The following is a 526,009-nucleotide window of genomic DNA, read 5'->3' as shown; positions in this document are numbered from 1 at the left end:
CTCGCTGGCTGGCCCGGTGCGGGCGCCGGGCTCCCGCCGCAGGGGAGGACCACCAGCGCCGCCACCACCACTTTGGCCCGGGCCCGGGCCCCGGCCCCGCCCCGGCCTCCTGCCCCCTGCCCGGCCGGGCGATGAAGTGTCACTACGAGGCGCTGGGGGTGCGGCGCGACGCCAGCGAGGAGGAGCTCAAGAAGGCCTATCGGAAGCTGGCCCTGAAATGGCACCCGGGTAACTACTCCATAACCTCCGCGGCCCCTCTTCAAAGCCCGGCCTCGCCACCCTTTCCACCTGTCTCCCCGGAATAACTCCGGGAACCTGGCTGTGCCTCGACCTCCCTGCCCTGTAACTCCCCTCGCCCTGGAAACCACGCCCGGCCCCCGGTCCCCGGCCAGGTGGTCCCTGCGCAGCCCTCCCGATGAGCGTCCTCTCTCCGCCGCGGTGGACGCAGCCCTCCACCCCAAGGCTTCGCGCTAGCTCCGAGCACCCATCCCTTCCCAGACCCCCTACCCCGCCCCCTGCTTCCCGCATTGCCACTTGATGGGGAAAGACAGCATTCTAGCGACTTCACCTGCTCCTCCCACCCCTTCGCGCACACTACCGATTGGGGAGGAGTTGAGCTCTCAACCCAGTTCTTCCTCAGGCTTGTCCCTGGCTTGGGTCCCCTGCCGCTCCGGTTCTCTGGGTGTTTCCTCTGCTGCCCTTAACTTCATCACGGAATCCCAGCTACTTAGGTGTAATTTATGGCTCCTTCCTTATTGAGATTACGACAAAGGAGTTAGTAAAATGTCTTTTAAATAGCTGTGCCTTTTTTTTCTTTTAATAGACTGTTTGAGCAGACCCTGTACTTCGGATTGTCCGCAGATGAAGAGTTTTAATTGGGTGTCTTCTCCAGTGAAGTTTCTATGCTTACTTAGAGCGGTGCTTCCTTTGGATGTTTTCTTTGGTTGTGGCCCAGGCCTGTGTGACTTCTCTGATGGAACCTGATCTTCCAGACTGGAAAACTAAGACAGTAGTTGAGTCTCAGCTTTTTGAGGTTCATAAGAGGCTTTCGCATTAGAACTGATCAATATGCGCTTTGTAGGGTCTTGAGTACGTGCAAGTCACTACTCTGTTAGATTTTGAAATGCTAGGACAGAGAGCTCAGGGTCTTGCTGAGAAACCACGTTGTACAGATGTGAAAAGTTAAATACAAGTGCAAACAAAATAGTATACCATATGTAATTGGTAGTTGGATTAATAGAACAAGTAATAAATGCCCCAGGAGTTCAGGGGAAGGAATTTTCATGTGTGCTGAGAGGTATTGAGGCTTCCCCTTGACAGAGTAGCCAGCCTGGACTTTAGCTGGATTCTAGAGGAATGGCATTGGGAAGAGTGAACTTAACAATATGGGGTGAGCACTGTGATGGACAAGAGGTGGTTAGGGGATGGTTTAACTGAAGGCAGTGTTTATTGGAAGTCTGGAAATAGGGATTGGGAGAAGAGCTGGAGGAAAGGCCTGGGACCCAAAGTCAGAAGGTGATGTCTGCAGTTGATGGAACAAGAAGTAGAGGCCTGGGTTTGTTACTTACAAAGTTATAACGATTGCCAACAGAGGAACTAGGAAAATCTGATGTACCTTGGAAGGGAAGAGGTACAGGGAGCTAAAGGTTCATCTCAGCAGGAAGTCAGTAGCTATATTGAAAATTAATCCAAAAATAGTTAGAAGCATATTCTTAGAGTAAGAGGGGTTACCATTAGAAATCGAGTTAGGAATTAGAAGGAAGTTGGGAATTTGTTGACTCTGGGTGGAAAAGTGTGAGGAAGAGGATTAGTGCTTGTGACCAAATGAGTGCGTAATTTTGATGACAATACTAAAACGTCTTTGAGGAGTAGCTTTGAGATTAGATTGTAAAGGGCCTTGAAGGTTAGGCTAAGGACTGTGAAATTTGTTTTTTCCGTAGTGGAGAGTTGAGGCTGGCTTTATTATTGGGGGAAGATACTATGAAGGCAACTGACTGGTTTCAAAAGGGGCGGAGACAGAAGTCAGGTAGAGTTCACCAGGGAAGGTAAGCCAGGCTTGGGGTCAGTGGGAGGGGTAAGGCTGGATTGAAGAGGTGTTGCAAAGGAAAAATGAGCGGATTTGGTGATTAATTGGAAATCAGGGCAAGGAAGAAAGGAAGAACTATGCAAATGATACTAAAACATCAGTTAACTACTTTGAAACCAAACCTGTTAGGAACTAATTGTTAATATCTTCACCGAATGTCATTATAATTTGTAGCTTCCTAATTATCTTTTGGTTTGAAAATGCCTATACATTTAAGGGATAAATACTTTCCCAGGAGAGACATGGTTTTGATGGACTTTGCTGGCTCTGTAATTTGTTAAGTCTTTCATTAAACAAATGTTTAATTTCCCTCTGCGTGCAAGGTACTGTGTTGGATGTTTCTGAGGTTAGCATATGGGCTTTGCTTCAAAGAATAATACATACCTCAAATAGAAAGGCTGCCTGTTTCATTGTTAAAAAAAAAAAAAGGGAATGACCTTTCTTTCGTTGAGGAAATGAGCGTATTTTCAGTAGGGCCAACAGTACTGCCTAGTGCGATCACTCCTTGTGAAGGGCAGGCTTTCAATAATTCATCTGATGAATATTCCCTGAGCTCTTCCCTGTGTGAATGAGACAGAATTGGTCCCTCCTCTGCTGGCACGTACAGTCTTCGGGGAGACAGAGGGGAAAACAGGCAGTTTCAATCCGGTGAACTCGGGTATGAGGGCAAATACAAGGTGCTTATGAGCACATGCATCTAGCCTGGACTGCGTGTATGTGTGGGTGGGATAGATGTGTGTCCCTGAAGAAGTGATGTCTAGATCCAGACCTAAAGCAGGAACGCAGGGAATACATGTGGAGGGAGGCAGGAGAAAGCATGGTAGAGTCCAGGAAGGGGAAAGAGGTGAGCATGGCCAGATCAGCAGGGGCCGGGTCTTGAAGGTGTGGTAACCTGGATTAGGTAGGGTGGATTTCAACCTAAGGGCATTGAGAAGCCATTGAAAAGTTAGAAGCAGGGGAAATGATAGGTTTGTGTTTTTCGCAAATCTCTCTGGCTGTGGTGGGGAGAATGGATTGGAGCAGGTGAGACCGGAGGTAGGGAGCCCAGGAGGTCAAGGTACATTGAAGTCACCCAGAATGATGATAGGACCTGGGGATGGAAACTGAGCCAAGTGCCAGAATTCTCAGTTTGAGTAAAGAGGAGTAGCTGGGTGGTGAATAGACAGTGAGAAGGAGGAGAAGAAGGTGGGATTGCCAAATGGTCTGGAAGGATTGCTGGTTTGTCGTCGGGGGGTGAGTAAAGGATCAGTGACCAGGAGGATGCCAGCTCCAGCACCAGACCTGCCGGATGAGGGCTGTGGCTGGAGGGAACCATGTTCTCAGGGAGCCTGGCATCAGTGAAGGCGGGGCTTAAAAGATATCCATGAAATTTTGCAGAAGGCACTGGAAAAAGGTTTGGAGGGAGTGGAAAAGGGCGTGAGTGGATCAAGAGAAAAGCACAAAGAACAGTGTGAAAATGCCTTTTAAACTTTGATGACTGGATTTGCAATGTGAAAAGCTTGTGGCTTTTGCATTTGGCTAATAAATGTGGGCTTTCCATGTTTTTTATCATTGCTTATTTTAACTTATTGCACTCATGCTTCTAGATCTCAGTTCGACCTTATAGTCAACCAGTTCAGATATATTTAAGTGAAATAAAAAGCCGTATGACAGATTGAAAAAATTATTTAAGAAAGAAGCTTCAGTAAGAGAGTAGATCTTGGGGCCGGCCTGGTGGCGCAGTGGTTAAGTTTGCACGTTCTGCTTTGGCGGCCCGGGGTTTGCTGGTTCGGATCCCGGGTGCAGACATGGCACTGCTTGGCAAGCCATGCTGTGGTAGGCGTCCCACATATAAAGTAGAGGAAGATGGGCACGATGTTAGCTCAGGGCCAGTCTTCCTCAGCAAAAAGAGGAGGATTGGCAGTAGTTAGCTCAGGGCTAATCTTCCTCAAAAAACAAAAAAGAGAGTAGATCTTATTTTCAGATGATACGTTGATGTGTTTTATGTGTTTAAAATTTTTAACTTTCTCCAAACTTCCTTGGGGGAGGAAAGGAGGAGTGGGAAGAAACAGGACAACAGAGTGCAGTACTGATTAAAAGTTGAAGAAGAACCACCCACCTACCACCCCAAACCTCACCTTTTTTGTTTTATGTGTGAAGATTTATTTGCTGACATTTCCTGCCATTCCGCTTTAATTTGAACTCTGCTTTTTTATTTATCTGACAAAAATTTTATTAATGATTTGATGAAGGTGTGGAAATCGTGACTCTTTTTAGCTGGATTCTCACCTTGAAGATGTCATAGGATTGTGTTCAGCTGCATGTGACAAGAAGCTGGCTATGGTAGCTAAACTAAATAGTCATTTTTTTTTTTCCTGCATAACGACATCCAGAGGTGGCCCATCTTGGGAGCTCCAGCTGCTTGATGAAACCATCAAAGACCTGCTCCATCACCCTGACCGTAAGGCTTGAGTCCATACAGCAAGTGTTAGCAGTTAAGCCTCACAGATAGAAGTTTGTGGCCCTCTCATGTAGAGGTGCAGAGGTAGGAGGGAGCCCCGTATAACAGTTCTCCTCCACGAGGTCCTTGGATTTTCTGCTCACCGCCCTCAGATGGGCCCTCACTCATCGTCTGAGGTGGCAGCTGGGGATGCCAGGCAGCAGAATGGAGGAGGAAAGGATAAAGCAGGGACAGAGTGTATGCTAGCTGCCTTTTAAGGAAGATTCTTAAAGCTGTCCTAGACTTTTACAGATGTTATTGATCAGAGCTGAGTCATGTGGTCACACCTAAGCTTCAAGGAGACTGGGGAGTGGCGTCTTTATTCCGGGACCAGGTATTCACCATAAAATCAGGGTCCGCTTGTTGCTAGAAGGAGGGGACGAACTAGCAGTCTCTGCCTCAGTCCTCGTGCTCCTCCTTCAGGTGTTGTACTCTGGCCTTGGGCAGGCATGGGATGGGTTAGGAGCATAAGGTGAGCGCCACCAAAGCTCATCCGTTTCATCTGGAAAACAAAGTCTTTCCTGGGGAGCTTCATTTAGTAGACAGGCGTTTATATCTGTTTGGCTAAAACTGGGTCACCTGATATCCCCAACTTCAAGAGAGTCTGGGGAGGTGAAGTTTTTAGCTGAGTACATTACCACTGTGAAGAAAATCAGGGTTCTGTTAGGAAGAAGAGAACAGATACTGGGGAGGCAACTTGTAGTTTGTCGCTAAGTAATAATCAAAATCTAAATTACAGCAGGGCACTGAATGACCCATACTACCTAGAACTCGACTGCAACAGGGCCAGAACAAGATGAAATTTGGTGTTAGTTGGAAATAATAGAAAACCTGATGACAATGGCTTAAATGAATTAAGCCATTAAACCGTTTTTCCAGCAGCAGAAGGCGCGGAGGTAGGTGCCCGCTGGCATTGTGTCGGTGGTTCAGTGATGTTACTGTGAATCTCTTGGCTTTTCCTCCATGGTCTCAAGATAGCTGCTGAGGCTCCAGGCATCCTGTCCACATACAAGGCAAGAAGAAAGAGGAAAGAAAGAAAATATGCTAATAGACTTCTGCTTTCATCTCATTGGTCAGAACCATGTCACATGGCCATTGCTTGCAGCAAGTATTTTAGCTTATCCAGCGTCCATAATCAAGGATGCAAGAGAAAAGGGGGAGAAGTGTTGGCTAATCTAACCTTTAGTGTCTGCCGCAGAATGGATTAAGTGCTATGTTCAGTTAAAAAAAAATCCCATTATACGCTTATCCCTTGGCTTGCCAGTCATATGAAAAATACTTGAAACTTTGTCAGCTGTGAATTCAGAATGATGTAGTGTGATGATGTTGCTAAAAGCTAATGTAATTAGCTATAGTGGGTAAGAGTAGAGCGTTAAGAAAAGGAAGTAATGAATGGCTTCTTGATTATTGGTGCCTGTCTTTGACTGCATTTGAAGTAGAGGATTGTGATGTGCCATAAACACTGGGTGTCTTTAGTAGAGAGAAGAGGTGGACTAGGAGATGCCCCATTGGCTGTCTTCAGATGGGCTGCGCTGTGAAAGGCAATTTAGACTTGCACTATACTACTTCTCACATACAACTAGGCTACAGGGGTGGAGGTTTTTTTTACTTCTTTCAATTTCAAGGGACCATGATTCTAAAATAAGATTGAAAGCTTTTTATGTTAAAGCATCTTAGCAGAAAGAGCTATGGCAAATTGCTGTACTTGAGAAAGTATTGTCAGTGTTAGTTGTTGAGCTGAGACTGCCTGAAGGATTTTGGACCCATGTGATGGTACCTGAGAAGAGGAGGCAAGAGGTCCTCGAGGGCCTTGTGCTAAGGCTGCAAGACTATTTGTAGGGAATACATTTCTGTCATGTTTTCTGCTTAGAAGGCAAGTATTGAGTTGGAGCTTAAAGAACTTTGGTGTGCTCCATAGTAGATTCAAAATATTTTACTTTCCTGTTTTTTTTTGAGGAAGATTAGCTGTAAGTTAACATCTGCTGCCAATCCTCCTCTTTTTGCTGAGGAAGACTGGCCCTGAGCTAATATTCGTGCCCATCTTCCTCGACTTTATATGTGGGACGCCTGCCACAGCATGGCTTGACAAGTGGTGCCATGTCCACACCCGGGATCCAAACCAGCAAACCCTGGGCTGCCAAAGCAGAACATGTGAACTTAAATACTGTGCCACCAGGCTGGCCCCCAAATATTTTCCTTTCTGAGTGTATTAGTCATTTATTGCTGTGTAACAAGTTACCAAAAACTTAAGGCTTAACAAACACAGCAAACATATTCATTATATGGACTGACACAGTTTCTGAGGATCAGAATCTGAGAACAGCTTAGCTGGGAACAAAAAGCCAAAGCTTTTTGGCGTAAGGTTTCCCACGTTATTGTATCTGTTTGGGAAGACCCATTTTGAAGCTCACTCACATGGTATTGGCAGGCCTCAGTTTCTTGCTGGTTGTGGGCCGGAGGCCTCCATTCTTCACCGGTGGGCTTCTCCATAGGACACCTAAGTGTCTTCATGCTCTGGCAGCTGGCTAGTCCAAGAGTGATTGAGAGAGAGCATGCCAAGATGGAAACTGCCGTTGTTTATAATATAATGTAATCTCAGAAGTAACATACTGTGCCATCATGGTTTCTGCTGCTTGCAGGTGGTTACACAGACCTGGTAACCTGGGAGGGGCCTACACAAGGGTGTGAATGCCAGGAGATGGGGATCATCGGGGGCCATCTTATAAGCTGGCTACCACCCTGAGGCAGAGATGCTTTCTGAATTCCATGGCTAAGGAAACACAGCTAAAGGGAGAATAATTAGTACATAGTTTGATTAGTTTATATTTTTAAAACTTTATGAGATTTATTTTGGTATGTGTTGATAAGAAAGAAAAACTTAAAGGCAGTGTGAACAATAAACATGATCCATCACTAAATAATAGTCTTTCTATAACTGATTTTAGGTATTTATTTTGCTCCCTCTTAAATGTGTGCTATTCCGGACTTTCCATTTGTGGACATCAAGATTGAGTACTTATGATACCCTGAGGTTTCTAGAAAAAGATGGAGTTTCTACTCAAGTAGATACTTAGATTCTGATTATCATCTGTTTTGGATGTCTCTTTGCTTTTCCCTAGTTGTTTTTCTTTGGTTTGTACACTGCTCATCTATTTATGGCATTTGTGATGGAGAGGTCCCTTTTAGATTCTGTCTTCTACTTTTATGATGACTAAATTTCTGTGATTTTATTTCAACAGATAAAAATCTGGACAATGCCGCAGAAGCAGCTGAACAATTTAAACTAATTCAAGCGGCATATGATGTGTTGAGTGACCCTCAGGAAAGAGCGTGGTGAGCATCACACTATCCCTTCTATCCCAGTGTATTTTGTTGGGAACAATTGTCAATAGAGGGTTTTTTAAAAAAATTTTATTTATTTATGATTTTTTTTTTTGAGGAAGATTAGCCCTGAGCTAACTACTGTCAATCTTCCTCTTTTTGCTGAGGAAGACTGGCCCTGAGCTAACATCCATGCCTATCTTCCTCTACTATTTTTTTTTTTAAGATTTTATTTTTTTCCTTTTTCTCCCCAAAGCCCCCCGGTACACAGTTGTATATTCTAAGTTGTGGGTCCTCCCTCTAGTTGTGGCATGTTAGTTTTAACTTTAATACTTATAAAGCGACTTCTCATTAAATGGGGTCCCTTTGGTGTACGACAAATTTACTGATGTCAGACAAGGAAGAATGTTGACTTGTCCTTAAAGAACAAATATAATGTTTTAGTACAAGAATTGTAATATTTTCCAAAGAACTACTTTATGTGAAGAAATTGAGTTAAGCTTCTATATCTATGACAGATAGTTTTACTAATGATAGCCTAGTAATTGAATACCGTTTCCAAACAAAAATTTCTGTTTGAAGTTCTAAGTTTTCAGATTCTAGATGAACTTTTTGCTGCAGAGGAGTGGGTTTAAGTCCTGACATAACTGTGCAAGGTCCTGCTGTTGCAAGAGCAGCTGGGTAGTCAGTGCTGTTGCTCAAGTCTTCTGTGTGTTAAATGGTGTTCAGCCTGGCTGGCTGTTAAGAGAGAAAGACTGTAAAGGAAATTCTCGTCAAATTGTCTTTTATATGAAAGCCAGAGAATCCTAAATTCTCTCTCCTCCCAAGGAATTTGGAGATCTGGCCTTAGAGACACTTTTGCCTTCCTTTGAGAAGTTTGACATTCTTTCCTGACTTCCTTTTGCTCTAGACTCTTCTCTAGATCTTTGGTGTTTTTCCTGTCCCAAGGATTCCCTGTCATTTTGTTCAAAGCTCTTGCTGTTAACCCCCCTGTTAGCTGGAGGCAGTACTGTACAGTGGGTAGGAGCATGGTCCTACTGGTGCAGGAGACCTGGTTTTGAATTGTAGCTTGGCTGCCTTTTGGCTTTATGATTATGGCAACAGGTTATTTAATATCACTGAGCTTCAGTTTCCTGTTGTATCTTTGGGGATAATAACTAGCTTTATAGAGTTGTCATGAGGAGTAATTTCGTGTGTGGGAAGCTCCTAGGTTGTTTACATAAACATAGGAAGAGTCTTTCTCTGGTATATGTTGGTAAATGCCCAGATCACAAATGTATAATTAGTCTGTGGACCAGATCACGTCCTGTACTGTCCTACTTCCTGTGAAAATGCAGCCACCTTTCTGGGAGAGTCATGGAAATTCCGTGGCTTTAATAAGTCTCCTGTTCTTATGGGCTAGGACTGCATAATGCCTGTAATGTATTAGAAGTTGCAGTCATAGTTTTAATCGGCCGTTCTGCAAAAGATTATTTAAAGTCTTTTCACGTTGATATTTTTCTTAAAATGTTTTGATTGTGGATTTGACACATTAAAATGTAGAATAATAATATTTTGGCTCTTTCAGAGTAAGGAGTCCTTTTGAATTCTTATTTATTCAGCTTTAACTGATGATGCTAATTTCATTTTGTTCAGGTATGATAATCATAGAGAGGCTCTGCTTAAAGGTGGGCTTGATGGAGAATATCAGGACGACAGCTTAGACTTGCTTCACTATTTCACCGTTACCTGTTACTCTGGTTATGGAGATGATGAAAAGGTAAGATAAATCAGCTTACTCTTAATTCCTTATCAAGCGCAAGACTTTCAAACACAAGAAGAATTTTTTAAATTATTCTATAATAGAAAGTTGAAACAATGTTCATTTTGAAAACTGCGAAAGCATTGCCTTCATATTTAAACTGTCATCATATAAAAACCTCCAACTGAAACCTAAATGTCCTTGTAGGGCCAGAGCTTGGGCCTGGTTTAACTTTGAAGTTTTTCGTGTTGCATTTTAAAATCTTATTCCGTGATTAAACTACAAAAGTATTCAGAATTTTGTGTTTCCGTAACTGTGTTTTAGGGCTTTTATACAGTGTATCGTAATGTTTTTGAAATGATTGCAAAGGAAGAGCTGGAATCGGTGTTAGAAGAGGATGTTGAGGATTTCCCAACTTTTGGAGATTCCCAGAGTGACTATGATACGGTAAAAGCAGAACGTGTTCCCGTTTTATAATCAGCGTTGATCAGTGTGTCTTTTCCCCATTTCTGTATTTTAAAAAGATAGATTCTAGTTCTCAGTTCCATCCTATGACTCTCTTCCTCCCTGGTGGCCTCCCCGCTTTACTTTTCCCTATTTATTGACCGTGGTCCCATCCCATTAACTTCCTCATTAAATTTATTGTGAAGAGTGATTTATTCCGTAAAATCTTAAAAGGATTGTCTTTTCCATTGATTAATAGCAATGTTATATATAGATGAAAAAAGAAGGTTAGAAGACATTTTGCATCACTAATATTTGCCTTACTAAAAAAAATATATAAATAAAAAACTACCCTTTTACTTATTTTCTGTGTCACTAGGTAGTCCACCCTTTCTACGCTTATTGGCAGAGTTTCTGCACTCAAAAGAACTTCGCTTGGAAGGAGGAGTATGATACACGACAAGCTTCAAACCGCTGGGAGAAACGAGCCATGGAAAAAGAAAACAGAAAGATTCGAGACAAAGCGAGGAAAGAGAAGAACGAGCTTGTACGTCAGCTGGTAGCTTTCATTCGGAAAAGAGATAAAAGAGTGCAGGCTCATCGGAAACTTGTGGAAGAGCAGAACGCGGAGAAGGCGAGGAAGGCCGAAGAGATGAGGCGGCAGCAGAAGCTGAAGCAGGCGAAGTGCGTGGTGCCTGCCTCCTTTCTAAATACAGGGCTGGGGGTCCGAGGAAACCACTGGACCCCTGACGTGGTGCTTTCACATTGGGTTAAATCATCCTGGCTTCATCCCTTCTCTTTTTTAATCCTGGTGTTGGATGATGTTTTTTCATCTACTGCAAAATGTTTTTTCTTTTGAATTGGGTGTTTTCTTTCAGAGGCCCTTTATATTTGAGATCCTTTACAGACTCTTGTAGAATTTAATAACAACTAACGTTAATTGAATTCTTACTCTGTATAAGGCTCTGTTCTAAGTGCTTTTCTCACAACAGTTCTCTGAAGACAGTTCTGGTTTTTATCCTCTTTTTTTTGAGGAAACAAGGCAGCCTGGCCCAAAATCACATAGCTGGTGCATCATGGAGGTGGGAATCGGACTCCAGAAGTCAGTCCAGTGGCCTTGCTTTACCCACCTCGCAGTACTGCCTCTCTGTCAGTCTGCTCTTAGATATTTGGTTCATTTTAATGCCTTTAAATTTTGTTATTCTGAGTTAGTGTGAAAGCATTGTATCCAGAGCATTATAGCATTCTTTTAAAAAATTATTCACTTCTTAAAAATTCTTCCCACCTCACCCGTCGTCTTTTGAAAATTAGCACTTTATTTGACACTTTTGATTTAAAAACATCTAAAGACTTTTAATAAGAAGCTAAGAATTATGTTTCAAACCCATTCTCTAGGAGAGCAATTAAAATCAACCACGTAATAGATAACAGATTTAAGTGACTTTGCTCCCGTTCTGACTAAGCACAGGTTTGAAGTTTGTAAACACTGACAGCGTGGAGGAGGAGGCTAGATCTCTAGGGGATGGGTTTTAAGTCTAAAGAGTAAGTAAAACCAGTGTCGAGACGTGCTTCTCGGTGTCAGTGAGACTGTGCTGTTTGTGTCCAGACTGGCAGAGCAGTACAAAGAACAGAGCTGGATGACAGTGGCTGACTTGGAGAAGGAGCTCCGGGAGATGGAGGCACGTTATGAAAAGGAGTTTGGAGACGGATCAGATGAAGATGAGCTGGAGGAACACGAGCTCAAAGACGAGCAGGATGGTAACTTCCTCCATTCCTTAAGGAACTTTAGAAAATCGATGTTTTTATGCCCAGAGGTTGTGCACTCATGATGCTTACAGGTGCCACTGAAAGGGCTCAGTGTAAGACAACAGGAACGGGAGAGCAGAAGAAAACCAGAACACCTGAGTTCCTGCCGATTGTTGCCAGGGTTACCAGAGTTTTTCGTGTTTGTTTTTTTTTTGTTTTTTAAGTGAAGCTGGAAGTCTGGATTTTTATGTGACTTCCAATTTTTAAATGTGGCAGATAATTAAAATGAAAAACAATATTGTATAAGCCAAGCAAAGATTGTCTATTGAAGTAGTCTAATTCCAGTAATTTGATTAAGAAACTCTTTTCTGACCATATCTTAAACAATTTATGCTTCTGGCTGCATAAATATATTGACAAGTGGGCATGTTGACAAGTAGGACTGACTGGTTATTTAAAAAAACACAATTAAGCAGTAGGTCAAGTTTCAATAGCAACTCTTTCCAGAAAAGCTGATATTGTGAAGGAAGGAGTCCATGCGTTGTATATAAAGTCTTCCTCTCATTTCTGACTTTGTAGAGGGGCTCCCCTGGGTGTGCTGAAATGCGTCCTTTCACTGCCTGTCACTAGAGCACAGGCACGTGACGTGACTACGTTAGAAGGCAGATTAGGTGTTGTCGAGAATAGCGGTAGACCTGATTGTCCCCACTGTCTCTAACTATTCTCTGGGAAACCAAAGTGAATGATTTAAACATAGTTGAATCAGTTTTACCGTATCTACAGATGTGGGTTTTTCAAACTCATGGCCCAAATAATAAAATGACAGACTTTTGTTTATTCAAAATGATTAGGAAATGAAATGTTCTGTTAATGAATCAGAAGTAGTATGTGTGAAAGTGTTTTGAAAATTATAAAGAACTCTAAAAATGTGAGGGGGCATAATTATGTAGAGTTTTATAATTTATAAAATGCTTTCACTTACAAGATCTTGCTTGATCCTCACACAATACCCCTTAGAGTTTTGCTCATAGAATTTTCTCCATTTTACTGATGCGCACACTAAGACTCTGAGAAGCTATAAGATATGCCTGAGAACATGTGACCAGTTTTAGATCCAGATTTTGACTTCGAATCTGGCATTCTTGTGTACGATATATTGAAAGTGTACACACAATTGGAAAATAATACCATATACTAAATATTGGATGTGTTTTGATCATTTATGATTTCAATGAAAATGTCCTTCAGAATCATATTAACATCGCTTATTATAAAGAACAAAATGTAAAATATAGAAAAGATATCTTGGGATCTTTATTGATCCCATAGGAAATCCCAAATGGCAGTCCATTTACTTGTTCATTTTGTATAAAGATATAGAATGTGAGATTGTGCAAAGACTTTCAGTTGAGCTTTTTAGTTGCTTAGATTTTATGGACCATATTGATAGTGATTATTTTGTTGTAATACAGCTTCAAGCTTGTAAAAAAAAGTCCATAAAGACAATATTAAACTTTACATGTAAGATGCTATTTTATCACCTAATAATGATGAAATGGCATAAACTAAGTTTATTTAAGCCTTTAGGAATAGATTACAGTTATAAATGTGTTTGAACAAAGCTTGCTCAAGAGGTAAACTAAAACACCTTTGTTGAAAAAACTGCTTTGTGGTAGAACTATGAAAGTGATATTTGATTTTCTGAACTTGGTCACACTCAGGACTGAGAATATTTTGAATCTTCTTCTGGGTAGACTTATGAAAAGAACTTGAAGAGAAAGTGATTTATTTGGAAGCCTTCCCTTATAATTCAGGGCTGCTTTTAAAAGGACAACTCAGGGGCCAGTCCAGTGGCTCAGTGGTTAAGTTCACACGTTCGGCTTCGGCAGCCTGGGGTTCGCCGGTTAGGATCCCGGGTGCGGACGTGGCACTGCTTGGCAAGCCATGCTGTGGTAGGTGTCCCACGTATAAAGTAGAGGAAGATGGGCACAGATGTTAGCTCAGGGCCAGTCTTCCTCAGCAAAAAGAGGAGGATTGGCAGCAGATGTTAGCTCAGGGCTAATCTTCGTCCAAAAAAAGGACAGCTCAAATCCTCATAATGTTGTTTGTTTTTTAAAGGAAATACAAACATTTGAGTTTCTAACTTGTGGGCATAATGTTAGATCATTATTAAAGAGATTCAGTTTGTTAACATGTTTTAGGTTTGTGTTCTGGTCACACAGGATTCTCACTATGGGCTTCCCTGTCGTAGGTAAAGATAGTGATGAGGCCGAGGATGCTGAGCTGTATGATGGCCTTTACTGCCCAGCGTGTGACAAATCTTTCAAGACAGAAAAGGCGTAAGTTTAGTATCTTTGAACTCACTGTTTCTTCTGAGGCAGAGTGTAACACTTTGAAAGACCTAGAAAGAAAATGCTTGTAGCAGGTGATCACTGGCCCTCACATGTTGTCTTGGGGAATTGCTGTCCAGCCAGGGAGGAAGAAGGATCGGTACCAGCAGTTAAGTCTGTTGTGCTGATGATTGTTTGTGCCAGTATTCCCACATAACAGCTGATTTTTGAACCTGTGCACTGTCTCTAGGAAGAAATGTTGCTTCTTCTGGCAAAGAAGGCGTAGTCACACAGTCGGTGGCACACTCACCTCCTGCCATCACACTCTCGGGCAGGCTGTCCCTGCTAACCTAGGAACTGTGGGAATACCACCTGAAGTGTATTTGCTCAAGTGGAAGGACTTTATCTTATGGGAACAATGACGAAGAGAGAGGTATTAAAGAGGATACTGTTATAAAGAGGGGGAAAGAATATGGGAGAAAGTGAGAGGACTCAGCAAAGGAGAAAGAGGCACAACACCTGCAGGAAAGGAAGAGGCCCAAGGATGAAAGTGAGGCCGTGAGAGTCAGGTGGTGTTGCTATGTAGCCCCCGAGGGAAGAATAGTAGAGTAAGAGAGGCAGAACGGTTAGAAACAAGCAAGAAAACAGAAGCAACACTGGAGGAGATTGAAAAACTTATTTTTTATTTGGAAATGATGTCAAAGTTACAGACAAGTTGCAAGAATAGAATTTAGAGCACCCAACTCACCTGTGGCTCACATTTTGCTGTTTGTGTGTGCTCTGCGCATGTGCACACGCGCACACACACAGGTTTTTCCTAAGTTGAGAGTAAGTTACATACATGATGCCCCTTTACCTCTAAATACTTCAGTGTATATTCCTTAAGAACAAGGACGTCCTCTTCCGCGATCACAGTACAGCTGTCGACTTTAGGAAATTGATAACACTGATAGTACTTTTCTCTCATTTACTACTCATATTTCACTTGTGTCAGTTCATCCTTTGTTAATGTCCTGTAGAGCTTCTTTCCATTCTGGGGTCATGTATTTCATTTATTTATTTAGTCTCGTTTAATCTGAACCAGTCTATGCCATTGATATTCCAGAATACTGGCCCTTTCAAATATTTTTTTAATCGACTATCATTTTGGTTTGTCCATTTCCTCATGATTAGCTTCAAGTTATGCATTCCCCAGCTGGAATACTACATAACACGTTGTGTTGCTCTCAGAGTCTCATACCTGGAGGCACACAACGTCCATCTTCCGTCATGGGTGGTGATAATTTTGATCACCCAATCAAGGCATTGTCCAGTTTTTCCGCTGTAGAGTTAGTATTCTTTCCCTTGCAACAAATTTTACTTTATAGCATGTTTAATCTGTGGAGAGACACTTTAAAACTATGCAAATATTTTGCTTCTCATCATAATTTCCTTCTCAGATTTAGCATCCATTGATGATTTCAGCTTGTACCCATCTTCACTGTAGTGGTCCCCAAATGAGGCTTTTTGGGTGCCAGTGCTCCTTCTACATTATTTCCCATCATTTGGCCTTAGAGCCCTTCTTTCCCCCCACTGATCTGTCTATTGCAGTAGGACTTTATGAATTTCTTTCAGTATTTCATAATTCATAACTGCCCTTTTCACATTCAAATTTTTCCAGATGTGGTTAGTGAGAGTTCTTTCTAGCTAGCTCATATGCATTTTTGACATGTCCCATTTGTTTTTTGGGGTATTTACCTACTGACACAAGATGTTCCAGTTTCTCCAGGGAACCTTGATCTGAAGGAGAATTTTAGTGGGAAGGAAGCGTAGCAATGCAAACTAGAAAACCCAGGTCTGAGCAGCTGAGTGAAGGTGACAGGAACACAGTTGCCTACTTTGTTTATAAACTGTAGCTTTAGCATTGTCAGCCCTGTTTTGTGAAGTGTTACTTGGTTGCCTGTAGATGCACTGAAGTAGACACTGACGGTGCAGTTTTAGACAGAGGGGAAGACATGTGTCTGAACTCACATTTAGGTGGTGGCAGTGAGAAGGGAGATCCTTCCTGAGAAGGTGAAAGACAGCTGTTGAAAAAGCAAAAGGAAGTAAAACTACTCTGGTACTTCAAGCCCTCCCGTCATCATTTCTCAAATCCAAGGGGGTCTTTGTTCTAACATTGGACTGTTGTCCTGTAATTTCCCAGTGATCCCTTGAAGCCCACAGCATGACCTGGAACATGTAAGCACTTAGCAAATACTTGATGATTATGGGAAACCATGGAGGGGTCGGCCCCGTGGCCGAGTGGTTAAGTTCGTGTGCTCCACTTCAGTGGCCCAGGGTTTCGCCGGTTTGGATCCTGGGTGTGGACATGGCACCGCCCATCAGGCCATGCTGAGGCTGCGTCCCACATGCCACAACTAGAAGGACCCATAACTAAAATATACAACTATGCACTGGGGGGATTTGGGGAGAAAAAGCAGAAAAAAATAAAGAGGAAACTGGAGAAGGCTTGAATTTTAAGAATTAGAAAATAAAAATAATAGAGAATTTGCCCCACCAAAATAGAAGGAAAATATGTAGAGAAGAGGAGAGAGGGAGGAGAGCATGCTGGGATACAGGAAGAAAGAAGGTGGTCACGGGCTTCCAGCATACATAATGCCTAGGAGATCCTGACAGGGTTCGGTTTCTCTTTGTCGCATCACTAACATTTTGCTTACTTAATGGGGGAAAAAGTAAGTTTTAACTTGGTTGTGCTCATCCAGCAACATATTTGGGCACATACGAATTGATCCTGTCGCAGTTACTCACGTCAGATTGCTCTTTCAGCATGAGGAATCACGAAAAATCCAAGAAGCACCGGGAAATGGTGGCCTTGTTGAAACAACAGTTGGAGGAAGAGGAAGAAAATTTTTCAGGACCTCAAACTGATGAAAATTTGTTGAATGTCAATTCTGAGGAAGAAGTGGAGGATGCACCAAAACTAAAGTACTTGTAAAAATGTCACATCCTACCTAACACATTTACAGGTTGCATTTAAATGCTGTTTGATCGCAAAGAAGTTATTCTGTTATACTAATATTTTCTGCATTTCTTCTAGTTAAGGGAACTTTCTAATATTGAAATGGGTAAAGATATGATGTCAAATGTAATTTTTACAGAATATGTTATGACTATATTAAAAGCAGTTTTATACCTAGGCAATGGATATGCTAATTACTATCAATTGAACCACTGGTAGAATTTTCTAAAATGATGATGTAGTTTTCTTTTCCTTTTAATGTCTTCTCAAGTATTTTTAATGTTTTACTTTTTCTGTATCACTAGTGTTTCAGTATTTTTTATTTTCATTTAGTAAGTCTTCACAAAGCTAAGTAATTGACATTTTGATTTATATTTGTTCTTAGGCTTTCTAAAAAACAGAAGAAAAAGAAACAGAAACCAGCACAGGTATGTTGAAAAAGTTTCATTAACATTAAATGTCAACTATAAATTTGGAGTGCTTTATTCAGGATAGTCTGTATTAAGGAGAGGGACTTTGACTCTGCAACTGTATATGTAGTGTAAAATGGATTAAAGGGAGTTAAAAATATTTTCTTTTTTCAGCCCTTTCCCCCTGCTGTATATATGTAGCTAATTTACCTAATTGTGATTGTTGGTGTGTTTAAAAATTCTGCATGTGGAATTCTCCCAATACTAATTAGCCGAGTGACCATATTAAAAAAAATATCTGGCGGCCAGCCCCGTGGCTGAGCAATTGGGTTTGCGCGCTCTGCTTTGGCGGCCCAGGGTTTTGCTGGTTCTGATCCTGGGTGCAGACATGGCGCTGCTCATCACGCCATGCTGAGGTGGTGCCCCACATACCACAGCTAGAAGGACCCACAACTAAAAATATACAACTATGTACCTGGGGGCTTTGGAGAGAAAAAGGAAAAATAAAATCTTAAAAAAAAATCTGGACACATGTGATGGCAATTTTTAAGTCAATATAATTAAAATCAGAAAAATATGAAGATCTAGGGGTTGGTCATTGTATATCTAAGTTTGTTTTGCCAACAACATAAATGAAATTTTGCAAAACGAGCATTTGGTTAGAAACTTGTAATGATTGTGATTCTTGAAAAAAATGTTAATATTACTCAGAAATTTAAGTAGTTTAAATATTTCACACTTGGGGTCCAAATTCAGTCTCTGCCTTAAGAAATATTTTTAAATAAAAGAGTATTGTGTTGCTATATATGTGTAATACAATCCTGTGGATGTTTTTGAACCTATAGAAACAAATTGAGCTTGTCCATTTTACTAAGGATATTAGGTGGTTTTAAAGAGAATGGAATTGATTTCTGTGCCATTGTACTATAATCTAATTATATTAGCTTATATTAAGTGTTAGATATTATAATTCTTTTTAAAAACTGAAAATGTTTTTAAGAAAATTTAGATGTAAACTAATAATTTTTCGTAAAATCTTAGATTTGGCTTATTTATCCAAATGGTTATGATATACTTGATAATTTTTATCTATTTCATATTCTAAAAATGATACATGACACTTGAGTTAATCACTGTTAAAATTGTGACTTGGAACTTTTTGCTTCAATTGTGAAATCACATAGCAAATTTTATGTTCCTTTTATAAAATGACTCATACCGTCTTCCACCCAAAGACTCTGTAATCACTAGAACACTTTTCTCTCCTTTGTGTATGCCAGAACCACTAGAATAAGGGCAAAATGAAATGGAGAGGGACTTATACCCAACCCAAGCCTGTCTCACCTTGAGTCACGAAGGATAGGTCCTATGACTGCAATAATAAACACGTGTGTTCGTCATTTCTGACCAACGAAATGCTTCAGTTTACCACCCTGTTTTTCCCCCCAAAGCAATATTCCTTTATATTGCCTCTTGTGTATGATTTCTGATTATATCAAGGAGAAAGCCCCAGTTCAGACCTCATTTTGTGTATCACTTTTTCTGATATTTTCTGAGTTCTTTTTGAAGAGGAAGGTAGCATGGAGACATGTACTGGTCGGTTAAAGGGCAGGAAGCAGCAAACACCGAGAATGGTGAAGCTTCAGATTGGGAGAGGTTTCTGTACGGTCAAAAGAAAATTTGCATAAGCCAACAAAGATTGTAAAAGAAAACACAGAAAACTGAAATTGAATGTAAACAAGCAAATGACCCTGGCTGACAGAAAGTAAGAATTAATCCAAACAACCCTTGAACACAGTACTCCAAACACCCTCGACGGGACATACTCTAAAGACAAAATTAACTGCAAAAAGATAAATCTTGAACTTTACTCAGTAGATATTTTGGTGGTGTTGGTGTGGTATTTCTGAAACTATTTTGTGTGTATTGTAGGATAGAGCAAATGAGTAAATATATTAATCTTACTGGGAACCGGATTCTCTTATGGGAGAAGGGAAATACAGACACAGATCGAGGGAGCGAGAGGCAGAGCACTGTAGTGCTGGATCGCAATTGGAGATATCGCTGTGAGCTCATGATGTAAAAGATTGAATAAGTGCATCAGCAGTGTACACTGTGAGGGCCTAGATGCAGCGACAGCCAGTAGCAGCGAGCGTACCTGGTACACACGTTTGCTTTCTAAATCCTCTTCACCATGAAAGGAATCAGGGCCTGGTCCTCAGAGAAATGGCTGATTTCAGGGCTGGGATGGCCAAAGTATGAGGTGAGCCTGGATCATCTTATCCTGGAAACTAAGAAAGCGTTCAGAAATTGATGGGGATGTGTAAGAAGAACCCAGGAGCCAGCTTAGCACCTGCCAAATTTGTGAAAATTTGAGTCATCAAGAGGAATAACGTTGATAGATTTGTACATATTGATTTTAAGAAAAAAAAAATCATGTATCTTTATTGAGCCTAAAAAAAGAATTGGGGAAAGGAGACAGACAAGAAAGCTTCATTCCAGAAGAAAATGAATGAATACAAATGCAAGTGGCAGGAGTAATAAAAGTAGGAAAATCACTGTTCTGCATCCACCAATATAATAAATGGTCCATACAAGCATCATTGGTAGATGCCAGATCCATTGGTGGATAGTTATTATGGAATGGGATATTCGCACAGTCTCAAAGTAACATTCTGTACATTACTTAGTAGTTTAAAAAGGAAAAAGGTACTTTATAGTAGAAAAATCTGGCAGTACCACCTTAACCAAATGATCAGACCTTAATCAGTAAAAAATGGGACAGATGGTCGTTTTGCCTACTGATGTAATATACTGAGAAGGACACAGCATTATCTTTACACTATCCTTACTAGAAATGTATAACCTGAATGTAATCATGAAGAAACTGGCAGACAAAGCCAAAGTGTGGGACATTCTACAAAACAGTTATCAGATTGTCAATATCAGGAAAGATGAAAAAATGTATGGATGCTATTCTGGAATAAAGGAAATTAAACAGAGATGAGTACTAAATGCAATGTGATCGTTGATTATATCCACTATCAGGTTACACAAAAAGGACATTATTGGAATGTGAATGTGGATTGTGTAACAGATAATATCAGTGTAAACTCTTGAGTATGAGGAGGGTATTGTGGAGATGGAGGAGAGTGTTTTTGTTCTTAGGAGATACATGGTGAAGTGTCGTGATCTCTGGCTGCAGCTGACCTTCTTAGTTCAGGGGGGAAAGGCATGGGTGAGCAGAGAGAGAACAAGGGAGGGAAGGGGAGAAAGCAACTGTGGCACCATGTTACCCAAAACAAAAACAAAACCAAAACAGTTGCACATAGTGAAGATGTGTTTGCCAGGCTTCTTTTATAATGCCTGTTTGTTGCTGTAGTTTTTTCTTTTTTTCCTGACTATGAAAGTTACAGGTGCTCATTGCAGATCATTTGGAAAATATAGAAAAGTATAAATATCATCCCTAATTTTGCCTATGGATATTAATGTTGAATGAAATTGTAATGAGACGATGTGTATAATTTTATCTCTACTTTTTTTTTTTTGGCTGAGGAAGATTCGCTCTGAGCTAGCATCTGTGCCAATCTTCCTCTATTTTGTATGTGGGTCGCTGCCACAGCACGGATTATGAGTGGTGTAGGTCTGCCCCTGGGATCTGAACCTGTGAACCTGGGCTGCCGAACCTGAGCGTGCCAAACTTATTCGCTATGCCATGGGGCCAGCCCCTCTCTCTTCTATTTTTGATAATATGTCATATTTTTCTGCATAATTGAGTCAATATCTTTGGAAACATGATTTTTAAGAGCTTCATAATTTTCCTTCACTGACATTCAGTTGTTCACTTATTGAATATTTGGATTGTTTCTAATTTTTCCCAATTTAATATTTCTGTAATGAGCATTCATATTCTTAAATTATCATTTGCTTCTCCTTTTTATTTCCTGAAGGTATACTCCTACCAGAGTGTACAGGACATTATCATTGTTTATGATAACTATTTGGCAACATAAGAAGCCAGTGTTATGATTTATTTTGTAAAGGTCTACATGTTTTATTACCTAGAACTATGATGATAATTTCAATGAAAATGGAACTGGAGAAGGAGTAAAGGTTGATCCAGAAGATACCAACTTAAATCAAGACAGTGCCAAAGAATTAGAAGATAGCCCCCAAGAAAATGTCAGTGTCTCGGAGACTGTCGACCTGTGTGATGACCCAAAAAGTGAAGCTAAAAGGTGAGTCAGAGTTGCGTGTTGTTTCCAGTTACTTAATATTGGTAGTTAGGATATCTTTTTATATATCAAATAAAATCTCTTTTCCCCTGATTGATGACGTGAGTTAGATGTATCTGTGACTTAGAGAGAGATATATATATCTCTCCAGACATATATACATATGTGTACAGATGAAGTGTGCTGGAAAGATAATTCTAGAGGAATGTGCTCACAGACATTTCAGCAGCACAGCCAAACTCAGAAAGCAGTCACTTTGATCCAGTTTTTGTTTCTCTTACCCTGCCGAGTTTTTATTTTGTCCTGCATCAGTAATCTTTGATACTCACATGGAACAAGGCTACTGCTCAGGCCCTGCCCCACTCGCCTGGAGCATCACTGACCGATTTCTAAGCTCATGATGGGTATCGTGTGTGCAGCCCCACAGTGCGGGTCATGAGGATGTGCGTCCACAGCTTGGGGCCTTCTCTAAAGGAGCCTGGGCTCCCGGTGCTGCTCCAGGCCGTTGTCATTGGCTGAGGGAAGGTCTTGCTCAGGGAGATTGCATTCCTTTTCCTCTCCTTCCTCTCCTTGTCTGACCTTCTTGTCTCCCTCCTCTGTTGCTGTAGAGCAGAATAATTTCTTATTCCTTGAGGAAAGATCTGAGCAGTAATTAGCATCAGGTTCTTGAACATAGGACCGTGACAGAGAGTTCAAATGACAGAGTGGGAGCCTGAGTGAAAATGCTTAACACTGGAGCAGCGGTGAAGGGGCAGTGGACTGTCCTCAGGGTTAGGGAATTTGGGTGGCGTAAGTGAGGGAAAGATGTGATGGGAGCCTAGAGCAGGGCTGTAGCTGCAGGCAGAGGAAGACGAGGAGCTGCACAGCGCGGTGATGTGGGGGCTTAGAAGAACCTGGAGAGAGGGGTCCCGGGAGAGGAAAGTACACACTACTCTGATGCAAGGTGTTTGTTCCCATTTTACAAATGAGGACGCTGTCTCAGGTTAGTGACTTGCTGGAGGACAGAAGCTTGTACGTGGAGAAGCTGGCATTTAATCCCTGTCTGCCTGACCCTTGGAGATCAGTGCACCCAGATCAGCTAGCTCTGTGGGGCCTAAGTTTCCTGTAAGGTCCCTTGGGGGCTGTTGGGTGGGTATGAGGGTGGGCCAACAGGCTGGGCTCTAGGCCCCTGACCACCGCTTTCATCTACCGCTAAAATTTTCATTTGTTTTTCATATTACCTCTACATGGGAATTCATTTGGGGAGGGAAAAGGGTTTCATTATTAAAAGTCAGTTTTTGGCAACCATCGGGAAAATAAAACCACTCATTTTATTGATGTGAGTAAAGGATTCAGAGAATTCAAGTAACTTCTTCACTGCTGAGGAGCGGCAGGGCTGGGATAGACGCTGGCTCCGTGGGTGTCCTGATGCCCAGTGCCTTTCTGCAGGCCCCTCTGCTCCTTCTCTCCAGTGCACTGACACCGGCTGCCCAGGGAGAAGTTCTTCATTAAAAACGTGTGTGTGGGGGCTGGCCCGGTGGTGCAGTGGTTAAGTTCGCATGTTCCACTTCTCAGTGGCCTGGGGTTCGCCAGTTCGGATCCCGGGTGCGGACGTGGCACTGCTTGGCAAGCCATGCTGTGGTAGGCATCCCACATATAAAGCAGAAGAAGATGGACACAGATGTGAGCTCAGGGCCAGTCTTCCTCAGAAAAAAGAGGAGGATTGGCAGATGTTAGCTCAGGGCTAATCTTCCTTGGGAAAAAAAAAATTGTGTGTGTCTAAAGTACTTTTTAAAATAAAGATCTTAAATATTAGCTTCAGAGATGTAGCTACTGTCTTTCATAATATTAGAACTTGTTCTCTAGGAATATTATCCTAAGTTTCCTTGGATATATTTGTGGCATCTCTGTGATGATATTTTGTAAATTAGTAAATGTTAATCTGTTGCCTTCTCCGCCATCGTGTCCTTTTCTTGATGCTTTCAAAGCTGGCTGAAAACTGTGTAACGTGTTCCACTTCTAATCAGCATCTTTTAAATGCATAAGCCATTTAACTTACTACAGACTCTTCTTTTCTGCTTAAAGAATAGTGTACTCGTGATATGTTGGGCAGCGTTATCATAATTTATTCATTCTAATCCATCCTGTCTGTTCTGTAGCTACAGTTGCACTCAGATTTTACCCTAAGAATTTGGTTAGCGCAAATGAGGGCAAGTAGGAAATGAGTAAGGAAAATTAAAACTCATATGGAAGATTGAGTAGAGGAATGTTCAGGAGTTAAATAGGAAGAAGCTGACTACACTAGCTGGCAGTTTCTAGGTTAAAGGATACAGGGGGAAAACCCATCAGCTCAGCAGAAAGGACATATAATCTTTTTTTTTTAAGGGTTGGCACCTGAGCTAACATCAGTTGCCAATATTCTTCATTTTTTTTGCCTTCTTTGTCCTCTCCCCAAAGCCCCCAGTGCATAGTTATATATTCTAGTTGCAGGTCCTTCTGGTTGTGCTGTGTGGGATGCTGCCTCAGCATGGCTTAATAAAAGAAAATTTTTTTACGTTGAACAAATCTAATTTTATGTAAAATGCAGTACGATATCTTTACTTTTCTCATTTCCCTGTGGAACTGTTGAAATGTTTGTCGTAGACTGAGTCAGGTTTGAAGAAGTTGTGTTTTTGGGGAAACACAATGTCATAGATATTTGTGAATACCACTGGTTGGCTGTGAAGGTGGTTTGTTTCAGTAAATGGAGTATTACATGCTTTCCTTTTTGGCAAAAACATGCTGTATAAAAGTTCAGAGATATTTTGGGGGTCTTGTTTTAGCTTGTGTTTCAACTGCTTTAAGTAAATTCCTTAATTTTTGTGTCAAATTTGATATCTGATATGATCTGTCGAGTTGTTCACATTTGAGATGTGAAAATTAATTAACTTGGCCGTTAAAATTAGTGAATTAGCCTTTAAAGTGCATGCCACTCTTCTGAGTCTTCTTGGGAGCAAGATGACGATTAACAGAGGCGCATTATCATTGGATTATGCTGAATTCTTTTATTTATTTTCCAGTGTTCCTAAACCCAAAGGAAAGAAAGCCAAAGACACAAAAAAATCTGTCAAAGTACCTGCTGAACCACAGACAATGGTAGGTGGCAACCACGTTGACATCTCTTCAGCGGACCTTGCTGTTTAAGCGGTAGAATTTAGATTTTTAATTCTAATTCTGAAGATGTGAGTATGTATTTGGTGAGCTCTTCTGCACCTGCTCATAGGTGTGCGTCCATCAGTAGTCTTCCTTGACGAACAGAGAATTTATGTATGTGCTACTGTCATTATTTTTCCTTTAAACTAAAAATCACATTGGAAATACCAGACTGTGCCAGAACAGTTACTGTCCTGTTTTGCATTACTCTGAAATCTATAGCCTTGCTCTAGTCCCTGTAGTGCGTGCTGTTGACTGTCTCAGGACTCTTAAAGTTGATGGTGTTGGTTAATGGGACTTAACTTCGAAGAAAGGCTGCCTCTGTCGAGCCTGTCTTGGTAGCTGTCCATTTTGTTAAAAGATCTTATTTTGCAATTGTTCGATATCTGATCTCGACGTGAAAATATAAAATGCTGCTCTCAGATAATAACACTTGCTTTTATTTATGCTTTTTTCCCTTTTCAGAATGATGTTCTTATCAGCTGTACAACCTGCCATAGTGAATTTCCATCCCGGAATAAACTTTTTGACCATCTCAAGGCCACAGGTCATGCCAGAGCACCTTCATCATCTTCTTTAAACAGTGTAACTAGTAGTCGAAGCAAGAAAGAGAAACGTAAAAACAGATAGAAATTCTGCCAATGCCTATTCTTTTTGATTGTCTTTAGATTTTGAAACCAAAAACTGAACTGAAATCATCGAAAGAGTTAAAATTTCAGTGATCTGCAATTTATTGCATTGTGGAAGATTATTTTTTATCTTGTAAAAACATTTTTTTGTTTAATATATATTTTTTAAACATTTCATTAGTGATTGAATTCTACTTTTGCCATCTGAATTGACTTGAATGTCTCAAAACAGGTAAATATTGTAAAGTATGCATTCTTGATTTCTGTTGGTTCACATGGACAGAAATGTACAGGGAGAATTAAATTATTTTAACACATACAAGTGCCCCTTTCTGTTTTATTTTGTTAATTTCACATTATTTTTATTTGATTCAATTTTTTTGTATTTTGTTACGCTTAATGATCTGTCAAAGACTCAGATTGTTTTAAATTTGTCATAGATGTTTTTCTTCTTTTCTTTTTTGTGAGGAAGATTGGCCCGGAACTAACATCTGTTGCCAATCTTCCTCTTTTTGCTTTAGGAAGATTGTTGCTGAGCCAACATCTGTGCCCATCTTCCCCTATTTTATGTGGGATGCCACCATAGCATGGCTTGACAAGCAGTGCTAGATCTGCACCCAGGATCTGAACCTGCGAACCCTGGGCTGCCGCAGTGTAGTGCATGAACTTAACCACTACACCACCAGACTGGCCCCTGAATTTTTTCCACCTGATACCATGACACTGGTTCTGATTTTAAAATTATTTCTAAAGAACATATTGTTGATTACTGTATTTTTTTCCCCTCAATGACAAGGAGAGGTAGAAACTAATTGAACAGGTATGGGTGTGTTTCAAGAATAATATCTCTTTAAGGTATAACTATGTTGAATTAATGTGAGATTTTACTGGCAATTATCAACAAGATACATCTTTTGGTTTTTTGTTCTGATTTGAATTGTGGAAGTGGAAGCAAATTAATTTATATGGCGCTCCCTCCTTAGGCATGGTGACAGCTGTAAAGCGTGATGGATGAAGGTAGCAGATGGTTCAGAATTTATACTGACATTTTTTTTTTTTTGAGGAAGATTATCCCTAGCTAACATCTGCTGCCAATCCTCCTCTTTTTGCTTAGGAAGACTGGCCCTGAGCTAACATCTGTGCCCATCTTCCTCTACTTTTTATGTGGGACGCTTGCAACAGCATGGCTTTGCCAAGGGGTGTCATGTCTGCACCCAGGATGCCAACCGGTGAACCCCAGGCCACCAAAGCAGAAGGTGCTAACTTAACCGCTGCGCCACCGGCCGGCCCCTATACTGACTTTTTAATGAGGGATATTTTGCCTTGGGTTTCTTTTCTTCACTATTTTCAGAAATTTTTTGTTTTGTTTTTCCATCTTTCAATGGAGGAAAACTTTTTTTGAGGAAGATTGACCTTCAGCTAACATCCGTGCTCATCTTCCTCTACTGTATATGTGGGATGTCTGCCACAGCATGGCTTGACAAGTGGTGCATAGGTCTGCGCCTGGGATCCAAACCTGCAAACTCTGGGCCGCTGAAGTGGAGCATGTGAACGCAACCACTACACTACCGGGCCAGCCCCAAGAAAAACGCTTTTTTTTTTTTAAGATTTTATTTTATTTTTTTCTCCCAAAGCCCCCCGGTACATAGTTGTGTATTTTATTTTTAGTTGTGGGTCCTTCTAGTTGTGGCATGTGGGACGCCGCTTCAGTGTGGCTTGAGGAGCGGTGCCATGTCCGCGCCCAGGATCTGAACTGGTGAAACCCCGGGCCGCCAAGGCGCAGGGTGCAAACTTAACCACTTGGCCGTGGGGCCCGCCCCAGAAAGTTTTTCACGAAAGATTTCTGAATAGGGCTGATATTTATACCATCTATTTTGTAGCAAAGATGAATATTAAAAGAAATACGGAGGATCATTATAAGTGAGTGCGGTCAAGTATATGGGTCAGTGATGAGTGCAGTTTTTAGGACGGATTAAATAGGCAGTTCTTTTAATTGGTCTTGAAAGTGACTTTGAACTCACTATCTTGAAATACGTATTTTCTCTTCAGTGAAGTTATTTCTCTATCCTTATATCCTTGAATCTTCGAATGAAGGAATCTTGAGTTATCTATAAACTCTAAAACACAAGAGTCCCTGATAGCTAGGTCTTTTCTGAAAGCTGCATGGATGGTATTGGTGATGTGGGTCATTCTGTGTAATTTCCTGGAAATAGGCATTTATACCTTTGTTTTCAATTTTTTTCTTTTTCATTTAGAGATATGTATGTTTTCTTTACCTTCTTCCCTTTCTATTTCTGTCTCACTCTATTCTACTTCCTCCAAATTGTTTTTGCCCCTTTCTTGGTCTCTTCGGGGGAAGTACTGGCCAGTTTCCTATCTTCGGTCTCTTCCTCCCAGGCTTCATCTGATACCCCCCACCTTCCTCTAATTTGAAATAGATGAATTGGCCATAATTATGAATAGGAATATTAATGAACAGGAGGGCATATTAGTCATCTGTTACTCTACGGTAAAAAATCTGAAGTCATCTTGAAAGGCAGAGAATATCCTCCTGTCCACCGTCCCCACTGTGTGGGCATTTGCCTTGTTTCTGCTTCATGGGAGGGTCGATTGGGTTACTTCTGAGTGTCTCAGGACTCTTAAAACTGAGGGTGTCAGTTAATGGGACTCGACTTTGAAGAATGGTTGCCTTTGTTGAGCCTGTCTTCTTAGATGTCTATTTTGTTAAAAGATCTTTATTTTGCAATTGTTTGATATTATCATACAGGATTATTGTGATGGTAAAATAAAATAGTGTATATGAAACCGCTTTTTAAAAACAAAAGCTTTGTAAAAAAGGTTGAATTGAAATGAGTTAAATCTTTTTCAGTTAAAATATTTGCAGACTGCAGTGTACATGTTAAATTAAGTGTGTGTCAAGTTTTATAGGAATTTCCTTCCTAACTATGAAGAGGAAAACAGAAACATATAGTATGCCAAGGGTAGAATATTATTTTTGGTGAATCACAGACATTTGATTTCATTTGAGGCAAAACAGAATATTCTATAATATATGAGCACGTCTTTTACATTGATCTAATCATTAAAGGCCAGTGGTAACTCCCATCTCTATTGAAGTTAGTTCAGATATGGCAGATGCATAGCATGTGATTCTGGGAGGAGAGGGTCGGGGGAATCCCATTTTCTCTCCATAGTTCATTCAGTGATGCCAAAGCTGGAGTTCTCTGTAGAGCCCAGTGAGACGTTCCCTATTTCAAAATAGGAGCAGTATCCTTAGCGAAAGCACAACCCTGTAGGGAACTAGGATGGCATCAAAATGAAAGCTTCTAAGAACAGTAGGCACCATAAGTGAAAAGACAGGCCTCAGACTGGAGAAAATGTTTGTGATACATACAACTGACAAAGGGTTGGTATCCAGAATACATGAACAAACGAAAGAACCTCCTGAAATTCAAGGAGCAAAGGGCAGCCATGTTTTAATACAGCAGTTCGCAAACTTCTTGGTCTCAAGACACCTTTACACTTTTAAAAATTGAGAACTCTGCAAGGCCAGCCCCGTGGCCTAGTGGTTAAGTTTGGTGTGCTCCACTTCGGCAGCCCAGGTTCATATCCCAGGTGTGCACCTATACCACCTGTCAGTGGCCATGCTGTGATGGCAACCCACATATAAAATAGAGGAAGATTGGCACAGATGGGAGCTCAGGGCAAATCTTCCTCAGCAAAAAAAAAAAAAAAAGAAAAGAATTTTTGTGTGTATACATTATATCTGTTGGTATTTACTATATTAGAAATTAAGATAGGAATTTTAAAAGTGTTAATTTATTAAAAATAATATGTTAAATTATGGAAAATAACTTTTTCAAAACAAAAGTTTAATGAGAAGAGAGGCATTGTTTTACATTTTTGCAGCTCTCTGTATTAACTTAATAGAAGACAGCCAGATTCTCATAGCTGCTTATACAGTCAGCCTGTTGCTCTGTGTTTGGTTAAAGTATATGAAAACAATCAAGCCTCACACAGATAGGAAATTGGACAAGGAAGGACCATGGACCCTCCTGGCTCCCCCAGGGTCCTCAGACCATACTTAGAACTGCTGCATTAGAAAAATGGGTAAAATATATGAACAGAAAAAGCTTGACTAGTCAATATAAGAAGACGGTCATTGTCACTGATAATCAGGGAAATAGACTTTTAATTGTTTCATGCTTTCAGATTGGCAGAAGGCAAAAAGTCTCATGAGATCAGGTATTGGTGAGGATGGAGAGATAAGAACACATGCACTTCTTTTGGAGTAAAATTGATTCAATTTGATGCTGCCTGTGACAGTTGAGGATGTGTCCACCCTGTGACCCCACAACTCTAGGTATGACCCTGGAGGCTCACTGCTGGAAGCATCCAGAGAGCGGCAGCCTGGGCTTCACCTGGGAGCTCTGTCAGCAAGGCAGCTCTTGGTCCCACTGGCCCTGCTGAGTGAGAATCTGCAGTCAAGATTTCTTAGGCGATTCACATGCTCCTTAAAGATTTTATTTTTCCTTTTTCTCCCCAAAGCCCCCTGGGTACATAGTTGTATATTTTAGTTGTGGGTCCTTCTGGTTGTGGCATGTGGGATGCCGCCTCATCATGGCTTGATGAGCAGTGTCATGTCCACGCCCAGGAGCCAAAGCGGCGAAAGTTGGCCGCTGCAGTGGAGCCCATGAACTTAACCACTCGGCCACAGGGCTGGCCCTTCATCTGCTCCTTAAAGCTTGAGAAGCAATGCTCTAGAGAACCTGTGCACATGTATGCAAGGAGAGTTACATGCATGTGCACAGCTGAACTGTTTGTGTCTAGGAACAACTGGAAATACCCTAAAAGTCCATGAACAAGAAATGGCTATGTTGTGGCCTTTCTAAGATGGTAAACAACTGAACAGTTAAAATGAGTGACCTTGATCTGTAGTATCAGTGGATAGCCCTTGGAAAAAGTATTGAATGAAAATGAGCTGTGAGAAGATGAAATGTATGCCATTTATGCAGTTTCTCAAAATACCACTATTGTTATTTATAGAGAGGAAATATAGAGACGCTCATGGGAATTACATCATTCAGAAAAGTAATGGCTTCTGGAAAGGGAGGGAAAAGAATGGTGCTGGGGTGTGGCAGCAGAAGGGACCTCATCTGAGTCAATTTTTTTTTCTTTTTTCTTTTTTTGCTGAGGAAGATTTGCTCTGAGCTAACATCTGTGCACATCTTCCTCTATTTTGTAGGTGGGTCACTGCCACAGCCTGGCCACCAATGAATGGTGTAGGTCCACGCCTGGGAAGTGAACCCAGTCTGCCAACGTGGAGCATACCGAATTTAACCACCAGGGCATGGGGCTGGCCCATGAGTCAATTTTTTTAAAGCTCTGAAGGAAAATGTTAGCATCTATTAATTATGGATGGTGGGTAATTAGAGTTTGTTACTCTGGTTTTCATGAAATACTTCAAACATCCAGAAAAATACAAATTGATGGTCCACTTCTGAGCAGAAATACATCTGCATGACAGGGATATAAAGGGTTTAGCATCTACGTTTTCTTCTTGGCATATTCTGTAAGCACAGTGTGGCAGAGGCCATTACTTGTCTCTCAATATTCATCTTCCCTTCTTCCTTCGAATTCTGATTCTTCGTTGGGCACAAAGCAACCTAGAATATAAAGGTGACCTTCCCAGCCTCCTTTGCAGCTAGCTGTCAGTAAGTTCTGGGCAGTGATCTGAGCAACTTTTGGCATGTCCTTAAAGATGTGGGATGTCCTTATTCTTTCCTCCTGCTGGCTTAGACGAAGACGCAAGGGCTGGAGCTCTAGCCTCCGTCTGGGACCATGAATCCTCACAGTACAGAGCAAAAAAGAGCACAGGAGCTTTAGGCCTTAACACCTCAGAGGGACCCTGTGAGCCCCAGACTCCCTGCCTCTGCACTCAAGAGAAATGAACTCCTACACTGCCGAGGCCTCTGCTGTTCTGTGCTTTCTGTTGCAGGTAATTCAAATCCTGATTGATTCCCATGTCGGCAGGTATATGGTTACCTAAATGAGAGGTACAGCTGAGACACTGGCAAGGATGTGGGCTCTTTACTCTGGGAGGTATTAAGTCAAATTCCAGCACCAGCATTAACTGTATGATCTTGGACAAGTCCTTTACACTCTTCAAGCCTTTTACTTTTTTTACAGATAGGGGTGAGACCAACCTTGCACAATTTTAAAGATTAAAGCCTTTAAGTGTGAGCACCGTGTCTGGCACAGAGTAGGCCTTCAGTAAGTGTTAGCTTTTACTTATTTTCAATAATCTCTTCTGCTTATAATTTTCTTGCTGTATTTAACTGTTAACTTTGGGTTCTGAAATAATCCAAACAATGAAGTGGTAATTTGGAGAGAAATCTGTGATTATATTGATCATGTAGTGTATTAAAAAAGTACTACTGTATATGTTGAAATTCTTTTGGGCCCAAATGGAACAAAATTCTTACAGGCTAGAGCTAAAAATACGCTATTCCATGTGTTGTGGGACACCAACAGAAACTGTCTTGAAGATCAGTGATCCTAATTATGTTAGCAGCTCTGTGAATTTGTACAGATAATTACTTTGCCATTAAAACCAGTCAGGGCCCCAACATCACTGATGCCCTTTCAGATAATGAGGTGCCTTCTGAAAATAGAAAAGGCTCAGATTATCCTTTGCACTACAAATCATTTGAATGTCACTTAGAGAAAGTTTCTAACAATTTCCAAAAATGAAAAGGTCATAGTATCTCTTAGATAAAATGGTATAGAGTTTATATCTCTCTTCAGGTACTTTTCTTATTTTCAAATTTGATAAGAACTCATACTTTTATGAGTCCAAAGGTGACAGTAGTCTCAGCATCTGATGAAGCAGAATTTCCAGCAGTTCCGTCCAACAGTGGAATTCATCCCTTAGGAAGTGGTGTGCTCTCTGTGCCCGCGAGTGGACAGTCCGGGTTCTCCGTCAGAAATGCAGGGAAGGATGCCTGCCCCTGCCGGGGGAGTCCCTGAGGGACAGCAGGCTCCTGGGCTGGATTCTCCCTGCAGCTCCAGAGAAGCCCAACAGCTTGTCGCCAAGGCCGCCTCCTGGCAAACAAGCTCACGCCAGTCCCCCCGTCCCAGCCACGCGGGCTTACTTTGAAGCTCTGTTCTGTTGGCAACCTTGTGTTTAGGACACACCTGTTTGCACTCATTTCATTGTTCTGAATTCCTGCAATGATACTTTTGTTCTAATTTGCCAGATTGACCGATTGCGAAGTACTTTTTGAAGATCTTAGAAGTCAGGCTCTTGTGTTGCAGGCAAGACAGTCAGGGACAATTTGTCATATTTCTGTTTTGGAATTCAATCTTTTTTAGAAAGGAGCAACAGCTTTTCAAAAACTGATTTCATGTTGGTTTGAAAATCATGCACGTGTGTTTTAATAATGGAATTATAAGATGTTCTTTGCAAAACGTTCAGAATAATATAAAGAAGACAAACATAACCTGGAATCTCACACATATCAACATTTTATTTATTTTTTTGAAGACTGGCACCTGAGCTAACAACTGTCGCCAATCTTCTTCTTCTTGTCTTCTCCACAAAGCCCCCCAGTACCTAGTTGTATATCCTGGTTGTAGGTGTCTCTGGCTCTGCTGTGTGGGATGCCGCTGAAGCGTGCCCTGATGAGCGGTGCCATGTCCGCGCCCAGGATCCAGACCAGCGAAACCCTGAGCCGCCGAAGTGGAGTGTGCAAACTTAACCACTCGGCCACAGGGCCGGCCCCTCAACATTTTAATGTGTAATCCCAAGACTATTTCTAGGCAGAGATACTTTTTTAAAAAACTGAACTTGTTTTCCAGATACTGTTTCGAAACTTGCTTTGCCACTTAATATGCACATGTCCTATGTCAACTATTACGTATCAACATCATTTTAAAGGCTGCATGATACAGTTTTCTGATTTTCCACCATGACATTCCGATGGATATCCTTACACTTACCTTTATGCTGCTTGTATTTTGTTCTTCCCCCTTAGGATAAATTCCTAAAATGGGAAGTGTTGACTCAAAGGGATTACCCATGTAAATGTTAATCTGCATGCCAGAACGCCCTCCCAAAAAAGTGTATCTGCTTATGTTCTATTCACAGAGAGAATAACTTGTGCCAATATGGCAAGGCCAAACCATAAAATTGTCTACAACACATCATAAAGAAACATAAATTTAAACTGAAGTTTAAACTTGAAAGAATTGAAAATAGTTTTGAGTGACACCATTTTCTTCTGAACAACAGATAGGCTTGTCCTTATCTGCGAGTGACATCGAGATGCTCTCTTGACAGCAGCTGCAGTAGGCCTTTGGTCAAGGACAGGCTGGGTGACACATCCCGTCTGGCAACCTGTGACAGTCAGCCTGGGAGCCTCACACCATTTTCACATTATCCAAGATTGACCAAATATTTAGGCATTTAATGTAATTCCAGACTATTTTATTAACACAGATGATGAACTCTTTTAATCATTTCAAGCTGTGTTTATTTTTGGTCCTTCTTGGTAACTTCACTGAACAAAAAGCAACAAAGTCAGCGGCAGCCAACATTGTCAACATCTCTTGAGGGCCCGTGAGCAGTCCGTGTTAGATGGAGCCATTCCGCTTCTCCGGGAACTTCCCTGCCAAAGGAGCTGGAGATGCCCACTGCGGGGAGGGGAGGTGGGTAATCGGAGACAAAGTCCTCATTCACTGAACATCTTTTTAAAAAATTGGTACTGCGTGCATATGCCTTCTCTCCAAACTTGAAAGCGTAGCACCAAGGCAGATGGCAAATCCCCACTAGGAGTTCTGAGGAGAAATTCCCTTCTCCAGAGCGGGCAGGCCTGTCTGCAGCCGCTTGTTAGCTGAGATGTTTGTCCTACAATCTGGGTCACCCTGAGAGAAAGTTGTTCAGCCCGACAGAGACATCTTCTCTACTCTCCACCCTATGGTGATACCTTTAACTCAGGCCCCCTTGGCTTCCAGCGTCCAATACCCTCAGGTGGCTGGAGGTGGGCCCAGACAGGGCCCAGGATCCAGTCCCCACTCCATCATCCCAGCAGCCCCCACCTGGGTCCTTCCTGGTCCTGCAGCCCGAGGAGCCTGCCTCCTCACGTCCTGGATAACAATGAGTAAGTCATCAGAGCTGGTGACGGTCTGATGGTAGGTATGCAAGGAGCCTTTTGAGACACCTCAGAGCCCAAAGGCAGAGAAAAGTATTTCCTCCACTTCTACAAAGGTCGGAGTGGAGAGAGAAAGGGTCTAGAAGTTAGGTCCACGTGGGTTCAAATCCCAGCTCCTGAATTTACAAGTTTTGTTAAGCATGGCATATCACGTCAAAGCTTCCAGCCTGTTTCCTTTAAAGTAAAATGGAGACGATACTATCTATTTCATAGGTTAGCAGTTAAAAATCACATGAAATACACAAATAGCCTAGTGGAGCGCTTGGCACACAAATGCCTATTAAATCCTAGTTCCCATTCCATTCCAATTCCTTTTCCTTTCACGTGTTCTGAGGAACAAGGATTTAATTACCAATCAATCTTTACCCAGAAATCCCTGTACAGGGTGTTTTGTTCTCTGGATCTCAATTTCTTCACCATTTTATAAGGAGCCCGAAAGGTGACCTTCCTTGATTCCATGAGTTCTCTTGTCATGGGGCCACTGCAAGGGGCCGTTATGGCCACTTCCTGTCCCCGGAACCCCAAGTCAGCTTCCTCAGTGGCCCCCAGAGAAGGGAAATGGAAGGGGCTGAGCAGGACAGAAACGTGTAAAAACGGGGCCCTTCTGCTCCTATTGGAGACCTGGAAGTCTTTTTGCTTTGGACATGTCACCAACTCCCTGGGATCCTCGGTCAAGAACAGACATATTTAAAAGCCAAGAAGTGTCTATTTTGTTGTAACCCTCTTGTTAGGCTGCCTGTGTTGTCCTGTAATTCACTGGAATGTTCTCTATGCGATGGAGGACTGTGTACTTCTGAAAAGAGTTTGGGTTTTGCAAGTCAACGGACCTGGGTTTGAAGCCCAGCTCTGCTGCTCCCCAGCTGTTTTCCCTTAAGCAAATTAGTTAACCTCACTGAGAAAAGGAGTGTCACCATATTGTGTTAGTTTTCCATTGCTGCTGTAACCAATGCCCACAAACCTGGTGACTTGAAACAACACAAATTTATTCCTTACAGTTCTGGAGGTCGGAAGTCTGAGATGGGTCTCACCGGGGAAAAGTCAAGGTGTCAGGTGGCTGGGCTCGTTCCTTCTGGAAGCTCTGGGGGGAGTCCCTTTCCCTGCCTTTTCCAGTTTCTAGAGGCCGCCTGCATTCCTTGACTTGTGGCCCCCTACCATTTTCAGAGACAGCAATGGTTAGTTGTCACATCTCCTGTGACTTTGACCTCCTTCTGCTTAGAAAGATGCTTGTGATTATACTGGGCCCACCTGGATAATCCCGGATAACCTTCCCATCTACGACCCTCAATCACCTCTGCACAGTCCTCTTTGCCCTGTGAGGAAGCAGGCAGAGGTTTCAGGGATTAGAATGTAGACATCTTCGGGGCAGGAGGTGCATTAGGCTGCCCCCGACAGGCACCTAGTGCAAAGGGTTGTTGCCAGGACCAAGTGATAATGCCTGTAAAACACAAGTACTGGGCCTGGGGCACAGCTGCTCTGTTGATGAGTCTGGGGTTCAACTAGACTGTAAACTCCTTAAGGGCAGGGAGGGGCTCTGTCCTCCTTTTCTATCTTCTGCAACGTGCTGGAACCACAGGAGGTGCTCAAGAAATACTCCCTGAACTGAATTCCAAGCCGAATTCAGAGCACACACAGAGAAAGCAGACTGATTAGAGCTCTCTGGCCGCTCATTGTGTGCTGTTCTGTGGAAAATAAATGGGATTAGCAAATCCTTTGTTGGGTATTTTAAATGCTGAATCCTAGTGTGGTTCCACTTGCAGCTGCGCTGATGGGGCCGTTCCAGTAGGCTCTCCCACTTGGTACAGCCAAGTCCTGGCTGTGTTTACCCAACACGAAGTCATCTAATGAGAGAGCGCAGCTCTCCATCAACAGCAGACACACCCTCACTGGCTCTATACACACTTGATGAGAGGTGAACCCTTAAAACCTCCTGAATATTCAAACCGTGAGTTTTGCCCTCACCTAGTGTTCTCCATCAGGCTCTGGATTGAGCACAACTTCCTCCCTCAGTATCGACAGGGCCCTTCTCAAGTGAAATCGTGTAGCTTTGGGGTGAGGGAAGCATCCAGTTCATTTGTTTTTGAAAAGGAAATTTCAAATTCACCAGCTTCCTAATATTTTTTCAAACCCTCCCATACTTTATAGGAGACAGACTCAAAGCAGCATTATACTAGTGCAAGTTGTGGAGGTGACCCACTCATCTCCCCGTCCTGCTGAGTGTTAACTGTCCAGCCCCCCTGTCCCTGTACTCGTCTCGCCTTAGAGGAGAACGTGTGGTTATCGGATTGGTGGGCTTGGGAGAGGAACTGGGCATGCGTAGCTCGGCCTGTTTCCCGCCCCACCGCGCTTCTCCTTTCTTGGCTTGGCCTGTGCGCCTGTAGAGTGGGATTGCTCTGGTCTGATCCAGGCCCACAGTGAGTAAAGCAGTAAAGACTCTGCCCCTTCATGGGGTGGCCGGCAGGGGGAGGGTGGCGCGGCGGCGAGGCCCGTGGCGGTGCAGTGCTGCCGTGATTGGGTGGTCTCCGTCTCCCCCTGGGGTTTAGCGATGGGAAGCCATTGTTGCCACACACGTTGGGTAACACGGCTGGTATTTAGATGCCCGTCTGCTTTAGTCCATTGCCTCTCGATTGTTTTAGAACCCAGGCGGGAAGAAGAGTGCTAGATCGTGGGCCCCTGAAGGCTCAGCAGTCTGAGGCGTTTTGCAATTATAATTTGTAAAAGTGAAGCGCTTTTACCACAAGTAATAAAAAGTAACTTTGGTTACTGTAAGCAACAACAACTAGAACAAAGACTGCAACCAGAACAGCAGCTCACGGGCCCCGGGAGCAGGAAGTCATAGAAATTCGAATTACTTACTTTCAGAAAGGGTGCTCAGGCTCACTCAAGTAAGGGAAATCAAAATACGCAGGCAAGGGGCCGCCCATGGCCGAGTGGCTGAGTTCACGCTCCGCTTCGGCTGCCCAGGGTCCCCCACCCCACCCTGTTCGGATCTTTGGCGAGGACATGGCACCACTCACCAAGCCATGCTGAGGCGGCATCCCACATGCCACAACTAGGAGGACCCCCAACTAAATATACAACTATGGACTGGGGGGATTTGGGGAGAAAAAAAAACAGGGAAAAAAAGAAAGATTGGCGACAGTTGTTAGCTCAGGTGCCAATCTTAAAAAAAAATACGCAGGCAGGAAGATACCATTTTTCACTTATCAAGTTGCAAAATTCAAGATGTTTGAAAACATTCTGTTGAGAGGGTGCAGAAGAACAGGCAAGCCATAAAAATTACAAATGTATGTAATCTTTGACTCAAAAATGATCACTCTGGAAATGTATCTTGAAGATATATTCACACTGTGTAGAAAGGTTTTAATTGCAGCCATTTTTGTAAAAGCAAAATATTCTAAATAGCCTAAATATCCATTGAGCCAATAAATTACTGTACAAGCTGCAAAATGATCTGCAAGATATACTGTTAAGTTAAAAAAAAGCACAATGCCTGGGTGATCTATGGTGGCTGAAGGGTGTTAACAGCGGCTACCCTGATGAGGTGAGCCAGGCGATGGGAGAAGAGGTAGGGGCTGGAGAGTTTCTTTTCACCTTTTTGTACTTTTGGAATTTCATCCCAGCAGCACATGTTGTTTATTTCCTGAATTTTATCCTTGTGGTGGAGAAAATTTTAAAAATGGCCCCCTAAGAGTCCTTGCCCTAATCCCCAGAACCTGTGAATATGATGAGATATCACTTCTGTAGTTGTTATGTTATATGGCACAGTTCTCCTTAAAATAAGGAATTCTCTGGGTGGGTCAAATTCGATCACATAAGCCCATAGAAATGCAGAATTTTCTCCAGCTGGTGGCAGAAGAGGAAGTCAGAGAGATTTCAGTGTATGAGAAGGATTTGATGCCCGTTGCTGGTTTTGAAGGTGAAGGAGGCCATGTGCCACAGAATGTAGGTGGCCTTACACAGCTAAGAGGGGTTCTTGGCTGACAGCCAGCAAGGAAACAGGGACCTCAGTCCTACAGCCACAAGGAACTGAATTCCACCAAAAACCTGAATAAGCCTGGAAGTTGATTCTTCTCTATAGCCTCCAGATATGAGCCAAGGCCTTGTGTGACCCTAAGCAGAGAACCCAGCTGACCTACATGGAATTCTGACCAACAGAACCCTGAACAAATTAATGGACACTATTGAAAGCCACTAAGTTTGTGGAAATTTATTTGCAGCAATAGAAAACTAGTACCTTCTTTACTGCAAGTTATAGAAATTTTGTGGTAACAAAAAAGATGAAAGGCATCTCACTAATATTTATCTAATGTCTGCTATGCACCATGTGCTTCACACACAGTATCCTCTCTGTTCCTTTGAGGAAGGTACTGTTAGCCTCCTTGAGTAGAGGAGGAAACAGAGGCTCAGAGAGGTCAGGTAACTTGTTCAAGGTCATACAACTAGAAAGTGGCAGAACTGGGCTTTGAACCCAGGGCTGTGTGGTCCCAAACCCCAAGTTCTTTACCATCGCACTGCCTCCCTGGGAAGATGCCAAACCAGGGCTTCCACCCAGGTGATGAGAAAGGCTTGGGATGTTGGACTCAGGATCCAAAAGTGCTTGCAGATGAGTTCTAGAAAAAAATAAGAGCAGGTAATCGAAACATAGATGACTTGCATTAAAAATATACCTAGAATAAAACAGAATGGGGAAAACATGACTTAACCATAAGACATGGAAATGAAGTGGGGATTAGAGTTGATAACAATATGACTGTGAGTCTGAGTGCAAGGAATGTCTGTTGCCCTTAGGATGTGTTAATAGCCAGACAGGGTCCAGAACAGGGGAGGTGGGGTTCCTCCACTGTGTGTTCGGTTCTGGGTGCTGCTCTTAAAGGAGGGCACATTGGACAGGAGCCTTGAAAGTGGTAATGTCAGTAATATTTGAAACATTCAGGAACTCCGAATCCAGAGTATAATGGAAATTAATTAAAGATACTTAGCAATATTTAGCTGGAGAAATGGCATTCCAAGGGAGCCAAACAAGGAGTCCATTGTTTTGTTCACTGCATGCCACCCATCTGAAACCTCTCCTTCTCCTCTCTGCTTTTCCAAATCCTACCCTTCCTTCGAGTCATCCTTTAAGTGTAGGCACACCCCTAGAATTTATGGGATCTGGAGGAGGAGAACACGTGGAGACCCACATACCATATGTTGAAATGTTTCAAAGTTATAAATCAAGCTAACAAACTATTAAGTTAAATATGCTTTCTCCTCCTAGCTTGGCAATTGTAAATTTATAAGGACCCAAATGATTTTGAGTTCTCAGATTCCTTACATTTCCTACCAGAAAGTGGTGGCATGGGAAGACCTGACCCCTGATCTCTCACCCCCCCTCTCTTCTCACTCTCACCTCCATCCTGCTTTGTGTGTGTCTGTGTAGATATCCCAGCTCTCAGGTCCAAGCTCCATCTAAACCTTTGCAACCAGCTGCCCCAGGAGTGGACCCCCAAGGAGGAACCCCATGTAGACCCTGCAAATGCGTGTGGAACCATTTGGGCAGGGGATTCTGGAATTCTGGGGTCCTGGGTGTCTAGATTATGATCTTAGACCTCACGGCCTTGTTGATTCCTTGATCTCTAGGGAGGGGTATGGCCAAAGGAAGGCCAGAATGGGACCCCTCTAAGGCTGAGGGTCGAGGGCAGGGGCCCCTGTTAACTGAGGTTTAGAGCAATATTGTTTAAGTAACTCCTTTCCCACGCAGCTTTCCGAATACCTCCTCAGTCGGAGTCAGTTTTTCTTCCTCTGAAATCTTCCTCCATTTGACACTTACTGTATCCTGCCTCAAGAGCAAAACAGTGGAACTTCTGGAAGGATACACTCTATTCGTTACTACTGAGGAGCGGTGAAACCACTCTGCACTGGAGGGCAAGAGGCAAGCAGAAATACTTAGGGAAGGCCTGGGTCTGCTTTGACCCCATGATCCATTTTCAAATGGAAACTTCGGCTTCTTAGGACCAGGTCTTATTTTTCTAAAAATTTAATTAACCTCAAGTTTAATTCTTTGTCATCCTACCAGTATCAGCACAGCCAACCTCAGTAGAGAATGTAGTAATGCCCTCCCCCAAAGTTATCACCCTTTTTGGGGGCCCCTAATAATGTCATTATACCTTTTAAAATTAGTATATTTTGGAATTTTTGGAATTGATTCATTACTTCTGTGGAAGCTTTAACATCTAAAGCTTGATTTATTTATTTATTTATTTTTTTGGAGGAAGATTAGCCCTCAGCTAACTACTGCCAGTCCTCCTCTTTTTGCTGAGGAAGCCTGGCTCTGAGCTAACATCCGTGCCATCTTCCTCTAGTTTATATGTGGGACGCCTACCACAGCATGGCTGCCAAGCAGTGCCATGTCCGCACCCGGGATCCGAACCAGCGAACCCCGGGCCGCCGAGAAGCTGAACGTGCGAACTTAACCGCTGCGCCACCGGGCCGGCCCCAGTTTACTTATTTTTAATGCATAGTAACCTTATTAAGCTAATTTCCCCTTCATCTTAATAATTTATTAGTTGTGCCTGGGACTTCGTGCCATAAGCGCTTGACCACAGAATGAAAAACAATGTAACCTGAGAGCAGATTGGCTGGCAGAATGCCGAGCAACCGTAACCAGGACAGATTTCCTGAGGCTTGCTCTGAGCCAAGCCTATGCCTGGTCTGGAGCATTCAAAAAAAGCCTCAGACATTTATCGATGCCTTCAAGGAAAGAAAGTCTTCCACATCCCCAGGTCTGTGAGACTCGCTTTCCAATTTCCCGCATCATTAGCACCACTCTGGCATCCTTCAGCCCTTAGGAACGTGTCTGTTTGCCGGGAGATCTTAGACCTCAGACCTGAACAAGTCTGCGATGCCCAAAGCCTCAGGACTCATCACTTCAAGAACTCACTTACTTCAGCTCTGTTTCCAGGAAGGACTTTATCAAAGCCCTCTTGCTGTGTCCTGCTGCTGCTTTAACATTTCAGAGAGTAGCAAAATGCTAGAGCTGGTATGGACCTTTGCGTTTATCTAGTTCAACCTGCTCATTTTACAAATGAGAGAAGTTGCTTCAGGAAAAGATTCTCCCCTGCTTTGGTGATGGCGCTCCGTGGACAGTGAATCGGGCACCACTGCTGGGACTGACATTTATTTATACACGTATTGGTGCGTTTACTTGTTCCAGGAATGATTTGAGACCAAACGTCTGATATTAAGAAACCCACGCATGAAGAAAAGACATGAGTTCTCTGTGCTACAGTGAACATTTTTTTTCACCTAGAAATGGAGAAGTGAGGCCTATTTGCTGTAAAGTGACTAAATCACTCTGTCGTTCCACGTATTTATGTAGTCTGAATCTCTCTGTTAATCCTTCACTCTATCCTTGCTGGAAGAAATATGCCCTACACATGAATATATTCTTTTCAAAAATTTTAAAAATTGTTGAAATATTTACCATTTGAATCATTTTTAAGTGTACAATTCAGTGGCATTAAGCACATTCACAAAGTTGCACAGTCGCCACTATCCATTTTCAGAACTTTTTCATCATCCCAAACAGACACTCCATACCTATTAAATAGTAATTACCCATTCTCTTCCCTTCCCAGTTCTTGGTAACCTCTCTTATACTTTCTGTCTCTCTGAATTTAGCTTACTCTAGGTACCTCACAGAAGTGGAACCATACAATATTTGTCCTTTTGTGGCTGGCTTATTTCACTTAGAATAATGTTTTCAAGGTTCATCCATGGTGTAGCATGAGTCAGAATTTCCTTCCTTTTTAAGACTGAATGCTGTTCCATTTTATGTATATACCACATTTTGTTTATCCATTTATCCAATGATAGCATTTGAGTTGTTTCCACTTTTAGCTATTCTGAATTATGCTGCTATGAACATGGTTGTACAAATACCTGTTTGAATTCCTGCTTTTAATTCTTTTTGATATATATCCATAAGTGAAATTGCTGGATCATATGTTTAACTTTTTGGGTAACTGCCATACTGTTTTCCATAGCGGAAAACATTCCCACCAGCAATGCACAAGGGTGCCAATTTCTACATATCCTCACCAACACTTATATTCTCGTGGGTTTTTTTCTTTTTAATAATAGCCACCCTAATGGTTTATAAGTTGCTTCTCATTGCGGTTTTGCCTTTGCCTTTCCCTAATGACTAGTGATGCTGAGCATTTTTTCATGTGCTTATTGGCCATTTGTATATCATCTCTGGAGAAATGTCTATTCAAGTCCTTTGCCCTTTTTTGAATTGGGTTGTGTTGTTGTTGAGTTGTAGGAGTTCTTTATATATTCTGGATATTTAGTCCTTATCAGCTATATGATTTGCAAATATATTATCCCATTCTGTGGGCTGTCATTTCACTCTCCTGATAATACCCTTTCATGCACAAGAGTTTTTAATTTTGAATAGGCCCAATTTGTCTATTTTTTCTTTTGTTGCCATATCCAAGAAATCATTGCCAAACTCCAATGTCATGAAGATTTTTATGTATGTTTTCTTCTGAGAGTTTTATAGTTTTTAGCTCTTATATTTAAATCTTTAATCCATTTTGGGTTAATTTCTGTATATGTTTTAAGGGAAGGTTCCAATTTCATTCTTTTGCATGTAGTTATCCAGTTTGCCCAACACAACTTGTTGAAAAGATTATCCTTTCTCCATTGAATGGTCTCGGAACCCGTGTCAAAAATTAATTGACCATATACATGAGGATTTATTTCTTGGCTCTCTATTCTATTCTATTGGTCTATATTTCTGTTCTTATGCTAGTACCACACTGTTTTGATTACTGTAGCTTTGTAGTAAGTTTTGAAATCAGAAAATGTAATTCCTCCAACTTTGTTCTTCTTTTCCAGATATATTCTTTTAAATTTGTGCAACCAAACAGCATGGATTTCTGAAAGATATTTTCAAGAGTGGCAAAATCTGAATCTTTTAAAGTTTAATACAGAAACCTATTTTCTTCCCTTTCTTTGCTACACTGAAAGGATTGAATGAAAATGCATCTTGCTTCCTTGTACCAAAACCCACTGCCTTGTTCCACAATCGTCTGGAAGGATTAGAAGGGTAAGGGAGGAGTTGATTCTGGGGGTTAGGATCGTGCTTGAAGAAGTATGAGAAGAGATAGACAGGTAGAGGAAGGCAATGCTCCTGGGAAGGGAAGGAGCTCCCTGCTAAAAAGAGGAAGGAAGGTGGGATGTTGCTAAAAAAAAAAGAAAGCAGGCAGGTTACTGGAGATGGCTCCCAGGGACTAGGAGTTGACTCCAGGGATATTACCAAGAATAAAGAGGGCTCTCCTGCCTGGGTTGATGGAACTGACACAGGACCATCCAAGGAGCATGGATCAGTCCCCTGTGCCAGGTCCTAGTGGGTAGCAGTGCTAAATGGAATTAGCTGGAGACCAGTTCAGCTGGAACAGTGGTTTTTAATGACACCTCTGCTAAAGTTCACTTACTATTTTGACGTTCCTCACCCCCAGTACCATCACAGGAAGAAAAAAAATCCTAAAAATATTGTATTTCTGGCACAGTTTCCACTCTCTCCTCCTACCTCCTTGCTTTTTAAAAAATTTGCTTCAACTGGCAGTCAATGATGCCTGCAAGTTGGGGCTTTTAGTTAGAGCAGAGAGAGAGTTAGATAACAGGAACAACCACTGTTTAATTCTTGCATGGGTGAGGATGAGGTGTTGACTGTCAACCTGGGCAAGGTGACAAGGAAGGGAACAGAGCAATGAGCAGAATGAAGAAGGTCCAAAGTGTGTCAAGGGCTAGCGATGAAACTCCCAATCAGCCATGACAGCCAGGGCTGGGGCCGGCACAAGAGGCAAGAAAGCTGTAATCAGCGGTTACAGGGGCTGCACAAGGGGATGGCAGGGAGGCAAGACTCAGAAGTTTGGTTAAGACTGGCTTGGGTGGGTGGGGACATTGCTTGCACCAGGCACTTACAGCAAGAAGGGAGTTGGCTCAGTCAATGTCTCCTGAGCCCAGGAAAGCATATGTGCTCCAGGGTGGAGGAAGAGAGTGCATGGGGTACCCAGGGGAAAATGTTCCAGGAGTTGCTGACAATGTGAGTCTGTAAGCCGGGGGGATGTTGCACTGGAGATGTGTTTGGGAATCCTCAGCATCTAGATAGTAAAGCCACCAAGGGTAATGGGTAAAATCACCCAGATAAAGTATACAAAGAGGAAAAAAAAGGAGGTGCAGTAAAAATCCCTGGAGTACCCAGCATTGAGGAGCAAACTCAACAAAAACCAATGTATGAGAATGCAAAAGACTCAAGAGGTAGTAAGAGAATGGAAGACTGTGGAGCCATAAAACCAAACAGAGAGGGAGAGAATTTTTAGAGGAAGAAGATGACCAATAGTTGCAGCTGCCACAGAGATGCCAAGTAAGGTGAGAGCTGAAGCTTTTCTGTTGAATTTGGCAGGTAGGGTGTTGTGTTAGTCAGGGTTTCCAGAGAAACAGAACCAATAGGACCTATGTATTATCTATATATTATCTATACATATATAATGTAGATAGATATCTATATATCTAGAAAGAGATTTATTATAAGGATTGGCTCAAATGATTACAGAGGCTGAGAAGTCCCACAATCTATTGTCTGTAAGCTGGAGACCCAGAAAAGCCAATTGTGTGGTGTGAAGGCCTGAGAGCCAGAGTCGTCGATGGTGTAGATTCAGTCTGGGACTGAAGACCTGAGAATCACGAATGCTGAGGGCAGGAGGAGATGGATGTCCTAGCTCAAGTGGTCAGGCAGAGATGGCGAATCCAATCTTCCTCTACTTTTCTGTTCTACTTAAGTCTTCAAGAAACTGTATGATGCCCACTCACATTGGGGAGGGCCATCTGCTTTACTCAATCCACCTAACCAAATGCTCATCCTTTCCAGAAACACCCTCACAGATATACCCAGAAACAATGTTTAATAAGATATCTGGGCGTCCCACGGCCCAGTCAGGTTGCCACATAAAATTAACCATCACAGAGGTTATTGGTCACTTTTGTGAGAGTAGGTGCATGGGAGCCTACAGTTTTTTTCCCAGTAGCATCGCTTTTAGGAAGAGGATATATGTTTGAAGGAAGTTTTTTTTTTTTTTTTTTTTTTTAAATGAGAGAGACAAGTATGGCAACAGGCTGAGGGGAAAAAAGGAAGAAGAATGTAGAAGCTGAAAATCCAGCAGAGAATGAACAATTTATGCAGCAAGATCTTGGAGAATATGCTGGGGGGAAAGGTGAAGATTCATGTGAAATAATGACCTGACTGTGAATGTGGATATGGGTTCTCTGAAGGATGAGGAAGTGGTAACAGGTGACACCTGGGGGCTTGGGGGGACTGCAGGTGAGAGAAGATGGTGTGCAGAAGCCCTGAGGTAGATGGGGAGACTAGCCTGACCAGAGAGCAGAAAGCCAGGGAAAGGCACAGGGGCACCAGGCTCGGGGGAAGCAAGGGACAGACAAGTAGGAAGGCATTAGAGCGTATTCAGCAGGAGAGTGATAAGGATCAAAATTTTTGCTGGATGGTTTCAATGTTTTTCTGATAAATTAAATGCCAAGTCACTTACTGAAAGTGAGAAGGGCAGAGGTGTGAACTGGGGCCCTGAAGAAAGTGCAAAGAATTGCAAGACCCCCTTGGAGAATGAATAAAAATCGTCTGGAAACCCTTTCGATTCCTCCTGTGTTATTATGTCCTTCTCGCATTTCATCCAAGGTGGTTTCCTTTTTTTCTAAAATAATCTCTGGTACTTTATTACCAAAATTCTATTTTGGTATTTCTAAATACGTATTTCTAAATACATATTTCTTTACATATCATATATGTTTCTAAATATATATATAATAGGTGTCCATGAATACACACACACATATAAAAACCCATATCAACTGGCTGTTGCTTATTTCAGATGGGCTCATTGCTGCCTTAAACTGTTGGTGACATTGTAGCATCTATGGCTAAAATGCACACAGCACCACTAGGAGTTAGTGTTTGCCTTTCTGTGAGGAGCACTGCTTTAGGTCTTAAGTACATGAGGATGGAGAAGACAAGGTCACCCCGCCAGCAGTGCAGAGTCTGCTTAGGGAGATAAGATACACACACAAGAATAAACACTAGTCCAAGATGGTGAGAGCCAAGTGCCAACTAAGGAAGTTCTGGGTCCAAAGGAAAGCAATGCTAAGGAAAGAGTTAATTTTAACTGAGCAGCCGCCAGTATATTTTCTTATTTAAATCCTCACAAGGGTTCTATAGGGTTATATTATCTTCTTTTTGGACCCAAAGAAGCTTCAGCTCTGAGAGGTTAACTTGCCCAAAACCAGTCCAGTGGAGAGCTTGTGCAGGCTCCCTTCATTGTGTCTTGTCGTCCCATTGAATTAAAAGTTTCTGTTTTCATTAGTTGCTGTTTGCAATGACCCTCCTTAACCAGTTCTTGATTAAATTGTATTAAGTTGTGTTCTTGATGTCTGTCCTCCATCATGGATTACGAGCACAACACCTTCAGTTCTACCAAACACTCCCTACATCTGCCACCAAGCTGACCCAGGGGTAACGACTTGATCTTAACTACACCTAAAGGGGTTGGTATAATTAAGCTTTCATTTCTGTGTCTTCACTCTTACTAAGTTAGGTGGTCCTCTTGTCCATGTTCAGATACTTTGTGGTGTCGTATTCTACTATTCCCGTTTTTAATGGGGCAAAACGTGCCATTTTTACTCTCTGTACCTCACTTGCAAGTGAGGTTTCAGCTTTTGTTAAGCCAGAGCAAGCTGCTGATGCAGGGTCCGGCAGCCTGCAACCTGCTTCAAACAACGACTGTGATGCTCTAGCATTAACTCTGATGATGAAGTGCAAAGATTGTGATGTTTTCTGGGATTCTTTTGTTGTTCTTTGTAAGAAAAGTGAGATTTAAGTAGGATTTAAAGATGGAAGAATTAAGTCCTTCCATAGTGTAGAAATACCTTTTGAGGTTAGCTCAAATTACTGGCAAATTAAAAACTACACTGATATAAAAGATGGAGCTTTATAACACAAATAAGAGCCATAGTTTATTACTGTATCACCAATTTATGTATTTTACATCTCTTTATATTTATTATTATTAATGGTATAACCAAAGCTTGATGTGAGTTTTTTTAAATTACTCCCTTCTGAGTAGATTGGAATTTCAAGGGCTTTTAAACAGTTGCCAAGATTTTAATGTTATATTCTAATCACATGATTAACTGTCAATATGTTCCTTGTGTGGAAAAAAGTTTACTTGAGCTAAGTGTTCATTATCTTCCCTTCAGAGAGTTTTAACAAGAAAGGAAATAAAAGAGAGCTTGGCAAGAATGTGGCCTCCTTGCCTTATGTAAGCTGGCTTACATCCCACCTCCTGTGGGTAGAGCAGAAAATGGAATGGAATGGTCCTGCCCACGGCTCCAAATGGAAAGACGAGGACTCCATCATGATTAGAAACTTGTGAAAGAAGTGAATGACCATCAACACTCTAAGGCCACAGTTATTGCCCTTTCTGCTCCATGCCTCTGATGGCTTACCCATCTTCAATCCCCAGCTGCTCTTCGAGGACGAGGAGTGGTTTATCCTGATCAACAGGCACTGGGATAGAACCGTGCAAGCCTCATACTCAAGAAATGAGGCCCAGGACCTGGCTACCTTCGGGAATCCTGTTGCTGGCCTTTATTCTTCATGTCCCTAGAGGTGGGAGACTAACAGAGTGTACTGTTAGGTAAACGCAAGATCCTGGAGGACCCAAGAAGCCATAGAAATATGTTCTATAGATTTATCTGAACAACTAAATCCTTCAGCCCCCTTCCTCCAGGAGAAGAGGTCCTGGCACTGGCAGGAACATTGGCCTGAGCATGAAAATATTTTTGTTTTTGTTTTATTTTAAATTTGTGTTGTATTGTTTCCTCTTACTATTTTTCTAAATTCCTAAATGGTTATCATAAACTTTACTTACATTGTTCTTCCCTTTTCCTTTATCTTAAAATAAAAGGAATATTGAAAGCAGGAAGGCTTTGAAGAATAACTAGGAAGTAAGTGTCAGTTTTCTTGTCCCATCCTCCTCACCTCATAATTTCCACTGAGAAAGAAGAGAGGAAGGAAACTCCAGGGAGAGTGAATTATAGGAGCAAAGAAACACTGTGCATGACATGGAAAGAGCAGCCGAGAAAACAGGTGGTTTGGGACAAACTGTGAAGGCTCTTGAAGGCCATAATAGCTGGAGTTTGGACTTTGTTCCATGGGCAGTGGGAACCCTCAAAGGCTTCAAGAGATGAGAAATGTGATCATATTTATCCTCTACTTAAGTGACTTTGGTATCAGTGTAAAGAATGGATTGGGAGGGAGTCCAGAATATCGGTTAGGAGGCAGTTTAGTTTAGGAGAGATGATGATGGCTCAAATTAAGGCAGTCTTGGTATAAAGGGATCATATTGGAAAAATTATGTTGGAGACAGTATTCATGAGACTTAGTTATTTGAAGGACAAAAAAGATAACTTCAAGGAAAATAATGCCCTAAATTGTGAGTCTAAGACAAAAGGGGTACCATTAATCAAGAAGGGATTCATCGGAAGAGAGAGATTTAGTGTGTTTTATGTTAGATATGTTGAATTTGAAGTGTCCTTGTGACATCCAAATGAAGCCACAGACAGCTAGAATTCTGGGGTTGAGGCTCAGAAAAAAGGTTGAGACTGAGATGAGTATTTGGAAGTCATCAACATAGTCAAGATAGGTGACATTTCCACAGTGGATGAGGTTACCCATAGGCAGAGAGCAGAGCATGGAAGAAGAGGTGGTCCGGGACAGAACCTTGTAGTTGAGGAGCTGCCAGGAAAGAGACTGAGAAGGAGCAATCTGAGATAGAAGAACCACAGTGCAGAAGCCAAGGAAATCTTTTTTTTTTGTTTAAAGATTTTATTTTTTTTCCTTTTTCTCCCCAAAGCCCCCCGGTACATAGTTTTATATTCTTCATTGTGGGTCCTTCTAGTTGTGGCATGTGGGACGCTGCCTCAGCGTGGTTTGATGAGCAGTGCCATGTCCGCGCCCAGGATTCGAATGAACGAAACACTGGGCCGCCTGCAGTGGAGCGCGCGAACTTAACCACTCGGCCACGGGGCCAACCCTGAAGCCAAAGAAATCTTATTCAAGAAGGAGCAGTTGTTTAGAAAGAACAAAGGAAACACTAAGTTTGGGTCATAAGGAAACCACTGGTGGCCTTTGGAGCAGGCAGTTTCCAAGGAATGAGAGGCAGGAATGAGATCCTAGTGGTTGAGGCATGGAGGAGAGGCAGGGAGGATAATTGGAGCACAAAAACTGCTTGTGGGAGATTTTGTAGTGAAGGGAAGAAGAGCAATGTTGCTTGAAGGGAAGTAGTTTCTATTTGCATAGTTCATTAGTTCGCAAAGCACATTTACATCCATTACCTCACTTGGTTCCCATCTCATGAGGTAGCAAGGGCAAGTATTGATATGCTTGGGAACAAAATGAGGTTAAAAAGAGGTTAAAAGTCTTCTCCAAGGCGTCTGTAGCAAATAAGTAGAAGGTCTGAGTTTGGAATTCAGGTCAGTTGACTCTTAATCCAATAATCTTTCCACTGTGCCCAAACAGAGCCTTTCTAAAGTGTTTGCTCTCTTTGGGTATTGGATACTGGATGGCATTCAGCTCCTTGTTAAGGGGGTTTGATCTTATCTGGGAGACACTGGGGAGCAACTGGAAGGCTTGTGTAAGGGAATGCCTGTGTAGGTCAACGCTTGAGGGAGACAAATCTGGCAGTGAGGTATAGGCTGTGTTAGTGGAACAGACACCTCAGGGGGTAGATCATTAAGACATGGCTTCAAAGTGGAACACAGTTAAAATAAACATCAAATTGCATGCTGGGAAAGTTATTTCCCTTTCAGTTCTGTGGGTCCTGTTCTGTTTGTGTTAAGAAGAGGATCTCAGTTTGCTAGTCTCTTCTAACACCCCTCAGAGACTCTCTTATCTTCTTGAACAAAGAGAGAACAGCCTCAGGCTGAGATCATTTGCCTAGTGTCTTGCTAGAACTGAATTACATTGCTTTGTATTCACCCTATTTTTATGATTATTTTCCAGTTAGGACAAGTAGTAACGATTTCTCATTTGTTATAACTATAGAAAGGTTATTATCAAATACAGTGGTCCCTCAGGGTCCACGGAGGATTGGTTCCAGGACCCCCTGAAGATATAAAAATCCATGGATGTTTAAGTCCCTCATAGAAAAAGGTGTGATATTTGCATATAACCTATGCACATCCTCCTGGATACTTTAAATCACCTTTAGATTACTTATCCTACCTAATACAATGTAAATGCTATGTAAATAGCTGTTATATTGTTTAGCAAATAAAGAAAAAGAAGTCTGTACATGTTCAGTACAGATGTAATCCTCATAGGCCTTTGATCTGAGGGCTGACTGTATATCTAAACAAAAAAAGTAAAATTAAGGAAAAATATTAAGTCAATCCTAAGACAGGTGGTATACACATATGAGAAAAAAACACTACGAACGTGTATTTTAATGACTAACATTTGGGAAATTTTGGTCTTGAAGACTGTTGCAATAGGAGTAACGAGGGTATAGTCCAGGGCAGGATGAGGGCAATGGGAATGGAGGAGGCTCTGATAGACATTTTAAGGGAGTTAAAGGAGAGCAGCACAGTTATCTACCTGGGGTACTTTCTACAGCATTTCTCAGGATGCTTATGACTTCAATAATAGAAAACCTCAACCAAAAAGGCTTGTGCAATACAGCAGATTTCTTATCTCATCTAACCAGGAGCCTCAAAGTAAGGTGGCTCCCAGATTGCTTAAGTCAGTGGCTCATCGACATCACTAAGGACTCAGCTTCCTTCCACCTTCCAACCTTAGCAAAAAAGCTTTGTCCTCATGGCTCCAAAATGGCTGACATAGTTCCAGCAGTCTCATCATAACATTTGATGCTTCTGTGTAAGAAGTAGACATCTCTTCCAAAGATGGGGATGAAGAGTGAAGAATAGAGAAATCTTTCCCTGAAGGCACCTCCACCAAAAGATTTTCCTTCAAGATTAATTGTCCAAAAATATGTCACATATCATGCATAAACCAATCACTGCAAAGGGGAATCAAATTACCATAACTTACCTAGACTAATTGGTATTTATTCTCTGGGCTAGGGACAGAGGCCCCTTCCTGAAGGATGGACTTCTCGAGAGAATAGAGGCTCTGTTAAGAAATATGGCTGGTAGGCAGTCAACCATGTCTTTGACACCTTAGACTAGTGGTTCTGGAATTCCTCAAATTAACCCTTGAACATAAGTGGGAAGTTCTTGAGGCTTGTGGTTTTTTATTTTTAAAAATTTCATTTGGCTTTTCTTTCCATGTGTTGGATTAAGGCAGAACGAAATACTTCCACTGCAAAATCAACTTCTGGTTTAGTGATGCACATTGGGGGTGCAATGCGGAATGTCTGAGGAGACAAAGGGAAATAGAGCAGTGGATCATCATAGAGTCAAATCTGACTTTGAGGAAATGCATTAAAGTGAGAATCCCAAATCTTGTTTTTACGACATTTCTTACATTTTTTCCCCGTGGGTTGGTCTCCTCCCTTCTCCCCAGTGCTGTACCCAAGCCATTCGTCCTCCAGTCCTTGTAAAACTTCTGGTGCCATCTGGCTCTGCTTCTTTTCCTTTTCGTCATCTGCTCACCTCCTGGTCCTTCTATCACCTTCACTGAGGTCTTAGGTACTTATCTACACTCCATTTCTGCTATTACCCAGGGTGACCTCCATGTTCGTGTGTACAACCCAACAAACTCGCTTCTCAGTTTCCTGTGACAACTCCCAGAACCTTCATCTCTGTTCCTCTGCATCCATTCACACCCAAGGCCAGCGCCATGAGCCTCCTCCTCAACCGGAATAACTCAATTTCTGATTCGCATTCCATCTGCCTTTTTCATGAAAGTGTCAGTCTCCTCATTCCTCCATTATCTTCAGGTCTTTCGCCTGACTCAGATGTCCTCCTTCCTTTCCTACCCAGCTTGGAGCACACGGTGGATGGTCTGAACTGCTCTCTCACCTGCCCCCGTATGTTGCTTGCACTTCTACCCTTCTGCTGCTGCACCCACATGGCAAGGTCCCAGCCCTGATCAAAGCTCTAATTGAACTGTTTTGCCTCAACACAGATAGCTGAGAAGTATTAGAGAAGATCACACGCTGGGCAGTCTGACACCACTAGATATGCAGGGTCTCTAATTTCTGCTGGTCCCCCCAATTTTTCTTGTCCTCTGTCAGCTTCCTTTCCCATTCTAAACCTTTATCATTCTTCTCAGTATCCTTGCTCAACTCCCACGCCTCTGTCTATTTCATAGACAATCTTGCCTCATGCTTTTCAGAAGCTGTCAGGCAAGATCTTTCTATAAACTTGTTTGCTCCCACATCCATTCTTACAGCCCTGCCTGAAGGTTCAGAGAACAAGCTGTCTCTCCCGTTCAACTTGAAATTTTCCACCTGTGCCCTCGGTCCTTGATCCTGCCATCACCTTCACTCCCAGAAACATCCCCATGTTCTCTTGCATCTTCAACTTCCCCTCAGCCTATAAACTAACAGGCTTTGAGCTCTTGTAATCCGAATTCAAACCATACCAAATAAAATTGTGTTGACTCCCTGGATCCCTTCTAGCTACTGTACAAGTGCTGTCCTTTCCTTTTATCCAAATTTACTAAAAAGACTGGTTGATGCTTCTTGGCCATTATTTTTCACTCTGCCCTCCTTGTTCACATCTCAGCCCACTGCAAGCTGGTTTCTGCCCCTATAAACATTCTGACACCACTCTAGTTCATGTTGCCAGTGATCTGCTAAGTGCAGAATCCAATGAGCATCCTTCCTGACCTTCTCTGCTGCATCTGGCACTTGGGTCCCTTCCTCTTCCCGGACCTCTCCAATCTCTTTCTTCCATGACTCCGCACTCTCCTAGCTCTTCTCACGTGTCTCCACCCTTTTTTTTTTGGTCTGTGCCTAGGCACTTTTTCTTCCACTTGCCCTTTATATGTTGATGCTACCTGGGTTTCTATCTTCATCTCACTGCACTTTTCATCTAGACACACTTCCCAGGAGAATTCCTCATCTTTCCAATTATATGCTGATGACTCCCAAATCCCAAATCATGATCTTCACCTCAGTTCTTTCCTCTGAGCTACAGACTTTTCTAAAGAAACGGATGTCCATAAATACCTCAAATGGAGCCTGTTGAAAGCTGAGCTCATCCTCGCACTCCCTAAACCAAGGTAGATGTGAGGGATTCATCCTTGCCTCTTCCTTGTTCTTCACATCCAAGTCCTGTGCATTTCCAATTCCAGAATTGTCCTCTGAATGTCTCCTCTCTCCCTACTACTACGGCTCAAGTTCAAACAGCATCATGAGCCGCCACCTTGACTCCCTGACTCCAGTCTCGTCCCCTCAGGTTTATCCTCCTCAGAGGATGGATTCAGAAATCAGACTGCCTGAGTCTGGGTCTTGGTTCTGCCACTTACTGGCTGTGTGATTTGGGCAATTTACTTAACCGCTCTGTCTTTTTTTCTTCATCTGTAAAATAAGGATAATAGTAGTACTTATTTATTTATTTATTGGAGGAAGATTAGCCCTCAGCTAACTACTGCCAGTCCTCCTCTCTTTGCTGAGGAAGCCTGGCTCCGAGCCAACATCCGTGCCCATCTTCCCCTAGTTTATAGGTGGGACGCCTACCACAGCATGGCTGCCAAGCAGTGCCATGTCCGCACCCGGGATCCGAACCAGCGAACCCCAGGCCGCCGAGAAGCGGAACATGCGAACTTAACCGCTGCGCCACCGGGCCGGCCCCTAGTAGTACTTATTTTATGGGCTTACTGAGAGCATTAAATGAGTTCATATAGACAAGTTGTTTAGAACAGTGCCTGACAAGTAGTGAGGTGTTTTTTATTCTTACCCCCCACTGCCTCAAGGCTTATGCTCCAGCCACAGCAGTGTGCATGCAGCTCTTTGCACTCTGCCACAGTTGTACATGTGCTTTGAGTGTTTATCTCATTGTTTAAGGCTCAGCTTAGTCAGAAAGGCTGGCCTAGGGGTCTTTTTCCTCCTTTACTACCCCTTTTTATAGCTATCTATGAGCGTGCTACATCGTAATGTAATTTGCTGTTTTTGTGTCTTTCTCTCTCGCCAGCACCACGACAGGAGGGACCAGATCTTCTGTATCATTGTAGCTTTAGCACCCAGCATAGCAACTCCTGCTTAACATTTAAATGTTTGCTAGATAACGAAATAATAACTAAGCCAGTGAATAATTAATTCTTTTATGTCTTCATAAGTTGTGCATCTTAGGATTTTTAATCATGAAATTACTCCTTCTGATTTGTACAGAAAAATACTTAGGACCAGGACTAGAAAAAACTCCCCGAGCATGTCCAGCAAAAGTGCTCATCCTGGTTTTGTTTGAGGGGGTTTGGTTTGGGCTGGGAGTGCTTTGAACCGGTTTGTTTACCGGCAGAGGAGAAGTCGAGGGGAAGCTGCAGATACAAGAGAACACAGACATGTTTCCTTGAGCCAGGTGGAGGGAGCGTTGAGCTCAAGAGCACACATGGAGACCTGGGTCTGAACAGGAGACACACCCCATTCTCTGAACCTTCAGGAAACGAGGTAAGGAATGGATGTGGGGACAGATGATTTCTATAGAGATCTTGCCTAATAGCTTCAATTTTCTCTGAGAGGTACGAGGCAAGAGCGTTCACCGAGACAGAGTGACAGGCAGGAATGGAGCAGGGAAGCTGGGATGAATGACTAAGGACTAGGACGTTTAAAATGGGAAAGAAAGATGACAAAGGATAAGAACAATATTAGGCGAGGAGCACAAGTTACCCAAATCTTAAATCTCTGCCCCAGAGCCAGCCGCTGGGAAGGGTCCTGCTGCTGTGAGGGATTTAGGGTAGATCGCTTTGCTGACAGCAGCAGCAGCCCATGCCCACCGGGCAGGCCCACCCGGGGTCCTGACTGTGCAGCCGGACCCGGCTTTTCCAGGAAGGGGGCAGGGAGAGCTTGGTCTCTGCAGCTCCCAGCCTGAGGGGCTGGCTGGCCGATTTTGAGTTCCACATTAGAGACCCGACCAGGGTGGTCCCCCACCTCTCCTGCAGGGTCACCTGCGCCTGCCAACACTGTTAGGTTCCTCCTGGCCATAGCAGCCACCAAGGTTTAGCAAGTATAGGGTTCCCAAAGTCAGAGCCCAAGGCTGAGTCAAGAACGCCTAGGGTTGCTCTTACAGGGGTTAGAACGAATTCATACATAAGACATGCTATCCATTGCATGACTGTTATGATTCTATTATGACCTATACTGTAAATCCTCTGGTTTGTCTGTGCATCTCATTCCTGCCCTGTCACAGTGTCCTCTGTATCTGTTCTGCACGGAACCGCTATAACCAAACCATTTCACACAGCGCCTCCTGGTGGTCGGAAGGCCTCACTGCCCCTTTCTTTTGAAAATACCTGAGCACCTGTGCCTAGAGATGAGACTGGGTCCCCTAGAATAGTCGTGAAGAAAAGTGACCAGTATTGGGACATCACAGAGAGGCCTATCTAAAGTGATAGGTAAAGACCAGCCTTTCTCTTACCTGAGAAAAAACGCCGGATTTGCCAACTAGAAGCCCCATGTGTTTGCAGTCCTCGTGAATTTGACTGACTTCTTCCGGGGGAAGAGGCTGGCGGCTCATCTGTAAATATGTTTAAAAAATATTTTCTGTTTGGTGTTTGAATTGTTAAAGACGTTATTCCCAAGAGAAAAAGAAAGAAACTCAAGCAGTCAATGCTCTTCTCTCCCTCCCCATCTCTCTCTCCTCCTGTAATTGAATAAAGCTGTTAATTGCTGTACTGGATTTTTTGGGAGCTATTAAATATATATATATATATATATATATTTTATCTCAGCGCATCCTAAATTTCCAAAGATACAATGAAGTCGAATGAATCTTGGCTCTGCTAATGGCGACTCTGGGAGCGTGGTTCTTTAACAGCCGAATTTGCAGTCTGCTTTATTTACGTGGAAATTCTGCTCAGCTCTTCACTTTGTTTTGCCCATGTAAAGAGCTCATTTCAAAGTCCAGGAAATGGCTCAGAACCAGTCCAGCCTTTCCCTGGGCCACAGCATGGACTGGGCAGCTGGGGTGGGGCTGTTTGTCCTTATCTTCCCCGCTTGTGGATTTGTTGTTTTTCTCCCAAAGCTTAATCCTTCAGCTTTAGGAAAGGTAAGCATTTTGAGAGCCAAGGGGCTGTTTCAGGTCACTAGGCATCTGAAGTTGGTTCCTCCCTGTGGATGCAGATGTGCCAGTACCCCTTTGGTGACCCTGGGCTGGGGACTGGTGCCCTTTCTGTGTGTCTCCTGTCTTCCGAGTCCGTGACTTACAAACGCCCCCCTCGAACTTAGTCATTTCAGGTCTGTGTGTCTGCATTACCTGGAAAGCTTTTCAAACTCCCGCTGTTTGGGCCTCACGCTGGGCCTCTAGAATTAGAATATTTGGGGCAGGCCTAGGCATCTGTATTTGTAAAGTGCTCCTGGGTGCCTGGGCTGAGGACTCTGCTGCAGTGCTCCTATCTTGAGTGCTGAGTGCTGTGCCGCCGCTGGTATCTCATTTTTCTGTAGCACTGCCGTTGTGATCATCAGCACTGGGTCTGGCTCTCTGGTTTCAGATGCATCTGGCCTGGTCCTGGCTCGTGAGCGAGCCCCTGCGACCATGGTGCAGTAGAGGAGGGCTCCCTCTGGTGCTCCCAGCTTCATTCTTCTCCTGTGGGCTTCCTACCCACCCGCCCTCTAGGCTTTACTATCCATTCCCTTCCCCCACAATCCCTGATCCAACTCACTCCCCGAATCTGTTATTCCTGGTTAAGTGGCAGTGTCGGAGCACAGAATAAGACTGGACCTCCCGGAGACGTTTGCAGTTTTTGTCTGTCCTAAAGCTTTAGGATAAGGAAATAACATTCAGACTTTTAGACTCCTTGATAACGGAGGACGTGAGATGGGGGAAAAGACCAGGTCTTCTCAGCTATCCTAAAATGTCATCACGCACTCCTGCTTGCCCCTGAAGTTCTCCGCTACTAGACAGGGGAGACAAACACTACAAAATAGTTTAGGACTAAACTGGGAGAACTGGAAAGAGGTTCGATATGGTTTAGGGGGTGAGAGGTGAGAGGGGGCCCGGCACCCTCTGGAAAGGTTTCATGATGGGAAGTTGGGTTGGTGGGGCCTTGGTGGATATTAAAGATCTGGGAGGTAGAGTTTTTTTGGTTTCATCCTGGTCTGGGCCAATGCCTTCCCTGCTCCCTTGCCCGTTTTATCACCCCCTGGCCTCAGCTGCTATGACTAATCAAACGTCTTGTATGCATTCCACAGAGAAAAGCAGAGTGGGAAGCTCTCACAAGGCACAGCCACAGGACAGCCTGCCCAGGCCCTGTGCTCAGGCCTACGCCCCAAATGCCTGATAACCAACTGGGCATGTTAGTGACTGACCTCTCATTGGGTGTATAATGTAGCTTCACATTTATCTTTTTTGCTTTTTGGGTTTTTTTTTGCCCTTTTAGGGGGTAAATCTGCATTTAAATAATTATAAAAGTAATCCATGGTTATTGGGGAAAAAAAAACCCTTAAAGCAATATGAAAGTGCATTAAGTAAAAATGGCAAGTTTCCCCTCCCCCAACCCTACTCCTAGGGCCACTGCCTGCTGGTAATTTGATGTGAACCATTTTTTCTATGCACACAAATACATCTATATGCATATTTTTAAAAAGTCATACTTTATAATGTTTTTCAATTTGCTTTTAACAATTTCCAATATCCCTTGGACATTTTTCCATGTCAGTGTATTTGGACCCAGTCTTCTTAAAGGTTACCTAGTATTTAATTGTTTGTTGGTAATGTGTTCAATTTCCTGTTGTTGGGCATTTGTGTTGTTTGCAATTTGTCATGATTATAAACAATGCTGCAAACATCCCTGCTTATATATATCTTTACACACTTCTGTGAGCATTTCTTTAGGACACATTTTTAGAAGTGGAATTGCTTGGTCAAAAGAAATTTAGGATTTTGACAGAGACAGACAAATTGCTGTTCAAAGGGCTGTTCCAACTTACATCCTCTCAGTGTATGGGAGTTTCGATTTGGGGTTATGCTGGACAGTTTTGAGCTGTTATAATTACATGAATGTGGTCTGAGGTGTTGCAGGGGCCTGAAATCCATCAACAAGCCCTTATAAAGCACCTACCATCTGTATGTTTCCTGGCCTCAAAAATGTACAACTTATTTAGGAAAATAAGGTATTTACATGTGAAAACTGAGTCAACAAATACCTGGTTTGAAAGATCTTTTGAGAAGAACTCTTAGCTAGTGAGTGCTAGAGAGACTCTCTGATGGCTGGAGCCCCGGGATGGGGGGAGGAACAAAGGCCTTAAGAGGTGGAGACGTGATAAAGATTTGGATCTCAGGAAAGGCTAGGATTTCCTTAGGTAGGTAGAGATAGAGAGGAGAGTGCTGTATTCTATGCTTGGAGAAAAGTTTGAGGGACATTTGGGTTAGGAAAGTGAATGGCATTGAGGGGACAATGATTAGAAGTAGGGAACGCAGGAGCCAGGAATTAAACCTGGGTAGTCTGCCTCCAGAGCCCAAGCTTACAACTACCAAATGGCAGAGGGAAGAGAAAAAGAGCTCATCATATAGATAACTACTATACAGGCTGTTTTGCTTTTTCCGTAGTACAGTTTGCACATCTTGCCATGTCACATATATATCTATGCCATTGTAGAATGAATGTACCAGAATTTAGCTTGTTCTGTATCTAAGGCCATCTGGGAGGCTTCTGATGTTTCATCCTGACAGATCCAGTTCTGACAAGCGTCATTGCTCATGTGTCCTTGAGCATGCACAAGTTGAGTTTGGAATAGTGGGAAAGGGATGGAACTCTTCCTCTTTCGTGGGGCTTTCTTCTGTGGAGTCTAGCCTTCTAGGAGTCTGGCTATCTTTGAGGGAGCACCTGGGCTGGAGACTAGCATGGACTCTTCTGAACCTGAGAACAACCCTTGACTGGTCCACAAGTGGAGATAAGTATGTTATGGCTTGTGAGCCAGAGGCCATGTTTCATATTACTCTTATTTTCTTGCTGTCTTCCCTTCGTTTTAAGATCTGGTTGAAGCATTCCAGCTTGTACTACCTCTGCTGTGCAGTATTAATGGAAGTGTCTGGTCTGAATGTTGAAAGAACTGAGCATCAACACTCCTAAGCAAGCATGGTGTAGTAAGATCAAGTAGCAAGAAGTCACCCAAGGGAGAGCTGGATCCCCATGGACAAGAGTTAGGGCCAAGGATTAGTCTGACTGTTCCTCCTTGAGCCAAGATTCTCCTGCTGTTGCTCTCCTCAGAGGATCTAGGCTTTGCTTTTTTGCAGGAAAGAGACAATTTCCTATTGACATGAACTATAGGGGCAACAGTAGAAACAAAGGGAAGGATGTGAGACACAGCAAAGAAAGAATCCACAGGCCTTGACACAAGAAATAAGGGGAGAGAAGGAGGCACAGATTATTTTGTGGAATTGAGGCTGTGTAATTCAGAGAATAGTGAAGTGGATAATAGTGGAGAAACACAAACAGTGAATTTGGGAGGAATAACTGGTTTGGAGGAAAATGCTACTTTCAGTTTTCATACTGTGTCTGGGGTCAGAGTGGGGAATGTCATCAGAAAGTCACATTCCTCCCTGGTTCCTTGAGAGATTGAAATCCATTCACAAACAAACAAGCAAATACAGAACCCTATAGATCTTTATCATCCTCACCCTAAACCATCACCACAACCTTCTCCTGGCTCTTTCTGCTCAAACAGTTTTGTCCCTTCCCCATATTTCTAACTATTCAGTCATCACCAGTGCTCTTTGCCTAGTCTGGCAAGAATAATATCAATTCCTTTTCCAAATGCCCTCTCTCACCCGTCCAGAACTCTTGATGACCCGCTAACATTTTGTTTATCCTCAACACTCCCTGCTCGTCTCTAACGGGCTTTGCTGAGTCTTGCTGTCCTCTGTGCTCTCTCCCTGAGAAAGAATGAAGCACCTGCAGCTGAGGCGTCTCCCTTTACCTCTCGCTGCCCCCAAGAAGCCAGAGAGAGAGCAGCAGATCAGAACCTACCTTATCCTTCACCATTTCTATTCCTATCATGAGGCCTTTGCCTCGGACGTCCCCAACGATTTCAAATTCATCTCGCAGCTTAGCTAACTCCAGTAACATGTAAGTGCCAACTTCTTGACTGTTTTCCTGTAGATTTTCTTCTTTAATCACCTGTTGAGAGAAAGCCACAAATGACCTTGCATTAAAAAAAAGCTCTAAAATTTACTGAGAAAGGTACATTTAAGGAGAGGTAAATGTATATGACTCTCTTTACAGGAACTTGACCAGACAAATGGAACCCAAAGTCTAGTATGGCCATACCACATACTACAGAAACATTTACTTCAAGGAGAAAAAAAGTCTTGATAGGGGGGAGACATCCCCCATAACTTCCTCATCTTCAGAAGTGGTAAGAATTTGGGAAAGAATAAAAGACACATCTCAATGCAATTTGTAAGACAGATTCCATAATCCTAAGGATCATTGTTGCCAGGCATCTCTGAGAACTGGGATACAGTGGTGAATAAGACAAATGCTCTGAGGAGAGAAATGTCACAGATGCTCGCTCTACTGGGAGCTTGTCGATCTTTGTCCAGCAGCCCTCAGCTGGACACAGGATGTTATTGTCCAAGGGCCCCACTGCAGCGCCCTGGCCTCCGGAGCTGGGTGGAGCCCTGTGTGGGCTCAGAGCCAGGGCACTGAAGGTATAAAAGGATTTTCACTTCCTTCCACTCACAGCAGAGACCTGTGCTTCTTGACAAGATACATGCAATATACTACATTTATCTTTAGCTGATAATAATTGCATGACTCTGGGAAAACCTTGATGTTTTTAAATCCTATTTGTTCACCTAAATCTTCTGTGTCTTCTAAATTAGTTGAAGTGAAACAGCACTTAAAAAAAAAGTAGGCAGTGTCTACGAAATGAAACGACATGTTCCTATTCATGCTTTTTCATTTCACGATTTAATCATGTTTGAAGATGCTTTTTAATTAGCAAGGCAGCTTTGACTGACTTTTTATTTAAAAATGCTTTGAAATTTAATTTTTTGAATAAGTGAATCATACGTCTACTTCAAAAATCAGAAAGTATATGAGTATATGGTAGAATGACCCTCACTGATCCCTGTCCCCCAGCCACCAAGTTTCCTTCCCCACAAACAACCGCTGTTCTTAACTTTTTGGACATTCTTCCAGAAATGCATTGTACTTATTTAAGCAAACGCCATTATGCATATTAGCAAGGGCCTTTAAAAAATCTTTTTCAACACATGAGACCCCAGACAAAATCACTGGGGTGGGGTTGAACAACAGCTGAATTGCCTGGTTGTAATCACAGAGAACTCAAGTTCTCGTTAGTCTTTTAATTTATGACAGCACCTCAAAGGGAAGGAAGAATATACAAGACGGGGCCAAAATTAAATGGAAGTCAAGGATAACCGTTGGTAGCTATCCATAAAATACCACTCAAATAATGAATTTCAGTGATACCAGCTGGCTAGGGGGAATTCTTTTATTTCCTGTGCATCTGAGGTTTATTATATACAATTTTGTATCCAATACTTCAAGTACCCAAAATAGATCTTAGAAAAAGGGGGAGGGGCAGAATAATAAAATCTAACTTAAATTCATAGACAAGCGATCACCTCTTCACATTAGTAATATCATGTGATAGAGTTCTGCCAATGTGTGTGTGGTTTTGAAGTCGCCATTTTGTGAAATGAGTGATGCTAACGTGGCTGCTGGAACACACCTCAAGCACCGCTGATCCAATGGCACAGGCCAAGGGGTTCCCTCCGAAGGTGCTGAAGCAAAACCTGCGTTTAGCTAAAGACTTGGCAATCTCTAGGGGGAGAAAGTAAAAAGTGAGCAAAGAGTGACACATTCCTATCTATAATCTCTCAACACATTATTTGGATTATATTTACTTTCATGGTGTGTGTATGTATGTCTAACATATTTCATGGCATCGTATCCAGTTCTTTCTTTACTCACCAGACAGTGGATGTTGTGGACGGAATTATGTCCCTCCCACCAATTCATATGTGGAAGCCCAGTGTGACTATATTTGGAGATAGGGTCTTTAGGGAGGTAATTAAGTTAAATGAAGTCCTAAAGAGGAGGCCCTAATCCAATAGGACTGATGTCCTCATAAGAAGAAGAAGAGACACCAGCACTCTCTCTCCAAGGAACAGGACATGTGAGGACATAGCCTGAAGGTGACCATCTGTAAGAGAGCTGTCACCAGAAACTAGCTCTGCTGGCACCCTGATCTTGGACTCCCAGCCTCCAGAACTCTGAGAAATAAACGTCTGTTGTTTAAGCCCCCACCCTGTGGGATCTTGTTATGGCGGCCCTCGCTGACTAACGCAATGGATAAGGAAAAATTGCTTATTTTACTCAACGAGAACTTTGACACCAAAATCTTCAATGTGTTGTGTGAATTGAAAAGTACCTTAAAACTTCATTTATGGGAATTTACATAGACCTTTCATTAGTAAAACCTTTTTTCTGTATTCCACTCTTGGGACTAAGAAAGAAATACCAAAGAAAAAAATCTCACATCAAAGAATTAGTAAGATAATTTGCGGATTGTTTCAGGGTGAGTATATATTTGGTTCATTGTACTTTACCTTCTATGTCCACATTTTAGTACCTTAATTCATTCAATAAAACCACTGAGCTATCACAAGGCACTTAATTATCCTTTAGTACGTCTGAAATGGGCTTACTATTAGTGGGAAAAACAAATGAGATAATTTTAAGATTTTCAACAATAAGTGGTTCATAAGAATCTTTTTCTGGGGCCGGCCCAGTGGCGCAGTGGTTAAGTGCACACTTTCCGCTTCAGCAGCCCAGGGTTTGCCAGTTCAGATCCCAGGTGCGGACATGGCACCGCTTGACAAGCCATGCTGTGGCAGGTGTCCCACATATAAAGTAGAGGAAGATGGGCATGGATGTGAGCTCAAAGGCAGTCTTCCTCAGCAGAAAGAGGAGGATTGGCAGCAGATGTTAGCTCAGGGCCAGCCTTCCTCAGCAAAAATAGGAGGATTGGCAGCAGTTAGCTCAGGGCTAATCTTCCTCAAAAAAAAAAACATTTTCTGTAAAACTTCACTAAAATGGAAAATACAGTTAACTCTAATGTTCTGGCTAAGTGAGATTGTAGGATGTTTGGCTGTTTTGTTGATGAGACATCAACAGTGGACCTTGATTTCATAGCTTATTGGTTTGGCCAGACCAAGTAACAAGCTTTTCCATAATATGATTCCCTTAGAAATTTCAGGATTGGTTTCCGGTTGGCTAACAAGGATCTCTTGTGTTGGTTTTGTTTTTGTGGGACATTTTCCACTATCTTGTCAGTGTGGTAGAACCCTACATTTCATTGTGGGAGTGGGAGAATTAGTCTTCCATTCAGCAAGAGCAGAAAGGGCTGGCTTTCTTCCATCTGTTCCTCAATCTGGCAGATGGACTGTGTCTCTTTTTCATTGCTTGGGAAATGCATGCCTAGTTCCCCTCACTGTCTCCAACCCACACAAGTTCCAATATACGTTTCCTACCATCGCTGAGGCAGGAGGCCCAGAAGCAAACACGAACTCGTAGGTCCTACCTGGGGTTGTCACAACTGCTCCCATGGGAAAGCCATTCCCAATCCCTTTAGCCAGAGTGACAATGTCCGGCACAACGTCGTGGGTTTGGAAGCCCCAGTAGTGAGAGCCCAGCCTTCCAAATCCTGTTTGCACCTGGTGGAAACAGATACAAAGCCACTGGAAACCTTAAAGAAATGCTGGTTTTTCTGACTCTCTGATCGCTTCCCTTTCCTCCTCTCTCTTCTCCCACTCCTCCTCCTCCTCAACATAATCATCACTAGCCGTCATCATCACCATCCTCATACTGTTGTGGACAAAGCACTTAATCTGTGCCTGAGCGTTTAGGCACCTAAAGCTGTTTACCTAGCTTTGTGTGATTCTGGATATGTTTTTTAAGTCCGAACCTGTGTTAACTCTAAGTAGAAATACTTACAGCGATACATCACAGGGCTGCTGTGAAGGTAGTATAAATAATGCATGATTAGCAATCCTTAATAAGGATCTGCCATGTATCAGGCAGCAGAGGAGGTGAGCGGAGAAGCTACATCCGCCCCAGGCTGGACGAAGCAGGTACATAGAGTAAGTGGATTGGGCAGGGCGCCTGCCAACTGGCCCAGACAGGCCGGTCATCCTCTTCCCTGTGATCTCCTTTTCCTCCTGAGAATGATATCATGGGGAGGACCCAGCTGAGCCAGTTAACTCAGGATTGAACTAAGTTGCCCTTAGTTGTTTTTTGCATGCTGTTCCCTTTTTCTAGAAGGCCCTCTCCTTACTTCTTCACCTCACGAACTCCTCTTGTCCTTCAAAGCACAGCTTCATAATCATTTGGTCCAGGAAGGTTTTCCTGAGTCCCAGTATGGCTCCCAGTCTGGGCCCCTGAGCATGCTGCCATCAGAACCTCTCACCCTGGACTCTTATCACCAGTGGACGTGCTGATGACAGAGACTGTATCCTATACCTCTTTATCTACAGTACCTAGCAGAGTGCCCGATAAAAGTAGATACTTAGTGTTCATAGAACGAATGGAGAAGCAGCAGAAGTGCCTAACTGAATAAAGCCGCACAGCCAAACATTTCCATGCAAATTTCTGCCAAAGGCTTTCTGGGAAAGGTTCCTTGATCTCTTTCTGGCTCTCAGTCTCTTGGTCTGTCTGTGTCTGTCTCTCTACACACACCCACAGTGCAGGTTGGGGATAGAGGTGTGGACACTTGAAGTGGATTCTGAAATGCACTTGAAAGAGGAAGCTTTCTTCTCAACCTTCCTTCTCATTTTCCCTGCTCTCTCTAGGTGCTGTTGCAAAGTCAGATTTCAGGGTTAGATTTAGATGCTGGCAAACAATGTAGGAGAAGGGCTTAGTTATGGGAAAAGACAGACCCGGGCTCGAGTCCTGGGTCTCCTACTTCCTAGTTATGGGCCTCTGGGAAAACTGATGAATTTTCCCAAATAAGATAATTTAGGAAGCTCATGGAAAATCCATCCATTTTATCTTTCTGCCTGTCTTCATTTTTCACTCCACCTATCTAAGTACCATAAATAAATGGTGAAAAATCAGAATGCTCGGATAACGCATGAAATTGTATAGGACTGTAAACCATGTTTGGTCACCTAGGAAGTATCAGTTTCATAGAATCTTTCAGTAGAACAGAGATGATTCATTCTAAGGTTCATAAACTCAAATGTTTTCACGAGTGAGGAGCATATACTAGTGAGAGAAGCAGGCTGGGTCTACGACAATGGGCAGGGATGGGGACTCTGGGGGTCATGCCTTGCCTAAAAACAGTCAATTCCAAATCTAAATCTAGTTCACGTCAGACCAGCAAAGACTGGCTGCCCAACTGGCCCCAGAGGTGGCCAATTTTCTATCTTCGATTCCAAATTCCTCATTTTAAAGAGGAGAAAACCAAGGCTAGCTAATTAAGATGATGTGTGAGATCACATGGTGGCAGCACTGGCCCTGCATTCAGGTTTTCCACCCTTGCCCCCTGTTTTCCTCCATCCTTTGCCTTTCTACCCCACCATGCTGTCATCGAGAGGCAGCTGGGCCCAGTGATTGGTTTGTCTTGGAGCCTGGGTTTGGGTTCTGGCTCCGTCCCCACTAACTGCATTAACTTGACAGGTGACTTACCCATCTTGGACTTAAATTTCCTTATCTATAAAATGAGAATAATAACAATGGGATACACCTTATAGAACTGTTATGAGTATTAACTGAGTTAATACATGCAAGCATTACGAACAGTGCCTGATAATGTAGTAAGCACTCAGAAAGTTCTAGCTATTGTTATCTTTAGCTAGTCATTAAGACAGTCTTTCTTAAGGTCACCCCGTGTTACATAGTTTCCAATTATGTTCTTGTAAGTGATAAAACCACATATCTCAGAAAATTCTGAAATTCATATTTTCTTTGAATTCAGTCTCCCTTCCTCTAATTAGTCCAACTGTGGCAGCTTCACTATGTAATGATTTTGAAGGTTAAAGCTTATTCTCGTCACTGATGTATCTAACTGTAAACTGACCGAATTTACGTTTCTTCTTCCTTTTTAATAGCAGGTAGACTTTGCTTAGGACTTTGATTAGTTCACGTTCCCTAAACTTGTGTTGGCGGGTGGGGGAAGGGAGGATGGACATGGCAGGAGGAGCTGGCCCATGCCTCCCTGTGTAGTACAGCTGGAGGTCTGGTCCACTTGGGGATAACAGAGACCTGGCTGTGCATGAAGAAATTGCAAAAGACTGCTGCCAAGGGGGCAGCCCCAAGTCCACTCTAGGTTTAGCTGAGGAAAACTGTTCAGGCAGATGGCAGGACTGAAACAGATGTGAAACATACTCACAAGTTCTCCACCTGCTCTTGGTGGGTCTGATCACTTATTAGTAGAATCATGATGGGCCACCCAGGGATCAGCCGGGAGCGCTTCTGTGGCCCTGGCGGGCATCCTCTGGTCTTTTGTTCCACATGTTATTCTCAGTAAGCAAAAGACTGCTTTCTTTGATACTCTCTAATATGATGTGCAATTATAAGTAAAATGATCCCTTTACAAAAGACACAGGCCAGCGCCTCACAGAGCCAATGACTTTTATTCCCTTCAAAGTGTCCCATTGGAGGCACTGCACTGTGTTTATTCCAACAACACTGCCTTAACTCAAGCTATTTTAGAATTTTTTTGGAACCAGTTTTTGGGTATCTATATGGTGGCCCTCTTCTAACTTAGAGTCGGGATGTGTTTTCTTTTTAAATATCATTTCCAAACAAGTTTTTTTTATTAAGGTAAGATGAATGCTGTCAGTCTGGTTAATACTATTTTGGCAAAAATTGAGATGAAAACTTTGTTATGGGATTAAGTTTCCCATGTGATTTTTAAGCTGCCCCTGATGCAATCCCCAGATAGAAATTTTAAAAGTGTTTTGAGCGATGGCAGCATCATCTATGCCCGTTAGCAACTTATTTGGTAGACTTTAATTTGGATGTTTAAGTTCTGGTATACTTGTTAAATGAACCAACTAATCCATTAAAAAACCAATGAGCTAACCAGCAAAAGCTTCATTGACTTATACCCCTATCTTGGAGTTCCCACACTAGCTGCTTTCTGCCTGGACATCAGAGGAGAGTTAAAAGTTTTCTCCCTTGCCTTGCCTGTCCCTGCTGCACTACAACGCACCTCTCCCAGGGTCACTCACTTCATCCGAGATGCACACGCCTCCCCGCTCTCGCACCAGCTTGAAGGCTTCCTTTAGAAACCCCTTCGGGTACTGAACAATTCCACTCACCCCCTGAAAAGCACCAAACCAAGAAGACCTATAATAACAGCCCTGTGAAACTGCTACAAAAAATTATCCTCGTTAGCATTAGTAATACTAGCAATTTTTAAAATGGTCTCTAGAACTGTTTCAATTATGGGTGAAAAGAAGGGTGTTACTCTGATGCCATACCTTTTGGGATAAAGGAAGCAAATGCTTATTCTTTTCTGAGATTAGAAAAAAGTACGTTAAGGGGACTTGGTAGCCAGTCCTGGTGGTTAAGATTTGGTGCTCTCATCACCATGGCCCGGGTTTGTTTCCCGGTTAGGGAACCACACCACCCATCTGTCAGCTGTCACACTGTGGTGGCTGCATGTTGCTGTGATGCTGAAAGCTATGCCATGGGTATTTTCAAATACCAGCAGGGTCACTCATAGTGGACAGGTTTTAGTGGAGCTTCTAGACTAAGACAGACTAGGAAGGAGGCCCAACCACCCACTTCCAAAAAAAATTGGCCATGAAAACCTTGTGAATAGCACTGGAGCATTGTGTGATATTATGCCGGAAGGTGAGAGGATGGTGCAAAAAGACCGGGCAGGGTTCTGCTCTGCTGTATGTAGGGTCACTATGAGACAACACTCACAACAAAAGAGGACTTGATAAGATTGAAGAAAGTCTCCCCATGACAGTGTGGGTATTAAGCAACTAAAAATTGCTGGGATTTCCTTTTCTTTAGAATTTTAGGAATTCAGTAGTTTCATCTCTCTAGCTGTTCAGTCTGGGGATGCAGGAGATAGTTTTTTAAAATTCAATTCAAAGTCAGGGGCCCTTTTTTTCCAAGGGGATCAAGGCAATGAATTGAATTTGGAGACAGACACAGCAATGGTCACTTAAATAATTTGGAATTCTCTAGAAGGTGTGAGTTAAAACTCTCTGATAATTTAAAACTGAGCTCAGTTAGTGTCTAAGGTTAATATACCCACTTGAATTGGCTCTACAAAAAATCCAGCAATTGATTTGGCCACAGCAGTGCTCAGAGTATCTTTGAACTGTTCGATGTACTGGTCTTTCGCTTGGCAGCAGTCTGCAAGAAACGAACAAACAATTTGAAGACGTGAGAATAGCATCCAGAAGAACAAGGAAAAACACAGAAAAAAGAAAACAGGATGAGTAAATTGACTAGAGTCCCTCAGAACACAGTAGACCAGGATATGAAGGTACGATTTCTGGAGGGGGAACGTTCTCTCAGAACGACTGTGCTTCGGGTCCAGCATTGAGAGTAGGATAGCCATGGAGTCATAAAGAAACCACTTTAGTCTTTTCTGTCTGGGGAAGGAATGACTGAACTGTCACTGAGTCTGGTATAGATAGCTATTTCACCTAGGGATACCCATCCTCTCTACTGGGTAGATTTAATTCAAATATAACTTGGGTGTGGATGTAATCTATTTGAAAATAACTCTATTTACCTTGTATTGCCACTTAATCTGATGTACAATTTTAAAGCCACGAAGTGTCTGAGTCTTTAGAGTTAGTAAATACCTTTACAGAATAATTAGAATTCAGTCTAAAGAGGAATGTGCTAGAGCTAGATAACTTTCATCCATTGCAGCCAGGGAGAGGAAGGCTTCTCCTCTGGTCCTAGATCGACTGCCTCCAGACGTGACTGAACCTTCAGAATTCTTATCTGCACCTGTATTTTGGTTCTAAATAGCACCACACAGTCTCTGAACTTAAACCCATATCCATGGATGGCAGAAGGGATGCAGAAGGAGACGTGGATGTGATGGAAGCCCCCAGCCCCAGCAACAGTGAAAGCAGTCTGGGAAGCCACCTGTCATCCTAACACTTTCTTAGAGGCGTGGAGGCAGCCTTGTTTCCTGAAGGCCAGAGATAAGGAATAGAAACCTTCAGTCATCGCCATCAACACTGAAGCATAAATATATTGTATACTTTGGCTCTTCATCAAAAAGTGGGAAAAACACAACCTGGCCCCAAATATACGTTTGAGCTAAACGCGATATTTGGGAAAGCTTACTTGACAGTGGTACCTGATATCTTTGGTTAGTTGGAATTGGGGGTTGAGTGTATGTGGAAGGAAGTAATGAAAAGGATATCAAACCTAGAAAGCACATGTTGTTTGATGGGCAGGATATAGTGGACAAATACATCTATTCCTCTAGAGATTGAAATTTCCTATTTTTATTAAGAGATGAAGAGAAAACAGCCTAGAATGACCCTGAAGGATGGAATAGATATATGTTCAAAAGATATAATTTGGAAATTTAGGATGCCCATTTGTAGCTAGAGAAATCAAGTGGTAAAGCAAAACCAATCCCAATGGCTTAAATTTGGGCAAAACCAAACCAAGAGAAAGTTTTGCTTGAACCTGATTTTTCATGATTTTTTTTTCATTTTTAATCTTTCATGATTTTTTTCCCCTACTGCCCACAAGTTCAGTGATGAGAGAGCTCATTGACCCTAATCAGCTTTTTAATTCACTTGGCGTTTACTTCATTGGCTCATTGCTCTAACTCCAGGTCAGGTTGGCTCTGAGGAGAGACTTGGTGCTTGGTGTTACCATGACAACATCAAACCGGAAGAGAGTGGATGCTCTGCTGTATACTATCCAAGGAACAGAGTAGATATGGAGGCATTTTAATTTTAGCTGGTGAGATAGAAAGAGTTAAGCAGAGTGAGGAACCAAGAAAGAACCATTTTTAAGGAAAAGGAAATGTCTTGCAAAAGGAAGAAAAGAACGACATGATCAGTACCAGGTTTGGGACATTGTGGGGGCAGTGGATAGTGAGAGGTGAATTTCTTCACAGGTTACACCTGAAATTCATGGCCTGGAATGAACGCTTGGAAAGAAAAATTCCTGAGGAGGAGGTGGAGGAAGATAATGAAATCTACCATAGAAACATCTCTATTAGGCTCACAAAATGGAGCCCTCTTCTGCTTATGCAGGAAGTGATGACATAATTTGGGGGTGAAAAATCTTCTACAAATGTTGGCACCTGTCTGTGCTCAGTGAATGAACCCTAAGAGGAACTGAGAACTGGAGCACCTATCTGTTGCCAATCTTCTTGCTTGAGGAAGATTCACCCTGAGCTAACATCTGTGGCAATCTTCCTCCATTTTGTTTGTGGGTCCCTGCCCACATACAGCATGACTACTGACAGGCGGTATAGGTCCGTGCCTGGGAACTGAACCTGGGCTGCTAAAGTGGAATACACTGAACTTAACCACTAGGCCGTGGGGTCGGCCCCTGAATATACTGTTTTACCACAAAGACCAAACACTTCTTAGGCCCTAAAAATGCTAGAGGAGGCTGAAGTCCCTTTTTGTCTTCCAGGTCAATTTAAAAATATGGTATCTCTCTTGTCTCTTAAAGATATGAGTTAAGAAAAGAGCTGACTTCATCTATGCCAAGGACAACAGTTTAGAGAAGTAGAAATGGATGTCTGTCACTATCATTTAGCCTCCAGATGCCACTAGAGAGGTGACCACGGGGTTCTAGTATTTTCAAGTTGGCCTAAGGCAGAGGAGAAGGCCTCAAAGAGGGAGGAGGCGAGAGGATGCAGAGAGAGACGGACGCTGAGGAGGGATGGAAGGAATGGCCATCTCATGAGTGCTTCTGCCTACTAGGTTCCACGCTGGTGGTTTGCAGTCAGATTGAGGTCTGTGAGGTGCATCTAACTGATTCTAGTTCTTGATGCAACAAAGATAAGATGTACAGGTATGGCTGTGTTTGCCACTGCTATTGTCTGCCTTCCTCTACAAAAAGCTCTCTTCCCTTCATCTCGTGAAGCCCTGTGATAAGGGGGCACGAGGCTATTGTTCTCTGCATTTTATGAATGAGAAAACTGAGGTAGAAGATGAAGCTTTTGCTCATAGCTGAATCATGGTAGAGCCGAGAGTCGAATCCAGGTTTCCTGACTTCATGTGTCTCCTCAATCCTGGCCAGCAGAACAAGAGTTCTTTCTAAGCCTGGGTTCATCCCACCGGCACATTAATATGAACAAGGAAGGTCACTGTTTGGGAGCACTTGCTTTGGAGTCAGAAGACTTGGGGTCAAGTCTTAGCTCTCCTGCCTTCTAGGGGTGGACCTTGTTTTTTTTCATCTTTAAAATGGAGAGTTTGAATTACAACTTTAAACTTCCTTAGAGTTTTAAGTTCTGTAAGCAGGACATCTTGTTCCAAGGCTCATTCTTTCATCCTCCTACCTCATTTTGCCATTATCCCATCTGAATTTTAAGATGACTGTGAATTTCCTTCCTTTCAGAGCTGATTTTTAAGATTTCCATTTTCATTCTTCCTCTCAACCCCGTGACTCATACTATTCCATTAAAGCTCTTGCGGCCAGAGCATTTAGTTCTTTTCATCAGAACTACTTAGGAGCAGTTATTGAAAAGGTCCTGCACTGTGATGACAAGGATGAGAGGGACTTGCTGATTAGCAAAGAACAGATGCTTTTTCCACGCCTCCTCTCCCTCCAGAACCGGTAAAGAATGCAAATAAAAATGGGATTGATAACTCGATGCTTTCCGTGTGAGACTGCCTTTAAAACTTTTGCAAGAGATATCAGCAGCCTTCAGGACTGGCCTTCTGTTTTGACAGATGCTCTCATTTTGGTTGGCATTCTGAGTCCCTGGGGGAGCTTCTTGACTGAAGTTTTGAGATTTCGAGGAGTATTCTTTTCCTTCCCCGCTTCTTCCACTGAGATTGGTAAATAATCCCACCAAACTCGTTTTATTTTAAAATTGATAGCAGAGCTGTTGCTAATAGAGCTCCTTTAATTAAGTACCAGGTGATGGGCTGTTTTCAGCTTAGTTCTGAGAGCATGAGATGCTTTTCCTCACAGCCAGAAGGACGCTCTGATAGTACAGCGGTAGCAGGCCTGAGAAATGTTGATTCAGTGAGGGGTTACTTTCTAGTTTTGTTTCCTTTGGACTTTTCCTTTCCTGTTTTTTCAAATCTGCTCACTGAGGAATGGTTCAGCCTTTCTCCGTGTTCCTTACCCGTCCTGACCTTCCACCATGTTCCTCCCTCCCTGCCCAGCTGGACCTGGTGCACAGCTGCATTTCCTAATGGTTTGCACTGGAGAATCTCGACAGTGGCTTCCTCCCCAAGGGCCGCGGAAAACATCTGGGCACATTGTCTACAAAGGACAAAAGAAGGAGTTTGGCAAAACTTGAACACGAGATAGTCCGTTTGGGGGAGGATATGGTACCAATCAAGGGAAGGGGGCTTCTTAATTTGATATTGAGTCCTCCCTTACTCCTCCCCGACTTAGGATGAAAACCTAATATTCTTCTTTGAAGAGATAATTTTTTTCTTAGAAATCAGTTATGTGGGCACACTACAAAGGAAACTGATTTCAATGTCAGCCTGGAAACAACTTGCTCAAGAGTTTGGTGGGTAAGGGAATCTGAAAGAATAAGAATAATTAGGTATCTTATTCTGATGCTGAAAAGGTGGGTACAAAGATGAGTCTAGAAATTTTATGCATTCAAGACTCTGAGAACTAATTTCACTGTATTTATTTGCAGTTTGCTTGATTTTATTTAAAAGCACAACAAATAAAAAAACCCTATCATTCATTATTACTCAGACTCCGAAGGCCTTTCTAAGAAACATTTCCCCAAATGGTCTTCAATTCAATTAAGTCAAATTGAGCCTCTGATTAATTATAGGCTTTATATTAGTATCTAATCATAATACCTGGAAAATCTGATCAATTATTCCACATACGCAGAAGCCTTTAGAGAAATAAGACAAAACCCTCAAAACTCACTGATTCACAGCCTGCTGCACCGGGGAGTTCCATCTTGAAGTACCCTACATTTGTCAAGCCAAGTATGTAAGGGCTGCCTCCATGGTAGGCTCCTCTGCAGGGAAAAAACAGTAGGGGGATAGGATTCAGTTAATTTTTCTTTGGTCACCGGCCTGTGGAATAGTGAGTAGGACAAAAGAGAAACTCCTTGAAGTGTATGGAGATGAAATAGAACACCGTTAATATTCAACTCCAGTGATTTCTAAGAAATCTAAGCCTATGTCAGGTGAATTTACTTATTTATCTTTTATACTGGAATCATAGATTTGAAATTATAAAAGGAATTTTGGAGACCATCTGACCAAGAACTCTGACCTTAGCACCTGCCCTATCCTGTTACTCTAAAGTAGTGAGACTTATCTTTTAGCAACATGCTGGAAATCATCTATTCAATGTTCAGAGCAGTGGCCTTCAAAGTAACCACCTTGAGAAGCCAAATATTTGTTCTTGTGATGCAGCTGTTTCTCAGCATCTTTGGGGACTCCTCTCTAAGAGCCTCATAAGCTACCTTATTGGGCATATAAGAAACACGTTTTGTTTCTTTTTGAACCAGAAAGGGTTATGTTTAGTAATAAATCATTCTAACCACCAGTTGTGGCTTCAAATGAGTTTTGATAATTTCCCAAGTCAAAATCACTGTTAAAAGATGATTTAGGATATTAAGACTGCAAATGGATGGTCATATATCTTGAAAGAAGAGACACAAACACTTGTTGACCTCTAGTAGCACCATGACTGCTTTGAATAGATCAGTACTTATCTGGACATACACATTCTGCCATATTTATTCAGGTGAAACGTCAATCACAATTCTTTCTTGCCATATTTTCTTGAGAGCAAATGCTTGCTCATGCCTGTAGTCCCTGCATGTGCGTTTTATAAGGCTGTGTAGTATTGGATGTGCTGTGGTCAACAGATCTTGTGGAAATCAAATCTTCTTTTGAATTTAGACATAAATTATGGCCAGACAGGTGAAAGAATGAGACTATTTCTTCATTCCATCAACTTTTACTCTATGTCACTCCTGTCTTTTATATAAACCTTATTGTAAGAGTCTGTTTAAATGTGTTATATAAAATTACCCAAGGAGGCAACTGTAAGCAAAATTCTTAGTTTTCTCTTATTTTTAATGCTAATATAGCCATCAAATGTTTATAATTAATCTATTAAATTATCGATTCTCAAAAGTTACCTAAAGGAGCAAAAATCTACTGGGTTAGATATACATCCTCTGAACCTCAAAAGAATAAAAGATGAAAAACTGGTGCAGCTGGCACTATGAAATAAGTATATGGCTCTTTATCATAAGCAGAGATTAAAATGGGCCCAGTGCGACACGGTAAAGTCATGATCTTCTATGGGTGTCGACCAGTCATTCACCGCTTCGCATATGTTGTAGTCAATACCATGTAGTCAATATGATGTCTTCAAAGATAAAAGCTGTCATGTGACCTTCTCTTTAATTCCGTAGGAGGATCTATGACATAACTAGGACTCCAAGCTGTTTGTTACCCTAGTCAGGGAGCTCCTACCTTGGATCAGGATAATTTGGATGATGTTGTCCAGTCATAAAATTCATTTGACTGATCCTGCCCTGAAACCTAAAATTAGAAAAATACTCCTGGGAAAGTCCCTGTCCCCCTCCATGCTATATTTTAAATAAGCATTTAGTATTGAGGTGAGTCAATGTTATTAAAGAGGACTATTCCAAGGTGTGATTACCTGAAAGAAATGATGTCTATGTTAGTTGAGTGTGCTCTGGCCATCAGCATGGCTAGGTCGTTGGCTTCTGAGCCACTGTTCGTAAAGAAAATGACCTGGAGGGAAAAGGAAGACACGTGGCCTCATACTTTATTTCCTTTTTTACCCAATTAATTCAAAATTGGTAAAGACTGCATTTTCCAGCCTCTGATTATTAGGGAGAGCCTCCTTCAGATCAGGAGTCCCATCGTTTAACATTAATTCTGCAGCTCTTCATTGAGCAGCTGCTAAGTGCTAGAGATACAAAGATGCCTAATGGATTGTCCCAGTTGTGAAACATTCTGGACTTTCATTGGCTTTACCTGATGCTCTGCAAAATGAGAAGATGGGGAGACTTGCTGAGGAGGGCACAGTGGTTAGTGGCTGAGTGGATTCAATGACTGGGTCTCTTGGCTCCTTAACTTAAACCACCCCACCTGATTCTGGAGGCTTGGGACAATGTGGGCTCCCTGATCCTGCAGCCCCAGAGGATATCCCAGCCTGTCTGTTCAGTGTGTGTATGTTGAAAAAACAAGCAAGCAAACAAAAAATGAAGCTCATCGTGGCCAAAAGAAAGGGGAGAACTAAAAGGTACTGGTTCCTCCAGGCTCGGGGACTGGGAGGCATGTGCTGTGTCCTCGCTGACTTCCTCGCTTCTGCTCTTCCAAGAACATGCCTGGGGTGACCTTAAGGTGCAGCTCTCCTAACTTTATTCATCTCTTCTAGATAATAAAGTAGTAATAATAGCTAATACCAGGTACCTAGCACTGTTCTAGGTGCTACATGTGTATTAACTCATTGAATCCTGAAATGCAAACCTTGGCCAACATTTTAACATCTCAATTCAGTTAAAAAATTCAGTAATTTCAGGTGCAAAAAATAACTCATTTAGCAAAAATATCTAAGTGCATCTTAGACCAAAGGAGCTTAGTGGTATATTAATTTTATAAAACAATGGCTTCACTCTTTGTGAAAGAAGAAGTATGGATGACTTTGCAGAGGGGCTATGGAGCAAAGAGACGAAAACCCCTTGAGGAACATAGAGGAGTGTCAGGAGCGCTGGCGCTCCTGCTAAGTGATTTCTGCAGAGATGTGGTAGTGAGGAGAGCGACCCAAGAGAGGCAGAGACTTGGAGCTGATGAAGTGAACATTGTCTGCTTTCACCAGCAATTCGTAAATTCCATTTTTCTCCTTGATTGCTTTCAGATGTGGCTATTAGCTCACTAATTTCAAATGTTCACTACACATGCCAAATTCCCTGCCTACATTCCCGCTTCCTATGGCAACTCCCCTGGGATGGCGAGTCTCTTTGAGCTGGGAGCATCGTACCTTCAGAGGCTCAGGAAGAAGCGCGGAAAGCTTCTCTGCGTATTCATGGATCGGAAGGTTGAAGAAGATGGGACTTGTATGCCACAGACGGCCAAGCTGCTTTTGTGCCACTGCGTTTACCTTCCTAGATAAACAGGAGAGCAGAGTGACCCACACTGCCAGTGGGCATGTCCCTCCCAACACACGCGCTGGACATTGAACTCGAATACACGGCTGTTTCTCAAAGAGTTTCAAGAGGCTGATTTCATCCACACACAAGAAAGAGCTTCTCTAACCACCGGAGGACTCTGGCAGTGGGATGTGTCGCCTCCAAAGGGAATGAATTTCTCACGAAGAGAAGTGTTCAAAAGAAGACTAAATAATTGTCTGTTAGAGATTTCAGAAAAGAAATTACTGGTTTAGAAGCGAGTTTGAACTTAGAATCTCTTTTAACTAGATTTTCTCATTAACTACCCTTTAAACAGACTGGAAAATAGAGATGACTTGATGGAAGTCTGAGTGTCTTCTCATTTTATTCTTCTAAAGAATTACAGATCCATCAAGTACCGGTATACAGATGAACAGTTTTTCCTTCAAAGGAGATTCCAATAACTGGGTCTTACTAGCGGTCGGTGTTCATGAACATTTTGTAACTATGAAACCACATTCTGTGAAGTATTAGAAGCTTCATGAGGGATAGTGGAAGCTAAGAGTAGATAGAAATGTGGAACCTGACTTGGAATGCCCTGAAAAGACAGGCCCAAGTGTTTGAACTTGACCTAAAAGACAGCAATTGCTAAAGTTTGTTACACACTGGTTCTGTTTGTCGTTAATAACTGTCACACCAAAAAAATCAGTTCACTGGTTAAATGGTTTTGAGAAATAGCAGATCAAACAGATTTCTTTACTGTAGGACTTGTCAGTACCTTTAAGAGGTTAACATGCAATGTTTCTCCCCAGGAGGGAGATATAGCTTAAAGTGTTTCCCAACCTTATTTTCTTATGGGAGCCTTAACCAATGAACCTCTCCTGTGATCAGTGTTCCATGGAACTTACTTTAGAAAATTGTGGAGTATCAATAAACCCAAACAGAAGAGACCCTTGACAAGAACATTGTTTAGCAAAGTAAATCTGAGAGCCATACGGAAGGGTAGAATGGAGCAGAGAAGACTGGTAACAGTGAGGCCAGCTAGAAGGGGAGGGTAGCCTTCCAGGTGTGGGAGGAGAAGCAGCTCCTAGGAGACTGGCGTTGGTGGGAATTAGTGACAGGGGCTGGAAGAGGAGGCATTTCAGTGGAGGGAAAGCTAGATCTTGGTATCAGGTTGGTTATAGGGAAGGAAAGGCAGGGAAGAGTCAAAGATGGCTGCAACACTCTTGCCTGTAACGGTGGGGAAATCCCAGGATTGGTTGAGAAACACAGCCAGTTGTTTAGCTATCCAGCTCCTAGAAGAGGACTTTCGCAGAGTAGGTGGCTCATAACGGCTCCCTGAATAAATGGATACGTGAGCAGAAACAGAATTTGGAAAGCATGATAGATTTGGTCTTGGTAATGCTGAATTTCAGCTGGTGGTGGAATATCACAGGGTGGTGGGGGATGTTCTGGAGGCTGTGGGAAATATGGGGCATTTTAATGCACACTCAGGGTTTATTAGAGTTATTATCACAGCTTGGTGAGGGGCCAAGGCTGAAAAAACAGAGTTGGGTAAGGCTTCTGAAAATGTAACAACTAATGACCAGAGGTGGGGACATGGGGTGGGACCGATTTGGAGGGGGGGATTAATAGAGGTGAAGGGAGTAGAGAGAGAGAGCAGAGGGTTAAGGAAAGAGCCTGAGACACCCAGGGTTAGCGGGTCAGAGGGGCAAGTTGAGGGGCCAGAGGGAGGTCAGGAGAAGCACAAAGGTCATGAAAGCCAGTGAGAGCGGTTCGTTAACAGGGACAACGTTGAATATTATTGGGAGGATGCAACGAAAATGCTTAAAATTTTTCTCGACTTCATTTTTCTTTACTTCTTTCATGTGTGTTTCTCCTACGTTTTAAATTTCACGTGAAGTTTATTTGCGTGCTCCTTGGGACCTCGCATGGGACTGGTGCCTCCTGAGGACAGAAACGGGAAGAAGGCTGTGGCGGCAGAGAGTGAAGGCTGGACCCCGAGGGAAAACTTACTCCTCACCACCTGACAGCTGCTTGCAGAAAAGACCTTTTGCCCCTATGTTGACAGAAGGGCCCAAACCTATTCGATTTATTTAGGCTTGCTGCTTTATTTCTGTCCCACTTAATGTGAATTTTATTGACCAGATTATTAAAGGCAAGCTAGAATAGACAGTAAAATGAGATGGCTGCACAGAAAGCAAAAGGACCACAGCAGGACCTGCCGAGGCTATTTGTGTGTGTGGATTGGTGATCAAGGTCACAGAGAATCTCAAGATTAATGGAGCCGTACACTTCCAATGTAAATTTCTGGCTATGGTTACATCTTTGTCTTATCATTCTTTCTTTCCTCATCCGTCGTTCAGAGTTGATGAAGACCCTCAGGGCAGAAGTGATTTCTCATCTCTCATCATCCTGCACTCAAACGCCTGCCCCCGTGATCTCTGAGAACCGCCTGCCTTTCTCTTCCTTCTGCCTTTTCCCAGTGCTTTCCCTCTCTTTGGAAAGCTGTTCCTGGTGGGGAGAAACACACACACAGCAACACTCCAATCACGTGGTTCATGCCACATTGCGTGTGCAATGAGAATGACTAAACCTTGTATTGTCAAGCGGAGAAAAAGTGCAATGTTAAGATTTTTTTGTTACCCAGGAAATAGTAGAGAGCATGCCAGCCATAAACTGGGGTATGCCTAAAGAGAGAGAGCTTTTAACCAGGGGTCTGAATCACTAACATGATCATTGACCTGTTTCCCACATATTCTTCTGGAGTGAAAACCCCAGAATTTTAAGGATACTTACGGGTGGCAGTGACCAACACCGACAGTGACAATCCCAGAAAAGAAGTCCAGGTATCTGTTTCCCTCATGATCAAATAGCCACTCCATGTGACCCTGATGGAGCAACAAAGGCTCTGCAAAATACGCCGTCCGCGGGGGATAGAGATGTCGATTGTTGATCTCCAGAACACGCTGATAGGCAAGGGACTGTAGATAGGCAAGATTTAAGTATTTAAAGTCTTCCTTTTCCCCATCTCCACTTTTTTTTTTTGAGGAAGGTTAGCCCTGAGCTAACTACTGCCAATCCTCCTGTTTTTTTGCTGAGGAAGCCTGGCCCTGAGCTAACATCCATGCCCATCTTCCTCCACTTTATATGTGGGACACCTACCACAGCATGGTGTGCCAAGCGGTGCCATGTCTGCACCTGGGATCCGAATGGGTGAACCCTGGGCCGCCGACAAGCGGAATGTGCGAACTTAACCGCTGTGCCACCAGGCCAGCCCCTCCACGTTTCTTACAAGATCGACAGCAAGTAGGTATTGCTGTGCCCCGCCTCCCTACTGACTGACCATAGGGCTGCTGCCTGTGCTCACAGTGGGAGTGTTTGTCCAATGTCCTCCTTGTGGGACACCAAGGCCCTTTCTCTCAAGTAGGGGAAGTTATTAATGTGGGCCTTCAATCTCTTTCTAGATCAAGTATAAAGAAATGGGCTGAAATTTTCTCTCTCTCAATGAAAAGCCTTGGCTTTGAGTTGATTTTAGCTGTGGAAAAAAAAAAAGACTTTGGAAGTAAATGTCTGAAGTAATGTCTTTTTTTCTTTTTTAGAATAAAAAAATGAAGTGCTGGTGATGTTCATGTCTTTAATTATCAAACCTCTCTCCTATACTTCCCTTCTTTGTAGGTCCTTCCTGACTATCTATTGATTTCGTAATTTCTAACCTATGTGTATTATGTAGAATAAAGGAGTTGGAGAGAGAGAAAGGAAGAGAGAGAGAGAGGGAGAGAACACAATCTACTGGCCTGAGAGCAAAATGATAACTTTTTATATATATATATTTTTAAAGATTTTTTTTTTCCTTTTTCTCCCCAAAGCCCGCCGGTACATAGTTGTATATTCTTAGTGGTGAGTCCTTCTAGTTGTGGCGTGTGGGATGCCGCCTGATGGCTTGGTGAGCGATGCCATGTCTGTGCCCAGGATTCGAACCAGTGAAACCCTGGGCTGCTGCAGCAGAGTACGCGAACTTAACCACTCGGCCATGGGGCTGGCCCTCAACTTTATAGTTTTTGATGAAAGACTCAGGAAGGTCAGATCATGCATTGCCATATGAGACAGTCAAAAGCAGAACTGTTTTTTTTTTTTTTTTTTTTTTGGTGAGGAAGATTGTCACTGAACTAACATCTGTACCAATCTTCCTCTATTTCCTATGTGGGATGCCACCACTGCATGGCTTGACAAGCAGTGTGTAGGTCCACACCCAGGATCCAAACCTGTGAAACCAGGGCCGCCAAAGTGGAGTGTGTGAACTCAACCACTATGCCACTGGGCTGGCCCCAGAATAACATTTTTAAAAGCAGATGTGTGCCATCCCACTTGTGATATATGTGTTTGTGTGTGTGTATATATCTATATTTATATCACTGTGATACATATATGGTGATGGATAGTCTCCTTCTTGTACTCTCTCTCTCTCTGTCTCTGTCTCGTCTCTGCCTCTGCCTCTGTATCTTTCACACATAAACACACAATTCATACAATAGTGTTGAATGGAGTAAGAGGGTTCAGATGGTCCCAATGACTTAAGTGATAAAATATCTGGGATGGGATGGCTCAATGGCAGGCAGGGCCAGGTGGGTCCTTCCTGAGGAAACAATTTAGCCCTTTCAAGAAGAACCACCTCTTTTGAGTTTTCCTGAAGTTCTGATTCTTACCTGGTATTTTTCAGGGATGAAGTCACACGGAGGCATTCTGGGTTTTGTGTGAACACCAAGCTTGGTTACAGATGTCCAGAAAGCTCCTATGAAAAATGAAGTGAGTTAGAATCCTCAGCTAACCCTCACACAGGCACATTTGTATGAATCACCTATAGTTAACCTGAATCAAGGTCCTTAGGCAATTTTATTTCTTAGTTAAAAAAAAATCATTTAAATCAGCCTTTGGTTTGGATTTAAAAGCTGAAGTATCTCAATAATAAATTTTCTGGAGGAAAAAAAGATAGTTCCTGTTGAATCTAGTCAAGAAAGGCATGGAGGATGTTGGGGGAAGTCATTGTTTCTCACACCAAAGTCTCTTACAAGCTTGGGAAGCTCCTCCCCCATGCCTCGTGTCAACAACAATTCTCTTTTCCGTTGTCCAAACCTCTGCTGGTGCAGTGTGTTGCTGGAATACATCCTCTTTGTTTATAGAGGTGCTTTCTGGTTTTGAGCTGTCTAGAGCTTGAGTCCCATTGCCTATCCCAGGTCCTGGTACTGGGTTGGCTCTCAGTGAACAAGGAATGAATAGCTGTTGACTATTCTTACAGGGAATGAGGAGAGATGGGTACTAGGCAATGTACGGTGTTAACAAATACATGTAAATCGATCTGCAAGACGAAACCTTCCTCCAAAACACGGCAACACAAAGACCCTGGCAACACAAGACCATGATAAAGCAAAGATTAGCTGAGCCAGAGGGATCATTATTTGGAGTTAGAAGGGACCTAAGATTTTTTTGTGTGTGTATGTGTGTTAAAATGCTCATTTTATAGATGGGGAAACCAGCCTAAAGTGGTAAATTAATTTGTGCAAGGTTACCAAGCTAGTTAGCTGCAGAACAAGACGAAAAGTCCGAGCTTCTGACTCCCAGCCTAGTCTTTCACATATTCATTGGCCACCTTCGTCCTCCCCTTCCAGCACCGATTTTGACCTTTTCATAGCAGTGGGATTAATAATGGAACCAAAGAATATCAGAGCTGGAAGAGACGTCTAGACACCTTATAAGTACTCTCAGAAAAGAATGCTGCTGATTTTGAAGATTCAAGGTCAGTGTCATGCTAATTTTACAAGTGGAGAGAGCTGAGGAAATGATGTCTCCTGTTCAGCACGAGGGTTTGAATCCCTGGATGAAATGCTGGTGTTTTGTGTGGCTATGAAGTCAGAGTCCTGAGAAACACAATGAAAAATTATGTTTTTAAATGAAGCTGGAAAGTAACAGCTCTGAATATGTTTTCTTTCAAAGAGATCTCTTTCACTTTTCTGCTCTAAATAATCACTAATGTCATTAATATGCTCTTACTTTAAAAGCAAGTGAGTTTTGGCTATCTATGCATAGAAATGACAAAAAAATGATAGCTTAAGTTTTCTGAGAATTTCACCTTTTGAAAGGCTTTTCATTGTGTCTCTCTACATTAGTTACTCTTCTGAGATGGGAAAAAAATTCTGAGTGTTTCTAAGAATTCAAATTCCCTTTATTCCTTCAGTCTCATTTTCACATCTGCAAAATTGGAGTTGCCCGTTGAGGAGGCTGTAAGGTCTCTTGACTTCAAGGTTATAGGAATTACGAAAGTAGGCTGGAGGGGGAAGAGAGTTGGAGAGAAAGATTTGATAAAGAAAAGCCTGAATTTTAAACAGTTGAGGCAGGTTTACTCATTCATTCATTCATTCATTCATTCATCAAACTGATATGAATATGATGGTGCAATGAGGGCCCCAAATGAGAGACAAAAAGTCTTGTCCTCAGGAAGGAAGAAAAGAATAAAGATGGATAGCAAGCAAGCAAGTAGGAAAAATACTTAGTCAATAAGTGAAAAATAAATCTAGATAACTTTTCAAAGTCTATTTCCTTTCCTAGCTCCTCTCTGACTAAACAACCCAAACTCAAAAAATAATAGTAATAATAATAATTTATGGACAAAAAGAAACAGAAGTGCCATGGTTTTCATTATTTACCAGAAAAAAATTAAAATCTAAATGTCTAAATTGCTTGCATTCTTTATTCAAAATAGCTTGTGTTTTGAGGACAACATAAGAGTTGGGGGTTAATAGAGCTTCTCTTGGGTTCTTGGGAATTGTGTGTGCACACATGCCTGTTTGTGTGTGCATGCACGGGGGCTATATGTGTATGGGAGGAAGATAGAGCCAAGAGGGGTGGGGGAAGGGGTAACTGGAATCTGAACTAATAGAACTGAATCCCGGGAATATTTCTAAAAGGGCATTTTTTTCTTTCTTTTTATCATTTCAACTGGTCTGGTGTTGCCTTTTTAGGCCTGATGCCAAACACAGATGACAGCTAATGATTTTCATCCAATTCACCAATTTCCACTTCAATTCACCTGGACAGCTCAAGACATTTAAAGATGGCATTCAGTTTGGAGAACACCACCCCCTTGTATAACAAATGCCAGGTGGGTAATGGAGTTTGATTTTCCAGCTGCCTAATTCTCATAGAGTTTTATAGCAGACCAGTCACCTTAACTTTGTTTTCTTCCCCCAAAATTATAATATCAAAAAGTGAAAAACTGTTGGGAAAGGTAAGTGAGAAAAATCAATTTTTGTGGGCGTTTAAAAATTCTGGGGGAAATTCTCTGTAACGTTCAAGATTTTTCTAATGTCCATAACTAGGTTTTGGCACAGAGAAGGTATTTATCAAGGGCTTCTTTACTCTTTCAAGTTAAAAAAAAGGTTATAAAATATTTGAAAATACGTAATGAACTCAGTCGATAGAATATTAAGGTGATTTATTAAAATGCTAATTGCATCTTATTTCTGCATAGTATTTTAGTTAGCTTAAAAAGACTTGTCACTTTGAGTATCTCTTTTGATACTTCAGATACCCAATGAGTTAGGAAAGGAAGATTTTATCATTTATCTTAGAGCCAAGTCAATGAGGATTAAATGTGGGGCATTTGGAATTTTGAGGGCCTCCCATAGGGTCAAGGGCTTGAGATGCTGCCTCCCATGGAGGCCTGTTGAGACTAAGTTGCGCTCTGGATAAATGAGAGGCAGTGGTTGGTTGGGGAGAAATTTTTTCTCATCTGCTCCTCATTGAGCTGGAGCTACCAGCTCTCGGACCCGAGAGAAGATCCTTCTCCCTTCCTAAACTGTGCCATGGTCTACTGGAAGTTATGAAGGATGCTCGTCATTGCTGTTCAGTATCATCCAATACCCTTACCATGATCAATAGCACCCTAGTCTCTCTGTGGGGAACCACCTCTGCAAAATCGTGTGCTCTCAGTGACAGGATAACAATACCAGGTGCCTGCCTTCCAAAGGGGAAATCAAGGGATGGGTGAATGAGATGTCCTCTCTTTAGGCCTGGAAGTCTTGAGCCAATGACCTGGATGGAGAGAATGGCTGGACGCTCTCATCAGACCCATGACACGCTTATAAGGCTGTTCCTGCTGTGAGTTACTGCTATTCCTGCTGGACCTTCCTTGGCTTCTCTTCCTGCCTACTCCTGCCCACCTCCTTTCTCTCTTGTTGATTCTTTTGGCCCCTTCCCTTCCTCCATAATCTTCCAATAAATACTCTTTTGCTTAAGTAAAGCGGGGCCAGTTGCTGTGGTTCACAAACAAGAGCTCTGCCTAATTCTGGGGCTGGTGAATCCTTCTTCCCTTTTAGGAGCAGGCCTTCCCTGAGGCCACCCCTCCTGGCCCTTTGCAGGGTTATATCAGTTCTTCAGTCTCCAGTGAGGACTGCTAGTGGTGCAGGCCGGAGACCATCCATTAGGGCTAATTTTGATGTTTTTCTGAGGAAAGGCGTTGCTCGAGTCTTGGGAAGTTTCTCAGCTGGAAATGAGCATTATTTACCATCCATTTGCCATCCTTGTGGGAGCAAAAGCAGATGACTGGAAAACGGTACCTTTGAGCATATACCCCACCTCCCAGGAAATGTTACACCTTTAACAATTGTTAGCTAATTAGTAAGAAGGAAGGCACTGTTGAGATATTTTCTCCAATCTTTTATACCAAAAACAAATTGCTTCTATAACTTTGAGTATATATTTAGCCCTAAAGGGATTGAGTATGTCAAACAGAGGCAAGACTGAATCCTTTATGCACACATATATCATCCAGTATATATGTAGGTGATATACAAGGATTGAGACGTATTTATTTTTGTATATCTGATAACACTTAACACCTAGTGATCTCCCTATCTAACTAACACAGACTCTGCTGCCCCCTCCTTTCATTTTATTTTTCTATCTCCTCACCCTGGTTTGGTTTTATTCATGGCATGGATCTCTACTGAATGTTTTTTACATATTTACTTGTTTATTTGTTCATGCCTGGTCTTCCCCACTGGGATACATAAGGGCAGTGGTTTTGTTTTGCTCCCCGTGGCTCTGTCTATGGTCCAGGTGCATAGTAGCTGCTCAAATACTTCTGATTGAATGTATATTTTGCACACAATGGGTTCTTAAGAAGGGTGTGTTCAATGAGGGTGTGTTTGGATGAACAAGCACAAGCAGGCATATATCTAGGTACAGTAGGTGAGAAAGTAGAAATAAAGCCCCAAAGGCTTTTGAAAGGCTAGATCAAGAGTATGACACTCGTGTCTACGTGGCATGGGTTTGCAAGATTACTTCTCCTCTGTAGCCCTTGGCGGAGTTACGTTAAGGAGTCCCCAGTGAGTTGATCAAGATCTCTAGGCACCAAGCCTCACCTACCATTTCTAGGACACCTGCTACCATCTGCCCAGCTCCACGACCCTCAGGGGTTAGGGTGGGAAAGCAGAAGCGGGTGGCAGAGAGGGTATTTTCTCTTGTTCTGTCAACAACTAGTACTTTCAGTATAGTGTCTTCCGTACTGAGCCTAAGACCATGGGTATAATTCTAGCTCCTTCTCAGAACCTGTTGGTTTAAGTGGCGTCTGGCAAAAGACCCATCACTGAAGGAAAAGAGAAATCGAACAGGATTGGAAGAAGAGTGGGTAAGAGAGGGCCTGGCGGAATCACTCTGACTTCGAAGTGAGACACACCTGGCTTTGAATCCCAAGTTGTTGCTTCTGTGTTTCTGCCTTTGACCAAATTTCTTAATTATTCTTTATTCTTCTGTCTCCTCATCTGTGAAATGGAGTAACAGTACTCACTAACAAGTTCAGTTGAAGAGGAAAGGAGATAATCTTTTAAAGCATCAGGCATGTATTAAGTTTCAAAGAATTTCAATTGTCAGGGGGATAAAAAGCAAATAGGATAGGAAGGAAGGAGAGAAGAAAAAGAAAGATGAAGAGGAAGTGAAGACAAAATTAATCATAATGGGCAATGGAAAAGGGTTTCCTATACCTGATTAGGGCCTGTGGGGCACAGGGTTTCACTATGGCACATAAATGTCAGATGGCTGCTTATTCTCATGTTTGCATGAGGAAAATTGGTGAGGAGGTGAGTTCTAGTGAAACAAGATACATGTGAAAATCACAGGCACCTCAAATATAATATGTGAAGCCACCATTGGCTGACTACCCTGGGTCTCCTTGCATTTTCTTTTCCTGCTGTAGAGAGAGGAGAATCTGAGTGGAAGAAGAGGGCTCAGGGTCTAGTCCTGGCTTCTTGGGTGTCTCTGGGTAAATGACTGCACTTCTCTGAGTCTCAGTTTCCTTGTTGGTAATTGAAGGGATGGTACCCCCTCCTTGGGTCATGGTGTAAATTTGTAAGGATGCTGCATGTCTTTTAAGGTAGTCGTCCTTGAGCATCTCTATATTGAAGTTAATACTTTATTTTTTGAATTGCTCCTCTTTTATTTATTTTTTATATTACAGCTAAGATATCATACAGTTTTTTTTAAATTGTATATAGTCAGGTTTTATTATCTATGAATTTCATTGCAGGACAAAAGGGTGCATTAGGAAATATTGGACATGAGAAGAGGGCATTGGATTTGACAGAGTGAGAACCTGTGTTGGATGACGGGTCTCTAAGACCCATCTAGGTCAAACATTCCAGAATTCCAGGCAACAGGCTCCAGAGCTCAGCCCTTCCCCTCTTGCTGACCCTCTGCTGACCCACATCCCCCTGGTTTCCACTCACGGCTCAAGGAAGGGCGCATCTTGGGGATCCTGGGTGAGGAGGTCTCCAGGCGCAAAGCTCTCCGCAAATGTCTGCAGGCCAGAGTCATCTCTGCAAGGCAGGAAGCAACCCCTGGGGGAGCAGGTCAGAGGAAGGGCTCCAACTGATCACCAAAAGGCTGGACTTTGAGATTAGAATAGAAGGGGAGGAGCTCTAGAGGGGAGTCTTGGAGTGATTACTGCCACCATTTCTACCAAGCCCAGAGCTTCCAGGGCTGGCAATAGTGCCTAAGGGGAGTAAAAGACACAGGGAGGGGGGAAGGAAGGAGGAGAGAGGGAGAGGGAAAAGAGAAAGAAGGTGGTCAGGCAAAACAAAGATCTTCTGGACTAGTTTTATTAGTTTTGTGTTCATCAGGGTCTCATCAGGGTGAGATTCTCTCTGCAGGAGGGAGGTGATGGGTGTGGGGGAGGGTCAAGACATAGTTGAAGGGCAGAGGTTGAGAAACGAGGGGTGTGAGTGAGAGAGAGAGAGAGAGAGGATATGCGTGGAGTGAATGGATAAAGAAATTGGTACTGGTATTGGGGGTCTCAGAGGAAGAGAAGAGGAACTAATGGGGAAGCGGGTACTCCACACTGAAGGAGAAGGGGCGTCAAATAGCTAGAGAAGGCTCTGGATAACAGTGCATCCCTTTAGGTGTCCGAATAGGGCAAGAAGTTGAGAGCTGAGGAGTTAGGGTGCTTTATTTTTATTACACTTTAATTTCCTGAATTCTCATTTGTCACTCCTGCCTCCTTCCACCGCTAATCACCAATGGGTAACTCTTTGGTGTGTTTAATATGTATCTTTTTGTTGGTATGTATTCTTGTAAAATATATATTGTTTGGGGTGAATGTATTTTTAATTTATGTAAATATATGTCCTTTTTTTTGGGTTAGAGTCATGTTTTTAACATCCATCCAGGTTGCTATGAGTACTGCAGAGTGGGAGTCAATGTACCTTTGCATGGTAGTACCTAAGGGGGACAGTGACAAAGGCATTTGGAGCTGCAGAGTAAGGGGGTGGGGACGGGTGAACAGCATACAAGGTGACCTTCTTGTATCACCATGCAGGGAGGACAATTGGTTTGGTCACATCCTCTACCAACATCTGGGAAACAACCTTTTACCCCAAATGCCCACAGGAGGCAAGAGCACCAGGTAAGCACAGAGAGCGTTTTAAATTTGATGTCAATTGTCCCCTTTTTTGTTGGATCCCTGCTCACAGCCCTTTCTGCTTTACGGACTGTAGGCAACAGTCATGTGATGTGGCTGGTCAGTTGCTATGGGAATGACCCATGTCAACAAGGACAGTGGCAACATAGCCTCTCCCTGGGGTGCCCAATTTCTCACGCTGTTGAACAAAGTGAGAAAACGTTGAGTTCCTGAAATCTGGCATATGTTCTTCAACTCCACAGGGCGGTGATCAATTTTGGCGTTGTGAATACTACAGGCTGCAAGCTCCCTTGACTTGAGATTGTTCTTGGGCTATCAGTTTAGAGATCATTATGGTGAGAGGCACCCAACAACATCAGGGGCTGCCTGGAGTGGGGAAGCAAAACACTGCATTTTGAATAACTTCAAAGTGAGAAGCTGTGTCTCCGTTATTTTAAAGCAAAAACATTTATTCTGATTAGCATCATACAATACATGCTTTTTGTTAAAACAAACAAACTCAAGCCTAGAAAAGCATAAGGAAGAAAAAAAATCACAACAAATCTGACCATTATATTTTAGTAAAAGCTCTTTCATAAATCTTTTTTTACATGTATATTTGTGTCTGTACATGCCATTAAAAAATACCTATAGTCAATAATATAGCTTGGCACGCAAAAACATAGCTTTTTGTATTAAAAAACCCCACATAGATCCGAGTCATCTTTCCTAATTCTTTCATAATATTCCATTTTGTATTTTACTTAATTCTGGAAAGTTTCTGACCATTACTTCAAATATTTCTTCTTCTCTGTTTTTTCTCCTCCTTCTAGTATTTTGATTACCCATATATTACACCTCTTAAGATTACAGCTCTTAGAGGCTGTGTTATGTGTTTTTCCCCATGCTTTTTTCTCGTTGCATTTTAGTTTGGGAAGTTTCTACTACCTATCCTCAAGCTCACTGATTCTTTCCTCAGCTGTGTCCAGTCTAATGATGTGTCCGTCAAAGACATTCTTTTTTTAAAAATTAATTTATTGAAGTAACATTGGTTTATGACATTGTGTAAATTTCCGGGGAATGTCATTATATTTTGGCTTCTGTATAGACTACATCGGGTTCACCACCAAGAGTCTAGTTTCCATCCATCACTATACACACGTGCCCCTTTACCCCTTTCAGACTCCCCCCACCTGCTTCACGTCTGGTAACCACCAATCTGCTCTCCTTATCTACGTGTTTGTTTGTTTATCTTCCACATATAAGTGAAATCATACAGTATTTGTCATTCCATATCTGACTTATTTCACTTTGCATAATACCCTCAAGGTCCATCCATGTTGTCACAAATGACATGATTTTGTCTTTTTTATGGCTGAGTAGTTTTCCACTGTATATACTATATATATATTATATCATCTTTATCCATTCATCTGTTGATGGGCACTTGGGTTTCTTCAAAATTAAAAATAAAAATACCATATGATCCAGCTATTCTACTTCTGGGTGTTTATCTGCAGAACATGAAAACATTAATTCAAAAAGATATATGTACTCCTACATTCATTGCAGCATTATTCACGATAGCTAAAGACATTCTTCATTTCTATTATAGTGCTTTTGATTTCTAGCATTTCCTTTGGATTCTTTCTTAGAGTTTCCATTTCTCTGCTTACAATACCAGTTTGGTATTTTTCCATTAGAGTCCTTAACATTAATCATAGTTATTTTAAATTGTCTGGTGATTCCAATATCTGAGTTCATGTCTGATGCTGGCTTTGTTTCTTCAGATTGTGTTTTTTTCCTATCATTTTAGCATGCCTTGCAACCTTTTGGTGACAACTGGCCACGATGCCTTGGGTAATAGGATCTGAGGTAGTTAAGCCTTTGGGGTGAGGTTTTCTGTTAATCTGGTTAGGAGGTGGGATGTGTTTAATGTTTGCTGTAGGTGTAGGTGCTGGAGGATTCATATTCAAATCCCTCTAGTGTCCTTGTTTTAGTGTCCCCCATTGTCTTAGGGCTTCCCTAAGAAATTCTCCTTAAATAGAGTCAGGGTCTGGCAGCTCTTTCAGCTGTAATTCTATTTATTTTACTAGAGCTCTAAAATCTTATGATTAGATCTCAGTCTTTTAGTGGGCCTCTGTCTTTGGACTGTCGTCTTCACAAGTGTTTCTCCAGTAGCGTAACAAAAAAATTCCCATCCTCTCCTCCCTTCTTTGGCTTCAGTTTTTCCAATCTATTTCCTTGAAGCCCTTCTCCCTATTGACTATGTTCTTTTTTTGTTTCCCCTTAGATGAGACTGGAAGGATAGAGGGGGCTGGGATGGGGGGAACGTCCTTCCCACAGCTGATGTAGGACTCTGGCAAAGTCATCTTCCCTGGAGAACAGATCTTTGTTAAAAGTGAAGGCTCTAAGCATGTTTCACAATGATTACTTTTCCCCTTTGCCTTCCCCAGCCATAACAATGAAGGGATCTTCACTTTGAAAACCTGGTGATATTTGTGTAGGTAGGGCCTCTCAGGGTTTAGGGTCCTCCTAAGACTGTGGCAACCAGGGAGTTTCTCATTCTCACACTAGTCCCCACTCAACCTCCAGCAGTTTGTCAAAATTACGGCTTAAGTGTTCTTACCAGTTACGGCTTCGGTGGCTTCTGGAAGTTAAGCAGGTCTCTGCTGTGACTCTAGGGTTTGTCTATGTTTCTAGATTTTAGAGTAACAATTCACTCTGTGACCTCACTTCTCTGATGGATTCAAGAAAAATCATTGGCTTTCAGTTTGTCCAGCTTCCTCTTATTGTAAGAATGGGAATGATAACTTCCAAGCTTTTTGCGTGTTGGAGATGAAGCTGGTAGTCTCCATATATTTTATTTACCAAGTCCGTGTTGATGGACAGCTATATTTTCTCCAACATCCTAGGACATAGAAGTTTGTGCACTACATTAATTATATTTTTCTTTGGATAAACTCTTTGAAGAAAGATTTCTAAGTCAAAATGTATGTATGTTTTAAATGCACTCCAGTAAGATGTTATCGATTTATGAGTCAACTAACATTGCATAAAATTGTTTTCCAAGATGTTGGGTCTTTTGATCTTTTTGGAATTACCATGATATCCACTCAGTCTGAAAACTGACTGAAGAGGACATTTAGATTCCCTCCAGATCTTCATCCTCAAGCTAGGAGTCACTTGAACTATCACTCCAAGATCTTACCCTAGGTTCACAGATATCATCCTTATTAAACAGATTTTATCTCTCAATCATAAGGGACTTTACGAGACTTCTGCTCTGTGTCTTTTTCTTCTCTCTCCATCAAGCAGGTCAGGTATAATTTTCTCCATTTTACATAAGACCAGAGAAGATGAGGACATACCCCAGATTACAGGACTGGTAAATAAGAGGGTAAGATGTCAGTCTCTTGCTATCTCTATTTCCTAGATAATGAATTACTTTGAAGGTACAGAATGTATTTCATCAGATAGAAAAATATTGGAGTTTCTCCTTGAAAAAGATAACTGGCAAATGAGGAAACCTGGGAAGACTGTTGTCATGTTAATAATTGTAAGGGGAGGGTCTTTTTGTAGACACATTTGTTAATGATTTATCAGTTAAGTCCTGAGTGTAACTGGACTTAGCTCTTTGCCCTTAGTCCTTCTGCCAACGACAGAGCAGAGTCCCATCAGAGTTACTGAGGGAAAATAACAGCTTTTCCAAAGGAATCCTTTTCCTTTCCTAACTCATTGAGAAGTTGTGGAATTGAAGGAAAGGGAAAAAATGTGGAAGGATTTCAGATAAAACCTAATTTACATAAACCTCATATTACAGGTATTCCATTCACAGCGAGTGGACTATGAAGGATGATGTGTGCAGGGTGGTCAGACTGAGATGCAGGGGTGGCAGGAGTGTTAGAAGAGAATAACTGTGTGGAGATGTGGCTCAGATACTAGAACCCTTAGGGTTTCATGCAGTACTGATTTTCTTGAAAAAGGGTGCAAAGTCCTTTCATTTATTTATTAGCACTAACTCTTTTTGAATAAGGCTCATCTGGAATTATTGGACATAATTTTTTTTTCTTGAAGATTTTATTTTTCCTTTTTCTCCCAAAGCCCCCCAGCACACAGTTGTGTATTTTTAGTTGTGGGTCTTTCTAGTTGTGGCATGTGGGATGCCGCCTCAGCATGGCTTGACGAGTGGTGCCATGTCCGCACCCAGGATTTGAGCTGGCGAAACCCTGGGCTGCCGAAGCAGAGCGAGGGAACTTAACCACTTGGTCATGGGGTCAGCCCTTTTTTTAAAAAATTTTTTTGGACATAATATTTTTAAAAAGTCAGTCTGGTGAGACCTGGGGACACACGGGTTACCACAGCCTTCTCACTAGACTATAATCTCCAGTAGGGCAGAGAGCACGTCCATGATGCTTCTGTATCCTAGCCCCGTGCCTGGTACATAATGTGCATCAAGCGTGGTTCAATAATGGATATGGTCAAATGACTGACAGATAGCTTCACTGAGGAAGACTTGTGTTTAAAAGGAAAGTCCAAATCAATCTCTTTTTGGTAGAATATATGGCAGAAATATTTTTTTGCTTTGGCCCTTCTCTCAGCAGTTGGACTTTTCCTATTATTCCTTCCCTTGAACTTCCCAACCAAAGCACACTGTTTCTTCCAATGACAGCAGCATGTGATTCATCAGACTCTGGCTCACTGTGACCTGGGTTGTTCCTGTCTGGGAGAAGAGCTGCCCCTAAACTTGAGCCCTCAGATATAGTAAATTACCTGACTAGGACCTTTATTTATATCCTGTTACTATAATGCTTATTACAGAGTTGGTTGATTTAAATTGCAAATTGCAAGTAGATTCAGATGGAAAAAACAGAAGAAAGGGAGCACTAGATGAGAAAAAGGAGAAGGATTTATCACCTAAAGGAAAAAATTCTCCAATAGAATGAGAAAATGAAATCTAGCTATGTGCTGTTTATGAGAGGCATACTTAAAACACGATGATGTAAAACAATGGAAAGTAAAGGAATGGAAAGAGACTTACCAGAGAATTACTACCAGAAAGAAAGCTAGTGTAGCAATATTAGTGTCAGAAAAAAAAAAGTTTTAAGACAAAGAAAACTATTAAGGATAAAGGGGATCATATTTAATAAAGAAAGGGATAATTCATTAGGAAGATTAAGTATTTAAATTTATGTACACCTAATAATATACCCTCAAAATATACAAAGCAAAAATTGACAGAATTACAAGGAGAAAGAGAAATTTCCATAATCCCAGAAGATTTTAACTTACTTACAAGTCACCTCAGAAAAATGTTTTAAGCAGCAAAATAGATGAATCTCATAAATGCAAAAATCTTAAATAAAATTTTAGCAAATTGAATATAGCAAAGTTTGCAAAACTACATCATGACCAAGTAGAATTTATCCCAAGAATGTGAGGGTAATTTAACATTAGAGTTTTTTCTCTAAATTAATTATCTGTAATAATTTATATGTTAACTGAATAACAGAGAAAAGCCACATTACCATATCAAAAGATGTAGAAAAAAATAATGAGAGTGTTTTACACCAATTCAAGACAAAAAAAATTACTAGCAAACTAGAAATAGAAAGGAATTTCCTTAACATAACTGATGGTATCTGCAAAAACCTACAGGAAACACTATATTTAATGGTGAACTTTTAGTGGAATTCTCCTTAAAGTAAGGAACAAGAAAGAATGTCCACTATTCTGTTTATATTCAATATTGTACTGGAAATCCAACCCCAAGAAATAGATCAAGAAAAAGAAATAGAGGTATAAGTACTGGAAAAGAAGAAACAAAGTTGTTACTTTCTGATAATATAATTATAAAAATGGAAAACCCAAGAAAACTTACAAATTACAAGAACTAATAATTAGAGTTCATTAAAATTTCAGGATACGGGATCGATATGAAAAAATCAGTGGTTTCTGCATAAGGGCGACAGCCACTTAGAATAAGATAATTTTTTAAAAGATGCCATTTACAATAGCAACAAAAATTATACAGTGTCTAGGAATGAATCTAAGGAAACACATGCAGATATTTATGAACGATAGCATAAAGCTTTATTAAAGACTAAAGTAAATGAAGTGATATACCATGTTGAATATTAGGACGACACAATATTGTAAAGATGTAACTTCTCCAGAATTAATACATAAATTCAATTAACAATAATATAATTCCCAGCACAACTTTTTAGGAAACTTGATAGGCTTATCTCAAAATTTGTGTGATGAATAAATGGCCAACAAGAGTCAGAATAATTTTGAAGAAGGTATGGAGGTATAGGAATTAATTTGCCAGATACAAGACTGCATAAAGCTTGGGTAATAATACAGTGGAAGATGGGGACAGGGATTCATGAATAGGCCAAGGAACTGTAAGGGAAGTCCAGACTCAGGACTCAGGCGGATGTAGAGACTGAGAAGATGACGAAGATGCACAGTAGATCGGCAGGTAAAGGAAGAGGTACTCAGATACAGAATGGATTCAGTAGGACAGGGAAACAAGAAAACAGCAACAATGCATCATTTTATGCTCATCAAATCGTCAAAAATTAAAATATCTGACAATACCAGGTAATGATTAAGGAGAGAATGGAAACCCCTATACTGCTGATTGGATAAAGCTGCTTTGGAGAAAAATTTATCAATGTTGAGGAAATGTTAAGATGTATGTTCCATACGACTCAACAATTCCACCTCTAGACAGATGCATATCCTGCAGAAAGTCTTGCAAATACTCAAAGTGAGACTTGCATGAGAATGTTTGCTGCAGAATCATTTACAATAGTGGTAATGGAAAGTTGATCAATAGAGACATTAATAAATAATCGTATTTTTGTATGTACCTGCATACAGTAGATAGAATCAATTAACTGGAGCTATTTGGATCTCAAAAACTCAATGCTGAATGAAAAAAATCAAGGTGCATAATAATATATTCCATTATCTATGTAAAATTCTTAAACAACCAAAATAATTATGTATGTTGTTTATGGATACATATATATGATGTAAATGCATTTTTTAAACGACCAGTAAGGATATATAACAACTGCAGGATTTTGGCTACCATAACAGGAGAGGGAGATAGAGAATTTTGTTATTGAGACATATAAATTACTGCATCTGTGATGTTTCATTTATTTAAAAAAAAGGCATGGAACAGATATGGTAAAATGTTAATATTTGTGAAATTTCGTTATTGGTAAATTGATCTTTGTTATGTCATCCTCTGTAATTTTCAAGTGCATATGAAATATTTTATGCAACAAATAAAATATCATAAATGGAAGATTAAATCACAGCTGGAATTTTAAGTGAAGACGTAAGATAATTCTAGTGAGCAAGAAGCAAAAAAAATGTGAATCCCTGGCACTGAGGTTTGTGGCTTAAGTTTCATTTGGGAAAGTTGATCTTATATTGCGGATTTGGAAACTCCTTTTGATTGTTCTTAGTTGTTCTCAGCAGGCCGAAGAAACTTCTGGGGGCTTCCAAGCATGTTTGTATTTTAAGGTTTGGGTCTGGCAAATGGATGAAGACTGGGGGACGTGAGAGCAGTGGAGAGAGAAGATGTAGAATTTAGCTGGGTTGAAAGCAAGATGTCAGTTTTGATTTAGAATTAGTAGGAAAATAAAATCAGAGAAGGTGTGGAAAGACAGGCACAAAAATGTGTGCCTGAAAAAAATATGCCTTGAATTAGTATTCTAAGACAAATATTTTGCCGTGTGTCTGCGTATTTTATTTCCAGAGAGGCTTAATTCTAAGCCATCTTTTAAAAAATGTCTTGAAATTCATTCAAGCAAAGAGAAAACTTCTCAAACTTACATTATTCATAAAATATGTTTCATATATCTGTATATATAAAGATCCTCCAAAAATCATTGCTCAGGAAGTAATTTGTTGATTCCATTTAAACTAAACATTGCTACCACTGCAAAAGCGGTTGCTCTGAAAAAGGATTGAAAAACACATCATGAGTTTCCATAGTTCAGTAACAATATCCATGTTGATCACGTGAAGTAAAACTACCGGCAAATGTCATTTAAGCTCATCTTGCAATTTTTAATAACTTATGGGGTGAATGTGTGTCACCTTGAAAGTGTGCCTGTGACATTTACAAATTCTTTCAAACACATTCCTAAACACAGTGATAAAAATTCCTGAGCTCCCTTTTCTTATACCAGTGTTTGCCAACCAACATCCATATGGTGTTTGGTTTGACTGATGTCCTCTAGCATTTTCTTAAAAATATTGCATTCAAAAAAATATCTGTGCTTCCAGTCAGCTTGTAAGCATAAGTTTTAATGTGAACCTGATCATAGCAAGAGCAAAATGATTAACAGGGCCTTAACCTGGGCAGCAGGCGTGGAGGGGCAGGGTGGGTGGAGGAGCGTGTAGATAGAAGAATTCCAGTTTAGAATATATTTTACAATATTGAGAACAGGTTCAGTTTCACCTGCTGGGTTTGGAGAGATTCTCAGAGGTAAATCCAACAAGTAAGGTCCCTGTTGAGGACTTTTTAATGACTATTTTCCATACTCCTCCCCAGTCCCACCCTACCTCCCACCCCCAAGATTTCAAGGTTTCTACTGAACAGAAGTCATATCTCCCAGTCTCTAAAAACAGGGGGGATTTAGAATGTATAAAGCTTGGTTAGTAAGTTGTAGGAAGTCTGGTGGCATTGAGGTTTCAGATGAGATCCTGGCAAGTTGTGGCAGTATATAGTTTGTTTTCTTTTAGGAGAGAGAACATGCAATACTTTTGGAAAATTAGGTACATATTACTTTTCCAGCTCATCATTAATTATATGAATGCTGTGCCTGGTGACGGACACTTTAAATTTTGCAGCTTAAAAGTAAAAAATGTGTCCAAGAATTAAAGGCAGATGACACCAATATAAGCATGTGCTAATCCGTGTTTCTTTGACCGAAGCCAAGTTTTAGAGTGTGCTACTCCCCTGAGAAATTTCTCGTTCTGCTGTAAGGCATGATGTTAGAGAGTTAGGAGGCAGGGAAGAATTTGTAAAGCAAACTCTCACAGCATTTCATAATTCTGTAACAGAAGCATGAAAGGTAGGTGAAGATTTCTAGATCTAAACCCATTAAAAGTAAGAGGTTATTCATTTACACTTAATCCAACGGATTTTGTCAGAAAAGATGTTGTTAGTAATATGGATGAATCATATCGTTTGAAAGGATTCCGCCTGCTTTTTTTTTAAACGGTTTGGTTTTTCCTTTATTTCACAATATTTAAACGAACTTCTCTAATTTGATCCCCATGTACCTGGGTCCATCTCGCTTTATTTTTCACAGCTTCTCAAGTGAAAGGAACCGGATAAAGGAGGGAAATTATATTTTGCAATCATATGGAGTGGTGAAGATAAAGGAAGAAAATTGTTTTGATCTAACATAAACAGTTTTAGGATTATAGATCCTTTAGCAGCAAAAAGTCTTCAAGAAAATTGCTTCAACCACACACATATTACTCTTCTCATTTCCACGTCAAATAAAAAAAAAAAGAGGAAGGGTAGGCAAGGGAAAAACACATTTATTGAGCCAGGCACTGAGCTGGATATTTTCAATAACATGAATAGAAATATAGTGACCATATTTTACTAGGATGTATAAGATTTTGTTTGGCAAGCATTGTTTTTGGCGTGCAGTAAAAATGAAGATGTTATAATGCAGTTAGCATAATTTCCCATACTACTGACAAAGATTGAACTGTCCATGTTGTCTCCTCAAAATGGAAAGAGACAAATGAATAAATCCATGAAAACCAGAAAGCACAATGTGCAATAACCAAAGATTTACAGAATTAAGAACGCGAGATAAATCAGATGACTATAGTCTTCTATAATTCTTTAAGGCTTAAAAAGAAAAAAAAATAGGCATTACAATAAGTATACATAAAAATGAAATTTAAAATTGAAATAAGATTATTTCTGATATATGGCTGATTTTTCCCATATCACAATATATTTGATGGCTAAAATCAAATAAGGAAAAGATTTATTTCTAGGGGGCTAGGGAAATCAAATTGTGAGAGATATCATTATCATGGCTTTGGACAACCACCTTGAGGTGACTTATTGTTAGGAAAAAATCTGCACTCTATGATTTTGTTGGCTTTGCATCTGATGACGTACTATGTATTATTTCTGGTCCTTATTTGTCATTCAGTTTTTATAAAATGTAAAAATGGTTATTGAGAAAACCTAGCATAAACCTGCAAAGTGGTGAATTAGAAGGTGGGTTCTTATATAAAAAAGCCAGTCAAGGGGCCAGCACAGTGTCTTAGTGGTTGGGTCCGCATGCTCCGCTTTGGTGGCCTGGGGTTTGCAGGCCCGGATCCTGGTGCGGACCTAAACACTGCTCATCAAGCCATGCTGTGGTGGCTTCCCACACGTACAAAATAGAGGAAGATGGGCACAGATATTAGCTCAGGGCCAATCTTCCTCACACACACACACACACACAAAGCCATTCAACAATTTATTGTAACAATCACTTCTAATTTCCTACTTAATGTTGAAGAATTTTGCTTGGCATTTTCTAGGGAAAGAGAAAAATCAGAGGTAGTGGTAGCTTTGAAAATATGAAACCTCATGTTATTACATCATCTTCAATTCAATATGGCTTAACAGGAGACAGAGATCACCCAACAGGCTGGTTCTAGATTGCTTTGGTTTCCCCATGAGACCCTTAAATTGTTTAAAATGAATGATCAAGCGCAAAAGCAAGCCTTATTGAAGCAAATAACACTCTGGAAGTTTCAGAGGTCACATGAAGTGAAGCTGAAGGGTTGACATTTACACAAATTTGGATTGTACTTTAAACACTTCACACCCCAGATCAGCTGTACAATGGCATATTATACTACTTCTAGACAAACGATTAAGAAAAAATTAGTACATTCACGCTTTACAGAAGTACATGATTACATATTTTTTCAGTTTTGTTTTACATAGACACTATCATATTGAAACTACATATGGATAGATTGTAAGTCATTAAATACTTATTTTCATTCATATTACATGACGAGAATTATATATTTCAATGTATCACACAGTTTTGAACTACATAAAGTGATATAAAATAACATAACGGTTACGTAAAGTCCAGAGTGTCACATGGCAAATACGTCAAATACACCAGTGAAAGAATGAGACATGACATCTTTCGTTTCTAAACAATAAGCAGCTTTGAAGGAAGGACATTAGGACAAGAAGGGGAGGTAGTTTCTTTTGAAAATTCAAAATCACTTTATTGGGAATTTTATAAGACAAATCATTTTTTCAGAAATATCTTTGCCATATAGTTTTTCAATCTCAGGTAACATAATGAAAAGATTTTCTTTTGCCCAGGATTTGTGAAATTTGCATAGAAAAACTCAGATTGTATTTTGAAGTTTATCCAAGTGAAGCATAATTTGACCTTAACTATTAAAGGTTATTTTTGATATTACTATTTCAGTAGCCAAAGTTTTTAGAGTTAATTGCGTTTTTCTTTTTAATCAGCAGCAGGTAAAAAGTCAACTAATAGACTAAGATTATCTAGGGGTCTCTCTAGTCGTTGACCACAACCACATAAAACAGGATATGTTTTTCCATTTTACCCGTCTCAATGCTTCCTGACTTGCAATCAGAGCATAATCAAGGAATTGCTGTGGATAAAGCGGTGCAGGCACGTGATGCTGTAATTCACGTACGTCTCTTAGCCATAAACTGAATGCATAATAAATTCACCATGTCTGATGAAATTTTGGTTTAGCGGGCTACTCTCGGCATTTTGTGGAATCCTGAGATGCCCAAACCTCTGGAAACGTCCTATTTTCTATCTTTTTCCTTTCCTTGAAATAGACACCATGATGGTCTCAGACCAAAAATCACCTTCCTGAAAAACACAAGTTTAGGGAGCGAACTTTGATTTGATTTGTAGATGATGTATCTGCTAATCCTGGAATAAGTGCAGGCCGTAATTATAAATAGAACTTCTGGTTAGATCATAAGTTCTCAAGCAATCACTGTGTATTTTTACATTTCTGCTTCAGACCTCCAGGACCAAGTCATCTACATAGCCTGGATTTATTAATGACTTTTGAATTAATTAAGTAATTAATGAATTGAGCTAGAATCTCTAAGCATGCAAATCTCTAAATAAGGTAACTTGTGACATTCAACCTGGGCCTTGATATCTGTGTGACAGATTTAACATTTGACTCAGTCCTTTGCCGGGTCAAAGTCATTGTTTATGAATAATTTAGTTTCTTGCAGATCCTATGGTTGCTACTGCACATAATTAACTCTTAAGAAAAATATAGGCAGTGGAGTGAGAGGGTAAAAAGCCCACAAGTATGGACAGCTAAGAAGAAGGGGAGAGGCAAGGATGTTAAATCAAATCAATCTGACTTGGAGGAATGGATCTCTGTTTTTCTCTTAAGCCTTGTCACAGCCACACTGGTCACTTCTTCCAGTTACAGGCATGTCAGCAATGCTCTCCTGACTGCACCTAGGCCTTTGACCTGAAACCCTGGATGCCACCTAGATCATGAGAATCAAAGATAGTTAGAGCTGGAAGCGGCCATTTTAGGGCAACCCACTTATTTAACAGGTGAGGAGACTGGTGGCTAGAATTTAAAGGACATGCAGAGGGCCACACGACCTGTTTAGTGGCAGCAATGTGGCCCAGACCTGGAAACTGAGTGCCCAGACCACTACCCTAGCAATGACACTATTGTGCTTGAGCTGAAAAGGTAGAAAAGGAAATTTGTTCCCCCTGAAGTTCGCATGAAGCTTTCATCAATGGCAAATCTACGTTAGCAACACTGGGGACGATAATTCAGTCATTGACATTTTCCTGTGTGTGTGCAAAGTTCCCTTGTGCATGCAATGTCCTTTTCAGGCCCAGGCATTCAATTCAAAGACATTCAAAAGTGTGTTGGTATGTTTTTAACTTGAGAGGCTTGAAGGGCGGGGTGGTAGTCTTATCCCCAAATCCTAGCCAGAACCGATTTCTTATCAGACAAAGTGAGTACACTCTCCACGTCAGCTCTGTGGTAATTCAATTAAGCAAGACATTCAAAAGTCCGCTGAACTGTTGCTAGCTGCATCTTAGACCATTTTGTCACTCCCTTTCTGGCTTCTATATTCATTTACATAAAAAAGGTGAAATTTACCTTCCAATTGATACAGTTTTCCTGCAAAAAAAGAAAACTTAAAAAAAAATAAAAGTAAAGAAAGGCACTTTGTATGATGTGCACAAATCTGTTTCTTTCCTGTCTACTCGAAGGAGATAGGGAAGTTACTACAGGCAGGGCCTAGTTTTTCTGCAAGTGATGGGCAGCAGTGTGCGACTTCAAGAAACTGCTGGCCGGATTTCCTCCACAGCCAAACTGCTCCCTGGAGCTCAGGTGCCTTGGTTTTTCATTAACTCACGGGATTGTCTGATTCGGTTGGGTCCCAACAGGACAAGGAGTTGAATTCCTTGATCTTCTACAGGTGGTAAGGGATTGACCCCCTTTGGACCAAACCAGTGAAAGCAAGTTTTTGGTACATAACCACCGACCAGGATTGGTCTTAGGCACTTGGGAGAATGGAAAGTCTGTTAAATAACGTGGCTGGTAATGACTTGTGCTCATCTTGGGGTGCCTTATACCCATTTGTTAAAACTGACTAGAGAACATTTTGCAGTTTGGGTCGTAAGCTTCCATAAATCACCCATTGGCCACCACCAGTTTCCATGTGCTTTGTAGCTTGAATATTTAGCTGTTTGTTTATAAAAATATGACTTTTTATAACTCAGAGCATAAGGATCATAAAAACCAACTGTGTAATGGTGGTTCATAATCCACGATGAGAGAAAAAACCAAAGCAGAATCAATAGCCAGATATAAAAAAAAAGAGTTTTGGAGTTGTTGGACTCAGCAAGGAATGAGCATGGCTTGACTCAGTAAAAGATCATTTTTTCTAAAAATTAGAGGCTCATTCAATATGTCTTTTAAAAAAAATCTCATGCATCTTCTTCTCTCTACATACCTATTTGCATATAATCTTAGACTATGATTCCTTACCTACATAATGTATAAAATGCATGTGCAGTATGTTAAAACCAACTGGAACTCATGATTTAAAAGTGTAATAAAATGAGCACATCACTGAAGAGTACTTGTATTTCTATGATGAAGGGCAATTATTTGATAGCTTAATTAAGATACAAGGCATTGGTTCAAATTATCTTGGCTGGAAAATACTCAATAGTCATAGAATCAAGCACTTGGAGTTTAAAAGGACATTAGATATTATTTGGTCCAAAATTTCCTTTAGGGGAAACTGAGGCCCAGAGAAGGGAATTGATCTAAGAAAACACGGTTAGGACTGGAACCCAGGTCTCTTGATCCCCAGTCTGCATCCTTCCATTTGACTAGCGCTCTTCTTGATAGGAAATATGGTAGACCATAAAAAAACCCCTTAATCTAGATAAAGCGTGCTAATTGACCATAGATTTATAGTCTTGACTTGACTTAATGAGTGGCTAATGGGTGATTTTTAGGGATTTAGTTCAAACTAAGTCTTTAGCCAAAACGTTTTTTATATATGCTTAATTATATCTCAAAAGCAGATTTTATAGGTTTGCAAACTATCAGAGTGATTGATATACATCTTGGAGAAGAATAGAGTATTTGGGGAAAGGTTTACTCTGTATGAGCTTTGAACAGAGGTTTTCGTCACTGCCTCTTAGAGTGGAATATATTCCCTGGCCCTCTTGAAAGTTGTGTGTCTGTTTGCAGGTCATTCTCTACCATTACGTGAATCTTAAACCACTAATAGATTTTCTAAAAATTATGCCTTCTCCTTACAAACAGGGCTGTTTAGTGAAGTCAAACAGACTTGACCTGTACTTTCCAAGAGAGGATTGTTTTCATGCACTAAAATAACCTTTAGTGGAAATGGTTATCTAGGGCAGTGCTTCTCAAACTTCAGTGTGTACATGAGTCATCTGAGGATTTCAGTGAAATGTGGGTTCTGATTCTTTGGGTCCGGGGCAAGGGGGTCGAGACTGCATTTCCCAGCAGTGCCCAGGTGATGCTGATGTAGATTGTCCTCAGACCATATTTTGGTACCAAGGATCTAGGGAATTGAATGAATTTGGACAACTTTCCCAAATGTTCCCCTCCTTCCTAAGATGTTTATATATTGGGAGAACAGAGCCTCAGATCAGTTACTTTTGGAATTCTGAAAGTGTTCACTTTCAAACATCAGGCCACCTCTGAGTCCAGTTTCTATCAATGTTGGTTTGTTGGGGTGGAATAGTTAACTCACAGAGATGAGCTCAAGTTCTCCATGGGAATGGACGTAGAGAACGGATTCGGCATTAGGCAAAATCAAAAACAGAGGGAGGCAGTTCAATGAGTCACGGATGCTTTCTTTAAAATGTAGATCCAGGTTTTTGCGTGTGCTCAGGAGCCTACCTTTGCAACCAACTTGGAGAATCTTGCTCTCATACCCTGGCCTTTGTAGCGGTTCCCAACACTCCACAGACATCTGGTTTCTTAGAACTTTTATTTGGACACTTCTGACATGAGTGCTGTCTCTGCTTCTGCCAAGATTTTGCCAATGGATCTACTCCAGACAGAAACTAATTTCTGGCTTTGCTTAAAATTTCTTTGCTGCTCAAGATTGCTCAGAAAAACAAGACAAAACAAAAACTCTGTCTCTGAAACAGCATGTTAGGTGTTGTCACTCTCTGTTTTCATCGTTGCTTTATGAAGATTCACCCAGAGAAGAGCAGAAGCCCCAGAGTAGCCCAAAGCTCATAGGAGAAGAAATTTCTGATCTGTGGAGAGCCCTAAAACTCTAGGTTGGTGGTTGTTGCTTAAAGCAACCTGGAGATAAAAAGAATCAGATAAACTATACTACACTGTGTTAGAAATTGAATAGTGTCATCCGCTTCCTATTCCCCCATGGGCTTTGGGTTGGTATGGCATTTTACTCCACAAACAGGGACTGCATATACTACTATTTACTGTAAATATTCATTATAACCTCACAGCATAAAATCCCGGGGACCCGCTGAATACATAAACAGCTGTACTGGGAAGATAGAAAATAGTCTTTTATTTTACCTAAGTGATAGAAAAATAGTCTTCAAAAATACATTGTTAAACTTATGGGTTTATAGTAAAGTGGAATTTGTATGTACAGTAAGGCAGTATTCCATTAGCATCCTGCTGTGATTATCTTTTAAATTAAAGTTAGTCTTTTGGGATTTCTTTTCCACTAAGAGAAGACTAGGGTGTATAATAAATTATCTATCATGTTGAAATAAATCAGAAAAGCATTTTAGAAGGATTTACCACATGAATCTTATTTGCCTCTCACGTAAGAAAATTTTACTTTCCGAAACTATATTCTCAAGATTCTTTAGAATGAAATACAATTTAGGGGAGAAAATCCGTGTTTAACAAGTTCAAACTATTTTCAGAAAAAATTGGAGGCATCATTGTCATTTGCATGTCAGCAATGCATCACTAAGGTATTAAGAACTGATGTAAACAATTTGTTGGGTGTTCTAGAATGTATTCTTTCTTTAACTGTGTTGTTATTGGTTCATTCTAATAAAATGAAGAGGAGTACAAAGCTTAAGAAATTGGTTTTCAAAAGAGGTTTCCATGATATTTTTCTCATATCTATCATCTTCCTGTGGTAAACAATTTTGACTATTTCATTTCCTTCTGTTGCGTACCAAACCATGAAAGCCTTTTCCAGAGGATATACCTATTGGCACTGTCCCTCAAGAATACTAGGCAATGTGCTTTTATTTCATTGAATACACCATTTTATAACTAATAGCAAGGACTAAATCTACAAATCACAGTGAGGAAACAAAATGATTTGTTCTGGAATCAGCTGTTGGAGAAAGAGGCAACTGGTTGAAAATGGAGCATGAAAAGGAGCGAATTGTGAGTTTTAGTAGTGTCATTCTAACCAGCTTCTTGCGCATTCTCTAGCAGATTGCCTTTCATGTACTCTGTAGTGTTACCTGAAGAAAAATCACATTTTAACCAATCCTTTTCTTAATCAAGCTGTCACTGAAAGGAGTGCATAAAACCTGCGGGATCCAAGTAATCCAACCCGCCCAGCTGGAGTCTGCAGTTGCCTGGTGGTGCTGTGAAGGAGGCGAGGTCTTTCTGAGCTTGATTCTGTGGAAGGGATGGTGGAGCCTCCTTGGCTTGTTCTTCGAACAAAGCCAGGTTTGGAGCTCGCGGATCCTGCGTTAACACCAGGATGTTGTTATCCGTCACCTGGGACACCTTAGCGTACTCCTTACTGGTTTCAGGAATGCTGGGCTTCTCTGTCTGGTCGCTGTTCTCTTTCTGTTTCAGGAGCAGTGACAGTGCTCCATCTTTGTTGACTTTGTGAATCTCCACGTAATCCAAGGCTTTAACAGAGAGAAACGGAGTTTTCTCCTGGGGCGGCAGCCATGCTGTGTCTTGGTCAGTCTTGGAAGGAAAGCTTTCCACCTCTCTCTGCTCGGCTGCCTTTCCCTCCGCTCCAGTCTCAATGGTTTTTGAGGATTTGAAAGCATGTTTGTCTGTTTTGTCCAACAAAGTGGCTGATGCACCTGCTGCACCAGTGGCCAGCTGACATATGTCAGCAATGTTGTGGTAAGAAGATCTGAAATTGTGCTGGTTGGGGGGCTGTGGCAAAGGCCATGTTGAAGATTTGGATCCGTCGATGTGGAAATAGGGGATTTTGCCTTCCAAGCTTGTGCTCTGGGGGTCCCAGGTATGGGTGACATTTTTTGGGGGATTCTCTGGCTTCTCAATGCCCTCAGGGGTCTGGAATGTGGAGGGATTTGCCCGGGGTTCCTCACACTTTTCCGACAAAAGGGAAGGGCTGTCGCAGCTGCCCCGGCCAGAGTCACTGTCAGGATCCAGGTGGGTGGGCTTCATACCCTGACCCGGGTGTTCTTTTGAATGGGCTGGCATCAGCTGCTGGTCCTCACTGTCATCTACTTCTAAGAACTCCACCAGCAAGTCCTCACAGTCAGAAGTGGGAGGGAATTCTTGGCACCCCAGGGCACTCAGTAGTTCTTCAGACTTGCCTTTCTGTTAAAACGTAGACACAAGGAGAGATGGCTGTTAGTTTCATAGCATTCCAAATCAGCATCACGGCCAAGCCCGAGTTCGTGACTACGGGCCAGCAGGAAGTGGTAACAGCCTTGCAGAGTTTCCCAAACTTTAGACGTTTGTGTACCAGGCCATCAATAAGCATCTCCTGCACTACTATTCATCTAATATTTTTCTTTAAGTCAATTCACCATTTAACTTAGTTTCTCTAGCAATAATGAGTTCAACGGGCAAGTAGTATAGCACATGTAATAAACATAGAACTATTCAACAACAAAACTTTGTGAAACATCTAGAACCACAGTGCTCATGCATGCATGTGCCACTTTGGGACTCACTGGCTCTGCGATGTGGCTGCTGGCTTCCCAACCTCCTCCACCACCTTCTAGGGTCTGGTGGTGGTAGCTCGATTCTTGTCTCTTCCTTCTCCTCTCCCTCCTCCTCTTCCTGCTTCTCCCTTCGCTTCCCCTTCCTTTTCCTCCTATGCTACTTTTTCCTCTCCTTCAACTCGACTTCCTCTTCTTCCTCCCCCTCTCTCCCTGAAATTCCATGTTGTCTCCCTCTCCTCCTACTCCTCTTCCTCCTCCTCCTCCTCTCCATTTTCCCCCCACTCCCCCTCCTCTTCCTCCTGCCTTCTCTTATTCTCCACTCTTCTTCCTGATCCTCTGACTTGGGTCAGCTACCAGTGCCTAAATCTTGACTCTATCACTTATTAAAGGGTATTGACTTTGGGCAAGTTGCTCTATGATCCTCAGTTTCTCTATTTGTGAAACGGGAATAATAGGACCCATCCAGGAGAGTTCTTTTGAAGATTAGAGGTTATGTGATTAAGAATACAAAAAAAAATTTTTTGACACAGAGCAGTTATTTTAACATTAAGGCTCTGTGGCTACAAGGTTGGATTTCGAGCTGGAGAGTAGTTAATTTACTTAGTCGAGTTGTTCATGCTGGTTCTTTAAAGATCAGTGCTAGAGACTGGATGGTGAGCTAAGAGCACTGGACCAGGAGCCCAAATTCTGGGGCTGTACTCCCTGCACTGATATTTGCAATCAAAGTGAACACAGTCAAGCTAAGTTCTGTGGGGCTCACTTTTCACATTCTTGAGCTGTTGGCCTCACAGTGGCTGGGTTAATGTGCAGGTCACTGTTTTTATATACATCAGTGGTAAGCTTAAGGTCAAATTGAAATTATCTATTTCAACCTGGAGAGAAATTTAAAATATTCTAACCCCTCCTTTCATTCAAAACACTTAAATTTAATTCCCTCTTGAATCAGACTAAGTGGGCCCTGGCAAACACCAGCCTTACTGTACTCATCCAGTCTCAGCTGAGTGCTCAAAATGAGAAACAATTGCAATAGAATGTTCTGTTACTATGGCCTTCTGTAAGGAATATTCAAGTAGAAACTTTTACCAAAGTATGATAGAGGAAGTAGTGGTGGGTCCGTGTTTTGTATTATTCAAATATTTTCCCTCTTTCTAAATTGATTATTTGCACAAAATGTTTATCTCTATGATTGTGAACAGATTTGGTAAATCTAGTAAGTATTATTATGTGTTTTCATGTTTTCTTGGCTTTCTCTCCTTACCCTCTGACATCTGGTCCCTGATGGTAAGTACCTTCATGCCTCCCAATCTTTCTGTAAACACACATGCTAAACAGGAGGGACAGCTGCACAAGGATGACTGAGCCGGCCAGGCTGAATCGTTGGGGATTGTGTGCACATGTGTAAAATTAATTATTACAAAGCAGTGAGTCATACTACATTCTCCACCTCTGGCACTTACCTCCAGCAGATGAGTATCAAATCCTTTTATTTTTGGACCAGGAACTGGGGGAAGGATGCAGGATACCATGCTATAAAATAATTTGTGAGATAGAATAAATGGCTCATCTTCTCACTTTGTAATTTTTGAAAGATTAGTATTATCTCCACTAGCTACTACATGGACTATGGGTAGATATGACTTAGAATTCTGGGCATACGTGACACTAACAATCAATGATGACAACAATTAATAATTATAGAGGCCTACATCAAAATGAGCCCTGGCTAATCGAGGAGGCTAATTCTGAAATGAGTGGATTATTTGAACTATTTGCTTCCCTTGCTTTTTGGCTGCTCTTGATAGATTTTTACTATTTCATAACTGTGAGCCTCAGTTGGATGAAAAGAGCACCAGCTTCAGATGAATCCATTCTGCTACTTTTGCCAGCACTATAAAAGATTTTTTATGGGTCAACACATGGCAGCTGATGGCTAAAATGAGGTGCTTGAATTATCTGAATGTTTCCATCATCTTTGTAGTGTCTTTTTTTACCCTTATTCCTGAGAACCATGATTGGGAGGAGGGTTGATAGACAGTGAAGTACCTATAGCCCTTCAAAGCCACTGCCCAGACCATAATCAGACAGAAGACAGCAGAAAGAACGGCCACAAAGATCCACACGGTGCTATCTTTCATGGTGAAATCTAAAAAGCAAACAGCCAGAAAGCTTTAATCACATACACCATCATTAAAAAGAAACATAACTAATGAACGAAACTTTTGAACAAGAGTTTTTCCCCCTACCTACACCTCCTTTGATTTGAACAGTAATCCAAAAAGAGTAGCATGAATGACAGGTTTAATTTTTTCCAATATTATTAAATTTGAATATGTTGCATGTATTTTACAAATTTCAAAATCTAAAAGTTTCAAAATCCTTTTACATATTATTTTATTTAATCCTTAAAAAGGAAGTCCAAGACCACGTGGTCAGTTGCAGTAATAATAAAAACTAACATTTATTAAGTTCTTACTAAAAGCCATCAATGGTGTTAAGCTTTTACATACGTTGCCTTGTATGTAAGGATGAGGAAATTGAAGCTCAAAGAGTGATTTACCCATGGGCACGGAACTATAAAATTGTAGTATGGGATTTGAACCCAGGTCTTCTGCCTCTAGACTCTGCTTTTATTTAGTAAGAGCCAGGGCTGGACTAGATACATGTATAAGTCTTATGGCCCACAGTTCAGGGCTCTTTCCAGTATGCCAGTCCAGTAAAAGCCCTGATACTTTGGACAGGCAGGGTGTCAGAAGAGCTAGGCATCACCGTGTGGTTCTGGGCAAGACCCCTAACTTCACTGAGCTTCAGGGTCTTCACTTTTAATTTCTAATGGTAATTGTATTCTCTTTCAATATCTGAGAGGGTTGGGAGGACCAAACAAAGTAAAGACTTTGTAAACCGTCAAGTACTTTAGAAACGCAAGATGAATCATTCTCTTTTAAGCTGCCATGTTTAATGGCACTTAGTTAGAACTGAGCGCCTCTTATGTACTGTGCCTTGACTAAGAGACCAACACGTAATTGACATCAGAGACTGAAAATCAGTTTGTGTCTTTGAGATGGGATACCACCTTACAAATTCTGGGAGAACGAGATGATGACCTTGACTAAATGATAAGAAGGGGTAGATGGGGAGGGCAGAATCACCAACCCTACAACCCTTTGAGACATGCCAAGCCCACGTCTGCAGCCTTATCCTAGGAACTGGTCCCCACTGACAGTGACCCAGGAAGCAATGCTATGCTTCCAAATGTCTTTGTGTTGGGTGGAGCGATGATAAACCCACCTCTACTCATTCTTCTGGCTAAGGGCCAAAATAGTTTCTCTGTTAGTAGTACTACATGCAGATTTACTGAATTCATTCTGTTTTAAAAATATTTAGGAATATAAGCAAAAGGTAGCTGAGACACTCACCATTAGGTATCTGGATGGAGCTCTCTGGGCTCCACTCACTCCAGAATCCATGATCTGGCTTACAGCGAACTTGGACAAGGTATTTCTGTCCTGGATATAAGCTGAGAATCTTAAACTGAGTCTGCTGCCCAGCAAAATGAATCTAAGGAGGAACAAGGAAGACAGAAGTAATTCTAATTTGTATTATAAAGAAAGAGACTTTTCCCTTAGATCATAAATTATGGGAGAAGTGAGGCTAGACAATCAGACTTAGTAGATATCATTCCACCCTCTCAGCCCATCCGCTCCTCCTTATAAACATTGCTCACATAAGAATTAACCAATTTCCTATCTATCCATTTGGAACTCTGTTTCAGAAAGACAAATATTCTGTTTCCCACCTCTCACTTTTAAAATTCTATTTCATAGAGGGAAACTAGTTAATAAAATTGGAAAATGGCTATTCTGTAAACCCTAATGCAGTAATTGATAAAAGGATTATTCATTGGTATAAAGCCCCTAGGTGGAAGAGAACTGGGCATTCATGTATGTTGAAACAACAGTGCACAAATGAAACATGGTTTTATAATCAAGGGATCAGGTTGTGATCTCCATAATTCAGGGGTCAGTTTTAGCATCATGTATGGTAGGTCAACCAGATGGTTTGTGTCTCCTGATATGATGCAATATGAAGGATATATCACCTCTGAAGTATTCTTGCCAAAAATTGTTCAGCCTGAATTTAACCTAGTCTTTATATCCAATGCCTGGTTATAGGAAATAAAAGGGCAGAGAAACTAGCTAAATGACCTCACAAAGAACTAATCAGACAAATACAGAAGGTGGGACATTCTATGGGACAAGCGGCGTAGTCTCTTGAGTATGTTGAGACCAAAGGAATATAACTACTAGCCACAATGTGTGGTCCTGGAGTGGATTCTCCTTTGGACAAATTAGCTGTTAAAGATATCTTTTGAAGCAATTGTGGGAATGAAAGTATAAACTGTCTATTAAATGATACTAAGGAATTTTAATTAATTTTCTATGTGTGATCATATTATTTTGGCTGTGTTTGGAAGTGTTCTCTTTTTAAAAGAGACCTGTACTAAAGTACTTAAGAGTAGAATATCATAATGCCTATAATTTACTGTATTATTTCTTTACATTCAAGTATTTCAAAGCAAATAAAAATGCCATTGACTGTGGCCTGGTTACACTGAGATTTTTTCCTCCCACTTACTACCGGTTAAGTATTCTCATAGTGTCTAGATCTAAGACACTTTGAGGGAGGTGGGTTGGAAATCCGGTGAGAGAGGCTGTTCAGTCCAAGGAACTAACCAGCCCTTGGAGAGCTGTGAAGATGAGCCCGCATCAATCCCAAGAGAGGGGAGAATTCCCTTCCACATCTGGGTGGGCCACATCAGCATCAGGAGGGCAACATGGTGACCCAATAATTAGGAGGAATGACTTGTTCTTCATTGTGAGGGCTTCATCTTTGCCAAGGGACATGGTTCTTTACAAAAGCTTCTAGTTGACTCACCTCCCACTCAGCTGATTTCTCAGGTTTTAATCGAATTTCATACTGGAGTGTGAGCCAACCGGATCTTACATCAACCAGGGTGGGTGGAAACCATCTCATCCACAGATAGGGTTTTTTGTCTTCTGGCTGTTTTAATTCCAAAGTCAGATTCACAGGAGGGTCTGGTTCAACTGCAGATGTGAAAGAAACTCCATATTTAGTAAAAGTGGTCTTTGAACACAGAACTGGATGACTCAGAGGCAGCTCTCTCTACCAGTTCACTCCCCCATGGTTATAGGACACTTTGCACTTGATTATTTGCATTTGATCTGGTTGATCAATTGAGTCTGGATTAGGCTGAAGCAAGTGAGATGCCTAGGGTGCAAAATTTAAGGAGGTACAAATGGCCAACAAGCACATGAAAGGTGCTCAATGCCCTTAGTCACTTGGGAAATGCAAATCAAAACCACAGTGAGATACCATTTCACACCAGCTAGGATGGCTAGAATTCAAAAAAGGAAAAATAAAGAATGTTGGTGAGAATGCTAGAGAAATTGGAACCCTCATACATTGCTGGTGGGAATCTAAAATGGTGCAGGTGCTATGGACAAAAGTTTGGAAGTTATTCAAAAAGTTAAACCATGAATTACCATGTCACACATCAATTTCATTCCTAGGTGTATACCCTCCGAAACTGAAAGGAAGTGTTCAAACAGAGACACATGAATATTCATGGCAAGACTATTCATAATAGTCAATAGGTGATAACAACCCAAATATCCATTGACTGACGAACAGATAAACAATATCCGTATAATGAAAGATTATTCAGCCATAAAGAGGAAGGAGTACATGCTACATGTACATGATACATGCTACAACATGGATGAATCTTGAGAACATTATGCTAAGTGAAAGAAGCCAGACACGAAAGACCACATACTATATGATTTCATATATATGAAATATCCAGAATGGGCAAATCTATGGAGACAGAAAACAGATTAGGGGCTGCTTTGGGGCTGGGGTAAGGGGGAGAATTCTGAGGAACTGCTTAATGGGTATGAAGTTTCCATTTGGAGTGATAAAAGTGTTCTGGAACTAGATAGTGGTGATGGTTGCATAACATTGTGAATGAACTCATACCACTGAATCGCACAACTTTAAAACAGCTAAAATGGTGAATTTTATGCTATGTGTATTTTACCATAATAAAAAAATATTCAGGAGACACTTGCTCTCAGGTTCCTTCAAGCATAGGTCTGTGAGTACCTCCTTAAGAATGAGATGTCTAGGGTGCTGGCTTGCCTTACTCCAGTAAGTCAGTCTTATTTACTTACTCTCTGACTGGAGTAATTACCTGACTGGAGCAGTGATATTGTCTCTCTTCATTTATTACCTCCTAAAATCAGGCTCCACACCAGGTGGGACACAAGTAAGTGTAACTACAGTGAACTTGGCATTATTATCTATGGCTGCCTAAAAACGAACTTTGGAAAATTTGCCACTAATCCTAATGCTTATATGTTACCAAGTAAATACCTATGAAAGATTATTTTACATGTACTTACTAAACAAACATCAGTTATTTAATATAAGTTTTAAGTTAAACATAATACTGAGGAATGCCTCTGATCAAAAAAGATTTGTACAAAACGGCGAGTAAAACATTTGGGATGAATCCGTTAAAGTAAAGTTTCTCAACCTCAGCATTACTTGTATTTTGGGCCAAATAATTCTTTGTCATGGGAGCTGTCTTATGCATTGTAGGATGCTCAGTGGCATCTTAGGCCTCTACCCATTAAATGCCAGTTATACCCCTACCCTCCTCCCTGGGTTGTGATAATCAAAAGTGTCTCCTGCAGGGGCTGGCTGGCCTCAGGGCCTAGTGGTTAAAGTTCTGTGCGCTCTGCTTCTGCGGCCCTGGTTCGTGGGTTTGGAGCCTGGGCGCGGACCTGCTCCACTCATCAGCCATGCTGTGGAGGCATCCCACATACAAAGTAGAGGAAGATTGGCACAGATGTTAGCTCAGGGCAGATCTTCCTTGCAAAAAAAAAAAAAGTCTCTCCTACCATTGCCAAAGGTCCTGTGGGAGGCAACAGGGCCCCCAGCTGAGAATCACTGCTTTCAAGTGTCTTCAGTATAGCTCAGTATTGCTCAATGGCAACAATGCTGGAATCTATTTCTGAGAGATTATCTGCCAATGTTGTCATTCTGTACTGGAGGTTATCACTGGTTGAGAGTCAAGTGGATAGAAAGTGTATTGCAGTTCACATCGATTTTTAAATGAACTTCCATGGCCTGTCACCAACACTGTATGCTGCAGGGTTATATGTGCGTTCCACAAACGCTTCCTTTATTATTTTGAAAATATGGTCCAACACATTCTTTCACCAGAGACTTTACTTCCAGAGTCAACGTGAGTGTGATCACTCATTGATTTCACTTTTTAAACCCACCTGGTCTTCAGGGCGCCCATGTTTTGTGAGTCACATTCATTATACAGTTGCTCATTTCAGAAACTTCTCTTGCATTCACTGTATTGCCCTCAAATACTAAATACTTTAACATTTGAGGGCAAGGCAACTCAAGAAAGAGCCCATGAAAAAGGAATTGTTTGGCATTTAGCATCTTAAAGGCTTCATATCTTAAGTAAATTTATATGACTGGAGTTTATTCTGACTTGTCAGTGGGGTTACCTTTTTGATTTTCTTAAACTAAGATCCAATTCAGTTTCCACCCTCATGCTCATTGCACTGAATTGCTGGTGGGAGAAAATATCCAATTGGGTACCAGGTGGTGTTGGAAGCTTTTCTAGTTTTTAAGGATCAACTACTGATAACATGCCAATGAGATGATATACAAGTGAATACTTGATGGTCCTAGCCTGATTTTCCTTGTTGGGTGGTGTAGGTAAATCAGGAAGATGTGGGTGACTTTGAAGCTAATTAGCTACACCCTAGATTATTATACAAGATGAGGCCTGAACCCAGTCTCTTGTCGTAAGATTCTCTTTGTCATCCCAACTAAGCCATACAGGCCACTAAAATTATGCCTGACTGCCCTCCAGGTCAATGTTGAACAGGAAAAGCAAGGAAGAGCTCTCAGGCTGACTTTGTTCTACTTTGCTAATGACTTCTCCAAACATTGTATTTGTGGTCTTGGCCTTTAGCCTGCTGCTCAAGCAGCAGTATTTACTCCCCAAATTCTTTATTTTTAAATAATAGCTTCAGTTGCTAAGAAGGCTATGTATTCTGAGAATTGAATTTGGGGCAAAGCAGTTGGAACAATTCCTGTGGGTGTAGAAGCAGTTGAACTCCTTCTAAGAGTTGCTACTCCATGGAGCAGCTGTCTTCCACGGGGAGAGAGAAGAAATCCCAGCTTGCCAAGGGAGAAGGGACATTGGTTGCAGGGGGAGGGCTAGAGGGAAGGATTGATAAGGAAAGTATAAATAGAACATTCTTTCTGGGTGCAAGAGGATGAGAAGAAGGATCAAGGGAAAGCACAGAAACACAAGGACCCCAAGTGCCAGTCCTACTGTCATGAATGACTTCATAAAAATTGGTGTAACATACTCACTTGACAAGGATATCGTGAATTTTCTCATCTTTCTCTTTGGGGATCCATCCAAAAGCCAAGCAGACTCAACTGAGTTTGACTACTGGTAAATCCATAACGGAGTAACAAACTCCTCACCTACCGACCTTCCCCTTACCTATATATGTCACGTCCACGTAACGTGGATCCGAGGAACAGCTTCCCATCTGGTTCGTGGCGTTTATCGTGATGATGTATATTGTCCATATGGAGGTGTGCTTCTTGTTAAAGTAACAGGAGTTAGGGCCACCGGTTTTGTAGTCTGGACATTCATGGGTGAGTGTCTCTCTGCAACGGGTAATATATTATGTAACAACAAGTAAGAAAGTAGTAAAAAGAGTCTAGTTTTTTTTTTTTTTTTTAATAGATCTATATGGTTGGCTATGGAGGATTCCAAATGCAGAAAACCAGAGCTGAAGAACAGCGCCCCAAGATTCTGTACCATGTCGGCCCCAAGCTGCCGATGGCAGCTGGGAGGGAGAAAGAGAAGAGAGTGCTGGAGAAAGGGCTGGAAGAGTCACTTTAGGGCCTCAGAGACTCTGCCTCTCATCGGCCCTTCCCATCTATAGGTTTCTGTGGGCTTTGTGATATATGCCCCCTGCCAAGAAACACTTGAGCTTCCAATGGTCAAGGCACCACCATACCCAGGGAACTGTCACTGGGTCATCTCAGAAAACGGGACTTTCTCCTGCACACGTACACTGGGAGACCATGTACAATACAGCATTTATTACACAAATGTTTTGAATTGTATTTCATTGAAAAAAAGATTAAAGGGGATAAAAACTGGTGTTAGCATATTTCAGATTGCACTGAGTCAGCAACAGAATGAAGTGATTGTGACAGGAGATATTTCAGGCCCAAGTGCCTCATTAGGCTGCTGACATTTAGGCTGAGGGGGCTCAACGCCAGACACACCACACTGGTGCAGAGGCTTGTTCCATTTTGGTTACCCGTTTGAGTTCCTGAAATCTGTTTATATAACGCCCCTTTAGGTGCCAGAAGGGATGACAACTTTGTGTACAACAAAGGGCATTCATTGGGAACTGGGCCAGCTGTTGCTACCAGAAAATATTTTCATCACTGGGGAAGGAGACAGCTCTCCTGGGATTCCCAGGCCTCATTGTGAATATAACAAAGTCCTCGCCCAGAGATGACCTCGTTTAGTCTGTACTGCAACTGTACCTCCAAATATGCCCTCTGGGAGGTCATGGACCCTGGATCAGCAATTTGTTTTCCTAATAGGGCTCTTTATTTTCTTGGACATGAAACAAGTTTGAAAAGCTAATGTACCATGGTGTCAAGAATTACATGATAGTCCTCTTATGTGCAAGGGTAATGATTACTAAAAAAAAATTATAAATGACAGAAGGTTTAGAGATGAGTATCTAAAATTAACTGGCACTTAAGAAACCCTTATATGCGACCTTGGACTGCAACTGAAGCTTGCGACAGGCTGTGGGAACATTGCTATATTGTATTGCTGCCGTGGCCGGTGAGCTTACGCGCCCTGAGAGAGTGCCTCGAGGACATTAACAGGAAAATGTGAGCATGGTGTTCGAGTCCCTTTCCCCAGTGGTATGAACCTTAGTAGTGTTAATCCGGGGAAGTGTGGTAATTCTAACTTGGAACCAGGGTTCTTTTGGCCTGAAGAGTGAGAACACTCTTGTGAAGCTTGAGAGGAAAGAAGAGAACTTTTTACCCTTCCTTGTGGTAAGTCAGCGTGTAACTGGTAGGAAGTCCTCCATCGGCCCCGGGCTTCCACCAGCAGGTGAATGTTTCCTTTTCCGGAGAACGACATTTAATGATCTCAGGTTTTCCAGGAGGTGACTGTCCTAGAAAAAAGCCAGAAGCTGCTGGAGTCAATATTAAGGTGCATTCCACCATTTGACCATTCTGCTGGTGACAGAAGCAGGTTGGTGAGACCAGGCCAGCAACTAGGTCTCAGGGTGAGCAGGCTGAAGGTGAGGTGCTCAGAAATGCCAGTGTCAGCATCAGCCCCACTCCTCTGTGGGCTGCCCTGATAATGGAGGACTCAGAGAGAGAGCTTTGTGGTGTTGTGTGTGTGCGTGTGTGTGTGTGTGCTTGTGTAATGTGAGATGGAGATCCCAGCAACCTAGGATCAGTGACTAATTGTAAAATTTCAACAGAGTGAGCATCAAGAGTGAGATGGATACTATGGATTGAAGAATATGTGTCCCCTCTGTCATCCCACAGAATCTATAAAGCTGACATCCTCCCACAGCATAAGGGTGACCATAAAACGAATTCTCCCCTGGGTATAAGTGTCATCCTGAGGATGCTTTGCTAATACAATGCTCTCTGGCCCTTCTCCACTCTGCTCGCTAATCTCCATCTTTCTGCCATTCCCACACAGTGAACTCAATCTCTGATCTTTTGTTCTTTCATTGTATCACTGATGCTCCTCTCTCAGTTGCTTCCTGCCCCTCACCCCTTCTCTCGCCTTTTCTTCCATTTTCTTTTCCCTTTTCCTTGATTCCATTCAGCTTTGACCTGTGATCCAGTCTTACCGCTACCTCCCCATTCTCCCACCCACATCTCTGAACCTTGGTTTTCAGTTTCTTTTCTTTTATATCTTCCCCTCTCTCCTTGGGCCTCTAATGTGGTGAGGTGGCAGAGGGCTTCCTTGTAATTTTATGGCTCTTTTTGGGGTGAGAGGCATGGTAAGAGGCGAGGGAGTGGGTAGCTTCTCTCCTGCTTATGAGCTACCATTATTATCTAAGAGCTGTATCCAATCCCAGCTGGAAGCTAGAAGGTCTGAGTGGGGTACATGTGGAAAATACAACATCAAGGGGATCAAATTTATTAGTTGTCCAATCCCCAAAGCTTTTGAAGAGCTGGCCCCCTCTTCTCTCCCTTCTCTGTCAGCTCCAAAGAGGGAAAGAGTGGCCCTGGGAGTTTGCCCTGATGCTGCTGAGCTGGGGAGCCCCAACACCCCCATCCACTTAACTCCAGTTGATCATTCATTTGGCTGAACTGGATGCCCGAGCGCTTAGTTCAGGATGTCAGGAGCAGAGAGGAGAGCTTCCAGGTGTCGGTCTCAGCAACTTAGGGGGTTGACTCTGTTTTCTCCCACACTTGTCTCTTGACCCCTCATGCTCGCCCCTAGGCCAGAACTTCCAGCTGAGCACCAGATCAGAAAGAGCAAGTTTGGAGGAGAACATGGATGGGAAGGGGGGCATCAGGCAAAACCAGCCAGAAAAACATCATTTAATGGAATGGTATGATGTGATTCACGTGCTGGGGCCAAGGACACCAGGCTGATAGTGTCAGCTGGAGCCGAGCTACCCTCCTGCTCCCAGCCCCCTGAAATTAAAGAATTATAGACAACCTTAAAGCTCCATGCCGGCCGGCCTGGGGCTAGCTCTGCTAAGATTTGGAACATTACTTGTCCTCTAGGGAAAATTTCTTCAGGATAATTTCACAGATCGAAGCAATTTTTTTGTTTGTTTTTGTTTTTTGTTGTGGCTGGGGAGGACTGCATGAAGCAGAAAGAAAAGTTTGTCCAAAAAACCCTCCAACCCCTATGGCTCAATAATAAGCACACTCAGAAGCCAATTAAGGTGATTGCTGATGATTCCAGTACTTAACGTTTCCCTGTGGATTATCCTGATCTCTGCTTTCCTTTCTGTCTCTCTGAAAGCTCATCTCTTTCACATTTCACTGGTTATTAGTAGTACATCTAGGAATGTCAGGAGAGGAGGGTAAAGCTGGGAAATTACAATTAGTCAACTGTTTCCTTGGCCCACTTGAGAGGAGACAGTTAAAATTAATGGACTGTCTCTAGCTCATACAATGCACACAAACAGAGGGACAATCACATAGGCACCATACACATAGGCATACACACGTGTCCACATAGAGCCCACATGACATGTACACACACACACAGAACCATACACAGATGCATACGTATAGAAGTACACATTAGTACCCACCCTCTAGTTTAGTTGTGAACCTCACTTCCTCTATGAACATAGATAACAGAATGGGCTGTACCAGTTTCCTACCATGTAACAGCAAGCCCTTATTTCTCTTTAAGGTTTTGCAAAGATTTTTCACAGACATCATTTATTGTGGTGAAGGAAACATCGCTATCCTCACTTTGAAAATGTGGAAACTCAGAGAGATTAGATAAGTGGCTCAAGGTTACACAGGTAGCAACCAACCGAACCTGGACTGAAACTCTGGTCCTGTCATTTGTAGAGCTGTTCCACAGCACTCCCAGAATGAGGATGGAAGTCAGAGCACAGTGACAAGATTTTGCATTCATTGTCTTAATTCTTTTGCATTAATTTTAATGTTAAAAAATGCAAATAATTTAAAAGCAGCAAACGACATGGACATTTTCATGTCTCATAACTGCATTGCAAGAGGACTGTGATGGACTCTCCACCCTCTTGAAAAACACCCCAGAAAATTAAAGACAGCAGGACGGTCTCTTACTTACCATTCAGAAGATTGATGTTGAGAAAAAGCAGCAAAATGAAAACAACTGTGGATGCCACATTTTCCTTCATGTTGGCTTCCTTCTCTTTCTACAGGAAAGTTATCAGAGATTCACTGAAAAAGAAGGCATCAGGCAACTTTTTTGAAATGACTATCCAGTCAGGTACATGCACCACTTTATTCTGGGTGTTTGCAACTGATTCTTGCTCCTTGCTTAATGTGAATGACAAAACAGGGGGAAAGGAATGTAGGAAAATGTAACATGGTTGGATGGCTTGGCTCAGAAGCATCGATGCGCACATGCTGGGAAAAATTCCACCACCAGAGGTCATCAGATGACAACGTTCGAGGGCAGCCTTGCAGCAGTGGTCTCCTTTGCACGCACCCCAAAGAAGAATTGTTTTCTTTCCACCTTGCAGTCAACAAACAATATATCACCCATTTTCTGTGACATAGATTGTATGTCCTACAAGAGAACTGTTCTCGGGGGCCTTTCATCCACCAGCCGCAAATAAGCCAGGCTGAAAAGTTAGTACACTCAGTGTGACTCCAATCTGGCCTCTTTGATGCTACTAAGTTAGGGGGGCTTCCTCTGGAGGTTCAGGCTGAGAAGTTTCTGGAAGCCTTCTGGGCTATGGAGATGGCCGTGAACCACACAGTGAACTCTAGTGAACCTCTTTGTGGTTTGTTCCTTCCCTTTAGAAAGGCCCCATAAACAAGAAATGACAAACTCCAGTAATAATTCAAGTCCCTTGGGTTTGGAATGTTAAGTACATTTTGAACCTGCTGGGGTTTAGAGTTTTGAGCAATTTATTATTAACATTATTTTCACCCTTGGAATCACTTTCAAAGCCTCTAAATATCCTTCTAAGAAAGAAGGATTTTAAAAGACATTTGAAAAAGGCTCATTAGTCTTGTTGGACTCCAAACTCTCAGAAAACAATAGATTTGATGAACTAAGTGAAAATTCTTGGAAACACATGCTTACATTTCCCTTTAAATTTTATGTTTTTTTTTTTTTTTTTTTTTAAATCAAGGGAAGGACATCAGGGAGCAAGGCTGCCCATCTTGGGATGTTTGAAATGATGAGTGTTGTTTGATGACACCCAAAAAGACCAACCTTTGCCTATTCCTCCTGGCCAGAGGGCAGTTCTCCATCTGCCATCTGGACACCATCTAATGGACAATTTCTTGAAGGCTTTCTCTACTTGCTCCTATTCCCTCTGAGACAGACTAGAAACTTTAATGACAATGGAGGTTGGGACTCACAGTTGCCATCAAGGACTCTCTTATAATGAGGCTCCTGCTTCAGTAATGTCTCCTGTGAGGAAGCCAGGATGTTGCTATTTGGGGATCTTCCAGTTGCTCTTCCAGGATTCCTTCTAAACGCCCACCCCTCCCCATCCCCAGGTCACACGTTCTAAACCACTTGCTCCATATAACCCCTTGGGCCATCTACTTTAAATCAAATTGTTAAAGGCTCCTAGTGGGTTTAAAGTCATATCCAGCATGATTTTACTATGGGCCAGGCACTGCGTTCAGTATCCCGATCATTGAAATTTCATTCAGCCCCCACAACAGCCCCGTGAGAAGCACAAGCTGTTACCATTCCCTTTTAACAGAGGAGGATGTTGGAGTACAGAGAGATTTAGTAAATTGTCAGCCACGCCATTGGGAGAAAGAAATGTGGCAAACCTTAGAGCATCTGAGAAATCATCCTGATATGTGAGCATTCTGTGATGGATGGGTCAATTATTCCTCCTTCCATGGGGGAGACAGTGGTGACAACAGCAAGTGACCCGAAGTGAGCAGCATGCCAAGCCTTGAGCAGGCATGCAGTCAGAAGAGCCAGGAGTCAGGGCCCAAGGAGGTCACCTCCACCACTCGCCCCATTTATGCCGAGGATCTCAAAGGCTTTGCTCTCACTAACCCAGCTTCCTTAGATACATATAACTCTGGAAGAGGTCTTTGTCCTGAGCGTCTGGTAATGTCATCCTGGCTGGGGGATGGAAATTCCACCCACTGGCTGAAGAAGTTCTATAACATCCTTTTAATGAGACTTCTCTGCTCTTTTGGACATTGCATCAAAATGCTTGAGATCAGCGTGCTATAAATCACACCTTTGGGGCGAGGTCAGATGCTATCCAGACATCTCTTCCAAATCAGGGCTTCACATGTTTTGCAGAAGAAACGTCTGGATGGAGCAGGCTGGGGGCAGGCAGGAGCTGATTTTGTCATCACTATACTTCCTGGTGTGCCGGTCCAGGCTTCAAGAAACTCTTCTAAACAAAGTTTTCTTATAAAAACTCTTTCAGGAAGTATTTTATGGACTAAAAAAAAAACGCATTTCCTCTGGGATTGCCTAAGAGATCCTGGAATTTGGTTGCTAGCTCCCATGCACTTTCTGATGCCTTGAAATGCCTGCACCAGGGAATTGGAGAGACTCATGGTGGGGTCGGTGCTGAGTTTAATAATGATTTCCCAGCTCATCCCGTATCTTACTGCCCAGCAGGGCAAATGCAGTGAGGTAAGTAAGCCTTCACAATTACAACTGCTCACTCCTAAGGGAGCTATGCTGAACGTTAACCCTGATCACACCTTATGGTTCTTCCCGCACTAGGCACACCTCCCACTGTCCACTGACCTTTTTTTTATGGCTGGTGGACATTAGGCTGGAGATAAATTTGGTATTTGTCTCTCTGAGTCCACTTCCCCATTGCCAGCAGGATCTTGATTACGGGCCCCCCTTATCCACCCAAGTTGGGACTGGAACACCCAAAGAAGGTCCACAGCCTACTTTTATTGATGGTTCTAGTGGCAAATGGCTCCAAATATTTGGAGTCCAATTAGGAAAAAATCAGCCCCACACCTCTGCCTGAGGACAATTATCTTGGCTTCACTCCTCACTAGCTCCCTGGGTGTGACTGTGGTTTAAAAATGCAAGACATGGAACTGAAGAGCAGGGTTGTAGCGAGTCAGCAGCCCCCATGCTTTGCCCAGGACGAGCTGCCTTGGCTTCCTGGCTTCTGAATCCTCAAAGACTCTCCTATCTTTGTGCTCCCTCCATTATTGTATTCAAATATACCTTCCCACCATGTTATCTCCCACTGTGGTATGACCTCCACAAAAACCCTCTTCCTCCTCATTTGCTCTGCATCAATGCTGATCCTGTTCAGATTCTCTCTTTCCAGAAGCTTCCCTTTATCACCTTCTTCCATTAAGCCAAGTCTCTTCTACACAGGCCAACAGTTGAGAAAGATGTCTGGCAATTTATGCCCTGGCAGCTTGCTTTTCTGAGAAACAAGAGCCACTCTCCCCAGATGGGAAATCAGGGCCACATTCTCATGGCATGGGCCAATCACACTATCCACAGAGAAAGAGCATGCCATAGGAGAGGAGTCAGTGTGGCCTCCTGAGAGTTAAAAATAACAGATCTGAACTCCCAACACACCACTCCCCACCGTCTACCCACTGGTAGTCTGTATCTGCATATTTTGGCCCACCCAACTCCTGAGCCAATTCTGAATGCTGACAATCTCAGTTCTACCATTTTGTGGGATTTACTCCCAAGACCTGGTATCAGAGGATCCTCGAAGTGAGTTCCATCCACCCATCCTACCTCCTCTGTCACTGTTGCTCCAATGTTCCACCGAGATTTTTGACTCAGTTCCCCTGACTCTAGAAATGGACCTAGCACCTACCTAGCTCTTGCAAGCCCAATTCCCAAAGGACAAGAAGGCCCAATCTAAGATTTTGGTTTCTTTATAGACTGTCACACAAATGACATGCACAAATCATAGGTATTCTGCTCAATGAATCATCACAAAGTGAATATGCCCATGTTACAACCAGGTCAAGAAATAGAACACTAATAGCACCCGAGAAATATCCCTAGTGTTCTTCCCAATCTCTACCTACCCCTTCCTAGTGGGAACCACTCTTCTGACTTCTAACACTACAGATTAGTTTTGCCTACTTTTAGACTTTACAGAAACAGAATCATACAATATGCATTTTTTGAGTGTGCGTCCAACTTTGTTCATTCCACGTTGTTGTGTGATTCATCCTTGTTACATGTTGTTGTACAAAATTCATTTTCAATTCACCTCACTCATCTTCATTCATATTACATTGCACGAAGGACCATAATTTATTTATTAATTCTACTCGATGGACATTTGAGTTATTTCCAGTTTTTGGCAAACTTTGGATTTTGCTAAGACTGATCAAGACTCAGATGGGAGGGAAGCCCTGCACACTTCACAGCCACTTTGCGCTCCTCCCCAGCTTCATTTCTCTACCCTAAATGGATAGGACCTTGCCTGCCATATCTCCTGACTATGAATGCAAATTAAATTTCAAATGCTTTTCTTGTCCTAAACACGCAAAAACTCTCATTTCTTGCAAGCAAATTTTAAATAAAGTCACCCATTGTTTTATTTTTTTTTTAAATTTTTTTATTTTATTTATTTATTTATTTATTTATTTAATTTTTTTTTATTTATTTTTTTATTAATGTTATGATAGATTACAACCTTGTGAGATTTCAGTTGTACATTTTTGTTAGTCATGTTGTGGGTACACCACTTCCCCCTCCGTACCCTCCCCCCACCCCCCCTTTTCCCTGGTAACCACCGATCAGATCTCCTTCTCAATATACTAATTTCCACCTATGAGTGGAGTCATATAGAGTTCGTCTTTCTCTGACTGACTTATTTCGCTTAACATAATGCCCTCGAGGTCCATCCACGTTGTTGTGAATGGGCCAATTTCGTCTTTTTTTTTGGCTGAGTAGTATTCCATTGTGTATATATACCACATCTTCCTTATCCAATCATCAGTTTCTGGGCATGTAGGCTGGTTCCACGTCTTGGCTATTGTAAATAATGCTGCGATGAACATAGGGGTGCAACGGACTCTTGAGATATCTGATATCAGGTTCTTAGGATAGATACCCAGTAATGGGATGGCTGGGTCATAGGGTATTTCTATTTTTAACTTTTTGAGAAATCTCCATACTGTTTTCCATAGTGGCTGTACCAGTTTGCATTCCCACCAACAGTGTATGAGGGTTCCTCTTTCTCCACAACCTCTCCAACATTTGTCGTTCTTGGTTTTGGATGTTTTTGCCAATCTAACGGGGGTAAGGTGATATCTTAGTGTAGTTTTGATTTGCATTTCCCTGATGATTAGCGATGATGAACATCTTTTCATGTGTCTATTGGCCATATTCATATCTTCTTTTGAGAAATGTCTGTTCATGTCCTCTGCCCATTTTTTGATCGGGTTGTTTGTTTTTTTGTTGTTAAGCAGTGTGAGTTCTTTGTATATTATGGAGATTAACCCTTTGTCGGATAAGTGGCTTGTAAATATTTTTTCCCAATTAGTGAGCTGTTTTTTTGTTTCAATTCTGTTTTCCCTTGCCTTGAAGAAGCTCTTTAGTCTGATGAAGTCCCATTTGTTTATTCTTTCTATTGTTTCCCTCAACTGAGGAGTTAGTGTCCGAAAAGATTCTTTTGAAACTGATGTCAAAGAGTGTACTGCCTATATTCTCTTCCAAAAGACTTATTGTCTCAGGCCTAATCTTTAGGTCTTTGATCCATTTTGAGTTTATTTTGGTGTGTGGTGAAAAAGAATGGTCAATTTTCAATCTTTTGCATGTGGCTGTCCAGTTTTCCCAGCACCATTTGTTGAAGAGACTTTCTTTTCTCCATTGTAGGCCCTCTGCTCCTTTGTCGAAGATTAGCTGTCCATAGATGTGTGGTTTTATCTCTGGGCTTTCAATTCTGTTCCATTGATCTGTGGACCTGTTTTTGTACCAGTACCATGCTGTTTTGATCACTGTAGCTTTGTAGTATGTTTTGAAATCGGGGATTGTGATTCCGCCGGCTTTGTTTTTCTTGCTCAGGATTGCTTTAGCAATTCGCGGTCTTTTGTTCCCCCATATGAATTTTAGGATTGTTTGTTCAATTTCTGTGAAGAATGTTCTTGGGATTCTGATTGGGATAGCATTGAATCTGTATATTGCTTTAGGTAGTATGGACATTTTAACTATGTTTATTCTTCCAATCCATGTGCAAGGAATGTTTTTCCATCTCTTTATGTCATCGCCTATTTCTTTCAAGAAAGTCTTGTAGTTTTCATTGTATAGATCCTTCACTTCCTTGGTTAAGTTTATCCCAAGGTATTTTATTCTTTTCGTTGCGATTGTGAATGGGATAGAGTTCTTGAGTTCTTTTTCTGTTAGTTTATTGTTAGTGTGTAGAAATGCTACTGATTTATACACGTTAATTTTATACCCTGCTACTTTGCTGTAGTTGTTGATTATTTCTAATAGTTTTTCTGTGGATTCTTTGGGGTTTTCTATGTATAGGATCATGTCGTCTGCAAACAACGAGAGTTTTACTTCTTCGTTACCTATTTGGATTCCTTTTATTTCTTTTTCCTGCCGAATTGCTCTGGCCAGCACCTCCAGTACTATGTTGAATAGGAGTGGTGAAAGTGGGCACCCTTGTCTTGTTCCTGTCCTCAGAGGGATGGCTTTCAGCTTTTGTCCATTGAGTATGATGTTGGCTGTGGGTCTATCATATATGGCCTTTATTATGTTGAGGTACTTTCCTTCTATACCCATTTTACTGAGGGTTTTTATCATAAATGGGTGTTGGATCTTGTCGAATGCTTTCTCTGCGTCTATTGAGATGATCATGTGGTTTTTGTTTTTCATTTTGTTGATGTAGTGTATCACGTTGATTGACTTGCGGATGTTGAACCATCCCTGTGTCCCTGGTATAAATCCCACTTGATCATGGTGTATAATCTTTTTGATGTATTGCTGTAATCAGTTTGCCAAAATTTTGTTGAGGATTTTTGCATCTATGTTCATCAGTGATATCGGCCTGTAGTTCTCCTTCTTTGTGTTGTCCTTGTCAGGTTTGGGGATCAGAGTGATGTTGGCTTCATAGAATGTGTTAGGGAGTTCTCCATCTTTCTCAATTTTCTGGAACAGTTTGAGGAGAATAGGTATTAAGTCTTCTTTGAATGTTTGGTAGAATTCTCCAGAGAAGCCGTCTGGTCCTGGACTCTTGTTTTTGGGGAGGTTTGTGATTACCGTTTCTATTTCCTTACTTGTGATTGGTCTATTCAGATTCTCCATTTCTTCCTGATTCAGTTTGGGGAGATTGTAGGAGTCTAGGAATTTGTCCATTTCTTCCAGGTTGTTCAATTTGTTGGCATATAGTTTTTCATAGTATTCTCTTATGATCTCTTGTATTTCATTGGTATCTGTTGTGATTTCTCCTCTGTCATTCCTGATTTTATTAATTTGCAATTTCTCTCTTCTTTTCTTGGTGAGTCTGGCTAGAGGTTTGTCAATTTTGTTAATTCTTTCGAAGAACCAACTCTTTGTTTCATTGATCCTTTCTATTGTCTTTTTTGTTTCAATATTGTTTATTTCTGCTCTTATTTTTATTATTTCCCTCCTTCTACTGACCCTGGGCTTTGTTTGTTCTTCTTTTTCTAGTTCTGTTAGGTGTCGTTTGAGGTTGCTTACGTGAGCTTTTTCTTGTTTAGTGAGGTGAGCCTGTATTGCAATGAATTTCCCTCTTAGGACTGCTTTTGCTGCATCCCAAATGATTTGGTATGTTGTGTTCTCATTTTCATTTGTCTCCAGATAATATTTGATTTCTTCTTTAATTTCTTCAATGACCCATTGTTTGTTGAGAAGCGTATTGTTTAGTCTCCACATTTTTGCACCTTTCTCTGCTTTTTTCTTGTAGTTGATTTCTAGTTTAATAGCGTTATGATCAGAAAAGATGCTTGATATTATTTCAACTCTCTTGTATTTATTGATGTTTGCTTTGGTTCCCAAAATATGGTCAATCCTTGAGAATGTTCCATGTGCACTTGCGAAGAATGTGTAACCTGCTGTTTTTGGATGAAGTGTTCTATATATATCTATTAAGTCCATCTGGTCTAATTTTTCATTTAATTCTATTATTTCCTTGTTGATTTTCTGTCTGGATGTTCTGTCCATTGGTGTTAATGGTGTGTTGAGGTCCCCTACTATTATTGTATTGTTGTTGATGTCTTCTTTTAGTTCTATTAAGAGTTGCTTTACAAATTTTGGTGCTCCTGTGTTGGGTGCATATATATTTATAAGTGTTATGTCTTCTTGGTGGAGAGTCCCTTTTATCATTATATACTGTCCATCTTTATCTTTCTTTATCTGTTTTGCTTTGAAATCTACCTTGTCTGATATTAGTATAGCGACACCTGCTTTCTTTTGTTCATTATTAGCTTGGAGTATTGTTCTCCATCCCTTGACTCTGAGTCTGTGTTTGTCTTTGGGGCTGAGGTGTGTTTCCTGGAGGCAGCATATTGTTGGATCTTGTTCTTTGATCCATCCTGCCACTCTGTGTCTTTTGATTGGGGAGTTCAATCCATTTACATTTAGAGTGATTATTGAGACGTGGGGGCCTACCACTCCCATTTTGTGTCTTGTTTTCCGGTTTTCTTCAGTTTCCTTTGTTTCTCGTCCCATGGTTTAATCTGTTCTGATGTAGATCTGCTACTCTCTGTTGTTGTCCTTCTACTTATCTCCTCTGCTCTTGGTTTTGTAGCCCCTTTCCTTTTTTGGATTTTTCAGGAATGAGGGTTTTCCTGAAGAGGAGGTTTTGTGGCAATGAACTCCCTTAATTTTTGTTTATCTGGGAAAGTTTTTATTTCTCCATCGTATTTGAAGGATATTTTCGCTGGGTAGAGAATTCTCGGCTGTAGATTTTTGTCCTTCAGATTTTTGAATATATCATTCCACTCTCTTCTAGCCTGTAAAGTTTCTGCTGAGAAATCTGCTGATAGCCTGATGGGGGTTCCTTTGTAGGTTAGTTTCTTTTGCCTGGCTGTCCTTAATATTTTCTCCTTGTCGTTGACTTTTGCTAGCTTCACTACTATATGCCGTCGAGTTGGTCTTCTTGCATTGATAAAGTTTGGAGATCTATTGGCTTCTGTCACCTGAAGATCCATCTCCCTCACCAGATTTGGGAAGTTCTCAGCCATTATTTCTTTGAATAGGTTTTCTGCCCCTTTCTCCTTCTCTTCTCCCTCTGGTATACCTATAATCCTTACGTTGCATCTCCTAATTGTGTCTGATAATTCTCGGAGAGTTTCTTCATTTCTTTTAAGTCTTGCTTCTCTCTCCTCCTCTGCCTGCAACAATTCTATATTGCCATCTTCCAAATTGCTAATTCTTTCCTCCATATTATCGGCCCTACTGTTCAGAGCATCTAGATTTTTCTTAATCTCCTCTATTGTGTTTTTCATTTCCAATATTTCTGTTTGGTTCTTCTTTATCGTATCAAACTCTTTTGTGACATAGCTCCTGAACTCGTTGAGTTGTCGGTCAGAATTCTCTCTTAACTCATTGAGAATCTTAATGATGGCTGTTTTGAAGTCATCATCATTTAGGTTATATATCTCATTTTCTTTGGGATTGTTTTCTGTGTATTTGTTACTTTCTTTCTGTTCTGGAGATTTAATGTATTTTTTCATATTGCTTGATGTTGTTGATTTGTGCCTCTGCATGGAGATAGAGTTTAGTTGCTCCTTTCACTTGTTTCAGCTGCTGCGGTGGGGGGAGCAGCTGTTTATACTTCACCAACCAGGAACCCTGTCCGTAGTTGCTAACTGGGCCTGGGCCCCACTTCGTAGCCACAGTGGCCCTTTGGATTCCCTCCTCTGCCGTGGGGGCCGTCACAGGGGGGCTTCAGGCTGCAGGTGCCTACTGTTGCAGCCCGCCTAGATGTGCTCTCTCCTTGGGGTCTGCAACGGTGTTATGGGTTTTTCCAGCGGCCAGGGGTGGGATCACTTATATTTGTCGCTCCGTTGCTGTCGGCACCCACCAAATCTCACTTGTCCTCTATGGGTCGCAGGAGAGCTATTGGCATCTTCTACAGTCTGTGGTTAGTACACCTAGCTATGCTGCTTTTGCCCTGGGGTCTTCCAGCCTTGTGGCTGGCGGCTGGGTGCCTTCTACTGGTGCTGTGCAGAGGCTTTCCCTAAGGCTGCTGTGAGCCTGTAGGGTTTCCCCCTAGGCTACTAAGCTGGGTCTCTGGAACTGTCTCCAGCCCCAGTCCTCTCCGAGATCTCCGGCAATCCCTAGCCTCACGGGGCGGGCAACGGCAGCTAGGGGGTTGCCCCGCCCTCTGGGATTCTCTCCGGGCCTCTCCCGGAGCCGTGAATGCTCAGCGTGGCCCCTCTGCTAACGGCAGACAGAGAGTTTTGTCTGCTGCCCGGGCGGAGCTCCGGCGCTTCCCCTCCGGGTTGCAGAACCGGCCTTTGAAAGTTCCCCCAGCCCCGGTCCTCTCCGAGATCTCCAGCAATCCCTAGTCCCACGGGGCGGGCAACAGCAGCTGGGAGACCTCTGTGCCCTCCGTGTCTCTCTCTGGGACCCTCCGGGCGCCCCGAGCACCAGGCTGGGTCTCCCCGCCAATGGCGGGGAGAGACTCTCCCCGCGGGCTCAGGTGTGCAACTCCAAAGTTTCCCTCTGCGTTTAGGAGTAATTGCGGGGGGTTTAGGTAGGGTTCTGGTCACCTGTTTCCACTGTCGCTCCTGTGTTGTGTTCTCGCTCCTGCCCTAGATGTGTGTGGATCCTCTGGGGGCGTCCGTTGGAAGAAAGCCGCTTGCGGGTACTAGGCTGCCCGTCGGGGTCGGAGAGTTTTCACCTATTTCCACATCCTCCCGGAGGAAAGTCCATCCGCCTTCCGATGTATAGTCGCGTGGGTGTCTCAGACGTCCTGAGATGCTGTCTGGATATCCTTTGTCAAGCGATAAGTGTCCAAATAATTGTAGACTCGAAGGGCGAGAGACAAAGAGGACTACTCACGGCGCCATCTTGGATCTTCTGGACCAGTCACCCATTGTTTTAAATGTTAGGAACTCTGTTAGGTGCTTCCTTTGGGGTCTGCCAGGCTGAGGTGCTCTACTTGCTGGCTCTCCTTACCCGCTGCTCCACCTGGGTTAGATGGCCTGAGGTTAAAATAACAGGGAGAGAACCTCACATGTATTCTTTGATTTCCAGGAGTCTGGTTTGTCTTTCCAATGTAGAATGCCAACATTTAGTTCAGGAAACAGAGGACACAATCTGCTCAGGGTGGGGAGAGCAGCAGGAAGGATTAGATATTTCACACCAGGCTCAAGATTAAGGCCATTAAACAAGTCAGTGGTCAATGATGGACAAGTGAATCAATGAAGGCTTAAAGGTGAAAAGCAGAACAAGACTCTAAGGTATGGGATGCAACTCTGCACACAGAAGAACTGGGCCTATGCTAGTATTATCAAACACTTGACTTGGAGCCAGCTTAGTTTTCTGTCTTGACAGGGGAATCTTAAGAGGTTTTAAGGAAACATGGCAGCTGCTCTTTAACGCAGACAATGAAAGTTGAGGACGTAGTGCTAAGAGAGCCCTGGCCTGAGGGTGGGGAGATGAAGGTTCTGGTCTTCCTGTGCTGCATGCAAACACATGCCCACAGCAATGACAGCCCAGACAACATACTTACACATTTGTCTGTCAACTTTCCCAGCAGGACCCTTGTTCACGTGACAATCCATTATTATTTTTTATCACTGCCATTATCAAATTTACATTTTATTGCTTCTCAAACAGGTTTCCATCTTAGTCCCTGTTTTGAGATAACTTTTGATGGAAAACATCTGGAACTTTCTGCAAGGGAATTACTTCTATATAAAATGTCCATCACATCAGAGCCCAGTAGTTTAGTCAGAACATCATGGCTGTGTGAAAGTTATTAGAAATAGTTTACAGGCTGATATAAAATGATATAAAATGGTTCCACTGAGGGGGGAACTTCTTGAAGACTCTGTGCTCTGTGAAGACTCCTCCAAGAGGAGGGAGTGTGCTGTGCATGATGATGGCCATGTGCTAGAAGAGGTTGACACTTAGCAGAGACAGCTTTTGTCCAGATTGGAGCTGACTCAGGATTGGTCCCTCATATGGGGACTTCAGTGGGAAAACCTCCTGGTTCCCAACCTAACTGGAGTAAATTGTCACACTGTGATGTATGCCCCTTTGCACTGGAGTCACTTTAATAAAACAGAATGCTGAACGCATCCCCTTGATTGGAGGTGTCACTTCTAAATCCGATTACACCAACTCCACTCACTCCCACAGCCTCCCAGCAGCATCTTTGAGCTAAGGGAGGCTTGTTTTCCCTCAGCCTTCTTGGCTTGAAGGTAAGAGGCAAGAATAGGAACTGGGTGAGTTTCAACTCTCCCTGGCCAGGCCACTCTTCAGACAGATGGTGGCAAATACCCGTTGGCCTGATTTTCAGAGGATCTAGTCCCTCATAAGATCATAAACCAGTTAATACCATTTAAAAATACCCATAAATGGTACATCATGTTTTACAGTTTACAAAGCTGCTCCACAGACATCAGCAGTTTTCAATTCCACATTCACATTAGAACCATGCAGGGAACTTCTTAAAAGTACCAATTCCTATGCCTTGTCCTTAGAGATTCTGATTTATGGCTTCAGGTTTGAACCCACTGGCACACAGGCATTTTAAAAAATCCCCCCAGATAAGTCCAATGGGAAGCCAGGTTTGGGAACCACTGACTGGCATGATGTCACCTAATAGAGACAATGCCTCTGCTAGGAGGCTTCATTTGACAGAAAGGGAAACTGAGGCTCAGAGAAGTAAACAGCTCTGTCCACCATCACACAGTGCAGGCAGCACAGCAGAAATTGGAATCCAGTCTTTAGATTCTAAGTTCTGCCTCAAATTAGCAACAATTTCAGAGATACAATGAGCAAACTTTGATTTACATGGCGATCTGTAGTTTATAAAGCACTTTCACAGCTTGTTTCACATTGTTTCTTACAATAATCCTGTGCAGTGGGCAGGTAAACCATTACTGTTATAGTAATAATAATTATTACAATTATTTCTACAACTTTATCGTTGCTTTCATTTCAAAGATGAGGAAACTGAAGCTCAAAGGGGCAAGTGGTTTTAAACCAACAACCTCACCTAGGAGCCTCCAGGGAGCTCAGAACTGTGTGATGATCAGATTAGCAAACCCTGGGATAGGACACACTACATGCCAGGCGCTGCTCTGTTAACTCACTTCACCCTCCCAATGAGCCTGAGATGTAGGGACTATTCATATGCCCATTTTACAGATGAGGACCCTGGGACCCCGAGGGGCTCTGTGAGTTGTCTAAGGTCACATGGCACGTAAGCAGTGTATGGAGGGAAAGGAACTCAGCAGTTGGGCTCCTTGTTGTTAACTGCCAAGTGTTCTGCTTTTTTGAAGGCTTCAAAGGAACAATGGACCTTACCCCGTAGGAGCTCCAGATGCACAAAACCCAACTCAACAGTTGGGATCTGTGTTGTTAACCACCACACTTTGTGCTTTTGATGGCTATGAAAGAGCAATGGCCTTTACCTTCCAGGAGCTCCAGATGCACAAAGCCAACCTGGCCATGGCTGGAGTGAAAGGTCAGAGGACCTTGGGGACCTGGGTTCTGAGACCTCTAAGGCAGCCCTCTGCCTGATAAAGGCCTCCCCCAGCACGCTTCCCTACCCAAAGATGGTTCTGATGCGGGGTGCTCTGGGGATCCAGGGAAGGTCCTTTGATCACAATGAATATTCCTGGGGCACTGTTTCTAGAGTCAGTTCTAGGCACCACCGCCCATCCCAGATATAATGGATCAAAAGTTTTGGAGGGTGGGGCCTAGGAAGGGATATTTAAAAAAATTTTTTTTAAAGTTTTATTGAGCTATAATTGACATATAACATTGTATCAGTTTAAGGTATGCATCACGTTGATTTGATACATTTCTGAATTGCAATATGATTATCACTGTAGCGTTGGCTAACGCCTTTATCACATTACATAATTATCTTTTTTTTTGATGGGAACAATTAAGATCTAGTCTCTTAGCAACACTGAAGTTTATAAATCAGTTTGGTTGTCTATAATCACTATGCTGTGCATTAGATCTCCAGGACTTGTTTATCAACTAGTTGCAAGTTTGTACTGGAAAGGGCTCTATGAACAAGGACTTAGGTGATTCTTGTGCAAGCTGAAGTTTGAAAGCCCAGCTCTAGCGGGAAGGAGCAGGGAAGGAAGACACTGTGCACGTGGTAGAATTGGCTTCTCCTTCACCGTCTGGGCCTAGAAAGGGCATTTTCCTAAGATGAAAGACCTGGGCTGGGCATTTCTTGTGAGGAGGGCTCAGTATGGCAGGAGCTGTGAGGTCAAGAGACCTCTCATCAGGGCTGCACTGGAGCGGGCTCATATTGGAAGCAATTGTTCAATTTTCAGGAATGTTGTAAGCCACTTGGCTTCTTGTTGGTGGCTTGAAATCAGTCATAGTGGGAGTATTTATACCACGGGAATTGGCAAATGCAGCACATCCGGATTTCTTTCTTCTTTTCTTTTTCTCAGAGAGCAGTTGTCAAACATTTACCAGCACACCCCTAAGTCCACCTCTCTGGGCTTGATGTTCCCACATGTAAGAGGAGGATGTGGGGGTAGTTGAAACTTTCTGGCCGGCTTAATGCAGGCTTGCAGGTAGCTCTCCTTGACCAGGGGAGACCCTGTGAGCCCAGACTCCTTTCCTCCCTCTTTTTTTGTCTCATGGAGATGGTCTTCTTTATTCCACTTCTGCACCCCTTTCCTGTGCTGACTTAACCTGGCCCTCCCAGGGGGCCTGGTCAGGCCCACCAATTGCTGCCTCTGCATGTTGGTGCTGCAGGGTATTATTTTGCTCCTTTCTGACAACTGCATCAGAGGTCAGTGGGGCCCCCAATGGCTTAACTAATCAGCTTTCTAATATCGTACACAAAACCAAAATAAAAAGAAGCAAACAAAAAAAACCTAACCATAACCTAAAGAAATGAAAAAACTCTGTCCACCTTGACTCTCGTAAGTACGCCTCCTACTGTAGCCTAGGGCTTCTGTGATAGAACATTTTCAGTGTGCATCTTACACAACCTGGAGAGTGCCCTGACCTGCCTGGCTTCCTCGTCCACAGGTTTCCATGGCTTCCTCGCCCACAGGTTTCCATGACTGGGGCCACTCGAGCCCTACCTGTAGGCTCTGGGACGAATGTCTGTCCAGTGAGAGAAGACCAGGGAAGCTTTGCATTGAGTTCTGCCCTGTTCCCTGGTATGTGATCCTGCCCTGTCAACTGTCAAGACCCTAGTTCTGCCACAACCAGGCCCATCAGACCCTGGATGTCTGCCCAGTGCCCAGATCAGCAGCTGACTCCTTGGGTTGGCTTGCATCCCCACATCTGCTGGCTCCTGTACTCCTATGGCATGGCTGGATCATCCTTCTGAATTCCTGGCAGATTCTTTCTGAATCCTTTGATACCGCCTCCTTGCAGCTCAGCTTGTCGCCTAGCCCTCTTCCGTCCAGGGCCATCCCTCTCATTCTCCACTCTCCTGCTCTTCTTGGGACGAATGACTGGTTTCCAGGTTGTAGCTCCTTCTGATCTGATCCTTCTCATTCTCAGAGAACGGGAAAGCAGACCCTCTCTTCCCCTCTCTGCATTCTCAATATCAACCACATTTAATCTCTGCACACCAACCAAAGTTTCACACTTTCTCATTTACTCATTGCTCCGTAATTCTACTAGCTCTCCCTGTTTTCACATCTGGCTTACTTCCCTGCTGAGCAAATACGCTCAGCCACCTCTTATGCACATGTGCATGCAGACATATCATAATAACAGCCCAAATCAACCCCTTTCTTCCCACCCCGCACCCCAGAACAATGTGAACAACTGCCACCACCTGACCCCTGCATACTCATCAGAAATCATTCCTCAGACATTTAAAGAGAAGATCATGGTTGTGCCCCCTTCCATCTTGAAGGAAACTCATTGTGGCATTGGAAGTGGCAGCAGCCAAGTGAGAGAGGAAGAGGGGCAGGACTCAGTCAGAGGATCAGCTTGAATCACACTAGGGGAGAGGGTGGCCTGGGCTGGATATAAGTAATGAATAATAAGTAGTCTTTTTTTTTTTGATGTCACATTGGGATAGCTAAATAGGCTTGGGTGCTCATTCATTCATTTGTTCATTCATTCATCAAATATTTATCTCCCTCATCTCTTTCAGGCCCTTGCTCAAATGTCACCTTATCAGCAAGGCCTTCGTTGACCATTGTCTTCAAATTGCAATCCATCTCCACCACTGCTCCACATTCCTCATCCCCTCGTCCCGCTTTATTGTTCTCCTCAGATTTGCCGTCATCTGACCTACGGTATTTTTTCCTAGTTATTTCTTGATGGTGTGTCTCCCTCCAGCAGATTGTAAGTTCCATGAGGGAAGAGATCACGCAGGATGGTGCCTAGGATAGTGGCCTATACCCCAATGATCTCAGAATGTTCAGTTGTACGTATGTTCTGAAAAAAATACTTGTGTCTTACTGAAATAATGTCTGCCCCTTCTAGAGGGTACTGGTTTCCTTGTTCTCCTAAAATCAGAGCTGGAATCCTCTCATTTCTCTTCCCCTCATAGTATTTAAGAATAGGGATTTTGGAGCCAGCTTATCTGAGATGGAACCCTGTTTCCACTACTGACTAGATGTGTGATCACGGGTAACTTACTTAACTTTTCTGCCCTTAGTTTCCTCATCTGTAAAATGGGACTAATGCTAGGACCAACCTCTTAGAGCTGTAATGAGGATTAAAGAGTTGGTATTTGTAATGAGCTTAAAACAGTGACCAGTCCTAGTAAAGACTATGTAAATGTTTGCTACGATCTCTCCATTCCCTCATTGCTGACTGCTTCTCCCTCCTAACTTTCTCCAAGCCAAAAACTTTCCACAGCAGAAGGACTAAGATCTACATTTAGACCTTCCATGGAGGCAATGGGGGAGTGAGCAGACTGGATTAGAGTCCCCAACTATTTGCTTCCTCCCAGCCATAGGATTACATATCCTATCAATTGTCATGGACATACTCATGCATCCTGTGGGAGGAGTACACATCCCATCTCAGTGACTTTGGACTTGATCCTGTGAAAAGCTCTAGTCAACAGAGTGGCGGCGATTGTTTTTGCCGTGTTCAAACCGAAGACTTAAATACCGTTACATGGTTTGGCTTAGGGCTTCTTGCTTTGTTCTCCACATGCCCTCAGAATGTCCTAGAAAATGGCTACTCTCTCAGTTTGGGTCACAGAATGAGTAGGCAGGTAGAATTCAGAGGAGCCCAGGTAAGTCTAGCCAATTCTAGCAGAGCCACACCAACCTGCAGCTGATCCACTGTCCTTATGTAAAGGAGCAAAGAGGAAATGTTGCTGTAAGTCAGTGAGAAAGCATCGTTTGTTACCACTGCAAAATTGATGAATACAGGGCAAGAGGAGTAGGAGGAGAACATATGTTTTGCAAGACAGTTCAAACAAGATTATTTTTTCACAGCGGGATCTCTGTGTGTGTTATATATGCGTGTATGAACGTGCTGTTCATCCAAGCACAAAACAACTTTACTTTGCCATAAAAATAATCACTATTTTATTGGTGACAGCCTTGTCTATTATGTATATTTCAATTTCTAAAAACTTGGGCTTGGGAAGTGAGATGTGAAGTTAAAATTAAAATAAAAGATTGAATTATTTTATTGCCTCTCTGGCTCTCTGTTTATTTGTCTCAGGAGGAAATGAACAGCAGGAGTTTGAGAATTATGGCATTTTGGATATTTAAGGAGCCAAAAGACTTGAAAGGCTCTGATCCAACCTCTCACTTTTACATTTGGGGCAACTGAGGCCTGGATAGATGAAGTGCCATGGCCAAGTGCCTAATGGGAAAATCTTTAGAGCATTGAAAGCGGGTTGTGTGCACATCTGAGAAAGTTGACACATCTAAGAAGAAATTCTCAAGAATGTGTCAAAAGCATTTTTCCTCTCTTTAATTCCTGCTTTTTCCTACAGCCTTGGTTAGAACCCTGGGAGACCATTCACAGGAGTAGTAAAGGCTTCTGGTTTCCATCAGAATTTGGCTCTTCTTTTCTTTCTGGGCACACAGTTGAAGTGTAGCTCATTGACTCCTCTGCAGTTAGGTATGGTCAGGTGATTGAGCTGTGGCCTCTGAAAGTGAGCAGAAATGATATACTTCTAGTCTAATCTTGGTCTTTAAAACTTTTCACACATTCTCATTCTCTCTCTCTCTCTTTATGGTCCATTATTAGCAAGAGGAAGATGAAGTTGAGGACTTCAAGGTACTAAGGGCTTAATACAGCCAATAGATGGAAGGAGCCTGCATCCCCTGCTGATGCCACTGGACTGTGACATGGGTGAGAAATGAACCTTCGGTTGTGAAGCTTCTGAGATATAGAGAGGTTGGGCGTTATAATGGCTAGCCTTACTTGGCATGACCAATCCAGGGATAATCCAGAGACAATCAGTACAGCTTAGTTTGGATGGTAACTTTTATATTTAGCCAAATAGAAGAACTGTGAATAAGAAGGAAATCTCTGACGTCTGGCCTACTGCCACTGTTTCATCTCAAATGACATCATCAAGTCTCAGAGAAACCTGTGTCTTGCTTCCTCTACATTTTCAGCCCTTACACACTGTCACATTTATATATGTCCACAGGTGTTCAACAACACTTGTTGGATGACTGACTGACTGAATATTTTTATAAGGCCACATGTAATATATTATTCTGATTCACAGATCATTCAAAGAGCACTTGACCTTGAGTTCTGCGACACATTCTTCTCATTAATCAATAGGCCCTCCATATTATTGAGGGATATGTTCTGAAACCTTATACATTCCTCCAAAAAGACTATTTATGTGCATTAATTTGAACTTGAGGACACATGGGTGACAAAGCCGACTGAGATGTGGTTGCTGGATAAGTGAGCTTTGAATAATGATGCATTTCTGTATCCTAAAGTAAGACAACTCCACTTAAAAAAATATGATATAAAATGCTTAACATCTTAAAAGGCGAGTGCTATTGTCAGTTATAAAAGGATCCTTTTATATATTTCTTAATAAGTCCACCCTCCCATTAGTGTACATCAACAAACTGTAGGCCTAACTACCAATTGGTTGCTAGGCTTTCTGTGCCAACGTATTTGCAACAGAATTTAAAATAGAGTGGGTGTATGCAAATGGCTGCACATCTGGCTACCATGACATTGGCCTGGCAGAACCCAGTAGATCATTCTTGACTCACTTTACAATAATAACATCACCTCTTTGCATAACATAGAATCGATGGTGTGTCTTCCAGACAGCCTTCTCTGAAATGACCAAGGGAAGAAAAAGATTAGGAAGTCAATATCCAAAAGGGTAGTCAATTTCTCCTTATATTTGTAAACACTCTTCTTGGAAGATTATCCATAATGATTTCATCCTTGGTCTGGTAGACATCCTATTGTCATATTCCCACGCTTCTCAATTCAGCTTCAGAGACAGAAATTAATTTTAATATTTCCACAACAATATAATTTGGAAGCAAAGTTTGGTGCTTTGCTGATACCAACAGTTCTGTTGATTGCCAAGTTATTTACAAGTCAAAATAGAAATGGCTTGGGATGATTTTCCTGGGTGTGTCTAAACTAAGCAAGGGGACTGAGCTACACCTGGACTTCTGCAATGCATTTCTAAATGTCCTTGATTGCCTAAAAGACCCCATTATAATCCCTGCCTTTTCTTAAAAGCTCTGTGCATATGCCAGGCAGATGGAGCCCACATGGGCCCAGTGGGTCAATATGGGAAGAGCAGTAGATAACATTTACTTTAATATCCTGTGCAGTTCCGAAGAGAGGTTTCCTGCCTAAGGGAAGTCTTCTGAGCACACAGTAGCACTTATAAGCTTACAGAATGTAGGATTAGTAAATCAGATGTGAGAGCTTCCAACAGGCAGCCTTGGTTCTCCACCTTCCACTCTCCACCCATCTGGAGGCCACATTTAGCCCTATATCACTTCATCAGTGAACAAGAGCAAGGATTTTGTGGGTAGACAGGTACCACATTTCACAGCAGACACTTGGCTAAATTCCTTATTAGGCATCTCTGTCTTCCCTCCAAAGTTTTTCTCCCTGTCAGTTACCTTATCTTGCCCTTTATCTTCCTTCTACATCTCTCTAAAATCCCCTCCATAGTCGCAAGCAATCCTGCTCTCTGCCTCAGCTTGCATGTCTCACTGAGGAAGCATGCCAGGCCGATTCCTCGAGAAATTATAACCATCGAGTGTTCCTCAAAGTATGCTCCATGGGAGTCTTAGTCGTCGCACCAGTTGGCTTGTTAAAGTCTTTGCCCATAGAAATGGTTCCCTTTCTATACAGGAATATAGCTGCAAGAAAAATGTGATTTCTCCCTACTGCTTCAGTAGCAATAAGGATTGGCGTACGGCCACCGAAGCAAGAGCCCAGCTGCCTTCTCATCCTCAGTTTCAGCTTTCGTTCCTTTAGGCAGGGTCTTCCTTGGGTCTCCCAACAGTGGGGGATGCCCTGTCTACAGAGTACCCAGGACCTGACCCTATTATAGAATGGATAATGAATCCTGATTTATCTTTTTTTCTCCCCACTCCCACTCAGGTTAGTAGCTCATTGATGTAAAGAACTGTATTGATATTTTCCCTCTACATTCCTCATCCTTAATGCAAAACTCAGTACACAGCAGGTGCTCAATAAGTGGTTTCGAATAAATGAAATTTATTGGATGTCAGTTGCATTTAGAGGGCAGTTGGTAAGGATTTTATTCTCTGAAGGGCTGCTAATCATTGGAATACGTAGTTGAGGGAGGTAAAGCCTTGTCTTTCTTGGGTGGTTTAAAAATGGATAATAATGGCAATGTGTGTTTTAATAAGACTTTCAGTTTTTGAAGTATTTTCATACAAAATATTTTATTATATTCTTTTTCCAACCCTGTGAGATTTCAGGATGGTATCACTCAGTTTTCAAAAACTTTTGGCTGTTCAACGGTAGAGGTGGAACTGGCACCTTGCCTTTTTGAGTGTAAATTGGGGCAAACTTTCTGGTAATATATAGTAAAAGCCTTAAGAATGTAGATACAATGTGAATCGGAAAATACACTTCTAGAAATTTATCCCAAATGAACAGAGGTGTGCAAAAACTATTCCACACAGAAAGAATCCCCCTAGTGCTGTTTATAAAAAGAGAATATTGCAAAAAATCGAAATATCAAATTGTAAAGGCTTATTTAACTGGATCCAGGTTTAGGCATACAAAAAATATTCTTTAATCTTTAAAATAATGTGATAAAAATTTTAATGATATGGAAAGATGTGAAAAGGAAAAAGAAAACTGGGTACAGAAAGTAGCTGTATTTGACCTCAGTTCTAATATATGAATCTCCACATGTGCACAGAAGAAAGACTGGAGAGAGATATATACGCCAATATATTAGCAGTGGTTATCCCTGAAGGACGATTCTAAAATAACAAATGATTACTTTTGCAATAAAATAAAATACCTAAATAAAATAAAAAGTTATTACTTTTGTAATTGAGGGGCAAATGTCCCCACAAAAATTTTGACACCACAAAACAATCTCCTGATGAAAACCTGGCACTTGGGACCAGCTCTGTGGCCGAGTGGTTAAGTTCTCACGCTTTGCTGCGGCGGCCCAGGGTTTGGATCCTCGGCGTGGACATGGCACTGCTCGTCAGGCCACGTTGAGGCGGTGTCCCACATCCCACAACTAGAAGGACCTGCAACTAAGATATACAACTGTGTACAGTGGGGCTTTGGGGAGATAAAGCAGAAAAAAAAAAAAAAAAAAATGGCCAACAGTTAGCCCCGGTGCCAATCCTTAAAAAAAAAAAAAAAGGAAGATTGGCAACAGTTGTTAGGCCAGGTGCCAATCTTTAAAAAAAAAAAAAAGAAAAGAAAACCTGGCACTTAATGGTGTAAATATGTGGAAAAGGTCCCCACTGGGGTGGAATATAGAAATGTGTTAGTCAGTGTACATGGCAGAGCATGCGCCAGATTTGACCTGATCAAGGAGACAGGGGGCTTCCCTGGGGAGGCTGCCTCAGGGACGAGGAGTAGAAAGCCCCTCTTCTTTCTCTGTGCACAGTCCTTTCATATAACTGAGTATGGCAGACACTGCTGGTTGATTCTCCAGCAACCATTTCCCTGTTTGTTTTTGCTCACAGAGCCCAGTTCTGTCAGCTGTCCGCTGTCCAGTCCCAGGGGATGAGGAGCTTTCAGTCTAAGGTAATGGGTGGTAATCTCATTTCCCGTCTGTCTGTGACTGGTTTAGGAGTGGCTATCCCACCCAGTTCTGGCCACCGAGACTTAGCAGAAGTCTTCTGAGATCTGCTGGGAAAGATTTTTTTCCCTGTTAAAAAGAGAGATGGGGGGCCAGCCCCATGGCGGAGTGGTTAAGTTCGCGAGCTCTGCTTTGGCGGCCCAGCGTTTCGCCGGTTCGAATCCTGGGCACCGACATGGCACCAATCGTCAAGCCATGCTAAGGCAGCATCCTGCATGCCACAACTAGAAGGACCCACAACTAAAAATACACAACTATGTACCTGAGGGGCTTAGGGAGAAAAAAGGAAAAATAAAATAAAAAAATTTAAAAAAGAGAGATGGAGAAGAAGCTTTCCCCAAATGGAAAGAGTCTGCGACTGGGGCGATATTGTGAACTGCTAAACCAAACCTGGAACTTCGGGACTTCTTCGGTGAGTATCACGTGACCACTCTTTAAATGACTTTTAGCCAGGCATCTGGCCTTAGGGAGATTTCACCAAAGTCTGGCATGGACAGCTCAGTGGTCTAATTGATGAAATGGGAGTTTTCAACTCTAGTGGATTAGAGGTACAGAAATGTAGACATTAACAAGTATCAGGATGTTGCTGTAAACGGAAAGAACAAAGTGGTATGTTGCTAAGGGGTATTGCTTTCTTGGGAACATTTAAAGTAATCATTTCATTTTTGTCACTATCCTCACTGTTGCTTTTTCTATTTGAGTATCCTTTTGATTTTTTCTTTCCAGTTCTCTGGACAATGGCTGATTTGGTATTAGAGCTCACTAGACGTGAAAGTCCAGTAGTCACTCTGCAGATCTGTTCATGTATGTGCATGCTATGTCAAAGGAAAATATGGAATCTGATCTGCTATTTAGCCATGTATGTAAATGGCTCCCATATAGTGAGAGATTCTTTCAAATTTGAGAATGTCATAAATATTTAGCTACAAACTCTTGAAAGGCCTATAAATGGATTAATCTGATCCAGTGTTCTGGATCCTTTTCTAGCAAGCAAAAGCCACTGGCATGTTCCAGGGTCTCCCACTGCAGATTCAGAGTTTTGGGAGCCAGGAAAGCAGTATCTTCCTGTATCTTGTGCACAGGAAAATGGATTCAGCAAGTCTGGCGCACAGCTGCCACAAGCACCATTTCCTCTTCACCCTTTTCTGCATATCAGCATTTGTCTAGGAGGGGTCTTCTGGGAAAAGTCACATCAATGCCCTTGTTCTCTAGCCATGAATCCACTTTGTCCTCTCTTTTGACAGCTCACATGGGTCATTTGGTAATGAAGAGTCCACGAGACTGTCAGGAGCTTCATCACTGGCTTGGGGTTGAATGTGAACTGAAGTCGCACTATCATCAGAGGGTAGGTCGCACCCTTTGGGGTTGACACACTTAGGGATGTGGACAGGTACAAAGTAACCCTCATCCCCTGAGAGAGGGAATGCGAGCTGCAGATAGGAGGGTGGCTTTAGTGCTGGTTCTGCCATTTACCAGTCAAATTGACTTTGTCAGTCTCTTCCTCTTTCTGGTTTTGAATTTCCTCTAATAGAAAGTGTTGAGAGAGCCACATCTGGCCTGTTTTCCACAGCCAATTATTGTGAGGATGAGATGAATTAATATTGTGAAAATGCTCCATGTGACTGTATCACTTTTATCAGTAAGGAAGAACAATTGCTCCTCGGACCCCCCACGTCCCTCAGATTCTCTGAAGGCAGGTCTAACTCCAGAAGGAGAAGGTGCTCCTTTCCCCTGAATGTCTTTTGATTTGGGAGCTCCCAGCTCTAAGTGGACTTGGATACTGATGGGCTGCCTTATGCTGCCAGGGCGCTTCACAAGGAGCTCACAGATCCTAGGGGCCATACAATGGAGGAAATGGGTCCCAGAGCCAACCCCAGACGCTCCTTTACTTGCTGGTGTCCACATAAAGAGCTTTATGGTGGGGTTGATGCAAGTTTGCTCAGGGCTGGGCCCAAGGCAAAGCATACAAAGTTTGCTTTTGGTCCCCCTTCACTTTCCCTTTGGAATTCTGCTCCTTTTCCTACTCTTCTCCATCCCTCCCTACAGAGCTAGTGGTTTTAGGCTCCCTCTGTTTTCCAGAACTCCCAATTGCCAGTACCACCCACAGCCTAGAAGAGGGCTCCCAAGAGAACTTCCTATGATGATAGAAATGTTCTGCATCTGTGTCCAATATGGTAGCTACTAGTCACATGGGGCTATGAACAGTTGAAATGTGGCCAATATTGTGCCCAATATGGTAGCTACTAGTCACATGGGGCTATGAACATTTGAAATGTGGCCAGTGTGACTGAAGAACTGAATTTTTAATATTAAGTTCAACAAATTTATATTAAAATTGTCACATGTGGCCTGAGGCTAGTGCATTGGACAGTGCAGGTCTGGAGCTCAATACCTTGATCATTTCAGTCTCTCCACTGCAATCACAATTAATGTGTTCTGTGTCCCAATTCCAGAGCCCTCTTCTTAGAGGAGTGCAAACAAGCTAATCTAATAACAAATCCCTATCTATAAATTAAGGTCTTAGCTCTCTTAGATAAGTGCATAGGTTTTGAGCAATTCCATGCTTTATCCAAAGCAGAGGCTCAAATGGTAGGAATTTGGTCTCTGGCAGGCAAGCATGGTGGGTGAAAACATTATGGGCATAGAATTTTAGACTCACTTCAAAGCACACTCTATGGAGGAACAAATCCTCTCCAGTGCCCTGAGCTTTTTCTAAGTTCCTCCTAGCCTCTTGGAATCTAGAGAGAACTAAGGTCAGAGCTGGGCATATGGGAGCCTGGGAAAGGGCTGGAGGTGGGAGGGTTGGAATGGGCAGAGCTGACAGGATGCCAAGCTCTTGCAAAAGAACCTGGCATGCCAGCCAGAGTGGCGTTCTGTTCCACCCTGCGGAGGAGGTGCTAGGGAGAGATGGTTAGGAAGTGATCACTACCATTGGGACAGGATTAAAAGTAAACAGTTAACTCAAAGAGACCAAAAACCAGATTATAGGCCACAAAATGGACAGTGGCACTTTTGGCAGAGTCTCCGACAGGAATTGCAATTCTCCCCTTAAGTCTAATCTCCTCTAATTTTGTCGCGATCTTTTTCTTCTGAATTCTTTTATGAACCTTGCTTTCTGTATGTTCTTTTCATCTTGAAACTGAGCTGAGTTTCTGTTTCTCTTGGACAACCACATAATTGCTCTCAAGTTCTTCCCTATGTTTTCACAGGTACCCACTGGCATCGGAAGCAGCCTTTCAAACCAAACACTAGGTTGGGCAAAGGGTGGAGGATAACTGGGGAGGCGGTGGCTGCAGGGAAAGGAGATAAACCTGGGCAATAAGAGGCATGCTTGAGCAGGAAGAGCATATACCAACCTTAGTTAGCGCTCTGGGATTTACTCTTGAGGCCTTGGTTCGCCAAGTGGTACCTTAGGTAAACCTGCTACCACCACCTCATCTGCTCTACACTCTTTGAGGAATGGAGAAAAGGGATTTCTAGTTAAGTCATTGCCCAGAGTGCAGTCCTATTTGTTTAAAACACATCACATGTTATGAAGTAAATTGGAGACTAAGTCTCACATCTTTCATGGGATAATGTGGTCTATAAACAAGTACGTACACAAATAAGAATAGCAGCCAAATGCCCCTGGTGCTTTCCAGCACAGTTCAGACTACATGAACTCTGGATCTCTTTGACCTCATGAAGGGAAGGACTACTTGCAGCATTCACCCTTACCCTGTTCTCCTTGGTTTGCCTTCCATTCAAACACATCTTAGGAGGCTTTTTGCATCAAGAGGTGGAAGCCCAGAAAAGAGAAAGAAACTCAGAGAAGCTGGTCATCTGGCTGAGTTGATTCACCAGTCGCAATGTTACCAAATACTCCTGGGCAGGGCTGTTACGCCACAGGGTCTTCTTATGCCAAAGCATTTTGGCAGCTTACAGTATCCCTTCTGCATTTCCTGCAAATGTTTACTCTGATCACATACATTTCAGTCCCTTTGCATGAAAACAAAAGTTCTTGCTGGGCTGAGGTAACTTAGAGGGGTGGTTCTCCGTGGGGGTGATTCGGCCCCCACCCAGGGGACAATTGGCAATGTCTGGAAACATTTTACTATCACTACTAGGGGGCAATTTTGTCTTCCCTGGAACCTTAAGCTATGTCTGAAGACACTGTTGGTTGTCATAAGTTGGGTGGGGTGTGTCCCACTGGCGTTTAGTGGGTAGAGACTGGGGATGCTGCTAAGATCTCAGGGATGCACAGAGCAGCCTCCACGACAGAGAATGATCCGGCCCAGAATGTCCACAGTGCTGAAGTTGAGAACCTCTGGCCCAGAGGGAAAGCTCGGGCTTGGTTCTTGACACTGAAGTGGTGTATGGCCCTCAAAGGGCTATCATTTTTCAATGTTGAAAGACTGGTAAATACCCTGGGATGGCCTCAGGAAATCTTAGGATAATTTTGGTTAGAATTTTCTTCTACCAGTGATCTAGTCAGTTTCATATCTTCATGAGTCCTTAATTTCCTCTCAAAGAGAGAGTTCATCCTAAGGGTTACACATGTCAAGTTGGTCTCAGTGCGTGTAGATCCCATTTTACTGTAGCATAGGTAGAGGCAAGCCATAAGGCTTGGTTTCTCCATCTGTAAAATGGAGTGTAGCCCTTCCTATGATCTATTTGTCAGCTGGCATCCTAGGGAGATAGAATAGGGGCATGGTCTTTGAGTTGGCATGAAGGGAGTAAATGTGAGTTAAGCACTTTTGTCCAACTCCAATTCCAAAATAGAAATAGGACATTCTAGGTGGGGAGAGTCAACCAACAGCTTGTGAGATCCAAGCCCGCAGATTGTGCCTGGGGGTCAGGGGCCCATGGAGCCATGAAGTGATTTTCCTTGATGATGGTAGACAGGGAAGATCCAGAGCCTGTCATATATGAGTCTTTTCATAAACTCTGTCAATGGGCTGCGAGGGAGGGCACACGCAGCAGTGACAACATTAGGGGGCTGCAGGGGGCACAGAGAGCTATGGCAAGAATTTACGTAGAGCTGCTTGGAGAAATAAAAGCAAATACAATGTTTATTTTTCTGATTTTAAAAGTAACACAGTCATTGTTGAAATTCTCTCAAGTGTAGAAAAATATAAGGAGAAAATGAAAATCTCCCATAATTGCACTACTAGAAAATAGCAGCTATTAAGAGTTTTTGTATTTTCTTTGAAAAACACAGAGAAGGGTTTTCTGAGCAGGGCAGGCTGGGAAGATTGAAAAGTTTTTGAGCACAGCAGAATGAGACAATGCAGACATTGACTGGTTTGGAATTATTCCGTCTGTGAGCCAGGTAGGTGAGTCCCTGCCCCTTGCCTGGATGAAATGGACAGTAGGACAGTTGGGCAGTGTGACAGAGGGACACGTGGTCAAGTTCCCCTTACCTTTAGGGTTCGTGTGGAAAGCATCCTAGTGTTCGCCTCCATGAGTAGAAGAGTTCTTTAGCTGAAAGAGGAAATGACCCATTTTAGCTCAAAGATAATAAAACAGGAGATGCCATTTCTGATGCACGCGGCAGCACTGGCATGGCTGACATCACTGCACTTCGGGGACCAGCATAAGACAGCTGTAGTTTTTTGGAATTAATTTTCTAGCAAGTTTATTATGAAGTAATTTCAAATTTATAGAAAAGTTTCAAAAATAGTAAAAAAAAAAATTACAAAGAGCTTTCACCCAGATACCCTAATTGTTAATATTTTATCTCATGTGGTTTATCATTCTCTTTCTTTCCTGTAACCAAAAATTTTCTTATCTGAATCATTTGAGAGTAAGTGGCAGTCATGATGCCCCTTCACCTTAAAATTTCAGTGTGTTTCCTTAAGAACGAGCCCATTCTCTTATAGTGTAGCGATTAAAATCTGAAAATTAATGTTGATACATTACCATCATATAATCTACAGATCTTACTCAAATGTTGTCAGTCATCCTAACTGGCATTAGATTTTCTGAAATTTGGTGCTGGAGACTTTGAATAAAATTTAATGACAAATGCTGTCATAGCCATGGCTGAATTTGACCACTCCAACTCGAAGCTCGAGTTCGATTGTTTCTCATGGGTTCACATGAGCACTGGCAGAAGAATGCTTTTCAAAGTGTGAATAACTTTCCGGGAGGATGAGGTTGTTCCGTGGGCTGTTGGGTATGGGTTTACATCAATTGGGCTGTGCCCAGCAGGAATTGCGGTTCCAGTCTTGCTCCTTCCAATATATCTGACACCAGGTTTTGTATAAGATATTTTAAACTCTGGGGACTGACTGACTTGGGTCTGTGAGGCATGAGGTGACAATTTCTAATAGTATGGATCTGAGTTAGAACAAAAGTGATTTCAGGACTTGAAGACAAAATAGGCTCATATAGGTCTGCAGTTACTTTTTAAAATTTGCTTTAATGTGTGGACAACAATTCCGAATTTAGTGCCCAATTTGGTCTTGCACATTCCATGCGAAAACAAACAATCTAGAGTAGCAGACCAAACAATGCTTTCAAATAATTTCTATGTCTTCAAAATCCAAAATCCTAGGAATTATCCCTTGAAGAATTGAGCGCTGAATATTCTCCATTCTGACTCAACTGATGGAGGAGGAAGTGACAAGAAAGCTGTGGATAGCTACCAGTGGCTTCATGCCATTGAGAATTTCTCTCTCCCACACCCCACTTTCTCAACATTACCACTACTGGCATAATGAATGGAGAGCCCAGACATCTTTGCAATAAAAGCTGATGATGTGATAAGGGTCATTTGAGCCTTAAAAAGGCCAGCCCCAAGACAGTCAGAAATGAGGTGTCTAGTGAATCCAGAGCTTGTAACTCCAATGTCTAGGGCTGCTTTCTCAGAAGTCCCCACTTTTTTTCCATACAGTGCAGGGATGCTGAATTTTTCATTTTGAAAACTCTGAACGTTTTAGAAGGCATTTTAGATTCTGGGAATCATTTCAGGACTTAAAGCCCTCTCTTTGATAATGTCCCAGCTCTGTTTAGAACAACCCTAGTTCTGCTCTGTTATATCGCAAATAAAATCCACTGTTTTTACACTTTTGCAGGAAACCCAGAGGGGTCAGCAGAGGCTAGAAAAGGGGGTGGAGAGGGTGGCACACAGGAGCAGTGCTGCATGGTGGGTGGAAAGCCTGGTACAATGAACAGCAGTAGTGAGGGCTCTGGGGCAGGGGGACCTAAAGGAGATCATAGTCCTTTCTCTCATTTCTTCAGTTCAACAAACATTTATTGAGTGCCAGGACTTCTTCATTCCTTCATCTGTTTATTCAGTCAGCATTTACAAAATGCCTGGCGCACCATTTAGCCCTTGTCATTCTCTGCCCCAACTCCCACACCTACTCTTGACCTTGCTCTGTGCCCTGTGGGCTGACTTCTGTGGCTCTGTTGCCCTCCAGCTTCAGGATGGGTTCCATGATGGCAGCCAGAGGATAGGAGAAGAGGACGTCAGCGTATCTATTTCCCTCCTTCCTTGCCTTCCTGTTGACTTGGTTCTAGCAGTGACTGTGTCTCCACTATACGGCTCCAGCTGGGCAGCCCCTCTTCCATGGCTCCAGCTATCACTGGGCCCCAGCAAAATCCCTCCCTCTCCATTCCCCTTTATGCAGAGAGGGGAGTGACACATTCCCTTGTCCGTTCTCTTAACCCTGCCCACAAGTATGGAAATTGTCTCTTCATTATATTCTCTTAAAAATCCCAGCTGAGTATGTGATCTTTGTCCTGTCTGACCCTGACTGATACGGCCCTCAAATATATGCTGAATTGTTTTCTGATTGCTGTGGACAGGCTGGAAAGATGTAAAGTTCTGTATATAGTTTCCAACACTAGGCTACACCAATGCAAGGTGAGGAGACATAACTTAACAGAAGCTCCTGGGGAAAAAAATCTCAGAGATTTAGTCCTTTATATACTCCAGTATTGTGTGTCAGTCAAAGACTGACCTGATTTCTGGCCACATAATTGGAAGTATGGTGGCCAGAACAAGGGAGGTGATAGTGCTACTTCATTGGGTTTCCATTAGCTCCCACTTAGAGTTCTAGGCTCAGCTCTGGGCTTCCTATTTTAAGAGGAGACAGATTAGTTGTCTTTTAAGTGTTTGAAGATCTGTCATATAGAGCAGAGGTCAAAAAACTTTTGCTTCAAGGGCTAGATAGTAAATATTTTCAGCTTTGTGGGCCATAAATTCTGTGTTGTAACTACGCTGCTATTGTGCAAAAGCAGCCATAGACAATATGTAAATAAATAGGTTTGGCTGTGTTCCAATAAAACTTTATTTACAAAAATAAATGGTGAGCAGGAAATGGCCTGCAGGTCCTACTTTGCTGACCTCTGTTATAAAGGGAAAAGATAGATTTATTCTGGGTGTGTCCAGAAGGCAGAAGTTGGATCAATGTGTAAAAATCATAGGGAGGTAGACTTGTGCTCATTTTAGGAAAGATCTTTCTAAAGGTGATTACTCTTCCCAAAAGAAAGAGTTGCTTATGAGGCAGTGGGTTTCTTGTCATTGTAAGAATTCAAAGGAGAGGCTGAGTGTTGTAGAATATTATTCTGCAGAGCACAAAGAGTAAATCAGATGATGTGGGAGGTAAAGATGACTCATATTAATGTATACTCAGCATAATACTGCACACATAGACAGTCTTCTAGATTTATGTTCCTAGGAGGAAGGGACTATATCATATCTATCTTTGCACCCTGCCATTCTTGAAAGCCTAGTGTAGTGCTTTAAACACGGTGGGTATGACCAATACATATTTCATCAACTTGGCTCCTCAAGTAAAATCTTGCTGACAGATTAATTAGACTAATATGTCTTTAGTACACTCATCACTACTAGGCATGTTAAATTAGTTCAATTACCTCTAATAAGCTTCAACATTTGAGGATTTTCACTGCAAAGAATAGACATAATCAACGTTTATCAAGTTCTGAAAATATGCCAGGTACTGTGCTCAGAACTTTACATGCATTATTTTGTTTAATTCTCCCCTAAAACATATGAGGTAGGTATTATTATCACCCACATTTTATTGATGAAGAGATTGAAATTCAAACTCAGAGAACTCTCATAGCTGGGAAGTGGCATCACCAAAATTTGAATTGGAATCTCTTTGATGCCAAATGCTGTGGTCCGACCACAACTCTATCCTGCTTCTCAAGCATTTATTCATTTGTTTCTTCAGTATTCAACAAACACTAATTGGTTGCCTGCTATTGGCCAAGCACTATTTTAGGTGCTGAGGATAGAGCTGTGAATATAAACAGATCAAGCCCATGCTCTGGAGGAACTTAACATTCAGGGTTGGATATAGTGGGGGTAGATATACCCTTAACAAATGGGAAGATATTAAATGGTAATCCATCACAAGACACAGAAATTAAAAAGATAGCCAATATTTCTTGTCCACACCAGAACTTCGGGTATAATCCTAATTGATGAATTTACCCAAGCTCTTTCTTGTTTACTTACTAACATTAGCCCAAGTTTAGTCTTTAGTCTTGAAAAATTGTCAGATATGCCCAGAGATTCAGAAGGAAGCTCTGAGCATTCTGGCAACGGATACAGATCACCATGGTGATTTGAGGATACCTGTGTGAAGCCCTTGAAGGGAAAATAACCCAATAAAGGACTCAGGAATCACTTTTCATGGTCAGGTTGAATCTGAGCTCATCTTACTGGGAGACCAGGGGCAGCAGATGGAAAGGGGTGGAAAGAGCCAGTTCAGTTAACACAATAATAAAGAAGAAAAAATAACTCTTGGCAACACTCCATTTTTTCCCTTTCCTGAAAAATAGAACCGTGAAGAGCCTAAGTTCTATTGCCCAGCCCCAAATATCAAAAAATCAATATTTATAACAAATGCTACAATATGGAGAGTTTCTGACCCCCTACAAGGCAGAGGCAAACTTACCAACTTGGGTCAAGGGAAGGGGTCTTGTTTAGCAAGAGTAGAGCTACCGGGATGCCTGGGAGTGGAGGAAACCAAAGGGAAATTCCAAAACCTTGACTGAGATTGAGATGGAGATTGACAGAGGGAGCAAGACAGTTAAGGGTCAAACAAGGTAAAGCCAAATAAATTGTCAGATCCAATAGGCAAGTGCTGACTGGGAAGAGGAGACAGAGCCCAAAGGTCAGGGGCTGAGTAAACACAAGCCCGGAGGAGGAAGTGAAAGAATCCAGGACTTTGTTTGTGTCCTTTTGGGTGCCAGGTACCAGGAGTGGGGGTGGGTGGCTTAGTAAAAGGCACAAGGTAGGAACTGACAAATAGTAGTAATACTTTTGCAATTTCAGAATTCCTTTTGTTAGTAGATTGCAAAGTCCTTTCCAGATGCGTGAGTGCTTGCAGCATCAGCTGGGTCTTATTTAGAAAAATGGCTAGAAAACAGAGATAATTAGTTAACATTTGTTGACTGCCAGGTACTGTTTTTAAGCACTTTAATGCATTGTCTCACTTAATCTTCACAAATACATTTTGAGAATAAAGCTTCTTAATAGAGAGCTAATTAAAAAATGATTAAAAACACAAGTGACATTTGTAGGGACCCTATAAAATGTCATCATTGAAAAAAAGTACTAGTCATTCATGCATTCTTTTACTCAACATATTTCTTCAACAAATAATTATTGAGCATCTAATATGCATTGGGTACGCCTTAGGGTCTGTGCATGGATGATTTTATTGATTTTGTTGTTTAACAGAGAGGCAGTAGAGGAAGAAATGGATTGCGCATTGGAAAATCTGGGTTCCATTTCTAGCTCTGCCTCTAAGTGGTCCTGTGGCCCTTGGACATGTCACATCTCTTCTCTGTTTAATGTCTTGTAGTATAAAACAAGGAGCTAGGACTACACGATGCTTGAGGTCTTCTAGACTTTACAGTAGATTTCAATTTATAAAGAATATTCACTTATATTCTAGCATTATACTCTTCCTCCCCCACCAGGTGAATAATAATATTTATCATCATGAGGCTTTAGAGAAATTTGTCAGGGCTTGAACCAAGTTCCTCTGCTCTTTCAATTGGAATCCTCTACATTCCGTGTATGAGTTCATGCTTAGTTTACAGAAGAATTATAAGAGAGCTGAGTGATAATGTCAGAGGAAAAGGAAGAGATAGAGGAGATATAGAAGAGTAGGAAGGAAGATGTGCCAACTCTTAGGGGTTTTGTGTGTTGTCTCTGAGACCATTCAGGGCTGCTATGGTCACTAAGAAAATGTATCCAAAGGCACAAGATGAGAGATCCTCTAACTGATGGAAATTACATGGAGGCAGATTTGGGTTCAATAAAAGGATAGTGAAGTGCCTTGCTGTACATTCCATTTGCCCATTACTGAGCAGAACTACAACAAATGGGTTATGTAATAAGCCAGAAAGCCTGGACTCAAGAGGAAGAATAACTTTTCAATGATTATTATGCCCCAAGGATGAAATGGACCACTCTGGTAGGAGACATGCTCCTCATCACTGTGGATGCCTAAGCAGAGACTATATGAAATCCTAGGGGGATTAGCAAATTGGATCAGGCTGGAAGACCAGTAAGGGGAGTTTCAACTCTAAAATGCCATGATTCTCGGAGACCAGAGGCTTAAAATTTAAGCTGTAGTCTATAATCCCTATTTCAGGGTTTAGATATCTGCTGGGAAAATTCTTTCCAAGAAGTTCCTTATGAGGATCCTTGGCAGAATACTCACCCTGACCTCCTGGTCTTGGCATTTCTGACCTCTCATTCTTGACAAATATCCAGGATGGGAACCTCTCTGGAGGCCAGAGTTGAAACCAAAGTTAGACCAACACATGGAAACTCTAGTCCTACTAGTCCACAGATTAACAGGGCTACCGTTGCAGTTGTCCACTGCTTTTATTTTCCAAGGTGTTTTCCACCTGCTAGCTTTATCAGAAGCATCGAGGTCAATTGATATTCTCTGAGGGTAATAACTTTAATAAGTGAAGGTATATGGTATACAGAGAAACACTGTGACAGGTTAGTTTTATTATTGTTATAACCTGCCCAAGGTCACAGTACAGCAGAGCCATATCTAAAGCAGGTTACTTCAAATCTTGGGAATGAGTATAAAATGAATAAAGAGGACTACTGATAATTTTAAAAGAACCAGAGTCCAGGTATTCTTGATTGACTGACAGAGAAGGGTAGAGTTTAGAGCTGGATCTTACAAGGACAACAGCACCAAATCAGGTTCGCTCAAAAGCAGAGGGATTGTTCCAGTCCAGGGAATAGCCATGGCATGAATGGGAGTCTGCACAAATTGGCCAACAGTCATCTTGACTGGGGTGAACATGGGTTGGACATGGGGATGAAGTGGCCACCAGCGGTGGACCTGAATGAAATGGCTTTCTGTTTATTTTAGCTCAGAGACCACAAGTGGAAATCCACCTTCCCAGAGAAGCTCAGAGCATTGAAAGCTAGGGTTACACTCTGAATTAAAAGGATAATACAAAACAACCTCCAAGTGATGAAAAGATTGTCCAGAATGCTCAAGGAATTGATTTAAAAAAATAATCCCCAATTGATTGCAATATTAAGAACATTCTTAAAATGTTACTTTGTCTTGATCTCTAAATCCTCATGAAGGGTTTATGAAAAGATTCTTTATATGTTTAAAGCCACTAATATTGTAAGTGGGGAAAGAACACACTCTTTTAATTAAAATAGCAGATTGTTAAGATTGTGGTAATCTAAATGGAGAATAGCATTTTACCTACGAATATAAGAGAACAAATATTTCCTGGTTTTAGTAGCCAAGGTTTAGGATTATTTAGGATTAGTAGCCAAAATTGTTCCTATTTCACGCTGTATAATCAGGCAGACTATTTAGAGGGAAATGTTAGGAGGAAAATCTGTTTTAGTTTTCCTCTCCCTTCAGCCAGTTGGGGACCATCTAAATGCTATTTGTCTCTGGATCTTGAACTGTTTTCTCCCTCGCTCTTTGGGCAACACAGCTAATGACCCTCATGCAGCAGCAAATAATTAGCATGTGTCAACTTTGACACTTCTGTTTTTAAGTCCAGTTGCTTGACTATCAGATGTTGCTTTTTTTAGGGGTAGTTGAATGATAAACTATGCTTCTGTTTACTTTTTTGTTAAGACTAATTTAAAAGTGCTGTTGGTGGGTGAGTAGTGATGGTAATGGGAATACCTTAAACGATTAAGTTCAGAACTGGAGTATCAACATGGGCACCACAGACTAATTCCCTAGCCAATGGGAATGAGTCAACATACCATTTTTAGCCTGAGAGTGCCATGTGCAGTTTCTTTTAGTCTCCACAAACCATTGGGTCTGGCTCCCCAGAGCTGGGAGGACATAGCATCTAGCCAGATGATTTGCTTTACTTTGAGTTTTTTAAAGCTTTCTATTTGTTCCAACAGCTTCATCCCAGGCTCTTATTTCTGTGTCCTTCTTGTGAGTTTCGGTGATGTAATAGAGGCCCAACTGCATTAATCATTCATTTTTATTAAAACAAATTTGTGTGTGTTATTATGGCCATATCCCAGTATACAACATATTGGCTAGCCTGATTCGTTGCATATATGCACCACAGTCCAATGGATGTGCGTATTTTGAACCAGACCAAAAGCAGTATAAACATGACTTGTGCCACTTCCTAGCCATGTGACCTTGAGGATTACATATAAATTCCTTGAATCTCACTTTCTTCATCTGTACAGTGGGAACACCTTTAGCTACCTTTTTGGATTGTTGTGAGGATCAGTATCCAGTATGCACAGTATCCAGGAAATAGCAAGTAATTAATACATGCTAATAATATTAACATTTAACACTAATTGCACATTTGTTATGTGCCAGGAATTATGGGAACCCTCAAAGCATATCTAGGAAATAAGGACCATTAGTATCTTCACTTTGATGATGAGAACAATAAAGAGACAGATCAAGTACTTGTCCAACATCCCAAAGATAGGAAATGGCCATCCCAGGAGTCCAGAGCCCTCAGTCTGGCCACTGCTCCCCATATAAGAAGAATGGGCACCAAGGGTTTGCCAAGTTGAGTGAGACGTGCTTGAGCAGGGATCCCAGGGCAATGTCTAAGACCTGCGAAACCTTCGTTTCTCCCTATCCCTCCTCTTTTCCATGCCTCCTCATTTGTACCTGAGCCGGAAGCAGGCAAAGACAGAAACTGACACAACAAACAGGACAGGAAGCAGACCTCTAGCAGACCAGCTGTGGAGCTTGGCCTCAAACTCAGCTGTGAACTTGGCTGAACACAAAGGCAAGTGCTATATTCCATGTGCATGTCATTACAAAGAGTCATACATTCTAAACTTGTTTTGTTAGAGGGGAGGAGTGAACACTGTTAAACACAGATCCATGGTGCTAAGATAACTGAAAAACACAAATATAAATATCATGACCTTATTACGCTATTATCATTAGGTCATCCTGCAAACATCCATTCTCCACAAACTTAAATAGAAATTATTTTTGCACCAATACTAAATTCCCTTAAATCCAACATATGAAGATCACTAACTGTTTTATTAACTCATACTTACAGCTAAAAAGGTATTCAACTCCGATTACAGAGATCATGGCAATTTGCTCTTTGAATTAAAATACTAGTGTGTTCTATATCAACTGATGAATGGATAAACAAAATGTGGTATATCCTTATAACAGAACCTTGTTTGGCAATAAAAGAGAATGAAGTGCTAATATATGTTACAACATGGACAAACCTCGAAAACATTATCCTAAGTGGAGGGAACCAGTCACCAAAGAGCACATATAGAATGATTTCATTTACACGAATTGTCCAGAAAAGGCAAATCAACAGAGACAGAAAATAGATCAGTGGTTTCCAGGGGCTAGGGGCCGGGGAGCAGGGGGACTGGGGAGCGACTGCTAAGGTGCGCTACGTTCCTTCTTGGCGTGATGATATGTTTTAAAATTAGATTATGATGATGGTTGCACAACTCTGTAAATGTACTAAAAACCACTGAGTGGTATACTTCGACAGGTAAACTTTATGGTATGTAAATTATATCACAGTAAAGCTGTTTAAAAGAAATACTAGCGTGTTATTTCCTCTGCTTACTTGGGAAAATGACAATAGATATTCTTTCACGTTCAGCAGCCCTCATTACCAGCAACACTCTTTTTGAATAAAGTGATGAAAGCGTTTATCCCCCCTCTTCCCTGCCCCCAGCCCCCAAGAGCCTTGATAATTAATCTTGTCCTCACTTTTAACCTGTCCCTCAAGTATTTGACTCCTGGAAAGTCTGAGTTCCAGAGATAATCGGCAATCCATTTATTAAGTACAACTCTCAGGAAACCAAATCTGATTCCACGTCTGGCCCCTTCCCTGAATTCTCTTTCTTTCTCTTCTAAAACCTTGCTGCCGAGGACCCACCGTTCCAAATTACAGCTGATTCAGAACAGGGCCTCTGTGGCTCCAGATTGCAAAGGGAACAGGACTTGTTAATAAATACAGAACGTGATGGACAGAAATGTAGGCAGCTTTTATTTCAATAAGGTTGCACTACAGCAGGAGTTAGACTGGAGCCGGAATGCCAACTGCAAGAACTCTGAAAAACTAGGATTGACATTTAGGCGTCAAGAGAAAAAAGTTCTCTCCTTAGTATCTTTGATTTGCTTCATTTACTGTACAAGCAACTAAGTCAACGGCAAAATCGTATCCTTTGTCAGAAATCCTAATCCGGTTTCTAAATATTGAGAGAGTCCTGTTCTCCACTCAGCTTTCCTGCATGCTTGAATGCGCTGCCAGGAGATAAGCCATCATGGACTTGTGCAAGTCTAGCAGAACCCTTACTCTACATTCCGCGTCTCTGGGCCAAGAGGGGTAGCGAGGATTTACACAAATGTCAAGGGATCAAGCATGGCAAATGTGGAGTTGGGGGTCAGCTGGTTTTAAGATAGGAGGAGGCCCTGAAATCTGCAAATATTCCAGTATCTTGGCTAACTCTACTCCCTCTATTATTCAGAGATCATTATATCGTATAATGTAATTTTACTCACTATTAATTTTTTTCCCTTTGACACCTATTTCCCCTTCTCTTTTCTTCCTCTTCCCTTCACCTTCTATCCTCTGTCAGTGACAGAGTATTTGAACTCCTTTCCACTTTCCCTTTCCCAACCCTAGAAGGCAGGGAAAGTGCCAAGCAGTGGGGTGAGATGGGCTATGGGGCTTGGGTTCTGCAAACCTACTTTCACTGTCCCCCCACTCCCCAGAGGACCTGATCCTCAACACACTTGAGACAGAAGAGAGTTTGTGGCCCCAGAAAATCCACCTAGAATCCAAGAAGCCCGGTGACTTACCCTGGGCATGCCACAAGCCAGGCAAAGTTTGGATGCTTGCTTCAGAATGCAGAGGGCGAAAGCACAGAGCTTGCTAGATTTACCAGGGGTGCCCGGTAGGGTTAACCGGCTCCCAACATCCTCAGTGACCAGTCTGTGCAGCTCTGATGAGCACCAACCTGTTTGCCGGTTACCCCTCAGCAAACTAACTCTTCAGGCAGCTTAATGTTTGTCTTGTGATATGCATGGCCCTTATGGCCCCTCCCCCATTGCAAAAACCAATAATTGGATAACTTGCTTGCGATGGTGGTTGGTTGGATTTGTTTGGTTTAGCTTGATTTGGTTTCAGATCACCTGCAACATCAAAATGGCTAGATTCAGAGCAAATGTGGTTTCTTGGCAGAGCAGAGAATGAGGCTGGCAGAGGGGCAAGAACTGAGAGGGGGAAGAGCCAACAGAGTCAGGGCCAGCCCTGGGGGATGTCAGGAATCCTGAGCAGCCCTTTCCACTGCAAGCTTGAGGCTGCTCTGCCATCACTGCCTTGGCAGCATCTAATCACTTGGGTTCTGTGGAGCATGTCACACAGGATGGGACATGTGTTTCTGAAGGGGCTGGCACTAGGCACAGAGCTTGGGCTGTTCTCTCAATCCTTGGCAAAAATCACTTTCCAGACAGAAGTGGATTTTTAGCTCTAACACTGTGTAAAGTCAGGAGCTTAGCCACAACAGAGGACACAACTGGAAACCTTCTCACCATGTCAGATGGTTTGTATTTGAGTGGGCTTATACAAACACTTTTACTGTGACCAATTCATACATTTTTATGAAGCAATTTAAAATTTGATAGCATTTTTTAATCAGTGAAAATAGTTGGAATGTAAAGGGTTTGGTCAGCCTGACTAATGTGGACACAGCACATGTCCTAGTCTGGTGCAGTGTCCATGCCCCTTCCAGTGGGAAAGTTGCTAATGTTCTGTAAGAGGCCAGTGATGGTGCTCTGAGTTCACTGCTGTGAGGTCTTGTTAATTTTTATTTAAAGGACAGCTCCAACCACTAGAGGGAGATTTAAAAATGATTAAGGAGACTTGGATACTGGTTGTTGTTAAGTGCCATCAAGTCGATTCCAACTCCTAGCGACCCTGTGTACAGCAGAGTGGAACCCTGCCCGATCTTTTTGTATCATTCCCTCACCTTCTGGCACTCTATCAGACAATGCTCTCCTCCTGTTCACAGGGTTTTCGTGGCCAATGTTTTCAGGAGTGGGCAGCCAAGTCCTTCTTCCTAGTCTGTCAGTCTGGAAGCTCTACTGAAACCTGTCCACCATGGGTGACTCTGCTGGCATTGAAACATCATTCATATAGATTTCAGCATCACAGTAACTCACAGCCACCACAGTATGACAACCAATAGACGGGTGGCATGTTTCCCTGACCAGGAAATGAACCCCGGCTGTGGTGGTGGGAGTGCCGAATCTGAACCACTAGACCACCAAAGCTGGCTACTAGATGGTATACTGGATTGAGTACTGGACAGATGCAAAAATTCCACAGGACAAATGGTGCCAAAAGCATATTTATACTTGTGATACTCCCCAGCAGGAGTGGAAGGAGGTATGGAAGAGAGGTAGTCACCCTTCAATCCTCATTCTGGCTTTGATGTTGCCATTAGTATGTGTCCCCAGCAAAGTCACTAAAACCTATCAGGGCTTTCATTATCTTCAGGGGAAATTGCTTTCATCTGCCAACCTATCTGTATAATATGGAAGAAGGAAAAGGTAAATTAATTCAACCTCCACATCCCAGATCTTCAGGAAAAGATTTTTGTGCCCTCTAAAGCATCTAGACTCTTGGCCTTGTGTCCAGAACACTCAGACCATCAACATCTGCAGGTTCCTGACTCCTTTTCTAGAACATAGAGTCCATATTGAGAAAGGCTGCCAGCCCAAAAGGCACCTTGTGAGATCCGGATATATTATTTTATTTTATTATTATTATTATTTTTTGAGGAAGATTAGCCTGAGCTAACATCTGCCACCAATCCTCCTCTTTTTGCTGAGGAAGACTGGCCCTGAGCTAACTTCCATGTCCATCTCCCTCTACTTTATACAGGGGACACCTGCTGCAGCATGGCTTGACAAGCAGTGCATATGTCCACAAATGGGAATCTGAACCAGCGACACCTGGCTGCCGAAGCGGAACACACAAACTTAACTGCTGTGCCACTGGGCTGGCCCCTATTTTATTATTTTTTAAAAAGCAAACTCCAGACATCATGCTATTTTGTCCCTACCTATTTCAGTCTGATATGTAGCAATTATGACCATATTCTTACATAACTATAGTGTTATTTTCATATCTAATGGAATTATTAATAATTCTTTGGTGTCATCTAATGAATCTCATTATATTTTTGTCATTGAAAATAGAAAACAAATTGGTGAATTAGTGTGTAAATTCTTGAGCTGGAAGGAACCTCAGATAATCAGCTTCTATTAATACCTACTCAGGACAGAAAGCCACAGGTCCTGTTTTTTGTTTTTGTTTGTTTGGTTTTGCTAAGGAAGATTCCCCTGAGCTGATATCCATCGCCAATCTTCTTTTCACATGTGAGCCACCACCACAGCAGGGCCACTAATGATGTAGGTCCACACCTGGGAGCTGAACGTGGGCTGCCGCAGTGGAGTGCACGGAACGTCATCACTAGGCCTCTGGGGCTGGCCACTGGCCCTGTTTTTCAATATTATAGTGCAGTAGTGCGTAATGAGGGACTTTGGCAATCACTCAGCTCAACTTCTCACTTGACAGATGGGGCCACTGAGGCCCTGAAAAGTCATGTAATATGCATGATCATGCGGCAAGTTAGAGGCCAAGGTAGGATTGTGACCCATCCCTCTGATCCCCATTCCACAGCAGACTGTCTTTTGAGGAATGGAGATGCCACAGGCTTCCTTAGTAGTCAAATCTATTATTTAATTCCCAAGTTATTGTCTCTGGCTCACTAAATTCCCAATTAACTGTGCTTTAAGCTTGTTTCCTCTGTGGAAATAGAGACCCACTAGCCTAAATTTTCTTTCTACTAATCTGTCATGCTTTCAGAGACCATTAAGTTGTGTGTTAGGTTTTTCCTATGACATTGGGCTGCCCTAAGTCCAATCCTTTCCTTACAGGGTTTGCTTTCTCTCCTTAAAGGCTGTATACTAGCAGATGAGGAGCGATGAGCTAGCAAAGGACACAGTCACTAGGAGCACAGAAAAGGTCACACATTCTCTTTTTTGCCTGGTGGTTGTGAGAATATGCCATCACAATAGAATGCACTTAGAAACAGGCCCTATTGTCTTTCCAATTGTTTATTAAAAAACAAATAACAAAACTCTTCACATATGAAGAGGAAAACAAACCAGGAAGCTGAGACAGTGTTAGAATGGGGTGAGCTCTTGAAATGTTCACTGAGATGGGGAGGTGTTGCTTGAGGGGTTCTGATGGCTACTTTTTCCTTAGATTATCACACAAAGGTCTGGCACAGGGGAGCCCTCATTGTTCTCCAATGACTCTGGAGAACAGGTGGTGAATAAATTAGAAAATCCCCAGGCTCCAAAATCAGGTCTGAATAAATTAAAATACCAAGTTACAAACTTCAAGATTAAACTAACAACCAAAAATCAGTTGGTAAATCAATTGTTTGGACTACAGGATGCCAAAAATGCCAGTCCCACCACTGTTTTGACTGAAGTAAGCAACAACACAGCTGGTCGCCTCCTGGCAATAAATTAGAACACAGGTTCAATTTACTTCAATTAACTGAATAAGAAAAGTGCTTTCTGTCACAATCTACTTTTTTGGTAAAATGTTAAGTGGCAAGCTAGCAAGTCAATATGGGGGCTTTATTAAAACAACCTCTAAGGCAGTGGTTCCCCAAATCTTCTGCACATTATAATCACCAGGAAACTTTAACATGTATTGATTCCTGGCTCCCCTGCCACCAAACACACTGATTTAATGGTGTGGGGTGCCACCACCTGAACATCAGGATGCTAATGTGTGACAAAGTTTGAGAATCATTGTTCTAAGGTACTTCTTGGGGATGCCATAATGCATCCCAGTTACCCAAGCCATCTGTAAAAGATTGAGTCAAGGACCATTTTTTTTCTGTGAATATACTGACCCAAAGAAGAATAATCCATTTAAGACTACATGAATAAAAATATAATTTAAAGTGATTTAGAGTTTTGTGCTCTTTTTTCTTAGAGAGTTCTATTCTGTTTCTTTTAAAATTAGGAATTAGGAAACAAACTTCTTTACTACTCAGTCAGAAAAACAAAATAATTCTGTGCTCGTGAAACCATCTATGGGAAAAGTGAAGGGAAAGAGAGAGGGACAGAGAGAGAAGGAATGCACATAGAGGACGAGTGGCCCAAAGGACAAGACAAATCCCTCAGAGCTGTTTCCTGTCTTGTCCACGGCTTCCTCAGCGCATCCAACATTTCCGGCTGTCTTGTCCTACAAGCCTCTTGACCGAGTTTTTATGTGGATTGGCTTCTGGTGAGAAAGAAAGGCCTCTGGTAAGTCAGCAACAGGGAGACACAATGGCCTCAACGTTGCTGATCTGTTTGATTTTATTGATCCATTTCTGCTTCTGCCTCTGCGCTTATTCTGTCTTCATTATGTTGACCACTTGAGCCCTGACCCTTCTTCCTTGTGCCCAGACCTACGTTTCTCACTCGCCTCCATGAACCCTCCTCACCAGCTTCTGGACCTCTGCTTGTCCTTGCCGCCCTCTGCATTCTATTTAAAATTGACCCCATGCCCTTCCTGCTTTTCCAGACGACCTTGTAGCTTCTCTAGCCGGAATCCAACCTCTGGATTATCTCACCATCTTTGTTAGACATAGTGACTGTGGTGCGTGGCCCAACCAGTGCTCATTCTGAAGGAGCCTGCCTTGACATCTATATTTTGTCCCGAGCGCCATTGCTCCTCACTGGCCTTTTTCATCTTGCTGTGGATCTGCCCAGGATCCCAAGCAGCTATTGTATGTGATTGTCAGGGGCCCATGAAGGAATCCCATGTGACAAGCTCTGTCCAAAGATGGGAAAGCCATGATACTCAGACTCCTTGTCTTGGGAATTTGAACTGGGAAATGTAACAAGAAAAAGAAAGCAGCAGTAAGAGCAGAAGCTGAGAAGTTATGGAGTAGAAAGGCAGCAGCCTGGACATGATTCCAGGGTAAGTTGAAAGCACTAGCCAACTGAAGTGGCGAATGAATAGAACTCTGAGGTAGAGAAATAACACATAGAATTTGCATAGAAAAACCTCTTGAGAGTTTGATGAAATCCATACACTGCCCCTTTCCCAAACCTTACCATACACACACACACAGACACACACACAGACACACACACACACACGAGATAAATAAATAAATAAATAAATATACACACGCACACAATGACAATGTTTTGCAAGCATTTTCGGGAATTTATGGCCTCCTTGAGGCCCATCCACGGACCTCCTTAGGGTTCACAGAGGCCAGTCTAAGAGCTTGTAGAGTACGAGGTAAAGAAGTTAGTCAGTTGTGGGAAGAGAGGCAAGTCGATCAGGAGGAAGATCTCTAGGGCAGGGCTTCTCAACCTCAACACTACTGACATTTGGGACTGGATAGTTTTTGTTGTGGGCTGTCCTGTGCATTGTAGGATGTTTAGCAGCATCCATGGACTCCACTCCCTAGATGCCAGTACTAACTCTCCAGTCATGACAGTAAAAAAGGTTTCCAAATATTACCAAATGCCCTGGGAGGCAATATTGCCCCTGGTTGAGAACTACTGCTCCAGAAGTTGACTGATTCATGGGGAAGGTGGCAGCAGGGTGAAGACCTATCCACGCCAGCTGCTGAGGTCCATGGAACTGACCTTGGATCTGGTTTCCAGTGTTTGAGAGACCCAGTTCTTATTAGACTCCTGTCTCTGCTGCTGACTGGCCTACCCCATACCTCACCTGCTCCCCTGTAGGGGGTCAGTCCATGTGAGTCTATTCTTTACAGTGGTTCTCAAACTTCAGTGTGTATCAGAATCACCTGAAAGGTAAACACAGATGGCTAAACTCCACTCCCAGAGTTTCTGATTCATAGGTTTGGGTGAGACCAGAGATTTTACATTTCTAATACATTCTCAGCTGATGCTGATGCTGCTGGTCTGAGGTCCACACTTTGAGAACTACTGCCTCACAGGAAAAAAAAAAGCACCTACCTAAAACTCTTCGTTAGGCTCCTATAGTAGAGGCAGATGGGTAGGAGACAGACAGAAGAGAAAAGCTGACATCACATCAATGACTGTGGATCAGTGACGTCTAGTACCCTGTGACGTCTGACACAGGATACTTCAACCAAGTTATTGAGGATGTGAATTGAATGCGAGGCATATGTAACACTCTACGGCCATGTGTCGCCTAATGACGGGAATATGTTCTGAGAAATGTGTCCTTAGGCCATTTCATTGTCGTGCGAACATCACAGAGTGTACTTACACAAGCCTAGATGGTATCGCCTGCTACATACCTAGGCAACATGGTACTAATCTTACGCGACCACTGCATGTATGCGACCCATCGTTGACTGAAACATCATTATGTGGCGCATGACTATTTTTTAATCCTTACAGTGACTTAAAGATAATAGCTTTCACTGTCCTCATTCTACTCAAAGAAAATGAAGCTTGGAGGTTAGTGATTGGTCTCAAGACTACACAAGTTTTAAGGTTATCATTTGATCCCACATCTGTTTAAATAAAAAGTCTGAACTTTCTCCACTTTTCAAAACTTTTTAAAAACAGCATAGCTTTCTTTTTTTTATGGAAAAATCTATGTGAGATCTCAAAATATAAAACAGATAAGAGTAGTTGAAAGGGGACAAGAAAGAACATGCGACAGTCTCATACATTTGGCCTCCTGTTTAAACCTTGTGTCCCCTCTGGGGGGCACCATCACAGAGGTCTAGGGCTCCTAGAAATCCAGTAAGAAAACCATCGTCTCCCACGATTCTGTCTTCCTATTGGTTCATGTGTTTTAAAACAATCTCCTTCAACAAGGATACAGTTATCTGATTCATTTCCACATTTGAATGTGTACCGTGAAAGGCCATTCTCTGACTTCAAAGAAACCTAGCATCATTAAATAACTAGGCAAGACAAGATATGAGATGTGGAGACAATTACCGTAATGTGTCAGCTCGTTTAATGGAAAGACGCATTCCTTTTCAGCAGGAGCCAACCAGTAGGAAACATTTGAAATATTAAAGTGCTAAAATAGCAAAATGTTTAATCCAATTTTATAGACTAAAACAGCCATTTACACTTGCACGCACACATATTTAAAGAGAATAAAGTTTGAAAAAATATTTAAAATTTTAATGATTTAATCTGGAGTGGGCTAGGACTAAAACCTCTGGTTTGAGGCTTGGAAGTATTTGAAACTGTTCTGATGAAAATGGTAAGGGCAGCGTAGTTAAAAGCTGGAGACTAGAGAAGTGTCTTTTAAAAGATCTCACAGTAGTTTCAGTTTTGCAAGATGAAAAAAGTTCTGGAGATTGGTTGCACAACGATGTGAAAGTACTTAACGCTACTGAACTGCGCACTTAAAAATGCTTAAGATGGTAAATTTTGCTACGTATATTCTATCACAATTTTAAAAAGAGAAGTTATCACGGTAATGTGCCATTCTTGTTGAGTAGATGGGCAGCCAGGAAGCTGCTTAGTGATCTGTTTGCTGTTTTGGTGAAGGAGGAGTGAAAGGAGGATTGGAAATTTTTGGAAAACAGGACATGCTTTAAAACGGATGTATATTTTGGTTTTGTTAGTTATTTGCAAGACATAAGTCAACGAGATTCAAAAATTGTAGTTGAGAAAACCATTCTGTGTAGGGAATCAAAAGGGAGAATGTCTATACACTTATTATTTCCTATTTTCAAAGATTTAAACCTCATTCTGGTTAAGATATAATATGACACCAGTCAGGAACAATTGTACAGTTCAGAGTAAGTGCCTGGATCATTCAGAAATTCTTAAAAGTACAGTTACTGTTGGAGATTATTTCAATGCAGCTGAGAAGCTATCAATTGTTTTATTTGCTACTATTATTTTATTTACTGCCAAGAAAAAAAAATCTTCCAATTAAATTATAATATGCCCCAGATTTAAAGATGTATCCCAATTTCGAAGACAATAAAATGTGTAAAAATAAAAATGTTCGTCTTAGAATTGAAGGTGTACGTTACAAAGAAGATAACTCATCATACTTTATTAATAAAGAGTTAGCCAGGTGGGAACATAAAAATAGAGATTTCCCTAGAGGACCACAGATGTAAGTACATACCTCAAATTTTAAAGGAGCCAAAGCAAGAGGTTAAAGATGAAGTAATGAAACACAGCATCCATGATAGTCTAACCTTTATTATGCCATAGAATGAATAATTTGCATTTGAGAGGTGTTTTAATGGAAATGATGATTCGAAGATAGGTCTTGCCAAACCCAATTTGGAAATTGGATATTACATATATCTTTTTTTTCTTGGTAGCCCATTAATTTTCCAAATAATTTTGGATGTCCTTGCACTGCATTCCAAGAAACACATGAAATGGAGAATAAACTGGAGAATTAGAGCAAATGAAAAAATGCAGTAGAAACTGAAACATCCTTTAAAAATGAGTAAAGCAGAAAAAATAAAAGCACTTGAAAAAATTTAACTGGTGAAAATTAAACCATGAACATAAAACATACAACTTCTTTTTAAAAGAATAAGGATTGATACATGAATTTTTTGAGTTAATGTCAAATTTATAAGAAAATTAAATTAAGTAAAATGCTCCATCCCAGTCTTTGAGCATTATGGTTACTCAAGATTTGAGTTTATTACAGGCTGGAAGAACCAGACGCAACTCTTTAAGTAACCGATTTTATTTGATTCTTTATATTAACAGGGTTGGGAAGGGGCTCCTTATTAGTTCTATTCAACCTAGGAAATGAAGAAAAAGTTTTCTGAACCTCTATTATGCCTGAAGCTTTTCATTTCAGAAAGACTTCTTTTTACTTTTCTAAATCTATGACAATCCTTTGAACAGTTGTAAGAAATCGAACAACCTTCAAAGTCCATATCCATCTGCTACTGTTACCATCAATTGTACTGTGGCATTTAGGATTGTACAGTCACCTTTCTTAGGAGTCACTCATGTCCAAGGAAACAGAATAGGTAATAACTTGAACACTTCTTTGCCTGGTTATCTCGTCCTTGGATTATAATATGAATAATTCAACTCCTTTCAACAAATGTGAACACTTACTGTACGTAAATGTCACTTTCTGGGGAAATGGGAAGAATATATGCAAAAGATAGCCCTGTCCTTGATGGACTTAGGCCTCATTATTTGGGAGGAGGAGGGATGACAACTATATGCAATGACTATACCGTCCTGCATAATAAAATAACGACATCGGACCGCATACACAATAGTGGTCCCGTAAGATTAGTACCATACAGCCTAGGTGTGTAGCAGGCTATACCATCTAAGTTTGTGTAAGTACTCTCTATGATGTTCACAGAAGGACAAAATCACCTAACAATGCACATCTCAGATTGGAGCCCTGTTGTTAAGCGATGCGTATCTGTAATGCCAAGCAGAAAAACGTGAGGGCTGCCATTCAGCTGGTATGTACAGCTACAGGGTGCTGAGCAGCATCTGTTCTGATTGGTGAGTGGCTATGCTAGACCTGTTTTTAAATATTTTGCATATTACATCTAACTAACCTTCAGCAAATGATGCAAGTTGCCTAGCCAACATCTCTTCTCCCTTTCTTCCTTACCCAAACAATCCTCATTTTGTTTAGCGCATCAGTGTACCCAACTGAAGGAAAGAGTATTTCCCAGCCTCCCCTACACCTAGGGTGGCCATGGGACACAGTTCTGCTCAATGAGATTTCAGCAAATGCCACTAAGAATTTCTGGGAAAGCTCTTTCAAAGAAAGTCAATTCAGCTAGCCCCTGACTTTTGCCCTTTTTGATATATCCCTTCTTCTTGCTGGGAGCCCAGACTCAAAGCTGGAGATGGAACAGCTGACTTGGGATCCTGGATGTCTGAGAAAAAGAAAAGCCCTACTTTGCTTTCGTTCCTCGTCAGTCAGATTTGGTGTGACACACAGTGTAATACAATTTTAACAGATATACCATCTTAAGGTTCAAAACTGGGAAATTCCACATGAAGCCATGGAAATTAGGAAACCATTATAAAAAGGATAGGATTTAAAAAGGTAGAATTTTAGAGGTGGAAGGAACCACAAAAATCATTTTGTTCAATATCCTTATGAAGACGAACAGACTGAGGCTGAGCAAAGTTCAGTAATTTTTCCAAAATCCCCCAGCTGGTTAACAGCAAAGTGAGGCTGGATCGATTCTCTTGCTATCTTGAAACACAATAGCATCCATGAAAGGTTACAGAATGTGTCTTAATTGGAATGGATGGATATCATTTTCAGATGTGTACAGAAATGTATACTGAGAAAAGGCTAATAATTCAACAAAATGTTAGTGATGAAACCAGGTGTCATCCTTGACTCCTTAATTTCCAATCCTCTCCCTCCCCATACTCCAAGTCCAATAAAGTTTACCTTCTAAATCTGTCCTTTAGGGAGCCTTCCTTGACCTTGCTCTCCACCCCCACTTAGTGCCATGGCTCTGGATTACTCTATCATCCTGCACTTTATTCACAATAACACTCACTATGCTGTATGTTCATTTTCTCTTTACTGGTTCCTATCCCCACCATTCCATGAGGACAGGGATCATGTCCACCTCATATCATTATATCATTTCTTGAAAGCTTTCTTTATATTCTGAATGCTGAGCAAGGAAGAATTGTAAAATCTGGCTCCAAAGCAAGTTGTGAATTCTTTGGAGCAAGATGTTTGTTTACTCGTGCAAATTAGGAGTAGATAGGCAGTTTTAAGCAATGGGGTCTGTTATGGTGGTGGCGTTGCAGAATGTTAAAATCATCAAGGCAGTTTAGGATAGTGTTTATGATCAGGCCGTCTGGTTTTGAATCTTGACACCACCACTTGCTTGCCATATGACATCAAATGAGTTACTTAACCTCTCTGTGTCTCAGTTTCCTTATCTGTAAGCTGGAGGGATAATAGATAATAGCCCATTGCATAGGGCTGTTGTGAGCATTAAGTGTAATGCAACTCATGTAAAGTGCTTAAAAGAGTGCCTGGGACAACTTCACTCAATAACATTGGCTATCCTCACTAAGTGCTTTTTCTTTCTTTTTTGGTGAGGAAGATTGTCTCTGAGCTAACATGTGTGCCAGTCTTCCTCTATTTTGTACGTGGGATGCTGCCGCAGCATAGCTTGATGAGTGGTATGTAGGTCCACACCCGGGATCCAAACCTGCGAACCATGAGCCACCAAAGCAGAGTGTGAGAATTTAACCACTACACCACTGGGCTGGCCCCAGTAAGTGCATTTTAACAGAGTTTCCATAAACCCTTGGTTTGAACTCACAGGGCTAAAGACAACAGAATAAGAAAGACAACGAATGTAGTGATTATTGGTGATTTAGATCAGAGGTTGGTAAACTTTTTCTGTAAAGAGCCAGATAGTAAATATTTTCAGCTTTGCAGGGCATAGCGTCTTTGATGCAACAATGAAGCTCTGCTGTTGTAGTCTGAAAACAGCCACAGACAATAAGTAAAAGAGCAGGCATGACTGTGTTCCGAAATACTCTATTTACAAAAACAGAACTAAAATTTTATTTATAAAAACACATGGTCAGCAGGAATTGTCATCTCCTGGTTTGGATAATTGTATAGTGCTTTTGTCTACGCAGAGCTATCTTTTGGAAACAATAGGTAAATATTCTGTTTTCTGCCTGAAATTGTTTTCCTGCTTTATTTGCGTAATTGGCTCCACTCCATCGTCTTATGTAAAGTGTCCTTTTACACACACACACACACACACACACACACACACGCGCATCCACATCGCTTATTTTCTTCATAGCACATATCACAAGTTCTAATATCTGGTATATTTTTTTTGTCTCTTTATTGGTTTTCCTTGTCCTCTCATCTGAATGTAAACTCAAGGAGGGTAGAACCCTTAATTCCCAATGCCTGTGACAACAGCTGACTGATCCACAGTGGTAAGTCAATAAATATTTGTTAAATGAATTAATGAAACAATTACTGACCACAAAGGACAAAACATTCTGACAGTTTAAATACACATAAATTAAGTGCTGCTCTCAGTAAAACACATTTCTCAGTAAAACACATTCACTTATTTCTAAGAAAACTGATCTATGTGTCTGCTTACAATATGCCAAGTCTATAAATGGGGCCTTCCTCCCCAAATCCATGGGCCCAATCATGCTCTTTTCCCAGCTTATCAGTTTACTCACGGCTGATGATCGAAGTCATGTGTTCTGGAGAGCTTTTGAGTTCTCTCATTCACTATTAATCCATTTCTATTTAAGGCATCCATCTCATGTTCTCTTTTGTCTTTGTATGATGCCACAGATTTTGGAAAAGTTTGAAAAAGTAAAAATAAAAACAGACCCCTGAATCAGATGCTTCCATCTTTCTCATTGTTCTATGTTTAAGATTCAGCATAGTGCCAGGCACACAGTAGGTGCTTAATACATATTTGTAAATCAACAAATGAATGAGTCTTCATTGAGTTATTCTAGAACATTCTCCACTACCAGTCTGAACAGAAGGGGCTATACTGTCTAAAAACACTGGTCAAAACAGAGAAGTATGTGCTATATGTGTTGTGTGGGCATCAAAAAGTGAGAATAGGAGGAAAAATGAAATTTTGAGGTAATTTTGCCTTTGATTTTTGCAGCATTTACAAAAGACGGAGTTCCAGGAATAAAAAAAAGAGCCGTGGGAACACTATGTTTCTCAAATTACCATATGCATATTATTTACCAGCATGATGAGGCAAGGAATGAATATATTAGGAGAAGAGTGCTTATCCGCTCTATACTCGCGAGAAAATATCAGCCCTGTCAAATTACCCAGGAGCAAATATGATGGGCTGTGGAAACCTAGTTCTCATATTCACCTGATCTGGCAGGTACAGAAAATTGATTTCATAAATGTTAAGCTGGTAACAGAGTGCAGCCTCTCTCTGACTACACGGAAACACCTACCTGTTTTTTTCTGACACCTGTTGCTGGAGCATCCAGTTGGCCTGAAGGTGATTTCATGAAAAAAACAAAGGCAAGAAGAGAAATGCTGTTCTTCAGCGTCTGCTCTTCTGTTTGATAGAATCACCACAAGAAAAAGTGGACAACACCTAATTTATGTCAACCGCACACTAAATGACTGCCTTCCTTTGTGGTTAAGGGCAGCAGTCCCCACTCTACAAAGCTCTTAGAACCTTAAGGTTGGATGAATCTTCAGAAGTTGCCTATTCCCACAAAATTCACCCTGTAAGAGCCCCTTTGTGGTACAGCACATATTAGAGGGTAATTTGGACTCTGCTTGAGCATTTTCATTGCTTCCTCTATGCATCTACTCCACTTTGTACACACTATTATTGTTCCATTGTTGCAACTCAAAAAAAAAAAAAAATGGTGTTTGCCTTGCCCAATATGAGCATCTTGAAGATAGGAGTCTTACTTCACCTGTGTATCTCCAAAACATTGCTGAGTGCCTGGCTCATGGCCGGCTCACAACAAATGTTGTGGACTGAATGAAACAATACCTAAAAGCTTAATACTTCAAAACAAAATTCATTTGTCTTTGCTTAGAAACTTCACTTTACAAAACTGTGTAAAAAATATAAGAAATAGCCTACATTTCTTATTATCAATGACCAATGCAAAAGGAGTTGAGATAGGAAAATAAACAGTTAAGCCCCCACTAGAGCCTACTCATTTTCCAAAAAACATTTATTTTATTGTGTAAGAACACTTAACATGAGATCTACCCTCTTAAAATTTTTTTAAGTGTACGTTGTTGTTGACGATAGGTACAACACGGTACAGCATATCTCCAGAACTTACTAATCTTGCCTAACTGAAACTTTATGCCCATTGATTAGTACCTCCTCCCCCCAGATCCTGGCAACCATCATTCCACTTTCTTTTTTTTTTAAAGATTTTATTTTTCCTTTTTCTCCCCAAAGCCACCTGGTACATAGTTGTATATATGTTTTTTGGTTGTGGGTCCTTCTAATTGTGGCATGTGGGATGCCGCCTCAGCATGGCCTGATGAGCGGTGCCATGTCTGCGCCCAGGATCCGAACCGGCGAAACCCTGGGCCACAGAAGAGGAGTGCGTGAACTTAACCACTTGGCACAGGGTTGGCCCCCATTCCACTTTTTCATTCTATGAATTTGACTATTTTAGATGCCTCTTATAAGTGGAATCATGCAGTATTTGTCTTTCTGTGACTAGCTTATTTCATTTAGCATAATGTCCTCAAGGTTTATCAAGGTTGTCACATATTGAAAGATTGCTTTCTTTTTAAGGGCTGAATAGTATTCCATTATCTGTAGATACTACAGTTCTTCATTATTTCATCTGCTGATGGACATTTAGGTTGTCTGTACATCTTGGCTACTGTGAACAGTGCTTCAGTAAACATGGAAGTGCTAATACCTCTTCAAGATTTTGATTTACATTCTTTTGGATATATACCCAGAAGTGGGATTGCTAGATCATATGGTAGTTCTATTTTTAACTTTTTGAGGACCCTCCATACTGCTTTCCCTAGTAACTGCACCACTTTGCATTCCCACCAACAGTGTGCAATGGTCCCAACTTTTCCACATTCTTGACAACACTTGTTGTCTTTTTTTTCCTTTTTCTTTTTTTTGATAATAGCCATGCTGACAGGTCTGAGGTGATACCTCACTGTGGTTTTGATTTACATTTCCCTGTTGACCTGTAATGTTGAGCATTTTTCACATACCTTTTGGTAGCTTGTATGTCTTCTTTGGAGAAATGTCTAGTCAAATCCTTAGTCCAATTTTTAATCAGGTTATCATTATTATTATTATTATTATTTTTGGCTGTTGAGTTGTAGGAGTTCATTCCAAATTTTGGATATTAATCCCTTATCAGATATATGATTTGCAAATATTTTCTCCCATTCCATATGTTGCTCTTTCATACTGCTTTTTCCTTTGTTGTGCAGAAGTGTTTAGATTGATGTAGTCCCACTTGTTTATTTTTGTTGCCTGTGCTTTTGGTGTCATATCCAAACAATTACTGACAAGACCAACAACGTGAAGTTTTCCCCCTATGTGTTCTTCTAGGAGTTTTACAGTTTCAGGTCTTACATTTAAGTCTTTAATAAATTTTGAGTTGAGTTTCGTGTATGCTGTAAGGATGAGGGTCCAGTTTCATTTTTCTGCATGTGGACATTCAATTTTCCCAGGACCATTTGTTGAAGAGACTATCTCTTCCCCATTGTGTATCCTTGGAAACTTTGTTGAAGATCGGTTGACCATATATGCATGGATTTGTTCCTGGACTCTCTATTCAGTCCCTCTGCTCTATGTCTGTCTTTATGCCAGTACCATATTGTTTTGATTACTGTAGCTTTGTAATATATTTTGAGATCAGGAAGTGTGATGCCTTCAGCTTTGTTCTTCTTTCTCAAGATTGGTTTGGCTATTCACAGTCTTTTGTGGTTCTATACAAATTATAGAACTGTTTTTTATACTTCTCTAAAAAATGCCATTGGAATTCTGGTATGGATTGTGTTGAATCTGTAGATTGCTCTGGTAGTGTGGACATTTTAACACTATTAAATCTTTCAATCCATGAACATGGGCTATCTTTCCATTTGTTTTTGTGTTCTCTAATTTCTTTCATCAAGGTTTTGTAGTTTTCAGTGTACAAGTGCTTTATCTCCGTGGTTAAGTTTACCCCATACGTATTTTCTTCTTTTTGACGTGCTCTTGTAAATGAGATTGTTTTCCTAAATTCCTTTTCAGATAGTTTTTCGTTTGTTGTATAGAAATGCAACTGATTTTTGTATATTGATTTCGTATCCTGCAACTGTAGTGAATTCATATATTAGTTCTAACAATATTTTCATGGAGTTTTTAGGGTTTTCTATATGTAAAATCACGTCATCTGCAAACAGGGACAATTTTACTTCTTCCTTCCAAATTTAGATTCCTTTTCATTACTTTTTCTTGCCTGAATGCTCTGCCTAGGACTTCTAGTACTATATTGAATAGAAATGGTGAGAGTGGGCATCCTTGCCTTTTTCCTGATCTTAGAGGAAAAGCTTTCAGGTTTTCACGTTTGAGTACGATGTTAGCTGTGGGCTTGTCATAATGGTTTTTGTTATGTTGAGGTCCTTTCCTTCTGTTCTGCTTGTTGAGAGTTTTTATCAGGGGAGAATGTTGAATTTTGTCAAACATTTTTTCTGCATCTACTGAGACAATCAAGCAATTTTTATCCTTTATTTTGTTAAAGTGGCATATCACATTAATTGATTTGCATATATTGAACTATCCTTGCGTCTCAGTGATATATCCCACTTGTTTGTGGGATATGATCCTTTAAATGTGCTATTGGATTTAGTTTGCTAATATTTTGTTGAGGATTTTTACATCTATATTCATCAGGGATATTGGCTTGTAGCATTCGTTTCTTGTGGTGTCTGGTATTAGGGCAATGCTGGCCTCATACATGAGTTTGAAAGCATTCTTTTTTTTCAGTTTTTTAGAAGAGTGTGAGAAGAATTGGTATTAATTCTTCTTTAAATGTTTGGTAGAATTCACCAGTGAGGCCATCGGGCCCTGCAATTTTTGTTGTTGGGTGGTTTTGATTATTGATTCAATCTCCATGCTAGTTGTATGTGTATTCAGACTTTCTATTTCTTCACGATTTCGTCTTCGCAGGTTGTGTTTCTAGGAATTTATCAGTTTCTTCTAGATTATCCAGTAGTTTAGTGTATAACTGCTCATACTAGTCTCTTATGAGCCTTCATATTTCTGTAGTATCAGTCGTAATGCTCCTCTCTCATTTCCTATTTTATTTGTTTAAGTCTTCTCTCTTTTTTTTCTTAATTAGTCTGGGTATTGGTTTGTCAGTTTTGTTTATATTTCCAAAACCAACCCTTAGTTTCACTGATTTTTTTCCTATTGTTTTTCTATTTTCTATTTCCTGTATTTCTGCTCTAATATTTATTATTTCCTTCCTTCTTCTAAGTTTGGGCTTAATTTGTCCTCCTTTTTTCCGATCCTTAAAGTGTAAATGAGGTTGTTCATTTGAGATTTCTTTTTTTTTAATGCAGGCATTTATTGCAAAAAACTTCCCTCTTACAGCATACTTGTTATTTATGTGGACTTTCATGTTCCCAAATCAGATAATGTCCCTGTAACTCACATGGAATGAAAATCTTGTAATACTAGGTTAGCTTTTAACTGCTCTTAGCCTTTCTTTGGCTACAGTAATATAATAAATCTGAGCTTTCTTTTGGTTCTACCTTATTAGTTTAAGGTTTGTTTATTTCTGACTCATCAACTTAAGAGAAAAAAAGCATTAGTGAGCATCGGCCTCATAGTGCTCATAGTGTTTTTGAGTATAGTTATTTTCTTCCTAACATACATCTTCTTGCAATGTGCACATGGTTTTATTACACTAGAGATTAAGTTTCTCCCACGAAGGCCTTTACATTCCTAAAGTCATTTCAATTTCGAGAGCAAGTTTGGTCATATTCAATGCCTCGTGCAGTTGACTCCTCATTAAGGGAGCTAGAGAGCCCAGATAGCATACGGGATAGTTTTGTAGCCAAGGCTGTTGGTGAGTTCTAAATCACTTTGGAATCTGGTTGACTTTTTGGATGGTTGAGGGAAACATTCATCAGTGAAATAAAACAACTAAAAGCAGAAGGAAACAGTAGCTACTTCCTCACTCACTTTTCCCAACTCTAATTAGTCCTAAGTACCACACATGTTGACTAAACATTTCCTAATAAAAATAATCATGAGGAGAAGCCTGGAGGAGGAAGAATCATGAACAAACCAGCATGCTCAGTGAGAGTTAGAAGGGCTGGGTTTCATACTGAAATATTTTTCAAAATACAGGCAATGCAGATGGTATTTTAATGTTGTTGAGTGGTGAAAGATTTTCCTCCAAATTAATTAGGTTGCTTAAGCTACTAGTTGCTTTGAGCATGGCTGCTCACACAGAGTGCATAAAATTTCCGTAAGCTATTGTGTGAACTCATTGACCGAGAATCTTCACAAATCCTTCACCACCATCTGCAAATCTAAGTTGATGGTATTCTTCCAAAGCCAGACTTGCCCAGTCACTGACAGAGGTGGTTCTATCAACCAACCAATTAGTCAGTATAGGCATTCTATATGACACATTTAGTACCAAATATTTAGAAGGGACTACACTAGCTGCTGGGTGGAGGACATAATAGGGATCGTATACAGATGTAATAAATGTGATGTTTGCCTTCAAGGTGCCTACAGTGTAGTGGGAAACAGACAAGTAAGCAAATTAATTGCAATACAGGCTTGTCAGCTTTCGAGTATAGCTATTTTCTTCCTAACACACATCTCCTTGCAATGTGCACATTGTTTTATTAAATCAGAGACTACGTTCCTCCCAGAAAGGCCTTTACATTCCTAAGAAGAGACACACTTTAACAGAGCTCTTTCTTAAACACCATTGCATTCAGTTTATGGCTGGTGACCTATTTCCTAATTGAAGGTTGGGGAACACCTCAACGTCTCCCCCATGTGTGTGACATCATTATAACTCCTGAGAATACGAAATCTGGCGCACTTGCCCTGGGTGGGGCACCACACATGCTGTCAATGGTTTAGAAATGTGGCAATTTTATTCCTCTCTCTGCAGGAGAGGATGGAGGCCTCAGAATAGGCTTGGAGTGATGAAAGACAGCCCCAGTGATTCTCTGAGAGTAGTGCTTCTGCCAGAGCAACTGTTTAATTAACCAGGGCAATCAAGTCAGCTTTTTTAGCAAATGCAAGTTATGCACTTATTCAATCCCCCTAAACCTTTCTGAAGCAAGACGTCTTTCATTCTTTTGGAAAAGAGTTGAAGATGAAGATAAGAGGGAAGTAGAGACATCCAATTGGCCTGGGAACAGAAAAGAACCTCCAACCACCTCACCACACACACACACACACACACACACACACACACACACACACACACACCCTACTCCAGTCCCTAAACTTCTGGGGTGGGAATGGATGTTGGGGAGTAGAGTAGGATGCTAAAGTGAGCTCTGGCCCCTCCTTCCAACACTACTCCATCTGCCAAGCCATTAAAAGTCAGTCCCTTCTTTCTCATCATAGGTCCCTGATTCTTGGTATAGTTTTTGTCTCGCAATTTCTTATATCAACCCAGCTAGAAAGTAAAGCAAAGATTTAATGCAATCATAGGGGCTGGACAGCCACAGATGGGAAAATGATTGGTCAGGTTTGTGACTCTGCCTGCTCCCAGGAGACCCACTCTTCTGCTGCCAGTTGCCGTCTCTCTCAGCTTTTGCTGAGATTTACTGCTTGCTTCAGTAGCACTGCTTCCACCTGTGCCCACGCGACATCATTACTTCATTTCTTCCCTCATTTCTGGAAGCATAAGATGCTTTCTCAGGTTCACAGGAATCTGCTATCATTCCCATTTCAGGAATTATGAAAGCACAGTTCTAAAAAGCAGATTTCTTTCCCGTGCTGAAATGAAATACAGAGACAGTTCAACCATTTTTCACTCAAAGTAGGTGCTGACAATCAGAGAATTTTATGTCTTGGAGACAGAGTTAAAGAGGGGACTGAATGATAATGGGACTCATGATAGCTAGAAGCTGTGATTGTACGATGCGCTCAGGGTTAGTTGAGAAAAACGCTTTTGCAAAAATCAGGACCAAAAATAAAGGATGAATTCCAAATCAGGAGAGGCAAACTTAAAACAACCAAAATTTAAAAGAATCAGAATATGGAAGAAATTCTAATCACTATTTTTTTTTTTTAAAGATTGGCACCTGGGCTAACAACTGTTGCCAATCTTATTTTTTTTTTTTCTGCTTTATCTCCCCAAACCCCCCATGTACACGGTTGTATATCTTATTTGCATGTCCTTCTAGTTGTGGGATATGGGACGCTGCCTCAACGTGGCCTGACGAGCGGTGCCATGTCCGCACCCAGGATCTGAACCCTGGGTCGCAGCAGCGGAGTGCACGAACTTAACCACTCGGCCACGGAGCCGACCCCTCAAATCAGTATTGACTTCCTGAAGAGCAATCTTGGTTTATACTTGGACAAATATATTTTAATGCTCAAAAAAGAACAGACAATGAAATGTGGCAAAAAGGAAAAAAACCAAAAAACAAGGTTTTGTCAAATACATATGGCACTTCTCATGAAACCAACTGGATAAAAAGATTATCACAGATGGGACATGTCAATGAATTTTCCATGGTAGAATTGGAAGAAAATTGCTTTTTAAAGCTTTATGAGAATGATATGTAAAATATACTTGTGTTTTTACTTTATGTTTCCCTTACAATACAGATAGGGAAACAACAGAGAATTAATCATAGGTTTAATTTTTCCACTCATTTTTAAAGGAATAAACTTGGAAAGGTGTTTTTGCTAAATTAGCTAAATATGCAGCACTAACTTAAGGTGGATAATTTTACAACTCTCAAATGTTTCAAACTTGCATAAATTTTAATCTTTAGGAGGTTTGGGTTTTTCATTTCTAAGAGAAGAATTTACCAGATAGGGTTGTTGTGAGAATTAAATAAGATCCTGTAGGTGAGCACAGAGCACACAGTACATGCCCAATAAATAGTAATTCCTTCCCTTTTCTCAGAGAAAGAGGAGATCTTAGAAGCCATTTAGTTCAAACCTTGATTTTAAAAGAGACAATTTTTTAAATTAACATTTTACAGGAATTTGATATTGCCAATGAGGGAATTCCTAGTTTCAAATTTAAAAGTGTCATTATTTGTACTTAAGCATAGAAAAGAAATAAATTGCAGGTAGCATGTATGTTTGGGGATTTTAGAAGTATATCTACAGGGGCTGGCCCAGTAGTGGTTAAGTTCATGTGCTCTGCTTTGGCGGCCTGGGGTTTGCAGGTTCAGATCCTGGGCGTGGATCTAGCACTGCTTGGCAAGCCACTCTGTGACAGCATCCCACATAAAGTAGAAGAAGATTAGCACAGGTGTTAGCTCAGCAACAATCTTCCTTAAGTAAAAAAGAGGAGGATTGGCAACAGATTTTAGCTCAGGGCCAATCTTCCTCACACACATACACACATACAAAAAGTATATATCCATGTAGGCTTTTAAAGATGCAAGATATGTACATAAAAATATACATGCATCCAGAGCTTCTTTAATTTCTTATGACTGGTGAGCCTTCAAAAGTTTTAGAAGAATGCAAGAAGGTGACCTTGAAAAGTTCAGCTTCCGACCACAAAAAGAGTGCTTTGGATGCCAAAGGACCAAATAAGTGAAGCTGGTGCCCTTTATCTACAACGATACATCTAAAATTCTTGGAATTCAAAATGCTGAGCTTCTTAGTAACTTTCTTTTTAGCATAATCATCATTCAGTTTAGTTTACATCTGCCTGACCTTGAAAGACCTCAGATTTCATTAAAAGATAAAGTTATCATCAGAATGCCTATTGTCAGTTTTGCTTATGGTTTTGATAACATCTGTTTGTTCCTTTTGGCTTAGCCACATGTGGTATGCCAGATCGAGGGGGTAAGTGGTTGACCTGGTTTGAAAGACCTAAGGAAGCCCTACAGTTTTAGCAAATTAAAACCTATGTCAACAATCTTATAAATAGCCAGTTTTCACCCAGCTCACACATATGAAACTGGAATAGACTAGAGACAACTAAGTTTCTTATACAATTTCTGACAAGGGTTCTTGTCATGGTGGGTGAACATCAAAAGTTAGGGGTCTCTGCTGAAGAGCATTAGCAATCCTGATTTATGGTTTTTTCAGCCACACATTTATTTAAACACATCTTGAAGATATTTTTGTGCGTGTGTGTGTGAGAAAGATTGTCGCTGAGCTAACATCTGTGCCAATATTCTCCTATTTTATGTGGGATGCCACCACAGCATGGCTTGATAAGTGGTGCTAGGTCAGCACTGGGGATCCAAACCTGCGAATACCGGGCCACCGAAGTGGAGGACATGAACTTAACCGCTATGCTACCAGGCTAGCCCCTAAGATATTTTTTTATTTTTAGTGTGTACCTCCAATGATTTCCATTGTTTATATTTCCTATTATTTACCTTTAACTAAGAACTCCCCCAAGTGCTCAGTAATTTAGAAAATTTCAGAGGGAAATTCCATAGTATGATTTAGTGCATGGATAAACCAAGAGTAAGAGTGATTTTTTACATACCCAAACTTACTCAGGAAGGTAACTTCCCAGCCAAAACCACAATATCCTGTTTCAGTCTATCATGGAGTTAATTTCTTCCTCTTCATTCTCTCTCACCAGGGAGTGAGGATTGTTCTATGGTTTTCCGTTAGAAACACAACTTTCTAATTGAAAACCAAAAAACAAACTGGCCCCAAACAGAGCTCCTGCTGGTTTTTGTTTCTTTCATTCTTGAAATATGTCTATGAACTCTGCTTTTGGAAAATAGGAGCTTTCTGGCCAGACTTAGCCACTGTTTGCAGGCTTGATGTCTAAATTTCCTTTAAAACAATAACAAAGGGAACCATGCTGTCAGACTAATGATGCATAATAACTCTAAACTGGATTAAAGCCATTTAATCTATCATACAGTTGATTGCCATGGCAGTGTCCGATTAATAATCACCATCTGCATTTTCTGGAAATACAGTTACATTTTCAGTAGTCTATCATGAAATTAAGGCCTTCAAAGTGGAAGAGAGATGATGAATATTGAAAGAAAAAGTGTATGAAAATGATAAAATCAAATGACTATGGGAGGTAAGGATAGAAAAAAGTCTTATTTCATGAGCCTTGGAGGGAATACGAGGGTGCAGAATCTGAGAGCGACGTCTTCTCCCCCAACAGGAGCTGGTGACAAAGCAATTGAAGTTTCAGTTGGTTTTTTGGAGTAAAATTACATGCCTTTTGGGGGCAGCTGAATTGCTTCCAGGAACTAGCTATGATGTATTGTATGTAATAGGCATCTAAAACATATTTGTTAGATGGATGAAAGAATGAATGAACTGATTTGGCAAAGTACAAAAGTCAGCACTGAAGGGAATTACAGGGTTTCACCATGAAGCCAATATCTCTGAGGCTGTGATAAACATTATTGCTATTTGACAACATTTCTAGCTCTCTTTTCTTTTGGGGCACTCAGGAAGGCCACATTTGCTTGTTCCACTGAATTTAGGCATAACTATGTGAGCGATGAAATGTGAGAAGTGACTTATGCCCCTCGCAGCTGGTGGTATCTGACAGTTGGTGTGTGATCTTCCACGCTGCTCTTCCCTTGCAGCAATGGTTGTGGAATCGTGAGTTGATATGGAGAAGCTGAAAGACGGAAGCAGCAGCTTGTATTTCTAAGCCAACAGGAGGACATCTGCTCTGCAGAATTGCCTGGATTCACAGCAGACTTTGTTTTAACAAGGAATAAACCTTTGTTGTTGAAAGCCAATGCATGGCAGATGGTATATTCCAAAGATGATCAAGATGGCCCATAATATCTCCCATCCAACATGGTCTTCTTCAGTGTGAATTTGCCACTCCCTCATCAAGAGGTGGACTCTATTTCCACTCCCCTTTGACCTGGGTGGCAAAAGTAATGCTGAGTAACTGCCAAGACTAGGTCAGAAAAAGTTAAGAAGCTTCTTTGGGAGCATCCACTCTTTTGGAACACTTGCTCTCTGCATGCTCCCTCTCAGAATCCAGCCACCATAGAGACCAAGTCTCACAGAGAATTCACATGTAGGTGCTCTTGTCAAGAGTCCCAGCTAACCTGAGTCATCTCAGCCAGGCACCAAACATGTGAGTGAAGAAGCTTCCAGATGATTTCGGCCCCCAAGCCATTTGAGTGTTCCCAACTGAGACCCCAGACATTACACGGCAGATACAAGAAATCACCACTGTGTTGTATCTAATTTCCTGACCAACGGGATTTATGAGCATAACAATATGATTATTTTACATCACTAAGTTGGGGAGGTTTGTTATCAAGCAACTGGTAATTGGAATATATTGATGAAATTTGTTTTTACCATACCATAATTAAGCCCATCCTAATACAAAGGTGTTCTTTTGGACAGTCAGAAACAGTAAATAACAAAGTAAGGTGAAAATAGTATTTTCAGGTTTTTGATAGTAGTGCCTTGTATGGTACCACCATAATGGGGAAGTTATTACAGGCTTAATCTGTGTGACCCATTCTCCTTAACTATAAACCACATTCCTAGTACCTCATTCATATATGCAAGGTTTAATAAACTGAATTTACTATTGCACAGCAATTTTTATTGTTTCATCCAGGCAAGATTTATTTTGCAAATAACTGTATCCTTCTGTGCCTCAAGGAAACAAATGGTACATTAAAAAATATTTACGTGATATTTACATGATAACATGCTACGAAGAAAACGGGGAAGCTCAAATTGTGGGATGATTGGTTGATGTTTCAGAAATAGCCTGCATTGAAGCCATTACTATGTTAGATGTAAGTTTCAGACGTTGCCATGTAAATTGGGAGACTTCTCAGTAAATGTTGCTCCTCCCCTTCAAATTATTAGTACAAAAAATTTTAACAAAACCACTAGAACAACTTAGGAGTTCACATCACATTATATTTAGAATCCTGGATGCTAGGAATGGAAAAGCGTAGAAGACAATTGCCAACATTGCACACAACAGTAATACTGATTAATTAGCTTAATTTTAAAGTTCTACAGCCCTAGGGACAAATGGATACCACGAATCCACATTAGTGCAAATATTGTCTGAGTAAGGTCTCCCAGCTTCTTAATTAAACTCTGTGGGCCAATTTTCATTATTCATAACGCGTTGGGAGATATGTATCCCAGAGTAAATATAAAATGGTATATTGTTAGTTTGCAGAGAAGGCAAAATAAATATTCCAACAAAGGAGCAAGGAACCAACTATATACTGAAGACAATGATACATATGATGATTCCATGTCATTCATATCTCACTCACAGCGACAAGACAGGCAGACTGGAGAGAAGTACATAAGGGCCCCCACACTAGGGTGATGTGCACGCTTGCTAAGAGCCCCACAATTTAACAAAGGCAAGCTGGGGTACGCAAAAGGTCATGGCACTTGCTGTTGGCAAGACCTGGAGTTAAATTGCACTCCTCTGTTAACTTGCTGTTTGACCTTCAGCAAACAACTTTTCTGTCTCAGTTTCCTTATCTTTAACATGGGGATAATAACATCCAACGTGCAGGGTTATTTTGAGGAGGGGAAATTGTGTATAAAATGCCTGGTATATTGTGAGCACTTCCTAAAGTGTGCTTGTCATTATCATATTTTAATAAGAAAGGTAATAGTAGCAATGTTTCCAACACGAAGCTATACACATTAACTTGGATTACAAACTCTAGCCATCAGTTTGCTTCTTGGTAATTTGCTGAGAGAGCTGCAATCTGGATCTAAGCAAAGGCTTTGGATTGTCCTCTTGTTTTGCCCTTTTTTTTTTTTTTAAGATTGGCACCTTAGCTAACATCTGTTGCCAATTATCTTTTTTTCCTTCTTCTCACCGAAGCCCTCTAGTACATAGTTGTATATTCTAGTTGTAGGTCCTTCTGGTTGTGCTGTGTGAGACGCCACCTCAGCATGGCCTGATGAGCAGTGCCATGTCCACACCCAGGATATGAACCAGGGAAACCCTGGGCCGCTGAAGCAGAGTGCGTGAACTTAACCACTCGGCCGCAGGGCCAGCTCCCTTGTTTTGCCCTTTCATTTTGCTCCTGAGGCCTATTTGGGACTTCTTCTCATATCAAAAGATATGTAATGACTAGTCTCAAATCTGCCTGTTTAGGTTTGTGGGCCAGAGATTTAGACCATCATGTCTGAAGCCTTATTCCACACAAAAGCTGTAAGCAAAATTGATCAGTAAGCTGGAATTCCCTTCTGGGCTTTCATCAATGACACTAAAATGATTGTTATTATATAACAGGCAAACAAAGGAAGTGATGTGCAAGCCAGTTATTCGCATACACAGGCAGTGTTGCATTCTAAGAAATTCTTTGATTTGCTCAGGGGGGTTGCTGCTTTTATGATTATCTTTTTTCTTCCCATTCCTTCCTCATCTCTCTGCCTGCTGCCTACATCTTTTTACCCTGTTACACACACTTATACACACACAAGAAAAACTGTTATTAGTTCCGCAAGGCTATGGGAAGCCAGCTGCCTTGTCCCCATGCAGTCCTTGGACCCAAAGATAATGGTTGCCCATTTGGTTAAGTCTGAAACAGTATCCAAATTCAGGCTGCTTCACTTACAACAAAGCCTGTTGATGATGAGGTTCCCTGCCTCCAGAGAGAGCCCTGCTGACAGATTTCAAAATTAATCACTCAGAGTTGATGGTTCCTTTAATTGGTTTTGATAATAATTTTCTCAGATCCCAGAGGATTTGTTGACACCTTTGGATAACTGAAGTTCACCAAAATTGGATTCTAAAGTTTAGGATTAATTAAAATATATGTGAATATATTTCCTATAACCAAATGGAAGGAATGGTTTCCCGGTAGAAGACTCATGGAATAACAGATCTCTTAAGCTGGGAGACCTCTTGGAAGTAAAGGGGTCTAACTTCTTGGCTTACATTTGAGGAAGCAAAGATTCTGAGAGCCAGCAGTGGAAGCTCAAATAACCTAAGGTGTAGAAACTCTTGGAGGCTATGAAAATCATGTCTCAACCATTTTAGTGCTAAATACTTCATGACACATTTTTAACTTTAGAGGTATTTCATCTCACACTGTCCTTCCCATATTTTACTTATTTATTTATGTGTTTATTTATTCTTTGCCATCATCACAAAGGATTCAAGGTTATGCTCTTCAAATACGAAGAAAATATTGCTGACTCCCAGCAGGAGTGCTTGTTTTTTGAACTGTTTTCTCAATAACAGTGATGGATTTACACTCTCTTGCCTGATTCATGTTGCAATAAATTCCACTCATTTGTGAAGCTGAGGTAAGAAGTGTGGCCAAGAAACAGAGTGAGGCTAATTTGTGAACACACACAAAAAGAACACCTCATTAATTTCAGAATATAACCAATTGAGCTAACTGGTTTCACCTCTTTGCTCACATAAACCACAGCTAAAAAAAACATCATCAACTGTTCATAGCAAGGAAGAACAATGAACAAGAGTATAAACTATAATACAGGCAAGACCAAATATTTGTTTAACTAAACTTCTGTTTAAATGGAGGCCATTAGTAGTTAATGACACCTGGGATTTGGATGCTGTTTCAGAGTTGATGAAATGGGCAACCATCATCCGAATTTTTAAGATGTGGGAATTGAGGCTTAAAAGGATTAAAGGACTTGCTGGAGATCCCAAATAAGGGCTACTTCCAGGACTTGAAGCCAGGACCAAGGGCTCAATCCACTGTACCATAGTAATTTTACGTGCTGACCTTTGGATTAAAGGCACAAAATGAAGTTCAAACAAAAGAGAATTCACGATTTTGCAAACCTCTTTCCAGCTGTGAATATTAGTGTACCCAAAAATACACACGTGCACACAGTTTTACACGTTGCTTACGTAGGCAGAACAGTACAAGTTCATCTCTCTTCTTATTTGGAAACTTTTGTTTTTACTGTGCTGCAAATCATCCAGATGCTTGTTTTTTTAATGTCAACAGTAATATAGTTTATATTTATGTACTGAAAAGCAAAGTAAATAAAAATATTGACTTCATCTCTCCAGCTGTTCAAGCTAAAAAGCCTTGAGTCATCCTTTACTCGTCTTCCTCTCTCTTACTTCGCATCCAATCCATTGGCAAATTCTGTTGACTCTACTTTTAAAGGAGATTTAAAAATGCAACCTCCTCTCAGTTTCTTCACAGCCACCACCTTGGTCTAAGCAGGTCACCATTTGCCTGGGTGATTGCATTAGTCCCCTGACTGGTCTCTTTATCCTTCTCCTTGCCTTATGCAGTCTATTTCCAACACCAGGCAGTATGATTCTTTTAAAAACTAAGTTAGATGCTATCACTTCTCTATTTAAAACCTGCCAGTGGCTTCCCATCTTACTCAAAGTGAAAGTCAAAGTTACTATAATCACCTACAAGACTCTTCAGAATCTGACCTCCAGGCATCTCTGAAATCACCTCCTACTGTTCACCAGCCCCCTCACTGCTCCACTCCAGCTACTCTGCTCTCCTTGATGCTCCTGGAACATATCAAGCACGTTTCAACTTCAGGGCTTTTGCACTTGCCATTCCTGATTTCTCCAACATGCTTTCCTCAAATATCCTCCATGGATTGCTCTCTCAACTCCTTTGGGTCTTTGCTCAAAATTACCATGTCAGTAGGTTCTTCACCAGTTCTGCCCTCTGACACAGGCAAGAAGGGCATCTGTCCCGGATCTCCCCCTTTAGAGGGCCCTGCTCTCATCATCCCTTTCCAATGGGGCAAGGAGTGTGCAGGGCTAAGGAGAGGTGCCTGCTTAGAGCCCACTCTCCTCTTCCCACTTCTAGAGAACATTTTGAGTACCCAGAGTTCCCTGCCCCAATGGCCCTGAGCCCATTTCTAAGACAGTTCTTCCACTGGGCCACTCCTAGCCTTGAGAGGAGGGCCAAGAAGCAGCTGTTTATGGAGTGCCTGGATGGAACCTGTACTTATGGGTTGGATGTCCACATGCACGTGTTTGAGAGCTCACATGGTATAGGATCTCGCTGGAGGTGCGAACAGAATAAGTGGCAGTGGAGAGGGACACTGGTTGGGGTCAGAACCTTTCACATTCTAGTGCAGAAGTCTGAAGGATGTGAGAATTCCAAATATGAGCATGGCCTTCCAAGACGTAACTGGCATATTGTCAAGGTCGGACCATGGTCCATATTTGATTTCACAGTTTATCAAATATTTAGCCACAGAGCATGCAGTCCTTCGTTTGTACTTTTCCCCCAAGCCCTGCAAATATAAGAAGCATGTCTAGTCTTCTGTGACCCTTCTATTTGTAATTGCATCCATTCCCATGGACACTCCATATCACTCCTCCTTTCTTTTTATTTATTTTATTAGCACTTATCACCCTGTGACATAATATTTGTTTAGTTTACCTCCTACACAGAGAACATAAGCTCCATTGAGGGCAGGAGTTATTTTCTGTTTTGTTCATTGCTGTTTCCCTTGCACTAAGAATAGCCCCTAGCACATAGCAGACACTCAATAAACATTTGTTGAATGAACGAATGGCCAGTGGTTATCTTCTAATGCGTACCTACTATTTTACATGTGTTATGCCATTTAACTTCTAACTAATCATATTAGTCTACTATAATAAACACTATTATTATTTCCATGTTACAGTGTAGTCTCAGACAGTTGAAATAACTTCCCTGAGGTCACACAGCCTCCAAGTATGAGAGCTAGAATTTGTTCATAGATCTCTCCACCTCCAAAACCCATGGTATCTCTGCCTTATTGCTTTTGGATCGGCAAAGATCCAAATATTAGATTTAGAAGATTTATGATGCAAGCATTTCTATTTCATTTGCCTGGTTGGCTGACTCTCTCCTTAAACTCACAAGAGCCATGAATTGACTAGAGACTTTAAAGATGGTAAAAATTTTCTTTCAGCAATTGGAATTTATTTATTTTATTTCGCCTGGATAGGTAGAGATGGCAATAAAGTGTATACTAGTTGGGGAAGTTCTTATAAACGTGGTGCTTGGACTGAAAATATTTGGAAGGAGAATAAATATTTTCTACTAGTCAGATGTGTTCAAGACAGGCTACCTACACAGTGATTCAAGGTGGGGATGGGGCAATTTTCAGTGGTTCATAAAGTAACCTGCACTTTGGAACAGAGGCAGAAAATGGGGGAAAAACAGGACTTTACTGGCTGACTGCTGCCCAATCTTAGGTTTATTCATAACTGTTTCCTTTTGGTTAGGACCATGAACACTTCATTCTTAGGGGGCCATGTGGACTGCGGGCTGAGCTATCACGGAACTACAGATGCCTAGCTGAGGTTGCTTCTCACCAAAGCTTCCTCAGGTCTGGTGACTGCCTTCTTTCTCCCAGGATGTCTCATTACATCCCCAGTCTAGCTTCCAATTCAAAGCCAATGAGGTTCCAAGAAATAGTCCTGAAAATGTCCTGTCTGAGGGTCCTGTCCCTGGATACATCAACACCAGGCTGCCCCTCTCCTGTAGACTGTCCTTCAAAGCTTTCCTATTGAATCACAACCCTTTGAGCTAAACTTTGGAAATCATAAATCTTCTCCAGATTCCAAGGAGACCTTATTTTATCTCAGAAGCTGTCGAGTCCTTCCATGCCAGATTTGTTTGTTATACTATATAGCAATACCAATCTTCCCTATCATTTTTTTAAACTTTGCCTTCCTGCTTGAGTTCCATGAATAACATTCGTTCATTCTACACATATGTACTGAGAGCCTGCTGTGTGCTCCAGCTGGAATGAAAACCTGAAATAAAATGTAGTCACCACCTTCACAGTCTTTCCAGACAGACATAACGTGGAAAAAAATAAAATAGTTATCCAGGAATAGTGTTATATTGATTGAGCTTTTTGGTGTAAAAGAAATGATATCTAAGGTGCTTAGACTCAGCTTTCCTCAAAATGTCAAAAACATTGAATCCTTCATCCGTCTGTGAATGGAACTTTATGTAGCTGGGCTGAGGGCAATATCTTGGGTCTGAAATATGCACTTCTTACCAGGTCTTGTGGTAGAACTCACTGGCAGTCCAAATTTGTATCAGGACAATATCTTCTTGACTGTCTATGCAAGGCATGGATCTTTTGGGGGCCTCACGGATGCTTCAGGGGGGCTGCGGTGCAGACACCACCATATCCAGCCTGACTAACCACTTCCTGGGTGATGAGATGTCTCATCCAAGAGAAGACTTGCCCTCTCCCTTAACAGAACAGAGCTTGCTGGCTCTTAGGGGCTGTTTATGCCGCATCCGATGTAAGCCCATAAATCAGGAAGGTGGGCACAGGATCACAGCACGTTCACTCTGGACAGGACTGAGGGCCCTCATTCATCCAGACACCTCATTTTACTGTGTCTGAGGTTCCAAAACCCTCAGGCTTCTATTTTGAGTACACACACACAGCCTCATCTCTTGAAAGCCACTGGAAAGCCTGAAGAAGATGAGGGAAGAACCAAAGGAATGACATCTTGATGATTTTATTCCCTTTTTCCCTAGAGATAGTAATTTCCCTTCTTAAAAAGTCATCTGTCTTCGTATTTTAACATTACTCTGGATGAGTTTTGGTAGTCTTTAAAGTGTACCTTGAAAAATACTTTTTTGTGTGTGTTCTACCTAATACCTCCTTCTCAGCTGAGGAATCTACTGATTAATTTTCCAGTAAAACATTAAATAAAAATTCATTACTTTGTTATTATGTTCTTGCTATGCTATTAAGGTCTCTCTGTGAGCCAGATATTTGCTAGCTTCATACTTTGGGTATTCAGAGAACCTGTGGGTTGTGCTGAAAGTGATGGCCCTTTTGTCTGAATTAGGGCTGACTTCTGTAAAGCAGTGATATTAGTACTGGCATCAAAGTCTTTGCACTGTCTAAATCGTCACAACAGCAGAGGAAGATGAACTCTCTTATCTCTGTTGTCTTTGAGCCACGGGACAGTGGATCTCCAAGACCTAGAGCAATTATCACGGTCTAATGCAATCATTGCATGCAGGCTGCTTATGTGCTGCCCTCCTGAACTAAACCATGAGAGTATTGAGAGCAAGCTAGAGTCTTTTTCATTTGTATTACTTCAGCTCATAACCCAGAGAAAGGAAGGAAAACAGAAGCCCAGGGAATTAAGAAAGATAAAGCAATGCGTAGAGATAATTGATGACTCACTAGGTGGCTTCTGAGTGGCTACTGTTTATGAAAACCACATTGTTACTAAACACAAATGAATAATTTACTAGCGTAGTGCACAGCTTTTAGTTTGTGTCTGCCCCACGTTCTTTCATTTTCAGAACTTCCTTTGCTCACTCCATGTGATTCTAGTGAGAGGAAACAGGTGAACATCAGGCCCCTGCTAGCCAGTCAGAGCATTCTATCCCTCTGAACTCACTGATAAGTCCAAGGGTGGGCACGACTCAAGCAGATCCATTTACAGAGTCCATTTACAGAGTTACATTTGGGGTCCTTTTACAGAGACAGAAATAGATGCTGGGAGAGAAGCTCTCTCCTTTTGAGATTGTGAGCTGGGAGGACCCTATGAACCTGGAAAGGCTAGAGCACATCTTTCCTTCTACATGGAGAAAACTTGACGGAGCACAAAGCCAGCACAGGCTAAAGCAGAGATAAGAGAAAGGGAAGGAGAGATGATGTTGCTCGAATCCTGGATGCAATTATGTCTGAAGATCAACCAATAGTTTGCTCAGACTTTTGAGCTAATGGTATTTATTTTTTAATGTATTTATTTTTGTTTGGATCAGTTTGAGTTGGGTTCCATCACTTGCAACCAAAAAGTCTTTATAACTATAAATATTATAGTTGGCAACATTATACCAATATAAGTGATTCTAGTGAGGTATCATGTTTGACAACAATGCAAGAACAATATGAGTTGGTGGCCCTTGGGGCCTTGTACTCCCTATAGGGGTCTGGATTCTAATTCTAATGGTCACCTATAGCCCTTCATTCTGTGGTGGTTCCACCAAAATTCATGAGTGGGACAACTAATTGTTTTAGCATCCTTCAGCCTTCTCTTGGCTTCCAGAAAAACTTCATGGCCCACTCTTTTCTTCTGAGGATACTCCGGTCAAGAAAGAAAAAAGAATAAAAAGCCTTTTTCCCTTATCTCAGACCTATTGCCTTCATCCAAGTCAGAAAAACTATAGACATTTTTTATTACTGTCTCAATCTCTTTACTTGTGATCTGTCTATTCAGATTCTCTATTTCTTTTTGATTCAGTTTTGGGAGGTTGTATGATTCTAAAAATGTAACCATTTCTTCCAGGTTATCCAATTTGTTGGCTTACAGTTTTTCATAGTATTCTTTTATAATCCTTTTTATTTCTGTGGTATCCATTGTAATTTCTCCTCTTTCATCTCTGATTTTATTTATTTGAGTCTTCTCTCTTTTTTCCTTAGTGAGTCTGGCTGAGGGTTTGTCAATTTTGTTTGATGGGAATGCAAACTGATGCAGCCACCATGGAAAACAGTATGGAACAGTATCCACAATAGCCAAGACGTGGAAACAAGCCAAATGCCCATCAATGGACGAGTGGGTAAAAAATAGGCAGAATATATATACAATGGAATATGACTCAGCCATTAAAAAAACCCAAAATCATGCCATTTGCGACAACATGGATGGAACTTGAGGGTATTATGCTAAGCAAAATAAGCCAGACAGAGAAATACAAACACTGTATGATTTCACCCAGATGTGGAAGATAAACAAACACATGAAAAAGAGAACAGATTAGTGGTTGCCAGAGAAGAATAGGGGTGGGAGGAGGGCAAAAGGGGTAAAGGGGCACATATGTATGGTGATGGACAAAAACTAGACTATTGGGGGTGAACACAGAGCAGTCCCTACAGAAACTGATGTAGAATAATGTACACCTGAAATTTACGCAATGTTATAAGCCATTATGACCTCAATACAATAATTTAAAAAAAAAGAAAAGAAAAACCACAGGCTGCATCTGCTTATTCTCAACCCAGAAAAAAACTAGAAAGTTTTCCCAGAGGGCCGTCCACCCAACTGATAGAAATAAACAGTGTCAGCAGGAGAGAAGGTCCTTGAATTTCAAGGGAATGCTTGGCTGTTATGTTAAGTTAGCAAACCAACGAGATCTGTCCAAGGAATGGGTCACTAGAACTCCACTGACCCCAGGAATGTGGCAAATTCCTTGAGGCAGTTGTTTACACACAAACCCAAGTATTTCCTTTCACCACGAATGTGTAGTTAAGGATCTTAGCAAGGAGTTTTGGGCATTTTCTGTATTTTCCACTAAGGCCATGTTAACAAGCACATTCATACTCTCTTTTTGCCCTCTGTTATTAAGTGCAATCCAAGACATCAACGCTCACCAACAACAGAACTGGCATTTGTAGTTGGGTCTCTGTTTGTCAGAAGGAATTCTTCCCTTTGATCCTTTTCTAAGTGAACTTGTGACTTTAGTCATACCTAGGATGACTTTTATTAAATAAAGCACTTCAGAGATAAAATGTAAAAGTGACCTAATTTCATAGTCTAAGACGACAGCCCCTCTACTGAGGAAAAGCGAGATTTGAGGTTCTGGGGTATGGAATGGAGCCGGAGAGGATGGACATTACCCAGGACACAGAATCAATTCCCTCAGGGGCTAAGATATGTGACTCTACAATAGGGGTAGGCAAATGCAGCCCACCATGAGCTAGGAATGGTTTTCACATTTTTAAATAATTGAAAAAAATCCAAAACGGAATACTATTTTGTGACATTCGAAAACTATGTGAAATTCATATTTCAGTATTCATTCAACAAGTTTTATTGGAACACAGCCATGCCTATTCTCTTACATACAGTCTGTGGCTGCTGTTACATGACAATGACAGAGTTGGGAAGTTGTGGCAGAGACCACATGGCCTACAAAGCCAAATATATTTACTATCTGTCCCATGACAAAAATAGTTTGCTTATGCCTACTCTACAAAGATCTTTCTTCCAAGGCTGTGACTTATATTGCTATCGCTCGCCAGCCATCAGAGGGGCATAATGATACAATGAAGGAGCACCTTGCGTTCTCATCCTGGCTTCATGCCCCACTACCTGTTTAGATCTAGAAAGTGATTTAACTCCTTATGGCCCTGTTTCTTTCCTCTTGTCCCTTATTATAGAGCTGATTCCAGCTCTAAAATGATTTGATCTCACAAAGGCTTGATGCTGGTTCAAAAGCATGGGCCAGATGGTTTGGATGGCCCTTCATCATGACCACAGCTTAATGATGGGGAAGGGATCCTGCAGGATCATCGTTCCACAAAAGAATACAGTACTACACCCTTAAGAGGCATTCTGATCCCCAAAATCACAACTCTATCTACAGGACTTTATTTTCAAAATAGTGGGAATATTTACAGAAGCAAAGTGAAGTAGAAAATCCAAGAAACTGGCTGAATGGTATCCAGCTTGCCAAATGTTTTGTCCTGAAAATATCTGATTATGGTGTAAGTCATAGAAGATGCCTTAACCCTGTCTAATAGGTGAGGCTCCTCGCTTCATCAGGCAAGCTTCTTTTTGTTTTCTGATGGGGGTTGTGCTGACTTGGGATCATCTGGATTAATGCCTCGACTGTCCTCTTGACTTGGCTAATGAAGATCTGGCCAGAGCCAACACACTTGGCAGCCCATATCCATGATGGAAAATCAAACTTGCACAGAGGATAATTTTGCAAGTGATAGAATCTTTTCCTTGTGATCCTTAGAACGCTGTTGACTCTATTCCTGTTCTAAAAGTCTCGTGAGAAAGGGAAAGCTTAAAGTTTGCCAGGTGATACTTTTTATTTTATTTTATTGCAGTAATATTGGGTTATAACATTATATAGCTTTCAGATGTACATCATAATATAGTTCGAATTCTGTGTAGATTGCATCATGTTCACCACCCAAAAACTAATTATAGTCCATCCCCTCACATGTGAACCTAATCACCCCTTTTGTCCTCCCCTGTCTCCCTTCCCCTCTGGTAACCACCAATCCAATCTCCATTGCTATGTGTTTGTTTGTCGTTGTTTTTATCTTCTACTTATGAGTGAGATCATATGGTATTTGACTTTCTCCCTCTGACTTATTTCACTTAGCAAAGGTGATACTTTCTAAAGCCAATTTTTTAAGGCCTTAAAAACCTTGAGCTGCTGTGGTTAGCACCTTATCATATTCTTCTGTGGATGCCATACGCAGTAACAATAAACGGCTGTCACTTACCCAATGAGTGTTGTGCATAACGAAAAGTTCTGGGCATTTAATTCTAACATTTGTCACAAAAACTGCCAATCTTTTATCCTCCCCAGTAACAACAGGCTTGCTAATGATTGTAGTGGAAAAAGTTCTGGTTACTACTTAAGTGTGGCACAAAATAAAGTATATCTATCTTAGCATCACTATTTTGTAAGCTTTAATTTCATTTTACCTTTCTGATAGATCACAAAAGATCTTAAATTCAAGATTAGCTCCAAAAACAAACCACAAAGCTGGAATAGCCCAAATTCATTTTACCCAACCTTGTCTTTAACCAAAGGAGGTTGTTGACCTTTAGGGTGCATTTTTCATATTTTTCATCATGTTTTGAAGAAGTGCATACAAGGATTTTTCCCTTCAAAATAAGTAGGAATACAAAAGTAGCATAAAAATGAATTTCACTGGATTCCTACCTTATGAAACGTTGCAAGAATCCTAAGTATATAATTACACACCCAACCCTTTGAGGAGATTGTTGCTCAGGACTGCAGTCTCAGAATACGCTTCTCGAATCAAAGAGGGTCAGAGTTGAGGAGGATCTCAGAGATGAGCTTGTCCAGTAGCTTCATATTCCAGATGAAGAAAGGGAGCCCAGGAAGGGGAGTGACCTTCCCAGGGTGAGCAGCACACCAGTTGTAGGACTGGATTCAGACTCTCCCTCTCCATACGCCAGGTCTCTGCTTCCACCAGGCAGTTTCCTCTACCCAATCTCCATTTTGACAGTTTGTAACGGAAATGATTAACTATGCTTAGGAATTATTGCCATGTGAATGGGAAGAGAGTGCATTGATATATTCCAGTGGGCACCCGGAGTGAACATGCCAATATACCATATATGTTCCTATATGCCTATATGCCATATACCAGTGGGTCTTGTTGGATCAGACTTTCCTCTGCAATTTGGAGTCTTCTGGTCTTATTGGCAATCCCCAACAAGCAAAGCCCTGAGCCTTCTGGCAAGCCTGCCAGAATGGTGTGGGATTTGTTTTACCTGAACACTGGGACCCAGTGTATCATGATGAACACCACTTCCTGAGGAGGAGCCAGGATTTGAGATGATGATGAAGTGAACTGTGCTTTGAGGCTACATAAAAGAAGGGATTATATGAAGATGAACATGCCCTGAAGGAGTGCGGGTTGTGCTTCCTTTTGGTTTTGTTCAAGGTTGGCACTGTCAGAGTCAAATTTGTAAGGCAAAGGCCAGAGACACGGTAAATGCTACCTGGGGATGTATTTGACTACATGAAGCATATGTATTCCTAAAATCTTACACGTAAATCGAACCACAGATTTCTATTATAATATGAAAGAATGTTTATAATAATTTACTAATGCTCTTCAACTGCCAAAGTTTCCTAACTTTTTAAACTTCTAGTTTCTCCGGCTCTAGCGTTCCTGAGAAGTTCATTCATGCCTGCATCAACTATTTACTGATTGCTTACTATATGGAAGCATTGTACTAGGGACATTGTGATGAATGGACAGACTTGGTCGTTGCTCAAATGCAACCCAGGTAAATGTAGACGCGCTGTGTTTCCACTTGTTAAGAAGCTCTGGCAATTCATATGCTGCAAATATCTGGCTGGAAGCTCTGTTTATTGAAACTGAGGTTTGAGATGAAGCTAGATATATTTTGAGCCATTTTTATCTGGAGCTAGGACATTTTTGCCTTGGAATAACTCTTCAAAATGGACATGAATTACTGTCCAATCTCCTTGGCTGCCTCCCTTATTGGGTTTACTAAGGACATGATTAGTACTCAAAGAACATATAAACCACAGAATGGAAACTTACACAGCCAGTTAACTGATACGTGGGGCCTACGGTCTAGTGTGGGACACAGACAAAAAACAAATAAACCTACTGATGAAACAACAATGATAGACAATGGTAAGTTCCAAGGAGAAAGTAAATGTGGTATTGTGGCACCCAATGAAGCCAAGGACAGTTTACTAATGGGAGGCCAGGGAAGGGCTGTGTGAGTTTGAACTATGTAAGCTGATACATCAGAATGGAAAAGAGTCAACTGCTTGAGAGCTAGAAAAAAAGCATTCTAGGCAGAGGAAACAGCAAGTGTAAAACGCCCTGAACTGGAAAAGTGCTTGCACTCAAAGTACATTGAGAAGCCACAAAGGTTTTAATTAATAATATAGTTTCTTTCCTGTTTTTTTTTTTTTTTTTTTTTACAGATCATTTTGGCAACTGTGTGTAAGATGGAGTGGAGAGAGAGGGTAGAAAGAATGACGGAAGCAGTGGGACCAGGCTCCTGGAGGAAACTACTGGAGGACCAAGTCCAGCTCAGAGAGAGGATGCCGTGATGATAGCAGGAGCAGCAGAACTGGTGAGGAGAGGTGGGATTTGAGATATTTAGGGATGAAGATGATAAGACTTGCTGATGGAATAGATAGGGGGTGGGAAAGACAGTGATCAAGGATGATTCCGAAATTTCTGGTTTGAGTCTCTGGATTGAGGGTGGTTCACGTACTAGGGAAATAGAAATAAGGAGTCTACTTTGTACGTTATGTTTGAAATGTTTGTTAATTGGTGACCTGTCAAACTTTCATAAACCCCACATTTCCTGACTTAGTCAGTGTGAGGACTTAGAGACTCAAAGAGACTTTAGTCACAGTCTTTTAATGGGGCAAAAACTATTCTGGGATGACTTTCTCCATGCGTTCCTCTCTTCCTCCAACCACCACCTTGCCCCCGCCCAAATCACTGCAGCATCCTATTAGGGGGAAAAAAGTAACAAAATCTCAAAAGGGGTAAAATCACCAACCCATGTGCCTTCATAAGATTGGCCCTCTGATTAATCTGTACGAAACTTTGGTGGGAAATGGCTAAGACAAATTAAGACAGTGCTGCTTCATGAGTATTTCAGCAGAACTGAATCCTGCTGGTGAACACGGAATGGAGTCACGTTCTGGGAGAGGAGAAACCTGGAACTTGTTAATGGTCAGTCTCCTTGGCCAAGCTCCACCAGGACAACATTTCCAATATGACCATTTGCTTGATGGTAATGATTTCTATCCACACATTTCTTAAACACAGCTTCAATACATGTAGGTCCATGGTAGGAAATGATACCGATTAGCATTCACGTGTTGTAAATAATAATCCAGAGTTCTGATTGTTCAAATGGAACAAGATATGCTTGGGACACTTTAAGATGGAGCCCTCCACAATCATTTCTTCTGTATTTGTCTTGGAATAGTTCTTCACAATGAATATGAATTACTGTCCAAGGCTTCATGGTCATGTCTCATGGTGGATAATTCTAGATAGTCTGGCATGTGCTACAGTTTTCTTGAGTCTTTTCAATTTTGGAATCATTTTCCAGCCCCATTCAGCTCTGTTTTGGACAGCATGGTCTGTATATTCATAAAAGACACTCGGGGAAAATAATTCATGATAATAATGGGGGAATATTTTGCTTTCTCAACAGCATAGTCTTGATTTTTCTCAACTTTCTTCCTCTCCCACACTCTCTTAGATTTGGTAGTCCACAGAGTTAACCAGGGGATTTAATCAACTTGGATGGGCGAGTCTTTGGGTTGATTTAGCTAAGATCCTGGGATATGTTATTGCAGATGTTCAGAGCATTAGCAGTTAAAGTTCTCCCTTCAATCTTGAAGAGAAGTACGAGACAAAGCTCTGATACTTTGTGTGTACAGGCATAAGAAATGAGGGTAGACTTATTCCTGTATAAAGATTCTCACAAGAGGCCTTCAAGGAATATAACTTGCAAGGCACAAATATAACGGCGATATTATACAACTCTTACAATCCCTGCAATAAGAGTAGAAACCTCTTTATTAATTGCCTGTGTTTGTTTTCTCCTGTGGATTGTGTTGTTTTTGTTATATTGTTTTTGAGTAGTAATCATTGTTATCTCAGTATCATCTGGCAGTTTGTGGCTAAGCTTGGCTCCTATCATACTCCATTAAGCATATGATAAGAAATACTGGTTTCTGTCTTTTGTGTATGCTAGAGAATCTTGTGAATCCATATAACCTGACTTCAAGAATGTCTTTATGATGGCAAATGCAAGGTTACAAAATCATTTTCCCTAAGAAGAGAAGTTCTACTTCACCTCTAGCTGAGATGGAGTAGCTTATTTCACACTAAAATGCTGCTAAGAACAACTACAAATATATATATATATATATATATATACTATTTGTGGTATTCTATATCCATATCTCTATGCATACCTATAGATAATCACCGATTCTTTAAAGGTATTGCAGTCAATCAGAGGGACCCAAGATCCCAGAGAGAAGGGAAGTACACTGAGGTGATTCTCATATTGGCCTCTGTGAGACATTTGGCAATTTTTGGAGTGAGAATAGATGTGAAATAAAATAAAATGCACTGGGATCTGAGGCAGTCTTACTGGGTTGGGGCTGCCAAGGTGACTGAGTCTTGAAAGGCAATAATCTAGGAGTGAGGGAACCACAGAGAAGTGAACCCAAACTAAAACTGCGAAAATACATAGCCAGAAGCTCTGAACTAAAAGAAATACTAATAGGAGTTCTATAGCCAGAAAGAACACAATCACAGGTGGAAGCATGTACTGTTGGAAGGAAGAAAGGTAAGTATAAAGGGCAAATATTGGGTAAATCTAAATAAATATTGACTGTTTAAAACAATAACATCAACAATAATAACGTCATGGTTTTAACAATATATATCGAATCAAAATGCATACCAATAACACACTGTGTTGAAGGAGTCATAAATGGCATTAAGTTGTTGTAAGCTACTTGGATTATCTAGGAAGGAATAAAAATACTAACAAAGTAGACTGTAATAAGTGAAAGATGCATGCTATAATCTTTGGGTAGCCGCTAAAAGAATTAAAACAGAGGCCTAATTAACAAGGTAAGAAAAAGAACAAATGGAATAATAAGAAGAAATTGTTGATAAAAATTTTTAAAAAGGCAAGAAGAGATTAAAAAAGGAACAAAGAGTAGATGGGACAAAAGAAAACAAATATAAAGATAGCAGAGTTACATAAACTCAGTAATAACACTAAATGTAAATGAATTAAATACTTTAATTATAAGATAATAAGGACACGGAAAGGTTGAAAATGAAAGTATGGAAAAAGATAGACCATCAAAACACTTGTCAGAAGAAAGTTGGTGTAGCTATAACTAACATCAGGCAAAGTAGAATTTAATGCAAGAAGTATTATTAGATATAAAGAGTGACATTTCATAATGGTAAAAGGCTCCATTCAGCAGGGAAATAAAAATCTATACATAGCTCCAAAATGTATAAGGCAAAAACTTCCAGAACTTAAAGGAGAAATGGACAAATACATAATAATAGGAGAGAGCATATCATTTTCATACCAGATTAAAAACGCAAATAAAAATTAGTAAAGATATAGATGGTTTGTATAACATGATTAAAAAGCTTGACTTCATTGACATGTATAGAACAGTATAGCCAACAATGTAGAATGCTTGTTCTTTTCAGGTGCGCTTGAAATATCCAGTGAGATAGACTGTGTGCGAGGCCGTAAAACAAATTTCAGGAAATCTCAAAGGGTTGAAATCATACAGAGGATGCTTTCTGACCACAGTAGAATTAAATTAGGAATCAATATCAGAGAGGTAACTAGAAAATCCCCAAATGTCTGTAAATTAAGCAATACATGTACATTTGATAAACCCATAGGGGCCGGCCTGGTGGCACAGTGGTTAAGTTTGCACATTCTGCTTTGGTGTCCCAGGGTTCGCTGTTTCAGATCCTGGGTGCAGACCTACGCATCACTTGTCAAGCCATGCTGTGGCAGGTGTTCCACATATAAAGTAGAAGAAGATGTGCATAGATGTTAGCTCAGGGCCTATCTTCCTCAGGAAAAAGAGGAGGATTGACGTGGATGTTAGCTCAGGGCTAATCTTTCTCAAAAAACCAAAAACAAACAAACAAAAAAACCGTAGGTCTACGAAGAAATCACAATGGATATTAGAAATATTTGAACTGAATTATAATGAAAATATCTCATCCCAAGGGAAGCAATGAAAAGGCTAAGCAATGGTTGTCCTTTGTGAAAGAAAAATATGGAGCAATTAAGTATCCCTGAGAGTATGAAGATCTTGTTTGATTTGTGGGGTGGCTACATCATGGATTGTACATACTGCAGATTTGATGAAATGATGCTACAAGGTCCAATTTTACGTTTCCCTTTATTCACTTAATAAATATTGTTGATATAGGGCTTTAATATAAGCCCACAAGTTCATCCTCTGTTCACATCCTGATTAGACTGTCAGTGAACCAGGATCCTACACCTCAAATCCTGGAAAGCAGGATCTTCACAAAGCTCTGGATGATTGCAGGGCAGAATAAATTCTCTTTCTAAAGTGCTTGACTGAGAACCGTTCACTGAGTGATGATTAAGAAACCAGTTCTAGCGAGTGGTGGTAAATCAATAATTGATTAGCGGTCTCCTAATTAGGCTGATTCTTTTTGCAGTGACTGTAGCTAGTCAGTTTCTTATTAGTTTGAGTAATGCTAAGTTTTGTACAGACTTTCCTTTCAGCCAAAACAACAAGGAATTGAATGATCCAAGACAGGACATGAATGCTTGTCAAAGTAGATTGATAGTGTATCAGAGTCTCTACCTGACCATTTACCTCTATTATCCATAATCTAAGTGTGTGTAGCTTGTGGGGAGGTCTTATTTTATTAGATATTCAAGGCCTTCTTTATTAATTTATCAGTAAGGCAAAAACATAGTTCATGCTTATGAGTATCTTAGTGTGGTAGTTGGGTCAAGATAAAAATATTAATTCCTGGGGCCGGCCCAGTGGTGCAGCGGTTAAGTTCGCACGTTCCACTTCTTGGTGGCCTGGGGTTCGCTGGTTCGGATCCCAGGTGCGGACATGGCACCGCTTGGCACGCCATGCTGTGGTAGGTGTCCCACATATAAAGTAGAGGAAGATGGGCATGGATGTTAGCTCAGGGCCAGTCTTCCTCAGGAAAAAGAGGAAGATTGGTAGGTGTTACCTCAGGGCTAATCTTCCTTGGGAAAAAAAATTAATTTCTGCACACCAGCTTTTGGTTGCTTAGAATGGTCCAGGAAATCTCAAGAAAATGCCTTTGGAGCAGTGAGTGTTCTAATGATGTAAACTAATAGTGAAGACATGAATTCATGATAGTGTGAAACGGATCGCTTCGAAGAGCTTGACCACCAAGGGCCCATGTTTCACATCCCCCCACGGCACTGATAGTCTATCTTATCTGACCATTGCAATCTTGGAGGGCTATATGTCACTGCAACAACTTTAGCACTGATCCTTATGAGGAAATATTGTAGAAGAACTCTAACCGATTATTGATTTACCACCACCTACTAGAATTAGCTTCCACCTTGTTTCTTACCCAAGACTTTCTGAATTATCACACAACTCTTAGACACCACTGAATATTCACTGAATGACCAAAATCATCAGATGGTATGGAATTCTCTCCACTTCTATACGTCACGATCTCTTGAGGTGGCCGTTTTGCTTGCATAGTCTGCATTTACCATTCTTAAACGGAAACAACTGAGGCACTTCTCTGAATTCATCTCTAGCATGAGTTTCCTGTGTGCTGCCTACCATTTTGGTACTAGGCTTGGTTTCTGTGATGGGGCGAGTATTCTTCTGGATGCTGCCACCTAATTTCCTACGGCGTGGTGTTACAGAATCTCACTAAGGAAAGCTGTTTCATGGAGGTTCCATTGAGAACATGTAATCGTGATCCCATAATTCATCATTTAAGAAATCACCCAAATTGAAATGGCAGGATAGATGCGAGCGTGCTGCAATGTAAGTAGCAGAGTGTATGCTGTGGATTTTGATTGAAAAATTTGAATCTGAGGAGAATAACTGATCATGCTGGTGAGACTATACTTGAAGCATTATTCATCAAATGCATCGAGTGAAGGGGTCCACCAGGAGGCCTGGGCTTATGCAGGTGGACAGTCAGGAGCAGATGACGGTCAAGAACAAAGGACTCATATATTCAATAAGTTATGTCAATATTGAAAGCAAACTAATTCTTTTTCCCCAACCACAGCAATCAGGTTAGCATGAGGAGCTGAGGAGCTGAGGTGGCTTTGAGGAGCGAGCCCCTAAAATATCTAAACCCATAGGGAGGTGACAGCACCAACCTTACAGCTTCAGAAAGTGTGTGCGTGCCCCTCCAGACTCAAGGCAGGCTCTTTACCTTGGAGGCGACTTAAATGCTCAAAGCAGGACACAGTGCACGTTCAGTCTCTACTACAAGGACGGCAATCATGACTGGGCTGGCAATCGTGAGAGGGCTGAGAGCTCGGAGACCTGCTGTGCTGAATGTCTTCCCGCTGCCGCTCCCCACTGCACTCCCCCGACCCCCTTGCTTCCTGCTCTGAACTATATGGATTGCATCCATGGCTCTCTTGCCTTCTGACTTCCAGGATGAATTTGGCCCACAGATAGACTTGGTAAGAGACTGGAGGGAGGGAAAGAGGGCTGTTGGGGCTTTTATCCCCCTGCTGCCTTACTGTGAGGTCTCCTTGGGCTGACTGAAGGTCACTGCCTCTCTGAAGGTGGCCTTATCTACACAACTCGCCTTCTGGAGTTGAGGTAACTGTTCCCACCCTTGCCCCTTCAGCGTAGGGTGCTCCTGCAGTTGCTAGTCCTGAAACTGAATTCTCCTGTGGTTTTGAATCCTCTACTCACACCTTTTAAAGAGTTTCATTACCAAGTCCTTCTCAAATTGCCCTGTTCCCTGGAGGGCCCCTGTGCTGTGGAGACACTCCATCCTCCTCAGCTCCTGAAGCAGCGGGAGGTCTCTCTCTGCACACACACGGGATGGATCCTGCTACCTTGGATGAGCAGTGGAGACTTATTGTCTGTTTTTACTGCCAGATGCACTTTCTCTTCTAGGGTGATAGATTGGGCTTGATTTGCTCAGAAGAAAGTGTTAATATTTTTATTTAAGCAGAAATGAGTTCTGGCTCAGGAAATGGTTCTGTGAAAAATGTAATAAATTGATTTTTGCTCTAACCTTGTGGATCAGAAAAAAGTTTCTGATATTTATGCTGTGGGGTTTGGAATTTCTTTTGAATCTTTTTTGGTTTGTGGTTTGGTTTGTTGTTGCGATTGTTCTTAAGGTGGTCTCCAGAAAATGGAGCCTTGAAAAAACTTGTCTGGTTGGCGAAACTTGTCTTATCTCCCATTCACCCCCAAAATTGTCAACCCTTTTGGCCTTATTCTAACTTTCTCTAACTCCTCTGTTCCCACTCCTCCCATCCTTTCTGTGGTTTAATTTATCAAGGTCCTCTTCTCCAGGGACGTCCACGTAGATGTTGGCTGCTAAAATTCAACACCTTTCGGAGGGAAGGGTTTCATTTTTATGAAACAATCTAGAAATCCTTCCCTGGGATGGTGGAATGGCAGGCAGAGAAAACGGAGTTATTACTTGAGACTTAGAATCCATTCATCATCTGTTTTCTGTCTTCCTCAGCCCTGATCTTGTGCCCCAGGGAAAGTCATTCCCATGAAGGAGAAGCAGCCAAAGTAGGTTGGTTGGACCCTACACAGCTCAGTTCTAAAGGATTTGGCAGAATAGTTTAGGACTTTAAGTGGCAAGACTGGCCTGAAGTCTGTGGCCCTTTATTTAAGGGGAAAAAATTGGAAAACAAAATGCAGAGCCTTGCGTTCCTCAAAGGCCTCTGGCAATAGCCATCTTCCAGTTCAGAAGTTAAATTCTTCCCAGTTTCTCTTTTATTTTTAGCAACTGAAACTTTTCTGCCTCTTTCCCCTTCAAAAAAGACACACCACATTCAATGGAAAGAAACTCCAACCGATGCTTCAGCAAACAAATTGTGAAAGAAATAATGAAGAAAGAAGTTATTGCTAATATGCATTCCTTTAAAGGGTAGGTTTGTGTCATTGTTCTTTATTTTCTATGTCAACACATGCTTCTCCAGTTTATCAATTTTCTCTGCTGAAAATTTTATTTGAAAACCCGTAATTATCTTGTTCATTCCTGTTGATGAATAACTTTTTCCCACATTTTTCTCTTACAAACACTGCTGCTGTGAACATTCTCTTGCCCAATGCCAGGCACAAGTGCAGAGATGTCGCCATTTTGCCCCCTCCACTATCACTCCTTTTTTCTGCCTAGTTTTCTAGTGAATCTCTCTTCTCCACCCCACAACCAAGCCACTCTGCTGGGACTCCATGTCTTGGCTCCTATTGTATGGCCAGATCTTTGTTTCCATGAGCTGTTTTGGGACCTGCCATCTTGACTTCATGCTTGGAACTCCTCCAGGATGGGACTCTAGTCTCCACCCTCCAGCTTCAGACTAGAAATTATGGCTAAGAGCCCCAGCCTGTAGGACTAGTTCCTTCCTGGCTCCTGCCTGACTAGACTTCAAGCTCAGAGACGCAAGGTGGGGTCTGACTTAGTCAATGATCCATGCTCAGCTCTGGTTCAGGGCCTGGCACATCGTGTAATATTAACAGTGATTTTATAGTTATTTTGTGACTTTGAAAATGAATTTTCATTACTTTTAGGTGTCAACTGCCTTGTTGACATATCCTGATTAAAAATAGATAGAGAAATGATGGTTAGACAGATAGATGACAGACAGACAGACAGATAGATAGATAGATAGATAGATAGATAGATAGATAGATAGATGATGAATAGATCGATCTGTGATGGGTCCAGTACCTAGTGACTTATGTAGAGGGTACATGTGGATGCCTCAACCTGAGGAAGGATCTTTTAAGCAAGGAGAAAAGGCCTTTTGTATGCTTTGCCTTCAGAGTTTCTAAGAATAAGTCTTCTAAGCATTAGCATTTCCGAGGCTGTGCCATGCTAACTTTTTCTGCAAGTGAGGCCTCCCTTACTCCTTGTCATTTTTCTCCCAATGTGAAGACAAGTCTCCTCAAGTAGGATATTATTTGTAAGACTTCAAAAACTGCCCCTAATTTCTCTGTCTGTTCAGAGTACATTTTCCCAAGCAACTCCTTCCACACTCACTTTCTTCTTATTATTCAACTATTGTATCATCATTGCACAGAAAGTAAGAGAATACTGAGAAGCAAAAGGAAGAAAAGTATTTAAATCACCTTGAAATCCCACTAAAAGGGACAACTATTGTTAAGATCTGTTGGATATTCTCTGAGAATTTTTCTCACCTGAATATATATTTATGGATAATGTATTATAATATATAAGGTATAATATTATATATGTACACACATATATTACAAACACACACACACACTGTGTGTGCTTTTATCATCTAATTCTCTCCCAGTCTTCTTTGACTCATCCATCTCTTTGCTTATAACTTTTCTCAGTTACAATTTTTTTTTCATACCTTTCCCTGAACTCAATGACTGATTTCACTATACCAATCTGCTTCAAAAAAACCCTCATCATTTGTCCATCAATGGACTTTTGGGCTGGTTCCTCCTTTTGGCTATTGTGAATAGTGCTGCTATGAACATTCATGTACAAGTATTTGTCTGAGTATCTGTTTTCAGTATTTGGGGATTTATATTTCGTATGAGAATCCTGGGTCATATGATACTGTTACGTTTAACTTTTCCAGGAGCTGCCAAACTGTTTTCCGAAGTGGCTGCACCATTTTATGTCCATCAGCAGAGTATGAGGGTTCTAAATTCTTCACATCTTCACCAACACAAGCTATTGCCAGTCATTTCAATTATAGCCATTCTAGTGGGTATAAAGTAGCATCTCACTGTGACTTTGATTTGTATTTCTCTATTGAATAATGATGTCAAGCATCTCTTCAAGTGCTTATTGGCCATTTGGATATCTTTTTTGGAGAAAGGCCTATTCAGATCTTTGCCTATTTTTTAATTGAGTTGTCTTTTTACTATTCCAAGTTTAACGTTTTTGAAACCAGATTTTTGCCTCTCAGTCGCAAACTAAGCCTTTAGGAAAGTTGATATTAAGAAGCACTCAGATCTTCTTTGACTTCTCATTTGCCCTTAGAAGCCGAATATGTTTGGCTCTTATGTGTCATAAACACCTCATATCAAGAGTCAACCATCTGTGCCATTAGCTCTAGTTTGCATGATTCATTGTGCCTGAAGATAGTTTTATGGCCTATGAAGGAACTATCTTGCGACCAGAATACACATTGTTAAAATCCAGCTGTATGTATAAATGCAAAATGTTCACCGTATGTTCCATAGGAAACATCATAGGGACGGGGTGGTTTAGTCACTGATGTTAGTTATTAAAATGTCTGACTTTACATAAATGTAGTGGAGCAGATGAATTCTAGCCAAGCTTGCTCTATGATCAGTTTAGCATGACTAAGTCCCATTATACCATTGAACTGTATTATGAGATGTAAGTGTAGTTTGCTAGGAAAGATTTTTGTTTACGAATATGTTAAAACCACATTTCAACAACTCGCCAAAGCTTCTTAGCATTATCATATGTAAAGAAACAAAGGATATTTACGAAAAAATTACAAAGCACCGTTGATAATGTTAATATACCAATTAAGTAAAAATTAAACAATAAAAGTGAAAATATAATCCATCCCTGGAAATTCTGACTGTGTGGAAATATATCTCATTTTCTAAGTTTTGAGATATTAGTTCTTAAAGTGTGTGCCACCTTGCTAAGGTTTTCATCAGTGATGAACCGTCTCCTGACAAGGATGTCATAGGAACTTCTGAGACCTTTCTGACTCTTTCACCTTCCCTAATTTGAATTCTTTTGCTGGTTTTCACTGATCTCAGGACAAAAGTCTGAAGGCTCTTCATACCTAAGGAATTGTATTCCTCACAGCACACCAATCCTGACCATTTCCGATCCCAGCCGGCCCCCTTCCACCTCACATCATCCAGGCTGCTCTCAAAATCTCTCCTCTCCACAGGAATGGTGTTTCTTCACCTTTGTACCCATAGTGCCCACACAGTACCAAGCCCGTGGTGAGGCGCCTGCAAACGTTTGCTGAGAAAATGAAAGGATATATTTGCTATGCTAATCATTGCTTCATGTCTTGGCTCATCTGTTCATCCTGTCATTAAACATCCCTGTCTGTTAAGATTTTGCCCATGCTTCAATCTTTACTTTCTCTGTGTGGTTTCATCCATGCTATAATCTTTAATTGATTGCTAGTCATAGGCCAAGTGAATAAGATAGCTGTGATGGTAGCTAAGATATAGGCCCTGCCCTCATGAAGCTTCCAGTCCAGTGTGGTGGGACAGTAACAAGCAAGGGAGCAGGTAAATAACTATCATTGCAAGTGCTCAGGGAGTGCCTGTGTTATCCTGGGTGAGTCACACAGCGATTTCATACAGAACTCCTCTATGCTCCTCATTTTGACATTTATTGCATATTGTTTGGTACAGTGATTTAATTTTTAATGAAGGTATGTATCTCCTACCTCCTCAATTCAAGATTGAAAGTGTTTTTGAAAGTAGTGGCATATAATGGGTATTTAAAAATATATCATTGGTTAGTATGTCCTTGGGCAAAAGTATTGAGCAGCACATTCAGTTAAGTCCTAAAATGTCCAATTCTTGAGGTTCCATAGGAATGAAAATTTGTTCTAACACATTTACTGAGATATATAGTTGAACGTCCAACAACCAGCTAACCTCTGCCAACAATTTTTACATTGGAATTCCACTGGTAATTCTATTTATTTAACCAAAAGTGATCTCATTAAGGGCTAAAATTTACCAAAGCCACTCTTAATAAACCTGGCATGGTTGTACCTTAATTAGTCAGGCATTAGAGTCTAGCTATTAGTTAGTCTAATAGAATGGGAAGCCATAACTTCCAGCTGGTGAAGTAACAGTGAGAGAAGAAGGAAGAAGGATTTGGCATCCTTAATTTCAGTAAGGTTGTGTGGGAGAGGTGCTGTGCACTTATATTAATTTTGAATTATTTAATGTATCTATTAAGTTCAGATACATTTCTAGGCAGATGCTTATTAAGTGAGAGATGCCACTCAGCCTGTGTTAGTCTTCTAAAAGAGTCCTTCTCCTTCTCTTAATAAGTTTAATAACACCAATTTGCAGTATCTAATTCTCATAACATCAGAACTCATTTACAGATTAAGTGCAATTCTTTGTGAAGTAAGGAATAAAATGGAAGCTAAAATAATCCAACCCATTAAATTTCTTTTTGATGATTAAAGGGAATAGATCCTAAAGGCTTCTTAAGCAGAAAGGCTCTTAGGAGGGAAAGAGACCCATGGCAACTACCCAGGTTCTGTGTGTGCTAATAGAATGTAGAAGTTGTTTGTGTCATTCTCTTCCTTTGTCCACACACATTTAATGTTTCTCCAGGTTCTTTCTGGAGATCGTCCATGGAAGCTGATAGCTGTTTTAAGGTCTTCAAATGTTGTTGAGTAGAATTGACAAGCTATCATATGTGGGAAAGAGCAGACTTTGAGGATGTTGCACTATATCAGACCCAAGTTCTACCATCATCCACTGAATTTTTTTGGTGGCATATTTTCTACCTGGGAGAATGAACCTAACATGCTGGTCCATGATCTCATGCCAAAGGGTTTTGTGGGCATTCTTTAAAGATTAATATATAGAATCTTCCAGACAAATGAAAATGTGAAGAAAATTTTGCTGAGTTGAACCATCATCTATATATGAACTGGTTCAATAAAGAATGACTCATAACTGACCTAGAGAAACTGAAGCACTGATTCTGCCTCAGTCTAAGTCCCATAGTTAGTTGGCCAAATAGTGCCTCTTCGAGTTAAGTGCCACTGCTGCCAGAAATATTTTTCCCTCTGTAAATTAAGTTATGTAATGTTCTATATAGTGGATAGATTTCCATGCTGGTAGGTTTTACTGCTAGCGTCATAAACAATAAAAGAAAAAGGAATAATAAAGAATAAGTCAATCAGGAGAAACAACTTCCATCTCACACTTGACTCTAGCTTGTGTTTCATCTTCCCTCAAAATTCGAGGATAGGCACGAACATACCAGTTGGAGGAGTCCTAGGAGATGGGCATATGTGAATGATGAGCGCATATTATCCATGTCGTGAATCGTACCCCAGAGCACACTAATGAAGCCTAATAGTTCTGAGCATTTTTAAAATAATGCCGGTGTTATAGACAATCCAAGGAGAAAGAAACCAATTTAAATGCTGGTTTTTGGTACCATCCGGTTTCCAAAGAGACCATCCAGAGTTATCTGCAGTGTCATTGTATTTATCGCAAGCATGAAAAATAAGCTCATCCTGTCATACGCAATTGATCACTTGGTGTTAAGATAGAGTTGCCTTATTTCATATGGAAACAAATTGATCCTCCCAGAACTGGAGAACATTTTGCTCAACAGCAAGAGACCTCTGCCATTTCCCCAGCTATCTATTTCATTGGGACAAATGAACAGGCAGAATTTCAAGAGCTGCGTAATATGTCCTGAGAGGGACATTTGGGATCTTTCTCCTCTTTCTTTCATTAGCTGCCCACTTAGTAAAGTCATTAAAGTCATTAGAGCCTGAGAAACTCTAAGGACCAAATGAGGGATGAATGGCTCCTGGACCCCCAAGTCGTCTCAGTGCAAATTATCAGGCAATTATCAAGATGAAAAACTAAGCCCTTTTGCATCTTTTCCTCCTCTTTTCCTTTGGTCGTACATGTGCTTTTATAGTTAGAAAAAAATTTAGAGGAGATAGAATTAGGTTGTCAACCAGATGTTATTGAATTGTCAGCACTGAGGCAGATGAGAAATCTGGATGAAGCTTTGATTTTTACTTCTCTTGGGGAAGAGGCCAGGACACTGCCACAGGAAACAGTGCAGATCCCCGGGGCCCAGCGCCTCTTCCATTCTCCTTGCGTTTCACTACCCCCAAATCACTGGACTCTATTTTTTCTACTGCTTGATGGGATTCAGCTGTCATTCACTCTGTTTACAGGATTTATCACTCTTGAATTGGCCCCTAAAAATGTTCCTTATTACAAAAAAAAAGCAGCCCTATTTAATTTTTCCATTTCATTATATCACAAATCAAAAGAAACATACAAGCTTTTTATTGCAAGCTGATGCCATACTGTTTAATTCTCTCATGGACATAAGAAATAATAATGATTTCTCCTCCTAGAACAATTATCACTAACACCATGTGCCAGGCATAGTTGTAATGTTTTAGGTGCATTAACTGATGTCAGGCTCACAACAAGAGTGGGAAGTGGGTGTTACCATTTCCATCTTACAGCAGCAAAAGTGAAGGCATAACTAAGTTAGGTAACCCGTCCAAGTTCATGGAGCTTGATGAGGGCAGAGCCAGGATTTGATCCCCTGGGGGCTCTGCCGCCACAGCCATGCTCTTACCCACGCCATGAACTGCCTTTTGTGATTTAATGGTCTCCCAGAAAGTATTTTTCTTTCTAAAGATTGGCACCTGAGCTAACAACTGTTGCCAATCTTCTTCTTTTCTTTTTTCTCCCCAAATCCCCCCAGTACATGGTTGTATATTTTAATTGTGGGTCTTTCTAGTTGCAGCACCAGAAAGTATTTTTAAATTACCCTGCAAACTTCTTAGCTTTCCTGTTTCTCAGGGTTTCCAAGCACGAAATATTTAATGTGGGAAATTATAGTTTGTGTAGTACGGAGACCATAAAGCCACCTTTATTGCTCACCTAAAAAAAAAAGTCATAAAACCATATTCTTTATAGTTAGTAACAACCTGAGTAATCTAGTCCAATCTCCCACCCAAGGGAAGGCATTCCCTTCAACCTGCCCTCCTGGTGTCCCTTTCTCAGCCACCGAATGAACACATGGAGTGTCAAGAAACCAACCTGCACAGTGCCTGTGCACTGCAGACTGCTCGGAGTGCTAGAAAAACCTGGCTGTCCTTCAGTCTCCTCCCACTGGTCCTAGTTTTATCATTTGGAACAAAGCAGAATACTCCTCTACCTCTTCCACATGACAGTCCTTTAAAGAGTAGGCAGACATCACATTCCTCTGGGGCTTTCTCTTCCACAGGAAGCAAAAGTAATTCCTCCCCACGTTTCTCTGGTCTCATCAGTGTTTTTCTCTGTCCTCCTCCCCGCCACCCCCCCGGACACATTGTGAGTTGCCCATGCGCTTTGTCAAAAGTACATTATAAAACTGGGTACAGGACTCTCCCATGAGTCCTGGCTTTAAGCCTCAGGTTCTTCAATAAAGCTGGCAGGCCCACAGCGTGCCGTCCACGGCCAGAAAGTGTGGTCTGATCCCAGGTCCTGAGTCTTTCTCCCAAGGATCCCATCACATTGGCTTCATTTAATTTAATCGAGGCCAAGGGTCTCCAGGACACAAAAAATGGGGTCTCTTAGGCTCCATGTGTTTTTGTCTTCATTTCACACACAGAGAAAGGCCACAGAGCTCAAGTGAAATCCTGGTCCTGCATTGGTTTGTCTGTGGTCAGCTGTAGATAAACATGTGGCCATGTGATCGTTTTGATTTAGACAGAAAGCCTAGAACTGAGTGAAGTGTTGAAACCTCAGGTTTATAGACATAAGTCTCTCAGAAAAACAACAAACAGGCATGGTATTTGAAGGACCCCACAATCTTCTTTTGCCAAGTCACTCATTCAGGGTATAAGAGTTTTCAAAATATTTTTCCCACCTGAAAGAAGGCAACCCAAGAAGACTTCAATTTATTCTTACAGGAAAAATCTCACTGGAGTAGATTAGACTAGAAGTCAAGTGACCATCTCTACTTATGGCCTGAATTCTCAGGCATTCCATCTGAGGCAACCACAGAAGGTTGGCTTTTTCTTGTGTCCTTCCTGTATGACCTCACTCTTTTAGATTCCTGGGAAGATGTAAAAGAATTCCTGAAGATGGTTGGCTGATTAAAAGGTTATCCCTCAGAAGAGTATTTGCTTTTAAGTGAGGCACACTTAAACTTTCAAGACGAAAAAAAAAAAAAGAACCTGGTGGACTAGAATGAATAGACATGGGCATGGGGGCCATTGCACCACATAGACACTCACCTATTGTGTCTACCTATAAGGTCAACCCTGCCCGCACCTGACCTCTTTTCCTTCCTCGCAGGGCCTGGTTCTACTTAGCCAAAGCAGGGCCTCACTGAGGCTATGGGTGAAATGGGAGTTCTAAGCACTTTGTAGGTATTTATTCAATCTTCCAGATAACACAAGTACCCATGAGGCACCTAGGAGGTAAGTCATCTGACTGCTAATTTTCAGTTTAGCAGAGTGCCACATGTATAGTAAATGCTCAGCAAATGTAGGTGTCATTATTAGTTTAGATTAGGTGATATTTTGGCATGATTTAGGCCAAGGTCCACCATTGTGTTATATCATTAAAGGAAAGTTTTGTTTTGCATAAAAACCTTCAGAGAACTGTTTGAAGGACTCTAGAGAAACAACTGTTATAGGACCTTATGAAGCACCCTTGGCTCTCAGATCTCTTTGGGAAGCAAGCAAACTGACTTAGGAGTCGTTAGTTTTGCTCTCTAGACTGGGCCTTCCTTTAACTTCAGACGCCCCCCTCACACTGAGAAGGGACAAAATGAATTCCCACGTCCGTTCCGATCTAAATTCCAGGATGTGTTAATTTCATGGTGGTACATGTAGCCAGTAAATTGAATCTTCTAAGAGCTTGCCATCATTTAGAGCTATTTTGCACAATGAATGAAGTTCTCTTTAAATACTCCCCAAGTCAGGTCCGACTACCCCAGTTCCTTCTAAGGTGATGTGATTTTATTCTCCCCAAAACCTGTCTGGTTGAGAGGTCAAACAGGAAACTCCACTTTCCTAGAAAAATCTTCCAAGTGAGTTCTCTGAGGTTTCTTGACTTGGGTCTCTTCTAACTGAAACTACAGGCCCAATGTTTGTCTCTCTGTCCTGGGCCCTGAGGAGGAATCCAACGGGGCGAAGTCCTCATGGAAACGTACTTCCAGAAAATACATGAGCCTTAGAGCAAGAGCTAGTCCTGGCTCACTGTGAATTTGTTTAGTTGTTAATAATTAACCTTGGAGCTCCTAGCAGGGGCAGCCACACTGGCGGAAGGCAAAAATTCTATCACACATACTCACTGCTGAGAACTAGAGGTGGAGGCTCATCGTGGAGTGAGGGCAGTTGTCTCCAATTTGACGTGGTGTCTTTGGGCCTCTAAGACTAGCCTGTTGATCCTTGTGGTGAGAGGCTGGGTCGGGGAGGAGAGGACTCAGGATTGTATTTTGCTGCATCTCTTTTTGCTCAGAATCTCTTTCTGTTCAGGGATTGGGACGAAAGTTTTCCCAACCACATTAGTGCATTATATTTCTACTGGGCACGGTAGTGTGACAAGCACAAACAACCTTACCTCAGGTGTCTCCCCCAGTGTGACATAGACCTGATGGTCATTAAGACTTGCTGTATTGCTGGCTGGTGCAGCCCAACGTCTAGATTGGAACTTAATCTAGAATCACTCTGGAGAGATCTTAGAGATCTTAGAGGCTGTCTCTTCTTCACCCAGAGGAGGCATTGACGTCTCAGTTGAGGTCCCAGTTTATCCTGAGGAAGCGGCTCTTCCTTAAGACCCTGAGAGGTGTTGGCACTACTCAGGACACGCCAGGTCCTTTAAGTCAGGGATGAAGGAGAGAGGGAGAGGGCAGGAGAGCCAGTAAAAAACCTCACTGTGGAGCAAAGAGGCAGCTGCCACCCCACCTACCCTAGGGCACCTGGCTAACTCATTTTGCTCCTCCCTTGATTAAACAGTTTATTTCTAACGTCAGATATCTAGAGTTGTCTTACTTAAAAACTCATTTATCTATTGAAAACTAGTTCACACTGGGAAGACGAATACCACTTTTCTGCAGCTGTTTAGAGTGAGTGTTCTTGCTTGCCTGCTCCCACCCCTGTGATGAGCCCATCTGCTCTCAATAATTAGACACTTGTTCCTGCTGAGGTTGTGCCAGCTTAAAATGGGGCACCCAAGGTGGTGTGTGGCTGAGGATAACGAGTTAGCTGGTGTGCAGGAAGAGCACCAAACTAGCAATCAAAGTCCTGGTTCTTCTACTCAGTAGCTGGGGACCTTGGGCAAGCCAGTTTCCTTATCTGTAAAACGGGTATAATAATAACTACTTCAGAAGGTTGTTACGAGGGGTGGATGTAAGCTCTCTGGCACTATAAACAGATGAGGGATCATTACTGTTAATGGAATAGGTCCCAGGTGGCAGTCTGGACACCTGAGTCCTAGGTACCTGTCCCCTTATTAACACATGACTGTGAACAACTCACTTAACTCCTCAGCTTTTGGTTTATCCGCCAAATGGACTGGACTGGATTCCTAAGATCCCTTTCAGCGTGAAGAGTCCATGATGCCAAGTGCCTCAAATAATAGATGAGAAAACTGAGCCCAGAAAGGTTAAACTACTTGTCCGAGGTCACACAGCTTTGGGAGAGCAGAATCAGAGCAGATATCCTGTCTCCCAGTCTATGGTTTTCCTACTGAAGCACAGAAGCCTTCCTGTTTACCTGGTGAAGGCAGACACAGGACTTCAAGGGGCATGAGAGAGAGTGACCTTGCCTTGGCCTTGGAGGTCAGGAAGTCAGTGTTTCTGGGATGAGGGTTATAGGAGGTCAGTCACTGGCAAAGCCCACCCCCTCAAAGCCTCTCTGTGGGCGACATCCTTTCTGGTACCTTCCTCAGTTGAAACTATATATCCCCAATCATTTTTCCCTTGGCAGCTCAGCTTAATTTTGGCTTACTGTGTTAGCTACCTCCTCTCCCAGGCACATGCTTTTTCCTTAATCCCCTGCCACTGCAGTCATCTGGGGCAGCCACCAAGAGCTGTCGGGGGCTCACTAAGAAGAACCTTGCTGTGCCCAGAAAGCTCTACAAGAGGCCACCGGGTCCCCCAGTGCAGCTCTTGCTGACTTCAGCAGCTCGCCTCCTGAGGTTTCCTCTTTACCTGGAATTCAGTTTGGGCCACCTGATTTGTTTAACCATCCTCACAAAAGATCAACACACCTTATTTATTTTTTAAAGGGCTGATTCTGAAGTGAACTGAGGTGAGCAAACACTTCTATTCACGTCAGCTGCTCCCCCAGCAGCCTGGGGTCAGTGCATCCAGGACACAATTCAGCTGACTTCATCTCCAAGGCCCAGCGTGGGGCCCCCACCTTCCCAGGTGAGCGAGCTACCCACAGGGAGAAGCTGGCTTTTGTGGGCTCATCAGGAAGACAGGGCCTTCACTGGTTCCTCTCTCATAGAAATGACAGTGGTTTTGTTCCCTCTGGGGCTACTTGCATTGTGCGGTATACACGGCCTGGACAATGGGGAAGAAAAATCGCAGCCCTCATTGGGTTGACCTCTTCTCATCTTGCACCTTTTAGCTAGGTGTGTTATTCAAAATATTTACCTGGTATGGTTATAAGCCCTGACCAATAAAAAAAGACACAAGCCAGAAGTAACTGGTCAGGCCATACTGGTGCAAATCAGCTCAATTTCAACCCTGACATCCACTAACCTGGGAGCTTTTAATTTACACCCAGCATGATCTAACATTATTGGGAGCTTCTAAGTGCCAGGCATTAGTTTACAAGATTTAATTCATTTAATTAATTCTCATTGAAAATTCTCATTAGGTGGTATTATGGGTTGAAATGTGTCCCCTCGAAATTCACATGTTGGAGTCCTAACCCCCAGTACCTCAGAATGTGACCTCACTTGGAGATAGGGTCTTTACAGTGGTAATCAAGTCAAAATGAGGTCCTTAGATGGACTCTAATCCAATATTACTGGTGTCCTTACAAAAAAGGGAAATTTGGACGTAAACATGCATATGGGGAGAACGCCCTGGGAAGATGACGGCAGAGATCAAGTGATCCATCTACAAGCTGAGGAACACCAAAGACTGTCAGCAGACCACCGGAAGCTAGGTGAGAGGCAGCTACCCGCCCTCAGAAGGAACCAACCCTGCCGACACCTTGATCTTGGATCACTAACCTCCAGAACTGTGAAACAATACATTTCTGTTGCTTAAGCCACGTAGTCTCTGGTCCTTTGTTGTGGTGGCCCCAGCAAACTGCTACAGGTGGGCAATATAATTATCCTATATTACATATGGAAACTGAGGCACAGAGAGATTAAGTGCTTTCCCAATGCCACATAGCTAACATGTGGTAGGAAGTTTGTTTCAGAACCTGTCTTCTTAAATACAGTGTTTAAAAATAATTCTGTTTTGGTCTAAACAATTGAATGTTTTTTCTTTGACATAAGCTAATTTGAGCACAGTCCTGGGGTAAAGAGAAATGAATACATGAATTCCTTGGTGGTCCATGATGTCTCCCTCGTGAGGCCATAGCCTAGCTCATCTTTTTCTGCCACCCTGTGTTAGAACCAGCCTAGAAGCACAGTTGAGTTTCTGTGCTTCTCATCATAGAGGAAACTTCCTCCCGACAGAGGCTGTGAGGATGTGCCAGGCAGCTGGGACCCTGAGCCTGGCGATGGGCAAATACTGGGCAGAAGCAGGCATGGTTATTGGACAAACAGCTCACTTTTATCAGGAGGAAATATTTACACGACAGTGACTGTAAAACAAAGCCATTATAGTCACTGACAGCACAAAAACGACGCAATTGAAGAATGAGTTATTTTCCTGAAAGCCTTTTTCACTGGCTTGCCTTCTCGTCTTTCAGGAAGTCTGAGGAGGACAGGTGTGGAGAAAGGGCCTTCCAAGGAACGTCATTCTCGCTGATTTTGTTGTAACAGCCTCCTAAGCGCTCTCCGTGTCTCCTGTCTCGTTCCCTCCAGCTGTTCTCCACACTGCAGCCAGGACTTTTCTTCTGTAGGTGCAAATCTGATTGTATGTCTCTCCTGTCCACAGGCCTTCCATAGTTTTCCGTAACCTCAGCCTCCTTTCTGGCCTCAAAGTCCATCTGAGGTGGCTCTGCCTTCTCAGATCTCACGTCTCCCCAGCCTGCACTTGCAGGGGTCCAGCCACTTTACACCCTGGTTCCCCAATCCCACCCCTCTTTCTCCAAGCCTTTGCTTATACTCAGGCTCCTCCTGCCGGGAACATACCATCCAGTGCCTTCCTCCCTACTTTACCTTCGAAACTCAGATCAGGCATGAAGTCCTTATGAATTCTTCTAGATCAGCCCATTGGGGTTCTGGGCTTTCTCTTGCAGACCATTCCCTTAGTGTCTTTCAGGACCATAGACTTCATCACACACATTATTGCCATTATTAGTCCATGTGCTAGTGTCACCCACAAGCTTTTTGGGGACAAGGACTTTATGTCATTTATCTGTGTGTTGTCAAGGCCTACTCCATCATATAATTGGTGCCTCATCAACGTTTGTGGAGAGAATACATGAATAAATGATTCACCATTTTAATATTATAAACAGTCAGGGCATGGCTCTGGGGTCTGTCATGAGTATCAGTCCTATAATCTCCCTCGAAATTCAGGGCTCCTTGTGAAAGAGCTGGTGCCAACCTCTGCATTCTCAGTTCTGTGTCCTCCTCTCTCCCCCAGCTCCTAGCTTCCTAGTTCCCTGGGGCCCCTCACTGAGGTTTTACCTTCCTTATGGGTGGATATTTAGATGTACTTCAATGTCTGTGGCTAAGAAACAGGGTGGGTGGGAAGGAAGGGTGTAGACTAAGATGAAAAAAGGAGGTAAGTCTAGAGTGTTCTGGAAAGCCAGGGAGACAAAGTGTGAATGCGAGGAGGAGAGAGGGAGAAGATGTGTGTGGTGAGTGCTGCCCATTCCCAGGAGAGAGTAACCAAGCTTAGCACTGTCCCTTCTTTTTCTCTCCACTATGACCAAACGTTGGACTTTGCCCTGAATTTCCACAAGCAGTCCTCCCACATGGAGACAAATGCAAAAGAGTAAGTAATTAAGATGAAAATTCTGTGCTGGGGAGCACCCAAATAGCAGATGCCCCAAGAAAACGGACAGCTTGTGCGGAGACACAGACACTATCTTTCTCAAAGAAATATTTGGATACAGAGAACTTAGTGGTACTTCTCTGGGGTCCCATCTGTGCAAGAAATACCCTGGAGACTGGCCAGGTGCAGCAGACATGGCCAGGTACTGGTGTGGTAGGAGAGGCCAGCTGTCCTCAAGGCAGATGCTATGCTGCCATTTGAGCCTGATTCTCCCCTGCTTGTGTTTCTGGTTACACGGAGGTGTTTGGGCCACCTCTGCTGCCCCTGTGGTTGAAGAAGCTCTGAGGCCAGTGCCTTGGGAACACACAGAATCAACACTGGCCTCCCCCACCACCCCTCGCCCCCCATGGATATGTCTTCCTTCCTCAGGGTTTGCCATTTAGGGGGCTTCAAGGTGGGAAGGCAGTTACTCCTTGCCCCACCCAATGCCCCCACCTCTACCCTCTGCATCTAATTAACTGTCCACACTTCTCTCCGCTCCTCTAGTTATACAACAGTGGGGACAAGGAGCGAAATGTGTGTCTCTGGATGAGCCCCATCGTTCAAAACAGCCTTCAGGCCAAGCAGCCACCAGTCCTTTTCCCTTAGAAAGAAATTCTCAAGAGCTCTCCGCCCTGTGCTGGCTGTTTAAGTCCTATGAACATGAACATGGGTAGGATACGAACGGACCCAAAGCAAAATACCCTCATCATCTTATCGGGCTCTTTCATCCTTTTCATCACACCAAGAGAAAGTGATATGGGTACAAGGAATGCCAGTATCATACCCTGGGAGAGGACCTGATTTTACGCAGTGACCTTCCACCAACACACAAGTCTGGGTGATAAACTCTTTTGCCCAGGGAGCAGCACTGAGTTAGTGAATTCCAACTGGTGAATTTCTATTGGTCCCGCAAATTTTGAGCTGACTTACTAGCTCCCCTGGAGAGCTATCCACTTCTACCAGACTGTTAGCTGCCCCCCTCCGGCTGGGCTCCAGCAGCTCCCACATGTGGACTGCTACTGTTGTGGCACAGACTTTCTTTCCTCCCCAGTGTGAGCATGTGGAGGGCCTGGCTCATCTTCCTCTTACAGCTCTTTCTTAGCTGAATCACCCTGTTAGCTCTTCCCATTCCATGAAGGTTGTTTGGGCTAATTCTGCTGCCTTGTAATTGAGTTGAAAAATGAGCTCATGGAGAGCTGGATTCCAAATCCGTGGTGAGAATTCCTTTTTATCTGGTATGTTAGTTTGACCTAATCTCCCTTGTTTTGCCTGCCTCTCTATAGTTTGGCTGTGGTTCTATCCACAGAATATCTCACAAGGCAGGTACAAATGGTGGCAAGAGAGATGCATTCTTGGTTGAGGAGGTAAATGTCCCAGGCAAGCTCTGCCTGACCCCATGGCATGGAGGGGCTCAGCTGAGGGAGCAGCTGAGACCTGTCTGAGATGCCTGGCCAATCTCAGGGGCTTCATATCTTCTGGTGTCTGGGCAAACTTGCTCTTTAGAAAAGGCATTGGAGGTTTAGTTGGTTCAACAAATATGTATCGGATGTCTGCAATGTGTTCGGCTCTCAGGATGAAACTGACGTGGTTTCTGCCTTCTTAAGGTTTTGTCTGTAGGAGTAGGAAAGGCCTGGTGGGGATCAGTGAGGAGCTGGCTCTTCCACAGAGCACTGGTCTCCAGAACCCTGCCTTAGGCCAGTGCAGGCCTCTGCATCCGTGTTTATTTTTCTACTTCTCCAAACCTTCCTCCTTCTTGCTTCTATCATGTTCTGTAGCCCTTGCTGCTTTCTCTTCATCCACCCCTCCCATTGCTTCTGCCTTTTATTTCACTGACAAGTCTGCTCAAATGGATAAATAAACCTTGGTACATCCATACAATAAGATCTTGATCAGCACTAAAAAGAAATGAGCTCTCAAGTAATGAAAAGACGTGGAGGAGCTTTAAAACCATACTGCTAAGTGAAAGAAACCAATCTGAAAAGGCTATATTCTGTATGAGTCCTACTATATGACACGGTGAAAAAGGTAAAACGAGAGAGAGAGTAAAAGGATCAGCGGTTGCCAGGGGTTTAGGGGAAAAGGAGAGAGGGATGAATAGGTGGGGCACGTGGGATTTTTAGGGCGGTGAAACTATTCTGTACGATACTGTAATGGTGTATACACGACATTATCCATTTGTCAAAACCCATAGGATTCTACAACGCAAAGAGTGAAGCTTAATGTAAACTACTAAAGTCAGTACTGATGTATCCACATTGGTTCATCCTTGTAATAAATGGACCACACTAATGCAAGACATTAATAATAGAGGAATCTGTATGTAGAGGAGAAGAGGATATGAAAACTGTCTGTCATTTCTGTTCAATTTTTCTATAAAACCTGACTGCTTTTAAAAATGAGGTCTGTTAAAATAAAAAAAATTAAAAAAAAACTCAGCCCGAATCACCCAGACTTCATCCTGGCATGGACTCCCGTGGCCCTTCACAGTTCATTGGCTGGCCTCTGTCTGCCTCTATGCCTTCCAGTGAGATCTGGCAATGTCCCCAGTCCATATCAGTGCAATGCATCCTGACTCCAGCATCTTTCATTCCCTCCCAGCTTCCCCTCCCCACCTCCCCAGGACTGGGCTGTCACGTGACCATGCCACTGTGTTATCATGCTGGCCTTTTGACCTTTGCTCGCACACCAGGTCCACACTTTCTCCCCGGAACACTGAGGTCTAGAGTGGCGTGGACCTTCATGTTGGTCTGTATGTTAACACACTGCTTCCTTGCCCCTCACTTATTAAAACACTGAGCTTTCCCTAAGACCTTTGTGCAACCACTGACATCCTAATCATACCCTCGCCCCCTGCCCATTTCCAGTCCCAGAAAAGAAAGATGAAAGGAAAGAATCAAAACTGATGAAGAAAGGTGAAAGTGACCAAAGTCTCTTACCTGTGGGCTTCCTGCCATCTGTCACCCCACTTATGCTCCTGGCTGGAGCCTGACACATCTTTGTTATGAGTCTCAGAGGCAAGTGGCCTGAGATGACATCCTCCTCTACATTTCTACAGTGATGAGGAGAACGTTGGGACTCTAACCAATCATCTTTTTACAGCCTGGGAAAAGGTACAACCCACTGTTAATAATTTATCTGCATATTAAAGTATGGAGGATCGTTATCATTGTGCAGTTACGAGAAGAGGGCAGGGAAGACAGCCCTCGCTGAGAAACATGAGAGCACACTATTTCATCTGGTTCCGAGGGTCAGAGCCTGGACTCAGGAGAAGGCCTGCTCACATGTGCCTATTGGGTTTGCCTGGGTTTAGGGGTGGGGAAGAGGACCTTAGTCTTCAGCAGGCTCTAAGCAAAAAGTAAAACTTGATTTTGAAGGAAAATACTAATCCTCAAGTTTCCAGAAAAAGCAGTCCATCAACTCCTATGCAATATAGGCACAGAAAAAGACTAACACAAGGGTTCATTTTGACACCGTATTCCACAATCCTACACTGAGCCTGCGCTCCGTGGAAGGCCAAGCTGAGAAGTTTGAGCTCCATCCCGTAGGCAGGGAGGAGCACTAAGTTTCCCGGGAGGTGACAAGAGTGTGGCAGGATAAAAGGGAAGGAAGTGAAGAGAGGAAATTAAATAGAGAAAAAAACAAGGGAAATGAAAGAACAGCCCTACTTTCTTAAAGATTCTTATTTTCAGGCCATCTGTCTGCTCAGAGACTGAACGTGCATAGAGAAAGGGGGCTTATACAAGAGCAAGCACATTTGGGGACATTTAAGGCCAACTGAGACTTTTGAAGGAATTCTCCAAAGCCTGACCTCCCTGAGGAGAAGAAACTTCTTGCACCCTTGCTCCTCATACCTTGTCTCTTCCTCCCACTGGGAGAAGCCAGAAAGGGGAGCAGTCCCCCACAGCAGGAGCTGGCTGGGGCCAAGGGACGTCTGCCCTGAGCATAGAACCTTCACTGGTCTTGAGGGTCTTGCCTTTGACTCTTAACTTCCCAGGTTTTGCAGTAGTAGTTCCATAGCTTCCAAAGCTCTAGGACCCTGGCATATGATAGATACTCAATAAACACTTGCTGAACAAATGGTTGTATGACATTTGAACTACAGCTTCAGGATAATCTCCTTCAAATAGCCTGTGCCAACCGTTCTCTCCCTGGACATCACAGCCCCTCCTCCTCTGGTTGCACTGAGCATTATCATGCCCAGGAAAGGCTGGGTATGCAACTGGCAGTACGAAAGGCATAGCTTTCTCTTCTACCTCCTTCCATAGCATAGAGGATGCTCATGGCACAGTGAACTGTTGCTCCCCTGGGAGATGGCTCCAAGTTTTCTGAAGGAGACATGGCAGGATTGTGTGACATATTTAGCAATTCCCTGGATCCTCAAGGGAAAAACAGGAAAAAAAAAAGAAGTGAGCTGGGTTTTGCTCATCAGAGTAGAGATACCCAATGTGTTCTGACTGTCCATAGATCTGGCCACCAAAGGAAGCCATTGCAATGGCATTTGGGAGAAGACAACTCCTCCTGTTCCTTTGAAGAGGTTGCCCATGGCTGCCCTAGTTGGAAGTTCTTACAAAATCACACTCTAAAATGTGAAACTGGTTTGGTCTTGGCCTATTTTGCCTGAAGGTGAAGGAGTCTTGCATGGGAGAAAGCAATACTATCCGCCAAGGGGTCAGAAGGAAAGTGAATATAGGGTGGGGAGTAGGCTGGGACCTCAGCAAGCAAAAGCTGAACAAAACTCCTAGCTGGTAGGACTTGTCTCCTCGGGAGAATTGTTTCTGCTGAAATAACCTTCCTCAGTCTCCCAGGCTACCACGCGAGGATTACTGTGCAGGAGGGAGGCGTGGGACTCCTGCCTGGGAGGCTGGGCAGCAGCCCCAAACCACTGGCAGAGCAATCCAGTGTGTTTGCAAACAGACTAAGTGAAGGCATCATGACCTCCCCCCAGGGAATGGGTCTCAGGAGTAGGGGTGTGTAGGTTCTTTTCCAACCACTTTCTTCTGACCTCGAGGGTTTTTTTTTTTTTTACTTTCATCTGAGGTAGTCAGTTTGCCAAGAAATTCAGCAATGAGGGGAAATAAAAGTCACAAATGGGAAAGAAAGCGGGTGAGGCCAGCTCCACCCGCACGCTTTGCTATGAGACCTGAAGGGATTCACTGGCTCATTGGAAGTGAAGCTGCAATCATTTTTTGTGTTTCTTTTTTCTGTCTTTGAACATTAATCAGTCACAGGGCCACTCTTCTCTTTCTGGCTGCTTCCCAGGTTGATCCAGATGCCGGGCTTCCCCATGGGAGGGTTCTCTCATTGCTCAGATCTGGGAGTGACTGACTCAGTCAGGGCTCAGGTGAATGCCTAAGACTCAGCTGAATGTCACTCTGGCTGAGTTTGCATATGTGCCGCCACTCATCAACTCAACTTGTATCTGTCACTCATGACCGCAATTGCCAGGCCCCTCATCACGCCCATTCAGTTTTCGAGGCGGGAGAGAAGGACCTGCTGGGCATAAATGTGGGTGGAGGCTGAAGAAGATAAGTCAGCTGACTAACCTGGCACGATCCCTGAGAGCGCTCAAGGGCCTGTGGCTGAGACCCGCTTCCTTCAGGAAGCCTCCGTCACCAGTGGGTGGCACTCAGAGCAAGCATCCTCAGCCAATCTGTGGACCACAGCACAGCTCCCAGAAGGCGAGGTTTAGGGTTCCCTTACCACTTGGGTTTGACACCTTGGATCTGCATCAACCCTAGAGGGTGCTTCCTGGGCATGCAATGGCATGAGGACCGAGACTGGCAAGCCAAAGGAACAATGCTCGTCCTGGCAAGAGGGGAAATCAGCCTCTGATACCTGCCCTGACAATGGCGGAGCAGTCTGGGGATGTTGCACTGTACATGCTGATGGGATCTCTTCTCTAACGAGCCCTTTAATCTCTCTTACAACATCCTTCAGGCTCCTTTCAGATCCCTAAAGATGGGGCAGTATTCTAGGTAGCCCAGCTCTACTTCAGGAATTTGCCAACGATGCTGACAAATTTTATACTTCTCCTACAGACATCTCAGGACCTCTCTGAGAGCAAGAAGGTTGAGAAAGGCTTGCCCCAGGGGAAGAGTCCTTTTTCCTGCTGAAACAGTGCTGGCCTCTAGCCCAATCAGAGCATTGCTTGGTAAGTCAACTTACACCCACCAAAGTAAACAAACGGAATGCTTCATTATATGCTGCTCTTGACTCCATGGAGCATTCCTCCAGTTCCTAGAGAAATTGCAAAGTTGATAACCTTCAATGAGTGTCCTCAGCATTGCACAGAAATGTTCGTTTCTGTGGGATGCTTACAGAAATCTCTTCCTTTTATTTCCTCAAACAGACATTGGCATTTCCAACTTCTGTTTGCCTCTCTCCTTTCTCAAATTGCAGAGTGTGAATTCCTGGCCCTAATTTCCCTGCCCCTGCTATTTGGGTACCTGGCCATTTAGTCTTACTTTATTTTTTGTTATTTGTGGTTAATTAGGAGACACCAGTTCTCTAAATAGGAAACTATTTTGGCTGCGGAAAGATGTTTTCTTTGGCTTCCTGCTTTGTTTGTATCACTAAATTCTTTGTTCTCTCTTTCTTCCCCACTCCTTCTTCCCCACCAAAAATTATGTAATGCCTACCTCGTTTGGATTATAAAATCCATCACTGGGACTGTGTTCACAGCAGCTCTGACAGAGGTGTCCTCAGTGAACGGCAGACACTCTCTACAGGTAACCTGTTAGCCTGATGATCTGCTTATGACAAGAAGCCTAAAATCCTCCTTGCAGCCAGCTGATCTGTCCCCCTTGAAGTCTTTGTTCCTAAATAAGAACCGTCACCATAATAACAACAGTGAAGTTCCAAAGAGCTGAGGATGTGTCCCCTGTCTCTGCTGTTGGTTGTCTCGGCCCGGCTGGATTTCCAGCTCTCCAGAGCTGGCCACAGAGAAAGCAGGGTCCCTGGGCAGGAAGCTCCAGCATGGGAATAGAACTTCTTTCCTCCGAAGCAGGAAAAATAATGCAAAACGCATGGAAGTGGAGCTCTAAGCCCCCTTACCTCACCAAAGGTTACAGAGGCTCATACAGTTTGCAAGTCAATCGACTGTTCTTAACTATAAAGAAATGCTACAAGAGAAATGCCAAATCCATCGACAAAAAGGATTCACAGAATGTCATGTGGACTCTATTCTCTTTCTGAGTCAGGCTGTGTCATTTGCAGACATTTGCATTTAAGCTATCTCAGATGTGAATGTGGTTATGATTATGAGATAGACAACGTATCTCATTGATAAACGTTATTTTGGAAAGGAAGAGCTATGATTTACTATGTGGTTCTATAAGGCTAGGAATAATAATAATTCCCACTAATCTCCTGTGATTAAAGTTATGAAAGAAAGGTGTTTTTTTTTTTTTTTGCTGAGGAAGATTTGCCCTGAGCTAATATCTGTGCCAATCCTCCTCTATTTTGTATATGGGTCACTGCCACAGTATAGCCATTGTTGAGTGGTGTAAGTCCACGCCCAGGAACTGAATCCATGAACTTGGGCTGCCAAAGAGGAAGGTGCCAAATTTAACCATTACACCACGGGGCTGGACTGGAAAGAAAGATATCAAGGTGTCATTTTTATTGTTAGAAATTTACCTTAACGGGGATGAAATTTAGAGAAATTAAAAAAAAATTTCTAAAAACTTTCTTTCAAAAATTGAAAATTGAAAAGAAAACAAGTTATTGAAAATATATTCTCCCTCTGTGCATTTTACCCTTTCGAGCTCTCTAAATAGATTCTGGTTATTACTGAACAATTCCATAGCCAAATGACCTATCTTGATATTCCAAAATAAGGTGATGGGAGACCTGTAAATGAGACTGAAAATTAATATTTTGTATATTTCAATTCCTACAACATTTTGGAGCTTCTTTTTTTTTTTTTTTTTTTTCCCCAGGAAGATTAGCCCTGAGCTAACATCTGCCAATCCTCCTCTTTTTGCTGAGGAAGGCTGGCCCTGAGCTAACATCCGTGCCCATCTTCCTCTACTTTATTTGTGGGATGCCTACCACAGCATGGCGTGCCAAGTAGTGCCACGTCCACACCCGGGATCTGAACCAGCGAATCCCGGGCGGCTGAGAAGCGGAACGTGCGCACTTAACCGCTGCGCCACCGGGCCAGTCCCTGTGGCGTCTTTATTTCCCATAAATTCCTCATTTATACTCCAAGGCATCAACCTTTCAGAAAATATTTTATCTATCATCACAACTAAATAGAAACCCGGGAGTGAATGAATATGAAAGAAGCAAAGGCTTTGATAAACTGTCAAAAAAAGAAAGTAGAGGGGGAGGCTGGTGAGAGCTCAGCTCCAGCCCAAGTGTGGGTGTGAGTTTTAGCAAAGGCAGGATTTCTTTCCTGTTGGTGCAGCCCTCCAGGCCCTGAGCGGGTCTCATGACCGGCAAGAAGGGAGCGGAGGCACTGGATGAGGGGCGAGACCTTGAAACTGGCTAGTTGTTTGGATGATGCAGAATGACTGACTTGGCAGGAAGACCAGTGGGAAACTTACTAGCTCTGAGGTCCTGAGCAATTCTCCCAGAGCCTCACTTTCTTCCTTTGTAAATGGGAATAAAAATACTTCACAGGGCTATCTGAGGTTTATAAATAATATTCTTAATCCACCTGTCCCATAGGGGGCACTTGGTAAATGGCAGCTCTTATGATCGTCGATGACCTTGAACACAAGAGCAAATTCATTCTGTCTTGGCCACAAGCTGCCCCAAGACCTTCCCTGTGAAAGTCCTGTTTACTCCAGGGCAAGGAAAGTTGCAAGTCATTCTCAAAATATAAAACCCTCAGAGCAGTGACTCTATCCACCTGGTTTGTTGACTGACAATTGCTTTGCCCAGCAGCCAATGAGAGGGAGCTTGAAAATACACTCTTTGTAAAGGGAAGCTTAATGAGTTTTTATACTGTAAGAAAAGGGAGATACTCTTATGGACACATTCGCTAAGAACCAAGCTTTTTTAAACCAAGCTGGTCTGGCAGCTGTGGAGGGAGTATGGGACTGAGGGGAGCACCCAGACTTTCTGGGCAGTGCTGTGAGGGGTCAGGACACTAGCTGTAGTCCCAATTCTAACACTAAGAGTGGTACCTTGCCTTTGGATGGTGCTCTCCAGTTTAGAGAGACCCTACGCATGTCTGGCCTGACGTATCCTTCTCTGTGAGATATCAGGCCAAATAGTACCAGCCCCATTTTATAATAAGAAGCCAAGAGTCTGAAGGGTTAATGGATTGCCCGAGACAACACAGATGAATAGCAGCAGAGTGAGAACTCCAACTCAGATCTTTTATCCTTCACAATGCCCTGATTTTTCTCCCAGCTTTTAGCTGTATGGCACCAGCAAATTCTATGGCTCAACACCGAGGTCTGGAGATGGAGTCAGTCTCTACCAATCGGTGTAACTTTGAGGAAGTCACTTATGCTCTCTGAAACCCAGTTTCTTCTTTAAATGGACATAATGATAGCCCTCCAAAATTGTGAAGAATAGAAGCAATAGGACATGTCAAGTTGTTAGCACAGTATCTAGCCCATAGCAAGTGCTTAAAAATCAATTATTAATTTTACTCTCATTGTTGGTATTTATCCTTCCAGGCTTTGATTCCCTTCGTGGAACTGAGAAGGCAGCCATGGAGTAGAAGACAGAGCGTTAGACACGACATCGATTGGAAGACCAGAGTCTAAGCCTTGGGCCTGGATTCTTCTCAGCCATCTGGTCATGGGCATGACACTTCACTGTTTTGACCTAGTCTCTTCATCTCTGAAAAATAAGGTTAATCATAGAACCTCCTGGAGTTGCTGTGAATGAATGATTGAAAAATAAAATCCCCAGAAGTACTCCGCCAAGGAAAGGCGTATGTAGGAGTGAGCAGAAATCCACCTACTGCAAACCTTCTCTACCTCTTCTCCCATGTTTTAACAATGAAGTATATTGCTGAAGAAACTTCTGTCTCACAGGAGTGCCTGAAAACTTGTATCCATCTTTTGACACTCAGGGAAGCTGCATCAAACAGAGATATGAGTTCAATCACTCACTTTCCTGGTGCCATCTTGAGAATCCATAGCAACAGTGGCATCAGCATACCAAGCATTGCTTTGGAGCAAGGGAGGAAGTGATACTTAGCTGAAAAAAAAGGTGGAATTTTCACCAGAGTTGGCACAGGCCAATTTTTTTGGTCGCTCAGCAGTGAAAGAGAAGGGCAGCTGGCACTGATGTGTGCTTGTTTAATTAATAGCCTAGAGAATGACCGATGGGTACTGTAAATGAATCTTTACGGCAAGAGATAAACCCTGTGCTGGCTAGGAACACAGACAGGCCCTTGGGAGTGAGTTTACTTGATTTAATGTCTACCAAGGTGCCTTGGGAACTTGAGCAGTTCTAAGAAGACACTCAGTTCTTAGGGAAATCAGTGACTTGGAGAAAATGGCCCAGTCTTTTGCAAAACCATGACCCTGAAAAATATATAGTTGATCCTTGGGTGAGATTTCTTGTACAAGGAAAGCCAAAGCAGAAGGAACTTGACTCCTCAATCAAGCTCATTTCCAAGTAGACTTCAAATCTTCTTTTAGGCTCTCTAGCAGGGTCTAACCAAACCATTATCACAGCCTCTCAACATTGAAACAGGAAAACAAACCAATTTTCCTTTCAATCTAGCAGTCATCTCTGCTTTATGCAGCCACCTTAAGGCAACGAAAGCAAGACCCAGTTTTGCAAATGCTTCTGAGAATTTATTGTATGACCCAGGCAAGAGCTGATTTATGGAGGGAAGTTCTATTTAGTCACCTACACACACTTATCTTGTTATTTCTATCTCGTTACGACTGGTTGTACCAGGGTGTCTGAAAAGTGCCCTGCTATTGAGACACTTTGACTTATAACTGCTTCATCAGCTGTAAGTTGTGCATAGTCTCCTTTCGATCTGACCCAAGAGATTGGGAAAGTCCAAATAGGACAAGTCAATTTGACATGTACTTCTCAAATATTAGCTATGTGCGGGAAAGGGGTAGCTTGACCAATAGCAATGCATTCTATAGTAACAAAACAAAAGATAAAGACTCTCCATAAAAAGTTATCTGTATGTTCCATGGCCCCTCCCCTTAAGGAGTTTTCATTGTAATTAAAACCGAACAAAATGTCCACATATATAATAAAGTACTCTATTCAAAGGGCCATTACCAACAAGCATCAGAGACAGGAGAATGTGGGAAGATCTTGGGCCCCGGTTTTTTCATCTACAATATAATCATAGAAATACATCTCCATGTTCTACCTTGTAAATATGGTCAGAGGACTAATGAAATGCTGTAAAGGTGTTTGCCATATACACACACATGAATAAATAAATCTCTATATCTAGATATATAATACCTATAGATCTATGTATTCAACATATATTAAAATATCAGAGGTATAAAAAATATCAGAGGTATAAATTTTGGTTGTTTTGTTTCGTTTAAACATTCATGAATAGAATGGAAAAGACATAGCAATGTAAGTTGAAGTCAAAGCAGGATAGACAGAACCTGAAGAGACTACTTCCTAAAAGTGGACCGAATATCTTTTTTCATATGGAATAAATGAGTATGATAAAAAAGAATACTAAGATCTTTGTGCAGGCCAGTGCTTGTAAATTATTTCATAATACTTTAGAGCTTGAGGCACCTCCAGAGGCCGTTCTAGTCCAGCCTCAGATATCATACTCTTATTCCACCTTAGGAGCACCCTCAATAGTTATTCAGTCTCTGCTCAAACACTGCTAAGGAAAGGGATATGAGTGCCTCACACAGCAGTTGCAGTGTATCCCAGTACCACTTAACTGAGTTTTTCTTTATGTCGTTAGATATGTCCTGCTGTAACAATTCCCACTGTGCTTCCAGCCTTTGGAGTAACTCTTCTTTCTCCCACACAACAAGTCTTGATGTTGAACTTCCAGCGAATATTGATTCCTAATAAGGTACTGAAGAGCCACAGATATTCAAAACACAGTAGATGATTTATAAAACCACAATATTTGAGTCACATTATAAGAGTATATTTAATATTTGGGCTTCCAAGGAAAATGATACTCTGCTTCTTTGGTAAGTACAAAGTCAGAAGACAGTCCTGGGGCCTGTTTGGACGTTATTAGTATCAATGCATAAAGAGAAACACTTGAAGAACCTGTCTATCCTGCTTTGACTTCAACTTACATTGCTATGTCTTTTCCATTCTATTCATGAATGTTTAAACGAAACAAAACAACCAAAATTTATCAGGTACATAATATCTCTCTTAGATTTTCAACCTTTAATGTTCAATGTCTTGGGTAGTAAACACAATTGCAATATTTGTAGTATCTCAGAGGTCTCATCAAATCTGTCAACATTCTTTTAAGATCCTTCTAGTACTCTCTACCCTTAACAGAGCAAGGCTGCCCAGTTCAGATACCTGGTTTTAGAGAGCCATGAAAGGATAAAGAAAAAGATATTTGGAGACATGACAAGGGAACATCCTTCATTCCTTGACCCCAAGACCTGTGTTATCATAGACATTAATCCGTTCAGTTTCAAACTTGGCCAGTTATCAAATCTATTCTGGAAGGTAGCCTTTACTTACTGACACTAGCATCAGTAGACCACAGACAAACATGTTAAGATCTCTAGGTCAAGGGAGGGTATGTGCTGCTGTTGAGACTAAAGACTCTGAAGCCAGAGTGCCTGGGATCACCCAACTAGTTGTGTGACCTAGGATTGGTGACTTAACTACTTTATGCTTCAGTTTCCTCATCTGTAAGAGGGAGATAATAATAAGAGAACTCACCAATCACTTCTAACAGGCAATTTATATATCTCCATTGAGTGATCTTTAGTCAAATGCAGTGTAGTGGTCACTAGCATTTGGAGGGATGAGTGTAATCTAGCAGAGAAAACCATGCTTATGAATCAAGAGACTTGACTTCAAGCTTCCTACTAACAGTGACTCCTCCGAATCACAGATCAAACCACTTAGCACAGTGTTCAAAGCTCTTTACAATCTGACTCCAATCTACCTTTTTCAGCCACACTTGCTGTCACTTCCTACTTCTTCTTTGTGTGCTTTTCTTTGCAATTCTTGGCAATTGCCCAAAATATCAGGGACATGTAAATCACTGTAAGTTTGTGTGTGCTGTTTCTTTTATAGAATGTCCTCCTTTCTCTCTTCCTGCTTGTGCAGTAACTGCCCCACTCTCATCCATGACTGTATTACAGCTCTCTCATCCACTAGACTGTGTGCTTCTTGAGGGTGGAGAATGGTCACCTTTCATAATGGTGCCTAGCATAGTATCCAGCACTTGGTGGGTGGGCCACAGCTGTTTATAAGTAATTGAGAGATTAAATGAACACATTTTAGGTGAGTCTCTTAAGAATGGTGATCATAATATGGCTCCTTTCTACTTTAGAAAAATATATGAAGGTGTCCGTTTGAAAATAAACTAATAATACAAGATATACTAACAATGAAGCTGTCACTAAAGACATGAATGGAATATAGCCCTAGGCCTTACTTATACTCCTTTGAAAGCCTGGAAAAACATTCAGGTGGCAATTATTTTATGTGTCCCTGAAAATGTCAATGGAAATTCCTCTGTTAATGGAGCATCTGTCCTCTAACAATCAAAGGGGGGATGTTGTGTAATGACCCAATTCTTGACCTTGTTCTTAAACATGTTCTAAATCTCTGATGACTTCTCATTGTCTGCTGTGTTCTGGGTATATCCTGCTCCCAAATGGTACTAGGGACAGGACAGAATCTGAATCAACTGCATCTTTTATCTGGCTCTGGAAGGAGCACCAATTACCAATCCACCTTGCTGACATATTGCCTCAAACTCTCCCCTGTTTGAGAATGATCCTTTCAGAAAGACTGAGCTGTCCTCTTCTACAGGCAGTAGAAAACTGAATGGATTCTCGTGCTATAAAAGTTGGGCTCTTGGAAAAATACGGTTAAAAAAATCCCTTAGGTATCAAATATGGGGTTATGCCAGAGGTGATGCCTTGCTCAGCAGGGCATTTTGCTGAGTGTGTAACTAGCAAGACCCCCTGAATGGAAGAGAACAGAAGATTTCTTGAGCTCCTACCATGGCCAGGAATCAACATGTTGTGTCTGAAATCATCACAATGAGGCAGACAGCATCCTGTCATGCCAAAACTTTGGATCCAACATCATTCTGACCATTTGTGGTATGAAATATTGTCCACCACTCATGGCACAGAGCGGGGCATAATCTTACTAAATTATGGTCCAGGGGCTGTTAATACAGATCTGATGTGGCTCTGTGCTAGTCTAACACAGCTTTGCTAATAACTTGTCAAATATCTGTGTAAAGAGAACAATAAATCATATGGAGCAAACAAAGTATTAGTGGGACCAACTTACTTCTTGGATATGGCTTCCTGATAACAAAGCTCCTCTTTTCTTCTAGTGAACAAACATGAGAATTTGAATTTTTACCCAAAGCTCAGAATTGCTATACTAAATATTTTGGGCAGGTAGTTGATCTTTCTCTCCTTGAACTTTATCTTTGTTTGGTATCCTTGGTGTTGCAAGCCAAGATTGAGAAAGTCAAGATTGATTTTTCTTTGAGGGTCATGAAGAGAACAACATGGCTCTTATTTTTATTGGTGGTGATAAGAAAAATCATCAAGAGGAGGGACATATGTGTTTTTCAGAAACATTGTTTCATGGGATAATGTTTTTGTGGTACTTTAGGGAACAGGTATTTCAAAGGCTAATTGTGTGAAACTTTTCTCTCAAAGAAGAGTGAAATTTAACTTCATCATCTTACTTCTGGATTGGAAAAGTATCCTGAGAGAATATAATATATGCATATGTGTTGATGAAATGTCTAGTTATGTTTTGAATCTTATGACTAGAGCAGGTGTATTTCCTGAGGGAACAGGATTTGAGATTCTCATTTTACATAGCAGAGGTTACCTATAGGATGCCTCAAGAGCTGTGCTGAAGGCTCTGTCTTAGTTTCTGGGCTATTTAGTGTTATTCTTCAAAGACTCTCACTCACCAATCTTATTACCCCCATAGAACAGTGCAATATAACTTCAGAGTCAAAAGAGTTCCTGGGAGACATAAAGGATGTAATCCTAAGAGAGAATAAAATGCATTTGTATGAGAGTCAAAAGACTTTTAAACAATATGGGAGACTTCACAAATTCCAAAGACTGGACTCACCAGTTCCACGCATAACAGTGGTAGAAGTTGGAGGAAGACCTTGAATTACCCAATGCAAAAGACCATGTTTTACACATCTCTATATGTCTACTTTCTATTACAGTGCTTGATACATCACAGGACCTCAATAAAGATTAGTAGATTTGGATTCAGGTGCCACTCAGAGATGATAATGCCACATCTTTTGAAACATATGCCTATCACCCTTTTAAGAAAGTAACTATAATGTGATTAACTAGCTTCCTGCCACCCTTCTCCCCCAGGACATTTGGTCAACTGTAAAAGGGTTTTCTTGGTAAGACAACACTTCAAAATACTAAAGACTGCTAGAGAGTTCATTATATATTTGAATTTATTTATATATGTAAAATAGAGAAACACGTTAGTTGTACATACAAACTTGGACTTGATTAAGTGAGGAGTTTAGCCAAGATTCACGGGGGAAATGTATAGAATGATAAAATCTTAAAACTGGAAAGGATTTAACGAGAGTTTGTGCGTGTGTGTGTGTGTGTGTGAGGAAGATTGCCCCTGAGCTAACAACTGTTGCCAATCTTCTTCTATTTTGTATGTGGGACAGTGTGGCTTGACAAGTGGTGCTAGGTCTGTGCCTGGGATCCAAACCTGTGAACCCTAGGCTACCCAAATGGAGTATGTGAACTTAACCACTATACCACTGGGTCAGCCCCAAAGAAGACATTTTTTTCTGGAAAGAAGTCTCTACTTTTGACTACTGATGAAGACTTGGAGTGGATGAGGGGAGAGAAAGAAAGGTCTAGACAATACCAAAACCCAAGACCTACAGTCAATCCATAGCCAGAAACTTGAAAGAAATGTAAGGATTATCATTACCCATGGTATTGAATTGAGAATCATAATTATTAACCAACATATGATTTGCTCCTGGAAACAAAACCAAACTGTTGGCTTCAAAGAAGGTAGGGAGACAGTTCATTTCTTTCTTGAAAACTGTTCAGCTCTGCTGGATGGAACCATCTTCAACCCAGCAGAGCATCCCTTCTATATTCATATAAAAATCTCAACCCCCAGAAAACAATGAAGTTGGATGTTACGAGACTGAGTAGTGGCACATTGAATGCTGGAGCATACATCCAACAAGAAAAGGCTACTGGAGGAGAAAGGAGGAGCCCTGGAAGAAGGGTATCCCCCAAATGGTTAATTTTTGTGTTCTCCACTTTGAGTGTAAGAGAATAGGCAGTAGGGGAAGAGAAGATCCTATCCTCAATGCACAAAGCTACATCAGCAGCATTCCTGTCAGAAGCCAATATTGAACTAGGACATGTCATTCTGCCCTCCAGCTGTGGACCAGAAAACTTACAGACTAGCACATAATGAGCAGATTCAGGAACACATTGCATATACTATGTGTTCACAAATATTTGTCCTAAGTGAATTAATTTTCATTCCTGGATGAGTAAGCCTGAAAAATAAATAGCATAGACCGTGGAAAAAGTATATAACAAGGTAACTGAAACATCATCTCAAAAACAACTTGAGAAAACTGTTTCTTATCCTCAACTGATGTAGAAAAAGGACACTGTGAAAAAGGACAGGTAGGCGTGATGAGATAATAGGATGGAAGGAAGTAGGTACTGGGTGAGATAAGGAGGGATTGTAGGGAAACCAAAAAGGAATAATATTAATAATAGTATTAATATGTCCACCTAAGGCAGTAAGAGGTAAAACTGACACTATAGGAAACAAAATCAGAACTCTCTAAAATATAGAAGCCCTACATTGTACTCCCTAAGAGGAATAGATGAGACAGGAGATGGTAGATAAATAAAATGGGAAACAGAAGCAAAATAGTGTTAATTTGTACTCATGAGAAAGAGACCAGTGATCATAATGAGACAGCAGTACACACTCTCTAGGATAGCTGAAATGAAAGAGTGACAACATAAAATGTTGGTGGGGCATACAGAGCAATCGGAACTCATAAATTACATTGCTGGTAGGGGTGTAAAATGGCACAAAAACTGGAAAACTGTTGGCAGTTTCTTAACAATTCAATGTATTCCCACTCTTTGACCTCAAAATTCCACCCCTAGGTCATTATCCAAAAGAAAGGAAAAATACGTCCACAACAAACCTAACAAGAATGTTAATAGGAACTTTATTCATAATAGCCTCAAATTGGAAATAGCCCAGGAATCCACAAATCGGAAAATCAACAAAAAAATTGTAGTTTAGTCATATAACAGAATACTACTCAGCAATACATGAAATGAATTACTGATACAAGCAACAATATGGACAAATCTCAAAAAACATGAGAAGTAAAAGAAGTCTTACGTGTAATATTGTATGATTCCATTTACATAACATTCAGAAGAGCAAAACTAATCAGAGGTGATAGAAATCAGATCAGTGGTTACTTCTGGTATTGGGATTGCCTGGGAAGGGGCGTGGGGAAACTTTCTGGAGTGATGGAAATGTTCTGTATCTTAATAAGGATGTGGGTAACTATACGCAGTTGGCAAAACTGATCAAACTATGCACGTAGAGTCTCGGTATGCCATTGGATATAAATTATACTTCTATAAACATCATTCAAATTAAAAAATATGTATTTAAAAAAGAATAAGAAAACTATAACCAGAGAAATACTCAAAATTATAAAAGAAATTTTAGAAAAGAGAAAGTTTCCCAGTGCTAATGAAGGATCTGACTCTGGAAATGGAAATGATTCAACAAGTACTATGCAAAATCAGCAAAAAGAGCCCAAACCTAGATACATTATTATAAAATATTTGAATTGTAAAGTAAAACCTATCAAAATCCAGGAAGACAACAGATTACTAAGAAACAAAAATACGGGTGATCTCAGATTTTTCCACCACGTGACTAAAATGAGAGGCAAGAAAGATGGTGAGACAAGAATTTTATAGCCAGACAAATCAGTCCTTATGTTGAAAGCTAACAGAAATTTGTTTAAGCTAACCAAGAGATTAAAAAACGTCTATGACCTACTTGCCATAATTGAGATTAATTCTTGAAGGTACCTTTAGTTGCCTGAAAGATGAATTAAAATAGGAGTCAAAAATAAGAAATTTATGGTGTAAAAGGACAATATGCTGGACACAGAAATGAGATAATCATAGAACTGCCAAGGGGTGTGATGTAAACATGATTACATTGCTGAACAGAGAAAAAAATTCATGAAAGAGAAGTCATGTAATATAAAATATTTATTGATGGTAATCTGATTAAAAATGTTAAGTTATTCTTACAAATACTGAGAAAAGGCTTGGAAGGAAGTAAAAATGGCTTAAATTTCTCATCTGCAATGGGCTTATTCAAACATATCATTTCATCCTGAACTTAACCAGGAAAGTGGATGGCGGTGTCTTTGTCTTTGGTAAGCATAAAATTTGGGCAGAAATGTTTTGAAAAATCTTAGGGCAATCTCTTGTAGAAATAAAAAAGATGACTGTCTTCCAAATTATTGGAAAAAGTAATGGCAAAAGGGCCAGCCCTGTGGCGGACATAGTGGTTAAGTTCACACACTCTGCTTTGGTGGCCTGGGTTCACGGGTTTGGATCCTAGGCGAGGACAAACACCACTCATTAGCTATGCTATGGAAGCGATGCACATACAAAGTGGAGGAAGACTGGCACAGATGTTAGCTCAGGGCTAATCTTCCTCAGGAAAAAAAAAAAAAAGCAAAACCAAATCATAGTCCATAGGGCAAAAGAGAGAAAGATGCACAAAATATCGAAAAAGTAAGTATTAATTAAAATTAACTAATTAAAAAGTATTAATTAAGATCATTCATGTAATTTTTTTCTTTTCTTTTTGTTTTTCTGAGGGAGATTAGCCCTGAGCTAACATGTGTGCCAGTCTTCCTCCATTTTACATGTGGGTCGCTGCCACAGCATGGCTGACAAGTCATGTAGGTCTGCACCCAGGATCCAAACCTGAGAACCTGGGCTGCTGAAGGGGAGTGTGCAAACATAACCACCATGCCACAGGGCTGGCCCCAAGTTAATACAATTTTGATGCTTATAAATGGTGTAAATTTCCAAATGAGAGAAAAATACTTCTGTGGTCAAACGTATTTCAAAAATGCTGGGTTAAACTCAGTTTAACTAGTTTCTTTATTGCAGATCTCAGTCTCTTAATATATTAATAGGAATTAAGAATCCCTGGGAGGGAGAATTCCATTTGTAGCATTTCTCAAGTTTATTTTATTAGCTCTTACAGCATATATTCTGACAAATGTTAAACAAAGAGGTATTCTTAAAATTGATACTAAGACAGGATGCTCACTATTATTATTATTTAATAGAAGTTATAATCAATGCTGTAAGACATCAAATAATAATTAGATGCAACCATTGGAAGGTGGAATATTATCATTATTTACAGACATTGTAGTCATGATTACAAACTCTTACAATCAACTGAAACTTTTATAATTAATTATGACAGTCAGATAGAAAGAAAATATACATACCTTAGTATTTTTCCTATATTCTAGCAATATCAGAGAGGAAGATATGAAGGAAAAGATCCATTTATAATGAAAAACTAAAATTATAAAATATATAAGAATAGCTCTAACAAGAAATGTGCAGAACCTCTATGAATAAAACTCTAACGTTTTAACAAGAAATATAAAAGAAAATTCAAATAGGTGGGGAGATGTTCAATGTTTCTTGATGGGCTGATTCAATATTAAAAAGAAAAAAAGCTATTTCTTCCACAACTGATCTATAGGCTTAACACATTCCCAACAAATTACCAATGGGAGATTTATGTGTGTGTATACATGTACACATGTACACGCACATTTATATATATGCATATACTTTTCTAATTTTTCCAACCCATTTTATAGTTTATTTAGGAGAACACGTTAGCAAGAGTAGATAAATCAATTTTGAAAATAAGAAGTGATGACACAGAACATGCCTTACCAGTTTAAATGTTTCTTAAAATTTAAAAGCAGGCTGATGCTAACCCAAAAATTGACATAAAAATAAAAGTAAATAAGTAAATTATTCTGCAATAGACAGTGTGATTTGCGTAAGAACTTAATATATAAGTGAAGCATCACTTACCCGGTGAAAAGGGATGAGTGTACTTGTTCCCTGCCCACCGTCCTCACCTCTCCGGTGGACTACCCTACAGCCTCCCCAGTGCTCTCCTTCTTGTACTCTTGACCACAGCTCCCCTCACCCCCTCGCACGTACACACACTCCCTGTTCTGGTCACAGAGGACATTTAGCATTTAGCTCACTGAACAGGAAGCTTCACACATACTGTTTCTTTTGCCCCAATTCCCAGTGCCCTTGTCTCTTCATTCTCAGCAAGGAAGTTGCTTTCTTCCAGAAGACTTCCCTTATCCCCAAAGTCCATACTAGATGACTCTTGCCATCCTGTACTTCCTCTGGCATAGTTTACGATATGCTATAATGGCCTGGGTTTTGTTAATCTGTCTCTCTCCTCAGACTGTAAGCTCTGAGAAGGCAAAGCCATCTGTCTTGTTTCCTGTTTTGCTCCTAGTATCTTGCTTAGTGCCTAAGACATAACACTCAATAAGTACAGTTGTGCCTTGGTATCAACGGGGGATTGGTTACAGGACAACACCACCCCCCCATACCAAAATCCTGATACTCAAGTCCCTTATAGTATATAATGGTGTAATATCTGCATATAGCCTATGCACACCCTACCCTATACTTTAAATCATCTCTAGCTTACTTATAACACCTAATACAATGTAAATTGTTGTGATAGTGCATTGTTCAGGGAATATGTACTGACAAGAAAAAGAAGTCTGTGGATGTTCAGTACAGATGCAACCACCTTAGCCCCCTGGATCTGTAGTTGGTTGAATCCGCCCATGTGGAACCCGCAGATACAGAGCAGACTGTATTTGTTGAATGAACAGCTAAAAAGTAATCACAAAGGAAGAAATTGATAGACTTCAAGCCACAACAATTTACAGATTTGTTTGTCAAAAACATTTTAAGCAGAATTAAAAGACGATCGCCAAATTGGGAAAAATATTTATAACAAACATTATAGAAAATAGATTGATATCCCCAAAACATAAAGAGTTAATTTTTAAAAAATTCAGAATGTTAAGAAAAATTAAGAAAATATTGAGAGCCAAATACAAATTTTGATAAATTGACATGAAAAGGTAACTCATAAAAGAAGAAATATGGAGAGTGGTAAATGTATGAAAAAAATAATTATACCTGGTGATCAAAGAAGTTAAAATTAATACTATTTTAGAGATTAAATTGGCAAAATCAGTACATTCATATAATAGAATGTACGTAGGGTTAAAAACCGTGTTTTCAGAAACTATTTATTGATATAGATGTATATAAAACAGACTATCATACAACATTAAGTTTAAAAAAGAGATTTCAAAAAATGTGTATACAATACATCCACAATTTTTTAAAGAATGAGAGAGGAAAAAACTTCACCATATATAAACAGTGAGTTTTTTTCTAGGTGTTAGAATTACGGGTGATATCAGTTTTCCTTGTTCCATTCTATAATACAAGAAAAAGGTTATAAAAATTTTAAAGCTATATAAAAATCTGTTTTACCTTTCACCAACTTCAGAAACCCACTCTATAATATGCTGAACAGCGAGCATTTATATTCTTATGCAAAATTACTTTTTTCCATCTCCTCAAAGTGCCAAATAAAATCAAACTTTCTTAGACTCCATTGCTTGAAAAAAGATTCTTCTCTTGGATCAGTATGAGTGCAGAGAGGTAGGCAAATAAAAAAATAAACCCTCAAAAACCTCCTATTGGGGTACTTAAGACTCACTGTTCAGAATTGACCAGACTTGGTAGATAAACCAATTAGTTGTCTTATTGCTGGAAATAATTCATGCAGATGGAAATACCAAGCAGACACTAAGGAAAGTCACGTCTGTGGAGTTCTTTAACAAAGGTTAATTAAACCTCCTTTTCATCCTCTGAAGTATGTGTCTGGGATCCCAAACCATTGAAACCCACTGGAGAGTGTCAATCAAGCTGTCTGGCACAACATTTATTTCCACATATTCCTGAAGGAAAACATCTTAACTGTGTGATGGTACATGGGCTTGGGCCACCTTCCAGTTTATAATTTAACAATCGTAGTAGGCAGGCTGCATCTTTCTTACCAACTGCCTTAACCTCTGAGTAAGTCCATAGGCATTTACTCTCCCCTCCCACAATATCCTCCACAGAGCAGGTTCTTTTTAAAAATTCCACTTGGATCATGCTATCCCTCTTCTTTAAACACCCTTAAGGATTTCTATGGCTCCTCGAGATCCTATTGTGTCTTGAGATCCTGTGTGGCCTGGCCTGTCTCTCATTCTCCAACTTTTTCTCATATTTTGTTTCAACTTGGTTTAGTCACACTGTGTTTCTTCTATTCTCCCACATTTGGCATGCTCTCTCCCGCCTCAGTGTCTTCCCATGGGTTGTTCTTTTTCCCGATAAAACTCTACCTTTTCATTTTGATCTTAGGTCAATCGTCAATTTCTCAGGGTTGCTCTGGTAGAGAATATGCTTCTCCTTTCTTGACCTTACCATACTTACAAATGTGCATGAATTTGATTGACAGCTGCTTCCTCATTATATTATAAGCTCTGCATGGGCAGAGACCATTTTGCCCACTGTTATTTCCCTAGCACTTAGCACAGTGTCTAAAGGGTTTGGTAAATGTTTGTTGAGTGAATTTTGCAGGATCACTCCCAATGATGATTATGATAAATTTTAATTTGAACTTTTGCACAGGACTCTCAATGACAACACAGTCCCTCTATAACTGATCTCACTAAATTCAGGTTAACTTTTCCCGCTGAGTCAGGAGGGCAGAAGAGGGAATTCAATGGACAAGTGGATCTTCCCAGGTTAGTAGTGTGGTCCTTTCTGGGCAGCAGAGCTCATTCCAGAATTATTTAGCCCATGTGCTTAATTATGTCCCAGATATTCTCATCCCACAGAAGAAGTTTAGTTTGTGTAAACTTTGCATGGTTGCTATCCATCAGAGACAATTCTTTCCAGAGCTCTTCCCTCTGAATTACTACAGGATCATTCCTAGGCAAAGCAGGATGTTGGTTTTGTTCTTACTCTTTTCAACTCCCCCAAAAGCTTAATTGTGGGCACAACCAGGATTTAAATGGATTAGGGAATGCATTAGAAGCCAGCTCAGAGTGTTTTGCAAGAGTCAATGTTTTCTTTTCATGTAGTCCATTTTGCTCTTCCAAAAATCCTCTGGACTTTCTCAATTTCTTCCCTACTTTCACACTTTTTACTTTGTTTATTGCTTGCTGCAGTCAAAAGGTGTGACTGGGCATCATTAGGAAGAGATGATGTGACCGATGTGGAACACTGTGTTCCAGTCTAGTCGTTACACTTCAAGGACTCACAAAGCCCAAAGAGACTCAGTGATGGACGCACAAAATGATCAAGGAGACGAGGGAGAGGGGGTTGTCTGAGGACAAATCATGAAGATCAGAACTGTTCAGGCTGCAAAAATAAACTGTCACAGGATACGGTTAATATCAAGAAAAATAGGAATAGGATAAATAGATTTATTTGCAATGCTATAATTATGTAAAACCCCTTTGCATCAGAAAGAGTTAAGGAAGAGGGAGAGGATTTGCTACATTATCTGATAGATAATTAACTTAAGATACTTGTTACCTCAAGGTGTGTTTGTTATTGACTACATATATTGATAGAATAAACGAAAATTTTTAAAAATTCATATATGGCATGACAACAGACTCATGAAGTGACATTAATAATGTCTAAATATTAATAGATCAAGCAAATGTTTAGATAAATTCATGTATAGTATGACAGCAGATAAAATATTAATAGGTTAAATAGAATTTAGGATAAATTAAATCTATGTTATGACAGCAGAAGGATACTGTGGCATTAAGAGAGTCTAGAATGGAAATAAGCAAAATATAGCCCATGGGTCAACTCTGGCTCATTGACTATTGTTGATAATAAAGTTTTGTTGGAACATAGCCACATTCGCTCATTTATGCATCGGCTGCAGCTGTTTTTGTGTGACAAGAGCAGAGTGGAGTAATTGTGACAAAGGTTGTATGGCTCACAAATCCTAAAATATTTACTATTTGGCTTTTTACAGAAAAAGTTTGCAGCTTCCAGTCTAGGACATATTAAGAACGTGCCAATATTTGAGGTCCACATTAAGCAGGATGAACTAAGTTCTTTCAGATAACATCCCTTGGTAGGTGCAGAATTTTGACTAGGGCAGCATTTTCTGATGATCATATGAAAGCCTGAAAAAATGCAAGTTTACCAGTCATCTGATCATCTATCTTTGGAGGTTTGGTAATCAAGTTAAGGACGCCTACTGAATTTCAGGAAGATCCTGAGAAGACAGGCTTCTGACTGTTTTCAGCTGTTTTTGATGCTTTTCAATTCTTGGCTCCCCATCTACAAAGAACCATGGAATTGTTGGGAAATGAAACTCAGAAATATGAAGTGATGTCATAAGGCTAGCTGGAACTAAAATTAGGGCTTCTGACTTTTAGATCAAAATACTACACTTTCCTGTACACCAAATATATTAGCAGTGTTTTTACCCACAAAGAAACCAAATTTGTAGTCTTCAGAAATAGTGACATTTTTTTCCCAGTGAAGTTCTCTGGTATGAAATCAATTTGTGTACATGTATTACGACATGACTTTGGTAATCACAACAGTTATACTGCCTAAAAGGTTATATGAAAGAACAATTTAGGAAGACGATTCCATTGTTTGGGCTTTTTTGTTGCCCCTTTGCGTAATGAAACATATTCTCGGACGAATTTTCACTCATGGGCAAATACCTGGATCCCTCCTTTGATAGCAGTGCTCAAAATATATAGACCATTGTTAAAAGTGGAGTTCACAGTTGAATCTAATTCATATTCGACAAACTGATATCAATTAGAAGGCAGGAAGTTGCTATTTTGGGGTTGACACTATTAAGATATCTTCATATTTTCTAAAACATTGAATCCCCTAGAGAATTTAAATTTTCTGTCAAAACACAGGGGGAAAAAGCCACAGCAGTTAGTGATCAAGATCTAAATTTTGAGACACCATGATTAAGCTCTTCAAGTACAGGGCTGTGACTTAGTCACCAAGTCCAAGTGTGAGATTCATTAAGGTATTTCACTTTCAACTGTCATCAATAACAATCAGTGTCTTTCTCCCGCTCCTACTGAATTTTGCCATTTTGTGGGCAAGGTCACCCACAGAAAAGGAAGTCTTGACAGCAGCGATCTACCTGCACAGAAGATGGATTCCTGGAGAAGCTTAATGCTTTGCTACCGAATAATGTCCCAGCTGCTTGGATAATCAGAGCTACCTATCACATTGTATAACAATCATATCCTATCTGAAGTTCATTGTCTGCTTCCAAAGGGATATCAGTTCCAAAGGTCCCAGTGAAAAGGTGAAATACCTCTGTGGGGAGAAGCTGTTTTACATTTGAACGTGTATTTGCTAAGTTCTTACATACTCAGTCTCCTGATAATGCTGATGAGAATCTATAAGCATGGCTTATGCTCCAATTGAAGATTTCCCTAAGCCACGTGTGATTTTATTTTAAAAGAAATTCACAACCTTTTAAGTTATTACACTTTGCTCGTGCCTTAGATTTCAAAGTACTCCCTGTACGTTATTGATTCTCATCTTAGCAACACAACATAGGATGTTTGGAGCCCACGTTACTGCTCTTCCTATACCCATTTGTCTCTCTTGTAGACATTCTTTATTGGATTCTTATTACACACTTTGTTCACAAATAAAAGTTTCCTTTATATACCACTAATCACAAGTATGTTTAAGGAATTAGAAAGAAATGGACAGAGCCAAAATTAAATACAGGATAATAATAAGCACCTAAACCTGACAGTTCCTTCTGGTGTAGTCAACAGGACTAGTGGCACACAGCTACCCAGGTCTGAGGCCCCCTCCATGTGGCCAAAGGAAGCAAGGCATTTTGCTTTTGTAATTGTTCGGCCTTCCAGGTGGGTTAATGAGTGGCAAAACCCCTATCATTTCATCCCTCACAAATGGGAACAGATATGCTTTGTTAGTATGGTTTTCAATCCTCAGTGCCTGGGGCTCAGTTCCTGCAAAGCCCAAACCCTGGCTGTTCAGGCCTTTGTCCAGTCTGAGGCCCGTCTGATAGGCTCTCTACCACCAGTGGGGAGCAGTGTTTTCACCAGCAATGTGATTTTTTGCAGCACACTTCTGGCCTTCCCCATTGTGCTTGCCATTGGTGCTGATATATTTCTGGGCTTTTCCATTTGCCTTGGCTTTACTAGAGGAAAAAAGGTGCTTCTGCCCTCTCATTTCTCAGAATTGCACACTGACCATCTGGCTCTGATTTGCCTGCTGGCATCAAATATAGGGCAAACAGCGAAGGTATATTCAGCTAATCTCCTAGCTTCATCTCTCGTGCAGAGTTTTCTTGAATACTTATCACATTTGGGTTCCAAAGGCTCATAACTTAGCTCTCCAGTATTTGGCAAGAACAAGGGCCTCAAAAGTGTGCCATTCGTGGCTGGGTATACAAAGCACCAAATCAACAAACTGTGGTTGTCATTCCAGAGCCGTTCCTCCATGTGTAACACACTGCTCAAACCATCCGAATACACGGGGTTGCGAGGGGAGGGGAGCAAGCTTATTTTGAAAGCCAACTCTCAGATGCTTCTCATCCGTTATCTCACTCCATCCTCAAAATAGTCCCAGAATGTAGGCATCATCATCTCCATTTTTATAGATAAGGAGACTGAATCTCAAGAGAAGTCTAGCAAACTTTCCATGGGTCACATACCTTCCTAGTGTCACAGCCTTGAAGCAGATTTGGCAGAAACAAGGAATAAGCTTCTTTTGTATCCAGAGAAATGCCAATTTGGCCTCCTGGTAAAGTGCAAGAAGGAAGGGAAACAGTTGAACTGAGTTGCTCACATGAGGATTTTTGAGGGCCTTAGAGACACATTAGTTCATGCTGAACTCAGACTCAACACTTGCTCTGTGCCCTTAGAATTTTGTTTTGTTTATTATACGTTCATTGGTCTCTCCACTAAGTCATGAATTCTCTGATGAAGATGAAATTATGGCTCCCATGAGTTGAGTGCTTCCTTGGGGTCAAGTGTTTTACATGCTTTATCTTGTCTTATTCTCCCAGCAATCCTGGAATGTATGTTTCAGCGTCCTCATTGTACAGATGAGAAAGTAAGGCAGAGAGGTAACTAACTTGCTCCACGCCTTCACCCGATCAGTCAGAGCTGAGATTTGTGCTGAGTCCATCTCATTCCAGTGAATGCTCTCATTTGCAAGACACACAAAAGACTCCCACTCTGAGGACAAGTTCTGGGTCCTGGGAAGACCCTAATCTATTGACATTTAGAAATAGAGGTAAGGGCTCTGGCATAGAGGGCTTACTTTGAACTCAGCTGGATAGCAAAAAGGATTCTGGAAATTGTATACCACATGTAGACAGCAGAAGAAGTTACTACAAGTATGATTGGAGGTCTTCACCTGACCCAAATCCGTTTCCCTCACCTAGCTGCTAGTGAAGTTTCTACCAGTAGTACAGACTTCAGGTTGAATCACTGCTACTAAAATGCAAGTGCTGGGAGTGTTCATTTCTTGAACTATGGTTTATCAAATTCTCTAACACATTCTTAGGAACAGTCAGTTCAGAGGAGAAAGCGTTTGACAGAGGAAAACAGAGAATACAGTGGGAGTGGGGACAAAAAAGGACTTGGGGCCTTATGTGGGGCATCTTAGTATGGTAAGTGGAAGCAAAAGAGAATTATTTCTGGAACAGAGTAGGACGATAGTGGAGGAGAATTGAAATAAGTTGGTGAACTTATTTCTTAAGCCTTACAGACCACCCTGTGTGATCCCCTAGAGGAAATATGCATGTACCTGGTCACTAGTGTGTGAAGACCATGGACAACCTGTGACGTTTGTCAACACAAAAGATAGTTTGCTACCTACAGCTTTGGAGTCCAGACCTATACAGGTAATTACCACATTCCCATTTCTTTAGGTCACACAAACAACAATTTAGTTAGAACTGATATGAACTGACAAGGATTTGATTTCTAACCATTGTAATCTGTGATGATTTGAAAAGTCCACTTCTGATAAGTTTCTCCCTTATATTGAATACTGAAACTTGAAAGACACTGTTAGGCTCTGAGGCAGGGTATGTAAAGGAGAGTTAGTCATCGTCCTACCCTCAGGTGTCACTAATAACCAGCATATGACTATCTAACACAGGGTGGTAAATGAAGGTGAAGGGGGTAAGACCATGGATAGAACGAGTGCATTCTAAAATTTTCCTTCGGGTCACAGGTTTTGCCTTCCCTCATACTCCTTCCAAATCTTAACAAACGACTCGCTCCATTGACTGATTTTTAACTCCACCCATCCTTCTAGACATCCAAGTCATGCAAAGCATATCCACTTCTGTTGAGGGACTTCTGAGACCCGTGATGTCACTGAGGCTTGGTGATTGCAGGGAGGAGCTTGTACCTCTACCCTCCTGAAAGTAGGTATACGTGGCACATTGGGGGCCTAAGTGAACCCCAACATTCCCAAGTCCCTACAGAAGACTGAGCTCAAGTAGGCTTCTATCCCTACTCAGGCTCTCAGCCTGACACTTAACAACTCTATCTGGATTATTTGTAAAATCACCACTGAATGCATATCCTCACCAATGCCGAGAGGTGGGCATCTCATGTAATTTCATCTCCTTTTCTATACGTGGCAAGATGAACCCTTCTCTGAAAATACTGCTGTTCATCCTCTAACAGCTACACTGCATAACATACTTGAGTTTAGAGAAGAAGCTCCAGGACCAATAAAGAATCAGTGCTAGTAGCACTGGGAGGTCAGCAACAGACTGCAGGCTCTGGTTTCACACAGTCATAGCATCTCAGATGTGAAATAACCAAAAAGAACATCTATCTCATATTCATATACATGGTGCATTTTTGTAAATGCATGGGATATTTTTGATAATAATTTAGTAAGAGTGATTGCCCAGGGGGGCAAGGGGTAGCTGTGGGACAGGAGAGGGAAGACATATTTTTCATGGAATATTCTTTTGTACCTTGAATTTTAAGCCATGTACAAAAATAAACAAAATTTAAAAAGTCACAGATCTGAACAGTGTTATGGTTTCAGTGATGTCTTTTGAAAAGCAAAATCGGAAAACTTTGCTAAAAGAAAAATAAAACTCTTCTAGTTAAACCCTGAATGAAGCGATGGGATCACTCCTCTATGATCACATAGCTGCCATCACACTGCTCCGATGATAGCTCTAATCTCTGAAACACTAGGTTTTAGCTTAGGACATATCCAATTTCATTCAACCTTACTTTCTGTTGCATATTTAATCAAAATCATCCAGTAAAAGAGGACTTTGCATTATTGGTTTGAAAATGAATTTTTAAAAATTAAGTTATTTGTAGGATTCTAAGCTATCTGGAGGATATTCAGACTCAAAATGGCTTTCAAACTTTATTTAATTAATCGATGTTCCACTGCAAGCTTTCTAACGTAAATAAGGTGATAAGTCTAAACTATAACTATAGTTCTTTTTTTCTCTGTAATTTTGAATTTGCCAGTTAATATAACCATAGAAAATCTCTGACATGTATTGTATAACATTTTAAAATAACACTCTTATTGAAAATCAAACAGTTGAATACACAGATTGATGATTTGATTACGTAAATTTTCACTTCCCATGAATACATGTCAATCTCTATGGAAAATTACCCTCGGCAATCGGAACAAAAAAGAAAATGCCTTCTATTTAATTGAAATACATAACAAGTTAAAACTTAGAGCATAGATGAATCATCACAATTACTGCCTTTATAATCATTGCAGAAGAATACATTAACGGAGTTTAAGAAACCTTAATGAATTTCTTCGTATAAATCTCAATTCTGTTCAATTCATAGTTTTACCACCATTAGGAAGGGGGGAAGGTCTATTGCTTTCACACCGATTATTGGAAAACCAAGTAACTTGAGAGAAGAATTTTCTGGAAGTCGATATGCAGTGGAAGGTAGAGAAGAATTGTATTCTTCTCTATTGTGTTCCCCAGGCTTGTTTCACTTCTAATAATAAAACTCTGGAGAGTATCTTCAATATTTTTAAAGCAAAAATGTGATAAGTAAATTAAGAACTGTTTTTTCTGTTAGTTTCTAAAAACTAGCCTCAGATGACCCTGGAGGGCAACTAGAATTTGCTGCAATTTCTTCAGCCCTTTGAGAAGGGAGAGGTAGGTGGGAACAACAGGAAGCAAGAGTGGTGGGCAGAAGAGGGGAGAAGAGGGAGCCTATCATGGAGAGTCCTCTGGTGTTGACAACTTTGTCCAGCCAGGATCCTGGGTCAGGGTGTCTCTTCCCCTTGGCAGATGGCAGGTGGTTTAGATGTGAAGCCCTCCTAGAGAGTTGAATTGTCCAGCTTCTCAATTATGCCATTTCCCCTCCAGCCCCACTCCTGGAAGCCCTGACCAGCTGAAGTGCCTCCTAATGGTACCTTGGGGTTACTGCAGGAGAAACAAGTCTACTTCTGAAGGTAGCAGCTTCAGTTACGTAAGAAAGAGTGAAAAGGAGTCAGGTAAAAAGTGGCACAGCTTAGTGACTAAGAACCTGGAGTTCTGCAGCCAAACTCAGTTCAAAAGCTGGCTTTGCTGCTTACCAGCTGTGTGATCTTGGGCAAATGGCTTAACCTCACTTTTTGCCTCAGTTTCTTCAAGGGTGGTTGGGAGGACTAAATGAGTTAAAACATATGAAAGTCTTAAAACAAGGCCTTGAATACCGTTAAGTGCTCATTAAATGCTTGCTTTTAGGATGTTACCATTTATATGGAGAAAGTGACAAACTGCAAAAGCCATGTGTAAGGGTCTGACAGCATGAAGGACTTGGTAAATTCAGCCGAAGTGTCAAAATACTCAGAAAAGAGATAAATCAACAATGTAAATCAACAACATGAACGTGACATTTCCAGTACTTTTGAGAAGCACAGTAATCAAAACAAAAAAACCCATCAGAATGGTCTTATGAGACAGAATGAAATTTTTGTGGTCAGGAGGTAGAAAGCAGAAAACAGAAATTTCTCCTTGGATAGAAATTTGTTTTTATCCTGCTTAAATAAGCTAAGGACAAAATCCCGAATGTTTCCAAGTAGCACTAGATGTTATTCCATTTTGGTTCAAAACCAGTGGTCCAAGGCAGGATAGGGAAGGAGCAATTATGAGACAGGACAAGGTCCAATATTATTCGTACTGGCCCTATCCCTCTGAAAGCCAGGCTGGCCCTACCTCCAAATTCGCTTCTGAACCCAATCTTTCTTCGACCCACTGCTGCCACATTAGCAGATTCATCCTCACCTCTTGCTGTGCTCCTGAATGGCCTCCAGGTCCTCCCTCTGCTTCCAGTGTACAATCCATTCTCCACACAGAAGCCTGAGAGAGCTCTAAGGTGCAATGTAAGCCATGGTACTTCCCTACTTAAAACCTCCCAATGATTTCCTTAAAGCACTTAAAATCCTGACTTCATCCCATGACCTCGGCCTTCTGATCTGTTTTCCTGCCTGCTTTTCTATCCCTTCCTCCCTAAGGTCCAGCCACAGTGGTCTCCTTTCTGTTTCCTGAACATGTCAAACCTTTCCCAACCTCAAGGTTTTTGCTCTTGCTGTTCCCTCTGCCTGGTCTTCTTTCTCCCTGATCTCTGTGACTTTCTCTTTAACATTGATGTTATAGCTCAAATGCCAAGTCTTGAGAGAGAGCAACTCTTACAAGCCTATTTAAAGCAGCCCTCATCAGACTCTATTCCCTTTACCTCACTAGTTTTCTTCACACCACTAACTTATTTGATTTTATTATTTGTTTCTTAATGCGGATATCTGTTTCCTTTCACTGGAATACACACTTCACGAGGGCAGGAACTTCATCACTCTGTCCCCAGCTCCTACAGCAGTCCCTGGTACATGGGGGACCCTCCATAAAAGTTAAGTGAATCAAAATTGCTGATGCCCATGATGCTTGGCTAACAGCAGGACTTTGCCTATCTTCTCCCAGCGATCTCCTTAACAATTTCTTATCTTCTCCTAATCCTGCAATCTTAACGCTCCAGAAAAGTGCAAGGGTACGTCATTTCCCTCCCCATCAAATCTGGTACAAAAACCTGGTTGCTTTTTGGCATTAATAAAACCTTCTGAAAAGGGTTGAAGTCTCTGGACTTAACTAGACTCTGGATAATCATTCTCAGATTGATTCTAGAATCACTTTCCATATCTTAGGTTCTTCCATATTTAGGGTGACTTGTAATTGGCTCTTTCCAAACCAAAGTTCATGACTCCCCTAGCCCAGTCTGATGCTAGTAGCCTCTGTGATCCAGATGATTTCCCAGGACCAAGAGGGATTTACACAACCTAGTTAGTTCTTGACCAATTCACCTAGTAAAGTCTACCCAATCACAGTCCCTGGAGAATACTGCTGCAATTAGATTTTTAATAAGGGTGTTAACAGCAATGAAGTTAATTGGCTTTAAAAGGGCTGAGATAGGAAAGCAAGAGTTGGTTAACTAAAGAGCAACATAGCAATTGGGCAATTTAATACATGCGTGGTAGGGAAGTTTAACCTTTATCTTTCAATCTCATAATTATTAAGCTTCTGGCAACCTGATTTCCAAATTGCACATACAGGAATTTTAGTCATGAGGCTGTGCAGGGCCACTCTGAATATGGAGTCAGTTTATATAGATGGAAAAGTTAATATTATGCTAGAAATCATACTTCCCAAAGAGTAGAATGATGAAGTTGCTACCCAACACAAATATGGTTTGGATGGTTTTTTGGGGTTGTGTGACCTAAAACAAGGCAAAAGAAGAAAAAGAAGTAAGTACTTAAAATTTAGATCTTGGCTGAGCAGTAAGATCAGCTCTTACTGATGCACATTATAATCACCTGGAGAACTGTAAGCACATGTGGATGCCTAGGCTCCATTCCCAGAATCTTGATTCAACGTGTTTATGGGTGGGGCCTGGGTATCTATATTTTTTAAAGCTCCCAAGATGATTCTCATGTGCAATCAGTGTCGAGAACTGCTGTTTTACAGGCTTGCTTTTTGCTATCGATAAAGATTTTGGAAATTGTTCTTAAATCAGTCACAGATTTGAGGACAGAGTAAAAGAAAATAACCATTTGGAGATGGCACAAAATGGACCGATCTTCTTCTCTTAAAGAAGCTGTAGTGGTAGGACTCTAGCCTTATTCCACTACCCTTCCTAAAGACCTCCAAGCCTCACCATTGACAACAAACCCAGAAGTTCCCAATACCTATAAGGAATTCTTTAAAAATTCAGCTCTAAAAAATGCTGTGCTTTCTTCTCCCTCAGGTGTGTAACAAAAATCGATATACTTTCAGTGAACAGGAGCTTCAGAGAAGAGAAGTCAGAACAGCCTTAAAGCTCTGGATCAGGGAGCCTTCCCTTTCTAGAGGTAAGAGTGGATGCACACCCAAGATTTCGCTTGGCTGGAAACTCCAAGACAGTAGGAATGGGGATCCTGGGATGGCTGTGGCCGCCCACAGGCTGCTGACACTCATGATCACAGCATCGGAGCTCAGGCACACATCTTTCACCTACTGATCTGTGATGCTAATTCATTCATTAAAGAAATAACATTGTTAGGTACAGAGTATTCTAACGCCAACATGAGACTGGGCTGACTTACTCTGAGAGCCAAATAAGATATGGAAAATTCAGTGGCTGATAATTCTCATTTCACCTCTGTCACCAGCTAGCCTGAAGGCCCAAGGCAAGTAATTAGTCTCCATTTCCCAATTTGTAAAATTGGAGAGGTAAGAGAAGATTATAAATAGTTATAAAACAGCTGCTGTGGGCACGAATGGGCATGATAATAAAGCCCTTTGCAATGATTACACCATACCTGGTGAATACAACCAGCTGTGAGATACCAATTGCTCCAGACTTGGCTAGGGTTGGCTACAGGGCACTCCTAAAGCACAGTGCACGGGAATGGGCAGCTGGTTACACTTTTTAGCCACACCATCCAAGTATTTAGAATCACCATCAACAACAATCATCCACGAATTAAAAAGACTACATAGAAATAAATGAGGATAAAAAATTTCTACCAAGTAAAGATCACATATCTTGATGGTCCATTTAATCCCTTTTAATATACTACTCTTTTAATTTTATTTCTCATAATTATGACATAAAGACCTTGTGTTTTTGCTCAGTGATTTTCAACTATGGCTTCACATTAGAATATTCTGGGGAAGTAAAACCAACAACAACACCGATACCCAGGCCCCATTCCTAAACCGATGAAACAAAAACTCTGGAGATGGGGTTGAGGTATCAGCATTTTTCAAAAGCTTCCCTGTTGATTCCAACTGTTCTTTTTCACATCAGCAAACACTCCACGCACAATCTCATTGCCATGCACCTGTGCATTTTTCCTTACTTGGTGTGCCCTCTCCATCTCTGCCTTTCGGCTAGCCTCCCATCCTTCAATGCCTGTCTCTAACTTGGTCTTTCTCAATATTCTTTAGGGTTTAGGGACACACTGTCTTCTGCAATCCCCAGACTCAAAGTGTACCATTCATGTAACACATAGAGAATTCTATCTTAATTGCTACTGGTGTTTTATGTTTATGCCCATCTTCCCAACCAGATGATATGCTCTTCCAGAGCAAGTGCCTTGCTTTATTCCTCTTTTATTTCCCCCGTGTTTATTCCTCTTTTATTTCCCCTGTGGAGTCTGGTACAGACCTCCTGGATTAGAAGATGCTGAAAAATTTGTTACTGTTACTGTAGACACACTAAAGTTCACTCATGTCAGCTTCTTTTATTTTTTTTTTTAAAGATTGGCACCTGAGCTAACAACTGTTGCCAATCTTCTTCTTTTTTTCTTTTTCTGCTTTTTCTCCCCAAATCCCCCTGGTACATAGTTGCATATTTTAGTTGTGGGTCCCTCTAGTTGTGGCATGTGGGACACGGCCTCAGCATGGCCTGATGAGTGGTGCCACATCCGCGCCCAGGATCCGAACCAGTGAAACCCTGGGCCGCTGAAGTGGAGTGCCCGAACTTAACCACTCGGCCACGGGGCCAGCCCCACATGTCAGCTTCTTTACTGCCATTTCCTCCAAGATTTAGATTTCAGGTGGAAATGAACAAATGCTATTTGTGTATTTCAAAGAGCATCTTGTATAGCGTTTATAATGGAAACACTCTCCATCAGGCATGCGTCTACAGAAGTAAAGCCATCGGTTCTCAGGTTATCTATGATAATCATGGCCAAAATCTCTATCGTACGTTTCTCCACTAGCATTTTATGTGGCATTATCTCATCAACTCTGAACTTACTACAGAACTGCGAGGGAAGGCGGGTGAGGGTAACACACAAACCAGTACAGAAAAGTGGAATCCGGGCCTCTGGTATCCCAGGTCAGAGGCTGTCGCTAACAATACCAGAATCTGACTGCTCTTCCCTTTGGAAGAAATGAAACTTTCCTTCAGGAACAAATCATATCTTTATTTTGTTGTTGTCATATATTTATGTTGTTGTTATTCAAGGGCCGCTTTAGCTAGTGGACAAAAGAAACCAAAATGGCCTTCTGTGATGTCCTTGGCGCAGGCCTCTGGAAACCTGGACTACACCTTGTTCAAGCTATTTTAACTAAAAGGACAGAGAGGGAGAAACAGTTATTACCACAATGAAATGATTTATTTAATGAGTTTTGCACACAAACAGGGTGCCCTGGCTGTGTCCTCGTCGGATTTTACAAAGCGCTGGGAATGACAAAGACATTGGGAAGTGATTTAAAGGGAAAACTGCAAATCCAGATTCAAAATGACCCTTTGGTCACAGGATGTTTGAAAGCTTCTTGAGATTTGCCTGAATGAGAGGATGAGTGGCGATGAACGTAAGCCCTAAGTCTATTTCATCAAATCCAATAGTGATATGATGTAGGGGGCTTCAAATTATCACCAGCTCAGCAGAAGAATGACAGTGGGGGAGGACGCAGAGGGACCTCCTTTTCTCTTGTTTCCTGCTTCACTGAATAACTGAATTTGGGGACAGACTTGAGAGGTCTGAGCCAAGAATAGAGGAAAAAGTTACGTTAGGAAGAAAGGAGAAAAATTTCCTATCATCCCTTTGTCAACTTATTAGTCTAGACCAGCTGTTCAACGGAAACATAATGCGAGTCGCACATGTGATTTAAAATTTTCTATTAACCACAATAAAATAAATTAAAAGGAAACAGATGAAATTAATTAATTTTCATCTAAACCAATACATCCAAAATATTATCATTCTAACATATAATCAATATGAAAATTAATGAGATATTTTATTTTTTTTCGTTATTAGGTCTTTGACATCTTGGGTGTATTTTAGACTTATGGTACATCTTAATTTGGACTAGTCACACTTCAAGTACCCAATAGCCACACGGGGCTAGCGCTACTGTATTGCACAGTGCAAGTTTAGATGCACTAGCTGGAATTTGGGACATCAGATAGAAATTATTGTCAGCATTCAGATACCTAATATACTTTTGATATTTCCCTTCTGCTAGTTCTTTCGTTATCTCCCAGAAGAAACATGCTGTGTTAGCAAAAAGTTTTGGGCTTTGAAGCAAAACAGACTATGGGGTTCAAATACCAGCTTTGTAACCTTAGACTAGCTGCTACCCTCTATGAGTCTGGGTTTCTTCAACATCAAATCAAGACAAAAGTAGATCATTGGGAAGATTAAATAAGATCGATAACTCCCCAGATTGTTGGAAAGATTAAACAAAATTGGTATAAAGAACACCACACAGCCTAGAATAATATAATGGGCATTCAAACAATAATTTCCCCTACATAAAACCCAACTTGATTTCTAAGGGGCCATCTCATTTTATCTGAGACTCTCCTGCTTCATTTAGTCTACTTCTGGATCTTTCCCTTGAGGTTTCTTCTGCTAAGGCAGCCCTTTGCCCACACCTTCATCGGGCTGACTCCCTCTTATTATGCCAGTATAAATTCAAGGGTGGCCTTCCCATGGAAATCTTCTGTGGCTGTCCTATTTTAATGCCCCAAGCCCTGTTACTCTTTGGTTATCAGGCTCTCTTTATTCATAGCATTTATCAATATCTGAAATTATCTTATTTATATATTTGTTTACTTGCCTCTTATCTGTCACCGTCTCTAGCATAGAAGCTCCATGAGAGCCAGGACTTGTTTGTCTTATTCAGAGCTCTGCAAGTATTTGTTGAATGGATGAATGAATGCTTAACACAAAGAGGCAAATGTAAATGGTGTCCTGATTCTAAAGGTAGTAGAGAATGGAAATTCCAGTCTCTTTTTAACTTAAAAGAATCCAACAGGAAGTCAGTGGCCCAGAGCCAGTCTCACCTGCCGAGGTTTGGTACTGCCTATCTCGAACCTCACAGCTGGACGTGGGAGGGGTTGTGAAAATTGTTCTCCATAGGTGATTTCATCATCGCTGCCTATGAACACATATCACATGCAAAGTATATGTTCACGTCACTTAAAATCATCCAGAATATTTGGTTATTCTTGCCCTTTAGAAGAAGAACTAGGTTGGGGCTCAGTTGGCATGGTGCAACTTTCTGATGAGGAAGCTTGGCAGCTCAGGGTAGTGGAAAAAGAGTGTGTGTCAAAATCAGACAGACCTGAGCTGGGATCCCCCTTCTGCCTTTTATCAGCTATGCAGACTGGGCAAACTTCTATAAGCCTCAGTTTCCTTATCTGTAAAGCTTTAAATAATAATTCATATCCTGTAGTGTTGCTATGAAAAGTAATTGATGTAATGTAAGAAAGTGCTTAGTACATCTTGAAGGCTTAATGAATAGTAAGTATCTATACTGTCATTTTTGAATCCAAGAATGCCTTGCCAGAATGCCTGATCGATCTTTGGAATGGCTACTTTGAGGACATCCAATTTCTTTTTAAGGTTCTGATATTTCTGTCCTACATTTCTACATATCCAACTTCTTGCACCTTAGGGGTCAGGACTGCAAAGAGGGAGAGAGACAAAGAGAGAAACAGACAGAGAAAGAATAAGCTGAATTGGCTAAATCTGTGCCATGCTGTGAACAATGACAGTGGAGACCCTTCTCTTCACAGAGCCAGTTTCTGGTGCATCTGGAGATGGATGCAGCCATGAGCCCTCTCCAGTTTCCATGCCAAGATGTTTGTAACTACAGGCACAGATTTAGCTGTTTTGTACTCAAGATTATGGGGCAAAAGAGAATTGAGAGAAAGGGCTGAGAATCATGTTAGTCTGGACACATTTTACTTGCTGGCAACACAGAGTGCTCTGCTGGACGGAGGCGAAGCGCTAGACTGGGCTCTTATTCTGAACCCACCACTCACATTTGAGAATAATTAGACCAGAACTGAGTTTACTCATTCTGCTGCTAGTGTAAGCCCCATGGGAGAGAGAGTACGCTGCTCTAAAAAAGCATGAGACTAGTTAACACTTACCTGTAACTCCACATTGATATAAACAATAGCAGCTTATCCTTGGCTATTGACCAGGTATTTCCATTTTTCATTTTCCTAACAGCCATGCAAGAAAGGCAGTATTGTTTCCCGTTTTACAGCAGGAAAAAGGAGGCTCAGAGAAATTCAGTGACTTGCCAAAGTGTGGGAGTGAAGATTTGAAGCCCAGACTATTAGGCTCCAAGCTCCGTGTGTCCTCTGCTACACCTGACAGACACTGCCAATGGAAGACCCAGGTCCCACAAGGCACAAGTCCCTAGTACCTTAAAGGAAAAGTGCAGAGGTCCGAAAGCACACCATTACTAGTCCTACTATACACTGGGGAGCAAATGGCACTTCGTTTCAAAACAGTCTTGGCCCCACTGTCTAACATCCAGCAGGGGATCTGAAGAGCTCTCTTTGAGACAGACAGCGATGCTCTGCAGGTGGCTTTCCAGTGCTGTTTGTAGGACTGAAAACTCCACGGGTGAGGACCATCACCTTAGGAAAGTCATTAAAAGAGTTTGTGAGGAGAGTTCCCCAGGGGGCAGAGACTGGTGGAGCCCTTGGGAAACAGGGTCCTGGTGGCTCACACATGAGAGGAGGGCTTTCTCCTACAGCGGCATGGCTGACCCTAGACCCCAGGGGAGGCTGTAGATGACTCCCATAGCCAGCCCAGCTGTCGGCAGAGGTTTGGCTGGATGGTCTTGATGCAGGTCCTCAAAAGGAAGGCAAGGGATGTTCACCTGGGGTTCAGGCAAGGTCTTCACGGGGTGTCCACAAACCCTCAGGGATTGCTTGCAAAACTTGTACATTCCATAATAAAATCTTTTTCCCTTGCAAGAAGACTCAGAGCTAATTCTCAAAAGAACCCATGATACCTAATTTCTAAGAACCTCTAAAATTAAAATTTTCATGTTTCTTCTTTACACTATTAAGCACTTTTACCCCATTATATATATACTATATAATAATGTATATATATACATATAATGTGTATACACATATACACACACACATATAGCACAAGTAAAATGTTTAATGGGATATGTATGGAATAATTAATTTCCCTAAATGTTGCAAAGAAAACTGAGGCTCAGAGAGGACAGGTGTCCCACCCAAGTTTTCATAGCCAGAGACAGGGCTAGAATTAGCAGCACTCCACTGACCAAGAAGCATGAGACTCAGGTGGGAAATCTTTGCCAGCCAACTTGATGAATAAAGACAAACTAATCCCTCAAGATTAATAACGTTTTGCAACCATTCTCAAGTCCAGTCATAGAAAATCCTAAATTGCTTGTTTTTAGGGCAACGTGGGCTTCTTCCCCAGGATACAGGTAGAGGTCACTAAAACGTATGTTCCTACTCAAAGAGCTAGAACTGCAGCCCCGCTTTTCCCCTCCGACGCAGACTCCCCAGCAAGCTGAGTTTGCCTGACTTGCCTCCTCCTCTCCCCTCCTCACCGCTCCCTCCAGGCTCCTCTCCGACTTGCTTTGCTCTGCTGAGGTCAATCGGCCTGTCTCTTGCTCCGTTAACGAGGTACAACTAGGAGGCTGCTTACCTGCCACTACCCCCATTGCCTTTTGGGGGGAGCTGCGCCTTTCGGGTCAGCACAGGTAGCACTAAACTTTCCCCACCGGATACCCCAGAGGCTGCTGCTGCGGCTGCTGCTGGGAGAATCCTTAAGTCCTTTGTCATCACCTCACCTGTCTGAGCCTCTTCTCCCTCCCCGATATTTTTCTTTCCAATTTGACATAAATCATTTACATTCTGAAAATCCCACAATTACGCCGAAACTCATTCTCCAGGGTGCATCTGAAGATGCCTTATAAAAATACTAATGTGTGCAGTTGTAAAAGCTGGCATGGGGGCTAGTATTTCTAGTTCCTGTGAGAAGGGACATCAGTGCGGTCAGAGCCCGGCTTTCCCACAGGTTGCCGCGGCCGGGCAGCCCCTCTGCCGGCTCTGCCGGATTTCTGGGGTTTTCTTGCGCAGCTCGCGCCCGCGGCTGCCCTCGCTCCCGGCCTCGAACCCGCAGCCCCGCCGCCCGCGCGCGGTCCGCGCGGTCCCCAGCCCCTCGGCGTCCGCCCGGGCTCAGCCCGTCGTGGCTACTCACTTTTGCCGGGAAGCAAAGTCTGCCATATCAGCCCGTGAGCACTTCCTGCAAAAGGACGAGGAGGTCCATTGTGCGTAAAGATGTTTCATGAACAGCCGGTAAAATCCAGAAGGAGGGAAGAGGAGCGAGTAAGACAGAAAGCAAAGGAGGTGGAAAGCCCAGCCCAGATGGGTGTCTCGGCTCCACGTCCCCAGCCCTTTGGCTCTGTGAGAAGAAGCTCAACTCAGTGCACTTGTTCACTCTTTCTTCAGTAGAGGAGGAGTCAGTGTTGCAACAGTTATGTTCCTTGCTGGAGGCAAAACAGTGATTTTCTTCAGCATGCAAAATGTCCAGAGCCTGCCAGTTTTACCAGGTGAGGGAGGGAGTCGGTGGAGCCAGAACGCCGCAAAGACGTGGAGAAGAAAGAACTGATTCCCCCCTGTTGGTTTTGCATGATCAGGGCCCCACGTCTTCCATTGAGACGGTACCAAAAAATAAACAGACGAAACAATAATAAAAATGTCTTAATAAATTGAATGACCTCAAAGATGGTATCTCTCCTGGCAACCAAGATGTGGAGTGTCTCCCTGTCAAATTTCTTTCCTTATTTCTGAATAGCGTTGAACGGCAGCGTGGCCACGTTGGAGGGGGGCTCCAGAGATTTCAGTCTCACCTTCCATGAGAAGAAGGAGGGGTCAGCGTGATAGGGGCGAAAGAAAATAAACAGTCCGTGACCCAAGCAGGTTTTGCTTTCTTTTTTGAAACTCCAAAGCGGAAACTTGCAGGGTGCTGTGGTTATTCTCTGCCATCTAAGTATTACACAGGAACATTAGTCGTGCCTATATAATCCACCCTTTTGTGGTTTTCCACAAATATACAATTCATCTTTTCTAATAGGGCTGTATGTGGTTCTGGCTTTTTTGTTGTTGTTAATAGCAAAACCCTGCACCACTGCCACCTTCTCTCTTGCAAAGTACCGAAACGAATAGTGGTAGCTGCCTGAATCAAATAGTTATCCCTCAATGAGTAAGCTGCTAGTGTCAGTTTGATGCCGTTAATTAACATCGCATCTGATTGTTTTATTACCCAGAGGGGCACCAAGAAGATATTTTGAACAAAGACTATTGAGTTTCAACAAAAAAAAATGTTACTAGAATGTTGAGCTTTCCCCCTTTGATTGATAGCCATTCTGGAAGAACTGGCAAACGACATTCAGCAGCAACCACTGTCCAGGCCCCAGGAAGACATTGGAAATCCCAGGATGCTTTGGCGAGCCTTTTGGATTCGAAGTCCAGAGGCACCTGCATAAGCATAATCACCTGCTGCTTCCTGTTCAATAGCATGGGTCTGCGCAATTAAGCCGTAGACTCCCTCTGTGTCTCTTAGCTCAGGGGAGATGTGTCTTTCATGCACAGCCTTCAAATGCTTCCTGTGGTCATCCGGGTGTAGTTACTTTTGCTCATGGGTGGCCAGGAGGGTATGCAACCCCTAATTATTTTCCAAACCACTGGCTGACCAGGGATCGTCAATGGTAGACTATTTCTATATGACCTTTGCAAAGCAAAGGATCTCTGAGGTTTGTGGAGTTGTTCTAATGAGGCAATTTTAACAGCTGGTGAAAAAAACATCACTCTGGGTAACTGTAGACTGACAGCTCTGGGAAGGTAGGGACCTTGCTTTTCCTCCTTGTGGTTTCCAGTCAGCTTCGGGCAGCTCAGCTCCTCTGTGCTTATGGCTTCCAGCAGGTGACAAATTGGTTGTTGAGTGACTAATGCACGTCTCACTGGCAGGGAAGGGCAAGGCTGGCTTTCTTCTCTGCTGTGCATCATGCAGGCACTGTCCCTAAGCCACTAGCATTTGCCCCAGCTTTACAGAGATGATGAAGGAAGAGGTGAACCTCAGCTTCTGCTTTGCCCCACAATTTTTGCCACTGCTTCCTTCTCTACACACTAACGTGCTCTGACCCTTTATGAGTGTTCCCTTTTTGCTCAACTGTGTCTCATCTCTGTCTCAGTGGATGTGTTCCTCCTTTTATCCAAGCTACTCCTCCTGCTGAGTCCGGGACCCCATCCCTGCCCACTGCCTCCAAGACGGTGTTCCACAGCCCAATGCAGAGGAAGGAGCCCAGCTATTGGCATGGGTTTTGTCCTTGCCATTCATTTGGCTTCCTTAAGCTTCACTTGCTGCACTGTGAATCGGATGCAGTAATATATGCCTCAAAAATAATAATAATGGTGATTATTAATCACCAGTAAAAGGAATAATAATGGTGATAGCATATGTAAAATACCTGACAAATAACAGAAAGTCTAGGAACATTGTTCCTTTTTTTCCCTTCCTCTTCCCCCCACTTTCCTCTCATATTTAATCTTTTCTGCCCCATGGGCTTCTTCATCAGCCTGCAATATCCTCACATCTTCCTTGAAGCTGCTAACCTTTTTGGTGGCCGTACATCTGAATTCCCTCCTTTCTTCATCTGTCAGACTTAGTGAAAGAATGACCTGCAGTCCTCAGCTTCCCTGACTCACTGCGCCCTCAATGCCTTCGCTCAGTGGTTCTCGACCTTGAGTGCACACCACGATCATCCGAGGAGTGTTTCAAATGCACTGTGTCTGGGTGTCGCTTGAGAGCTTCTAATTCACGAGGTTTGGGGTGGGCCCCTGATTTCTCTGTTTCTACCAAGATGCACAGGCAGAGTGGAAAATGACTGCCTTAATCCCTTGTACACCCCAGCTTCCACCACTACTACTCATCCTCATCAGCTACCCTCTTAGCTGCATCATCCCAGCTTCTCTGCAGCGCTGTGTGCCCCTTCACTCCCTCCTCTGGAGGCTCCCATTCCTGGGCTTTCGGTCCTGCCCTCCCTCAGTGGCCCGCAGTCTGTGACATTGTTGTGTCGGCTTTTCCTACAGCCCGGCTCCTCTTCTTTCTCTTCCTTCCCAAATGGGAACAGTTTTCTCTTTGGTCCTTCATCTTTTTTCTTTGAAGACTACATTCCTTTCTTAAAGAAAATGCTAAAAATACCAAACAGTCCAAAATCACGCACAATCCCAGCACTGTTAAAAGAAATCTCTATTTATAAGGTAAAATATAATCCTCCCAAATCACACACCCTCTTTCTTTCATCCAATCTCATCTCCGGAGGTGACCACCATTAACATATGGGGGCATATCTATCCTTTTTCCTACATGTATATAGTCATGTCTCTATATACACATGCATATATTTTTTTAAACTAATAATGGAATAGTTTCTGTTACTTGTCTTTTTTAAGCTTAATGAAATTATATATTCTAGGTTACTAGCTGTAGACTTCAATCATTCTTTTTAATGGCTGCCTAGTTTGCAGTTTATTCTAGCATTCTTCCATTGTTAGGTCTTTAGTAATTTCAACTTTTTATTGTAAAAAGTGTTGCCGTGATTATTTTTGCATGTACCTTAGGATAGATTCTTAAAAATGGCATTGTTGGGTGAAAGGGAATGAGAACTAAAATTCTTATAGATCACTGCCAAATTGCTCTCCAAAAATGTTACCGAACAATGTCCTAGAAGTGAGATTACCAAGTTATAGGGTAGGAACATTTTAAATTTTCATATATACATCCAAATTCTTCCCAAAATATTTAGTAATATAGACTCCTACCAATATACATTTCTACCAAAGATGTTTTCTCAAATCCTTGCCAGCAGTGGATTTTATCAATCTAATTTTTGCCAGTCTGATAAGCAAACTATGGTGTCTTACTGTTCTAATTCACGGTCTCTTGAGTTCATATTTATTATTATTTGATTTTTTTCTCTAATGCTCTGATTGTTCAATTCTATGCTTATTTTTCTTCTAGCATGTTTATCTTTTTAAAAATTAATCTTTGAGGTCTCCTTACTATTAGACATATTAACACTTTGTTAAATATGTTATAAACATTTTGCTTTGTCTGTTGAGTTTCTCTTGATTTTGTTTATGGGCTGTTTTACTGCACAAAATGTTTTAGTTTTTACCTACTCAAAGTTGTGAAGCATATTCTATTAAGACCCTGTGATTTCTGGATTTCTTCTTTGCTTCTAATATTGTTAAGTTCTCTGTTTAAAAATAAATCTTTAATTATCCTAGGAATAGTTTTTAAATATTATATGAGCTAGAGAATTAAATTTATTTTCTTCTGAATGCATAGTCAGTTATACCATTACCCTTGACTGAAAAATCCATGATTTCTCCACTGATTTCCAGTATCATATATCATACATTACATTTCCATGTACATTTACATGTATTGTGGACACTACTTTGTTTTGTTTGGAATGCCTATTTATGTGCCAATAATGCAAAATTTTGACAACTGTATTGTAAAAATAGTATATTATAATACCTATTAGTGCAAGTCTTTCAGTCTTTCCTTGTAAAATTTTCTTGATAAATATGATATATTTATTTTTCCATAAAATTTTAGAATCAATTTGTCCAAATTACATTTATCTATTAATTTGGGAAAAACTGATATCTTTAAGGCATTAATTCTTCCCACCCAGGAAATAGAGAGATATATTTGTTTATTTAGGTCTTTTAAAACTATCCTTCAAATAATTTTTTTAATCTTATAATGTCATTATAATCTTATTGCACAATAATTTATTTAATCATACCGTGTTATGAGCATTTAGGTTGTTTCCAAAGTTTTATTCTTATAAATAATGCTGCAATGAACATATTTGTATAAAGAGATTTTGCCTTTGGAAGATTTATTTCCTTAGCCTAAAATCCCAGTGAGACATAGGTCAAAGGGTACGCACATTTTTATGGCACTTGAGATATAAAGGCATATCTTTTTTGATGGCTTCAACTATTAATGTTCCCTCTGTCACATTCTACATGTAATCACACAGAAAATCCTGTAAATATCTTTTTTCCCTTTCCACTGTTAGTGCCTCAGTTCATGCCTTCATCATTTTTCACTTCTTCCCCTTCAACATCCCCCGGATGGCTTTGCTTTCACCAGCCTTGCCTATGTGAAACTCAAATGCTTCCACAGTGAATCTGACAACATCACGCTCTGAATTAAAATTCTTTAATGGTGCCTACTTCCCATAGAATAATTAAAACATCTTTGGTCCTGCTGATTATACTGAGTTTTAGAGTAGTGGCTAAATATATGTTTACGGCATGTTTGAATCTCATCTTCCCTTCTTGGAATGCTATTTCCCCTACTCCTTGTCTACTCGAATCTCTATCCATTCTTGATCTTCATATTCAATATCACTTTCTTCTAAAAGCCTTTCCTGATCACTCCAACTCTGAAGTGTGTTTTGCTCGCTTCTGTCAAATGGGTTTATAGTACACCCCTGTGTTCTACCTCTGAGGATCATTGTGAGGCTGATAGGCGTTGACATGTGTGAGTGCATTTGGTAAATTAGAAACCATGTGTAAATATAAGGCATTCCTAGTGTGAGACGATGTTTCTTTCTTTCCAAAGAAGCCCACACTAGTGGATAAGCAGCTAGGCTAGCCAGCTTTTATGAACATGGGAATGGGAATAATTTTCTCCATGTGAACATGCAGTAGGAAGATGCTGGGAGAGGACTGTTGACTGATAAGGATCCATGTCTCCTAAACCCAAAGAGAGAGAGCTGAGCATGCTTGATAAAATGCAATGGCTGTTAGTCTCTACAATATCTACATGGGTTTCTTCAGGCTATGCTACTCAAAATGTGGTCTTTGGACCAGCTGCGTTAGCATCACTTGGGAGCTTATGAGAAATGCAAATCTCAGACCACACCTCCATCTTCTGAATCTGATTTTGTATTTTAACAAGGTTCTCTGCTCCAGTGCTAAAGTTTATAAACCCTAAGTGACAGTAAAGTGAATGTTCCTCATGAAGTGCCCAATTGGCACTAGGGGAAAAATTGATTCTGACTTATGTGCTTTCTCCATCTCTATCTTGTGTGTATGTCTGTGTGTGCGTGGTGGGTGGGGTTTGGGGGTGGGATATAAGCACAGGCTGATGTTATGAATTCCACCTCCCAGATTGTAAAACTGAGAAATCATATGATTGGAAACATGCTATCAGGTAAATTTCCAATTAGGTTTCTGATATATGGTGAATATTCATTTTATTTTATTTTAAATTGTAGTTAGAACACTTAACATGAGATCTGGCCCCTCTTAACAAATTTTTAAGTGTACGATACAGTACTGTTAACTATAGGCACAATGTGGTACAGCAGATCTCTAGAACTTACTCATGTTGCATAACTGAAACTTTATGCCTGTTAACAACTACTCCCTATTTCTTCCTGCCCCCAGCCCTTGGCAACTACAATTCTGCTCTCTGCTTCTATGAGTTTGACTATTTTAGGTGCCTCACATAAGTGGGATCATGCTGTATTTGTCTTTCTGTGACTGGTTTATGTCACCATCGTGTCCTCCAGGTTCATCCAAGTTGTCTCATATGGAAGGATTTCCTTTTTCTTAAGGCTGAATAATATTCCATTGTGTGTATATACCACATTTTCTTTATCCATTCATCCACTTTTGGATACTTACGTTGTTACCATATCTTGGTATTGTGATTAACGCTGCAATGAACATGGGAGTGCAGATATCGCTTTGAGATCCTCATATCAAATTTTTGGATATACATCCAGAAGTGGGATTGCTGGATTGTATATTAGCCCTGTATTTAATTTTTTGAGGAAGCTTACTACTGTTTTCCATAATGGCTACACCATTTCACATTCTTGCCAACAGCACACAAGGGTTCTCTTGTGTAGTCTCTTATGATCCTTTTTATTTCTATGGTAACAGATGTAATATTTCCTCTTTCACTTCTGATATCATTTATTTGAGTCTTCTCTCTTTTTTTCTTAGTCTAGCTAAAGGGTTTTCAATTTTGTTCATCATTTTTAAAAACCCAACTCTTAATTTTGTTGATTTTTTCATTCTCCATGTTGTTTACTTCTGCTTTAATCTCTATTATTTCCTTCCTTCTGCTAACTTTGGGCCAAGTTTTTCTTTCTTTTCTGGTTTTTTGAGGTTTAGGGTTAGGTTTTTTTTAAAGACCTTTCTTCTTTTTTTAAGACTTTTTAAAAATTTTTTTCCTTTTTCTCCCCAAAGCCCCCCTGTACATAGTTGTATATTCTTCGTTGTGGGTCCTTCTAGTTGTGGCACGTGGGACGCCTCAGCGTGGTTTGATGAGCAGTGCCATGTTCGCGCCCAGGATTCGAACCAACGAAACACTGGGCCACCTGCAGTGGAGCGCGAGAACTTAAGCACTCAGCCACGGGGCCAGCCCCGATCTTTCTTCTTTTTTAATGTAGGTTTTATCACTATAAACTTCCTTCTTAGTACTGCTTTTGCTGCATCCCATAAGATTTTGTTATGTTGTATTTTCATTTTCATTTGTCTCAAGTAATTTTCTGATTTCTCTTCTGATGTCTTCTTTGACCCAATGGTTATTCAAGAGCGTGTTGTTTAATTTCCACATATTTGTGAATTTTCTAGTTTTCTATTACTGATTTCTAGTTTTATTCCATTGTGCTTTGGAAAAGATATTTGGTATGATTTAAATCTTCTTAAAATTGTTAAGACGAGTTTTATGACTTAACACGTGCTGTTTCCTGGAGAACGTTCCGTGTGTGCTTGAGAAGAATGTGCATTTTAATGCTGTTGAGTGGAATGCTCTGTATATGTGTGTTAGGTCTGTTTGGTCTATGATATTGTCTAGTCTTCCATTTCCATGTTGGTCTTCTGTCTGGATGTTCTATCCGTTGTTGAAAGTGGGTTATTGAGGTCTTTTAGTATTATTGTGTTACTATCTATTTCTCCCTTCAGATCTGTCAACAGGTTCTCTGTTGTTGGGTAGATATATATTTAGAATTGTTATATCTTCTTGATGAATCGATTCTTTTATCATTATATAATGTTCTTCTTTGCCTCTAATAACAGTTTTTGACTTAAAGTTTATTTTGTCTGATATAAGTACAGTGATTTCTCCTTCTTTTTTTTTTTTTTACCATTTATATGGAATACCTTTTTCCTCTCTTCACTTGTAGCCTATGTTTGTCCTTAAATCTGAAGTGAGTCTGTTGTAGATAGCCTATAATTTGTTCTTGGTTTTTTGAATGTATTCAGCTATTCTTTTGATTGGGGAGTTTAACATATTTATGTTTAAAGTAATTATTCATAGGAAAGTATTTACTATTGACATTTTGTTAATTGTCTTCTGTTTTGCTCCTCTTTTCTTCTCTTGCTTTCTTCCTTTTTCATATTGTTGATTTTTTGTAGTAATATTCTTCGATTTCTTTCTCTCTGTTTATCTTCTATAGGTATTTCCTTTGTGGTTACCATGAGGCTTATATAAAATATCTTACATTTATGAGTCTATGTTAAGCTGATAACTTTACTTCTATCATGTATAAAAGCTCTATACTTTGACTTCTTCCCCCTCCACACTTTGTGGTATTGATGTGACAATTTACATTTTTTTTTAATATTGTGAATCCATTATCAAATATTTGTAGTTATTGTTATTCTTAATTCTTTTATCTCTAAACTTTCGTATTAAAATCAAAAGTGATTTACACACCACCATTACAGTATTGCAGTATTCTGTATTTGTCTATATATTTACTTTTACCAATGAATTTTATACTTTCATATAATTTCTTATTACTGTTTAGCATTCTTTCAACTTGAAGAACTCACTTTAACATCATACACGTTGCTAACCTTTCAATTTAATTTAATTTAATTTATTGAGGTGAGTGTAACATCAACCATTTTAAAGTATATAATACAATGGCATTTAGTACATTCACAGTGTTGTCCAACCATAACCTCTATCTAGTTCCCAAACATTTTCTTCACCCCAAAGAAGACCTCATATACACCTGTTAAGCAGTCACTCCCCATCCTTCTCCTTCTAGCTCCTGGCAACAACCAATCTGCTTTCTGTTTCTATGGATTTTCTTCTTCTGGTTATTCCATGTTAATGGAATCACACAATATGTGACTTTTTGTGTCTGGTTTCTTTCACATAGCCTCCTGGTTTTTAGGTTTATCCATGTGGTAGCATGCATCATTACTTCATCCCTTTTTGTGGCTAAATAATATTCTATTTTGTGGATATATCACATTTTGTTTATCCATTCATCCATTGATGGACATTTGGATTGTTTTCAACTTTTGGCTATTGTGAATAAATTGCTTAACTTTTGGCCCCATTTTCCTCATCTGCAGAGTGGGGATAATAATTTATTGCTCTCAGGGTCATGTGAAGACTGGAGCTACTGCAGATCATGTGTCTGGCTCAATAAATAGAAGCTATTGGAATCATCTTTTTGTGTGTGAGATCAGAGAGAAAGAGTATTAAAATAGGCCCTCAATAGGTTTGAAGACAAGATGAATGTTTCTATTTTTTAAACCATTAAAGACTTATCAGTTCCTCTCACCTTGTCCCATCTTCCTATCCATGTTCAGGTTACAAATCTCAGATTTCAGGTCTCCTTGCTATTGGAATCATTCATCCTTTTGCTAATATCTTTACCCATCTGCTTCCTCTTTTCCTCCTAGTTTTATTCATTTATTGTTTCACTCATTCATCTGTCAGCATATACCAGGCTCAGTTTTAGGTGCTGGGCTACAGAAGGAAAAAAATTAGACTGAGTCTGAGATCTCTTCCATGGTGTTATATTCTGGGGTTGGGAGGAGGAGAGACAAAAAACAAAAAAATAAATGAACCATACATCAGGTGGTGATATACACTAGTAAGTAAAATAAAGCAGAGAAAGGGGATAGAGGGGGGTTAAACTGGGTTAGAGGGTGAGGATGGGTCTCTTTCATAATATAACTTGAGCAGAATCTTGAATAAGGACTATGAAGCACCTTTCTGGAATAACCTCCTGGGAGGGAAGAGAGAAGCTGTTAGAGTGTTGAGCAGAGTGACATGAGCTGACTTTCATCAGATGAATCACCCTGCCTGCTGCCGTGGAATAATACCATTGACAATTGTCATCTCTGTCTCCCTCCTTGGTTCTTTTCTCTGAGATTTTTCCTCATGAGCCCTTCCTGAAAGTTCACTTTCTTGATGAAATCTTTCAGATTCAGCTTTGAAAGCTGAGGCCATCCCTTTCTCCTTACTCCACCTCTCAATAAGAAGGAAAACACTACACAAAGGAAGCTTTCACCTCTGAATTTTCACCATCTCAATAGCCTCAGGTGACAAGGACCTGTGGCTGGAGGCCATTGCTTCCTTCCTGGTTCAAAGTGAGGACTTCCCTGAGCTTTGTCTTCACTGGTGCCTAAGGTGTGGGAATCAGGGAGAATCTTGGAGTCTTTTCTAGAGCAAGGCTGCCTTTCTGTCTTTGCCAATGTTAATTTTCCTGACTAAATTTAGAAATGGGGAAGATTACTTGTGGCAACAGAAGTAAAAGCTCTATAGATATCCAGTTCCCCTGGGGATTTGTATTTGGGAATTCTATACCCTAGTTCTGCCTCCCCAAGGCCCCCTACTTTCTCCCAAGGGCATTCCATCAGCAGTCAGGATGATGTGACATGGTGGAAAGAGCATTGGACTGGGAGGCAGAAGGTCTGAGGCTTAGTCTGGACTCATACTTGCTAGCCGTGGTTTTGTTAGTGGAAAGGTGGTAGAGCAGAGTGATAGAGAATAGTATGAGCCCTGGAGTCAGACTAGCAAGTTTGAGTGTCTGGCTCCACTAGTTACTGGTTATATGTCTTGGGCAAATTGTTTAGCTTCTATATTTCATATTGTCCTCATCTACAAAATGGAAATAATAATTGTACCTACCACAGAGGACTACTTGAGTATTAGGTGAGATAATTGAAGTGAAAGCACTTAGAAGAGCGTCAAGTGAGCAGTAACCTTTACAGTTAATATTGTTGTTGACAAGTCAATCATCTAAGTTATGTCCAAGAGCTGGCAATCACATCATATGTGGAACATTCTATAGACTTGACCCAATGTTTGGCAGAGAGAAAAGAAGGCAGGTAGGTTGTTTTTCTTCAGTCATGTAAAGGATTGTCACATGAAAGAGATGCTGCTTCTGAGTTGCTTAGAAAGTTTTTTGGAGTTTAATTCAAAATAATGGAGAACTTTTAATATAATCAATCGGGCATGAGAACTGGAATGACCATTTTGCAAAGCAGTGAGTTCTCCATCATTGAAAGAATTCATGCAAAGATGGGCTTTTTGGTTGGATTAGCATAGAAGAAATTCCCTTCTCTGACATGTGGCTTTAGAAAAGTAGGAGGAGTCTCTTCTCCCCATAACAATCTAAAAGTTATATCCTCAACCCCCTTCATACTCTTTCTGTTCTTTTGACCTCACCTAAGGGAATGGCTGAGTGTTTTCCAAACAGGCATGCTGGTGTCAGTGGTGGTCAAGGCTGGTGGGGCCATTTTTCAGACAAGGAAACTGATGCCAAAAGATAATTGCATTGGACCAGAAACAGCAAGTTAAAAGGTTCAAATCAGTTGATGATTGGGAACGTGAATGCTCCCAGAGCACCCCTGAAGCCTAGCAATAAGATGTAGTTAACAATAGGAAAGCATGCAAGTCAATATAGAAAGTTTACTTTACAAAAACCACAGATGACTGTTTGCGGAGATCCTGAAATGTTCACACACAGCCCTTGCCACCGCTGTCAGCTTCTCTGCTTGCTGTTACCACATTTCCTGACTTTAAGTAACAGGGTATACTTTGGAATCAGGTTTAGATGTTAGAACCCACAATCACTAACGTGCGGTCATAATATAAAATGGTGGAGTTGAAAGTGTCCACTTAGATGTGCCTAGAACATCTCTTATGTCCTCCCCCACTGATCTCCTGTCTTTCCCTGCTTGTATGACTAGTTGTCTTAGTCAGTTTGGGCTGCTATAACAGAATACCATAGGCTGGGTGGCTTAAACAACCAACATTTATTTCTCCTGGTTCTGGAGGCTGAAAGTCCAAGATCAGAGTACCAGCATGGTCGGGTTTGGGTGAGGGCTCTCCTCCTGGTTCATAGGTGGCTGCCTTCTCGCTGTATCGCCACATGGCAGAGAACACTCTGGTTCCCTTTATCTCCTTATAAGGGCACTAATACCATCAAGAGGACTTCAGTGTCATGATCTCATTTAAACCTAATTATCTCCCAAAGGCCCACTTCCAAATACCATCCCACTGGGGATTAGGGCTTCAACATATGAATTTGGGGGACACGAACATTCAGCCCATGGCACTGCTCTACTTACTAGCTTCTTGGCCTTTACCCTTGCTGTTGCTTTTATCCAGAACATCCCCACTTCCATATCTACATCTTTCTCTCCTACATCCTTCAGGCCTTTCCTCAAATATCACTTATGTCTTATCGGTGAGGCCTTCCCCGATCTCCTCATTTAAAATTACCTCCCATGGCCCTCTCCATCCTCTCTTCCTATTTATTTTTTAACATAGCATTTATCATCTTCTTTCATGGTTGGATTTACCCCCGAAATAGACTTTGTACCAGGAATTCAAGTGTAAGTGGTTTCTTGGGAAGATGTTTCATAGTTACCCCTCCTGAGTGGAGTGGAAGCTAGGGTATTTTTACACCAACTTCCATTAGTCATTGGTTGTAGGCTGCTTGGGGGTGGCGTCTAATGTCCTGCTTCTTCTCAAGCTGGGCAGATAAGCCTTCTGTGACTTTGGAAAAAGCCTCAAAGCAAAGAGATGCAGATCTTGGCCCCTGAAATAGGAGGGAGCACACCAAAATCAGGATATGGTATGATATCCGGGGATATGGGTGGAACACCAATAATATTTGCAATACCATCTGGCATCCATATAGTTTGTTGAGATATATCATATATATCATTATGCTTCTAAAAGAACAATGCTTCCAATTATTGTCCTTGAGAAAGTGCTATGCAGATTTCCTCTATAACCTGAAGTTTCTGGCTAGAACCAGACAAAGAGTTGCTGGAGATGATCACAAATGGCTGAGCAGTCACACCAGGGCTCTGCTCATGCTGCCTTTCTTGAACCTCATGTCGCAAAGAAATATTTGGGAGTTTTATGAAATATTATCCCAGCTGGGCCCACAGGCTCAGTGGACCTCCAGTACATGGAATCTCAAGGTGATCTGTGGCTAAAGGTAGGGCCTGATTTAAGAAAAACAAAAATCCCCACCAGTTTGCAGGTACCAGATTGGTCAGGATGGACCATTGGTGAAGTGAGAATAGACTCCCCAAATGCTGTTTTCTTTCGGATATGATAAACACATTAATCTTCAGTGTTCTTGGGTAGGGAGAGGAGAGAGAGCGAGAGAAAGAGGGACAGGAAGATAGAGATAGTGATAGAGAGAGATAATGAGAGAGAGAAGAGAGGGAAAGGAAGGGAGGAGAGAAGAGGGAAAAGGAGGGTAGGGGAGGGGAGGAAAGAAGAGGAGAAGGGAAAAAGAGAACAAATCCATTCATTTGTCTTACTTAACTGCTGGCCGGCTGCCTTGGTCCTTTACTGCTGGCCTTTTTCAGGCTGGAGATACGGATCCTCTTTGCCAGATACATGAGCTCTCAGTCTTGCTTATTTTTTATAGCCATCCATCCAAATGGAGTTTGTTTTCTTCTGTCCTGAGGCAAGTCCTTGGGGTGGGTGGTGGGGCGGTGGAAGCAGAGACAGAAGGGGGAGTAGAAGTGGTTTCAGAGGCACCGAAATCCTGTCCGTCACACTCTGAATAAATCATCAGCATCACTGGCCACTTAGCTAGAAAGTGAGAGAAGAGACAAAAGCTAGGAAATTATCATTTTATCTACTGTTGTTTTCTCTTCTTTTTAATTTTAAAGGGGAGGTAGATTCTCTCTGTCCATCATATGGTTCATTGAATGAGCTGCTTCCTTGTGGAATGAGAAAAGCCACCAGGAGGCTGAGAGGAGCTGAGCCATAGCTGGGACACTTGGCAGTAGACTAGGGGCTTCACGAGTTCCTGCCAAGAAATCGTGGCCATCAGCTTCTCCCAGCCCTCCTCAGGCCCTCTGCCACACCTGTGGGGTTCCTTTGTCAGAAGATGTCGTGAAACCAACTCGTGCTCCATATTTGAGGAATAGGGTGAGCATAGGCCAATTTCTACCTCAGGATTTACAGCTAGAGAAAGAGATCAGTTGGGTAGATGACAGAGTGGCTTCTCACTTGCCCTCTTCACCCTGTCTCCTGCCTCCTGTTGACTAGTGCAACGGAAGGGCAGGCGATTCACAGAAATCGTATGTGTCAGGACTCCTTGCGTGTGCCGGATGTGGCTGCCAAAGCAAACACATCATGCTCGGCTCAGAGGGAAAGGCAAATAGTATCATTCATGGTTTCTATGACAAGGCAACTCTTAGCATTGTCCTTGGAAATTCATGGCACTTATCTTGTGCTGTACTTGGGATAAAGTGATTTGTTTTTCTGTAGCTGTGCCACCTGCCTTCTATCATGCAGTATTTAAACTGGTGTAAGTTGGTGAATGCTCTCAGACCAAGTGTAAATTACTCCTTTGCTTGAGTAGGTTGGTTTATTCTCTTCCTGAATTAAAATGGCCACAGGACCTTGATTGTCATGGGGTTTTACACTCTTACTGCGAAGTGAGACTGCTCTCAAAATTGTCCTGATGTATACTCTTCTCACAAACAGCATTCTTAAAAAGGAGACAACAACCATCCCCATCATCTACACAAATCTTCCAGGAAATAATACTTTTTGCAATGTTAAATCTCTAATACTGTTACTACAGTTTAAGCCAATAGCATAGTTCAGGTTTCAATGTCTGATACAATGTCACTTCACTTATATATAAAATAGGGGCCATCAATGGCAGCCTTAGCATTGAAATTGAATGCAGCTTATAGACTTTTTTCAAAAATTGCTAGACTATACCCTAAAATCTGTATTTGGCTTTTCTTAAAAATCATGGTCTGTCCCCATGGGGTTCACGTTCCCACCTGCCAATAATCCGCTTTCACCCAGCAGTGGTTTCCTCTCACGTGGCTCCCTGTTATCTCGCTGACCCTGAAGCCGCCTGTCAGTTGTTATTTATTATTTCACTTGCATTGTTGTTTTCCTTAGACTAGAAAAATATTTTTCTGTGCCCATGTTGCCAGGAAAAGTGAGAAAAAAAAGTTAAACTGAAAGAGCCTCATGTTTCTAGGGGAACACCTGGAAGGATTCCAATTGTTAAAGGGAAGAGCAGTTTTTATACCCAGACTTGCTTCACTCTTTCACGGTGCCTTCTGACTGCTGTGTACATTTGTGATTGCCATCCCTGGTGTATCCCATTTCCAACACTTTCTCCACACATTTTGAAAAGCCAGCTCACTGGCTATTGCTTGTCCTCTATCTTACCTCCACTTCTCTATCTCATTCCTTTCATAATGCCTGAAAGAAACTAATGTCAAATGATTCGAGAAAATCAGACCGACTGATGAAAGGTAAGAATTAAAATTCTCCATGGTCATCAGCAAGGGGCGAAAATAAAATTTAGAGATAATAGGAGATGTGCATTTTTTCCTTATTGCTGACAGTGTGGAGAAACAAAGTGGCTACATTTTGAAAAATTACCGTCAGTTCTCATAGAGGACATAGTTTTACTTTTCATCACATATGAGTATAATTTGCATTAATTTTTTTGGGGATCCACATATAAGATTCCGTAAGAATACCGAAGATGGTGACTGTGAATACCCTTCATTTCTGCAAAAGATTCTGATTAGAGATTTTAGGAAAATGCTTTGAAGCAGAAGACAGTTTCCAAAACAGAGGCATGATACATCAAATTCAGAAAGTAGCTTTCTTCTTGTTAGTAAAAAGCCAACAGAAGACGAGAGATTAGAATGCAGATGTGATGATAGTGAAAAAGGCGAATCTTTCCTTGAGTGTTTCATCAACATCTGTAAAGTTCCAGGAGAATTTTATAAATCCCTGTGGGACTGCAGACCACCCCCTGTAGTGCATCCCAGGGCCCTATAACCCCCTTGTGCCCCTCATCCCAGCAAACAGCTCCTCAATGAGCAAAGCATGTCAAACTTAGGCAAACCCCTTCTGTGTCAGAAAGATGATGTTATTCACCCAGAATGAGTCATGGGAAAATTTGGTTTTTAACAGAGATAAGCTATTTAAGAAAACGAACTGTGGAGATCAGGGGGTCAGGAAAGGAGAGACCTTAGAACCTCAAGGAAGGAGCTAATCTGTTCAGGATTTAAAATGAGAGTTATTTTGTAAGAATTTATATTCAAGTTGGCACATGAGTGAAACAGGGGCCAGGGAAAGACTGAGAAGTCAATAGCTAGGAGGGGGACGCTTCCTGGATTTTAGGGAAAGAAAGAAATCTTCACACACGCACACACACCCACACACAGTTATTTAACTTTTGCCATATTTTCTTTATCTTTCACTCTGTGTGTGTACATATATGTGTGCATGTGTGTGTGTATAAACATATATATATATAAACATATACGCATATCTCCTTCCCTCTGTGTGTGTGTATATAAACATATATATATATAAACATATACGCATATCTCCTTCCCTCTGTGTGTGTGCATGTGTGTGTGTATAAACATATATATATAAACATATACGCATATCTCCTTCCCTCTGTGTGTGTGTGTGTATATATATATATATACATATATATATACTTTTTTTCTCAGAAACATTTGATAGACAGTTGCAGATAGCATAAGACTATATTTGTAAACGCTCTAGTGTGCAGCATCTAAGAAGACAGTCATTCTCCTATGTAGCCACAATAGCATAATGGTATCCAAGAAATTTAACATTAGGACAACACTATTATATAATATACAGTTCATGCTCAAGTTTCCAGAATTGCCCCCAAATGTTCCTTCTAACCGTGTATATGATTTTCCTAGACCAGGATTCATTTAAGGATCATGTTTTGCATTTGATTGTCGTGTCTCTTTAATCTTTATTCTAGAATAGTTACCTTGCCTTCCATGACATTGACATTGCTGATGAGTCCGTACCAGTGGTCTTGTGTCTTCCTGTATTTTTTAACTTACATATGTGTGTGTGTGATTCGCTTGCACTAATAGAGAGAGCTCACTGTTTAAGAGCACGGGCTCTGAAGCCAGATGGCCTCAGTTGGAAGCACCGGTAGATTTACTAGCTTTGGGATCTTAGGAAAGCTACTTAACTTCTCTGTGCCTCAGCTGCATCTAAACAATGGTATAAAATGATTGTAACAGGGGCCAGTCCTGTGGCCGATTGGTTAAGTTCTCACGCTCCACTTCCACAGGCCAGAGTTTCACCAGTCCACCTGGGCGTGGACAGGGCACCACTCATCAGGCCATGCTGGGGCGGCATCCCACATAGCACAACCAGAAGGACCTACAACTAGAATATACAACTATATATTGGGGCTTTGGAGAGAAACAGAAGAAAAAAAAAGAGGAAGATAGGCGACAGATGTTAGCTCAGAGCCAATCTTTAAAATAAAATAAAATGGGTCTAATAGTTACATGAATATTCAGAATGATACAGGCACACACTAGTGGCTAGCTGTTGTTTTTGTTATTATTAGAAAATACACTCTAATTCAATCTTATAGCAGCTGGGAGAGTTTCATATGATTCCTGATACGCTTCAGTTGCAAATGACTTGAAAATAATTAATTTTCAATTTCAAATAACAATAATCATAGCAGCATATACTGACTTCTCAAGATAAAATTCTGTAGTTTCTCATTACCATATCCAGTGGCCCAGATTTAAGATCATGCCAACATTATATGGCTAATTATGACACTGGCTAATCGTATACATAGAGATTAACTGTGTGGGTTTGGGATAAAAATATCTTGATTTGCCACCCAGCTTGGCCCCTCAGGAGTTGTTTGGCTGAGCAAATCGCTTATCTCTCGGAGTGGTCATATCCTCACTTGGTAAATGGGTATAATAATGACTATCTCAGAGACATGCTTGTAAAACTCCATGTTCCTGCCCTTGGCACCTGGCATGCCCTTTAAAAGGCTTGCTATTGAAGTATGAGTGTGAAAGCTTCCTTAGAACTAATGAAAATTCTCTCATTAACTTGCTTTCCATAGATGGTAGTAACACTTAATGAAATTGCTAAAAATTATTGAACATCAGTGATTTGATAATAGCCTTAGCCTTAATTTTGACTTAATTTTACTTAATATTAGCTAGACCATTCCATCTCTGTCGTATGTAAGTGTATGGACTGTCTCTAGATGATACATAAATCTGTATCCCAGAGGGTAAAAGTATTTGAAGATTCAAATTAACTTGTAGAAGTCGTTTTATTTTATCACCATTAATAAAAACTTGGTAAACATTTTGAGGAGAGGTGGCACAGCATTGTGGAAAGAATGTGTGCTTTGGAGAGAGAGAAGCTGGCACCACCCCTGTTAGGTATGTAGTACAAAATAACCTAACATTTTTGCACCCTAATTTCTTTTTTCGAGAGAGAGCATATAACGCAGTGCCTAAAATATAGTCACTGCTCAATTAACGCTGCCTCCCTCCCTCCCTTCCTCCTGTTCTCCTCTCTTTTTCTTCCTTCCCTCCTTCCGTCTCTCCTTCCCTCCCTCTCTCCTTCTTTCCCTCCTCTTCCCTCTCCCCTGCCTCCTTCCTTCCTTCCTTTCTTCCCCACTTCCTCCCTCCCTCCTTCCTTCCTTCCCTCCCTGAATTTTTTTCTGTCCTTTCATCTTCCACAACTTTCCTTTTTCCTTTTCCTCTCGCTTGGGTATATAATGCAATGCTAGGTGTATAAGTTATGACCAGGTCCAGGGAAATATATATATTTTTTTGGTGAGGAAGATTGGCCCTTAGCTAATATCTGTTGCCAATCTTCCTCTTTTTGCTTGAGGAAGATTGTCTCTGAGCAAACATCTGTGGCAATCTTCCTCTATTTTGTATGTGGGATGCAACCACAGCATGGCTTGACAAGTGGTGTGTAGGTCTGTGCCCAGGATCTGAATCTGAGAACCCCAGGCCACTGAAGCAGAGCACATGAACTTAACCACTACACCACCAGGCCAGCCCCCAGGGAAATATTTTTAGAGACTTTTTAATAAAGATGCCATCCATTCCCCCTAGTAGCTTGGGACATACTGCATCTGTGTCTCACATGTGTCTCTGACCTTGGCACAAGGGCTTAGGCAAAGGAAGTATCTCCTTTTCTACATGGCAATGGCAGGGTCTTCAGAAAACTCTCTCTCCCTCACAAGTTAGCTGGAGCTCAGTCTTTATTAGAAAATATGACCTTTTGTTCCTCAGTGAGACAGAAACATACAGTGCCAACTCCTTTGCTAATGGGAAAACAACTTAAATATTGCAGTTTTCAACAGAAAACAGGCATAAAATGCCTGAGTGTGTGAGAGGCTGCCCAGGGAAAGAGCTGAGGACACCTCCCCTCCTCATGCAGCACCAGAACAACAAAGACAGAAGCCACTGTGCTGCTGTCATGATCCCATTGAAAGCCTCCTTGTCAGATATGCCCGAGAAGGCAAATGTATGTTTTTGCAAAGTTTTGTATGTGGAGAGGTTAAAGTAGTGGTTTTCAAATATTTAAGTCTCAGAACCTTTTCATACTCTTAAAATTATTGAGAACCCCCAAAAGTTTTTACTATATTAGAAATAATAATAATAATAATAATAAATAAAATAAATAAAAATAAAAATAATAAAAAATAATAAAAAATAAAAAAGCAGAAAAATAAAAAATATATATTAATTCATCTAGAACAATAAAAACATATTACATGTTAACATTCATAATGTGTTTTTATAAAAAAATTATAATTTTTTTTATTGCATTAACATTGATTTATAACATTATATAAATTTCAGGTGTACATTGTTATATATTTCTATTTCTGTGTAGATTACATCGTGTTCACCACCTAAAGACTAATTACCATCCATCACCACACACATATGCCTAACCACACCCTTTCATCCTCCTCCCTCCCCCTTTCCCCTCTGGTAACTAACTACCCATCTAAACTCTGTCGCTACGTGTTTGTTTGTTGTTGTTTTTATCTTCTACTTATGAGTGAGATCATATGGTATTTGACTTTCTCCCTCTGACTTATTTCACTCAGCCTAATGCTCTTAAGATCCATCCATGTTGTCACAAATGGCCAGATTTCATCATTTCTTGCGGCTGGGTAGTATTCCATTGCGTATATGTACCCCATCTTCTTTATCCATTCGTCTCTTGATGGGCACCTAGGTTGCTTCCAACATTAAAAATTTTTAATAAAAATAATTTATAAAAAAGTTAATTCCAAAGCAAGACCATTGTGTGAGAAGTGACATTATTTTACATTTTGTAAATGTCTTTTAAATCTGGCTTAATAGAAAACAGCTAGATTTTCGTATCATCCTTTGCATTCAATCCGTTGTGATATGTTACTTTGATTGAAGTATATGAAGAAAAGCCAGCTTCATGCAAACATGTAGTTGGAAAGGGTATTTTAATATTTTAATAGCCTATTCAGATAACTATGAACATTCTTCTTTGATACCGCACTGAAACTCAACAAGCAGTAGCTCTTTTCAAGTCAGTTGCAATGTGGAATCTGAAACCACATCAGTGAACTTTGGGGAGTCTGTTGCATTAACATCCATCATCTGACATTGGGCTTCAAGTGGGTCTTTTACACATGAATGATTCAGTCATTTTGAAAATATTTGTTCACTGAATTAACAGTCTTCCAAATGGTGACACACATCATTATACAATATCAAAAAAAAATCACATTTGTTAATACCATTATCTTTAAGTATTGGGTACTGTCAAGCTCACAGTGATGAATTTTCTAAGTTTCTAAGTTTTTCTGGAAAGCTCAAATTTTATCATTGACAACAAATGCTGTCAGTTGTTTTCCTTGACATGACAGGCTTAGTTCATTCATTTCTGAGATGATATCTGTCAAATACCCAAGTCTGAGTAGCTAGAGTGTGTCATTCTTTCTTTCAAGTAAGACTGACGTTCTCCAAAAAAATAAAGAGAGAAGCAGCTGATCGAACTTGCAAGTCGAACAATCACACTTGTGCTTTTTCTGTCACAACCACTGTACTTGGAATATGAGGAAAAGTGTTTATGTGAACTTTCCATTTCATCACACAGTATAAAAGATTTGTACTCAACATTTGTGATTTTCTAAAATTAATATGTTTTACTGCTTCATTAAGGATGTTCTTAGGTGAAACTGGCTGTTTCGATTTTCCCCTGTGAATATGAGTCTGTGAGGAATACCATGACTGCTAGCACGGTGTGGGCCCTGTCTTGATTTATGCTAAAATGTCAGCAGTTTTACCCACTATGGCTTGTATCAGTGCAGATATCAACACAGTGAAAAAGGAAATCACTATTACTATTAAGCTACTATTATTAAGAAAATGGTTGTGAGAGGCTGGCCCCGTGGCCGAGTGGTTGGGTTCGCGGGCTCCGCTGCAGGCGGCCCAGTGCTTTGTTGGTTCGTGTCCTGGGCGCGGACATGACGCTGCTCATCAAACCACGCTGAGGCAGCGTCCCGCGTACCACAACTAGAGGGACCCACAACGAAGAGTATACGACTATGTACCGGGGGGCTTTGGGGAGAAAAATGAAAAAATAAAATCTTTAAAAAAAAGAAAAAAAGAAAATGGTTGTGACCTTGTAGTGCCAGCTCTGACAGGATCTTAAGTAACCCCAGTGGTTTGTGGAGCTCACGTTGAGAATCACTGTGTTAAAGACTATGGGTCAATTCAGTTTTAATTCTGCTGGCATGCTTTCTGCTAGGCTTCAGGGAGAACGCTCAATTGTCTGAAACCTAATCTTGGGGAGCTAATAAGCTGGTGGAGAAAACAGACCTCCACTGAACTAGGTAAAAACCATGCTTAACCCTGGTACTGTGGATGCCGAGGAGGGAGTACTTCTTTTGTCTTGGGGAGGTTGGGGAAGGCTTCTCAAAAAGATCATTTGTGCTGGGTCTTGCAAACAGCTGGGATTTCCATGTTACAAGCAGAGGCATTAGCCCATCCATATACATATGTAAGTATATGAACCCTTAGGGAATGGCAAGGAGCCTGGGTTGGCTGGATGATAGGGTGCGTCAGAGTAGGTGTTCTTATCAAACTGGAAAGGTAGGTGGGGGCTGGTTTGAGGGGACGCTGAAGCTTTTGGGAATACATAGCTTTTCTATGTCGCATTGAGCAGATATACTAATTGAGCCTAGAGCAGTGGTTCTAAGTGTGGTCCCTGAGCCAGCAGCATCAGCATCACCCAGAACTTAAAAATACAAATTCTCAGGCCCCATCAAGACCTATTGAATCAGAAACTGGGGGCACCCAGCAATCTGTGTCTTGATAATTTCTTCTTAAGACTCTAATGCCTACTAAAGTTTGAGAACCACTGGCCTAGAGTATGTTTCATTAAAGAGAGGTCTCACCTGCATCAGAATCACCTTGAGGTGGGGGGTTGGGGGGAGTGTTATACCTGTATGTAGCCAGAGCTACAGAATCAGAACCTCTGAAACAGACCCAGGGGCCTGGATGTTTGCAAGCTAGCCACATGATTCTGGTTGAAGTATGAGCATCACTGACCTAGCAGAGTCGAAGCTCAAGAAAAATTTTCCTAGTTTTTGCCAAATATTATATTTTGGTAGAAGGACTTTTGGAGAAAGGGATATAAACTTACGTTTCACCTAATTTGTATTTCAAGTCACTATCTATTTATTTGCCTTTTTACATGGTTGTAAGTGAACCGTGAATTCTGTGGAGATTCACCAAGTAGATCTACCAAGTATATCACTCTTCTGATCTTTACAACTAATGATCTTTACAACTTGTAGCGTGGAGTTGGGGGTGGGAGAGAAGTAGCTGACTAAATGCGTAAATAATTGCAAAACACAGTAAGATTGTCTGACAGAAGAGATTAGCAGAATGAAGGCACGTATTGTAATTTCCTTGGGAGATTTTATCTTTTGGTAGTTACTAAGAGCATCTAGATAATTAGTTTCGTTTTTCTCCAAGCTAAGCATATGATGAGAGACACCCACATCTTAATTCCCTTAAGTAGTTACTCTAATCAGATGTATTATTTTCTCAATTTCTATAGTAAACTTAAGATAAATATAATGTAGCTGGATGTTAAGTGGATAGTAATTTGCTAGGCACTTCAAAATATAGAGCATCCCATAGATCTGTGGGAGGTAAGGGAAAGTCCATTGGGGATTTAGTTTATGTGTATGAACCTAGAAAGCGAATCGTATTAGAGGATAATTGACCAGCAAGTAGACATCTTGTAGACATCCTGTGCAGTTGTTCATGAATGGGACAGGATAGAGGAGTGGGCAGAACCAGAAGAAGGGCAGAGTTTAAGGAGGAATGGATATTTGAATCTTGCAGGATTTTTTTAACCTTTCTTCTTCCAAAAGGAAAATAAAAGCCATTTAATATGCTTTTAGATATAAACCTTTTAAAGGAAATAGAAAAGGTTAGTTATTCCACAGTACTTGGCTAGTATCTTTAGTTTAAAAATGGCTGGACTTTTGTTCTCAGTGTTTTGTAAAGAGCTTTGGGATAAATGTTACCCTAAAGTTAGAAAAAAGACAGTACTACATACTCAATTCCAGAGTCTTTCCCCTGCTATATTTGTCAGAGACCATGCAAATAAAAAGGTTTCAGTGATTAGATAAACTTAAAAGAAGTCCATTCTTTATTTGGAGGAAAGTTTCACATAACCACAACAGTCTTTTGAAAGTTCCAGCAAACTGAATTTAATTTAGGCATTTAACTTAGGCCTCCCACAATGTAGAGAAAAGGTGGGGTTGAGGATAGAAGAAATGGGTTCTCAGAGCCCACGTCAAGGCACTTCAGTCGGGAGTCTATGCTTCTTGTAGATACTTTCTGGTCCTATTTGCGTTGGGGCATTGGTTTCTGGGTGCTTGACAGAAAATGAAACTACCCCAAGCGGTACTCTAACTGATTCACAGATGTTGCAAGCAGCTGCAGAGCACTTGGAGTTGGCCCCGGGGCAGGGGATATGCTGCCTAAATGCGTTAAAACTGATTGAAGCACAGAGCTGCATCAGAAAGCATAGTTCTGGCCTTTAGTCTGAAAGAAAATCTGCCCATGACAGTTTAGAGACACACACTGTTTTAAGGACTCATTGGGAAGAACTTGACTGTGCATTAATCAAGGAAAGCAAGTGCCAGCCCACTGGACTCGGCATCTTCTCTGCTTTAGAACTGTCCAACTTTGTAATGTCGGCTATGTTTCCCAGCAGGAGGAAACGCTGTTTCTGTTGATAGGCAATTGCAACCTCCCTGATCATCTGGAAGGAGCAGTTTAAGTAAGCATGTGCCTGATGTGGCTTTCTTGCCAAAACTTGCCGTACTTGAATAAGTATCCCCTTAAACGTTCGTATTATTATGGATGCCTTCTTTCAAATTAAGCTAAAATTTATTGGGAACCTTCTATATGCAAACCACTGTGTGTGCTTGCTTGACCTGGTGGAAGGCTCCAAAAAAAAAAGAGCTGGCCCCCATCCCTTGGAATTTACAACTCAGTCGAGGAGGACAAATAAATGTGTAAACAACTTTAATACAAAGAAGATTCTGATGTATGTGCTACAATGGAGGCGAAGAAAAACCATCTCACAAAGAACATAAACACACGAAACATGCACACAATCTCGTGCACACGTACACTGAGTGGATTGCACATTTCTAAAGCAAGTCCTGTTCATCACATTATGTATCTCCAGTCCTTGTGTCATAGTTTCATTGAAGGAGAGGGAGGCACCTTTTTCTGTGAATACTTGCATTTTTAGGGTAGATTAAAGCGTATTCAGGAGATTTATTTATTATTCAATGACAGTAGATAAATAACAGTTTAAAACCTCGGACAAATTTTACCATACGATCTTGTGATCATTTAGAAATATTGTTCCCCAAATCCAGATCTGAGCACTCCTTGTCTACACAGAGGAGATAAATACGTGTTATAAACACGATTCATGAATGTGAAACATTCAATGAAACCTGAAGTATGGGTGGAATCTAATGAGGTCAACCTGAAGGTGGGAGCATGCTGACCAGGTGGAGATTTGGGGCAGTTTTTCAGATCCTGTGGAGCGTGCCAGGGGAGAGCCTTTAAGACAGAGACATTCTCAACAGCAACAGCATCACCGAATACTCACGGAAGGCCTCCCAATACCAGTATATTATGTTGGAAATACAAAGGCAACAAGACACAAATGACACCTGCCCTCTGGGATGTCAATATATTGGGGAAATAGATCAAAATGTGCCAAAGGACAGATGAATGATGTAGATGAGAAAAGCCTCAGGAGTCTAAAGGGAGGAGAGCTTTCCGAGAGCAGGGAGAGGCAGGAGCGCACTGTGGCTGGGAGAAGGCTCCTAGGAAGAGGTGGGATTTGATTTGGGCCTTCAGAGTCAAGTAGGAATGAGACAGGCAGAGAGGAGGCCCACATTCCAGGCAGAGAAGTACCCTATATACCTACATCCCATCATGTTTTACATCAAACTTCAGGAGAGGTCATCAACTTTCTACAGTCCCACGAACCTTCTGGGAGTCCACAGACCTGAAGCCTACGCTAGTGCTTATGAAATTGCAGTATTGTATGCTAGTTGAACAAAACAGGATCCCTTTTTTGCTAATAGTGTGGGAAGAAGCACACAAAGCTCAGTAGTCAGGAGAAAAACCCTTCTGCCGCCCAAATTACTTAATTATAAAAACGAATTCCTCAAACACAAAAACACCCCTGTGGACATGCTCCATTTCCTTTCACCGTTCTTTGCTTCCAAATGTTTAATTTTGTGTTTCAAAGCAATGATTGTGGTTCCGCTTAAAGATGGTTGCTGGCTGCCATTTCTTGCTACCAGACGTGCCCTGTGTGTTTTTATTCATACTCCTGAATAAATGAAACTACAAGCATTAATAATTAAATCACAATATTCTAGAAATAAAATATGGTTACCAATACTTTATATTTTATAAAGTTATAGTGTTTTAAATGCCTCTATGTAACACTCATTGACTATTAATAAAAGAATGAAGTAGGTAGATGCTGAAATTAAGAGATGCATTTCAATGTAGAACTATTATTCTTACAAGTTTAATGTTGGAGTCTGTGTTTCAAGACTAAGTACCTATATTCTACTTCTCATACTCTTTGCCACCTAGCAAAAGGACTACATTTCTTTCTGCATGAGATTTTTTTCTTGCTCAATAATATTAGTTCTGGAAAAATATGTCTAGGTTAGTTATCATGAACTAGAACTCCTTGAGGAAAAAAATGTCATATCCTCACTATTTCATCCAAGGTTATATCAGTCTCAGCAAATGTGTATGACGTGTGTTGATTTAAGACACACCATACAGTATCATGCATTACTACAGGTAGCAAATTCAGTCTTCACCAGTGTGACAGCATCTCCACAATGGAACCCCACATCTCCTCTCAAGGTAAATCCACGTTTAAGAATCAGGCATGTCACTTGTTAGCAATTTAAAGGAGATCTATATCTCAGATCAATTGTCATCGTGATGATTCACCACCTGGAAAATGGCTACTCATGGAAACACATTAAGACTAGTGACAAATGATGAAATAGTGTAAAACCCAAACCATTCTCTCTCATCTCCAAAGCTGAATTATATGAGGAACAGATAATCCCACACTCATCAAGTAATTCCTCCAGAATTAACTGGCAAAGGCTGGAGGGGACACAAGAGGAGCTACTTAACTTACCGGCCTAGTGAAAAGTGAAATGCAGAGTCTCTGTTCAAAAATTATTAAGAATTTCAAGAGGGCAAGAGCAGAGCATTAAACCAAGAAGCATGGGGTCCTTCTAAACACAGGGTCCTGAGCGACTGCCTTGGCTTCATCTGTAAAATGTGAAATGGGGCAATTGTTAACTAACCAATCTCTAAGCAATCTTCCAAATTCAACATTCTATCGTTCTCACGATAGCTTCTGATACAGTATAGCTATTTACAGTTACAAGGTTAAGAGGTGATTTCCCCTAAAGCCATTTTGCCCATCCACTCCTTACTGATATTTCTTTCCTGGGTACTACTGTTCTCATACTTTCTGAGAACGATCTTGGTTTATTTATTTTCCTCACCTCCTTTGTTCAACAAGCCACTAAGTCTTGTCCATTACAATGTTTTGTGTTTATTTATTCCTTACTGTTCTCATGGCCAAGATCACATTCCAGGTCCTAGGTTGTTAGAACGACCTTTTTTTTAAGCTAAGCTTACCATCTGCAGTAGTTATCTAATGCTGTGTAACAAATCATCCCCAAATTTATTATCTTCACAATTTTTGTATCTCAGAAATTCAGGCATAGGTTCACTGAGAGGTCTGGCTCAGGATCTCTCCAGTTAAGTTGCAGTCAAGATAACCCTAGAGATGCTGTCATCTGAAGGCCTGATGGGCTGGAAGATGTCCTTCCACAGTGGCTCATTTATGTGGCTGGCAAGCTGATACTGGTTGTTGGTGAAAGGTCTCATTGTCCTCCCCACATGGGCCTCCTATAAGGCAGCGTGAGTGTCCACATGATATAGGGGCTGGCTTCCCCAAAAGTGAGGGATCCAAGAGAGACTGTCAGGAAGAAACTAGGCTTTTGGTAACCTAGCCTCAGAAGTCACACACGATTCTTTTTGCCACATTCGATTTGTTAGAAGTGAGTCACTTAACTTGGCCTACATTCAAGTGGAAGGAAATTAGGCTCCACTTTTTGGAGGAAGGATTGCCGATAATTTCACAGATACGTTTTAAAGCCATTAAATCATCCTTTTCTCTACCTTCTGTAAGCCGCCTTATATGTTCTTTTCAAATCCAGCTCCCTGAACTAACGTGTTAGTTGAATCAGTTCCCTGATCCGAAAATGTAAGTGACTTTAAAGTGTAAAAGAATGAGTGAAAATATCCCGTATTGTTCTATTCAACACATCTGTGATCCATCATATTTCTGGACCTTGTCATCCTCTCTAGCCAGGCCTGCCCTCTCACCAAACCCAAACACATCTGGGTCATTCTCAGTGGTAGACATCAAGCTTCTGTCTTCACTCTTCCTCTCAGTTCAAATGCCCTCTGCTTCCATATATCCAGCCATCCTGTGAAATTTTCTGTTACAAGTCTTCTGGAATACAGGAACACACAATGTTTCTCCCTTTGCTTTCATTTTTTAGCCATTCTGTGGTGGTTTACTGGTCATCTACTTTCAAGGATACAGGCAATGTGCTGAGAGGTGGGGATATCAAGGTGAACTTGTTTTAAAGTTTGGAGTATTCCTATCACATGTTCATAGCTATTCCTTTTAGCTTTCCTTTTGGCACATTCCTTAGGGGTCTTCTGCCTGGGCCCAGCCCAGTGCTGCACATATGCTCGATATTCAATAAATATTTGGTGATTGAAGAAGCAAATAAAGATTATAAAATCATTAAGTAAGACTAATTCTCTCTATCAAGAAGTGAAATTTTGCTTTTTTCCATTAAAAAATGATAGCTAGTTTGAAGTATTTGAGAGAATTAAACCAATTTTGTTTGAAGCTGGGGTTATAATACTTGAATGTTAATCTGATTACGACAGCAAAAGAGGTAATAGCTTCAAACTGATAAATGGTTTTCTGCTACCTTCTTCAGCTTACTCTCTAATCTTATACCTGGTTACAATATTCTCATCCTGATTTGACCTCGTTTTGACATTTAAACTAGTTTTTCATAAATTCCGAATTGTCATACAATTTAGTCAGTAATGTAAGGAGAAAGCCCCTCTCTGAAAGATTTATGCCACCTACCACAACCCTCTGCCTGGACATTCATACAATTGGCTGCCAAATGCCCCAAATGCCTCTTGTGTTGATTTTCTATAGCTACGTAATGAGACTAAGGAGCAAACCTTTGTAGTGAAATATTTCAGCTGGCAGAGTTCTACCTTCATAAATGTACACTGAAAGCTTAGGAACTAGTCACGAGTCTGACACCAGGAAAGCCTTTGGCCACATGAGTCTGAATCACTCCTTTCAAGAGAGACAACAGGTGCTAAATCAAAACTGCCTGATGCAGACCTTATGAAATACAAGAGATTTTCTGTTGAGTAGGCTTGAATTTTGTTTTTAAAAATTCATGCCTAAGGTAAGCCTCAATAAACAGGAGAAGCTGATGTTACTTGACCTAAGAAAAAAAATAAAGCTAAAATCAGGGCTGGATCCACCGTGCTACTGCAGAAGGAATGTTATCTGACACACTAGACATACTCACACTACCTGTGAGTCCTTATTGCTAAAAGAAATTTAAAGATCAGAATTATGGATGCTTCTGAAATTAAGGCTTCTTCATCAGAGCCAAAGACAATTGTGTCTTCTCATTTCCTCACTGGGGAGTGGTCCATCCCGAAGTGCATCTTGTTAAAAAATCAATCATTCAACTGAAAAATGACTTGATATTGTCTTAATGTTCTACCTCCACAAAGGCAACATGGAGTTGAGTTGTTTGGTTTTCAAATGCATCCTTTCAAGCTAAAGCAGTCTTGCAGCTGGGAATGGAGTAAACTTCTTGTGTGTGAACTGAGTGTTGGGAAGATTGGCAAGTTGGGCTTTAAAAACCTTAAAAGCAAAAACAAACACCAGGATAGGTTCTCAATAAATGGAAAAGGTTACAATATGGTCCTATCTGGAGGTAGAGGGAAGCACTTGAAACTTCATTCAGAATATGACTTGATAAAGACCATATGAAGAGTGATCAGCCTTGCTGCACTTATAAGAATATGTCATCATCCCTGTGGTTTTTCTCTTTCTCCAAAAACTGATTGCCGCTTTCCAGTTGTGTTCTGGGTTGTCCAAAGGTCCCTATGACCAGATAACCAAGCTTAGGTAATGCTACAGTTAAACCATGAGCATGCTTGCAAGTGTTTTATAACCAATCTTGTAACACTGGGCTGGCAGCATATGCTGGGCTGCTCCCCCATTCACAGCTGGAGGAACAGGAGCTCAGCCTCTTGGAAGGAGCATTGCCCGTGGTACCTCTGCAAGGCTACAAAACTCTGACTTCTGGCCTCAGGCTCCAGCCACAGCTTCCTCCTTCTCACACAGTGATTTGGCCAAAGAAGCAATTTTCCCTGGGGACACAAGACTGGGGTTCTTAAAATGTTTTCTGGGGAGATCCAACCAATGGATGAAATGAAAGTCAGATGCAGGACAACCTTCCATGAGGACTCACCATTAATTTATTTTTAACTGGCAATAGCACAGATAAGAGTTCATGGGAAATTTGAGGTGTAGTGTAGCTATTAGTTAATTCCTCTCCCTTCCACTGATCTGGGTCACAGTCACTTTCTTGGGAATCTTCACTAAGCAATACATCAGCATTCGTGACAGTATTTATCTCTTTGTAGGTATCCCAGAGTCTTGGGGTGATGTAGTGAACTGTGGTTCTAGTAATCACTATGTACTTATTAACTCTAATAGTCTTGAAGGGAGCAGTAAAAGAACATCACAGAATAAGCACACTGGGACCTGTACGTCTAGGGGGTCTATTCCCACCTCTCATCAGCTAACTTTGTGACAATGGGTCTAATTTAATCTGTGCCTCATTTCCTCCAAAAAATTAGGGAACTGGACCAGATGACCTCAAAAATCCCTTCTCTATAATCTTGAGAATTTATAAATTCACACAAAGATTTTTTTAAACTTTTATAGCCTTTGTTTTTCATGACTATTAAAAGAATTTTGTTAGTGAAGAAACTTCCCAATATTAAATTTTAATTCACTTAATTTTGCCATAAAGCATTCTGACCACCACTTTTCAGAGAAGCTATTATAGTGAAAATAAAATGAACTCCAGGAAACTGTTCCCTGTGGAATACACAAGGATTAAATAATGGATTAAATTCAGTGCTTAGCACAGGTTCAAGCACTGAGTAAGTGCTCAATAAGTGGAATCAAGTCTTATTGTGAGCCTCATAATCATTTATTCTTTCAACAAATGCTGGTGCATATACCAGCTAATGGAGATAGATAAAATTCTGAACAAGACAGACAAGTTTATTCTCTTCACTATTGCTGTTTACTGAGCCATAGTAATCCCCAAGCTGACCCAGGCAGTTTTAGAATCTGAAGAACAAAGGTTCATGACCTGAAGTGCCCTCTTCCCTTTTGTCCTACCCTGCTATGGACTAGGGAACAGCCCCATAGATGGAGAGGGTCTGGGTACTGCGTCAAAGGAAAGAATCCTCTCCTGCTCTGATTTGCCAAAGAGCCATATGGGCAGTATCTCGTGTTTCTTCCTTGAAACTTTCAACAAAGTCCATTCCAGGCTTATGTGAACAGGCCTCCCGTCTTCACCTCCCCATCTCAGAGTACAGCGGCACTGGACTTGCCTAAGGTTATGTGACTACCTTCCCATCAAATCATTTACTTGTGTTTTTTACCCTCTCTGTGAGCTAAGAAATAATAATAGAGTGTAGCAAATATTGCTGGGAAGTCTCATGGATTCCTCTTGGTTAATCATTCCGTACTTCCTGGATGCCAGCTATGTACAAAATAAAGTGACCCCTCCCCCAACACACATTGAGAAAAACTTTAATTTGGTCACGTCAAGAACTGAAAACCTCACAGAGAGAAATCATTAATGCTCTCAGTGACAAAGTTAACTAGGTAAATATGGTTCTACTGTTCGTTTGATTTTCTATTTAGGTGTTTGAAAGTTTAAAACAGCAAATCAACCCTTTCTTTCCTGGCGGGATATTCATTAAAAAATCTTCCTAGTTTTTAAAATATATTGACTAACACATAATAAAACATTTGTTTTCCAACTTCTCTTTCCTCAACATATGCACACATTTGGCCACCTATGATGGAATTCAGTTCTTAGGCTCAACCGAATCGTATTAGGAAGGCTAAGACTATGGATGCACAGATGGGCTCCAAATCATATCTGATCTGGGATATTCTTCTACTCTTCTCTTTTACTCTTTCCAGTCATAAGCCAGGAAGGAATGGGAAGTTGGAAAATGGGAGGAAGAATTTTTTCCCTCTTTGCTGCAAATAATGCCTGTTATTAGTTGCGAGTTTACATCTGTGCTGACATTAAGTGATTTAATTAACAGGAAAAGCTTTCCTACTCCACAGGGATCTTAAATGCCTTTCCTTCAAAAGAGCAGACATAATGAGTCAAGTTATGACCATTTGAGAAAGAATATAAATATCATACTTTAATTATTAGCATGTTTTGGCTACCATCGAAATATCCGCACTTATGCAAACCTACGTAACACACCACACATCTACTACGGTTGGGGCAAACAGTCTGGTGACCTTTGCTATCCATTCACTAAGCTCTGCCCTTTGCCCAAACTCGCCTATTAATGAATTCTGCTGCCCACTGGCTTCACTTGCTCCCTCCTGTAAGTGGGTCTCATGAATTCAAGAAGGGGCGAAGAGTCATCATCATTTTCTCAGGGGAAACAAAAAGAGTTGGAAAGACATAGGGACAAAGGTCCCTGAACCTGGGCAAACTTTTGCTTCTTTGCATGCCCACTTTACTACCTAATTTGTCATTGATCATCTTTTATTGAACTTATAGTTTGTGGGACACAAAAATGACTCAAGGGAAGAAAAAATATGTAACTAGTATAATGTAATATAATATATTCTTTCAATCAGCATTTATTTACAAATTTCTATTGAATTCTAACTATAAGCTATTTTCTATGTCAGGTGTTGGCAATATAAAGATTAAAAACAAAGTCCTGACTCTATCATAAAGCATATTAAGACTAATACAGATAAAGTGTCTTGGAATCTTAGCAAAGAATAAAGAGTGTAAATAATTAGTGAAAATTTTTTTTAAAGCAGACGGCATGCTGACAAGGGAAATAAAATTATGCCCAAGCCCAAAGATACTAAAAATCAAAGCAAAAGCCCACATGTTTATGAAAAAATAATTTTGGTTATATTTGTTCCTCAGCAGAAAAGAGAATTTAAAAAAAATTTATTAGCTGTAAGATAGCTATGGGTAATAGTAACCTGAAGTACCCCAAACTAAGTAAATAAAGGACATAGTAGAAATGAGAAGCAACAAAAGTAGTTGTAAATCTTAACCGATCTCTGTGAAGTGAGACAAGTATGAAAATAAATTTTCATCCTGATCATGAACAGCGGTTTGGTGGTGAGAGAAAAAAACACTGGATTGTTTACAATTGAGTCAAATACATAACTCGTTTTTAAAACAATTAAACGATTGTTAACAATTTCAACAATTAAACCTTGTGTAAAGGTTTTGAATATAAAGAGAACAAGCGATACACTCAAAGGATTCCTGTGGAAACTCTCTCTCAAGTTCTGCATCGCACTCTACCCTGCATGGGAGAGCTAGTTCCAGTGGATCCTGCCATGATCCTGCCTACTTAAGAATAGAAAAATACCCAATTCTAACACTGTGTATATTAAGAAGGAAAAAGTCCAATTAAAATGCATAATTACTTGCTGGCACAAGTGTCATTTTGTTCCTGACTGTCCGAAGACTGACGACAACAGTCCAGCATGCCTGGTCTTGCCCAGTAGTTTGTGCACTGAGCCTCTGCAAATCTCTTTTCCTATCCAAATAGGAAACTGAGAGAGATTCAGCAGACCTCATGGCTCTTGGCCTCTCTGTCTGAACAATAGATTTGTTGGCATCCGCAATGGGAAAGCTAATTAAGTCTTTATCCAATTCTCAGGCAGAAGGGAATTACTCTTTTGATTACAGCAATGTTAAGTGCTTTATTACTTCTTTGTGCTTGAGAAAGAACATTTCAACTGCTAACTTTGTCCTAAATGTACAGCCCAGGATCTCTTTCTCAAGAGCAGGATATATCTATTGACAAGCGTGCTCATGAGCTCTATTGTGCTTGGTCTCTGTTCTCCTTTTATTTTTTTTTTGATGAGGGAGAAGTGGTGCCAGCGACCACAGGAATTAGGAATAATCTGGAGTGAAGAACAAACAATGGACAAATTGGTGTTTGGACCCCTGAAATTGCACTTTGACTTTGAAAAATGAATGTAACAATATTTTATTAAAATTGGTTTGCATCTTCCAGGCTTAATGGGGTTGGAAGTTAGAGCATGAAGAAGATAGCATTCATACCATACACTCAGCATATTTTGGTCACTAAGTCATCTGTGGATTTATATTTAGAGGGATTTTAATTGACCCTCAAAGGTGCACTGGTGTGGTCATTGAAATGGATTTAAAATGAGAAGTAAGAAAAATCATACTTTTGTTAAAATCTAATCTTTTTAAAAAAACTCAGGCTTAAATATGGACCCCACACTCTTCCTGTTGTGACTGTCTTTTTCTATTAAGGTGATGAGTCTAAGAGTATTCCAGAAAACTCTTAAAGGAGCTGACCACTTTAGTAATTATTCTGATACACCTCACTCAAAGCAGATGCTATTTATGAAATCTGGACTTTTAAAAAAACGTAAATAGAGAAGATTATATACTTTACAAATGCCTCCACTATATTGTTCTATTAAACATAAGTGTCCTCTTATGTGTTAAAAATATTACTCATGGCCAGCCCTGGTGGCCTAGTGGTTACGTTCAGAATGCTCTGCATTGGCGGCCTGGGTTCATTTCCCGGGCGGGGACCTATGCCACTCTGTTGGCGGCCATGCTAGGCCGGTAGCCCACATACTACAGAACAGAGGAAAATTGGCACAGATGCTAGCTCATGTCGAATCTTCCTCAGAAAAAAAAAATTAGACTTTCAGAATAAATCTATAGTTTAAAAATTGATTTACCAGAAACCAGCTAATTAGGGCTTTAAATTAAGCTGTTTTCTTTTTCTATAGTCTACTTTTATAACGGAAGCAAATCACAAGAAAAAACATTGATTTTAAGGATTTACTTACTTATGCATTTATTCACATTTACATACTTATTTACATATTTACAAAGTGGATTGGGTTATGCCTCATCTTCCTCCTTCTCCTATTTTCCTTCTTCTCTTCCTCTTCTGAGCTCATAAACATTTACTAAACACCATTTGTGTCCCAACCTTGTACTACATGTTAGCAACACAGTGGTGAACAAGGCAGCCTAGGTTCTAGGCCTGATGGATGTTATAGTCTGCTGGGAGTACAAACAAGCAAGCAGGGAATTCCAGTACAATCCAGGGACCACAAAGGAGAGAAGCCTTATTCAGACTTGGAGGGCAGGGCAGTGACATATAAGCTGAGATCTGAGGGATCAGTAGCAGTTGCCAGCCAAAGAGGGCAGAAGAGTCTTCCACCTGGAGGGTACAGCTTGTGTGAACACAGTCTTGGGAAAGAATACAATCTTTAAGGAATTGTAAAAACTTAGGTACAATTAAGAGGCTAGTCTGGAGAGATGGCAATGGAAGAGCAAGAATGGAGGCCAGAAGACTAACTGATTAGAAAGTATTAAGAGTTATCCAAGCTAGAGATGATATGAACTTCAACTACAGTGGTGGCAGTGGGGATGGAGCATAGTAATTGATTTTCAAAGATGTTTGAAAGGCAGAATCCATAGGTGGCTTTGAAGAGTGTGTGTGTGGGTGTAGGTGTGTGTGGTGGGGCTGTGGAGAGAGACTCAAGCTTGACTATTGAATTTCTGGTTTTTACAACCATGATGATATGATGATGCCTAAGATACAGAACACAGGAGGAGGAGTAGGTGTAGCAGAGATCATGAATTCAATTTAGTGAGAAATTAGAGTCAAAGTGACTAGGAGACGGTTGGTTATGTGGTTCTGAAAATGAGAAGAGAGATCATAATTGAAGATGCGGAACTGGGAGTCATCAGCAAAATAATGATTATTAAAACTCTGAGAGTGATTGAGGCCACTCAAGAAAAATGTGACAGTAGGACAAGAATTTACCTGGATACCTGTCCATTCTGCTCATTGATGGGCAATAGTCATGTATATAATGAGCCGTCAATGTTCTCCTCTTGGAGTCTCTTCTCATCTGTAAAGATTTCAGATTATGACTCCCCCTAGGACCTTCTATATTACATTGTATGGGGAGCTGCTTTGGGACTCATCCTGATACCCAGGTGGACACAGAGTCTGGGCTCCATTAGTGATTGGCTCAAGTCACACAAACAGTGTGTTGACCCAGTTCTTTACTGAGTTTGTTTCTGAGTGCCGCAGAGATGTAGACAGCTGTGAAAAGAGTCAAACCATGTGGATCCAAGTTGCTTTAAAAGCTGCCACTTTCCCTGTGCAATGGTCACATAAGTTACATTCAGGCATCAGGCTTCAAATTACATAGAGAAAGTAGGATTATATCCGCCTCCAATCCGTGTAGAACTGTTCTTCTCTATAGAAGTCTTCTCTCACAGTCTGCTGACCTTTAGTACCGAGTGCCAGACTTTTCATTTTAAACCAGACATCAGTTTGCCTAGAACAAAGCTAAGGACCAACATGTATGAGTATGATGGTGATCTCTGTGTTTAAGAAGGTGCAGGAAAGGAATAGCACTTTCTAAGCACTTGCTGGCTATAAAACCCAGCAAGACTATACAGAATAATAAAATAAAATTACCCACCTTTATTTCTTGAAAAACCTAAGTTCTTTTTGAGAACATTCAAAACTGTTGAAAGGAAGAAAAGGACCTATTAGAAACACAGCTGAAAATATGAGCCAGAACAAAGGCAGCCATCCACATTCAATAAAACTTCCAGACAAATTGCAGGTGGAGGCTACCATGGTTCCCTTGGGACTTTTGTTCAAACCAGAGTTTGGAAATTCATTTTGAGGAAAATGGCTTTAAAATAACTCAAGCATTATGGCAAAGCTATATAATTCAGATTGGCAAAATAAGTATCCAGAAAGATACACAGTTAAATAAATTGAAAGTAAAAGCATGTGGTGAAATTCTTTGAGGATAACTAAAGCAAAGAGGAAAAAACCAGAAAAATTGGTTATACTAGAAAATGGTCAGGAAACTAAGATTCTGCTCGCATAAGAGGAAGATCAACACTTATATGACATTGTCTGTTAATTCCTGTTAAGGGATATAGAAGTATACATATACAATAAAACACTGTGAGGATTAACGTGTGTGTGTTTTAAGTCTCGCAAAGAGCCCAGATGAAAGGTACTCTACAAAAACAAAGCATTTGTATTGCTTAATCTAACCATGGCTAAAAGCCTGGCAATACCACAGAAAAATATCTTTCCGTGTGAAGAAACTTGAACTTCAAAGAAAGGGAGACAAATGCTTAGCATAACTGACACATCCCCAGATTTCCTCTTCCGGATTTTCTCCATGGCTATAAATTTTTTCTTTCACAATTCCCTGAATTCAAACATTAAAGAATGCCCTCTTCTTTTTGAGCTGATTTGTTCTAAAATCACCAGAGAGGATTCACCTTTTTCCTCCACTTTTGTATGATGCAACAGCACACTCCTTTGGAGTTGTGGAGGGAGTGCATTGTATTGTCCAGACCATTCTTAGGCATATCTAAGGCACTTGGATTCTTATGTGGGGATAATTAACAGTGGAATACAAAAAAAAAAAAAACAAAAAGCATTCAGGACATCTTAGTGTAGACCTACAGTGTTAGTGTAGTGATGACCAAAATTCAAGCCTTTTAATTTGTAATTTGGCTAATAGTAGGATTGTAATGTGGAATCAAGGATGAAACTGTTGCCCACCTGCTACCTGAGCACAAAGTGATTTATCAGTAATAACCTTGACTGCTGCTGTCGCATGTTAATCATGTTCTTCAAGGGCAGGTATTTGTGCTGGCTGATGTTCTCAGTTCAGGTTCCAAAGAGGAAGGGACCCCTTATAAGTGGAGTTCCCCAGAGGAGAGGAGAAACCAAAGAAAATGGACCACCGAAGAGAACATGCCATCACAGAGGGCACAGGTAGACCACATTTAGGCTAGAGAGAGGCAGAGAGCTGCAGTATCACATGAACTTTTCTGTTAACTAGCAGAGGCACAGCCAGTTTTTTCCAGAATGAACTAGAGGAAAGCAAAACTTTCTGCAGGAAATATTGATGGGCTCTCTGAATGCACAAAGTTGAAGAACTGTGGGTGATTTGAAGGTGCCTGAAGCAAGAAGTGGATGCCCCCACAAGTTGGCCTGGGAGGCCTAGGAGAGAGTTGACAGTGGCCGGGACAGATTCCTTTCTTTGACACAGAGGATAAGGGGCATTGCTAAATTCTTAGGGGAAAGAAGCATAAATTGATATAAAACTCCTTTAAATCTTTATAAATTGTCATTTATAAGTGTAGGTCTCAATAGAAATTGTGCTCCAGACGTTCTCACAAATCTGTTAAGATCCTGCTTAAATGGAAGGACACATAAACTGTGTGGTTCCTTCCCAACTTTTCAGAGGAGATTATGGTGGCCAGTTGGGACAAAACCAGGTAAGAAACACTGTTATGAAATTCTGTGTTAGTCTAGCATGCTCATGAGTGAAAGAGCTACATATTGCAACAAGCTTCCTCTCCTCTTTTCTCATTTGTAAAATAAATGTGGAAAATAGTCCACACTTTGTACGAGTAATGTGGAAACCAAATGAGACAATGCACATAAAGCCTAGCAAACAGTGAGTGCTCAACAAATGTTTGTGATGATTATTCACGGTCACGCCTCACACACACGTGTTTGTGTGCACTCTTATGCGTGGACACAAAAGCTATAATCCAGCTTTTAAAAAACAACAGACTTGGAAAAGAAAATACAGGTCAGAATGAAAACAGTGTGAAATTGGTTTTGAAAGAAGAAGGGATCATTTTTTCTTCTCCTAACATTCAGCTGATTGCATTACCTTATTCTAATGATCCATTAAGATAAATATAAAGATAATGAACTGCTTGTGTTTTTTTTTCACTTTGAAGAGAAAGTTTCTGCCTTTGAATAGTCTCTGGTTAATTTGTGAAAAAAGCGTTTTTATTCCCTTAGTATATATTTTTCATTTACAGTGATTTTCTCTCATGCCGAACTAATGACATAAAAAAAGGATATAAGAGAATTCAACTCTAGGATTCATATCCTGGTTGTGTTAGCAGTAATAAAACATTTTCCAGAGCACATTACATCACTCGCATAACTTGTAAAAGGCTATGCCATTGGTATCAAGAAAACTTGGTGGCAATTTCAGTTGCAATTAGAATGGAGGTGTTTCACATTCATCAGGCTGTCTCTTGGCTTTTTACCCATGCTAATGCCTGCTGGTAAAATCTTTTCTTTGCCCCTGTAATAATTGAGTATGGGTCAGTCATTTTTTTTTTAATTGACATAACAATGGTTTATAACATTATATAGATTTCAGGTGTACATCGTTACAATTTGACTTCTGTATACACTATAGCATGTTCACCATCAAAAGTCTAGTCTTCATCAGTTTTCATCGAAACCATGTCTATATTTTTATCTTCTTCTCTCTCTGCCAAATATAAAGTCAAGTTATGTTAGAGATTTAGAAACCTTTATAGTCCACGTGCTTCCACTAAAGTGGTTGGGAAAAGGGTTGAAGTAGAGGGTGGTTGCTTTGCCCTAACAAATTGCCTCCCTCCTTCGTTCCCTTTAACAGCAAGAACTGGTCAGCGGTTGGTCAGGGCATTCTAAGTTAATGGTGTTAAGACTATGCCAAATAGCACAATATTTTTATCCAGCATATTCCTGTTTTATACAAATACCTGGCGGCAATGCAGAGTTTGAAAAGATTGTTGGCAGCCACTGCCAGGCATGACTCAAAAGAACAGTCAAAATCGCTATTCAAGGACAACGATGTGAAGTGGGCCTCGGTGAAACGCTGAATCAGTTTGAAGTTGCCAGGCAGTTTCATGTGTATAATTGAATAGCCAATAACCCAAGCATTCAACTTGTATTGAAGGCAACAGAGGACGTCTGCGTTCATTGTCTTTGCCTGATTTTTCATCTGGGTAAGAAAATTGGCTGGCTTATTTAATTTAAAGCTACAGCAGATGGCAAAAAGAAGTTTATCGAAACCCTACTAAATTAGTGCCATCAAGAGCAAAAATTTATTCAGCCTACAATTGATCTATTTGTTGCTTCTCACTGTGAGTTTCACATTGTTTTCTGCATTTCTTTCAAGATTTCTACAGATTTTATAATGTTTAATTGAAAGGGTGTTACATCCCTATGGTGTACCCACAGGTATCCAGGCATAATGAGGGTTTGAATCATTCTAAGTGGAACAAAAAGTATTTGACTTTATACCAAACCACACAGAGGCTTGCCTAAGCAAAAGTAAATGGAAATAAACACAATAATGGGCTGTTTTTGACTTTCTTTTTTTTTTTTTTAAAGATTGGCACCTGGGCTAACAACTGTTGCCAATCTTTTTTTTTTTTTTTCTGCTTTATCTCCCCATACCCACCCTGTACACAGTTGTATATCTTAGTCGCAGGTCCTTCTAGTTGTGGGATGTGGGACGCCGCCTCAGTGTAGCCTGAAGAGTGGCGCCATGTCCGTGCCCAGGATCCGAATCCTGGGACGCCACAGCGGAGCGTGCGAACTTAACCACTCAGCCACGGAGCCGGCCCCTGTTTTTGACTTTCAAGGAGAGACCACTCTCAGCTTCTGCTGTCAAAGATAAAGATGTTCTAGGGAAATATTGTCACGATATAACAAAACAATGATAATGATGAATGGTTATTGATTTCTCACTAAGATTCAGAGTAAATGCTAAGCACCTCAATGTACTGAACCAATTAAACCTTACAACATGTCCATGATGGGGTACTTTTATTATCCTCATTTTACATATGAGGAAACCGAGTCTAGAAGAGGCAGAGAAGGAAAACAAAGTTAGGTCTGCCTAGCACAGACTCTGTACACTTTGCCACTATTTATACTGCCTATACACCCCAGGGAAAGCTCTAGAAGGCTGTGGAGAAGGCAGAGGTAACCATCCGGTATCCTAGGTCAAGTCCTGCTTAAGAGTGGGGCAATTGTTAGCAATAATTCCATACCAATATTTTCTCAGCATCCAACTGAATCATCATCTCCTTGATTTTATGGTTGAGGGAAGGACATTTCATTATCCCCCAGATTTACAAGTGAGAGATCTGCACACGCAGTTGTCTTTATCAAGGGGGAAAAATAGTGAAGAAAAAAGAGTAATGGACTGAGAGTCATGAGACCTGGAATTTAGACTCACTTTTTCTGCTAATTAACTCCTGTGCGTTTGGGCAAGTCACTCTGTCATTTTTACCTCAGTATCTGTTGCATTTGTCTGCAGGACAGGACAAGACGACCCATGATTGCTCTTTTACTTGGCAGCAGAGATTACATGAACTTCTACTTCTAAAAACTCTTTGTAGGAATTTGGAGATGGATGAATTTAGCCAGCTTAATCTATGGCATTTGTTCAATTCTGGACACATTAGACTTCAAATTCTTCAGGGCAGGGGCTATGCCTGCTTAATTATTTTTTGAAAGCATATATAGGACAGTCTTTTTAGTCATGTTATTGGATAATAACAGAAATAAATTGTAGGGTAGAGGGTAGTAGACATTGGACAACAGGCAGGGCATGACAGTCATTCCTGAGAGAAGGGAAACAAATGAGGTGAACCTTATGATCATCCCAGTTTACTACCTAGAGAGAGTTTCCAGGCCACAGTGCGGAACTCAGAGAGAGTCCAGCCATCTCCCCAAGTTGGGGAGAAAGGCTGTGAATTCAGGGAAACCAATATAGCTAGAATTTCCAGGCAAAGTGAGAGAGAGAGGAGAGCTTCAAGAAGAGGAGATGTGGAGGAAGGAGAGAGAGAGAAGCACTATTCTGAGGTGAGGGTTCCACTCAAGTCTTTAGGTGAGTATTACTCAATGCCTGCGTGTGAGGAAACTACCAAGAAAGGAAAGAACCACAGAAAAGGAGCAGGAGGAATAACTGGAATAATCACTATAGCTCAGACAGGGCTGAGAATATTTTGTGTTCCCAGTAACCAAAGTGAAAAGACCTCCTAATACACAAGGCACCAAGTAACACCCTGAAGAAGATATTGCTTCGGTAGTGGGATCAAATTAATCCAAGATTAAAAGTGTTTTGGCCCATCTATCAAAGTTCAAAGGCAAGCCTTGAAAGGACAAAACAGTTTCCAAGTAAATAAATTGCATGTAAGAGCAAAGTATCAAGATATTTTAAATGAATACAACAAAATTTTAAAAGTTTAAAATTCACAATACCTAGTGTCTGGTATCCAGTCAAACATTACCCAGCAAACAAAGAAGCAAGAGAATATAACCCATAAGCAGGAGAAAAACCATATATGATCAATATAAACAGACTCAGAAATGACACAGATGATAGCATTCACAAGCAAGGATGTTAAAATGGCTACTATAAATAAGTCATATGTACAAAAGGTGAAAGAAGACATGGATATTATGAAGGAAAAAAATGAACGATATAGAAAACACCTAAACTGAATGTGTAGAGATAAAATACACAATATGAGATAAAAATTACACTAAATGGGACTCACAGGGAATTAGATGCTGCAAAAGAAAAGATTAGCAACCTTGAAGAGAGCATTATAGAAACTGTCCAAACTAAAAGACTGAAAATAAAAATTAAGCATTAGTATTTCAGTGACCCGGACAATATAAAACAATCTAACATATTTTTAAATGGAGTCCCAGAAGGAGAGAAGAGTGTGTGTGCATATGTGTGTGTGTGTGATATGAGGATATAACGGCTAAAAATATTTCCAAATTTCATGAATTCTGTAAACTCAGATCCCGCAATGTCTACTTACCCCAAGCAAAAGGAATGTGAAGCAAACCACACCAAAGCACGTGGTAAGTAAATTGCTGAAAACCAGTGTCAAAGAGAAAATCTTACAAGCAGTAGGGGAATAAGATACCTCACATTCAGAGACATAAATATAAGATTAACAGAAGGTTTCTTATAAGAGCAATACAATTAAGAAAACAGTGGCACATCTTTGAAGTACTAAAATATTTTCAATCTAAAATTTTGTGCTTAGTAAATATATATTTCAAAAATGAAGGCAAAAAGAAGATATCTTTCAGACACAAAAAAGCTGAGGAGTTCATTAACAACAGATCTACACAATAAGATATGTTAAAGAAGTTCTTCAGGCAGAAGGAAAAAGATACAGGATAGAAATTTGCATCTACCCAAAGACATGAAGTGTAAAACATAGAAAATATAGAAGATCTTTCTTTTTCTAATTTCGAAAATGTCTCAAAAGATAATTGACTACTTCAACTAAAACTGATAGCAATGCATAATTGGTTTTATTAAACATGTAGAAGTAAAATTTTTGATAATATCATAAAGGTTGGGAGGTTTAGTAGAAGTATACTGCTGTAAGATTCTTATACTAAATTTTAAGTGGTATTACATTCTTTGAAGATAGATTGTGATAAGTTAAAGATATACTATAAACCCTAAAGCAACTAGTTAAAACACATAAGGAGATAAGATGGAATAATAAAGAATATTCAATTAATTTAAACGAACGCAGAAAAAGAGGAAAAATAAAGCAAATAACAGAGATAACATGTAGAAGATAAATAGAACGACATTTGGCTTAAACCCAATCATATCAATAATCATATTAAATGCAAATTTCTCACAAAATTTTAGCAAATCAAATGCAACAAAATATAAAAAGGATAACACATTAAAACCAAATTTATCTGAGGAACATAAGGTTGGTTTAACATTTGAAAATCAATCAATGTAATTTGCCATATCAGGAGACTAAAGAAGAAAAGACATAAGATCATATCAGCAGATGCAGAAAAAGCACTTCACATAATCCAATATACATTCAGAATAAAAACTCTTAGCAGACTAGAAATAGAAAGGAACTTCCTCAACCTGATGAAGGGCATCCATGAAAAACCTACAGCTAACATTCTATTAAACGGCAAAAGAATAAATTCTTTCCTCCTAACATCAAGAACAGGCAAAGATGTTCATTCTCACTGTTTCTCTTCAACATTGACCCAGAGGTCCTAACGGTGCAATAACACAAGAAAAGCAATAAAACACAATTGGAAAGGAGAACTGTCTTTACTCATAGTCAACATGGTCATTTAAGTATAAAACCCTAGGGAATCTGGAAAGAAGTTACTAGAACTAATAATTGGGTTTAGTATGATTATCAGATACAAGGTCAATACAGAAAATCAATTTTATTTCTATATGATAATGACTAATCTGAAATATCCACTTATAATAGCATCAAAAATATAAAATACCTAGGGATAAATTTAGCAAAAGGTATGGAAAAATCAACAAAACACTGCAAGATATATTAAAGAATATCTTTTTTCAATGATTATGATGAATCTCGGAACTATTATGGTAAATAAAAGAAGCCAGACACAGCAACCACATACTAGTTTGCTAAGGCCATAACAAATTACCACAAACTTGGCGACTTAAAATCACAGAAATTTATTTTCTCCCAGTTCTAGGGTCTAGGAGTCTGAAATCAAACCATCAGCAGTGCCGTGCTCCTTCCAAAGGTTCTAGGGGAGAATGCTTCCTTGTCTCTTCCAGCTTCTGGTGACTCCAAGTGTTCTTGGTTTGTGGTGGCATAACTCCAATCTCTGCCTCTGTCTTCACATGTCTTTCTCTCCTGTGACTTATGAGAACACTTGTCGTTGGCTTAGGGCCCGCCTGGATAATCCAGGATGATTTCGTCTCAAGATTCTTAAGTATATCTACATAGACCCTTAAAAAAGGATCACATTTACAAGTTCTGGAGATTAGGGCATGGGTATATCTTTTGTGGGATCATCATTCAACTCACTACAGCTATACACTGTACGATTCCGTTTAAATGAAATTCAGAGAAGGCACAGCTGCGTCACAGAGAGCAGGTCAGTGGCTGTTGGGGGCTGGGAGGAGGAGGAGGAGGTTGACTGCTAAGGGGCATGAGGGCTATTTTTTGGGTGATAGAAATATTCTTTATCTTGATTGTTTTGGTTGATGTGTGCCTGTTTATTATTGTCAAACTCATCAAATTTTATGCCCCAAATCAGTAAATTTTATAATTTTTATGTTACACTTTAATAAGGCTGACCAATAAAACTGAATAATAAAAAAAAAAACAAGATACCCATCATTATAAATAACATTCAGAGGTAGATAAAAAGTGATCTGAGGGCACAATAAATGGGAAGACTGACTATAGGAAAGTCGGGGGAGCTTTTAGGAATCAGAAATATTTGACCTGGTCCTGAAGGAAAAGTAGGTGGAAAAGAAATAGACAGGCTCTTCAGCAATGTACACGCCCCTCCCCGAGGGTAGATCATCCTTCTCTTCTCGGTTGATTCGAAGTGGTTGTGTGACTTGCTTTGGCCAACTCCTGGTGGAAGCTTTAGTACATAGTGAGATTTGCTATGATATTTTTTCTCCTTGTTCCTTCAACAACGCCCCAAATGGTACCTGCTCTATCCACTTATGATATGACTGAGAAATAAACCTGGGTTTCTTTCAAGCTGCTGAGATTTTTGGATTCTTTGCTTCTGCACTTTAACTTAATATATCCTAATGATACAAAATGTAAGAGTGATCTAGGAATAATTCCAATAAATGCATAGAGTTTTAGAGGGTTTAGCAGTATTAAGAAGGTCAATGTGATCAGAGTGTAGAGGCATGGAGCAGAGTGACGTGGAAACAAACTGTGAACGACACTGAATGCCAAGTTAAGGAGTCCCAATAATTTATCTTTTTTACAATGAGAAGCCACTGACGTTTTTAATCAGAGGATAAAGCTAAAGGGAAAATGTTAACTAGCGGTAGTGTTGAGAATGGACAGAAGGGGAAGAGAATAGTTGAGCGCTTCTCTGTAAAGTAAGTTGAAAGATAAAAATGTGTTCTGTATCTGTGTGTATCGTTTCCAGGTTCACAAGAGTTTATATAGCTGTATGCATTTCACAGTCTATACACTTCCTGTTTATGCATATTTCATATACTTAATATATGCATAAATGTTTACCATTTTTATGTCTTGTGTGTGTGTGTGATAATGATAAAGTTGAATTTTAAAAGCCATTTCTCTCATCTCTCAGAACTGTGGCAAAATTTGGTATCTCTCTCTGATATTATCAATTACCTAAAAAAAAATCATTCCAAAGTATTATTAATGTCTGAAAGAATGGCTGGCTATCAACTATAAAAGTCAAAAAGATCCTGTAACATATACATATCTCTCTCTATATCTACATGTATATATCTACATATTACATATAGATGGATAGATAGGTAGATAGACAGATGTACTGCGTCCATTTACAGCCCCTCCTGAGGGACTCAGCTCTAGATGATTCCTCCAACAGAGATGTCTAGACTTTGAACCTGGGGATCCTGCCTCTCTGGCTCCAGCTGATAAGGCCAGAGCTGGGCACCTGGACAAAAGGCAGCAAGTATACCGTGTCTATAGTTTTGATTTTCATATAAACAAACGAGTGCATAAAAGGCATTATTGTTTGTTATCAAATAATTTTAAATGAACAAGACTGACTGCCACCGAGGTTAAGAAATAGAACATTAATATTTTTTAAGAGACAAGTGTGTCCCTCTGCAATCACATCTCCTTTCCTATCTGCCTTACCAGAGGTAACCACTATTCTAAGTTTGATGTAAATTATTCCTTTTAATTAAAAATAATTTAAACAATTTTAGCACACATTTATACGTACATATCCATGTATACATACTGATGTTATACATACGTATACACATATATAGACAACCTGAATATTTGAGTATACATATGCTTGAGAGTATATTCAAGAATGTGCTTATATAAATATACCTGAGTGTATATATACACACATATATATATATATATATATAAAATTTGGATTATGTATGTGCATATATGTATACACTCTTAATGTTATTTAGTTTGTCTATTTTTGAGTGCTCTAAAAATGGAGCCACACTTCACGTATTCTCTGATAACTTGCCTGTTTCCTTCTTTTACCTAATAGGATGTTTTGGGATTCAGCCGTGTTTATGCTGAAATGGCTTATTTGTTTTCATTGGTATTCCAGTATATGAATAGATTATGATTTATTTATACATTTTATTGCTGATGGACATGTGTTTGCTTTCTGTATAAACATCCTTGTGCCTGGCTCCTGGTGTATATATACAAGTACTTCCCTCAGTTATTTATTTGGGAGCAGAACAGCTGGTCATAGGATGGCTGCATATGCAACTCCATAGGGCAGCACAGTACTGTTTTCAAAATTGGCTGTAATAATTTTTCCTCTCAACAGTATGGAAGAGAGTTCACATTTCTCCATATATTCACCTGCACTTGAAATTGTCCAACTTTTAATTTTTTTTCCAGTCAGGTATGGAATGCTATCTCATTATGGTTTTGATTTTCATTTCTCTGATAAAAAGGGTAGGTAAGCATTTTTATTTTTGTTGTGAGCCATTTGTGCCTCTTCTTATGTATAATGACACCGTTTGTCTTTTTGGGGGAAGGGCCGAATTACTTGTGTTTTTCTTATTGATTCATTGGAGTTTTTAATATTAGTTTTATTTTGGTTGTATAGCTGTCAAATAACTTCCTCGAGTATTTGGCTTGTCTTTTTACCTTTTTTTTGTGGTGCTTTTGACAATTTGAAGTTCTAAATTTTAATATAGTCAAATTTATCAATAATATCCTTTATAGTTTGGGCTTTTTGTGTTTTAATAAGAATTCTTTCCTACCCTAAGTAAAAAAATATATCCTTCTATTTTTAATTATAATAGTTTGTAGTTTTTTCTTTCACATTAAATCTTAAATTCAGTTTAATTCATTTCTAATCTTCATAGTGTTTATGCTTTCTTGTTCTCTGCTTGCATTTTCAAACAATTCTTTTTTTCTTTAAATATAACATCATTTTATGTTTTGTGCTTGATATTTCCAATATTTGACGTTTTTGAGGGCTGTTTCATTTGGATTTCAATCATTGTGTCTTTTTTGTGTTTCAGGAATTCTTTTTTTTTTTTGGAGGGAAATTAACCCTGAGCGTTAACTACTTCCAATCTTCCTCTTTTTACTGAGGAAGACTGTCCCTGAGCTAACATCGGTGCCCATCTTCCTCTACTTTATATGTGGGACACCTACCACAGCATGGCTTTTTTGCCAAGCGGTGCCATGTCTGCATCCAGGATCCGAACCTTGAACCCTGGGCCCCCGAGAAGTGGAACGTGCGAACTTGACCACTGCACCACTGGGCCGGCGCCCTGTGTTTCAGGAATTTTGACTGTGGACTGTTCATGGTCTTGGAGTTTTTAACTATGGTACTTCTTTGAGTTCTGGTGTAAATTGAGTTCCTTCTGAGATTATTTGCATTTGCTTCTATCAATCACTCTGGCAGCTGTACTCCATCAGTCAGGCTAAGCTCAATTTGGTGAAATAACAAACACACCCCAAATCTCAGTTGCTTGACACAACAAAGCTTGATTTCCTGTTCCTATGAAGTCTGTTGCAAATTCAGGGAACTCTCCAGGGCTTGTGATCTCCATCCAGGCCAATTGAGTTTCCACCATCTTATAGATGCTTTATCTAGGACACATCCTCCTTAGTCAACGTTGCTGGGGAAGAGAGAGCTGGAGCATGTCTCAACAGCTGTGCTTTTCTTCTGCCCAGAAGTAACTTGTGTCTCATCTACTCACGGTCAACTGGTCAAAATTACTCATGTGACCCTGCCCAATAGCAAGGGAGCTGGAAAATGTGAGGAAGCCCTTGGAATATTGGGTGAACACCACTGTCTCTGCCACAACTTAATCCAGTAACATTTGACTTAAATTCTCCACTTAAAATTTTTGAATCACAAGAGGTAAATCCAAAACAAAATTTGTGTGAAAGCCAGCTTGGAAAAATTCTTATGGGAGATTTTTCCTTTGTCTGTTACCCAGGTTGAGATGAGCATGTTCTCATGCTGCCCCTTTTTGCATGTCAACCTTTCTTCTTATTTAATTTAACACTGAGAGTGTCACTCTTTGAGGTTTAAAGTTTATATGGCGCTCTCCTATTTGATTCGCCTAGTGATCGCCTATCTCCTGTACCCTGTACCATGTGTAGGCAACCAGGCCTGAATGGAAGCTCCAAATCTTCATGGTTTGGTAGAAATCCTCAGGGCAAAACTGATTTTGCCTTATCCACTTACCCACCAGGAGTCTTGCTTCCTCTTTACTTTATGACATCAGCAGATTCCTTACTTAAGATCCTTGCTGTAAGATTCCTTGGAGCTCAATAATGCATTTAAAATGATGTTTTTAATTTTCCTCAGCATTTCAGTTGTTTCCATCAAGAAGGTCACTCAAGGTATTTAGTCTGCTGCATTACTGGAAACGAGAGTCTACTACAGAACTTTAAATTATTTAGTATATTCTTAATCATATACTATTTGATTTATACCTATAACGGTTCATAAAGTCAGAAAGATTTAGCTGTTTTAAACTTGAAATAAAACTTAATGAGAAATACAAAAGATCATATATCTGCCACTTCACTTCCAGATGACTTTTAATAGCTTTATAAATGGTATTCATTTGGTCAATTAGTATATAGATGAAAAATCATCTCTAATATTTCAAAAATGTACATTAAAGAGAGAAAATATAAGTAAATCTGATTTGAATTTTCTTTCAATAGTTGCAAATATTATCCATATCTTTAATGAGTTATTTAGAGAAAAGTGGTTAAAATTGATAAGGCTTTTATCCTTTCTAGTGATTTGAAATAAAACACAGATATATAAAAACACGCCAGTTAGTTTTTTTGATAAACAAAACAAAATGATTCAAGGTTATGGTAGCATTTTTTCCCCTCAATTTCAATGAAACAAAACAACTAAACTTACATCTACATTTTTATACTTAATATCAAAATGAAATATAATATCCTTTAAAATGAATTTGTCAATAAATCACATATTTCTCTTAACCGATTTAAAGCACGTTAAACCATATGTATCTGTAACCATGGTTACTGTCTTTATAAAGATCAATTTGTTAAACTTTACTGTTAAAATCTAGACTATTTTTATTTAACCGTGTTTAATAATTTTCATTGCAAATAGACAAATGATTAAAACAATTCCTAATGCAGTGCACAGAATTAAGGATAACAACGAAGGGGTCTGAGAACTAAAACAGGAGGGAGAGTCCTGGGCTCTTCTTGAGAGTCCGCGGCTGCACATACGAGATCTTTTGTCCTGACGCTGAGAAATGGAAAAGCAGGGAAGGTGAAGGCATCTGGTCTGGAGCAGCAGGGGGAGCGGGGAGAGCAGCTGCTGAGTCATCCCAAAGGTGGGAAGTGAGACTCTTTGCCGCCCCAGGGACAAGGAGATAACGCAGTTGCCAGACCGAATCAACTGCACTGAACCTTGATCAACTCTCTTGTTCCCCAAAGACTTTATTTTACATGCAGGGGGATGAAGGGGACTAGTCAAGCATTCATTTACCGTAATGCCCTCTAGGTCCTTCCATGGATGAATTACTTTAATTTAATTTATTTAATTACTTTAATTTAACCCAAATGTGTCTTACTTTTTTCTATAAATCTAAGAAAATCTAAGAAAAGCAGCAGTTAAAAGAACAAGATCTATGCAGAAAAATTTAAAGGAGCCCAGAGAAAAGGAAAACCATAAGAAAACAGGGTTGCCTGCAGCCTGTGTTGCTTAATGCATTGCTTAAATGCATTAAATGCAATATATTGTTTAGTCAAAAGGAAGGACTTTTCTTCAGGAGTATTGGGCACTTGATGTGGAAATGGGTGGCCATTGTAGACTTGGATGAGAGCGTTCTCTTCTGAAACCAAAAGGATGTTTAGATGAGACCTAAGGGTAAGAGACAGCCTATTAAGTCTTCCAACCCAACAGCAGAGTGCAGTAACAATCTTTGCCAGTTTTCTGTAAATAATACAGCTTTACGAAAACCTATCAACTCTATCGTGTACATAGAGTCCAGTAAATCCACCCACCTGAACTTCTTTTACCTGTTTCCAAATTTTCTACCAAATATTCAGTTGTTTGCCAATCTGAAGATGAGCCATGGCTCATTAGGGGGACCCCAATACATGTTTTAAAGGCCTACTTTGTGCTTTTGGGATGGGGGAAGAAAAGGAAAAGAGAATTTCCCTCTTTAAAAAAGGGTTATAGTTTAAATTTTTTCTGTACTCTTTACTCTATCATATCAGCTGTAAGAACAAATCCTTCTTTGTACCAACAGGAGGTATAGCTTTAGGACAGACTACAATAAATATTTAGTTGGGTCAATGAGAAAAACCAATATAAAAAGTGTCTCCTATTATTTTTCCAGTCCCTCTAAATTGATTTTTTTTAATTTTAATTTTTGTTTCTATAGCAGTAACATTGGATTATAACATTATATAAGTTTCAGATATACATCATAATATATTTTGAATTCTTTGTATATTACATCAAGTTCATCACTCAAAGACTAATTGTAATCCATCACCACACAAGTGAGCCTAATCACCTGCTTCCTTCCCCCCTTCCACTCTGGGTAAGCAACAATCCAACCTCTGTTGCTATGTGTTTGTCATTTTTTTATCTTCTACTTATGAGTGAGATCACATGGTATTTGACTTTCTCCCTCTGACTTATTTCACTTAGCATAGTAATTTCAAGGTCCATCCATGTTGTCACAAATGGCTGGATTTCATCCTTTTTTATGGCTGAGTAGTATTCCATTGTGTATATATACCACATCTTCTTTATCCATTCATCCTTTGATGGGCACCCAGGTTGCTTCCAAGTCTTGGCTATTGTGAATAAAGCTGTGTTGAACATAGGGGTGTATGTGTCTTTACACATTTGTGTTTTCAAGGTCTTTGGATAAACACCCAGCAGTGGCTTAGCTGGATCATACGGTAGATCTATTCTTAATTTTCTGAGGAAACTCCATACTGTTTTCCATAGTGGTTGCACCAGTTTGCACTCCCAACAGCAGTGTACGAGGGTTCCCTTCTTCCCACATCCTTTCCAACACTTGTTGTTTCCTGTCTTGTTAATTACAGCCATTCTGACAGGAGTGAGGTGATATCTCATTGCAGTTTTGATTTGCATTTCCCTGATAATTAATGATGTTGAACATGTTTTCATGTACCTGTTGGCCATCCATGTATCTTCTTTGGAGAAATCTCTGTCCAGATCTTTTGCCCATTTTTAAATTGTGTTGTTAGCTTTTTTGTTGTTGAGACGTATGAGTTCTTTGTATATTTTGGATATTAACCCCTTATCCAATATACGGTTTGCAAATATCTTCTCCCAGTTGTTAGATTGTCTCGTCCTTTTGTTGATATTTTCCTTTGCTGTGCAGAAACTTTTTAGTTTGATGTAGTCCCATTTGTTTATTTTTTCTTTTGTTTCCCTTGCCTGGTCAGACATGGTACTTGAAAATATGCTGCTAAGACTGATATCAAAGAGCATGCTGACTGTTTTCTTCTAGAAGTTTCTGGTTTCAGGTCTTACATTCAAGTCTTTAATACATTTTGAGTTGATTTTTGTGCATGGTGTAAGGTAATGGTCTACTTTCATTCTTTTGCATATGGCTGTCCAGTTTTCCCAACACCATATATTGAAGAGACTCTCTTTTCTCCGTTGTATGCTCTTAGCTCCCTTGTCAAAAATTAGCTGTTCATATACATGTGTGGGTTTATTTCTGGGCTCTAAATTCTGTTCCATTGTCTGTGTGTCTATTTTTGTGCCAGTACCATGCTGTTTTGGTTACTATGGCTTTGTAGTATATTTTGAAATCAGGGAGTGTGATACCTCCTGCTTTGTTCTTTTTCCTCAGGATTCCTTTGGCTATTTGGGGTCTTTTGTTGTTCCGTATAAATTTTAGGATTCTTTGTTTTCTGTGTTTGTTAGGATTTCCTGTGAAAAATGTTGTTGGAGCTTTGATAGGGAGTGAATTGAATCTGTAGATTGCTTTAGGAGGCATGGACATTTTAACTAAGTTAACTCTTCTAATCCCAGAGCACAGAATATCTTTCCATTTCTTTGTGTCTTCTTCAATTTCTTTCAACAATATTTTATAGATTTTGGTGTACATATTTTTCACCTCTTTGGTTAAGTTTATTCCTAGGTATTTTATTCTTTTTGTTGCAATTGTAAATGGGATTGTATTCTTAATTTCTCTTTCTGCTACTTCATTGTTAGTGTATAGAAACACAAATGATTTTTGTATGTTGATTTGGCATCCTGTGACTTGACTGTATTCATTTATTATTTCTTAAAGTTTTCTGGTGGATTCCTTAGGGTTTTCTACATATACAATCATATCATCCACAAAAAGTGACAGTTTCACTTTTTCTTTTTCAATTTGGATCCCTTTTATTTCTTTTTCTTGCCTGATTGCTCCAGCTAGGACTTCCAATACTATGTTAAATAAGAGTGGTGAAAGTGGGCATCCTTGTCTGGTTCCTGTTCTTAGAGGGATAGCTTTCATTTTTCTCCATTGAGAATGATATTAGCTGTGTGTTTGTCATAAATGGCCTTTATTATGTTGAGGTATTTTGCTTATGTACCCACTTTATTTAGAGTTTTTATCGTAAAGGGATGCTGTGTCTTGTCAAATGCTTTCTCTGCATCTATTGAGATGATCGTGCGATTTTTATTTCTCATTTTGTTAATGTGGTGTATCACATTGATTGCTTTGTGGATGTTGAACCATCCCTGCATCCCTGGAATAAAACCCACTTGATCATGATGTATGATCTTTTTAATGTATTATTGTATTCAATTTGCTAGCATTTTGTTGAGGATTTTTGCATCAATGTTCATTAGTGACATTGGCCTGTAATTTTCTTTTTTTGTGTTGTCCTTGTCTGGTTTTGGCATCAGGATAATGTTGGCTTCATAGAATGTAAATTTTAAAACTTTTAATGGTTATAACTGCTTCTCAACAACTGCAGGAGATCAAGAATTTGGTCAACAATGATGTCCCCATGGGGGGCAGTGCACAGAATCCCATTACCAGGTCTGTGTGTTTCCAGTAACCTAAAATATTTGGGCTTATCAAACAAGAAAAGGAAGGAAATCTCTAGTGTCAAATTGGCTATATGCTACTATTTTGATGGGGTGCAACTCAGATATCAGGTGTCTGCAGTCTCAACCTTCTCTCACCTGGGAAAACAAAAGTTCCTTCCAGGTATTAGAAACCCAGGGTCTAGACCAGTGCTGTTCAATAGAAATATAACGTGAGTTACATATGTAACTACATTTGCTAGAAACCCAATATAAAATAAAGTAAAAAGAAAGGGGAGAAATTAATTTTAATAATATATTTTACTTAATCCAATATATTTAAAACATCATTTCAACATGTAATCAATATAAAATATTAATGAGATATTTACACTCTTATGTTTGTTTGCTCTGTCTTCAAAATCCATTGTCTATTTTACATTTACCTCAATTCTTTTGTTTGTTTGCTTCTTCTTCTTCCTGAAGCCCCCCAGTACATAGTGTATATTCTAGTTGTAGGTCCTTCTGGTTCTGCTATGTGGCACATCACCTCAGCTTGGCCTGACAAATGGTGCTAGGTCCACACCCAGAATCCGAACTGGGGAAACCCTGGGCCACTGAAGTGGAGTGCGTGAACTTAACCACTGGCCATGGGGCCGGTCCCAGCCTCAATTCTGACTAGCCACATTTCAAGGGTTCAGTAGACATATGTGGCCGATGGCTACCATATTAGACAGTGCAATCTAAACCCTGAGCTAACGATTTTCTCTCCCACTGGCTCAAGAGGAATCCTGATGGCCTAAATTTTTCCTCCACCAAGGAGATCTCCAACTTACTGTGAGGGTACAACTTGCCCGTCTGATGTAAGCAATGAGTTTCCTGCTTAGATGGAGGCAAAGTGCCTTCAAGACTAGAGAACCATGAGATGCAGCTGAGCCAGTAAGCCTGAACCACTTAGTGGGCAAGGTGTCAGAAACCTGTAGCCAGAGGGGAGAGTAAGTGTTCCCATAATTCACTTTGGAGCTATGGTCTTTGCAGCTTTCACAGCTCCTCTGCCCAGCCTCCCGATTCTACCTATTCAGGCTGCTGCTGGACTTCCCATATGTCTGACAACATGAGTGTCCTTTCGTTGGGGCTTGCTACTGTGTGAGACTCTGCCGGATTTGACATGCCTTATCTTGATTCCCTACTTTTTTTGGCTTTAATCCTACTATCTTGCATTACAACCTCCACTCTTGCTTATTTGTGGCCTCTTGTGTCAGATTCCTTGCACCCTGAGCCAGTCTCTGACCAATTTCCATAAAACCTACATTGATGTAGATCATCCAAGTTTTCTGGCCAGGTTGATACAACACAGGAGATAAATGTAGATAATCATCTTTGTTAGATTTGACAGCTTGGAAGCCTTTAAACCAAAATAGCCGTGGCTTAAACAGATAGAAGTTTCTTTCTTTCTTGTGTGACATCCAGAAATGTGTGATTCAGGCTGGTATGGTGGTTGTGCTCTATGAAAGTGTCACAAACTTTTCTGTTTCTCTGTCATCACTAGGGTATTGACTTTGTCCACATGGCTGAGCACCAGGATTATTTCCACAGAAACAGGGAGAGGAAATGGGAATGGCTTATCTTTTAAGGACTCAACTTGGAAGTTGCTTCCATAATTTCTCCTCGCATTCCTTTGGCCAGATTTTAGTAACAGGGGTATACTTAGCTACACAGGAAGATGAGGTAAGTGGTCTTTATTCTAGGTGGCCTTGTGCCCAACTAGAAATTGGAAGTTCTACTACTCTGAGAAAGAAGGGAAGAATTGATGTTAAGGGAAAACTAGCAGCCTCTGTCTTACTTAAGGAGATGTATTCTGCCGTAAGTTACTTGCTGATACAGCACATATAACTTTACAATAATTATAGGTCAGCAACCTTCTCAGACAGATGGGGAAATTCATGAAGAGATGCAAGATATAGATGAAGGCAGTGATTCCTTATGACCGCTGGAGTTTGAAAAGTGGGATAGAGAAGGACTAAAATGAAGTCCAAAGAGACTTTAATTTCATATAAGACAAATCTCATTGACCACGAAGCGACACTGCTGTAGATGAAGAAAGAGTCCAGTCAACCATTTGTCCTTGCTCCTTTGGCCTTCCTAAGCTAAACTGTCTTTCTTGGTATCATCCCACTATTCTATTCTATTACATTCAGTGGTACTTATATAGCATTGTTACCACCATAAGCTTGGTGAGAAGAGAGATAAGTGGGAACATGGTGATAGAAAAGAGAGGAGGGAGAAAGCGGGTGGATGTGAATAGTTAAGAGAAAATATATGAACTTTTCATCTTAAGAAAAAGAGAGGTGCAACATGTTGGTGTTACTGTCTGTCTCACAGCAGCATCGCTTGTGGTTCTGTCTCTGACATTTTAGGGTGAACCGTCATGTGAAGGGGCAGTAAGAAAAGTTGTTCTTCCTTGAAGAAGGGACCACAAATGCACTCCCTTGCCCTTTCACCCTGGGCTCTGTGCACCTTGCAGTTGCAATTATGACCTGTTTTCCTAAGGGAAGGGGTACCTATCTTCCCTAATGGAAGTTCCCACCAGGGAAAAGTGACCTCCCTAGGGATTAGGGCCAGAAGTAGCTCCTGAGGGCCCCCTTGACCAGGGTGCACCCTTCCAGTCTCCTCCTCGCTTCCCTCCTGTAGCAGCTGTGGTTGCCATGGCACTGCCAGACTCTCTCCACTTCCGGTTAGATTGATTTCACAGCAGTGCCAGAGGTAACAGCTTCTGTGGCCACGTTGCCAAGGCTGAGACCCTTAAAAGCAGCTCTTCTCCTTTTCTAGACATAATGAGTTGGAATGATGCCCAATGACAGCCTTTTCCCTACGTGATTTCTTTTTTTCTAAATAGCGTGTAGAGGACTTGGGTGCCTTGGATATGCTGCTCTGCCCATCTGCTGATCATCTCGGCTTACACCAACTTGGCACTCTGATAGTGAAAGTAGCCAAAAATAGCAGTTGTGAATCATGTGCTTTCTGATGTTTACTTGTATACTGCGTCAGATTGCGGATTGAGTGGAGCACAGCATAAAGTGACTGTCTTGTTTATATTACTCAACCACCCCCTCAGAAAGCAAAAACTCCTGTCACATTGTCCTTCTGTCTCTGGTGCGTGATGCAGCTGTGAACTCAGAAAGGCTCAACACATATTTTGCTGCGAAATCCATTCTGAACATCTATTTCCCTCAAATATATTTGGAATCTTTTTCATTTCATCCATTGACTTCTGGAAAATCTCTTTAATAGCCACTCACCCTCCCTCCATATGCCTGTTATTTAGACACCATTTAGTAAGATGAAGTCAGCTATTAGCTTAGCTCAATACTATTTAGGGATATTTCTAATGAATGCATGAGCTCGTTTGGAGTATTTTTTGGTTTATTATCCCAACCTGAATATTATGACTCTGTTTAACATAATTCTATAAAAAGAGAGACTTAAAGATTCAAGGCATTGCCCCTAGAATAGGTTCTCTTGTGTATGTGGCTTGTCAGATTAGGTAAAAGGGAGTATTTCCTCCAGATTGACAAATTCAAATATCCACAGAGAGAGTGGTAGAATGTTTAGATAACCTAGTCACCTTTCTAAGGGACATACGTCATCAGGTTTGACCCACTCTTAAAAAACAACTTGTCCTGGGAATGTCAAAGCTAAAGTATATTAGTTAATAATAAATTTTGGTGACTCAGTTGGATGACAATATTTATTGTCAGGTAAAAAATTAGTCAGTCACTACATTTGTCTCAATTAAATCATTAGATCATGAGATGTTGAAGTGGAACTCTTTCGTCAATTATAAAAGTATTTTATGTTACTAGCAATGTTTGGAAACACCCCTCTGGATAACAATCTCACTACTTAACAAGGCGTAAGTCAATGTGGAGGGTTTGTCCAGCCCAAGGACCTGTAAATCCAAGCTGATTTTTTTCATTATGTTTTGCATTTTTCAGGTAGTCCCTGGGTTTACAGCTTTCTGCTTTTTCACATTTTGTGTCTTTACTCACATGAGAATAACACGGAAACATACATCTTTGGGCTGCCAGTCAGGGGAAGCTGTGTCCCATTATTGGTACAGAATGTGGCCCTCAGCACTGGGCCTTACCAGGTCTCAGGGGCAGAAAGCATGGTGGGAGGTAGATGAGATCATAAACCCGGTGACTGTCTTTTCCTTGCTGTGTGACCTTAGGGAAATCACTTCATCTCTCTGAGCCTCAGTTTTCTTTTGCATTTAAGTTTCATAACTCAAGTGCAGAAAACAACAACGAATAAGGCAGGAGAGTTAAGTGTAGAAACACAACTTAAGATGGCAAAAGAGTCACATTCATGAACTTCATTTAAAGCAGGAAGGAACAGGTAGAAAAATAATCCAGGCAGGAAGCAGTTTACATCTGATAAGACAATGTGCCAGAACTTGGGAAACTAAAGTACAAAGGTAATGGAATCCAGACTGAGGATCTCAGCTAGAAATAAAATCAAGCCAAAGAATGCAGGAACCGAGGCTGAGGTCTAGGCAAGGGCTGGGGCAGCAGGCAGGCAACAGCAGTTGCCTGAATGAAGCCCACCAGGCTGTTGTAAGACCTGGGCCCCATTTGCTTGAATGGATCTTGGTGGGCCTGTGGGCCTGACCCTACAGGAGACAAGAGAAGAGGAGTGGAGGTGGGACCAGAGGCAGTTCCCAACAGCTATGGAAGGAAGAATTCCTTTCTGATACTCTGCTCTATCCTTAGAAACTAAATTCACCTCTGAAGTGGGAATGGAAGTGGGTGGTCCCCATAAAAAAATACATCATAAGGGCTGGCCCAGTGGCATAGTGGTTAAGTTTGTGTGCTCTGCTTCGTCAGCCTGAAGTTCACGGGTTCAGATCCCTCGTGCAGGCCTACACATTGTTTATCAAGTCATGCTGTGGGGGCATCTCACATACAAACTAGAGGAAGAATGGCACAGATGTTAGCTCAGGGCCAATCCTCCTCACGAAAAAAATAAAGAAAGAAAAACCAAAATAAAAAACAAGATTAGCACAGATGTTAGCTCAGAGCTAATCTTCCTCAGCAAAAATAAAATAAAATAGTGTGTTTTGAAAGTTTATCTGCTAGCTAAACATTTGGTAAAATCAAGGGTTTGTCATTCTAAAAAAAGTTACATTTTTATAAAGATGTGTGAATCTCTACGATTTTAATCAGAGTTGTTTTCAGTAATACGTTATAATTTGGGGACTCCTTTGTCTCTCCTTTGGGTTGTTCTTAGTAGGCAGATGAGGCAATTAAATAAATTTTATGTTACCCAGAAACACAGAGTATAGAAAGAGTAAATTAGGTTTGATACGCTCTTATACATACCTTTTATATATATATATATATGTATATATATATATATCTCACCATTTAAAGGAGTAAATATGGATCCCTTCAAAAGCAAGAAATCTCTTGTAAAAGGAATGGTACCCTAATATGATCTAATTTGTAAATTTATACACTCACATATCTGTTGTAGTATTACTGGTCAAAGTGTGCTCACTAAGATCATTTAGTCCTATAGGCACCATTTAAAATATTTAACTTGCAAAAGACCAGAGTATTGAAATATGAAGGCACATGTCTTTATAATACATATCTTTGGAAATACTCAAAACCTTTGGGAACACTCAAAAATTGTGCTTGTTCTTTGCTGATGGCATCTGAGCTTATTCTCTGGTGCCCTCCTGGGTAACTCCAGCAGAGGCTGAAAAAAAAAATGCTCCAGGATTTTCTAGTGATTGAGAAAGGGAAAGTGTTTTACAAGAAAAATCACAGTGCCTTTTTCACAATGGAGGGCTCACAAATGTTGTGCGCATCTATTTCCTAACTAGTAAAGCGAGGGAAGGAAAGCCATAATTCAAGGGGGAAAGTGGTTTAGATAAGAGCCAATTTCAGCAGCATCAAAGCATGCATGATTCAGTACTAGCCCAGATCTCTGTACTCTCAAGCCCTCCATAGAACCTGTGAGACGGGGTCCTAAATCGCACATAGAAAAACATCATTCAAAAGGCATGGGGCAGCCACACCACTAAGAACCAATCAAACAGATCTGTGCAGTTGACATAGATGTTAGGACGCTTTTCCCCACAGCTTATGGCTCAAAACAGATGATTGATAAATGGAGTCTTATTCCTCGTAGCCCTCCTGTGACACTGTCAGCTTCAAAATGTCTCTGGTTCAAAAGGCTGAATGGGCTAATTCATAAGACTCCTTCTGTGCAGTCCAATATGGTAGCCAAATTTAAATTAATTAAATTTACACAAAATTACAGATTAAGTTCTTCAGTCACACTAATCTCATTTCAAATGCTCAATCACATGTGGTTAGTGGCTACTGTACTGGGCGGTGCAGATACAGAACATTTCTGTCATTCTATGTGACTCTGTTGGACAGTGCTGTGAGTCTAGTTTTTCGGCCACATGACATCTGAGCACGTTTTAGAGTTAGAGTCTTATTCTTAAAAATGTGTGGATCTTTGGTGAGATCTTCATCAGCAGTGCATGCATTTTTGAAGACTATAAGGGCAGTGAACTTTTTAATAACCAAGCTATCAAAACCCTGAATCAGATGACCTATGCTCATAAATTATGCAAAAAGATAAATAAATAAGTTCTAGGGGAAAAGTTGTAAAAAGTACCTAGCATATAATTAAGATTTTAAAAAACCCCTAAATTTTAAATAATTGAAGCTCTGTAGGATGAACCCATTGATGGCCATCGCCTTGAACTTAGGGCCTGTTAAAGGACATAAGCAGTGCTTTTTCTTCTTCATTTGGTCACAGTATGTGCTGGCATTGCATATGGAGGTCATTAATGCACATTGGACAGGTCTCTTTTCTCCTTAGAGGCTGACAGTTCAGCTCAGATTCGTGTCCTGCCTTCCTCTTTCCATCATTGACTATTTCATTTAGCAAGAAGAAAACTGTGAAAAAAGAAGTGCTGTGGAGCACAAATTGTATAACTGATGGTTACCGGTATTTTAATTAACAAAAACAGAAGCATGAGAATAAGTTGCCTTTTTTCTTATCCTCTTATTCGTGATACAGCCATCTGCTTTCATTAGAAAATTGTTTCACAAAGTCACAAAAAATCTCAGCAATGATCATTTAAGCATATCCCATTTTCTTGTCAATAAACAGCCTAGAAGCACAGAAAGTTGCCACGGGGAGACTCCTCAAGTTATTGGCCTCTGGATGACAGCTGCTTGGACTGTAGAGGTGGTAAACTTGACTTGGTTGAGTAGAGGATTTCAAGCTAAATCTCAGCTCAGAGGATCAAAAATGAGAGGCCCGGGACCATGCTTCTTATCTGGCAGTACCTTAAGTCAATGAGAACCTGGCTTTGCCAGCAGGTTAGGAAAATATTGCAAGATTCGGGAGCAGATTTTCAACCACAAGACCTTTCCTGAGAGTCAGTGAGGATTTACGAGGGAGACGTGGCCCTAAATGAGTCATGCTCAACTGTGTTTGCCCCTTAGATAAGGACAACAGTGGCAGTGAAAAATGCTTCAGACACTTAGTTTTTTTAGGTGCTAATAATCTGTGTAGGATAAGATACAGAGATTTTTCTGCTTTAAATAATTAAAGCATTAAGAGGAATTTCTTGTAGAAATTCATTTTATTGGATGATACATTTAAAGTGATTTCTTCTGTCTTTTATTTTTATCTTAATCCCAGTTTAGCATCTTGATAAAATTTATATCAACAAATAACAATGATTTACAGTCATATACTTGTGTCTGTGTGTGACTCAATCCTCAAAGAAAAGCTTGTGGGACAATCTCTATAACTAACAAGACTGAAGTCTTTTCCAGCATATATCCAGAATAAAATTTTATATTTTATTTGAGTTGATTAGAGAAATTCCTGAGCTTGCACTTTTAGACAACATAAGAAGTTACTTTAGAGTATGTAGGTTTAGGGAAATAAATGATAAAACATCAACATTAAATCACGTAACACCAGGAAGAAGAGTCTATTAGTTTATCTGTCACTGTATAACAAGTTTCCCCAGAATCTACTGGCTGAAAACAATGCATATTTATTATCTTACAGTTTCTATGAGTCAGGCATTGGGGACAAGCTCAGTTGGTTGGTTCTTGTTCAAGGTCTCTCATGAGACTATGACTGAGATATTGGCCAAAACTGCAGTCATCCAAGTCTTGACTGGGTGAGAGAATCTGCTTCTAAGCTTGGTCTTGTGGCTGTTGCCAGGACTCCTCAATTCCTCACTGGCTGTTGGCCTCAGTTGATCTTCACACATGGGCCTCTCCAGAAGGAAGTTTGAGTGTCCTCACAAAGTGGTAGCTAGCTTCTCCCTGAACAAGCAACCCAAGAGAAAGAGCATGAGGCAGCAGTCACAAGGTCTTTTAGGGTCTATCCTCAGAAGTAACATACCATCACTCTTGCCATATCCTATTGTCACATCAGCCAACTCTGGTAAAACATGGAAGTGAAACAGACAAGAGTGTGAATACCAGACGTGAGGATCACTGGGCCTTGATGGAGACTGGCTATCACAGAGGGAGGGGTCTAGAGAAGTGGCAAACTTGATTTTGATAGATGTGGGGTGGTCCAAAAGATTTGGCTATAGGACCGTGACTTAAGAAATTGAGTCAATTTTTCATTTTATTTTCATATTCCCAGTGAACATATTCAAGGATTGAAAATGTCCTTGTACCTAAACCAATAGATTTGTAAATGTTATCATTCTGGTCCCCTACCTCATAGGAATGATGTTGTAAGAGAGAGTCGTACCAGTATATGTTGGTGTGATGCAGAGGGAGATATTTTACAATTTTCCTCTTAAAAATCTATGTGTTAAGAAAGTTCAGGTATCTCTCATGACTTGGCATGTGCTGGCTATCAGCCATGTCCTAATTAGAAGGTTGGGTTTTTGCTTCACTTTGAATGACTTTTTCTTTACAAGTCCTTTGAGGATCGAGTGCTTGAGTACTTCCATAGCCCCATGGATTGAGAAGACTGACTTATTATGTAGCCCTTAGAGTTCTTTCTGAAAATTCACACAGTGTGGGGATGGCGGTGAACTGTACAAAACCGGGAAGACTTGGTCTTGCTCCAAGAGAAGAGTTATGTCAACTAATTTATAAGTGTCTAGAACCATTCTTATAATTTCCAAAGCTGAAGAATTAAGTGGACATAAATTCCAAACAATCAATTGTATAGGAAAAACAAAACAAAAATACAAATCCATCAAAGACTAACTCAGGGTAGTTTATCTTGAATTTTCTCCTCTCACGAGTGCATGGGAACGTATTTCCTCATCTTCTATCTTATTCCACATTGTCTTGGATGCATCAAGCAAGAGTTCCCGAGATCTACATCTAACACAGCTTCAGGGACTCTTTCTGTCTCAATACAGCAGGTTTTTCCATGCGGTCTAGATATGATCGACCAGTGATTGCAGGATATCAAACCAGACCTGAGTCCTACTCTACCCCTCAGAACACCCTCCTTTTCCCTATGTTTAAGTCAGCCTTCCTGAGAATTTGCATGGGCCCCTCCACTTTCTTTAGCTTTCATATACTTTCTGAGAGAACTACCCTACACCCAGGAGTGGCAGCTGCTGAATGGAAGACTTTCACTGGGAACACATTCAATATGCCAAATCTAATGTCTCTGTCCATTTGGGGAACAAAGAGATGTTTCTATTTTCATTTAAGCAAGTGAGGAACTGAGGAAAAAGAAGTTGGAAGAGCCAGTTTACCCTGGTTCCATGGAACCACCAGAAAGACAGTGAGCTAAACCACTGAAATACTTTTTAGAGAAGGCAGGTTACCCACCAATCACAACTTTGCCTAGAGAACAGTGATTTTACTTTCCTATTTACTGCAGAATCATCTTCAAGTTGAAACTCCTATAACCACAGCTCAAAACAATGAATGCCTTCGAAAACTTACTGAAGTCCAGAGATGTATAAGCATAACCTGAAAAGAGGAACTGAGAATTCACCTGACAAGTCTTTCTAGGCCATTCTTGGAAAGCCCCAGGCTGATGCTGGTCATATCAGTTTATTTTCAGAATCGTAAGCACCAAACCACAAGCAGGACAATTTTGAATTTTTCAGCACCACTAATGTACCATAAATAACTTGGATCAGGAAACTGATAGATCAGAAAACCCCACCAAATGCCTAAAAGTAAGAGAAAGGCCTATAGAATTGAAGCGAAGATACAGAAGTAATTGGGGATGTTTGGTTTATGTTTGTAATTATGTGGTTTGGATATTTTCCATACATCCTCCAGCTACAGTGATGAACAAAATTTGCTTTTATTATTATTAATCTTTTCTTACGCCTGTCGATGCAAATAATCCATAATCAATCTGTAAATTAAAATTTGGGGTGAGTTTATTATGAGCCAGATCTGAGGACTATAGCCTGGGGCCTTCTTTCCCCAAAGGAAGGACACCAAAGAAGTGGGGTGTACAGAGTGTTTATATACTATCTTGTTACAAAGAGCACACATCACATATGATAGGAATGTCCCTTTTACTGCAGTCACGAGATGCTTAGCTGGCACAGCAGGTTGGTGGTCAGCAGGTGAGTGGTCACAAGGTGAGCACAGCAGGTGAGTAATTAATCCTTGGCTTCCAGGAAGAGATACTTATCCTTAAGGAAATGCTGATGTGGGGGGAAGCTATATCCCTATCTTTAGGGGCATCATTCTTGTCTTTGGGACATTGTAAAGGTTTAAAGCAGATGTACAATGCATGCTCAACAGGCCATATCAGGCCCTTATGGAAAAACAAGTTCAGGCTGAATTAGTTTTAAGCCAAATGGCATCCTCATATACTCCAGTATATCCCATTGCTTTCCGTTTGTCACTCCTAAGTGTAGGAAAACACCTGACAACCGCTATTCCTCAAAGCTGCACTGAGAGAAGAGCTGTCTCATCAAAGACCCTCAGCAAGGTGTTACTGTAGGAGAGCATCCTAGCTATTTCTGAAGGCAACACACACTTGAGGAAAACATTTTCCATACTTTGCAAGTCCTGTTTATTAAAGCTTTCTGCATTGACAAGATGGTATTATGGAATGACTTTTTAAATTGTTTTTCCAAGCAAATGCCAATGTTCAATTAGGCCTCAGCTGACAAATTTTAAGTTAAGACAAATGATTTTGCTGTGGCTAATTGTTAGAATATGCTGATCTGGGAGCCTCTGACTGCAGCGAGAATCTGTCCTTTGTAAGTTAGGCTGCGGGTGACTGGGATGACTCAGATAAGCCTGTCTGTCCCTGCTTGGAAACACCCAAACCCCCTGTTTGGGGTGAGTAATCTGTCCATTGCACATAGTTTACTCCATCAGAGTTCAAGCTACACTGGGACGGATTGAAAACCTGGAATTTTATTGTCAAATGAGTCAATAATAACAACTTTTATTTGTTAAAAGTAGGCTTACATCCATTATGTCAAAATGCCTTAGAAAACATATCACATTAGAGCTGGAAAGGACCTCAGTGAATGTTCCAATGCCCACAGTTTCACGTGAACAAATAAAGGACCATCAGAGAGGATAAATGATTTGCCCAAGGCCACCCAGATTTTAGAACTGGGGCTAAAACCCAGGTTTTTTAATTTTGAATCTTCTGCTTGTTTCCCCCTTGTGCCCTTTCTTGACTTGATGAATTATAGTAAATTTACCAGTTAACTCCAACTCTTTCAGGACAGAAGGTGGAGGTACAGGACTTTGGCTAGGAGGGGACATTTCTGATGGGCCAACCTGTCTGGCCTCCTAACCTCTGACAGCACTGGCCGTGTGTGGCCTGTCTCCTGCCACTTCCACCTCTGAAGCTCCGTGCCTCCGAGAGTTGGGCCTGCACCCTGGACACAGGGGCCAGGCTCACCACTGTCCGTGGCATGCTGTGGACAGAGGGCAGGGCCTGGCATGTGGGACGGGACAGGGAAAGACCTTGTAGTATAATTCAACAAAATAAAGGGACACTCACACCTTTGCCTGGAAGTTGTGTTTCTAATGCTTCAGTCTTCTAGAGGTTTCCTCTCCATTTTCTCAAGGACGAATTCTCCGACTTTCTTCTTTTCAGTCCTTTTCTATCACTAACAGCCTCTCCGTCATCCTCCCTCTGTTCTCCACTTCCCTCTGTGTCCATTGTCTCGCCTACGTTCACCTTTGCTTCTTGGTTGTGTCTGTCTCTAGTTCTCACTTCCTTCTTGGTATTTCAGCATCTTCTCCACTTGTAGCTTAAACTGAGTAGCTTTCTGATCTTCATAGGTTGGTATAATGAGTAAATGAGTTAAAACATGTAAACACTTGAGAATAATGCCTGACATATAATAAGCACTCCCTAAAGGATAGCTATTTTTTCCTTATTATTATTCCATTTGTTTTCTTATCTTTCTCTTGTTCTGCCAATGGTTCTATTTTTACCCCACGCTCATTTGATAAACTCTTGCTATCTCTTGTCACTCAGTTTTCCATTCTTCTTGGAATGCTCCCTCTGTGGTTACCCTCTCTTATAGACCTGACATAACTGGGGACAAGCTGCTTTTCTAAGAGGTCCTTTACCTCCTCAATGGGACAGACAAAGCATATGATTTTAAGACATTATTAAAAAACTCACATTTACACTCTCCCCCACCAAAGCTGTATGTTATAATGGTTGTGTTAAAGGAGCTATATACTTTATTAAACACTGTGACCATTGTAAAAATCTATTTTAGGCTTCTTTTGAAATTTTTAGAGTTTATAGAATATTTCTTAAGTCCTTAAAAGTTTAAATCTTGAAAAAAACCCCAACAGTGTAAATCTTTGGGGGAAAAACCCAAAAAACAGATCTCTTGAGGCTGATTAAAGGCAGGACTTTGTGTGTACTCTCTGTCACAAACACAGTTTCAATTGACGACCAGAATAGAAATGGAATGATTTACAATTTCACCACATTTATTTTCAAAAGCAATGCAATTTCCTTTTCCAAACTGCAAAGCAAAACAAAACAAAATGGTGCCACTATTGCCGAAGCACTTTTACCACCAGTCTTTAATTCTCAATCACTAGCAATATTTTAGATTCTTAATTAGTATCCAGATAAAAGAAAATAAGCCACTAAATCAAAAATTAAATGGTTTTGTCTGCCATAAAAGCATTATAACTAATGGGGATGGGAAGTTGTTAAATGTCCCTGGATGGAAGTTTCAACAAAAAAAGATTGCAAAAAATGAAGAGAAGCTAGAAAAAAATGAGGAAATGTCTTACTCTGTGTGCCATTACGAGCTTGGCCCTGGATCAGTCTGCTAGAGGGGACATTTTAATATGGTTGAAGTTAGGTGTTTTTTCAGCAACAAGATTCAAAGCCTGCATCTATTAAGTACTCTGTGGTCATAATGATACCATTCAGTGACTTCTACCCTCCTGATTGACTTACAGAAGATGAAAACCCTAGAGATGAGCATAACAGCCAAATCCTTTGATTCAACTGTGGGGTCCATTGGAACATTATAATCATTTCTGTGCCCTGGCCATAGAAACTTAACTTTGTTAAGTTTCTTGTGGGATCTATTTCAGTTTTGAAAGATACTCTATTTAGAAATTGCAATAGATTTTATTTCAAACCCGTCATAAATCTATCCCTTTCTGCCTTACTGGACAAAACTCTGAGTTACTAACTGAGTTTACTAACCAAAATATCTGAATCTTTTCTTTGGGGAGGTTATAATTGGTCTGGGTGGAAGTCAGCCTTGTGGACTGGAACCAGATTGCCTGGTTGAATTCGGGCTCCACTTTTCTTTGTGACTTAATGGGTTAGCTAACCTGTCCATATCACACTTATCTCATCTATTGACTGCCTAAGCCCAGGTGAGTATTAAGAAAGATGATATTTGCAAAACAATGACACAGTGCCTGGCACTCAGTGAGGGCTCCATAAATGTCACTAGAGATGGTGATGATGTAGGGCCCTTCAATGACCTCTCAGCAGTATCCTATGTTTCACTTAATCAAAGCACTCATCACTCAGGGCTGCCCTTGCTCACTTAACTGTTTCCCTTCACAGATTGTAGGCTCTTGGAGGGTCAGGACCATGTATGTCTCATCTCTTGATTGATCACCAATTGATCCCAGCACCTACCATATTGCCTGGCACGTAGCAGGTTCTGATAAATAGTTTTCAGGGAATGAATAATTGAATCATGGTAGTTTAGAGACGAAGATTTACCCATTGTGGGATTCTGGGAAAATCACTCCATCTCTTTGAGATGCACATCCCTCAGTTATAAAATGGGATAAGGGATTTGAGATAATGAGTGTGAAAGTGCTTTGTAAAGTTCATGTTTTGTTTTGCTTTTAAACAAAGGTAAGGGATAGTTAATAAGGGAAAGCATGGCAAAGTAAAAATAGGTAGTAATGATTCACTTCTAGGAAGGTGATGAATTGCCTAGTAGTAACCAATCTCTGCTTGTTCCTAAAGCTTAGTCCTGTTAAGGCCCAATACACAGTCATCTGTCAAAAGACTTGCAAACCTCGAAAAAATGGCCCTCTAAACCTTAAAAATCTCTAAATATCCCCACATTGGGGTATATCCAGGTTCAGACTACTCTGAAGGGCACTCAAGATCATGTACAGCATCCCCTGGTCAATGTCTAAGAACCTGTGGCTGGGCACAAGCTACATGGAGTTCTCAGGTGATGGACATTTGTCAGGCCTATCAAGGGATGCGTTTGCATGGTGGGTCCACGCTGCAGATGTCCTCTCATCCTTTGAGTCATTCTTTCTCCTGGGAAGCTCTGTGCCCAGGGGGGATAGCCAGAATTGTACAGGCCTATTTTTTCCACTTGAAAGTCCTTTCAGCAAGACAGACTGACTGACTCCCCATCTCCTTAGCAGTACTTTTCAGTGATGTGTACCTTAGGAAAAAAACAGTCACTGGTTATTATAAAGACACTGACCATTATAAAATGCTGTCCTGAGGCCATGTTCTAAATTAAACACAAGATTAAAAAGGAAAATCTTAATTAGAAATAAAAGTTCCAGTTAAAACAAGAAGTATTAGCTCTTCTGGACAACATAAATATTTTAACACTGTTCTCCTTGACAATTAATTTCATGGAATTTGTTCTTTGCATAGTCTACAAATACAGGTGTAGACTATGCACATTGCTAATAGTACACATCATCTCACAGGAAGCAGAAGATGGTTGTAAAATAAAATGTTTCGTAAAAACAGAAAAAACTAATTAACACTCGAAAGTAACTCACTTAAATGTCCAATTGAAGCAATGACACTACCTTGATGTACTTATATAGTACAATTATATACTAATTATAGCACATTTGAGGAAAATAACTAAAATGGTAAATATCTTGAAATGCTACATAAGCTACAGCAGTCTACTAAAATTCGTTCTCACTTTATGATACTTTTTGTAAACTCTGATGAGAGCACTTTGCTTCAAACAAGTGAAGAAAAATCTTTCACCTTCTGGGAAAAAGTTCCCCTGAAATGAAATTTAAAATACAAACCACAATCTCCTTACTAGATGAAGCATGTAATTTTCCTCCTTAGGTGTGTGGATTTAAAACAGCTGCCAAGCCTACTTAATTATGGGCCCTTAGAGTCAAAATCGAAATGATGATTTTCATTTTGATAGCAACCACATTGAGTGTTTATTTAGCAAATGTAGGTAATTATTCCAGTTCTTATTTGAAAATTTTCTCCAGAATTGGTTGCATATTGTTCACGAAAGGGTATGATCTCAATACTCAGCATTTCAGGGGCCCTTTTTCCTCCCTATTATTATTACTTTTTTTGATGAGACTTTCCTCTCAATTTAGAAAGCGATTTTTCACCTATTGGTACACAAACACTAATTCCATCTCCGGAAGAAGAGATGTATTAAAGTGGTGAAATGTTTAAATGGATTAAAGTGGTAAATGGTTTCAACAGAGAAAAATATTTTTATGTTTTAAGGCAGAGGTCTGAAAGCAGAATGTCCTGGTCATTGACTCAGGGGGTCACTTTTAGGCCAACACTTCTTACTCCAATTCTTTAGTCCTTTATTGTGAAGCAGTGAAGCCATAGCAATGGCTCTTGAATGAGGCCGTTAATTTACTAAAGGTAAGGAACAGAGGTGCCTACACTCTATCTGCTGATCTGAATTGGCTCTCAGAGCAAGGAAGAAGGCACAACTCCAAGCTTCGAAATTCAACATTATACAAATAACTTCCCACTATGATAGCAATTGCATGTTTTGGAAGGACTTTCATTTCATTTATTTTGTTTGAGCATCACAACAATAATTTAAGGTAGGTAGGAAAGACATTCTTATTTCTATTTGATCTGATGAAGAAACTGAGTCTTAGAGATGTTAAGTGCTTTGATCAAATCAAACACCTACAGTACGTGGGGTGCTGGAATCCAAGGCTTGGAACTTCTAGGGTAGTGGTGTTCTTTGCAGTATAGCCATTGCTTCTGGCATCTTGATGGTGTGGAACCGAATGAACGTAGAAGCTACAGAAGAAGGCAGGCTCACCGGGGCCTGTTTTAGGGTTGCCAGATAAAATACAGAACATTCTGTCAAATCTGAGCTTCATATAAATAACCAATACATTTTTTAAACATAAGTATGTCTTATAAAATATTTGGGGCATACTTACACTAAAAAATTATGCATTGTTGATCTGCGATTCAAATTTAACTGGACAGCCTACATTTTGCCTGCTAAATTTGGCAATCCTATCCTGTTTCCTCCTCTGGTTAAAAATCTGATGGTGCCAACAACTTGCAGTGTATTCTACTCTTATGGGTTGAATTGTGTCCCCCTAAGAAGACATGTTGAACTTCTAACCCCCATTACCTCAGAAAGTGACCTTTTTGGAAGCAGAGTCTTTATAGAGGTAATCAAGTTAAAATGAGGTCATTGGCATGGGCCCTAAACCAGTATGACTTGTGTCCTTATAAAAAGGGGACATTTGGACACAGAGACAAACATGCACAGAGGGAAGACCATGTGAAGTCACACAGGAAAAAGATGACCATGTGCCTGGAGTGAAGCATCTACAAACAAGGACTGCCATCAAATACCAGACGCTAGAAGAAGCAAGGAATAATTCTCCCCTGGAGCCTTTAAAGGGAGGACGGCCCTGCTGACACCGTGATTCCAGATGTCTAGCCTCCAGAATTGTGAGATAATGAATTTCTATTGTTTTAAGCCACCAGTTTTGGGTACTTTTTTATCGCAGTCTTAGGAAACGAATACAGTTAGCATAAGGTGGTATGCAATTTACATCTCTTTCACATTCTTACAGGGGCCAGCGATTCAGAGGGCTTTCTTCCATGTAATGACTATGCATCTTTTCACTTGGGAACCTATCTGAATGCTGTTCTATGCTATGTGGTAAGCACCGCAGCCCTGTTGAATCGCTATGATTTTATATTATTGTTCTACCTGAGTCTTCCTGGAGCTTCAGGTCCTCCCTTTTCTATACCCAAATGTGAATAAATTCCGCTCCCATCTGAGAGCATACCCCACGTATCACACCACAACATGCAAATGACAGATTAACCATAGAGGATTACTAATGAATTGGTTTGAGCCTTGGTCACAAATCTGGTTAAAAAATCCTTCCAAATTCTAACACTTCTCAAAATATATGATATCTTGACATGGTGTAATCAGAGCCAAAAGAGGATGTGAAACATGGCAGCAGAAACTAGCACAGATCAAGGTACATCTGTTCGATGTAGCTTTGTTCCTGCTCTGTTGTGAGGCCAGTCAGGCTGAGTTCAAAATTGCTGAGCAAATTGCAAAGTGTGGTATCCCAGCAGCCAAGGAATGATTTGGTTTGTTTTATGCATTGAAATATTGTTTCTCTCTTTTCCTCTCCGGTGAAACTTCATAGAGAGGGAGCTTCCTTTGAAGTTACCACATGGCAAGAAACACCACAGGCATATTCACTTTTTGATGCCTCCTGCCCTCTCAACACCTTGGAATTACAGAATGACACACATATGAAACACATTTTATTAACTCTATACAAACACATTGACGACTAGGGATATTTTAATCCTAGAGGCTGCTAAGTGCCACAGAGTCATCCATTCTATGATTAACCCTGAAGCTACAAGAGATTTGCTCAGAGGGATGAGCTCTCTTTTAAGCTATTAAGTCTACCAACTTCTTGATGTGCACCACGAATGTACAGCCAATGTCCTTGAATTTGCTTCTGCTATTCCCTCTACTTGTTCTGCTCTTCTGTAGCTCTTCTTTATCATTCTGGTCTCAGCTCACTTCCTTAGGGGCCTCTCTGAACAAGCCTTGTCTCTTTGTCCACCACTCTCTCTTTGTTACCTGTTTTTTCTTCTCATTGCAGTTATTATTTCTCAAATTCTCATTTGTGTATTTGCTACATGTTTATTGTCATCTCTCTCCACCAGAAGGGAAGGCTTCATGAGGGCACCTAACTGGCTCTCCATACATATTTGTTGAATGAAGGAAGGAATACTAGCTCTGTGACTATGGTCAATGCTCAGTTGTCTTCTCTGTAAAATTGGGACAAAAATGGTCTCATAGGGATGTTGTTAAAGACGAGAACTTGTATCCTTTATCTATTTTTATTCCTATAAGAGCTTCTGGAGTTCAGTACTAAAATACCACCCCCATTTTACAAAAGGAGAACCAAGATTCAGAGAAGCTAATTAATTTGCCAAAGGATGCAGAGTTGGCAAATGTTAAATTCAATATTTGCATCAAGGGTTCTAGATTCTAAAACCCTTAAACTGTTTTTTCCAAACTGCTGACAAGCTATGCAGATAAACTCAACATTAAAAATCTCAAATATGTCACAGTCCTGACTTTGTTTCTTGTATCCTGGCCCCCGTCTAATCTAAGTTTTGTCTTAGTGTAACTTTTAAGTTATACTAAGTACAACTTCTGGGGACTGGAAAAATAAGAGCAACCCAAGAACCAAGGGTGAGCGCATTTATGAGGGAAAAAGGACAGAGAAGACAGCAAGCTTTATTTTATGAAGCAAGTGCTTATGGACTAATATTTAAAAATACATCTTGAAATTTTGCAAAACCTGCCAAATTTGAGGGAGTTAAGGAGGGGATATAGGTAAAAGAAAATGGTACTATGCATTTATGAAAGATGTGATGTGAGGACTGAAAGTCCATCCTACAAATGGAGCACAATCAATGACATGAGGCCACCAGAGCCGGTATTTGTGAGACAATGAGAAAGGAAGTCAAAAGTGACACCTTCTTCTCACTTCTCTCTAATGATTGAAAACACACTCAACAATAAAAGTTGTTCAATGCTCTGTATTGAAAACTTAGATGGTGATGATGAGATATTCAATGTCACACACACACATGCAAATATAGATATCCTTTCCTTACATTCTTAAAATCTGTCATAGAAATGAAGAAAAGGAGATAAAAAGAGAAAGAGAAGCAACAGGAAACAGAGGACAAGAACATTGATAAATTATGTGACAAGACCAAGATAGACATTTCTGGCTCTTAAGAATGTTGTCCCCTTCTTAGTTAATATTTTCACTTCTAAAGTGTTTCAGTCTCCTTGAAAAAATTAACATGACACATGGCTCAGTGAGGAATAAACGGAGAAGATCTAGAAAGCACTTTGTAAGTCATTAACTGCTATATAAATAGTAAACATATAATGATGTCAAAAGCTTTAAGTATCCCATCTGAGCTGCAGTGCCCTGAAATAACAGTTTTTTGGAACAAGGGAGGGCAAATAATTTGGCCAAGTGAAAAATGGAAAAAGAAAAAAAGGAAGTGTGTATGATTTTGTTAATGTTTGGTCATATTCTAAAGGTAGGGGAAAACGTTGCCTTTGATCTCTATCTGAAACTGAACATTTGTTGAAAATTCTTATTCTTGGCAAAGCACCTCCATCAGGCTTTTAAAGGGCTACTTTTAAGAGCTAATACACACTCTCTAACATCAACTAACATTTTCATTACATTAATTTTAATATTTACATGTAAAAGAATAGAGAAGAAAGGATTTAATTTTCTCTAAAATAAGCCATCTAAAAAGTAAGAAGGAACAAGTTAGTCGAAAGACAATAAAATGAAAGGTTTTCTTATTTTAAAAATTGTTAACTCCTTATGAATTTCATAGGAAGAAAAATAAACTCCATAGGCCTGTGATTCTAATACATGTGAACTATAGTGAAAGAAGCCCATTGGGATCCATTCGTTCATTCAGTCAGTCAGTCTATCTTTCTACTCTCGTCATGTTCCCAAAAGGGTTGGAGGTATACCAAGTCCCTGCATTAAGATGTCTTCAATGTCTAAGAAGAGGAAAAATATACTCTTTCTCATGATTCACACTGGCCTCCTCGGTGTTCCTTAAAACTCCAGGCATGCTTCCACCTCAGGGTCTTTGCACTTGCAAAATGTGCATGCTCTTCATGCATATCCCCACAGCTCACCCTCTCACCTTTAGGTTGTGAAACACTCCTTGACCAAGCAGTTTAAACATTTCCATGCTTCCTCAACTCATGCCACGTTTTCATTAACTTCCTACCCCCCTCACCTGCTTTATTTTTTCCATAGTACTTAGTATCACATAACATGCCAAATGTTCCACTTCTTTTTAAAAATTGTCTGTTTAAGTTCCAGGGGGGCAGGGAATTTTGTCTGGTTTGTTCACTGCTGGTTTCCTTTGGACCAAGGGTCATGTCTAGCACAGAGGAGGCAGTTCATGAATATTTGTCCAATGAATGAATGGACATGTGAATATATTCTATATTAGTGTGAAATTATCAAACTGGGATATTAAGAGTTATAATGAGATTAGGGCAGGGGTTCAGGAATTGACAGAATTTCACAGGCAGCATCTTGAAAAATAAGTTTCTATTCAATGAAGTGTCCATTTTCAGCTTTCCAAGCAAGCATGTAAGATTCTGCTCATCCAAAGGGGCCCAAATCCCCATCCTTTGACAGTGTACACAGAGGGAGGCCAGTCCAACCAGACAGAACACCCAGATTAGACAGAGAGGGGCCAGACTATAGGGCCCCAGCACTGTGTGGCCATTTTGGGAGTTGATGATAAAATATTAAGACCTTTCAGTGACCAGTTAAAAAAAAAATAAGAAGAAGCCAAGATCTCATGTCTGCCAACCAGACTTTCCAAGGCCAGGGAAACATCAAATCTTTAAGAAAGCCTTATCTATGTCAGAACTATCTCCTTAGCTTCCCAGGTCATCTGTTCCCTGGTGAGGAGGAATTAAAGACCCATATTACATTCTTTCAAGATTTATAATTTTATGTATCTTAAGGCCTTGATTAACAGCTACTTCATAATGTGAAAATTAAATAAAATAATTTAAGTTAGCTTATCACAGTGGCAAATACTTACTGTGGCTATCATTTTATTATATACAACCTTGTATGGTATATATCAGGAAGAATCGTGGAAAATCTTGAAATGGCAAAAATAAAGAAAAAAAAATACCAGATGTCCTATCTAATTTACCCTCCCTGATTATGCAAGACATTCACTGTCTTTGAGCTATTTTACAGCTGTGTAAATTTTAGAAAACTGTAGTAACACAAATTATCCTTGCCCATAGAAATGAGGTGAGCTTTGTCTGGTGGAGGAGCAATTGATTAATACCCCACTGATACTGTGCATCTGTTAAGGAACTCATCTCAGCATTTCGAACTGCCTATATATTTGTGTGTCTGCTCTTCGGGTTCCACTTTGAATAGGTTGTGACATTTAATCCTTATTAATTAATGCATTCATTTTATATTTTATCAGAAATATGATTTAACTTTTCAGTAACCTTGAACAAATAGATATGTTAGTTATAAACTATGGATTCAGTCATAAGCAGCAAGTCCTTTTAGTCTTTTTATCAATGTTCTAGATGTGCGTGTTTCTTTTAATAAATATTTGAGGGTGTTAATTTGTGTTAGTTATTTTGTGTTAATAAAAATTCCTCAATACTCAATGTAACAATAAATAAACGGAAAGGAAACGGTAGGAGAGGATGTCGAATAGATCTGTGATAGGATAATGCCAAAGGAAGGAGAAGTGGGAGAAACCAAGATTGTGCGAGACCTGAGGTGCCAGACTGAGGAGTTTGGATTTGGTGCTGAAGACTGGGCTTCTTTTGAACCATATGGACACCGTGGCAGAGCTCTTATCAACTGAAGGATACAGAGCTCTCTGTAGTATGTCCTGTTGCATTCGTCTTTCTGAGCATCCAGCCCCCATGGATTTAGTAACTTATTGGTAACTTAGAACCTGTTGTGAGTTGCCCCACTGGTGGCAGCAAAGCTGTCAAGTACGTTGCCCCTCCTGATTTCATGCCAATGGCTGATACATTATTAGTCAGGATAGATTCGTCATGGGGGAAAAGAGACACGTGGATTGTGTGGGCCAGCCATCCCTGAGGGAGTTGAGATACAGATGCCCAGAGTGAGCAAGAATAGACTGGATTATTCCAGAACTATTTTTTTCACTGCTGTGGTTGTCAACAGTTTTTTTTGTAAAGAGAGACTAAAGACCCATATGACATTCTTTGAAGATTTATAATTTTATGTATTTTAGGGTCTTGATTAACACTTAGTTCATATTATATGATAATTAAATAAGATAATTTAAGTAAAGAGCTTATCATAGTGGCCAAGCTTTATTGTGGCTAATATTTTATTAGCCACATCTCTCCCCATCCCTCTTATAGAAATTTGTCCTTGTGAGTCTTTTCTCTGAATGTGTCACATGTTACACAAGCAAGGTACAAGCGCGTGATTTATATCAAAAGGAGAAGATTTTGAAACACTTGCCATCAGTTAGTTTTACAAGGTTCCAGCAGTGTTTGTACTCCGTAAAATTCCTCCAGCCCACAGTGCAGGAAAGTCCCTAGGTGGATAATACAGTCTACCCTGATTTTCAGGGCATGGATCCAAACACATGGCTTGCTTAATATGAATGTATTTTCATCTCAATGACCCTCTGGGACCAAGGCTTTGAAATGTCTGCACTGCTCTTACAACCATGGTTGTGTAACGCATAACTGTGGTTTTTGCTTAAAATCATTGATTTGAATGGAGTCTGAAATGGAAGGCAGATGGCAAATTCCACAAGGCGTAAAGCGCTGAGGGCTTCTGCAAGGGTAACCCCCTGAATGTGTTAAGCCTGGGGAATCTACTATTAAATAATTCTCAACTCCGAGTTTTAACAAACCAAGACTCAGTCATCACAGCTGTCAAGCATTTTGCATCCTTTGAGGGAGAAATCTAGAAAAATTCCTAAGATGAACATCTGCCTCTTTAGAAGTTGGCAACCTAAACAAGGTGCTATGTAGGAACACGAAAAATTAGCAAGATGATCAGTTGACAAGTAAAGACAAGGAAGGCACAGAGTCCCTGGCATCTTATTGAAGGAACGAGGTTAAAAGAATCTTCCAGTAGGAAAAGAAGAATGTGGGCCATGTCCATTCAAGTTTCCTCCTGCCCATAAAGTACCTTTCCCAATAGAGATAGCCCAACAATGGAGGCGTAATGAGAGGCAGAAACCTGGTCATAGTGTCATTACTGAAATATATATTTCTGTCACCAAACTTGAACCTTGTACCTAATTCCACCATGTGAGCAACTTGAAAGGTAGTTCTGTAGATTCTAGAGTAAATTGATTCAATAATAACAGTAACACACATTTACTTAACACTCTCTTCTCTTCTCTCCTATAAATCCCTCAACAACCCCGTGAGATAAGCGTTTATTATTTCCAGTTTATACTTGAGGTTACTGATGTTTTGGGAGCTTAAATAATTTGTCCAAGGTAGTAAAAATATTTAGGAGGTAATAGGACTGAGATTCAAACCCAGGCAGCCCAATTCCAGACACCACAGCTTGATCACTCTTCTCTAATTCCACTGGCCTTGGGGAAAAATGTAACCACCAGATGTTATAAAATCAAATCTAAACATTCAGAATTAATACTCACTAGGATAAATCATATACGTTAAATACAAGAGAAAGAATACATAGTGGGCCCTCTAAAATCTTTTTCCTCAACCCATTTAGAGGCTATATTTAAATGAAAGTGCACAGCAAGAAAGAATCCAGATTTCATGTTTCAACAAGAATATCCTAGTAAGAGCTCAGCATTCTCACTGGTGGTGTCTGAATATAGCAGTTTGATGCTAACAGTTAACTTATTCAACATATACTGAGAATAAGCCATAGTCCCAAGCACTTCACCTACGTTAATACATTAAGTATTCATAAACTCCTGTGAAGTGGGCATTATTATCATCGCCATTTTACAGGTGAGAAACTTGAGGCACACAGCTCACATGAGCAGTTAGGGGCATAGCTTGGAGTGAAGCCTCATAGTCTGGCTCTAGAGTCTGTCTGCCAGACCACTACACTGTGCTCCCTTTTAAGAATCTTGAGCATTGTCTATTTTCTCCTAAAAGTGTCATTAGCAACAGTTTTTCACAGTCCAATACCATGCTCAATATTTACGTCTGTGTGCATAGCTCTTCCTGGTGTTTGCCAAGAAGTTTCACACACCGTATGTTATTTGATATAACATCTCCATAAAGAAGCAGAGCTGTTGCCAGAGTCTGTTTCACAGATAAAGAAAACACAAAGCCAGAAAGAGTCAGTCTTTTGCCTGAGGTTACACAGCTGAAAAAAGGCAAAAATGAGAATTAAAAACCAAATCGGCTTGCTTCTCGTCCGTGTCATCATATTACTTGAATGTAACTAACAGCAATATAACAGTTGTTTGGATTTCACGTAAGTCCAGTTTTTAGAACAATCATATCTAGGTTTTAGAACTGCTTCATTGCCAAAAGCTAGTGCAAGAAACCTGTACATCGGGCTGGTTGCAGAGACCCATTACAAAAAAATGCCCTGGATCGAAGTTAAGAGCATACTCTATGAGTGACTTATGGGTGTATGAAGAAAGGGTGGGTCTACTTACTGGGCTAGTTTCTACTCCTTTTCTAACTAGGGAAATGTTTCCCAAATTTCAGTCATTCACCTACCCATCTTTGTAATTCTTGTCTTATCAATATATCACCCAGCCTAGTTTACTTAATAGACTTTTTTCAGTAGACTCACTCATTTTGTTTAGCCTAAGCAATAAAACCTGAGACCATAGGTTTGATATGTAAGTCATATTTTCCAGGTATTCAATAAAATAAACACAAAATTATAAAAAATATTAATCTGTACACCATCTAACATTATTTTGTGAACAGCAAATATTTATCAAGAAGTTACTAAGTGCCAGGTACCCTTTAAAACACTTTGCATATATCAACCACTTAATTCTCCTAACACCACTATAAGTAGGTATTTGTATTATTCCCATTTAAAGATGAGGAAACTGAGGCACAAAGAGTTTTGGTAATTTGCATGAGAACACAGAGCTGGTCAATGGCAAAGCTAAAGTTATGAATCCAGGGTGTCTGGCTTCAGAGTCTGGGATTTTCACAACTAGTAGCCTCCGTTATGGATAATGCTGGATTATGTGGGAAAAAAACCCAAATCCAACTCCTGGAATTGTGGAGCATCCTGATTCTAGAAAGGCAGGTTTCTATTGAGCACTGACAGAAGTAGTTTCTATGTCGAACTCTCTGAGGGGAAAGGTATTTTATGACTGTACATGTCCAAACTGACTGATACTTACAACTTATCATGGGAAGGGATGGAGAATTGCTGTTTTAAGTCCACTTTCCAAGAATATACCATGAATCTGAAGCCGAGGAATAAGGAGATGCTTAGGTGGACCAGGTAAAGGAGGGCTTGGCAGCAGAGGAATATGAGCATGTGAACTCAAGGTTTCTTGCATCCTATTGTGCTCTGAATATTTATTTGCCCAGATATTAAGAAACAAAGCTTCCTTTCTTCTTGATAAAGTTCAATGCGCTGGAGGGAAAGCTTTAACTGTACAACACTTACTATAAAAGTGTAGTGGGAGTTCATCCTGACAGTCAGGAGCAGACTGGGAGAATCAGAGGTGGTAAAATACTCTACAAACATAAAATTGAACCTTAGCTGAAGGGCAGGCGAATCTAAGGTTTTGCCAATCCTTTTGCCTTCTGGTGGGGTGAGGTGGGGGCACTGGATGCTGAATCCTCAGAGTGGTACTGGGATTCTCCATGGGTACTTGAGAGCCATAATGTAAACCTCTGCTACACTTTCCTCCCAACTTCCACGTCACAACAAAGCTAAGCACGATTCTCATTCGAGTTCTAGATTTAGAAACTGCAACAGATACAGGAGTAGGGGATTCCCAAAATGTCATCTCTGAAACTAGCATTTTGTTTCTATCTAGCTAACATCTTCCCAATGTTATCCTTATATTCATCACTTGCACATATACACATTATCTATATTTGTGTAGATGTACATCATGTAATTTTCAAGAACTGAAATGGTATTATTTAATTTTGTTTAATTTAATTATCCCAATAACCACCTATCCTTGATGCTCTCACCTCCATTTTGTAAATAGGAAAATAGTCTAAGAGAGGTTAGTAATTCGCTCTCAGCTGGCAAATGGTAGACTTACGACTTGAACCTGAGTCTGTGGGACTGATTAAAGACAACCACAAAATCTTCTCTACTTCTTCCATTGACAGGTGGAGTCTAATTTCCCTTCCTTGAATCTGGGCTATCATCCTTCGTGACTTTCTTGATGAATAGAACGCAGTGGAATTTATGTTCTGGAATTGCTGAGGCTTTGTCAAAAAATGCTTTGCAGCTTGTGCTGGGGCCTCTGGGAAACCTTGCTTTCAGGAAATGCCCTCTCAGGACACTCCCTCTTGAAAGCCAGCCACTTGCTTTGAGAAAGCTCAAGTGGCCCCATGGAGAGACTCACATGGAAATTAATTGCTGATAGTCTTGGTTGAGCTCCCAGCCAACGGCCAGCATCAACTTGCCAGTAATGTTATTAATTCATCCTCAACAACTCCTAGCCCCGCTGAGCCTTCAGTTGATTGAGCTCCAGATGATATCTGGTTGCAATCGCGCGAGAGACTCTGTGTTGGTTTCCAAGGGCTGCTGAAGCAAAGTACAACAAACTGGGTGGCTTAAAAAACCACAAAATTTATTCTGTCACAGTTCTTGAGCCTAAGGGTTTGAAATCAAGGTGTCAAAGGGGCCATGCTCCCTTGGGAGGCTCTAGAGAAGAATCCCTCCTGGCCTTTTCAAACTTTTGGTAGTCCCAGGTATTCCTTAGCTTGTGGCAGCATAACTCCAATCTCTGCCTACCTCTATCTTCACATGGTCTTCCCTCTGTGTATCTCCCTGTGTCCTCTCCAGTCTTTATAAGGACACCAGTCATTGGATTTAGGGCCCACTCTAAATCCAGGATGATTTCATCTTGGGAACCTTAACTAATTACATCTGCGAATACACTATTTCCAATAAGATGACATACTAATCTTCTAGGCGGACGTGACTTAGGGGAACACTGTTCAATCCACTACAGGTGCCAAGCCAAGAACTGTACAGTTAAGCTCATTCTGAAATCCAGCCACAAAATCATAGTCATGATGAAATGGTTGTTTTAAGTCACTAAATTTTACAGCAATAGGAAACCATGTCTTTCCACTTTACAATACTGCCTCTTTCCCAGAACCTGCAATACTCAAGACTTGAAACACATATTACAGACAAGAGCTGTTTTAAAAACTATACTTGAAGTTTGCAAATACTTGTGTTCCTTATTTGCCTCACAGAAAATTAGATTTGTGAACTGCCAAGCACAGTGCCTCACACATGGTAGGCATCAACATATGTTAGCTCTTTGTACTATCAATATTGCAGGAACCACAAAGATATATTTAAATATGTCTTCTCAAATAGACAGTCTTAATCCTGTCTCTATACACTTGAGCTAAGCCTTTAAATATAAAAATATTTTTTCTTTATATTTGTTCTCCATAGTTTCTTGGGGCCACTCCAAAATTTCAGCCTGGTCCTTGGCACGAAGTATGAGAACACATCCTGAGCTATGGAAGGATATAGCTAGCTTGGCATCAGTCACCTCTACACCACTAGGTTTGCCAGAAGAAAGGCATCTTTGGTTGTGTGTGTGTGTAGTTGTGTATATGTGCACACGCATTGCATTACAATCGATAGCACGGTTATCATGTCAGCCACTGTGTTCTCTGTTATAGTTTACTGAACTAAGGCAGAGGTGGAAAATCATTAGCCTACTGGATAGATCTTTCTTGGACTTGATATATCCAGTGAGCTGTTCTAAAATCTAATCCAAGGGATAATATTATCTTGCTCATTGTTTTTGGACATATCAAATAATTTCCCCAAACGTAATGATTAAATCATTAAGAATAGAGCATCTGAAGTGTTAGGGCTACAAAGCAGTTAGAGAACTGAGAACAATGATTATATTGCTTATTTTAAATCACAGAAAATAAAGGGTAGGAGCTGGCCCAGTGGCACGGTAGTTAAGTTCATGCACTCTGGTCTGGCAGCCCAGGGTACACTGGTTTGGATCCTGGGCATGGACCTATGCACGGCTTATCAAGCCATGCTGTGGCAGGTGTCCCACATATAAAGTAGAGGAAGATGGGCACAGCTGTTAGCTCAGGGCCAATCTTCCTCAGCAAAAAAGAGGAGGATTGGCAGCAGATGTTAGCTCAGCACTAATCTTCCTCGAAAAAAAAAAAAAGGAAAGAAAAGAAAGAGTAAAACATTTTCTAAAGTTACAACCCAAGTGAAGAGCAGGGTTTAGTGAAAGCTTAGTAACACACAAGAAATTGCTCAGTCATCTCCCTTTTATCCCACTTCTCTTTAATTCTCTTTGTACGTCTCCCTCCCCTCCTCCGTGCAGTATCTCTCCACTCCATTTTCCTTACCCTCGCCCATCTTCCGTCTGTCAATCTTTTCCCAGTGACTTTTGTCCTTCCTGTTTTTCATCTTAACCCAGTGGCAATTCACAAGCAATTGCAGTATGTTTTAAATGTATGTAGTATTTACCGAATGACTATTTTTCTAATTCTTAATTCCTCAATGGTTATCTCAAACAGAAATGTAAAAGCAATGAGCTAAATTACATTACCGTTTACTTCTCTAGGTCCAATAATTCTGATCATCTATTTTGCCCCAGGCCCACTACTTATACAATGTTTTAATTTAATTATGCTTACGCTTTATTTTTAAAAAAATTTTCCAATACAAGAGGATGTTAATTAAATACCATATCCTTTCTAGAAAGAGAGTAAACTTCATTAATTTATTAATTTGGGAAAACTTATTTTATTAGTGAAGAGCCTCAATTAAATTTTGTATGTATTTTTTTCATGAAGTTTAAAATTTTTACCCTAAAGAGAGAATATTCTAACTAGGCCAGTTACTGTCACTTAGCAGAAGTCTTTAGACATCTAACTTAAAGAAATGATAGTGTGTATGAGGGTATGAGATAAAATATAAAGAATAAAAATTTCCTCATCAGAAATTTTCCTCAAAGATTTCTCAAGAGAAGAGCTTTCCGAATGAAAGAACTATGCTTCCCAGAGTAGACTTACGTGCTGAGAAATTTGGATTAAAGGTAGAGAGCATGGAGCTGCTGGGTCCTCCAGCCATCCTAGAGTGACTCCATATGGCCTTTAAGCGAGAGAAGAGCACAGGAAGTTAATGCAACAGGGAGGTGAGCCTGGCGCAGTGAAAGGTGTCTATCTCCATGACAGAAAGAGGAAAACAAAAAGCATATTAGTCAAACAAAGTGATATCTACAAAGATTAAAGCCGTTAAAGGAAGCCAAGGCAGATATAAATGTGAGAAGATAAGAGAAGAGAACACCCATCATGTGACCTAAATACTGTGTTTTATGGTCCAGCAACCCATCTGTAATGATCCATTTGTGAATTCTGTACACAGTTGTCCTACAGGAGGCAGGCTTCAGGATAATTCTTCAAATAGATTTCTTTTATCTCAGTCTTAAAAAGTCTGGTTTATATGTAAATTCTGGTTTGCATTTGAGATTTTTTTTTTGAAGAAGAAATGAATTATTCATCCAGACCTCAGTAATTTACACCAAAAATTCAGATTAGGTCTAAATTCAGGTTTCTTTTTTCACTAAGAAAAAAGACATCTCAGTGAATGATCATCACAAAAACAAAATTAGAAGGTGATGAAACCACCAAATGAAAACACTGATCTCTTTTGCATTCAAAGAATTGCCACGTGTCAAACAAAAATAATCTCAGTCTATGTACCCCATCTGTGCTCAATAAATATTGATTAAATTAAATTCACTAAAATTACTTCACATCTAGTATGAGATCAACTCAATTATACTGTGAAAGAGACTCTGAATATTCAGAGAATTTTTTCAAGTCTTTGTTTTCCTTTGGGAGGAATTACAGCATCATTCATAGTACACGAAAGAGATCTCTCCCCTACCCCACAACTTAGAGTGTACCTTGGGGAAGTTGTCATTAGAAAGTCAAACAAAGAATAATCAGCAGAGGGTTGTAACTAAGAAGAAGTGGATAATAGTAAGCTTCAAACTCAAACGTCCGAAACCAAATTTGTCATTCCCTCCCCACTTCCTCTTCCAAATCTGGCTCTTCCATGCAGTCCACACTTCTAACTGGCCAGGGTGTTTGAAGTCTCAAGATGAGCTTCCTGGCTTATACACAATCAAGTCAATCATGAAACCTCCTTTTTTTCCCTTAGTTTAATCTCTCTATTTCCATTTCCATAATTTAGATCCTCATGCCCTCACACACGAAGGCTTCAGACAGATTCCTTTAGTCCAGTTTCATCATCTGTCAATCAAATTTACCTCCTCTTATTTAAAATCTTCATTTCATCATGTTATTCCCTACAACCTTCAGTGGCTCCCTATTTCCCATCCCATTAAGTCTTAGTTCTCTGTATTGCTTTCAAGAATCTCCATTATATCCATGTGTACAACATCTCTGTTGCATTTATCACTTCTCCTCAGCTTGGAATTCTATAAACTAGGAAGGCCTGGCATCTGCTTTTTCTATAAATACATTAAACTTCTTTCTTATGTTATATCTTAGATCATTTTGTTTCCAGAAAAATTCAGCCCTTTCTGTCTCCATTTACTCTCCTTCAAAGACAAACTCAAGTCCTGCCTTCCTTCCTGGTCCCTCTAGCTCTTACATCTCTTTTGGTCCCATTTCCCACACAATTTAGTTCTTCACTGTAGCCCTACCCAGAGAGTTAAATACTGCTCCAGGTGTGATTGCTTCGTTTCTTCAAGTGAACTCAAGTTTCTTGAAGTTCCTTTCACAATTACACTTTCCACCTCCAATTCAGGTTAGACCCCAAATTATGTGTTCCTCTCACACCTGGTATGATGGTGCTTTTCCACAGTAGCCCTCAACACACTTGCCACTGTTTTTCTGTTTCCCTCCTGGGCCAGGAACTCTTTTCATGGCATCAGTCTAATCTATCCACTGTGCACCATTGTATCCCAAGAACCATGGTCTCCCTTTGGGCCTGCTGCACAGCAGTTGCTTCAAAAACATTTTTTGAATTGTTGTTAATCTGAAGGCAAGGACTGCGTCTTCAGATTTTTTTTTTATCCCCCCAAATAGTTGTTAATGAATAACTTTTAAAAATTATAAAAACCTTACCTTTAAACATGGGAAAATTATTAAGGATAGTTGGGTTTATTCTTCATGGAACTGGGGGGTGGGTTTGAAGCTCACTTTGATTATAAACATTAATTTAAAAAAATTTCCTCAGTAAACCACAATGGAAAACAAGCCAACAAACCCTGAGGGACCTTGGCTCACCTGAGGTGGGGCCTGAGCCTTCCCAAGCCTGGGGGGGTGAAGGCAGATATTGACAATTTCCCTCCTCTGTGACTTGCAGAAAAGAATAAGCTCTTCTGATTCTTAGCTGAGCAGAGTCTCAGAGAGAGTGAGGGCAGGGCATGAGCCCTGCAGTGAGGACTTAGGTTATGTCCGGCATCCGTAACTTCAACCCCTGGATGAGTCTGCGCCTGGAACCCGTGGTTTAAAATACTAGCACAAGGAGCAGCAGTACCTCATTTGTGGCTGGAATCCTTCAGGCTCTCCCAGGCATGAGGTTAATTTTTCTTCTAGGTGCTTATCCTAATAATACAGCCTGGGCACAAGGTGAGCCAATTTCCCAGTTCTGGAACTCCTTCATACAAAACCTGAGTTTCTGTGTCTTTTTTATGAAAATGGCTTGTAGCTCTTCATTCATTCATTTTTTTTACAGTCTTTCCATCAACCCAAATCTCTGGAACTCTCTCTAGGGTCCCTGGTTTAAAAAGGTCTGGTTTAAACTATGCGTGTGTAGGGGGAGGGAAGGAAAAAGGATCCAGCTTCTTGAGGTCTTTCTAATGCCTTTCTCTCCTTTCATTCTCTTTGATCTTCCTAAATTCCTGAGCAGGAGTTCTTAACATGAGGGTCATGGATAGACTTTCAGATCCCCTGATATCTGTGTATGCAACTATCTAAAATGTTGTTGATAGACTATCCACAGCTTGCATTGAATTCTCAAAGTAACCATTGACCACAAAAGATTAGGAACTACTGCTCTGTAGGTTTGTATGCTATCTTCAGGCCCTATCCCTTGCTAACCTTCTTTCCTCATCTTTTCTTTGTGATCAAAGGATTCAACCTTAACAACAAAATCTAGCTTTGGTACCTGATGTGAAATAGGGTTATTTATTCATTGATTCAACAAATAGAGAGTACCTAGCATGTGCTAGGAATTATTCTTAACTTTGGAGTTATAACATAAAACAAAATGGATACAAGACATTATTTGCTGAATGCTTACTCTGTGTGAAGTATTTTGTTAAGAGATTATCTTCTTTTTGTTTATTGAGGTTATGATAGTTTACAACACTGTGAAATTTCAGTTGTACATTATTATTTGTCAGTCATCTTATAGGTGTGCCCCTTCACCCTTTGTGCCCACTCCCTCCCCCCTTCCCCCGGTAACCACTAAATAGTTCTCTTTGTCCATGTGTCTGTTTATCTTCCACAAATGAGTGAAATCATATGGTGCTTGTCTTTCTCTGTTTGGCTTATTTTGCTTAACGTAATACCCTCAAGGTCCATCCAAGTTGTTGTGAATGGGATGATTTTGTCGTTTTTTATGGCTCAGTAGTATTCCATTGTATATATACCCACCACATCTTTATCCATTCATCAGTTTATGTTCACTTAGGTTGCTTCCACTTCTGGCTGTTGTGAATAGTGCTGCAGTAAACATAGGGGTGCATAAGTCTCTTTCAGTTGCTGATTTCAAGTTCTTTGCATAGATACTCAGTAGTGGGATGGCTGGGTCATATGCTATTTCTATTTTTAGTTTTTTGAGGAATCTCCATACTGTTTACATAGTGGCTGAACAAGTTTGCATTCTCACCAGCAGTATATGAGGGTTCCCTTTATTCCACAACCTCTCCAACATTTATTTTTTGTCTTGTTTATTATAGCCATTTTAACAGGTGTAAGGTGATGTCTTAGTATAGTTTTGATTTGCATTTCCCTGATGATCAGTGATGTTGAGCATCTTTTCATGTGCCTATTGGCCATCTGTACACCTAATTTGGAGAAATGTCTGTTCATATCCTCTGCCCATTTTTCGATCAGGTTTTTTGATTTTTTGATGTTGAGTTTTGTGAGTTCTTTATATATTATGGAGATTGACCCTCTGTCAGATATATGATTTGCAAAAATTTTTTTCCCAGTTGGTGGGTTGTCTTTTCATTTCAATCCTGCTTTCCTTTGACTTGTAGAAGCTCTTTAGTCTCATGAAGTCCCACTTGTTCATTTTTTCTTTTGTCTCCCTTGTCTGAGAAGACATGGTGTCTGAAAAGATCCTTTTAAGACCAATGTCAAAGAGTGTACTGCCTCTATTTTCTTCTAGAAGTTTTATGGTTTCAGGTCTTACCTTCAAGTCTTTGATCAATTTTGAGATTATTTTTTTGGATGGCATAAGAGAATGGTCTACTTTCATTGTTTTACATGTGGGTGTTCAGTTTTTCCAACACCATTTATTGAAGAGACTTTCTCTTCCCCGTTGTATGTTCTCAGCTTCTTTGTTGAAGATTAGCTGTCCATAGATGTATGGCTTTATATCTGGGCTTTCAATTTTATTCTATTGATCTATGTGCCTGTTTTGGTACCAGTACCATGCTGTTTCGATTACTATAGCTTTGTAGTATATTTTGAAGTCAGGGATTGTGATGTCTCCAACTTTGTTCTTTTTTCTCAGGATTGCTTTAGCAATTTGGGGTCTTTTGTTGCCCACTATGAATTTTAGGATTCTTTGGTCTATTTCTGTGAAGAATGTCTTTGGGATTCTGATTGGGATTGCATTGAATCTTTAGATTGCCTTAGGTAGTATGAACATTTTAACTATGGCTATTCTTCCAATACATGTGCATGGAGTATCTTTCCATTTCTTTATGTCATCATCAATTTCTTTCAGAAAAGTCTTGTAGTTTTCATTGTATAGGTCTTTCACTTCCTCGGTTAAATTTATTCCAAGATATTTTATTCTTTTTGTTATGATTGTGAATGGGATTGTGTCCTTGAGCTCTCTTTCTGTTAGTTCATTATCAGAGTATAGAAATGCAACTGATTTATGTAAGTTGATTTTGTACCTTGAAAATTTGCTGTAATTGTTGATTATTTCTAGCAGTTTCTGATGGATTCTTTTAGGATTTTGTATATATAAAATCATGTTGTCTACAAACAGTGAGAGTTTCACTTCTTCACTGCCTGTTTGGATTCCTTTTATTTCTTTTTCTTGCCTAATTTCTCTGGCCAAAACCTCCAGTCCTATGTTGAATAAGAGTGGTGAGAGTGGGCACCCTTGTCTTGTTCTTGTTCTCGGAGGGATGGCTTTCAGTTTTTCCCCATTGAGTAAGATGTTGGCTGTGGGTTTGTCGTATATGGCCTTTATTATGTGGAGGTACTTTCCTTCTATACCCATTTTATTGAGCATTTTCTTTTTATCATAAATGGATGTTGGATCTTGTCAAATGCTTTCTCTGCATCTATTGAGATGATCATGTGGTTTTTCTTCTTCATTTTGTTAATGTGGTGTATCACGTTGATTGACTTGTGGATGTTGAACCATCCCTGTGTCCCTAGTATAAATCCCACTTGATCATGCTGTATGATCTTTTTAATGTATTGTTGTATTCAGTTTGCCAATATTTTGTTGAGGATTTTTGCATCTGTGTTCATCAGCAATATTGGCTTGTAATTTTCCTCCTTTGTGTTGTCCTTGTCTGGATTTGGTATCAGGGTAATGTTGGCCTTGTAGAATGTGTTAGGAAGTGTTCCATCTTCCTCAATTTTAGGGAATAGTTTGAGAAGGATAAGTATTAAATCTTTGATTGTTTGATAGAATTCTCCAGAGAAGCCGTCTGGTCCTGGGCTTTTATTTTTGGGGAGGTTTTTGATTACTGTTTCAATCTCTTTACTTGTGATTGGTTTATTCATATTCACTATTTCTTCTTGATTCAGTTTTGGTTGTAAGAGTCTGAGAATTTATCCATTTGTTCTAGGTTGTCCAGTTTGTTGGCATATAGTTTTTCATAGTATTCTCTTATAATCTTTTGTATTTCTGTGGTATCCATTGTAATTTCTCCTCTTTCATGTCTAATTTTATTTATTTGAATCTTCTCTCTTTTTTTCTTAGTGAGCCCATCTAAGGGTTTGTCCATTTTGTTTATTTTTCTCAAATAACCAGCTCTTTGTTTCATTGATCACTTCTACTGTCTTTTTGGTTTCAATTTCATTTATTTCTGCTCTAATTTTATTTCCCTCCTTCTACTGACTTTGGGCTTTGTTTGTTCTTCTTTTTCTAATTCTGTTAGGTGTAGGTTGAGATTGCTTATTTGATATTTTTCTTTTTTGTTGTGGTAAGCCTGTATTGCAATGAATTTCCCTCTTAGGACCACTTTTGCTGCATCCCAAATGAGTTGGTATGGTGTGTTTTCATTTTCATTTGTCGCCAGATAATATTTGATTTCCCCTTTGATTTCTTCAGTGACCTGTTGGTCCTTCAGTAGCATGTTGTTTAATCACATCTTTGCCTCTTTCCAAGACTTTTTCTTATAATTGATTCCTAGTTTCATAGCATTATGGTCAGAAAAGATGCTTGATATTATTTCAATCCTCTTAAATTTATTGAGACTTGCTTTGTTTCTCAACATATGGTCTCTCCTTGAGAATGTTCCATGTGCACTTGAAAAGAATGTGTAACCTGCTGTTTTAGGGTGGAGAGTTCTCTATATATCTATTAAGTCCATCTGATCTAGTTTTTCATTTAATTCTACCATTTCCTTGTTGACTTTCTGTCTGGATGATCTGTCCATTGGTGTAAGTGGGGTGTTGAGGTCCCCTACTATTATTGTATTGTTATTAGTATCTCTTCTTAGGTTTGTTAATAGTTGCTTTATGTACTTTGGCACTCCTGTGTTGGGTGCATATACGTTTATAAGTGTTATGTCCTTTTATCATTATATACTGCCCCTCTTTGTGTCTCTTCACCTGTTTTGTCTTGAAATCTACTTTGATATAAATATGGCAACATCTGCTTTCTTTTGTTTACCATTAGCTTGGAGGACTGTATTCCATCCCTTCACTCTGAGTCTGTGTTTGTCTTTGGGCCTGAGATGTGTTTCCTGGAGGCAGCCTATTGTTGGGTCTTGTTTTTTAATCCATCCTGCCAGTCTGTGCCTTTTGATTGGAGAATTCAATCCATTTACAGTTAGAGTAATTATTGATATGTGAAGGCCTAGTGCTGCCATTTTATCACTTGTTTTGGGTTCTCCTGCATTTCCTTTGTTTCTCATGTATTTAAGACTATCAGTTCAGTTAGGTAATTTTCTATGCTGGTGTTCTTAGTTTTCTCCTTGTTTATAATTTGTGTCTCTCTTCTAATTATTTGTTTAGTGGTTACCATGTGTTTGTATAAAAAATCTCTTAGATGAGTAGTCCATTTTCTGATAGCCTCTCATTTCCTTAGACTAAGCTGGTTCCATCCCTTTCCTCTTCCCCTTTTGAGCTGTTATTGTCACATCTTATTTAATCTTGTGTTGTGAGTTTGTGGTTGAAATGACAAGATTATATTTATTCTTGGTGTTTTCCTTCCCTTTTTCTTTAACATTATAATTAAACATTTGCTAACCTGTTCTGATGGAGAATTTTCTGATTTTGCAATTTTCTGATTTTGTCTATCTACTTATCTTCTTGCTCAGGGTATTTTTTTTTTTTTTTCAGGTATGAGGGCCTTCCTGAGGATTTCTTGTAGGGAATGTCTTGTGGTGTTGAACTCCCTTAACTTTTGTTTATCTGAGAAAATTTTTATTTCTCCATCATATTTAAAGGATATTTTCACTGGATAGATTATTCTTGGCTGAAAGCTTTTGTCTTTCAGAATTTTGAATATATCATTCCACTATCTCCTAACCTGTCTAGGTTTCTGCTGAGAAATCTGCTGACAGCCTGATAGGGGTTCTTTTGTAAGCTATTTTCTCCTGCCTTGCTGCCCTTAATACTATTTCTTTGTCATTGATTTTTGCCAGCTTTCTTACTATATGCCTTGGAGTTGGTCTTTTTACATTGATAAAATTTGGAGATCTATTGGCTTCTGTCACATGGATTTCCAGCTCCCTCCCCTGGTTTGGGAAGTTCTCAGCTATTATTTCTTTGAACAAACTTTCTGCTCCATTATCCTTCTCTTCTCCCTCTGGGATACTCACAATCCTTCTATTGCATTTCCTAATTGAGTCGAATATTTCTCAGGAAGTTTCTTCATTTCTTTTTTAATCTTAGTTCTCTTTCCTCCTCTATCTGAAGCATTTCTATATTCCTGTCCTCCAGACTGCTAATTCTGTGCTCCATATTATCAGCCCTACTGTTTAAGGAGTTCAGATTTTTCTTTATCTCATCCATTCTGTTTTTCATCTCCAACATTTCTGATTGATTCTTCTTTATAGTTTCAAGCTCTTTTGTGATGTAGCTCTTCAACTTGTTGAGTTGTCTATCTATATTCTCTTTTAACTCATTGAGTTTTTTAGTGACAGCTACTTTGAATTCTTTGTCATTTAGGTTATAGATTTCTGTGTCTTTAGGAATGATTTCTGGGTACTTGTCATTTTCCTTCTGTTCTGGAGATTTAATATTTTTTTCATACTGCTTGATCGCATGGACCTGTGACTCCACATAGAGATACAATTTGGTTACAGTTTCCACTTGCTACCACTTGGGGGAGGGGGCAGGAGCTGTGCAATCTCCACCCACTAGGATCCCCATCAGCTGTTCCTGACTAAGCCTGGGCCACTCCTTGAGATCACAGTGGCCTTGTGGGGTCTCCCACCAACTGTGGGAACAATCACACGAGGGCTCTGGGTTGCTGCCACCTGCTCCCACAGACCTGCCTAGATGTGGTCCCCCCTTAGGTACTGCAGTGGTGTTGTGGGCTTTCAAGGCAGCTGGGAGCTTGGTTACCCAGACTCACAGCTCCACTGCCATCTGGTCCTAGGTTGTACCAACTGTTGTGCTTGGTGGGTGGGGCCTCCTCACTGGATCTGAGCCTGTGCCACTCCCTGGGACTGTGGTGGGATTGTGGACTCTCTTACTGGTTGAGAGAGTGATCACACAGGGGCCCAGAGCTGCTGTCACTTGCTCCCACAGGTCTGTCAGTCACACTGCTCATTTGGGACTGCTGTGATACTATGGATGTTTGTGGTAGCTGGGGGCACTTTCACCCAGGCTACAGATATACTGCCATCTATTTCTAGGTCACACCAGCCTTTGAGCTTGGTGGGCAGAGCCTCCCCACTGGAACAGAGCTCAAGTCATTCCCTGGGGCTGCAGTGGGACTGTGGCCTTTCCAACTGGACCTAGGAGCAATCACGCTAGGGCTCAGGGTTGTCATTGCCTGCTCCTGTGGTCCCACTGGATCTCACTTGTCCCTTTGGGGCTGCAGCAGAGCTATGGACAGTTAAGGCAGATAGGGGTTTGTTCGCCTGGACTTGCAGCCACACTGTGTCTGCTCCTAGGTTGCACCAGCCTTTGTGCTTGGTGGGCAGGACCTCTCCACTAAGGGTGAGCCAAGTTTCTCCCTTGGGCAGCAGTGGGACCATGGATTTTCCCACTGGACCAAGAAGAAATCATTCTGGGGCTCAGGGTTGTCCCTGCCTGCTCCCATGGCTGTGCTGGGTCTCACATGCCCCTTGGGGGCCACAACAAAGCTATGGGTGTTTAGGGCAGCTAAGGGTTTGTTCACCCAGACTTGCAGCCAAGTGGCATCTGCTCCTAAGTGGCACCAGCCTTTGTGCTTAGTGGGTGGGCCTCTCTACTAGGGCGAGCCAAGTCTCTCCCTGGGGCCAGAGTGGAACTGTGGATTTTCCCACTGTACCAAAGAGCAATCACAGGGGGCTCAGGGCTTTAGTCACCTGTTTCCACAGTTGCTCCAAGGTGCACTCCCACCCTCAGGGCCACAGTGGTGCTATAAGCACTTCAGCCAGGTTGGTCATGGGTACTGGGCTGTCTAGGGGTCAGAGAGTTCTCACCTATCTCCACCTCCTCCCTGGGGGCAGTCCATCCATCTTCCAATGTTTAGCAGTGTGGGTCTCTCAGGTGTCCTGAGCTGCTGTGTGAGTATCCCCCATTGATCAATGAATGTCCATTAGTTCAAGCGAAGAGAGACAAAGGGAGCCACTTACTCTACCATGTTGCTGACGCCACCCTAAGTGATTATCTTCTTTAATCCTCATAACAAATCTATGCAATAGGTACTATTATCATACTAATTTTATAGATGAGAAAACTGAGGCAGTAACTAATCCAGATTCTCACAGTTAGGAATTAATGGCTCTAGTGGCTGGAGGTGTCTCTTTAAATGATCTCTTCAAATTATTTGAAGGATACAATGGAAGTCTGAAGTCAACCAAGCCCCAAAACTCCAGTCAATGAGAATGATCAATAGCACCATTCAACAAAGTATTTTTTGTACCTGGCTTATGCAAGGCATGTGAGATACAGCCCCAAATAGCCTATGATCCTTTGCTTAAAGTTTAGGAGGTTAGGGAACTCTGGTTCCTATCTGACAATGGAGAACTGATGAGGTATGGCAGGATGGCAAAAGTTCTTCCTGTCAAAATTCAAGGTACAGATGGTAGGCAGAAGAGGGTGAAAAGTTGAGTTGGGGATAGAAAGCCTTATTTGTGAGACTCTGTGGCCTGTATGGAAATTGCAGACATGCCATCTTTGGCCAATTTGCCTCTATCCTCATGCTCATGGACTCCTTGATCACTCATCAACTCTCTTTCATTTTTCCACCTCCTCATTTAGGTTTCCTCTTTACCTACAGGAGAATAACGGGTCCTACTAGCATAACAACAGCTGATTAAATCAGCAGCAGTATTTTTAGTCAAGCTTCATTAAAGACGCAACACAAGGCCAAATGATGCTAGTCATAACATCCGAGCAAAACGGCAAACCCCCTTTTCATTCATTTTATCAAATGTATTTATGGATGTTTACAATTGTCTCTGTTTACCCAGAAACTTATCTTTTCTGCAGCTTAGTCATAAAGCCACCTAGCTGAAATTCCATGTGTTCGAATGAGCTTTAGCTCTTGCTTATAACCACCTATTATGGAGTGTCTTTCTTTTCTTCTTCTTCCTCCTGCTCCTCAGCCTTCTTCTCCATTGTGTCACAGACATCTCCCATTTGTATGTTTCTTCCTGTTGTTTCCAGCCATTCAAGATTTTATATATTTATTGGTTGGATTTCTTTTAGATTCATAAAAATATGTTTAAATAATCATCATTTTCTTTTGACAGCCCTTTGTCAAGAGTCGTCTGGCAAATTTGAAATATAGACAAGCTGGTGATTTGAAAATTAGGCAAGGAGTTAGGATCTAGAAGTGTGCTGTCCAATACAGCAGCCACTAGCTACACTGGGCTACTGAGCACTTGAACTATGAATAGCGCCACACGTGAAATCAGATTTAGGATATATTGAATTATTTTAATATTAATTCCACCCACTTTTTTCCTTTTTAATGTGGCTACCAAAAAAATATTAAATGGTATATGTGGTTCACATTATATTTCTATTGGACAGTGCTCATCTATGCAGACCAATTTCTTTTTCATCACCATTCATAGCAGAGCTAAAGAATGCCAACCTAATACAGAGTTAGGTATGCTATTTACCTATTGAATAAATGTTAATATTTGTTTAAGCAGTATATTGGGACTACGAATGCCTGTAAAATTGTAGATGTATATTTACAGACTAACGTAAAAGATTTTAAAATTCTTTTCAGTCACAAGTATATTGAAATGATGAACATTAGTTCAGCATTTGTCGGAGGTTTTGGTACTAGGCACTAGATGGGTATTTTTTTTAGGAGACGTTGAGAGTTATAATCCTATACACTGTTTGCAAATGTTTCTGAGGGGCTGATGCCTTGACAATTTGCCCAGTGTTGACCCTCTCTTAGAATTGATATATCTTTTATTATTGATCTCATGAGATGGAATCAATGACAGAGATCTAATTCCAGACTGCTGAAAGAAGTTTTCAATTATTTATGGACTATGGCCACATCACAAATCCACACTGGAAATCATATATTCCCACAGAGCTAATGTACCCTGAATGCTCTTTTCCTAAACATATACCAGTAAAATATTAATCCACAAACCAATACTCATGTACGGTTTCCTTGTGTTCTAGAAAAATAGTCATCTTAACCATGACTAGGATTTTCTTGTTCACTCATGGTCAACTATACATAAGCTTGAACACATCAGGCTAGACCAGATGTAATCTGATGCTGTAATTTGGTGCTGATAGGGTAGGTTATGCACACCATACATGCATGTGTACACACACACACATCACAAAATATACAGGAAAATTAGGCATTCTTGACTAATGTATAGACGTTTATTGATTTCCTATCATATAGGCGGCACTGCTCTAGGCATGTGGACTTGTATGACAGCCTTTGCCTAAAGAGAGTTGGTAAGTTGTTTGAACTCCAAATTTCATTTATATCAATGCCCAAGTGAAGGGTACTCTTCTGCTCTCTCCCTGTTCCTCCTCTCTAAGATGACCTGGTTCCCCTTGTGCCTTAGCTTAAAGAAAGAAGGACATGGCCACTGAACAAACAAAGGAGACTGTGGAAGTCATAGCTTTGGGTCCATCACTGGCACCGGAGTCGGCAGCAAACTTATCTTGAATGAACATCCCAGGGGTCAATACAGCACACTGTTCAAGAGCACAGGCTCTTGAGTTAGATATCTGGGTGTGAACCACAGTTCCACTTCTTATTAGTTTGGGTGATCTTAATCATGTCACTTACCTAATCTCCGACTTAGTCACTTCCTTTGTAAAATGAGGGTAATTATAGTTCTTGTCTTTTACAGTTGTAAAGATTAAAGGAAATCATGCTTATTTTGCTTATTTTGTCACAGTATCTAGCACATCTTCCTTCTATGCACCAATTATTTTTAAGAAAACTACAGAAATTCAGCTATATCACTGTACTGTCCAGCATTGGCTCTACCATGAGGCCCTTATCACTGACTATTCACTTTAGATTTCAAGATTGCAGGGGCTGAACTTTGAAAGGTTTTCTTTGCTGATGAATTTTGTGATCTTTTACTGTCTATTTTTATTAGTTTTTTGAAAAAATAAATATGGATTATAACATTGTGTTTATGGTTAGATAACTCCCTCAAGAACATCCAATTAGAAACTAATAGCTTACTTACCTTACTTGATCTGAATGTTGTGAAGAATTCTCCCTGAAAATACAGATATAGTCTGTCCATAACATTCTTAAAAAGTAAGCACCAATATTCCTTAGCTCTGCACAGATGTATGTGTATATGTATTACACAGTAAATAAACACACTGGGGAACTTATCAGTATTGTACAATATGATGGCTTTGTTGTGAGCTCAGATATATTTTTGATTTCAGGAATACTAAGGATTTTAAGATATCCAGGATATCTTCCTCCCTGCCTCCCACCAATCCACCCAGTTTCTTCTAGTTTCTTTACATGATAGTGTCAATTACTACAATGGCCTTGTAGCAAGTCAAATAGGAAAAGGGTACCTGTAATTAACCCCTTTTTTTAAACAAGAATTTTCCAGCTTAACCTGCTTTAAAGTTACATCAGAATTTTTCTGACTCAAGCCAACGGCTGCCAAATGGTAACATGATTGGTAAGCATAACTCTATTTTAAACTATAAATAATTTAACACACACATACACACATGTACACACTTAACGTGAACCAGCATATTTATCTAACTCTAACTTTATATGGGCTATTTCCTTGGCTGGATTCTTTCTTGTCTTTTTCATCATCAGAAGTGATCTCATCTGAAAACGTTTAGAACAAAACTGTGCACTTCATCAAGTATTCCCAGTTGAGTATTTTGTGGTTAGTATATTCTTTTTCACTCCAAGTGTTGTAGGCAGAAGGATTACTCTAGAGTCACTCTAAATTTAGTTGGACAGTCAGCTCTCTAACAGATGTTTTTATAGGATCTTTCAACTCATGAGTGTAACCCACTGAGACCTCATTAGAATGTTGTCACTAAATGCCATATGATTGTGTCTGGTGGTTTTTGAATGAACCAGGAATACCTAAACTTCAAATCTAGTTCCCTTCCAACAACATTATTTTCTAAGATGGCTTATAATAGTTTTGACAGTTACTACAACCAACAAGAAACTATTCAAGGCTCTTTAGAATCACCTCACCTAGCAAGCTGCACATGCCTGGGGATTGAATTAAGAATCTTTGCCATTTCCCATGGCACCTGGGTGCAGAATATTTTGAAGGAAGAGAGTGAAATATGAAGAGGCAAAGATTTCACATTCGACAAACAAGCAGCTTCATTTGGCACCATGACACTTGTCTCTTGCTCCTTTCACTCATTGTTTCTGTCTAATGTTGGAAATATCATCAAGGAGTCAAGAATCTGTATCATAAAGTGAGTGGCAGTTGTCACAGAGAAGTGAGGCTATTGTGGTATCAGCAGCAGCAACAGCAGCAGCAACACAATTTTTGCCATTTCTTGGTGCTGTCCTCAAAGGTCTATCTCCTTAGATACTATCCAGCAGAAGCGTGTGTTATAGTGGCCTCCAAAGTAGACTATCAAACACGCAGTCTCCAACCCTGAAAATGAAAAAAAGTCCCTGTAACCTAGGGTGAAAGACAGGAAATAACCATATAGAGTAGATCTGGTGGCAAAGACTCTGGTCAACTGGCTCAACGGAGAGCAAGTGGTGATTGGTGGTGCTGCAGGCAGGAGGTGCGTACTACATCCTGGCTCAGTTTGATGAGCAGTAGGGTGGCATTGAGTTCAAGGAAATGGAAGAGAGCAAGAGCAGAGGATACCAGGCAGAGTAATTGCTGAGTCACTCAACCGGACAGATGTGACCTGATTCTCTTGCTTTCCAGAGTCATGCTACTCCCAAAGAGCACAGAAGCATGCAAAGACAAACAGTGAGCCTGTGCTGGGAAGATTCCAACAACATCATCTTGAGGGAAAGGGGAGAAGAGAGCAAATGTTGAAGGAATGGTAAAGGATACAGCCCATTGCAGATACCTGCCAACTTGCAGACAGACAATTCATGTTGAAAGTATGTGACAGAATCTCTAATGACAGAACTAAGCAAACAGACTCTTCCATTAACTCTTTACCAATCACCTAGTCAAATCTCTCCATTCTGCTGGCTTCTAGGACCACTTACTTGCTTGGTTAGCTTTTAGAATTTAGCAGTATAAACCCTTCCCTCTCTTGACTTCCTTTACCAGGTTTGAATTCAGTCCATTTCCGTATCTTCCATTTCTGCTTTTTGATAAGTTTTTCAGAACACCAACCTAGTTAAATTAATTGGACTCCACGTACAACCTATTAACTCCCCTTGTAATTGACACCTGGATTTTCAGCTTGGCCCTTGGAATCTGGAGCACACTCCTGCCTCTTTTTCTCCATAGGACCTGGGTCTGGGCTTGGCTGTCTTGCCTGTATGCTCCATCGCCATCCATTATGCCCTCTGACATGCCCTGACCCATTGGAGCTCCCCACTAAAGTTGGGTTCACCTGGTTCATTGCCTTTGCTAATATTATGTCATTCTCATTGTCTTCATGTAGCTTCCAAGAGGCAGACTCTGAAACAGGATATTTTTGAGGTACTACCAAGAAAAAAATCAATGGGAGATGACAGCAATGGGAAGTAATAGAGGAAGGGGAGGAAGCTAAAAAAAGGTGAGCCATCAAGCAAATTACCAGTGTGGGCAACTGCAGCTGGATTTTACTAGGGAACTTTGGGAGACAGTATAAAACATACACCACAGAGTTATCCCCCCAAAGGACCCAGGATATTTATCCATCAGCACCTTTCTGACATTATTTGAGGGCTATTCCCAAGGGTGATAATTCTTCAGCACTTCTTATTCCCCTCACATCTAGGTTGAAGGGGTTCTGGTGGAGAAAAGAAGTCTTCAAACAAAGAGTTGTGGATGCTTCAGTTGGAAGTTGGTTTTCTGCATGCAAATAGTTAAGTGCTAAGGTTAATGGTAGGCATCTGCCAGTCCTCAATCATGGATCACACCTGCCATGTGCCTCTCTCCCTCATAATGTACCTAACCTCATACTCTAGCCATGTAAATCTCTATTTCCAGGTCTGATTTTGATTTGCATTACAGTTGCATACTTATACTACCCAAGTCCAAAGTAGGCCATGACATGTCATTCATTTGTTCCTAACACATGGTTTGAACCCATCATATTCCAGTATTGAATTAACTGCTGAAGATTCCAAGATGAATGAAACATGGTTCGTAACTTCTAGAAGCATATTGTTTAGAGTTTAAAATGATCTCTTCCCCATTTCTGCCTGCCAAAAGAAATCTCCTTCCCTTTTTCCTTTATACATTGTGTCCTCATTTCCCTAAGACACTCAGGTTCACTATGATGCCTTCAATAAGTACTTGCTGAATCTATCATCTTCAGCTAACTCCTCTTTCCAATCAACCAGTAAGCACCTCCAATCCTTTTTCTTTATATTTCTAGCCTTGGTTTATTCCACTCCATTCTAACTGCCATTATTCAAACAGATCTCATAATGTCAGTGTCAGCTTATATTCTTTAATAGCCTCAGTTAACAATCTTACCTCTCCATATCTTAAATCCCTCCTTGAAAATAAAATCTATCCCCCACACCATGATGATGTGATGAACCTTTCTGAAACATGTCATTTTCAGCTGAAATGCTTTTCAATTTCTTGCTGCTTTATGGAGATTCAGGACATTCCCCAATTTTTCCCAACTCTACATCTCTAAAGTTTTCTTATATTGTTACCTTCATAAATCCTCTGAATAAACCAGATTAATCTACTCACTGTCACCCAACAAAATGTATAAATTCAGCCTCCATACTCACCACTTATACCACTTTCCCATCTGTTATGATCTTCTCTTCCCTCTGCCAAATCCTACTCAGACTTTAAGATAGAGCTCAGGTCCCATCTTCCCCTTAAGCTTCTGAGTACCTGATCCATGCTGATCCTTTTCAACAGAATCTGTTATTACATAGACTAATCATTTGATACTCTGTCATTGTCTGCAATGTGATATTATTTGTATATAATTTATTACATCTGTTTTAGTAATTGTAATAGCTATTATTGAACACTTATGTGCCAAGATCCTTTAAAACTTTACCTCTTTGGGGGTTAGCCCCATGGTGTAGTAGTTGGGTTCAGCACACTCTGCTTTAGTGGCCCAGGCTTGCAGGGTGCGGACCTAAACCACTTGTCAGCCATGCTGTGGTGGCAACTCACATACAAAGTGGAGGAGGACTGGCCACAGATGTTAGCTCAGGGCTAATATTTCTCAGCAAAAAACCCCCAAAAGCAAAAACTTTTACCTCTTTTAATTTCATAACAATTCTATGACATAGCAATTTTCACTATTTTAAGATGAGGAAACTAAGCATCAGAAAGGATAGGAGCTCGTCCAAGGAAAAATCATGCAGAACTTTTCAGAATTAGAATTTGAAACCAGATCTCCCGACTATTAACAGCCACAATATCTTCCTCGTAAAATTATAAATTGATTAAGAACAAGGACCAATCTTATTCCTTCTTTATAGACAATGCTTTACATGTAGTAGGAGTTTTAATAAAGTTATTCATTTAAATTTGGGGAAATTTAGTAATTTTGAAAAGCATTGCAAAGAGACTTAGCTGGATTTTGTTTTATTTTGTCTACTTAGTTCAAGAAAAAACTGATGGCTCTAAAAAATTGGGCTTGCCTATCTTTAGTGAACCCACCAGTCTGTAAACTCCATGAAATCATGAAAGTGTGTGTTTGTTTATCACGATATTTCTATGTCTACTGTATAAATTACTCGTTGAGTGGATATTTTAGAATCAATATGCCCATATGAGGCTAGGCTTATCTTAAACAAAAATTTTGAGAACAATAGGCCATGACATAAAGGTATGATATGGTCTTAAAGGAATTGATATTCTAAATACTTGGAGCTGAACCATTTAGAGCAGAGAAAACAGGATGCCCTTTTTGCCCCGGGCATTTGACTTTGGACTTGGCATCTGCTACAGATGCCTTACTAAAGGGCATTCAAGGTTACTTACTCCCAACATGCAACCTTCTTTAATGAGCAGAAAAACGGATCTGCTTTGCTTTGAATGAAGTAATCTAACATTCATTTCTCAATTCTCTGGTGATAGCCACATCAACAGACTTCTCCCTGTTTATTTTATTTTCCTTAAACTGTCAGGACCTAACTGATGATACAAGTATATTGGTCACTGGAAATTTATGCCCCTTTATGTCAGAGCTTCTTAAACTGGTGTCCTTGGATGGTTGCTAAAGATTCTGTGAACACTTTAATATTGTCCACAAAATGTTGGATGCATGTGCGTGATGTTTTCTGGAAAGAAGGCTTTATGATGTCAAAAGACTCCCAAAGGAATTCATGACCCCAAATAGGTTGAGCATTATTGCTCAATGTAAACTAGTGAATTGCAATCTTGCTTATTAACTGTTTATTAGATGGATGCTGTGCTTTGTAAGTATTTTTACTATGTCCCACATTCCTGGCACAGTGCTGTGTATTGAGAGATGATGGGACTTGCAAATCAGTTTGTTGTAAGTTTGATTCATAAAACGATCTCCTTTGCATGTGGTCTCCTTCAGGTTAGCTGTCAATTAAATTTCTAGTCTATAAGGCAGAAACTTAATTTTCTTCTCTAAAAGTAACCAATCTCAAATATTCCTCACTACCATCCCCTATCCACAAAGCTTAAGAAGTCTTATGCCTGTGTGCCCGCTTCTAGAGGTGTGGGTGCATTGCAGACCACAGTACTGAGGTCCTGCATATGGACCATCGTTCGCATATTCTGATGCTAGAAACAATTGTTTAACTATTTCTTTGAATGAAATTGGATTTATCATTTATTCACAATTTCATCAAGTTACCTGTGGATTAAGAGCATCCTAGAGCAAGGTGTCTCACTGGGTTTAGAAGTAAGGTCAATGGCCAAGACCTAGAGGGAGACCAACTAAGCCACATTGAATAGAATCTACAGGTTTAGCCTACTACTGCTACCTGCCGGCCCAGACATCAAGACAACCAAGGTCTTTGGTACCCTTGAAGGGCTGCCATATTTCTGTGGGAGATTTTACAACCAGAGTTATATATTTGACCTTTGGTAAATTATTAATTTTTAAATTATTGGAGCTGATAAATCCAATTCCTTTCTTTTCCTCTATTGCTGAGTTATATTTTCATCATCTCTCAGTAGCAGTGCATTTATTTCAGTGTAATAAGAACACCACGATAAAGGGTTATCGCAAGTGTTACCATTTACAGTAAGAGATATACTTCTCTTCTTTTTCTATGATAAGGATAGGGCTAGAAAGAAAGATTTTTATCATAATTTTAACAACTTCCCGTCTCCAAGGTTACCACCCTAATATCCAAATATAAAGTTTTCATTCTTCTCTTCCACCCGGTTAATTTCTTCTCTTTTCTTTAGAACGCTTAAGGAAAATTCTTAATTGTAAGCTAATATCAAAGAATTTCACTTTCTATTATCTTCCTTAGGAATAATGTCATTATTGTGTCATTTGATTAAAGTTATGAATTTTTTTCATGTAAACTTTCTAAGATGCAAAAAAATAAAAAGAGTTGACTTGTCACAGAATATCTTACTGTGAAATCTCTCGTTTCAGTGTGCTGTAGCAGAAAAATTGTCAAAATAAACAATTTGAAAGAGTAAGGAGGCATCTTGTGTACATTTCCAGTGATATAAAAGGAGACTAGCAAAGAAGTCTGGACTTAGTTTATACTCAGACATCTCTTTCTTTTGAAAAACATGCTTGAATTGAGAAAAACTTGAGGATTTTGTGGCTTGCCTTTCTCATAAAATATTGAAAATCCCAAGTTAGTTTGCCTTGCACCCACGTCCAACCTTGGTGGTTGGAGACTAGATAAATACATGCTAATTAATGTCATTTTGTTGATTTTTAAAATTTTTATAGATATTTCTTAAAACATCACTGTGGCTGGTAAAAAACTAAAATTGTAAGGTTTCCTTGTTACTGAAAAAAAAAAGAAAGCCAAATCTTCCTCAATGTTCACCAAGTTAAAGAATCTGACCATAGGAAAATAATCCATTTTTCTCTTTTCTGAACACATTCTCCCTAGGAGAATTTTTGCCCACATAATGGTTAAGTCTCAGTCTCCCATGGAGTAAAAAAATTCCTGGAAGAATAATCAATGTGCCTCAAAGCAGGCTGACTGGCTATCTAGCTTAGCTGGAGGCAGAGTGGTAGAGCAGAGAAGAAAGGGCTTTGGAGCTGTAAGGCTCAGTTTAATTTCCAATTTCACTACCAAGTAGTTATGTGAACTTGGATAAGATACTCATCCTCCTACACCCTCACTTTTTCAACAGAGAAATTTGAACAATAAAATGAACCTCTCTAGATCTTTTTAATGATAGAAGATAACGCATGTAGATTGTTTAACATAATGTGAAACTGTTATTGGCTAAATTGTATCCTCCTCAAATTAATATGTAGAAGCCCTAATTCGCAGGGCCTCAGAATGGGCCTGTGTCAGAGACTGGGCCTCTAAAGAGAGAACTTAGGTAAAGTGAGGGCGTGTGGGTAGACTCTGATCCAGCATGACTGGCGTCCATAAGAAGAAGAGGTGAGGATACAGACATGAGCACGTGCAGAGGAAAGACCACGTAAAGACACAGTGAAAAGGTAGCCATGTGCAAGCAAAGGAGGAGCCTCAGAAAAAAACAACCCTGCAGACACCTTGATCTTGGACTTCTAGTCTCCAGGTCTGTGAGAAAATACACTTCTGTTGTTTAGGCCACCCAGCCTATGGTATTTTGTTATAACAGTCCTAGCAAACTAATTCAGGCACCTAACAGACTCTTGACGGATGAGAGTTATTGCTGTTAGTTTTTCCATTGAGACACCAGATATAAGTGTCTAAGGTGGGTAAACAGGGCTGGTTTACAGCTGGTGGTGAGCAACGACTGAATGAAATAAATGGCATACATAGCAAGGTATGCATTCTTAAAATATCCCCAGCCAGCACACCACAGTACTAGAAATTCCCAGCTCATTTAGGGTAAAGCACTGAAGAGTCCTTTTAAGATGTACGTTAAGCCATTATCCTCCATTAATGTCTTTAGAAAAAAAACTAGGAGATTATAGCTAGTCTTAGGGACCAGGATCTGGAGAGCATAATACCCAGAGGAAGTAAGTTTTCCTAGGGGAGGGGGAGAAGGAAAGCATGAGGACGTAGTGCACTGTGGGCAAGGAAACTCCTTCACAGAGTTGCCAAAGAAACAACAAAGAGATGGTGCCATGGGTCACTGAGGTCAAGAGGGACATGCAAACAAAATGAAGGTGCTGATTAAGAGACATTGAAGACAAATTTTCTCAAACTATAGTTTGCCTATAGAAGAGATTTGTTTGTCCCTAAGAGACAGCATGAGTGCACGTGTGTGTGCATGCGTGGGTGTGTGTTTCTCACACAAATTTTCTCTTCAGAATCAGAACAGTCACACAGGACAATGAGTTTATATTTAGATTCAGATACTGGAAAATAAATAACATCTCAGCTTGGCTACCATTAAGACACTCATGAAGAGAAGAAGGATGTTCACAGGAGGTTAAGAAGAGAATTGAATAAGGGAGTGAGGAAATAAACCGAAAACAGGAAGGCATGTGGAGACTAACAACAAGATAATAGAGACAAAGGAAATCTTAAACACAGAAGAAATCATAGACTCAGAAAACTCAAAATATTCCTTAAAATCCTGTTGTCACTGTTATCCATTTCTTCCCCATGTTTATTTAACCTCAATACCAATCAGCGCAATTTAAGTTTCTCTCACCTCAGAGAGTACAGGTTAATGGCCTTCTCTTAATAATTCTTCATGAACTTGACCATTCTTTGACTTAGGAAAAGCTAAAACAAAATGAACTGAAGAAGAAAAATAGAGTGAGAAAGAAATAAAAGCAAGTGAGGCAAATGAATCCTACTGAAAGCAGACAACTTATTTGACTGCCAGTCCACACCAATGGCAACCGTTTAGTCATTTTGGTTGGTTTGTCCAGAAATAGTTAAATCTGAAAATTTAAACTGACGTTTCCTGACTTAGAGACATCAATTTCCTCATTTAGAAAATTATGGGGTTGGATTACAGGCATCTTATGTCCATTCCAGCCACATTATTTTTGTGATTCTGTAACACAGTAACTTCTCTTAAATTTTTCTACTTGTCAGGTATTAGCAAAAATTGTGATGGCCAAAGGAGGATAAAATTAAATGACATGAAGCTTATAATTCTAAATTATCAGGACTCTGTGCTAAATCTGATCGTTTTCCAAATAATAAGTTCAGTGTTCTCCATTTGGCTTTTATTTTTCATATGACCAGCCCAAAATTTAGATGTGAAGTCATTTCTTGGACAATGCCTTCTTTTAGGTTTGGTTCACCAAATCTGAGTTTCATTTAAAATTTTCTCTTTGTTGCCTATTTTATGACAGTTCCAACATATTCACCAATGACACCTTCTTCATCTGGTACAAAGACGCCATGAAGAAAACAACTGTGATCCTCCTGACAGAAAAAACTTTCCATTCCAGTAAAATATCTAAGAGACTGTTTTGTGAACTGGTGACGAGAATAATTTCTTAGCAATAGCACATACATGATTGCAAAATATCTGTAACAAAATATATCTCAAATGTATTAGCTTGCTTTAAAAAATAAAAGGAAAAGCTTCAGATCTTAGAGTTAGCAAAATAAAAGCAACAAAACAACATATAAACTCATGAAAGTCAATGGGGATTCAACCTCTAGATCTCCTTGCGTTTTTTTGGAAACGAATATAGGACGTCGGTGGCTTTCAATTATTGTTTAAGAGGACTGTACAGCACCAAAGATGACGATCCATTTCAGTCAAGCCTAGTTTGCAAGTTTCTTGAGGGCAAGAGCCATTCTTTCATTCATTCCTCTTTCATGTTTGTGTCTTCAATGGCATTTCACACAAAACTAGGCGTTTTATCATACATTAGTCGAATACATGACATAAAGAGCAACTCTTGTGAATTGGGACAGATTAGAAGCATTAAAAATTTATCTAACCAGAGCTGATTTACAAAGGGTAATTTTCCTTGGGGATTTTTTTGTTTATTGGCCTAGAAGGGCAATATCCATAGAAGAGAATGAATGAAAAATAGACTTGAAAAAAAGGAATAACTGTAATTCAAACAGCATTAAAAGCTTAACATTTGGAGATATCTTTTTTTGATATGAAATATGCTGGGAATCGTGGAACAGTTCCGGTAAACAACAGTTAAATAAATACAACTGAGAAACCCATTTGGTTTGTTATTACACATTTGCAAATGAGATTATGCAGTCAAACGTATTACATCCATGCACAGCTGATAAAGCTTAAGAATTCTTTATGTTCTTTTTATGAACAGGTTGCTCAGCCCTGGCTCTCTGTTTCATGCTTTTGAGCTGGAGAAAGTTGTACATGCAGCTTTGAGGGCTATAGTTCACTAGCTCAGTTTTAGGAAGGAAGTAGATTATATTATAGTAGTACTACAAGGTCGGAAGTCATAAGCCTTTCAAAGGCCGGGTGTAGATTGAATTCTTTTTTTCTTGCTGCTGCAACCTTAGTGTGACATTAATTCAAAAGATGATATTGTTCCTTATTACCATCCTGCCTGAGAGGAAAGCATTCAACAAAACAGATGCAAATTATTTTCCAGGTCCCCTGGGGTTTCCAGTCTGTGTCATTGAAGGGAAATTTACATATTTTACTCCTCTGAAATATTTAGTAATCAAACATTCATGATAGGTATGTTACATGCTCTGCTTTCGTAACAATGCTCCTGGGTAACTGAAATGAACAATCTAGTTTTAAAAATCCTTGTCATTTAATCTATCAAACTAGAATAAGAATTCACTTGTTTGAATAATCTGATAATGGTATTTAAATCAGGTACATTATGCCCAGTTTTCCCTCCCTGTTGAGGGGCACGTGCGTTTGGAAGAACAGACGGATCTTGTTGCTCCCTGATAAGGTCAGAGAAGCTTAGCTAGAATGTAGTGATGTTTAAAGCTCATTGGTTTTGCCTCTGGAGTGCAAGGCTGTTACCATGACAACAAAACTGCAGTTGCTACAGCATCCACAGCCTCATCTGATGTCAAGGCTTCCGGGTGACCCAGCACAAAAGCTATTACTTTATGTTTTTTTCAAGAAGTCTCTGAATAGTAGTACAGAGCCCAAATAATTCCAGATAAACAAGGTTTCCTATACTTTCAATGTAGACAGAAAGCTGTTCTTCAAAGTGGGAATAAATGATTGGAAACAAATCTGTTTCTTCCAGTTAGCCCATCAGAGAACTAAATCAGAGTTGAAGGGAGAAAATTGTGCACAACTGGTATTAAAATACTGCTCTACTTTCCATTTCCTAAATGTAGATTTAAAACGTATGGAGAATTTTTAAATAACCTCACACAAACCTGTAGATCATTTAGATCGACAAGCCACAACAGCCAACTCGTTTGGTAAGATGGATCAGCAGTGTTACAAAGTAGGAAAGCAGAGAATCACAGAATACACCAGAAGGGCAACTCATCCACAGTCTTGCCTCTAGAATAACTAGTATCGATTCTTTTTTATTTGTTTGTTTATGTCAGCCTTATTGAGGTATGATTGACAAATAATCATTGTATGTATTTAAAGTGTTCACAGTGTGATGTTCTGATATACATATCTACTGTGCAATGATGCCTCCAACCAAGCTAATTAACCTGTACATCAGCTTATACGTTTAAGTTTGTGTGTGCAGTGAGAACACTTAAAATCTACTCTCTTAACAAAATTCAAGTGTACAACGTATTATTATTAACAATAGTCACCATGCTGTACACTAGATCTTCAGAATTCATTCATCTTATAACCGAAAGTTTGTGCTCTTTGACCAACATTCCTCCATTTCCCTCACCCCCCAGCCCCTGGCAACCACCCTTCTACTCTGTTTTTATGAGTTTGGCTTTTGTAGATTCCACATATAAGTGAGATCATACAGCGTTTGTCTTTCTTTCTTTGGCTTATTTCACTTAGCATAATGTCCTCTAAGTTCATCCATGTTGTTGCAAATGGCAGGATTTCTTTCTTTTTAAAGACTGAATAATATTGTATATATATGCTACAGCTTTTAAATCCATACACCTGTGGTTGGACACTTGGCTATTGTGAACAATGCTGCAATAAACATGGGAGTGCAGATATCTCTTCAAGATACTAACTTCTTTTCCTTTGAATATGTACTCAATTAATACGGGTCTATGCCAAGACTAAATGTAGGCTTTGGTTTTTAAGGTCATATAAAGATATTCACGAATACTAGTCCCTTAGAATGAGAGAAAGAGAAGGAGAGTGTTAGATTCCTTCTAGGGACTCCAACTTTTGATGAGCTGTATAGTTTTACCACAATATCCCTTTATCCAACTCTCTCCCCTTCTTGAAACTTGTATATCAAGCACCCACCGAGGGTACATTACTCCAGGTGTAATGTTGGTTTCAAGTGGTATTGAACTTGTACTTCACTCGGAGGGGTGGAGTTAGGATAAGTTAGGAAAGAGAATAATTTTGAGTCTTTAATTTTTAGCAGATAGTGTGCTAAACATTTACACTCATTACTTCATTTAGCACGTATCCTCTTACTATGAGGTAGATAATCTTATTTCCATATTATAGATAAGGAACTAGAGAAGTTAAGTATAGTAAGGTCATAAAGTCATATAGTAAGTGGTTGACCCGACATTGGAATCTAAGCATGACTGGTATACCAAGCTTGCTCCTTCCTCTGTTATCACGTACTACCTCAGGAATGTTGCCTGAACTATGGATATTCACCTCTATAAAATAGATCTTGAAAGAGCTTGAAAGCGATGAAAGGATGCACAGGATCGCAGTGGAGCACCTGGAAGGGACTTAAAGGTCTTCTAATCCAACCCCTGATGCTTGAACCATCTTAAACCTTTACCTAAATCTCAGTTGTGACGTCACCAGATAGAACTCATCTGCTAACCAGAAACTTGCAATGTCCTAGGGCAAACAACTATGTTATAAATGCATTCATTTTCTTCAGCTGAAGCCTGTCTCCCAGCTGGTGGGTGGGATCTGATAGGCAGCCAGGCTTTGTCCTCATTGGCTGAGTCCCGGACAGAACTGAACCTGGGTGTTCAGCATGTGGTACCAGGCCTGGGCATGACTGGAGCAAGTAGAGAGGCTCCACGGGACTAATGCTGCCCAGAACTGTGAAGGGTCTAAAATTTTACTTTACTTCAAGCAAACAACTTAGCTGGTCACAGTTTCTTGAATGCTAGCAGAAAACACGAGACTCCCAGGTCAGAAATGAGAGACAGTTTATTACTCACTGCAATAGCCATAGCCAGAGTATGAGCATTTGTCCTGATTTCCTGGGCCTCAGTCCCACAGGGCAGGGTGAAAAAAGCTCAGGTGACACGTGCACCTGCAGTGAGCTGTTATAGGAGAGACACTACAAGCTGAGGGCATCTGATGTGTTATAAGGGGTAGTAAAGCCGGACTGGCTTTTGTCCCAGGGGAGACACTGTTTCTGTTTTCCAAGACAGTTTGCTATACAAACACCCTTGGAAAGGTGGTCCCGAAGAAAGGCAGTCAGTATCTCTGCTTGCAAGATGTGCAGGAACAAGACAAACCCATGGAGAATTATCTCCCAACAAACATCTCCTTCGCTCTAAACAACCTGCTTCTTATAACTTAGGGACACAAACTTTTTTTGTGGAGTTGTGTAAAACGTATTGCTGCCTTCATACTGAATCACTGCTGACCAGATCTTCTTGTTTTTTAATAGAGATGTTACCGTTATACCATACCACCCCAAACTACTTATGTAGTTAGATTTCTTAAAAAATTAAAATTGAAGCCTTTATACTAATTTCTAGTAACTTTCTTTGTCCAAAGAGTTGAGGAAACGCCAGCCTAGTACAAGATGGACCACGGCAATAGCCTCCTGACTAGGTTCTCCACATCCCTCTGGCCTCCCTTGAATTCAGTCTCTAAACTTGCAGCCGGGGTTACCTTTTAACTCTGCAGAGCTGATTGTGTCCTGATTTCTGACTTCCATTCTCTATAAACTGACTTCCCTTTGTTGTTAGTATAAAACCTAAGTCTTATCACAGGGCCGATAGGTTCTTGCCTACCTCTTCATCCTCATCTTGTAACACTCTTCTTCTTCCTCCCTCTACTCCCGCTGTAATAAACTTTTTCTGGGTCCTTAAACATTCCATTCCTTAGAGCCTTTACACTTGGAGTTGTCTCTATCTGAAATGTTCTCTACTCATTGCTACCCCTTAGTTTAACTCATTTCTATTCTTTTTTTTCTTTCTTTTGGTGAGGAAGATTAGCCCTGAGCGAACATCTGTTGCCAATCCTCCTCTTTTTGCCTGAAGAAGATTGTCCCTGAGCTAACATCCATGCCCACCTTCCTCTACTTTATATGTGGGACGCCACCACAGCTTGGCTTGAGGAGTGGTGTGTAGGTCCACACCCGGGATCCAAACCAGTGAACCCCAGGCCACCAAAACAGGGCATGTGAACTTAACTGCTATGCCACTAGGCCAGCCACAACTCATTTCTATTCTAATTGCAGTTTTCAGCTTCAACGTTATTTCTTCATGGACACCTTTCCTGACACCCATACCAAATTGCTTCCTTGTGTTATATATTCCTAGAACACTCTGTCCTTCATAGAACTCAACACACTTGTAACTAATGTCAGTCTTTCCTTCCAGACTCTGCAACAGCAAGTCTGTTACAGCTTCATCACCCAACACAATGCTGGAAACAATGCTCAATAAATATGTGCTAATTGGCTTAAAAGAAAGTGGGAAGCTTGTTTGGGAAGGAACAAGTTGTCCAGCTTGCCTCAAGTATAGGGCTCATGACATGAAATAGTGGGAGAGAAGTTTGGGGTTGTATTTTCTAGAATCTTCCAAGCACTACAGAAGCATTTATCTATGATTCAATGGAAATGGGGAGCCAGTGTAGGATTCTGAGTGAGTGTGACGAGGTCAACCTGGAGCATATTCACATGGCTCCTACGTGGAACTGAGGGCAGCCCAGCCAGGCCCAGGATGTTTGTTTATCTCTATTACAATATCAGTTCTACAGAGCCATAGCCATCGGTGCTTATAAACATGAATTTGGTCATAAGAACATTCAGGATCCAGTATTTCTCATAATGTGATTTACAAATTCAGTCAGTGTTACCTGACAACACAGGATGATGAAATTTTCAGTTCTCCTCATGCTATCATGGATTGACTGCCAATTTGCTCTGGAACAAGAAAAACTAATTTAAAAATAACTCCAGGAAATAACCTAAAAAATCCATAACCTCTTTTGGGCACAGGTGTCATTTTGTATGAGGAGCAAAAGCAGAACTAAAGGAACACCAGTATCGCTTCCCTTGTGTTCTTCTTAAAGAAAAAGAATTTCGGCTGCTCTGAACCTCAGAGTCAGACATGACAGTGTAAATGGGGTGAGAGGGCAGAGGGAGGAAGGCTGTGTTTCCCAGTTTACACGTCCTTCCTTATAAAATCTTGTCCCCTGTGGGACTGTGGGTCAGTGATTGCCCACTCATGCTCAACAAGCATAGCTCCAGACACTTCTTTTCTGGGCGTTGTCAGGTCTGCAGTAAGCATCTGATTCTGTGCCGTAAACACTCACTAAACAGTAAGTAAGGGGAACAACTAATACTATTTACAGAGTTTTGTGAAATCAAGTAAAATACATACTAATTGTTAGCTAAATGTACCAGCAAGACTACAATCTAATTTGAGGGAGCATTGGGACATTTTAGTTAAGATTTGAGCTTTGGAATTTAGACAGAAATTCTGGCTCTGCCATCTACTGGTTGTGTGACCTTGGGCAGGTTATTATTGAGTAATTTACCCAATGACATACACATAGAAACACCTACTATGTGCCAGCTACTTTACCTTGAAGTAAGTAGCATTATTATCCCAATTTTTCATATGGGAAACTGAGGCAGAGAGGTTAAGTAACTTGCCCAAGATCATACAGCTAGTAAGTGGGATAGCCAGGATTCTAACTCTGGCAGTCTGGTTTCTAGACCTTGCTCTTACATTATAGTCTCTGAGCCTTAGTTTCTTCTCTAAAACAGTTACAGTGACACCTACCTCATAAGACTGTTGAGATTTAAGTGAGAAAATTTACGTAAAATGCTTAGCGCAGTGTTGGCACATAGTAGCTTCTCATAAATGCTAGATATTATAATGCATAATCCATGAGATTTATAATCTTAAAGAATATTAACTGCATACTCAACTATCACTTGTCCATGTGTCGTCTTTTTTTTTTTCTTTTTGGATTATCCATGGTATAATTTTAGTCTTTTCTGGACTCCCTCTTCTAATGAGTATAATTCTGGGGCATTACCCCCTCCCTTGGTTGATGTATGTTTAGGGAATATTTGATATTGGTATAGTGTGGTAGTATCCAAGGTATCAAGACTCAGCAGTGAATATTTTCAATATAGCTGATTTCTTTCCTTTTTAACTATATCTTGAAGGGCCTTAAAGCAATGATATGTATCTATGCTGGATGTTAATGAAAAGAAGAGGCTTTTTTTTTTTGAGGAAGATTAGCCCTGAGCTAACTATTGTCAATCCTCCTCTTTTCGCTGAGGAAGACTGGTCCGGAGCTAACATGCGTGCCCATCTTCCTCTACTTTATATGTGGGACGCCTACCACAGCATGGCTTGATAAGCAGTGTGTAGGGTCTGCACCTGGGATAGGAACTGGTGAACCCCGGGCTGCCAAAGCGGAACGTGTAAACTTAATTGCTGTGCCACTGGGCCAGCCCCAAGAAGAGACTTTTTTAATCAAAAGTTTTGGAGTATTCTGAAATAAACAAATTTAAAGCATGTTTCTTTTTCCAACTACGTACTTTTAAACTCTGTGCAAAAGCTTTTCGTTGGTGTGTAGAAGATGGACCCTTGTATACTCCCATCTGGAACTTCCAGCCCTCGTTGATTATAATTACTGTTAACTGATTGAAGAGAATCGAAGAAGGTAGAAATCAAATACCATCAGTTAGTTTGTGGATCTGCCCCGGACACTGATTCTATGCTTCTTTGTTCATTTTCTTCCTCTGAAAAAGGGCTAGTGTAGTTTGAATGTCAGCTTGCCTGTTTCTATTTTTACCACAGGGTTGTGTCACTCATTTATACTCATTAAAAGTTTTATATTCTTCTTTCCACTTTTTAAAAATGTAAATTATTTTCCCAATCAAATAGACATATATTAAATGCCCATAAGTGAAAGGTTCTGTGCTAAGTACTAGAGATATGAATACCAAACCCAGGGAAACACGAACATTTAAGGAATAGTTGGAAAAAGCGGACTACAATTAGAAAAGTCAGAGGAGGATTGGTGGCAGATGTTAGCTCAGGGCTAATCTTCCTCAAAAAACAAAAAGTTAAAAACAAATAACCAGGGCCGGCTCCGTGGCTGAGTGATTAAGTTCGCGTGCTCCGCTGCTGGGGCCCGGGGTTCGGATCCTGGGAGCGGACATGGCACCGCTCGTCAGGCAACGTTGAGGCGGCGTCCCACATCCCACAACTAGAAGGACCTGCAACTAAGATATACAACTATGTACGGGGGGGGGGGTGGGGGTGGGGGGGGGGGGGGGGGGGGGGTTGGGGAGATAAAGCAGAGGAAAAAAAAAAAGATTGGCAACAGTTATTAGCCCAGGTGCCAGTCTTTAAAAAAAAAGAAAGACTGCAACCCAGCTGTGACCCAGCTTAGTGCCGGACTGGATTATCGTGATGGATGATCTCCTTTATCTGCCTATTGGAGGAAAGGTTGAACTCTATCTGGGGAAGACAATATCTTCCGGAAATTCTATAGTTTTTTTGTACCCAATAAAATTAAAATACTTGACATGAGATGAGGCTAGACCATTTGGTTAATAACTACTACAAGAAAAGTAGAGAATAGAAGTATACTCAAAAGTGATTCAGAACCTGAGGTGAGCAGACAGGAGCTTTAAAATGACTATGATTAATATGTTCAAACAAACAGAAAATAATGGAGAAAATATATGAAAAGATAAAAGACTTCCCAGAATTGAAATCTATAAAAGAGAACCAAATGTACATTCTAGAACTAAAAAACATATCTTAAAGTAAGAATGTAGTAAATGCATTTGGTAATAGATTGGATACATTGGAAGACTGGAGTAGTAAACTTGATAATAGATTAACAGAAAATACTCAATGAAGTACACAGAGGGAGAAAATACAAAGAAGAAAAATGACCAGAAATGTAAGAATCATGTGAGACATGCTCAAAAACTCTAATATTTGTATAATTGGATTCAAAAAAGGAAAAAAAGATATAGACTGAGACAGAAGCAATTTTTGAAGAGATAATGGTAGAGAATTTTTCATAACTGATGGAAGACCTCAAGCCACAGAATCAAGAACCCCAAGCAGCAAAAATTTAAAGAAAATCCTACTAGGCACATCATAGTCAAACTGGCTGCAAATCAAAGACCCAGAGAAAATCTTAAAAGTGACAGAGAAAAAAGACACTTAACCTTCAAAGAAACCACAATACAGTAGTCCCCCCTTACCTGTGGTTTTGCTTTCTGTGGGTTCAGTTACACGTGGTCAACCGTAGTCTGAAAATGTTAAATGGAAAATTCCAGAAATAAGCAATTCTTAAGTTTGACATTGTGTGCCATTCTGAGCAGCATGATGAAATCTCGCGCCATCCTACCCTGGCCTGCCTGGGACGTGATTTATCCGTTTGTTGGATCACCAATCATCGACATCCTCAGCTCCTGACATGCAGTCATTGACATTGTCATGGCTCAGTGATTCTCCTTCTGACGTGTCGTCAAAAGGTCAGTAGTAACCTAACTCTACATCACACTGCCTACATCACTCGCCTCACTTCATCTCATCATGTAGGAGTTGTATCATCTGACTTCATCACAAGAAGCGGAAGGGTGAGTGCAGTACATTAACAAATTTTGAGAGAGAGAGAGACCACATTCCATAACTTTTATTACACTATATTGTTACAATTGTTTTATTTTATTATTAATTTTTGTTATTAATCTCTTACTGTGCCCAGTTTATAAATTAAGCTTTATCATAGATAGTATGTATGTATAGGAAAAAACATAGCATATATAGGGTTTGGTACTATCTGTGGTTTCAGGCATCCATTGGGAGTCTTGGAATGTATCCCCCACAGATAAGGGGGGATCACTGTAATACTGACAGTTGACTTCCAATCAGAAGTGATAATTTGAAAGAAGACTATTGAGTGACATATTTAAAGTGTTGAAAGAAAATAATTGCCAAGCTTGATTTCTGTACCCAGAGAAAACCTCCTTCTACCGACTTCTGAGTTATTCTGTCATCAACAAACTGACTAAACAAACAAGAACAATGAAAGTTCTATAGGCAAAAGGAAAATGAGCCTAGATGAAGACAGAAATGTCAGTGAAAAGAAAGAACATGAGAAAGAGTAAATATATAGGTAAATACAAATGAAATTGACCATACCAAACAATATCAAAATATGTCATGGAGTTTAAAATATCTATTGTATTAAAATGCATGAAAATAACAACACAAAAGATAGGAAGATGATAAGTGGATTTAAAATTTTGTAAGGTTGTAGCCTTTGAGGAAAGTGGTAAAACAATATTTTTTATTTTTTGTATTATTTTCAAGAACCCACGAGGTCAGCTCTGAAATACTGTTTCCTAAAGCCCAGCATAATGGATGACTATACCCAGTGTTAACTTCCTTTGATATTACAAATTCCATCACCACATTGCTACTTTCCTGCAAGGATCCTTCCACTTTCATATCCTCAATAAGTTTTCCTTGACCAAAATTAAGACCAGAGTAGACCTAAATCTCATTATTTCCTCTACCTTCAAGCAATTAACTTCCAGCAAGTCAAGAATTTGTCAAGTGCATAGTCCTAGAAGAGCAAGACTGCCGACTGGTGTCTAGACATTGCCTCATCATCTTTTTAATAGTTTGTCTCTATGGTGTGCACCATTAAAATCTTTTTTTTCTGGCGAGCTGACTTGCAGCTATGCCTTTTTACACTTGCCTTAGTGTACTTCCTCTCCACTTTGCAGATCTAAGGAGCAGGCATATTTTATTTCTATTCTTTCCCTCCTTCAGCTCAATCTGCTTCTTTTGAATGAGGAATAAATACCCTTCCAGCGACATGTTATCATCTCATTCCATCAGGTCTATGAGATAGTTATGAGCCTCTTTTTTGTTGATATTGGTATTTTATTTTATTATCTATATTTTGTTTATGGACCAGTTATCTTGTTCTTAGTCATCTTTCCACTTGTTTTCTCCTATAAATTTCAATCTATTTCTTTCTCTCTCAATAGTAATGTCAATAAAATATGGACTCTGGAGCTAGACTGCCTTGCTTCAAAATCCCAGCTCCAGTAACTACTGGATGACCATGGACATTTCTCTTAACCTTTCTGACCTGACCCTAGGTATCCTCATCTGTAAAATGACAATGAAGAGCATAGTGGTATCTACTATTATTTGGGATTTGGGGAGTCTTGTTTGAATTAATATAAATGAGACTCAATCATTTGAGCGGAACACATGGTAACATGTTCAATAAATGCTGGCTACTGTTCTTATTCCTCCTTATTTGTTATTTCTTCTTTTTGATCTCCTAGTTTATGGTTTTACGCAATGATATTTCATTTCCTTCACATTTAAGTTCAGAAGGATTTCTTATCTTTGACTAATTTTAACAACGAGAACAAATCTTTTTTGTATTGATTTAAAAATTTCTGTCTCCATGCATGCCTTCCATTTGTTGTTCTAGTTCTGCCCTTCAAGGCTGCAGAAAACAGAGCTGTTTCGATTTCCACATATAACCCCTTCTAAAGACAACTGTTTATCCCCTGTGAGTGGTCTCATCTGTAAACTAAATGTCTTCATTTCATCTCTTCAGTTCTCCGAGACACATTTTACCTCTGTTCTGTCACTTTCTTTGCTAGCAGGAAAGGTGAATGGGATCTGCAATGCTGATCATCTTAGGACAATGCACATTGCATAAATGCACATGTTTTGCAATTGAATGCAAAATCCCTCCAAGGTGCTTGTGTTCTTGATTTAAGAAACTGCAATTTTCTTAAATCAGCAAGATATCACCCCTGATACGTACGTACGGCCTAGCCTTGCAGAACTAAAAATTAAACTATATAGTGGTTATATTTCAATAAGTGACAGGGGGCCAGCCCGGTGGCACAGCGGTTAAGTTTGCACGTTCTGCTTCTCGGCAGCCCAGAGTTCACCGGTTCGGATCCTGGGTGTGGACATGGCACCACTTGGCATGCCATGCTGTGGTAGGAGTCCCACATATAAAGTAGGGGAAGATGGGCACGATGTTAGCTCAGGGCTAATCTTCCTAAAAAAAAAAAAAAAAATCAATAAGTGACAGGAAGAATAGCAGAAGGTACGAAGCTCTGATTAGCCCTGGTTAGCCAAAGATAAGCCTATGCCCTACCAGGTAGTATAGTGAACAGGAGCTGTAAAAGAAAGATAGGGCAGAGAAGGCAAAGCTGGCAAAGTGGGCCAAAACAGAGAAAACGAAATGAGGCCAGGCACGGAAAACAGATGTTATCTTCCCATATCAGCCAGCAACTAGCTTCAGTGCTCACAGTTACACGGAAAATTAATGTGTGACTGATTTATTTAGTGAACACCTGAAAAACTCTCATTTAAATATTTGAGGTTTAGTTTGGCAAATTGAAAAGGCTCTAACAAAACCCTTCTACTCCTCAGTATTAATCTGTTTGAAAGATTTTGATACTTTTTTATTGCCCTCACCAACACGGTTTCTGAGAAGAGCCCTTTGATGTTAAGGAGGTCTTTCTATGCAACTCTTGAGAGTATTTCTTTTTCATTTCTTTCTTTTTTTCTTTCTTTCTGAGAAACAGGAAGTTACTCACTTTCTCTGAAGTAAACAAATCAGAATGTTAGAGCGTTCTTGCTTTCAGTTCACAACTTCAAGCCACAGGTAAAGCAGACAGCTTCATTACTCTTTATCTTCTACTGTACGAAGCAAGCCCATTGAGCACATGCCCAGCTCTTTCCTTCTTGCCCCTGGGCAGCAAGCTACTCCTTAATTTAATCAGGGCTGGTGTGCTTAGAGACAGACTGAGTCTTGTTTTGAGGAACAATTTAGGAATTATTCAACTGATTTTCCTATATCAGCTCAGCAACATTTAGTTGCAAAATTAGATAATCTCTAAACTGCTAGGACATAAAGCAATAATATTTCGACACACACACACATGCACACACATAATAGCATTTTGTATGCTAGGAAGGAACTGAATATTCTTTAATTTTTTTTAGTGTGGTGACATTTGTTTAAAACATTATATAAATTTCAAGTGCACATTATTATATTTTGATTCTTGTGTAGATTACGTCATGTTCACCAGCTAAAGATTAATTACAATCCATCTCCACACACATACACCTCATCACTTCTTTCTCCCTTTTCCCTTCCCCCTCCGCCTCTGGTAACCACCAATCCAGTCTCTGTCTCTATGTGTTTGTTTGTTGTTGTTTTTATCTTCTATTTATGAGTGAGATCATATGGTATCTGACTTTCTCCCTCTGACTTATTTCACTCAGCATAATACCCTCAAGCTCCATCCATGTTGTCACAAAAGGCTGGATTTCTTCATTTGTTATGTCTGAGTGGTATTCCATTGCGTATACGTACTACATCTTCTTTATCCATTTGTCCCTTGATGGGCATCTAGGTTGCTTCCAAGTCTTGGCCATTGTGAATAATGCTGCAATGAACATAGGGTGCGTGTATCTTTATGCATTTGCGTTTTCAAATTCTTTGGATAAATACCCAGCAGTGGAATAGCTGGATCATATGGTAGCTCTATTCTTAATTTTTTGAGGAATCTCCATACTGTTTTTCCATAATTGCTGCACCAGTTTGCACTTCCACCAGCAATGTACCAGAATTCTCTTCTCTCCATATCCTTTCCAAGACTTCTTGTTTCCTGTCTTGTTAATTATAGCCATTCTGACAGGACTGAGGTGATATTTCATTGTAGTTTTGATTTGCATTTCTCTGATAGTTAATGATGTCAAACATCATTTCATGTGCCTGTTGGCCATCTGTATATCTTCTTTGGAGAAATTTCTGTTCAGATCTTTTGCCCACTTTTTAATTGAGTTGTTAGTTTTTTTTTATTGTTGAGGTGGATGAGTTCTTTATATATTTTCGATAATAATCCCTTATCTGATATATGGTTTGCAAATACCTTCTCCCAATTGGTAGGTTGTCTTTTCATTTTGTCAATGATTTCCTTTGCTGCACAGAAGATTTTTAGTTTGATGTAGTCCCATTTGTTTATTTTTTCTATTGTTTCCTTTGCCCCATCAGACATGGTACTTGAAAATATGCTGCTAAAACTGATGTTGAAGAGTGTACTGCCTGTTTTCTTTTAGAATTTTCATGGTTTCAGGTCTTAGATTTTAGATTAATCCATGTTGAGCTAATTTTTGTATATGGTGTAAGATAATGGTCTACTTTCATTCTTTTGCATGTGATTGTTCAGTTTTCCAAAATTGACTTATTGAAGAGACTTTCCTTTCTCCATTGTATGTTCTTGGCTCCCTTGTTGAAAATAAACTTTCCATAGATGTGTGGGTTTATTTCTGGGCACTCAATTCTGTTCCATTCATCTCTGTGTCTGTTTTTGAGCCAGTACCACGATGTTTTGGTTACTACAGCTTTGTAGTATACTTTGAAATCAGGGAGTGTGATACCTCCAGCTTTGTTCTTTTTTCTCAGGGTTCCTTTGGCTATTGGGGGTCTTCTGTCGTTCCATATAAATTTTAGGATTCTTTGCTCTATTTCTGTGAAAAATGTTATTGGAACTTTGATAGGGATTGCGGTGAATCTGTAGATTGCTTTAGGAAGTATGGACATTTTAACTATGTTACTTCTTTCAAACCAAGAGCATGAAATATCTTTCCATTTCTTTGTGTCTTCGATTTCTTTGAACAATGTTTTACAGTGTTCAGTGTACAGATCTCTCACCTCTTTGGTTAAGTTTATTCCTAGGTATTTTATTCTTTTTGTTGCTATTGTAAATGGGATCATATTCTTAATTTCTCTTCCTGCTACTTCATTGTTAGTGTATAGAAACTCAACTGATTTTTGTTTGTTGATTTTTATATCCCTTAAATTTACCGTATTCATATATTATTTCTAAAAGTTTTGGGGGGATTCCTTAGGATTTTCTATATATAAAATCATGTCAGCTGCCAATAGTGACAGTTTCACTTCTTCCTTGCCAATTTGGATCACTTTTATTTCTTTTTCTTGTCTGATTCCTTGGCTAGGACTTCCAATACCATGTGAAATAAGAGTGGTGAAAGTGGGCGTCCTTGTCTGGTTCCTGTTCTTAGAGTGATGGCTTTCAGTTTTTCTCCATTGAGAATGACATTAGCTGTGTGTTTGTCATATATGGCCTTTATTATGTTGAAGTATTTTCCTTCTATACCCATTTTATTCAGAGTTTTTATCATAAATGGATTCTGGATCTTGTCAAATGCTTTCTTTGCATTTATTGAGATGGTCATGTGATTTTTATTCTTCATTTTGTCAATGTGGTATATCACCTTGGTTGATTTGTGGATGTAGAGGCATACCTGCATCCCTGGAATAAATCCTATGTGATCATGGTGTATGATCTTTCTAATCTATTGCTGTATTCAATTTGATATTATTTGTTGAGGATTTTTACATAGATGTTCTTCAGTGATATTGGCCTGTAATTTTCTTTGTAGGTGTTATTCTTGTCTGGTTTTGGTATCAGGGCAATGTTGGCTTCGTAGATTGAGTTAGGAAGCTTTCTATCCTCTTGAATTTTTTGGAAGAGCTTGAGAAGGATAGGTATTAAGTTTTCATTGAATATTTGGTAGAATTCCCTGGGGAAGCTGTCTGGTCCTGTACTTTTGTTTGGGGGAGGTTTTTTATTACTGCTTCAATCTCTTTACTGATGATTGGTCTATTCAAATTCTCTGTTTCTTCTTGACTCAGTTTTGGAAGGCTGTATGATCCTAAGAATGTATCCATTTCTTCTAGATTATCCAATTTGTTGGCATATAGCTTTTTGTAGAATTCTCTTATAATCTTTTGTATTTCTGAGGTGTCTATTTAATTTCTTCTCTTTCATTTCTGGTTTTATTTATTTGAGCCTTCTCTCTTTTTTTCTTGGTGAGTCTAGCTAAAGATTTGTCAATTTTGTTTATCTTTTCAAAGAACCAGTTCTTGGTTTCACTGATTTTTTAAAATATTTTTTTAAATCTCTATTTCATTTATTTCTGCTCTGATTTTTATTATTTCCTTCCTTCTACTCATTTGGGGCTTTGTTTGCTGTTCTTTTTCTAGTTCCTTTAGGTGCACTGTTAGATTGTTTATTTGAGATTTTTCCTGTTTGTTTAGGTAGGCCTGTATTGTTATAAACTTCCCTCTTAGAACAGCTTTTGTTATATCCCATAAATTTTGGCATGTCATATTTTCATTTTCATTTGTCTCCAGATTTTTTTTATTTCTCTTTTGACTTCTTCACTGACCCAATTGTTGTTCAGTAGCATTTTGTGTAATCTCCACATATGTGGCTTTTCTGGTTTTCTTCCTGTAGTTGATTTCTAGTTTCATACCTTTGTGGTCAGAAAAGATGCTTGGTATTATTTAAATCTTCTTAAATTTACTGAGACTTGTTTTGTGGCCTAATAGGTGATCAATACTATAGAATATTCCATGTGCATTTGAAAAGGATGTGTATTCTGTGGCATTTGGTTGGAATGTTCTGTATAACTCTAATAAGTCCATCTGATCTAATGTGTCGTTTAAGACCAATGTTTTCTTACTGATTTTCTGTTTGGATGCTCTATCCATTGGTGTAAGTGGAATGTTAAAGTCCCCTAATATTATTGTGTTACTGTCTATTTCTCCTTTTATGTCTTGTAATAATTGCTTTATATACTTAGGTGCTCCTATGTTGGGTGCATAGATATTTACAAGTGTTATGTCTTCTTGTTGGATTGCTCTCTTTATCCGTATGTGGTACCCTTCTTTGTCTCTTGTTACAGTTCTTGTTTTAAAGTTTATTTTGTCTGACGTAAGTATTGCCCCCTGCCCCCCAGCTTTCTTTTCATGCCATTTGGATGGAGTATTTTCTTCCATCCCTTCACTTTCAGTTTGCGAGTGTCTTTAGGTCTGAAGTGTGTCTCTTGTATGCAACATATATACAGGTCTTGTTTCTCTGTCCAATCAGCCACTCTATGCCTTTTGATTGAAGCATTTAGTCAACTGACGTTTAAAGTAGCTATTGATAAGTATGTACTTATTGCCATTTTGTTACTTTTTTCTGGGTGTTTTAGTAGTTCTTCTCTGTTCCTTTCTTCTGCTCTTGCTCTCTTCCCTTGTGGTTTGATGGCTTTCTTTAGTATCATGTTTGGGTTCCTTTCTGTTAATTTTTTGTGAATTTATTATAGGTTTCTGGTTTGTGATTACCACGAGGTTCATATATAATAACCTATGTATATAGCAATCTATATTGAGTTGATGGTCTCTTTAGTTTGACCTCTTTCTATAAGCTCTACTGTTTTACTACCCTCTTCCCACATTTTACATTTTTGATATCATATGTAACCTGTTTTTTCCTGTGTATCCATTACCTTCTTATCATTGAAATAGGTAATTTTAGTACTTTTGTCTTTTGACCTTCATATTCTCTTCGTAGGTGGTTGATCTTCTATGTTTACTGTACTTTTGCCTTTACCAGAGATTTTATTGCCTTTTTTTTTTTTTGAGAATTTTCTTATTCCCATTTGTGGTCTTCTCTTTCCCACTTAAATAATTCCCTTTAACATTTCTTGTAAGACTGGTTTCTTGATGATAAACTCCTTTAATTTTTGCTTCTCTGGGTAATTCTGTATCTCTCCTTTTATTCTGAATGATAACCATCCCAGGTAAAGTATTCTTGGCTGCAGGTTTTTTCCCTTCAACATTTTAAATATATCACGTGACTCCCTCCTGGACCATAAGGTTTCTTCTGAGAAGTCAGCTAATAGCCTTATGGGCTTTCCTTTGTATGTAACTTGTTGCTTTTCTCTTGCAGCTTTTAGGATTCTCTCTTTATCTTTAATTTTGGACATTTTAATTATCATGTGTCTTGATGTGGGCCTCTTTGGATTTATCTTGTTTGGTACTCTCTGTGCTTCCTGTACCTGGATGTCTGTTTCCTTCCTTAGGTTAGTAAAGTTTTCAGCTATTATTTCTTCAGATAGAGTCTCTTCCCTTTTGTCTCTCTCTTCTCCTTCTGGTACACCTATAATGTGAATATTATTGCACTTGATGTTGTCCCAGAGGTCCCTTAGACTGTTCTTGTTCTTTCTAATTCTTTTTAATCTATTCAGCTTGGGTGATTTCCTCTAGTCTTTTGTCCAGCTCACTGATGTGTTCTTTTGTATCATCTACTCTGCTATTGAGTCCATCTAGTGAATTTTTCATTTCCAGTATTGTATTCTTCATTTCTGATTGGTTCTCTTTTTATATTCTCCAATTCTTTGTTGACGTTCTGACTGAGCTCATCCATTTTTCTCCTAAGGTCAGTGAACATCCTTATGACTTTTTGTTTGAACTCTTTGTCAGATAGATTGCTTATTTCTATTTCATTTAGTTCTTTTTCTGAGGTTTTGTGCTATTCCCTTGCTTAGAACATATTCCTTTGCCTCCTCATTTTGCTTCTTTCTCTGTGCTTATATCTATGTATTAGGTGGGTCACCTATGTCTCCTGATCTTGGAGAGGTGGCTTTATGTAAGAGATGCCTTTTGAGACCCAGCAGTGTACTTCCCTCTCATCACCAGTTCCAAGCGTTACAGGAGTGACCCCTGTTTGGGCTATATGTGTCTTTCTGTTGTGGCAGGGTTGCTCTTGCTGCAGGTGCTCAGGGAGGCTAGGCTGTCCCCCTGGCCAGCTGGTTGTGATGCTCAGCTGCATGTGGCTGCTTTGGACCCTTCAGTCACATTTTTGGGTGTGGGAGCCCTAGCACAGTTGGCTTCAAGGTTTAATAGCACATTCCTGTTGCAGTTTTTCTGTTAAGGGAATAGGCCCCCAGCATGGCTTGTTGCTAGGCTCAGGGGTTTACAATTGCTGTAGGCCTCTGGCCTGAAAGGCTCTGTCATCTCTCTCATGATTGTGGCTGAGTGGGGCTGCCCCCAAGCACAGGAGCACCCAATTGTTTCAGGCTTTGGAAGGTGGGACCAATCCCCTATGTGACTATTTGAGATGCACAAGTCTTCTGCAGCTGACAAATCCCACCACCCAGAGGGCCACACACACCGTCAACATAGTCCTGCCCCATGCATGTGTCCTGAGCCCCTGAAGCATACCCAGTTGCCTCACTGCAGAGGCCCTACACACTCCACCCACTCCTCACACAGACCTTGCCCCTCAGAGGCAGACCCACATGCCTAGCTGCATAGGATCCAGCCACCAAGCCAATGCAGGCTTGCTATTGGGTTGGGTCAGTCCCTAGGGTGGGCTGCCTGCCCTGGCTGAGCTGGATTAGCTGGCATTCTAGTGGGTGGGACAGACCCTGGCCTAACAGGCCAGGGGAAGAACTCTAATGGCATCTGCCAGCATCTGTGTCAGCATGCCTGTACTAGGTCACAACAATGGTTGCTGCCAATGTCTCAGTCCCTGGAGAGGTCTCAGGTCTCACCAAGATGCCCCCAGAGCCTATCAGGTGAGTCTCTTTTCACCAAAGGGCTGTGCACCTTTCTTTCTGGGGATTTAGGTTGCTTTCCAAAATGGGTGAATTTGTGTGTGGGCCCTTTAAAAGCTGTTTTTTCCCCCATTTATGTCAGATAGCTTTTCTGGGGGTACTCTCCCTTGTTGTTACTAGCTAGCAAAGACAGGTATTATGAGACTTGTCTCCATTGTGCTGAGGCCAAAGGATGCTTATAGTGGTAATATTCCTCCCTCGGGTCCTCAACTCCTCCAGGGAAGGCTGCATGCCTTAGGATTGCTCCTGGCCAGCTGTGAAGCACCGCAGCTTGGGAAGGTGGCTTTTTTTCTCTCTAGAAAGGAATTTCTTCCTCTTCTACCTCAGTCAAGACTGTCCCTTGTTGTAGGGGTTCTTTTTACCCAGGTTTCAGTTCTCTCTCAGGGGTAATTGTTCTCAGAGTACTTACAAATTGGTTGTGTCCATGGGAGGAGTTGAGTTCAGAGTCCGCCTATGCCACCATCTTGACACCTCAACATTCTTTAACATTTAATGTCCCATTTGTGGTGGGAGATTCATGAAGAGGCTTGTTCATATTCTTTACTTAAAATGTTGTTTGAATATGCAGCTAGCTGGGGAGAGAGTGTATAAGTAGTCATCATATTCTCAGAGGAGTCTTTGAAATTTTATTAGGCAGGACAAGCCAGGAATGTTGCAGTAAAAAATGAAACCTGGGATATCAGTAGCTTAGCATACTAATGTTTTCTTTCTCGCTCATGAGTATATGTGCAGTGCAGTTTGATTAAGGGGAGGAGTGGGAACGGGTGCTCTGTATCTCCTACAGCATTCAGGGGTCCAAGCTAGTAGATGTTCTACCCTCTTATGGCTGCGTCATGTGGATCATGGCCTTCTTAGTTAGTATGCAGGGAAAAGACAGATGGACTTCTCATACCTGCTCTTCTATGTTTCTTCCTATGAGGGGCATCCGTCATTTTCACTTGTTTTAGACCATTGGTAACAACCAGTCACATGGCCCCATCTAACTATGTAATAGAGCTGGGGAATGTGATTTTTTTGAATGTCTAAAAAGAGAGGAAAACCAGATATTGTTTCCCAAGAAAATTTTCTAGTATGGACCCTAAGAGACCTGGGTTGTATTATATGTTTATCAAATAGTCTTATCAAAAATGAATGCCTCCATTTTGTAGCTGGGACTACAAAGGATAGAGGCAACATTACCTATACATGATCAATTGATAAATATGTAAAGGATCTGGAATTTAATTGTGTAGCTTTTGGAGTTCTGTTTCCTAATAATCTTTGTTCTTGTGAACTGAGAGAGAGAGGACAGGACAGGAAGCATCAACAACATCAATAACATAATTCCATTTAGGTAGACATAAATGCTTTCAACAATCTACAGCATTTTAGTGTAAAAAACTCTCTTTTTTTTTTTACATAAAAGCATTAAATGATTTGAATCTTTGAATCACAGCAGAAATAGATTGCTGGCATATGGAAATGTTTCAAAATTACACTTCTGTCATTTTGGAATTAAAGTAGAGGAGAATTAAATCCCAGGAGAAGAGATTTTCAGGTCCCCATATAAGGACATTTAGCTTTATTTTTCCCAGGTTCCTTCTCCACACAACCACCAGAGTTAGCTGTCTCCCCACGTCCCTGAACTGCTCAAAACCTTTCAGCTCCCCATCAAGCTCAGGATAAAGTGCAGACTCCCTAGTGAGCTGCTGCCTCCTTCTTCACTGTACACCTCTACCAAGACCTGTCTCTTACTCCATTCCCTTGGGAACCGAGACTTCTTCACAGGATTGTTTTCTTCAGGATTGTTTTATCTCATCTCTCAGCCTGGCTCCGCTCTCCCTCATGGGTGGCCTTTATCATGGTGTCTAGTGGAGGCTGCACAACCCCCTTAGGTTCAAGTCCCGCAGAAAACAGACTGCTTAAGCTTCTGTAACCCCAGCACTCCTAGGATTCTCAGAAAACACATTTTATTACATTTGATTTTACTAACTTTGTGCTCTTGAGCTCATTATGTTGCCGCCAAGATCGCATACTCTATCCTGTCTTGGAGGTGGAGACACACATGAAGCCCATGGACTAAGGTGGAGTGGCAAGATCCTCAAATGAGATCCAGGTGCCATAACTCGAAGTGCAATAAATGGATGATGGAAGTTTAAAAAGTTCCAAGTGGATTACATATGTAAATGTAAATAATAATAATTATCCGAGAAAAATCAAGGGTAAGGTTTATATAACAGTCACATCGACCATGGTTTCATATAGCTCTCTCTTTTTAATAGTTTAGTGAGATTTTATGGCATAGAATCATCATAATTTTTTAATCTACTAATAGACATTCAGAATTTTTCTGATTTATTTTCTATACCACAAACAATGTTGCAATAAATTTTGTTATACGCAGTTTAAGTTTTGCAAATTTTTTATCAAGTTGTCTTCTTATTGAGTTGTAAGAATTCTTTATATATTCTGAATGCAATTCATTTCTTACATACATGTATTACGAACTGTGACTTGCAATTTCATTTTCTTAATGATATTTTTTGAAGAGCAGTACTTTTAAGTCACAATGAAATCCAATTTATCAATTTTTTCTTTTATGGTGAATAATTTTTGTGTCTTGTCTAATTTTTTTTGTTTACTCAAGATTATGAAGATGTTCTCCTATTTATTTTCTAGAAGTTGTAGGTTGTATTTTAGGCTATGGTCCTCTTTGAATTATTTTTGTGTATTATGGGAAGTAAGTTTTGGAGTAATTTCTGTCTGGCCATGTGGCTGACTCCCAGTTTGAAAATCTGCCTAGCATGTCAGTCCCTCTAGAACTGGCACCCACCTTGCTTTGGCCTGTGCATCCACATCTCTATCCCATTTTGGGAACAGATTTCTAGACATAAGTTCCTGCCCAGGGCCTATTCTACTTGCAGATTTCCTGGGGCTGATTGCCATCTCCAGATAGTGCCTGATCCTTGATTCCTGTGTCCGTACTCTATCTGCCTGCCTCTCAGCAGACCCTGCTGCGACGTGTTACATATTCTTGCTGCTACGTGCAATATTGCACTAACCCCATTATCCAGTGTCCTCTTCTCCAAGAATCCCATTGAATGCCCTCAAAACATCTCCACACAGTCCTTCTGCCTAAAGCCTTCTCTGCCTCAGATTAGACGTCCAATTTCAAGTCTGGCAACTCCCATTCTGTGCCATCTGGGCAATCTAACTATAAGCACGCCCAGCCATGTCCAGGGTTGTGACACTAGTTCTTTTTGCATGTGTATGATGACGACTTCTCCTTGCAGGCAGGGATTCTATCTTACCCATTTCTACACATCCCTGATCTTCTCTCTGGTGGTCCATTTTATGTGTCAACTTGACTGGATCATAGGGTGCCTAGATATCTGGCTAAACATTATTTGGGGGTGTGTTTGTGAGAGTGCTTCTGGATGAGATTAGCATTTGAATCTACAGACTGAGCAAAGCAGATTGCCCTCCCCATTGTGGGTAGGCATCATCCGATACCTTGTGGGCCTGAAAAGAACAAAAAAGCAAAGGAAGGGAGAATTTGCACACACTCTCTCTCTTTGCCTGACTATTTGAGGTGGGACATTGGTCTTCTCTTGCCTTCAGACTGGGACTGACACTCTGGCCATCCCTGGTTCAACAGCAGGAATGTAGGCACACAATTACACACACACATTCATGCGTGCATTGCCCTGGGAACTACTCCCATTGTTTCTACTATCTTCCTCTCTCTCTACTGCCCCAAGAAATACAAATCTGCAAATAAATCTAAGTTTTAAGAATTTTTCTAAGTCACAGAATGTTTTACAGGGTCTTACTGCAATGAGCATGAATGGTATAAAGAAGAAAAACTCTGTGATACAGATTGCGTTTTCAAATTGAGGTAAATATGCAGTTGCCCACAGGCTGATTTGGTTGGAGTGCAATCTGTTTTCTTTCAGACAGTAGGTTTATGAGCTTGTGTTGAGACTGTCTAGTCAATCCAGAAATTTAAGGGCATCTCAGACTTGCTCTCTTTGACCAGGGCAAGACAGCCTGCAATTCTTTGTTCTGGAAGAGCAGTACATTGTATTACATTCATTATCCCACAGCTGGCTGGCAGAGGTCACAAAAAAACATATTTTTCAAGAAAGTTTCCAAGCCATTCAACTGTATAAATCAGCTAGACACTTTGCTCTCTACTTAGAAAAAGAACATATATTCTCCCCAACAAAACAGATTGCCTTTTCATTTCTGACTCGTTTGTTTAATTTTTAATAGCAATCAAACCATATAGGCCAACATTTTTAAAATATCCATAGAATGAAGTAACTCTCTTCAGTCTCAGTCCTCTATCTACCCAGCTCCCCACCCCACCCCACCAAGGATAAAACAGGAAAGCATTATCGTTATTCTCTTATGTATCTTTCTGGAGGCTTTCTATGCATAAACAAAAGACTGTGAATTTATATTCCAATTCCCACATCTTTTAAAGAAACAGAGGGCTAGATGTAGGGAGACCACCAGGGCCTATTAGTCCAGAACTTTCACAGTTTGAGCACTGAAAGCCCTGTGTCTTGGGGGGAACTTGTAAGCCCCGGGCAGTCAGGACGGTTGGCCACTCCAGGCCTACTATACACTGTCTGGCAACAATATATTTTGGAGATGATTTCATATCAGTATCAAGATCTTCCTCATTCTTTTCTTCAGGCTGCATAATTTTGTGAATACACCACTATGTATTTCATTCTTCCCCTGTTGATGGATATTTGAGAGTTCTTTCTTTTTTTTTTTTTTTTTTTTGTAATCTTTTACTAGAACAAAAAGTGCTGCAATGCAGTGGTGAGCGAGGCTATTTATAAATGTGCAAATTTATAGTTAGGTTATATTCTCAGAAGTACAATTGCTGGATAAAAGAGAATATACATTTTTAATTTTGACAGATACTGCTAAATTACCATCTTATAGGGTTGTGCCAGTTGACATGATATGTTGATGAGAATGGATCTTTCCCCACAGCCCTGCAAAGAGATACCATTTCTCTCATCAAATTGGCAAAAATCCAGAAATTTGAAATGCTAGTAGAGTTTTACTTTTTATTTCCCTTTTTAGTGGGTGAGGTTGAGCTTTTTTTGATAAAGAACTTTTTTTGTTTTTTGCTTTCTCTCCCCAAAGCCCCCCGGCACACAGTCGTATATTCTTAGTTGCGGGTCCTTCTAGTTGTGGCATGTGGGACGCCACCTCAGTGTGGCTTGATGAGCAGTACCATGTCCATGCCCAGGACTCGAACCGAGGAAACACTGGGCTGCCTGCAATGGAGTACTAACCACTCGGCCACGGGGCCAGCCCCTGATAAAGAACTTTTTGTGATTTCCTTTCTGAGAACTCTTCATCTCTTTTACCCATTTTTTCTATTGAGTTTTTTCATGATGGAAAATATATTACATATATGTATTAAGGCAATGTGCCCTTCGCGTTGTAAGGTTCAAATATTTTTCTCACTTTATCATTAGTATTTTGACTTATTTTATTTTTGTAAAACAAATAAAAACTTTCATGTAATCAAACTTAATCTTTTCTTCATGGTTTATAGTTTTTGAATCACAGAAAGGCTATCCTTACTTCAAAGTTATAAAGGAATTTTCTCCTTGTTTTTTTTTTTAGTATTTTGTGGTTTTCTTTTCTTATAATTACATCTCTGATCTATTTGGCATTTATTGTTATGAATGGCGGGGTATAGTTTTAACTTCATTATTTTTTAAGGTGGCTACCCAGTTGCCTCAGCACCATTTATTGAATCATCTCTCTTTTCCTTACTGATTTGAAATGTCACCTAATTGTATACTAAATTTCTACATGTGTTTGGGTCTTTTCCTGAAATTATTTTCTGTTCAATTGTCCTGCCCATCTATTTATGCACTGGTATTGCATTGTTTTAATTATCATGGTTATATTGTATATTTTAATACCTGCTAAGCTATTCTCATCACAACTGTTTTGTTTTTCCAGAGTTTTCATGGCTGTTCTTGGGATTTTACTTTTTACACAAACATTAAAAAAAGCTAGCTACATTTAAAAATAAGTAGTGTCTTTGTTAGGATTCTACTATATTTGTATGTTAACATAGGGAGAAGCGAAATTTTTATGATACTGATCATTTTATCTTTTTGAAATTTTAAGTCTTTTTTGTGACCTTTTGTACCTTCAATGTTTTCTTTATGTGCATCTTGCACTAGTTTTTAAGTTTATTTCTAAGACTTTTACCTTGATTCTATTATAATTGTTCTATTCTATTATTGTTATTATATATAAATATTATAACGTATTATTCTATTATAATTATAAAATCAAGATAAATTATAATTGTTTACTATAATAATTATTTTATGATTAAAATAATTTAATAATAATTAAATATACAAATATATAGTCATGTATATATCTTTCAACTGGTTATTGTTTATGCACATGAAAAGAATTGATTTTGTAACCCCCAAAACTTACGCAACCTCACATTACTCAAATACTTTTCATCTGATTCTTGTGGGTTTTCTGCGTATGTGATAATACCAATGGCAGTGGGGATAGATTCATTTCCCCTTTTCCAAATTTGTACCTCTGACTTCTTTCTGTTGCTTATTTGCTTTAGCTCTTGAGCTCCAATAAGATGTTAAATCATAGCAGTGGTAGTGGAGCTCCTTGTCTAATTCCTAACGTTAGTGTTTTCTCCTTAATCATGATGCTGAGGTTGACATAGGATAGTTTGTTACATAAACTAATTCTCCATCTACCTTTATTTTATTGTTTCTTTTTTCATATATCAAGAATGATTGTTGAATGTTGTCATATGCCTTTCTAGTTTGTTTGGAGATGATCATATGATTTGTATTCATAAATCTAATAATATGATATACTCATTAATTTCCTAATATTGGGCCATTATTGCATACTTGGGCTTAAACTGCATTTGATCACTGTGTCTTATTCCTCTAAATTGCTGTGGGACTTTTTTTTTTACCGCTAATATTTTATTTAGAATTTTTGTTTTGTAGTTTTGTTTTCCCTGTATTATTATTGTATTGTTAATATTACACATAGTAGCCCAAGTACCAATAAAAGACTTTGGAACTTTTCCTTCCCCAATTCTTTAAGTAATTAAAAAATCTTTTTTTCCAGTTTTATTGAGAAATAATTGACATACATCACTGTATAAGCTTAAGGCATGCAGCATGTTGGTTTAATTTACATATATTGTGAAATAATTATCACAATAGGTTCAGCTAACATTCATCTTCTCATATAGATACAACGAAAAGAAAAGAGAGAAAAAAATTTTAAAAATTTTCTCCTTGTGATGAGAACTCATACGATTTACTCTCTTAATTTTCCTCTGTATCTTACAGCAGTGTTGGCTATAGTCATCACGTTGTACATTACATTCCTAGTACTTATTTATCTTATAACGAAGTTTGTACCTTTTGATGACCTTCCTCCAATTTCTCCTCCCCCCACCCTACAGAATAAGTTAATAGCACTGTAATACTTCAGGATTTGGTACAAGTTCCCCAGGTCTGGTGCCTATGAGGTTGTTTGCTTCTCTGAAAAATTTCTTTATTTTTTCTACATAAATTTGTCTTTTCAAATTGTGTATTTCATCTGGGGTAAGTTTTAAATTATATTTTTCTAGAACCTTATTTATTTAATCTGGATTTTCAACTTATTTGTATGAAATTATACAAAGGTTTTCTTTTGATTCTTTAAATTTTTTTTGTTTTACCCCTATTTTTAATTTTGTACAGTTGTACTTTTTTCTTTTTTTTTGAGGTGGCTAATGATTATATACTTTATTGAGTTTCTCAAAGAACCAGTATTTAGGTATGCTTTTTGGTTCTATTTTTTCTGTTTTCTAACTTAATTTCTGTTTTCATTTTTGAAAGTCCTTCCTTTTACTTTTTTTATAGTGTATTTTATTATTCTTTTAAAAAATATATTAGTCACAACTTAACTCTTTTTAAATTGCTTCTTTTACTGACAAGTATTTAAGACTGTATTTTTCTTGATACTAATGTTTTGTTTTCCATATATTTGATCATTTTCTAGAAATGTTGTAATTTTAGTTAATATTTCTCCGTGATCAAGGATTGATGAGACAGTTCTTATATTTCCAGACTGAAGATTGTTTCTGCAAGAGGCTTAAACAGGCAGCTCACACATCAAGAAATGCAAATGTTCAACATACATGTGGAAAGAGTCATAAAGGTGTTGTGAATTAACACCAGGGAATACTATCATATCCCTAACAGAATGACTGATCTTCAAATAAAATGACTGAAACTACCAAAGTCATGGAGCAATGGCAACTCTCATGTCTGACTGGTGGAAGTGTAATTTGCTGCAATCACTTTGGAAAGGAGTTTGACAATATCTATTAAAGTTGGACCTACACATACCACAGGACGTGGCAGTTCCGCTCCAGTTATATACGCACTAGAAACATGCACCAACATTGTATGAAAATAGACACAGGTATTATTAACATTATACATAGTCACCCAAAATAAAACACAACCAAATGTCCAGCACTGTGGAATGAGTGAATAATTGAATAGTATACAGCACTGAAAATGAATGCACTATAGTTACATATTAGCACATGGATAAATATCACAAACATAATATTGTCCGAGAGAAGCTGTATGATTCCAACTATATACGGTTCAACGACAGTCAGTATTAAAGGATTGTGTTTAAGGATTATTTTAAGATGGTAAAAGCAAGGGACTGATTACCACATAATTCAGAACATTCTTTATATTTAAGGAGCAAGAGGTTGTAACTAGGAATGAACATGCTGAAAGCTCCTGGGACGCTGGCAATATTCTATTTGTGGATGAAGCGGGTGGGTCCATGGGTGTTTGTTTTACAATCATTTGTTAAATTGTTCTATGCATTTTTGTACGTACATTTAATTTCAAGATAAATACCTTCAACAAACATTTATAGAAGACCCGATGTTGCAAACACTCTGCTAGTGTCTGCATAGACAGATAAATATTAAGGCCCAGTCCTTGTACTAGAAAAGTCTACAATCTGTTGGGGAGGGTGTTGTGTAGAGACGGAATGTGTTGAGTGTTGCAAAGGAGGTGTAGAGTCTTGTATGAATACTGGTTACTTATGATTAATTCACTATCAAAGGAATTTGGGAGGGTTTTTTGGAAAAGAAGTCTTGAGCTGGACTATGAACATTGAGGATTTTACATTGTTTTTCCTGATTATCTACTGAAAATCAGAAGAATCAAACAAACATAAAACAGAGATTAAAAACCACCGATAACCTCACCACTCAGAGGTGGCCATTAAAAAAAAAGCTGGTGTAGGGGCCAGTCTGGTGGCACAGCGGTTAAGTTTGCACATTCCACTTCGGTGGCCTGGGGTTCGCCAGTTCTGATCCCGGGTGTGGACCTACGCACTGCTTATCAGGCCATGCTGTGGTAAGTGTCCCACATAAAATAGAGAAAGATGGGCACGGATATTAGTGCAGGGCCAGTCTTCCTCAGCAAAAAGAGGAGGTTTGGCAGCAGATGTTAGCTCAGGGCTAACCTTCCTCAAAAAAAAAGCTTGTATACTTTCTTCCAGTCTTTTTTCCATGCATTTGTTCATCGGTTGTTGGCTGACCAACACTATTCTGTGAGGTAGGGATTTGGAAATGACGAAAGCGGCTAAATGTGTGTATATTATAGTGTATGTATTGGGAGGGGAGCATGGAGAACTCTAGATGATAAATATTTCTAAAAAGCAAGAAAGCTTTAGATATTAACAAGTGATGTGAAGAAGATGAAATAAAGTGCTGGCTCCTGGTGGTGGAGGTGAGGGTGGAGCTTTGCCTTTACTAGTGGGCTCAGGAAAAGCCATCCCGAGCCAGGAGCATTTGCAGTGAAATCTGAATGGTAATGAGGAAGCCATGAGAAGATCTTGGAGAAGAGTATCTAAGAGAAAGCATAGCCGGTAGAAAGTCCCCGAAAGAAGAGAGATTTGAATCCTGATGTTTCACTTAACACATCCCATGAATATTTCCTCCATGATGAATTCTCTGGAAAGCATCACTTTTCTTGTGGTCTTGTGGGGTTTCATTATACGACTGTATCATCATTTATTTCTTCTTTTCTTAATCTTTAGAAATTTGGATTGTTTCCAACTGTTTGCTATTTTAAATAACACTGCATGGAATATTCTAGGTCATAAATCTTTTTTTTTTTTTTTGAGGAAGATCAGCCCTGAGCTAACTGCTGCCAATCCTCCTCTTTTTGCTGAGGAAGACTAGCCCTGAGCTAACTTCCGTGCCCATCTTCCTCTATTTTATATGTGGGACGCCTACCACAGCCTGGCTTGCCAAGTGGTGCCACGTCTACACCTGAGATCCAAACCGGCGAACCCCAAGCCTCGGAAGTGGAATGTGCAAACTTAACCGCTGTGCCACCGGGCTGGCCCCTAGGTTGTAAATCTTTATGCACATTTTTGTTTACTGCTTTGCCATAATTTACAGTAGCAGGAGCAATAATTCACATTCTGAAGGTTTTTCCATCTAGCCAACTTGTCTTCAGGAGATACCTTACATTCCTAGAAATGGTGAGTAAAAGGCTCTGTTTCACCACAAATTCATCCATATTAAATGTTACTATTACAAATAACAGCAACAACAGCAGCAAAACATTCACCTGCTTGAAGAGCAAAGACATTATTCACATTGTTATTTAATTTTTTTATTCTTAATTACTAATGAGGTTGGATATTTATTATATTTATTGACCACTTGTACTTTTCTTTCCTAAATTGCCTACTTGCCTGTTTTTCTATCAGAATATTTGTCTTGTTTCCATTTATAAAAATTCTGTTTGCCATACATATGGAATATTTTTTCTCCAAATTTTATGGCATTTTATGATGTTAATTGTATGTAATTAAATTAAATTAATAATATTTTACTTTGTGGCTTACTATTTTTGCATATTTTTGTTTAGTAAAGCATTCCCATTGCTAAATGAGATGAATATGTATCTATGCTTTTAATATTTTTTAACGTTTTATTACTAATCCGTGTGAAATTGGTGCTTGCAATAAAGTACACATTCACCATCACCGTTTTCTAGAAGGTTTTTTTCCAGACAATTTATTGAATCACTTTCTTTTCTCCACTGATTTGAGGCGCCTCTTCAAAGAATATATGCTATGCTCCTTACACAGATTCTGGAATCTCGTTCTGGGCTTTCCGCCTAGTGCCGCTGATGTGTTCATCTATTGCTGGAACTTTGTGTTTTAGTTACAGCGCTTTCATAATAACGTTTAATATCTGGAAATACAGGACTCTCCTCATCGTTACTCTTTCTCAAAATTGTTTTGAGGAAACAAACACGTTTTTAATTACTGGTGGAAATTTGAGTTGGCACGTCCTCTGTAGAGGGGAATCTGGCAACGGCTGTCGAAATCACAATGCCGATGCATTGCATTGGGTCCAGATTCTGTGAGGCTGAAGCTTACACATTTCAGGAGTCGTGTTTAGGGAAATACATCACAAAATTACAAACACAAATGAAGAATGATAGTAAATGTTTATTTAGAATGAAAAAATAAAATAGGGCAATTTATCCGTTTTCCAAAGCTCGTGAATACTACAAATATCACAAACCTTGAAAAGTTCACGACATTTTTATTCATGAGCTGTCAGATACACTCTATTACTTTTTCTCTACTTTCTTTCTTTCACATTCTTTACTTCTTTCTTTAATATTCTTCTTTAGCAAGAATAGATTTTTAAATATTGTCTATGAAAAAAAAGAAAGATAATTCAGTCTCTTCTAGCATGATTGATCAAAAATTGGTTTTTTTATTGTGTCATCTTCACAACATTTTACTGGTAATGTGATGTGAATGCCAAATTTTGGAAAGCCTCTGTTACACGAGCTATACAATTTCAGGGCGTTTCAAGTTTTCTTTTGTATTCGACTCTTCTTAATACTCTGGATTGATGACATTTATTAATCAGTTTCTTGTCAACGTCCTCATTGTAGTAGCGTATTGAGTTTATCTTCATCCAAGACAGTATTTCATGTCAAATTAGCAAACCCAACCAATAAATAAGCAAACACAATGAATGATTCCTTTATGATTGTATCCTCTGCATTATTTAGTATATTCCTGAGAGGAAAATATTTCCACTTTGATTTGGCATGACAATTAGGCATTGTGTCTTACTTATTTTTAAACTTTGTGCTACTTAGACTTGAGCTTATTTCCTGAAAGCAGCATACATAGGATTTTTGTTGTTGCTGTTGCTGAGGCAGATTGGCCCTGAGCTAACATCTGTTGCCAATCTTCCTCTTTTTGCTTCAGGAAGATTTGTCCTGAGTTAACATCTATGCCAATCTTCCTCTATTTTGTATGTGGGTCACTGCCACAGCCTGGCTGCAAGGAGGGGTGTAGGTTCACATCGGGGAACCAAACCCAAGCTGAGGAAGCAGAGCATGCTGAGCTTAACCACTAGGCCACCCGGCTGGCCTCGTATATAGGCATCTTTAAAACATAAATGACAACTTGTGCATTTTTATAGAGCAGTTTATTTCCATATCTTATAGTTACAATAGAAACGTGGTGTTACCTGTGTTGTTCCACTTCTCTTTGCTTTTCCTTTGTGTTACTATGTTTGTTTCCTTTCATTTTGTGTGGTGATATGGATGGAAAATAACTAGCATTTTATTCTTTGGTAGTTGCCCTTCATTTTGCCATATACAAGGTTAAACCAAACCTATATTTCTGTAGTTCTCAATAGGTGGGAACTTTTCATTTTGCCTCTCTAAGTGATAAGGAGTTTGGCATGGATTTACCTTGTTCTATCTTTTTCTACCTTTTTCACTTCCTAGCATTGCTTATTTAATTTGGAGTTGTGAATCAGTTTACACTCTGCTTTTTTTTTTTTTTTTACCATAAAATTTTCTTTATTTAAGAATTGGTTTGGCTTCTTGCATTCATTGTCCTAGGCAGCCCGCTGTGCATCCTGTCCATCACCATTCACATCCCTCCAACCTTAACTTCCCCAGTGTGCTCCTGGTGACTCCAGCTTCCAGGGCTGCACTCTATGCCCGGAACCCTGAGGGAACTCTGCCTGGCCTGGAGGCTGGAAGTGTGGCTGAATAACCCACTTCCTGTAGCTCTCAACCGATGACTGGTGGGCACTGTATAAATGTGCCAGCTGTCTTGCCCCACAGGTGCGGTAACTCTTTGGGGGTGCATTTTGCACTGTTTGTCAAAATTCCTGTGTGGGATTAAACTCCAGTCACCCTCATAGTAACTGGCTTGACAACTCACCCCGTATGGGTTGCCTTCATTTTCTCATTCCTCCGCATGCTTCCTCACATCCCCAGTAAAATAGCTGCTCTCAAACCCTTGCCTCAGGTCTCCTGGGCGAACTCTAATCTAATCACAGATTTAGAAAAATTATTTATATTTAACTCTGTATTTTTAATTTCTTTCAATACTCACTGGTAGACTTTAAGTAAAACAATTTTCACATTCTTGATACCTTGATTTTGGTTAATTTCTTAGCCAGATAGAGTACATTTAAAACAGTCCTCCCCCCTCAAGAATACATGCGGGAATATGTTTTTGTTACTTGAGGATATTTGAATGGATTTCTCCTCCTTTGGTAGGCAACAATTTAACCGTGCATAGAAGCTCCCACATTTCCCCACAAATGTCCATAAACCATGTTCTGGAATAATCTTCCATCTTCTGGTGTTAATGGTCATCTAAGATCAGGATGATTTTTGTTCCTTTGTGGCAACTTTAAAAATTTTTTAAATTTTTGTATTTAGATAGTTATAGGATTTTTCTTTACCCTTAAAATGAAAACATTTCCAGCATACATTTAAGTATGATTCTATTTCTATTCACTTTTTATAGAACTGTGTGGGTCCTTTATTTTTCTTTTTTAATCTTAAAAAAGCTTTTTACATGGACAGTGAAGTTCATGAGAGCTTCTGCTCTACCTGTCTCTCTCACTTTCCCACTTGGTTCTGTAATTCCTTTTGAGGGGATGGTTATCTTTACATCTATTTTAATGAGAATTTGGGAGGAGGTCTTTCAAGACTGGCTGATCTGCCACAGGGCTGGTTTCATGGTGTGACCATGTGGTCGCACTGGGCCCTGCGCTGAGAAGGACCACATGCATAGGGTTTAAGATTCTGTCTGGAAATTCTTAATGATTTTTATCCTTGAATCTGTGTTTTGTAAGTGAAGTCCAATGGACCAATGGAGCACGCACCAGCGGCTTGAAGCCTCAGCTCACTCGTGGTCCTGCCTCTTATAGCCTTCCCATCATATCAGGATGGTTTCTGGCTGACCACTTCCAAGACCCCACCCAGAAACCACTGTTTTCCCTGCTGCCTTGGGATCCTGGGCTCCAGCTCAGGGAAGGTGGGCTGGGCACGTGTGCTTTGTCACAGGACAAGGCCCCAGATGCTTGAGGGTCTATACCTACCCCAGGATAAGCCTGTGCCTGAGAAAGTGCATTGACAACAAATAAAAGACACCATGACAGATGGAGAGAGGAAGAGGCTGTGCAAGAAAAATACATTTTGTCTTGCTTTTTTGAACAAAGAGCCTCCATCTTCATTCTGCAGTAGGTGCTGCAAATTATGCCACCAGCCCTGGTAGGACCACCACATAATCACAGAAGTTGTCCCCTCCATCATGTCTTCTAGAACCTTCAATCCTAAATCAATTCCTACAGAAAATATCCCCTGGATCATACCCCCTGACTGTGCACTGGGAGGATTAGTTCTGTAAATGGATATACAGGGCGACTCTTGGCCTAATAAGGGTTATCTCACAGCAATAACAAAATCTGCCTCACTCTGTACCATATTATCTTACACACTTGACTAGTTTCCTTCTTCTGATATCTTTCTCTGTCGTCCCTTGCATGAGACTGTGTGAACTGAGGACCTTTCTTCCTTTTCTGTTCTTCCCTCCATCCTCTCTCACATGTCTATACACAAAAGCCCTCTCATTAATCAAAGAGGGTGAGAATAGATAATGGAACGAGTGAAGGAAGCAAAGAAAGAACCAGGCAGGGTTCTCTTTGACACTGGTATTGTTTTTGGTGTGTTGTCTATCATTTTTCAGTATTTATGGTAGATTCTTCCATAGGCCCAGTGGATGTTTATTTAGCATGCCTTCAAAAAGTGTCTTGAATAGGAAATATACTTTCTAGTTAGTGGACTAATTCTGAAAAAAAGGATTCATCTCCTAAGACTTTGATTAAAGCTTTTTCTTTCCCTGGCACCGTATTCTGGTATGACAGTGTTCCCAGACTTTTTGTTAAACATCATAAGCCAATAGGTTCCTAGTCACTTCTGTCACTTTAAATTGGTGGCCATCCCCCGTCCATAATTATGCCAAGTATTTTATATTCCCAAACCAAGACTATTTTCTATGCCTTTACAAAAGATTCCATTTCTATAGTGCCTCTAGAATTTTAAAAAGTTCCACTTTAAAGATATGTATTCAAATTTAATAGATATGTAGCCGTCCTGCATATTAATATTAGGGAAATGGCCAGTTAATTTTTCCAATTTGAATCTGGGTATGCAAATTCAAAGACTGATAGGGAAACTTTTCTCACTTTGTGTTCAATTTTGTTCCCAAATAATGTGAATTTCTCTGTGGCTAAATGATCTAAAACTTATTTTTCTATTATAAATCAAAAGATAATTTGGTTCATTTAGCTGAGTGGATATACTCATGATCTGTTAGCACTGTAACTCCACTTTCACTTGATGTCACTTTATCTGCAGCTTCAAATGGGTCAGTCATTTGAAATGAAGCTACTCTTACTCCTTACATAATTGCTGAAGCAATATAACACATTATTATCAGAGAAGCTCTCGTACTGAGTGGATTTTAATGTATTTGTGTATTATCCAGGAAAGAGGGCAGAGGGATGACCGGGGAAGTGATCTGAGTACCTACATATATTCTGAGTGAATTTGATATCATTATTATGGCTTATTTCAATCTTTTTTCTCCTGGAATTTTCCAGCACCACAGAACTGCCAGATACATAGCACAGTAACTGTCACAGGAGAGGATCTGTTTGTGGTTAGAAGGATCTTGGTAAGACAGACTTAAAATGTGTTTATATTTATTCAACATTGTTCTATTGCTTTAACATCTTTAAAAATCCCTACTTTACACAACCATCCAGTAATATCTCCAGCAATTTATACTTCAGTTAACATAGAAAAAGCAGTAGTGGGGCCAGCCCCGTGGTCAAGCAGTTAAGTTTGTGTGCTCCTCATCAGCAGCCCAGGGTTTCACTGGTTCACATCCTGGGCGCAGACCTAGCACTGCTCATCAAGCCGTGCTGTGGTGGCATCCCACACAGAAGAATTAGAATGACCTACAACTAGGATATACAATGATGTACTGGGGTTTTGGGGAGGAAAAAAATAAATAAAAAATAAATTTAGAAAAAGCAGTAACCCAAAGATGGGGAAATATAAACATCTGCCAACGAAACTTAATTAGCCTACAATTCATGGTCTTAGGCTGCAAAATGTTAGCTGCAAAATTATTCTTCCAGGAAAAATTCCAAGAAAGTGTTGAATGACAACGTGGTTAAATAGCCTTGTATTCATTCCCACATCTAAATGTCGTTACATTTTATTTAACTATGTTTTAAAAGTCACAACCTCATTAAAACTGAGTATTTATGTCTTATTCATCCCTGCATCCTTAGTGACTAGCAGAATGCTTGGCACTTAATGCATATTTGAATAATATAAAATGGGTTACAATGTGCTTTCAGATAAACTAGCTTTATCCTCTCACAGCCATACCAATAGATTAGTGTGGTATTAGGCAGTTATCATTTCACAGGTGAGGAACCTGAACATCAGAGAATATAAGTTGTTCGCCAAGGTCACCTGTAGTAAGAGTGGGAACTGAGATTTGATCAACCCAAATCTTCCAGTTTTTAGCCTCGGGCTTTTCTCTGGCTTCTTAGTAGGAACACTGTACTGTATGCTTCATGGAATTGGAGAGGCGCCAACTTTTGGATGGGATAATTACTCTCTTTGGATTGGGGAACAATCAGTCATGAGAACTAATACCACATGGTGTGTGTTATCATAATCTCAGAGCCATTTTTTCCTTCTCTCTCCATAGTCAATCAGTTGCCAAATCCAATTAATTCTACTTTATAGATATTGTTGACAGCTATATCCTTCTTTCCATGATCATTGGCCCATCCTAATTCAGGCTCTTATCATATTTCCTTAGGATGAAGTCAATAGTCTCCCTACCCATCCCTCTGCCTCTGGTGTCTCATCCACACTCCGCTTTCATTCAGCATCTGCCACTTGCCAAACATGACACTAGGTAACAGGGAATCACAAGTGAATAAGAAACATCTCTGACCCTTTGTAAGATTTCATTATCTAGCAGTGAAGACAAACACATAAATAGATCATTTTAACCCACTGTTGTAAGTGCAATGACAGAAATACATATAACGTGCCATAAGAATACAGAGGGTATCTTAAAATTGCTGCCAGGGTTTTCTTCCCAAAGCACAGATTTGAACTTAAAATCCTTTATTGTTTACTACCTACCTGTAGCAGGGGTTGCAAACACAAATACCTATGGTAGTCCAGCAGGTACAGATATTGGTGAAGTGGACAGGTATAATACAACATGGAGTGGTAGGGAGTTTGGAGTCTGTGGAGGATTGGAGAGCACATGATTAGACTAAAGGGTGGGTAGCTGCTCAGCTCTAGCCAGTTGTGGTCAAGTGAGGCCCAATGCGGTCAAATCATCTGTTTCTTTTTTCTTTTTGTTTTATTTCCCAAGAGAAGCCAAAAGTCTTGAATTTTATGTCTGATCTCTCAATTTTTAAAATGTTTTTAATTTTGTAATTCAAATTACAAACAAAAGAAAACACAGAAAACCTCTAACACACACACACACAAATACCCAGAGAGCCAACTAAAACACATCTGCAGGCCTGCAGTTTGTGACGTTTGGCTTAAAAGAAAGTCAAAACTTTTTAGGAAGACATCCAAGATTTTGCATAACCTGGACACAATCTCCTTTTCCCTTTAATCTTCTAGGTCACCCCACACCGAGAACACTCTGGTTTCTGGAACGCACCTTCTGCTCTCATGCCAAATGGTTTTGGTCTCTGTCTACACTGCCCTTCTGCCTTCCCTCATTAACCTGGTGAAATTCCACTCCCCTTTCTGGGTCCAATTTACATGTCAACCTCTATGTACGTGTCTCCTGCGTCCTCAAGGTATAACTAACTTCTCTCTTTCTTTTTCTCCTGGAATATTTTATTCCCGCTACAATAGAATTATTGTATCTGGTTCAAAATCCCATCAGTTCTGAGTTTTTTCATCTGGTTTTAAATTCTTTCTTTATTTCTTACCCCAATGGATTTTCTTTTCTTTTCATTAAAGCTTAGTTATATACATTTTTAAAGGTTTGTAATATTTTATGCAGAATTCAAAGTGAGTAGCACGAAGTTTAGCTGTGTAACCTCAGTCCACCTTATGCCTAGAACCTATTTCTTTCCCCCAAGTATTGATATTCTATCACACCCTGATAGCATTTGTGTAGTTTCCTATTGCTGCTATAAGAAATTATCTCAACCTTAATGGCTTAAAACATCACAGATTTATTATTTTTCAGGTCAGAAGTCCCACATTGGTCTTAATGAGCTAAAATAAAATGTCAGCAGGGCCACATTCCCTCTGAAGGCTCTAAGGAAGCCTGTGGCAGCTGCTAGAGGCAGCCTACATTCTTGGGTCATGGCCTTCCTTTCTCTGTCTTCAGAGCCAGCACTTGTGGGTTGAATAGTTCTCATATGGAAAAATTTTAACTTCCTTTTTTGTCTCCCTCTTCCATTTTTAAGGAGCTCTGTGATCACATTGGGACGATCCAGGATAATCCAAATGATCTGGGATAATCTCTCTATTTTAAGGTCAGTTTATTAGCAACCATAATTCCATCTGTGTCTTTAATTCCTCTTTGCCATGTAACCTAACACATTTATAGATTGCAAATATTAGGACGTGGACAACTTTGAGAGGTCATTATTCTGTCTACCATATTACCCTCTATTGGCAATTTATGCTAACATCACGGAAAGCACACTAAAAAAACAAAAGAAACAACTCTGAACAGCCTTGAATTCATAAGATAAAGAAAAATGGCTTGTTTTCCCAATTGACATTTGCTAGGCTTTACAAACTAGGAATATATAGAAAAGAGGATAAGTCCATACATTTATCTATAAGACCAATTATATCTTGGTTCAAAAGAACAGCTAACCTTGGTGATATGAGATTTTTCACATGGTATATCCACATGTCAATAATATCCCTTGCCAAAGTCTCCAGGCTATAACATATCTATGTTATAATAACTCAAGCTAATTTCTACTTTTCTTTTTCACATTGTATTTATTTGCTGTCCTGCAAACTAATCAGAGTCTCTCAATAGCAGAGTATGTCCAGTTGAGCTTAAAATTAGAAACATTTGTATATTCAGAAACTCACAATACATAAAAAAAACAAGCTTTTATTACATTTCCTACCATTTGATAGGACAAGAAGAAATAAAATAACTTGTGAAATACTGTTTGGAAATAAAGCTTATGATTTGAGAACAAGTACTAATTTCCCTTATTCAGATTCCTCATAGCAGTAACGCACTTAGCACGATGTACATAACAGCTTCCATAGACATAACTCTTTGCTTTTAGACAAACTACTTAATACTTTAAAGCAATTTAATTTAATATTAGGGGATTGTGGATGGAGCACAGGGCACTTGGTTAATTGCTAGGCAGGATGCAATGTAAATTGAATGAATAAAATACTATTTTCTAACAATAGTGGATTAATTATCTATTTTTGCATAAAAAATTATCCCAAACTTAATGCCATAAAATGACAGACGTTTATCATCTCATAGGTTCTGTGGGTCAGGAATTAAAGAATGGCTTAGCTGGGTTCTTCTGACTCACAAGTCTCTTATGAGGTTGTAATCAAGATGTCATCTATAGCTGTAGCCATCTGAAAACTTTACTGGAATGGAAAGACCTTTTGCTAAGCTCATTCATACAGATATTATAAGAAGGTAAGATAAGAATCATTGACGACTATCTTGAAAGATGGCTATTTCAAGTATTATTTATTAAAAAATAAGATGGGGCACACACAACAATTCATACATAGTGGATGACATTGCTCATGTGTGTCTCTATACGATCTCTAAATTAATGATTGATAAATATTAAATTGTCTATGTCTAAATGGAGTTCCTCCATCTATTTCCAACTTCTGTGAGAAATATCCTTCAATCATCAATAGCTAACAGCATATAGTTCTTTCCTTTGTATTGCATGTCTTCAGTGGACAGGGTAACTGGAGCCATTACTATAAAAAATTGGGGCAAAAGTTATATGAATTCTAGCGAAGTCATGATACTAAGACATTAATTTTGGCTCCAGTGGCTGCCATTGTCCCAAACATAAAAGGCAAAGGTTAGGCAATGGAGATGAAAAGGAGTGTCATACTGAAATTTCTATCTTCCACCTACATTTTGCTTTCTTCTTGTAGGAGGAATCCAAATAGTTTCACAGGTCCTGCAGAGACTCAGATGGTGTCTGAGCCATGAGTTATAGTTTTGTCCGTTGACATTGGCTGCTATGATTAAAAGGAAGGTTACAAAATACTGGTGAACAATCTTCTAACTGATGATGCATTTTAAAGGTTCATCCTGATCCCATTAGAACATAATCATTTTGATGTCGGCCTAACAAAAACAAAGTAGCAGATAAAGTGTTGCAATACTCCTCCAGCTGGGCAGCTGTAGACAGATGAAGACCTGGGCTGAGGAGAAGTTAAAAAACTTGCATCAGCCTCTTCGCCCAAGCTTGGTTATTGAGGTCATGTGCGGCTTTGGCGTCATCATTTAAATGTTCCAAACAAATAAGGATATGGCCAGGTCCAGAAGCCTTACGCAAAATTTGGACTGCTCCTACCCACAAGGTTTGTGATTTTTTTGTTTTTAAGTTAGAAATATCAAATTCTTTAAGGAAGCTAATATTTTTAAAGCAACTACAGAATGCCTTATTTGACCTGGGCTCCAGAGAAAGAGGGAAACAAGGGAAAAAAGCAATCAAAATCAAATCAAAGTGTTACTAAGAAAAGACTTTCAAATTGTCACAACACGCAGGTGATTTCTATACATATTAGCCAAGTGTAAGTATTGGGTTAAAATCACATCAGCTCTGACTTACTGGCCACCCAAGCCAGCTCTGAGGCCAGGGCGGTAGTGGCTTCCCAAGTGTGAGTCTGTGCATGTTTGTATTTGCAACTCTTTTTGTGCATGAAGTTTATAGACTTAGGAATAAGCGGCACTGAATGGACTGTGATATTTTCTCCTAACTTTTTGGAACACTGTTCATTCTTGTTTTGACATTTTTTTCAGCACTTCACAGGAAAATAAGAGCAATCTCCTTCACTCTCCCCATGTCCTTCCTCTCTCCCTACTCTCTCCCTCTTTTTTTGCTATAATTTCCCCTACAACTTTCCTCCTTCCACATCCCCTGTCAACATAAAACTCCAAACCATAATTTCCCAATTGTTCCATTCATACCCCTTTACACACGTATTTCTCTTGTGTTCTTTTTTTTCCTTAAACAAAAATACAAGGACTTTTTCAAAAATTAAAGGACTTGAAGGGTCCTTTTGAGACCATTTGGTGAAGTCTATGCTTATGTCTTAGGCAGCGCTACACACATACTCTTGTAGTCAGATGAAGAGCTATTCTGTTTTGAACAATCATCAGAGAAAGTAATTCTATTTTCCACTTACTGATGCTAGCTGCTCATCAAATCCATGTTCTCTTATTCTTCCTGGGCAAGAGTATGCTTCCCAATTTCCCTGGCAGTTAAGTGTTTCCTTGTGTCTGGTCTTTAGCCAGGGAACCTGGATGGACATAAGTACCGCTCATATACCTGCCATATAAACTTTCCGTAAGTGCACCTCCATACTTCTCCCCTTCCTTCTGGTTAGGGCAGAGAGAAGAGCCTCAGGATGACCTTGGAAACTGCCTGTTGAAGATTTCACAGCTTCCATCATCCTGCTTCTCTGAATGATTGCATGGAAGAATATCCACCAACCTCCATTCCTCCACCTAGTAAACATGCATCAGAAATAAGTTTCTATTGTTTTCAGGCCACTATACATTTCTGGCTTTACTTGCCGTAGAAACTAGGATTATCTTAAATAACACAATAGTATCTTAATGTTAAAACTGTCATTCTGGGAAGCGTGTATATTATTTCATTCCACTGACCCAAGCTTATGAAACCAATGCTCTCTCTTTGATATGTCCTGGATCCAAATTCCTGTTGGATTCCCTAGTCATTATTTACTTCAACACCATTACCACTATTTCTTTCTTAGAATTTCTCAGAACAATTTAAATTTATTATACATAATTAAATTGTCTATTTTCTCATTAGTATGTTAGCATTGGGTAACTAAAGTGTGGAGAGTAATTTTTTCATGTGGAATCTCAAGAGTATTTACTACATGACTTTAGATGGAAAAATTTGCCGGCTTTCTTAATTGGCCAAGCTATTGCAATCAATATTTGATTATATACAGTATCTTGTTTTAAAAATTACAATGTTAGATCTCCTTTTCCAAATGCAGAATACTTCTCGGCTGCCTTCTTCTACTCTCTGTCAGCAGAGTGCCTTAAGAATATGTCATTACTTTTTCTATCCTAAAAGTAAGATTTTAAAATGTTTGGTATAAAGATTCAAACAATATAGAATTCAACAAAGTATCAGTGAAATTTGACTTCCTCTCCTGAGACTGAGTTGATGTAGAGTGCAATGTCTCCTTCTCAAAAAACGTGAGCTGCTAGGTTACAGGTAACAGAGATATTGAAATAAGACGTGGTATACTGAGCTAGTGCCCTGTTGAAAACAAAGTGTCAACCTTCTTCAAGGATTTCTTTAAAGAAGATCTAATTCTTGGCATGAGACTGGAGACTTGCCCTCAGGTATGAGAAAGACCAAATAGATTAGGATGCTATTGTCCAAGAGAGTTATAAGAGAACTGGGAAAAAGAATGGGGTCTTTATTTGGAGGAAACAGTATTTGTGAATAGACACAAGATTTGCTTATGATGCCTGTGGTATCAGCAAGAAGGGGACTTGAAATCTTGCTTCACGGTTGGAGATCACTCAGGCGCACAGTGGTAAGGCTGGGAAGAACAGTGTATAAAGACTGCTTCCTGAAGTTCCTGGTTACTAAGAGGGAAAGAAGATAGTTCCCACTTATATCTGCAGCCCCAGGGCTGGGGTGAAAACGGTACATAAATATGATGGCTGTGTGCTTATTGGAGTCTCTCCATCATAGGACAAAGAGAAGTGGGTAGTAGAGGAATGCAGGCATGATGCAGTCATCGGGGATCAGTCAGAATATGTAACCCAGCCTCAGAGTCAAGCAGTCTCTGGGGGGCAGCTATTTGGAATTGTATCTTGTCCCTAGGGCCTGTTGGGCCTCACTGCCTAAGATCCAGACAAAGGTTTAGGTCAGTAGTGATGATCAACAGAAAAGGGAGAGTAAATTCATGACTTCCAACGTGGGAGTTCACATAAAAGACACAAAGCACAAAAAAGGATAGTCAATTTGCAGTGGACAGGCCTTTCCCAACACCACCAGCAGACTATTGACCAGAGGACAGACAGGGGTGAGCAACAGGAGACCATGATCCTTCCTTCCCACCCTCCCTCACACCCCACCCACAACCCCACTCCCACATATAAACTATATGACAGTAGAGCCACATGGTTAGCCTTGATGAGAAGAGGCAGTGGTGTGCTGGGAAATGTTTAATAACTCGTTCTCAGGGAGGTGGGAGGAAGTGTGATTTATAGTGTTTGATGATTGCCGTAGGGTAAATACTCCCATCTCGGCCAATTTCAAGCTTCAACAGGACATCAGTGAACTCTCAGTTGGGAAGATATGTATACAATAGGCTCTTGTAAGCTGGTGAGAGCTTTTAGTATAATATGAGATTGTAATTCTACAATGGAAAATATTCAGAATTAGCCAAAATGAGATCATTTCATTAATTGAAAAGTGATGGCATCAGATTGAGGAGTTGTCAAGGTTCCTGATAGATACCCAGTGGGAAAGAGGACTGGATAGAACACAACTGGCAAGCAGTTACTGAAAAAATTAAAATGATTCCATGCTTATAACTGAGTGAGTAGAGAATTTTAATTAATCCAGTTTTAGAATTCTTGGATACATAGCCAAGCAGTAAACTAAGAAAGAGAATTCCTCAAACAAAAAAGGACCTCAAAGGAAGCATAACTAGTAGGAGCTAAATCTAAAAAGAATTGACTAGTGGTTAGACTATAGCCTTTACAGTTGCGGCTGGTATTCTCTCTCTTAGGGGGGCATTGGGGGAGGGGTCTGACCATCAATCCTTTGCATGTGAGAACTAGCAAGTCTGAAACCAGCCATTCTTGACTTTCTGAATGGCTGGTCTATTACTAGAAAAAGGCCCCTCACCCCAGCCTTGGGGGGAGGCAAAGAAATTTGCTATCAGCTTGGAGCTTTTGGAAGAAAAATAGCAAAATAGCATGAAAAATAATTTGTAAGTTTGGGCTCTTCACATAAAAACTAATATGTAACTGGTGCACCCCTGGAAGCTAGGTGATTGTAGAGAGAAATGTCTACAGCCCAGGGCACATGAACTTCCCGCCAAACACAAGCTCCCTGGGAGATGATCTCACAAATATCACAAACCACTCAAGGAAACGCAGCCCTCTGAAGAATAAATAGCAGATGAAAAAAATGGGAGCATTGGCACCCCAAGAACTAAGCACTTAAGCATTCTACAAGGCTCTAGGAAAAAATTTAATGTTTGATAAGATGAAGGAAGGAGTAGAACAAATAAGAAGAAAATATGGGGAAAGAAAATTCAGACGTTGTAGAGAATCAAATAGAAATTCTGGAAATAAAAGTATAGTCACTGAATTTTAAAAATCACAACTCAACGATCGTGTTAAGTAGTAGATGATTATGCAACTGGGTAGACTTGAGATAATTACCCAGAATGCAGCATAAAAAGAAGCAAATGGAAAATATGAAAGGTCCAGAGCCATTAGCATAGAACAAGAAGATCTGATAAGTACCACAAGTCCTAGAGGGCAAAAATAGAAAGAAGAAGATAGCTAGGAGCAGCGTAATGAACTAATGATTTCCAGGCGTAGGTGGCGTTTTGCCTAAATGCTTGATGCTGCCCTCTTCTCTTTTCACCTCTTTCTCTCTCTCCTGTACTAATTCCCATGCTTATAAATACCATCTGTATGGTGGTGGCTCAAAAATTTATATCCTTGATCCAGATCTCACTTTTGAATTCCAGACTCATAAATCCAGTTGATTATATCCCTTTATATATTTCACACACATCTGAAAACTAGCTTGACGAAACCTGAATGTCTTATCATCTCTAAACCAATGTTTCCTACATTAGTAAACTGCCAGCTCCATTCACCCAGATACTGAAGCGAGATATCTGGGAATCATTTTTGAAAGCTTCCTTACTCTTTTTCCCCGGATCCAATCCTTAACCAAGTCCTGTTGGTTGAACTTACAAAAGTCTCTGATACCACCACCTTGGTCCCCCTACCACTGCTTCTTACTTGAACTTTTGCAATAGTTTCTTGATTCATCTCCCTATTTCTTTTTTGTCCCTCTCCAATTGTTTCATCATACAGCAGCCAAGCAATATCTTTTAAAAACACTTATTATATCACTCTACAGCTTAAAATTCTCCATTTGCCTCTAGCTCTTTGAAAAACCCAAACTCCTGTATGTGGCTGTGGTAGACAGAATAATGCCCCCTTGCAAAGATGTCTAAATTCTACTCCCCAGAACTGTGAATGCATTAGGGCACATGGGAAATGAGAATTGATGTTGCAGATGGAATTAAGGTTGCTAATCAGCTGAACTTAAAACGGGAAAATTATCCAGGTGTACCCAATGTGATTAATCCTTATAAGTGGAAGAGGGGAACAAGGGAAAGTCAGACTGATGAGATGTGAAAAGATGGAAGGAAGTCATGAACTAAAGAATGCAGGCAGAAAAGACATTCTCTTCCGCAGCCTCAGAAAGGAACGCAGCCCTGCCAATACTTCAATTTTAAGTCAATGAGACTCATTTTGGATCTCTGACCTCCAGAACTGTAAGATAATAACTTTATGTTGCTTTCAGCCACTAAGTTTTTGGTGCTTTGTTCCCACGGCAATTGCAAACTATTCAAGGGCTTATGGGAGTCTGCATGATTTGGCTACTGCCTCCCTCTTCTAGTTTATCTTGGGGACTTGTCCCACTCATTGTTCTCTGTTCACCTTGACCTTCTTTGCGGCCAGCCTCAGTGCCTTCCCACCTCCCATCCCCTCTGCTTGGAGTGCACTTTACCTGGTGTTTTGGTTCAGGCTATTCCAGAAGCAAACCCTGAGATGAGTTCTTAACTTTAAGTCATTTATTTGGGAGGTTGTCCCTGGAAACACAAGTAGGGGACTAAGAGATGGAGGCAAGGAAGGACAAATAGCCAATAAGAGTGTATTGATGAGCAGGACACTGATGTGGACAACAGGAGCTTACTCCAAGTGGGGAATTCTGGAACCCAGCTTAGAACATACATGTCAGAATTACGCCACCCAGGGATGAGAAGGCTAGAGTATTTACACATCGACTTCCATTAGATGTTAGTTGAGCCCTACCCTGTGGGGGGTGGTAATTCCCCAGGACTTTTGCCTGATGCTCTGTGGGACATGATGGGCTCTGGCTACCTGGGAAAGCCCGCAGGGAAAGAGGTACAGGTGCTGGCAGTTGGAAGCCAGGCCCCGGGCACTGGAATTGAGCATGAGGCGACAGGAACAGGGCACCGATGTGCTATGTGTGGCTAAGTGTTGTTTATCCTTGAGGCTTTGACTTAAATGTACCTTCTTCAGAGAAATCGTTCCTCCTACACTTCCCATATAAATAGGGCCCCATGTGCTCTGCTAACTGTTGTTTTCTTTCCTATTACTTCAGTCTTTTCTTGCATAACACAAATAGGAATTATTTTTTGTTTTTTGTTTTGTAAGGAAGATTCGTCCTGAGCTAACATCCATTGCCAATGCTCCTCTTTTTTTGCTTGAGGAAGATTAGCCCTGAGCTAACATCTGTGCCAAACTTCCTCTGGTTTGTATGTGCGATGCCACCACAGGATGGCTGATGAGTGGAGTAGGTCTGCACCTTGGATCTGAACCAGTGAACCCTGGGTAGCCAAAGCGGAGTGCGTGGAACTTTAACCACTCAGCCATGGGATGGTCCCCACAAATCAGAATTTTTAACTATATTTTTTCCCTGGTTGAATGGATATCTCCCCCCTCCACCATGTAAGCTCCATGAAGCTAGGGAGCAAACGTATCTGGGATATTATTGTATACAGAGCTCAGAGTAGACGCTTAAGAAATATTTGTTGAATTGAATAAATAGTAAATTAATGAACAAACCAGTGCATAAATAGTGCTTACTGTGTGCTACCGAGCACATAAGTAACTTCAACATACTTTAGCTATTTTGTTATATTTTCAACTTCGTTAAATCTGAGCCTACCTTTTTCTTCTATATGCTACATCGCCTCAAAGTAACCACCCAGCTTTCTACTTCCCCTGCCTTGATCACGCAATGCCTTAACTCCAACTAAATTCACAATGTTCGCTACAAAAGAAGGAGTAGAAGTGGGTGATCCTCTCCTGATCACTTGAGTTCGTCAGCACGTGCGTGGAGGTGGGGAAATGGGCACGTGCTAAACTGGAGGCAGAAGGTGTATGTTTGAGGGAAAGGTTCCCTGAAGGATTTTGATATGTGCCTTCCCCTTACAACACTGATGTGAAATGAGCTAAATCATTCTCAGAATTTCACGATTCATTTCAAGCAATTATTGCTTTTATTTATTTATGTTTTTAATAATTACCTATTCTGTGAAGCACTTGCTGCCACCTGTGCACTTCTGAATTCTTTTTTGCATCATTTAAGCTTGTGGTCTTACAAAAGCATCGACCTTTCTTGTCCCTTAAAAGCAGCTTGTTAAAATTATGAACAAAATTGTTAAAATTTCTCTCTAGGTGCTGGCTTGGTGGCATGGTGGTGAAGTTCTTGCACTCTGCTTCTAAGGCCTGGGGTTTGCAGGTTTGGATTCTTGGCAGAGGACTACGTATCACTCACCAGCCATGCTGTGGTGGCTTCCCATGTACAAAATAAAGGAAGATGGGCACAGATGTTAGCTGAGGGCCAATCTTCCTCAGAAAAAAGAGGAAGATTGGCAATGGATGTTAGCTCAGGGCCAATCTTCCTCACCAAAAAAATTAAAAAGTCGAGAGACTATGTGGCTTTTACTCACAGAATTGTTCAAGTAAAGGTACTTAAGTATTTGTTCTATACATGCGAGGAATGACAGAATATTAAATAACAGCAATACTGAAAAATATTACAGAAATGAAGATGCATTCTATATTTTAATTTTATATACAATAGGTGTGTGCATGTGCCTGTGTATGTGTAAAACCAGAATCAATTGAATGGAATTTTCAAATTATCCCTCACACAGGAAGCATCGTCATAGTGGGTCACTGCTATGGGGATATATTATATTTCAGGTGTGTTGGGATGGACAAAAAGCTGAAAGTTACAGTATTCAGTCATATCAAGATTAGTATTTTTAGTTCAGTAATGCCTTGTATAACACTGAGCTGACGTCCATCATATGATCAGTAGAGAACAGAAAATCATGAAGATCTTGACCTTAAACATATGTCTTTGTGAAGAAAAGACAAAGCCCAGAATAGCAACCGATGTAGACAGACTGCCTTGAGATGCTCAAGAAATGGGGTGAGTATATCTGTCTGCGTTTGTCCTCTATATTCACAGTGGTGGACTTTGAGTGAATTTTTAATGGTTAGAAGCAATGACATAAGAAATGACAAGCTCTTTCTCCTCCCAGAATCTTGGGGCAAATGAGGAGTCAGAGAAGGTTTATGTGATTGATCCTGTCACTGTTAAAGGGAATCCTAGAGTCCTCCTAGTCCCTTTAAATATGAAAATATATTAAGAACTGCAACAGGAATTTTTGCTACTAAGGCCCCCAAATACTTTAATTGTTGATCAATACTTGACTTTAATCAAGAAAAAAGAAGGTTGACCTCCATCTTTGACAAGTGGTAGACTGAACTTGATTAACAAAAGACCCTACAAGAAAAGTAAGGAAGATTTTGGTCTCTGAGGTGATGAAAAGGGGCTAGGGAAAAGTTTTTGAGTGTTAGGCGGTGCACTGGAGAGCAAGAAAGATAAGGCATTTATAACTGGCTACCAAATCTAAGAATTGATGTGGAGACCTTAACAGAGAAATCTTTTAATGGAGTGATTCAAAACATATTGATGTCTACCGCCCACCAAGATGATCCCTTAAAAGTGTGGGCAAGAGCATGTAAGACTCACACCAAAGGAGTAAAACAAAGTGGGCAGTTAGAGGAAAGGACAGGGACAAAATTGATAGCGGGAGACAAAAAGCAATTAGGTATCAGAATCCACAGAAACGTTTTGAGGAATAGGGTTAACACAAAGAAGGCAGGGAAGGAATTAAGTGTTTCCAGCTCCCAAACGGATGAGAAGAAAGAAAGGGTTTTGCTGAAAACTTCTCTTTCCCTCAGATGCACCAGAGGAATATATTCTTTCATTTTTAAAATGTTCATTTATTTAACACATATTTATTGGGTACCTACCCATACACGAGGCACCACCATTCCAGGAGCTGGAATTCCCACAAAGAACAAGACAAATTCCTTGCCCACATGGAATTTTTCTTAGAAGTCAATTGTTCAACACATAAAGAAGTAATCAGATCATGTTGCAAACTCTAAACAGAGTAAAGTAGGGTGAAAACTAGAGGTTGACCAGGGTGGATTAAGGGACTTTAAACGAGGGTTCAGGAAAAGCTTCTCTAAAAGGGTAATATCAGAAGAATCCAGAATGATGAGAAGCAGCCAGTCTTGCAAAGACCTGAGAAGGCATTCCTCATAGAAGACTAGCAAGCACTTCAAAGGGTGCTCCAGTCATGGATCTTCTCACTTATTCATTTGTGAAATAAGTGTTTATTAAGTGCCTGAATGCCAGGGGCTGTGAATTCATTGTTGAACAAGACCAGAATGATGTTGATGCTTACGGATCGTGATTTGGTAGAATTCTGTAAGAGTTTGCAAGACTTGATTCAAACACTTAGCCTATGCTCGCTTGGATAGACACAAAAGCCTATTGCTAGAAGGTACATACAACTTACCTTTATAAGCAGAGAAATGTCCCTGTTCCCAGGTAAAGAGATCTCAGGAAATATCCTTAAAATTCTGGCACCAGCCAGTCTTAGACTTTTCCACCTGTATAAATTGTATCAGGAGCTACATTTACCACCTCTTCTGTTCTTGCTGGCAATTGTAGGAACAAATGTTAGACTCATACATATATAGACTCACTAATACATTCATATCTTCAGGTCATTTTGAGTGATGGCCTTTCTGTTCTGTAGAAACACCGATTATGATTCAAACAAAGAAACGACTAGATTTATCAGCATTAGAGCCCATGGTTCCTAACACCCCATTTCCATCAGCCTCTGAAATCACTTTCCCCAAATATCTTCCTGCGTCTAGACACTGTACCCACTGATAGTGTCTAAACTCAGGAAGAAGGATGCCGACAGCTTCAAGCCACCAGAAGCTAGGGCCTATCTCTGATGGCAAGAATAGGTAGCATTACTATTGTAATTAATATAATTTTGGTTGTGAACAATAAATGTCCTCTGGTTTAAGGCACAGAGGGTTGACATTGTTATTTCTCTTTTTAGAAAGCCCACAGGAAGATGAGTAAACCCATGTTGTCTAGGGTGGCAGATAAAATGCCCAGAGTGGTGAAAATGATAACAGAGTTAAGAAAATCAGCTGTATTTGAAGAAATTCCCAAGAAGAGAAGGATACAGCAGACAAGGTTGTTATTTTTAAGAAGTTGGCTGATATTTGACTCACTCAATAAGCACCTCTCTTTGGAATAGACAGGAACCTTTTGGGCAGAGGTGGAAGGGAAACATGCAAGGGTTGGGCACAGTGTCCCAGATTTGGATGAAAATGGAAAATCTTTTCTTATAGTCTCCCTTCCTGGGAGAGTTGCAATTTTCTGTGATGCTTTCCAGTCTTCATAAGAGTATCAGGCAGAACATACCTTGTCTTTGGCCCCTGCTTATATTAAGCTTAACATGTCTCTTGAAACCATTGCCAAAGCTGGTAAGTGAGTTACTGCATCAAGGCACTGCTTTCCACCTGCTCTGCTTCCTGCTGCTCTCTACTTCCTTCCACCCGGAGCTCTTAGCTTCCTACTCAGGAAAGAAAGGCACAAGTGTGTGTGTGTGTGTGTGTGTGTGGCATAAAGAGAAAGTGTTCTCACTTGCCTCTACTTCTGCTTGCTTCAGCATTCTCTTAAACATGGTTTTCATCTATTGCCTGAAGATATACACAGATGTAAATTGTTTAGGAACCAAGGCTCCTCCTTTGGCTCATCTCTTTCCTTGGAACTTCACTGTTTGTAAGCAGTTGCAGCAGCAGCTAGTAAACATGGGTTTAGGCTAAGGGGAGATGGTGATATAGCAGAAAGGGCCTTGGGCAAGAAGCTATAAGACTGGGTTTCTCATCACAGCTCTGCCATGTGACCCAGCACGTCAGTTTTTCTCTGTCAAGTGTTTCAATAAATATTTATTGGGCACCTACTATGTAATAGATACCAAGCCTCAGTTTCCTCATCTGAGTAATCAAAGAGACGTCATGAGATAATCTTTATGGTCTCAATTATAAATTTAGAAAAAATAAATATGAACTAGAAGAAATAAAGACTCAAACTCATCATTTCTGAGTCTAGGGAACTATTTAAGTCATGTGTCAACTGGATGTTTGTAAATAAACTATGGTTCATGAAATACCAGAAGAGAGTCTTTCCCTGGGTGAGATCAAGAATCCCCAGGATGACAGAACAACACTTCATACTTTAATGAAAGCCAGGTGTGGCATTGAGTGCCAACTAGGAAAGCTCAACACCTGTTGAAGAGAGGGACCTTCCCATGATTGGTGCCTACCCAACTGAATTCATGCATGGTATTGTTTACTAACCAGCTTTGTTCTTCACTTGCAGCACAAAATGTAACTCAGTTAGTTCTAAGACCTAGAGCCCAAACTCCCTAAGTAGGAGGATATAGACCCAGCATGTGCCACAAAACTGGAGAGTCTAATAAGTGTATACACTGAGGTAGTCAGATAAGGCTCATCCACGTACCCAGTGCTGCCTGCAGCTAAGACTTTGCCATTACAGAATGTTCTTGTAGAAATAATCTGCTAGAGGAGCACACCTTTCATCTTCTATGGTTACAACAGCAAAAGAAGAAGGAGTTGGAGAAGGAGAAACCCAACCTGGTGAATCAGATAAAAGAGAGACTTTTCTGATAAGGTTGACATGAAAGAAAGCTGTCACTTAATATCAACATCCAAGGTATATTTTTAAGTCCTTTAGGAATATGGTATTGAGCTCTTCTTTGCTCCCTTGTTGGAAGAAGTAAACTCTAGCAATGCTTCTGAGCTTCCTTCAGACTTGACTCTGACACCTTTTAACATGTGCTATTGGGTTAATTTATTACCTTTGGACCTCGGTTTACTCATCTAAAGATGAAGGAGGATGATTTTCAATTTGTTGCTGTTGCATTTTTAGATTTGTTATAATAAAACCCGTAAAATGGGATACTGATAGAATTCAGCTGCTGGGGTGTCTTTAAAGAATAAACACGATGACAAGTGTAAAGATCTTGTACATGGCACATAGGAATTGTTTGATAACGTTAAGACCATTAGGTCTGCCTTCTTCTCCCCGGTGCCCTTAGCATTATCTCCCATTTCCTCTCACGTTCTAAATGAATGTTTTGAGTTCCCATCTGAAGCTTAGTGAGAAACCCAGTTCCTATCCACAAAATATCTTTGCAGATTATTGGTCAGGGGAGAGGCAGAGCAGTGCATGGACGCTCTGGACATTTCTTGTTTACTTTTCTGATTCTGTTGGATTCTCAATCTCTCTTCTGCATCTCTGCTTCTGCCCCTGCTGCCCTGTGAGCTTGTAAATTTGCCTGAAAATGGAAACTGCACACAAACGTAATACAGATACCCTCCATTCTTCTCTTTCCCTGAGTTCCATTAATGCAAAGGAATTGGATGAAGCTGACTTTTCCTGAAGATTTGGGATAATGGAGGGAAATTACTGTATATAATAGTAGAGCATGGGCAATAATTGAAAATGGAATATTAAATACCACTGAAGTTCTAAAATCCATAGCCTTTCTCTGCCGCTGAGAATTTCTCCTAGGCTCTGATCATTTTCTCAGAACTTTCTTTCTCTCCCTTACCACCTTAGCCTTCAGTAAGCCTCAGATTTCCACCATTTCTCATGGAGATCAGCTTCATTTTCTAACCCCTACCCCAGTTGAAGCCGGCCCTAGTGGTCTAGTAGTTGAGACTCAGCACTCTCACCACTACAGCCCAGGTTCATTTCCTGGTCAGGGAACCACACCACCCATCTATGGGTGTCACACTGTGGTAGCTGCGTGTTGCTGTGATGCTGGAAGCTATGCCACTGGTATTTCAAATACTAGCAGGGTCACCCATTGTCGACAGGTTTCAGCAGAGCTTCCAACTAATACAGACTAAGAAGGACCTGGCCACCTGCTTCTGAAAAAATTGACCATGAAAACCCTATGAATAGCAGCAGAACATTGTCTGAAATAGTGCTAGAAGGTGAGAGGATGGCACAAAAAGGACCGAGCAGGGTTCTGCTGTAAACAGGGATGCTAGGAGTCAGAATCGACTTGATGGCACTAACAAGCCCAAATTGAGCTCTGATGCTCTGACAAGCAAGGACCAACTACTTTGTGCATCTACAGCACAAAACACAGAGAGAAACTTTGAAATTACTTCTAAATCCTCTTTCAACATGATCACGTACTTTAGGCTGAGCTCCCATCCCTGGAGACAGATTGGTGGAAAGAGAGAAGTATGAAGGTATAAAAGCAGTATAAATTCTCCCTCTGTTTAGAAAGAGCTACACCAGGCATATGACTTTCTTTTCTCTTTCCCAACATGAATATTATCATTGTAATTTTCATTGTCACCATCATCCATCCTGCTGACACCTAACATTTAAAACAGATTAATAGTGTGCTACTTTTCCAAAGCAAGGGATGGAGAACCAGCAGCTGGGCATGCTGGCCCCTCATTCTACATTCACATGCCCCAGGCTGACCCAGGGGTACTTAGCATGACCCCAAGGACGGTTCTCAAACTGTGTGTAGAAGGGCCATTTTTTAAAATATTCCAATTTCCCAAGGATTGATAATTTTGTGAAATGAAATAAAAATGAATGACCAGAAAATTAAGTTAAAAACAGGCATAATTTAATCCCCAGTTCTTTTTATTATGAGATGCAACAGATATAAAATAACTATCAAATTGCTATAAACATTTCTAAATGCATACTCTTAATTTCTGTACTTCTGTTGATGCAGATCTGTTAAAAAATGGTTCATGGCACCAGCTGATTGCTAAGTTTATGCCTAGCTTTGAAACTGTAACATCCTCCTATAAAATCTTAACCTGCAGATCTAACATGTATGAACAGTACCGCATTAGGTACGTGCCATATGCAAGCCCAGTCTAAAGGAAACTTTGTTGTGAAACATCTTTCCAACCTGCGAAGTCTTCCCTGATACATTTCCCACTTAGCACGGTGTCCCCACAGTGGTACTTGAGGTGGCTCTTCAGCTGCACGATGCTAGCGGACGTTATTTAAATCCTTATTAAAAAGGTTTGTTTCCCCTAGCATGTTGGGCTTGGCTCAATTTATTCCAGGCCCTGAGGCTAGAATCCTGTAATAATTTAGCATAACTGGATTTATTTTTATGAAATTCAATTGTTTTTGACTTTTTTACTTCTCAAAAAGTTGAGTAATTTTGAAAATAATACACAGTATGAAAAACAGACAGAAAAACACTACAGCTACTTCTAGTGTTTGGTTTCTTCTTCCCGAAATAACTTATCTGTAAAAATTTAAAACAAGAGAGTGTCCCCAGTCTTTAGAGTTCTGGCGTTTAACAGACTGTCCAGAGCTTTCTTCTTCCATGTAGCTGTTTATATCTGTTGGTGGCGGGTGGTGGTGTGGGAGGTGTAGGGCAATGTTCTAATATTCCTGTTCTGTAGTGGGAATTAAATTCTGCAATGAGTCTGCAGAGACTTCTCCTGTGGTACATGCTCACCTTTCAAACTTGACCTCTTTCCCATTCTTCCATTTCACTCCCAAATCTCCTAATGGGAGAAAAATTGGAGAAGGGACAGCTGTGGTTTAGCTGAGACTGAGTGGGAACCTTGACACATTTCAATTTTTTTTTAATTCACTTCAAGTTCAACTCTACTGTCTAGCTTAAGTTTTCATTCTTAAATTGAACTTGAGGCAAATGATTCTTCTCCATAAACACTTTTTAGAGTTATGATGGTTTTTATCCTACATTAGCCTTCTTTACCTGAAATGAGAAGAAAAGATTGTCAGTTGTTCCTTACAACTGGTGTTTTTTAATATTCCCCAAGAGACCTTTTGATGAAGATCAGGTTCAAGAACAAGCCCACTTCCCCAGGGATTTTAGTTCCTGCAGTCAAGCAGCTCTGCAGAAAAACTCAGAAATTTTAATTGAGGGTCAAGACTTGGTGTGTAGACTTCAGTCATTCTTTTACTATTCTTTGCATCTTCCCTAGTGATCAGCTCTTTCTTAAACGTGGTGCTTCAAACGAGACCACTCCATGTCTCCGTCACATTCAGATCAATTACCATTTGTTGTGACCTACTGGGTACTCAGTGTTGTGTTAGGCCTGGACAACGTGAATTTGTCTGAGATGCAGTCCCTTCCCTTGAGGAGCTTATGGAGCTCTATTTGTTGATTTTAGTAATTAAAGTTTTTATCCATGCCTGTGAAACATACATAAGTAATCTGCTCCAAAAATCTAATTGAGCTTTTTAATTCATCGCTATTTTTGCCTGTTTTTACTAAGGACCTTAAAATTCCAGAAGTTAAAATCATTTTGTCTCATCTAAGACATCTTTCTTCTCCCCCAGACTGAGTTAGGCATTCCTCTTATGTGTGCTCCTAGCATTCTGCTTTAATATAGCATATTATATTACATCTCTGTAAACTACCCATTTCTCTGGCTTCCACACTAGATTTTGAGCTTTCTGAAGGCAGGACATGTTTCTCAGCCCCTACTGGATCATCAGAAACTAGAACATTTCCTGGCCCAGAGGAAGGCTCTATAAGTGTTTATTGAATGATTAGATCAAGAAAGGAAGGAAATGAAAAGCCTCCACTTATTTCTCCTTTGAATTGCTCGTGACTAAGTGGCTATTGAAAATAGGGCGTGTAAAAAGTTTGGCTCTCTATGCATTCACTCAGCTCCCAGGAGTTCCATGTTGATTTGTTAATATGAAGAGCGAAAGAGCTTTTTGAGACCAACATATCACATAATTCACCTTTAACATGGGTTTCCTGGCTGTGAATATATGATTGCAGCCCCATGACTGAGAAAAAATGCATACAGCATTAATATAAGGCCAAGGAGTCACCCGCCTCCACCCCATCTCATGAAGGCAGTTTCCTGTTGCAATTGAGACACAGAATATTTAGTCACCCCTACTGGCTCTACCATACATGAGCTGCATGACCTAGGGCAAGTGGCAATAATTTTGAGCCACAGTTTCTTCATCTGCTAAACGAGATAAGAATAGTTACCTCACAGTGCTGTCATAAGCAATAAGGAGTTAGTATTTATAAAGTGCTTAGAACACAGTCTTGCACATAATAAGTGCTCAATTAGTGTTAGCCAGGCATGAAAGAAGGCGTTTACATTTCTCTAAAAGAGTGTTCACCTTACAGTTAGAAAATGCTTTTTGGAATTTGTCCTTCATTTACATATGTGCAATTGTTAATAACTATACATCTCTGCAGCCCAACTGTAGACTCTCGAAAAGAAATATAACTGCAAAGCTCTGTATGCTGCTATTGGTGGCAAGGGGAAGGGGGAGTGTTTTTCCTTAGCGATATTGTGACTTCAGTCAGCATCTGATGTTTACATTTGGACTCAACCACATGATTACATTGAGAATAGAATGGCTTGAAGCTTCCTAATTGGCGTGATTGTTGACAAGCTAGCTTCCTCTGCTGCCCCCTACAGGCCATATAATCTAATTTCTGATGGGCATCTATCTGACCTCTTTGGAGGTGTGCTAACACAATTCATTTTGGATTAAGCCAAGCAACGTGGCAAGAACTAAATAAAAAGTATTAGATTTGCTGGATTCTATTTCTCTTTAACATGGATTCTCTAAATTATTTCACTCTTTACTATCCAGTAAAAGACTGAGACTTTCCTAGACTCTCTGAATTCAGACCATTTAACAGACAAATAGCTGACAGTACTGAGAAACATGGCATGTATCCAGACTCAAAAGCAGGCTAAAGATTCATAGAGGAAAAGGTGTATTTGCAAAAATATACAATACAAAATTGAGAGTGAACCGCTCGTATATCCTCAACAAAGAAAGAATTTTTTTCATTTGCTATAGAAACTTAAGCTTTTGTGTTTTCAGTTATTGCATTTTGGGGAAAATAATTGCTGGTTATTTTGTCACATTTCCTGTTGAGTTCAAACATGGTTTCATTTAATTTTTGAAGCAAAAATCGCTAAATTACCATAACGGTAATGGCAACACTAAGGAATCCACAATGTCAAATTGTTCTAAGGAATATCTTTTACAGCAGAAATTCAGTTACCATAATTCCGGTGCTAATCTAAGAGTCCTTCTATCAGTAACTGTCTTCTAGAAGAAATCTTTGCAAAGGAGAAAAACATTTTCACAAAAGATTAACTTCTTGGGGATTCACGACAAATGAAGTTGCCATTCGATGTGTGGGCATATGTGCTTATTTCTTATTTAAATTGTGAGTTTTCTCTGGAGCAGATTTACTGAACTCGCCCCCTTACTCCCCCAAGAACTAAGTAAGGAAGTGTTTGGATGACTCTTACTCTCTAACTTTTAGTTCTTTGGACTGCTAGATCCTGGGTAGTTTCCTTTTTATTTGCTATAAAGGCCTAGAATTTCATTTTCCTTAAAGTGTTACGTGCTGTTTTTCAATTACATTGAAATATTATCCCTCTCTGATCTCTGGTGTGATCAGTAGGATAGCAGGCACATTTGTTTGTTGTTTGGTTTCAGCTCTAGGAAGTACGCTGCTGCTCTCATGTTCTCTTTGTAATGTTTTCAGTGGACCATGAGACTTATTGATGTGCAAATACAGTGACTCACACAGTAAGGCAGGAACAGCATATGAAAGATTGCCAGCTAGAGCACAGCATACACATTTCTACAACTCTGAGGTCTTCATTGTTCGTCTTGTCTCCCGGAAACTAGAAATCACTTTAGCTACTATATGGGTATTGCTAAAGCTGTGAATAGGCAAGTTCTCATGAGGTTCAGAATTGATATTTTTCAAAAGGAGTTTTAATATTCAAAATTGAAATATGATCAGTCTTACTTCTAGGACACTAATGCCATGTTGATAAGCTATCTAATATAGTCCTGGGATCTGGCAGTTGACAGGCAGAACTTCTACAAAAGCTTTCCCTTTAGCATAGGGGTAGAATTATTGCAAACAATACAATGAGTTCCTAAAATGGGTGCTGTATTAGTTTTCTATTGCGGCTGTAACAAATTACAAGTTAGTGGCTTGAAACAACATAAATTTATTCTTACCATTCTGTAGGTTAGAAGTCTGACGCTGATCTCTCTGGGCTAAAATCAAGGTGTCAACAGGCTGACACCAGGGAGATCCCAGAGGAGAATCCATTTCTGTACATTTTCCAGCTTCTACCCACATTCCTTGGCTCGTGGCCTCCTTTCTCCATCTTAAAAACCAGCAATATTGGGTCTCTCTGACTATCCTTCCGTAGTCACATGTCCCTATGACCACAGCCAGGAAAGGGTGTCTGCTTTTAAGGACCCATGTGATTAGATTTGGCCCACCGGGGATCCTGGATAATCTCCCATCTCAATTTCCTTAAGTTAATCACCCCTGCAAGGTCCTTTTTGCTATGTAAGGTAACACATTCACAGGATCCAGAAGACATGGACATCTTTGGGGAGCCATTATTCTGCCTACCACAGGTACTATTTTCAGCACTAAGAAAAGTTGGCACACAAGGTGCACTCACTGTGATCTCTAACAGTAGATAACCTACTGTTCCTATAGAGTTTCCTTAAACCTGTAACTCCTTAGCTTCCTTTCCACTGAAATAGAGAGGAACAGAACTGAGTTTTAAAATTACTTGAATTCACACTAAGGAATCTGAAATCAAAATTACTATGATTGGGGTGTGTGTGTTTTCTGAGAGGCTATTTTTAATCTTTTACAAAATATCTTTCTCTGTGGGGGTACTCTTCATCAGAGGGGTCCGATTTTAATTACCATGGACTGGATGGTGGTATCTGATCTGTTTTCAGCAGACGCCAAATCCCCCACCACGGCTATCATCATATCCCACTTGTCTTTAGTACAGAAGACCCCAGGTTGTTCAGAAATAAATGCATTTTGGAAACTCTAAGAAATGTCTTGGCACTTAGTGTGAGAAAACAGATTTCCATACTTAGGAATGATGGCTGACTGAATACTTTATATGTCATCATTAGGTTGTTACTTTCCATAGGTACGTAGGACTTGGTGCTCCATTCTCAGCACTCTATCCATTTCTGTAACCCCCAAACAGAGAGAGTTGCCATAAAAACCTGAAAAAGAGAAAATTTGCCACTTCCTAAGATCAACCTGGCGACCTCCATGAAAAGTCAAATCATGCACCCCACCTTGGCTGCCATAAGTCTCATCCTTTGCACAGGACCTTGTTTTTAAGTGATCCTCACAACCATTTTATAAGTAGGCATTATTCCTGTTGTTATAGAGATGAGGTGCCTGGAGTTCAGAGTGGCTGGGTGATGTATCTAAGATCTCAAAGCTGAAAAGCATTAGGATTTATTAGCTTTCAAGAAAAAATTACAAGGCATGCTAAAAGGCAAGAAAAACACAGTCTGAAGAGAGAAAGCAAATCATCAGAACCAGTCTCAGATATGACATGGATTTTGGAATTATGAGACAAAGAATTTAAATAACTATGATTAATATGTTAAGGGCCCCAGTGGCAAAAGTAGACAACACACAAGAACAGATGGGTAATGTAAGCAGAGAGATGTACACTCTGATAAAAAAAAATCAAAAGAAAATGCTAGAAAGCAAAAATGTAGTAACAGAAATGAAGAATGTCTTCATGGGCTCATCAATATACTTGCAATGGCCATGGGGAAAAAAATCAGTGAGTGTGAAGGTAGGAAAATAGAAACTTCCCAAGCTGAAACACAAAGAATAAAATTAAAAATCAAAACTAAACAAAAACATAACAAACAGGATAGAACATCCAGGAACCGTGGAACAATTTCTAAGGGTATAACATGTACACAATTGGAATAGCAGAAGGAAGAGAAAGAAAGAATGGAGGAGAAAAAAGTATTTAAAGTAATAATGGCCAAGAACTTCCCAAAATTAACAACAGATCCCAAACCACAAATCCAAGAAGCTTATATAATACCAAGGGGGATAAATATAACTGAAAGAAAGAAGAGAATGAGTGAAAAATTTAAAGTGTTGAAAGAAAAACCTCCACCAACTGAGAATTCTGGTCTAGCAAAATTCTTCTTCAAAAGTAAAGAAGAAATAAAGACTTTATCAGACAAACAAAAACAGGGAATTCATCACCAGCAGACCTTCCCTGCAAGAAATGTTGAAAGAAGTTCTTCAGGCAGAAGGAAAATGATATAGGTCAGAAACTTGGATCTACTTAAAGAAAGAGAGAGCATCAGAGAAGTAATAAATAAAGATAAAATAAAATCTTAAGTTTTCTTCATTTTAATGGATCTAAAAGATATTTGTTTGTTGAAAGCAATAATAGTAACAGTATATTGTGTGATTAAAGCATATGGAGAAGTGAAATGAATAAAATGACAACAGTGTCACAATGGACAAGAGAGAGAAATTAGGGATACTACACACCTGTTAGAATGGTCAAAATGCAAAATACCAACAATACCAATTGCTGGTGAAGATATGCAGCAACAAGAACCTTCATTTGTTGTTGGCGGGAATGCAAACTGGTGAAGCCATTTGGAAGACAGTTTGGCAGTTTCTTACAAAGCTAAATATAGTCCTAATCATGTAATCCAGCAATTCCTGTCTTAGGTATTTACCCAACTGACTTGAAAATGTACGTATAAACAAAACCTGCAGGTGAATGTTTATAGTAGCTTTACTCATGAATCTTAAGTGCTAATTTAAGATTAATGCTTAATTGATAAATTAAATAAGGTAGTATTATGATTCCATTTCTATGACAGTCTGGAAAGGCAAAACTGCAGAGATGGTAAACAGATCAGTGGTTGCCAGGGTTTAGAGATGAGGAAGTTAATGGCTCAGGGGATTTTCTAAGACAATGAGACCATTGTGTGATACTATGATGATGGATACATGACTATGCATTTGTCAAAATCCATAGAACCTTACAGCAGAAAGAATGAATCTTAAATGATGTAAATAAGAAAAGTTTAGGAGGTTGGGGTATCCAAGAATGGATGCAAACTGTGCCTAAATAAATCTAACTACATTACAAATGTATGAAACAACCTCACTGAAGAGGGTGGAGGAAAAAGGTTCTAATCTATGTGGTTTTAGAAATCGGTGGAGTATATAAGACAAAAAGCCAACTAAACTGTGCATAAGCCCTGTGCTCTAGCTGATAAAGTTCTTTCACATGGTTTACAATTCTGAAACCACTATTCGTGTATACTAGAAATAAACAATAAAAGTAAATGGATGGCAGATGTTGGGAGACAGGTTTCTCACTGTTGGAGTGGGGAGGTTATAAGTAGGGGGCAGAAAGCTCAAATGATTTACATGGCAATGGATCAGAGCTAGAGACATCAGTATGAACTCATGCTTAGCTTTATAAAGATGCAGATGGTTACATATAGAATTATTTATAAATATGTATATAAGCATGGGTTAGTATACACAAAAATATTTCCTTACTCTGTCAGCTGAGAGGGCCCAAAAGCAATGAAGCCCTAGTAACAATGAGCACACCTAGCATCTAGATCTTGGTTTCTCATATCATCACCAATAAAAGGAACCAAGTCTGCCTGAAGAAATTGCTGATTCTAGAACTGGGGCAGGAAATATACAAGACGAGCCTTGAACATCTTGTGGCACCATAAAGTAAGGAAGTGCTAAACAAAACAAAACAACACAACCCAGAATGACAATGACACAGGAGCCAACTGAAAGAGCTCCCAATGGCCAAAGCTGGGACAATTCGAGCAAAAAAAAATAAATTAGTATTGAGTTCTAACCCAAAGTATAAAATAAATATTGATGAGTCTATACTTAGAAAAATGATTAAATAAATAAATAAATAGGGGAGAATGGACAAATCTCCCATGCAGAAGAATTCAAATAATTTACATAGCTGCTCGGTTGACAATGAGGGGAAGCATTGGAGCATAGCTCCTCACTCCTTAAATATGCACCACACATGGAGAATTCCTTCCAAAGAGTACACTACAGAAAGGGCAAAAAAAGAGAAATTCTACAGTGGAAAATTTTGTCAAACACTACCTAAGTCAGATGATCAAGGTCAACATCAACAGTAACAAGTCATGTGGATAGTATGTACTCTTTTTTTTGAAACTAAGGATTTTTATTTTTGCAGAGAAAGATTTGCCCTGAGCTTACATCTGTTGCCAATCTTCCTCGTTTTTTTCCTCCCCAAAGCCCCAGTGCATGGTTGTATACCCGGGTTGTAAGTTCTTCTAATTCTTCTATGTGCACCACCGCCACAGCATGGCAACTGGCGGATGGTGTGGTTCTGCAATGGGGTGCCCGAAGCTCTGAGAGAGCCAAACCTGAACCACTAGGCCATCAGGGCTGGCTCAATAGTATGTACTCTTGATATGATAAGATGAGAATGATATTTAACCTCTGTGGACTTCCTTCCCAAATTTCACAACCCCAATTTAATTATGAGAAAATATAGGAAAAATCTCAATAAAGGAATATTCTACAAAATATCTGACCAGTATTCCTTAAAACTTTCAAGGTCATCAAAAACAAAGAAAGTTTGGACAACTGTCAAAGCCAAGAGGAGTGTAAGTAGACATGATGACTAAATGTAACGGGGTATTCTGGGTGAGATCCTGGAACAGACAAGGACAGTAGGTAAAAACTAAGGAAACTTGAATGAATAAGATATGAACTTTAGTTAATAATAATGTATCAATATTGGTTCATTAATTATGACAAATATACCATATGAATATAAGATATTAACGACTGGGGAAACTGGGTGTGGGGTATATGGGATATCTAAAACTATTTTAAAATGAAGCATCTTTTGAAAAAAAAATTTAATAAAACCTACAGTGAGATACCACTACATCCCTACTAGAATGGCTAAAGTAAAAACTTCTGACAATGCCAAGTGCTAGTGAAGATACAGATCAACTGGAACACTCAACCACTGCTGATGGAAATGAAGAGTGTTATAGCTGCTCTGGAAATCAGTTTGGCAGTTTCTTATAACGGTAAGCACACATTTACCACATGATCTAACAATCTCACTCCTAGGCATTTACCTTAGAGAAATTAAGATTTATGTTCATACAAAAACCTGTACACTAAAATATATAGCAGCTCTGTTTATAATAATAAAAAATTGGAAACCCACTATCTTTCAACAGGTAAATAAGCAAACTGTGATATATCCATACAATGGAATGCTACTCAGCAATAAAAATTAGTAAACTATTGATCCACACAATAAACAAAATTAATCTCCAAGACATTATGCTGCTGAAAGCAATGAGTCTCAAAGGTTATATACTCTGTGTTTCAATTCTTCATAGTGATGAAGAACAGATTTGCGGTTACCAGGGGGGTTAAGGGTGGATGAGGCTATGACTATTATGGGGTAGCATGAGAGAATTTTTAGGGTGATGCAACTCTTCTGTGCCCTCATTGTGATATATTTACACAAATTTGTACATGTGTTAAAATGCATTAAGTGTATGTGTTAAAATACACCAAAATAGTCTGTTACTATGTATTAATTTAAAAATAAAATAAAAAATAGAAATAGCAGAGTTTAGAGCCGATGAAGGACGCTAAAACAATAATAGCACCACACTACACTCCATACCACATCTCTTACACCTGTTTCCTCCCTTGAACCTCACTGAAAATATTCTTTTTCTTATTCCGCCTGTTTGCAATATTTCTAGGTCAAGGTTGAAAAATATTAACTTTTATACCTGCCGTAAGATATTTTGTAAATAGTTCATCAATGATCAAGTTATAAACATTGTATTTAAACTCCAAAGTATTTACCAATTTTTCTTTCCCTTTTGTTAGTCCCATGTTCCAAAATTACTTTCCAAATCTAACTAAGAAAATAGAAATTTCTCTCTACATTTTTTTTTTGCCAACATAGCCTACGAGGAAGAAGAAAGTACGTTAAAGAAAATAGAGAAGAGAGGCAGGGATATTATATTTTAAAAATTAAAGTTGGCATGATTTAGATTCCTTGAAATGTGAACTACTATCAATTATGCCTTCAAGATATCTTTATAAATGCAAAAGAACATGCTAGCGCAAAGGGTAGGAAAGAGTGAGAGAAAAGTACGAGCTGGTTAGGGAGGCAGCGTAGCAGAGGGGATTGATCAGGGTTTCTCAACCACAACACTATTCACATTTGGGGAGGATGAGTCTTTGTCATGGGGGGCTGTCTTGTGCATTACAGGATATTAAGCAGTATTTCTGGCCTTGATCCGGTAAACACCAGCGGCATGCCCTGCACACCTGTGACAACTAAAAATGTCTCTAGACATTGCCAAATGTACCCTGAGAAGCCAAATCACTCAGTTGAGAGCCACCCAGATATAGCAAGGGATCTGTAGGCCAAAGGTTAAGATTCAGTCCAACTTCCTCTGATTGTGAGCCCAGTGCTCTCGGAGAAAGCACATAACCTCTTTGACCTTTGGTCCCATACAGCACTAACATAGGCTGAGCCTAATTTATAGGACTTCTATGAAGTGCAAATGAGTTAATATGTAAAACCCGAATTGTAAATGGTATTATAATTATTAAAGAGTCACACAAATAAACTGTGGATTTGAACTGAGACATAAAGAGGTGAAGCTCTGTAAGAGGCAAGACTAACATAAAGCAGTTGTTCTTAACTGGGGATGATTTTGCCACTCACGAGACATTTGGCAATGTCTGAAGACATTTTTATTTGTCACAATACTACTGGCATGTAGTGGGTGAGGCCAGGGATGCTGCTAAACATCTTACAACACGTGTGATGGTCCCACACAACAAAGGATTATCCAGCCCAAAATACCAATGATGCTAAGGCTGAGAAATCCTGATTATAAAGCCATGCTTTTTTAAGGCTCTGGGGGGAGTTTTTCTTGGAGTGACTATCTTAGGCAGGGGTCGTGGCAGGAAGCACAAAGCTCATTCAGCTGGGATCTTAGAAGTGGATTAATAAGGAGACTACTCACAGAGCTATATGTACAGCTTAAGGAGACTGGCAAGTGATATGGAGGCTCCCAGGGTTTAGCAATAGCAGAAAGCTGTTACCTCTCCCAGGCACGAAGAATAAAGTGCGTAGAGACAGTATTTCCAGAGCCAGCTGAGAGCTGGAGCTATGGAAGAGAGGGCAACTTGACAGAGCTGTGGTCACAGATACTGCCAGAACTTGGTGCAGAAGCAGGAGGGGAACAAGGGAAAAACTACCCCAATCTCTCCTTCTTCCCTCAGATCTCCTGCTAGACCTGAAGAGAAGCCAGAGGACAAAGAATCCTATGGATTGTAGGCCTTAGGGGTCTTGCCCCAGAGGGCACAAAGCAAGATGGAGAAGAGCTAAGACTACTTACAGTGGATCTGCAGGGATGGCGGGTGGCTGGAGGAATGACAAACAGATTAGCCAGCAGAGTGGCCTTTCTTATTTTCCCCTTAGCAGCTTGTCAGATATCTATAGCCAGTGAAAAGCATGGCCAAGGAGACTAGAATCGACAGTGCCAACGTTTGTGTGGGAAGTGAAGTACTATTTCCCAGGGAAGTCAACTAATCTCCCAACCATTGCCCCACTTAGCAGATCTAAGCACAATACAAACTGATGTCTCAGGCAGCTATTTCACAAAGAATTCATGCCCCATGGTCACCTACTACTGATTTTGAGGCAAGAATCGGAAGCATGGCTGACATGGGTCTATGGATGAGGTTGTAAGATGGTAAGAGGAGTGGACTGTAGCCAAGAAGTCAGTGTTCAAACCCAGTTCCACTTTTCTCTAGCTATGTGCCCCAGGGAAATCCTCAGATTTTCCATTTGCGAAATGAAGCAACGGCATAGAACTAATAGCAGAGCTGCTCAGGACTGGAGAGATCGCCCAGTCCCATGTGAACAACCCAAGTCCCTGAGGGATGAGGAGAAACCATTGTTTATTCCAGCTGGAACATTTCCAGCAACTGTGGCAAGAGCAGATGAAACCAACCCAAGGCCTGGTGCAAAAAACCTTGTTAGCTGCTGAGACTCCTGGGGAGTGAAAAAGATGAATGGAGCCATTTGACCAACCAAATTATTAAAATTTCATTTTTCTGTTTGAATAAATATTATTGAATACCATCTATACGCCAGGGATTATGCCAGGAAGCTGAGCACCCAAAGATGTCACAGATAAGCTCTCTTCTTGAGGAAGTTCTCAGCCATGTGAAACAATCATTTGTTGTCTTCATATATCAAGAGTGTTTCTGTTTTTTTGTGTGTCTTTAATCAATTTAACAAGCTTGACTATTGAAAAACTGCCATTCAATGATAATCAGTCCGGGACTCCTTAAAACCAGGATTCTTACCCTAGAAGACTAACCTTTCCTTTGGGGATGAAGAGCATTGTGCTGTGAGGGTCTGAGCCTGTTGGTTGTTGGGAGGTTTTCTAGTGTCTTCTCTAGTTTCCCTCCATGTGCTCTCTTCTCAGATGTTTTAAAGTTCTCCGTGTGTACATGGCACCCACCTGCTGCCACCCCTCTTCACAGGATCCTGCTTGTACTCCTCTTCTGTCCACGTACTCTGAAAGTCTTTCTTCCTGGCAACTGCACGTGTTATGATCTTGCCATGTTCCAGGCAGTGGCTACATTCTGCAATTCCTTGAGAGTCTTCAAGTTTAGGCCTCTTTCAGCGATGGACTGTTCAAATCCGAAAAGAAGTGTTTCTCAGCTCTCAAGTTTCCTTCTGCAGTATCTTCTCTTTGATTTGTCACTACACATCCCCTGTGCCTTCTACAGGGCCCATTGTGCTTACAGCCCTGGCCTGGCCTGGCACAGCTCCTGTACCATGCCTTGCAACTCTGCAAGTGTGCTGCCTAGCATGTGAGGTAAGGGCTAAGGGCTCTGAGGTAAGCTTGAAATGGGTCCGTCTTCTTGAATCTTAGGCCCTGACTAAACCCTTATATTGCTCTCCTCTGCCATTTTCAATGAAATGTTGTTAAATATTTACCACCTCACTGGCCCTTTCACTTCTGAATTATCCAATGATGTAGCTGGAAATTTAGGGCACTCAAGAAAAAATGTTTGGGATACATTGTTTATTTAATTGAAGAACAAAAATTTCTAATCTTGCAATTCAGGTGCCATTTAAATGGTGTTCAGAACCACAGAGAGTGAGGAAAGCTGAGTAACCAGCAGGATGTTTCTGATTCCTCTAATCCCCAGGACCAAGTTACTAAAGTGGAGTTGGAACGGTGCTTCATTGTCCCCATTTTTACCATTAGTTCTCTTCTATTACCTAGAATCTAATATTTTGAAAAAAGTCTGGGAGAGTCTCTGCCAGAAGGAAATTTTTGATAAACTAGGGTGTGGAGAGCAATATTTTACACATCTGTGTTAGTTATCTCTTGCTGCATGAACTTTTATCCCAAAACTTAGTGTCTTAAAACAATAAACGTGTATTATTTCACACAGTCTCTGTGAGCCAGGAATTAGGGAGCAGCTCTGCTAAGTGGAACTGGCTTACAGTCTCTTCTTAGTTTGTGGTCAAGAAGTCAACCAGGACCGTAGTCACCTGAACGTGACTGGGGCTGGAGGACCCACTTCCAAGGTGACTCACTCACATGGCTAGCAAGTTAATGCTGGTTGTTGGCAGAAGGCCTCAGTTCCTCCCCAAGTGGACATCTCCGGAAGGTTGCTTGAATGTCCTCATAACATGGCACCTGGATTTCCCCAGAGTAATACAAGACAGTGAGGCAGATATTGCAATGTCTTTAATGACCTATCCTTGAAAGTCACACACTGTCATTTTCACAATATCCAAGAATACCCAGAGGCGAAGTTCAATGGAGGCCATCGTGGGGCCGTCTCAGAGGTCATCTTTGGGTTTGAGTAGACATTAACCATGTCTAACGGCTTTCAACGTTTTCAGTAAAATATACACATAATTTGGTAATCAATAAACATCTTGGTAATGAAAATCATGCTGGAATATCTAAATATGACTTTTAAAGAATTAAACTTTCACCACTACCTTCCAAGACTTGTGAGGCTATACAAAGTCTAACCAAACTCCACATGTTCCTGCAATTTACTTTTTTTCCATGTGGGTAACAGAGTTTCTAGAGGACCCGTGCTTTGGTCATGTAACCTTGAAGTTGTTACACGTGCTTGTGGTTCAATCTTAAAATAATATCTCCAACATCTTTGAAGATTAACAATAGTTTTCTCTTTCAAAAAGCATTATAAAAATAAATATGGATTGCTATTCTAAGAAAGCCACTTAAATGGCAGCTGTGATTCAGTCCATGTTTTTTAATTTGTTAAAATTAGTTTGTTTATGTGATATAGTATACACAACATGCATTTCCAATTGCACATCTGGATGTGTGTTATCAATTTCAGTCTGTGTGTAGTCTCTCCAACAATTGGATGGAGTTTATATTTCATCAAAATCCCAAATTCATTTTCCATTTAGAATGGTGTTCTAGTTAAATACGGAATTTCAAAGGCCATAATATTCTAGGTACCATTGGTTTACAAAGGACCTTTTCCATCTTCCACTAGAATGATACACTCAGTATAACAGGTTTTCATCATGTATGGTTCAGGTGCAGGCTTTGGGAGGAATGAGCCAAGTGGGAAAGGATGGTACCTTGTAGTTGTAGAATTAGATGCTGGTTGAGATTCAGCTTCTCCAGCTCAGTGTCATCCTGCCACCTTGTCCCCAGGTTTGCAGGGCTGCTACCGTGGTTTCGCAGATACGCTGACTACTCTACGTCACTAGAACCTTTCAGCCTTTCTACCATGTACTGCTCTTACAAGGTGTTAACTTGGTGTCTTTAAAGTAACCCAGCCACAACACAACATTCAGAACATCACGAACTTGGGCCACACCTATTTTCATTCACCGCCTAAAAGAGTATTACACTATTTTTGCAAAATGCCTCTTGGAAGTCTGTCACTAAGAGCTTTGGCTCCAGAATAAAGCAGATACAATTTCACAGGAAACTCAATGGAAAGCTATGATCTTGGAATCTAAATGAAGTAGCACTTATAATCTGAAGGGCTTTCTTTCCCTGTCATAAACTGGCACCCTGACACGACACCAACACTGGAGAAACAAGCCCTAATTGCTGTTATGGCGAGAAGCCAAGCCAAAGGCTTTTAAGCACAGAGCAAGCCTCTTCACCACCGGGATGAGGTTGTTGGTACTGGGGAAAGTCTAAAAGCCTCGCACTGCCTTTCCCAGCAGAGGGCCATACGCGTGAAAACTTAGAGTCACGTGAAATGGAATCAACCATAGCATTCACTGCAACACAACATAAATGAACCAAACATTGTCTTCCAGAGGCAATCACATAACGAATTCCATCTGCGTGTATTTAACTGGGGTACTTTAAGGATTCTAAAATAATCTTAAATAATAGTGAGTTTTCCTTAGGGAAATATAACCAAAGTTATCACTCAGTGGGAATTATAATTAGTATTATTTACCAAACAAGCAGTAATTTTGGTTACAAAGCTTGATAACATTTTATAAGGAAATACGAAAAGACACAATAACCCAGAGCCAAACAAGCCAATTATAGCAAATAAACCAATAAGAAATGCTTAAAGTGTATGAAATTTAGATGCTTTGATTGGATATTGTTAAATTCTAATAAGACACAAACTAGTATGTGCTATGTCATGCTTCAAGTTCATTTTAACTGATGTGTTCTGCAGGGAAGCAATGCCAGAATTTTTGTAAAATTAAAGCTATTTAACTGGATTTCAGGATTTTGTTGAATAAATAGAGAATGAATAGGGAGATGACGTGTTTTTACAAATGAAATACACTTGGGAAATGCAGTACCGCAGTTTACTGAAGTAATAGAAAACCAGTCTGGAAAAAAATTATTGACCTAATCATATTAGGATTTTCTCTGAGCATTTTGCAATCAAATAAAATCTGTTCTACTGAAGACTTAATCCAATGAAGACTTGGAGTCTAGCAAAAATTCACATGCTGATTAAGGCGAGGAGGATAGCGGAAGGAACGCATCTAATTTATTAAAATATATAGAGATTATGGAACAGTTTTTAAGACAATCTGTATAGTGGGAGATAACATGTTGTTTTATAGAGAGCAAACCAGGAGTAAAAAAACGTGATTTAGTCCTGGTTTCAGTGTGTGTTAGCTTGTGACCTTGAACAAATTACATCCTTTCAAACTTGAATTTTGTTCTGTAGAGCTGCTATAAAAATAGTTCTTTTGTCCATCTCACAGGGCTGATGTGATGATCAAATGAGATCATAGACATGAAAGGACTTTGTAAACTCTTAAGTGCTGGACAAATGTAAAAGGTATTTTTATTATATTTAAGTACAATAGCAACCTCAGTGAATGAAGAGTTGCCTGATACTGATCTTCAGGGACTTTAATGAATACTTGACTATAATTTAAATCAACACATCATTGTGTGTATAATTACTGCTACTTTAGTACTCAACATTTTTTTCTCTTGAGTAAGCCATTCCATTTATGGTCTTATCTTCTTTGTAATGAATACGACCATCTCTTTTTGCATTAAAAGTACAAAGGGAAATTTCACTCCAGCACCTGCCCTTGCACTTGTTTCAATTCATTTTTGAAGCAAATGGTTACTATGTGCTAAATTCTGTGCAAGATAATGTGGTTTGTATTTCACTCAAATTGCTTTTCCCCAATAGGGACATAAGCTGTGAATGCACAGAACTAACTATAATACAAAGCAGATGAAAAATGTTTATAAGAATGGCCCAAAGTGCTGTTGGTGCTCTAAGGAGAGACTTTCTTTTTAGAGAGAGATTTAGAAAAGTTTTACAGAGGTGAAATTTCATCAACTAGATTTGGTTAAATAGCATATTCTAGGTAAGCAGACATAGAACATGGAAGCAAAGAGTAGTCTTATTTGCCTGGAAGGTACATTGCATGGGGGAAGTAGAGGGGAATTATGGCTGAAAAGATAGGCTGAGACTACATCAGGAAGGATTTCAAAAGCAAAAGACAGGCAGAACAAAAAGCCAATAAGCACAGAAGAGAGAGAATTCCTTTCCTCTTCAGAGTTCGTGTTTTATTCTTTTTTCTTTCTTTTTTTTTTCTTTTTTTTGGTGAAGAAGATTGGCTCTGAGCTAATATCTGTGCTAATCTTCCTCTATTTTGTGTGTGGGATGCTGCCACAGCATAGCTTGATGAGTGGCATGTTTCCATGCCCGGGATCCAATCTGTAAACCCTGGGCTGCCAAAGCAGAGTGTGCAAACTTAACCACTACACCACCGGGCTGGGTTCAATTATTTTTTCTTACAATGAAAACAATACATGTCTGTGTAGGGAAAATCCTTACAAAACAACACAAACAAGCAGCAGAAGAAAATAATCATTTAAATTTCACAATGACTCTGTTGTGTTCTAACCCACATTTCACAACTTGAGAAACTCAGCTTAGAGAGGATAAATATTGTCCAGGGTCATTGATATGGAGTGAACTGTATGCCCCACAAAATTCATATATTGAAGTACTAACCCCAACGTGATGATGTTTGGAGGTGGGCTTTGGGGAGATATTTAGGTTTAGATGACCTCATGAGGGTGGGGTTCTGGTGATGAGATTAGTGCCCTTATAAAAGGAAACGCCAGAGCTTGCTTTGCTCCTGAAGGGGCTCTTACAAAGAAGACATCATGCAAGCACCTAAGGAAAAGTTGGCTGTCTGTAAGCCAGGAAGAGCAGTCTCACTAGAAACTGACTCTGCTGGACCCTGACCTCGGACCTCCAGCCTCCAGAACAGTGAGAAAATAAATGTCTGTTATTTAAGACACCCAGGCTATTTTGTTTATGGCAACCCAAGCTCAGCAATACACTCATGTGGCTGGTAAGTCTGGGTTAAAACTCAGGCTCACACTTTTAACCTCAAGATTAAATACAATAATATAATCTACCTCCCAAAGTTAAGGCTAATAGTAACAATGACAGTTAAACAATGTTCTAAATACTTTCTGTGTATTAACTCATTGAATCCCTACTATAAACTTAGGAACTTGGTTCTAATATTATTGCTTAATACAGTAATAAAATAATTAAAAATATTATAAAAATAAAATTCAAACCTCAAAATAGATAATAGGGAATGATTAACAGCAAGTTGAGATACTCTTTCAACAACGATAGATTGGGTTCAATATACATACACAACTCAGTGAAGTTGTTTTGTTTTGCCTATAATTAATTCTTAGGCTGGCAGTGTTCCTGGAACAAAATTTTTGTAATCTCATGCGTCAGATACTCATGGTGAAAATTATAATGGCCTTGAAATAGAATAATCTGGAATGTGTGAAGGTATTTACACACAGGACACAAATATGCAGACTGACTGGCTCTGAGAAATGTTTATCTGTTTAGAAACCTAAACTTGAAGTTTTGCAAGAAAATTCACAGTAAGATACCTGACCATCTGGGTATTCTGAAGCACACACTGCCATGCACATCATTAATGGTCTGTCTGGAGAATTATCTTAGTTAAACAAAGACCTTATCACCAGAGGAAAATAGCCAAAGGGGAGAGATACACACTTATTCATCAACTTGGAAGCACCACAAAAGGACCAGAAAAGCATAATTAGTGGTGATAGAAAAAATAATGATATGAGGAAATGAGTGAAGAAACAGTTCTTATAAAATTACAAGAGTTTTAAGAATTAACACTATGAAGGATCAGTTCAAACTGAATAAATCAAAGATTTACTTAACCAAAGCCACTTCTCCCCTTAAGATTTCCTTGCCTTGACCACAAATCTTGTGAACCCTTTCATTTTCTTAATATTTTCTATATTCTTTATTTTGTTTCAGAAAAGTAGCATTTTGATTTTAGAAGAGAAAAATCTCATACCAGGCCATTTTGCCAATCCCACAAAAATAATTTTAAAAAATTAAACAACAATAACCATAATACTTGTACGAAGTTCAGACTTGATCCATCTTTTGATAATGTGACACTAGGTGCATTAACCCAACAGCTTAAGTACCTAGGAATCAATTCTTCATTCAGTGGTATCAACCAATGAGGTGAATCTCTCACATTCATAAAATATATTCAAAAAATGCATATATTCTTATACTATAGCAAGATCAGATTAGTCATAGAATAAAAGTAAAATAATGATATAAGTTATTTTATAGAGATGTCTTCAAGTAATGGATACAATAAAGAACATCCCTTTACTCAACCTAAGTTCCAAAGTGATTGAGATAAGACAAAAGGATCAGCAGATAGAGAAATAACATCTTTGGTAAAGAGATTCTCTTAGAAAATCTGGCATGCATTGGCAAGCATGTGAGATTTCTCACACTGAACCCCAAGGTTAGGCAGATGTGAATTGGCATGGAGATTCTGGGGAATCCCCACCTGCAGGGATGGGCCCTTTGCTAGAGGAGCAGAGGCAAGACTGACTCTCCACAGGCAAGTAACTCTTAAGAAAAAAACAAAGGCAGAATCTCAGTGACTCCTACTTCCTTCTTCCGATCAAGCTCAAGCATTAGTTATGTGTAAGAGGGTGCAGAATGGCTATGAGTTTTAAGCCATGTTAAGTTTCTTTACATGGAGGGAAACACCAGAAGTTAGGAAGAAGTGTTTCCCTGCTCACAATGTACACTGCAGTAATTATTGAAATGTAGCCTCACCAGAGGATGCTTGGATTATCAACTAAAAGAGTTCCTCTGGTCCACAGCCCCAGAACCTCCTATGTCATCCAAAAGTGGAGTTTTTAGTGGAGTTCCAAGAACAAATATTTAGTGATCCTAAAGGCATAATAAAAAGTAATCAGGCCACTTCCCCTGCATTAAGATGGCTTTAATAAAAACTACAGAAAATAACAAGTGTTGGAGAGGATGTGGAGAAATTGGACCCTTGCGCATTGCTGGTGGGGATGCAAAATGGTGCAGCTGCTGTGGAGAACAGTATGGCGAGTCCTCAGAAGTGAAATGTAGAATTACCATATGACCCAGCAATTCTATTTCTAGGTTTATGTGATGGTTAATTTTATACATCAACTTGGCCATGCAGTGGTGCCCAGTTATTTGGCCAAACACCAATCTAGATGTTGCTGTGACAGTATTTTTCAGATATAAATAACATTTAAATCAGTAAACTTTGAGTAAAACAGATTACCCTCTAAAATGGGGGTGGGCCTCATCCAATCAGTTGAAGGCATTAAGAGCAAAGACAGGATTCCCAGAGAAGAAAGAATTCTCCTCAAGTATGCAACATAGAAACAAATCTTCCCTGAGTTTCCAGCCTGCTGGCCTGCAAAATCTAAATTCAAAATTACAATATCAACTCTTATCTGAACTTCCAACCTCTGACCTGCCCTACAAATTTTGGACTTACCGATTCCCACAATCAGGTGAGTCAAATTCCTTAAAATAAACCTCTCTGTATATATATGTCTACACATGGAGGGAACCTATTGGCTCTATTTCTCTGAAGAACTCTAAGAGTATATACCCAAAAGAATTTGTAGGGGAGAAAGAAATATTCCTCTACTCTTCTAGGTTCTTCTGGCTGGTCTAAGAATTAAATTGACATGAGACAGAATAACAGGAGAAAATCAACCAAGTTTAATAACATGGATACCTGGGAGAAAACCAGGGAAATTGAATAACTTGCCAAAATGGCCAAAGCCACCACCTTAAATGCCATCTTTAGTTAAAAACAAAGAAGAATATTGGTAGTAGTGGTTTGAGACTTGAAAGGGGAGGAAGGCAATTCACATGGAGAGGGAAAACAAATGTTTGGTAAGCAAATGTTTGCTACGCCTTGCAAAGACAATGGGACATGGAGAGGACTTTGATCAAATGGGCCTTGCTAGGTTCCTCCCTGTCTATCACATCCAGTTCATATCATACTATAGTTATCTATGGTGATAGCTCCTTCCTGGAGCAGGCCTTCTATCTTAAATTCTCTTAGGGGAAGGTCAAAGTTTTTACCTGTGTTGTTTGCTCTTAAAAATAATCAGTCCAAAATAATTGAGCCAAGGAGACACATTTTGGGGTGGCAAATTCTGTTCCCCTACAAATTGAAAATAGATACTCAAACAAATACTTGTGCATGAATGTTCCTAGCAGGGCTATTCATTATAGCCAAAAGGAGGAAACAGCCCAAGTGTCCATCAATAGATGAATGGATAAACAAAATGTGATAATCCATAAAATGCAATATTATTCAGCCATAAAAAGGAATGAAATACTAATAGATTCTACAACATGGATAAACCTCAGAAACATTATGCTCAGTGAAATAAGCCAGACACAGAAGGCCTCATATTGTAAGACTCCATTGATAGAAAATATCGAGAGTAGGTGGGTCCATAAAGACACAAAGCAGCTGGTGGTTTCCAGGGACTAGGGGTAGGGGAAATAGGGACTGACGGCTTAAAAGTATATGGATTCTCTTTGGAGCAATGAAAGTGTTTTGAAACTTGATAAAGGTGGTGGTGGTAGAACGCTATGAATGGACTAAATGCCACTGAATTGTAATTTTAAACTTCCTAACTTTATGTTGTGTGAATCTCACCTCAATCTCAAAAAAGCAATAGAACTTGCTGATCCACTAGACACAGAAGGGCAGAGGACAAGATGAAGTGGAAGATGAAACCAAGTAGGTGTCCAGGCTGAGAGTAGGTAACTGATAAGATCACTAATAACGGCAGGAGATAGAGGTTCAGAGAACAAGAGGAAATGTGGTTTTGTACATATTGAGATTGGGGCAATGGGGCATGTAAGTGGAAAGATGCTGAAGGTATTTGGAAGAATTGAAGCACAAGGTGTTGTAACTATAGAGGAATTGTCTTGTGACTAGACCTCTGGCATCCATTTTCTACCCTTCGGTCATCTCATTAGTCCTCTAGAATTCCTCAAAAATGACACCTCTGTCTCTACAAAGATTTTGTTTAGAGTTACTACTACTATTGACTTTATAACAACAAAAAACATTGACTGTACAAGCATTTAAAACAGTATTAGTGTAATATAAATATAAATAATATTTAGCATTCTACTATACCACTACATGCTATTAATTAGTATAATACATATATATCTAATTAGTGTAAAATAGCATTCATACTACATTTGTATCACCCAAATCCTTTTTAGATTGGTTCCCCATTCAATGTTTCTTCCGGATTATTTTAGTCCTAGGAGGTGGCATGAGAAATCTGAGCCTCAAAGCAAAACCCTGCCCAAGGTCACACTGAGACGAGGTGGCAGCCTGGTCTTGTCTCATCCCGGCTCCTGAACGCTCCTTGTTCTTCTTTTAGAATAGAAATCATGTTTTTGGACTGTCTTGTGTAATTTATTCAAGTCTTTTCATTTCCCTTTGACCCAGGATCCAGTGCTGAAATAGTAACTATTCAGAGCTATTTCATAACATTGTAAATTAAAAAAAAATATTTGCATCATATAGCTACTTTGCATAGAGGGAAGATTGTCATTTAGTTAAGTAGCTGCTGCAGAGTTCTCTGGTTCAGAGAGAAAACTTTGAGTAATAGCAAGCACTTCTGACAATTTCATTGCCTAATAATTCTTTTCTATCGGGAACTAAAATCATGAGTTTCAAACCAGACCTAATTCTAACTTTTATCTGTTGTATAATCTCAGGCAAGTAATTTATCATCTTTGGCCCCAAGTCAGAATGAAAGGGTTATGGATAATCTCTAGGGACTTTTCTAATGTGGCATTTTATGATCCCATTGTCCATTTCCCTTTCATAGGCCTACTCAATAAACTGACTCTAAGTAAGGTTGATTTCTTTAGATTATTCTTTCTACACAAATAACCATTTTTTGCATGCTTATATAACAAAGAGGCTCACGTTGTATTGTTTAAAATTTACAGCTGTGGAAAAAAGTACTAAAAGCCTTTATCCCAGGGGCCTCCTGAACCCTGTCAATTACATCCCCAATACAATTTTAGTTCAGTAAAAGCTCTCCATGTGTTGTATCACAATGTATTTTTTTCTCTTAATTTTAAAACACATATAGAATTGACAGGATTGTTAATCTATGTGTTTTTCATTCATTTGTCCTTAGCTCATATTACCACGTAATTCATAACAATGTTAAAAGCTCTTTCAATGTGTAAAATCTGCTTTTACAAACTTCTCTTTTAGAAACAGAAGTAAAGATTTTGCAAAAATAGTGAAACTCACTCCCCAAAAGGCATCAGGCACCATGGGAGATAAAATTTGCCCAAATATGTTTTCTCTTCTCATTAACACATGTGATTTTTAGAGGACAGAGCATGTGCTCTTTTGTTTTACCTACGAAATATGTCAGCCTGCCAGATGCCAGGGGCTGTTCTAACCAATGGAAGACCTTCTTTTGTATTTTAATATTGCAGTGGAGCTGATGAAAAGAAGAACTTGTTTTAAAGAAATATTTTTAAGCTCTAGTCATTTTGAAATAAACTAAGACATAGCCCTATAGATAAAAATAAATCAAGAAAGAAGTTTAAAGTGTACTTTATAAAACAGAGTTCAGTATTGTGAAAATTCAGTATATTGTATTACTAAATGAGTTGAAGGTTAGCAAAATTCTGGGTACTGTAGAGGGACAAGACCAAGGACACAGGGAGAGCCAGTGACAAACCTTTGTAAACAAAATTGCATGCAATCCTGGCATGACGGAATGGAAAAGTGAGAAGTTGACCGACATTTTTAGTGAAATGTCAAGGATTCATTGAATAACAACAATGTGTGTGCTTTTATAAATTCACCTTAATGTTTCGCTGAGCTATGTTGGGTTTTCTCCTTTACAGTAGACTCTTCTCAACAAAGTGATCCTTTTCCCAAATTCATTTCGGGAAACATTTACTGAGCAGTCAGTATGTGCTCAACATTTAGCTGATGTCTATTATTACTATCATTAACAGGCATTGGATCAGTCCCCAGAGACACAAAGAATACAAGAGGCGTGGTTTCTATCCCAGAGAATTTGTAATCGAATGGGGGAATGAATAGCATGGTATCAAGTTTGCCATATCCTCAAAATACCAAGTGCGAGCATCCTGGGAGTCTATTTCTGACAGCATCTCCAAGGGACATTTTGTGGCAGATGTGATCTTCAAAGGCTATACGGTTCAGCCTTCAAATTATCCATAACTTGTTATGGATCTATTTTCTAGTAATTAATTCATTTTCTGTATCACTTTTCTTGCATTATAATTCCCTTAAGTTTAATACTTATTTATACACAAGTATCTTAGTCTTTTGGGTTCCTGGACCCAATTCCAACATGGTGGGGGAGGGATTCCCCACACCAACAAGCAGTTCTTGGACACCAGCAAGGTGTCCAAGATGTCAACTCAATTCTGACACTGTCTACCTGGAGATAGCATCATCCCACAGGTTAAGGGTTCAGGTCTACAAGACGGCCCTTGCTCCTGCCTTTACACACCAGTCGCAAGCCCAGATTGTTACCTGTGCTTCTGACTGACTGGCTACAGACTGGAGGTTCCAATGACCCCCTCCTTGGACTTAAGATGCCAGTAGCAAGTCCAGGTTGTTAATCTACTTGTGACTGAATGGCTATAATTCAGAGGTTCCCACAACCCCCTTTTTGGGTTCAATTAGTTTACTAGAGCGGATCACAGAACTCAGAGAAAGGTTTTACTTACTGGATTACTGGTTGATTATAAAAGGATCTGATAAAGGATAGAGATGAACAGACAGAGGGGAGGGATGCATAGGGCAGGGTGTGAGGAAAGGGCGCAGAGTTCCCATGCCCTCTCAGAGTGCCATCCTCTCCAGGAATTTCCATGTGTTCACCAGCCCAGAAGCTCTCTGGACCCTGTCCTTTTGGGGGTTTTGGGAGTTAAGTAGGCATCATTGATTAAATCATTAATCAATCATTAAGTAGGCATGATTGATTAAATCACTGGCCACTGGCGACTGATTCAACCTCTAGGCTCTCTTCCCTCCCACCAGGTCAGGGGTGGGCCTGAAAGTTCCTTTATCACTCAGTTGGCTCCCCTGGCAAGCAACCCCCATCCTTAGGTGCTTTCCCAAAGTTACCTCATTGACACAACAAAAGACAACTTTATCACACTCATCATTTAGGAAATTCCAAGGGTTTTAGGAGCTCTGTGCCAGAAAGGATGAAGACCAAATATATATTTCTTATTATAAATCACAATATCACGCTTAAGTATAGAGGCTTTCTTCTCCCAAGATTACCCTAATTCTGAAACTTTGGCCCTCATGGACTGCTTTGCTCAGTTTAACTATCAGAACCATTGAGGTAACATTCACCGAGGGCTTCAGTGGCATGTTCAAAAACTTTAGTGTGGCGGCCACCCTGCGGCCAAGTGGTTAAATTCTCAAGCTCTGCTCTGGCGGTGGCCAAGGGTTTCGAGGGTTTGGATCCTGGGCGTGGACATGGCGCCACTCGTCAAGCCACACTGAGGTGGCGTCCCACATAGCAGAATTATAAGGACCTACACCTAGAGTATACACTATGTACTGGGGGGCTTTGGGGAGAAGAACAAGAAGAAGAAAAAGAAGATTGGCAAAAGATCTTAGCTGAGGGCCAATCTTTTAAAAAAAATAAACCAACTTCAGTGTGCACAAAATTAGCCGGTAAGCCTGGATAGTGGGGGCCTTGGATCCACCCCAGAGAACTGCTTCCTCAGGCCTGAGGTAGAGCCTTGGAAATTTCAATCGATATTTTAGGAGTTTCTGATATACACAGTCCAAAGACCACACTTTGAGAAACTTGTTCTGTAGAATGCTCCCTCCTAGTGTGACAAATGTCTTTCAGCCTGAAAAGGGGTTAGATGTTTTGTTGATGTTTCCCTATTGTAATAAAATACATTCCCAAAGTCAAGTGTAGCTTGGTGGGCAGTGTCTGAACATCTAACTCTCCTTCAGAAATAAGAGAATTAACTCTGCTCCCACTCACGGTTCTTTGAAATGGAATTAAGAATTAAATTTTTGTGTGTGTGTGAGAGGAAGGCTGTCCCTGAGCTAACATCTGTTGCCAATCTTCCTCTGTTTGCTTGAGGAAGATTGGCCCTGAGCTAACATCTGTTGCCAATCTTCCACTTTTTGCTTGAGGAAGATTGTTGCTGAGCTAACATCTGTGCCAATCTTCCTCTATTTTTTTGTATGTGGGATGCCATCACAGCATGGCTTGATGAGTAATGCATAGGGCCACACCCGAACCTGTGAATCCTGGGCCGCCAAAGTGGAGCATGTGAACTTAACAGGCTGGCCTCCAAGAGTTAAACTTTTAACTTAAGACTTTCCTTTTGTTTATAGGCAGTTTTTTCTTCTGACAGTATCTCAGAGCCTCATATATATATACACAAAATTCTGTTATCCTTTGAGTAGAACCATAAAACACAAATAATCGTTTTTTGTAGAAATATCACTGTGGAAGGGAGAATGGAAAAGCTCATTTTGGAGCTAGAATAATAGGTGTGTTGATAAATATTTTTTCCTGTATGTTTAGAAATTTAACCAGTGGAAAGAGGGCTGGAAACCACAGGTTAAAATACAAGAGACTGGAAACTCATGGGGAGATGAAAGAGTCAGGTGCTTTCAACAAGATAAGAACTATAATGACACTGGAGTCTCTGTAAGAGGCTGAAAAATGGCCTTGTGAATGTAGGCCTAGATTTCTCTATGGCTATGGTCATGGCTGTCCATATGGTACTAGACCCTATGAACTACTGCATCAGTCCCAGCAGGGAAGTGAAGTCTCGAAAGCAGAGACCCTGGCTCAACACAGGCCCTGGCCAGTCATTACAGACATAATGAGCATATTTTATTCAAATTTGGATTTAATTTATCTTAAATGTGATTTACTAAATGTATTTAAATTTAAATAAGCACTTCCAAGGGCTTGCAAAGTGTTGCACCTCTGTTACACAATGTGCTTACACTCTTCTAAGAACTTTACAAACATGAACTCATTTATTACACATAGCTACCCTCTGAGGTGGTACAATTATTATTCTCATTTTACAGACAAGGAAACTGAGGAACAGAAAGATTAGATAAGTCACCTCAGGTCATACAGTTAGCATGTGGCAGAGTGCTGTTTGGAGCTGTGTTTAAACACTTGGTTGTGGATTACTGAATGAGTTCATTCATCTCCTCAACCAGTTCACCAGCTGCCAGGGGGGGAAAAAGAAGGTCTGATGAAAGCTGCGGGTTTCATTACTCTTTCTATCTTCCCAGCCTCCTTTCTTTCCTTTCTTGGTGCCTCTAGTCTTTACAACACTTAACTACTCAGTGTGTACTATTCCAATTGGCAGTTGAAGGGGCATTTTGCAAATATCTTGGGTCGTATGTGAGGTTTGTCTGTTTGTGGCCCCTGGGGGGGGGGGGGGGCTAGGGGGTAGGGGGATAGGAGGAAAGGCTTATGGTGCCTGGGACCACAGTGCTTAATGACTCCCTCAGCCTCAATTCCTAGAACAGGCGTCTCCTCAGCAGGAACCATGAAGTCAGTTGCTGTAGCAATTTCACGAGACGTCACACAGGCTTCTGGCACTCTCTGCCCACTTGCAAGGAGTTTCCTAAACAAGGCTCTCCATCCAGAAAACAAGTGAGGGTCACAGTGCTCCTCTGGCCCGGAGGCCATCTGATCTGGCCAAGGAGCTACATAAATCTTTGGCCCCCTCTCCCTCCCTACTGTCCTTGTCTCCTCATGTTTCATCTGAATTACTGCACATCTTCCCAACTGCCTCCACTCTGCCAGCTCCCAATCCATTCCTCCAACAGCAGCAAAAATGGCCTTTTTCTGAAACGAATTTGACTGTCACCCCATTGACTGACCTCCTTCAGTGACACCACATCACCTTCACCACTTTTTCTTCAATTCTAGGAGGTAGAAGAAGCAACTGGAGGTCTGGTTAAATCTGGTCCCACCCAATTTACCAGATCAATCTCTGGGAGTTGGGCCTGCAAGTCTGCATTTGAAAAATGTTCACCAGGTGATGCTAATATACATACTTTATGAGAAATACTAACTTATGAGGTAAAGTTCAGTTTCCTTAACATCTTATATAAAGTGACTCTACAAGAAGAATACATATTTCTGAGCGCCTCTCTAACCTCATCTCCTGTCTGCCATTGCAGCAAGAGTGACAGTTTGTAGTTCTGTGAATTCTCACACTATTTTCTATTTTCCTGTGCCTTTATTCAGGGTTGAGTCCTGCAGTTGCTAGGTTGTACACTGGACAACTCTAAATGTGATCATTCACATTATAGTCTGAGTGATGGATGCCCTGCCTTTGTTCACAGTGTCTCCAAAGCCTGGGATGCTCATTTGCTTCCTTTCTACCTGACTTAGTTTAGCTCCCAGTTATCTTATAAATCACAGCTCTGGCATCATCACTTCTCTGGAACACAGGAATATTTGCACAGCTCCATTATCGCAGTTACCACATTGTACTTCCATGTTCTTTTTCTGCATCCGTATCTTCTAGCAGATATGAGCAATTTGAGGGCGACGTATTATTTATCCACATACCTTCACTGTCTAGTACAGTGCTAGACCCAAAGTGGACACTCAACTAAGGCTTGAAGAATTAATGAATAAAACTTGGTGATTAGACAGGCTTTTATTCATTCATTCATTCGTCCATTTCTTCATCAGGAAACTCCGTGTTCCTTAAAAAGCTAATCTCATCTGTTTACATCAAATTGTTGTAATTTAAAAGACAAATTCCGTATTTTAAGTAGATTTTGGTAGTTTTAGGATGCTTTAGCAGCAAGTAAGTAAACTAAAATGGTTTGAAAAAACAAAGCCATTTAATTAGGTCTCACAGGAGGTTATCCTAAGGCAGGACCCACTTCAGGTTGACTCCAGGAGTTTAACAATGCCATTGTGGGCTCAGCTTCCCCTCTGCCATCCAACCATCCACAGCATTCAGCTGATTCCCCTCGAAGTCAAAGGACAGGCGACATTTTTATGTCTGGCGAAGCCACAGCCTCCAGTAAATGCTTCCTGTGCCAGGTTGAGTCATATATTCGTTCCAACACCAGTCACTGGTGAAGGGAATGAGAAAACCTTATAACTGAACAGGCCTTTGTTAAAACTAGGGTCAGTTCCCCAATTCTCCCAAATGCATGTTAATATCCAGTGGAAGAGCATGGACTGGATATTTAGGAGACAAGGCCAATGGGCACAGCAGTTACTTAGAGGGACCTACTATGCATTGAAGGTCGGTCATCACTGCCCACGGGAGCATCTACTCCAAGTGGCACACTGAGTAGGGCCTTTTTTTAAAATCGAGGAAATGTCAGACATCTCAGCTGTTCCTCTTTTCTCATCTTATTTTCAAGTTACGCGAACTTAGTGGTTCGGCAAATCCACCTGCCAAATAATTCCAAGAATCAGAGATTTGTCATGAAGCCCGAGTCACAGTCTTCTACTTGCAGCCTTGAGAGGAGAGGCTGCCTTTCAGCACAGGCTGTTAGCCGGGTGTGACGGGCAGGGGGTGAGAACTCGGAGTGCGGGATATGGTGATAGGGAGGCAGAGTCCTCTCTCATAGTCTGGAGCCGAGTGTCATTGAGGAGACGATCACCACCTGCAGCAGATAATTTGCTCCCTTACTAGTGACCATGAGAAGTTCCTGGAATCAGTGTGACGCAGGGACAGCAGCAGCAGCATGAGTAAGCCTGTCAGGAATTCAGCCAAAGAGTAAAGCACAGATCAACTCCTGCTCAGGGCGTTCAGCCCTCGGTGTTTCTTTTCCCCTTTCTCTTCGAGGATTAAAGCAGGAGAAAAGATTCATTTTTAGGTGGCAAAGTATTTTTCTCACCCTGGTATGTGTCGAAAATCTGCCACCTCTTCTCTTCCTTCCATTTTCTGTCTATGTAAATTCAACTTTAAGTCAACCCATCTGACCAAACTGAAAAACCCGTTAGTTAATTATGTTAATCACACCACACTTTTCAAAATTTTGTGGGTTCATTTTGACTTGTTATTTTCCTCCTTCCACAATAATCATTTTTTCATGGTTCTCATTCAATTTCTCCTTACTCAGAATAAGAGAGAGTAAAATAAGATGGAAAATTGTATATTATTTCCCTATCTTGTCTCTCCTTTTTTCTCGTTATTAGTGTTCAAGAGGCTAAGTACCAAAGAGGAAAGACACCTTAAAATGAATAGATAAATGGTGTTTTAATGATTTCCATGTGTCAGCTTCTGTCAGAACTGTTAGAGGCTGAATTTAGATAGATGATAGATCGCTCAATCCATCGACGGATCACATGTATTTTAAGTGATGTGTATCACAACCCTCACAGCCACCGTATGCCATAAACATTATTATTATATCTTTTAATATCCTGCATTTACTGATGAGGAAACCCAGCAGAGGAAGATGACGTTTCTTGCCCACCAGGCAGGAGAGTGACAGAGCCAGGAAGCGGCCCCACAGAGCCTGGTTTTGGAGCCCACACCACGGACCAGTGAGGCTCTTGGCAGCAGACTTCCACCCCTTTTCCTGAGGGTGCCGGCTGTGTGCAGTTGGCAGCATCACTCCCAGATGTTTCCACAACCCCTTCCTCCATCTCTCCATCCTCCCAGCCATCTGGCAGTCCTCATTCAGAGCTTTCTCTTGCGAGGACGTCTGCTGGGCACTGCGGATACTGGGTAGACTAGATGGACAGGGCTCTTGCTCAGCCTTCCTGAACCTCATATTCCCCCTGGCTAACTCATGACAGCACCCCTGGGAACAGGTCTTCACACATTGCCCCTGAGCCTCCTCTTCTCCAAGGGAAACTTCCCGATTCTTAGAACCCTTCCATTTTTGCTAAGGGCCTGCTGGGGTTGACGTGCAGTTTTCTGTACCCTGAAGGCACTCAAAGAATATGAACAGTCCATGGAAAAATTAAGTCTATGGTTAAATGAGTAGCAAAATCTGCATCCCAAGAATGCCAGGTAAGTATTTCTAAAAATTTGCTATGGCACAATTCGTCTGGTGTAGGAATTCCCCTCCCATGCACACTCTTTTATCATCTTCATGAGGCAGAAATTTTGCACTTTCATCATATGCATTTTTACTTCCTTTAAAATATATTCCTTATGATAGAAATGCAACATACAGAACAATAAAAACGACAGTGAAGCTTCAGTCTGCAGTCCGTCATCTGACAACATTAGTCGACTGTGTTCATCTCTCCATTTGTCTTGTAGGACTTTTTGATAGATTATTACAAAGCACCGGTGGATACCAGAAGTGGGATATGAGAGACTGTGAGGAGCCTGATTGTAATATTCCAGAAAAAGTTCACGTTCTTAAGTCATTCCTCAAGTCCTTGTTATCCCATACACTCTTTAATGCTTCGGTCTCATTTCTTGCCACCATCCCACATCTGCCTTCCCTCCAGCTGTGCCGGACTCTCTGGGCTTCTTCAAATGAGGCATATTGCTTCATGCCTCTGTGACTTTGCTTGCTTCAAGGCCAGCCCTTCGCCTGGCTTATTTTTAAGTTATCTTTCCACACTCAGTTCAGGTCTTCACTGACCCCAAGTCTGATCTAGATGCTTCTTTTCTATGGCCCCTTGGCACCTCACGTTTACTTCTACTTTAGGGATTCTCATACTACCCTGTGGACCTGCCCCCATGATTTAATGAGATTCCTGACAACAAGGACCTCAGACCTTGTCCTGTTCATCTCTGTATCTTTAATTCCTGATGCATAGCAGATGCTCAACAGATGCTTACTGATTATGAAAAGGACCCCTTAGAAGTTTTCTCCCAGAATCAGGCTCACAGCCCTAGAATTATAATTTATATAATACTTATATTATTATTATTATGCAGAAATGTAACATGTATAAATAATATGTAAACATATATTTATATATTTACCAAGACATATTATATAAATAAATATATAAATTATGTGTAATTATGTTTTTTAATTATAATGCGAAATGAGAACTAGTGGACTTGAAACCCCCTATAACTGGATTCAAGAGAAACCTTCCTCCCATAACCTTAACATCAGTAAACACAGCTCTTCCCTCTTAGAGCTCCTGGGCAGAGATTCTAGTTCTCACATCTGTCTCTTCTTCTTTGTTGCCTTCTAACATGCAAACCTGTACCATCACTCCTGTGGAAATGTCTCTAGGTGGACCTTCTGTGTGCAGCACGCACCCAGGACAGGCACGGTCCCTAAGAAATATTCCCCAGTTTTCTATAACTTCCCACAGACTCAATCACATTACCTGGGTATGTCCTTTTCTGTCTTCTTTTCCTTACCCATTGCACAACCATCTTATCCCTGTTTTTTTAAATACCGTTTTTAATAAGCTTTTAATTATAGAATATTCATAGATTTACAGAAAAGTTATGAAGATAATACAGAGAGTCCTCTTATGCCCCACATCCAGCTTCCTCTATTAGTAACCTCTTACATTAACATGGTATTTTTGTCACAATTAATGAACCAATATTGATACATTATTATTAACTGAATCCCATACTTGATTCAGATATCCTTAGCTTTTCTTTTTCTTTTTTTTAACTTAATGTCCTTTTTCTGTTCTAGGATCCCTTACAGGATACCATATGGCACTTAATTGTCATGTCTCCTTATGCTCCTCCTGGCTATGACAGTTTCTCAGACTTTTTTTGGTTTTGATGACTTTGAAAGTTTTGAGGAGTACTGATCAAGCATTTCAAAAAACTTGTCATTTTCTCATGATTGTGGGTTTGGGGGAGGAAGATCACAAAGTTAAGTGCCATTTTCATCACATCACATCAAATCAAGGGTATATGCTGTCAGTATGATTTATCACTGATGATGTAAACCTTGGTCGCCTGGCAGAGGTGTTTGTCAGATTTCTCCAGAGTAAAATGTCTCCCTTCTCCAACACTTTTCCGTAACGTGCTCTTTAGGAGGAAGTTACTATGTGTAGCGCACACTTGAGGACTGGAATGTTGTGATCCACTTCCTTGAGGGTGGAATGTCAACATACAACATTTGGGATTCATATTCATATCAGTGTGGACTCATGGATATTTATTTTATACTTCGACTTATAATCCAATACTACTTTGTTTATTTTGTTTGTTCAAATTTTTCTAGATTTGGCCAGTGGGAACTCTTCCTGTTGGCTCCTGTGCCCTTTGTCATATCCCCATCAACATGTTTTGGGTTTTCTCGAACACTTTCTTGCTTTCTGACACTAAAAGATGTTCCAGGTTCATTTTGTTTATTTTCTGCCCAAGTCCTAGGATCAGCCACTTCTCCAAGGAGCTCTGGTTCCTTTTTTTTTTTTTAATGCTATTAGAAACCAAGATGTAGGCTCTAGGTACAATCCTTGTTTTTAATAATTAAAATTCCTGGAACACGTGTTGATTTGCTTTGCAGACTAATTTGTTCCTGACTTTAACAAGGAACTTGCTTTTTCTGGGCTGAATTCCATTCAGTTTCGTGTAGGACCTACATGGGTCGGTGGTCCCCACTTGGACAGTAGACTTCTGGTCACATTTATTTTGGGTTGGGATGCACTGTTGCAATTCACACACCTCAATCAGATTTCACATACATTTTCTAACATGTAGATATTGTGTAATGTGATCACATTATTAATGTTTCTGTGTTCTGGTTTTCTGTCCATCTGAGGGTAGGAAATTACTATCTTGCAATCCAAGGGAACCATTTTTGTAGGATCCTAAGCTCTGTATTTTCTGTAGCACTAACATCTTCTCCTGTTAGTTTCTTCTTTCCTCTCTGGCCTTGACCCTCGTAATATATTTTACTGAGAAGGCAAAAGCCAGGTACACAGACACAAATTGTCATATCACTTATACAAAGGAAAGCTGTTAGCCTGAGGGCTATGCAACTACCTGGAAAACAGACATGGAAGGAAGGAGTAGGAACAGCCTACATTTCAGAGTCCCTAACAGTTGTTTATCCCAACACACTGTTTCAGAGAACCCTTGGTTTAAAAGCATTTTGGATAGTCCGTTGTGACATGTTTTCTCTGTCCAGTTCACACAAACTGAAGTACGTCATGCAAGTACTTTTCCCAAAGTGATTGAAAGCATGATTTACCTCAAACCTATAAGTTGTTTTGTAATAGAGATTTTCTTAGGCTGTTGCTGAGGCATTCCTGAGTTCCGAGCGTGGGCTGTTTACACAGGATGTGCCAACACTGTTTCAGAGCACGGTTGAGCTCAGACCTTCAGGGAAATTTAAGTGGAACGAATGGGGAGGTCATAATCTGAATCCAATCAACAGACCAGTGGGAATCCAGTGATTGTTCTGACACGTGACATTTACAGCCTAGAGAAAATATAATGATCTCTGGTCTGGTTTCTGTTATTCGTTCACCCTGTCAACACTGGTCAAAGACAGCATAACAAACTTGAAGTGAAGCAGATAAAATAAATGTTATATGGCTAGTACATTGGAAGGCAACTCTGTGTGCAGGAGGTCTGCTCAAACATGCGTAAGGAAGTGAATCACATCCATGGAGCATCCTGACCTTGCCTTTAATTCTTGGTGCTGTGTTTCTTAAATATAAAATGAAGTTTAACACATGACTGTGTTTTTCTAATAGAATATAAACATTTTATCAAAGCTCGAGTGTTCTTTTCAAAGTGAGAAAAATAAAATTTTTGAACCAAGGAGTTTTTTTCATCTTCTACCCGATTTTTAGTGTGCTTAGGCAGAGGCACTCTTGAATGACTAAAAAGAAAGGAAGAAATTCATGCCAGGCTTAAGAAGTGTATCATCATGTGTCAACACATATTGGTTTTGGAAGCTATAAGGCCTCAGGAAAAATTGCTGTTTAAGTGGAGCTTCTATAATTATGAAGTTGTTTTATCCATGGAAAGATTTGCTTCCTAACAAAGGCGTACTGTCATTAAATGCCAGGGGCATCTAAGTGGATGAAAACAAAGTCATTATGGCAAGCAGTGTTTGTGAGAGACACTGTAAGGCTGTGGGAGCAATGTCCTTAGATTCAAAAGTTTTGTGTCCCTACCCATCCGTGTCCCTGCTCTGTCCTTTGCTTGTCACTTCACCTGTTTGAGCCGGTTTCTTTTTTTTTTTAAGATTGGCACCTGAGCTAACAACTGTTGCCAATCTTTTTTTTTTTTTTTTCCTGCTTTATCTCCCCAAATCCCTCCTGGTACATAATTGTATATCTTAGTTGCAGGTCCTTCTAGTTGTGGCACATGGGACGCCGCCTCAACGTGGCCTGATGAGTGGTGGCACGTCTGTGCCCAGGATCTGAACCAGCGAAACCCTGGCTGCCGCAGCGGAGCACGTGAACTGAACCACTAGGCCACGGGGCTGGCCCCTGAGCCTGTTTCAATCTTGATAAAATAAAATACTGACTCATAACAGCTGTAAAAGTCTATAATACATTTTATAGTTGTTAAGAAACAACCTAGAAATCTTATTGAAGGAGTCCAGCTGCTCAATTAGGCTGAGTCTCACAGAGTCTTAGCTCTCAAGTTTACAGTCAAGAAATTATTCTGACACCATAATTAAAGGAGCTGTTGGAGATGGGAGGCTCAACCAATACTCTCTAGACTCAATAGAGAAAGAATTATGAGCCACGTGTCAACATATGAATTTACAAGAAAATAAATGTTGAGGGCACTGGGATACACAAGTTTTCTGGCCAGTGCACTCTCTCTGTAGTGACACTACGTCTGAGCACTCCAAATTACAGTCAGAAAAATGAGTAGTGATTATGGACCCAGAGCCAAGAGTCTAGAGATAGTCTTGAGAAAATGTCCTCCAGTTCATGGTGGAGCCTGGTGACTCATCTCTAACTCAGAGATTGAAAGATTTCTCTAGTGATCAGATGTTTATTTTCTCCCAAACCCAATCAATCAATCAACCTTTCTCTCTCTCCCTTGGACGGTGCAGGTTATCAAGTTTTTTATCTTTGACAATAGTAAGTCTAAACAGAAAGAGGGATGATGAACTGCAAAGCACTGTTCATAGTATGTGAATTCGCCTACTATCAGTCTACCTTAGATAATTTAATTTCTATCAAACTCCAGTACTTGACAAGTTGCAGCCCTGCAGTATTACCAGGTTAACTACAATGGTAGTTATTAACCTTGTCTTCACGTTAAAATTACCTGAACAGGTTTTAGCAATCCTAATGCACAGGCCATGCCTGAGACTTATTAAAATGCAATGTGTAGCAGGTGGGATCCAGACATAAATATTTATTAACTCTCCCAGATAATTCTATTGTGCAGCCAGGAATGAGAATCACTGCTCTGTAGGCAAAGACCTAACTCAAATGTCTTTCTAGATTAAATGGGAACCAGCTATAGGTTCATAACTTCTAATTATGCAGACAGACTTATTAGAATTAATGTGAGGTTTAAATTAGCCTCCATCTTAGCTATTTCAAATTTTTCCACCTTGTCAACAATGCCTACTTTCCTTTAGATTTTTCTATCTTTTCGTGTTTCAAAGCAAATTCCAATAGTTTCCTTAAACTCTTCACAAGACAATTTCCCATAAATATATTTTTCTCTTGAATTACTTAAATGCTTCCTTTATGCCTTCGCTAAAGAATCTTCTAGAAAATCTGAAAGATGGATAGTTATTTCCCATGCATGATAGACACTTAATTCACCTTTCTCCTTGTTTAAAGACTATGAACATACACATACTGATCTTGTAAGAACTTTCTGTGTTTCTCATCAAAATGATCCTCAGAGCATGAGACTAAATCTCATTCCATAGAAATCTTGGCAGAGGGTAAATTTTTGGATCCCACCTCAGACTTACTGAATCAGAATCTCTGGGAGTGGGACCTAGAAATCTTCAATTCTTACAAGCAACCCAGGTGGTGTTTTGCTTAAGTACCTAAACTTGGAGAACTACTAATCTGTATGCTTTCTCTCAGTGGGCTGCCACCTTTGCCATAACCTCCAAGAATCCAGGAACAGGGTCTCTTTCTATGAGTTTGTGGGACTGATGTAGTATATCCTTATTAGAACATTAGCCTTTTCTTGCTGTTTACTGTTTTTTTAAAAAAAATATTTTAATTTATCAAGCCCCAAAGTGTGTTCTATCCAGGAAGTTTTCACAGAAGAAGATAGGCTTGCATTGTGTGTTAGTAGGTAGATGGAGCAAAACCGAACAGTGATGAATGTTAAGACAGATAAAATAAAATTGGAAAACCTGGAAAATCATATACAGTAGACTGTTAGGAGTTGGCCTCATAGGGCAGGGACCAGGAATAAAAAATAAAGTCAGTTAAGTTTGGATGGAGGAAATTAGGAGAGCCCAGGAGCAAATGTTTACTCTTGCACCATTGCAAAGGACATGAGGTCAAGCTGGAGAAACTTTCTGTGAATTGTATTACTTATTGCATATTCTGCAAAGCCATGTTAAAAATTAACTAAAGCAGGGGAAAAAATTTCAGAAACACATGGCTAAGGGCAAAAATGAACCTTCAAAGAAATAAATAAAAACAAGTACACTCTGTTGACCAAGGAAAACAGCATGACTGCTATGGTTTTTATGGCATTTAGAATATGTTAATCATTGTGCGTGTGTGTCTTAAATCATGTGAATATTTTGTGGTCTGGGGTTAAAAATAAAGTTTATAGGGCCTGCCCAGTGGCATGGCAGTTAAGTTCACGCTCTCTGCTTTGGCGGCCCGGGGTTCACGGGTTCAGATCCCTGCTGTGGACCTACACACCACTTATTAGGCCATGCTGTGGCAGGCGTCCCACATATAAAATAGAGGAAGATGGACACAGATGTTAGCTCAGGGCCAATCTCTCTCAGAAAAAAAGAGGAGGATTGGCAGTGGATGTTAGCTCAGGGATAATTTTCCTAAAAAAATAAATAAACAAAAAATAAATAAAGTTTGTAGCCAACTTCAAAATGAAGTGAAGCACATGCTAAAAAGCAAACTGAGGCTACAAAGAGGACATGAAGCACAACCATAGAACTAAGGCTAAAGATTCATGGAAACATCACATGTGGAAGAAAAATTGGTTAGTAAGTGAAAATAAAGAACTCTCTTGTGTACCTGAGACTGAAATAAATTTTCATTGAATCTTCAAATGTTAATTCAGATGGTCTTTTACATTTTTTCACAAGTTAAACTTGAAAAGGAAGCGGAAGGTACCTAACATGATTCCAAATGCTGACATATATACAAATAAGTTCCCAAGAAGAAAAGTATAACTTCACCGACAGCCTGTGTATGGAAAGTCTTAGAAGCTTGTGAGGCTCATCAGCAAGAATAAAACCCTAATAATTAATGTGTTAATTTCCTATAGGACAAGAAATCTTCACAATTCTAAAAGGCTGTAAATTCATTATTTAGGGACCCTCAGCTGAGCACACTGTTAACACTAATGAATTGTTAATGAAAGCTAAATATTTCCAGAAAAGAAGGAAAGATTAACTATTCGAACTAGTCTGCTGCATAAAAGAAGTGATCATCTAAAAAAGCTTATTTCTCAAGTGATTTTGAAATAGTATCGAGTCCAAATATGCAACTTTGAATAGTCTATTCTATGGATCTGAGCAAAATAGAAAAGCAGAATAAAAAGGAAGCAAGTTCAGACAACAGATTTTAAAAATTAGGATTTTTAGGAACCCACGTTGCAGGTGGGTTTAAAACATGGTACCAAGTTTTCTTATTCTTAGTATTTATGTAGATTGAAGATGTTCAAAATCAGCATCAGAATATGCCAGAAAGATACAAAAGAAACTAGTAACAGTGACTTTGCTGGAGAAAGGAACTACATGGCTGGGCGTGAGAGGCAGGAAGATTTACTCTCTCTGTGTGAAACACAGAAACTGTTGCCACACTTTCTCCAAGCTGCCTATCCATATGAGCTCCCTCCACTTTCTCCTAATTCCAAGAGCACTTTATCTGAAGAACCCTGCATTAGTTATATACTGCTGCACAAGAAATTACCTCCCGACTTAGGGGCTTAAAACCATAAACATTTGTTACCTCACAGTTTCTGAGAGCTGGGTGGTTCTGGCTCAGAGAATCTCAGGAGGTTGCACTCAAGATGCTGGCTAGGCTGCAGTCTTCTGAAGGTTCAACTGGTATGCGGGATTCTTTTCCAAGCTCACCCATGTGGCTATTGGCTGCAGGCCTCAGGGCCTTGCCAGCTTTTGGCCCAAGACTTCAGTGTCTCACCTGTGGGCCTCTCTACAGGACAGCTCACAACGTGGCATCTGACTTCTCTTCTAGGGAGTTATCTAAAGGGAAGAGAGAGTGAGCAACTAAGATGCAAGCCACACTATCTCTTATAACTCAATCTTGGAAGTCATGTACCATCACGCCTGTCATATCCTATTGATTATACAGACAACCCCTTTATGACATGGAGGGGACAACACAAGGGTGTGAATACTAGGAGGGGAGTCATTGGGTGCCCTCTTGGAGGCTGTCTACCATCAATGCCATTGAACACTTAGTGTTTTGTACTAATCTTCTCCCCCATTTGGATTATTAGCTCCTTGAGAGCAGGGCCTAAGTCATATGATCCTTTTAAATTTTTTCCCCTAAATGACTTAGAAGTTCCAGGAAACTTCCATTCTTTCTTGGTTCCCTCCACATCTATATAAACTTACTTTAGGAGGAGGGCAAAGTTGCTGATCCCATGTGTATCAGCCTGCAATAGGACACAATGAGGGGACATGCAAGGGTAATCCAAAGGATAATTGCAGATAAAAAAAATCAAGGAATACTATAATAGTTTGACAAAAATAAGATTTTTGCTTTTTCTTTAGATGTCTTCTCTCATATCTTGAGAAAATCTCCCATCAAGGCCTCCTGTATCTGGATGATTTTCAAGAAGCAGCTTTAGACATTTTGAAAAATTATTATCATCTGCTAAAGATCCAAGCATAGGGCTTCTGGGTGGATGTTATCCTAGGAACCAAGAATTTTCTCTTGCAAGCATAATCAGATACTTTCTGGTTATAACCAATCCTCACTGAACACCACTGTCGACCATGTTCGGAACCATTTTTAAAGATGTGATAGTGCATCTGACACGGATAATTTGTAAATATACACCTATCAAAATATTCATCAAATTCTTTTCAACCACTGAAGTGTCTTAGATTTTTCAGCATCCTGTGACTTTTGTCTTCATTGCCCTCTCCAACTCCCTCCTTGCACCACTATGGAGATTTATTTCAAGTATAAGTTCAAGTTTTCCTAAACCTATGGAAAGACATGAGAGTAAGGAGTAGTCATACGCTAGGTTGCTTTGAAACTGTTTTTTTTTTTTAAATTCTGTAGCAACAGCAAAGGCCAAAAATTCTGTTTAAAAGAAGACGAATATTTATGTAAACAAAATAAGTTATTTTGGATACTAAATTTCATTAAACAACTAATGGCTGACTCTACACCCCATACCCTGAATCAACCAAAATCAACAGGATGCTGATGAAATGAGCACAACCCAAGATCCTGTTTTTCTGTCTTAAGTATCCATTATTGAAGGAGTGTATCTGCTCATCACTAAATGGCCTCGCATTTTTAAAGCACTTTTATTCTTTTCAAAACACTTTAAAATTAATTGTCACTTCATCCACTTAACAATCCAGAAAATTGACACCAAGAGTGAATTTTCTATTCTTCATTGTTTCCATGACCTAGAAGCCTTTCAAACTGCTTTTTCTGTTTAGGCCATTGGGCTACATCAATTTATATGACTAAGAGCTTCTCTTCTCTGTGCTTCCTGCCTGCATGAACTCAAAACTTTTCCGTTTGATTCTCATTCATCTCACCTCTGAATAATTTTAATTCCTCAATATAGTTTTTCTGTTTTCTGTAATTCTTCCTTCTCATATCATTTTTAGAACTTGAAATGAACAGAGGCTAACATTTTTCATTATTAGTAAGCAAAGAAATAATCCCTCAGAAAAATTAAATTATGTGGGGTCACAGATACCAGATCCAAAACATCACATCTATTATGTAGCTTCCTACAGTTAAAATGATGATTCATTCTGAGTTTATATTTACTGAATAAATCTTTATTCATTCTCTTAGAGCCACCATGCTCTCTGTTAGAAGATTACGGTAAAACTAAGATTAACTACCCTATCAAGAAACAACAATACTATCAATATTGCTTGAGTGATCATTCTATTCATTTAACTCTTACAAAAACATCATGAGATGAGTAATTTTGTTATCTCGTGTTTCAAATGAAGAAACTGAGGCACAGAAGAACTGAATCTCTTGCCCAAACTCACACAATTGCTCAGCGGTATATCTGGCACCTGAGCCTTCCACCCATGTGTCCTCAGCCACTATGCCACATTATAAGGACAAAGCATGAGCTAGCTTTTGCTTTCTGCCAAAAGGATTAAATAAACCCAAAGGGGGTTGTTTGGGGGCATATACATATAGTCTCTAAGGTGGGATGAGTGACAGGGAAGGTGTTTATAGTATGGCAGTCATTTATTTTAGTTGGGTCATGGAGATTGTGGAGGAAAAAGTCTTTCATGGGTTACAGGCAATGCGTTTTTCTTTTGAAAAAAGAAACAAGCAAGAGAGGTCAGAATGGAAAGAAGGTGGCTATATTTGAAAAGAGAGAGAATGGTCTTTCTATGGGGTTGCTAATGAAGGCCCCTACTAGGGCTTGGCCTTGGCTCAGGGAGTGAGCATTCCCTCTACCTCCACCCTAAACATCACCTTGGCTTACTTTTCAGTGCCCATGGTTTTTATAAGGTATGCACGTACACAATAAGAAGGGGGATTTTTTTTTGAGAACTTATTTATGTGTATAATTTGCAACATTAATGACATGCCATCACTCCTTTAGTATAAATATAAATATACCTGTGCACATATATTTCCTATTCTATATAAATTATACTTTTCCTATAATCTTCTGCTGACTAGAATACAAGCTCAGGGGAGTAAAGACTTACCTCTATCATTTCACTAGTGTATTTGCAACTTCTCAAAAAGTGTCAGGCACATAGTGCTCAATAATATCTTTAAGAATGACTGAACAATTGAGCTCTACCAAGGGGCTTGGCTATGATTCCGCCTCTCCTGAAGAGCAGATAATTCTGGGCCAGCACACCTAAACCAGTGATCAGGGCAACCTCATTAACGGGACATCTGGCAAGGATGTTTTAGATTGATAAAGTGTTACCGAAGCTGAAGTGAGTTCACTCACCCGTTGCGCAGCAAGCCAACCTCTGACACCGGGTGTGGTGGAAGAAAGTAGGAACTTTATTTTTGCACAGCGCTGAGCAAGGAGAGAGGGCAGCTAATGCTCAAATCCCAAACTCCCCGAAAAGCTAAAAGGAAGGGTTTTTATTTGGGGCTTTAGGTAGCGGAGGGGGAGCATATGGCCTTGTTGGTCGGAGCTTTCCCACCAGCCTGTCTTTGGCCTTGAGACACTTGCAGAGAGGAGGGAGCTCATGACCTTGCTGGGCAGCAGCTTTCCCACCAGCTCGTATCTCTTTGTGGGGAGGAGATGGTCCAGGTGCTTGTCCTTGATGGTGTCTGTCTCAATGGAGGATAGTGGATTCTGGAGGCAGAAAGCCAGAGAGTAAGCAGGGAATGAGTGTTTTGGTTTTAACCCCACATATGCTAGGTTTAATGTGGGGAAACTGATACCAGGGTCGGTATCAAAAGTGCTTTCCAGAACACATTTCTAGCTTTTTGTTTCAGTTGATTTGACAACAATCCTGTAAGCACAGTCATCTTATACTCACTGGATGGATAAAGAAACTAAGGCACAGAGGGTCTGAGTAATTAGCTTAAACTCATAGAGCTGGTAAATTGCAGAATCTGGACAAAAATCAGACCTTCCAACCTTCACTCTTTCCACAACATGCTGGGGCATGTACTCAAATAAGGGACTATTGACCATCACCAAAACAAGCACGAACAAGAATTCGTGGGTCTTTACAGTATTTTGTCAATGGATTAGAACCAAAAGAATAAAGCACTATGATGTATTTGCTATTCAGAATTAAGCGCAGAGAAAGAAGAGGAAAAAAACAAGATTAAACAAAAGAATACATTTGCTGATTCAAATCCTGACAATGAATGATGGGTGATAAATAAACTTGCAAAATATGGTGAGAACTCCCAGGATATAACACACAAAAAACTTAAAACTAATGAAAGTCATGAGCAGATAAGCCAGCCCCTCAGCCTTAAGTCCTTCCATAAATAATTAAAATGTTTCAAGTGTGAAAATATCAGCCAAAGTGTGTGAGAAAGTCAGAGAAAGGAAAGAGACAAAACAAATATCAAAGGACATAAATAGAAGGTTTAAGTTCCAGCTTTGAAAAACAAGTACCCTAAAGAATACCTCTACTCTCCCCCAGTGCAGCCCCCTCACCCTCTGATTTTAAATGAATTCTCGTCAATAAGTACTTTTGGAAATGAGGAGTTCTCACTGTAACTTCCTGGATGAGGTGAAGCTATGCTGTTGACACAGGCTAAAAGATTTCCACCGAGACTCCGGCAACGTGAAGGTGCTGGAAGCACAAATTTCATTCTTCTTTAGGTCTCCAACCTGGGTGAGAAATATTTTCAATTTATATCCACGAAGGAATTTTTCAGAGGAAACTACCGACAGCATTGTGACATGCTATTCTGTTACATTTGCCACACTCCATCTAACGTTGCATTCATTTATTTGCTAATTCAACAAATATTTATTAAGTGCCTACTATGCATCAGGAATTAATGAACACAACAGACAAACCCATGTTTTCATTAAGTAGGTAGGGCCGGACAAGATCCATGGAGCATATTTTGTTAATAAGCTCTAAAGGCCACCTTTTCGTGTGTATTTCACTGTTACCATCTTTATCACCATTGCTGTCCAACTCCTTTTAGTGCCTTTCAAACATCAACCTGCCCTCCATCCTTCCCACCCCTGTCAAATCTGCAGATCCTTCTTCCTCACTCTAGGGAGTTTACAGCCACATCTTTGAAATCTAGTAAGCAATTTGTTGCATATGCCATTCAATTTAGCTTCCCCGGGCTAACGTTGGTCTGAAATCTAACCGAACTAGTTAATTCTACATTTGAAATGGACTTTATTTCTCTGAAGGAGATCTACACTCTTGATATGGTGATGCATTCATTGTGCGCAATTCTAAATTCTATACAGGATCAAGAACTGGGCATCTTTTTATTTTAATGGAGTAAAATTCTAAAAGAAAAGGCTGGATTGAACATGATTGCCTCTAGGAAGTAGGATTCCATGTGGGGATGGAGGTGGGTTACTGCTTCTTTTGTTACGAGAATTATCAATACTTGACTTATTTAAAAAAATAATTTTTAAATTTATTATAAATTTCAAACAAGAGAAGAAAAGATTTACATGATACAATGAATAACTGTATATCTCCCACCCAGCTTAAGAAAAAATGTTATCAATCCACTTCCATAATCATATCCCTTTCCCTTCGTCTTTCCCATAGTTCAGTTTACTCCCATCTTGCCCAAATTTGGTCTTCATCATTTTCATGCATTTATTTATACCATATATAAGTACACACTATATTATATATAAATAGTATATAACAATATAATATGTAACATAAATATGTATATGTATGTATGTGTGTATATATATACATATATGCATGAATGATGGGTAATTAATAAACTAGCAAAATACATGAATTTATAGTGGATCCTCATTATTTGAGGTTTCGTCATATTTGCAAATTTGCATACTTGCTAAAATTTACTTGTAAGCCCAAAATCAATATTCCCAGCTCTCTCATAGACACACATAGAGAACACCAAATATTTTGAGTCACTTGACCCACACGTTCCCAGCTGATGCTAAGCAAGACAATGATCCTTTCTCATTTCAGCTCTCAAACTATGAACAAGAGTCCTTTTTGTGGTCTATTTAGTGCCAGGCGTTTTTGCATTTTTGTGCTTTTTGCTGGTGATTTTGTTGTTTACAATGAGACTCCAAGTTTGGCGCAGAAGTGCTGTGTGGTGTCCTATGAGCGAGAAGGCTGCATGTGCCCTTCAGAGAAAACGTGTTAAATAAGCTTCGTTCAGCCATGACTTATAGTCTTGCTGACTGTGAGTTCAAAGTAATGAATCAATAATATATAATAAATAAGGTGTCTTTAAGTGGAAACACTCATAAAATGAGGTTATGTATTGATCAGTTGACAAAAAAGTTGTGAACAGAGCCTCACAGGAACCTAATCCTGAATTTCCCATCGAAACAATGGTTCAGTATTTGCTAATTCAGTGTTCATGGTAACATTATAGAACATAACTACTATAAATAACGAAAATTGACTGTACATATATACATGTGCATGTATATACCCACACAGCTATACATGTATGTATCTGTATGTACATATTTGCATATATACATATATCCCAAAACAATATATGTACCGCTTTACAAAAGTTTAACTTTTATATAAATGGTATCATTTATATATTTCTTTAGAAACTTATTCTTTCTATTCAAAATTATATGTCTGTAATTCATCTATATTCATCTGCAGAGCTCTGGTTCATTTATTTTCACACTAGTCATTTAACAGATATTTATTGAGCACCTGCTATGAGCCAGGCACTGTTCTAGGTAGCAGGGATATCACAGGGAACAAAGCAGACAAAAATCCCTTCCTTCATTGAGTTATAGTCTAACTGGTAGAGACAGATAATAAATATCACTTAGATTAGTAAATATTAATTTTTTAGTATAATTACTTCATTTATTCAATAACTTTTTATAGAATATTGTTCTATAGATGCTAAAAACACAACCTTAAGCCATGTGTGTCTATGTGTGTGTATGGATGACCATACATCACGGGTATTTAGATCATTTCCATTTTCTTTTTTTTTTTTTGGTTATTACAAATAACACTGCAATGAAAATTCTTGTACACTTCCCCTTTTAGCAGATGTGAAAGTTTCTCTAGGGTTTATGCCTAAGAATGGAATTTCTGGACCATGTGCGTATTAAGCTTTATCACATAGAGCCAATTGTCTCCAAGGGGATATGCTAACTGAATTTCCTCAAAGTGGTGCGTGAAAGTCCCCACTGCTCCAATGCTTACTAGCATTTGATTCTTTCATTTAAAGAAAGAATTTTCAAGCTACTGGATGTGAAGTACTAGTTTACTATAATTTAAATCTGCATTTTCATGACTATAAATGAAATTGAGAAACTTTTCATACTTTTATTGGTTTTCTGTTTATATTACTTATCTTGACACCAAAGCAAAAGTTACTACAAAAGTTCCACAATTTTTGGTCTTTTCACTCTCTGTGATTCTGAGATATTGGTGCTTATCTCCTACAGTTAGAGAAGTATGGCTTTGAATGAGTTACTTAACCATTCCTCAAGGATAAAATGAAACTATTAATAGTAACTCTTACAATTGTTGAACAGAGTAAAGGAGATAATGAATTTGAGGTGCTTAGTTCAGTGCCTGGTAGTATCACAGTGTCTAATAACCTGCTGATCTCTTTGTTTACTTGTTTGCAGTCTTCCTCTCTGCCTAGATTACAGGCTTCTCAAGAGCAGGGACTTGGTCTTATTTATCGTTGCACTCCCATCATGTGGCACAGTGCCTGGCACACGATAGGTGGTTAATAATTATGTTGAATGAATGAGAATTATTGTTAGTGTATTTTCTAGTTTTTTTATTCATATACTAACATACATGAACACATTTTGTGTTTGTGTGTGAGTGTTTACAAAACTATGATCATAGCATGCACATCCTGCAATTTGCTTTTGCTACTTCATGTATTATGGATAACTTTCCATATCCAATAGCTTCCTTATATTCCACTGTCTGAGTAATCTCAGAATCCATTTGGCTTAAGCTCTAAGAACGAAGCGTTACACTGTTCTATGTATCTGGACAATGTTGTCCTAATCACCCTCTTACTTATATTATCACATCACTTATCGATCCTCAGTTTCATTTACCACCTAGATTGCGTATCATTTTCTCTAATACTAGAACTTAATTCCTTTCATGAGCTGCCTTTCATTCCCAAACTTTTGTTAACATACCTAACTAGATGGCTCACGGTTACCTTAAATTCAATGTATCCAGATTAGATATCAACTTTACCTACGCCTAGCTTTTTATCACAATCTTCCTATGTTTATTACTCGTGTGGGCACATGAAACTTCAAGAGTCACTGGTCCTGAGCAGAGACACTTGGGCACATTCCAGATGGAGCACTATGTGAGTCCCTCAGAGCCCATTAGCTTGCATTGACTTAGCTTCCCTAGTTATTTTCAAGCTTATCACCCACAAATTTTGTACATTCATTCTCAAATCCAAGCAAACGAATCATAATTTGAACATGTTTTATGAATGTTTGCTTCTAAGGGTGTTTTTACCCTCATATCACCACCTCAGCCAACTGTCTCTAACAGTACAGTCCTACCAACTGAAGACGACTTCTTCCTTGAGCCTTTCCAAAAGGAGCTGAAACAACCAGAAGCTCAGTGGTTTAGGACACACATTTTCAAAAGGAGTAAGGCATTTGGAAAGCCAGACTTTCTTCCCTAATCTAGAAGGGAAATCTCTTTAAAAGACACGAAAATGACCTTCCAACAATATTCCATTTGAACTCTTTCTCCTGCACAGGCTTCAAACATGTTCACTTCTGTCCTGCAAAAAAATGTGACTTTCTCCCGGCACCGTAACCCAATCTGGCCACACTGCCCTCTCCTCTCATATATAGGCAGCTCCTGGAGTAGTCCACAATTCTTGTCCACAATGTCTCACCTTCTATTCACTTTTCAATCCACTTATATCATTTGCACAACCAAAACTCCACTGAAACAGCTATTCTTAAAGACTTGTTTACCAATACAAAGAGACATCTCTTTTGACAGTATAATACATGACCATTTTAGGTGTTTCATATTATTAGTTACCATTCTTGCCGTAAGTTTGTTTTCCCTTGACTTAACCCCATCCTAATTCTCTTCCTACCTAGTTATTCTATCTCAGTCTCCTTTGCTGCCTTATCTCCCTCCGTACAGCTTTTACAATGGCTCAAACATGTGGCACAATTGACCTTAACCTCTTGTCCTTCTCCCTGAAACTGGTACCCTTTCCTCCAGGGCCTGGATGTGGAATCAGAATCCTTCATGCTGCAGTGAGGTAGAGGAAGGCTACTGCCAGTTGGCATAAGTTGCCCCAAATGTTCTTCCCCAGAACTTTGCCCTTTGCCAATCCTCTCTTTTCACATTGCTCACTCACCTTTATTCAAATACTTTTCATCATGAGTTTATGTCGAGGGAAGTGATCTTTGCTAGAGATAAAAGTGTAGGAATTATCAACATATTTGCAGTCACGGAAATAGATGAAATCATTCAGAGAAGCAAAGTGTGAAGAGAAGAGAAGTGCTGGTTTTTTTGGCGAATCTACTACAAATGCCAGGGCAGATAAAGGAAGCACATGTTATCTTTGAAATTGACACAGGAAAAAGTGAAGGACTCGTTCATTAATTCATTCAACAAACACTGTCTGAGCATTTATTAGGTTATTTGCACTGTCTTAGGGACTAGATGTATGAAGATGATAGAGTAATGAGAGAAAATTCAACCATCTAGACATCTGAAAAAATTATCGTATGTGTTATATTGGACATCTATGGAGTGTCCTTCTTAGCAACACATGGCAAATGCCTCTCTTCTCCCCTCAGTCTCATTGTTATGATCAAAGCCAAGCTCATACATCGTGACCCTCACTTTCCTGATTACAACTGACTGCTTCAGGGATGGGCACTTGACTCAAGCTGAGCTAATTGGGTAACGAGTTCCTTAGCCGATATTTGTTGAGTGAATGAATTTTTGTTCTGCCCACACTTTTCATCAGAGGGCTATGAAAGGAAAAACTGGACTCATTGGTGAGAATCTACCTATGGTGATCTCTAAGAATCCATGAATATTCCATATATTTCAGCACTGTAAAAAGTATCAAAATATTTGACTTAAGCAGATTTGCCTCAAAATCCTTCAATGTTTATTTGGCTGGATTTAATGTGTCTGAAACCCCCAATGACCAGTCTAGTGTTGGGTCCACCACTTTTCAGATCCAGGACAACTTCTTAGGATTTATATTCCTCCCTGAAATCTTACCCTAGGAACACAATCTGCTTTGCTACCTTCTTTAACGCTGACCTGGGTGATTCCATCACTTAGGATTCTAACTCCAATTCTGTTCTGGAATATTGGGTGCAGGCACACTTACTGCAGCTCCTGATTTTCTCTCTACCTTGAAAAAAGTACAGCATATGCAGGCAGAAATTAACCTCTTAAAGCAACCTTTCTAAGGATTGCTGCTTCTCAGCTTTTGTTCTTTATACAAGCATAAGAAGCAGGTCAAATAATCCACAATGATACCTGAAGGGGTGCTTCAACTCAAGACATTTTGAAGACAACAAAAATAGAACTCTGTATATTTTTTATTATTAAGGTAAACTTATGCTGAATATTATATTCAGCATAGATTCAATATAGTGGTCATTTGATATGAATTTCCAATTCTTTCTCAAATAAGAAATTGGTGAAGATGCTCAACCCCGAAGAAAATGCATGTGGCTTTTCTGGTTCAGGTGTTTCTTCAAGTTTCATTCGTCTTCTTTTGGGTCCTACACTATTCTCCAAACCCACCAACGTTCAACAGCATGTTGGTTCCTACTCAGAGCCTTTGTAATGACAAGCAAAACGTTCTTAGGCTGTCTATGAAATTGTTCAAAATTATCCTCCTTTGTGTAAAAAGAGTGGTTTGAGGTCCATCTTGAGCAACTTGGGTAGAAAGCAGGAGGGGAGCCATTTCCAAGGAGAGCATCAATAGACATTCCCTTGGAGCAGCAGCTCAGGGCGGTAATGGTCAGAATTTTTTTGAAGCTACCATAGTATAAGTTATACAAGTCTTTCGTCTTTTATGAGGTCTTTTGTCTGTTATAAGTTTTCTTACTAATCTTTGTGGAGAAATAGCTAAAGGAAAGCAAATTCCCATAGAGTCAGAAGTTACAGCACTTCACGCGTTTTACGACATTCTTGTAGCTATGGTTTATTATTTTTACTTCTTGCATGTTGATAGACAATGCTCTTTAACTTCTGCCGCCTGCTCTATTCCTGAGGGCAGATCTCGCCAAATATTAATCCTTCCTTCTGACTTCCATTAAATGGAAGTACACATTTAATTAGAGAAGAACAGTGGATATAAGCCAGCTCATATGCAGTTGTTTCAGCGAGTTATTTGCACTTCTGAGGACATCCAGAGGCATGAAACCTATTTCAATAATCCCATCTGGGTTCTTGCTATATTTTCTTAGGGTGTCTGGGTTTTATGTGACAACACAGGGAATAGTTTAGAACAGTGCTTCTCACAGGCTTTCACCCAAGTACCCTGAGAGACAGAGGAGAATTAACTAATACCAGGGAAGTCTCCAGAAGTAGCCCAAATGACACATCCCCCCACCACCCATACGCAGGAGTACATATATTCATTCACCAGTTCAAAGAGCTCTCTTTACATGAACAGAACTATACTTTTGTATAAAATCTCTCCATAAACGTTTCCCAAATGATCTTGTGCTCTAATCTAAGAGAACAACAAAATGCAATACATAAAAAACGTGGGCCTTATGTTAAACAGTCTTGGATTCAGTTCATGACTCTCTAACTTGCTACCTGTGTGGCTTTGGGCCAGCAAAGTGAATCTCTGAGTTTCATGGAGATTTAATAATATCTTATTCCACAGGGCTTTTGTGAGGATTAAGTCAGCCATAAGCTATGCGATTGTATGTAATATAGAGCCTGGCATATTTTAGGAGATCAATAAATATTAAGTTCTTTTCCTTTCTTTTTCTTCTCAGAACTTTAAGAACCAGAGGTAAGAACATCGCAAAAGACGGATGAGTCCGCCTACTCAGTAGACGCCAAGAAGCAAAAATGAACCATTTTATTTAGTACACCCACTTACTGAAAAGATAGTCAGAATTCAATTGATGGAGCAAGGATTTGGGGGTCCCCACTTTTAGCTCCTCTTTGTTCAATGCCAGGTGAGATGGATATCACTCTCCACATGGAACAATCAGGGGGAATTTGGTTCAGAGCCTTTAGCCTCTGCCTATTTCCTTGAAGCCATTTTATGAAGAAAACGTCCAAAAAATAAATTATTTTTATATTCAAAAGCCATAGATACCTATGAAATTCAGCCTGCTTCAGAGCACCCGTGGAGATGCCAGCGCAGCTGGTCAAGGGTTAGGTCCCAGAACCTGTGTTTTTAATTCACGCAGGTGAGTTCCATTCAACGGTCCTTTGTTCACACTTTAATAAACAGGAATCTACAGTATCTGCTGACCAGAAGAGTTAGGAGCAAGGTGACTGATGGCATCTTGGTTATGACTGTCATTAAAGGATTGTTAGACTGCCCCATGAACCTTTTCCGTGAATTGGGAATGGCTGTCTTTTAAGATTAAAAAACTCCCTGGGGGCTGGCCCCATGGCTGAGTGGTTAAGTTCGCGCGCTCCGGAGCAGGCGGCCCAGTGTGTCGTTAGTTCGAATCCTGGGCGCGGACATGGCACTGCTCATCAGACCACCCTGAGGCAGCGTCCCACATGCCACAACTAGAAGGACCCACAACGAAGAATATACAACTATGTACCGGGGGGCTTTGGGGAGAAAAAGGAAAAAATAAAATCTTTAAAAAAAAAAAACTCCCTGAATTTTGGTCAGTTTATTTGTTATGTCTTCTCGCTCAGACTGAGTAAAGCAGATTTCTCTCCTTAATGTTAGGGGGGCCTCATCCAATCAACTTAAGATCTGAACAGAACAAAAAGGCTGAGTAAGAGGGAACTCCTCCTGCCTGACTGCTTGAGGCAGGATATCGGTCTTTTCTGGCCTTGCTGCTCAGACTGAAGTGTTGGCTCTTTCTGGGTCTCGAGCTTCCTGGCTTTCAGACTGGAAATTACACCATCAGCTCTCCTGGTTCTCAGGCCTTCAGATTCTGACTAGAACTACACATCAGCTCTCCCGGGTCTCCAGCTTGCCAGCTGCAGATCTCAGGGCTTCTCAGCCTCCAACATCGTGTGAGACATTACCTTCTAATAAACCTCCCTCCCGCCCTCCCTCTGTGTGTGCGTGCATATATATACAATGGTATATATACACACACACCAAAAGTGGGGTGATATATTCAAAGTGCTGAAAGGGAAAACTGCCAACCAAAAATACTATATCTTGCAAATGATGGCAAAATAAAGACCTTCCTAGATAAACAATAGCTGAGGAAGTTCATCACCACTAGAGCTGCCTTACAAGAACTGCTAACGGGAGTCCTTAAACTTGAAAGAGAGAATTGAAAAAGAATAATAAAAATTAACAAAACTAAGAGGTTTTTTTAAAGACAAACAAAACTGGCAAAACTTTAGCTAGACTAAGAAAAAAAGAGGTTCGAATAAATAAAATCAGAAATTAGAGACATTACAACTGACATCACAGAAATATAAAGAATCATAAGAGACTACTATAGACAATTATATGCCAATGAATTGGATAACCTAGAAGAAATGGATAAATTCCTAGAAACATACAACCTACTAAGATTGAATTAGGAGGAAATAAAAAATTTGAACAGACCTACAACTAATAAGGAGATTGAATCAGTAATCAAAAACTTCCCCAAAAAGAAAAGCCCAAGACTAGATGGCTTCACTAAGGAATTCTACTAAACATTTAAAGAATAATTCACACAAAGTCTTCTAAAAACTCTTCCAAAAATTTAAGATGAGGGAACACTCCCAAACTTGTTGCCAGCATTACCCTGATATGAAAATCAGACAAAGAAAGATACTATAACAAAAGAAAATTAGAGAACAATACCCCTGATGAATATTGATGTAAAAATGCTCAACAAAACATCAGCAAACAGAATTGAACAACACATTGAAAGGATTGTACATCATGACCAAGTTAGATTTATTCCTGGAATAAAAGGATGATTCAATATATGAAATTAAGGTAATATACCACACTAACAGAATGAATATCAAAACTAAACCATACGATCATCTCAGTTGATGCAGAAAAACATTTGACCAAATTCAACACCTTTTAGTGTTTAAAACACTCAACAAACTGGAAATAGAAGGAAATTATCTTGGGGCCGGCCTGGTGGCACAGCGGTTAAGCACACACGTTCCACTTTGGCGGCCCGGGGTTCACCGGTTTGGATCCCAGGTGAGGATATGGCACTGTGTGGCAAGCCATGCTGTGGTAGGCATCGCACATATAAAGTAGAGGAAGATGGGCGTGGATGTTAGCTCAGGGCCAGTCTTCCTCAGGAGAAAAAAAAAGAGGAGGATTGGCAGATGTTAGCTCAGGGCTAATCTTCTTCAGAAAAAAAAAAAGAAGGAAATTATCTTAACATCATAAAGCCAACATATAAAAGCCCATAGCTAACATCATATACAAGGTGAAAAACTGGAAACTTTCCCTATAAGGCAAGGCAAGACCTCTTGCTACGTCTATTCAACATAATACTGGAAGTCCTATCCAGAGCAATTAGGCAAGAAAAAGCAATGAGGCATCTGAATCAGACAGGAAGGAGTAAAATTGTCTCTGTTCACAGATAAAATGATCTTATATGTAGAAAACCATAAAGAGTTTACAAAAAAACTGTTAGAACTAAGAATCAAATTCAGCAAAGTTGCAGAATACCAAATCAACACACAAAATTCAGTTACATTTCCATACACTAACAAGGAAGAATCCAAAAAGGAAATTAGGAAAACAAATCCATTTACAATACCATCAAAAAGAATAAAATGCATAGGAATAAACTTAACCAAGGAGGCAAAAGACTTATACTCTGAAAACCACAAAACGTTGCTGAGAGAAATTAAAGACACAAATTAATTGAAAGACTCCCCTTGTTCATCAATTGGAAGACCTAGTATTGTTAAAACGTCCATACTACCCAAAGCAATCAACAGATTCACTGCAATGGGTATCAAAATACCCATGGTATTTTTTGCAGAAATAGAAGAAAACATCCTAAAATTCATATGGAATCTCAAAAGAACCCACATAGCCAAAACAATCTTGAGAATTGAGAAATAAAGATGGAGAACCTACACTTGTTGCTGATCTTCCGAAAAAAAAAAAAACCCAAAAAACTAAAAACTAAGTAATTACAAGCTGTCTTTTACATTAACATACTGTGGCTTGGCAAATTTATAAATACTTTTTATAATTTTCAGAAACGTGCTACTTCATGGTACAATCTTAATAAAATACAAGACATGTTTACTAAGAGACCCAAATACCTTTTAGTTTCTTTGTAATAAGAAGCCAAAATCAGACAAATCTAGATATGTCTAGGGATAATGTTTCAGTATTTCATCTTATTTGAAAAATGATGCAGATATTCAGTGAGTTTTTTATCATTCAATTTTACCTAGCAACACTTCAAAGTTTCAAGTTACCAGAAAGATTTTGGAAGTTATTTTAAATATATGTGTCATAAGACAATTATTTTAAAAAGTTTACCCAAGACTTTTATCTTTTTCACATTTATTTAGTTTACTCATTCCCAATAATTATTTAGATTGCCTGTAAAACTTCATGAGACCTTAGACCTAATTAGCCATCATTTTGCTATTGTTTTTGCTACCCAGTTTTGTAATAGAGATAACATCAGCTTATTTGACCAATAAACCCAGACATGTTTGAATCATATCCAAATATTGATAATTCTGAGGACATGTTTTATGTTTCAATCAAACCAACAATCTTATTAAATAAGCTTTCAGTTACCAAAGATTAATTTTTTTTTTTTTAAAGATTTTATTTTTTCCTTTTTCTCCCCAAAGCCCCCCGGTACATAGTTGTGTATTCTTCGTTGTGGGTTCCTCTAGTTGTGGCATGTGGGACGCTGCCTCAGCGTGGTCTGACGAGCAGTGCCATGTCCGCGCCCAGGATTCGAACCGTCGAAACACTGGGCCGCCTTCAGCGGAGCGCACGAACTTAACCACTCGGCCACGGGGCCAGCCCCAAAGATTAATTTTATATCGTGTTAACTTAAAGACATTTGGGTTATTTTCTTTTCTGTTTAGAAATAATTTTGGTAAGTGCTTACTTTAAGCCAACTAAACAGAGCTCTTAATTTTGGGCCATACCATCCAGATGTAAAAATATCACACACATGTAACACACATATAGACACACATACACAGAGACTGCACAGCTAATGTTTTAAAATTACTGCCATGAATCAAGTACAAGCCTCCGTAGTTATGAATCCACGTTTTTGTTTTAAGCCTTTTTAGTAGTATTTGTGGAGAAGACACTAAAGATGCTAGAATTGGGGTGAGGCTGCTCTTATGGCCGTTTTTCTGGGCTTTTTTCTTTTCTTTGTTCAGTTTTAGGAATTGGTGATAAGCTAGATAACAGTTCCCAGAGAGGCGAGGCCATAGTCCTTTTTAGGATAAAAGAGCTGGGTGGCATCTGAACTGCCTCTAGAACTGGTTTTCCAGTCTTACAGGGATTTGTAAATTGAGGACACCTGTCCAACCTTATCACCCTAATTTCCTCTTTTTTTCCCCCCTCTGGGAGCTTAGCTTAATTTAATTTAGGGAAGAAGGCCTGGAAAGAAAATTCCTATTAGACTCTGAATATCAGCTTCCAGTCTGGCCAAATTTCTGATCCTTTTGAATACCTTGTCGGTTTCAGCCAGGACGAACAGTAACTACCTGGCGGTATTGAACAGTTCCAGGAATCTTTAGTGTAGCAGTTTCCCAGAAAATCTCTCAGAGTGTCATTAACTTGTAGATTATGGGGGTGTCTGTAAAGTCATGGCCTAATATATTCCTTTAATTACTATTTATAACAATTTTCTATTAGCTTTTTGCAACACAACTTTCAATAAGATTATTTCAGAATGTTGAAGTTTTTGCTTTTTAAGTGCGCTTTTTAAATGATCTTATCTAATCAGAACCTTCCTTCTAATAACCAATGTAATTCCCCTGAGGCTGGCAGCACCTTAGGAGGACCCTTAGCCATGAATAGAGTACAACCCACATTTCTCTCTGTCTCTGACTGCAAAATGGGGTGCAGTGCATCATTTTGTCTGACCATATTTCGGGACCTCTAGATTGACATTATTAAGCCAAGCCCTCAGGACATGAAACAAACTTGGTAAAATATTTTTTTTTGTTCTTTGTAAATATTCCCAGCTCCCAGAACCTTTAGTTTTTGAACAATTGTGCTGAAAGTTGGTGAGCTCTGCCTTGTAAAAAATCTCTTTGTTACCTGTCTCCTCAAAAGAAGCCCTACCGTGGCCACTGTAATTTCAAATGATCCTGGGTTATCTTGCCAGCCATGAGCAACTATCCTAATATCGTTAAGCACTTGCAAGTCACAGCATGAAGCCGGCCTGAATTTGGAGGTTAGGCTGGCCATTCGGGAACTAGTTGGCTCTTAGAAGCTCAATTTCCTGCTTTTCTTTTAGTTTTGTTTTGCTATAAAGTCTGAACAATTCCTAGGGACAGTGTAGTGGGTCAGAAATGTGCTGCTTGTGAGTGTTACTCCCTAAAGAAAGGTCATAAACACTCTCTTACGTGCCTCAGTTTCTCCCGTCAGCAGCCTAAAACCACCATGGGGGCCTGGAGCTCGGGTGACCAACCCTCACAAGCTTTCCTGGACAAGCCTTTAATTAATTAACATGAATGACAGTGAAGCTCCCTATGGGACCGCTACATGTCGTGAGGAGTTGACCCTCCAACTCTCCTGTTAAGGGAGAATGCCTTTCAGCCAGGAGGAGCAATGTCTCTTTTCTTCGGAGCAGAACATCAGTCTCTCATTTCTCTATCAAGCAGTTTGTTCAGACTTTATGTAAACACAATTCTTTACAATTTAAAGCCAAATTAAAAAGGTCAGCTTTCCCCATTCACTCCAAAGTTCCCTCTAGGCTCCCCTGGCCTAGGAAATCCCCCCTAGGTTCCTCTTACCTAGGGTATGTACCGGTATACCCTCTTAAGACACCTAGTCTTAAGGTTTGAAACAGCTCATATAAACTCTGGACTGTCAACTTAAAATAAGGAGGTCTGGATTTTAGGGGAACTCACCAAGATAACCCGAAGAATGCAGTGATCCAGGAGGGGGCTCAGTGGGTCCCTATTGGCACCGAATGCTGGTTCAGTGTAGATTCCAGGTGGTCTCTGGCAGCTTTCTCCGAAATCCTGCTGTGACTACACCAAGAAATGTTGACGCAAATAATCCATAACCAACCTATAAATCAAAATTGGGGTGAGTTTATTATGAGCCAAAGTGAGGATTATAACCCAGGAAGGCCTTAGAAGGTGTTCCAGAGAAGCATGAGTTTCAGTACAGTCTTATATCTTTTTAAAACACAGAAGATACATTAAACACACCCAGGATACATTTTCAAAGGGTATTCAGTTGCAAATTAGCAGGTCAACATGACCAAGATGCCAGGAAAGGGACTAATCCGGGTATTACCAATAGGGTGTTGTTACCAATAGTGCATAGGAGGGGAAGTATGCATTCTTTATCTCAAGAGAGATTCCTTACTTTAGTGGATAAGCAGATGTACAATGTATGTTTGATAGACCATAAGTCAGGCTTTCTAGTTCAAGCTGAATCAGTTTTGAACTCATATAGTTACCCCATATACCTCAATATGTGAAAATCTCTTGTCACTAGTATGGGAAACAATATGGAGATTCCTCAAAAAATTAAAATAGAATTACCATATGAGACAGTAATCCAACTTCTGGTTATATATCCAAAAGAATTGAAAACATGATCTCAAAGAGATATTTGTACACTGCTGTTCATTGCAGCATTATTCACAACAGCCAAAAGGTGGAAGCAACTTAAAAGTCCATCAATGGATGAATGGAATAGACAAAAACTCTTGTAGGTGCTAAATATTTACTTTGAATGCTTTTGGCACATGCATATATGTACATATACTGTATACAGTCTCTCTCTCTCTCTTTCTCTCTCTCACTATCCAGATTTATATATTGATCTGTACAGATATAATATATATCTTCTCTCTCTAACATCTATCTTCAAAAATCTTAATGGAGCAAAAATCATAAACTGGCTTTTTAGAACCACTTCTGACCCCAAATAATCTTCTACCACCAGACTGGACATTTGAGTGTAGCAACTATTTCTGCTTCTCTAGGGAGGCAAATGTCTGTATTTTGGGAATCTATTAACAGACTAGTACTATTGTTATTAAGAACGGATCACTTTGACATCAATAGTTTAGCCAATTATACTTTCAGCACTCCTTGTAGAAAAATTGACTTGACCTTTGTCCACAGAGTTCTGAGTCAGACCTTTTAATGATTTCTCATTTACTGCATTCCCAATGCAGTTCCATGACAATGCAACAACTTCAGCATCTTGAAAGTAGACTCAGTAAATTCAAGATTATTGCCCAGAGAACGAAGATTTGCAAGGAGCTATGTGATGAGGATTCAGACCAGGTCATACAAAAACAACAACAAAAGCTTTCTACAATCCACATGCCCCTTAGTATGATTTGTCTCTAATTGGCCCCCCGTGACTCTCTAGGTCATCAAAGATCCTGCAGCTTCTGTCTTGTTCAAAGAGATGATCACTCTAAAGTACTGAGCTTCCGTTAAGAAGTCAGACAACCCTGAGGCCACCATGCTGTACAGAAGCCTAGGATTTGTGAAGAGACGATATGTATGTTCTTCAGGTGACAGTGCCAGTTGAGCCTAACCTTTAAGTCGTCCCAGCTCAGGCAGCAGCACGGAGAAGGAGTCAGTTAGCAGCCAACACTCACAGCAATGTATTACATAGTCATATGTTTTCTTAACATTTGTAAAAGTAAAATACTTCAATTCAATTAATAAAAAAAACACAAATCTATATTATATACTATAGGGGAGGAAGACATTTCCTCTACCCACTCTGGATCCTTCTGGCTGGCCAGTGAATTAAGTGCACATGAGACAGAATAACAGGAGAAAATCAAACAAAGCTTTATAACATGTATACATGGGAGGGGCCCTGAAAAACTAACTCCCCAAAATGGCAGAGGTTCTCATCTTAAATACCCTCCTCAGCTAAAGGCAAAGGAGGATGTTGGCGGTGGAGGGTGTCCGTTATGAGAGATCACCAGAAAAGCACAGTAAACAAGAGTAAGGTTATTATGCAGATTTAAGTCCTTGCCTTCCTCATTGTTAAGAGTTTCTAGAGATAAGGTCATCCCCCCTTCTTCCTGGTACAGAGAGGGAGACACCTTTACAGATGGAGATTTCCTTTACAAACATAAATGTCTCTTAACAAAGGGTAAGTAAATTCTACTTTTCAGAGTTTCTCTTATGTCTGCAGTTTTTAAAAGTAACCAGCCCAAAATAATCCTCATGCCAAAGAGATGTATCTTGGGGTGGCCAATTCCAGTCCCCCACAATACCAAATACTGTATCGGGGCCTCTTTTTCTCAGAGAAGGCCTCCAAAATTGTATGAATTTCAGTCTCACAAAACCTTGTAGGGGAGGAAGACATTTTCTCTATCCAAAGTGGGTTCGTCTGGCCAGAGAATGAATTAAATTCACATGAGACAGAATAGCAAGAGAAAATTAAACAAAGCTTTATGAGGATCATGGCCCAGGGCCTTTCTTCCCAAAGGAAGAAAGGGCACCAAAGAAGTGGGGTGCACAGAGTGGTTATATACCCCCAAACAGGCTGTTTCACATATGATTGAAATGTCCCTCCCACAGTAGTCACAAGATTGCCCTGTAGGCACAGCACAGCGCTTGATGGACACAGCAGATAGTGGGTCTGCTATCTCGGTGGGCATAGCAGGAGGCAAGTCTATTGTCTTGAGCTGGGTGGTCACAGGTGAGCGCAGCAATCAGTTCCTAGCCTAAGGAAAGATGCTTAATCCTTAAAGAAATGCCAACGTTGGGAGGGGGAGGGAAGTTGCATCCTTATCTCAAGGGCCCTTGTTCTTGCCATAGGGAATATCCAAAGCAGATATATTAATGCATGCTCAACGGCCTCCATCAGGCCCTTCTGGAAAGACAAGGTCAGGCCGAATTAGGTTTACACCAAATGGCTTCCTCATGTACTCCAATATATCCTATTGCTTGCCATTTCTATTTGTCAATGTATACCTGGGAGCTGCTCAGGCAAGCCGAGCAACCTGCCAAAATGGCCGAAACCACTACCTCAAATATCATATCCCTAAAGACAAAGGAGGATGTTGGGGGTGAGGGGAGTCAGTTACAGGAGGTTACCAGACAAGCACAATAAACAAATACAGATTTAAGTCCTTGCCTTCCCCATTGATTAAGAGTTTCTAGAGATATCTTTACAGATGGAGAGTTCCTTTACAATGTAAATGTCTCTTACAAAGGGTAAGTAAATTCTACTTTTCAGTTACTTTCCTGTCTGCAAAGAAACCAGCCTCAAATAATCCTCGTGCCAAAGAGACATATCTTGGGGTGGCCATTTCCAGGTTCCCACAACCTAGATCCACCCTACAAACAAGCCCTTGTGGATCAGAGATTCCACAAACATTCTCCATGGGGCTGAGAACAATTAACAAATGCAATCAAAGATCAGAGAGTTTAAAAGTAGAGAGATGGAAGCCTAACTCCTCTCATTACAAATTGAGGAAATTTGCTCTCTGATCTTTGTAAGATCATAAAGTTACTTTTGTCAATGCAAATAATCCATAACCAACCTATAAATCAAAATTGGGGTGAGTTTATTATGAGCCAAAGTGAGGATTATAACCCAGGAAGGCCTTAGAAGATGTTCCAGAGAAGCATGAGTTTCAGCACAGTCTTATATCTTTTTAGAACAAAGGAGATACATAAAACACACCCAGGATACATTTTCAAAGAGGTATTCACTTGCAAATTAGCAAGTTAGCATGACCATGGTGCCAGGAAAGGGATTAATCCGGGCGTTACCAATAGTGCCTTACCAACAGGGTGTTATAAACAGGGTGAAGGAGGCGAAGCATGCATTCTTTATCTCCAGAGAGATTCCTTACTTTAGTGGATAAGCAGATGTACAATGTGTGTTTGATAGCCCATAAGTCAGGCTTTCTAGTTCAAGCCGAATCAGTTTCAAACTTGAATAGTTACCCTGTATACCTCAATATGTGAAAATCTCTTGTCATTTAAAATGCATTCATTTATTCATTCACTCATTCATTCAACAGACATGTACTGAGCAGCAGCTATAAGGTAGGAGTCCTGTTGCATCTTGAGATAGGCCTCTCTGGCTGGCTTCTGTTCAGTTTCTAAATTCGAGGGGTAAGGAGGGCATTTGGATATAGAGAATAAAGAGAGCAGCTGAAGCCCTCTCCTGGTGGAGCATCTGGAAAGCAATTAGACATTAATATGCAAACACTTAACCTCCACCAGCCTCACTCTTGGACCTGAGCAGATGCAAATCTGGGCAATAGGTGATCTGTACACTTTTGAGGACTACCTATTGTCTTTACTTCTCGTATATTTATTTACTAGACTGTTTCTAACAGAATTCTTGTTCTAAAAGATGGTATCCTTTGGAAGGATTCCTAAATGCTCTTTACTTTTTTTGTTAAAGAGCAGTGAATGAAACTTTTTTTTTGAGGAAGATTAGCCCTGAGCTAACATCTGCTGCCAATCCTCCTCTTTTTGCTGAGGAAGACTGGCCCTGACCTAACATCTGTGCCCATCTTCCTCTACTTTATATGTGGGACACCTACCACAGCATGGCTTGCCAAGTGGTGCCATGTCCGCACCTGGGATTTGAGCCGGCAAACCCCGGACCGCCAAAGGGGAATATGAGCACTTAACCCCTGTGCCACCAGGCCGGCCCCATAATGAAACTCTTTGATTACTGTAAAGCAAGAAGTTTCAGGGCATGCGGGTGGACTAATGTCTAATAAAGTTATTAAACTTAGATCAAGAAAAGAAGATAAAACAATAACTTCCAATGAACTTAACCACTGTTTGAAGCCCAACTTTGGGCAAGGCAATTCACTGATAAAGAGAAATGGCAATGTCAGAGATTGATGAGGTACTCAGAAATATGCATAGTCACCCATTATCTATTTATTCCACTTAGGCAGTGACTTAAACAAGAATAGTATTCGAGGGGAGGGCGGAATAGGGAAACTAACATTTACTGAGCATCTACTGTGTGCCAGGTATTTTATGAATGCTATTTCATTTGATCCTCAAAACATATCTTTAAGGCAGGTATTACAATCTCATTTTACGTGTAAGGAAACAAACTCTAAACCCAGTGAATAGCCCTCCTGACTGAGCAGGATTAGTAAGGGAAGAGCAGGGTTTCAAACCAGATTTTTACTCCTTTAGAGTTTATCATCTTTATTATTTTATTTTATTTTTTATTTTTGAGGAAGATTAGCCCTGAGCTAACTACTGCCAATCCTCCTCTTTTTTCTGAGGAAGACTGGCCCTGAGCTAACATCCGTGCCCATCTTCCTCTGCTTTGTATGTGGGATGCCTACCACAGCATGGCGTGCCAAGCAGTGCCATGTCCATACCCAGGATCCGAACTGGCGAACCCCAGGCCACCAAAGCGGAACGTGCACACTTAACCGCTGCACCACTGGGCCGGCCCCTATTATCTTTATACAATGCTATCATTTTAAAAACAATTAGACAAAACATGGGAGTAGAAAGTATCCATGAGCACTGTATGTAAACATTTATAATGTATATTTTTGTCATGTTTTATTGAAATACTAGAATTCTTGACTATTAAATTTTCACTTTCAAACTCTCAAGTTTGAGACTTTTGATACTGCAGCCCTAAGCTCGATCTCCAAACACCCTCAAAACATGTTTTTCAGCCTGAAGGAGGATGATAGAATGATGAGACACAGAGGGCTCTTGTTTTTCTTGATCCACTCTACCTCCATGCCTGGGAAATATAGTCTGCATTCTGAATCTTAAAGCAGTACCAGAACTCTGCATCTTTCTCTCCAGAATGGAGGGTTGCTTTGGCCACCCCTTGCCTTCTCTCAGGGATCCTGAGACATAGCAGAGTTTAATCGGTAATAGCTCACTCTGAAATTTTGATAACCCTAATTTCAACTGCTGCTGAAGAGGATTCCATAGGGCGCCTCTGCTTCCATCTGCTTCCTTGTTCTGCACGCATAACCCTAGGAGTTTAGGCAGAATTTGGACTGAATATAAATTCAGTGATATCCTCTTTACAGATTCAGATTTGACCAAGAGGTTATTTGGCAGAAGGTTCCAAATATCCAGAGGTTAGTGCTGTATTATCCAGGATTCAGAGAGTAAAGATTTTCTCCAAGCTTAAAGTCAGGGCCGGCAGGTAGAACGAAAATGCAAATTTCAGACTGCTAGCCCGGTGCTGTCTGGTCTAATAAAAATGCATTCTTTATTGATTTACCTTAAAGGGATAAAAAGTATAATATACAATAAATCTCTTTTGACAGTCCAGACATCAAAGATTTAAAATGGCAATCCCTGGGAAAGCTTTAAGAATTAACAATGCTGAAATAAAGAAGAATGTTTCCATGTTTTTGCTATAGGCTGAGCTAAGTAACCAAAAGTCTTAGGAAGACTCTAAAAGTGTCAGAATCATTGTTAGTGCCATCCAGTGGATTCTGACTCCTAGCAACCCTGCGTACAACAGAGCTAAATCCTGCCTGGTTTTTTTGCTCCATCCCCTCACCTTCCAGTACTATATCAGACAATGATCCACTGCTATTTATAGGATTTTTATGGCCAATTTTTTCAGAAGTGGGTGGCCAGGTCCTTCTTCCTAGTCTGTCAACGTCTGGAAGCTCCTCTGAGACCTGTCCACCATGGTTGACACTGCTAGTATTTGAAATACTGGTGGTATAGCTTTCAGCATCACAGTAATGGGCGGCCACCACAGTATGACAACTGACTGACAGGTGGTATGGTTTCCTCACTGGGAAATGAACCTGGGCCACAGCAGTGAGAGTACAGAATCTTAACCACTAGGCCACCAGGGCTGGCTGTCAGAAATAGAGATGAGCCTAATCCAACATTGTTGCAAGTAATGTCTTCAAAGGAATTTTGTTCCAGAGGATATTCCAATGAACAATGAAAAGAAATTGTCTTGCTTTCTATAAGAAGATCCAGGCAGGGCCACCACCAGCCTACCTAGCAGCTTTGTGTGCTTCAGAAATTGGTGACTCCTCTGGGTGGAGGCTGCCCATGTAGCGGCAGGTAGGGGGTGCAAAAGCTGGGTTGCAGCCCCTCACCACCTTGGCCTCAGTGCAGTTGAACAGTTGCAAGCAGCAACTCCAGTTAGGTTAAAATAGATTAAAAACCTATTCCCAAGTGGATGAAACCCAGTCTAGAGTCTCAAGAAACATGTACAGCTTGCTCTGTGAAGAATTCTTCCTGAGTTCCATGGACGGCTTCATCAAGACCAGCCTTCGACACGTCACTGAAACACTGTGTCTCCAGCCCCCAAATACGTTCTCACACTAACTTCCAAGAATGTTTTAAATCTAAAGTCTTTATCCAAGTGCACCCAGGAGAATAAGGACCAGTACGCAGGCTTGTGGGCTCCCGATCAGTTAGTCATTCACTTCTCAAGGAAGATTTCAAAAAGTGGAATCTGTATTCATTTGGGTAATTTACATTGTTTTCAAAGACAAATGAGACTTCTTTGAAGCCGGTTGTCACGCAGATTTTAGATTTCAGATATGTCACCTTTGTTAATGTGTTTGCAAAAGACAGGGGAGGATGTCGCCCTCTCAGCATCTGGAACTCCAAGGAGAACACAAGAAACAGTGGAATGTTAAAGTAAACATCCATCTTAAACGGAAAGTGAATAGATGTGTCGCTAATTTTTTAAATATTTTTAATATTTGGGGGAAAGTTTTTATCCCTATGAAATAATATATACTCATTGTAAAGCATTCAAACAATACAGAATATATAGAGTAAAAAATAGCAGTCCCCCTCATTATTCCCCTAATGCAGTCCTCTCACCAGAGGAAACCACTGTTAATAATTAAATGATTATTTCTAGATTTTTTCCTAAGAAATTACAACACACGTGTATCCATAAGCACATATCTTTACATATTGTTTTTAAGTAAACTTTTAAGTTAAAGTATAACACACATATATAAAAGTATGCATATCATAATTTTAGAGCTTACATAACTGTCACAAACTGAATGCACCAATATAACCACCACCCAAATCAAGAAATAACACATTATCAGCACCTCAGAGGTCCCCAAATGTCCCCTCTCAATCTATATATAGTTTTTGCACATAATCCAATCATAGCATACACATTTTCCTGCCATTCACTTTTTCCACTTAATGTTTTTTATGCCAAGAACACATATACTTATTACCACTGTATAATATTCCTTACTAGGGGCTGAACATAAGTTATTTAACATCACCCTATTAATAGACATTTAGTTGATTAAAATGATGTTGTATAAAATTTTAAGCTCAGAGTTTTTAGTTCTGTATCTTACCAAATAAAAGCCATTTTTTAATCTTTATTTTACCAAAAAAAAATTGCTAGTAATTTATCAAACATAAGATTATAATAATCCACAGATTGAAAAAGGACTTCCAGGGGCCGTCCAAGTCTTCTTCTGAGTGATTTTTGTAAACCTTATTTAATGACATGGCAAGAAGACTGTCTTGGCTTCTTGTCCTATGTCCCCACAGAAACACGTATGACTGGTCAGGGAATGGAGAAGGCTAGCTAACGTTGTGTTTTAAATCCTAGATCCAGTGCTTTCTGGGAAAAAAAGAATCTGATTTGTAACATTTGCCAATTTCTTTGGTATCAATACCCCTACAAAGACTAACTTCAAGTGATCAACTTGACCTCACTGAACATAGTGTTGGGAAAAGATCAGACAATTAGCTGCTGCAGGACGGCTCCAACACGCCACTGCCTGGGGGCTCAGATAAGATGTAGCTACAGGACTGCATGAAAAGGCATTCAAAGAACCATGCATGAGTGCTAGTTTTAAAAAAAAAAAAAAGCAGAGTGGAAATCTGAAATAACAGACATAGGTAAGGAGAAGTGAACAAATGTCTTGGGTATTGGTTTGAACAGGATTGGAATGTCCAAGGAGTGCCTTTTTGTTTTAATCAGCCACATGGTACACGGTACATGAGTGGTTCAGCTGTCTACTCAACAGGTAAATTTTAACATTCTCTCAATATAATAAACATGAGTTATAGTGGAAATATGCACATGATGGAATTTCCCTTCTTCTCCCCTGCAACAAACAATCAAGGGGGAGAAGAAACAACCCACGAAGAAACCGGTAGAAATTGAGACAGGGCACTTAGAGTATCTCTTAAAAATAACTGCGTCTAGTGAAGACAAGTTTATTTTGTGCCTATCACACACCATGGGCTGTTCCTGGTATTCAGGGACACTGGTAAACAGGAAAGAGAACGTTAATAGAAGAGAGCTTTGAAAGCAAAGCAAGTTTGGGCAGGGGAAGAATGCTCATTTAGTACCCCAGCATTCCAGAGGTACTCTAGAGTGAGTAAGAGAGCGATAGTGCGGAGAGATTTGAAGGCCTTTCTAAGCAAGATGTAAAATCCAGAAGCCATAAAAGAAACGACTGACAAATTTGATCACATAGGTAAAATTTCAAACTTTCAAAAATAGACTATCAACCAAGTGTAAATAAACAATAAAACCCAGATATCTCACACAGCGAGAGTCAGTCCCCTGTTGATAGCTCCCACCAATGGTATGAGTTTTCCTATCACTGCCATTACTATGTATTAGTTGGCTGACCTAACAGAATACCACAGAGTGGGTGGCTTAAACAACAAATTAACTTTCTTGCAGTTCTTAAAGCTGCAAATCCAAGATCAAGGTGCCAGCAGAGTTGATTCCTGTTGAGGCTTCTTTCCTTGGTTTGCAGACCACCACCTCTCACTCGTCCTCATACGGCTGTTTCTCTTTTCTCTGTGCACATACAGAGACAGCAAGGTCTGGCGTGTCTTCCTCTTCTTATAGGTACACTCGCTAGTCCTATCAGTATAGGGCCTCACCCTTATGGCCACGATTAACCTTCATCACCTCCTTAAAGGCCCTGTTTCCAAACAGAGTCACCCCGGGGGTTAGTGCTTCGACATATGAGCATTGAGGAGACCAAATTCAATCTATAACACTGCCACAACAAATCATACAAATTCAGCGGCTTAAAGCAACACAGATTTCTGATCACCTAGTTCTGTGGTTCAGAAGTCTGGGTTGGTTTCTCCGCTCCAGATTTCACAAAGGTGAAGTTGTGGTATCGTCCTGCTGGGCTCTAATGCAGAGATTCTAGAAGTATCTACTTCTTAGCATTTTTAGGTTGTTGGCAGAATCCAGTTCCTTACAGTTGTAGTTCCCTGTTTTCTTGCTGACCATCATTTGGGGGCCCCCCTTAGCATCTAGAAGCCTCTCTCAGGTCCTGGCATGTGAGCCGCTTCATTTTAGAGCCAGCAACAATGCATCAAGTCCTTGTCACACTTGAAATCTCTTTGACTTTTTCTGTGTTTTAAGGGATCATGTGATTAGATTGGGCCCACGTGTATAATCCAGAAGAGTCTCCTGATTTAAGTTTTGTAAACTTAATCACATCTCAAATTCCTTTCTGCCATACAGTGTAACATTTTCACAGCTTCCAGGCCTTAGAGCAAGGACATCTTTGGGGCCCCATTACTCAATTTACCACATTGCATCTATATTAGATCCTCAAATATCTCTGAGAGATTGGAAGCAACACTGAACAATAATGGTGATAGAAGATCTTGATTTGTTCCTGGTGTACGAGTATAGTTCTAGCATTTCATCATTCAGCATGGTGCCGGCTTTTGACTTGAGATGTGTGTGTGTGCATCTGACTTCTCTGTTAATATATGTATATTAAAAAGTATCCATTTATCCTTATTTTCTCACTTTTTAAAATCAATAATGGATGTTCAACATTGTCAAATGTCTTTTTGGCATCTATTATAATGCTTATGGTTTTTTCTCCTTTGACCTATTAACATGGTACATTAATTATATTCTTTATATTAATAGTTTTATCAGTATTGAATTATCCTTACATTCTGGAGTTGTTTTAAGATGTGCCTATCATCCACATCATGTGAGATTTTTTGAATAAGTCTTTTAAACATGATATTTTATTTTGTCTTATCCGTTAGGTTTTCCTATCGGGGTTATTATGATCTCATAAGAAGAATGGGGATGATTTCTTTCTCTCTGTTCTCTGGAACTGTTTAAATATTACACCAGTTTTCTGTTCTTTAAAAGCTTAAAAGAACTCATCTGAAAACCACTTGATCCTAGCACATTTTGAAAGAAAGCCTCTTTAATAACTTTCTTAGTCTTTTCCTCTTTTTGGGTCTTTTTAGATCAGTGCTTCATATAAAAACAAAAAATAAATATAAAAAATTGAGTTCTTCACCACAGTTTATTTCCTGCATTAAATATTTATACACATACTTTGAAGGAAGTCCATATATGTCAATATTTAAAGTTTTGAATGTGACCGATGGGCTTGTTTTTTGCTTGTATCTTCTCTAGGTTGGATTGACAACAATGCTACCCACAGAGGGACAAATATGTCTAAACTGCTTTAACGACATTTAGAGTAGAAAAACTCATCTCTCAGTAGTACACTGATGAGAGTGGAAATGAGAAGTTAAAGCAATTTCATCAAGTTCTTGAAATTAATTTATAACTTTTTCCCAAAATGAAGAAAATGAAGTTATATTTTAAAAATCCATCTTCAATTTTTCATCAGTACTCAGCTCCAACAACCTATCCTTTAAAGTTATAAATTTACAATATCTTTTGAGGAAAGAAATGGATTAAAACTAATGAATTTCATAGAATGCATTTTCTTTGAGCAGATAATAAAATTCAAAACACTGTACCAAATTTGAAAAGTTTTCAGTGATTAATTTTTGCAAGTATGCAATATTCAGATGATCACCTCATGGTTAATAATTGTCGACTCATGGACAATGGCACAGTGGCCCACAGAAACTATTCTTCCAAGATTTTAAGTTTCAGTTCTGCTCTTTTATTTTAACTGCCATTGAAAAACATATTGCATTCTTTTCTTCCATTGAAGTATTAATATTATTAACAATGCAGAAGATGTTAGGGAAAAGTTTTGCATCTTTAAAATGTTGGGACCAAATTACTAAGAGATTTTCCCATAACTCAGATGTTCTCAACAGAATTTTTCCCCTTGACGACGCTTGTATGTCAGCACGCAATAAGTTGTTTATGATCAACTCATGTGGTTAATAGAACAAAGAGAATAATATCAAAGTTAATGTATTAGCCTTTATGTAATTCATAATTTTAACTGCATCAGTAAGCACGCTATTTAGGTCAGCTGCAAATTTCCATAGCAAGACTTTCTCAACGAAGGAAGCAATATGTTTATTTAAATGCTAGCACGGCTTCTATTCTGGGTAACTACTTTGGGATGTTTTCCTGTCGTTGCAGCTGCATCATGACAGCACATTCCTACAGAAAACTGAAATTCCAAACCGCATCTACATTAAATTCCAAACGTAAAAAAAGACTTGATTAGAAGTTAAAGTGATTGCAAAAAGTAACAAGTTATAAAAAGAGATAAATGCTTACATTTTCTCATTATTTACACATATTTGGTTGGCTATTGACACCTTAAAATATCACAAGTTGTAATGCATATTACTTTTCTGGGCTATTTTTAGTAGAATTTCTTTTTCTATTACATACTGTAGACGGTCACTAGTGTTTGTAACGGCTTCCTTGGGTTGACTAGTCTACAATCATATCATCTGCAAAAATAAGTGTGTCTTTTTTCTAACATTTATATTTTTCATTTCTTTCTCCTTCCTAATTATATTGAGTAATATATCCAGAATTAAATAAACCAGAGTTTTCAGCTTCGGCGCGGTTGACATGTTGGGTTGAATGGTCTTTATTGTGGGGGGAGGGGAGTAGACTCCTGTGCACTGTAGAATATTTAGCAACATCCTTGGCCTTCACCCACTAGATGTCAGTAGCAATAGGATGTGATCAAAAAGGTGAGTTAGGAGAAAGTAAGGGAACAAAGAGGATAGGAGTGGCAATTAGGAAGCTGGATATTGAAGGGTAAGATTTCTGTGGAGGAGTATAATCCATATCTGAGCTCCTTTCAGTTGTTTTTTGATTTATTATTTGTTAATATTTATTTGCTTAAAAGTAAGTTATGCAGTATGATTTCATCTATTAAAAGTCTACAGAGGTAAAACGACTACAGGAAAAATTTTCAAAATTATCAGAGTTGCTATTTCTGAGCGGAGGATTCTTAGGAATTTTTTTCAACTTTTAAAAATATGCTCTTTATGATTTTCAGGATTCAATTTTTTAAACTTAAGATATGTACATTTACAATAAAATAATACCATTTAAAATATTAATTTACAAAATTTGGTAGATGCTGAATAACCACAATTATGTTAAAAGCTGGATCATTAGAAAATCTAATAAAATGTTAAATCTATTTATTTATGGATTGCAGAAATGCCTTCTTTGTATTTTCCTTTTTTTTTTTTTGCAATTAACCTGTGCTATTTTTTTAAGGAAATATTTTAGAAGTGGATTGTGATTAAAACCTCTGAGTTGTGGTTATAGGAGTAAGTTGTTCAACAGAGTGACTATCTCTGAAAGTATTGCTGGATGAAAAAACCCTGAAAATGTCCTAACTTCCTTGTAATCCACTTTATCTCCTAGGAAATAGAGACAGCAGACAGGTGATTTCCTATTATGAATGCAGACCAGTAGCAGGACCAGCTACATAATTTTCAGAGCCCAACACAAAATGAAAGCGTGAGGCCTTTTCTTCAAAGCTTATTAAGGATTTCAAGACAGTGACAGCAGAGTGTTAGAAAAAGTGTGGAGCCCTTCTGAGCACGGGACTCTGTGCAACTACTACACAAGTTGCATGTCCATGTAGCTGGTCCTGTCAAAATGGAATAATTTATTCATTTGCCAAAGAAGAAATTTGAGGGCCTGGGAGAAAACATTTGTTTCACGGTACCTGATAGTCAGTGAAAGGTGTGCCTTAGGCTTTAGAAAGACAGGCAGAAGAAAAAAAAAAATCAGAGAAAAAATAGGCATGACCATAACATGAATCTATGAAACCACGAAAAGAAAATTTCAGAGTCTAGAAGTTCTTGAAAATTTAATTGTAGTTTCATAATTACAAGTGAGAACATGGGGAGAGGGTATATGAGAAATTACACAGGCCTCCTCAGACGAGGTCGAATTTTAAAGAACTTGTGTACAAGATACAAACAGGGGCATGCAACCAAAGGGGAATGTCAGCAGATGCTACAGTACTACAGAGAAACCCCAGGATGGTCAAAGCCCAGAATGATCTGAGTCTTGAGAAGAAAAGTTTACACACACACAAACATAAGATGGCTCTTGGTACCTATATTACAACAAGAACGTGGAAAGGACAGCAGCCAGAAGTCAGTGAGTTAGACATATAAAAGTGAAACCTCTGGCTAATAAAATAATAGGGATGCGTTTGCCACTGGTTGACTAGCCAGATTGAGAGAGTGTTGGGTAGTGGATAGGAATTAACCTGAGGGAAATTTTCTGTTATGTTTTCTGAGACTCTGCTCTAGATGCTGTTCTTCTATGTTAAGAAGTGACTTACATCAAGAGAGAAAATAAATTAAAGAAGCAAAAGATAAAGAAGTAAAAGGATATATTGGAGGCTCTGAGGGTGTGGGCAATATTCTGCTTCTTGCCCTGAGTAGCGGTAAAAGGAGAGTGTAGAATTATACATTCTGCTAGTCATTTTACACTGTGCCTTATATCGAATATTTACAAATTTTGAAGAGGTTAAAAAAGGTAAGGGGTTCAAAATCATATGAAAATGTTAAAAATCATCTCAAGGTGTAAAAATTGGAAAAGGGAAGACTCATAGGAAGCCTGATAATTATCTTCAGATATGTTGAAGGATATTATGCTATAGTGGACATTTTGGTTTTGTTTACTCCACACTCTTCTTTTTCTGGGTTATGAGACCCCTTTTTATGGAAACCACCCTCTACCCCTCCCCCTCCTCACTTGCTTTACGTAGTTGATGGCACCCATGTTAATACAGTGTGACCACCCTCACACACACACACGGCCACAGTGGATTAGTTGACTCAAAATTAGGTCATAAGAGCCCATTCTTTAGAAATGTGTATTTAGGACCCAATGGGGCAACTGGAGCTGATCAGTTGAAGTTACAGGGTAAAATGTTTGACTATATAGAAGCAATGTATTATTACGCAGCCACTTGCTCCTAAGGTACTGACTGTCCTGTGCCTGGAGGGGCTTACGTGTGGCCCGAATGATTCAAGGAGATACACAAATAACAGGCAGAATATAAAAACAGACAGTCTTTCAGGTAGAAAAAAAAACTGGCAAGAGTTCTTCAACATGAAACATAGATCGTGACCCTTTCCCCATGCACCCTCTCTCACCAATTTTAAACGCCTCTATTTAAAAGCAGTTTTTTTCTTAAATTTAAAGCATGTCGTTCCTCTCCTCATACCTGTAACCAAAACCTCCAAGTATAAGACTTATTTTCCTCACATTTAGATTGTGAAAGGTTACGATCGCTATGTTGCCTTTATTCCATTTAACCTCCCCGGATTTCCTCCCCTGAGTTCAACCAGGTGAGCATGCTTGTCATTTTATGTGTTCTAGCTTCAAACTCCCAACAGCTGTTTCTTTCTTATTGCACCTTTTAATCACTTCTTTAATAATGAAAAAAAATGACAGACATACTGTGCTGACTTTAAATGCTAGGATTGTATTTTATAAGATGAGGAACCAACTTGGTAGAAACAACATTGAATAAACAACATTAATTATTACTGACAGATTTTCTTTGTTGGATGGGCACAGGAATTCTTCAGATCAGAACTCTCATTAATCCATTAGCAAGATTGTGTGCTGAAATTAAGATCATTACTGTAATGATAAAATTTATCCCTATGTTGTATTACATTATTCAAAACAAGAGAGAGAAAAATAATAAGAGATAGGAGAAATATGCATTATGTGTCACCCATTGTTTAGAATAATCAAGTAGTTCATTCAACTGTGGGATGGAAATGCAAGGGTCTTTTTAACACAGGATTTTTAGGTAGCTAAGGACTTTCCCTCCAATTTGGCTTTTATTTACCTACTATCTGAACATATGTACTAGAGTACTTCGATTTGGGGTAATAATTTTAATTCTTGTATTTTCCTCTCCAGTCTTTATTGTCAAATTAAAAAAACACTGTTACAATAAAACTGTTTGAAAATTCATAATGATTACGTTTTTTCCTATTCTTCACTAATCAATTAAATAATTGCACAGAATGTTAAAAAAATTCCTCTATTTGAAATTTTAAAATATTCTAGAATTACTATTTAATATCTGAAATTAGGAAATGTTAGAGTGGAAACAGAGGAAGAGGGAGATTTGTGTAATTTTGGCATTGAAAGTCCGTGCAGTTCAACGTATAAGGGTATCTGTGGTAGACAGCCTCTAAGATGTCCCTCAGTGATTCCTACTTCCTGGTATTCACATATTATCGGCCCCTCTTGAATGTGGGGTGGATGTATCTACTCACTTCTAATGAACAGAATATGGCAAAATGATGTGATGTCACTTGTAAGATTAGGTTAGAAAAAGGCTGTGGCTTCCATCTTGGGCATGTTCTCTCTTGCTCTCTCTTGGATTGCTTATCTGGGAGAATCCAGCTGTCATGCTGTGAGGTATCCCTGTGAGGCATCCCTGAGACCAAAAGCAAGGGACCAAAGCCTGCCAGCAACATATAGGCGAGCTTGGAAGCGGACTCCACCTTAGTCAAACCTGCAGATGAGATTATAGCCCTGATGGTTTTACTTTTATGAAAGACCTTGAGGCAGAGGCACATTGCTAATCCATGCCCAGTTGTCCGATCCGTAGAAACTATGAGATGGTAAACATTTGTCATAAGCTGCTAAATTTGGGGGTAATTTGTTATACAGTGATAGATAGCTAATAGAGTTGTACCAACAACATTGAGATGTTGACAAAGGGCATATTTCATGATATTCTATGCATGATTTTACCTAGAAAAGTAGGACAAAGTGATTGAGGTAGACAGAAAAATGGGTCCCTGAGACATCCATGTTCGAAACCATGAGTATATTCCTTTACATGGCAAAATGGATTCTGCAGGTGGAATTAAGTTAAGGTTCTCAACGTGAGGAGATTATCTTGGATTATCCATTTGGGCCTAATCACTAGGGTTGTTATAAAATGCAGGCAAGAAGATCAGAGTCAGAAAATGAGAAGTGACAATGGAAGGAGAGGTAGGATTGACTTGCTTTAGAGATGAAGGAAAGACTCATGAGGCAAGAAATTCTGGTGGCCTCTAGAAGCTGGAAAAGGCACAAGAATGGATTTTTCCCTAGAGCCTCCAGAAGGAATGAATTTCTGCCAATGTCTTGATTTTATCCCAGTGAAGCTGATTTTGGCCTCTGACCTCCAGAACTGTAAGAAAAGAAATCTGTGTTGTCTTAAGCCACTTTGTGGTAATTTTCTATAGCAACAATAGAAAACCAATACAGGGGCTTTTGGTGAACATCCACTGCCTTGTATGTAATTATCTCTGTAAATTGTTATGCTGGAATCCACATGTGAAATGGCAAAGGGGTTTAAGACAATGTGGACTATATAAAAAGCGATTTCATGTTCAAATTATTCTTCGAGTAACAACATTTCCCACCCCCTTCCCCCTTCTACCCGTGGCATCTCACAATTTTCCATTAAAAAGCCAAAGGAGGGGCTGGCCCCGTGGCCAGGTGGTTGGGTTTGCGCACTCCGCTGCAGGCGGCCCAGTGTTTCGTTGGTTCGAATCCTGGGTGCGGACATGGCACTGCTCATCGGGCCACGCTGGGGCAGCGTCCCACATGCCACAACTGGAGGAACCCACATCGAAGAATATACAACTATGTGCCGGGGGGGGCTTTGGGGAGAAAAAGGAAAAAATAAAATCTTTAAAAAAAAAAAATAAAACGCCAAAGGAAACACAGAAAAAGAAAAAAAAAAAACCCTAGTAACAAAAATTAAGACTGATGAACAAATGTGAGAGTCAAAGCTGTAGGAAGGCAAGGACCATTTTTCATCTAATCACCGCTGTAAAACCAGCAAACAGCACAGTGCTGGCATGTTGCAGAGACTTGATGAATACCTACTGAATATTGTTGAATGCACACCCTAAAAATAGAAATGGTCAAGTCACCTGTAATGGTAAGGCAGATGGATTTTGGTTGGGAAAAGTCTGTACAGACTTTGCTACCTGGGGGAAAGGGGTGAGAACTTTTTAACCTCTCCCACTGTGTGCCCTTTGACTTAGGCCACTCTGGACTGTTTTAAGCAGATGACTCTGGTGGAGTTGGTTCCTCTTCCAAAAAGTCTCCGCTTTTTAAAAGGCAGAGAGAGAAGTGTGTCCTGCCTCCACTCCTGCTTTATTCTGGGTCTATTTAAATGCAGCAACTCCAAATTCAGCATAGTTTCTAGGTTTCAAAGAGCATCCATTAGGACAAAGATGGGAAGAACACTCAGTAACTCTACATAGTGTTTCATCTATTTTGGTTGTTCAGACTATCAAATAATCATTTGTGTCTGACAAGAAATTTCCACATATTGAGGTATATGGGTCAGCTATTCTGGTTTAAACCTGATTTGGCCTGAACTAAAGAAGCTTGACTTATGACCTGTTAAACATACATTGTACATCCGCTTTAACCATTAGAGTAAAGAATGCATTAGACATTATCTCAAAGTAAAAGAATGCACTCTTCAAAGATAAGCATATACACTTCCTTTCCTATGCCACCAGTGTCAGCACTCTAGAAGATAAGCTTCCTTTCCTGGACATCAGGATCATGTTGACCTGCTAATCTGTACCTAAGTATCTCTTTGCAACTTTGATGAACATGTATCCTGGGCGTGTTGGACGTATGTTCTTTGTTCTAAAAAGGCATAAAACTATACTGAAAATCATGCTTCTCTGAGTGCTTTCTTTCTTTGTGGAGACTACCTTCCCAGACTAGTCCTCAGCTTGGTTCAAGCAAATCCTGAGCTTATCTCTCTTATTTATAGATCGGTTATTAGTTATTTGTGTCAACAGTGGGAAAAGAAAGAGAATATGAAAAATTTGAAAAAAAGTGATTATCTGCCAAAAATTGGTAGTTGGACTGGAACTTGTTTAAATCTTGGCCTCTATGTACAAATCTGAGAATGGAATTTGACCAATATAAAAGTCAAAAGGGTACAAAGCAAGAAAAATCCATATTCTTAGTCCAATGGGGGAGAAAAAGGAACAGAAACAGTATCCTGAAGACTTAGAAGAAAAGCACATCAGTGGAAAATCACAAACTAATAATCTGAGAAGAAAATTTTAGGATTTTGGCACCTTTATGAAATAAAAGTAGATATGACACCTTTGAAACAGAAATAGAAAAGTGTAAGGAGAAAAGAGACCAAAATTAAAAGGGCACAGTTCAAGATGAAACAAGAGAAGAATAAGATAGTGAAAGATTACCAAGAAACTCAAAAAAGAATTAAAAAAATTGAAAACCACATGGTAGGGAATAAAGAGCAGAGATGATGTTGTGAAAAACTGAAATAGAGGGTTGAGGTACTATCCTGAAATGCAAAGGAAGGGAAGAGGATAGATACAAAACAGAGAGAAGGAAAATATACGAAAAAGAAAATTATTATTCATAAAGAAGAGCAAAAACTATGGCACATTGATAAGAAACTTTCCCAAAGCTAAAAACTCTACATATGCATTTTTAACAGATATCCATCCTCTAGGCAAAATGGATGAAAAGGAATCTACGTCTAAATACACGCAACAATATTTTTCTTTACAAGGATTAAAAAATGGTCTGCAAAACCTCTAGACAAAAAATATATCTTTATATCCATGTCTGTGTCTATATCTAGGCTATATCCACTTCTCTATCTAGATCTCTATCTATAACCTATAAGTAGCCAAAGTAAAGGTTGGGCCAAGACTTTTCTTCTACAGAACCATATGCAAGAAAATTCTAGGGCAATATTTACATATTTCTGGGGTAGGGATGGGGGATGTGACCAAACACGTTGTCCCAGACCAAATGGAATATCATGTATAGAGGCAATTAAAATTCACATGATGTTTGGAAGGACTCACACAGTGTATCACCCATTTATTCACCATTCTTCAATAACTTGAAGACGTACATCTAATGATCCAGAAATAAAGTGAAATCAAGCTCATCAATGAAGAAGAACATTTTTAAAGGAAGGGCATAGAACACTAAAACTAATATTTTTTAAAAATCTGTATTATTTTAACATGGGTGCACAGCTCAATGGAAATTGCAAAAATTATTAACAAAGGAGAAGACAGAGCCATTGCCCCAGAAGTAATATATTCCAAAGAAATAAATATGTAGTGGTGCAAATATATAGCTAAAAGCATGTCATTTAAAGATCTATATATTATGTTAAAAAAATAAAAATGCCTGTAAATCCACCAATAGGAAAATAATTGTCCATTATAATGTATAATATAATGATGAAAAATGGTACAGTTCTTAAGACAGTATGCTAGAAGAATATTTGGCAACATGGGGAAATGTACACAATATATTTCAGTGGAAAAAAGTTATAAACCAGTATGCATAAAAGAACCAGTTTTTGTGAAAATAATGCATATGTGCGTATGAAAGGATCTTGGAAGGTTTTGTGCTAAATCATTAAGAGAGATTTCCTCTGGATGATTTTCTTCTTCTGAGATTTATGCATTTTCTAACTTTTCTGACATAAACATGTATCACTTTTGAACAAACAACATGTACATCCTCTGCTTCAGCAGCAAAAAGAAAGCTGCATAACCTTCCTTATGTTTCATGAGTTGCTTTAAGAAGCAGTTGAACTTTGATCACCAATTACTGTCAGAAAGAGCAGCACAACATCCCATATGAAAAACCAGAACCATTATTTTGAGGTAGGCAGACATTCTCCAGCATTTAGATGGACAGTGCTAAATGATTCAGGTCACTAAGTCATTCAGCTATCTAGAGATACATTTTCTGGCCAGTGCAGACCAGTGTGTCTACTGTGGTAACAGACTTGTTAGAATCCAGCCTGCTTCAGGCGCCAAATTAAAATTCTTTGAAGGTTCAATTATATCATTGTTAAGTTTTACCCTCAAAACCCTCGAGGCCAGGATGTTTTATAGTCTCTGTAGACAGTACTAATTGACAGGAGTTGGCAATCAAGGAATTACCTATTTGCCATCCTAGAGTCATCACTCTGAAGCTACATTAATTCATTCAATCACTTTGTTCATCAGATAGTCAGTCTGCCATCATCACATACTTGAGTGTCAGACCTCATTCTAACCCATTCCATGAAAGCACGGTAGTGAACAAGACACCCAAGATACCCACTCTCATGGAGCTTACATCCTACTGTGGGATGATGGGCAATAAATAAGTAAACACATAAATAAGCAAGATGATTTTAGCTTGGGATGAGTATTATGAGAAAATTAAACAGAAAAATGTGATGAAGGAAGACCAGAGAGTTTACTTCAGACAAGATGATCAGGTAAGCTCTCCAAGGAGGTGACATTTGTACCAAGACTGGAACGGCATGTGAGAGTGAGCCAGGAGACCATTTGGGAGAAGAATATTTCATAGAGAGAACAATGTCCTGGGGCAGGAACTCACCTGTGTTTAAGAGGAAAAAAGAGGTTGAGGGTGCTGGGGCGGATAAAATGAGGATGTATCAGTCATGGTGCGATGGGGAAAACAAAAACTCCTGAAGTTAAAATAGAGGAAATTAATATACTGGAATTGGTTGCATGGGTGGTAGAAGAGCTAAGAAGCCAGAGGGAATTGTCTAATCTGAAGATTAGAAGTGGCAAGAAGACATTAGCAGCTCCAGGCTAGGAGAGCTAAGGGAGGATGCGGGGGTGCCGGGGCCACTCAGCAGAAGCTGGACTTGTCTGACAGGAGCAGGAGCCATGGAGCAGGTAGGTCAGAGAGATTAGGGTGAGTATCCTAGTGCCTCCCTTCCTCCCTCTCCTGCCAGTGCCTTCCACGGGCAAAATTTAGGTAGAGGCAGCTAACTCAGGAGCAGAGCAGGGAACAGGGAAGGAACAGGTCTGTGGGCCAACAGGAGGGACAGGTACAGGGTGGGAGAGGAGTGAGGTCCTGGGGAAGTCAGATGAGGAAGGCCATTTAGGATGAGGGAGGGATGGGATCATGGTTCAAGTGGAAGAGAAGACTTGGAGATTTCAAGTCCCAAGAGGGAGTGGTGTAGAATCCTGGAATTTAGAAAGTTTGATCCTGCCTGCAAGTCTTCGGGGTCCCATCTCCTTGCAGAGGTTGCGTACCCATCCCTTAATCCCCATCCTAAATGCTGTAGTAGTTTATCCTAGCAGAAGGCCAATTTACCATCTACATACAGTACACATCTAAAGTACTCAGATGAAATATTTGTAGTTCCAGCACTGTTCATACACTTCAGTGATCTGCAATATATCATAGCCCTTACAAGGACAAACAGATGACCTGGGTTCAAATCCTGGTTCTGCCACTTACCACCTGTGTGACCTTGGGCAAGTCATATAACCTCTCTGTGCCTCTGTTTCCTAATCTGCAAAATGAGGCTAATAATAGTACCTACTTGATAGGACTGTTGTGAGGATTAAGTGCATAACCTGGGCCATTGCCTGACCCAGAGGAAGTACTTCTTGTATTGCTTAATCCCAGCCCTTGTAAAATGCCCACTCAAAGGGAGGCCATTGGTATTTGAGACAAACCTTAAAGGATATGCTAAATATTCAAGTTTCTAAATCCCCCAAGTCAGGCTTCTTAAAGTGTGGTCCTGGACCAGCAGCAGTGGCATTACCTGGGAACTTCTTAGAAATGTAAATTCTCAGGCCCCACCCAGACCTACTGAATTTGGAGGTGAGGCCTGGCCATCCGTGTTTTTACAAGCCCTCCAGGAGATTCTGATGTGCAACTGCTGCCTAAATAATAATTTCTGATTCAGTTCTGTAGCCTGAAAGAAACGTATCTGGACTGCACTGATTTAACTGATTATACAAAGGCCTCTAGTGGACTACAGTTCAAAATAGAAAATAAGAAATTATTTATTGAAACGTGCTTCTGCACCCTTTTTTGAAATTCCTATTACACTATTCATACCCCATGTGAAGGTGATTTTGTAAGTGAAAGTGCAAATATAAAAGTATATATTTTTTACAGCAATATTCAATCTCTTTCTTTAAAAACTATCACTGTGTGTATGTGTGTGTGTATGGAAGCACTAAATTCCCCCTATGTCAGTGATAACACAGGGTTGGTTTCTCTTAGTTCTTATGCTAAGACTGTTATCCCACACCACTCCTACCCCTTCTAAGGATGGAGGACCCCACCTTGTGTCCTGGGCTGTTGACAAGGCTGCTGTTCTCATGGGGCAAGCAGCACAGGCAGGGGTTCTTCTGCAGGATGGGCCACAGGAGACATGCAGGCAGCTGTGGATGGAAGGCCTTCCCCAAAAGGGGGTTTTTTTGTTTGTTTTTTTTTTTTCCAAAGATTGGCACCTGAGCTAACAACTGTTGCCCATCTTCTTTCTTTCTTTTTTTTTTCTTTCTGCTTTTTCTCCTCAAAATCCCCCAGTACATAGTTGTATATTTTAGTTGTAGGTTCTTCTAGTTGTGGCATGTGGGACGCTGCCTCAACGTGGACTGACGAACTGTGCCATGTCCTCGCCCAGGATCTGAACCGGTGAAGCCGCCGAAGTGGAGTGTGCAAACTTTACCACTCAGCCATGGGGCCGGGTCCCCCGAAAGGGTTTTGAAGAAAGTGGACCTGACTCCTTTGTATAAGAGCAGAGGGAATCATCCGGCTTCCACCAGGCTCCATCAGGACAGTACCTTCTCCCTTAGACTCATGATCTCCTCCCAGTTCATGATACTCATCCTCATGACAAAGGCCCTTGTGGGATCTCCCAGAGGTAGGGCACAATTCTCTTCTCTTTTTAATCATTTCCATGGCAAAACTTCTGCAAGACTTCCCTTTGATTCTCAGAAGTCCAATGTGGAATTAAAATGATCATTGAAAATAATTTTGATTTTCTCTTTACATTTATGCTGCGACAAGCTAATTCCCCTCAAAGCCATGGGAGAGTGTCTCAGACCAACAAGGAAAAGATTCGAAAGAGCAGGAAAAAAGAAAAATCTCCCAGATTAATATCTCAAGAACTCTTCCCACTACACTCAGAAAAGAAAGTTAGTCTACAAACTCATGCTGCTCTCTTTCGTGCCTCAGTTGTCAAGATTTTGTTTTGAAACACGGTGGCTTCATTTCAACTAGGTCTTCTGCTGGGACCACTCCTGCTCCCTTCTGTCATTAAAGATTCCGGTTCTTAGTCACTCCAGCGTGTGTCTGCTCTTGTAAACCAACTTACTTTCCTTCGGGAGGCAGACATGGGACAAGTAGTGAATTAAGTAATGAAAATGTGGTCTCAGGGCATTACGTCCTGAGGCAAAACTTTGCAAAGCTGCAAATAAATTTGTGCTTTAAAATGTCATTTCTTTAAATATGAATAGTTTTGTTTATTTAACAGAGGCGTTAAGGTTTGGAATAAGATTTCATGGGATCATCCTAGCCCAACTACTTTCAGTTGTGTGACAACTTTTTGGTACCTCAGTTTCCTCATCAGTGAAACAGAAAGAGTAATAATATTCCTCTGATGAGGTAGTTGTGAATTTAGATAAATTAGACATAATGTGCTTGTCATAGTGCCTGGAACTTAATAGATGTTAAATGAATGTCAGCTGTTGCTCATATTGTTAGTCTTGTTATCATTGTTGTTAGTTACTGACAACTTTGCTCTAAAAAATGATTTAAAAGAGCTTGAAAGATACATGCAATTCATAAAATGTCATAATTAGAAGGAAGTGAAAAAGATTAAGAACATGGGTAGTTATGATATTCTAGATTAATCACTCCTTTGTTATTTTTATTGTATCTTTAATTATCTATCTTTGTCACTGCAATTATAATCAATTCTCAATTAATTTTAAAGTCTTGAATGATTAAGGGGCTTACTTTTGCTTTCTCATTTCCACTCATAGTCTAACTCAAGATTCTCCAAATGTTTGGAAGTAAATAGGCATTATTACATACACCCTAAAACACATAGATGTGTGTGAGCACACACACACACACACACACACACACACACACACACACACAAGGTATAAATATTACCATGCCCAGGGAACTGGAAGTCATAAGGAGCAAAATTATAGCGTCCACCTAAAGAGTAGCACATGTCACTCTTCTGGAGAGATGGTTCTTATACTAACCTGTACCTTGGTTTACTTAATGACCAGAAAATATCTTATAAATGATGCTACCGGGGAGATTTAAAGAAGTCCAGATTCCTGAGTCTTGTGCCAAACCTACGAAATCAGACTCTCCCAACATGGAAAGTTATTCCAAGGTTTCTCACAACCTGGCCTCCCCTGTTAGGATGAATAATAATGTTGACTTTAATAAAAAGGTTTGCTGATGGTTACAACAACAGGCTTTTCAATATTTCAATTACAGGGAAGCAACAGGAAAAATCCATTAGAACTTCAGAGAAGCGATCGTGGTAGACTGGAAATAATAAGGGAACTGATGAGAACTGCTAAAGAGAAGACTGAAAAAGCAATAGGATTGCTGAAGTATTTTTTCCTATAACAGCAAGGGGGAAATAAAGCTTCATGTATAAGTCCTGTTCTCCAGTGAAACATTGCCCTTCACACATAATTTCAGGGGAAAAAGCTGGACTTCCTTTTGAACGCAACCATTCTGCATGTAAAAGTGATAAGGAAAGAGATTTAGCTGATTCAGTCACTCTGAGTACCTATTTTGTAGTGCTGGAGAATTCTCCTAAAATTGTCTTTCCTTTGTTCACCTAAGCTTCACTCACACTGTCCTTTCCAAAATCAAATTTGCAGTTGATGTGAATTGGATTTGAACTCCTGTCTTTCTCTCAAATTTTTCTTCAACTCTAAATTAAAAATAAAGGAATGGGCAGGAAATCATTTCCGCCACTTCTGCCTGCTGACAAGAACATTCTCCATCCCAAGTAGCTTCACAAATTGTTCCCTTAAAGAAGCAAGAGAATTCTACAGGATCTTTCTCCTCCGAGATAGTATTTCTTACCATTTTTTAAAAACATAATGACTGTGGGCACTAAGAAGGGCTGTTTAGACTAACAATCATATCCAGGTTATTCTGTTTAATTGAAAATGATGGCTTCTCCTTTAGTCATCCTTTATGCAATTAACGTCTACCAGTTGAAAAGCATTTTGCTATTCGCTTTTGTGATTTTTCTTGGAAGTTGATTCTGGTCTTGCATTGCTGTGAGGCTTGTATTCAGTCTTTCTGCCCATGGCACCTCTTGCTCCTGGTGTATTGATTCCATTATTTTATAAAGGTTATTTTGATGTCTTGTCCTTAGAGTAAAAGTACTCGACTGGTCTCTACTTTTTCCTGTGACTCAAGAGGAAGTAATTTTAAATGTAAAAGAGTATAATTGATGGTAATATTGGAAAGTTCACACTGTTCTAACGAATCTTATCAATAGATAACATTGAAAGCTTGCTATGTGCAAATCACATGCTAATGTTTTAAGTGAATTATCTCATTTATACCTCCTCACATGCCTTTTCTGGAGGTGGTAAAATGTTGGCCCCATTTTACAGATAGCAATGAGGTACAGAAATGGTGAATCTGCTGCTCAAAGTCACACAGGTAATAGATGCAGAGCAGGCACTTGAACCCAAGTTTCGAAGACTCTAGAGCTGACCTGATTTCACACTACTCAATACTACCTTGCATATTTACTACCACTGTATAATATTTTTAGTTTTGTAAACTCTGTATTTGTAATAGCCTGAATTGTGTCCCCCAAGGACATCAGGTCTTAAATGCAATCATGTGTATCCTTATAAGAGGGAGGCAGAAGGGGATTAGACATAGACAGAGGAGGAGGAGGGAATGTGAAAATGAAGGCAGATATTGGAGTGATGTGGCCACAAGCCAAGGGATGCTAGCAGCCACAGGAAACTCATAAACATTCAAGAAACCATGAGTTACTTTACTGATAATTCTGTCAAAAGAAGAGAGAAGGTGCCTTGGTGATAACCTTATCTTTTAAATAGTGTGATAGTTTTCCAAGTTGACTCCATGTTTCTGTATTTCCCTTCACTATTTTAAAACAAAACGAAGGCGTACACATTGAATAATGAAAATGCCTATTTCTGGAAAGTATATTGGAGGAAGAAAATTAAAACTTGTGTCTTTTCACTAATTATTAGCTATTTTTATCTTGTTTTAACACCTCTCTAAAGCACACTTGACTGACATGTGCCTGTAACTTGTTCTATTTTCTGTACATACTCAGAGTCACTGCTCCCTTCCTGGCCATGCTCTGGTCCTTTAGGGCAGTCCAGGCCTTCACCAGTAGCCCAGTTTGGCAGGCCCTTGGAGCTCCTTGCTGCTGTAATGCTGGGCAATTTACTGCATGGTGTCATATTAACAGTCTATTTAATAACTTCCTCCTGAAAAGAATACATTCCCCAGAAGTTTAGCTTCCTCCTCTTCTGAATTCTTGATCCCTTCTTCCCCTTTCATGTGAGAGAGTCTAGGTGAAGAAGAGCAACAAGACATGCTGATGCTACTGATAGTCTCTTCCTTTTCCTCCTCCAACCTCCCAACCTCATAATCAACTTTTACCTCCTTATGTAAAAACAATTCTGCATCCATTAGTTATTTCTTTTAGTCTGATTTCAGATTCAGATTACTTTATGAAATAATTTGTATTTACAAAAATCTCAGGAAATATCACAAACTATTCTCTAAAAGAGTATGAAAATTAAAAAAAATATTTAAACGGAAAATTTAATATAGGTTTAAAAACAGAGTAAATTTGTGTTGTCCCTGCTTGCATATTGTTTTGTAAACTTTGTCTTCTTGTTCTTATCCTATTTCTTGCCAAATTTCTACCCTAAGTTTTCTCCTCTGCATAAGAAAAGGCAAAGTAACTTTGTAATATTCCAGTTCTTTCGAATCCATTTGTCAGTATAAATGAATTGAGGCCCATCAATTGTGATAGGTTGAATTAGGTCCCTCTCCCCAAAATGTGTTGGAATTCTAATCCCTAGTATGTGAGAATGTGACCTTATTTGGAGAGAGGATTTTTATAGAGGCAATTCAAGTTAAAACGTGGTCATTAGAGTGGGCTCTAATCCAATGTGACTGGTGTCCTTATAAAAAGGGGAAATTGGACACAGAGACAGACACACAGAGGGATGACGATGTAAAGACACACAGAGAGAAGTTGGCCATGTGACTGAAATGGTGCGTCTACAAGCGAAGGAATAGCAAAGACTGACAGTAAGCATCAGAAGCTAGAGGAGGCAAGGAAGGATTCTTCCTTCCAGTCTTCAGAGGGAAGACAGCCCTGCCAACACCTTGATTTTGGATTTCTGGACTCCAGAATTGTGAGACAATGAATTGCTACTATTTTGAGCCATCTAGTTTTTTGTAAGAAACTAATATATTAATTAAAAAAAACAACTAAAGATGGAAGTATAATCAATTCTAATTATTTGGGTTGTTAAGAATGACAGGCTATATCACACGTTGCCATCCAAAGGGATCATTGGGAGGAGAGAAGTATGAATCACGCTAATCAGAGAAGTTCAGAATGAGTAACTGAGGAAATCACTTCAATCCATAATGGCTGCCTATTTGCCAAGGTGCCTTGAAATTAGTGACTCCATTCAAAAAGAGTTCAGTGATCTCAGAATTTTGCCTTTTCGAGGAGTCTCAGAGATCATCTAGTAATTTTTGCAGGTAACCTTGGGACTCAGCTAAGCCTCACCACCTTGCTATCCTATCCTTCTCTATCCCTTATCATTAAGAGAATTGACCCCTCCACGTTTGCTGACCCCAGGGTTCCCTTACAAAGCTCTATTTATTCAGCCCCTCTCACACTGTTACACTGTTTTTACAATTATTTCTTTTTTTTTTTCTTCCACTAGTCTGTTGATTTCTAAAGGATACGCATTGGCACAGAGTAGCTATTCGGTACACATTTTTGGAAGGATAGAATTATCTGGAGTCTGTAGATGTCAAGTGACTTCTAACTCAAGGTCACTTCTTAGTCTCCTATTGCTGCTGTAATAAATTACCACAAATGTAGTGGCTTACATCAAAATAAATTTATTGTCTTAAAGTTCTAGAGGTCCAACATCAGTCCCACTGGACTCAAATCAAGGTGTTGGCAGGGTTGATTCCATCTGGAGCATCTGAAGGGACAATTTGTTTCCTTGCCTTGTTCAGTTTCTAGTGACCACCTGCCTCCCTTGGCTGGTTTCCCCTTACTCCATCATCAAAGCCAGAAGTGTAGCATTTTCCAATTTTTCTCTCTCTCTCTGACCTCTGTTATCACATCACCTTCACTGACTCTGGCCTTCTGAACTTCCTCTTATAAGGACCTTTGTGATTACACTGGGATCACCTGGATAAGCCAGAATAATCTCCCCATCTCAAGATCCTTAACCTAATCATCTCTGCAAAATCTCTTTTGTCATGTAAGGTAACATATTCACAAGTTCCAGGGATTACGACACGAACATCTTTGGGGGAAGGGAGGCTCGTTATTTTTCTACCACAGTCGTACAACTTCTCCTGGGAAACTCCTACAGTAAATATCCTGATGACAACTGCATATGCATACTTAGCCCAAGTTTATCCTCACGGATCTTCAGACTTCTATAGCGAAATGTTTCCTGTGTTTTTATTCTTAAGTGCCCCACAGATACCATAAACTCAGGATGTCCCAAATTGAATTTACCAGCTTTGCTTGTCGCTTCCTTCTGTTATTGGCCATTGGCTCATCAGTGTCTACAGCAGTCACCAGGTTAGGAAATTTGGGATATTACTCGATTCCTCTTTTTTACTTAATTCCACTTTAATCAATCACCATGTTTTTCTTAACTATTTCTCAAATCCCTTTCTCTCTTTACTCTTCATGCCAGGTCCTGATTCAGTCTCTCATCAGTTCAAACCTGGGTGATAAAATGTCTTTTGACTGTGTCTACCTGACTCTAGGCACCTCCCCTCAGAGGCAAAGGGTGAAGGGAGATGAACTTGGAGAGGTAGACAGGGGCCAGGTCACAGATGGCTGTGACTGTACCAAGCCAGAGAGTTTGGGTGTTATCCTGTAGTTAGTGGGAAACCACTGAAGGTTTTAAATGGGCCAGATATAGCTATTAAATTAATCCTCTGTTGCAGATGGAAGAATGGATTTAAGGGGAGGTGACATGACATGGGAGAAAAAAAATCAGTTTTTTGCCTTAAGATGGATACAACTCCATGGTGAAATATTTGCTCCAAGTTTTCCCATAGAACCAGGCTGAAGCCATTCACCAGCTGAGAACACATTCTTGCTTAGCTTTTTTTCTACGCCCTATTCTGTTTCCCTCACTCCTGTTCTCCAGAGAATGCACTCTCAATAAATACCTTTCATAAGAGTCCACCTCTCAGGCTCTTATTCAGAGAACTCAGCCTGAAATACAATCTCTATAATGTTTCATTCATCCGGAACTCCCTCTCCTCACCCCCACTGGACTTCTTCTGCCTCATTTACTTTAATTGCATCACATATCCACGCCTATACCACCCACCGGTCAGGGAAATGGCCTTGCCAATATTACCTTAGACTATGTATCTGAGATGAAATGATTTGGAGGAATCAATCATTCAAATCGCTGCAAATATTAAAGGATGTGACCAGCTCTATAGGAGGATGTTATTCTTTCCATGGTTTACTTGACATGGGGCACTGGTAAGTCAATTTCTGTGTTGGTTTCATCACCCTGAATCTGAAATTGTAGGGAACTGTGGTGAGGACACATGAACTTATTTAACTGAATAAGTTCTTGGTAAACTTAGAGAAACAGTATTTTTCCAGTCTGTCTAATTCTTAGGCAATTCCAATGCCCTAAGTCTCTAAAGCAATTTTTAAAATTTTAATGGCAGAACATTACTTCTTTGAGAGATGACTGTACAAAAGACTAATACCACATTTCATGATTTCCATTGTGCAATGACACAGAGTTAAGTTGACAAAGAAAGCTTCATTTCTTTGTAGAGCACAAATCCGCTAGGAAGTGCTGTGAAATTTAACAACCAGTTTTGGCCAGAAATCATAAGGTCAGGACAAAATATAAAAATCAAAGTGGCTCAGTCTATTACAAACAGAAATCACGTGAAATAAATTTTTCCAGACATCTATGTCATCGCTAGGAACAATAAAATTATCTGCTGCTTCCATTTGTGGAAAAGTTAGGAAATTGGAGCAAATGGGTGACAACATGGGTAGTTTCTTCTCTAACGTTCTTTGACTTACCCCTTACCACAGTCCAAGCTCTACCCTTGGGATGAAGCTCCATACTTCCTGGCTTTCTTCTCATTGTAAGAAAATACAATGAAATGAAAAAAGAAATGAGTTGATAGCCAGGAAGGCATAGTATTTATGATATGTAAAAACAAAATATATAGCCTTTACTCTTTCTTGCTTTCAATTTTCCATGTCTTAAAATGGAATTTTTTGGATTTGTTTTGCTTTACTGCTTCCTCAGGGGAAAACAGGAAGATGAATGTAAGTATTTGAAAAGTAAAACAAGTTTCTCATAAGGAGGAAGCAATTAAATCAAAGTACTGTCTTGTGTTCCATTATTTTAGAAAATGGAAAAGAAACTGTATAAAATTTAGGGCCTGTGGAGGTGATGGGATCTCAACAGTGATACTTGTCTAACACAGGAGGTCTCCCAATGAGATGGAAAGCATATTGTCTTGTGGGAGTCTAGAAATTTGAGTCTGTTTCCTGCCTTACTACTAGTTCACTGTGTGCCCTTGGGCAAGTCACTTAACCTCTCTAGTTTGAACTTTCTTACTTTGAAACATTAGGAGATAAAAATAATAATAATGCTGTTGGTGATTACAATAGTAACATTCACCAGCACATGTAAAACGGCAAGTACTGTGCAAAATGCTTACACATACATCTCATATTTTTTTCTCAAAATCCTCTGGATAGGTATTCAAATTCCCATTTTAAAGAATTGGTATATCTGTTAAGAGGCTTTTGGTTTCAGGCCCCACAGGAAACTTAATCCAACTGACTTATACAGTAAGAAGAACTGATTATGACCCATAGTAAAAAGTCTCAAGCTCTGTTAAGGCACTAACTCAAGGACGTCCCCAGGGTCCATCATATTGGCACCACTTCCTTCTGCCATCCTTAGCATGTGGACTTTGGTTATTCTTGCTTGACCCTTCTGCCCACAAGATGGCTGCCACAGTTCTAAAAAACTCACATCCTCCTACAGTCATGAACACTGGCAGGAGGGGCTATTTCTGCCTATGGATCTGTTCAAGAGCAAGGAAAATGTCCTCCTAATTCTCCCAGGCTGACCTTCTTCATGTCTTATTGGTCAGAAATGAGTAATGTGTTCATCTTCAGAACAATCTCCAGCAGGAGGCATCCAATTACCACGATCTCTTTAGACCAAGTCTGATTGATCTTTGGGGCAAAGGAGAGACTCAGCCACTCCTAAAGAACATAGCTTGAAAATAGTTGAACAAAATTAGGAGTGGGACATGGTTGATGGGTGAGCATTCTGACACGTGGGCAAACAGAGTGCCAAAAACACAAGTGCTTTTCCCAGAGTCAAAGCTAGTGACTGGCAGAGGCAGGGCTTAAACCCGGGTCTGTCTGACAACACACGTTCTAATGCTTTCTGAAATCTTTCCCTATCCTGTTGTATCTTGTTCCCAAATAAGAAATTGTACAGAAAGTCAAAATCATTTGCAAGGTACATTTTGTAAATCCCTACAAACCAGAAACGCAGATGAACTGAATTATCTTTGTCTTATCTCTTTAGACTCTCAGGCTTCTCCCACCTCAACCCCCAGCTTTGCACTGGAAAGAACAGGCAACATCACTGCCGGTACTTCCCTTGCCCTCCGCCTTTCTGTGGGTGAGTGTACATCAACCTTCAATGGACATGATGCCACCACCTTTAATTTGTGGTAGGAAGCCAGGAGATGTGTTTAAATCACTCTCCACAGCACACCTTCTGTGAATCAAGATACCGCTTCACAACTTCATTAACACGAGAAGCAGCCATGTCGACAAATGTGAATGATGTGATTGTTGAAAACAAATCCTCTTCTCTTTCAGGTAAAGATATTTATTCCTTGAACATGCTAAAGGGAGGATCAAATCACAGACATATTGAAGAATAGAGAGATTCGATAAGTAAGCATTGAAAAACGAAAGCACAAAAGAGAGTGTTTCCAAGGAATAGTTAGAGAAGTTGACAAGATCAAATGAACAATTTAAGCCTATAAGCAGAAGTGAGCCTGTGAGTAATCAAAGGCAGGGCAAATATATTTGTTTTCCTAAAAGTGGAAGAAAAATGCATTATTTTGGTTCTGTAAAGTGTGGGTTATCGGCTACCTTGGGCATTTGTTGCATTTAACATGACACCACTACTTCATCAAATGTCAAAGAAGTTTAAGTTGGAGGCACATAGACAACATAAAATATGATGTTTAGAGATTATTATTTATATTATGGATTTCAAGAAATCTAAACAGATTTAGACAATTGAATAGTTTTAGCATTCTATTACATAGCTTCTTGCATTTCTTTCCCTGTTTGTTTTGTGGGTAGTCATATTCAAAAACAAGTAAGTTAGCATCTGAACTTAAGGTAACTGTAAATGGAAAGGTTTTTTTACACGTTTAATATTCCTGTCACTAATATTTTGAGTTTACTCTTTGAAACTCTAGCTCTGACTCACTTGTATGAAGATGGCATCTTAATTGAGTAAATCGCTTTCCTGTTTTTTCAAAAGTGCTGCAATTTCCCAGTAATTAGTAATTATAACACCTTGCTTTAAGTTATGATTCTGGGAGTCCTTCGCCTTCTACCTGGTTCTATTCTCTACAGGGCAATGCCTTTGCTTTTAGCCCTTCCCTGGCAGGACACAGTCCAATTAGACCCAAGGCCACTCCTGGGAAGGCTAGCAGCAGGAGTTTCCTGGGCAACAGGTATCTCTTGTAAGAAAATCAAAACTCTTCCCGAAACAGCAGAGATGAGGTGAGCACTCATTAGTTGTTCCCACGCAGCATACATCCAGAATACCTGTCAACGTGGAAAAAGAGGTTCAGAATTAAAGCTCTCCCCCTTAATAGAAGATGTCTGATCCACTTAATCATAATGAGGACCTGTCTAAATTCTTATCAGAATTCCCATGTTCTCTTGTCAGATTTCGGAAGAAAGAGCTGATGCTATGAGACTAAAAATGTCATTATGGAACAATTTCAGGGGTACTACACTTTTATGTGTAAGTCATTTTCTGCTACAAGTTGTATTTCCTGGACTTCTCATCGTTAATTAAACCCTTATTTATGTTAGAGATGCTACAACTTAGCTATCAATATTGGGTATAGAAATGAAGCAGTGTGATTAGGAAATGATGGTATTATTTCATGAAACAAAACTTCACAAATAGGAGCATAATTTCAGCTCACCCTCCACTTACGAGGTGTATACAGTTATAGAGGGCTTAGAATATATTTCTACAAAATGTACAGAAGAGTAACTTTATTTCAGATACATAAACTGACTTGTTCTTGGGCACTTACTATTCTCCAATAGTTGAATAAAATTTAATATGATAATCTGAGATAATTCAATGTCTTCCAGTGTAAAGTCATCTTTTTCAAGTAAATAGTCCATTCAAAGGTCAGACTCTTCATGAAGACTATTTTTGCCTATCTCAAGAAGTTACCACCCCACCTTTTCTTCAGGATGGTATCTGGGTATAGAGACAAACGTATACTGTCTGTCTGCTCCACAGAAGGCTCCTCTTCTCTGCTGTCTCTTGCTGGCCTTTGGGCAATGGCCTTTGTCCCTGCTAGAGATGTTGCTCAAGTATCTTTGACTCATGCTCTGGTGTCTCAGCAAGAGTAAGGATGTGTGTTGATTGCTTCTGGGGAACATGGCTATCTCCCTCTGTTGCCTGGGCTTCCCTCCCACCTCCCTTGAACCTCAGAGACTCAGCCACTCCAAAGCCATTTTACAGGGTTCCCTCCCCTGCGCCATTCTAACCCTGCTGACTTTTAATTCTGAGTTACTTTCTACATCCTCGTTTACCTTCCTCTTTGTAGAAAATCCAGAAGGATTTTGTGGGTCTATTCCACACCTCGCAGGAACCAGGCTGGGAGTTGCCTCAGGTCCTCCCCATGCCTAAACATTCCACATCACTATTATGTTACTACAGCTGTCCTATATTGGCAGAGGGCTTCTATTGGACCCGGGGCTTGGCAATCTGGCATTCACTGGGGACCTTGATAAGTAGAGTATTGGTGGACAAGCATGGTGAAAGCCTAGCTGGGTTAGACTCAAGAGAGGTTGGAAGGAGTGGGCACAGTGCGTTTTGGGAGGAGCCTCCTTCCCCTTGCTTCATGTCTCTCTGAGCAGATCTCCACTAGAATCACATTCCTGGCCCCTCTCTGCCTCCTCATCACTCCTTCCCAAAAAATGAGGGGGAACTGATATGATGCTAAATTGGAGAGACAGAACTGAGGTGGTATGGCGCATTTCCCTCCTCCCTCTCTGAATCTTTCTATGTGCAGAGCATACTCATTTTGCTCTGCTGTCTTGAGGTCAATGGGGCCTGTCCAGGCGGGGGAGGCTTACATTTGTCCAGTTGTGCCAATGACTGGGGGTATCAGGCTAGCTAATTAAGTAGAGAAATTAGACAACCTATGAGCTAGAAGACTCACACTATGTTCTCCTCTATATTTTGTCAGTAAGCTCAATTTCTTGAAGTCCTCTGATTTTCTATTAATTGGATTTCAACTGGATCAGGAAAGAAGTTATTATTTAGTAGTCATAAGCCGTAATAGAGATTCTAGACATCACTCTCAATAACGTTTGCTATACAGGTAGTAAAGGAATATGTCAGTGGAATGACAGGGAAAATGTGGTCAAGAAAGGTGTTTCGGTATTTTCTAACGGGGGCTGTTACAGTGTGTTTGCAGGAAATAGGATGATCCAATGGTAAGGGGCAAACAATAGAAGATGCAGAGGAGAGATGATAATTGCAGAAACAAAGTCCTTCTCTAGAGGAAAGGAGTATATGGAATCCAGTGCACAAGTGGAGTCATTGCCTGTAGATCGGAGCAGGGGCCGATTGCCCAGCGTGACACGAAGGAAAGCAGAAAGTCTGGGTCCAGATAGAATGAACAGTGTGGGAGGACAGGGAATTTCTCTTCTGATTGCTTCTGTCTTCTCAGTGAGATGAAAAAGCGAGGTCATCGGCTATTACGATATGGACTGAACTGTAAATATTTGGATCAAGGTTTGTTGATTCTATCTAGCAATAATTCAGTTTCACCCAGGCTCAATGCGATTTCTTCAGTTTTTAACTAAACCTGAATTCCTTACCCTGTCATGGAATGTTGTCTTTCTGGTTTTATTTTTAATTCTCCTATTGTATGTTTATTTTTATTTTAAACAACTTTAAATTATTTTAATATGTAGAATGGGTAAGTGGGTAAATAAATGCACACTAATTGTAAAATATTACAGCTATTCTTTACCATAAGAAGATCTGTATTAAAATATATCATAGTGAAGAAATTTTGTATTCTATTATGTTTCCTTGAGTAGCCTTTTGAGAACTGCATAGTCCTGTTTGCAGATCTTTGCCAGCAACATGGAATCAAAGATAAATTTAGCCATCTTTTCAGCATCCTGACACTGGATCTGTCGCAGAGGGTCTACTTAAAATATTACAATATTTCTTAAATAAATATTTTGGACTGATAAACTTTTTATTCCTCATTTTCATGACGAGCAACACAGACAGTGATGGCCAAGAAGCCTGCCCTTTGTTTTGTTAACATAGAAAGCAGGAAAAGGAATTTTGAAATGAAATCGAAGATATCTGTCAAAGTTATAAGAGACTAAACCCTCTTTGATCCCTATCCTATTGTGATTTTATATGCTAGTATGAAAGTTAGTCAAAGAAAAAGTAATGGAATAACCAAAGTGACAAAATTGAAAGTTAAGTAATTCTTAGTTGCAAAGTCAGAGGTGTTAAGGAACAAGTGAAAACAGATGGATCATGGGACAGTGGAACATCATATCCTATTAGGAACATCAGCCAGCTAATGTTTATATGATTGGTATAATTAATCACCTATGATAAAAATTACTCACTTCCTTAAATATGTGCTTTTAAAAAATATGATTTGATTTCACCATTGGATTAATATTTTAATCAAAGGAACTATCTCTGAAGTTAAAGTTGTCACAGACATTAATTCCTCCAACAAAGCTAATTTTCACAACTATGGTATACAGATTTTATTACCTTCATTTATCAGATAATGAGGAGGATCAATTTCCTGGTTCTTGCTTCACAAATTTAGGAGGAAGAAAAACTTTCCTAACACAGGTAAAGCTGAAAAATCTTCTTTTTCCCCATTTTCTTCTTGTTAGTCTGCTGCCATCTTGCAGAGAAGTTCAGGTGATAATATGGGTGGAGTTACTAGTACAACTGAGCCCCTTTTACCAGTTGGCATGGCCACTGTGAGTGAATATACGGAAGTAGCTCATGGCCTTTGACTTTCAGCTTCTACAAGCTTGAATAACATCAGTTGGCATGTATTTGAATCTTGCTCTCACTCCGGTTCCCTTAATTTTCTTGCTTATGTGCAGTAGGATGGGTAAGTTAACCTGAGGCCCTTGTCACCATGCTTCCTCTTTCCTCTTTTTAAACATCACTTGGGCCCTAGGGAGCTTGCATTGCTTTAGGATTGGCAGCAGGCTTGGGATGGAAAGAGAAGGCTGCTTGGGCCATAAGCCTAAATTGCATATTCCAACTCTATGGGAGATTCTTAAATTATGGTAACAGGCAGTGGTTCATCTACCAAGAGTAGAGTGATGATATGATTTCCAATTTGTCATTGTCCCATAGAGTGCATAAATCCCACAGGACCTTCGTGGAAAGAAGAGGACATCAGACCATGCAGTAGAAATCAGCTTCTTCTGGATCTTATGGCCATCATAACACCTGGACACCCTGTCACTCCTCAGCTCCAAAACAGACACATATCTATTGCTGATATCTTGCATTCCTATGCCCTGTTTGAATATGCCAAACGTGGCCTGGGTGAGTACTAAAAGAAGAAATAATTTTCCATTGTAAGCCTTTAGTATATCCCGTATTTAGATAGCGGAGTAGACAGATAAAGCCAGCCTGCAGGGGCAGGAAAGATAAATATGGACTCTAGCTAAAAATGGCATAAAATGATAGAGGTCTTTACTTCTGACATTTCATTCAGTTATGGTTTAAGTGAAGAATTCCAAGCCGTAGCCTGAAACTAACTTGCTGCTTAAACAACAAACTTTAATCTCAAATTAGAAATTCCTTTATCCATGCATTAGAGATCAACACAATTTAGTATTTGAAAATAGTTGGTCTTTCTTCACAAAAATGAATTTTTATTAAAAATCTTGGGAAAATACTTTTGCTCTGGAACAAATTGTGGGACAATATCATAGTTAGAAAAACTTTCTGCAAAAGTAGTCAACAATATTTTTATTCGCTCATTCATCAGTTTTTGTTTACCTCTTAGGTAATCATCTTCTTAGACTGAACCTAGCTTTTTCATGGGGTCAAGTACCCAAATCTATCGTCTTCATTCCATGAATCCAATCCTAACCATGGCAAAAATCCTTTCTAAATTCCTTTTTGGAGTCATTCAATTGAACCAGGTTATTAAGCTTTGAAAAACAAAATGAAATTAGGCAATTGACAGTCTAGCAATCTGAGATCATCAAGTTATTTGTGACCAGACAACACTATAGTGCTGAATAAACAGTCAATGCTATGGGAGATACAGAGCAAGGGAAAGAAAAACACAGTCTCTACAACAGGGATTGTGGCATTTTTTGGTGTTTTATCTATTACTGTGAAAGAAATGACCTCCAAATTTAGCATCTTAAAACAACCATTTTCTTCTGCCTGTAATTTTGTGGGCAGGAATTCGAGAAGAGCTCCTCTGGGGACTCTCACTTGTGGCCTCTCGTGGCATTGCAGTTGGGGGTTGGCTGGAGCTCAGCTCATCTGATGACTCCACTGCAAAGGACGTCAAAATGACCCATTCATAAAGTTCTCAGCTCTGGCTGCCACCCAGGGCAATTGCACATGGCCTCCCATTTAACCTGGGCTTCTTGCAGTATGCTGCTGGGTCCTGAGGAGCAGGGAGTCCCACTGGGAAGCATCCAGACAGCCCAGGTTCCAAGAGGCGAGGTGGAGCTGCCTGGTTTCCTCTGATCCAGCCCTGGAAGTCACACGTGTCACTTTCCCTGAATTCTGTTGATTACCAAGCCATGGCAGCTGCAAAGAGAGGGGCATTAGACCACATCTCTTGAAAGGAGGAATGTCAAAGAACTTATGACCGTCTTAATCTGCCAAAAGTTGGTTGATTAGTTACCTAAAATCCAGCTTCTCAGAAAAGAGAGAACAATCAGTGGAAAACTTGATTTCGACTTTTACCTCCCTGAGAGGTTACGTGAGTAGAGCGATTATTTCCACTGGGCTCATAGGAAAAATAATAAACTTTTCTTTGTCTATTACTCTTTTTATAGGTGTATGCCTGTAAATTCTTACAAGGATTGAAGAGATTGTTTTATTAACACTGATTTCCAGGAGAAAATTTTCCATCTGCTCTTTTAAACCAGGGATATTATTTTCCACCAGATGTGGTTAGTGTAAGTAGTCAAAAAGTGTCACATTATTTTTCTGGTTCAAATACTCATAGTTCTTAAAGTATAGTTTTGAAAGAACCCACCGAAAAGAAGTCTTGGCATCAGAAAATGTCATCCAGAAGCTGTGATGTAGTAATTGCTTATGAAAAGGAATCTATGTTTTTTTTTTTTTTTTTGACATGGTCAGTGGATAGAAAGAAGGAATCTTATCAGTTGAACAATATATCTAGTTTTGATAGGTATGCTTGCGCAATTGTCTGTTTGAGTATTTTTTTCCACCTTTGAATTTTCCAGGAAAACTTCAACTTATCCTTATTTGTTTCGTTTGAAATCATGCAGCAGCATTTGCCCCCAGACAGTCAAAGAAAAAAATTGTTTCAAGCTGGGCAGAAAAGTACTACAATAGTTGTTTTTTACCTTCAAGGTCAGGTTTAAATAGGGTTCAACAAATCAAAAACAACAAAAGTAGAGGAAAATCTAAAGTGTTTATTCTCATCACTCCTGACCCAGTGCTCAAATGTTAAGGTACATATAAATCTTACGGAGAACTTAACCTGTCTATTCTCATTCAGTAGGTCTTGAATGGGGCTGGAGATTTTGCATTTTCAAAGGTTCTCAGGAGACGTGGATGGCACTGGTTAACAGACCACATTTTAAGCCACAAAGGGGTACATTAACTTAGCAATAACTACATTTGATGGGGAGGGGAGACACTGGGAAAGAGAACTGGCAGCTTGCTACCTGTTTAGATGGACTTCCAAGAGTAACACATTTTCATATATTTAAAACTCTTAAAGTTTTTGATTTTTAAAAAAACAATCTTTATCAATGGTAAAACATATGGAAATACTGTCAGGCTTTATTTTATGAGTTTTATTGAAACAAATTATGGGAAATATAAAGCATTGCCTTTGCTCATAATTGCAGTAAATTGCATGATTTAAAAAAATCCACACATTGCTATAGCTGAGGAAGAAAATCCGTTTTCCTGAGAATAAAAACAAAGTTGATTATGATAAATGGCTTTTATTGATATTGAAGGAAGCATTAAATTGCTAATATTAATTATAATGGATTTTGTCAAATTTCTGGACCAATGATTATAGTATTATAGACAGAAATAAGGATTTCATTTGTCCTTCCTTTAAAATATTTATTTTACAATGATCAGATATTATAAAATAAAGCATAATGAGAAAAACGAACAAAAGCACTCAAAAAGCCACTGTTAACATTCTAGTATCTCTTTTCACATTTTCTTTTCTTAATCAACATATAGTTTTAAAAAAATTCAAAAATTTTTTTTACTGATATGTTAGTTGATTTTTTTTTTGCTCAATAATATCTCATTTCCAAGTTAAATATTTTTCTACATTTTTAATAGCTTTATAATGCTCTATTATGCAGGTATTTTATAATTTATTCAATAATCTCTATTTATTTAAATTGCTTCTAGTTTTCACTGTTTTGCAGCACCGTAATAAACATTCTTAAATGCTCGTTTTTGCACATGCTCTCCATTTTTTCTTACAAAAAACTTTTGTAATTGACTTTACTAGTTCAAATGGTGTGCACCATTCTAGATTCTAAGGGCCTTGCATACACTAATGTCATTTCAGAAAGACAATGACAAACTGTCCTCCTGAAATGTACGAAATTTTACTCCCTCCAGCTCACTCATCTTAATCTCTGCCAATTTGCCATTTGATAAAGCAGACTTCTGAATACTGGCAAAGTTGCTGTGAAAAAACCACTCTCATACACAGTTAATGGGAGAGTAAATCAGAACAAAATTCCTGGAAAACAAGTTTTAGCTGAGTATTAAAAGACTGGAGAATGTGTGTACCCTTTGGCCTGTTTCTGAGAATTTATCCTAAGTAACAACTCAAAATGTGAAGAAATAATTGTACATGAGAACATTTATCCATTTATATTTTTAATAGCAAAATCTTATAAACATACTATTTGTGTCTAAAAAAACAAAGAAATGATTATGTAAATTATGGCATGTGTATTGAAACTATTAGGCAAGGATTAAAATAATGTTTATAAAGAGCATAAAGTATGCATACAAAAATGCTGGGTGGAAGGAAATATACGCAGATCATTAAAGAGCGCCTGCTTGTGAGTGGTGAAATTTCACATTGCACAACTCAAGGAAGCACCATTTACATGAATTCAATGTAAATGTTACCCCCTGGAGTTGTGCAGTGAGATAACACTTGTGAGATTATTGGATTTTTCATTCTCCTTGACCAGAGGGCACATGTCTCCTTCCGGTTAATGTGAGATGATACCCAAAGGGAATCATCATGAGGAAGACACAAGAAGACTACAGCCAAACAAAAGGATGTTCACTGAATGCCCAAAATTAAAGAGCTGAACATTAGTACCAGAGGTATTCTTCTAGATGCTGGGAAACAAAATATAGAATCAGAGAAACAGAGCTGTGGGATGGCTTCTCTGCTTATTAACACTAAAAATAATTAATATTGTAAAATAATGGAAGTAGTTGGATATTTCAGGACACATGCTCAGGGAGTGAAATCTTAATCCCTACTTAAGATCAGATTTCACCTGATAGCAGAAAACCTAGTCTGATCCATTCAGGGTGAATAGATTTTGTCTCAGTTGTTTCTGGTAAGAACTCAGTGAACTCAGGCCTTCCTTTAATCCCTTTCCCCTCCTCTCCCTGGAAGACCCCTAAATTCTAGCTCCCGCATTGTCCTATCATCTTTGGGAGAGAGGTTTCTGGTGCATGGTCATTGGCCTCTGTCCTTGCTGGTTTCCTCCACTGAGTCTCAATGCGTATGCAGAGATAACTCCATCCCTCTCTGTTCTCCAGGCACTGGCCTGTGAAGATCAGAATCCTCCTCAAACTGATGGGAGGCCATTCCAGGCCTGTGGTCCATGCTCAGCCACTTCCTCCCAACTCACAGGGGCTAGAGAGAACTTTCCGTCATTCTTTTGCACTTTTCTGGACTGTGTGTGTTGTGAGGTTGTGGGGAGAAACCCTCAGCCCTCTCTGCCTGAACATATTATGTTACCATTTCTCCTCTATGGCTGTTTCAGCACTCATGTTTGGATGTGAAAGGAACAGGGAGGAGCAGAAGGTGGGGGGCTGGGTACTCTGAAAAGTGTCTAATCTCTCTGGGCTTCACAAAGGAAGCGAGGTACTCTCTGACTGCAGATCCCCAAACCTATGCACAAGTTTTATCATCTACCTCACTTGCACACAGGGACTCAGCCCCAGGCAAAAGAAAGTGGGTCAGGGTCCAGGGACCCTCCTGTTTGTGTTCCCTTATTCCTCCCTCATAAGTCCTCCAGCTAGTAAGACATCTCATCTCTATAAAACTTTTCTTTTGAAAGAATTGAGGGACATGTCCATAACCTTTATAATCCTTGTATTTCTTATGTTTCATTCCAGAGACTGTCCCAAAATTTATGTATATGAAATACTTCACAACCTCTCAACAGAGATGTCACTTTAAAAGTACAAGTATTCAATTCAAATTAACAAAAGCAGATATATCTATGTAACATTTTCCCATTGTTCTTAAGAGGAACAGAAGGAAGAAAAGCCACTCTCAAGTACATAGCATCAAGGTCCCCTTATATAATACCAGAGAAGGAATTTGGAACTTTTGAAAGGCTGGGCTCCTTTCCTTCTAGAAGAGCACCCACTATAACCATTGTCTGTACATTTATTGGATTCCTGCTATGTGAAATGCAAGGACTAGAAAGTGAATCTCTCTCCAACAGTTTACTCCTGCAATTCTGGAGTTACATAATAAGCTTCATGATGGTGACTTGATCTTGCATTTGGGCAGAAGAAACAATAAGGCACGTTGCATTCAGAGAATAATTCCTCCTACCTCAACTATCTAAAGATTCATAAAAACAAAGGAACTTCCATTGCAACTCTGAACTTTAGCTATTGTGACATTTAATGAAAGGAAATTAAGTTATGTCTGACTTTAAAATACTAAACCCATTATTTACTTCACAATACACAATGGTTAAAGTCTTCGTTGTTTAAAAAAAAAAATTATGCAACCATATATGCCAAACTGTGAATCATAAATTTAGCAAATGTTAGCAAGGCCCTATTTTTCAGTAAGATTAGTAAATAAATAGTTAGTATATTTAATTAAAATTTAGCTATTATAAAGCACTCAACAAAAGTAATTTCAAAAGCATTTGGATCACCTAATGGGATTAGTATAGATTAATATAAACGCCAGAGGAAATAAAAGTTCCTTTTTTCAAATTTAATTAAATTTTCCCTGGAAAAAAATATGGTATGACTTTAAAAAAAATTATTTGCCTTCTTTCTATCTCAAAATATTTTGAATACGCTTTTTAAGTGCATGAGGACAGCATTGGGAAATGATCTAGCAACATAAAATGGTTATGATGCCGGGTTGGTGAGCCAAGGAGTCGAAAGGAAGATTTCTTGGACTCTCAAGGTCTGGCAGTAGTGCTCTTTTATTTAGAGAATAGTATGGAATAGCATGGGGACAGGCCCCATGGGCAGGAGGAGCTGCTGCAAACATGGGTGGAGAGTAGGGCTAAATGTAAGTCATAGGTATGTGAGTTATCTCTTTACAAGACAAAGGAAAGAATACGTAAAAAGAGTTGTTAAAGTGGTAGGGTCTGGTTATTGGTTGGTCCTATAACTTTTAGATAAGAATCAAACCGGATTAAGTAAATGGCAGAAGCCACCACTTAAATATTATCTTCAGCTAAAGACAAAGGAGGATGTTGGCGGGGTCAGTTACATGAGGTTGCCAAACAGTAAACAACTTAAGTCCCTGCCTTCCCCATTAAGAGATTCCAAGATAAGGCCATCCCGCCTTACTCCTGGTGCAGAGAGGAAGACACCCCCCACAAATGGAGACTTCCTTCACAAATGCAAAAGTCTCTCATCAAAGGGCAAGCAAATTCCACTGAGAGCCTCCGTCTCATCTGCAGTTTTTAAAAGTAACCAGCCTAAAATCCTCATCAGTTACATGTTATGTGCTATTGAATGTACTGCCATCAAGCAGTGCTGGTAATTTTTTATAGCTGGAGGAGGAGATGTTGGGGTCAAAGTGTTGTGCCTTCACACTTGAGGAAATTGGAGAGTAGGGCAAAGCCTCCTGTAGACCTACAAAAGAAGCTCAATCTGTGCGAAAACTTTCTCATACGAGTTTATTTGGATTACCCCATTCCCTTCTCAATTTAAAGGCTCTTAGGCCCATTGAGCTTTGACAACTGGATGTGGGATCTGTCTGTGGACTCATTCTAAAGATTTTATTATTTTTTTTTTCCTTTTTCTCCCCAAAGCCCCCCGGTACATAGTTGTATATTCTTCATTGTGGGTCCTTCTAGTTGTGACATGTGGGACGCTGCCTCAGTGTGGTTTGATGAGCAGTGCCACGTCCTCGCCCAGGATTCAAACCAACGAAACACTGGGCCGCCTGCAGCGGAGCACATGAACTTAACCACTCGGCCACGGGGCCAGCCCCTCTATGGACTCATTCTAACCCCAAAGGCTGGTTTCTGTTTTTCCTATGTAACTCACTCTGGTCTGCTCCCAATATTGTGTCTGCTTCACAGTCCAGTTTCTTGCTTTTTTATGGCATCTAACCTGGGCAGCTTTGGTTTTACTTATTAACTAAACATGTATATGGCACATAGTATGAGCCAGGCACTATGATAAGCGTTTATCAAGTGTTGACGAAAATAATCCATAACCAATCTAGAAATCAAAATTGGAGTGAGTTTATTACGAGCCAGATCTGAAGACTAGCCCAGGGCCTTCCTTCCCCAGAGGGCAACAAAGAAGTGGGGTGTACAGAGTGGTTACATACTGTCAAAGAGCATGTATCACATATGATTGGAATGTCCCCTTTACAACAGTCATGAGATTGCCTAGCTGGCACAGGAATTCACACAGCAGGTAGCAGGTCCGCTGTCTGGAGCTGGGTGGTCACAGGGTGGGCGCAGCAATCAGTTCCTAGACTAGGGAGAGATACTTATCCTTAAGGAAATGCCAATGTGGGGGAAGTTGCATCTTTATCATAAGGGCATCTGTTCTTGTCTTTGGGACCTAGTGAATGCTTAAAGCAGATATATGATGTATGTTCAACGGCCACGTCAGGCCCTTTTAGAAAAACAAGATCAGGCCGAATTGGTTTTACACCAAGTGGCTTCCTCATATACTTCAGTATATCCTATTGCTTGCCATTTATTTATCACGAGTAATAACAAACATTAACTCATTTTATCTTCATAGTAACCCTATGGGAGAGTTGCTCTTATTATCAACTCCATTATATAGATAAGGAAATTAAGTAACTTGAGAAACTAGGATTCAAAACCCAGGCAGGCTGATTCCAAAATCTCTGCTCTAAATCTCTACAGGAGAGATTTTCCAAGTGCTTTATCCTCTTCTTTTGGTTAGCTCAGCATTTAAGTGCCTCTGGTCCTTTTGTCTGGATTTTAGGTGCATCTATTTCCTAGTTTTTCCTCTTAGCTACAGAAGGAACTACTTAAAGCAGTGGTTCTCAAACTTGTGATCTCAGGATCTCTTTACCCTCTTAAACATTATAAAGAACTTTTATTCATGTAGACTAACACCTATCAATATTTATCACATCTGAAATTAAAATAGAGAATTTTAAAAATATTCACTTATTAATTCGTTTAAAAATAATAGTAGTAAATCCACGACATATTAACATAAATAACATGCCTTTATGAAAAATATATGTTAAAAACTAAGAACATTTTGTGTGAAGAGTGGCATTGTTTTGCATTTTTGCAAGTGTCTTTAACCTTTGACAGCTGGATTCTCATATCTGCTTCCAAATTCAAGCTGCTATGATATCACACCGTGTAGCCTCTGGAAAACTCCACTGTACACTCAGGAGAGCATTTGAGTGAAAAAGGCAAATAATGTCTTGGAATCATTAGGAAAATAGTGTTGACTTTACAGACTCCATGGAAGGCTCTGATAACACCTTGAGAACCAGTGGTTTAGAGAGAGCAGCTAGGAGAGAAGGGAGAAAAAGTGGTTCCTCTGACATCCTGTTCCCGGCTGTCATTCATCCTTTTTACAGTGTGGTAGAAGGGAAAGATCAAGAGAAAGCTAAGGAAGACTTTTCCATATTATCAGCAAAAACGTGCTTTGGCTTTTTTTCCTCTAACTTTAAAAAAAGAAAGGGATTTACTATTTTATTCTGTTTGTAAGAGAAATGAAAGAGCCAGCCTTATTTTTCTCTCAGACCAGAATTTCCTTGGGTAAGTGAACATGCTATTGATTTAACAAGCTGGTTGTCAGTCTGTTTTGCCCTAGGAACACTTAGCAGCTTCTTGCAACTTCTATAACATGCCTTCGAAGAGAGTTACAAAATTTCCTGAGAAAAAGTTTTGTATGGAGAGGAAAGGTTTTTGGTTTTAGTGCTAAGAATTTAGTCATGAACTAATTGTGACCACACTTAAAGGAAATAGTAATAGTAAGAGAGTCAACTTTACTCTAAATTTCACACAACTATCATGACTGCTGGTAATCATCATCATCACAATTTTATGCACTGTGTAGATGTTACTCTATGTTTTATAGTTTCCAGGTTCCCAAGCAGGCACTAGTAGTCCATGTGGTAACAGCAGTCTACAGGTTGAATTCTATATCAGGCAAATGGTTGCCTCCATCAGGGCCCTGGAGAAGTAGAAGCCCAGAAAGATAGAGCTGGGCATGACTTTTCATGTAAACTCCTCATTTTATATACTAAGTAATCTAAGTCCGGAAGGGTGAAGTGACTTGCCGTAAGTGACACAATATCTAGTCATTTAAAGAAAAAGAACTAGGAGACAGATCTCCAGACCTTAAGTAAATAAAATATATTTTCATTACCTCCCTACACTTAAATATCTACAATAATAGCTCACAGGCACAGAGACCTTCCTATGGCATGCACTTTGAATTTGATCAGCTCCATTTTTAAAAATAATTAATTTCAATTCTAACACATTCTTTTCTCTTTTTTTTTTAAACTCTGCTGCT

General features: G+C 40.2%; 3 protein-coding genes and 2 long non-coding RNA genes across 15 annotated transcripts; 2 read left to right on the top strand and 3 right to left on the bottom strand.

The window, feature by feature from the left end:
* Window positions 1-6: 6 nt before the first annotated feature.
* DNAJC21 (DnaJ heat shock protein family (Hsp40) member C21) lies at window positions 7-25,767 on the top strand. Its single transcript, XM_046672337.1, has 12 exons — window positions 7-228; window positions 7,805-7,898; window positions 9,522-9,645; window positions 9,952-10,074; window positions 10,451-10,755; window positions 11,678-11,829; window positions 14,069-14,156; window positions 16,953-17,111; window positions 17,531-17,573; window positions 21,621-21,793; window positions 24,829-24,904; window positions 25,427-25,767. Exons 1-12 carry the CDS (start codon window positions 132-134, stop codon window positions 25,589-25,591), a joined length of 1,599 nt encoding a protein of 532 aa, XP_046528293.1. The 5' UTR covers window positions 7-131; the 3' UTR covers window positions 25,592-25,767.
* Window positions 25,768-39,026: 13,259 nt separating this feature from the next.
* Window positions 39,027-88,270, bottom strand: AGXT2 (alanine--glyoxylate aminotransferase 2). Of its 5 annotated transcripts, none has more exons than XM_046671636.1 (15): window positions 88,111-88,218; window positions 87,066-87,150; window positions 82,039-82,124; window positions 80,132-80,316; window positions 77,206-77,329; window positions 75,859-75,953; window positions 74,098-74,191; window positions 73,368-73,461; window positions 69,284-69,384; window positions 68,241-68,333; window positions 64,589-64,721; window positions 62,735-62,826; window positions 61,003-61,152; window positions 56,454-56,552; window positions 49,825-52,288 (listed from the first exon to the last, which is right to left on the bottom strand). In XM_046671636.1, the coding sequence occupies exons 3-15, from the start codon at window positions 82,072-82,074 to the stop codon at window positions 52,181-52,183; spliced, it is 1,404 nt and encodes a 467-aa protein (XP_046527592.1). In that variant the 5' UTR covers window positions 82,075-82,124; window positions 87,066-87,150; window positions 88,111-88,218; the 3' UTR covers window positions 49,825-52,180. The 5 variants fall into 5 exon arrangements, 4 of the variants coding, with proteins under 4 accessions (XP_046527591.1, XP_046527592.1, XP_046527590.1 ...); XR_006890114.1 differs by lacking the exon at window positions 87,066-87,150 and having other exon boundaries at window positions 49,892-49,948; window positions 51,964-52,288; window positions 88,111-88,270; XM_046671635.1 differs by lacking the exons at window positions 49,825-52,288; window positions 87,066-87,150 and adding an exon at window positions 39,027-39,412 and having other exon boundaries at window positions 88,111-88,270.
* A 117-nt stretch (window positions 88,271-88,387) lies between these two features.
* On the top strand, window positions 88,388-117,387 carry LOC124244782 (uncharacterized). 2 transcript variants are annotated; one of them, XR_006890115.1, is made up of 3 exons: window positions 88,388-88,515; window positions 89,199-89,285; window positions 116,652-117,387. It is a non-coding gene; the product is annotated as an uncharacterized LOC124244782 (long non-coding RNA). The 2 variants fall into 2 exon arrangements; XR_006890116.1 differs by lacking the exon at window positions 116,652-117,387 and adding an exon at window positions 89,543-90,232.
* PRLR (prolactin receptor) lies at window positions 98,842-260,851 on the bottom strand. Of its 6 annotated transcripts, XM_046671628.1 has the most exons (11): window positions 260,332-260,851; window positions 148,437-148,497; window positions 146,391-146,484; window positions 120,756-120,868; window positions 117,987-118,137; window positions 116,403-116,572; window positions 112,709-112,878; window positions 111,190-111,331; window positions 109,820-109,919; window positions 109,234-109,303; window positions 98,842-107,426 (listed from the first exon to the last, which is right to left on the bottom strand). In XM_046671628.1, the coding sequence occupies exons 4-11, from the start codon at window positions 120,823-120,825 to the stop codon at window positions 106,404-106,406; spliced, it is 1,896 nt and encodes a 631-aa protein (XP_046527584.1). In that variant the 5' UTR covers window positions 120,826-120,868; window positions 146,391-146,484; window positions 148,437-148,497; window positions 260,332-260,851; the 3' UTR covers window positions 98,842-106,403. The 6 variants fall into 6 exon arrangements, with proteins under 6 accessions (XP_046527584.1, XP_046527583.1, XP_046527587.1 ...); XM_046671627.1 differs by lacking the exon at window positions 146,391-146,484 and having other exon boundaries at window positions 260,332-260,850; XM_046671631.1 differs by lacking the exon at window positions 146,391-146,484 and having other exon boundaries at window positions 117,987-118,119; window positions 260,332-260,847.
* An 11,849-nt stretch (window positions 260,852-272,700) lies between these two features.
* LOC124244637 (uncharacterized) lies at window positions 272,701-274,461 on the bottom strand. Its single transcript, XR_006890073.1, has 3 exons — window positions 274,323-274,461; window positions 273,768-274,044; window positions 272,701-273,028 (listed from the first exon to the last, which is right to left on the bottom strand). It is a non-coding gene; the product is annotated as an uncharacterized LOC124244637 (long non-coding RNA).
* Between the last annotated feature and the right edge of the window lie 251,548 nt (window positions 274,462-526,009).

Source organism: Equus quagga, chromosome 9 (assembly GCF_021613505.1).
Source record: "Equus quagga isolate Etosha38 chromosome 9, UCLA_HA_Equagga_1.0, whole genome shotgun sequence".
NCBI classification, from domain to species: domain Eukaryota; kingdom Metazoa; phylum Chordata; class Mammalia; order Perissodactyla; family Equidae; genus Equus; species Equus quagga.
The sequence above is the reverse complement of the archived record's forward strand: the minus strand, read 5'-3'. Positions and strand labels throughout refer to the sequence as shown.

Excerpts from the sequence above, each read along its gene's own strand:
- DNAJC21 (XM_046672337.1), top strand. The coding sequence starts at position 132 with ATGAAGTGTCACTACGAGGCGCTGGGGGTGCGGCGCGACGCCAGCGAG. Across the intron at positions 11,830-14,068 it reads GCTCAAAGACGAGCAGGATG|GTAAAGATAGTGATGAGGCC; the intron begins GTAACTTCCTCC and ends TCCCTGTCGTAG. Across the intron at positions 17,574-21,620 it reads AGAAACAGAAACCAGCACAG|AACTATGATGATAATTTCAA; the intron begins GTATGTTGAAAA and ends TTTATTACCTAG.
- PRLR (XM_046671628.1), bottom strand. The coding sequence starts at position 120,825 with ATGAAGGAAAATGTGGCATCCACAGTTGTTTTCATTTTGCTGCTTTTT. Across the intron at positions 112,879-116,402 it reads CGTGGACGTGACATATATAG|TTGAACCAGACCCTCCTGTG; the intron begins GTAAGGGGAAGG and ends TCACATCTGCAG. Across the intron at positions 109,304-109,819 it reads GTGGCTTTGAAGGGCTATAG|CATGGTATCCTGCATCCTTC; the intron begins GTACTTCACTGT and ends ATTATTTTATAG.
- AGXT2 (XM_046671634.1), bottom strand. The coding sequence starts at position 88,198 with ATGACTCTGGCCTGCAGACATTTGCGGAGAGCTTTGCGCCTGGAGACC. Across the intron at positions 74,192-75,858 it reads ATAGACATCATTTCTTTCAG|AGGAGCCTACCATGGAGGCA; the intron begins GTAATCACACCT and ends TTTTCCCTGCAG. Across the intron at positions 56,553-61,002 it reads TAGAAATGGTGAAGGATAAG|ATGAGCCGCCAGCCTCTTCC; the intron begins GTAGGTTCTGAT and ends ACATATTTACAG.